This window comes from Zalophus californianus, chromosome 12, assembly GCF_009762305.2.
Source record: "Zalophus californianus isolate mZalCal1 chromosome 12, mZalCal1.pri.v2, whole genome shotgun sequence".
Classification (NCBI taxonomy): domain Eukaryota; kingdom Metazoa; phylum Chordata; class Mammalia; order Carnivora; family Otariidae; genus Zalophus; species Zalophus californianus.
The window spans coordinates 84,194,539-84,771,254 of NC_045606.1; the positions used below are offsets into that span (position 1 = coordinate 84,194,539).

General features: G+C 43.0%; 12 protein-coding genes and 2 non-coding genes across 28 annotated transcripts; 8 read left to right on the forward strand and 6 right to left on the reverse strand.

The window, feature by feature from the left end:
* Window positions 1–4,482: 4,482 nt before the first annotated feature.
* On the reverse strand, window positions 4,483–34,784 carry TMEM209 (transmembrane protein 209). 4 transcript variants are annotated; one of them, XM_027574620.2, is made up of 16 exons: window positions 34,651–34,784; window positions 33,550–33,686; window positions 33,345–33,403; window positions 32,245–32,376; window positions 31,496–31,737; window positions 26,181–26,382; window positions 20,746–20,921; window positions 19,620–19,691; window positions 18,853–18,909; window positions 16,856–16,952; window positions 14,252–14,377; window positions 11,421–11,518; window positions 10,293–10,407; window positions 10,102–10,199; window positions 8,578–8,651; window positions 4,483–4,832 (listed from the first exon to the last, which is right to left on the reverse strand). In XM_027574620.2, exons 1-16 carry the CDS (start codon window positions 34,651–34,653, stop codon window positions 4,778–4,780), a joined length of 1,743 nt encoding a protein of 580 aa, XP_027430421.1. In that variant the 5' UTR covers window positions 34,654–34,784; the 3' UTR covers window positions 4,483–4,777. The 4 variants fall into 4 exon arrangements, with proteins under 4 accessions (XP_027430421.1, XP_027430424.1, XP_027430423.1 ...); XM_027574623.2 differs by lacking the exon at window positions 31,496–31,737 and having other exon boundaries at window positions 26,181–26,327; XM_027574622.2 differs by lacking the exon at window positions 31,496–31,737 and having other exon boundaries at window positions 26,181–26,336.
* Window positions 34,785–36,808: 2,024 nt separating this feature from the next.
* SSMEM1 (serine rich single-pass membrane protein 1) lies at window positions 36,809–43,828 on the forward strand. The gene is made up of 3 exons (XM_027574624.2): window positions 36,809–37,034; window positions 40,960–41,014; window positions 42,791–43,828. The coding sequence occupies exons 1-3, from the start codon at window positions 36,852–36,854 to the stop codon at window positions 43,282–43,284; spliced, it is 732 nt and encodes a 243-aa protein (XP_027430425.1). The 5' UTR covers window positions 36,809–36,851; the 3' UTR covers window positions 43,285–43,828.
* A 539-nt stretch (window positions 43,829–44,367) lies between these two features.
* Window positions 44,368–44,469, forward strand: LOC113912083. Its single transcript, XR_003516704.1, has one exon. It is a non-coding gene; the product is annotated as a U6 spliceosomal RNA (small nuclear RNA).
* Window positions 44,470–63,715: 19,246 nt separating this feature from the next.
* On the forward strand, window positions 63,716–84,757 carry CPA2 (carboxypeptidase A2). Its single transcript, XM_027573207.2, has 11 exons — window positions 63,716–63,857; window positions 65,740–65,821; window positions 66,698–66,832; window positions 67,420–67,515; window positions 69,868–69,969; window positions 72,088–72,186; window positions 73,503–73,613; window positions 74,740–74,830; window positions 76,392–76,591; window positions 78,647–78,731; window positions 84,369–84,757. Exons 1-11 carry the CDS (start codon window positions 63,793–63,795, stop codon window positions 84,554–84,556), a joined length of 1,254 nt encoding a protein of 417 aa, XP_027429008.1. The 5' UTR covers window positions 63,716–63,792; the 3' UTR covers window positions 84,557–84,757.
* A 2,358-nt stretch (window positions 84,758–87,115) lies between these two features.
* Window positions 87,116–108,583, forward strand: CPA4 (carboxypeptidase A4). The gene is made up of 11 exons (XM_027573971.2): window positions 87,116–87,228; window positions 91,893–91,974; window positions 92,419–92,553; window positions 93,658–93,756; window positions 96,592–96,693; window positions 98,021–98,128; window positions 98,883–98,993; window positions 100,145–100,235; window positions 101,802–102,001; window positions 102,955–103,039; window positions 107,245–108,583. The coding sequence occupies exons 1-11, from the start codon at window positions 87,161–87,163 to the stop codon at window positions 107,430–107,432; spliced, it is 1,269 nt and encodes a 422-aa protein (XP_027429772.1). The 5' UTR covers window positions 87,116–87,160; the 3' UTR covers window positions 107,433–108,583.
* A 14,379-nt stretch (window positions 108,584–122,962) lies between these two features.
* CPA5 (carboxypeptidase A5) lies at window positions 122,963–145,757 on the forward strand. Of its 7 annotated transcripts, none has more exons than XM_027573940.1 (12): window positions 122,963–123,777; window positions 124,505–124,716; window positions 125,871–125,952; window positions 127,043–127,177; window positions 137,385–137,483; window positions 138,669–138,770; window positions 139,961–140,062; window positions 140,420–140,530; window positions 140,928–141,018; window positions 144,374–144,573; window positions 144,852–144,936; window positions 145,438–145,757. In XM_027573940.1, exons 2-12 carry the CDS (start codon window positions 124,601–124,603, stop codon window positions 145,623–145,625), a joined length of 1,311 nt encoding a protein of 436 aa, XP_027429741.1. In that variant the 5' UTR covers window positions 122,963–123,777; window positions 124,505–124,600; the 3' UTR covers window positions 145,626–145,757. The 7 variants fall into 7 exon arrangements, with proteins under 7 accessions (XP_027429741.1, XP_027429746.1, XP_027429745.1 ...); XM_027573945.1 differs by having other exon boundaries at window positions 145,385–145,558; XM_027573941.1 differs by lacking the exon at window positions 122,963–123,777 and adding an exon at window positions 123,794–124,003.
* Window positions 145,758–148,795: 3,038 nt separating this feature from the next.
* On the forward strand, window positions 148,796–162,442 carry CPA1 (carboxypeptidase A1). The gene is made up of 12 exons (XM_027574738.1): window positions 148,796–148,843; window positions 150,917–151,198; window positions 155,031–155,176; window positions 156,024–156,105; window positions 156,572–156,805; window positions 157,041–157,142; window positions 157,910–158,011; window positions 158,195–158,305; window positions 158,979–159,069; window positions 159,802–160,001; window positions 160,404–160,488; window positions 162,170–162,442. Exons 1-12 carry the CDS (start codon window positions 148,796–148,798, stop codon window positions 162,355–162,357), a joined length of 1,671 nt encoding a protein of 556 aa, XP_027430539.1. The 3' UTR covers window positions 162,358–162,442.
* A 7,274-nt stretch (window positions 162,443–169,716) lies between these two features.
* Window positions 169,717–260,367, reverse strand: CEP41 (centrosomal protein 41). Of its 2 annotated transcripts, none has more exons than XM_027573202.2 (11): window positions 260,312–260,367; window positions 201,280–201,343; window positions 188,014–188,061; window positions 183,742–183,803; window positions 182,765–182,834; window positions 177,230–177,377; window positions 175,207–175,358; window positions 174,732–174,799; window positions 173,641–173,755; window positions 172,955–173,170; window positions 169,717–172,277 (listed from the first exon to the last, which is right to left on the reverse strand). In XM_027573202.2, the coding sequence occupies exons 3-11, from the start codon at window positions 188,051–188,053 to the stop codon at window positions 172,129–172,131; spliced, it is 1,020 nt and encodes a 339-aa protein (XP_027429003.1). In that variant the 5' UTR covers window positions 188,054–188,061; window positions 201,280–201,343; window positions 260,312–260,367; the 3' UTR covers window positions 169,717–172,128. The 2 variants fall into 2 exon arrangements, with proteins under 2 accessions (XP_027429003.1, XP_027429002.1); XM_027573201.2 differs by lacking the exon at window positions 260,312–260,367 and adding an exon at window positions 215,095–215,206.
* On the forward strand, window positions 253,779–254,956 carry LOC113911035 (glyceraldehyde-3-phosphate dehydrogenase-like). Its single transcript, XM_035723184.1, has one exon. It carries the CDS (start codon window positions 253,849–253,851, stop codon window positions 254,848–254,850), a length of 1,002 nt encoding a protein of 333 aa, XP_035579077.1. The 5' UTR covers window positions 253,779–253,848; the 3' UTR covers window positions 254,851–254,956.
* Window positions 260,368–264,607: 4,240 nt separating the features above from the next.
* On the forward strand, window positions 264,608–283,966 carry MEST. Of its 4 annotated transcripts, XM_027573198.1 has the most exons (13): window positions 270,297–270,535; window positions 271,413–271,578; window positions 273,957–274,111; window positions 276,009–276,088; window positions 276,475–276,552; window positions 276,679–276,815; window positions 276,992–277,050; window positions 278,160–278,200; window positions 278,738–278,808; window positions 279,060–279,161; window positions 279,708–279,784; window positions 281,711–281,774; window positions 282,673–283,966. In XM_027573198.1, exons 3-13 carry the CDS (start codon window positions 273,958–273,960, stop codon window positions 282,788–282,790), a joined length of 981 nt encoding a protein of 326 aa, XP_027428999.1. In that variant the 5' UTR covers window positions 270,297–270,535; window positions 271,413–271,578; window position 273,957; the 3' UTR covers window positions 282,791–283,966. The 4 variants fall into 4 exon arrangements, with proteins under 4 accessions (XP_027429000.1, XP_027428999.1, XP_027428998.1 ...); XM_027573199.1 differs by lacking the exons at window positions 270,297–270,535; window positions 271,413–271,578 and adding an exon at window positions 264,608–264,735; XM_027573197.1 differs by lacking the exon at window positions 271,413–271,578.
* COPG2 (COPI coat complex subunit gamma 2) lies at window positions 282,878–399,762 on the reverse strand. 2 transcript variants are annotated; one of them, XM_027573194.1, is made up of 24 exons: window positions 399,641–399,762; window positions 398,423–398,475; window positions 397,771–397,851; window positions 395,180–395,251; window positions 374,412–374,491; window positions 366,532–366,607; window positions 364,961–365,053; window positions 363,340–363,426; window positions 362,139–362,296; window positions 339,955–340,088; window positions 339,342–339,409; window positions 336,824–337,012; window positions 332,156–332,251; window positions 331,594–331,837; window positions 329,565–329,640; window positions 328,422–328,525; window positions 327,797–327,922; window positions 326,636–326,698; window positions 326,040–326,179; window positions 325,299–325,470; window positions 286,177–286,274; window positions 285,288–285,426; window positions 284,939–285,037; window positions 282,878–284,489 (listed from the first exon to the last, which is right to left on the reverse strand). In XM_027573194.1, the coding sequence occupies exons 1-24, from the start codon at window positions 399,675–399,677 to the stop codon at window positions 284,359–284,361; spliced, it is 2,616 nt and encodes an 871-aa protein (XP_027428995.1). In that variant the 5' UTR covers window positions 399,678–399,762; the 3' UTR covers window positions 282,878–284,358. The 2 variants fall into 2 exon arrangements, with proteins under 2 accessions (XP_027428995.1, XP_027428996.1); XM_027573195.2 differs by lacking the exons at window positions 282,878–284,489; window positions 284,939–285,037; window positions 285,288–285,426; window positions 286,177–286,274 and adding an exon at window positions 286,302–291,778.
* Window positions 399,763–400,027: 265 nt separating this feature from the next.
* Window positions 400,028–414,373, reverse strand: TSGA13 (testis specific 13). Its single transcript, XM_027574856.1, has 8 exons — window positions 414,272–414,373; window positions 412,974–413,144; window positions 411,165–411,243; window positions 409,081–409,152; window positions 407,813–408,019; window positions 403,190–403,329; window positions 402,232–402,359; window positions 400,028–400,277 (listed from the first exon to the last, which is right to left on the reverse strand). The coding sequence occupies exons 2-8, from the start codon at window positions 412,994–412,996 to the stop codon at window positions 400,111–400,113; spliced, it is 816 nt and encodes a 271-aa protein (XP_027430657.1). The 5' UTR covers window positions 412,997–413,144; window positions 414,272–414,373; the 3' UTR covers window positions 400,028–400,110.
* Window positions 411,698–411,800, reverse strand: LOC113912067. The gene has a single exon (XR_003516693.1). It is a non-coding gene; the product is annotated as a U6 spliceosomal RNA (small nuclear RNA).
* Window positions 414,374–449,450: 35,077 nt separating the features above from the next.
* KLF14 (Kruppel like factor 14) lies at window positions 449,451–452,777 on the reverse strand. The gene has a single exon (XM_027574412.1). The coding sequence runs from the start codon at window positions 452,775–452,777 to the stop codon at window positions 451,794–451,796; it is 984 nt and encodes a 327-aa protein (XP_027430213.1). The 3' UTR covers window positions 449,451–451,793.
* Between the last annotated feature and the right edge of the window lie 123,939 nt (window positions 452,778–576,716).

Genomic DNA, 576,716 nt, shown 5'->3' on the forward strand with positions numbered 1-576,716 from the left:
AAAGGGGCCATTTCCTACTTTTACACCAGTGTGCTATTTTGAAAACTTTTTTAAAGATTTATTTATTTTAAAGAGAGAGAAAGAGCACGCATGCGTGCGAGTGAACACAAGCAGGAGGGGCAGAGGGAGAGGGAGAGAATCTCAAGTGGACTCCACATTGAGCGTGGGGCTCAATCTGACCACCCAGAGATCACGACCTGAGCTGAAACCAGGAGTGCGACACCCAACAGACCGTACCACCCAGGTGCCTACTTTGAGACTTTTTAAAGCCATTTTTTTTTTTTTAACCTTACCCCAACCACTGTCATCCATTATTCTCAATTTAGCTTCTCCATGATCTCTGAATCAGAATCCATGGAAAAGGAATTGCCCTGTCCCAGTCAGGGACAGAGCTGTCCTCCCAAGCCTCAGCCCATTCAGGTTAGTGGCTCCTCCCGCCAGACTGATTTTTGGAATATTCATTTTGCTTTGGGGGCATGAAAGGATTTAACTATAGCTTTCAATGGAAATGCTAGCAGCCACAGCAGCGCCTGGGACTGTCTGCACGTGGCTCTGCTGTGAACTATCCCGCGGTGGACAGGTTCCCAGGTGCACACCAGCCTGCTCTCCATACCAGGCCTGCTGTACTGGATTCTTCTTCCCGACCCTGACTGAGAACCCACAACCTGTTCCCCAGGTCAGGACAGCTGGGTCAGTGTGGAAGTGGAATGCCCGATGATCTTCCAGGGATCAAATTAGAGAGGTGGCTCCGAACTAATGCCTAACAATCCTCTCGACTCAGCAGAAAACCACTGGCGTACCCAGGGACATGTGGCAATGTCACCAGGGCCCCGGAAGCACAGGGGCTGGTTATGCAAACCCCTCTCATTGTAAGGGGGCAGACAAGGCCTCCACAGGCCCTTGTCGAAAGCTTTCTGGCCAGAGAGCCCAGCCCTCTGCCGCTGATCCTGACGCACCTCTGCCGCTGCCCACAGTCCGGGGCAGCTGACGTGGAAGCCGCCCCAGCCCGAGGCATGGTGGACCCTGTGGCGTTTGGAACAATGTGCTGCCCAATGAAGCAGCCTCAGCCCAGCTCAGAAGGAAGACACTCCCAGGGTACAGGGAATCGGCCACGTCATTTCCCTCACACCCTCCTCAGGCCGTCCCCCTGCTGCGGTCCAGTCCCGGGGCTGCTTCCTCCTCCTCAGGTCTCAGCACAGGATGAAAGCCAGTGCGCTTAGCTGCTCGAAAGGTGGCCTTCGAAGAGGAGAATGCAAGCCTTTCCCAGAAGGTAGCCGTAGCCATTGTCAAGTCCTCCCGAACGGCAGGACAGTTTGGACTGGTAAAAAACCCCATTTTTTAGGAGGATGAGAGAAGATACGAGGACGCACTGTTAAGACTAAGTCACTTCTGAATCTATTCACATGGCTGCTGAGTGCCAGCGAAGGGGCACAGATCCAATCACCCAGGGGGAGAAATGACTGCCAGCTGGAGTGGCCAGGACCAGCTCCAAAAAACAGCAGGTTTAATCAGAGTGTAGTCTCCAGGCAGGGGCAGGCTGTGGAGGGGAGGAGAGCCCGGCAGGAGCAGTCGCTCCAGCTGGTGCCAACGGTCTGCGTGGGTAAGGCCAGCCTGGGGCCAGACTGTGGAGGGCTTTACATGTCAGGCGAAGGAATTGATCAGGGGACTGAAATGATCAAACAGGTGTTTTAGGAAGATGAATTTGAAGAGAATGTGCGGGATGAACTGGAAAGTCTGGAAGCACAGCAACAATTAGGAAGCTGTGAGATTAATTAGGCTGTTGTAGTAGTCCTGTGTGAGTTGATAAGGGTGTAAATGAGCACAGTGGCAGCAGACACGGAAGGGGGACAGCTGCAAGAGACATTGTTAAGAAAGAATGGATGAGGTGTGCTGCCTGATTGGATTGGGGACCCGGGGAGCTCCAGGAATCAAAGATGACACCAGAGGTTTGAGCGTGGGCAACCGGTAGTACAATGAACAGAAAAAGGCAGGTTACAAGAGCGAGCTGGATGCAGCAGATGTGAATTCAGTTCCAGCCACAGAGAGTCTGCAGGACATCCAAGTGGAAATGTCTGAGAGGTCAAAGGAGACACACCACCGGAGCTCAGGAGAGACGTTACGGCTGCTGCTGAATTTGGGAATCAAATGGAATGAATGAGATCTCTGAGGAAAAGCAGAGATGGTGAAACAGAGGACCAAGACTGACCTTTGAGGAATGTCCACATTTAAAGGATTTCTATTCCAAAGCTGAGTTTAGAAGTGCCCCCCATATGCCACTTGTCTTCACCCTTGAAATATCAGTGTAAAGTGTTCCATATATCAGCCGAGCAACCCAGCATTGTTGTCTCAGTGGGAACTAAATTATAAACACCTAGGTATGCTCCTACAACAGATTTGGCTGAAGAAAAGGCCGATATTCATAGGGGAAAAAAAAAAAGGATAAATGATACAGTGAACATAATCTAAAAGACTGGCGGATTTGATCCCACAAGGATGAGTCAAGCGATGAAAAAAAAACCTTGTGAAAAATATCCTATAAACATTTAATTAGAGAAAAGTAGATATTTATTCATTTTAACAGAGACCAAAATAAAATTTACCATATTTGCAGTGCACTGTCTTCCTGAAGTGTGAATTCCAACTAATCATCAAGTATTTTTAAGAAAGGCTACATTAAAATATAAGCTTGCTCAAACACATGTGAACACTGGTCAATATAGGAAAGCCACCTAGACTATAATAACCCACACTAGACTCACAGTAGGCAAACAAAACAGCTTTTCTTTTTTAGTGTGGATCTCTAGTCTTTTCACATGTATATTTCCCATATATGGTATTTTCTTGACAGTCCCTTATAAAATAAAATATTACAGCTTTGAATTTTTGGACTAAAAGCTGTCTTAAGTCCTATAAAGAAAAAAATTTTGTCTTATGTGTTATTAAAATTTTTCTCATTTCCTTTAATAAAGAATACGCAACTGAACAGTTTAACAGCATAACAAGTGTTCTTCCATGACACCTTCAATAACTTTTGAAATAGTACTTAGATTTTGAAATGTTCTTACATTTAATATGTTTAATTGATATTTTCTTCTAAAATATAGCAAACATATTTAACATACATCAAAAACAGTTAAAAGAAACTTCCTTTCCTTTGGATATAAGACCTTTATAAAAAAGGAACAACTTTTTGAAAAACAGAGTTTACAAATTATTAAAAATGGGCTGCATATACAGGTCCTACAGGCAGTTACTTAGAAGATACTGGTTTTCGTTGTTTTTGGATTTACATAATGTGACAGAACAGTCTCTAATAATATGTCAAACCAGAAAACAAATGCAACTGCTAGCTAGCTTTAGAGATACTATAGACAGATATATAAGAAAATAGAGTCCAACAAAACTTACAAACTTAGTCACTTCTTACTCCCCAGATATTCGGAACATATCTAAAAATTTTCAACAGATATTGTACGATCTTAGAGAACTCTTAAGATCGTACAATATTATGGAATAGTCAAACTGAGTTATTAAAACCAAAGCAGCTGTTTCTTGATGGCTTCAGCCTTTTAACCTAAGACCCAAATAGTTTAACTCTATCAGTTAACATTTGATCCAAGAGCTGACTTTTTAAAATGCCAATACTCTTAAACCTCTTTCAATAATACTTAAAAATACACGTAGACTAATATATTACTGAGAAGTTTATCTCATTTCTTTAAATATGGGCGATGGGCTGACTTGTAGAACAGTGGGTAAGCATAGAGATGAATTAGCAATTTCCTTGTTTCTTTTCAAGTATTTACACCAAATAATGCAACTGAAAAAACAATTTTTGCAGGGAAAAACTGGGTGGATGATTCTCATTTGTAGGTTACAATGAAAAAGGACTCAAATTTCTTAATGAAGGGGAAACTGCACTGTTTTGGGTCAACAAATATCTGCAGGGTTGCAGTTTTATAGGCAACTGAAAAATCTGAAAGGTAATAAAAAAGTAAAAGTAATGTCTCTTGGTGTAGAAGATTTAGGACATACTTTTTTTTTTCTCATTATTTTGTTTTAATGGGTCTCAAAATTCTGTGACAGATTTTTGGTCAAGTTGTTTCCATTAAAAAGTACTGATGTTAAAAACTAATTAACTTAAAACTGCCACACACACACACACAAAAACATGGTCCACAAAACATTCTCCTTTCCTTCTGAAGGTTTTATGATGCATTGTTATCATTAACCAGTCTTTTACTATTAACCTTAAATGGCCAATTGACACAAACAGTTCTGAGACCGTTCTTCCACCACTGATTAAGACTGGGGTGGCAGGTATTGGGGATAATACTCATTTAGCCTTCTGAGCTTTCTGGGCAGACTTGGTGACCTTGCCAGCTCCAGCTGCCTTCTTGTTAGGACATACTTTTTTTTTTTTTAAAGATTTTATTTATTTATTTGAGAGAGAGAGAATGAGAGAGAGCACGAGAGGGAAGAGGGTCAGAGGGAGAAGCAGACTCCCTGCCGAGCAGGGAGCCCGACGCAGGACTTGATCCCGGGACTCCAGGATCATGACCTGAGCCAAAGGCAGTCGCTTAACCAACTGAGCCACTCAGGCGCCCAGGATATACTTTTACAAGTAAGTTTCATAATAGCTAATTTTTCATTAAATCTAAAGAGTCTGTAACACACATATGTATCTTATTTCAAAAGAGGCAGTGACTCAGAGATGCTTAGATTCAACTTCCGGTTCAATCAAAGAAAGTCCAAATGTTTGGAATTAAATGACCCACTACTCGCCAAAAATCCACAAAATATTCACACCGGACAGACCAAGATTAACTCTCCTATAAAAAGAAAAAAAAAAGGTTTTAGTGGAATTGACTGCCAAGCACTTAAGGTCTTTTTTCAAATAATGAAAACAAGAGTCTTGACAAGGAATACATTATTTCATCAATGACATTTAATGCTATTCTGTAATGAGTTATGTTACATATGATTTATCAGGTGAACCCTAGTAATAGTAACTGCTTTCTTAACTGTGCTTAAAACCCAAATTTAGAAAATGGATTTATGGGGTGTGGAAAATTAATTTTTCGGTAGATCTCAATAACTATTACACCAGATAGAGTTAACCAAATAATTTTAGCAAGTAAAAGTATCAATTAAAATTTTAAAATAGAGGATATAGGGATGCCAGGCCTCTTAGAGAATGTTACCTATTTACCTATTCAACTTGAATTAAGGATTTACCAATTATTACTGATGCTTTAGTGAATTTGTATATGGGGATTATTGATATAGCCTAAACTAAACGCTACTGTATATATAACAAAAAGAAAAATCTACTTCTACACCACAGAGTACTACACCATATTCAAAGTACAAAGGGAAGAGAGGGCTATAAATAAGCTAAATCACTCATCTAACAAAGTAAGAAATCAACCTCCAATGTCTCAAACTGAAGAATCAAGAGAGATCTAAATGCCTCTATTATGTGGAACCATGAGAGTAGTATTAGAAGAAAAGACTAAATCAGTTTCAAGTGGTTGCCTTTAGCAAGCCTGGGAACACAGGGAACTGCTCATTTCTGTCATGAACTTACAGCACTACAGAACTTTTAAAATTATGAGTAGTTGTTAATTTTGGTAAAAAAATTAAAAAAATATATATATTACAAAAATGCCCTTCAAAAAAGGTAATTTCTATATTAACTGGTTTTTCCCATTTCTTCAAGGAACTTCTTCACCAAAACTACAAATGATAGGGGCACCTGGCTGGCTCAGCTGGTGGAGCGTGTGACTCTTGGACCTTGGGGTTTTGAGTTTGAGCCCCATGTTGGGTGCAGAGATTGCTTAAAAAGATAAAATCTTAAAAAAAAAACCCTATAAATGATAAATCTCAATTTGACAAATGTTTTAATTTTGGCTTGTTCGTATATAAGGCTAAGCATCTTTTCATGTTTATTAGCCATTTACACAACATTTTTCTGTGTAAGTCTTTCAGTCTAATGACCATTTTGTTTTTCTTGTCTAATGAATTTATTTTTTAATTTATTATTTTAAAAAATATTTTATGTATTCATTTGAGACAGAGAGATAGGGAGAGAGAGCACAAGCAGGGGGAGCAGCAGAGGGATGGGGGAAGCAGGCTCCCCATTGAGCAGGGAGCCTGATGTGGGGCTCAATCCCAGGACCCAGAGATCACGACCTGAGCTGAAGGCAGACACTCAACCATCTGAGCCACCCAGGCACCCCTCTAATGAATTTATATATGCTCTTTATATATGATGGATATTAGCTTGGATTTGCTATATGTGTTCCAACCATAATATTTTGTCTCAGTTTGTCATTTAGCTTTAAGCTTTATTTATGGTTTATTTGCTGAACAGAACCCTTAAATTACTGTGCAGTCAATTCTGTCTAGTTTTTTTTCCCTTTTGGAAGTAAAACATTCATCTCATTCCAGTAACTACACAAATATCTGGCATCGAATTGGTAATGTATTTGGATCAATCTGCTGCTTTATGGGTGTGATTCCAAATGGACTATACTTGAGCTACTTGCTTATTTCCTTTAAGTTAGAGGATAGTTTTTAACCATTTGATTGTTTTAGAATGTATTAAAAAGATTAATCAATCATCTTTAAAAAGTTAATTTCAAAGCTTCTTTTCCCTTGGTTAAGGAAAAAATCTCAAATAAATAAAACATGTATTAGTTTTAGTCTAAAATGTTTCTTTCCCACATGTAAGTTGCTTATTAAGAGAAGATAAGCACTTCAAAAATTTTATCAGTTTTTGGCTTCTGAGTAAGTTATTAATCCCACTTAGTACTTTTTTTTTTTAAGATTTATTGATTTATTTGAGAGAGGGAGAAAGAGAGCGAGCAGGGGGAGGGGCAGAGGGAATCTTCAAGCAGACTCCCTGCGGAGCATGGAGCCTGATGCAACATGGGGCTTGATACCACATCCATGAGATCATGAACTGAGCAGAAATCAAGAGTCCGATGCTTAACCGACTGAGCCACCCAGGCGCCCTCCCTAATAAGTACTTTTATTTTACGTTAAGTAAGCTCTACGCCCAACGTGGGGCGTGAACTAACGACCCTGAGATCAAGAGTCAGATACTTGGGATGCCTGGGTGGCTCAGTTGGTTAAGTGCCTGCCTTCGGCTCAGGTCATGATCCCAGGGTCCTGGGACTGAGTCCTGAATCGGGCTCCCTGCTCAGCGGGGAGCCTGCTTCTCCCTCTGCCTGCCGCTTCCCCCTGCTTGTGCTCTCTGACAAGTAAATAAATGAAATCTATAAAAAAAAGAGAGAGAGAGTCGCATGCTAATGACTGAGCCAGCCTGGCGCCCCCATAATTTTAAATTTTCTAACAGACACCTTAAAAATTTTATAAAAAGTAAAAAGAAGCAGGTGAAATTAATTTTAGTAATATATTTCATTTAACCCAATATATCCAATGTATTAATTCAACATGTAGTCAATGTACAAAGTTATTAAAGAGATCTTTTACTTTTTTCTTGGTCTTCAAATTCTAGTCTATATATTTTACGCTTACAACACATCTCAATTCAGATGTCATGTTTCAAATGCTCAATGCCACATGTGGCTGGTGGCTGCTCTATTAGACAATGCAGTTCTAGAACATGTATAAAACAGGACGCCTAAACAAAAGTGAAAAGAGGCATGCATATCAAAACTGGAGTGGACCCTAGATGTTTTCCACTCCACGTCTTTCCCTTCACATTTTCTTTCTTTCTTTCTTTTTTTTTTTAAAGATTTTATTTATTTATTTGACAGAGAGAGATACAACGAGAGAGGGAACACAAGCAGGGGGAGTGGGAGAGGGAGAAGCAGGCTTCCTGCCAAGCAGGGGGCCCAATGCAGGGCTCAATCCCAGGACACTGGGATCATGACCGGAGCCGAAGGCAGACGCTTAACGACTGAGCCACCCAGGCGCCCCTCCCTTCACATTTTCTTAACCTCAGGTTTTTACGACTCTCAGACCTTGTATTATCAGATTTCCCCAGCTTTACCTGCAGTCCCGTTCCTTCAAAACATTATTTGATAACACTAAAATTTTGAATCACCAAAAGGACCATACAATTCTGAATTTATTGTTAATAGCATGTGAGCGTCATTACTACATATTTAGAATAACAAAGTAAACAATTTCAACTGACCATTTTCCCATCCCAGTTAACAATAATATGGAATGGGTGCTGACTCAGTCTTTCTGGAAATATAAAACATTTTGCAGAAGGCTTTGTGTCTGATACGGGATGGCTTTTGTTTTGTTTTTAAATTTTAAAGTGGCAAGAGCCTGATAATAGATCTCAGAGTTGCTCCTCTGAGGGACACGACTGTAAAGCCAATGATGTGGTCCAATGAAATGGAGGTTGGTGAGGAATGAAGGGACTTGCCCAAAGGAGCAGAACTGGTTAGTGACAGGGCTGGGCTTACACCAGAAGCCCAATCTCTTGTTCAGTCCACAATCCTTTCAGTATATGATGCTGTCTTCTGCAGAATCTTAACAAAGGAAGAGAAACAGTAAATAAAGTACTTGTGTTTTTAAAGCATCAATACTTACCCAAGCATTCCTGACTCTTTAGTCTTTATGATGTAGAGGAACATTAACAATGTATGAAACATATTATTTCGGCCCTGGAACAAAAAGACAGCAAGATTTAAACCAAGCCAAACAAAAAATTATGTGAACCAAACAAAAAGATAAACGCAGATCCTACCAGTTTACATTCTACTAACTCAGAATTCCGTGTAATTCAGACTTTCATTTGCATGGATTTGGACAGAAACTTCAATGGTCCAAAATATTAACACTTACAAAGTTGAAATGTTAAACTTGAAAAAAGGAAATTAATATTAATTAGTAATAGGAATAATAGGAATTTGATGGAGAACACAATTTATGATTATAGTCAATGTAAAATTTCTTAGTAAAGAAGCTGGTAACAATAGCAAGTGTAAAGATCATCAGCAGAAGTGATGTTTGCAGTCAAGAGTAAAATACCTGAATAGAAATGTAAACTGGTACAATAATCTTTTGTAGAAAGTAGTTTTATAATGTATTTTAAAAGCCTTGAAAATATTCTGTAACCTAGAATTCCACTTTTGGACTTTAAGCTAACAAAATTATCCAAAATGCAGATAGCTATATCCATAAAGATGAATACTTAGCAGTGTTTACGATAATGAATTAGAACATCCAAAGTGTCCAACGATAGGGGAATGATTGAATAAACTATGTTATAATCTTATGATAAACTTTTTTACAGCCATTAAAAAGTGTTTCTATGGGGCGCCTGGGTGGCTCAGTCGTTAAGCGTCTGCCTTCGCCTCAGGGATCGAGTCCCACATCGGGCTCCCTGCTCCGCGGGAAGCCTGCTTCTCCCTCTCCCACTCCCCCTGCTTGCGTTCCGTCTCTCGCTATCTCTCTCTCTGTGTCAAATAAATAAAATCTTAAAAAAAAAAAAAAAGTGTTTCTATGAAAGCTTCTTAAAAAATTTTTTTTTTTTTTTTAGATTTTATTTATTTGAGAGAGAGACAGAGACAGTGAGACAGAGCACAAGTGGGGAGGAGAGGGAGAAGCAGGCTCCCCGCAGAGCAAGGAACCCAATGTGGGACTCAATCCCAGGACCCCGGGACCTGAGCCAAAGGCAGATGCCTAATGGACTGAGCCACCCAGGCACCCTCTATGGAAGCTTCTTAACGGATGGAAAATTATGGTTTTTTAAGGTAATTAAATTAAGAAGTTAATTTTTTAAAAGGAAATAATATTACATAAATATGATTTCAACCCATAAAATAGCACAGAGAAAGACCAAAACGAAATTTACCAAAGGCAATACACCAAAAATGTTAACAATAGCTGCCTTTAAGTAATGGAATAATGAATGATCTTTCTTCTTTTTCTTTATACTTTCCCTAATTAAGCATATATTACTTTTATAGTTAAAAAAAGGGGATATTCAAGAAATGTATTTTCCCTAATTTAAAAAGTTTACCTATTCCCTAAACAAGAGACTCTAAAAAATATTATCAAAGCAAGTCATCCGTGACACTCTGTAATAGCAATTTCTACATTTAGAAGTACCTTTGGAAGATTGTAGACATGACGCTGGTAGATTAGCTCATAATGGGGAGGGTTGATAGCACTCTGATAAATGCAAAAAACATTCTCATTTGTCACATCTGTAAAGAAAATATGCTACATTAACAAAACAAGCCAACCTCTCTATGTGTCTCATGTGAAAATCTCAACGCATTCTTTTAGGAAGTTTATACCTGGTTTATTTGGTGTCTGAACAAAGTGCTGAGAAGTAAATGTTTTTCCGTCAGGGTACTTAGGATGTGGAGGTAATCTGGAATCGAGGTAGGTGCAAAATACATGCATGATGATCTGAAGATGAGGAAACAATTTTTCAAAATCAGCATGAAAATCCATCATGGCTTTAAGCCTTTGTTTATAATGACTCCAATTTTTAAATCCTTCCCTAAAGAGAGAACTAGCAAAAAAGCTTTCAAGTGGTTATATTTATAAGATGAAATCTATAAAACGAAAAGAGAAAAGCAAGACATTCCCAGTTTTCTGTTAAGTGGATCATTCATACCCATATAGTTAACAACAAAAAAACAAGATAAAAATACACATACATTCTCAATTTGAGTATCAGCATTTGAAACTTCATTTTTACATATAACGGTCATTATTAAAATAAAGAACATGATCTTGAAAAACTCTTAAATGCTCAAAAACATTATACTCTTCGCTTTCATCAATCTTAATTCTAGGAATTTTTTTTTTTAAGAGAGCATTAGTGTGTGTGGGTGGGGAACAGAGGGAAAGGGAGAGAGAATTTTAAGCAGGCCCCACTCCCAGAATCTTACGGCTGATCTCACAACCCTGAGGAGATCACACCTGAGCCAAAATCAGGAGTCAGAGACTTAACCAACTGAGCCACCGAGGCTCCTCTAGGAATCATTCTTAAAGCCATAATCCCAAATAAGAAAAAAATATGGATCACGATATTACTTGCAATCTTATTTAAAACAGAAACTAAATAATTCTCAAACTTTTAGCTCCAATATAAGAAAACAGTTGAGTATGTAGTAATGAAAAAATACTTAAACACGGCAAAAGTGAAAAAAGAATACAAAATTTTACACGTGGGATGATTACAACTATGATAAAAACATTAAAAAATAGTGCAATCTAAGTAAAGGGAAAAAAAGAAAATACACCAAAATATTAACAGTGGTTAAGATAGATGCTGGTAAAATTTTAAATTTTTATTTCTACCTTAGCTTCTAAATTCTTTTTAATACTTATTTTTATAATGGAAAAATAAAAGTACATAAATATAATAACATGGAAAAATGTTAAACCAAAAAAAAAAAAAAGTAGGCACTTACAGCAGAATCAGTGGGCAGGTCTGTATCCCACTTGCGTCCTTTGAAGTCTCCACCTCTATTCCATCGAAATGAACTCATACAGCCTCCCTGAGAAAGTTCTGGGGAAACACAGATGAAATTTAAAAAGCCAAAAAAAAAAAGAAAAAGAAAAAAAGCCAAAGGGCTACAATAAGGGAAGCATATCATCTTAAAAACCTGATGAAAACACCCAAACATAAAGAAATACAAGATATAAAAGATTAATTTACATATTACCATTGGGGATTCTTAAAAAAGTCAGTGTCATGTGGGGAAAAAAGGTAGAGCAGAACTGTTCCAGAGAAAGTGACCAAAGAAAGAGCAAACAACATACGGTAATGTGTGAACCTACACTCTATTCTGGTTAGAAAAAAAGGGTATGTAACATTCTTTGGACAATTGGAAAATTTGAATATGAACTGTGTATTAGATGATATTATAGAAATATCGCTAATTTTAAAGGTCTGTTAAGTTGTACTGGGGTTATATAGGAGAATGTTATTTTTAGGAAATCACATGCTGAAAAGTAATGATGTCCGTAATGAATTTCAAATGGTAGAGCAAAAAAATAAAAGTGCATGTGCATATATGTAGAGAGAATCAATGACAGCGAAATGTTGGGTTTCCATTAATCTAGAAGGCCTATATAGTGTTCGCTGTACTTTTTAAGCTTTTTTGTATATTTGATATAATAATACTTTATATGTATTTTGCATACACGTGTACACATATTTTTTGGATACAGAAATATCCTGCTATCAGGCAATCGTGCCAAAAATTGCAACCTGAATTTACAGGAAATACGGAGGACAGAGAATCATGTAAAATTACACCCCATGGGGATGTATTCAGTAAAATCCATACCATGGGCAACTCTATAGGACAAACAATCATTTTGTTTCAACAATGTTGAAATTTTTTTCAACAAATAAGTTGCAGAAGAAAAAAAAAGGATGGACAGGAAACCTATAGCTTAAAAGGAACTTATAAGATTTTATTTATGGGCGCCTGGGTGGCTCAGTTGGTTGGACGACTGCCTTCGGCTCAGGTCATGATCCTGGAGTCCTGGGATCGAGTCCCGCATCGGGCTCCCTGCTCAGCAGGGAGTCTGCTTCTCCCTCTGACCCTCCCCCATCTCATGTGCTCTCTCTCTCTCTCAAATAAATGAATAAAATCTTTATTTTTCTTTATTTATTTGAGAGAGAGAGAGAGAGTACAAGCAGGGGGAGTGGCAGGCAGAGGGAGAGGGACAAGCAGGCTCCCCGCTGAGCAGGGAGCCCGATGTGGGACTTGATCCCAGGACTGTGGGAATCATGACCTGAGCAGAAGGCAGACGCTTAACCAATTGAGCCACCCAGGTGCCCAGGAACTTAAAAGCTTTATCAACCAGTCATACCATGTGATTATAGTTGAATCCCAATTCAAATAATACCAAAGGGGTAATTACACATTTTATGAGGTGGTTGGAAATTCATACATAAGGTATGTATCTCATGATATAAAGAAACTGTTAAAAAATATTAGGTGTGATAATTGTACTGAAGTTATGGTTTTAAAAGGCCTTATCTTTGAGACACATACAGAGCTATCTATAACACAGAAAGGGAGGAGATAGATGGGGATATGGATAGGGTTTGGGATGCCCAGGGACTGAAGGCTGCAGGGACCAGGGGCTATGTACAAGAGGCTTCAGCATTCTGTTGTGTCTAGTTTTATGAATATATAAATTCTCCTTATAATAAAAAGTTTCTTAAAAGTCACAATAAATGATTATTCCTGAACCCCAATCCAAACCTAGGGGAGAGAGGGGGCACCATAACGCTTTCAAATTAAAATTTATGAGAAATCTGAAGAGTGAAATACTATTTCTAAAACTTGTTTTAGTGATGAGAACATTTTACAGTTTATCCAAATAAAAGCAGGGAAGCATAAAGAGAGAGTGTGGAATATCAGGGAGGTTAAATCTCCTGATTCTCATGCCAGTCTCCTCAGAAGATCACATTTCCCTCCAATAATCTGGACATAACAGAAATACAAAGAAGCAACATATTAAATATGAATTACAAGAATTGAGAGAAAGAAGGATCAGCATGTTGAAACTATGAAGAATGTCACAGTGGTATCCATTCTTCGTAGTTATGAAGAGTAGAAAATGAGTGAAATATTTACTTGAGCCCATGCAGCTCATATTTAAGTTTCCCTATACAGAATAAAATTAATATTTTCAAGGCTAACTACATCATTTTGACAATTCCTTTATTTATTTGAGAGAGAGAGACAGCACAAACACGGAAGGCAGGGGCAGAGGGAGAAGCAGCCTCCCCACAGAGCAGGGAGCCTCACATTGGGACTCGATCCCAGCATACTGAGGATTATGACCTGAGCCAAAGGCAGATGCTTAACCAACTGAGCCACCCAGGTGTCCATCTTGACAATTCTTAAGCATATGAAATATAAAAACCAAAAGTTGTTCAAAACTTAACTAAGCCATAATTAAATATATATTTATAAAATATAAGATAGTAATACTTAAATTTTTTTCCCTTGTTACTTTTTTTTTGAGAGAGAGAGAGAGAGAGAGAGTGTGTGTGTGAGTTGGAGGGAAGGGGCAATGGAAGAGGGAGAGAGAGAATCTAAGCAGGCTCCAAACTCAGTGCAGAGCCCAATGAGGAACTTGATCTCATTGACCACGAGATCTTGACCTGAACCGAAACCAAGCGTCACCACTGAGCCACCCAGGCACCCCTCCTTGTTACTTTTATTTATAAAATCTCAAGGTAGTGAAATTTTTTCCTCTTCAAATGACTAGTTACCTTTGATCCTTTCAAACAAGTATTCCTGATTTGGTGTAAGGTCTAGATACTGCACAATTGTATTCAGAGTTGGAATGAGAGGAGCTTTGACCAGAGCAGCTTGTTTCAAGCTAGTAATACTAGCCTCTGTTAAAAATAAAACACACAGGACAGATTATTCTTCGTGTGGGTTCTAAAAGAACTTAAAATGCTCTTTCCTCAACAGATGTTGAAGGAATAAATGAAAGCAATAATAGTTTAACAATTTGCATTATCTACTTTACTTATAATTTCTTTTTATCATTTCTGGCACAGTGGCCAGATTTATAAACACAGATACCACATGAACACACACTCCAAAAGCAGCAGCCAAATCCAGGCTGACAAATCTATAAACAGCTAATACACAAAATACTTTTGTGGGGTATGCATAAAAAGATACATGAGACCTTTCAAAATCAGGTTGAGAAAAAGTTGCCTGTTATGCTACTGATAAGCAGAAACTTTTTATGACAGTAATTTCTCTTATCATGAAAGACAACTGTACAAAGAAATTAATAAACCAACAGAAATTTTCAGAATGTCTAACCTTACCAGTAATACTCAATGTTGGGAAAAAGGCATTCTTCTATGTGACATGGTTGCTAGAGGATAAACTGGTATAAGCTTTTCAAAGGGTTATGTACGTCAAAAGTCTTAATGTATTTATTTCTACTGAACTAACTCCACTTCTAAGAAATTATCCCTAAGAAATAATTACAAATGTACACAAAGATTTAGATAAAAGGATATTTACTCACAGCATTACTAATAACAGTAAAGGGCAAAACCCCTACATTTTAGATAATAAGGATCAGTTAAATACAATGTATTACACATACAAAAAAGAAACACAATCTAGCCACAAAAACAGTACTGGAGAATATTTAACAAAAGAGAAAAACTGGGGGGTATAAGTAGGCAACAAAACAGTATGACCCCAATTTAATTAGATGTACACATATGTACCATATTTCCTCAACTCCTAAATACATACTTTTAAATTTTAATGTTCTTAAATTATGGTATAACATACAATTGAGAGAGAGAGATATATATACTAACATATATATTATGTACGTATTAAAATATATACTGTATATACCAATATTATATATAGGTATATAACTATATATATATTAGTATATACACTATATATATACACACACACACACATATACACACATATTTACATATACATAGTTAGTATCATAACCAAAAATAATAACTGGTTGTGACTTAAAATTGATAGTGATTTATCTCTGGAAGCAGAATTTTGGGTAATATTTTCCTTTGTGTACTTCTGTCTCTACTTTCCAGCCTCTCTACAATGAACACAGTATATACTGCATTTGTAGTCACAAAGCAATGTCATTCTTTTTAAAAAAGCACATCACACTGATATTCCTTACTTATTTTGGAAATCTAATTACTTAACACTAAATAAGTTATGGTATTTTAAGCAAATTGTATGGAACCTTAACAGTTTTATTTTTTTGCAGGTAAGAGAGTTGAAAATAGGTGATTTTAAATTAGCATTATTACACATTCTTTATGCTTTGTACAACTTGGAATTAATATTTGATAAGGAACTTGTATCTAGAATATATAAAGAACACCTCAATGATAAAAAAGACAAATGATCCAATTTAAAAATGGTAAAGGATCTGAAAAGATATTTCTCCTAAGAAGATATATGAACGGCCAATAAGCACATGAAAAGATGCTCAACATCAGTAGCCATCAGGAAAATGCAAATCAAAACCACAAAGAGAAACTATTTCACACCCATTAGGACAACTATAATAAAAAGGACAGATAAGTTTTGGTGAAGATGTGAGAAACTGAAACCCTCATACATTGTTTGTGGGAATGTAAAATGGTACAGCTGCTTTAGAAGAGTCTGCTGTTCCTCAAAGAGTTAAACATGGAGTTACCATATGGCTCAGCCACTGTACTCCTAGAGAAAATTAAAACATATGTCCACACAAACACTTGTGTACAACTGTTCATAGCAGCATTATTCATAATAGCCAAAAAGTGAAAACAACCCAAATGTCAATCAACTGATAAATGGGTAAACAAAATGCAATAGATCAATATAATAGGATATTATCTGGCAATAAAAAGAAACCAAGTACTGATAAATGTTGTAACACAGATGAACCTTGAAAACATGTGAAGTGAAAGAAATCAGTCACAAATGACAACAGATTGTATGATTCCATTTATGTGAAATATCCAGAATGGGTCTGTCTAAATTGGTAGTTGCCTTGGGCTGGGGAATGGGTGATGGGGGAAACGGGGTATGTGGGGTTTCTTTTCTGGGCGATGAGATACTCTAAAATTGACTGTGGTTGCACAACCCAAACCTCTGAACTGTAAACTTTAAATGGGTGAACTGTACGGTAAGTAAATTCTATTTCAATAAAACTTGTATTAGAAAATATATATATTAGAGACATTTAGTTTTGTCTTCACCTCAAGGTAACAAAGTTGTTGTTAAATAGCCCAGTACAAAAAGAAAATTTCTGCTTGGAAGGTTCACTGATGGTAAATCAAATGTTGGGCTCTATTTTCACATACCTCCTATCTGGAGCTCAGGACAGCCCATTCGTCTCATCTGTGTGCTGACAGACTCGATCTCTTGTACCAATGGCACTAATATTGTCTCATTGATCCACTAGGAAGAAACAAGGCAAAGATTTTACATACATAATTCTAAAGCATTTCTCAAATGATTCTTTTTTTCTTTTTTAAAGATTTTATTTATTTGACAAAGAGAGACACAGCGAGAGAGGGAACACAAGCAGGGGGGAGTGGGAGAGGGAGAAGCAGGCTCCCCGCTGAGCAGGGAGCCCAATGCGGGACTCGATGCCAGGATGCTGGGATCATGACCTGAGCTGAAGGCAGACACTTAATGACTGAGCCACCCAGGTGCCCCTCAAATAATTATTTTCATGAAATGCTAAGAATATTTACTGTCTTCTACTTGTATAGTGTGGATATATACAGTATAGTGAAAGAGAATGAAGTAGCAGCTGCTGAAGTCCAGAGAGTTAAGTAATAAGCAAGCTAGTAGAGTGTAAGTCAACTAAGTCATAGTCTTAAAGCACGTATGCCTGCTTATTGCTGAAGAAAATATAAAAATTTCAGTTATATGTTGTTTATCTTTTTCTTTCTTTCTAAGATTTATTTATTCATTTGACAGAGAGACAGCACAAGCGGAGGGGCAGTAGGAGAGAGGAGAGAGAGAATCCCAAGCAGACTCTGTGCTGAGCATGGAGTCCCATGGGGGGCTTGATCTCATGACCCTGAGATCACGACCTGAGCTGAAACCAAGAGTCGGATGCTCAACAGACTACACCACCAGGTGCCCCATGCTAAGTTTTTCTCAAATTTTTATGATTATTATACTTAACTAAAAGGATAATTTACGATTTACATTTCTACAGTAATTATCACACATTTTTTGTCATATTTATATTTTGTAATTAATAAGAAGTTTTTCAAACTAACATAATTGATTAACTCAGAAGGCTTACCCAATTCCCGAGCTACGTGGAAACAGATCTATTATACATACTAGATCTACTGGCTTATGAATATTACATATTACTTTAGGACTAGAAACCTCAAATGCCACTTTGGATGGCTAATATCAAACTAATTCTGAGATGTGAAAAGATTGTCCAAGGAAATACCCCATTTGAATTGTCTGTGTGTTGTGTGTTTTGTGTTTTGTGTATGTGTTCATGGCAACTTCAACCACTACTTGTTTAACCATAACATGGAACGATGAAAAAGTTTCAGATGAAATACAAGTCAACAATTCCTTATACAAATTCGTGAATTAAGAAACCTTTTATAAAAACACAAAGTTTTTTGGTAATCCATTTAGCAAGCAAACCGAATACACTGGCAAGATGTGAACTGAATTCCCATGAGGCTACAGCGTGACTATTCATATGCTTTGTTGCAAATATTAATGTGGTTGATTATTGAGTGCTAACGAGACTCTGCTAGTAGTATTACAAAATATATGGTATATGCATACTGCTTTTTAAAAAAAAAAATCCAAAAAACTTGAAATTTCAAGCCCTTATGTAAGCAGAAATAAGAGTATAGTACTAGGACATCATTTCACTTATTCATTCTTCCAACATGTATTCAATGCATTCCATTTGCCAGCCACTCTTGGGCTGCAACAAAATTGCCTAAGGGGTTCAGGACTATATTCCCTATGCTGTACCTTTTATCCCCATGAGGGAATTTTTATGTTTAAAGAGCCATCCAGGCTTCTGGTTCAAGAAAATAGGCTGCTATTTTCATCACTCCCTCTCAATACCCTATTAAAATTATAGTAAAAAAATAAAAAGAGGAGCACAAGTGACTTCAACAGATTTCTAGAAGATGTAGAGTGGATGCATGGGTGCTGAAGGATGGGAGTGGAAGCAGTGGCAGACTCCAAAGAATCTACACGGAGCCCTGAGTGGAGGAAGGCCCGTGTGCCCCTCAGAACTTGGGACCTTCGAGTACTTCCCAGAGCGGGAAAGAGGCAGGGTTGAAACAAGGGAACTCACTCGCTCTGGATGAGTCGGTCTTCCCAACCTCCAGGTCAAAGATGAGAGGGTTCTTCTCTAAAACAATCGAAGAAACTGATATTCTGAAATAGCTTCTAGTATATATTATCTTCTCTAACTTAAAAGTTCTCTGAGGGTGAGGACCTCATTCATTTCCCTCGAATTTCTGGACATATAATAGGTTCTGATAGAAAAGCTCTTTGGGGGGGAAAAATGAAAAAAAAAAAAAAACCTGAAATAAAATAAAATAAAATAAAATAGGGGTGCCTGAATGGCTCAGCTGGTTAAGCGTCTGCCTTTGGCTCAGGTCATGATCCCAGGGTCCTGGGATGGAGCCCCGCATTGGCCTCCCTGCTCAGCGGGGGGGCTGCTTCTCCCTCTCCCACTCCCCCTGCTCGTGGCTCTCTCTCAAATAAATAAATAAATAAATAAATAAATAAATAAATAAATAAATAAAATCTTAAATAAATAAATAAAATAAAATTGAGCTGCTGGGAAAGGAAAGAATATCTTAATAACTAAATATACTATCCCTTAATCCACTCAAAATAAACTGATTTACTAAATACGGAGAGAAAAAAATCTGATGAAAACAGACATCATAAGGTAAGTGTATTTATCCTTACATATGTGCCATCCATATTGTACTTTTAAATATTAATTCTGGTATTCTGATGAGTAATTAATACCTCTAAATTATATTCTAAAAACATATTTTGCATATTAAGAGGCACTAGTATTGTCCAAAGAGTAATGTCAGAACTTACATTTCTGAACTTAGCTGTCCATGAATCCATATGATCAAGAAGTTGTCTATTCATAGTCACTCTTGCCCAAACCTATTAAAAAATGTTTCAAATGAACAATCAGTGAGGAAAAATCCTGCCAGAAATTAGTCATTTTCCTCCACTCTCAAAAATATGTGGAAAAAGATATCTGAAAAACATCACAAACACTGACATTGATCTAATTAATATACGATGATTTTCTTACTTCCCACTTGGTTGCTATTCATGCACAGATACGTCTTTAAAATTCCTTACGTTGGTATGTTTAAAGAACATTCTTGCTTTTACGAACAAAATAAAAATCTTTTTTTTTTTGAACAAAATAAAAATCTTGTATTTGGTATTAAACTGATGAAGTTACAGTTGAATGTTCTAATCCAAGTGTATTTTACATTTTTTTAAAGATTTCTTTATTTGAGAGAGAGAGACAGACAGCAGGGGGAGGGGCATAGAGAGAGGGGACAGAGAGAGAGAAGCAGACTCCCCACTGAGTGCGGAGCCTGATGCGGGGCTCGATCACAGGACCCTGAGATCATGACCTGAGCCAAAATCATGCGTTGGAGACTTAACTGAGGCACCCAGGCACCCCAAATCCAAGTGTATTTTAAAAGCAAGAGTCTTATATATCAAGTACAAATAGATACTTGAGATACCGTTTTATAAATGAGAAAAACGTTTTAGGCAGGATGGTAATGTCAACTATTTGTTATAAAGAATAAAACATACAATATAATTCAGCTTTAGGTACACTAAGTTAGATAGCTTCTCCACTATTTAATGTGTGCCAGATTTATGTTTCTAGCCAGTAAAAGTGAAGATTACAGGGGCGCCTGGGTGGCTCAGTGGGTTAAGCATCTGCCTTTGGCTCAGGTCATGATTCCAGGGTCCTGCGATTGAGCCCCACGTTGGGCTCCCTGCTCAGTGGGGAGTCTGCCTCTCTCCTGCTGCCCTTCCCCCCTGCTTGTGCTTTCTCTCTTTCTCAAATAAATAAAATCTTAAAAAAAAAAAAGTGAAGATTACAGAAAAAAAAAAAGTTCCAGAAGTATTAGAGACTTCCTAACAATCTGCAATCAAAAATATTAAGTCATTTTTATTTTCCACTTACCTCCTCTGCAGCTTGTTTAGAACTGAGATCAGCTTCATCTTTGTTAGCACAGGGGGCCTGAGACCTACAGGCGAGTTGATACTGAAACTTCTTTAAAGTTTGTGCATAATCTCCCATAGAACGATTGTAGTTCCAGAAAGTAGGACTGGTGGAAGGCGAGGTCGAGTCTGGACTCCCTACAATGATGAATTTAGAGAGCATCAGTGTGCGCGGTAAGAATTCTGACATACAGATTTAGCTGATGAATGCTGCGTACCGAGGCACCTGGGTAAGGGCAATCAAGGACGACAAAGCCCCAAGGGACTCTTCTCTCTCCTCCCTGACATGGTCTTTTCTTTAGAGAATATATTTTAAAAAATTAAAAAGAACATTTTCTGAGCAGTATCATGTTAAGAATTCTAAATGGCTGAGAGTGTTTATTTTTGTTGTAAAATTAAGCTTGTTTCGTTCTCTAAGATTTTCGAATGATTCAGCAAGAAACAAAGAAAAGACACATTTCTTCAGGAAAGAAATAGCCTAAGGAAGTTCCCTGCTTGAATTTTTAGTAGCGCTTTCTGAATGGGACAACTACAGTCTCCTATTAATAAACTACTCTTTGGGTCAGCAGCTACGCTCGCTTTTCCCAGTACTACGCTGCGTTCTCTTTATAGCCTGTAATAACTCCTGTGTTGTATTAAAAGAGACTGCCGATTACACTTCTAAATTTATACATTTACTCCCAGGAAATGTTAATAATTACATATGGGGACTTAATCCTCCAGAGGCTTCTACCAGAGTACTTACCACACTCTAAGGTTATAGTTTGTCTTTTTACCCAAACAGAATTTGAGCTCCTTGAGGGCAGGAAGTATTATTTTTCCCTAGCATCCCTGTGAAGGGCTGCTGTGGCTGCTCTGGAGAATTCTGTAGGCTTTGGGAAACCTATCATCTTGGACTTCACTGCCCGAGTGGGAACTGGTAATGACGATATAGGCCCAGGAGAGGTAGAGCTGGATTGAGACCCTTCTCCTACCTCCATCTCCTGTACCCAGCAGAAGGCCAGGAACCGCAAGGGCCACATTTTTGGTAGGTAAGAAAAAAATCTGTCCACTGGCACCAGGATATAACAAGGAAATCTGTCTTAGGTGGTACAGGGATTTAAAAATTATCCATTTTTGTATGGGTTTAGAATACCCATTTATACTATCTGTGAAGTCCAGGAACCTCCTAGCTCAGAAATTACCTTAGTTAAGGTCAGTGATACTCCTCAGGCACTTGGCAGAGGCAAATATAAAACTGCTAGGAGGAGACAAGGCTTCTGTCCAGCTTGCCCAGGATAGAAAAGCACAGATAAATAAAACCCTACTGCAGATGAGCTTACCAAAAACAAACAAAAAAACATAAATCACAAGAGGAAACAGGGTTCCAGGCAAAGGAATCAACAAGACGAAAATGTTAGTATTTAATCTACAAGAACTTTAGATAACTGAACTACTGGACAGAAGCTTTTAAAAAGTTATATTTAAAGTGATTGAGAGGGGCGCCTGGGTGGCTCAGTCATTAAGCGTCTGCCTTCGGCTCAGGTCATGATCCTGGGATCGGAGCCCCGCATCGGGCTTCCTGCATCGGGCTCCCTGCTCGGCGGGAAGCCTGCTTCTCCCTTTCCCACTCCCCCTACTTGTGTCCCCTCTCTTGCTGTGTCTCTGTCAAATAAATAAATAAAATCTTTAAAAAGAAGTGATTGAGACAGGAAAAAGAACCGAAAACATAAGAACAAAACAAGATACTCCAAAACAAATCATGCATATTTGAAAGAGAACCAAGTAAAACCTTAAAAATTGGAAGAAAAAAAAAATCGCCCACAACAAATTAAAAAACTCAATGAGTTAAACAGCAAGTTAGACAGTGCTTACGGAAGGAAGAACCAACCATCAGTGCAAACTGCTAAAACAAACAAACTGTGGGGTGAGGGGTAAAACAGAAGAATGCCAAACTACTAAATGTGGAAGAAATGAAAGTATTAGAAAGTTCTCCACTTTGTTGGGGTGCCTGCTTTCGGCTCAGGTCGTGGCTCAGTCATTAAGCATCTGCCTTCGGCTCAGGTCATGATCCCAGGGTCCTGGGATGGAGCCCCGCATCGGGCTCCCTGCTCAGTTGGAAGCCTGCTTCTCCCTCTCCCACTCCCCCTGCTTGTGTTCCGTCTCTTGCTCTTGCTTTCAAATTAAAAAAAAAAAAAAAAAGAAAGAAAGTCTCCACTTTGCAACAACCACTGCCTTAACTCATTTGGGAGAGGACCATCAATGGATGCTAAAACCACTCACTGAAAGGAGCCTGGGGAAACAGGATTCACAGGTTGCAAAGTATCACACTACAGATTATTTATTAATTACAAAAGGGAAAGCCAAGGTTGCCATCATTTTGGCCAAGTGATCCAATTTAATGTTACCAATAAAGGGACAAACTGGTACAGGGATGTGTTTCCTGATATATGTTGAAAGGAACACACCACCACCAAAGTTGTATTCTTGCCAAAAATTGTATTTAAACTAATTCTAATCTAATAATGAAAAATGATCACACAAATCCAAATTTGCAAAACAACGAGGCTGACCTCTTCAAATATAAATGTCACGATCCTGCATCAGTAAAAAAAAAAAAAAAAAAAAAGGCTACAAAGGCCATTATTGGGTCAACAGGAAGAAATGTGAATATGAATAATATTAGTACCTTAAATATGATAATTATGTTGTAGTTAGAAAGGAAAATGTTCATATTCTTAGGAGATGTGTGCAAACTAATGAAGGATGAAGTGGCCAGTCAGCAAAAAAATGTGTGAGAAAAAGTAAATGTGAGTGCCTGGTTTCTTACTGGAGAAAGAAGTTACAAATATGAAAAGGGAGGAGGCTGGAATAAACACTGTATAGTTGGATTGGAATTGGAGGTATTAGTATGAACTCATGGTTTTTAATATATATAGATGGACAGATACAGAAATATATATAGGTGTGTGTGTGTGTGTGCGCGCATATATTCCTAGCTGTCCTTTTGGAGGACCTAGGGTAATGATGTCCCATCATCACTGACATAACCAGTGCCCAGACATTAATTTCTAAATATCATTCTCCACTAAGAGCAATCATGGCCGCTTGGAGAAACAGACTGACTCCAGAGTTAGTTAACCAGGGAAAGTACAAGAGGAGCCTGAAATATCTTTTGGTGCTAGAAAGTAAAAAACAACAACAAACAAACAAAACAGAAGCCAGAGGATCCCACTAGCCAAATCTGAGACCATCTAACCAACAAAATAAATGACATTACCGGGGAGAAGAAAAAGTTCTATCTCACGAAAGAATGCCAACAAATAAATGTAAAAGGTGGTTGCACGACAATGTGAATGTACTTAATACCACTGAATTATATACACCTAAGAATGGTTAAAAGGGTAAATATTATGCATATTTTATCACAAAAGATGTTTGAAAAATATTAAAGGGAATAATCAAGAAGGAATGCTGGAATTAGAAAGCCACTATGAGAACCAACATAGTGACAATCAATTTTGAAAAGAAACTTAAAAGGATGTTAAAGCTACTAAGTCAAATATGATGAGGAAGAGGACATTTATACAGCCTCAAAGTAGCTCCTTACAAAAATATTTATTATTTACAGATTAATTTATACAAAATACTAAATTACCTAAAACCTATGGGTAATGAGTTAGAAGTATAGGGATGGACATAAATATACCAGGCAAACACTAACCAAAGAAAATTAGTTCAGCTGTGTTAATATCAGAGAAAATAGACTTGAAGGCAAAAAGCCTAAGAGATAAAGATAAAACAATGATATTAACAATCCTGAATTTATACGCACTTAGCATAATTTCCTATATATTTAGCAAATTTGACAGAATTACAAGAAGACATCTAATGGAAGACAATCAGTGGGAGCTTTTAATGGACTTTCTTACTAACCATTAGATCAAGTGGATGAAGATTAGTAAGATAAAGTCTTTAAGAACACCTTCCAGAAGTTTGGTTCAATGAACAAACATGGAGCCCAGTATTTAGAGACTATGCATTATTTTCAACATACCAAGACCCATTTATAAAAAGTGATCACACAGCAGGCCTAAATTCAAGTATTAAGAAATACCAAAGAATTGACAGGGTACAGTTCACAATCTCTAGCTGTAGCACAATTCACTCAGGGGAAAAATAAAAGATAACCAAGCCTTCATTTCATATGTTGGCAATGAAAAGCAACACCAATCACTAATACTTCTAAGCAATAAAAACAACACTTCTAAATAACTCCAAAGGATCAAAGAAGAAAAAAAATGGAACCCAGAAAATATCTCAATAAGACGAAGATTTGTAGAGGGAACAACCTAAAGTTGTTTTTTGCATTATACTCTATAATTTTCAGTAAACTTGAAATACTTCAAAATTTAACAGGAAGAAAAAGCATGCATCAACAAATAACAAGATAATACTGATTTGTTTCTTTGACGTTTCTGGCACTTTCAGGCAAAATTAAATTAAAAATCAATGGAGAGCTTTCAAGTGACACAAAGAGGCATAGTCCAATAACGGACTTCCTCACTGTGGCCATGCTTTAGCACCTAATGTGCTTTCTGTGAAAGTTCCCGAGGGGAAAAAAATCATTACTTGGCTCAATAACCTAATTTGGTTTCAAATAATTGACTTTGTTATAATCAGATCCACCCCAAATAGATTAAGATTTGCTAACACTGTTTCCCAAAGTAAACCAAAGACCAGTTCAAAAATGTTCTGAAAAACAGCAGCACTTCTAGAGCAAATCCGTTCTCTCTCCGCCACACCAATCTTCCCAAGGACCAAAAGGAGACAACTATCACTTCAATAAGCTTTGCTATGCACTGCTTTAAAAACATTTGGATAGCCTCAAGTTTTAAACAGAAAGTATAACTTACATTATATGAAAAAGCTTTCAATCTTAACGTGGATGAGAAGTTCAAGATTTCTCGGTTCAGCTATTTTTTTTTTAAATGTTCTTCTTTTTTTTTTTAAGATTTTATTTATTTATTTGACAGAGAGAGAGGCACAGTGAGAGAGGGAACACAAGCAGGGGGAGTGGGAGAGGGAGAAGCAGGCTTCCTGCTGAGCAGGGAGCCTGATGCGGGGCTCGATTCCAGGACCCTGGGACCATGACCTGAGCCGAAGGCAGACGCCCAACGACTGAGCCACCCAGGCGCCCCAGCTATATTTTACTTCTTAAATTTGGTGAGCTTAATTCTAACTATACAAAATATAAAAACAAAATGTATTTCTTTCCTAGGCTATACAAGGTATATTAGTAAAAAAGAAACATTTATGGACAGGTATCAAAATACTGAACATAGTTGAGTTAAGGATAATGTAAAGTTAACACCAAAAATATGTACATTAGATCTAACTAAAAATATATATACGTACCCAGCTTAACTCTGTGCTGTTTCTCTTCTTCACTTCTAAGAAAAGTATCCAAAGTTCGTAGGTCTGTCATATAGTCTTCTTTGTCAGTAGGGGAATTATAGACGGTGGGTGAAGACCGGTAGCGAGATCTCAATCCACTGCTCTCCACTGGTCCAACAGTAGTAGGGTATGGAGAAGAAGGAGAGGGACTATAGCTTGCCAACTATACAAAATAAAAGAACTTCTTCTTTATTGAAATTTATTTCTGTTTTGGTTTTTGACTTTCAAAAAGTAACACACCAATGAGAACGGCCAAAATCCAGAACCATGACAATCCCGAATGTTGGTGAGGATGTGGACCAACAGGAACCCTCATTCACTGCTGGCGGGAATGCAAAATGTATACATAGCCACTTTGGAAGACAGTTGGCAGTTTCTTACAAGACTAAACTACACTTAGCATATGATCTAGCAATTGTGCTCCTTGGTATTTACCCAAAGGAGTTGAAAACTTATGTCTACACAAAAACCCGCATACAGATGTTTACAGCAGCTTTATTTATAACTGCGAAAACCTGGAACCAATGAAGACATCCTTCAGTAGGTGAATGGGTAAACTGTGGTACAGCTGGACAACGGAGTATTATTCAGCATAAAACGAAATGAAATATGGGGCACGTTGGTGGTTCAGTTGGTTAAGCATCCAACTCTTTTTTTTTTTAAGATTTTACTTATTTATTTATTTGAGAGAGAGAATGAGAGAGAGAGAGCATGAGAGGGGGGAGGGTCAGAGGGAGAAGCAGACTCCCTGCTCAGCAGGGAGCCCGATGCGGGACTCGATCCCGGGACTCCAGGATCATGACCTGAGCCGAAGGCAGTCGCTTAGCCAACTGAGCCACCCAGGCGCCCCAGCATCCAACTCTTGATTTCGGCTCAGATCATGATCTCCGGGTCGTGAGATCAAGTCCCACAGAGCCAAGTCAGCTCCAGGCTGGGCATGGAGTCGGCTTAAGAGTCTCTCTGTCCCTTACCCTCCTCCCTTCACTGCCCACTCCACCTCCCCACTTGCGCACAAGCATTCTCTTTCAAAAAAGAAAAAAAAAAAGAAGTGACCTATCAAAGCCATGAAAAGACATGGAGGAAACTTAAATGCACATGACTAACTGAAAGAAGCCAATCTGAAAATGCTACACACTGTACGATTCCAATTATATGATATTCTGGAAAAGGCAAAACTATGGAGAAAGTAAAAAGATCAGTAGTTGCCAGAGACTTGGGGAGGATGAATAGGTAGGGCACAAAAGATTTTTAGGGCAATGAAATTACCCTGTTATGATACCATACAATAATGGTGGATACGTGTTACTATATATTTGTCCAAACCCACAGAATGCACACCACTGAGAGTGAGCCCTAAAGTAAACTACGGCCTCTGGGTGATAATGATGTTCCAATGTAGGTTCATCAATTGTAACAAATGTACCACTCTGGTGGGGGATTTTGATTAGCTGGGGGGAAGCTATGCCTGTGTGGGGGCAAAAGGTATACAACATGTCTCTGTACCTTCCTCTCAGTTTTGCTACAAACCTAAAACTATTCTAAAAAAAAAAAGGTCTGTTTTTTAAAAAAGCAATATATGCATGTTTTAAAAAATGAAGAGTTTGAAGAAAGTAAGTCATACTCTTAACTCCACAACCTAGAGATAATATAATCCTTTCATATTTTATGTTCAAATCTTTAAGTGTACACAGCTATATCAGTATATTTTTCCTTCTACATAATTGAGATAATACTATTTAGCTTTATAACCTCATTTTAAAAAAATTTTTAAAGATTTATTTATTTTAGAGATGGAGACAGAGAGAGTGTGTGAGCATGTGCATGCGGGAGCAGGGGTGGGTGGCGCAGGGCAGAGGAAGAGGGACAGGGAGAGAATCTCAAGCAGACTCCCAAGCAGAAACCAACTGAGCCCCCCAAGTGTCCCCTCATTGTTTTTTTTAAAAACTAAGGATTTTCCTATAAAAATCCTTTATAAATATTCTTAGTGGCTGTGTAATATTTCATTGTACAAATATACCATAATTTATTTTTATATTCTCTTATTCTAGACATTTGAACTGTCCACATAATTTTTGGCCACTGTAAATAATATTGATTAACATCTTTGTACATAAATCTTAATTTCTGAGGATGCCCTTCAGGAGATTCCTAGAACAGAAAGATTGGGCCAAAGCATATAAACATTTAAATACATATTCCCATTCTATTAAATGAAAATGTTATACTAAGTACAATTCAGAAGAAAGTTGATAGGAGGACCTATTCTGGTATACATCCATCAGCATTACTACTTTAAAATGTTTATTTGATATAGAAGAATTTTTAAAAATTTACATTTAGCTTGTGTTTCCTTATACTTACGAAGTTAAACACTTTAAAAATACAATTACCGGTCACTGTATTACCTATTTTATTAAATACCTACCCCAGTACATCGATAATTATTTTTACTGGGGTTTCATTATCAATTTATATTAGCTTGCCTTAAATCAAGGATTAAAAAATCTTTTAGTTTAATGTTGATTTAAAATAAAAATGTTAATCTTCTTCGACATTGATTTCTCTTATGGGGTGGAGCCTATTTAAAAAAAAAATCCTTACATATGCTATGATATTTGGGCTAAATAAACCATACTGGGCTAATAAACCATTGACTGGTTTATTTTTACTCAAGGGGCACATTTTGTGCACAATATATATTACCTTATTTTATCCTCTCAATAATAGATAAATATTACTACTGTACTAATTGTGGACACGAGAGGTTAGGTTAACTCACTCAAGATCCTACCAGGATTTCAGTCCAGTTTTTCTGACTATAGAATTTAGGCTTTTAATATATTTTATTGGATCAGAATTAGCTGTCCATACACTAGAAGAATGTGGGTAAATACTGAAGATGGGTAACAGGTATGTTTGAAAACTTCAATAATCAAAAGTTTAAAAGTAACTGGTTTCTTGAAAATTTAAAAGAACTCAATAGCAAAATTCCAGGGCTCTAATATATTCTGCAGATACATTTGATTAAAATTTTTCTTCCGTATTTATTTAGGTTTTCTACTTCGTCAATCTTGGCATTTTTCTCCCTAGAAAAAGAATTATTCTATTTCATTAACTTTTCCGAAGTAGTAATTTGGTTCAACAAATACTTATATAGCATCTATATTCCATACACTGGGCTAAGAAAACAAAGATGAATAAAAAACACAATCCTGGGGGCGCCTGGGTGGCTCAGTCGGTTAAGCGACTGCCTTCGGCTCGGGTCATGATCCTGGAGTCCCGGGATCGAGTCCCGCATCGGGCTCCCTGCTCGGCGGGGAGTCTGCTTCTCCCTCTGACCCTCTTCCCTCTCGTGCTATCTCTCATTCTCTCTCTCTCAAGTAAATAAATAAAATCTTTAAAAAAAAAACAAAACACAATCCTGTACTTGAGGTTACAATCTAGTAGAAAAAGATAATTAAAACAATGTTACCAACTTTATGTAAAGAGTTATTTAGTACAGATTAGTAACAGTTTCTAAGAAATAAAAAAACCTTACTTATTCAAGAGTAAACTATGGTATTTCCACTAGACGAGTATTAAGGAGCCATTAAACAAATTATGTTTGGGTGGTAAGACTATGAGTGATTTTTCTTTTCTCATGAAAATAAAAGCTATTTTTACAAGTCATATTTACCTATGGGTTATGAATTATCACTATATACACATTTCCTCATAATATTTAACTTGTACAAAATGTTCTAAATTCTATTACTTGCCAAAATTATTATCAGGTAACCAGTAATATGGAATTTCATTACAAAGAAATATTATATAAAGAGTAAGGGGCAGTGTGTTGATTTCATTTGCAGACATCCCTCGTTTAACTAGCAGCTATAGAGATGTTAGTCTAACTAGAGAGAGCATCTGAAAAAGTTACCATCGCCCCCTACCTTTTAAATGATTTTTTAAAAAGATTTTATTTATTTGACAGAGAGAGAGAGAGAACACAAGCAGGCGGAGCGGCAGGCAGAGGGAGAGGGAGAAGCAGACTCCCCGCTGAAGAGGGAGCCCAATGTGGGGCTTGATCGCAGGACCCCGGGATCATGACCTGAGCCAAAGGCAGACACTTAACCGACTGAGCCACTCAGGCACCCTTGATTTTTTTTTAAGTAATCTCTACACACAACATGGGGCTTGCGCACACAACTGCGAGGTTAAGAGGGGCATGTTCTACTGACTGAGTCATCCAGGCACCCCTGACCATCTCTTTAATGCTCCTTTTATGTTCTTATGCTTCAGGCAGAAGTCCTAATTTCAAATTTGTCAATGTTGCTTCTATCAAGTCCAAAAATGAGAACTATATCCCACTTTACTGTGGGAGTTGGAATGAAGGTTTCTAATCATCCCTTTTGAAAGGGGTGTCCATCCTCAAGAGTCCAACTACACAACTCTTTCTAGCTTAGGAGGTAATCCAACATGATGAAAGCATTAAAATTTTATTTATTTAGGGTGCCTGGGTGGCTCAGTCGTTAAGCATCTGCCTTCGGCTCAGGTCATGATCCCAGGGTCCTGGGATCGAGCCCCGCATCGGGCTCCCTGCTCAGCAGGAAGCCTGCTTCTCCCTCTCCCACTCCTCCTGCTTGTGTTCCTGTTCTCGCTCTCTCTCTGTCAAATAAATAAATAAAGATTTTATTTACTTTTTTTTTTTTTTAAGATTTTATTTATTTGTGAGAGTGAGCAAGCACACGCACAAGCAGGGGGACTGGCAGGCAGAGGGAGAAGCAGGATCCCCACCAAGCAAGGGGCCCGATGCTGGACTTGATCCCAGAACCCTGAGATCATGACCTGAATGAAGGCAGACACTTAACCGATTGAGCCACCCAGGTGTCCCAGAAAGCATTAAAATTGTATAAGGTTATACAAAAGTTTCACATAAACAAGCAAAGAAAGAGGGCAAACATGAATTTAAAAACTAAAAGAAAAAATTATCATAGTCTCAGCTGGTTTGAAAAACCCTGCAGAAAGATCCTAGATGGTGACCCTCAGAGTCCATTATCTTTGCGAAAGCTAATTTTTTTCCTTTCACTTTAGGATGTAGTATAAAGAACTTCTGACTAGTTATAAGGATCTGGGTTCTGTTCTTGGCTCTTAAATGGGCAATTTGGGCAAGTCAATTATCCACTGTTCCTCAGTTCCCTCAGTGAGAAAATGAGGAGTTTCGACTCATTTGCTGATTTTCAAGGTAGCTCTCCATACTAAAATAATGTGACTGGCCAAGAGAAAGGATTCATTACCTTATTATAACCACTGATGGGAGAGTAAGTCACTCCAGGGCTATAGGAACCGCTGCCCCCTGATGACAGACCTTGCAGCTGAGGGCTATATCCAGTTATACAGCTGGTGGTGAACTTGGGGCTGGTACTGGGTGAACGAGATGGGCTATAACTCAACACACTCTGACCCTGAATTGAAGGAGAAGGTGGAGAGGGAGGGATCTGGGTTGCTGCCAGATCATGTGGAGGAGTAGTCTGTACAACTAGAAGGAAGGAAGGAAAGAATAAATAAATAAATAAATGAGTGAGTGAATAAAAGATGTGTGTGCATGTATAAATAAAATTTCTACAAAAACAGACTTAATGAACTGAACCTTTTTCAAGAAAAGAGAAAGTAATAGGGTGACTTGGTTGTTAAATTACATAACGTATTATAACCTAAGGACACAAAGTAGTTGTTTACCATTTCCACAGATTTTAAAGTAAGAGATTAGCTTCAATGCCGTAAGAGTTAGTCATTTAATTTTAATTGTAATTAAACAAAGGAATAAACTTTCATGAGGCTGTTGAATATTATTTCCATTCAGTTTATACAAATAGGAATGATAATCATTGGTCTTAAGACAATTTATTATAGACTTGCTTAATATAGTTGAACCAGATGGCCTTAGAAGTCCCTTCCAGCTCAGTCTATAAAAAGGGCAAATTAAATTGAGAAAGATTTATTGCCAACCTTTCCCCCACCTTTGCAAAAGATATAAAACACTTACCAGCTGTTTTCAACCCTAAAAGTGTTTGCTGTCCAGGGCTAACAACCAGACTTGTTGGTGCCACAGTGTATTTGAAATATCTCCAAAAATCAAATAAGGCATTTAGGCTGAAGAGGGATGCAAGGGCAAGCTCTGGAAGAGAACAATATTTTTATTTTTTTTAAAGGGGGGTAGACCATCTAAAGGGGGGAACAAAAACTCTTCATATTTTAGCAAGTTAACAACAAAATTGAAAACTATCTTCTTATTCCTCATAACAGTTACCATTTAATGAATGTCAACTGTATACAATGTTTATTACATAAATGTTTATTATAGGGCATTTACCAGTGAATTTCAAAGTATTATCGGGGCACCTGCTGGCCCAGTTGGTAGGTAGAGAATGTGACTCAATCTCAGGGTTGTGAGTTTGAGTCCCACATTGGGTATAGAGATTACTTAAAAACAAAAAAATCTTAAAAAAAAAATATCATCACTAATCCTTACAACCTTGTACAATAAACATTTTCACCTTCACTTGACTAGAGAAGTCAAGTGACTTTTGCAAGAACACACAGCTTGATATTGAACCCATGATTACACCTCAGGTATGCAGATTCCAAAACTCCTTGCCACACCACCTCCCTATCACAGACTCCAGGTTAATGTGTGTATTAGACTATGGAATTCACTCCAATGGCCATAAAGACTCTTCATACCCCAGGACTACTGAAGAGCAGAGTGAAGCAGAGGAAGTAACAAGGAAACTGAGGAAGGCATCAATGGAATACAAATCTGGTTGTTCTTGAAAGGAACAATGGTAGGGAAGTAGGGAAGGCATTTCAGAGAGAATAACAAATACAAATCACCACCACCAAACACTGTTTTTCATCACAGAACTCCAATGATTACCTGGAATTGTACTGTTTGTTTCCTCTACTAGAAAGTTCCTTCCATGAGGGCAGGGACTTTGTTCCCTTCCTGTTGTATTCCCAGTTTTTGGAACATAGTACACACTCGAATATTTATGGAATGCAGGAATGAATACTAAATTGAATTAAATATGAATGCAGTTTTTCATTGGTAGTAAATCTTAATCAGAGTAAAAATTAATTACTTACCAATATACCAGAGGGGCCAGTATGTCACATTATAATATGAACTAATCAATTTTCCAGTCCTGAAAAAATCAGACAGGCTTTTCAAAATCTTAAAAAAACACGAAAAACAAACAACAACGACAACAAACACCCCAAATCCAAACACCAAAACCTGTGGAACTGACCATTGGCTTAAGTTTCACTTTTTTCTGGCTAATTAACTTACATTTCAGTATATATCATTCCAGCCATAGATACATTTAGGAGTCCCCAGGCTAAAACCACTTTCTTAGCTTCTGTTTCTTTTCTCATCTTGATGGTTGTGTCAATGAGGGAAGCACTAGGATTTGTCTCCCCTTGCATCTATTCAAAAAATTCAAAAATTCCCGTTAATGAATTAATGAAAAAAACAAAACAAAACAAAAACACTTCTCCATTTAAGAAACTTGTGTCCTTTATAACAGTAACTAGAAACTGCACATTTCCCCTTAACTTTAAAATGTCCTTCCAAAACTTTTGACATTTTACTATTATTATATGAAAAGGGAACGCTAAATTATAAGTTTATTGGCACCATACTGTAATCAACAGAGAACTGGCTCAGCACTTCAGAGAACAATACTTCCAACGAATAAAAATGTCTTATTTTGTATTTAAAGGATGGTGATTATATCTACAATTATTCTGTATTGTGCTTTTGGAATATGTCACAAGGATTAGCCCAAGGGCTAATTTAAGAAACTCAAAATACCAAGCTTTGGGAGAAAATATTCTAAATTAGTTATGCCATTAAAGGCTCTCCTCTTACATCTTCACGCAGAAGCCATTAACTGCCTACCATCGTAAACAACTCTGCACTCGGGATTGTCGCACGCCAGAGACCCCTGTTTTGTGTTGCTGATAAAGTGTAAGATTTTATGTTTTATAAGGGTGAACACTCATGGTGTGAAGGGGACGAGACCGACTGGGGAGTGTGCAATTTGGGTCCACATAGGATTTATATTTCCTTTGTTTCGCTAGGCCTCATCTCAGACAAACGTAAGACTCTCTCGTATCTAGAGTCTTATCCAGACAGTACAGAGCAGCACCCTTCGCGCCTCCCAGTCCGCGAGTCCAAACTTCCCAGTCCCCAGAGCTTCCCTCCCTGGGTCTCCCAGCACAAACTTTGGCGACCCCTATTGCTTCTTTCGTCCTTCCACTAAAGGTGTTGGGACGCCTGGCCACACCCCCCTTTGGCTGAACCCTCGGCAGATCCACAGTCACGGAAATCCCACGGCCCGCGTGGACTCCACGTCCTGGAAGCACAAAGATGACCCCCAAAACGCACCATGTTCTTCGGCCGGAAGCCGCGGGCTCGCGCCACTCTCTACTGCACATGCGCGAAGCCAAGAGCGAAGGAGAAGGCAACCGGCTTGCGGGACTACAGTTACCGGAAGAACGGACCTTCTCGCGAGAAGAGGAGGGTGGGGGAGGGACGAGAGCTCGGAGCGTTACCCGGGAAACAGCTTTAATGTTTGTCGCTCCCACTCTTCTGCGGGGAGAAAGCCGAGCAGCAAAAATTAAGACCAAGTTCTGAACCCGCAGTAAAAAGTAATAATTGTAACAAGCTGAATTTCTATATATTAATATAATTTTAGCTTCCTTAGGGTATTTATGGGTTCACATTTTTAAGCACATTTTATTAAGCAGGGTAGCTAATTGTAGGGTAGAGTATGGGGTAACGTGTCCACACACCCATCAGCGACGACAAAGCATTTCTCACAAAAACAAGTGTTCTGACCCGATGTAAAGTCTTAAATGTCCTTGGAATAAGGGTGCAGCAGTAGGAAGAAAGCCCCAGATGTGTTAAAGTTGCTAGTGGTTTTGAGGTTTAAAAAAATCCAGTCGTTACTTTTCTTGCATATTCTTCGGAAGAACTTCTAACCTTGAGGAAAAGGCTTATCAGGGAGTTCAGTTTGGTTTTATTTAACAAATACAAACGCCTACACTGTGCCACTGGGCCATGCGCGGGGATGTGAAAGTGGAGTTCCCTGGTTAGCGTGTGGAGGAGTTCAGCCGGCCTGTGCTCTAGAGGGACAGGAGAGGTGGCGCACGGTGAGCCTGGAGGGGGTGCGACTGGCAGGCTCCTGGAGAGCTTCCTGGAGGACACGATGCAGGCCTAAGGCACAGGGCCAACAGCCACGAGGAGCAGGGCGTGGGGACTCGCCATTGGGGATGTGGAGAAACGGTACCCTAATGAAAACATCACGCCTTTTCACAATAAGCTAGTGGATTGTTGCATCATGTACGTGTCAGTGACCAAAATTTTTCCTAAGGTCAAACAGAAGAAAATGAAGTTTCCTTGTGGTATTGCATATTAATGGAATCGGCGGGTATGCTATGCTTTTAAAGATCTAACAGGTTTTTTAAAACTGTGATTTTAATAATTTTAGAATGCCTTAGCAGCAATGGTGTTTTGCTCTAGTTTTAGATTCAGAGATGAACTAACTCGAAAATTGTTCAAAGTGAAGGGCTTCAGTGTACAGTCAAAATTAGAATACCAGGTTCCTCCCCACCTCATAGCTCTTTTCCTAAGAAATTGACACATCTTTTTTTTTTCTTCTTCATTTTAAGTAGCATGGAGCCCAAGCTGGGCCTGAACTCACAACCCTGAGATCAAGACCTGAGCTGGGATAAAGAATCAGAGGCTTAACAGACTGGACCACCTAGGCACCCCTACAACAGACACATCTTTATTTCCTCTCTTAATGTCCTTAAGTTACTGTGCACTTATTGAAGGCTTAAGAAGGAACACTATTATATATAGTGTTTTGCTAACTGGCATTATGTATTAGTTTGCAAGGGTTACCATAAAAAATACCATGGACTGGGTGGCTTAAACAACAAAAATTTATTTTTTCACAGTTTTGCAGGTTAAAAGTCCAAGACCAAGGCAAAGTCGTATCCAGGCAAATTGGTTTCTCCTGAGGCCTCTTCCTTGGCTTGAAGATGGCGGCCTTCTGTGTCCTCACATGGCCTTTTTTTCTGTGTCCACACACCCCTGGGGTGTCTCTTTCTCTTATTATAAGGACATCAATCATATTGGATTAGGGCCCTATCTTTATGACCTCTTTAACCCTAATTGTCTCTTTAAAGGCCTTATCTCCGGTTATCGTCAAATTGGGGGTTATTCATTCAACATATGAATTTGGGGGAACGCAGTTCAGATTACCTCAGAGTCTTAGATTTTACAGACATTAAAATTTAAAGAAAATACAGTATGTACAAGTTTCAGGAAAATAAAAAAAGATTAAGGTAGAGTGCACCCTTTTGAGGTATGGGGGAAATACCATAAACTTTCATAGAAATAATTTAGATAATCTTCCAAAAACTTAGAAATCCAAGAAGTGTTTGTCAGTTCCTGTCACAGTTACTGAAGCGTATGTCACAATAGGTTGCCAAGGAAATTGTCATATATATGGAGTGAAGTACTTTCTCAGTCATCTTCATTCTTTTGAGCATGCTTTATTTTCAAAGCAAGAAGCCATCATGGGAGACCTTTTTTCCTTATTTTGGGAGGTGGATCCTCCCCCCATACCTTTAAGTTTTACCATTCCAAGTCAGGAATATGAATGCCGGAAGGATGACTCTTGCGGGGCAATAGGGAGCTTCCTGCTTTGGTATTTTGTCATTATATTGGTCCTGATGTTCTTCTCTCGGGCTTCTGTCTGGGTAGGATATCCTATTTCATTTAAAATAATATGTTTACTCTATCATAGGGGATTTTCCATAAAATAAATTCACTCTACTTCGGTCAAACTACTTTTTAAAAGTTTGTTTTCTAGTTTTAAAAATAATGCAATCTCGTTCTAGAGCATCCAAGAATACAGAAAAGGATGAAGAAGAAAATTTAAACTACTGTAATCCTATTTCCTAGAGATAGCGGTTGTTAATATTTTGGAGTAATATTCTAGTCTTTTTGTCTTTTTCTCTATCTCAGTATATTTCTCTCAATCTCTCTTTGATCTTACATGGTTGGTATTGCATTGTATATATTTTCATACCCTGCCTTTTAGAAACTTAATATTATATTGTAACACTTCCTCAAGTCATATTCACACAGCAGCACTCTTAATGACTGCATAATTTTGTCTTATGGTTGCACCATAACAAATCTGCAATTCTGAGACATTTAGGTTGTTTGCAGTTTGTCCATCGCCTGTGTAACGCTGGGATAAACTTCCCTACTGGTAACTGACCTCCAAATTCCTTTTGTAGCCATGTAATTCTAATCAAAGATACAAAAGTTGTCATATTTATAGAATACATGTTGTAGGATTTGGGAGCTTTTAGAATGAGGCAATGTACTCTCCTGAAAGATAAGGTGCAGAACTAAACTAAAGTTAAACAGAACAAAAGTCATCACTTTAGACCACCTACTAGCAGAAGAAAATGCCATCCTCTTAGGAATGAGATAGCCCAGTTTTTTCAGTACTGTGAATCTCCAACATATTATGAGTACCCGAGCTCTTATAAATTGCTGACATGGAGTCCTTGCTGGCCATTAATACCAGGCTGATGATTAATCAAACCACCATCATTTGGCATTACAGCCAGAGTGCTGGCCTGGCAACGGTCAGCTAGACTTGAGGGCTGCATCAACTCTAGATGGAGAGGAGGAGTTTTGTTATGTCTGTGCCAGCTGGGTTCCATTATAATAATCAAAGACTCTTCCCCTCACCACCTCTTCCCCCTAAGAAGAAGTTTCATCTAAAGTCTAAATGCTTCTTAAAGTAGATACTTATATACGCTAAGTATATTGAATTTGTCTGGATTGGCCAGCAAAGCTACTTTAGAAAATTAACAAAAAAATTGAAATTGATTCCTGGCAGTTTCATCATGAAGACCACTTAAGAGGTCTAAGTTATTCTTCTGCTCCTTTGCTTGCATCAGCTCTTTGGAATCATAGAGCCTGAGCTTCAAGGACCTAAGAGAGCATGCAGTCCAGCCTCCTTTTTGTAGGCAAGTAAGATACCAGTATCCCTCCTCTTTTTTTTTTTTTAATAACGCCCAAAGAAATTAAGTGACTTGTCCAATGTCACACAAGTGGTTAGTGATGGAGGAGAAATAGACCCAGGTTTCCTGCCATGTAATTCATTTGCTTCAAAGCATAGCTGAAATGTTGAATTAAATCTATTCAGTGCTGATTAAAACCTTAATTATCTTAGAGGTTTCGTCTTTCACTTTGTACCCCTATGGCAGTTACAATCGGCTGAACTGCTTCTTGTGAAGGGTCCCAGATTTGAAATCTGAGAACCATATGAGAGCTAGTCAAGGAGGATGGAATTTTTCCTTCACTTTGAACTTCATTTTCTCTGCTAAACTATGAGCCTTTATTTACAAACCTTGAAGTAATGGTAAAAGCGTGATGGAAATGTGGTGGTAATTATCCTCAAACGTGAAGCACACTGATTTCCTCTGGATTTGCCACTCTTTAAGATGCATTTACCCTTTTGCTTTCAGACACTATAAATACTATATTTAGCTTATATATTTGTTTAGTGTTTATTCAGACTGCTAGTGCTGGTATTTTTCCAAACAATACTGGTCCAAGCTTCTCATTTTGCATATGTGGAAACTGAGCTTTAGGAGGTGTTAAGTAAATTGTTAAAATTGCAGACCTGTGCCATGGCTGAAAGGCAGAGCCATACCTAGATCTCTCCACTGTTCTCGCCTACTCCTCAGGACAGGCCCTGCTGATGTTTTCACTCACTGAGTCACACACAGATAGTTAATAAAATGCTTTTGGTAACCACAGTTCATGCGATTCCACTTAGCTTGATGCAAAATCTTTTGATTTGGGGATTATATTTTGATTTGACATCAAGTCAAATATGGAAGATTTCTATAAAAATGATGTAAACCTAATAAATGTTTTTAAACATTTCTCCCTGTCAATTACAAAAGTATGCATTATAGAAAACGTGGAAATTATAGGAAAGTACAAAAAATGAGAAAGAAACGTTCCAGATTACATGGAAATAGCCAACTACTATGAACTTTTAGGTGGATAAACTTCTAATCATTTAAAAATTATCTCTGTATGTATGAAATTTAAAATAAGCCTACCCCCCAATCATTGTTAAAAGAGAGATATCTCAAAAGAGGATTCTACTCTTAAGGTTTTCAGAGAACGTTTGCAGAAACCCAAAAAGCAGAGAGGTACCTCATTAAAGATACTTACCTGCTGTTGTAGAGATCAGATATTAAGAAAAGAATGGGCCAAGGATCCTCGATTGTAGTTATGAATACCCACGTGTGGCATTTTCAACCCAAAGGGAGTTTGACTTTCTATAAAAATTCATTTTTCCCCAATTGTAGACAACCTGAAAAGTTAGAAGGAAAAATATCACCGTTTCACTCACAGTCAACCATTGCTAACACTTGTCTACATTGTTTAAAGTCTTTTCATATTTTTAGCTAGCTAGTGATTATACTGCATATACAAATTTCCATCTTGATTTTTAACTTAATAGTATAACGTGTATTTCCTCATGTTGAGACATGCTTTTCTTATAATAATTTTTACAACTATATATTATGATTGTAACATAATTTATTTAGGGGCGCCTGGGTGGCTTAGTTGGTTAAGCGACTGCCTTCGGCTCAGGTCATGATCCTGGAGTCCCGGGATCGAGTCCCACATCGGGCTCCCTGCTCAGCAGGGAGTCTGCTTCTCCCTCTGACCCTATCCCCTCTTGGGCTCTCTCTCTCACTCTCTCTCTCAAATAAGTAAATAAAATCTAAAAAAAAACATAATTTATTTAACCATTGCCTACTTTTGATTTTTGAATTTTATATTATCCTAATTACACTGTGATTATTTTTGTGCACAAAGTTTTCTCTCTTTGAGGGGTTATTTCCTGGTGATAGATTCCTAGTAAGAATTATTATGTGTCAAAAGTGTTATAAGTATTTCTAAAGTTTTGATGTATTTTGAAAGAGTTGCTTTATATTTATATTTTAGCAAAATCATGTTCAGCATCAAAAAATGGGACACTGATCTGAACAATGGGACAAATTTATTTATGGAGTATTGGGCTAGGATATTTGAAATTGGAACTGTTCAAAGAAATCCATTTCTTTTTTGTTGCCAAACTCACAGATAATATGTTATGGTTGCATTTTGGAGGAAAGTTTCTGAAAGACTTAGGAGATATTAAGTTTATGAACTCTGGTAAAGATTTCAAGGGTTACAAAAAAGGTGACCTGATAAAATGTCCTTTACGAAGTAATTAAAAATGAATCCCAGTACTATAAAATCTGTTTTTAAATGATAGTTAAATGATATTTCTTTACAATGTGAGTACAGGAAGACTTTATAACCCGTAGATCCTCATCAATATTTTTTTCTCTCAAGTCTTTGTTCCATTTGGTTTGGTTCAAAACGTTTTGGCAGACTCTGCTATCAAAGCCTCGTCTTCCAGTGGGCAACAGGTGAAAGGATCACTATAACAGGAACTCAATAAGAATTTATTGAATTGTACTGAATGTTTAATATTAGACATTGTCCAAGAATCTAGGGCAACAGTGTTTTATGTAAGTGAAAAACAACCAACCGAGATTGCTATTACTGATCTGTGTATTTCTGAAACAGATGTTGGAGAGGAAAAAGGATGAAGACAGTGGGACCAGCACCTCAATCAGTAAAGGTGAGAGCTGGTGCATATTTGGTATTGGAGTATGATGAGCGAAATATGTGCTGAATGTGGAAATCAAACAACCGAGTGTGGTTAAAGGGCCTCCCCAGAGCTGCGGCGGCCCCTTGGATGGGCTCCTTGCTTTAGCGCAAGACAGCTTAGCTGCCTTTAGTAGAGCTCAAGCTCTCTTTTCATTCCTCAAGTATTCTCCCTTCATACAGCTTGTCTTTCATATAACTTTATTGTTAGTGTTGCTACAGGACTGTGAGCTTTATATGACACTTTTTTTTTAAAGATTTTTTTTTTTTTAATTTATTTGACAGAGAGACACAGTGAGAGAGGGAACACAAGCAGGGGGAGTGGGAGAGGGAGAAGCAGGCTTCCCGCCGAGCAAGGAGCCCGATGTGGGGCTCGATCCCAGGACCCTGGGATCATGACCTGAGCCGAAGGCAGACGCTTAATGACTGAGCCACTCAGGCACCCCTATATGACACTTTTTAATAACCTATAAGCAGTGGTGTGCTGGTAAATGTTTAACAACTGGCTCTCCAAAAATGGGTATGTGTATATACATGTTTTTTTTTTTTTTAAATGTTGCTGATATGAAGGATGTATATCACACAATTTACAAGTACCAAAATGTATAATACACTTTATGGTAAATTCCATCTTGACCGCCAATTTTGGCAAAACACTTTTCCATGACTTCTGCCAGACCCTTGCAATGGTTGCAATGGATGAACAAGTGTAGTCTGATATGAATGTTATTTTCCTGTAAGTTAAGGAGTAAGATGAAGGAAGCAGGAAGATGTATGTTACAACTTACCTTGGTTGTCAACGATATGACTTCTCTGCTGAATTGGATAATTGTTTGAGAATACCCTGGAAGGATATTTCCTTGTTTTTGGGTGTGATTCATAATGTAGTGGCTACAGGATGACACTTTTAAGTGTAATCTATGTTAGTAACATGTTTTTTTTATCACATTAAGCCTAGATGATCAACAAAACCACGAACAAGACCTGATTTAAAAAAAAAAAAGACCAGATTTTTAGTGCTCATTGATTTTTATCCCGCCCACATTGATTTCAAATTACCAACATGACGTTGTTACCAGAGTGGAGTTGGGAATAGACGCACAGTAACACGCCATTACATAGTATTTCCAATATCCAGATACAACAGAAATAGATAGCTTCGAGAGCTATTTCTTAATAAAATGTCATAAATTAATTAGGACGTGATTAGTTTCAAATATTTATTACATTTATGTGTAATAAGTGGATTTAATGGTAAGTTTGTATAATTTAATTTTGACTTATGGGCTGTGTTTTAACAACCATGTCAGAATTCCTTAAAGTGTAACCCTCTGTTCTTGTGAGCTAGCTGGTAGAAGACAAGTACAGCACATCACTGTATAAAGAATCTGCTACCCAAATCATATTCACATACATACTTGAATCTTTAAGACTTCAAGGCAAGGGAAAAGAGGGTCCTTCTCTGGAAAATCTTGGCAACCTTTCCCCCTGATCTTATATCAGGGGTCCACAAAGCTTCAAAAGCAATGTGTCAAGTATCCATTTTGACCCCTCTGGTCTTTAGGAGACTTGGTATCGTACTGGAAAATGCAGGCAGCTGCCAACACTTGCAAATGAGTGAAGACAAGTGGTGGCTTGCCAAATGGCAACCGAGAGTGAGTCCACACATGCCATAGGCTTCCTTAGGTAATATGAAGTTACAGTAACCAATTGTATGCCTGACATCTTGATTTGTTTCGTTGGTTGTTAGCAAGCAAAGACACTTCCTATAAGCGGCAAAGCAAAGATGGTGACTGGGACTCTTTACAAATGATGAAAAAACCAAAGCAGAGCCAACTTACCCCTGTAACTGACTCAGAAGTGGCTTTGGTCAATGCCTATCTTGAACAAAGACGAGCCAGGCGCCATTCTCAGTTCAGCCAGGTGAATCAGATCCAACATGATAGTGATACTACTGAGTGTGACAGTGAAGAATCTAACTCGGGAGCCTCTTCGTGGAAGGAGAGTGAAAGTGAACACCATCCGTCGCCAGCTAGTATTAAGAAGAGAAAACTAGCTGAGAGGCAAAGGAATGTGGGAAGTTACCAAATCAGGGAAAGGCCCTGCCTCCACTGCAAAGCCATGAGAACAAATGAATGGTTGACCCGCCATTTCCTTCGGAATACTTCAGTAACCCACATGAAGGCAGATATTCAAGAGGAAAATTGTGTACCTGACATTAATACAAAATTCAGTAAATTTTGAATTTTATCAAGTCCTTACCTTACTTGCAGCCAGATGAAAGAGATGAATAAAACACAAAAAATCACCAGAACTCTAGGTGCAGAGGCTTTTACAATAAAGTCTCTCTACTAACAACAAAAACATACTTGAAACCCAAGAGGTAAAATTTCAGATAATCCTTTGTCCAAAAACAGGCCAGTGAATTTGTTTATGGCACCATTGGAACATCAAAGATCTGCTTCTACTATGATTTTTTAATTCAAAAGAGCACAAGACATATTTTATTCCTTGAGTGTATGTATTTTGTTTACGTCTGTAATACAAATAAGGAAGCTCTTTGAAAATATATTTATGTTCAGAAACCATTTAAATTTATTTGTATGTTTTGATTGACTGAATTAGGTGACATTGGTTGGCATGGAATGGACCATATTCTCCAGGTCCGTATTTTCCGGTGACTCTATCTGAGCTGTATTGCTGCATGTGTGTCAGCTACAGTTGGTGAGGAGGAAGAACTCAAGAGCCTGGAAGAATACCTGATTCCCAGAGTAGAGCAAGGAGGGAAGGCAGCGTGGCCCAGAGGGTGGCTGGGCTGTGGGCTGTCCACCTGGTTATTCTCCAAAGATAATGGCAAATGTTAAAGAAAAAATTATTCTGACACCTGTTTTTTGTTTTTGTTTTGTTTTTTGTTTTTTTTTTAAGATTTTATTTATTTATTTGACAGAGAACACAAGCAGGGGGAGCAGGAGAGGAAGAAGCAGGCTCCCTGCCGAGCAGGGAGCCCAATGTGGGGCTTGATCCCAGGACCTTGGGATCATGACCTGAGCCTAAGGCAGACACCCAACCGACTGAGCCACCCAGGTGCCCCTTTGTTTTTTGTTTTTAGATTTTATTTATTTGAGAGAGAGAGAGAAAGGGAGAGAGCACCAGAAGGGAGAGGGAGAAGCAGACTCCCCCCTGAGGAGGGAGCCCAGCACGGGGCTCGATCCCAGGACCCTGAGATCATGACTTGAGCTGAAGGCAGGTGCTTAACCGACTGAGCCACCCAGGCACTTCTGACACTTGTTAAATATGGTAGGGAAGACTTTATTCAAGACAACTATAGTCCCCCCTTGGCAGCATGTATACTAAAATTGGAACAAGGGAAGATTAGTGTTGTTCCTGTGCAAGGCTGACATACAAATTGGTAGAGCGTTCCGTATTTTTAAATAAGTCAGATAAAGACAAATACTGTATCATCTCACTTATATGTGTAATCTAAACGAACCAAACTCACATAAACAGAGAATACAATGGTGGTTGCCAGGGGCTGGGGCTGGGGAAAATGAGGAAATGTTGGTCAAAGTGTCCAAACTCTCAGCTTGTCAGATGAGTAAGTTTTGGGTAATCTAATGTACAGCATGGTGACTCTAGCTAACAATGCTATTACAATTAGTTAGTTGAAAATTGCTAAGAGTAAACCTAAAATGTTCTCACCACACACAACAAAACGGTAGTCATGTGAGATGGTGCATGTGGTAACTAATCTTATTGTGGTAATCTTTCACAATATATATGTGTATCAAATCATCATGCTGTACACCTTAAACTTATACAATAAAGTTGGGATTATAACTCAATGAAGTTAAGATTGAAGAGTTAAAAAAATAACGATGCCACAAAGTGCTATAAAAGAAAATAAATCTATCAACCATACCTTAAAAATAAAAGACTATTGTAATAGGGGTCATGATTGATAGCCAAGGAGCAGGGTAAGGGGGGTCTGTGAATGGAAAATTACTAGCAGAGACATCAAGGGAAGGGGGATTCCTGTTAAACTGACCTAACAGGATTCTTGCTAAAGGCAGCCAAGGACTCAGACATCAAAGACAGAGGATGAAAAACTTGATCAGATATCAAGGGTGGGGGGGGCTCCCAATAAACTCACTTAGCAGGATTCTGGCTAAAACTGGGCCAGACACCAAAGTTGAGATCTGGTCTTAAAGGGGGCTCAGAGGAGCCTGACTAAAGTTGGGTCAAAGAGAGTCTTTATCAAAAGTTAGCCTCAATCTAGACATACATGGGGTTGGGCTTTTCAGGTAAGTGGGAAGCCCAGCAATGGGGTATTCGGGCAGGATTTACTAGATGGGTGGCCATTCTGGAGACCCTTCTCCAGATGGATAGCAGAACCCCAGCTGGGATGCAAAAGAAGGCCCCCAATTCCAGAGAAGAGGGCTGGCTGGCAAGGAGAGGGGACTGTAGTCACAGGGCTAGAGTTCAAAGAAGGGCTTACATCTTGGGGAAGGACTTAGGTATTACAAATATGATAAAGACTGCAGCCTGATGATAAGGACTAAGACTTTCGTGACTCACTGGCAGAGAGACCACAAGCTATGACTTTGGTTACTCCTGCTAATAGTAGCTTTCTTAACTGATTGCAACACAGGGAACTGGGTGGGGTGGGGGGGGCAATGTGGGAGCCCTGACCACTGGAACTAGGCCACTAGAATCCAGGACATGGGGTGACATTTTTGAGCTTATTTGTGGAGCCTCTCTGACTGTTCAGATTACCTGAGTATCGGAACAGGTCTGAGGCCATGAGCAAAAAGCAGGACTTCAAGAGATACCTCAAGCATCAACATTTTCCGTGAAAAGTTCCCTTACTCCTTGACACCCTCCTTGACTTTAGTCTCTCAGGCAGAAGCCCCCCCCCCCAAAAAAAACAACCCAAGCTCAAGCTATAATAGCAAGTTGCAGGGACAGGATTTAGACCCACGATGTCTGGCTTCAGAGTTTGGGCTCTTAATTACAATGATCTTAGTCATTATTCTCTGAAGATGAAAGATCCTGATTTCAAGTCACTCACCACCTCTCACACAGCCATAAGTGATGTCCAAGCAGTTATAATCTTACCAGAAAAAGGAGGATGAGGACTATTTTCCAGATAACAGAGCAAGGACCCATGCCCCAAATGTTTCGCTTGTGGATCTAGAATATGAACCAATGGCATTATTATCTGAAGAGTCATATCACAGACTGCTACTTTTCTTGTCCATAGGTCTAGAACAGATTGAGGGGGTAGGAGATTGCTGGGGGGTAGAAGAAGGAATCAGGATTGAGTTAAACCAGGGGCTATCGATGTGAGGACATTTAGGGTAATCTGTGAGTACATTAAAGCAAAACAGAGGCCAAACACAGGTGGGAGGACATCCAAAGCCAAAGAGAGAAATCATGGAATCAATGGAATAAGGCAAGGACATCATAGGGGAGGAGCAAAAGTATAGCCAGGCACGCTGGAGCTGGATTACTGAGCGAGAAACAATACCCGTGAAGGGGCCGATGGTTCATGAAACCAGGGCTGCAAACACTAGTCGTGGCTGGGTGTTGCTTGTACGCAGAGCCTGGGGTGAGCTGTCAGGATGGGGTCCCTGGGCTATACAATCCCTTTGTCAGTCCCCCCTTGCTGCATGGGATAAAGTAGGCTGCCTCTGGTTTTCAGGGTAGAAGGTTGTAACCTGTTGGGGTAGCTTGCTTGAGGGGAGGCATGGAATTCTTGGGCTCGCCTCCTCTCTGTGGTCCCTTCACGCAGCTAAGTGATAAGAACTGACCTCTGTCCACTTACATCAAGCATCACAATTCTTGTCAAGAACTGCGATGCAGAGAACTATGGGATGGAAGCAAGGGTCTAACTGAGATGGATATGGGGAAGAATAAGAGTATCACACAGAAGGTATTTGGAGACGGGGTGGGGAATGCGGAACAGGGACTGTGCCTACAGGGTGCGCAGTCTCAAACTCAGAACCAGTATCTGCCCTCCAGGAGTGGTGCGGTTTTGGTGGGAGAAGCCAATAATAACAGCAACAATAATACTGGTAATAGGCAACATTTAGAGAATGTTTGTTATGTGCCAGGCACCAAAGTAAGCATTTTATAAGGATTATTATCCTTCACAAGCCTGCAAAATAGATATCTTCCCAATTTTATAGATGGTTAAACTGAGGTTCAGGGAATTTAAATGACCCACCCAAGGTCACACAGCTGGTGAGCGTGGAGGAGCTGGGTCTTGGGTTTTGTCTGGCCACAAAGATGTCGTTTTCACCGTGATGATAATAAGTTATCCATGTTCTTAATGGAGAGCAATTAGATAAGAACTTGGGAGATACAAATACCAAACTGAGTCCAGAGACCAGAGAAGGACTGTTAGTGGAAAATGGGGCCAAGAATCAGAGATGGGAGCAGTTAAGCTGGGGAGGGTGCCCACTGTTGAGTGGGGAGGCCTTACAGCATCCGCTCACCTCGTCTGCCATTGTAAGCTTGGCCAGCTTATCCACAGATCGGGGGAAACTCAGGGTGGGTGGTCTTTTGAAAAAAAAGGGGGTGGGGTGGGAACTGGGGGGACTGGAAACTTGGCTGGAAGCTGGTGAGGGTAGAAATGAGCTCTGCAGCGTCCAGGAACAAGAGGCAGTGGTGACTCGAGCAGTGAGGTTGGTGGCCAAGGATGTGAGTGGAGAGCTAGAGAGGACACTGCCAAGGAAACCAGGAGCAACCACAGCTCTTCCCCAGCCCCACCCCTTTCTCTCAGGATGGAGAACTATCTCCCCGCAGATCCCAGTGTTTCTGAAACAGCGATCCATTCATGGATTGTGGAATCAATTTAGACGGTTGCGACTAACATTTATTAAAAAATAAATAGAAAATAACAGTGCATTGTACATAATAAAGGTAAGTATTGTTTCGATTTTAGGGTGTGCGGACTGAGTTGCAATGCAAAATGTGTTTCTTACTAAGATACAAAATAAAAGCCACCGCCCTGAGGTTGCTTTCTTTGGAGATTTTTCTGTATCAGCCAACTCTTCCACTAAGTTAGTGAAGGCACTTGTCACTCCGTGCATTCCCGACTGTCGTATGTGAGGACTTGGTAAATCTTCACCCACACTATAGGATGGGCCACCTGTCTGGATTAGTGAGAAGCTTGAATTAAACTATACTACTTTAAAAGAACTTTAGGTTTATTATTTTCAAATAGAGTAAGTGGAAGCCAGCTAACCAACTGTTGCCTGGTACACAGGGCTAGGTTTTGCCTTGATGAATAAACAAGTGTAATTTGTAATTGACATTTCAAAGAAGGCTTAGAAACAGGCCAGCCTTTGTTTAAATCATAATTACCCTGTTTGTATGTAAAAGGATACTTCTAAAGCTTTTCAAAACAACTGGCTCTTTTAAGTAGATAATTATGCCCTTTCCAATCTTGTTTACACTATTCAGAACTTCAGTGAACTTTTTTTTTTCCCATAGATAGTACAAAGGTTAACTTCAGCCAGCCCTTCCTCAAATTATCACAAATTCCCAATTAGTAAAGTCTAAACAGCGTTTCCCTGTAACAATATACCAAAGACTTGTATGATGTGTTCTTTATTGCTTTGAATAACATCTGACAAGTTTCCAAGGACCAGGCCACCTGGATATTCTCTATCTGTCAGGAACATGTGGTCACAGAGGTGCAGGGGAGGGTAAGAGGAAACACAAATTATGCACAAACATGCAGGGATGGCGAAGGAGACAAAGGGAGAAAATGCCTTTTATTTATTTATTTTTTTAGTCTCTATTACATATCAACTGAACTGCACATTTATAGGCACTTTTTAGTGTAAAGAAGAGCCACACTCTATATCTAAATTTCACAAAGCTACAGATAAAAACAGAAGACTGAGTTTTTTTTTTTTTTTGGATGCAGACTGGAAGTTATTAGAGAGAGCTCGAGGGGTTGGCAGAGGATAGATGTATTGTAAAAAAAATTATACTTGTCCTGTTTTGAATAACTTATTTCTCATTGCAGATTTCAACTCAGTGCACAAAAGGACATGCATGAAATGCTTTAAAAAAAAAAAAAAAAAACTGTTATAATCCCAGGCTATGCTCCTTTCTAGTTCTTACCTTTTATCTTGGGAGTTTGGCTTCTTTTGTAGATGGTTCCTCAGGCTACCTTATTACTGGGGCCTGTTGTCTATTATTGTCTTCGTTTATTAGGGCTTTCTGTCACCATGAAGTTTAGTGTGTTCAAAATCTTGATTTAGCAGTGAGAATATCAGGCGGGGAGCCAACTCTGCTACTAATTAGTATAAATCAAGAGAGGGAAGCAGGGAGATAAAAACCAGGTCCCAGAGGAAGGGTCTGCAGCCAGAGTTAGGAAGACTGACTAACAGGTCAGAGAGTTGAGTGCGGGACAGAGGGACTTGAAGAAATGCCACCTTGGGCCAGGGGCTTCTTGTCTCTTCTCCAATTGCACCTCTTCAGGGGCATTCTTTCCCTCACTCCCTTGTCCATGGGTGGTTCATGAAGGGGCATGGGAGCTAATTCTGGAAAGGGAAGTTTGCTGGTTGGGGGCATTCTGGGAAAAGCTGCTTCAGTCTTATAAAGACCTGCACAGGAAAGAAATGGTCCCTTTTCGTTTGGTTATTGATGTCTAGTCTGTACATGATGGCTGCAACGGTGACCGCCTCCTGTGTCCCTAAATGTATGGGTCTAAACACATCCCAGCGAGAATACGGAAGAGATGGAAGAGAATAGGCCCTGAGCTGCTGAATTAACAAATTCTGGAAACATCCTTCTTTTGGACTTCTTTTTGGGCAAGAAAATTACCCCATTGACCATTTGAAATTGGTTTTTCTGTGACTTGCTGCTGATACAGGGTCTTAGCCACCTTCTTTTCTTTTATGATTCTTACAACAGCTCCCCCTTTTTTTGTGTGTGTGAGAGTGAGAGAGTGCATGTGGGAGGGAGGGACAGAGGGAGAGGGAGAGAGAGAATCTCAAGCAGGCTCCATGCCCCAGTGTGGAGCCTGACGCGGGACTCGATCTCACAACCCTGAGAGAATGATCTGAGCCAAAATCAGGAGTCAGACACTTAACCGAGTGAGCCACCCAGGTGCCCCTTACAGCAGTTCCTGGGAGAGAAATAACTTCAAATAGAGTGCATGCGCTCCTTTGATGGGACCTGGGCTTGGCATGTAGATGATGGTGAGAGCTATTAATCACTGAGAAATTCCAGTTTCTTTTCCCCATGATTCTCATGTGTGTGGTATGGTGTGATCCTGCCTGTTCCCATTCCACTTTCACGCCATCCAGGCATGGATTCAGTAGGATTTCCTTCCTATCAGAGTCCCTTCCTGAGAATTTGGAATTGCGACCAGGAAAAAGATCAGTCTCTGGTGACTGGACTTACAGCAGATATTCAGGGTTGACATTTCCCATCATGTAGTTTAGGAACCAGAGAAAGCAGGTTGTCACCAAAGGATAAGAGTCAAACCAACAGAGAAGGGTGGAGAGATGTGGTGGAAAATTCTGATGGTTTTCAAGTCCCTGGTTCCAGTTAATTCCTAAGGCCCATTTGTTTACACACTCAGGCATCATCCACTTCACTAGCAGATTCTTATAATAATTTCCCCTTTTTGCTTAGTCTAGCTCAAGTGGGTTTCTATTACTGGAAACCAAAAGAATCATTAAAACAGTGGTGTGCTGGTAAATGTTTAACAATCGGCTCTGATTGTTAAAAGCCCTGATTTTGTAGCACTTGCTGATTTGCATGATATAAATACTCCCACTATTGCTTATTTCAGCTACCAAAGTGGCATGAGTGAACGTGGAGTTGGGAAGTGATGAGCACGTTGGCTCTGGTGAACCGGTCTGAGACGGCTCCAGCACATCACTGCCTAAAGAATAACACACATAACACACTTTGCAGAAAATCCGTGTCATATAGAAGGTTCAGGAGTATATGCTGATGATTGCTAAGTTGGGAATACTGGAATTAGAAGCTTTTAATTAATTTCCAATGTGCAGAGTCTTGGGGCTCAGGGAGTAGAGCAAGTAGGATTAAGTTTTTAAATAACATTGAAAAAAATACTTTTTTCAGTATAATCATGATTTGGGTGTATTGGGACTCAGTGGGAGGTAGGGGGCTTGGACCAAGGAAGGGAAAAAGGCTGGGAGTTCAAGGGGAAGGATGTGGAAGAAGATGACCTGTGTGAGGGCAGGATCCAGGCCTTGACAAAAAGGAGAATGTCACCTTCTGCAGGTGAGGAGTGGCATTCTGGGGGAGAGAAGCCAAAGCCATCTGGTATCCCAGGTCCCCACACCAACAAAAGACTCAGTTAGGTCGTTTGGCTATCTCCTGTAAAATCTCCCGATCTGCTTTGTTTCTGACTGAAAGCCTTTTATTACACAATTAAAGATAAGAAGGTATAAAATGCATATGCTGGGGTGGAGCAGTACTTTTATTATGAGTGAGGTCAAAAATCAGTAAGAATAAGTATGACATTAGATCCTTCCCTCCTTTGGTGAGGGGAGGTTGTGGGGCATGGGGAAAGATGGCCTCAGGACTTGAAGAAGCCCCTTCCAGCCTATATTTCCACACTTGCCTCCTCTACCTGAAACCCCAGTCATCAAATCTTCAAATGTTGGACTCTTCAAATGTTGAACTTTTTCCTCGGTGTTGAGACTGGTCTCAAAAATCCCCGCTCCAGTAACATTTTCTGTGGCTCTTCCAGGAAGGTTGAGTTCCCACAGTTGAGACCCCTGTCATAGCCCCGATCCTATCTGACTATAATGAACCCCCAACCTTCCTCTTATGTTTCATGGTCAAATAACTGGATTTTTTGGACATTATGCATTGATATGCCTAAACTCCCAGAACTTGGATTTTTGTACTTGAGGTCATGAATGAACATTTCAAACAACTGCATTTGTTTACTTTCAAGGGCATCGATATCTTTGTGCATCAATGTTTATACATCTATTCAAATATTTAGTCCTTGACATTTATACATGGTAAAGTGAATGTGTTGATGTTAGTGATAAGAAGTGTAGATTTTATAAGGTTAATTCAGTGGAGACAAAGCTGGAAATCATTAGACATCCTGGAAGTGGTGGATTTTAGTATCAATTACATATTTGGACGTAAGCCTGTTGACTCTGTTCATTTGTGGGAAAAGAGAGATAAAAATTAAAGAACACGTATAAAATGCTGAAAAACATATTCCTGAAGAATATATCTGAAAGGTGATGTGAACTAATTCCTTACATAAAAATTAATTCCAGATGGAACAAAACTAAAAGATAAAACAAGGAAACCACAAAAGTACTAGAAAAAAACACTGTAAAGAATTTCCTAATCTCAAAGTTGGGAAGACTTTTCCAAGCATAATATAAATAAAATCCAGAAGCCTTAAAAGAAAAGACTTTACTTGGACTGCATACAAATATTTAAACTTCTGGAGAGAGAGCGAGGGGGAGAAAGAGAGAGAGAGAGAAAATGTCAGTAAATAAAGTGAAAAGGCAAAGGCAAACTGGGAAAATTTTTGGAACACAAAATTAGGGCAAGCCCTAATATCCCCAGTATATAAAGAGTTTTTAAAATAAGATAAAGCCAAATAAGTTAGTACCAAAATGGTCAGCAGAATATATGAATAGAAAGTTCACAGAAGGGGAACTCTAAATGATTCTAAATGATACACAAAAGGATGATCAACTTCACAAATAATTAAATACAAAAGAAAACAAGTATTTTTCTTATTTTAGACTGGCACAGGTCCAGTGTTTGATGATATCAGTATTGGGACGAAGGCCCTTTCAAAACACTGTTGGTGGGAAAGAAAATTGGTATAATTTCTTTAGAGGACAACCTGGGAATATAAAAAATGCTCATGCTCTGTGACGTAGCAATCTACTGTTAAGACTGGTCCAACAGAAATATCCTTTCAGATGTACACACACACAAAATAGGTACATACTTATGGATATTCATTGAAATATTGTATCTGCTTAGATTTCCAGGTTCCCAGAATCTGCTTTTTATTTATTTATTTTAATTTTTTTAAGTAGGCTCCCTGCCCAGTATAGGACTTGAACTCATGACCCTGAGATCAAGAGTTGCATGCCCTACCAACTGAGGCAGCCAGGCGCCTCTTGGAAACTTCTTTTTAAAAATGACATTTTTATTGTGTTGTTTTCTGATTAGAAGTACTTGGGTACATTGTAAGAAACTCACAGAACACAGTTATGTTAAAATAGAAAGAAAATTCCACCCCAAAGATGATTACTGCTAACAGTTCAGTGCATATTATTTCCAGACCATATTTGTGCATAAACATATGTAATAAGCTTGACTCTTGCTTTCCAAACCTAACAACTGAATAGATTCAGATAATATTCAGATAAATATTTTGAGATCTATTTCTCCTCGTCCCAATTCTTACTATTTGCTCTCTGAAACTCAGGAGCTGAATACATTCAGAAAACTTAGTATCCTTCACTATCTGAATTCACTACCCATAGTTTAACTCTTGCTCTCTGAATTTAGAAATAAATAAGTTTGGATAGCCAGGGATAATTGTACAAATATTTTTTCTCTTAAAAAAGTTGAATTGTAATATACACTATTCAACAACTTGCCTTTTCTGCTTATACATATATTTTTTACACCATTCCATGTTAGTTCATAAAGATCGATTTTTTTTAATATGCCTAGCTACTAAGATCTTTTTTCTTTTTTAGATTTTTTTTTAAATTTATCTTTTGACAGAGAGAGAGACAGGGAGAGAGGGAACACAAGCAGGGGGAGTGGGAGGGAGAGAAGCAGGCTTCCCCTGGAGCAGGGAGCCCGATGCAGGGCTCTCTCCCAGGACCCTGGGATTGTGACCAGAGCCGAAGGCAGACGCTTAATGACTGAGCCACTCAGGCGCCCCTCGATCTTATTTTTTTAATGTCCACATAGTATTCCACTGTATAGTTATGTCATAATTTATTGAGTTTCTTATTGATGAGTATTTACTAAGTATATACCTAAGTATATGCACTAACATGGAAAGGCATCCCGATAATACATATATTTTTTTCTCTGCCCTTCCCACTCTAAGAGTGTCTGACTGTGGATCCACTTTTAATTTAGAACTACATGGTTTGGCTCTTAATTATAAGCTAGATTATAATTATACTTTTAATGATGCATGTTTATCTCATCTCCCCATATATTGTAAACTGTGAGCTCTTTGGAACGAGGAATTATCTTCACTTCTGTGTCTTCCAAAATGCCTATAAAAATGTTGGGCACACACTTTGGTAGATCCTCAAAAAAGTTACACATAGTGTTACCCTCTGACCCAGCAATCCACTCTTTTTTAAAACCATTTTTGAATATGATTTAAAATTTCTGTTTTATATCAACTGCATTTTTTTTTTACCTTTTGACCTCCTTCACCCAAACAATATTTTTATGTTAAAAAGTAAGTTGGACAGTATGTATGGTCTGTCTAAAATTCTGTAAAAGAAAAAAATAAGCTGGTTAATATAGATACAGAAAAAAATTTTGGTGGAATATACACCACCTGGTAACAGTCTAAAGATTGGGACAAGGGAGGGTGGGCAACATGAGAGGTAGTTACTTTTTTGTTATAGTTTTTAATAATGTTTGAATGTTTTTACTATGCAAGTATCATTTTAGAAGCAGAAAAAGTAAATATAAAAAGTATACAAAAGTACTACAAGAATGTTCCTTGTAATATGCTTTGAAATAGTGAAAAATTGGCTGCTGTAAATAAGAATTGGTTGAATAAGTTATAGTACATCCTTATAGTGGAATACAATTCAGTTCTCCCCAGAATACAGTTACCAAGTCACAATCACAAAAATAAGGGACATCTGGGTGGTTCAGTGGGTTAAGCGTCTACCTTTGGCTCAGGTCATGATCCCAGGGTCCTGCGATGGAGCCCCATGTTGGGATCATTGCTCAGTGGGGAGCCTCTTTCTCCCTCTGCCCCCCCAACTTGTGCATCTGTGTGCTCTCTCTCAAATAAATAAATAATTTAAGGGCGCCTGGGTGGCTCAGTTGGTTAAGTGACTGCCTTCGGCTCAGGTCATGATCCCGGAGTCCCGGGATCGAGTCCCGCACCGGGCTCCCTGCTCAGCAGGGAGTCTGCTTCTCCCTCTGACCCTCTTCCCTCTTGTGCTCTCTATCTCTCATTCTCTCTCTCTCAAATAAATAAATAAAATCTTTAAAAAAATAAATAATTTAAATCTTTAAAAAATAACCAATAATAATATGTTTTTATGTAGCTAAAACTTAATTATTTCTAGGAATAATTTAGCTTTCAGGGTTATTTCTATAATGTTTCAATTTTTAATAAGAAGCATAAATTACTTTTTCAATTAGGATAAAAGGCCATTACTTAATACATGTTGAAATTAAGGATTTTATGATTTTTTTAACCTCTTTAACTATTCTATTCTATCAGGTAAGTCTAATGTTTAACTTTTATGCATTAGACTTTTATGTAAGTTTCAGGAGACTATAGCTTTAGTAGGAGACCGTTTAGGTGTCACTTTTTTTTTGGTCTAAACAGTGCTATCCAGTAGAAATTTAAAAGAAGCCACATACTTAAAATTTTCTAGTAACTGGGGGTGTCTGGCTGGCTCAGTTGGTGGAGCATGCAACTCCTGATCTTGGGGTCGTGAGTTTGAGCCCCAAGTTGGAGGTAGAGATTACTTAAATAAACAAAACTTAAAAAAACGGTAAAAGGAAACAGGTGTAATTAATTTTAATATAAATGTTCTATTAACCTAATATAGGTGTAGTATCAAATCTATACTATTGTACTATCCAATAAATACTATCATCTGACATGTAATGAATATAAAATTATTAATGAGATATTTTATATTCTAATTTTCATACTAAGTCTTTGAAATCACATGTGTATTTTATACTTACATCATATCTCAGTTTGGTTGCTGAATTTTCAATAGTTAAAATGTCCTACCAAAACATTAAAGTGTGTTTAAAGGAAAAATATTTTATAGTGCTTTAGTTCTTAAATTTAAGTTAAAATTAATTAAAATGCAAACATTCAGTTCCCCAATCATACTAGTCACATTTCAAGTGGTCATTAGCCACATGTAGCTGGTGGCTGCATTATTGGACAGTGCAGATAAAGAACATTTCCATCATTACAGAAGTTCTACTGGACAGTGCTGGTCTAGACATTGAACTCTTGGCTGATAAAATCTTATTCATCTTTGGAACCCTATTACTTAACAGTGCTGGTCATTCAGGATATAGTCCATAAATGAGGGATTCATTCATGGATCCTGAACTGGGGTGACCATAAATGGGAACCTAATGCAGAAAGAGAAGGATGAGAAGACAAATCTTCACAGTTTGGCCTTGGGTGGCTCTGAGGAAGGACAAATAGTTATTGTACCAGAGGTCTTTTGAGCTTGGTGTTGCAAACAGTTAATGATCTATGGAGTCTGTTTCTTCTCCCCAACTGACTTAATATAAAAAAGAACTTGTGTAATGGACTTTTAGACCTAAGCAAGTGCAAAGACTGTCTTTGGAAGAAGGTGGGGGGGCCCAGTGTAAACTGGATCCCACTGGATCCACACAATGGTTGTCTGCTGGTGGCAGGAGGGGGCAGCAGAGAGCTGCTAGGGTGGTGCGCTCTGGGGATCCCCAAAGTACCCATAGGTGGGAAAATGGAGTATTAGGGTGAACTCAAATCAGAATCTCAAGACCAGAAGGAAAGCTAGCCTAGTAAGCACAGTATCAAGAGGGATGCCAAACCAAGTTGAGACCAAGGTATAAGAAAATATGCTGGGGTCTGTAGTTGCCCATCCCACCTCAGAGGGAGATTTGGTCTTTTCTTTCTTTTATTTAAATTTTAAGCAAAATGAAGAAAATTAAAATTACTGTTAACTACACAGAACTTTTGGCAATTTCTGTAGCCAAATCACTAGGTTAAATTTGGGGGTATTTCCTTCCTATATCTTTTTCCCCTATATAATTTGAATGTGCGTTTTGTTTTGTAAGTGGTATGTATGTATTTATTTGTAAGTGGTTTTTATTTTTTTATTTTTTAAAAATTTTAAAAAGATTTTACTTATTAATTTTTGTGAGACAGAGTGAGATCATGAGCACAAGAGGTGGGGAGGGGCAGAGGGAGAAGCAGACTCCCGGCTGAGTGGGGAGCCTGATGCGGGACTTGATCCCAGGACCCTGGGATCATGACCTGAGCCAAAGGCAGACACTTAACTGACTGAGCCACCCAGGTGCCCTGTAAGTGGTTTTTTAAAAAAACTGAATATTCTGTGAATATCTTTCCATAATTTTACATATTCTTAGTATTCTTGTACATCATTTTAAAAATTAATTTAAATTAAAATTTATTTTTAAATTTTTATTATTCAAATATAGTTGATGTACAATGTTATATTAGTTTCAAGTGTACAACATAGTGCTTTGACAATTCTATACATTACTCTATGTTCACCATGATAAGTATAGTCACCATCTATCACCATACAATGTTATTACAATATTATTATTATTATTATTTTTAAAGATTTTATCTATTTGACAGAGAAATAGAAAGCACAAGTAGGCAGAGCGGCAGGCAGAGGGAGAGGGAGAAGCAGGCTCCCCACTGAGCAGGGTGCCCGATGCGGTGCTCTATCCCAGGACCCCAGGATCACGACCTGAGCCGAAGGCAGACGCCCAACCGACTGAGCCACCCAGGCGCCCCTGTTATTACAATATTATTGATCATATTCTCAGGGGGTCTGGCTGGCTCAGTCAGAAGAGCATGTGACTCTTGATCTCAAGGTCATAAGTTTGAGCCCCATGTTGGGTGTAGAGATTACTTAAATCAATAAAATTGAAAGAATACAGTGTTATTGACTATATTCTTTATGCTACACTTTTCATCTCAGTGACTTATTTATTTTATAATTGGAAGTTTGTAACTCTTAATCTCCTTCACCTACATCATTTTTTTTAAGATTTTATTTATTTGAGAGATAGAATGAGATAGAGAGAGAGCATGAGAGGGGGGAGGGTCAGAGGGAGAAGCAGACTCCCTGCTGAGCAGGGAGCCCGATGTGGGACTCGATCCCGGGACTCCAGGATCATGACCTGAGCCGAAGTCAGTCGCCTAACCAACTGAGCCACCCAGGCGCCCACCTACAACATCATTTTTTTTTTTTTTTTTTTTTAATAAGCCAAAGATCTTTTTTTTTTAAGATTTTATTTATTTATTTGAGAGAGAGAGAATGAGAGACAGAGAGCATGAGAGGGAAGAGGGTCAGAGGGAGAAGCAGACTCCCCGCTGAGCAGGGAGCCCAATGTGGGACTCGATCCCGGGACTCCAGGATCATGACCTGAGCCGAAGGCAGTCGCTTAACCAACTGAGCCACCCAGGCGCCCTACAACATCATTTTTAATGGTCCCCTCATCTTTGGTTGGTGTGGATTTGCTCTGCCTGATTTAACCAATTGCCAATTAGAAGACTAGGATTTTTCTAGTTTTTCAGCATTTGAAATAATATCAATACTAGGTAAATCTTTGTGCCTATCCATAATGATCTTCTTAGAATAAATGTCGAAAAGTAAAATTGTTAAGAGTTAGTTGGACAGTTAGGTAGTCAGGGCCGGGGTCCCCAACAAGAAAATATGGAGTCAGGATAGCTAAAATAAAACAGCGCAGACATCCTGTTTTGCAGCTTAGACAGGACTGCACTAACATTCTGCTCTGCAGCCTTTGCAGAAATGACTTCTGCAAAACGTTCTAAAATAAGACAATGAACCACAAAGCATTTGTCAATATCACGGGCAAGGGGCAGTTAAGACATAAGCCCCCGGATGTCAGCAAAAAAAGACCAGCGGCACGTGGACATTAACCTAAGAGGTAGACAGATATGTGACCAAAGTCCTGATTGGCACTACTCAGCACACCCTGATTACTTAAGATAATTCTGCAAAAGAGCTCATAAAAACCCCTAAACTTCGAAACTCGGGGGCAACCGTCTCGGGCCCCCCTCCCTCTCGGGGAGCTTTATAGTTTTGCTCAATAAACTTTGCTTTGCTGCCCACCCCTCTTCATCTGATCTACCTCTTCGTTCTTCTTTGAAGCAGTGTGACCAAGAACCGTGGGCACTAAAGGCAGGGAAATCCTGCGATAGAATGCTAGGTGCGGAGGTACATATCTGTATGTTTTTGGATTTCAATTGCCAAATCCTTCTCTTGGAAGGCTGTAACAGTGTACACTCTTCCACCAGTACCCATTTTCCCAAACCCTCACCAATTCTGGGTGGTATTAAAGATAAGCAAGCAAACAAACATCTACCACACCAAACAACCCAACAACTTTGCCAACTTGATAGGTGAAAAAAAAACAACAAAAAAAATGGCATGTCATAGCATTTCTTTGGTTACTAGAGATATTGAACATTTAAAAAAAATTTTGTCATATATTTGTGTCTGTGTGCCTATTTTTGTTATTGTCCGTTTTCTTTTCTTTTTTTTTTTTTTTTAAGATTTTAGTTTTAAGTAATCTCCACATCCAGTATGGGGCTCAAACTCACATCCCCGAGATCAAGAGTCGCACCCTTGCCTGAGTGAGCCAGCCAGATGCCCGGTGTTACGGTCAATTTTCTAAAAGATACTTTCCTGTAGAATTTTCTAAGTGCTGTCTACACAGTGAGGATATTAATCCTTTAAAATATATGCTGCAACAAACAAAGAAATAGTTGCAAATATTTCCTACTGTACATTGCCTCTTCATTATTTTTGCATGTGGCTTCCCAGAGGGTTTTTTTTTTTATAAACTTGTTATTTTGGAGTAATTTTTGGAACAATTTTATGTTTATGGAAAAGTGGCTGCAATAGTATGGAGAGTTCCTACCTACCTTTCATCCAGTCTGCCCTAGTGTTCCCTTCTACATAACCGTGGTGTATTTGTCCAAACAAAGCAATACCATAAGGGTTTAAAGTTGTCTGTTCATGGGTGCCAGAGAACCAAGCAACTCATATCATCTTCATCTTTCTCTGATGGAAAATCTAGTTGAAAGTTTGGTTGATGGACATTTTGAACACATTTTTTTCAGACAGTATGATTTTGTGTATTTTCTGGTCAGAGCACAGAAATCTATGTAATTTCAGAATGTTCTGAAATTCATCATTAATAGTTTACTAACAGAGCTGTGGGACTCTTTTTACTATGAATAATAATGTTTCTATATGCCAACGCATTCAGAGTTTTGATTTTGAAGGGCTCTGGAGCCTGGAAATTCTGCTGGAGGATTTAATCTACCGTGGTTCCGTTTAATCCCTCACCCTCCCCACTATCAGGCTGCTCACTTCCTGGGGTTAGAGGGCAAAAGTGGGAAGTATGCCTAACATCATCCTTAATAGGAAGTAACATGCCATTAGAGCCTTTTCTAAAGAGAGCTATCATCTTTCTCTTTCTAAATTACAGCTTCCCCACTGATAGATTGATAAAGAAGCATTTGGTCTAAAACGGTCTTTTCCTAGAGCAGAGTGGAATTACCTGGGATGACGAGACAGGACAGTGTCAGAGCAGTGACCCGTGGTCTGAGCATGGAGCTCTTCGTGCCTGCTCCACGTCTGATCAGCCCTGATCAGGGGCTTTAAGTCCAGTCACCTCCCGTCTGGCGCCTCGTTTCCTCATCTGCAAAGCAAGGGGGCTTCAATGATCTCTTTCCGGTTGGAGATTTTCTCAGTGATTTTCAAAAACAGATTTTATAGGGGTTGATGGATATGTTTATGATGTGGATTGCAGTCATGGTTTCTTGGGTGTACACATATGTCAAAACTTATCAAAGGGCATATTTCAAATATAGGCAGTTTATTGTTTGTCATGTGTATCTCAATATGGCTATCCAGAAGGAGATTTTATCCAGCTTCTAGAATGATGAGGCAGTAGAAAGGACAGTGCTCTGTTCTGATAAAAATCTGTTTCCATCATCAGTAATAGAAACAAACAGTGCTTTCTGGAGTTTTCCCCACAGCCTCCTACTAAGGTTTGTACTTTCTCCTCCGATTTCTATTTGTTTTTTAAAATGACTATTGGCATCCATTCCAGGGAATGTTCATTCTGCTCATCCCAGGCATCATCCTCGATGCAGACTGCCCAAGACTCAGGAGTGTGGGGTCCAAGCTTCTCTTGGATGCCCACTGTGGCTCTAGGTTCATTTCCAATATCCCTTTCAGGAAGAGAACTATCGTGTCTCTAACACTTACAGTGAATGTGATTCATTGGGTAGTACTCCTTAGAGAAAATTCCGCTTCGTTTGAAAGCGTGCTGTAAGGGCGATAAAACAAAGTTCACAGTGGAACTTCACAGCGTGACGTGTGGGTGAGGAGCTGCGGGAGGCTGTGTGAAGGTGGTGATCTGCCCCCTTCCTTCAACACACCCTGGGAAGCACCCTTTCCCCAACTTCTTCCATTCCCAGCCAGGCATCAGTCACTCAGCACAGACTTGAGATTCTCCCAAGGAAGTATTTTTGAGCCCCTTTCACACATTCCCTCTGCTACCACCTAGTCTAGATGCACCACTTTATTTATTTATTTTTTATTTATTTTTTAAAAGATTTTATTTATTTGACAGAGAGAGAGCACAAGCAGGGGGAGTGGCGGAGGGAGAGGGAGAAGCAGGCTCCCCTGCAGAGCAGGGAGCCCGATGTGGGTCTGGATCCCAGGCCCCTGGGATCATGACTTGAGCCGAAGGCAGTTGCTTAACCAGCTGAGCCACCCAGGCGCCCCTAGATGCTCCACTTTAAATCCAGATTTCTTCAGGAAGCTCCTCACCTGGCTCTCTGCTTCCAGTGTCCCTGCCCTGCAGCCCACCCTGCCAGATTCATCATTCTCAATACTGCCTTCCTCAATCACTTGCCAGCTCAGCAACCTCCTGAGGCTCTCCATTTCCCCCTTTCATCAGGGGTAAACTCTGCTTGGACTGTGAGGCCTTCACTATCAGCCCTTCTCATATCTTCTCCTATTTCCCCTTTCTCACCATGCCCAGGGGCATGTCTGCCCAAGTGGGGCAAGTTTCCTCCTGGACCCAATCCCATGCCATGTGTCTCTTCTGGACCTTTCTCACCTTTCCCTACCACCAGGTTGTCCTCAGCAAATCCTACCTGCCTTAAGACTCACTCGGCTCAGACCCCATCTTTTCCCAGAAGCATTTACTGATTCTCCAAGTACATTCATCCCAAGTCCTATGACTACTGTTTACTTGCTAGGAGCTGGGCATATGAGGATGAATTACAGCCTCTGTCTTTTGGTTTCTGTCTTCTCCCTGACACCCAAGAGAATGAAAAACCAAGTTAATCCAGGAGTTTCTTAAACCAGAAACCCCATACATGTATACCTTTCCCCTTCAAGTACGTACTTGAGAATTCTAACCCCTGGATTTAAAGTGTGTGCAGAGGAATAATTTGACACACAGAGGACAGAAGAAAATTTCCTTTTGTCTGTTTGTGGTTGATTCTTGCTGGGCTGAACACAATGTGTGTGAATGATTAAGTGCAATAAAGTATGATTCCTAAAAATAGGTAGTTTGATCTTTCTCTTTCGCAATGAAGAACAAAGTCAGATTAATGTAGATTTATGTTTATAGACAAGGAAAGATCGCCTTTTTTTTTTTTAAGATTTTTAAAAATTTATTTGACAGAAAGAGACACAGCAGGAGAGGGAACACAAGCAGGGGGAGTGGGAGAGGGAGAAGCAGGCTTCCCGCGGAGCAGGGAGCCCGATGCAGGGCTTGATCCCAAGACCCTGGGATCATGATCTGAGCAGAAGGCAGACGCTTAACAACTGACCACCCAGGCACCCCAAGATCACCTTTGTTTAAAAAACCCTTTGCTTAAAAATCAGAATACATGGTATCATCTAATCTTTAAGAAAAAGATCTAAAACATAGAAATTTGGAAAGATATGCACCAAATGATTTTCTTCAGGTGGAGGAACTATTGGTGGTGAAATAAAATACTTCCTTTTTATCCAAACTTTCTATAACAAGCAATTTCATTGTCATAATCAGAAAGACATTTTCATTTTGTGAAAAAAGCGCAGAAACAAGGACAACAATTTGGTACAAATGCAGATGGATCACTTTAGAAACAGTCCAAAATTGAATATTAAAAGGCCTTCTGTTTTGTTTTAATATAGAGTGAGGACAGGAATGGGCCACCTCTACAGGGAGATTCAGTAGATGTGGACTGAGTGATTGTAGTGTTTCAGGGTAAACGTTATAAAAATAAACAAATGAGCAAACTAATGGAATGTGATAGGATGCTCGCATAATTACTATAAATGCTGTACCCTTTTTGTTTTTTTGTTTTTGTTTGGTCAGAGACCCAGAAAGGACTTTAACCTCAGGTCTATTAATTTGGCTTCTATCACTGGTCAGAGTGACACTTTATGTTCTAAATCATAAATACATGATTTGCCCTTGGTATGCTCTAGCAATTCTGTTTTCTTGCCATCAAAGTTTATCTCATTGCAGGAATGGAAAATGTACAGATTGGTGATATCACACAGGTGAGTGTTTACAGCCTTGAGAATCTGACATGCAGGTGGGAATTTTACCATGTGGGCATTCACTTGAGTTCTTACACCGCCTCCAGATCAGCCTCAGCCGTGGGCCCTATAAATAAAGTTCAGGAGTGACCCTGAATTCTGGACTCTGGGAACACCCTTGACCATGAAGTTGATCCTGGTTTTTGGTGCCCTTCTGGGGCATATCTACTGTCGAGAAACATTTGTGGGGTAAGTTATGCTTTCTGGTGTCTGTTTGAACTTTTTTTTTTACCTGATTCACAGGGTCTCACTGGATTGTCACAGAATAATGGGTGCAAGTGTTCAGCATTTTCAGAGAGGTTCTCTTAGATTTAGAGAGGGAATAGTGGGAATGACAGAAATGAGTGACCCAAGAAAGAGATGAATGACATCTAAAGGAAAAAACAAAGTGAAGTCTGAACACATATACCTTATATCTCTCTCCCCTGATGATCTGAATGTAGGGATGGTGGGCATCAGTGAAAATAAAGCAGCTTGGCCGATTGTCTCAGTGCATCTCAGTAAGTGATGGGTTACTCTCCCACCACCTCCTCCTGGCCATTCTGGGCTTTGCCCTCCACGTCAGCCCTTGTCCTCCCCATCTCCAGATCTAGTGCCCGGGCCACGGAACTTCACGAGGTGGGAGGACCAGGGCTGTAGATTTCAGCCCAAATCCAACTCTCGTGGCATCATAGGATTCACCTTTGCTCTAAAGTACTTTGTTTTCAAGATTCTATGAAAGGCTTCAGGCAGCATTTTTTGAAGAATGTTCCAGGGAATTAAGGAAGTGGTCAAATAAGTTTGGCCCTAAGTAGTGGGTGGTCAAATAAACTTGGAAATCAGCGGTTTAACAAACTATAGGATTTCCAGTGACTTTTACTAAATTCTTGTGCATTGTAAATCTATAAGAAGGGATCTAGGTTGCTGCATTTACCCGTTTTTTGGATCATCAAACTCCTCCCCGCTTTTTTTTTTAAAATGTCCTGAGCAACTCAAAGGGCAACTATTCCTTAGAACACACACCAGGAAATATTAGCCCAAAGCAGTACTTTTCTCAATGCCTTCCCATTACAAAGGAGGGCTCCTGGGCTGTCTGTACTAACCAAAAGGAATGTGACTCAAGTGGAAGAATTTTCAGATCATGGGGCAAGTGGATACTTGTAGGCAGAAGAGCCTTGAAGATCTCACGCTATTACTTACGTATTTTACTAATGTTCATTGGAAGTTGCATGGCACTTGGTTTCAGAAGGTCTGGTTTCTGGTCCTTGTATATGGCTCTTTGTACCAATCCTTTCTCCACTGCACAAATGCTCAGGGCAGTGACTCAGGAAGTCAGCCTACTTGGAGAAAGGACAGAGGAGAAGGAATCTCTATTGCCAAGGAAGGGCTATACAAATCCAGATCTACTCCCCAACTTTTTTCTAAGGATATATGTTTGCTTGTTTTGCAACTTCTCTTTCCTGCCAAGGTGTCCCTGATATCTTTTATTCCTCATTATGCGTGTGTATGGTTTTGTGTGTGGAGAGCACACCATGATTTTTCAGGGTCCTAGTTGTCTTTGGCATACCCCAAGCTTGGGCCACATGAATGGGGTTTGGAGATGGAACTCTAATACATTTCAGTGAACAACAACAACAAAACATCCTAGGTCTACCCAGATGTGAATTCGATTTCCTCTTACAAGCACCAACCTAATTATTCCACTTAAAAAAAAAAAAAACCCCACCTCATTTCTGAAAAGCAGGAACAGACAAGTTTTAAAAGCTATTGCTTTATGACCAGCAGGTGTTATTTTATAAATAATCATTAGCTAAAGGAAAGGTAACTTTAATGGCAAGCTTCCTGCTAGGCGTAGGTACACCTCTTAATTATTATCTAGATACCATTTCCTTGGGGGGAAGTAAAGCCATTCTACCAAGTCCTCATTCTGGCGATGTGGGTCAGTATACAATTTATTAGTTTCTCAATTGTCAAAGAGATTATTAACTGCTCCATTAAGCTCCTACATGCAGAGAGTAACAGGAGCAGAAAGCAACAGGAAAGAGTGTCCAGGCTTTGCTTTTAAGATCATGTCTGTGGTTAATATTCTTAGGGACCAGGTTCTTGAGATCTCACCAAGGAATGAAGAACAAGTAAATCATCTGGTGGAATTGGAAGCTGAAGAACATCTTCAGGTATCCATCCTAGAGGGAGCTTCTGTTTCCCAAAATGACTACTCCACAGTTAGACACGATGATTGGGATCTCTTTAGATTGGATCTCATCTTCTCTGACATAGCGTGGAACGCAAACTCAAGGAGCTGGGATATGGAAAGCTTGGGCTCTAGTTTCGACTCTGTGACACTGGGGAAGTCACCTACCTTCCCTGTGTCTCATTATCTCATTCAGTATAATGAGGATAAATATACCATTCTTCTATCTCACAGGTTTATCATAAGAGTGAAAAGAGAGATCAGTTGTGAAAGTTACTTTGAAAAATTGCTGAACAGGGGCACCTGGGTGGCCTAGTCGGTTAAGTGTCTGCCTTCGGCTTGGGTTGTGATCCCAGGGTCCTGGCTTTGAGCTCCACGTCGGGCTCCCTGCCCAGCGGGGAGCCTGCTTCTCCCTCTCCTTCTGCCTGCCGCTCACCCTGCTTGTGCTCTCTCGCTATCTCTGTCACTGTCTCTATCAGATAAATAAATAAAATCTTGAAAAAAAAAGAAAAATTGCTGAACAGCTTTAATGCATTATTTCCATCCTAAAATAATTTACAGTATTAATGTTCTGTTATGAAATGAATTGGATTGGAATGTCAACTGTTAAAAAAAAACTGCCATAGTTTTAAAATAATCTTTGCCTTCTGCCAGTTTTAATATCTAACCGTAGGGGGGTACAAACAATATGACACATAGGCCCCTGCTTGGATATTTAAAAACCCTCTTGCAATATCAGAGTGATTCTACAGTGATTCTAGTCTTGCGGGCTGGTAAAATGGATACAAATTGATTTCTGGAAATCTGTCCATTTCCCTGGAATGACCCACTTATTGCCTCAGCCTTTTACCCCTTCCAGCTTGATTTTTGGAAATCACCCACGATCCCAGGAGAGACAGCCCATGTCCGAGTTCCTTTTGTGAACGTCCAGGCAGTCAAAGTTTTCTTGGAGTCCCAGGGAATTGCTTATTCCACCATGATTGAAGATGTTCAGGTAATTATCCCATCGACCATCCTTCCAGAGTCTTGCTGGTCTACATGAACTGACAATCCATCCTTTTTTCTCCTTGGATACCCTCTGCCAGGGAAAGGGACCTGTGGGTGCCACTGGGGCCTTCCTGCAGTCTGGGCTACCCCTGACACTGACCCTCTCCCTTTTGCATTTGGCATAAGTGGAATATGGTAATAAAAATCTTAAGGGAAAGGGCAAAACAATCTCTGGCAGAAATATAAAGTACAAACTGAAGGGTGTTCATTTAAGTAAAAGTAAAACCTTATTCATTTAGTTTTTAATTGGGGGTTAGCTCGGGCCCTGCGTTCCCAGAAAGGTAGGAGAGCTATAACACAACCACGGGACTAACTGTCATCCCATATTTGCCGCGTCTGGCTGGCCAGAGGTCCTGTTAGCACCTCATCCCCTTTCAGGATGCTGCCAGAATAAGGGAAAGGCATGACCCTAAAGCCTGTATGACAGGAAGAGGATGCTTGGGACTGGGGACCTGAGTGTTGGCATTTCCCTCACAACTGTAGATGCAAATGGATTGCCATGAACTGATCATAGGTGTGACTGGTTTATCTTAGGTTCTGTTGGACAAAGAGAATGAAGAAATGTTACTTAATCAGAGAAGACAACGGGATGGTAACTTCAACTTTGAGGCTTATCATACTTTGCAAGAGGTAGGTGTTTCAAAATGAACATCAGAGGAATGGGCCGTTTTCTCCTCTGATGACAAGGCTTTTACTTCTACCTTGTGATTTAATGGGGAGTATTCTCATATGATCTCCTCACTTCTCCAATTTTCTCTAGGATCTCACAGCCAGTATCAGTGTCACTGCTTTAAGGCAGGACCCTGAAGCCACTTGCCCATCCCAGGGGCCATTCCATTATTTGGAATTGTCTAGGAGTGTCTTTTTTTTTTTTTTTTTTAAGATTTTATGTATTTATTGGACAGAGAGAGACACAGCGAGAGAGGGAACACAAGCAGGGGGAGTGGGAGAGGGAGAAGCAAGCTTCCTGTGGAGCAGGGAGCCCGATGCGGGGCTCGATCCCAGGACCCCGGGATCACCACCCGAGCTGAAGGCAGATGCCCAACGACTGAGCCACCCAGGAGCCCCTGTCTAGGAGTGTCTTAAGTGAGCACACAAACAGCCTCTTCTGCTCATGAGCCTCTCCCCTCAAGGCCCTTCTGCCCATTTCTGACCTGTGATGCCCCCAAAGCCACTTGAGAACTGTGCTTCCTGGCTGCCATTGATAATGGAATCGGGGGAGACCCTGACACCTCTGACTTTCTGCTGAGGGTTGGGTCTCCCAACATGACCAACACTCCCAGACCTAGTAGTAGCAAAGTCTTGTGAGGTCTCTGCTGTCTCGCTGGAGTTTTGTTGGTGTGAAGACTGCCCCCCTTCCTCCAGCTGGGTCACACACTGCCACCCGCACATCTGGGCAGGGCTGTACTTGCCTCTTTGTGACACAGAACTTTTCTCGGGGTTCACAGGGGTCCATGTGCCTAAATGATTTGGAGTGGGCGAATGGAAGGGAGAGGATGAAGAGATGGGGGCTGGAGGGTAACAGGGAGAGGTGGGGGAGTAGGGCAGAGCCAGAGAGGAGGAATCCGGTGGGTACTCATCCCCTAAACCAGCAATTCTAAATGCAAAGAAGTCTGAAACTCATTTTTTCCCCGATTTATTTGGTGGCAAAAGCTGACCTGACCTAAACTCATCTGGGGGCAAACTCTGACCTTAACTGACTTGCTACTCATTTGTCTCACTGCCAGAAATATCTTTTTTTAAAAAGATTTTTTAATTTATTTGACAGAGAGAGACACAGCGAAAGAGGGAACACAAGCAGGGGGAGCGGGAGAGGGAGAAGCAGGCTCCCCGCGGAGCAGGGAGCCCGATGCGGGGCTCCCTGGGATCATGACCCGAGCTGAAGGCAGACGCTTAACGACTGAGCCACCCAGGCGCCCCTCACTGCCAGAAATATTAATGTCTCCGAATATGGAGTAATGCCACATGTACAATATACAATATAGGCTTCCTCCAACCTTTTTTTTCTAAGATTTTTATTTATTTACCTGACAGAGAGAGAGAGAGAGAGAGAGAAAGACAGCGCACAAGCAGGGGGGGTAGCTGAGGGAGAGGCAGAAGGGGGCTCCCCACTTGAGCAGGGAGCCCAAGGCGAGGCTCCATCCCAGGGACCCCGGGATCATAACCTGAGCCCCCCCAGGCGCCCCCTTCCTCCGACCTTTCTTAAAAATTTTTTTTCTTAATTTGAACTATGTATGGCCCCTATGGGTTTCAGCTAAGGGATTGTGAACCAGTACAAAGAATGAGGGGTAAAGGGCGTGAAGAAAGTGAGAGGCTCGCTGGCTCGCTCTCTCCTTTGCCTGGCCTCACAAAGTGGTGTCCGTGTCGTCGGGGCGCAAGCGCCGGCAGCGGCCGGAGGGGCCGTTTTCACGCGGGTCCCTCGCCCAGGCACGTCTCAGTCCCAGCCACGGACCCAGCTCGGGTGGCCCGGCTGCACAGCGTTTCAGTCAGCCTCCAAGTAGGGGCCCAGGGGGCTGGTGACGGAAGTGCCTCAGAGGCCAGCCCCGTCGCCCCCGGCCTGAACCAGCCCCGCTGCCTTTTGTAGCGCCGGCCTCCAAGTCCACCTTTTTTTGGGGGGGTGCCCCTGCCATGCGTGTCCCTCTGCTAGTAAGGGCGAGCAGGTGTGTGGCCAGGAAAGCTATCCCTCCGAGCGGGGCTGAGGAAAGCCACAGGCAAGCCAGGGGAGTGCCATTTTGTCGGAAGCGCAAAGCCGGAACGAGCCGGCTCCGCTGCCACAAAATGGCTTCCCCTTTTCCCACCCCGGCGGACGCCCGGTGACTCATCGTGTCTTCGCTTTGTGTCCAACGTCCTCAGTCCCGCAGCATCTGCCGCGCTGCCCTCTCCGCTTCCCGGAAGGAATGGAAATGGAGGCGGGAGAAAAGTCATTAATGGTTGCATCACATCATTCATTTGCAAATGTCTACTTATTCTTACACATTTCAGATTTCCCAAGAAATGGATAACATCGTTGCTCAGCACCCGGGTCTAGTGAGCAAAGTGAATATTGGCCATTCTTTTGAAAAGCGGCCCATGAACGTGCTCAAGGTACACAAGTGCAGCTGTGGGTTTTCCTCCCGAGGTTTCTAGAATCTCGCCGCTCCCAGGCGGGCCGTCAGTCCCGGCTCTGCCTGCAGAGCAGTTCCTCTCCCTCCCCCCCCACCCCCTTCCCTTTTCTCCTCCTAACCGGTCCTTGCTGGTTTTGAGTATCCACCTCCCCACTACCCCCAACCCCCCCCTTTCCTTTTCTTTTTCTCTTTCTTGCGCAAGCTGACGCAGGTCTGCAGGAGTGAATTAATGCTCTCATTTTGATAGATTCGCTCGCAGGGAACCAGAGGCGAACGCGCCAATAGGAACAGAGGAAGGGGGAGGCGGTGCGGGCCCCAGGGCGAGGGGGGCGGATGGAGGAGGTGACGGGGGTCCCAGGGCGAAGGCCGGGGATGGAGGAAATGACGAGGGCCCCAGGGTGAGGGAGGTATGGGGGTGGTCGTCCGCCGTGAGGTGGGGGCTTTGGGGGAGGTGGTGTGGGCCCCGGGGGTGAAAGGGGAGAGGGACGGGGTGCGGCCCTCAGGGTGAGCAGGGGGGATGGAGGAGGTATTCTGTAATTAATCAAGGTAGGAGTTCTATACCTTGTTTCCCTTTTCTTTTCCTTTTCTTTTTTCTCTTTCTTTTTTAAACCAAGAAATTAAAAAAAAAAAAAAAAAAAAGGCGCCAAGTACTTGCCTGAGCTGCATTTGAAAACAGAAGCGTCCCTGCAGTGTGCGGGAGGATGACAGGGCAGCTGAACTGCACAGGCAAATGCCCAGAAAACCAAGGCATTTGTTTGCTAGTTTGAAAAAGATTAGGGTTTTACTCCAACCTGTAACCTCTTACCGTCTTAGTGCTGATAGTTTCAAGCTTTTTTACTTTGCCCCGAAAAAGTGAAACTTATTTACCAGGTTTCCTAGAAAGAGTTTGTGAAAGAGGGGGGAAAAAAAAAGAGATAATGTCACAACTCCCTACTAAATTTGGAAATGTTATGGCTGAGAACCAACGGACTCATTGGGACAGATGGATTTCTCCAGAGTGTTTCTCCCGAAGCAGGCTTGAGAGAAGTGGTTTGCCTACTTTATGACACCGTGGTACATTTGCTAATATTTACTACCTTCTTTAAAAAAATTTTTTTTTTCCTCTTCCCTGTTTCTCCTACCACTGGGCCAGGAAATCCCAGATTCTCCTCCCCCTCGGATTGTCCTGGCCTTCTCTTCTCTAGGGTAGTTCGTGGGTGAGAATGTTACGTGTTTTTGAAAGTTCCCCACTTTCTACAATTGAGCTCTTTGGAGGAAAAGACATGAAACACTTATAACTAAAACTCTCGAAGCCCATGAAATGTAATTTTTAGCAAGGATTTGCATTTCTCATTTACCTTATCTGCTATGTTTAGAATGCAGCGCAGAGATAGAAGTTGATGGTGCAAAAATAATCTTTTCCTCCCCATTTACTGATCCAATTGGCAAAGCCACTCTTCCAAATAAAACTGAGACACTTAGATCATAAAATTTAAACTCTGGAAAACACCTCCAGAACCTACCATCCTGTTTTTATGAAGGACTCAAAAGGTTATCACAAGCATTTTTATTACAAAAATAACACAATCATTGTAAAAATTGGAAAATAGAGAAGCAAAAAAGGAAAAACATCCCGAGTTCCACGGCTATGGGGTGATAGCCGTTAATATTTTGTTGTAATACATCTTGCTATTTCTCCCTTCCTCCCCTCTTCCTTTGTCTCATATGTTTGTGTGTGTATATATATAAACATACATACATGAATTAGCCTTTTAAGAGAATTGAAAATGCATCATACTATTCTGTAACCTGTTTTGTAAAATTTACAACAAATGATTTCCCGTCCTTACATTATCTGCAACGAGTTTTTACAGATATCAGAGGAGGAAAAGTCTATGCCCTCTTGTTAGCCTGCATTTAAACTTCTATTAAAAGCAGGGGATCAGAAAAATCACGTGAAATAAGAGTTAATCGACAGCATCTCTGTCTACACCTCCTCCTTCTCTCTCAGTCACATCAAGTACAGAAAGAGGGACGGACAGACAAGGCCTCAGGGGAAAAGATTGGGGACAGGAGCCTGCAGCGGTGGAGTTGTTCACATTTCCACACTGTTTTACAGTTCAGCACCGGAGGAGACAAGCCAGCCATCTGGCTAGATGCCGGGATCCATGCTCGTGAGTGGGTTACACAAGCTACTGCACTGTGGACAGCAAATAAGGTCATTTTTCCTATAATTCCTCGATTATTTTGACTTTCTGGGGTTAGGCCCCACCTAATCACGCAACGGTCTTTGTGGTCCTAACGGTTGATGCTCTCCGCGAGCTTTTCTTTGCACCGGCAGGAAATAGGCCCGTTCAACCTTTTTGGGGATTGTGGTATTGCAACAACTAGCACATTGGCACTGTCCCCAGGCCTGCCGGCCACTGTGTTCTCTGTTAATAGGCACAGCCAGAAGAGATTGAGAGGGTGCTAAGTAAGGACCCCAGGAGTCAGATTTCAGCATAAGAACAGACTAGAGAAAAATTGCTTTGCTGCCTTGGGCCCTGAGGGCTGAGGGACGATGTGCTAGAAATCTATAAAATCACCAGAGGGGCTCAGATGGAAAATATAAACAGGTGCTAGAAGAGTTTACTTTGCCCTATAGATCCAAAGTGAAATTAGTTAACGGTTTTTGGGTTTTTCTGAAAATGTTCCAAATCTGATTTTGAAGTCAGAGTGTCGCAATACCTTTCCTCCACATGTTCATTGGAATTAAGAGGACAGTGGGCTGGGTGTGACCTAGTCTGGTATTGCTTAAGTAATTCAAAAATGACATGCTATAAATCCGAATGTTAATTCATGAGCAAAGGAAATCAATCCACATCAGATCATTCAAGCATGTGCAACCACGTGCATACTGACTGATACATTTTTCCTTTCAATTAAAATGCAGTTACCTTTAGGGTATTATGAAATGGATATTTAACAGTTGAATAATAATGCCTTAGGATGGCTGAGCACAGGAAATGAATAAATTTTAATCCAGCAGAAACTTCAACTCCACTGCAATTGATCGCAAGTGGAAATTTAATTCCCCAAATGGAATTTAACCGGTCCTCTGTATCTTCAGAAAAGTCTCTACACATTTAAGTAATCTGTTGTTTGTCATGAGTACTTTTGGAAAGCTAGTCTCTGTGATGATGAAGGAAAACTGAAAAAATGTCTTCGGTGCACAGATCCCTATAAGCCACATATACCATTGCAAAATGCTTCCTTGGAATGAATAGAAAGAATTCCACTTTTGAGAGAGAATGGATAAGTGATATCTGAGTTTTACTTAAGTAAGTTATTCTGACTGGAAATAAAAGTATGGATGCTGGCATATTAAACACATGAGCATCACAGGAGACTGGGCTGTAGTCCTGGCAGGCTCTCATTGACCAGCAGTGGTATCTAGTTCATGTTCGAAAAAAAAACACATTGCCTTAATACTCCATCCCGTGTTCCCCCGTGAGAGGGGAGTGTGAAATTGATGTCTACATTGTCTCTGCTCAGATTGCCTCTGATTATGGAAATGATCCATCCATCACCTCCATTCTGGACACGATGGATATCTTCCTGCTGCCGGTCACAAATCCCGATGGATATGTGTTCTCTCAAACCAAAGTAAGCCTGGACCTTTTTCTTCAACAAGAATTTACGGAGATGTGTAGGAACTTAAACAAAAGTAACCTTTCTGTTCTTGGTTTACCAGAAGCGGAATGCGTAATTTCTCAGTAGTGGCCCTGAATTGAGGCATATAGTGGAGTTTATAATCACCTCTCATTCTGACACACGATGTCTTTACACATCGCCTCGGTCAGAGCCCATTTCAGCTGTTAGGCTGGACTATTAGAGCTCAGTGTTCACTGTGAGTCACCTAGGAGCTTTGTTCCAATTCTCTCTGCGTTTTTTGTGGTGGGGTTGATGGAAAAGAGGAGGCGGATGTTACCTGCTGATAATTAGATTGCAGTAGGATTTAGGTAGGCAGTATAATGCAGTTAGCATTTTACTTACAATCTGTAGAAGAAATCCTCTGTAATATCACTAAAAGGAGTTACGTAGATTTTTCCCCCTTTAAAATCTTATTACAGAACCCCACTGTGGCAACTGTGACCCCACATATATTCAAAGTGAATCAGAGCTTCAAGTTTATTTTTGGAGAGAGCTGACTACGCTAGTGTTTTTCAACGGGTGTTCAAAAAGAACTCATACAAATACTAGTACTCACCTCATGAGATATCCTATGAATAGAGGGCTGCACAGTCAAGTTTGGGAAGTACCGCCTACCATATCCCTCTCCTGGAGCCGCAGAAAAAAACAGGAAAGCATTAAGAAACTCTTAGAAGTGCTGAAGTACATTCGCGAATTTAGCTCTATAGTTTCCTGAAATATTCTATCACAGAACTCTTGCTCTCTCCCCACTTTTTGTTGTTGTTGTTGTTGTTATTTTTTGTTATTGTTAACACTGAATAGAACTGGTGTCCTATGGAAAATGGTTTGCCAGGTATTGATTTGAGGAGATGGGGGATTATTTACTTCTCATTTTGGTGAGATGACCAAGAAGCTCCTTGAAGAACCCCGTAGGAGGACTGTTTGACTACTTTGTGGGCAAGGGAAATTAGTGTAATTCCAAAGGGGCCTTCCCAGGAGGGAGCAAGGGAAATGAACAGGATTCTAAAGGGACCTTCTCATCAGGCCAAGTGACAGTCATTCTTTTTTTCCTGTCTTCTCTTTCGGTTGGATTTTAAAGAATCGTATGTGGCGGAAGACCCGGTCCAAGGTATCAGGAAGCTCCTGTGTTGGTGTTGATCCTAACCGGAATTGGGATGCAGGTTTTGGAGGTGAGCGCAGGGACTTGCCCCCAGGGATGGCCCGAAGTTGTCTGGCCAACTAGCTATTTTTGCAGGGCTCTGCAGTGCTGTCAGCCTGCTAAACCCATTCAGGATTGAAGCCATTTAAAAACCTATTTGAAAAACACTTAAGTAAATTCCCTTCACAGGCGCGTAGCGCTGTCACAGATCTCTGAGCAGCATTTAATATATTTTGTCTCACATCTTAGTTTTCCCTCAAGCTCTAGCCCAGCTCGGCTTCGCTTCTGAGTTTTCAGAGCAAGACTTGGCGCAATGGCGGGAGGCCTCACTCAGGAAGCCCTGAACCAACCACTAGAGGGGGTTAGGATCTATTCAGAGGAGAAGCATTACATCATCTCTGGATGTTTCGAGAAAGAAAACTAGAAAGAAGTACAAACAGGATTAAGAAATTGATTTTCAAAACAGATTCAAAGAGAAAATATTGGCTTGCTGCTCGGATTTTGTTGACTTGTGGCTCTAACTTTTTGGGGTTCAGTGGCAGCCTGGTTGGGGGGCTCCTTTATGGTTTTTAGGGACCAGTTAAAACTCCTATGTTTCTCTAATCACAGAACTGAAATTTGTTTGTTTTTTCCTCACTAGTTCTGGTCACAGTGAGGTTAGAAACTGTCTTTCATTGCACCTAGTACAGTGTCTGGAACATAGAAGGCCATCACTAAGTATTTGTAAGACAAATGAATTAATGAGAGTTATTGAACCAAGAAAAGACCCACTCAGGAATTATGACAGGATATGGATGAATGGCAAGTTCATTCATCGCTTTTATAATGTTTTTTTTTAGCATAGGAAAAAAAAAATCAAAGCATCAGATCCAAAATACCGAACAATGCCCAGGGATTCAATGTCAGGTATTTTCTTCCTGAAATATTATGGTTCTTATTAAATAATCTTGAAATAAAGTGACAGGTTGTATTTATACTTTGTCTATATCATTTAGAGACCCTGGGGAGTCCCAGCCTCTCCCTCGAAGTTTCTCTAGCATTCAGAGCCCTGGCCAGGCCACAGTGGACCACTTTGGTGGTCACGAGTAACTCCAGTTGCTGAGAAAATCAAGGCCGAAGGTGGCCTTGTTGTCAAGTGCAGTTGTGATTTCCTCACTGCAGAAAGGGTGTCAGAGGTTCCTTGCATTTGTGGCTTTGTGATTTAGAAGTACAGATGCATAGAATCTTCTACTCTTGGACGCTAAGAATTGGAAGAAATCCCAGAAAAAGAGCTTGCTCAACTCCCACCCAATGCAGGAATTCCATCCATAATGTTAAATCTAGCTTTCCTTCCAACAACTCCCACAGAGAGGAGATGATCTAATTTGATAGCTCTTTCTGCCATATAGAGGAACCATCTTTCTAAAGAAGAGAGGATGCATCCAGAATCACTTCACTTTGGCCTCCTGTGCCCTTAGATAGCACCTCCACCTAATGCAGGGACAGTCTTGCTGACTTCCTGAGGAGGAACTTAGTGATGCACGGTAAATGTATCCATACAGCATCTCCTTGAAGCTTACTGTTCCTACTGGGCTTCTTCTGCATCCCATCAGGACCTGGAGCCAGCAGCAACCCTTGCTCTGATTCCTACCGTGGACCCCATGCCAACTCTGAAGTTGAAGTGAAATCCATAGTGGACTTCATCAAGAGTCACGGGAAGATCAAGGCCTTCATTACCCTCCACAGCTATTCCCAGCTGCTGATGTTCCCCTATGGGTATACATGTACCCAGTCAGATAACTTTGATGAACTGGTAAGTTTCCAAAATGTATTTCAGCTCAGCCACAAAGGTCCATTGTGTGGACAAGTAAGTTTCAGTCATAAAGTTGGGTACTGAGATGGGGGTGTACTAGTGACAGGTTACAAAGATGAATGGGTCCTACCACTGAGAAGATTGTGATACAGGCAGAGGTTTGAAAGACTGGTTGTGGACTTTCCCAAATTAAGTTTCCTTGGGAAATAGAATTCATGAAATTACTGTTGCCTTAATCTAGATGAGCAGGAGCCTCAATTTGACCATGAATTCCCAGGATGCGCTTTCTGTTGCTTAGGACATAACCACTTGTTTTTGGACGTGAGGCTCTTACATCTGTAGTCAGATGCTGTCAGATGCTGGATGCTAAACAGTACTGTCTCCCAGCTCTTTGCCTTATAGCTTCCTGGTGCTTTCCACTCTGTGACCTGCCATCATGCTGCACAGGTGTGTGATGTTGGGCATCAGACACTCCCTTCCCTAACTTGCTACCTTCCATCATCTTTCCTGTTTCAGGAATGAGCAAACTGGTGGCAGCCTTAAGTCAGATGGTGACATCTCAGGGGGCTACTTTACAGTTGAGCAAGAGCTTTCCCCAGCTGAAGAGAACATGCAGATACTCCCAATTTGGCTTTTAGGCTTGGTTTTTGAGACCCATATGTTAGAGATAAACCCTGAGATGGGACCTTTTGGTCAAATTACTTTCAAATACGTTATTGTCAGCAGCCTGGCAGAAATGCAATAAATTATTCCCATTTGGGTGTATCTTTCATCTCATCCGTTGGATTTTAGCCCTGTAGGGCAGTTTTCAGGGTTTTGTTGGTGAGTATTACCACTCAAGGCCAAATCAAGGGAAAAAGAACCTTAGGATTGAAAAGAACCTAAAAGGTACTTGTAGTAGACCTAGATGACCTTAAATCATCCAAACTGGGTGCTCATATCTCTGCCACATAGTCATCCATCCTGTGTTTGGACAGGGATTCTGTTCCATGTTGGAGCAGATTTGATTGTTTGAGTTCTTCCTCATAGAGAGTCCAAACCTTCTCCTTATGGTTTTTACCTGCCAGCCCTGGTTTATCATCTTGCTGTCTTTGAAAAGAAGCAAATCCATTAATCACTTGAAGACCAGTAACCTGGTTCTGCTAGGTTTTTCCATATCCCTACTCCATACCCACAGCTCCTTCAAGCACTCATAATATGGCCCCAAGTTCCCTCACCATTCTGGTTTGCTATTTTCCGAACATGCTTTGGATCGTCTCTGTTCTTCAAGAGTAGCTCCCAGGAGTGAACATAAAACTTGTGGGTTAACCAGCACAGAGCAGAGCGTGACCATAGCTGCCCTCCTCCAGACCGTGCACTTCTGCTTAAACAGTTGAGGGTCACATTAGTTTTTTGGCAGTAGCACTGTGCTGTTGACTCATGTTGGGCTCATTGACAACTGAAACCCCCAGGCTCTCTGAGGATTCTGCCGAGCCAGGTTCCCCCATCTGGTAATTGTACAGTTGTTTTCCTGGACCCAAGTTCAAGACCTTACATTTATCCCTAGCAAGGACAGTAAAGCCCCAATCAGTCAAAATTGGAACCCTCAAATAATGGAAAATATTTTGCTGAGCTCTAGTTCTTGGAAAAAGAGACAATCATAAGGAGGTAAGCCAATGTTAGGGATCTAGCAAAAAAAAAAAAAATCAACTTCCCGGGTACATCCTGGGGTCAGTACGTATTCTCTTTAGCCCCTTACTCCCACCCTATTTCCACCTACACCCCTGAACAAGGAGGGATGGTGGCAAAATAATGACCCTAGTGTATTTATTGCAAACACCTGGATGATCAAATAAACAATGAAGGTGTCTGTGTTGTATTTTCGAAGCCAACAGAAGTGAACTAATGTTTGCTTCTCAGTGAAAATGACTGAAACGAAAGGGCGTTGTGTTTAAGCCTGAGTTAACCAGAGAGTCCAGTTAATCAGACAGCCCCATTCTACTTTCTGCCCTTGGGCATTTGATTTTCAAGAAGCAAGTGTTATCCATCTACCTTTCCTTGGTTCTCTCACTCTAGAATGAAGTGGCCAAAAAGGCTGCCCAGGCTCTGGCCAGCCTGCACGGCACCAAGTACAAAGTGGGACCTATCTGCTCAGTCATCTGTAAGTATCTAATGTCTTTTTACAAATGACCCACTAAGCGGGCGCCATGTGATTTTGGGCCAGAGCCTTTCAGTGCCCTGATGTGAAATGGTTGGGTCTTCGTGTGTGGTGCCCAGCCCTGCCCGGTTTCCCCCCACAAGGTACTATGTGATATCTGGAACAAAGAGCTTCCTAAATATTTGAGCTATGTGCGTTGCTCTCTGCTTGTCCCGATCCTTCCAGCTCACTCTCGTTATGTGGAATCTCTTTGCCTAAAAATAAGCTTTTGTCAAGACTTGGCCCTAAGTCATCACTTTTATTAATTATTCCTTTCTTGGCTCAGAGGGGTTTATACCCTGAGTAGTGCTGTGGACTGGGTTGTGGGGGCAGAATGGGGGCGACTCTTTAAAAGGACCCAGATATTTCAGTGGATAGACTCTGTTGCAGCCATTTGTGCATGTAGAATTTGGGGAGACAAAGGGGAGGTAAATCCAGGAATACTGCTAATGGCAAGAATAAAGCTGGGGAGCCTGCTGTCAGACTTTCTGAGACTCCCCTCTCCCACGGTGGATTGGGATAGAAACAAGAAACAGCTGCAGTGCTGTGGGAAATCCTAATGCACCGTGCAGAGTCTTGAGTCCCCCAGAGGAATCTCCCCACTTGCTTATGGGCAAACCCAGAAACTCAAGAGCCCACAGTTGAATGCTCAGGAGTCTCCCTGTACTCCCACACCCATGGACCCTTTGGAAACAAATACTTCTTACAGGCACACACTCTGTTCAGCATACTTTTATTAAGCCTCTACTATGTGCTAATCGTTATGCCAAGTACTACGGACATAGAGAACCCGCAGGAAACTCACTGTTTAATGTGGGAGACAAACAGGAAGACAAGTGAACCTCAGTATGCTGTGTGCAGTAGTAGTCTAGATGTGATACAAAAGTGTTAGAAAGTTGGGAGGATTAAACAGTGGCAGAATCAGGAAAAGCTACGTATGGAAGAGGGCAGGATTTTGATGGCTGCTCACCAAATAGCTAGAGGAGGGGAAAAGAATGGGCCATTCTGGCTCTTTAACAGCACGGGCAAAGGCACAGAAGTAAGAAACTGCCTGATGGACTCTGCGAACCACAAGGAGGTTTGGAACTGCTGGAAGAAGGTGGGAACGAGGGGAGCGAGGGTTCAGGTTTTTGGGTGCCAAGTGAAGGAGTTTAAGTCTTAACCCATAACCCAAAGGATTCTAGAAGCCATTGGAGAGTTTTCAGCAGGGAGTGAGTGTGTTGAGGCACCGTGTTTTAAATAAAACACAGTAGCTACTAGCATTGGGAGGATGGAGTGTGATGGGCTGGAAGTAGGAAATTCCCACAGGAAGAGTAGGACTTGTTCAGGGGGAGGTGGTGGTCCTCGCTAGAGCAGTGCCGTGGAGGATCTGGGGAGACATGAAGCGGGGAAAACCAAAAGGCTTTGGTCAGTCATTAGATGTTGAGAGTTTCTCACCAAAGGTCATTGAACAGGGCCATTAATAGAGGGAGACCTCCGGGAAAGTGAAAGACGGCGTGGGGTTGGAGAGGGAATGAGTTCAGCTCCGGGCAAGTTGAGGCTGAGATAACTGTAGTGTTTTCTAGTGGGGATGCCCCGTAGGCTTTGGGCCACACGGCTCTGGGCTTCTCTGGAGAGAGAGACTTAAGAGTAGTTGACATAGAGAGGATGGTTGGAACAGGAGAGCAAGGACATCACCTGGAGCGGGAGGAGCCCTGGATGGAGGAGGGAAGCAAGCTGTCAGACAGCAGAGGGGGTTCGTGAGGGAGGGCCACACAGCAGGGCTGGGCAGAGGGGCCAAGAAGCTTGTGTTTCAGAAGCTGGTGGGGGGGGAGCAGTCGTCGGAAAGGAGGCAGGGGTTAACAATGATGAAAGGCTATGAGAAGGTCAACTATGCTGAGGACAGAATATTTACCACTGGATTTTTACGATGAGCTTCTTGGTGACCGTACCCAGACCGTTTCAGGAGCATGGTGAGGGTCACTGGAGGAGCACGGGATGGGGGAGCGCAGAGGTCTGGTGCGTGGACTGCTCTTTGGAGGAGCCCAGATGAGAAGGGAAGGAGAAAGAAATGGAGGGTGTCTTTTCTGAGATGAGAGCCTTATTTATTGACTGTGGGAAAAGGACCAATAGAGAGGGAGAGGTGGAAGCTCCAGGAGAGAGAAGAAACGAGCAAGGCAGTGACACTTCAGAGTAGGGGAGAAGAGGGACGAGAAGGAGTCAAGCAGAGGTGGGTAGAGCAGGCTCGACTCAGAGGAGCGAGCCTGCACACAGGCTGGAGGTGCCAGCCCAGCTACGTGTACGACGTTGTGCTGGGAATCTAAGGGAAGGCACGCTTGTTAGTCAAGCTTTTCTTTTCTTTCCTTTTCTTAGATTTTATTTATTTGACAGAGACACAGCGAGAGAGGGAACACAAGCAGGGGGAAGCGTTGAGGGAGAAGCAGGCTTCCCGCCGAGCAGGGAGCCCAACGTGGGGCTCGATCCCAGGACCCTGGGATCATGACCTGAGCCAAAGGCAGACGCTTAACCGACTGAGCCACCCAGGCGCCCCTAGTCACACTTTTCTTGACGGTAGTCTTGGAGAGCGGAGGAACAAGAGTTCACTTAGCATATCTAGGACAATTGATGGAAATCCAAAAACTGATCGTGAACGTTTCCCCACCCCCCGATTATGGTTTTTCTTTTCTTTCATTTTTTTTCTATTTTTTTTTTTTTTGCTATTATGAGGCATTTAAAAGACTTTATTAAAAAAAGAGATCCAATAATCATCACATTTTATGTTTCAATTTCATTCATAATTTTGTCAATGAACACAAATATAATTCTCTAGTTGTAATCAGTGTCTGTGTTCCATTTTGGGTCCAGCCTTTCTCAGTTAATGTTATTTTGTTATTTCCTGCAGGGTTCTGTGCATTTCTACTCCAGGTGTTTGTTATTCCAGTTATTCCAGATTGCTATACCCTGGTTATTGGGCCTTTGTATTGTTTGCTAAGTGGTGCGACTACATGTTGGTACAAACATGTTGGTACAGACGTCTTTTTCTTTTTTCTTTCTTTTTTTAAAAAATATTTATTTATTTGACAGAGAGAGACACAGCGAGAGAGGGAACACAGCAGGGGGAGTGGGAGAGGGAGAAGCAGGCTTCCCGCTGAGCAGGGAGCCCGACGTGGGGCTGGATCCCAGGACCCTGGGATCGTGACCTGAGCCGAAGGCAGACGCTTAACGACTGAGCCACCCAGGCGCCCCCAGACTTCTTTTTCTTTTAGATGATCCTTTTGGTGTATATTCCCAATGCAAGATTACCAAGTCAAACAGAACGAACAGATTTGGAGCTCTTGTTACATATTTTTTGGGCTCTTCTCTGGGAAGACTGATCTGCTTACAGTTGCCCCGACCTTTTTAAACCACGTTCCATGGGGGATTGTTCTCCCCTTTGGCAGAGGAACCCCCAGGAAGGAGGGCCCTGTGATTGCTGGCGCTGGGGAGGAAGGCCAGGATGGCCACTTAAGGCTGAGGGTTGCATGCTTTCTGTGTTGGGCAGCCTCTGAGTGGAGGCTGGAGTTGAGAATGTCAGCAGAATGGCATCCTGTGCTCTCCACGTGGGGTCTCAACCATCGTATTCTCGGAAGGCTCAGGTATAGTGTGTTTCTCTTGGTAAGGTTACAGATATTTCTAATAAGCAAGTATCAGACATGTGTAGGGTTTGCTGTGTGATCTTTTGGAACCTGACCATTAATGGTCAAGTAAGTTTGGGCTGCATTTTGCCCAGAGCTGACTCTGTTATCCTTGATTCTGGCCTCATGCCAGCGTGGACAAGCACTGCCTCTAAGAACAGGTCCCAATTAAGTACTTTTTGCCTCCTGCCCTAGATTGGTATGTAGCTCTGGGCTGAACACCTGCTTCACTCCACCCAAGAGGTGGCTGGACTCCTGTGGTGGGCGAGACATTTCCTGGGTAATTTCTCACCTGGAAAGGGCTCTGAGGAGCTGCACTACAATAGGCGAAGTTGTCACTTGAATTCTTTCTCAGAGAGGTGGAGGGTGAAAAAATCCAGACCTTGGGGATAGAGGCCTGGGTTTGAGTTATAGTTCTGCCACTTTGGAACCGAGTAATCTCAGGTGGGTCACTCATCCTCCTTTGTTTTTTTTTAATCTGTGAAATGGGTTGTTGAGAGGCTCAAAAGACAGGATGTAGAATAAAAGTGTTTGCAAACTGTAAGGCACTATATAAATGTTGCTTGTTAGTTTCCTGGTGGATTACTCCCCTCCAGGTACCTCTTACCTTTCACGTGGTCTGGCTTTTTTTTGATAGGATCCTAGTCGTTTATTGATAATGGTGGTTATAATCACAACTGAACTTTATTGAATGCTTATCCTACATACTTTATCCCAGCTCCTTCCCTTAATTTCTTGGAACCTCAGTTTCCTTATCTGTAAAATGGGAATAATACTAGTATCTGTCTTGGGACCCATGTGAGGATTAAATCAACCGATTTAGCATAGTACCTAACATATTTAGTAAGTGCTCAACAAGTGTTGGAACCATACACATAATGTTCTCCCATTTAATTCTCCCTGTGAAATAAGTACTATAGTATTATGGCTATGAACAGATGAAACCTTTGGGATTCAGAGAGGTAAGTGCCTTAGGTGACCCAGCTAATGATTTGCAGAATCAGGATTCAATCTGAAGCCAGTGTTCTGTCCACCATGGACCTCTTAGTGGGATAGGCTGTAGTCAGGTAGCGTAAGTTAGTAATTTTGGTACCCAGGAAGATTCAGTTCAAGTCAGCAACCATTTGGGTGAAGGCAAAGACACAAATCACAGGCATTTATAGTGTTAATTTATAATGTTAACCACTAATCCTACTTCTTCCTGGTACAACACCCTGGTCTTCCCCTCCATCCAGCCCCATTCTTAGGGGCTAGGTAATTTCCTCCATCTCTGCCCCCAACTTTTCCATTTGACCTCTACCCAACTTCCCTGGGAGGGGCCTCAGAGCCTGTCCATTGCTCAGCTCTCCTGAGTCATGATTGTCATAAGTCTTTGTAGGTTAATGCCACCTTCCTTCATCATCTGTCATGTCAACGGCCAAAATTTACACAGGTGCACATTACTTTATTGGTATAACCCATCGTGTATAAGTCCTGGGCCTATTATTTGATATCAGAATAAAACGTACTCCACCCTTATGCTGAAAGTTCCCAGAGGGCAGAGCCCAAATCTCTTACTCTATTTGTAATCCTTCTTCTCCCACAAGAGAAAATAAGGTCTACATCTAGCACTCCTCTAAAGAAGGAAGTGGTGTGGCCTCCTTAAGGTGTAGAAGGTGCCGATTGGGAGAGCAGGCAGGATTCCAAATGGGTGGGTGAAGCCAGAGGCTCCTAAAAACGCCAAAGGAAGGCTAAGTATAGCGTCCATTTGAATAACACCTTTTGCTTTTCAAATTAATCTTATATTTTTTCATAAGCATGACTCCCTATGAAGCTATCCCTGCTCTCAAGGACCATGCAGAGGGGCCTGACTTATCTTTGGTATTGGTGAAACCTAACATAGAGGTTATATATCTGGAGAGGCCAGAGGGAATAGCATAACCAGACTTTTTTCTCATTTGCCCTTCAGACCAAGCCAGTGGAGGAAGCATTGACTGGTCATATGACCATGGCATCAAATACTCATTTGCCTTTGAACTGAGGGACACCGGTCGATATGGTTTCCTCCTGCCGGCCAGGCAGATCTTGCCCACAGCTGAAGAGACCTGGCTTGGCTTGAAGACAATCATGGAGCATGTGCGAGACCATCCCTATTAGGGCTTTGGGGAATAGACACCATTAAAAGTTCTTTGATTTGAAGCAAAGTTGGGTTGTGATTATTCCTTTTTCTAATCCTGATCTTGGAGCACTATTTCTTTGATTTATGTTGCCCTAAAACATAACAAGCTACTGAGCTGTACCCCTTCATCTTTAAAAACAAACAAAACCCACCCTGAGCGAAAAGGCTCCCAACATCGTTTAAGAATTTTTTAAAAATTGTGGTAAAATATACATATCATAAGATTGACCATTTTCACCATTTTTAAGTGTGCAGTTCAGTGGCATTAAGTACATTCACAAGGTTGTGCAATCATTACCATCATTCATCTCTGGAAATTTTTCGTTATCCCAGACTGAAACTCTGTACCCATTCAGCATTAACTCCCCATTCTCTCTCCCGCCCGCCCTGCCCCCGGAAACCTCTATTCTACTTTCAGTGTATATGAATTTGCCTATTCCAGGTACCTCATATAAATGGAATCATACAGTATTTGTCCTTTCGTGACTGACTTGTTTTACTTAGCCTAATGTCCTCAAGGTTCATCCATGTTGTGGCATGTGTCAGCCCCTTCACCTTAATAGAGTAGCATTTTGGAGCTAGCAAGGGACTTTCGAGTTTCTTTATTCAATAAATACTAATTAAACAACTACATTGTGTCACACATTGTCCTAGATACTTACATATCTTCTGGTCCCATTGTTGCTTTTGGCTTTTTCCCATTTCTAGTATGTTGCATTATAAAAACAAGTGGGAACCCAAACCAATGATACCAATCAAACCTGGGTCTCAGATTCTTCTTTTTTTTTTTTTAAGATTTTATTTATTTGAGAGAGAGAGAATGAGAGACCGAGAGCGCGAGAGGGAAGAGGGTCAGAGGGAGAAGCAGACTCCCCACTGAGCAGGGAGCCCGATGTGGGACTCGATCCCGGGACTCCAGGATCATGACCTGAGCCGAAGGCAATCGCTTAACCAACTGAGCCACCCAGGCGCCCCCCTGGGTCTCAGATTCTATTTAATTTTTTTTAGACATTCACTTCCATTAGGGATTGAGATTTTCTTCCTTTTGATGGTTTTCTCTGGGAGAAGAAGGTGGGAAGTGAATGTCAGCTTGCCTAGAATTCTGGGTCCTTGATTCTTTAGTTCACATTTCTTGTAGATTCAGCTCCCAGCTTCTCTTGTTACTAATTTCAAAGCTGAAATCCATCTCGGAGCCCAGCCATTGTTATGGACCAGGGTGTGTGTAGGAGTTCCGTTTCAGTGCTCAAAGGACGAAAGAGTCCTGATAAAGCCCCCAGTTCCATAATTCCTGACAAAGACTCTCCTTGACCCAAACTTACTTCGGCTTCTCTGGGCCCTCTTTTTGACCAGGCCTTGTCCTTGGCCCCTGTCTAAGTCAGTCTTAGCAAAGAATCCTGCTAAATCATCCCCTAGTCCTTGATATCTGATTGAATTCCTCGTCCTCCAACTTTGATGACTAAGTCCTTGATCTGCCTTTGGCAAGAACCTGTGAGTCCAGTTAAACAAGAAGACCCCTACCCTTGATGTTTCCTCTTAGCAGTATTCCATCCACTGACTCCCTTCACTCTGCTCTCTTTACTGTACTTGGAGTTGAACACAATTACTCCCTTCTGTTGTGTGAGCCCTATTGTAATAATCTTGAATAAAGTCTTCCTTATAGTTTTAACAAGTCTCAGAATAATTTTTCTTTAACACCCCCGACAATGACCATCGATTGTATCCACCCTCCTTGAGCAAGAGCAGAAAGAATGATGTAGACCATGGGGACAGTGGGATGGGGGAGGCTTTGGGTTTGGGGCTCTGAATGTGAGGATTTGGAGCTCCCAGGACAGACTTGAAGGCCTCAGAGTCCCTAAGGAGTCATGCAGATCATGAGTGCCTTTCATTTATTCTGATGTGATTTGGTGGAAAGGACACCAGACTCGGAATCTAGCAAACGTAAAAAAGTCTCATTATTAATAATACCATTAAGCCTTACCTTTACTCAGACCCCAAGGAAAACTGATATTTTATCCAGACTAACACTTCTTCCTTCCCATTGACCTCATATATTTCTACTTTTTTAGTGGAGTCATAAGAGTTAGGTGTCAGATTCATAACAAAGGTCACAAACTCTCATCATCATGACCTGCTCTGGTGAAATTCTCTGACAGGGCTTATCAAGTGTGTGGTCTTGGAGTTGGCTTGGGGTTTCTTTGATAGTCTTCACTTTTTTTTTTTTTTTAACTCTAGAGGTAACTCCATTTCAGGTTTACAATTTGGCCTCTTCAGTATAAATTCTTTCCAGCACTGTGGGACTTGCCTATTTACTGAAAAAACACTATTTAAATACCAAGCGATGAGCAATATGGCACCTTTGGCACAGACTTCCAGTCTGAGGAGCAAGTTCCTGATCTTGTAAATCAAGAGGCCTTTATCACCCAAAAGGAATGGAAGAGGCATTGGTAGGAGCCCGCTGACGTACCGTCACAGTTGCAAGGGTGCTTGGGAATCACAGTAGCATTTTTGAGGACATGAGTCTGCCTCACACTTCTTATAAATACAGCTTGACTCAGCCACTCCATGACTGACACCCTTGGGACATGAAGTGGATACTGTTCTTTGGGGCCCTGATCGGGCTCAGCATCTGTGGCCGAAAAAGGTTTTTTGGGTAAGTTCCTTTTGGACTTATTATTATTACTTGGTTGGTTCAGTGATATGGGAACCAAATGGATTTGAAAATGAGTGGCTGATTATATCTCAAGTGGAGTTGACATTGGGAAAGAAGACACGAGCTCATGTCCCAATTCTGCCCTGTGTCATCCTGGGCAAGCTCCTTCTCTCTTAGGCTCAATCCTATCTGTGAAATCAGACAAGGTGGCCTCTATAGTCCCTCCCTGGCTCCCTAATCTCCTGCCAGTTCTTTTCCTTCCCAGTTCTTATTTCTAAAGTCAGGTTCAGGCCTCTTCTGCTTTCTTACTTCTATATTATGAAGTACCAAGAACTCCCAGAAATTGTTTCTAATTTCTGCCATGCTTAGGGGAAAACCTGGGTCTTAGGCTCTTTGGTTTCACCTCTCTGTTAGCGGGGAAGGCTTTGTAGAGCTGGGGCTCTCTCATCAGCGCCTGGGACACGGAGATTCACTAGTTCTTGCCTAGCCACAGTGGTGAGACTTGACATGTAAGGGCACACCTGTACACCGTGTGTGCGTAGGTGTGTGCGTGCACACGTGTACATGTACGCACATGCTCAACACACTCCATGTAGAATGCTTTGCAGTTTGTGGAGGAGAGGACATTTGGGAGGTAGGAGAGATGAAAGGATGCCATGGTCCCCTGCTAGAAGATGGAATTCTAATAACTCGTTACTGCCTAATGCTTTGCCATTTGCAAAGAGCTTTCATGTGCATTATCTTTTGGATCACGCAACAACTCTGCTGGGCAGGGGTGTTATTTTCCTCAATTTGAACATGAAAAAACTCAGCCTTAGAAAGGTTAAGGAACCTGCCCAATGCCACTTAGCTGGTAAGCAGGGGAGCTGGAACTCCGAAGGCAAAACCCATACCCTTTTGCTATAACACAAGTTAATCTCCAGATAGAATCCTCTATCTCACAGATATATCTGTATCTGTTAGTTTACTCTCTAATATGCTAGCTGGCTAAAGGGACTTGGGGGTTGTTTATTGAGGTAATTACTTATATGAGATTGAGTAATTTTTATGGTGATGACTTCTTTTCACACCTGGTGTCTACTGTCAAATAGCTCAGAGGGGTTAGGCATAGCAGGTGGCCAGAGAAGGAGATTTTTCCACAGGCAGCTCAGCAGTAGGTGTGTAATAACTATGCTTGCTGCCGTGTGGCTGATGCACGGAGCTGTCAGGCTCTCACTGCAGCTATTCACATGGCTGGAAAAATCTTTATTTCTCAGGATGCAGACTTCGCTTACAACGTAGCGGACACCTGAGTTGAGACAGCTGGGCCTGGCGCTGGAGTGCCCACCATGGGAGCTTACACAGAAAGGGCTGCGTGTCTGAGCTAATTGCAGATGGTTTTAACTGATGGTGTCATCCTCACCCCAAAATCTGTTCTCCCCCTATAGTAGGGAACCCAGCAAAGGTGGTGGGATCCTTCCAGGGGCTCATAGACATGTCCCACACACCCAGCTCAGTGAACATTTCTAGCAAGGGGAAGCTGGGCTGTCTGAGCTTTCAAGTGGTGGGAAGCCAGAGCACAGGTTGGCTGGGAGGGGGGACAGTACCAATGGAGATGGAGGTGATGGGTTTTCTCCCCCACTCTCACCCCCCAGCTTTTGTTCCTTCCACCTAATGCCCTACTGCCCCCCCCCCCCCCAGTGTCTCGCTCTGCTGGTGTCTTCTGTCCTGCCCTTTGGTCATCTTAAGGATGGGCTGGTGGCCAGAATGCCTAGAGGTACAGGTCAGGCAGAGAATAGGAACGTAGTTGCAGAACCGGTTGGAGCATCAGCAGTAGTTGGCAGGCATTTAAGAGTTCCGTGAAACCAACTCTTGTGGTGGCTCCTAAGCCTGGTCGGGGATATGGGCGAGAGATGCACAAAGAACAGGCCCCTTGGCTTGCCTGCATGGAAACGAGGGAGGGATAGAAGCTCAGCACCAGGGGGGCTGTTAACTATCAGAACGTGGGATGAGGGGCACCTGGGTGGCTCAGTCGTTAAGCGTCTGCCTTCGGCTCAGGTCATGATCCTGGGATCCTGGGATTGAGCCCCGCATCGGGCTCCCTGCTCCGTGGGAAGCCTGGGATGAGTGTGAGGGTGAATGAGAGGGCGCCAGGAGCACCAAGAATACCTGGGTGGAGTAGCAGGGGCAACTTGCAAATCCCAATATGTGCCCTCTCCCAGACCAGCCTTCCATTTGCAGGGAGTTTGAGATCTTTGCATGGATTTCCAGACGTCAGAGATAGGTTGTGTTCAGCTATCTGCACTTTCAGGACTGGGAAAGAGCATTTTTCAAATAGAGACAAGGATGATTAGGGCAAGAAAATGGCTGCCCTTCACCGGCACCTACTTAACGTTCTCTCTGCTTCTAGGTTTTGATGGACTTAGGCTCATGAGAATGGTGTTAGATCTGCCAAACCACCCCCCCCCCTTTTTAGTGCCCTCTGAAGACTGTCCCTAATGTTGCCTCCAGGTTAGGGGGAACCTCATGGGTGATGACAGTTGGTTCTAAAGCCTGGGTGTGAGTTTGCTAGGCAGATAAGGAAAGAGGCTGGGCATCCGGGCAGAGGGAACAGCATGTGCACAGGCATGGAAGGGCAAAGGACATGGTGAATTTGGGATTTCAGTAAGGCTGGAGCTGAGAGGGTGGAGGAGGGAGAGGTGGAGGAGAAACAGATGGGGAAGGGCTCCACTCTGCACCAGCCCTTCCACTCTGTCTCTGTACTCCAGTTGTGTCTTTGTCCTCTGTAGCTTGGTTCATAGGGCATGATGAAATGTGCTGTGGATTTACTCATGCTCAGGGCCAGTTAGATCCACTGACATGGGTTGTGCCCAGGAGTATGGAAGTTCTGCTGTGAAGTCACCACTCCGGGAAAAATAAACTGCATGCTCTGGGTGCCTGTGTAACATGATCTTCATACTCTTGAGAGCCCCTTATTCTTAGGTTCCTCTTTTCTTCCTGTTCCTTCCCTCCCCTCCTTCCTTGTCATTGTTCTAGTCAGTGCTGTATTTTACAGATGCCTCATTTTGCGGATAGAGATGTCAGTGCACAGGTGCTTTCTAGAACACTCATTTTAAAGACTCCTCTTTTTCTGGGGTGTTGGGGGTGGGTTGTGACAGAGTGTAAGTTCGGCAGATGGGCCCTGGTACTTAGCCAGGAGTAAGGATTTCCCTTCTGTTTTAAACCTGTTCCTTTTTTGGGAGGCTGCTTGCCTGTGTCGGGGAAATGGTGGTTTGACTCCCCATCTTCACAGGGCTGTGGTTCAACTCCTAGCAAGCCGGTTGGGTTCAGACTGAGACCTGCCAGGCCACTGGCTTCTCCACTGTGGCCTCAGCAGCTCCCAGGGCTTGTGCTTGGCGGCCCATCTCCAAGGACCCCGTGGAGACTGGTTGAGCCGGGAGAAAGTGAGCCCTTTGGCGTTGGCATTTCCTCCAGACCTGCCACCCGCAGTGGCAGCAACTCTGCGGTGGACCTTGCCTCTTTGGGGCTGGACTAGACCCCCTGGAGATTCTCCAGAACCTCCCGGAACAAAGTGAAACCCTGAGAGTCCCATCTGGATTGAGCCGGTTTTCTGATGAGAAGATGCGGATCTGCCACGTGAGGCTGCACATTTAGCTCCCTGTGACAGAACCATTTTCCCTGTCAACAGGTCCTTCAGCCCACAGCCCTCTCCAGCAGTTCTTCCCGCATTCATTCGTGTAAAGGGATGACGCATGTGACAGCGTCGAGTGCGGATTCATTCGGGCCGTCACCTAGCAACGGCCTAATGGCTCCCCTGGCTCCCTGAGCCGGCTGAGAGCACAAAGGCAGCTTTTCAGTCTTGGCCTTCTCCCACCCACACACAGGACTTCAGGGGCCTCGGCCCCTGCCGCTGCTGCGGAAGCTAAATGGTGTAGATGAAGCAAGTTCAGGACAAACAACAAAGGGGGGCTCGGGACTGGCCGGCTCCCTTCTGGGCCCTTCTCAGGGCCCCCTTGGGGGGACTGAATCCCAAGTCAGCCCCAGCACCCTAGCCCGTATTGTACGCATTTGTATTGAGTTCTGGAGCTGGACAGGATTGAGAGACCACCCAGCAAATAGCTAACCCTCTGAGGATGGAAGGTCTTTTCTCTTTTCCAGCTCTTTCCAGCGTGGACCTTCAGCCAGAGTTTCAGTCCTCGCCCCTGACAGTGAAGAAGTGCTTCGTTATGTCTTGAGTTAGCTTTGCGTGTAACTCAGGAACATTCCTTTCTGCAAAATATATATGTTTTTCATTATAAAGTAATACGACCACATTACAGAAAACAGATACAAGGGTAAAAAAAGTCAGTCATCCATAATCCCACGACCCGGACATAAGCACTGTCAGCATTTGCTATATTTCCGTTGTCTGTTTTTCTTCCAATGCATCTGCTTTTTCCATACTTGTAATCATGGCATACATACAATTTTGTGTCCTGCTCTTTCACTTAATATTTCCCTTCAAGTTATACTATAAGCACTTTTTCATATTTGCCACGTAGTCTTATTTTTAATGGCTATACATTATAACCAAAGACTAGACCATTTCCTCTCATTCGGCCCAGTTATGTCTGGGACATAGGCTTGGGGTTTATTTGCCAGCTGAAAGCTCACCATTATCTTTTGCTTTTTTTTTTTCCCTCCAGGGACCAAGTTTTTAGGATTAACGTCAGAAATGGAGACGAGATCAGCAAACTAGGTCAGCTAGTGAATTCAGACAACCTTAAGGTACCAGTTCTTTGTCCTCTTGGGTATCTCTGACTTTGGTGAGAGGAGACTCTTGCACCACTGGCATTGTTACTCCTGGAGAGTTTTTGTTAGTATAGTCCTGTATTAGTCAACAGGCCCTCACACGATTGTGGGGGTTGATGGGGAGAAGTGCTGTAGATCACAACACTGCTGTCCTGGGAGCTGGGCAGCCTCAACGGTGGGCTCTATCTTTCTATCTGCCTTCTTACTACTTACTACTTACTACCTCTTAGATTTTGCCAGGTAGTGCCTTCTGGGTAGGCCTGACCAGACACAGCTGTGAAATGGGCAAAGTTTGCCCTTGGGCAGAACCCAGCTCCTCAGGGATCACCCTTGCTTTTGGCAGTTGTTCTAGAAGAATGAGCTCATTGTGCCTTTTACCTGAACTGTCCTTTAATCTGGTTTTATTTCCATTCTCTTCAGCTCAACGTCTGGAAATCTCCCTCCACCTTTAGTCGTCCCATGGACGTCCTGGTCCCATCTGTCAGTCTGCAGCCAGTGAAATCCTTCCTGAAGTCCCAGGGCTTAGAGTACTCCGTGACAATTGAAGACCTGCAGGTGGGTAGGCCGAGGTCCCTAACTGGTCTTGCATAGGACAAAGCACCCAGAGTGGACCCGAGACATGTGCAAGTCATGGTCTTATCCTTCTCCATTTTATAGATGAACTCACTGAGGTCCATGGAAGTAAAATGCAGTGACTTGTTAGTGGGAACATGTTGTAGTAGAAAGGGCATACATAGGTTAGGGAACTGGACAGATCTATATCCAAATCCTGATTTTGCTAACTATCAGCTGTGTGACTTTGGACAAGCTATTAACGTCTTGAGCCTCTGGTTCTTCATCAGTAAAATGGGAACAGTGATGCCCACTTCATACAATTTATCGAGAAGATTAAATGTATTAAGTGTATGTGAAATGCCCAATGGTACTTGCCCTGTCATAGATGCCCCACAAGTATGAAGCTTCTCTCCCTTGTTGTATTTGAAGTCAGAGGCAAGAAAAGTGTGTTTGTGTGTGTGTGGGGGGGGTTGCTGGGGGTGTTGGAGACCAGTCATAAAAAGCATCTTTTGAGAAAGAGGGAATGTCACCAATAGTTCTCAGCAGAGGGAACATCACCACCCAAGCCAGACACAAGCCTCAGGACCTGTATCTGAACAGCAGGACAGTGTCTGGCTCATGTTCTCTCCCTCACCGAGGTGGGTTATGGACTAATTGGTGATTTGGCCCGGGAGTTTCCTGATGGCGTGAGCAGCTGTGAGCTTATTAATCATCCTCACATGTCACGGACATCTGCCAGGAGCCTTCAAAGTATGAGCGGTTATAAGAATTTCTTTGTTTCTGAATGGTTTCCCAAGCTGTGTATTTCAGAGACACTGGATACCAGATGCGGGCTGATGTCTAGAGAATTCATAGTATAGAATAACCAAATAGCACATATGTTGCTTTTGGGGAGTAAGTGGGTTTTGAATGGGGTGATGTACGTTGGGTGCCAAGAAATAAGCTTTTATAGATATGTGGAAGAAATCTGACCGCCTTTCACACCTTGACGTTTGTGTGCCAAGGGTGCCGCCATCTTGGCCAGCTTGTGCCAAAATATGGCAGAAACAACATGAACCTCCATCTCCAGTGGGTCACATCACAGCGTTGCCGTGTCTGTTTTAGGCCCTTTTAGATAATGAAGATGAAGAAATGCAACGCAATGAAGGACAAGAGCGGAGCAGTAATAACTTCAACTATGGGGCCTACCATTCCCTGGAAGCTGTAAGTGTCTCAGAGCAGGTTAAGATCAAGGTCATTAGCATCCTGGGTTTTGTAACCCCTTTCCTAACTTCTAGGAGGCATTAGTCCTTAGCACAGTACCCCTTCACTAAGGGGCTAAAATGTGAACACTTCAATTTGTTTTGTAATTCTTGGGTTGTTTATCTCCCACCAGCACCTAAGAGCATAGTGAAACACAACTGAACATTTTCTCCCACATGCATCCTTCTTTTCTAAGGCAACCCCTGAAAGAAAACCATGAAATAATTACAATCATTTCCATCCTTGTAATTCAACCTTCTTATACCCCACCATAATCCCTGTATTTTACTCACCCAGATTAAAATGTTACTTATTCCAGGCAAGTAGACAAGTGGTTATTTCCAAGGTTAACCAAATATTTCCACGCATTTATCATGATTACTTATAATGCATATTCTATAATGTGTTTTGGTGCTGTGTTTAGTTAAAAACCACTTTATATAGATGACTGACTTTCAAGGTAAGCCAACACTTCCAATAAAAAACTTGGAGCAGAACCACTTAATATGATACTAGAACTTGAGGAATCAAGAGGGGCTATAGAATGGGACTGCATCACGTATCCTACAGTTTCCTTATGACCCCTAATGTCTTCTACATTAGTCTGGACACTCTCTACTAGCTCAGAACAACACCTCAAAATGAAATTGTTTTTCTCCTTCCCATACCTGCATACACGCTGTTCTTTATATCCAAAGATGGGGTTCCTGGCATGCTTTTTGTGAGGCATATACTTTGAGTTGTTTTTCTTCTAGATGAGGGATTATTTCCAAGGTTGACCAACTGTTTTCACTTCTTTCCCATGATTGTCAGTAGCTTTGTTTATTGTGTACACTTCCAACTGCACTGCCCCTTGATCCCTTTTGTGACCAATGACATACATCTGCAAAACAGCTGGATAAAGTTAGGAGTTCAGTCCAGGGCCATGGACAAAAGCAGAGCTCAGGGCTCACACAGGGCTCAGACCCATGACATGAGCCTCGTTAACATGGCACACTCCCTAGCTGAGCTAAGTGGTTGCAAATGTCACCCGAGACCCCAGGAACTCCATCCCCTCACCTGCCTGCTATGGGAGCCGCACTTTCTCATGCACTTGCTTTTGCTCTCTGGCTTTAGGGGCCACTGCCTTCTGATTGCAGCTTCCCCCACGCCCCCCTACCCCCCATGAGGCCTTCTGCTGTGCCTCAGTGTACTGTCTCCCTCTTGGCTTGATCACATGCAGTTCTTTCTAAAAACAGCTTTGAAGAGCCCTCATCCTGTAACCGCTTAGGCCTGGTTGGGTCTCTGGTGGGAGTCTTATGTCTGTCTCAGCCAGAGTTTCCAATTTCAGATTTTCTGTGTGTTGTTGTGGTTGCCATTGTTTCTGTTAGTTTCTCGGCTGAATGTCCCCCTCATGTTGGCAGTGTGAATTTGGACCTCTCCCTCCCTATATAGCTTGGTATTTTAACTTCTCATGGGGGGACTCTCTTGCCTCTCATGGCTCAGGGTGGGCATCCGGCTTTTGCTTCACTTTCTAGGGTCAGTAGGTAGAGTTTCCAGGCCCTTTTCATGGCTGGAATGGATGGTTCTCAGCTCTCAAGTTCCAGCTCCTTGGCCCACCCCGGTCCTGTGCCCTCAATCACTATTCCTGACTTGCTGTAAACCCTCAGTGCCTAAGGCAGATATCTGGTCCTGAGGCTCCATTTTCTGCCCTCTACTCAGCTGGTTAGGTCCCTTCTCACTTCTGGCCCCTACAATGTCTCCTTTCTTGATTTTTAAGCTTGGCTGTGAATTATTTTCATTGTAGTTTATCTGGCTTGAGTATATATTTGGGGGGTGGTTTCTCGCTTCTGCTCAGTTTGCCATATTGACTGCCACTCTGATAAACCACTGAAGCTGGAGTTTTATTCAATATTGATTGTGTATTTTTCTCCTCTGTAAAGCTCCCTCTTCCACTTTTAAGATCTAAATATGAATTTCTTTATTTCCTTCTTTTGCCCTCAGAAGTTTTGAGCAACTAAGATGGATGAACTCTATATATCAAGTTTTTTTAGAAATTGAAACCAAATGGAAGCATTTGTAGCCGTGATTTACAGCTCTTCACTCGTTCTCTTAAGGCCGTTAGAGGAATCTCCAAAGTGGTGTGCTTGCACTACAGGGTGTAAGCAAGACGCTTCACCGGGATGGAGGAAGAAACTATTACAACTTCTGTTTACGTCCCACATACGTTTATATTTATTATTCATGCCACCATTTTGCTTCTTTTTTCTTGTTTTATAATGTACATAATATATTTGGTACATTATTCCAGTGGTATACATAATGTATTGTGTATATGTAATATACATAGTATATGTATATTATAAAACATATATATATATATACATATATATATATGGTGTATTCTAATTAAAAAAAACTGGTGGAGGAAGTGATCAAAAGGTTTGGAGAGGACCGTTTTCAAGAACCTTGGCTAAATGGGGCAATTGCTGATCATCCAGTCTGGTGTGGTATGAAGGACTGCACTGCTAGAGCAGTATGTGCACAAGTCTCTCTCATTTAGTGGCCTATAATTTTATGGACAGATAAAATGTGTTATTCTCTAGAATGTTGTAGAGAAGGACTCTTTAGGCAGTTCTTCAAGAATAAGTATTCCATGGTGATAATACTGTCAACCCTGAGATCACAGAGCTGGATCTAATCATTGATCAAATCAATGAAGAAGTCATTGGGATCCGTAAGATGAAGTTCACAGATACCTACCCAGAGCTGAACAAAATTTTCAAATGCCCCTGAGTTCACCTTTTCATGCTTCAGATTTACCGTGAGATGGACAGCATTGCCAGAGATTTTCCTGAGTTGGCGAGCAGGGTGAAGATTGGGCATTCGTTTGAAAACCGGCCCATGTATGTACTAAAGGTGAGGCCCCAGGCTCTTCAAGAGGCCTGACTGGATTCAGGCTCCTGGTCCCTTGTGTCCAGGACCCAGCCCTCAGACCTCTGAAGAAGGCAGGTTTTTAGGCTCTCCTTGACTTCGGGGACGTGGGGAGACATCTACTGAGGTTCAAATTTGGTGTGACCGAGAGTCCCCTGTTTTTGCCTAACATGGAAGGAGTTAGAACTTAGAAGGAGTCCATCCCATTGCAAGTTTTGAATGAAAGGCAGGATCAACTGGGGTAGGGTGGTGGTGGTGGAGTAGGTGAGGGGTAGTGGGGATGGGGGTGGGGTGGGTCGGTTAGCCTTCCAGAAAGCGCTCAGATGGGCCACAATCTTTTGCCTTCATTCTTACCTCTAAAAAGCAAGTCAAATTGGGATAGTTCTACAAATTCTATTCTGCTTTTAGGGGTACTTATTGGAAAAGCAATCTAGGAAGCTAATTTTAGGGTTGATGTAATTTTAAGCCCAGCCTATGATCCTTGGCTGCACAAAGCCTAATTTCTAGATATTTCTAACAGATTCAGGTCTATATTGGCAAAAGAGGTAGAGAATTTATGGCAGGGACATAAATTACATAAATAATCCAGCCAAATGAATAAAAAGGAATTTGGAGATATGAACCATGGAACAACTGAAGGTGCTAAGAATTTGTCAGATCCTTAGCTTCATATCAGCCCTGAAGAACCCAGGCTCATGGCTTGAATTACCAGCCAGAGGAGATTTGCCACCAAGCCGGTCGCTCTAAAATAATCCACATAAATTGAGATTATTTGCCAACCTGATGGAGACTCTGGCTTCATTCGCACCACGTTTTGACCCAACGCGGCCTGGCCCCACCCTTAAATAAGGCAGGAGCCAGAATTCATTTAATGCCATTTCCAAAGAGGTATAGTGAACCTCTCTCTTCCTCCTTTTAAAATCAAATTCATTTATTGCATCAACTAGAACAGGCTGGTTCCTGCACTCTTGTGTCTCTCTCTGTTGGGGTGCCCTTCGAGGTCTTTCAAGAGACATAATATTATCTCTGATCACACTGGTATTCTCATTCACAATAGCAATAGTTTCCCCTTCCCATTTGCTTCCAACCCCAGAGTGGCTCGAGCAGCCCAGGGCTTCGGCTGGGCCTCACCAGCCACCCAATTAAGCTCCCTGGTCACGGATAAGCCTGATAAATAGATTGTGCCCTCAGGAACATTTGGTCTCTGAATTATCTTAAATGGATTAAATGAATAGGGGTGAGCTGGGGAGAGGAGAGGTGAGTGGAGACATGGGCAGGAGGGTCATTTTCTGGCCTCTTTGTCCTTCCACAGTTCAGCACCGCAGAAGGCAGGCGGCGGCGGCCGGCCATTTGGCTGAACGCAGGCATCCACTCCCGGGAGTGGATCTCACAGGCCACGGCGATCTGGACCGCGAGGAAGGTCATGTCGCCCGGTATTAGCTGAGAATTCTGGTGGGCCCAGGGTGCCTCCGCAGGGTCCCAGGGGGCTGGGCCTCGGGGGACGAGGTGGGAAGTCACTCTGCACAGACACAGTAGGCTGGGGGGCCTTTCCCAATTGGAGAAGCAAAAGGTCAGAGCCCTTTGGTCAAGCCACTGTGGCTAAATGACAAAGTCCCTTCATGGCAGCGAGCAAGCTAATGAGCTGCAGAGGTGGCCCCGAAACATTGACCCATAGTCAGCCCCGCAGAAAGGGAGCCGAGTCTTCTCAGCAGCAAAACTCAGATGAACTTTGCCCTCGGACCCACCCTAGCCCTCCAGACCCTCAGGGACCTCATGCTGCCTCCATGTCACCCCCGCCCCCACCCGCTCCGAGAGTCTGCTTTAAGGCAGCACTAGGGAGAGGAGGGGTACTGTGTGTGCAGGATTTATTTTCCGCGTCTGTTAGCATGGGGGCCCAGATTTCCCAAAACTATGATGATGTGTGGCTCTTCCCTCCCTGGTTCCCACCCCCTGGAAGGAGTGAATCAACCAGGCAGGCCCAGCCTCGTTGCGGTTGATGGCATCATGACGCCATGTTCCCCCAGGTTTTGAAGCGCTCCCAGAGCTTTGCAGAGAGCTGTGTTTATGAGGGTGGCAGGGGGGCTGCAGAGGGGCATCTGGGGGAGTTACACAGGCTTAGACCGGGCACCCCAGCCGGCCATGGCATAGCTGACAAGCTTCTTGTTTCTGTTTAGATTGTATCTGATTACAGGAAGGATCCAGCCATCACCTCCATTTTGGAGAAAATGGATATTTTCTTGTTGCCTGTGGCCAATCCTGACGGATATGTGTACACACAAACTCAAGTGAGTAATACCGAATGGGCCGGGCTTGAAGTTAAGAAGAGTCTGTTGAATTCCTTGCTGTAGCACCTGAACAGTTTTAGGAACACGTGTGCATGTTACAGGCTTCCCTGGGCTCCCATTTTTCACTCGTTCCCTGAGCCGGGAGTCACCAGAGAATATTTTTTCTTAGAATAGTCTAATGAACTCCCTATCATGGATCTTGAACAATTACCAACACTTTACCAATCTTCTTTTCATTTCTTCCCCTCCCACACATTTTTTTCCCTTTTGTTTAAAAGCACATCTCTGACATCAGGTTATTTTATGCCAAATTTCTTTAGTATGCATCTCTGGTTGATGATAATTAAAACAAAACAACAACAAAAAAACCCCAAACAATACACGGCTGTCACTTTAAAAAAAATTAATGGAATTTATTTAATATCATCTAATTCCCCCAATTATCTTTTAAATGTCTTTTGAGTCAGTTTGTTGAAATCAGTACCCAAATAAGGTTTGCACCTGTATTTGGTTGTTGTGCCTCTGCAGGCTTTTCAAATCTATGGCAGTTACCCGCCCCCACCCCTGCCACACACATCTCTTTTAAAATGTCATTCATGTGCTGGAGAAACCAAGTAAATTGTCCTGTAGAATGTCTCACATTCTCAATTTGGCTGATGGCTTCTTTGTTGTGTGTCATTTGTTCCTCTACCCCCCCCCCCCCCCCCCCGTTCCCTTCCTATTCACTAATAGTCAGAGCTTGAAGTTTGATTGGATTCAGGTGAGTTTTTTAGGCAAGAATAAAACAGTTGCTGTGCACTTCCTGTCCCACCAGCGATTGTCTGGGCATACGATGTCTGTCTGTCCTCCTTCTGCCAAAGCCAAAAATTATTCGGTGGGTTCAGGTGGCATCAGGCTGGTTCTTGCGTTACGAAGTTCTCATCAGGGCATTTTGGAGGAGTCCTTCTCTCCGAGCCCAAAGGGCTGAGCCTCCTATCTCCGGGAGACGAGAGGAGACTGCTCATCAGTCCGTGAGGACCGGAACCCCAATGATCCTCCAGGCAGAGCTGCAGGCAGCTTGCTCCATCATAGACCCCCCCAGAGAACACCTTCACTTCTCCTGTGCCCTGACCACCTCTGAATGCTTGTTCCTTCCTTGGTGGACTTTTCAGAACCGACTATGGAGGAAGACACGGTCCCACAATCCTGGAAGCCCTTGTGTTGGTGCTGATCCAAATAGAAATTGGAATGCTAGTTTTGCAGGTAGGCTGGGGAGGTGGCTTTCCCTCCCTGCTGCCCCTGGGGAGCCTGGTCCATGGGGCTCTGGCTGGCTCCATTCCTGCTTCACTGAGAGACTTGGGCCGATCCCTTACACTCTGTCTCGGGTTGTTTTTTTTTTTTAAACATTTTTTGGGGTAGGTAATTTTGAAAGGAAATGACTCAGCAATTCTTGTTCTCCTGAAAGAACACTTTTTAATTTTTGAAGATTTTATTTATTTATTTGACAGAGAGACAGAGAGAGAGAGCACAAGTAGGCAGAGCAGCAGGCAAAGGGAGAAGCAGACTCCCCGCTGAGCAAGGAGCCCAACGCAGGACCCTGGCAGACGCTTAATCGACTGAGCCACTCAGACGTCCCAGAACACTATTTTAAAAACGGCTCTAGTCTTAGATGTACAGATCCACCCCCTGTGCCCTGGTCATCCCTGTTTCTCCCAAGCGAGTGACTGGGTGGGTGGAAGGGCTCCTGGTGGTAACTGGGAAGAGAGCAGTTAGCACCATTGTCCTAACAGACCAGATTGTGGGACGTCGTGAGGCTTCAACTCTAGCAGTTGACCCTTAGATGTGTCCGTGTGACGTGCAGCCCTTTGGTGTCATGGAAAGGGCACGAGGCTTAGGAGACCCGGATTCTGAGTTCCAGCTATTGAAAAATCATCCCTACAGTCTTGCCCACTGGCTGCCGGGTATTTTCCTGTGTGTTAACTTATTTTTTTCGCCTGACCCGGTGAGTGAGTTTTGTTATCTGAAAGGAGACAGTCGAAGCTCAGAGACAGTCTCAGGAGCATGCAGTCAAGAGTTAGAGTCGAGCCTCACCTTGCATCTCCAGAACCCGGTAGTGCTCTCTCTCGCTCTTCCACAGCTGGGCTGATGTCCTGTCCTCAACGTACTTCTTGCACTTGCCACACTCGTCTGCCACACACACCGTGGCAGGGAGAATCATGGGCCTGTGGGAAAGGAGCTGATAGAAATGTGGGAACTGAGGGCATCAAAGTTAAGTCAGATCTTCCCACAAGTGGGGTGGTTTTACACACATGCCAAGTACCTCGGGGAGCTATGTCATGAAGTAGTACAGAAGGCAATATTTCTAAATACCTGTCAAATGCGAGGCTTTAGCCACAACAATAGATTATTTTTGGCAGCACTTGGCCATTAAGATCTGAACCAAGAGAATGAGTTGACACCAGAATAAATGGAGTCATTTTCATTATTAATTGGTATTCATATTAATTATCTAGAATACTTATTAATTACAACTCACTGTCAAGTATGATATGAATTATTTATGACAACTGTTAGTGATGCAATACAAGGTCAACTCTGTCCATTTAAAGGAGTCCTTCCAGTTTTTCTTCCTCAGCTGTGGCAGGTCCAGTACCCTCCCACATCTGCACCCCCCGCCTGGCAACACATACTGCAGACTAGGCTCCTGGGGGGCTCCTCACATTGACCTGTTCACGGCCAGCCCCTTCTGCCCTTCCTCCGGGTTGAGTGTCCTGCATTTCTGTGTTCTTGCATATGGGTTCATGTTTCTGCTTGGGCCACTCCCCATAGGAGAGGGAGCCAGTGACAACCCTTGCTCTGAAGTATACCACGGACCCCACGCCAACTCGGAAGTGGAGGTGAAGTCGGTGGTAGATTTCATCCAAGAACACGGGAATTTCAAATGCTTCATCGACTTGCACAGCTACTCACAGCTGCTGATGTATCCGTATGGGTACACGGTCAAGAAGGCCGCGGATGCTGATGAACTGGTGAGTGACGGGACGCCTTCCACCTAGACCTGGGCCTGCTCGGCCCCGGGGTGCTGCCACAGTAGTCCTTCTACAGCTTACAGGGAAAGTCCGGGGGCCTGGACTTACTTCATTAAGGGCCTGGTCTCTCTCCCTGCCCTTTGGAATGTGCCATCGGACCTACTGGGGACAGGAAGAAGGCCGTTCTCCTTGTTTCTGTGTTTGCTGTGAGTTTCAAGAACCACACCTGACCCCTGCCTTTCCTTCTCAATTGTTCTGACCAAAATATATGACGGACCCACTGCTTGCCAAGAACTGTGGGTGGCACTGTGGTGGGTAAGGGGGAGATGCTCCTCATTCCAGTCAAGGTAGAGTTTAAGTAGGGTGCAGGCTACAGCCTAGGGGTGCTCTGCGTTGCATATAATGACTCGCCCTAGGATGTGAACAGGCACTTAGGGTAGACTGACGAGCAGGGCTGGCATCTGTAGGGTGACTGCAGGCTGCTCCCTCTGTGCTTGTCAGCTCGAGAGTGCCCCCCTGCCCAGGGGCACAGCTAGCCTCTAAACCTCCCAGCAGATGCAGGGTTCATGCTAGGTGTGGGCTAGATTCTGATCTCAAATAGGCATAGGCACATCCATATACGGTGGCCCTGTCTCTACCTCCACTCTGGGAATACCCAACTCTTGGAAGGTTTTCTTTGGAACATCCTTGGCCTTCCCACATGTTCATGAACATGACATTCCCGTCCCTCAGCATAGGTGAAGATGGTGGTGTATTTACTAGATTGGGTTGGTGAGCAGCCCTCCACATCTCATGTATCAGGCTTCGGCTCTGGTTGGATGGAAAAGAAGGAGACTGGAAGGGAAACTTGAGGGAGGGGCCGAGAATCTTCCACACCATCATAGTGCAGAACAGCTGAGGGATGTCAGGCTGTGGAATCCATTCTTTCTCACTCCGCTGGTTCCCCCTCCTAGGACAAGGTGGCGAGGTGTGCGGCCAAAGCTCTGGCTTCCCTGTCGGGCACTACATACCAAGTGGGTCCTACCTGCACCACTGTCTGTAAGTACTCACTGTCTTGGTTATTCAGAAAATGCTTGGAGAGGAAACTTGCAATGAATTGGGAGAAGAGCTGCAAGTTAGGCTTACTATGTTGTAGCCTGATTATTTTTGTTGGTGGTGATAGACTGAATTTGCGTCAAGCTTATGGAATGATGGCTGCTGTAGGGGGTCATCTTCATCAGTACCACCACCATGGTCATGCTATCTGTCCTGTGCCCGTGGTGAGCTTAGTCCTGCTAGTGTGCTAGAGTGTCCCTTCTAGTCCATGAAAGATCCTGTCATAGTTTATAAAAAATTCCTCAAGCCCATCATTCCATTTTCAAAGGAAACCCACTTTTGGAGAGGCAGACCGAGGTGGCGGGAGTAAGGCTGGAAGCGATTCCCTCACCTTCCCATCAGAAATGACCACGTGGTGGAGCACAGCATGCCAGGAGCTGGGGTCCTCTTTGCAATGATTAGCATCAAGCGAAAAACAAACAAACAAACAAACGAACAAACAAACTCTACCGAGACTCCAAACCTGAGATGGTCTTCAGGCTCGTTACCTACAGCTTCAGCCTCATTTTGAGGAGAAATACCTTTGTTTTGGTTTCTCACTGAAGTGTTTCATCTGAGCATTTCCCTCTGTTCCTACTGAGATCCTTCCAGTTCCCTCATTCCGTGAGCCCGAGCTTTAAACTTAAAGATCAAATTGAAGAATATTATCATTCTCTGAGAGTCTAGCTATCAATGGGAAATAAAAATATGGACATGAGGAGAAAGGTTCTGACACCTTTAAAGCTAGTGCCCTTCTTTTCCCATCTAGTGTCTCTAACAGTTGGTCCACCCTCAGACCCCCTGCAAACATGCTGACATTTCTGTCTTCTTCCATACTGTAACTCTCCCATCCAATTGCTCCACCCTTAGCTAGCTGTTCCCTTCAGTCTTCCTCTTCTGGGAAGTTTCTCCATCCCCCCTCCTGGGTTCCTGTACTCTGACCTCAGCGCTCTTGTCTGTGTTTCATATGCCACCTTGCTGCATAAAGCAGTTAGCCTGATGTTGGTGTTTGTGTGGCTAATTGCAGCGACCATCCGTTAATTATTCATGGTTGATTATTATTAGTGTTATTAAATGGGAACTCCTCAGAGAAGAAACACATCAGGAGAGTTTCTCCATCCTCTGCTTAATTAGTGAGAACTGAGTTTAGGACTGCAGAGAGGTGAAGAGACTTGGTAGGAGTCCTTTGACGAGGTCCCCTCAAAAGAGCTTTGTGGGTCACCACAGTCCTGGCTTTTGGGTCAAACACCAGTTTAAAGGATGGCCTTGTAATCCCACATCAAACACATTCTTCCCAGCGTATGCTATGCCAAAATCAAGAGATACTCATCGGATTCCTCCAGAACAAGAGGAGGAAGGCTCTCCTGAGTGCTATCCAAAAGACATAATTATTTCCTAAGTCTTTCAAGAGCACATCTTCTGTATTGTTTAAAGGCTTTGTTTACCCTCCTTGCTTTCCAAAAATGTAGTCAATTTTTGTATAACACTCCGATCCCATGGGTTATTGCATATGCTACATGAATAGTCGACGTTTGTCCCTTCAAGTGCCAGATCTTTTCTTAGATCAACCATTTTAGCTGAAAATAATTCTCAAATAAATTTCACACTTTCTTGCCTTTTTAAACAGAGCAAGTACAAGGGATTGAAGCTCCTTTCTTCATGACGGAGTGGCCTTCTGAACATCAGTTGTAATGTCCTGAAGGCCTTCTGTGCCATATTGTATTTTCAATCCCTGTGCTGGACAGCCCCAAGCCCATTTTGCTTCTTGAATTCTTGTGTCTGCTTTTTTAGAGTTTTCGTGTTTCCTTCCCCTGGTCAGACTGTACTGCTTTCAGGCCACCTGCCTCTAGCAACCTTCTCCCCTTCTCTTCACTCCTAAAGGCTGGGACACAAGTTCTTTGGGCTTATTTGACTTGTGGATAGATTGTGAGTAAGAAGGATGTTCATGACAGCATTGTTTATAGTCATAGAAGCCTGGTGAGCACCTAAATGTCCGTCAGTACAGTACTGAATAAAAACACATTTGGTGCAGGCACACAATGAAACAGTGTGCCCCCCTTAAATGAATGAGGTGTGTCTGTATGTGCTAATAGGGAATAATCTTTAAATGTTAGTTGAAAAATATAGTGTGGTTTTTATTTTATTTATTTAAATTTTTAAATTTTTAATTTATCTTATTATTTTTTAAAGGATTTTATTTATTTATTTGAGAGAGAGAGCGCATGAGAGAGAGTGAGCACTGGGGGGGGGAGGGGCAGAGGCAGAGGGAGAAGCATACTCTCTGCTGAGCGAGGAGCCTGAAATACAGTGTGTTTTTAATATTATGTTCCCATTAATGTTAAAAGAGTAGACAGACTGGGGCACCTGGGTGGCTCAGTTGGTTAAGTGTCTGCCTTTGGCTCAGGTCATGATCTAGCCTTGCATCTCGGGGTCCTGGGATCTAGCCCCACATCGGGCTCCGTGCTCAGCGGGGAGTCTGCTTCTCCCTCTCCCTCTGCCCCTCACTTCCACTTGTGATCTCTTTCTCTCAAATAAATAAATAAAATCTTAAAAGAAAAGAGTAGATAGACTTTGAGCAGGGACCCAAGTAAAGTGAAGTGCATGCACTTGATCACTTTGCTCGGCAGAGGACTTTTTGCCTCCTTCCTGAATTTAATATGTGTTCTGAAATAGTTGAGCTTACCATATAAACAACCTCTAGAAACTTCTGGTGCCATCATCTGTTTTTTATTCAGCATTTTCTCATGGTAGAGGAGGAAGGATTTCAGAGACTATAGGAGAGCCTGTTTCATAACCTCAGGGGGTGTGTCATCACAGTAGAAGCAGCATCTCTAGAAAAATCACAAGTGGTATCATGAGAAACAACCCTCGAAAATGATGGAAAAACAAGAGGACCCGTGTTTTCATTTAACAGACATGTACTATGCTAAATGGACTGGAAGGAGGTTGAGGAAAGCATGGGCTTTTTTTCAGCAGATGGCCTTGGGTTTCAGTTTCAGTCCTGCCATTTTCTGTCAATATTTCCTTAGATAAATTCCTCATTCTGAGCCTGGATTTCCTCCTCTGAAAAACAAGGACAGTGATACCCACCTCACTGAGTTTTTAAAGATTAATGAGGTCATAAATGTAAACTTTCCAAAATAGATGACCAGCTCATGGGAGATGTTCAATAAATGATAGCTGCTATTGACATCACTATTTTATTATTCAGTGTCATTCACACTTTGCACTTTTAGCCAGTTTCTGCTCTAGTAGAGTTTGGCTGGAAGAAGCAGGAAAACGGGCCTCTTTCCTTTCTCCAGCCTTTTGGCAAAGGGAAGTCCCAAGGGCTATGCTTCGTTCTCTCTGTGTATCAGTTATCTCTTGCTATGTAAAAATTTATCCTAAAACTTAGCAGCTTAAAATATAAACATTTATTTTCTTCCACTGTTTCCCTGGGGTAGGAATTCAAAAATGGCTTAGCTGGGTGGCTCTGGCTCAGGGCCTCTCCCAAGATTGCAGTCAAGGTGTCTTCCACGGCTAGAGTCCTTTAAAGGCTTGACTGGGCTGGAGGGGTCTGCTTCTCCGGTGGCTCACTCAGGTGCTGAGTACCGGCAGGAGGCCTCCAGTCTTCACCACCAAGACCTGTCTATAGGACACTCTCTCACCGTCCACACACTCTAACATGTGGCTTTTCCCAGATCAAATGATCCAAGAGAGAGCAAGGAGGAAGCCATAGTATTTATAGTCTAGCCTTGAAGGTCACACACCATCATTTCTGCAATCTCCTGTTAGTTACCCAGGTCAGGGCAGCCCCACTCAGTGTCGGAGGGGACTACCCAAGGATATGAAGACCAGGAGACAAGGATCATTGGGGCTGTCTTGGAGGCTACCTATCACACTCTGTGAAGATTGGTTTTGAGTGACCAGAAGGAGTCTACACAGTGAGTTAGTGACAAGGTGGGCACGAAGATTTAAAATCTCTTGGTTTGAGATGAATGAAGACATTCGTCATATAGGACAGCCTGAGACATATGGATCAGGCCAGTGTTTGTGTGTTGGTGGCCTGATGACCTTCAGAAAGAATTCTACATCCCTCAGGAACCACAGGCAGGCAGAACTCCTGAGGCCTACTCATCTAACCCTGAAAGGAACTGGGGTTCCAAGGTGCTTTCTTTTCTGACTTACAGATCCAGCTAGCGGGAGCAGCATTGACTGGGCGTATGATAATGGCATCAAGTATGCATTCACGTTTGAGTTGAGAGACACTGGGCACTATGGCTTCCTCCTGCCAGCCAACCAGATCATCCCCACTGCAGAGGAGACCTGGTTGGGCCTGAAGACCATCATGGAGCATGTGCAGGACAACCTCTACTAGATGAGGAGCCCCACTCAGTCTCCAGTTATTTCTCCCCGTGTATGCGTGCTCGCTAAAGCCACAATTAAAGGGAGCTTGTTCTTCCATGTGTGACTCAGAACCCTCTGGTTTTGTGGGGGGCACATGTCAGCCCCTCCCCAGCCCTCATCCTTGAAGTTCATGCATGCTGGTGGTGCACCTCAGAGAGGCGCTCTTGCCACCCTGCTGTGCTTTGGTCCTGCTGTTTCCCGAGCCCTTTGTGTGCCCTTCCTTTCACATAATTGGTTGGGCAGGCCACACTTAGCATCATTCTGTACTGGGTGGCATGGCTCTACCTCATTTTTAGAACAAAAAAGACATCTAAGATGGTTCCCTGGCCTTGTCCAATCTAGCCAGGCTGGTGACCTTGCTCTGCTGGGGCCCCAAAGGAGACACTGTGGGCGACAATGTCTGTCTTTGAGATCAGTCTCAGAGGTGACATAGAAATTTAATTTATCGCACTCCTTGAACATATTTGTCTTTGAAAAATAAATCTTGTAGGGTTATCAGTAGAGGCCATCTTCCTTTTTTTTTTCTGGTTTTTGTTTGGGGTCTGAATATTAAATAGTGGATCCCTTCTCATCACTGGGCCCCAAATTTCCAGATATAACAGTTCTGATCACGTTCTTCCCTTTGTTACACATTGTAACTAGTCCCAGAAAGGGATCTGTGTCACTATAGGTACTGCTCACCCAGGAACCCTTAATGAAGTGGTGATCTAATAGTAGGATTGCTAAATTATCTCCATCTGTCCTAATGGGCTCACCTCTATTTTGCCTTTTGAACTCACTTCAAAGATCTTGCCCTCACCCTACGGGTCCTAAATCACTCCTCTGGCCTGGATAATCTCACTGCCCTGGCACATTCCTGTTTGCAGTCTGGTGTACCGTGTGTTTCCTTCTCCTGGCTTTTCTTTTGGTCTTTAAAGACAACTTCCATTTTGCATCCTGGACCATGAGCGTCAAGGTGGAGCAAGGATTCATCAGTCAGGCTTCTCTTGTTCCATTCCTCTTCAGCACATACCATCTGCCCTTTTTTTTTTTCCCTTTTTTCAAACATGTCTGTAAATCTTATCCTCCTGCCTAGGATTTGTGCGGCATCTGGTGTGTGCTCATAAGCCAATAAATATTCAATATGAGTCTCATGATCATCTCCTATTCTTCGCCTTCACCTGAATGGAACCAAGCCATGGTTTTGAATATGCAGCTCTTTCTAATGTCAAAAGTCAATTTTAATCCCTGTCTGTATCACATGACATGTAGGAGGACCTTCTCCCCGTCAGGCCCAGGAGCCTCCAGGGCACAGTGTTACCTTGGTGATTGCACTCTGGTCCTGGGTCTAGTTCTTAGTTTTTCAGCTCAGGAGCTTGATAGTCTCAGTGTCCATGTTGATTAGACTCGGGGATGCTGACTCACGCCCACAGAGCTCAGATGAGGCAGATGATAAAATCAGAATACGGATTTATTAATTTACATCATCGCATGTAACTGTTTAGTGGATTGGATCCTCACGTCGGTCTGCACAGTACATTCTCTCCCTGTAGGCAAGATACATGGGAAGCCAAATTATAATCAGAAGGTTGTTTAGTGAGCAGGGCGTCAGAGCAAGGAAAGTTAATTACAGTCTGTGATTAGAATTTTTAATGGTATCCAGCTCTAATAGTATGATATATCCAATTCTATAACCAGAACACACCTGCCAGCCAGCCAGCTGGTCACTGGTGCTGGCTAGTCAGGGTTGCCTCGGACCAGGCAATGCCCCAGGAGGCCTGGTCTGTAACCTGGCTCTATGTGTAGACTCCTCACCCCCAAGACTGAGAGTGTCCTTTAGATCCCTTGAGGGAAAGAGTTCTTCAGCAATACATAAAAAGCCATAAAGAGAATACCTGTGACTATAATCAAATTAAGAGCTTCTGTTAGGTAAAAGACATGTAAAGAAAGTGAGGAGTAAAGTTATAAACTAGAAGATGTTCACTATATTCATATACACACAACAAAGGGCATATGAAGAACTCCTACAGATCAATAAGAAAAGCACAAAGAACCAAGAGAAAATGGACAAAAGCTGCGAGCCAGCATTTCACAGAAGAGGAAACAGGTGTATTTGATCGAGGACCTTTGAGTGAAGACTGCAATGAGATGCCCATTTTATACTCTTTCAATTTACAAAAATCAAAATGTTGGAGAGGAGGTGGATGATAGGATCTCTATTATCGGTGGGCATATGAATGTGTAAAACCACTTTGGAAAATAGTTTGGCATTACCTTCTAAAGTTCATACATTATGGTCCAGCTATTCTACCCCAGGCATAGACCCAAGAAATTCTTGGACATATACAACAGGAGACATAATGAGAATGTTCATAGCAACACTGTTCATAATAGCAAAAACCTAAAAACAACTAGCAAGTGCACCAGTGGGAGAATGGGTGAATAATGTATGGTATTTTCACATACTGAAATATACAACAGAAGAAAATTTAGTATGATTTTTTTTCTAGAAAGTTCCAAATAACTGAACAAAATGCAAGTAATAATTCATTTTCAGGAAGACATACAAAATTTGATAAAATTGTAGAGAAAGGGAAGAAAGATAGGATCTATGCTCAGACCCCTTATCCTTTTCAAGTGTACTGATTCCCAGCTGCTATGAGTGTTGGCTGCCAACAGCTCAAGGCTCCCTCCCTCTCTGGAGAATTGCTGTTAGCCGAATAGGGGCTGACTCACACAGGAAGTAATGCACTTGTTTTCCCTATATCACCTCCCCAAATGTCAGCCAATGACTGACTAACTTGGGGGCACAAACAGCTAATCTTTTGCCTCAACGTAGGGTCACACTGTGGTGCAATGTGGGCTCCAGAACTCTGAATACGTTTTCCAGCTGATTCCACATCCTTCCTTAGCTTCGCCCCCCCCATTCTGTCCTGCTTCCCAAACTCTCCTTCTCCTGAGAACTCCCTCAAAAAAAATCACCTAAACAAGAATCTCATCTCAAGCTCTGCTTCTAGGGAAATGGACTTAAGACAACAGGAAGTGAAGAGCCTGGCATTCTGAGTGATGATTACCTTGGATGGGGAGAGGCGGGGGATGAGATAGGGGCCAGGGACCTACGGTTAGATTCAGGTTCTGTTTTTTTTCAGGTATTTTTACCTAATTTAGAAAAAAACAAACCCTAATTCAATAGCTAAATAAATCATAAAAGAGGGCCATGCATGGATCAATGATGAGCATGCCATTAGCCAAGGATTATGATTAATCTATTTCTATGGACCTGAAATCCAGTTTTAAAAATGTTTATAAAGGTGCAGATTTTAACACAAAAATGTTTTCCTATTCAATATGCATTTACTGAGCGTCTAGTGTGCCAGTGACAGTTTTAGATGCTGGCAAGGCACTAGCAAACAAGAAGACAAAATTCCTTCTTGCATGGAATTTCATTGTTGTTGGAGAGACAGAAAGTACTCAAGAAAACAAATTAAAAATTTTAATTTGGTTAATGAGAGCTGCCATAAATAACAGAAAACTGGCTGCTGGAAGGAGAGAGATGTATGGTGGTGGGGCCTCTTGACTGGGAAAGTTAGAGAAGACGGTGTTTGGGCTTGTGGTATAAAATTTTTCTGAACTCTCTTCTTTGTATTCTTTTTGTACTCCCCAAACCACATGAAAAATGTAGGCTAGATGTTATTATCCACATTTTTCAGGTGAAAAATCTCAAGAGCAGTGTGTCTCTTGCCTGAGACAAGTAATTAATATTTTCTGTTCTCTAAGTGAAGACCCCACCAAAAAAGAGAAAACTTGAGCCATAAACATTTGTGGACACAACTTAAATTTCTGAAACACACTTAAGTTTGGAAGGCTTCCGTACCTCATCAAATGAGTCTCTATGGAATTTTCCACTATTAAGGATCGAAAAGGGACAGTCCATTGATAATGGAACAAAGTATTTTGAGTTCTTTTTTTGCAGTACTGGGGGTGGAGTGGGGTTTGTTGAGCCATCCCCAAGTCTTACACCCAGTCTTGTGGGGGGTCCAAAAGAAGACCTCGGTGACGTGGCTGAGGATGAGGGATATAGTCCATGGCTGTTGATGGGACTAGCAGTCACCTCTGTGCTACCCACTTGAAACCAGAGCCACCCATGGAACTGCAGCCACCTGGGGACTGACACAGACCACATCCACTTCTGTCTTCTGGGTTACAGATGGTGAGGAGCGGTAGGATAGCCCAGCTCCTTCGCTTGGCCATGTGTCCTCGGGCCTTGATGGACTCTCTGGGAGCTCCAGTTTCCTCATATTTAAAATGAGAATAATGGTAGTATTTAGAATAGTGTCTCAAGAGTATTCAGGAAGCTGACGTATTAAAGTATGAAGCACCTTTATCCCGCAGCAGCAGTTCTCAGTGTGTGTTAGCTTGAATCATTATTCTCACCAAGAGGTGGACATTCATTTATGAATCAGATGATTGGCATTTCCCCTAAATTCCTTTAGATTTTTCATGAGGCTTAATGACAAAGATCTCAACAGTTCACAGAAAAGCGCTCGTTGGATGCTAGGTCATTTTTAGTATTATTTGGGTTTTGAAATATTGGGGTTCTTTCTGTGGGAGCGTTCCCATGTTAAATAGTTATTGATGCCCCTTTACTGGGTTAATACAAAGGATTATTGCCCGAAGCCTTCACAGGTCCAGCTTTCACGAACAACCATGTCAAGTCTATGGGTTCACCTTTGATTTTCACAGGTGCTGGGAAGACCCCACTGTAAATTTCTTGCGAGTGAAGTTGAGGGTATGTTCCAGCCCTGGAATGTCCTATGGAGTTTGCCCTTCTTTTATGTCACTACTAGGACTACCTATATATAATATATATATTCTTCATATATATATAATATATATATGAAGACTCATTTATATTGTCATCATCATCATCCTTATCTTTTTGTTTGACGAATTCTGGACTTCTGCCAAACCAGACAGCTTGTAAAATAAATCCACTGTACTCTTTGTATTGAGCCTTAAATCATGAGCACCAGCTGTTTCTTGTATTTGAAGTAAAGCTCCAGGTGTACTGGGGGCATCCAGAGAGCACAGTTTTTTCCTCCTCTAGGATGCATAGGTACTGTGGTGTGGCTGGGTCACTTGCTCCTTTAATGCAAAAGGTGAATCTCATGGTTTTGTGTGATTGATTGATTAATTAATTATTTTTTTTGTATCTCCTACAAGATCGAGCTCAGCAGCTAGTAAATATTTGTTGATTTGATTTGCTGCAGGGACAGCGAGTTAACAATTGCATAAGCCATACTCTCAACAAGTCAGGGCAGCAGGAAAAGGGTACTTTTCCCAACCAATTGGTGGCATTCTGGAAAACAGCTTGGAATGCATGTGCCTGATTTCTAAGAGACAGCATAAATTAAACCTTCAGAGATAAGAAAGACTTGATACTGGTCACATTGCTTGCATTTTTGTCATGATTTATAGTTTTAAAATGCTTTTATAGATATTGGATAATTAAATTATGACAACCACCCGGTGATATATGCAGGATGGCTATTACCTACTATCCCTGCTTGGCTGATGAGGAATCTGAGTTTTAAAGAGGTGAAGTAGCACGCCCAAACATACACCGATGGAAATGATGAAGCAGATTTTCACGACCAGTCTCATACGTTGTTGCTCGGGAAGCAACTTGAATACCTTTAAAATGCACAGAGTTCCTCCAGCCCCTCCGGTCTCAGAGCCCTATGTCATCTGCCTGGCTCCTGGAGCCTTTGTTTCCAGTTTTGCAGTGACGAGAGGGGATGTAGGGAGGAAACAGGAGCCCAGGTCCCCCTCTCTGCCTGCCACTGCTGGCCGATGATGACCACAGTTGAGGGGTGCTTTGTGTGCTTCCTGTGGGTCTGCCCTTCCTGTGCCCGAGCCCAAGATTGCCATCCAGGGAGAACTTGGAATTAATGAATTCATGTTTTACTTATTATGAAACATCTGGAACGGACCCCAAACACTATTTCCATCCTTTAGGCCTTTACGCCCTTTCATAGGGATTAGACAACCCAGAGAACCACCAAACCCCATCTTTAACTGTTAGCTTCTCAAAATTTGGATGACAAAATGTCCCCTTCTCTCAACAAGCAGATAGATATATTTATTCTTCTTGAGTATTTAAACAACTTGGACTAACCTTCAGAAACCATTCACCTGGATTTGGGGCTTATAATTTTCTCAAGGGCAGAGCCAAGGTTTTATTTATTTCGGACCCCCAGCACCTAAGCATACACTGGTGCACCGTAAAGATACATTGACTGAATACCTGCAGTGGTGTCAGTTTCACGTCTGATCTAGAAGCAGCCCGGTGTCTTCTTTCCACTTCGTTAACTGTCTGAGGCCGTCTGCCTTCCTCAGCTCTTGAGTACATTGCCATGGCATTGTTCTTTTCTGATGGATGTGGGAAACACAGAGGTCAGAGAAAGCAAAGCCCTTCTGCTCCAATTTCAGCACATCTCTGTTAGAAAACTCAGAGACGCCAGGCCCAGTGGAAAAGGAAGGATGATGACCTATCTCACATTGTGAAGTGGTATTTCTAAAGCTCTTTCAGAGGCAGCTGTTGGTGGACAGGTATTAACTTGTTAAGGAGGCATGTCAAAGAAGAATGCACCAGATCTTCCCTCCCTCCCTCTAGCCCCAGGGCCATCGGTAGGATCAATATTTAAGCGGCATGTTTCTCTGTGTCCTCAGGTTCCCTGGTGCCTGGCAGGTCTAGGGACCTTCCATTTGCTCTGGAAAATAAGTGAAGGACTTGTGGAGCCTGAAAGATATTTGATCAAGTTGGATAGTGGACACGTTGCTAGGTTGGGGAAGGCCTGGTAAAGAATAGCACTGGCCCTGGGAGAGGGTGTTTCCCCTCCTTGGCAGGACTACAGGATGGCGGAAGGGTATAGGTGCCCGCTCCGAGGTCTCAGAGGCCAATGGCATCATGACCTTCAGAAATGAAACCAGGAGGGGCGCCTGGGTAGTACAGTCGGTCAAATGTCTGACTCTTGGTTTCTGCTTGGGTCATTATCTTGGGGTTTTGAGATCAAGCCCCGTGTGGGGTTCCATGCTCAGCATGGAGTCTGCTTGAGACTCTCCCTACCTCTCTTTGCACCTCCCCCCATGCTCTCTCTCTCTTCAATAAATAATCTTTAAAAAAAAAAAAAAAAGACGGAATGAAACCAGGAGATTAGGAAAAGGCAGTCCAGAGATATTTCCCTTACTCCCAGTAGGAAGAGAAATCATAACAAGTTGATCAATGTTTTCCTGAGTTGCTCAAACATGATGGGGCTTTTGCTCCAGCAATATCAGGTTTTTACTTTTTATTTCTCTGACACTTGGATCCAAATTTGTGACCCTTCCCTAACTGTTACCTTCATCAATATATGAGCAACAGAAGGTTCACAGTGAAGTTGTTGCTTAGGATTTAATGGCCTGCCCTGTGTTCTTTTTTTAAAGATTTTATTTATTTATTTGTCAGAGAGAGAGAGAGCACAAGCTGGGGAAGTGGCAGGCAGAGGGAGAAGCAGGCTTCCCGCTGAGCAGGGAGCCCGATGTGGGGCTAGATCCCAGGACCCCAGTTTCTCATGATCTCAATACCCAGAATATTTCTGTGGTCCCAAGGAAGGATTTAGGCTTTATTCTTTAGGCTTTATTCTTATTGCAAGACCCACTTCTAGAGGCAGGCTGCCTTCTCCTTTCATATGTGATAAATTCCTGAACACGTATGGACATAAAGCCTAAAGTGTGAAAGTCTAGCAGTAGACAGATTGTGATGAGAAGTATATTCCCAGGGAGCCAGAACCTTTCTACTCAGTTGAATGCCAACATCACGCTATACCGGGGAGCTTGTCAGCATCTCTGGCCTTGCTCTGACCTACTGAATCAGAATCAGCATTGCACATGATTCCCAGGTCATTCATATACCCAGCAAAGTTTGGGAAGTGCTGAGCTAAACATAAATACGACTAATTACTCCTCACCTCATAATCTTTTGGACAGGTGGACTCCACCCTGCCCATATAGGAGAATCACCTGGGGGCTTTTGTGAACTCAGATCAGGTAAAACAATCTCTGGACCTTGGTTCTGTAAAAATCTGCCCCGGTGCTGCTAATGGACAGCCGAGGCTGAGGACTACTGTTTTAAACCCAATTTCCAGTGCCGTCTCCCCAGAGTTTTATACATCAGTAGGGAGATGATTCTCCATGGATCTCTTACGTTTCTGCATGTCCAGATCATACCAGATTAGAAGAACAGAAATCATAAGAGGTTTCAGGTTCCCTTCACTCACGGTTCCTCTTCTGTAATTCTGCCTATTGCCCATACAGGTGTCATCTGACCCCCTTTGTGGAAAATGGCGCCCAAGGTACTGGCACAAATACGGATTTTGCCATGAATAACAAAATCCTTTGTCTCTGGCCTGGGATTTTTGTTTCTTCCACCAGCATCCACGAAATAGTGGCAAGCTAACATAGTAACTTGAAGGGACGGCAGAATGTTCGAGCGTTCACAGTTCTTGACAACATCTTTTATAGTTTTGTTCTTCTCCTGCCCTCATCAATACCTCGCTATGTGGGTTGATCCAACGAATGTCCGAGTGAGGCTATTTCCTTCCAGAATGTCTACCTCCATCTTTAGCTCAGCTGCATCAAGTTTATCTCAGTTGTTTAATCACGGGCACTAATAATTTTAGATTACATTTTCCACTAATTTTTACAAAATATGGGCAAAATGCAAAAAACACTGCTGTTTAGATGAAACCAAATGAGGTGAGAAGCTACATTGGCAAGCAGTCCTCCCACCCCTCACCTGCAGTCCTATTGTTGTGCAAAAGTCTGTTATGGTAGAAGAGACTATATGCAGTATGCACGGGGCATGTCCCTGTATAATTGATGGCAGTCAAAGAGAGCCCGAAGTTCACATGGACCCAAGCATTCATTGTAAAATTCTTGATCCCAACGGCCTGTCAGAGGAAGAAGATTTTGACTCTTTGTGATAAAAAGGAACAGCAAAGATTAAAATCCCCACCAGACATCAGATTCCCAAAAGAGAACCTTGATCATAGCAGTGCTCAAAAAAATAGCTTTTCCTCCCCCATAATACATTGATTTCAAAGATAGTGAAATTCTTCAATATCTGTCAACATTGATTTAAATAAATTTCAATTAAAAACTCAGATTTTGCCATCTGACACAATGTGAGAGGAGAAGCACTTTTCGCAACAAAAGCATGAGAGTTTTAGGCTTTTTTCAAAATAAATCAGTCCCTGAGCATTAGGCCAGCATTCTTCAGATGGTTTTTCATCCTGCACTCCTATAATGAAAAACCTGTTAACATGTCACACCCAACATATATCATTACCTATTTATAAATTCTTTGCAAATACCATTGTACTCATTATGTAATTTTAAAACACAAACAAAAATTGAAATAAAAAAAGGATAAGATAAAAGTACACAGACATCCTAATAATTTCTTCCTTCACCCCCAATAGGTGTGAATGTCTCACTTTGGAGATCATTGGATTGATTGGAATGCTTCTAACACCTGTCTCGATTTGCTTGAGCTATATTTTTATTTTTTAAAAGTTTTATTTATTTATTTTAGAGAGAGAGAGAGTGAGAGCGTGGGGAGGGGCAGAGGGAGAGAGAGAATCCTCAAGCAGATTCCCTGCTGATCACAGAGCCCTACATGGGGCTTGATGCTATGACCCCAAGATCACCACCTGAGCGGAAATCGAGTTGGACACACAACTGACTGAGCCACCCAGGTGCCCCAATGAGCTATATTTTTAAATGTAAAAAAGACAATTCAGTGAGAACTCTTGCTTTATCATACCTTGTGGTCCCCCAAACCTATTATTATTTATTATTGGCCCTTTCCAGAAAGAATTTGCTGTCCCTTGACAGGGAAAGTGTCTGGGTCACATTTCCTTTCTTCCATGTGGTCAGGACTTCATAAGCTCCATATATAGGTGTATATATGTATAGGTGGCTCTTCAGTCCCAGGGGCTGGTCCTGGTTATAGCTGCACCCGTTGGCCTGCAGACACCCTTCCTCCAAAGAGTAAGAAGTGGCTTCTTGGGTGGTGGCGGCCAACCCTCCGTGTTGCTGGGGACAGGCTCTTGGGCTATGGTCTTGGGCACCACAGTGGTCATTAGCTGGGTACTGGCGGCCAGGCCCTCAGCCACAGGGTGGTGAGAACTATGGGCTGGGAGCCAGAGCATGTCACCGTGCCAACCCTTGGCCCTGTAGAGACTAGGTGGAAGCAGGCAGGAGCTCGGAGTCCCCGTGGTGGGTGGTTGGACCAGTGGGGAAGAGAGTGGGTATAGTGCAGTTGGGAGGAGGCCAGCTGGGTGCCCAGCTGAAGGCAGCCATGTAGCAGAGGGAGGCTGAAGAAGCTGTCACTAATGGCTTGGCCTAGGTTTGGGGATGGACACCAGTCCAGGGGGCGGGTAGGGAAGGCAAGACCCTGGTATTGGAAAGCTGCCCTTAAGGATGACACCAAGTGAGGTCTTTGGCTGTGGGTGGTAGGAATGGAGTCCAGTAACTAAAAATGGGGAGCAGAACAGAGCAAAGATTTGGGAGCTCTGAGCGGATGGATACAGAGCTGGTGGTATAGGCAGGGGTGAAGGCCTAGGAGGCAGGCACCCCAAGCTCCCCAATCTCCCCAAACTTTGGGCAGTCATTGGAATGAGGAAATCAGCAAATCGATCTATGGGTAGGTAGGTCATGGGCAGTGATCTGGGCTGTATGCGGGGATCCTGGGTCACATGGGTGAAGATGACACAGCCCCAGCCCACAGGGGGATTGTTTGATGGTTAGACTGATGCTTGCGGACAAGCAGAATCTACAGTGTGTGATGCTGGAGGGAGGCACAAGACATGATCAGCTAAACTGAAGATATGGTCGTTTGCTATGGCTTCCCCTGGGGGGTGGCCCCAGTGTGGGATTTTGAACGATGAAGTGGATTTGGAAACTCCAGAGCAGCATTAACCACCTTTTGGTGGGTTATTGTTTTCTTGGATTTTCATTACTTGGTTTCCTCGGAAAGCCCCTGTCTGGCATATTTCTGGAAGGTGGGATAAGTCTGTTTTTTTGTTAATTAAATCACATTTTGAGTGTAGTGGGGGAAGCTGGCTATGTTAAGAAACTGTGGTAAATCCTCTTGTTAATCAAAGAATCCTTTTGTAATGTGAATGATGACACTCTTGTTTCTCTGTGTTTTAAAATTACATTTGATATATTTATTTCCATTAAACACCCAAAGGGGACTTTTGGAAATCAAACATAATTTCGTTTGGGGGTTTTATTTGTAAACATTGGAGCACCTCATGCCATCTCTGGAGACCCTCAGGGAGGTCCCCAACCAAAGTGGGAATTAATACCTTTAATGAAGAGGGATTCAGGGCAAGAATCAGATTTCCTGCAACCTCCGCGCCCTGCCTTGGCTAGTTAACTCCTTCCTATCTTTACCTAACTCAGCTCAAATCGCACCTCTTTTTGAGCCTCAGTATTTTTGTGTGGTAACATAGGCATCACGTTAAATTGACCACTTTGTCATTTTTAAGCGTACAGTTTAGCAGCATCAAGTACATTCACATTGTTGTGCGACCCTCAGTTCCGTCCACCTCCAGAATTTCTTCATCTTCCTCAACAAAACTATCCCAGTAAAACATTAATTCCTTGGTTGCCCCACCAGCCCCTGGAAACCACCCTTCTGTTTTCTGTCTCTGTGCGTTTGACTGCTCTAGGTGTCAAATGCTGCCATTTATCTATCTATCTATCTATCTATCTATCTATCTATCTATCTATCTATCTATCTATCTGTCTGTCTATCTATTTATTCATTCATTCATTCATTCATTTAGAAAGGATGATGGGGGAGGGGCCAAGGGAAAGGGAGAGAGAGAATCTCAAGCAGGCTCCCCTCCTAGCGCGGGACTTGATTTCATGACCCTGAGATCAGGACTTGAGCCGAAATCAAAAGTAGGACGCTTAACTGACTGAGCCACCCAGGATCTCTCAACTTCACTTTTATTTTAATCGGTTATACAGTACAGTGTTTAAAGAGTCAAATAGTTTTATAAGACTTGTTATAAAAAGCAGCCAAGTCTTCGTTCCTCCCTCCCACGTCTTGCTCTCCAGCGACAACCATATTGAATTCTTTTAGTCTTGACGTTCACATCCATAAACCTAGGGAAGGTGCTTATATTGCTCCTTTTTGATTTTTCTGTTTTAGGCATTGTCTATTGATTTCTCACTATGAAAAATAAGAATTTAGCTTTCCCATAACTCCTTTGAAATGTGTTTTATTGTGAAGTATATCACACATATGAGAGTCTTCCATAGCCTGCTAAAAATAAAATACTATTACTTGTTCAGCTGAAGGACACTGTTAGAAGCCTGCATGTGCCCCTCATTGTGCTCCCTTCTCTTTTCCAGATGAAAGCACTAATCTGTGCTAATAATTTCCTTCCTTTTCCTTATAATTATCCTGTGTGTGCATATTTCTAAACAATCTATTGTTGAGTGTTACCTGTTTGTGAATATAATATAAATGGAAACATATGGTATGTTCTGATTTTGCTCCTTTCACTCAGCTTTATGATTCTGAGGTTTGTCCACTGAATGTATGCAGCTACAGCTGGTTCATTTTTCTCTACTCTGTTGTGTTCGGTATGAATACAACTACACCTCCATTTGTTTGGTCTTGTCCATATAGCTGGTGCCCATGAGCAAGAGTTTCTCCAGGCTGCATAGGCGGGAGTGGAATTGTCAGGGCATAGGGTATGCGGTACCTTTTCAAGTTCACTAGGTAACAACTGTTGGTGGTAATCTCACCAATTTAAACTTCCACCAGGAGTGGTTGAGAGAGATCACTTGTGAGTGCTCTTCTATGAAATGGCCTTGCATATGTTTTACTCGTTAAAAAAATTAATGCACAGATGTTCTTTATATATCACGGTTATCAATAGTTTAGTGGTTTTATGTATTGTAAATATGTCTTCCCAGTTTGAAGTCAGCTTTCTTTTTTTTTTTTTTAAGATTTTCTTTATTTATTTGACAGAAAGAGAGAGAGAACACAAGCAGGGGGAGCGGCAGTGGCAGAGGGAGAAGCAGGCTCCCCGCCGAGCAGGGAGCCCGATGCGGGGCTCAATCCCAGGACCCTGGGATCATGACCTGAGCTGAAGGCAGACGCTTAACCTACTGAGCCACCCAGGCGTCCCTGAAGTCGGCTTTCTATTCTCTGTCAAGGATCTTAAGAACAGAAGTTCTTAAAATTTAATTTAATTTTGTTGATTTTATCCATCTTGCCCTTTATGGGAAACTTTATGTTCTTTTTTTCCTTATGTCTTATTTACCAAAATTATTCCCCATCCCAACTTCAGAAAATATTCTCTATATTGTCTTCCAAATGTGTTACAGTTTTGCCTTATACATGTGAGCATTTTAATCTACCTGGAATTGATTTTTATGTGTGGTGCAATAGGGATTTAATTCCATTTTTTCCATCTACATCTACAATCATCCCAGAAACATATATTGAATAGTCTGTCTATTTCACAGTGATCTGCTATGCCAAGTCTGCAAAAAAGGAAGTTTCCAAATATGCTTGGGTTTGTTTCTGCACTCTATTTATCTGTGCCAATACTATAGTGTCTTAATTACTATAGCTTTATAATATGTTTTAATGTGTCATGTAGAAAGTCCTCCCACTTTGTTTTCAGAATTGTCTTGACTCTTAGGATGTGTGTTTGTGTTTTTTCGTGTATATTTTTATCAGCTTGTGAAGTTTTGTGGAACTGTTGGGCTTTTGACTGCAATTACTTTGCATCTCTAGATCTATTTGGGATAGCTGAAGAATAAGTACACGAAAATAAACTGCAGAACATCCGAGACAAAGAAGATCTTCAAAGCAACCAGGGATCAGAAAAGATCACCTGCTAAAGAACAGTGACTAGACTAATCAATTATATTTTAACAGTAAACATGGAAGCCAGGAGACTGTGGGAGATGTTTCCAATGTGCTGAGAGTAAAACAATAATCAACCTGGAATGGATACCCAGGTAAACTATTTTAAGAATGAAAGCAAAATAGAGGTGCCTGGGTGGTGGGGTCGGTTCACTGTCCCGCTCTTGGTTTTGGCTCAGGTCATGATCTCAGAGTCATGAGATCGAGTGAGCCCCACTTCGGGCTCTGCACTCGGCACGGAGTCTGCTTGAGATTCTCTCTCCCTCTCCCTATCCCTCCCACTTGTGCTCTCTCCCTGCCTCCCACCAAATAAATAAATAAATCCTAAGGGGGGGAAAAAAAAAGAATGAGGGGCACCTGGGTGGCTCAGTCGGTTAAGCATCTCTCTTTGGCTTAGGTCATGATCCCAGGGTCCTGGGATTGAGCCCCACATCAGGCTCCTTGTTCATCGGGGAGTCTGCTTCTCCCCATGTCTGCCACTCCCCCTGCTTGTGCTCTCTCTGACAAATAAAATAAATAAATAAATAAATAAAATGAAAGCAAAACAAAAACTTTCAAACAAATAAAAACAGAGAACATCACTAAAGGAAAATTTCAAAAGATCTACTTTGAGCAGAAGGAAAATGACCCTAGATCCTAGGTATATTCTCCTAGGAGGAAGATCAGGAACTGGGCTTGAGAGAACTCTTCCAGGGGAAAATCTGTTTACCATTCAGGTGTCTGGCTTTTATTCCTTTTTGAGATCTGTAGATTCTTACTCTCATGCCAACTCAGTGATGCCTTTTAAGTGTTACTAAAAATATGTTATCCAGCATTTTAGTTGTTTCACGTGGGCAGGATTGTTGGGGCCTCTAAACCCCCCACCTGCAGGAGATAAAAGTCCTCCAACAGAACTTCTTTCAGAAAACTCCGTGTCCTCAGTCTGTATGGAGTCCATGGTACCTCTCCTCATGGCATACTGTAGCACACACACCAGCTATATTTTTACAGTTATTGCATGCTCTTTAAATTAATTGTCTACTTACCCCATTAGAAATCTAAGGGCCAGGTCTGTTATTGCTCTCTGTTTTATTCCCACACCTTGGCAAGTGCCTGGCACATAGCAAATATTCAGTAGACATTTATTGAGTAAATGATTAGATGAATAATGAATTTTGAGTGAGAAGCCAATATTAGGTATTAAGTCAAGCAGAGCTGTGTGTCTCTGCTCCTAGTCCAGCCATTGGAGGTACTGCTGTAGGGCTGGTGAATTCCCACAGAACTCTGCTCTGTAATGTGATAGCCATTAGCTGCATGTGGCTATGTAAATTACTGCAATTAATTAAAATTAAATAAAGTAAGGAATTCAATTCCTTAGCACACTGGCCACATTTCAAGTGGCTAGTGGCTATCCCATTGGACAGTGCAGACATAGAACATTTCCATTATCACAGAAAGTTCTATCGGAAGGGCTGCCATAGAGTTCTCAAGAATTCTGAAGTGCCCTTCTCTCTTTCTCTCTCTTTCTTTTTTGCTCTTGCTCTCGATCTTTCTCTCTCTCTCCCTCTCTCCCCACCCCTAAACCAAAAAGGCAGGGATAGTTGTCTTATTATTAGTGACTTAAATGATGCTTTTGAACAAGAAGATGCTGGGTACTTTTGGTGACTAGCACCATCCCACTTTTTTTTCTTTTAAATCCCTGAGCTATTGTTTACTAGTACACTCTTTTATTCCTATGTCTACTAAAGCTGAATGTTACTTGGGTGGAAAGCCTAATTGCTTTCTTTTCTAGGTCCTTAAACCCTTTGCTAATGTTTCTGTCTGAGAGTTCCCAAAGCCAGGGTTCTAGGAGAGTTTGGCATGTCTGAACAGCTGAACCACAAAATAATGGAGTAGGTCCGGCGGGGTGTGGGAGCAGGGCATTCTGTCAATAAAAGAGCTCCCCTCTCTGCACACATGGCCAGTTAATTGGCCATTCTGGGAAAGGATGGATGGGGAGGGGGGCTTCTGAGAATCGCCGGTGACAGTTAAGTGGCCTTTTGTTGACGTCCTCTGCTGAACAACTTTGTTGGATTTAGTCTCTGCTTTTCCTCGGCCTCCTGTGGATTTTCTGTTAGATTCATTTACCATTCAGGCATCATCTTTCACTCTCTCCTTCCAATATGACTGCTTTGTGTGCTGGCCTCGGCTTTATTCCCGCTCTTCCCAGATCATAAAGGGGGCTGTGTGGGGCTTCGGCAGGACCGAGAAATTGACTCTGCTGTCTGTCGAGAACCATAATGATTGCACGGAGCTTGGTGTCTAGCAGAAAATGCACTACCTGCACCAGCCTACTGGCGACCGGCTGAAGATCGAGGAAAGGGAGTCTTCCCCGAATTCCTTCCCATGCTATGTATCTCTTTCCTTGGTTCCCCCTCTCCATTCCCTTCTGTCCGCCTTCTCCCTGCTGCAACTCAAGTCGACCTAAGATGCAGCCGTGACTAAGCGTTAATGCTCTTGAAATAATACATTCTATTTTGCAGGCTTGGCCAAGCCAGTTCACCCAAGTTGTCTCATCTAATACCCCCCCAAACCCCTGTGAGGTAGGGAGGGGAGGTATTATTAACCCTGTTTTCCTGATGAGTAAACTGAGATTTAGAGAGATTAGGGCAGTTGCCCACAGTCTTTTAGACAGGAAGTGAGCACGAGGCCTCTGTGTCTAAACCCAGCATTCTTTCCGTGGCGTCCACACCCTTATGTGTGAGGAGGACGTGGCCCAGGGGAAGTGTGAGTGGATGGGGAGGGAGAAGGAGAGCAAAAGAGAAACGTTCCATGAAGAGGGAGGAAAGGAGTGATTTCCTTGGGCCTCTAGCTCTTCTCAACTTTCTACGAAGATGGAGGATTTGATGTCCACCAGAGGCTGGCCCAGCAAACCTCCAGGGAGGAAAGAAAGCCAAGAGCCTCGTCTTCCTTTTTCCCTCTTTCCTCTTCCCAGGAGGGCATTGGCCTGGCAGTGGGGAGGGGTGGCCCTAGCTCTCCCCAGGCCCTGCGTGTGGGAGTCACACGCTGGGTCTCCCCCGAGGGAACCTAACGCCCATTCTCAGGCCGGGCCTGCCGGCCTTTAGGTGCCACGTTGTCTTGAGGCCTCGGCCATGCCTGCCCACGAGGAAGGCCCCTGAAGCTCGCCTGAAGGAAGAAGCATGCCGGGCGCCCCTGGAGGAGGCGTGGGCCCTGGCCCGTCCCCTGTGGACAGGTGGATGCTCCTGGTCTTCAGCTTTATTCTGGCGGCAGCTTTGGGCCAAATGAATTTCACAGGGTGAGTGGCTGTTCTTTAGTGCGGGGGGTAGTGGCTGTGGAGAGCTTGGGGACCAGGTGTGTGTGGGGGGGGGCAGGGGGAGGTGGCTGTCCTACTGGGACCTGGCCAAAGTGGAGGGAGTCGGTCCCTTAGTTCCCATTCAGGTCCATAATCTCCCATGCCCATGCTCAAGGGCAGGACAAGCAGCTGTGTTATTGTCCCTCCCCACGTGAGTTCTTAATCGGCAGCCCATGGGGAAGCTTTCAGGGCTCCATGAATCCCCTGATTCTTGATTATATGTAAAATTATTGGCCTATCTACTTTTTTTCCTGGGGGGAAGGTTTATAACTTTCCTCTGATTCTTAAAGAAGTTAGTAACCGCCAGAAGACTATGTCTCCCTGCCCTAGGGATGCAGTATTGTCCCCCCGTGAATAACAAGAAGCCCTAGTGTCTCACACCAGGCCCTCTAGGGACCTGTTTCTCAGCCTCCCAAAGATCATGCAAGGTGACTACTCCATGGTATGTCCACAGTGGTGATCAGAGAGGGGGTTAGTGAGGGGCTTCATCCTCCCTGATGTCTGAGCCAGCCAGGGAGGGAGCCTGCGCCATCCCAGGCAGCAGACCCTGGAGGTCACCGCTCCTCCAACAGGATGGGAAGGGGCTCAGCTTCTTCCCAAAAGGTAGCGTGAGGCTGATCTCCTCTTCCGTGTCCTCAACCTCTTGAGAGAAGACCGGAGAGGGCCCAGGGTTTGGACAGATCACGGCCCCGGGCCCTTGTATGAAGAGCACTTGGGGCCACAGTTGGTCTCCCCTGTCCCCTGGATCTATGCCTTTCTCCCCTTCATTCCTTTTGTTCTCCAGCCCTCCTCCATTCCCCGCAGTTCCTTTCCCGTACTTCCTCCCCCGTCTTGGCTCTGGGTTCATCAGGAGCTCTGCCAGGCTTTCTTTAGTCCTTTAGGTGGTCTGTCCTCAGGCTGGAGCGGCCCCTATCCCAGGCTGAAGGACTTGTGTGCTTCCCAGAGCTACGCATCCTTCTGCTCAGGGTCCTCTGGCCTCCCAGCCTTCCCGCCAGGTGCCCTCGGCCTGGTGTCTTCTCACTCCACCTCCTCCAAGCAGCCCAGCCTTCCAGGAAGCCCTCTCCGCAGCTCCCTCTGCCCTCCCTGTGTCTTTCCAGAGACCAGGTTCTTCGAGTCCTGGCTAAAAATGAGAAGCAGCTTTCAGTTCTCAGGGACCTGGAGGGCCTGAAGCCCCAGAAGGTGAGGACTCCTCAGGACTGAGGAGCACGTTGTGAACTCTCTTATAGTGGCTTGCACTATGTGTAAAATTATTGGCATATCTACTTTTTTTCCTGGGGGGGAAGGTTTATAACTTCAGCCCCTCGCCTGCTCCCCCCACCCCAAGCCTGCCCGCCAGACAGCTCTGCCAAAAAGCACAACACTGTGGAAAATCACATGTGGCTCCTCTTCAGGAAAGGTTGGGAACACTCGCCCAGAAGGTTGGGTGACCCTTCTTGGCTTTCTCCTCTGTCCTAGATGGGGGCCTGTTGAGCAGACCCCGTCAGGGGCCACTTCGCAAGTGACTGGAATGTCCCAAAGCCACACGGGAAGCACATAGGTCTCTGGGTGGGACGCCATGCTGAGTGCAGCCTGGACACATCTGTTTCCCAACTGAAATGGCTTAGCTTGGCAAACCTGTGTTTTATTTGGGTTCGTCCCTGTCAGGCTGAGCATTTGTTTCCAAGAACATTGTCCTCTGCAAGTATTCCATGATGGAAAACATTCTCTTCAACTGTTAGAATAGAAGAGTTTTGTTGGAGGGCTGTTGAAACAACCAGATATTTCTGGAGGTGGCCCGCAGCCCTTGTCCCTGTTTGTTTGAGTACCCCTCTCTCCCAGGATGCATAACACTTTATAACAGTTCTCTCCGTTTTACAAACTGGGAAATTTGGATGGCATGGGAATCCAGATTGGGTGCCTCCCACCTCTCCGGGGCTTGGGGACAGTGATGCCTCCCTCTTCTGACCAGAGTTCTTGTCCATGTTCATGCCCCATATGATGAGCTGTCTCACTTTTAGCAACTGTGTAGGGCTCTTGGGGTCCAGGTGAGGTTGCAGTGTGTCGGGGAGACTGAGAGATGAAGGTGCTTGGAATTACGGAGGGGAGCTCAGTTCGGGGATTTGGTTTGTTTGCCCCTGTCTTTCTGCTTGGCTTTAGGGTTCTCGTTTTGGAACTGGGGCCCTTTTAACCATGTAAGAGAAGACGATCACCTGGCTCCCTGAGGTGCCTAGAGGATGGTGAGTAAGGACGCATGATAAATGTGTCTATTTTCCTTTCCTTTGTGACCAAGGTGGACTTCTGGCGTAACCCAGCCAGGCCCAGCCTCCCTGTGGATATGAGAGTTCCTTTCTCGGAACTGAAAGACATCAAAGCTTACCTGGAGTCTCACGGCCTTGCTTACAGCATCATGATAAAGGACATCCAGGTGAGGTCCTGCCCCAGGGCTGCGGCTAGGGGCCCCCGTTCCACATGCCTTTCTGGTTTGGGCCCGACACAGAGGAAAACAAGCCAGGGCTAACAGTGGACATCTTGTTTCTAGAGTTCCATCTGCATTCTTGTGAACCGGCTATGGAAGGAATGAAAGCTCACACTTATCAGAGAATATTTAAATCTAGGACAGAGTCCACAGGGGGAGGGTCTCCTAGTGTGATAATGGCGGCCACTTGTGGGCGAGTCCTCTTGGGGAGGGATTCGCAGCTCACGGCCATGGAGGGAAGCCGGGAGGAGGGGGGCAGGAGGAGGTAGCTCAGGTCTTCCTAGGCACGAGGAAAAAGCAGCTCTGGATGCCTCCCTTGGCTTTTCTGACTGTCCCTCCTGTCCTTGCGGTGTCTCAGCCATCCAGTATCAGAGAGTTCCTTCACTCCAGAGAAGTGGGAAGAGGTGAAAGAAACTTAACTGTGGACCCGCTGTAGTTTCCCTCCCAACACCGGTACCGCAATGCTCTCAGTCCTGGGCACCTCTCCCCGGCAGGACACTCCCAGGGCAATGGCTTTGGGAAGAGGTGGCTGCAGACCCGCCCTCGGGTAGGGCAGAGGGAGCCTCCCTCCTGGCCATGCCAAGCTCCCCACCCCCGCTGGTCAGCACACCTTACAGAGTCTTTTCTGAACGTCATGGCATTTTATTTCCACTGTTCTGTCTTCACAAATATCCCAGGGAGCCTCCTTCCTACAGCTGTTCTTGGGGGCACCACGTGCCGGTTAGGCCTCTCTGGCCGCACCCCTCTGCAGATGCTTTTGGGGGCCTGTAGAGTCGTAGCCACCTAGATTCCCCCCCAGCCACACTGTGACACAGCTCATCTCTGAGGGCTGGGAGTGTGGGAACCCAGTCTCCCGGCCGCACAGACTTGACACCACATGCCAGGGGATAAACGCATTAGGAACATTCCTTTCCCAGGCAACCACAGGGCTGGGCCACTTAGGTCCATTCAGAGACCTTTATCCCTCATCAGGCACATGTGTTTGCTGCTCAACGTGGAGGGGTGGGCTCTTTCTCTAATTAATCCCCCACAAACCAAAATGGGGAAACTCCCGCAGACGAGACAGGATGCCGCATCAAAAGAAATAGCACTCACTTCTCATCTTTAGCCCAGGCCTGAATTTTGAAGTTTGCGTTTCCCTGCTTGCCCTGGAAACCCCGCAGGATTTGGCAAACAGATATGAAGAGGTCTCTCAAAATTTTCTGTTGATTTCTGCACATCAGGACTGGCCCCAGAGGCACCTCTGAGCCTGCCCACCAGTTCCTTTGGAGCTGTCATCCCCATTCTCCTCAGCCTGTCCCCTCCTGTCATCCTGGGCCTGGAATCCTTGGGGGAGGGGGGGGGATAATGCTTTTTACTCCCTCTTAGTAAGATGCCCTGGACTCTCAGCCCTCACCCAGCCAGGCAGGATTTTCACCAACAACTCCCTCTGTCTGCACTGCATCAAGCTCTGATGGTCATACTTAAGATCCCATTTTGGATTAGAGGAGCTGGGGGCCCCTGGGGGAGGCTGCTGTGTTGAATTGATTTGTGGTGATGAGGGGGAGGGTGTCCAGGAGGAGAAAAGCTCAGAGGTGCTAACAGGAGGGGAAGGCTTTGCACCACTCAGGTTGTTGGCCTCCAGCCTTATGTTTCAGTTATTGATGCACAGGCCAAATTTCTTCCGATTCTTCCGAACCTTCTCAGCTGCGGTGTTTGGCATAGTTTCTCTTGCACGGTGGGCCCTCAACTGTCGCAGAAATTACTCTATTGGCAGGTTCAGAAAGAGCATGCCCAGACAGAGACCTTGCTATTATGTTGGTCTTTGTCTCCAGAGCCCCCTCTCCTGAGCCTCTCAAGGTCCAGGATCAGGCCCGTTGTCTTTCTTTATACCCTAGCACCTCTGAGAGCACCTGCCACTCGGTTGGGGCTTAATAAATTTTAGCTGAATTAATGGATGCGGGGGAAGGAAAGAAGTGGAGGTGTGTTTGCTGGACAGTACCAGGCTGAGAGGGAGAGGGGAAAACCTTGGTGCGGGCTTTTGCTTTGGCCAGAGGCGGAGATTTTTGAGGAAGGGAGGTGCCCCCACCCCCCACCCGCCAGCTGTGATCATGGGGCTGCGTGAGGTAGAAGAGGTGGGTGCATTCATTCCACCCACTGGTGCAGAGATACCTACTGTGTGCAAGGTGCAGGAAATACAAAGATAAGAACTCTGGTCCTGTATCCAGGGGCACCGGTGTCATGGGGGTGGGGAGCGGAGGGGAGTAAATCAGTGATTACAATGGAGTGGATGAGTGTGCTGATGGAGTGCAGCAGGTTGCTATGGGAGCGAGGACACGCGGCTCTCAGAAGGCAGTAATTACGGTGCGGCTGAAGAGCAGGCGAGGGCGGGGGGGGGGGGGGGGGGGGGTTACCGGCAGGGGAAGGGGGCCCCCCCGATTGGCGATGAGACCCGACCAGATCACAAAGGGCATCCTCTGCTGGGTGATGAGGTCGAGATTTTATCCCGAAAATCGTGGGGGAGCCATTGGAGGGCTCTGACAAGATCAGATTTGCATTTAAGAAAAATCCCTCTGACAGTGACAATGTTGAGTTGGGGACAGGAGCAGGGAGAGACTGACAGGAAGGAGGGTGCTGAGAAAATTGCAGTGGGCCAGGCAAGAAATTATCTGATTCTGAGTGAGCTCGATTTGCATTTAATTTTTCTTCACCTCCCCGTTTTTTTCAGCCTTTTGGTTTTGGTGTAGTTTTTTTTTTTTTTTTTTTTCTCTAGGATGAGTCACCATGGAAAAGCTTCACTTGAGCAATCAGCTCTGTGGATTTTAATGGCTTTTTTCTGATTACAAAATTAATAAATATTCATGTTAGATAATTTGGAAAATAGGGGAAAGCACAAAGGAGAAAACAAAAACCACCCGTGCTCTGAGCATCTAGAGCAAAACACAATTTAGCGTAAATATTGCTTTGCCAATCCACCCCCCCCAAACAGCGGATCATTCTCATTAGCATACAAATATAGAGGTATTTCTTTTGCCCTAAAAAAAATCTGCTCTTGATCCCTTCCCTCCACCTCCAGCTATCTATCACCCCATTTCTCTGCTTCCGCACACAGCAAAACTCCTGGAAATATGGGCTGTACTTGCCATCTCCATCCCTCTCTTGGGGCAAACCATCCACCCCTCATGTCACCCAAACTGTGTCATGACCCACAGCTCCTAAGTCCAACTCAGCGGTCAGCTGTGAGTGCCCGTTGTTCTTTCACCTTTCAGCACAACTGGTCACTCTCTCCTCTTTTGAAACATGTCCTGTCTTGGCTTCTGCCCTCTCTTGTCTTATCCCACCTTACTGGCTGCTCCTTTTCATGTTGTTTTCCTGTTTCCCAGCTCTGTCCTTTGACCTCTCCTCTACCCCTTCATCCGGGATCCCGGTGTTGACTACCTTCAGCCCCCTGAAGGTCCCCATACTTAGAGCTCCAGCCTGACTCCTACATTCAACCTGAACTCTAGACTCCTATGTCCCACCACCTCCGCCCCGTTACCCCCTGCCTGCTTAGCTAGTGGGCGTCTCAGACTTCACTGTTCCAACCTGAGTACCACCCCCTGCCCGACCGGCTCCTGCACAGCCTTCTCCGTCTCAGGAAACGGCAACGCCAATCCTTCCGGTCACTCAGACAAGGAGCCTGGAGTCATCCGCGACTCCTTTCTCACATCCCACATTCAGTTTGTCAGCAAATCCCATCAGTTCTCCCTTTAAAATGTGTCTGACCGTTCCATGCTGCCACCTCGGGCCAGGGCGCCGTCAGCCCCGCCCCTGGATTATTCCAGGAGTCTTCTACTGCTCTTCCCAACTCCACCCTAGCCTCCTTGTTGCCCAGTCTCAGACCAGCATTCAGAGGGGTCCCTTAAAATTATTAGTATTACGTATTGTATTCAATGATGTCACTTCTCTGCCTAAAACCCTTAATGACTTCCCAACTCAGAGTAAAAGCCAAAGTCCTTAAAATGGCTACAAGGCGCCACATGATCTATGCCCCACTCCCACATCACCAACTGCTCTCCCCTTGCTCACTCTGCTCCAGGCACCTGGACCTCCTTAAGGTTCCTTGAACTTGTCTGACCCATTCCTGCCTCAGAGCCCTTGACTAGATTCATACCTCAGGGCCCTTTGCCCTTCCTGGTCCTTAGGCCTGGAATGCTGTTTCTGCAGATATCTGCATGACCTCTTCCCTCACTGCTTTCAAAACCTTATTCACAGGTCACCTTTTCACCTTGTTTTAAGTTGTCCCCTTCTCCTACATTCCCCCATTCCCTCCCACCTTCCACTGCCTCACTTTTCTCCTTGGCGCTTACCACCTTCTAATATCCTATCTAATTTATGTAATTATGCTGTTTATTGTCTGTCTCCCCTGACAGACTGTAAGCTCCAGGAAGGCAGGCAGTTTTCTTTCCTTGGCTGCCATATCTTTAGTACCCAGTGTGTGCTCAACAAACACCTGTTCACTGAAATAAGAGATTAAAAAAAGTGGCCATGACGGTGGCTGGGGTGGGGTTGGGCAGCAGCTCTTAAAAGGGGAGGAGGCCAGGCAGGGATGAGCAGGAGAAGGCAAGGGAGGACAGCAGCAGTCATGGGCAAGGGCCTGAGGGAGAGGCAGAGTCTGGCTGCTCCAAGGGTGCAGGGAGAGAAGGCCTGGCCCTTCTCTTGGTCCTGGGAGGGGGGCCTTTGCTGACTGACCGTTAATGGGGGCCGTCTGCCATCCAAGTCCTCCAGATACCACTTCTCTCTGGAGGACTCCAGATTTCCCGGTCACGCCTGGTAATGACTGTTCCACCACAGAGTCCGGGAGTTGCCCCCAGGATGACTATTGCCCTGCCTTCTTCCTCCGGCTCCTCATAGCTGAATGTTAGGCAACGGTTCAAGCACTTACCGATTAACCCTTCTAATCCTCACGAGAACACTTTAAAGAATGTGCTCAAGTGTGTGATAACATGACCCCCGCTTTATGAAGGCACACAGAGATTAATACTTTGGTAAACTGAGGCACGGAGAGATGAGTGACTTGCCCGTCCATGATGGTGTCAGGATTCAACCTGAGACAACCTGGCTTCAGGCCCTGTACCCTCTCTGCTCTTGTGCCATCTGCGGCCTCAGCAGTTGCCGTTGTTTGTGGTGTGGGTGGATTTAACTTTGCCTTTTGGGCAGTGGGGCCACCACTCAGCCTTGACCTCTGAGGGGGTCCATTTGGAGAACCCCAGATCTGTAGCCACCGCCATGTAGGTGCGGACTGCGGTTGCGGCCCACCTGGAAGAGAAGGCCGGGGGCATATAAGGAGAGGTGCCTGCTACTGTCACAGAGCGGGAGTGGCTGGGGGGTGGGGGTGGGGGGTGAGACGCTCCCCATCCGCTGTTACCTGGAGCCGTGTCCATTTTGGGTCTATGGTTGGAGTTCAGCTGCCGAGTGCCGGTTCCCTTCAGGCGTCAACTTCACCTTTCCGGGGCCTCCCTCAGCCTCCTGCCCTCCTCCATCCTGGAGGTGCTGTTCTCTGCTCAGTGTTCCCATCCTTCCTTACCCCTGTCATAAATTAATTCACACCAAGGTATTACTTTCCTTGTCAGGTTATGGCTTCCAGGGAGGCAAATGGCTTACTTCTGAGCTGTTTCTTTTTCTCTCTGAGAAGCCTGACAGGGCTGTAATTAGGCTTCCCTGAGCCTGTGGCAAGACTGCATTCTTAGTTCTCTCATCTCCTTCCCTCGGCCCTGTGAAGGGAGCAAACATCTGTGTAGTTTTCAGGCCAGGGTAGATTAGTGTTCTTGGAACTGGGGCCCAGCTGTGAGGGCTGAGCATTCCCAATCTGTAAGCGGGTCTTGTCTCCATTCACAAGCCTGTGAGGGTGTTTGGAAAGTTATTTGCAGTTCGGTGCTGATTTCCCATTTGCCCCCAAGCTGTTCTGTGGAACAAAGAACAGCCTCGTGGGAGCTGTGTTCCTGTGGGCATCCCTGGGGGTCTGTGGGAAGAGCTGGGTCCTCTGGTCCTGTCTTCCCAATTTCTCCTCCCTGTCCTCCACCCTCACCCACCGCCTCAGGCCCTCCACCAATTCCCTAGGCATTCGGATGTACGGACCCTTCACTCCTGTGGGGCCAGAGGGGGACTTCCGGGTGCACCAACCCAGGCTGCTTGCTCCCCTGCAGCTGCTCTCCACAGCTGCTCATGCCCGGCCCAGAGTGACGTTAGGGCACGCATTGGTCATGGTGGGCTGCTGAGATTTCCGTTGGGTTCCTGGGAGAAGACAAGTCCCTTTTGTTAGAGCTTCCCAGGGTGGTGCCTGTGCCAGCGAGGATCAAGGCTCGTCCAGCCTTCCCTCACCCCACCAGCAATCCCAGCTTTGCCCAAGTGGGAATGTGCCCAGCCCAGCCAGTTCGGCCAGAAAACATTGCAGTCACCATTGCCTAACATGCAGTCGGTGCTCAAAAAGAAAAGAAAATGAGGTCCAGGCATTGCTCTCCAGTCCTACTTTTAAATCTGCGAACTTGAGGGTTGTGAGCAAGCTGACTGGGGCAGCGGGGGAGCGGGTGGTCACTGGGCGGCGGCCTTATCTGCAGCAGGGATGGTGGAGGCCAGAGTCTATGGCTGCTCCTTTATTGTAGCCACTAGGGGTTTTTATTTTTGTTTTAGTATTATTTATTCATTTAGAAGATCATATGTATTTTAGTATAAGCATGTTGCCAGAATGTAAAAATAGAGAAAATTTTAAAATGGCTTAAAATCATAATCTTTCTATTCTAACAGGCATTGTTTACATTTTGGTATTTTTTGACATTTTAGTGTCATGTTTTCCTGTGCTCGGGGTATTGCTTTTTTCATTATTTTAAAACACTTTTTTTTATTTTTTTAATAATTTTTTATTGTTATGTTAATCACCATACATTACATCATTAGTTTTTGATGTAGTGTTCCATGATTCATTGTTTGTGCATAACACCCAGTGCTCTACGCAGAATGTGCCCTCTTTAATACCCATCACCAGGCTAACCCACCCCCCCACCCCACTCCCCTCTAGAACCCTCAGTTTGTTTTTCAGAGTCCATCGTCTCTAATGGTTCGTCTCCCCCTCCGACTTACTCCCCTTCATTCTTCCCCTCCTGCTATCTTCTTTTTTTTTTCTTAACGTACATTGCATTATTTGTTTCAGAAGTACAGATCTGTGACTCATCAGTCTTGTACAATTCACAGCGCTCACCATAGCACATACCCTCCCCAATGTCTATCACCCAGCCACCCCATCCCTCCCACCCCCCACCACTCCAGCAACCCTCAGTTTGTTTCCTGAGATTAAGAATTCCTCATATCAGTGAGGTCATATGATACATGTCTTTCTCTGATTGACTTATTTCACTCAGCATAACACCCTCCAGTTCCATCCACGTCGTTGCAAATGGCAAGATCTCATTCCTTTTGATGGCTGCATAATATTCCATTGTGTATCTATACCACATCTTCTTTATCCATTCATCTGTCGATGGACATCTTGGCTCTTTCCACAGTTTGGCTATTGTGGACATTGCTGCTATAAACATTGGGGTGCACATACCCCTTCGGGTCCCTACATTTGTATCTTTGGGGTAAATACCCAGTAGTGCAATTGCTGGATCGTAGGGTAGCTCTATTTTCAACTGTTTGAGGAAACTCCATATTGTTTTCCAGAGTGGTTGCACCAGCTTGCATTCCCACCAACAGTGTAGGAGGGTTCCCCTTTCTCCGCATTTTAAAACACGTTCTAACTGCAAGAGTAGTATGATGGACTTTTATCTGTTGTTAACATTTTACACATTTGCTTTTGCTTGGTCTCTCTGTATACACACACACACACACACACACGCACACGCACACACACGGATAAGCATACCGTTGACCCTTGAACAACATGGGTTTAAACTGTGTGGGTATACATGGATTTTTTTTTTTAATATAAATATAGCACAATACTGTAAATGTATTTTCTCTTCCTTATGATTTCTATTTTTAAAAAGGTTTTATTTATTTTGAGAGAGAGAGGGCACAAGTGGAGGCAGAGGGGGAGGGAGAGAGAGAATCTCAAGCAGACTCCGCACTGAATGTGGAGCCCAACGCGGGGCTTGGTCTCATGACCCTGAGGTCATGACCTGAGCCAAAATCAAGAGTCGGACGCTTTTTTTTTTTTAACTTATTTATTTGATAGAGAGAGACACAGCGAGAGAGGGAACACAGCAGGGGTAGTGGGAGAAGGAAAAGCAGGCTTCCCACCGAGCAGGGAGCCCGATGCGGGGCTCGATCCCAGGACCCTGGGATCATGACCTGAGCCGAAGGCAGATGCTTAACAGATGAGCCACCCAGGCGCCCCCCAAGAGTCGGACGCTTAATGGACTTGGCTACCCAGGAACCCCTCCTTATGATTTTCTTTTCTTTCTTTCTTTCTTTTTTTTTTTTTTAAGATTTTATTTATTTATTTGACACAGAGAGAGAGGGAGAAAGCAAGCACAAGCAGGGGGAGAGGCAGAGGGAGGGGAGAAGCAGGCTCCCCGCAGAGCAAGAAGCCTGATGTGGGACTTGATACCAGGATGCTGGGATCATGACCTGAGCCGAAGGCAGGGGCTAAACTGAGCCACCCGGGCACCCTCCTTATGATTTTCTTAATAACATTTTCTTTTCTCTAGCTTGTTTTATTGTAAGAATACAGTGTATAATACATATAACAGACAAAATAATGTGTTAATCATCTGTTTATGTAAGGTTTCTGGTTAACAGTAGGCTATTAGTAGTTACGTTTTTGGGGAGTCAAAAGTTATGTGTGGATTTTCAACTGTGTGGGGGTCAGTGCCCCTAATCCTCTCATTGCTCAAGGATCAACTGTATATTCCTGTAGATATGTATATCTATGTGTGTGCATATATATATATGTCTATCATGCATATTATAAATAATATATGTGTTTATTATTCTTATTAGCCTTAGGGTTTTGATAGCTAGCCAGCCTTAAGGAACCCAAGGCTAGGAATAGGGTATCTGGGTTCTTACCTCACCTCTGCCCCTTATTGACTTTGCCACTGAGTCCCTTCACCTCTCCAATCTGCTTTATCTCTAAAACATGAATAGTTAATTCCTACCCTGTCATTTGGTCATCTGACTGGATCAACTGAGATAATGAGTATAGGGATGCCTCGTAAACTAAAAGGATGCTCTGGCCTGAAGCAAGGCATCACTAAGACTGACTGGGTTGCAGAGCTCAAACCGGGGTGACTTTGGGGGGAGGTCTTCAGCCTTCACAGCTCAGTGGCCCAGGCACTTCCCATGCTGCAAGTCAGCACAGAATCCTGGGGTGTCTCTGTCCAGTGTAAGGGTATGAGCTTGGGGTGAAGGGCACCTGCCCACCTCACTGAGTCCCAAGCTGGGAAAAGCGTCCCAGAACGATGCAGGAGGGCAATCCAATCCAACTACATGCCCTCCCTGTGGTCAGTGGGAAGGAGCACGTAGGGACTGAGTACCAACTCCAAATGACACCCGCGGACATTGCTTTTGGCTCACCTATACTTGTGTTTCAGAGGCAGTTAAGAAGGTGAGTAAAAGACCATTGGCACATTAATCCCATAATTATTTGGCCCTGCTTAGTCCACAGCTGGTTTTCCAGATGGCCTGGACGTCACTTGTTAGGCTATTTCCTGTGGGTAGAGTGGCTGTTGTGGGTCGGGGGAGCCCTCTGCTCCTCCAGGAGTACATGGTTCAGCTTGGGCCTTGACTCAGCAGTGTCCCTAGAGGACCAGTAGATCATGAGCACTTTTCTAAAACACTTTCATATCCATGATTACATTTATCCTATGATATGGGCAAGGCAGGTTCTCACTGTCCCAGTGTTCATGCTGATGAAACTGAGGCCAAGGCCTCACAGCAAGTTGGCGGCAGACTTGGAACACAGCTCTCCGGACTCCTCGCCCTGTGCTCGCTTGGGAAATGGCGGCACGAATGCTGGCTTGCCAAGCAGAGTCACCTAGCAACCGGCGTCTCCTCCCGTTGTGCAGCTCACACTCATGGTGGCTTGTTTTCCTGTGTCAGTGCTGTCTTTGTGCCTAGCCAGCGGAGGCAGGGCTCAGGGGAGGCGGGCCTGGCCCAGTCCTCCCCTTCCCTTCCAGTGTGTGCTCTTGTCTCCTAGGTGCTGCTGGATGAGGAGAGAGAAGCCATGGCAAAGTCCCGCCGGCTGGAGCGCAGCACCAGTAGCTTCAGCTACTCCTCTTACCACACCCTGGAGGAGGTAGGTCTGTCTGCCCAGTCAAGCTCTGGGCTCTGTTGTCCCTTTGGGCTCCCGGGGTCTCCAGACTCGGGCAGAAACTGATGAAAGACTGAGGTCTGAGAGAGAGTGTGAGCCGACACTGGGGAATGCAGAGCAGACACTGGGAGAAAGACTCTCAGCTTCCAAGAAGTCCAGAAGCAAGGATTCAGAGAGAACTGTGGCTCAACAGTGCCGCCCGGGGTAGGTATGGGACAGAGTAATGGGCCTGCTAGGCAGGATGCTGAGGTAGGGACGCGTCACTTGCAGGGGGTGTCGTCTCCATAGCCAACACTGGGGCTGGGGATTCAGGGGTCTCGACCTCTTCACAAGCATTTCTGGTGTCAAGGGGCCCCAGCTGTGGGTGCTAGGGTGTAGCAGGGGCAGGAAGCCAGGCACCTTGGAGAGCCACTTGGTAGAGTAGAACAGAGTTGCCTCGGTTGGAGAAAATGCTTGATCACAGTGACAGCCAGCTAGGGCAGGTGTGACCAACTGTGACCGGTTTATAAAGGAGAACATAGAGACGCCCAGTCCAGAAAGAAACTCAAGGCTCAGGTCCCATTTTCATGTAAAGGACATAGTGATACTGGTATTGCCCACTCTCTGACCATCACCGTTACTCCCTGTTTCACATGGCCTGTAATAGAAAAAATACATTTTTTCCCATGTATTTGGTAATTCAGTTATATACATTGATAGAGGAAAGGAAGGGGTTAATATGGCCTGTCAATGTGTATTAGTATCAGACATAAATAATCCTGCCTTCAGAGGGCTTAGAATCTAAAAGGGCCAAGAAGACCCTAACAGCACTGCAGGGTCTGTGGGGTCTGTCAGATAGACTCAGTGGGCCCAGCAAATGGAAGCAAGAGAAACTTCCACCCTGAGAGAGCCTTGCAGGCTGACCCTGGGGACTGAGTGACTGATCACGCGCGAAGGCTTAGCTCTGGGTGTGGTGAGTGGCCTTCGAATCCAGGCCGACTGCAGCTTATTGCCTTAGGCCTGGTGGGTGTCTTTGATTTGGGCAGTTCTCCATCTGGGTTCTTTTAGATCCTCAAGGGAGGTGGGAAAGCATTCAGGAGGGTGGGATGAGGGAGGGAGAATATCCGGGGAGACCCTCGGGTTTGCCCCTCCCTGCCTAAGTGCCTGTCTGATATACATCATTTCTTGCAGATATATAGCTGGATTGACAACTTTGTAACTGAGTATTCAGATATTGTCTCAAAAATTCGGATTGGCCACAGCTTTGAAAATCGGTCCATTCTTGTCCTGAAGGTAAGAGCTGGTGGTGTTGACCACTAGACTCTACAGTGAGAGCCTCCGGCATAAGGTTGAACTCACGTGGGGTCATGGCTGGGTGGGAGTTGTAGGGACAGAGAAGATGTGTATCCTCCTGCCCCGAGGTGACCCACAGCTCTGGGGTTGTGGTGTTCAGGGCCCCACCCTTGTAGGTATGGGCGGGCGACAGTGCCATGACCCGGCATACCCTCCTCGGTCAGGAAGTAGGTGGGAGGGTTGCGAAGGAGATGGAACTGCAGGGTGGCGGTTGTGTCACCCTGGTCTTGGGATGTGAATGTGGGGGAGCCGGCTTTCTCCCTATTCCCTTGGTTGCGTCATCTGTTAAATGGGAAGAGAGGTAAATAGAGACCTCGTTTCCAAATGACTGAGGTCGTCTGGCTCAGGCAGCCCCTCAGATAGGCCTGAGTCTGTGGGGACCTCCCAGCCCTTCCCAGGGGCCACTGGAAACAGAGTTTGAGCAAAGTTGGCAGCCACAATGCCCTTGGTCATGAGTGGAGGCAGGATAGGTAGGAGTGTGAAGCACCCCCCCACCCCGAAAACAATTCCTAGCATGTGCCCTAAAGGGCGCTTGGGAGTTTGGACCCCACAGGGCCCCTGACACCCAGCTCTCAGAGCAGACAGGCACTGTTGCCCTCAACCCTGCCCCGGGAGACTCTTCCAAAGGGCCAAGTGTCCTCCTCTCCCTTGGGATGTGACCTCCTCTATCTCTGCCTTGATTTCCCCTGGTGGCTGGGCGTGTTCTCCCTTTAATGTTGTCTAAGACCTTGCTACACAAAGTGTGGTCCTGGCACCTGCAGCAGCATCCCCAGGAGCTTGTCAGAAATGCCCAACCCCAGACCCCTCCCCACACCTACTGAGAGTCTGCATGGTAGTGAGATCCTGGGGGATTCATGTGCCCTTTAAAGTTTGAGAAGCACTAGTTGAAGGAAGCTCTGTGCTTCTGGCTGGATCACTCCACTCCCCACGTGCACAAGCCCCACTGCACCCCAGGGCCCCCACACTTCGTGGACTCAGGCACAAGTACCTGCACATTCAGTCCCCCGCCTGGGCCCAGAGCGCCACCCCAGGTGGTGCGCAGACCTCTGGGGCCTGCTCCTGGGAAGCCTAGGGACAGCCCTGCAGCTGTCTCAGTTCAAACTTGTTTGGGACCTTGTGCTTTTACCCAGTTCAGCACTGGAGGTTCTCAGCGCCGGGCCATCTGGATCGACACTGGAATCCACTCCCGGGAGTGGATCACCCACGCCACTGGCATCTGGACTGCCAAGAAGGTCAGCGCAGACGTTGGGGGTGGGGCAGGGGTGGGGACTGTTTGACTATTTCGGGGTGTCTCCAGTTGAAAATTTATACTGGGTTTGTTTAAACGCAGAGGCTCTCTCCCCTCCTGTCCTTTGGAACGGTTGCCGTGTGCTCTGCCCTTAGCACAGTGCCCACACCCAGCCTCTGCCTCCTGGTTGTTTAAAATCCAAGCCTTTCATTCTGCACAAAGAATGTATCTGATGGCTTGATGCCACCCCTGCCTGCAGCCACTGGCTGTGCAAATGCCCTGACCCACCTTAGAGCAGAGCCTGGCAGCGCCTCCCATCCCTTCCAACCCTCCCCCATCCCCACTCTGCCCTCGCTTGCAGATTGTCAGTGAATATGGCAAAGACAGCACCCTGACAAACATACTGAATGCCATGGACATCTTCATGGAGATTGTCACCAACCCTGATGGGTTTGCATTTACCCACAGCATGGTGAGGGCATTTGGGAGGGAGGGAGAGGGGCAAGGGTCAGGGTCAGCTCTGGGGGGGGGGATGCAGAAAAGGGTGCCATGGCTTTGGGAAGCTGAGCTGAGGTTCCCTGGGGGCTGGCTGGTGACTCGGGTCAGCTATGGCTCTTGCCCTTCCACCCCTGTCCTGCTGCCCGGGAAGGCCACTGCTGGCAGCCTGCACCTGTCCTCGGGCCTCTCCCCACATCCTGGCTTTAGTCTGATCTGCTGTCCTGGCCCATCCTCATGCCAGCCGCAGCCTGCCCTAGAGATTCCTTCCTTTTGCCGCTCTCTGTCCTGCCAGACCCGCCTTCTTAGGTCAGGATGTCAGAGGCTCCCACCCCTGGGGAAGGGGTGAATGTCACCTGCATGGGCTTTTTCAGAACCGCCTGTGGAGGAAGAACAAGTCCACCAGACCTGGAGTCTTCTGCATTGGTGTGGATCTTAACAGGAACTGGAAGTCAGGCTTTGGAGGTATGGCAGTCTGCTGGACCTGGGGGCAGGGCTGGAGGAGGACTTGGTCCTTGGCACGTCTCCCACACGGTCAGGTTATGTGGACGCATACCTTGGGAGACGGGGTAGTTAGCTAATGCAAGTGAGTCATGGACGGGGACAGACAAACACATGCCTAGGATTGGCCGTGCGATATGGGGAGAGGTTGCACATGCGTGGTCAACATATGCATATGTGCAGGCTCCATGGGAAACACGGGAAACAGCTCCTGGCATGGGGAACCAACTGCAAGGGTCAAATCCTAAATATGGTAGGGGAAGGTACAAGATAGTCTTCAGGTTGTACCTTTAAGAGATACAAGATGGTCTTGCTGGTTGCTCAAAACTCAGTTTTTATGCCCTCCCCTGCAAATCCCTCTAGCCCCTCCTTGTAGGGAGCCCACCAAAAGAAAATGCCTCCAAACTCATTTCCTGAGAGCCAGGACCTGAAATTTGCCCTTTCAGGAGGCCAGAACAATAGTTTTAATATAGAATAAGCCAATTTCTTATCAACTCTGACTTGAGCCTGGTTTTTATTTTTTGACAACTAAGCTTTGTAATCCTGGGCTGATGGCCTGGTGCATGTCTGCAGGGTCATATTGTTCTAGGCAGAGGTGGGCAGCTTCCTCCCAAGTTCCTTGGTGTTATTCCTGATTATCTCCCTTACCATACCAGGAGAATAGGGACTAGATGGGGAAACTGAGGCCTCCAGAAAACCTAGAGACCATTATGTGGATCCTGGGAATGCAGCAATTGGATGGGTGGCATGCTAGGTCTAGCCAGGACAGGTTGCATGGGCCCAGCCTTCAGGCTCCAGATGTGGCACCCACTACACTGGGGTGGGGTGGGGGGTCGGAGTTTGGCTCCAAGGAGACAGTGCCATTGCTGTTGAAAAGCAGATCCACAGATGGGAGGCCAAACCAATGAGATAGAACATTCTAGATCTTCCCATCACTTTGAAAATCTGGCTTCTTTCAGTTGGTTCTCATTGAAAAATCAGCATCTGAAGCATCCAGACCAGTCTCAGGCAGCTATGGGGCTCTATTCTCTCTTTTCCTGGCCTCTCAGCCCGTGGTGTTGTGGGTGGGGGTTGTCTGAGAATCCGGTGCTGTGTGTAGCTGCTTGTGTAAGGGAACACAACCGTGTAAAAATGGGTGTTTTCACCTCCAAATGACCAGACACTTGCCCCGAGTGGGCATCCATGTGGGCCCCTCGGAACTGGCTGAAGCGGTGCCCACGGACCCCAAGATAAACTGGCTAGCAGAAAGACAAATCATCTCTTAAGGAAAATAACTTTTTTGTGTGTTTCTCCACAGGGGGCAGGAGAGGGGGGGAAAATCAGTAATATACACAATATAAAAAAAATATATGGGAAAAAAAAAGCCCAGGGGGGACAAAAAACTCCCATAATCCCACTACCCAAAGATTACTGCTTTTAATAATTTACCATGTCCTTCCAGAGATTTCCCCTTGCTACAAATTACATTTTCAGAGAAGGAAAAATAAATAGCTAATGAATCCATTAGCAGGTACTTGTGACACAGGCAGGCTCAGAGGACTTGGACTGTGAACGTCAGAGAGAGGCAGGCAGCTAATTCCCATTTGGTCCGGGGAAGATTAGTTTATGCTGCTTAGCTCAAACCAGAACTAATGGCCTGAAGTGTTTCTCCATATTTGGGCAAAGCCACCTGGTCGTTGGCAGGGGAACCGCTTTCCCCGCGTGGGCTGCAAACGCAGACAAAGCTCTCAGCCTCCCCCGCTCTGCTCATCTGTTGCTGTTTGTCATTCATCAAGTGGAGCAGGTGCAGAAGCTCCCGGCAGACACAACAAACAGGGCCGCTGTCCAGCCTGTGGGGCTGCTCCTCACCCTCGCTTCCTGCAGACACATCCCCTTCTAGCCTGGGTCCCCACCCCAGGTGGGACCCCGCAGACCAAGGGGGGACGCACTCCCCGGTGACAGAACCGCCTCTGGGCCTGCCTGCGGACAGAAATAGTGTGTGCCTGGGTTGGTGACTCAGGCGGGAAGATTTTGTTTATGGTTTTATCATTGCCTTAATTTGATTGCTGCATAATGAGTCATCTGTAGACCATCCCTCCCACTCATGCCGCCCTCACCTGCACTCCCCGGGGAGCAGTGGTTTGCTCCAAGCCTAGCGCAGCATCTCAGCTGGTCCCTGGGCCAGCCCCCCAGCCCTCCAGCCAGCGTACTGCCCTGAGGGTCTAGGGGAGCACTCTGGCATCCTCAGGAGGCTTCAGAAGTTGGGGTGACCCCTGACCATGGCCTCAGGCTTGTGTGCAGGCATTTCAGGGAGGAATGAGAGGAGGAACTGGGATGGCTCTTTCCAGATGTGCTCCTAACCCGCAAATCTTGACCAGCCCACAGCCCAGCCCTCCATGACAGGGCCCTTGGGGAAGGGAAGAAGACCCAAGAAGAGGCTAAGAGGAAGGAAAGAGATGGAGAGCAAAGAATCTAGGAGATGGGAACCAATTAAATTTGTGAACAAAACAGAAGTTCAGCTCCTCTCCCCTAACTGAGGTCCCCAAGAAGAATTGCCAAAGGCTCTTTACATCTGTGGCTCCCAGACCAGTCTCAGGCAGCTATGGGGCTCTATTCTCTCTTTTCCTGGCCCCAAGTCCATGTTGCTCCTGGGGCCACGGTTGTGGCAAAGCTTGAGCAGATACTCAGTCTGAGCGCTCAACCGACCCAAGCCTTCGGCCTGGCAGTGGACAGTCGGCAGAGAAGGGTCAGCTCGAAGGGGTCGCCGCTCGTCGGGGAAGCCAGGGTTGGAGACCTAGAGTTTCCTCTGAAGGCAGTCCCGCTTTTCTAAGTCCTTGGTCAGGACTTAAGCAAAGGGCAAGCCAAAGGAGCTCTCTAGAAGGCCCACAGAGTTGCTGAGTCATGGTGTGAATGCACTCCTCTGATGTATTAGACTAGGGTGTGCAGCAGTGATAAATGCCATCCAAATCTCAGTGGCTGAACACGGTAAAAGTTTATTTTTCAGGCACACGAAGTCCAACGTGGGTAGGTGACTCTCCTTGGCAGCTTTCTTCCGACCGTGACAGAGGGATCCAGGATGCTTCCTCCATCTAGAGTTTTTTGCTCCCAACCACATAGACAGAGGAGACTGTGGAGAAGTCATGCCTGCTCTTAACAGCCTCAAACTAGAAGTGACCCATCATGACTGCTCATATTCTCATTGGTCAGAAGTAGTCACATGACCTCAAACAAACTGCAGAGGAGGCTGGGAGATGTAGAGGAATACCTGGATGTTTTGTGAACATTGTCTTTCCCAAACCTGGGAATTCGAACCCTCTGGATGGTTTTATTTTTCTTCCAGGAAATGGTTCTAATGACAACCCCTGCTCAGAGACTTATCGTGGGCCCTCCCCTCAGTCGGAGCCTGAGGTGGCGGCCATTGTGGACTTCATCACTGCCCATGGGAACATCAAGGCTCTGATCTCCATTCACAGCTACTCTCAGATGATCATGTACCCTTATGGCCACTCACTGGAGCCGGTTCCAAACCAGAAGGAGTTGGTGAGATTGGCTGCCTGGGGCTTGGGGGAGGCATCAGGCAGACCGCCAGAGGTTCAGGCCCTCACTCTGAAACAAGGGTCTGGACCAGTTGACCCCATGTTAGGGAGGAGGGGGAGAGCTTGTTGTTCTCACATGTGGTCAAGTTCAAAGCCAGAGGGGCTGTGCTCCCTTCTCATGAGAGCCATCTGCACATTCAACTTCCGGGTTTCTCAGCGGCTGGTGAGGGTGTGGGAGCGTGGGGAGCCCCAGCCTCTCACCCTCTGGATGCAATCTCGCAGTACAATCTTGCGAAGGACGCAGTGCAGGCCCTGTATGAGGTCCACGGGATCGAGTACATTTATGGCAGCATCAGCACCACCCTCTGTGAGTGAGCCTTCCCCTGGGTGCTGCTCTAGGCCCCACATCCACCTGGGGTTGGGCAGGTGCAGGCTGTTTGCTGACTGGCAGGGCTGGTTGGCCACAGGGCAGTGCCGTAGATCTAACTGAGCGGGGTCAGAGCTGCTGTCCACATCTGAATAGAGGGGTGAGTGGTGGTCCCCAGAAACAGGCAACTCCTTCTTTGCAGCATTAATTAATGCCTGGTTCCCAATGTCTGGCTTACTGTGATGTTCCTTGAAGGAGAAGATCCTTCTTGAAGGAAAGCTCCTTGGTGGCCTCAGGGAGCTTTCTTTTTGCTGGGGCAGAGAATGGGGAGGGGGGACAGAGTGTGGCCCAGGTTGACGCTGGGGTCAGAAGGTGTGGTGTTGTCTGGGGTGAGTTGGGGTTTGGCCCCCAGGGCCCACTTTCCACTCAGGATACTTCTGCACCTTAGGACCACACCCTGTTCTTTCTTCTGGGGGCATTTCTTTGCCCTTTTATACCCAGATGTGGCCAGCGGGATCACTGTCGACTGGGCCTATGACAGTGGCATCAAGTACTCCTTCACCTTCGAGCTCCGGGACACGGGGAGCTATGGCTTCCTGCTGCCGGCCTCCCAGATCGTCCCCACGGCCCAGGAGACATGGCTGGCGCTTCGCGCCATCATGGAGCACACCCTGAATCACCCCTACTAGCAACACCACTCAGGGCAGAGCAGGAGCATTCATTCCCTTCCCCAAGGCCTGGGGCTCCTCCTGAAACCCAAGTGATACATGGTCCTCCCCACACACTTACCCTGACCCCTTAGGAAATAAATAACAAGTTTGAACAGGCTTGGTGGCCTCTGGTGCTTTGGGCTCAGCACTGAGGGGACAGGGGCGGCTTGAAATGCCTCTTCACTCCTCAGGAATTCAGGAGGATCAGGGGGCTAGCAGCCCTTAGATTTAGTCCTCTTGCAGCGTTCTCCAGGCCCAGAGCCGATAACTCACTCTCTGGGAGCTACGGGATACACACTATCCCCTTGGTGTTTACATTCTGAGATGATCCAGAAGGCCCAATGTTTGATCAAAGGGAGTGGGGCTCCAGTGGTGGCATCTCCGGCAGCCCGAGGGAGAGGTGGGTACGGACAGGCACATTCCTTCTCTGCCTGCTTCATTTCCATGCTGTGTAGCAGGGGAGGGCCACATCTCGGAGGCCCCGGCTTGGAGGACCCCGTTCGCCCCCTAAAGGAAGGTGAACACCCTCACAGTCTCCCCTGGTCCGGGGAGCAGGGTCGCAAGCCAGTCAGAGCCAGCACAGCAAAGCACCACCCACCCAGGGAGAGGGAATCCTCTTTCCCCCTTCTCTTCACCCATGGTCACCACGCTGGTCGGGCACTGAGCAGTGAGTCGAGGCCAGGCATTTGCTAAGCAAGCACTTTCTTTAAGGGAGAGAAAGGGACGATATTTTGAGATACAAATGAGGTGCCCCCACCCCATCCCGAGGCTTCCTTACAGCTTTTGCCTTCCTCCACCGCTGGGGAGCAGGGGGAGTGGGTCTCTCTGTCCTGCCCCCAGGGGAAGGCAGGTCCTCTGAAGAAGCAAGCGGGCCACTGAAGAGCTGAAAGGGTCTGTGTAATTCTGAGGCAGAAAATAAGACTTTCATTGGCAAGGGCCAGACTTTTGTTGTTTTGGTCACAAAAGAAAAGGATTGTGGGACCCGTGATTTGGCCCCTGCAGGACACAGAGCACAGGGTTTTACTCTAAATCACAGAGATGGAAGAAAGCAGGGGGAAAGGAGAACAAGTCCCCCTTTCTACGTGCCCTGTAAAAGAAGACAGGGGTTGAATCAGTGGGAGGCGGGGATCAGCGGGGATCAAGTCTCTAGGTAAGGCCCATGTCCAACATGGCAACTGAGCAGCAGATGAACAAGGGCTGAGCAAGGGGTCTAGAAAGGTCATTAAAATGTATCCATGGGTATACCCGTATGGCTGGGTACACCTGACGAGTGCAGCTACTGGGAGCTCTGAAAAAAGAAATGGTGAGGAGGCTTGGGGTAGAGGCAAGAAGGCTAAGCCCAGGGGCCACGGAGGCACGGGGGCCAGGGGATGCCTGTGCCCAGGAGCAGCTGTGCCAGGAGGAGGCCTGAGGAAGTCAGGGTAAAGAACACCTGAAGAACCCAGCTCATCTCCAGGGGAAGAGCCAACAACGGGGGAGGAGAGCATCCCGATTCGGGCCGCAGTTCCTCAAGAGAGGCGGAATTTTTTTTTTTTTTTTTACGCTGGAAGCGATTTGAGCGAGCTAGAATTTCCAAGCTAACGTCTTCTGCTATTAGTGGAAATATGAGACCATGGGCTGAATTAGTATAAGCTATAGACAAATAAAGCAAGTTATACCTTTGCACACTGGAGTCTGTGATTATAACTTTTGTACCCTCTGCGCAAATATTTTCATTTCATCCTCTTGGGGCGGATACTACCATTATTAATAAGCTTGTATTTCAGATGAGGAAAGCACGATCATGATTCGGAGAGGTTTTAAAGGCCACATGAGGCCACAGGGATGGGAAGTGGTTGAGGGAGATTTGGACTTGGGTGTGTCTAACTCCCAAAACCACTATGTCGCCATTTGTCCAAGCGTGATGTGTGACCACACCTGTAGCGGAGTCCACGGGGAGTCGTTTAATGTGAAGGTAGTTCCATTCCCAGACTGAAACAGAATCTCTGGGGTGTACCCCCCGAATCTGTATTTTTACCCTCTGCCCCAGGAGTTGTGAGGTCCCTTAAAGGCTGAGAACCACCTGCTCTCCTGCCTCCCAGAAGAACACACTTGAGTCTTCCTGGGGAAGTTGGGGCTCAGCATCTCCACCCTCTGCCATTATCCATTAGGGCTGAAGGTGGTTACAACAGCGGGAGGCTGGTCATCCTTCTCCAAGATGTTCCTAAGGGGCTGCCTTGGCCCTCACCTAAAGCAGTGTGGTCTGGAGACCACCGGCATCAATACAAAGTCTGGAAATACAAATTCCCAGGCCACCCCAGACCTACTGAACCCAAATTTCTGGGGATGGGACCCAGGTGATGCTAATGCCACGCTGGAGAGGCGTTGCCCTAGAAGCAGGAGTATCTGGACCCTGATGGGTTTCTCAGTAACAACAGTGAAAATAATAAGCTTTTCTAGCACCTAGCCAGGCATGGTTCCAGGTGCATTACAGGATTCAACACATTGCCTCCTCACAGGTCTAAGAAGTAGGACTCTTACTGTCTTGATTTTCAGATGAAGAAGCTCAGACTCAGCGTAGTAGCTAAGGGGCATCCAGCTAACTGAGTGGCAGTCATGCCCTGAGTCGTGCCCAGAGCCCCTTAGGACCAAGGGCCAGGAACTTGTTCTCATAGTCATGTTGGTAAGACCTGTGTACAGCCAATAGACTCATGAAAGTTGGAGCTGAAACTGCTTTACAGAAGGGGGTCTTCTTGAAAGGCAACTTTCTCTTTAAAATCCTTCAATGAATTAACCGCCCCCTGCCCCACCCAAGATGCTACATGGCTGGCCCTGGGGACCTCTCCCACTTTGCCTGAACACCTTGCTCATTGGCCGCAACCTCACCAGCCTCCTCTCAGTTCCTTCCCAACTGGAAGCATTTGCACATGATGCTCCTTCTTTCTGGAACGTTCTCTCCTCTCACTCTTCCTCCAAATGGCCCACTCCTTAAATTTTTCCCTTCAATATAAATTCCTCACCCCAGTCCTTCTAGAACAACCCATTAGAAGTGGATCTATTATCCTCTTTTCCAAGGCCTTATGTATTTCCGTGATTACAATGATAATTGATTGACTTCTTTGTTGATTTGTTTCTGCCACTAGTTTGGCTGCTCTGTGAGGGTAGGGACCATGTTTGGGCTCTTCAGCCTCACTCAGCTCCTGTCAGGTGCACAGCAGGTACTCAGTATTTGTGGAAAGAGTGTTTCTCCTCCTGGGCCTCATACAGATTAGTACTTAGGTTTAGTATCAGGTGACAGAAACCCACCTTACTGTGGCTTAATCAGATCGGGGTTTTATTTTTTTCATGTACTAAGTTGCCTGAGGTGGGCAGAGCAGCCCACCTGACTGAACGTGACTCCTTGAGGCACTGGGGGCCCAGGCCCCTCTGGCCTGGCCTGTTTTGCTACACCCCGTCATGTGACTGAATTCCAGGCAGGAAGGGCAGGGGTGAGCCCGCAGCTGGCTGGCCCATCCAGGGACTTCAGCTTACACTCTGTCGGCTGAGGTTGTGTCAGGTAGTCAAGCTCAGCTGCAAGGGAAGCTGGAAAATCACCTTATAGTTGAGCACGTTGCTGCCCCAAATAAAATCAGAGTTTGGTCGGTAAGGAGAACGGGGAGAATGGGTATTGGAAAGACAGCCGGCTGTCTCCAGAAGCTTCTCTGAAGGGAGAGAAGATCTGAAGGGGTCTCTGAATCCGTTTCTTTGCTCTAGTTAAATTGGCTGACTTAACCATCAAGCCAGAGAACTTTCCAGGGTCCTTTAAAAGCTTCTAGTCCAACCCCCCTCCTCTTAAAGTTATAAAGACTGGGGGTCTCTGGATCATTGAACTTCTGTGTGGCCCCACATGAACCTAACGGCTGAGAGAAGACTAAAGCCAGGGGTCTTCCTCCTCTGACTGAAGGGTCTCCTCAGCAAGCCCAGGAAGGTGCTGGCTGGAGGGGTTTAAGTGTATCAAGTAAAAGCTCAAGACTTAAACATGCAAGTTTTAGAGATACTACAGAAAACCTCTTTTTTGTAAAATCTGAACTTTTTTTTTTGTTTTTCATTTCTTAGGTATATAATGCTAAATAGGAGTTCAGTTTTTCTACATTCTGCTTGGGTTTTTTTTTTTTTTTTCCTTTCCCCTTCCAACAAACTGCTCTTTTTAGGTATGTTTTTTCATCCTTTCACCAGTAAAATTTATGAGCATTTATTTAAAAGAAAAAAACATTGGAAAAACTGAAGAGAGAAAGAGTGATTATACATATGGAAAGCTATAAAGAGCCACAGTGAATGTGTTGCGGTTATTGCTTTCTTAAAAAAACAAACCAGGCCGGCAGTTTGGAACCTGAAAGAGTCCTGTGTGAGGGCAGGCGGGCGGCAGAGGCTGCGAGTGACGGGCGAGTGGCCGGGGGCCAGGGAGTCCAGTGAGTCCAGTGAGGAGACGTTAGCTGCCTGCATCCCCACTCCCCGCCCTCCTCCATCTCCCCTCTGACTGCCCCAGACAGGCCCAGAGACAAAATGACTTTACCGAAAACACAAAATTAAATTTAAAAAAGCTTCTTCAGAAAAACAAGATGGCCCAGACAGCCCGTTACTACAGGCTGAGGGAATCCAGGGATCGCCGGCCTGCCAGGGCCTCCCACCCTGGTGAGGTCACACCACATCTCGAGTCTTGGGGGGCAGGGGGGCCAAGCCATGTTCTTCTGGGGACGGGAGTGTCCTGAAGGACACCTTTAACCTGTTCGGCCTTCCAGGGTTCTCCTTCCCCAAGTATTTGGGACCATCCTCGGGAATGATAGCAAATCCGTTCTTTGGGCTTGCCCCTCGTTCGCCTCTGGCCCCGGGGTCTGCAGTTGGCCTCCTGCCATCTCCTCACCGGCTTCGCCAAGCTCCGTGGCTCCCCACCCACGCTCCTGCCCCTCCATCCACCTCCCTCAATTTCCCCAAAGCCTAGCTAAGACCGCACGGGAACATTTCACAAAATTGTCCTTGGGGATACAGGAGGGAAATACAATGTAGAAAGTAAAACACTTGGACCGGACGCGGGCTTTGGAGTCGGTTCGTGGCCCTTTGTGAGGCAACCCCTCCCTACAGCCTTCACTCTCCTTGGCCCTCTGCCCGTTCCCACGTTGCTTCTCCCCTCCCCCATTTCCTCTTTTACATTAGGGGACATTCCTGCTCGGATCTTCTCTCTTCCGTCTCTGTTCTGGGATTTGGGCTCTGACTTGACATTTCCTAAAGACCCACTGCAGTGTTTCTCTCTTCAGGTTACAAATTCTGCCTCCTTTCCGGACACAAGCACCACCAGCCACTTTAAAGTGATAATCCTGCAGCTTCCAAGCAAACAAACACATAGCTTCTACTGGGCCCTCAGTTACGAAAGCGAAGCTCAAGGAGGCTGCTGTCAGAGCCTCCTCTCCCAGCCCTTACACGAGGCCCCCACGGCCCGCAGCCTCCCCCCACAGCCTCAGCAGGCGCGGCCCCTCTCGACCCACACCGTCCTGGGAACCCTCGCCCATCGCAAGTCCCAGGGCCCCTGTGGCTCTACTGTGATCTGCCCCCAAACCTGGGAAGGCCCTCTGTACTCTGCCCAGACCTGTCACCAGGCTGTGATTTGTTTGGGGGTGAAAAATACAAATGTCTTAGAATCATAAAGTGTCGCAGCTGGAAGGGACCTCCAAAATCCTTCTGTCCTACTCTCTCATGTCATAGATAAGGAAACTGAGGCTCAGGGATGTGCGGTGACCTCCCCGAGTCATATAACGGGTTTGTGGCAATCTACTTTCGGACGGTGTTCCCTCTCCCGTTTTGCCGTCTTCTGAAGTTAGAGAATGCCTTTGTGTTAGCTGTGCACTTCCTTCAGGCGCGTGTGACAGAGAGCCAGCTTGCTAAAGCTGGAGGGGGAGAAAATGGAATTAGTTGGCTCATCTCTAGAGCTGCGGTGGGGGTGGGGTGGCTAGACCCACCTGAATCACCCGGCCTCAGAGTTGGGAAGGGCGGTCCCTAGGGGAAGACAGAGGTGCTTTTACCAGAAGGAGGATGCTGGGCAGGGAAAAGGAGAGATGTCCATTACAGGCCACCACTTAGCTGCCTCAGATTCTCACAGCCTTCTCTTCCCATACACACAACCGTATCCCATACAGCCTTGAACACACTTGCCAAAGCGAGACAGCTGAAATCTCCTCCAGCTACCGCATTCGGCCATTTTCACTGTGCCTGTTTGTGCTATTTGCAAGGATATCCCTTGTCCACAGTCTTCCTTTGATCCCCGACATGGACCCGGACTGATTCTCCTGCCTTTTTAACAAACCATTTTCTATGTTTTAGTTTGGGGATCTTTAAGCATTGTCTTAGAGCTTCCGTTTACCACGCTTGGGCACTCTCTGGCAACAGTGTTGCCATGAATAGTTGTCCAGTGTGTGCACTGCACAAAAGCATTCTGCTGAGAGGATGAGGGACTGTGTCTGCCCAGAGGGGGAAGGATGCACTTTTCCATTTCACATAAGGTCTCTCCTAGGCTAAAATTGTATTGTCCTCTGACAAAACGACCACTTTAAAAGCTCAGTAAAGGGGCGCCTGGATGGCTCAGTCGGTTGGGAGTCTGACTCTTGATTTCGGCTCAGATCATGATCTCGGGGTTGTGGGATGGAGCCTCAAATCGGGCTCTATGCCCGGTGCGGAGTCTGCTTGTCCCTCTCCCTTTGCTCTTCCCCTGCCACTTGTGCAAGCTTTCTCTCTCTCTCTCTCAAATAAATAAATAAAATCTTTAAAAACATAATAAAATCTTAGTAGGTGCATCACTTAGAATGCTTTTTACAGCCTCAGTGCTTTGTATAGTTAATAAAAAGGAAATGTATATTCCTTGATACTGTATAGTCCAAAGGTGGAGCGACAGACTTGACAATATCCAGGGAAGTGTGTCTCCTCAAGAGTGGGAAAACATTTTCTAGAAGCTTCCTTGCTGGCTTCCCTTCACTTCTTATTGGTCAAACTGGGTCAAATGCCTACCCCTAAATCAATCACCTGTAAAAGACAGTGGGATTCCTCAATTGTCTTAAGCCAATCTTGGAATTTATCCCTGAGCTGGGGATGGGGTGACTTTCCTGAGGGGTGATACCTGCATCGAATCTTGGTTTGTTCAGCGAGGGAGAAGGGAGGGACACTGGACTCTCTACTCCATGTGGCTACAGCAGGCCTTCCTCGGTTTACGGTTTAGGTTCAGGCCTCTGGCCTGTGACCTTTCCTTGAATCTGGATGCCAGGCTGGTAGCTTCTTTCTCATGCTAATAGGGGTCTTGATGCTCTGCATACACTCCCAGTTTTCTGCTTAAAGGCCTTCATCTTTGCCCTTGCTTTGGACCAATGTGAAAGAAGCCCCTGTGGGAAGGCAACGCTGTGGCCTTCTGCTCCAGGTTCCATTCTAGCAAACTGGTCTTTACCAAGAGGCAATTTTCAGCTTCCTGAGGTGCTTTGGAGGGACCCAGGGAATTAGGCCTAGCCTCCGCCTGAGACCCGAAGTCCTCTCCCATTGTGTTTTCAGCTTCCTGACATTGCTGGCCCTAATTTTAGCTTGCAGCATTAAATTAATCTTTCCCAACCTTGCAAGAAAATAGATTACATGACTCTTGATCACCTTAGGTTGCTGGCTGGAGGCTTCAGGAGGCCCGCTTGGCGGGGCTGTCCCTCCCCCCAATCCCCCTTCCTCCAGTGGGCTTGTCTTTTCTAGAAGGAATTCACAGAAGGCCCAAGAATTAGCCAACACCCCCAACATGTGTAGTGTGTGTGAAACAGAGTCAAACCTATAGGACAGCTTTGGATTTAAGAAATACAAAAAGAAATATTGTTTTCATAATGCAAACTGAAGAAAGGCTCTACAAAACCTTTTTTCTTGCTGGGGGACAGATTTGAGAGCTCGAGAACACTGCAGGGCCCTGAGAGTTGAGGGAGACTATGAGGGATGGCTAAGAAACAGTTCCTGGTCTGAGGAAACTTATAGTCTCACAGGGGAGACACACATTAAGGAGGAGTAAATGTGAGTTTGTGTTCAAGCACTGCCTAGTGTAATGAACACCCATTCCTTTCTGTGCCTAGTAAAATCCTGTCATTAAGACTCAGGTCAAATGTCGCCTTCTTGGTAAAGTCTTCCCTGGAATCCACTTCTCATGCACGGCAGAGAAAACGCCCCACTCAGGTCTCCCGCAGCGAGGAATGCATCCCCAGTAAGTCTTTTGCTCATGTCATCCTGTCTTGGTAACGGCTTCTTGTAAGACCTGTTGGAGAACCGGAACGTTGGTTGGTTACTTCCATCTTCTGCATGAGACCGTGGGCTCTCTGAGATCAGGGACAAGTCAGTGGGGAGCTGAATTGTTGTGGTGAAGCCACACTTCCCACAGGCTGCCCCCAGCCAATGACTGGTGTTTCTGGGGGATGCAGGACTCCCCTGGCTTGCAGCACTGGCTCCAAGATTTTGTGTCAGCCTGGCCAAAATATTCTCAGAATGGCTCCTGTCTGCGCTTCTCCTGCCCAAACTCCTCTCCTCCCTGCTCTCCTCCTTTGAGGAGAGACCGGGCAGATACTTGAGAAAGAGGCCAGAGGAAGCTGCAGGTAGGAAGTGGGTCTTATCTGGGGCCTGGAGATCAGGCAAGGCTGCTGGAGAGGAAAGAAACAGTCTTCATGGAGACCCCGCATCTGTTGAGGATGGTTTCAGTGTTCTATCATCTTCTCAGAGCTAAGCTTAGAGGAAAGAGTGGGGGGTCAATAGAATGGAGTCTCTCTGTCCTGGCATAGGAGGGTCGGCCAGGTAGAGGGTGGGTTAGGGAGGCAGAGGGAACAGTTGGAAACCAGAAAGGGCCACTTTGGCTGTTGTCAGTGTCCAAGCCCGAGGCCCTGACACAGAGCAGGGCCCCCAGATGGTGCTGGGTAGCCCCTGGGGGCCCCTGTGGATTAGAGCGGATTTGTGTGAGATGTTTCTGCAGTGAGATCAGCATCCAGAGCCAGAGTGAATTCCCCCTTGCGAGTTCCACTTTCTCCTGGACACTGTGCAGTCCCAACAGGGGTCTGGCCCTGGTTCCCAGCACCAGGCTTTCTACTCTGATGACATCTGGTTATAGTTCCCATCAAGGGCAGCCCTGATCCTGAGCCCCATAGCGGCGGGGGTGGGGGGAAACACTGGTGGGAGTCGGGCTCCCGCCCCAGCTGCTGCTGCTGTGGTCTGACTCCCACGAGGCCACTGAGGCCGGGAGGACTGGGGCTGTCCCCCGGAGGGGGACGTGCCTGGCACCGGGGAGGGGCAGCCCTGGACCCAGCCAGCAGGTGCAGGAGCGGGACGGGGGCGGAGAGTCCCAGCTGGCTCTGCCGTAGTAACAGAAGCGCTGGCACTTAGGAACGTGGGGGAAGGGGAAGCCCTCACCTGAGGCTCCAGCTGGCGTGGCCGCTCTGGAGTCCACTGCCCGGTCAGCAAACGGGACTGAAGCCCAGGCTCCGGAGTCCACTGCCCAGTCAGCAAACGGGACTGAAGTACCAGGCCAGGTACCCGGGGCTGTGGGCGAGCCGGGGCCCAGCTGGAAGGCCTCAGGCCCCAGCCGACCCTCAGGCTCAGGTGGGCACTTCACGGCCAAGGGCTTGAGGCCTGGCTTATCTCCCCAGCTGCCCTGTTCCCTGCCACTTTATCAGGGAGGGTGAGAAGGTGTCAGAGCTCAGGACTCCGTCCTCCCTCCCCGTGGGACAGGGCCCAGGTGCAAGGGGGAGGACAACCCTTGGCCATGGCCAGAAGACCTCTGACCTGGGGGAGTTTAAAAGGCCCCAGGACCTTCTCTCAGCCTCAGCTGATGTTCCCAATTAGCCGCGGGATGAGGCGGGTGCTGATTTTCAGTGTGTTGCTGGGGGCTGTGCTTGGCAAAGAGGACTTTACAGGGTACGAGGATGACGGGAAGGGGGTGCTCACGCAGCAGAGGGGAGGACCCGGCCCCTGGCCAGCTTCTGGAGGCGACAGACAGGCTGACTTGTGGGAAGACTCCAGAGAGGCGCAGACTAGTACACCCTGGGAGGCAGGCTGACCAGGGGCCATTCCAAGCCCCGGAGAAATCCAAGCTCGAAGGAATTTTTAGGAGAGGAGGTGGGAGGAAGCCTGGCTGGCTTTGGAGAGAGAAATAGAGTCTAAACTGGGATGGGGATCTCAGTTGTGTCCAGAAGGTTCCAAGGAGCGTAGACCTCCCCTTGCTAAGGCCTCTCATGATTCCTCCCGCTCAGCCAGAGAGGATAGAGGCCCAGCCTTTGGATTCCAGGCTTCTCTATGCCACTCTCCTCCCACCGGGGGAGCGTGAGAGGCCAATCCAGAGCTGCTCGGGCCCTTCATCTCCCCTCCCTCTCTGCCCAGGCATCAGGTGCTCCGAATCTCTGCTACCGATGAAGCCCAGGTACAGAAGGTGAAGGAGCTGGAGGACCTGGAGCACCTGAAGGTCCGAAGAAGTGGGGAGCCTTCCCCGAGGCCCCAGGGTTCCTCTCAGGCTAGCCGGACCCACCCCAGGATGCCACCCTCCCCCGGGGCCACCTGGGGCCTGGGCCCTCTCTCCTCAGCCACCCAGAAAGGACCCAGGGGACTGATCCCTGTTAAGAAATGATTTAACTCCCACCGCCCCCCCCCCAAGTCCCAGAATCTTGCTGCCTTCGAGCTTCTGAGCAAAGGGGGGGGGGGGCCTCCTTTCCGGCACTGCTCTCTCTCCCCTGTGCTTTCTTGAGCTCCTCCATACTGCCATTTCCCCGACCACAGTGAACTCTGTCCAATGGCCATGGTTTCCCCTTCGTCCCTGGCCCCTAACAGCCATGCTGCGGCCGCAGTTGTAGGGGACACTCTGGCCTAACACCCCCTCCCGGGCTGGCCCCTTCCCAGCTCACGGGGACAGTGCCTGCTCTCGTCCTCCCCAGCTGGACTTCTGGAGGGGCCCTGCCCAGCCTGGTTCCCCCATCGACGTCCGAGTGCCCTTCCCCAGCACCCAGGCTGTCAAAATCTTCCTGGAGGCCCATGGCATCGGGTACACGACCATGATTGAGGATGTGCAGGCCCTGCTGGACGAGGAGCAGGAGCAGATGTTCGCCTTCCGGACCGGGGCCCTTTCCACGGACACCTTTAACTATGCCACCTACCACACCCTGGAGGAGGTGAGGGACCCCTGGGGTCACTCCGCGCAAGCACTAAGCTCCGCCTCAGGCTGGCAGAATGTGGCCGACCTGGGTGTGCGGGGCGCCTGCTCTGTCCCCTAGTGGCCTGGGGGGCCGGGGTCGCGGCTCCCCTGAATCTCAGTGCTTGCAGCCAGCGGGCGAATGGAGCTGCTCCAGAGGCATCCGGGTGCCTGGCAGCCACTCCAGCCGGCCTCGCCTTCTCTCCCTTCCTCAGATCTATGGCTTCATGGATATCCTTGTGGCTGAGTACCCGCAGCTTGTCAGCAAGCTCCAGATTGGCAGCAGCTACGAAGGGCGTCCCATCTACGTGCTGAAGGTAACAGGCACCTGCGTGAGAACATACCTGGCGCATATGGGAGAACGGGCAGCCCCCTGTGTGTGTTGGGCCTCGGGGGCAAGCCCACGGTCGCAGAGAACACACCGTGACGTGAACGCCCCATGCTGACATTGGGGAAGGACAGAATCTCTATGCTGGTCCAGCTGTATGCATACCTGTACACACACAATTCTTAAATTTTTAAGTGACCCGGGTATTTTTTTAAAAGATTTTTTACTTATTTATTTGAGAGAGGGAGAGAGAGCGCGCATGAGAAGGGGGAGGGTCAGAGGGAGAAGCAGACTCCCTGCTGAGCAGGGAGCCCGATGCGGGACTCGATCCCGGGACTCCAGGGTCATGACCTGAGCCGAGGGCAGTCGCTTAACCAACTGAGCCACCCAGGTGCCCGACCCGGGTATTTTCAATCAAGTGTCACATTGTGGGAAGTATCCCAGAGTCGGTGGAGTCCAGAGAAAATGTTTTATTTGTGATGCCCCACAGAGAACTGTGTATGGGCAGCAGAAGAGGGCAGGGCCCAGAGTTCTGGCTGAGGCCCATTTGCCCCAAGGCCGTATGAAGGCCGGAGGCCACGTTCTGCTGGATTCCTGTCCGGACACCCCACTCCCCACCTCACCTGAGTGATGGCCCCACAAACGGAGCCTCAACCTGACATACCCGGGGAGCAGAAGGCCTCTGGGCCGGGGTAGGCTCCCCTTCAAGGAGCCAAGACAGGATGCTAGCTGGATCTCCCTGTTCTTCTTGTCCAGTTCAGCACTGGGGGAAACAGCCGTCCTGCCATCTGGATCGACACCGGCATCCATTCCCGGGAGTGGGTCACCCAGGCCAGCGGGGTCTGGTTTGCAAAGAAGGTAAGCCTGGGGCGGTGAGCAGGGCTCTTGCCTGGTGGGGCTGGCGGTCAAGGCCCACGGGAGCCCTGGCCTCCTCTGTCCACCCAGAAGCAGTGATGCAGAGGGAGCAGGTGCTCACTGCCTCAGTGTGGCGGACGGCTGGCCTGACCCCCTCTGCCTGTCCGTCCCCTAATTCCGCACCAGATCACACAGGACTATGGCCAGGAGCCCACACTCACCGCCATTCTTGACTCCATGGACATCTTCCTGGAGATTGTCACTAACCCTGACGGCTTTGCCTTCACCCACAACAAGGTATAGGCCTTCTCCCATTCTTTGGAGGTTTAAACAGGGTGGGTCTCTGAGCCCCACAAGCTAACTCACCCCTAATCTCAACCCCCAGAAGTTGAGGGAGGGGCAAATAGACCTGTCTTCCTAGACCAGGGTTCTCATCCTCGACATTCTTGACATTTGGGGCAGAGAATTCTTTTTCTGGGGGGGGGGGGCTGTCCTGTGCCTGCAGAGTGTTTAGCATCATCCTGACCTAATACTCAGGAAATGCCAGGAGCAACCCTCTCCCTTGAGAGAGCCAAAAATGTCTTCAGACTTTGCCAAATGTCCAGGTATCGTCCCCAGGGGAGACCCACTGCCCTGGACCTTATTTCCTAGCTTTATGTTACTTTTATGGCAGGTACAGCATGCTACCAAGCTAGTGTGTGTCGTGGGGGGGGGGGGCGGGGCACGTTGTGGAGGCACCTGGTGAAATGCCATCTACTGTTGCCTCTGTTCTCCTTCAACCAAGAGCCTCCTTTGCAGACCTTCCTGACAACCAGTTGAAAGTGGTTTCTGACCCTTGCTATGTCCAGCCCAGTGTTACAGATTGGGTGCTTCGTGTTGTTTATGGCCGCTCACAGCCCACCCTGCTGTCTGCAGGCTCTGGACGCCAGCCCGGCATGGTGACAGACAAGTGTCTTGATTCCTTCCCCAGAATCGCATGTGGCGCAAGACTCGGTCCCTCACGGAGGGCTCCTCCTGTGTTGGAGCGGACCCCAACCGGAACTGGGATGCTGGCTTTGGGAGTAAGGCCCAGTGTGATATGGAAGCAGGGATGGGAAACCCAGCATGGCTTCTTCCCTTCCTGGGTCCTGTTGCCCCCTCCCCTTTCCTGCCCCAGCGGTGAGGGCGGAGTGGGGGGGTGGGTGTCAGTGTCTCCTCTGGGGCTCTTAGTGAGGTTTTCTTGCGCCGTGTCTGTAGAACAAATCTCCCCACAGTGGAATTAAGGTCTGAAATCTATGTAGGGGTTTTCGAGGGTAGCTTCAGCTCCTTCCCTCTGTGGTCCCTTCACTACAAGAATGGGTCTTGGGGACGCCTGGGTGGCTCAAAAGCATCTGCCTTTGGCTCGGCTCATGATCCCGGGGTCCTGGGAGCGAGCCCCATGTAGGTCGTGTCGGGCTCCCTGTTCAACAGGGAGCCTGCTTCTCGCTCTCCCCCTGCTGCTCCCCCTGTTTGTGCTTGTGCATGCTCTCGCTCTCTCTCTCTGTCAAATAAATAAGATCTTAAAAAAAAAAAAAAGAATGGGTCTTTCTTGAGACCCTCCTGGGGCATGTCCATCCATGTTGCCTACGCCTGGCTGGGGAGGGAGGCAGGACCCCCAGGTTATAAAAGGCCTTTGGCCTTTCCTTAATCCCAGGGTAGGGGTGAGCCCTCCTGCATTCCACCTCACCCCTGCTTCCATGCGAAGAACTTGAGGCTGTAGAAGCCACGCTGCTTGGGTGTAAGGAATGCCAACGATCCTTCTTCCTCTCCCACAGGGCCTGGAGCCAGCAGCAACCCATGCACAGAGACTTACCATGGCAAGTTTGCCAATTCTGAAGTGGAGGTCAAGTCCATTGTGGACTTTGTGAAGAACCACGGGAACATCAAGGCCTTCATCTCTATCCACAGCTACTCCCAGCTCCTCCTGTATCCCTATGGCTACAAAGCAGAGGTGGCCCCTGACCAGGCTGAGCTGGTATGTGCCCATCCCCCACTTGCCCTGTGGTGCCTAGCACCCCTTTCTCCCATGGAGCCCCGATGGCTTAGGAAGACCTGCAAGGCAGACTAGCCTCGATTTCTGCCTGGAAAACTGAGGCCCAGTTGGGTTGAGTCACTCCTGTCACATGACAGAGCAAGGGGCAGGGCTAGACTTGGAGCTGGTACCACAAGCTCAGTTTGGAACTGCAGTGTGACCAAAGGGCAGTGACCGAAGTGCCAGCCAGACATCCCATGGGGTTAGAGGACCACAGGGTCACTGAACTCCTGCTCTTTGCTGGGCTACTTCCCAGCTGGAAGTTGGGCTACCCTGGCCCTCCTGTTCTGGGGGGGTCTGCTGTTGCTGCCCATAACAGGTGGTACCGCTCGGCATTTTCTCCAGGACCAGGTGGCCAAGTCTGCTGTGACAGCCCTCTCCTCTCTGTATGGCACCAAGTTCAAGTATGGCAGCATCATCAAAGCAATTTGTAAGTGGGTGCATGGTCTCTGCAGGGGCACCGGGAGTAAGCTTAGCTGGCGTTTCCTGCCTGGGGTAGTGTCCCTCCTTGGGGCAAGTGCCCAGCGGTGCTTAGATCGGGGAACACAGGCGAGGAGAACAGTTCTCGGCCGTGCCTCGGTGGGCAGCGGGGCCCTTTTCTGACCTGAACTCTGCCTTCTTTGATACCTTCCGATAAAATGTATCAGCTCCTCTGAGAACTTTGGTCCCCTTGTCTTAGGTTAAGTCCAGCTTTATGGAGGGGCTGGAGGGTTCTGCTGGCATTTCTGTATCACCAAGAAATTCAACTTAAAAAAACACTCCTCCTCTGATGTCTTTCAGTTAGAGACTAGATCCTATCTATCATCCCCAGCTTAGTTGTCCCTGCCATGCCGCTGGGAGGAGCACTGCTACATCAAAACGGAATTCAGTCAGCAAATGTTTACTGAGCACCTACTATGCATCAGGCCTTGTTTTCCGTGCTTGGGAAACAGCTGGGAATAAGCAAAGATCAGGAACCATACATTCTAGTCGGGGAGAGTGACGATAACCATGAATTAGTAAATGATACCGTATGTTAGGTGATGAAAATTCGGGAGAAAAAGAAAAGCTAGAACAGAGTAAATGGAATCAAGGGTACTGGGCATGGAAGCTGGGGAGGTGGGTGGAAGGGTAGGCCTCAGTGAGTTGGTACTATCTGGGCAAGTGTTGAAGGAAAATGAGGAAGGGAGCCAAGAGGCTATCTGTCTGGGGAAGAGCCTTCTGGGCAGAGGAACCTTCTAGAACAAAGGCCCTACCATGTGATCTGGACTGGCGTGTTGGGGGAATGGCAAAACAGCGTGGAGCCCCACGTGACGGCAGCCGGCGGGTGGGGGGGGAGAGTGCACAGGGTCATAGGGAACTAGTGGGGTGGGGGCAGATGCCATAGGGCCCTGAGGAATGCAACAGGTTTGCCGGCTGACAAGAGGCAGGGGACAGGGACAGAGGTGGGGGGGTCTGCACATACCCCTCACGTACCTCGTGCCCAGAGTGCCAGGTGTTAGTAGGCGAGTGGGCCACAGTCTTAGCTACAGCTGGCCTTGCTTTTGGATTCCAGGCCTGGTTTGGAAGTGGTTTCAAACTGCATCAAAGTTTTCTACTTCATTCAATGTTGTCAAATTACATTCTGATATGCAGCCGCCTCCCGCACCCCGGCCCGATTCAAAAGCAACTTCGTTACCCACTGTTAACTGCAAATCTGGGCCAAGTTTCCTCCAAAAAGACAGCCAAGGGGCTTTTACTTTGCCTCTGGCTCTTTGCACTTTCTCCTGCAGACCAGAGCCCCAGGGGACAAATCCTGGTTACTCAAGTGGGTAACTCTGGTATATTTGGACCAAAGCAGCTGTTGGAGGGAGGCGGTTTTCAGTGGGGCTTTCGCAATTGCGAGAATGTTCTTGCATCCCCCTGTGATAGGAGAACCACAGCTGGTCCCTCTCTCTGGGCCTCTTGAGCTGAGACCTTTTGGGGGAGCTTCCTGGGAGGAAGCCAGGCTGCTTGGTCAACAGCGGGCCCTTAGCAGACGCGGCCTCCCGTGAACCCTGCACGAGGCTCCGGGCTTCGGACCATTGGCCCAGCCCACATTAATGTGTCAAGAGTGATTGACCTTTGCTCTCTGGCATCTGCTCCCGCCCCAGACCAAGCCAGTGGAAACACCATTGACTGGAGCTACAGCCAAGGCATCAAGTACTCCTTCACCTTCGAGCTCCGGGACACGGGGCGCTATGGCTTCCTGCTGCCGGCCTCCCAGATCATCCCCACGGCCCAGGAGACGTGGCTGGCGCTTTGCACCATCATGGAACACACCCTGAATCACCCCTACTGAACTGGCCCTTCGGGACCCTCCTCTTCCCCCGCCCCCTCTGGCCCCAGCCAGGCAACCAAATAAAGTCTGAGTGTCCATGGAACAGAATCTGGGGGCTGGCATGGAGGAGTGCGTCTGCCTTTGCAAGCCGGGGCAGAAGTGGTTTAGTTCCTGCAGGCCTCCCTGGGAATGTGTGGGTGGCTGGACTAGATGACCCCTAAATTCCCCTGCATTCCAAGGTCCTCTGAAGTTGGATCCAAGTGGCGTCGGTTTTAATTAGAGCACCCCGCGCTCAGCTCATCAGTGCGGTGGTTCGTTCATACCTGAGTAGCCAGCGGCCGCCCGCTGCAGCTGCTAACCAAATGCCAGGCACCCTGCAGGGGTGAGGAATTCAGCCTGCACAATAGTAGAGCTAGTTGGGTCCGTTTATCTACAGGAGCAATCACTGAGTATGGACTAGAATAATCTTGGTGGCCGCTGCTGTCCCAAATAGACATTGCAGCCAGGCAGAGCAAATTTAATTAAGTCGGAAGAAAACAACTGGGTTCAATGAAAAATTTACTGGAGATAAAGAACAAACACCAATCCCAGGACATTTTATTAACTGTAGTACACCACGAAGACTTTGCTTTTAGGGACAGAAGTAGCCTTATTTTCATGTGCCACATCCTTTCTAGCATCCTTTGACACATGGTCTCCACTTCCTCTCCTGTTTTACCCACCACCACTCCCTTACCATTTGCAAAATTTCTCAAATATAAGGCCCTCCCTCTGATACTGTCCAGAGCTCCTAAAACTCACTGGCTTTCCTCCTTTGGCTCGGTGGTTCTGATGGCTGTGACATCCAACGGAGCTCTAGCACCACAATACATTGGGCATCTCAGCTTTTTTCAAAGCAAGAATCTACCCGGTGTTTCTTCCAAATCTCTTCAGATGCAAATGTGGAGCAGGGGGTTATTCTCACAGCAGTCACTGGGAAGGGAGTGAGGGTGGATTGGTAGCTCCCCAAAGAGGGAAGCTGCGGGGTAAAGATGGCAGCTTTCCCCGTGTGAGCCAGGCGAGGTGTTACAGCACCTCCAGCTCCAAGGATGTAAAAGTCTTATCTTTTCCACGGGTCAAATGCTCTATTTTTGTTGTTTGTTTTGCTACCAAACATTCCAGAAAACAAAAAGTATGAGGCAGACTATACATACAGTATATATAAACTTACATATATGTAGGTTTATGAGGCCAGGTAAAATGGCATTTCAGTCTTTTTTTAAGATTTCATTTATTTGAGACAGAGAGCGAGAGCGTGTGCACACACACGTGCGTGACTGGAGGAGGAGGGAGAAGCAGACTGAGCGCAGAGCCTGATGCGGGGCTCGATCCCAGGACTCAGAGATCATGACCTGAGCCGGAGGCAGCCGTTTAACTGACTGAGCCACCCAGGCACCCCAATATTTCAGTCTTTCCAGAAAAATGACCTAAAGATTTTATAACACTTCCTTCAAGTTATCTTTTGGGAAACACTTCCATTCAATCTGTGTAGATAAGCTGAAACCCATTTTGATGGCTCAGTTTGGACAAGTGAAAAGCTGATCTTATTTTTTTGCTTAAGATGGATAAGCAAAAAAATATTAAGTTTGCAAGGACACTATATCTTACAAAATCGGATTACTTAGACTTCAAGGATAGAATTGCTTAATTTAAAATAATCGTGCTTCTGGATAGCAGGCACCGCTTTGTTTGGCATTCAGTCTCCAAAACCACAAATAGTAGTTGACGTATAGATGCCCAACAAATATTTGTTGAGCGAATGTTCTCTAGGTTTGCTAATGAATGAACTCATGAATTTTGTAATCTGTACAGTGTAGGCTTGTGAGTTATTTTGAGTTCCCTGAGTTGTAGTTTAGAAAGTGAGGCTCTGAGCAAGTAAGAGTCTTAAGACACCTGACAAGATAAGGAACGAACCCCAGAATGAAAATTCCATGAGGGCAGAGTTTGCATTGTTTTTTCAACACGTAATCCCTACTGGTTGGCCAAATACATGGCACATAGTAGGCACTTAATAAATACTTGTTAAATGGAGACATGGAACTTGTTAATACTATTTTTTTTTTTTTTTTGTATTTCCAAGTGTAGGAAGGGGTTTCCATCTTATTGGCAGATACATATTTTTACAAATCTGTATAAATTTTACTTTATAAATAAAAATATAAAGCAAAAAGGGAAATGATAATTTTAGAAAATAGTGCAGCATATATGAGAAAGTATTAAAAACCTTGAGGGGAAAAGAGTTCTTAGAAGTAAAAGGGGTTAAATAAAAAGGACTACCATTTCCAAAGAAAGATAAGCAATTCCCAAAAGAAGAAACAGAAAAAGCCAATAAATGTATGAGAGATACTGATCCTCTGAGTGATTTTTTTGTACATTAAAGAAAAGCAAAGGAATCATTTTTCTCCCATCAGATTGACAAAGAAAAAAAAAAAGACTGACAACTCAGTGTTATCAAGGGTATGAAGAAATAAGACCTGTCATATACTACTGGTGTGAAGATAGATTTATGCCACCTTCCTGGGGGTGGCAGCGGGGAGGGGGGGTGCAATATAAATCAAAATTTCAAATGTATTGTTGCTTTAACCCAGAAAGTGCACTTGGAGAAATTTATTTTATAAAAATATTCAGACAAGTTCAAAGATATGTATGTACAAGGCTGTAATAATACAAAATTAAATAAAAAGCTAAAGAACTACCTAGGTACCAGTATTGATACCCATATGACATGTTTAAACAATGGAGTATCGCGAGGCCAGTGCAGACCGTGTTGACATGGGGAAATGGGTCACAAAATACTAAGTGAAAGAAGCCAGCCACATAATGAAAATGTTCTAAAACAGGATTGTGGTAATGGTTGCACAACTCTGTAAATTTGCTGAACATCACTGAATTGTACACTTAAAAATGCGGATTTTAGAGGATGGAATTTATACTTCCATACAGCTGTTTAAAAGTATAAGAAGTTGGTTACAAATTAGTATGTCGAGTATGAATCTCAGTTTTGTTTGAAACACACATACACATACTATGCCAGGAAGGGTATATTCCCCAGTAATAATGGAGGTCACCCTGGGTAGTGGTGGTGGTGGTTTTCCCTCTTTTCTGAATTTCTTGCAATAAGCTTGTAGAATCAGGAAAAAACACAACTATTTCAAACACACCAAATAACCTGTGGGTAAAGTATAATCTGGAATCAACTTAATATCAACATCAAACATTTCATGGCCATCTTAATTTGTGCCAGATTCTTTTTTATAATTTGCCTCAAATCTCTTCTGCTCTGGCATCCTATTTCACCATCTTGCCCAGAACAACGTATCTTATCTTTGGAAAAATTTATACTCCAGATAGAGCTGGAAGCAGTAGTGTTTCTACCCAGGGAAGGGGTTTCTCCCGCTCCCAGTTGGGAGCTTTTCCCTACGCAGTCTGCCATAGCTCACATGAAAATCCCCAAGAGCCCTTTCTGCTCACATTCGGTTTCTGTAGCAATCTGGGGAATTGATTATGCTCATGCCTATTCTCCAGGGCTTTTTAAAAATCTTTATTTTTAAATGAACTCATTTGGCTTTTTTCTTACACCATTATATATGGTTCTCAATGTGGCCTGTGGGTCATTGGTGGTCCGTGAGAATCCTTAGGGTGGCCTCTTGAATTAACACTCAGATATGCACGTGTAGCTTTTCTGGTTTTGGCTTGAAGTTAAATTTGAAATGTCACTGAATACAATCCAGATATGACCTCACTGGTCCCTCATCCAGTACAGTGGTATTCATCATCTCAGTGAGTGTTTTGCAAGGGCAAGTGGGGCCAGGTGGGTTTGAGGCTGCAGAAGGACTCTTGCTGTAAGGACTTTAAGGACAGAAACATCATTCTGCGAACATACTCAGACCCACGTGCCACTTACAGGAAACCGGTATGACCAGCCATCACATTCAAAGTGGCCACATGAAGGAAGAACTCTGAGAAAGAGGCACAGAGGACCCGTCAAATCTGAAAAACTGTCACAGGGTAATGAATTTTCCCCAAAGCTTTCAGGATCTGCACTAATGTGGCAACTCACATCGCGAGCATCACCTAACAACCGCAGAGACAGAGACTGCCGAATGTTTATGGCCAGACGCAAAGAAGAAAATGCAAAGTGTCCTGCTCCACCGCAGGAGTGGCGTTCTGCTACATCTTGGGGAGACTGCAGGGGAGCAAATACTCCATGGACACGGATGGAGGCAGAGGTTTGCCCCTGCTTCCTCCCATGAGACCCAGGTCTGTGGCCAGGAGCCGATTCACGCAATTTATGTCTCAGCCTAAATCAAAGACATCACCCCAAAGGAAAGGAGAGACCGGACACAAATCCTATCAATATGGTTTATTAAATGAACAGTTCAATGTACGAAGACAGCTTACTTCTTTTCCAACAGTCAGGTTAGAAGTTGGTAACTCCTGTTCCTTCAGGGAGACCTCATTCGTGTTCTTTCGGACACAAAACAAATCTTAGAAAGCCTGGCGCACCTGCCCTCAGGACAGGTCGAGAGACCCAGACAGTGGATCTGTGGAAATATATGCTTCCGGGAGCAGATGTGCAGTCTCTGAATTCCTGTCGCCTTTCGTGCAGGCTGAGGAGGAGGGAAGGGAGGCCAGCACCCGAGGGAAAGTTACATTCAAGTTGGTAAATCGGGGGCGTCACCAAGGGAGAGCGTGGCTGCGCCCAGCCGGCGTGGGAAGCACAGAGCAGAGTGGAGGATGAACTTGATGGGAAGCCACGGTTCTCAGGCTGCCTCCCGGCTTCTCAACCTTTAGCTCAGTGGCTCAGGGGCTCCAGGCGAGTTGCTTGCTTAATTTCCACCTGCTCCTCCGTCTCCTCACCTGAGAATGGGGCACCCATCCCATGGGACCGTTGTGAGAACTGATGGGAGTCAAAACACATCTGGAAGAGTCTAGAACACTGTCGAACACAGAGTAAGCTCTTCACACATTTGCTAGGATCGCTATCTGGAGAGCTTCAAGATTTGGAACAAAAGAGAAAAAGAACCCACTTTCAGCTGGGGATGGTGTGCAACCTGTGTTTGATGAATTCTGAAGGCTACTTTGAGCCTGAGGGGGCCATGAAAACAGGCGTGGCAGACTGCAGACAGCCGGGGTAATAATGCCCCTAACAGCTCCCAGGGTGCCCCCTGCAGCGGGTAATCTAAAAATCGCAGGCTTGTGAATGCCACTCCTACAAAAGCAGGATGTACACAGTGACAAAAGATTAATGAGCTTGCCGGGGTCTCCAGGACGGCAGGCCAGCATTGAGCGGCGAGCGTCACGGGCACTGCATCTCAGATTGCAGTCATGACAGCTTCAATTCACTTACTCACGCATGCTTACTAAAGGTCACTGTCCTATCGCTGGTGATTTTCACCCTCTGGGAGCTTATAGTCAAAATAATGTCGAATAGAAGACGTATTTGCATCCTTTAAAAAAGGTAGTCCATCAGTCAGGAGCATTTAATATGTGGCCTCTGTTTGCCACGGGTTTTACCAGATGCCTCAAAATGTTACACAGGCGGAGAGAATTTGCTTCTACGTTCGGAACAAAGGAGGATCAGCATCAGAGAGTGAGACCGTCAGGGGATCGTGGCGTGACAAATACAGTTTTGTAAACACACATAAAATCATGCACTGAATCCTGTTTTGTCAGAATTCAATTCTGACAAATTTCCATCTTTACATTTTCCGTGCTATCACTGACCTATGTATGAATTTAAGGACACCACAATAACAACGTCAATAGTTACCATAATTTCAGGAAGGTATTACTACCCAAATGTATTCTGAGCACTCTGGAAGCACAGGGTGTCTTATTTCCTGTTTTTTTTTTTATAGGAAAAAATACATTTGTTAATAAAATTAGTTGACCTGCATATAAGCATATCATCATGCACACATTATTAAAAGGATGAATTATTACCTATGTTTCTGATGCTTCTTGTAAAAAAAAGGAAAAGTATTATGGGAATTGTGTCTTTGAAAGAATTGTGATGAATCTAAACTCACATGAAAGACACTGACAACGTTCTGTGACCGGGGAAAGGAAGGTTCTCAGTGATAATCATCGGGGTATGGCAAGAAAAGAGTCGTGGATGTAAATCCAGGGGAACAGAAATTAATTATACCCCCCCACCAAAATGTCGGATAACATAAAGACAGAATCTATAACCAATATGTAACATGACAGAAACCAAAAGCACACAAGAAAAATTACCTACATCTTTCTTCCTAGCCGAGCACTCTGATTTCACTGATATTCCACCAGGGAATTAGGGAAAAGAAGGTTTTTGTTTTGTTCGGTTTTCTTGGTGAGTGGCCTAGAGTCTTAAGAATTTTTGTATAATCTCGATAGCTCCACAGGAAAAAAAAAATCCCTCAGCAACTAATGAACACTGCTATTCTCGTATAATTCAGATTTACACCAAGTCCAATATGACTGTGCTGATTCTGGTGTTCCACTAAAGGTAAAAAATAAAATTACTTTTAGACCATTTGCATCATTCTATACTTTTCAATAGATTAAACCTGGCATTATTACAGCCCAAGATGTGCTTTTCATTTTCGAGTGAGTAATGTAGCTCCCCTCCCTCCCCACTGCCCCTCACTTCTTTTCTTCCTTCTTTGCTTTTCTCCTTTCTTCCTTAAAGAAGACACACCTCTTTAAAGCACGAAACATATTATTGAGACTTTGGCCATCACCGCTCTCAGGTGGGGCTGCAATTGTACATCATTAAAGCACCTGCCATTGCGGGGGGCGGGGGGGGGGTCACATGTTCCCAGACAAGGGCAGCCATCAACCCCCCCCCCAACACTGACAAGGAAGTCCTGCTGTGAGGTGCTTCAGGAACAATCAGTCCCTGCCTGAGCATGAGGAGAAACCCAGGCCTTCTGTCTAGAGAGCTAAGGTCCCTTATCCTGGTTGGAATGATGTCCTGATTTTCTTTACACAAAGAATATGTGCCAGGGCGCCTGGGTGGCTCAGTCGTTGGGCGTCTGCTTTCGGCTTGGGTCATGGTCCCAGGGTCCTGGGATCAGGCCCTGCATCGGGCTCCCTGCTCCGCGGGAAGCCTGCTTCTCCCTCTCCCACTCCCCCTGCTTGTGTTCCCTCTTTCACTGTGTCTCTCCCTGTCAAATAAATAAATAACATCTTTAAAAAAAAAACAAAAAACAAACAAAGAATATGTGCCTTCTTGGGAGATGCCACGAAAAGAGGTATGCTTTCAAATCACCTCAGTCTTGTGGTTCCCCCAGATCATCTCAACAGAGAGGAAGAGAGAAGTTGGCAGATCTCAGCATATGAATAGCAAACAACAAATTAATAACCATGTACTTTAATCTTCAGCATTCATAATTGCACAAAGTACCACTGATCACTTAAATAATACATGTCAGTTAATCCAATGAAGAAACTAGCAAAGTAGAATGTTTGAAGCAATAACTTGAGCATGTTAAAACCTGTCTGCGAGTGGACATTTAACACATAAAGAGCAGAATCAGAACAGGTCTTTGAGGAGCAGTGATTTAAAATCCTTACCAACAGGCAAAGCACTATGGAGAAACACACATAAATATATTCAACCTGCCAGATGTCTCAGCTAAATGCACAGCGATTCCAAGAGGTTTGGCTACAGTGACTTTCCATATATATATATATATATATATATATATATACACAGTAGGTTCTAACACTCTAGGGGTGTTTGGTGATCGGAATGCAGAGTAGGAACAAAGGGGGACTACGATTACTTTCAAAGTAGAATCGAGTGGGGAAATCGAAACTCCTGACTAGTCAACTTTAAAATGGCATAAACAGAACTTTGTTACAGAGAGAGATTTTTTTTTCCCTTGAAAATGTATATGTGTCATAAATGGCTGAAAATCTTGTCCATGCTAGGGGAAAGTTGAGTGTGGAAAAATTTGCATTTTTTAAAATCTACACTGTAAAGAAAATAAAAAGCCAGAGCATTCTGGCATTAGCAAAAGGCTGAACTAAGTTCTCAGGCAATAAATTTATGGGGAAACATGACAGGCTCCTCATTAAAGCTATGTGTACATTGGCTGCATTTTATACAAGATTCTTGAATCTTGTGGAAAATTGGGCACGGCTTGACATCTGAACAATGTCCCTGGTTTGTTTGATTTCTAAAGCATCGGAATATGTTGCACTTTGGAAATCAAGTAGAGAAGAATAAACACACTAAAACAGAACTGGGCTGAATCTGAAAGTTATTTTTCCATATGTCTCTATGAGATATTTATTACCTTTCTCTTACAAACACAGCCGCCCCCTCCCCCCCCCCACTAGAAATACTGCGGTACTTTTTCTTTTCTCTTTTTTTTTTTGGTGGCGAGAAAATAGTCCCGGTAAGGCAAATCTTACCCGGCAGCAGGAACCACCTAAGGATAGGCAATTTTCAGTTGGCTTTTCAGAAGCTGGTTGCCATGACAAAGAGCACAATTTATTCCTTGGTCCCTTATCACAGCTACAGATCACAGACCATAAAAATTAACAAGGCTCTCTCCCTTTGCCTGATGATTTCGGAGTCCCTCATCCTTACCTGAGGTCTTTTGTTCCCCCAATTAAATGGAATGAATGTCAGTCACCTAGCAATTCAGTTAATGCTGATTCAAAATTCTGGCCCAAACCAGAATCTATAATCACAACCTCCTAATCACAGCTCAGTCATGAGAATGAAAAGTAAGCAGGAAATTGCACTAATTACTCAATTAGACTAATACTGTATTTTTAAGCTAGGGCTTAAAGGGGCTGTCAGCCCTGACAAAGGACAGCGGAGCTGTCCTCACCTTGTGTGCCTGAGGTTGCCCAATTGAAGCTGCTTTTTCAAGTGGCCATAATTTCTATCCATCTAAGATGGACTGGCCCGAGCTGGGGAGTGGAAACTTATGAAGGAGAAACCGACCACCAATGGGGAGGCCGGTCGGGGTGGGCAGCGGGGGTGCGTCAGTGGCCCTTAACACAGGCCCCTACGGTGGCCAGGGCTTCTCTGCGAGGAGCCCTCAGGCCCCGGGGTGAAGGCAGCTGAGCGCACATCGTCACGGGGCTGGTTCCAGGAAAACATCCGGTGAGGAGGAACACTCAGGGAGCGCGAGGGTGGCTCTACCAAACCTTAAAACTGAGCACAGCTTCAGGTGCCAGCCTCCCAACTCCTGACGGAGCCTGCGGCGGGCGCTGGGCAGACAGCTCCTCGGCCAGTGGGCCCACGCCTGGGGGTGGCTGAGGGGTAAGAAGCATCCACCCCCCACTCCCGAGACGGCTGCTGCAGAGCCCACCTGGAGAACCTTAATGAAATCAAGACCAGTGAGTGAAAAGGAAGTGGCTGGGAAGAACATACCAGATGGGGCTGAAGAATTTACAAAACGATGCAGGATATGACCCAATACAAGCTGGACCTTATTTGAAAGAAAAAGGGGCCTCAAAAATTAGACTCTTTTTTCCTACTCAGTTTCAGAAACTGAAATATTCTGTAAACAATAGGGAGGACACTAGAGCCTGTCACGCCTCTGGTTTTTGTAACCCCCCCCCCCCACCCGCCTGCCCCGCCAGCTGGATGCAGGCGAGGAGCGGACCCCAGGCGGAGGGAAGAGGGCCTGTCACACATGGCAGGGTCTTTCCTCTGCAGCAGTTTCTGAAAATGACCAACTTGGGAACTGCTCAGGGGTTCCGAAAGGAGAAAAAGTATTTATTCGACTAAGACGGACAAAGTTTTTACTTCCAGGGTTTGCCTTGCAGGTGGCTGCTGCTGAGTGAGCGGGGGTTTGGGGGGCCAGCAGGGCCCCCGGCGGGCAGGTTCTGACTGCCGCGGGCGCCTGGAACCTTGGAGTCTCTTCCAGCGGCGTTCGCTTGGCTCAGCCGGCCTGAAGGGAGCGAGAAAGCAGGGAGCAGAGCTGTAAGAATAACTCCGGGCGCCATCTGCCAAGTATACTTTTAAGTTAATGAAGTCTTAGGGTACAACCACTTTTAAGCTAATGAAGTCCTATTCATTGTCTACTTTAGGCTAAAACCTACTCTTCATCCTTGAGATCAACTTGAAGATGGGGAAGGGGCAGGGACGAAAGGAAGCCCAGTGACCTTTTGTTTTCTTCCTTTCCGTTATCCCCAACCAACCTAGCCTGGCCTTCAGTCCTTCTTGGGAGAAATGGGTACAGGAGGGATTAGGGGAAAGAGAAGAGAAAGTAGTGTGCTCAAGGGAAGGTTGAGCAAGGTTTCAAGGTGCCCAGAAGCCACAGAGGGAAACAAAACACATCGGAGAGGGAATCCTAGCGCCTCAGCTGAGCCCCTCCACTCCGCCTGAAATACACGTTATCTGACTGATAAATCCTTTCTCCTTCTCTGTCTATATGCAATGTCTAATTCTTCCCACAACCTGGGATCAGCACCCCTTGCCCCCCGCTTCCCCACACAGCACCCTTACACTCCCCATCCCCTACAGATATTTTAAGACTCTGAATATAAGAGATCACACTTTTCACACAATGAGGTCATTTTCAAAGCTCTACAGAAAACATGATCTCTAAAGGTCAAAGTAGCTTACTGGGATTGTCCGCAGGACCCTGATCCTCTTCCAGGTAATATTCTATCTTTTTTAAGTCTTCTGGGGTAAACCTCCATTTATTCTCAGCTGGTGGGGGCGGCACTTTGGGGCTGGATCGCTTCCGGGCAGAGCCAGGAGGAAGGGCCTGCTGGCAAGATGCTGGCAGGGAACCCGTAATCAGTCCTTCTGGGAATTTCTGAGCTAAGACTTTTAGACCTAGGTGTGGAAGAGCATCAGAAAAAGCAGCGTTAACATGGTGAGGCGACGGCAAGACCTGGAAAGGTGGCTGCATGTCTCCTAATCTGGCCTTCCAGTCTGAGCCAACACAAGGACATGACATCTTAATTGCTTCACCATGAAGCAAATTATACCAGAAAATGTCGGTGGTTAGGCGGGGGATTCTGAGAATTCCACCAGAAATCCTTTTGCTCCAGTCTTCAGCAGTAAGGCTTTCTCACAGAGCCTGAAAGCAACAGCGTTATTTCAGGAATTAAAAACAAGTGCTGACGGAGCTAACGGAAGTTTCACAGAACTCCTGACCCCTTGCAGCCAGCATGGTTCTCTCTCCTTCTTCCAGGATTCTAAATTCTGAACGTGGACAGGAAAAGGGTGATAGGGGAGGGGCTGAAGGGTTGTGAGTCCCAGAGAGCTGTGTTTTCAGTCCCAAGCAGAGGCAGCCCACTCACCTCCGGAAAGCATGAAGAGGTTCTCAAAGCCCCGCTCGCACATGGTGGTGGCCGCCTGGCTGGCCAGCCTCTCGTCATCGTCGTACAGAATGATGACCTTGCCGTGGGCATTTTTCTAAGAGTCACAGGAGTTAAGGTTCGCCCGCACTGGAACTACTGAGAAACTCCCAGGGAACAAGGAACGGTCTAGGTTCACCTTCCTGAGCTGGTATTCTTTTTTTTTTTTAATAAATGAATATCACTGTGGTCCAAGACAGCACTAGCTCCACACCTTATACCCTTTAGCTCTTTTATCCTCATGGCCCTGAAAGGTCTGACAATCTCCATTTCACAGGTGAGGACATAGGAAACCTCTCTGTCCCATGTGTCCACTGCAGTCTTATTTATGATAGTAAAAAAATGGAGACCCACCTAAAGGCCCATTAGAGAGGAAGAGTTTTTAGTAAATCACAGTATAGTATATAGTAAGATGAGATAATGCACTGCATCAAAAATGGAATTTACAAAGAGCTTGTGTTAGCATGGAGAAATACACTGTACTATGAACTGAGGGCAAGTTAAAATACTAAATTATATCTACAGTATGATTTCTACTTTGTTAAAAAAGAATACAGAGAAGACAATTGGAAATAAAATATGCAAAAAACATAATCAGAGTCATTCAATTGTATGATTATCAATCTTTTTTACATTTTTCAGTGCTTAAATTATTTCCTATTTGTGTAATTTTTATGAGCCAAAAAAGAAAGATTTTAAGATGGAAAAAATTTAAAACAGAAAGAAAAAATTTACTCTTAGATTTCACTTGGGCAAGCTTTCTGGCGGGGAGAAAGGTCTTAGGACTAACTCTCAACAGATCACAGCCTTTAACCTAATGTTTTTTGGCCCACTGCAGGATGGCTTGGAAGCATCTGCCAAGATGGTCAGGATACTCAGCAACAGCGAAGAATCCAAATTCTAAAATATGCTAAGTAAGCTAATTAATATCAAAGGTCCTTACAGAGGTTTTTTCCCTAGGAGCATGATTCATGATAAGTTTGACTCTTACAGTCCTCAAACCACCCAACTCCTTAAAATGCAACAAAGGATACATATTCAAGAATGTCATTTGAATAAGGGTTCATCGTTCTAGACAGAGTTGCAATTGGGTAACTATAAGCTGCAAAGAGAAGAAAAAGCTTAAGAAGTTTGTGGCTCTCAGTACAACTTGGCCCCAAATTCCCGGCTGGCTTAAAGTCTAAAAGCTCAAAGAACCATATTTGCAAAATCAACGAGCCATAAACCTAAATACTTTTTTGAGAGAAGAGAAACAGGTCACTATGAACACAACAGGAAGTTTCATGTCACCATTTCGGACATTTAGCCCCGGGTCCCAGAGCCATCCGAGATTGTCACCAGCCTCTCTCAGAGCATTATGGCAGAGCCAACTTCCAGATTCCCATGATGGATCCAGTTAACAAAAAATTTCCTTAACTGCTGACCCTCGGGTGCGGCTCAAGCCTGCCTAGACTCCGGAACGGGCTCTGTTCTTGGGAGTGAGACACGAAAACGCCTTCACTCTCTTACCTCCAATAATGTGGCACTGCTGGTAAGAATCTCTGTCTCGCACATCTAGTAGCAGGAAGGGGCAGTCGGGATAAGGTTTGTCTTTGGTGTTGGACTCTGCTTTCTTCACTAGCCCTTTGTCTAGATCCAGTTCCCCAACACCACTGATGACGCTGCAAGTGAAAAGTAGGTCGGCAGAAACTAGTCAGGGGTGAATGGCTTCAAGGTCAAATGCGTTTCTTCAGAATAGCCAGAGAGGGCTCAGTGTCTTTTCAAAGGGCACTTCAAAGAAAAAGGAAAATGGACATGATGTCTCAGTTCTGCCTCTGAATGCACGACCGTATGGATTCCCATTCTATCACACTGGACCCTGAGGAAGGGACCCAACGTGTCCACCCATACTCAGCTTCAGAGAATGCATGTTAGGTCATTAGCATGGCTGAGGGGGCAGAAATCGTAGGGCACGTTGCTGCCTCCAGCAACAAGGGCAGCGTTCAGAGAAAGAAAGGGGCCAACAGTTAATCTAAGGGAACTGTAAGAAGCGTAAGAAAGCAGACCAAAATGGGAAAGAATACGGTTGGTAGGACAGGAAAAATGAAGGCTTTCTATGTACATTAGATGTAACATAAACCAACATCGATTGAATGTATCTCATCTCCTTACACAGCGACCTATCCAATAGGTATTTTGAATCTTAATGTTTTCAAGAGCTATCTGTGCTTACTCCCAGTTTATAGGTGACAGTGTTGAGGTTGAAGAGGCTTTTAGATTTGGTGGCATTCAAATAATGAGACAGAGGAAACACTAGGATTAAATGAATGAGCTTGCTATTGACAGTTCTGTTTCTAAGGTCATAAAACTGGTCTCCATATTAAGATTACAGACAAAATGTGGTAAAAAATATGAATCAAAGTCTTAAGAGGAATGGCTGTTAGGAACAAAATGGCGAGGGGTGAAATATCTGTAGTGGAATGTAAGAGGACACCTTTCGCAGGCGACTATGAAGACGTGTGTGCCGGACCACACACTAGTATGGCCTAATGGCTCCTCTCCCAGCGTGGCAAATCAAATCCTGCACTTAGACCCGATAAATGCTGTAACTAGATGCCACAGAGGGCATAGGAGAAGAAGAAAATCTATTTCCTATGAAACTGCATCCTCAATGGAAGTCTTATTGGTCTGTGTCGCTAATTCCAATTTTAGAGCTCTTGCTGAAAGTAGTTATAAAAAAAACAAGAGTAGTACTGGGGGCGCCTGGGTGGCTCAGTCGGTTAAGCGTCTGCCTTCCGCTCAGGTCATGGTCTCAGGGTCCTGGGATCCAGCCCCGGAGCCTGCTTCTCCCTCTGCCCCGCCCCTCCCCCCACTCGTGTGCGGGCGCGCGCGTTCTCCCTCCCTGGTAAATAAATAAAATCTTAAAAAAAGTAACAGTGGTACTGCTGATAGCAATTCTTTTTCTAGCAGACCTAGTTTCTCTGGAACAACTGTTTTGCTAGTCGTGCGCCAAAAATCAGCACCATCTTATAATCAACACCTAATATCTGCGAGAAAGTGTTGCATCATAGTCTTCGCAGAAAGAAGGACCAGTCCCGTGCAGTTTGAGAACTGACTCCAAAGGCTGCTTTCATGCTCCTTTGCACCTGTGTTAATATCAGAGCACCGCGAGTGGCACTCTATTTTTCTTCTGATTGCAGACAGGGTAATTATAAGCTGCAGCAGACAGAAAAGGGGGCAGGAGTGGGAATCAAAAGATAGTAGTTGTAAAGCTAAGTCCTAATAGCAAACCTGCATCCAGGAAGGCTGAGAGAAGGATGGAATTCAGGAGTGAAAATTAATGCTCTCCTATCAATATACTCTTACCTTCACTAAGATGCTGTGAAAAGAGTCAGGCGGTGGCATTCATATCAAGAGAAAATTAGAAGAGCTGGGGTGAAAATGTGGGACTTGACTACTGCCAGTGTGTTTCTCCAGTGATTAAATCACCGAAACTGGTATCCAAAGGAGTATGAAGTAAAATTCAGGGAAAACATGGATCCGACGAGCGTACCTCTGCAGAGTGGAGCGATTGGAGTCCCCGGGTCCCGCGCTCGTTATGAACTGCATGGGGCTTGGCGACTGTTCCCCCGGGCTCCCCTTTCCGTTGGTCCTGGCACCGATCTCCCCATCGGGCTCTGAAGTCGTCGAAGAGCCACTGTCTAAGATTTGCAGAGGGATAAATAAGTAAAGTTGACCTCCGAGTTTATTCTCGGCAGTCCCATTGAAATTAGGTCAAGACGAGGAAATCCTATCACAATTATTAAACTGTCCTGGAAGTTCTACCACGTAGGACCCCAGGAGTCCCCGAGACCCTGTCAGGGGGACCCGCAAGGTCTCTTCTACTGTGTTGATATTTGCACGAATGGTGCCAAAGCAATGGGGGCTAAAACTGTGAGCGCCTGAGCAACAATTGGGGCAGAGGCCCCGAGTTTTATTAGTGAGCGTCGTATTTTTCACCAACATGAACGTGCTCGGTTAATAAATACGGCAGTCACGTTTTAAAAAGTCCCCAGTGGAGCCATAATCATAATTCTATTAAATCTCATCTTTAAGTACACATCTTTGGAATATTCTGTGTGATGATATAGGGAGTCCGCATATAGCAAGTCGGCTCCACACCAACATACCATGGTTGTCTCAAGGGAAAGTATTAGTGTGATTAGGGCTGCTTTTGCCCTGAACACCATTTTTACTTGGAAGGAAAACTGACAGAGAAATTATAGTTACTTAGACTTGTGAATGTGGCAGACATTTTCTCAAAAATGATCTAAGCGAACTGTCATTTCAAGGAAAACAACTGATGGTATCTGTTGTAAAGATTCAATTTTGACCAAAAATCAGAATTTTAGAAACCGTGTTCTCCATCAGGAGCCTGACTGCCTCCTTGTACTTAATGACTTTTCCGATAAGATAGATGGTGAGATTAATAACTATGATTTTTTTTTGATATTGTGTAATGAATGAAATTTGTCAATGTTTGGAAGATCTTCATAACTCTGTGAATCGATCTTTTCCAAATGACCGATGAATGATGTTATAAAATCATGCATGGGTAAGAAGATTAATTCAAAGTGCAAGACAGACCAGTGGGTTTAATGGAACAGAGTACTAAACATGCATTGATATGGTTTCAGATTCCACATTACAACTAACCTTTAACTAACCTTTAAGAAGCTACCAGTCGTCAAGTTTTGGTATGGTGTCAAAGATATGTATCCGCAATTATCTGAAGGGGTTATTAAAAGAGTCTCCCTTTTTCAACTACAGGTCCGTGTGAGGCTAGATTTCCTTCATGTACTTCAACCCAAAGAGCATATTGCAACAGATTGAATGCAGAAGCCATGACAATCAGCTGTCTACTATTGAATCAGACACCAAGACTTAAAAAAAAAAAAAAAAAAGTAAAACAATGCCATGCTCAGTAAACTTTTTGTTTTGGAAATACAGCTATTTTGCATAAAAATGTTATTTATGTTTGCAATGGGTTCAGTATCACTGTTTGTAAAATGAAATGCTAAATAAATATTTTTAAGTTCTCAGTTAAAATTTTTAATATCCTAAATATTAATAGGTATAATGCACATAAACCAAAATTCTTTGAGGTCCTCAGTTTTAAGAGTGCGGAGGAGGACTGTACCAAAAAGTCTGGGAATTTGCTATTCTGACTAGTACAATGAGAGAAGAAATAGAAATAAGAAGCCTAGTTATTAAAGAGGACACTAATATTTATTTTGCATATGACATATATATACCTAGAAACTTCAGAAGAATCCTATGAGAATAAGGGAAATAAGTATGTGGTTAGCTTAAAAAAAGAAATACTAACAAACTACTTTTCTTATATGCCAATTAGAAAGGAATATGACGGGCATCTCATTTACAGTAACAACTGCAAATGTAAGATACGCTCTCCTCGAAAATAAGCCTATTAAGACATGTAAAGGGCCCACAAAAACTTACATCCTTTCTAGGTCTCCTAAAAATTTTACTTAAGAGACATTAAAAACAACCCGAATGAAGACAGTGATGTACTTTCACATTCCTGACTGGGTGACTAAAAGTGAAATGATGTTAATCCTTTCCAAACTTGATTTTTAGCCCTAAACCAATCCCAATGGGATTTTTGGAAAGCTTAAAAGGATTTTAAAGATGAGAATGAAAAAAATTTATATATATATAATATTGTATATGTATATAAATATTGTATATTTATATACACACACACAGACACACATACATACATATGGGTAATTTAGAGAATATGCCTTAGCGAATAGTAACATATATTGCAAAGATAAATGATCAAAACAGTGCTGAACCACAAACCAGAACAATGGAATATAAGAACACAGAAACAAATCCCAGAATATATATAAAAAGCTAATATAAATGTTAAAGGTAACCTCACAAACCAGTGGGTAAAGGGAAAACGAGTGAATAAATGGTGGTGGGATATTGTGCCAACTATCTAGAAAAATCGAATTTAGAAAACCCCCTCACATCATATACCAAAATATTAACAAATAGATTGATGTAGGAAAACAAACAAACAAAAAACAAAACCACCAAGCAAGCTAATAGAAGAAAATATAGGTGAATAGTTTATCTTATTTTGGATTTTATGAGCCTAAGGCAATAAAAGAAAATACAACATGAAAGGCTAATAGATAAAATCTCGTAAAAATGCAAACCTTGTGTATGTCAAAAACCAACATGAAGAAAATTAAAAGGTGAGTAACAAATTAGGAAAAATATCTATGACCTAGATGCATGAGGAAAGGTTAATACACTTAATTCACAAAGCATTTTTTAATTAACTAGTGCTTTAATTGAAAAAAGATCCTGTGCACAAGGTAAAAATGCAAACAAGATAAAACTGTTAATACAGAAAGGAAGTCCCTTCCCACTGCAGACCCGTAGGCCCTCAGGCCACCTCTCCCAAGGGAACTACCTTCACAGATTTATATCTTCTTCCAGAAATAAAGCAACTACAGACTTTCGCATCTATTTTATTTCTTCCCCTTTTTACATATCAGGAGAATGCCATTCATACTGCTCTGCACTTTGGTTTTTTGTTTTGTTGTTTTATTTTTACTTAATGATACAGCTTGAAAACTGTTCCAAATCATTAAGTAAAGCTTTTTCTCATTCATTTTCAAGGCTGTACTGGTTTCCAATGTTTAAAGATATCCTAATACACAGAGCTTTTACAAATCAGTAAAAGATGAACATTCCATGAGGGAAAAAAAATGGGGAAGGACATGTAATGTTCTCAGAAGAAATAGGTATGACCAATAAACAGACACATACACAAAGCTCAATTTCATGATCAGAGAGATTCAAAGGAAAATTATTAGATACTACTTTTCATCTATCAAACTGGCAAATGTTTGCAAAAATGATAATTATTCAGCATTGCCTAGGATGAAGAGAAACAGGTCTTCTCATTTATTTGTTGGGAATGCAAACAGGAAGAACCATTCTGGAGATAATGTGGAATCAGCATCGAGCATCTTAAAATGGTTCCACCCTTCAACCATCTGCAGCAATTTATCTCCAGGGAATAATCAGACGCACACAAACGTTTATGTATTTACATTACAGCATTGTTTTATAAAAGTGAAAAATTAGAAAAACCGTAATGTCCAATAGGAGAATAATTAAGTAAATTATGGTAGAGCCACAGGACAGGCATTATATGACAAAACAACCTTCACAATTCAGCTTTTGAAGTCCATTTAATGACTTACGATAGTATGCATGATAAAATGTTAATTTGAAACAGCACAATTCAAAAGTATACACAAAGAGTACGGATTTGGGTGGGCAGTTAGGTAGGGGGAAGATAGAGCAAAATGTTAGCAGGGATTATTATTTTAATTTTCTTTATATTTTTTTTTGCAGTTTTCTAATTTTCTAGAAATACACTTTTAAGTCAGGAAAAAACAGTAAACGTTACAAAAGGAGATTTTTTATTCCTTCAAAAATAGCCAATATGCATACAATCTGTTCTACAGGCATTCCTGAGTGAGTTATTATTCTGTGTAGAGCACTAGAAAAACACTAATATTACTCACACATTATGGTGTCCTACTTTATAAGAGCCTATTTTGCTGTGCAAATTCATCGCAGAAGAGAAAATTGCATGTGCCCATATGTTCCGGTGCTGCAATTGCAATGAATTAAAGGACCAAATCCAGGTACTTATATAACCCGGTTAAAACTGGGAGTACTTCTATGAGGAGACTCAATTATCTCTGTTACAAAGAGCCCTTATTTCTCTGCCGTGAGAGGCATCTGTCAAAGATAAATTCCTGTCTTTGTCAGATGCTCTTTATCCTCCCTAACAAAAACAAGTCCGGGGAGATGACAGTTAAGTTGCACAAAACCAGGGCTTGGACTTCCTGAGAAACTTGTCTTGAAATCAGAAGTCAAAGTCCTGGCCTACATCAACCTTCACAGAACACATTTCCCTTCAGTAAACAGCCACACATTGATGGTTGAGTACCTCGGGATAAAATAAAGACTGTAACTCTGTGTATTCTTTTCATGACAGTACAACTAAGAGGTTTTATTTTCGACTCGGCATTTCAGAAAGGAAACCTGGAGCTAGAAGCCTATCTTCCTAGCCCTATCTCCAACCCAGCACCCATGCCTCCCCCAGACGGCTTGCCAGGCGGGATGACACATTCCTCAAACTCGCTCGGAGCTTCTCATTCTCCGCATGCCTTTGCTCAGGTTGCAAGAACCTCATCCTTAACTTGCACCTGTGAGATTCTACCCTCCTTTATGGCCCAGTTCAAAAGCTTTCAGAAAGCCTACCTCAGTTTTCTAACTGCAAAGTACGTTTCCTTCTTCAGAACTCCCACAGCAAAGACACTGGTTGTTACCAGACACTCGTAGATCGGTAACCCGCGCCCATTCCCTACTGGCTGTCTCACCTTAAGCAAGTAATTTAACCTCTGAGGCTTGGGCTTCTCATCTCTAAAGTGTACCCACCCCCTAGAGTTTTTGATAAGATTAAATAAGAAAACTTAAGTGAAGTACTTAGCAATATATATTCAACAAATGATGGCTTCTCCCCAGTCCTCCATCATGAATTTCTGCCACGTTTGTGATTTTGTGCTTCTGTTATCACTCTCCTCATCCAACACGCATACGAGTGTGCGCGTGCGCACATGTGGCTACCAACTCTTCGCAAGCAGAGCTGGGCGTTACCCATCTTTGTAGTCTCCTAGCACCTAATACTGAGACCTGTGCATATACAGACGGCACTAAAAATACTTGTGGGAAAAAAAGTAATTAGTATATTAAACACATCAAAAACTACAAATGTTAGAGCCAGAAAACCAGATGGCTTTTCAAAAGAAATAAGAATTAATAATTAAAGCACCAGGTACCATTTCTCAGAGAGTAACAGTCTGATTGCAAATAGATCTATCAAAGTCCCAGTTCCCTGTGAACACAACAGCAAAGGCAGACAGGGTGAGTACCTTAAGTCAAATGGTCAATCGTTTATTTGCCCCACATCCTCAATTCTCATTACCTTCTAGCCTTTGAATCTCTTCAGCTGTCACTTCCAGTGTTTGATCAGATAGGGAAGCAACTTGGATGACCTGAGAGAAGAAAGAATGAAATGTATAGATGCCTGTATGTTTGTCTTTAAACAGAGGCAATTCTGTCTTTTATAAAAGATGAGGAAACATCAAACATCAAAGATCTCTTGGTTTAAGGAACTGTCAAGTGTCCTCCACTGGAAACTAAATCTCAGGCCTCCTCATTTTGGGAATGGTAATCATACCGCAGATGAGAGTTCCAGAAAAAAAAAAAAGATTCATTTAAAACATCACATAATAAACTTAAAAGACCAAAAGGACAATTTAGAACACGAAACGTGAATAAATAATCATATATATTTCAGTCTCAACACGCAGTACTTACAGTGACAGAATTGAATCAACAATTCTACATGCAACCAAGAAATAAATGTAACTATGAATATATGTATTACAACGCTGTATACCTACACACAGTTTTTAAAGCGCTTTTCACAGCTCAGCTCCTAAGACCCAAGATCCACCTTGAGGTACATCAATGAAACTCATGTTTGGGGGCCAGAGAGACACTTTGCCCCTAATTTTCAAATGAAAGAAGAAAGTGACTTTCCCAAAGTAACAAAATAGCCCATGGCAATCACCTGGTGTCAGGGAGAAAAATGTCCAAACAATCCAGAGACCAGAATTCTAGATTCTAAATATTAAGTTAAAGCGTGCAAGGAAAAAAATAAAACCTAAACCATAAGTGTGATGATTTAAAGGTGGAATGTACACTTTCCTTTATAAAATCCTTATCAAAGAAGACTTGAATGAACAAACACACCACGCATCAATCCTCCCATAGGTGAAATGTAAAGAATCAGAAGAAACCCTTCTGCAAACATTACTTAGCCGTGGAATTTAGAAATACTCACATAAACCAGCACAAATTAGAGTCTTGGCTCCAATGGAGGATCGTTCAACTTACCAGCTGGGCAAAAGTTGTAACTTTTAGTCTCTTGAAAAGCTCATCCTTTTTGTATCTATAATCTGAAAAGCAGGAGAGGACAAATAATTTTCTAGGTATGTTTTTCTTTCTTAGAGGTACTCATTCTTTCTATTCATCAAGTTATGTGGTATGATTTTCAAGTGATTTATATGCTTTTCCATATATTATCTCATATACGATCCTCATGGTATGGTCAAAATTGAGTGTGCCACACATTCTTATCACTCCTTTATTCCCCTTCCCCCCCACCCCGTGCTTTGGCTGGTAGGCAGCCTACAGTTGAATTTACAAGCCATCCTTTTGTGTCTTGTGACTTTACCCCTTGCATTTATTCTATCCACTTACCCTTTTTCCCTTTTACTCTGCTTTCTTTTGACCACCATTTTTGTAAGCCACTTTAAATCCTTTTCAGAACAAAGCAGGGAATAAACGTCTGCATTTTGCAAATGAGGACAGAGACCCAGAGAAGCTCAGTTGCCCCAGGTCAAACAGCTGGTAGGGCATTCACACACTCTGCCCTGAAGGGAGACCGGTTCTGTTCCTGAGGTTACAAATTATGCTGGAGACATAGGACACTCCCCCCCCCCCCCCCCCGGGGTACCATGCTGGGCATAAAGTTAGGCCTGGTCCTGATAATCTATTCTATCAGTTTCTCCGCAACTTCACTTCAGTAAAAATCCACCTACTCAGTGTTCCAAGATGAAAAAGTTCCCGAGATCTGTTGTGCAGCAGTGTCACATTTAAAAATGGTGAAGATGGTAAATTTGATGTTACGGTTTTTTTTTTTTTACCACAATTAAAAAAATCATTCTGAAACATCAATATTTATTCAGCACTATCTTGACAGTCCTGAGACATGACTCAAATGGGGGCACTTCTACGCCTGTTTGTTATTAACAGTTCTTGATATCACATTGACCAGTCTTTTAAAATTTAGCCAATCTCACATGACCCAGTACCTGTCCCCCAGAGGCATGCTAAAAGTCAGCTTCCTTAAAATTTCCTGAAGATGACTGCCAATTCTGAGTTTTCAGCATCCAACCCCCACCCACCCTTAGCGCTTCCCTTCACTTCTACATTTTTATATTGGCGCCCATGATTCCTTAAGTACTTCCTCATTATTTCCGAATTACTAAAGGTTAGGTGGATAATTACTACGGCCTTCACAGCATAGAAGTCGCATAAACCGAGAATCCTAGCAACAAAGGAAAGGATTAAAGGTATTTAAAAGTATTTACCTGGTGTTCCTAATCACTTCCATGAATTTTCCAAAAACCAACACAGAACGAATCCTTTGGAGGATAACGTTAGCTTGGTTGACCAAACACCTTACGACTCAGAGTCAGGAAATAATAGTACTTTAAAAACTAGACTTGTCACTATATCGAGACTCCCGTTAACAATGAATTCAAGCTTCTCTGTTCTCCATGTCTCAAAGAGAGCCATCTGGCTAATAACTAACCATTACTTCTAGAAAATTCTCAGAATAGCTTCTTCTGGATACAACAAGGTAACAAACCTAAATGCAAAGGAGCTTCTAAGACCTGCCAGGATGCAGACCCAAGAGGCTGGGCAGAAGCTTTCAAAAGTACAGCTCAGCTGAATAACCACAGTCTCCTCTCAATTGCCACCAATCTGCCCACCAAAAGTCATTTATATAAATCACAATGGCAATAAATCAGCCAACAAAAAGAGTCAACAGCTTTCAAGTAGCTTGCACTGTGACATTTCTCCATTGATATTCTTTTGGTATAGTTACACAGTTTGAAATACTTCTCCACTTCTTCACATTCCCAGTACAAAATGTACACATTCAAATCCCCTTTGACTAAGTAGAAATGATCTCAAACGAAAAACAGGCTCTACTATATTCTACGGATTGGCATTTCTAGTATCCTCATAGGTGCTCGGCATCCCACTGCACATTGGAGCCTGAACTCTACATACCTGGTTCTTGTTTAGAAGGACAGCCATCCGTAGGACTTTCTGACATGATTACTCAGAGATAAAAGATCAAACTAGATGTTTTACTAGTAAGTTTTAAAGTTTATAAAAAAGGCTGACTTGGAAAGCTCTGTCGTTCTGTCCTTGCAAGGGCGAACAGAACTTTAAGGATGGAGCTTCTGCTACGGTTGCTTCTCCCAAACTCCGGGATGGAGACAAAAAAATCCTAGTTTCAGATACGTTATCAAGTGCTGCTTCTCCGGTAAGTCTGGAGTCTCAGAATGCCTCTCTCGAGTTACTGGAAGGACAGAGACCTGACTATCTAGGATGCTTCACACTGGGTCCAGCTAGTGTCATCTAACCACCAGAAGCCAAGAATAGGCTTTGTGAGCAGTCAATAGACACAGAGTGTCTATTTTCCCGAGACAGAGTAGAAAGAATATTCAGATTACAAAGGAATTCTGCGTTTTCAGGGTTCTGTTAAAACGCGTTACTAGCAAAGGGAAGTTGGGCTCACAGTGGAAGACAAATCAAAGGAAGTGACAGAACAAGGTTTGTGATTTCACAGAAAGACATGGCATCTAAGGTAATCCACGAAAAGTGATGGGTCTAGGGTGTCACGAAACAAGGCAATATTCTCCTCCCTTTTGACCCAAAAGAACATCTACAACAGAAAATAGGAAAAGAGAAGGAAATAGCTTCCAAAATGTAGATCTCAAATCAGAATCTGAAGTAATTCTAGTCAGGGAATCAGGACAAAGTGTGTGAAACAAGGTGAGAGGAGCCTCCTGTCTTACTAAAAGGAAGTCCAAAACTTCTAAAGAGGGAAGCAAACATTTTCAAGGACTCTATTCTAGAGGTATTGGGGGGGGGGGCAGTGGAGGAGGGGAGACCAGTTCCATCTAGAATTCAGATATTAGAGAAATCACATTGTGCTTTTAAGAAATGTTTTAAAAGGGTTCAGCAATCTGGGTGGAACGGGACATTTTCAGGGGACAAATCTTGGTGTGGACATGTGAGCTTACACTAAGCTACGAATGGATAGGAGGCAAAAGGAGATTGCAAGCCCAACCAGAAGCAAGCCAGCTGAATTTTACCTGCTGTGGATGAACTAAGGATGACACAGTGAAGCACAGGTGAGTAAACGAGATTTTTTTCCAACAGTTTAAAATGGTAATATATACTTAAAGAATATATACTTAGGTAATGTAAAATATAATAAAGGCACAAAATCTGATATAAAGGATCGAAGAAGAAAAGGATGGTGTGACATTACCCATGAAAAAAACAAACGTCTGTAACATTAGCCCTTATAGCTGAACACGGTTAACTATCAAGAGTCAGCATAAAGCTATTCCTGAGTCCACACTATTGGCTGGGGTTTCTTAATACCGTGGCAATTCAAAAGAAGCAGAAACATTATCATTTAAATTAAAAGGCCTGTGTTATAAAAACAGAAGTTCTGGCGAATTCTGGGTTTGTAATATTCTCTTCCCGAAGGATGTGTATTACCAGAGTGAAGTTCTGAACTATGAACCATCAGAGTGCCTCTTTACTACCATTAGCTAACTACTCCCCTGGCACTGGGTTCCTCTACTGAGGAGATGAACAAATCCATCTTAGGAAACAGATGTTCCCACTTCTTTAATTGTGGCCTTGGTGTGTACTCTTTCCATCCATTTTGGACACAGGTTGAGAAATTATGATTTTGTGCAAGGGCGACGCACTCGGTGACTAGTAGCTTATCTTTGAAGCAGATTAGTTTGTAAAAAGGACGTGCATGAAATATGATTTTTAATTAAAGGAAAGCAGACTGCAATGAATTCATAAGGCATAGCACCACTTTAAGCTTGTTCTCTCTTACGTCTTGATGTCTTTCATGAATAACTGACTAATTTATACGCAAAAGGAGGTTATGAAAGAAGAGATATTATTCCTATCTCGGGCATAGAGAAAACGAAGAAGGTAGGAAAGATCATGACCTTGAAAAAGGTTGTGGAGACTACAGTACAATGAAACCAGAAGCTCGGACTCTCGCTGCCTAACTAGAGAGCTCATTCTGCATTTTCAACACTGACATCTCTGGTGGGATGTCAGTTGGGCAGAACTCGGCCCTCAGGCGACAACCTCAGCAGCTGGCTGGGATGGTACACGGTGTTTCCCACATCCTCCTTGGCACCTGCCAGGCTCGCCCGCCTCCCATAGATCTCTGAGCCTGTCAGCTGTAGGATGGGGCTAAGGTTGTTAATAACCAACTTCTAGAACTTCAGGGCTCTATTTTCCCAAACCGTCAATAGCGTTACTCACTTTTTTTGATCTCTTCTAGCTTCTCAATGTATTTAGTCATACTGTTACCTAAAAAGAGAATACGATAGGCTTTTAATGGAAGAAAATGAGTTAACACTGTAAAAACAGAATGGAGTACAAGTACTCCCCAAGCCTTCCTATCTAGTTCTTATGGAATCATAGTAGGTAAATGGGCCTCATTAACACTCTTTTGGATTATACAGCCTCAATAAACGATGAGGAATCAAGGGGAAAGTATTGGCCAAATGTATTGAACGTGTACATACCCAATAAACACTAGGAAGCCCCAGGCCATACAGATGATCACTTTATATAATCTTTTTTTTTTTCCTTTTTGAGTCAAGGCTTTTCTCCTCCTTTTATTTCCCTATAATCTTTCTGTGGGGAAGATGTGCCAAGGAGAAAGAAAGAAGCAATGATCTCTGAATGTCTAAAATGTGCCGCTGTGGCTACCCAAGCAAGCCCTTGCTCTCTGCTTAGTCTTTGCGGTTTCCCTCACTTTCCTGAACATGGTCTTCAACTATTCGTGCTGATGCTGCAGCCCAAACTAGACCACACAGTCTGTGCGCTAGTATTCACCATGGATTCCCACCAGTGTGGAGAGCACCAAGCCCTCGTGTTCTGCAGCCTGGTTCTACAATACCAGGGGCTAGCCAAGGTGGTTTGGAGGGTTTCCATACACTAAAACGGGGCCAGGATCCTTTGGTTTCTGAACGAACTAAGGTCTAGTTCCCAAGCCACAGGCTATTATTTTTTACTGGGCATGCTTCAATTTGATTCAACACGGCAAGCTCTGCCTGGCATTCAAAAGATACAGCAAAAAAGGGGAAAACTGTTTCAAAGTTTCTCATTTCTAAAATTGTGCTCCTAACCTTTAAGCCTTGGGAGGAGCTAGTCAGATTCAGTCCCAACTTCAGATAAAAGAAATGCTTCCAATTAATGGCATGAACTGATGTTTTTTTAGGACTAGCCTGAGCTTTTCTTCATGTTTTAGGTCAGAAGTAGAGAGAGAAAATTCTTGCTCTGAAACCCAAAATACATTTTCCAAAACACAACTTACATCATGTTATTATTAAATCTTTACTTACGAATTCATCAGGGAATAAAATTCCACTGAGTCAAAAACATTTATTTTCTTCCACCTGAAGACACACACTCTCCGGATCAGGATGAGACAGTGGGACACAGTATAGGCCTAGAGCCAGACTGTGGCCTTCCAAAAGCTCAGAGAGACATGACAGCAGTCAGGGAGGCTGAAAGGCCTGAGCCTTCTCAGGAGAGACACTGAAAATGGCTAAGAGGTCCAAATAGCACCACAGACCAAGAGTAGAATCAAATATGATCTTTTCTAGGTTCTTCAGGCTGGAAGTCACCTGAGCTTCCTGACCTGACCTCCGATCTCCGGAGTGGGAACCACGAATTCTTCCTCAGGGCACACCTTTCTCCCCTGCAACTCTGACCTCAGGCGGGAACCCACTGGCCAGTACAACGGGGGAAGAAGACAGGGCAAACACTGGGCTTGCTCTTCAGGGTCCTGCTGTCTTATTCTGAAGCTATTTTATATAATAGCTTTTGGTTACAAGTGTTCCTGAGTCCCCTATATTTGCATGTTGCTGACCCGGCAGTTTGCTTCTTTTGGCGGGGCAGCTTCGGGCAGTCTCGTCAGAAAGCTGAGGTACAAAAAGGATCACCGATTTGTTCACTGACACGGCAAATTAGTAACTAAGCCGGGCTGAATGTTCCCAACCTCCTGGTTTGTAACATGGCTCACAAAAACATACTTGTGCTGTTTTAAAAAACACAATTTCACTGTGAGGTAAATACGTAGGAAGTGTGACTTCCCTAATAGTAGCAGGTGGAACCCAGTTTACGCTTCAAATTCCCCGAGGCACACCACACATGGAAGACAATAGCCAGCCTTATTATATGGTCTTTATTATTAAAAACATTGCATTTCCATTCTACAGCGGTTTCCACTAGCAAAGTGTCTGAAGCCCATTTCTTAATCAATCTTAATCAGCATTTTCCGAGTATTTACACAGCACTTCATCTTTGTACCAGCAGGGCCTCACACCAACCCTGTGAGGTAGGCCGGCGCTCCTACTGTCTGTTCCTCCCACTAAAGGAGAAAGGCAGGCAAGCGCAGTCTTTTGCAGAGGTATGCAAATACTTGGCAAAATTAAGCACAAATCTGAGAGGGCGACCGATAAGAAGGTCTTTTCATTATAGACATTCATTCTATCCAAGCAGGGGGGGAAAAGAGAAAATGGAGGATTTCTGCATTGTTTCAGCTGGAGAAAGACACTAGGAATAGCTGACACAAAAGATCCTTAAAAATGATTTTAGAAAGTATGAAATGTAGTATTGTACCCCACTTCATAGAACGCTTATATCTTAACTATGCAGCTTATCTTACTGGATCTAATTGCATCTGAAAATAGGCTTTTGACTACCTTTTTTAAAAAGACTAGAAATGAATCAATTCTATAATTGGCTTATTTATAAATGCAGCTTTGTTTCATACAAAAGGAGCTTAAAAGATTACCAGCAAACCAGTTTTTTTTTTTAACTGAAATTACACATTACTGCTAGATAAATTTTCAGAGACTAGACTTTGATTAAAAAAAAAATGTCAGTGGCTCCCCATTGCTTCCTGACTAAAGTTTAAACTCCTTGTTCTAGAGCTGAAAGCGCCCAACGTCTTACCTGCCTCTTCAATCTTGCCTTAATTACTAAACTTGACAAACTCTCCGTTGGTCTTCTGTTCTCTAACATGTCATCTTGTCCATGTAATCATAATAGCTCACCCAGCTGGAAGTGACCTTTCCCTCCTCTGAACTTCGACAGCACTCAGCTCACCACTCACAAGGCATTTATCATTATACCGCCTTATTTGTGTGCCGGTCTTACCTACCTTCTGATACTGAAAGCCAAAGACTATTTACACACACACACACACACACACACACACACACACACACACACAGAATCTTTATCTCTTCCATTGTCTAGCATAAAAGGTACTTGGAATTATTTGCTAAGTGAAATATACTCTGAAGATCTACTATCTGAAGAATCCTTATAACAAATTATTTTATAACACAAATTATCATGCCCCAATTTGGCTTGAGTTTTTGGACACCTGATTTTCTTTAAACTATGCACGACTTGATTATTATTTCAGTATATGTCATATACTACCTATGTAACACCCATATTATTTCAAGACTCGGGTAACCTCGAAATGTATAAGGTGGTATTTAGCTTCTACTTAGTTTATAATTTAAATTGCAAAAAAGATATATCTGTATATTTATTTATATATATACTTATATATATATATATATAAAAGTTTTGCAATTAGAATCAAGAGAAAGAGACAACCCAACTCTATCAATAGTGCTATGCAAGAGAGAGCACAATCGATAAACGGAGTGACTCGTTCGTTAGATTTTTTTCCCTTTGTTTTCCTATAATTTAATAACATTATTTGCACTGAGCCAGTAAGGAAAGCAAGTGATTTTGAGCAGCAGTAATCTAAAGTGGGCAAGATTTATAAGGCACGAACAGAGTTGCTAAGAGACAACTCCATTGCTTTATTTTTGTTCAATATTTCCCTCCTCTACGGAGAAGTTCTTTTGGCTCAGAAGGAGCAGAAAGCGTGAAAAGAGGCACAGTGGTCCTTTGTTAATCTCAATAAGTTATATGAGTGTATAGTGCTTTCTGGTTTATAAAAGGCTTTCACATACATTTCTTCCTCTGACATAAAAAACAGAATTAAATATCAAATAAAAGTGAAGAGTACCTAGTCTGTAATGAGTTTGAGTGCTTAAGATCAAGGCTATTAGCAAATATTCAGACACAGTAGAGACTAAAGAAGAAAAAAGGACATGACTAGTTTGTGTGGCAATAACAAGAGTAATCTGAGTTTTTTAAAAATTAAAAGTAAGGCTAGAAGAGACGCAGTGGAGAAAAATCTACAGAATTTTAGAAAACTGGACATTTGAAATTAGATTGGATAGAGATTGAAATGAGAGGCTAATGCAGGCGATGAAAGAGTGCAGGACACTGACAAAGGGAGAGCCCTGTGGTTTGGAAAGTGTCCCTTCATCAGCCTGTGGTGCTACGGAGCGGAAACCCAGAGAGGGTGCTTGAGAATACGTAAGAACCCTGCGGTGGAGACCCAACAAAACGCCGTCAGGGATTTCGTCAGAAGCATAATCCATTCATGGCACAGTCTGGCAAGGCTGGGGAGCTGGTAAGGGACACCCAGGCACCTATGGAACAAAAGAAATATTTGAAGTTCAAATTGATTCTGGTATTTCTAGCTGTGGCTATACAGCAGTGTGTGAGTTTATGGGAGAAGTAGAGTCAGAAGCATAGAAATCAAAAATAATCTTTACCCAGGAAGAAGACAGCAGTCTTTGAAGAACTCAGGAGGTGATGTGGGTGAAGACTGGAGATACCACGCAATTCTTGATTTCTTGTGATTAACTCTGAATTGCTCACTGTTTGGTAAGAAAAGATTAAAGACCCATCTATTTAGCCTAGAAATGAGGAATGCTCACTCATACCTGTGCTTATTTTCACTGCTCTGACTGCAGAGCTTAAAAACAGACCATAGACAAGGGCTCCTTACTCTCACGGGGCTATAAGGTTACTCTTGTGCTCTCTTAACCAGGACTCCTCACCCTTTGCACCTGTTGGCACACATATAAATGATAATATTTGAACAAAATGCTGGTGTAAATGCTGGCTGCCCCAGGCCCCAATGGCTACCCAGAGACATAACGGGACATGTATCCTGGCACATAACCAACAGGCCACAGCACACCAAGTGGAAACGTTCTCTGAATACACAGGGAGAGAAGTCACAAAAATGCATAGAAAAAAAAACATTAACATCCTCCCCCGAAATTGGGGCTCCTGGGTGGCTCAGTCGTTAGGCGTCTGCCTTTGGCTCAGGTCATGATCCCAGGGTCCTGGGATCGAGCCCCGCATCGGGCTCCCTGCTCAGCGGGAAGCCTGCTCCTCCCTCTCCCACTCCCCCTGCTTGTGTTCCCTCTCTCGCTGTGTCTCTCTCTCTCTGTCAAATAAATAAATAAATCTTTAAAAAAAAAAAAATCCTCCCCTGAAATTGACTTTAAAATAATTTCTAAGTTTGAAACAACAAAAAAAATCAAACACTAGGATAGCCCCACACTGACTTTAAAATAGTTTTAAGCAATGAAGTACACTTTGGCCCTTCCAAAAGCTATTATAAAACTAGTTTGGGAGACTTCTTACTCCAGGAAGATGAGGTAGATGTATTTTACTCCTCCAGCTAAGTACAACAAAAACACTGGACAACGCACAAAATGGGAGAAAGTATTTGCAAATCATATTTCTGATAAGGGTCTAGTATCCAGTATATGTAAAAGAACTCTTATAACACAGCAATAGAAAAAAAAACAACAACAAGTACAAACTAGGCCAATGATTTGAATAGGTATTTCTCTATAGGAGATACACAAATGCCAATAAGCACATAAAAAGGTGCTCAACATCATTAGTCATTAGGAAAATGCAAATCAAAACCACAATGCGATACCACTTCATATCCGCAAAGATGACTATAATCAAAATGATGGACAGTAACAAGCATCATCAAGGATGTGGAGAAAAAGAGCCCTCCTACATTACTGGTGAGAATGCAAAGTAGTGCAGCTGCTTTGGAAAACAGTTTGGCAATTCCTCAAAAAATTAAACACAGAGTTACCACATACGGTCCTATATGACTCTTATGTATATAACCAAGAGAATTAAAAGCATATATTCACACAAAAATTTGTACATTAACGTTTATAGCAGCATTATGACCAAAAAGTATAAACAACCCAAATGTCCATTAATTGATGAGTGGATAAACAAAATGTAGAATATATTTATACAATAGAATATTATTTGGCAGTAAAAAATAATGAAGTATTGATACATGTTGCAACATAGACAGACCTGGGACCCATTATGGGAAGTGAAAGAAGCCAGACACAAAAGGCCACATATTACATGATTCCATTTATGTGAAATGTTCAGAATAGGCAAACTCACAGAGACAGAAAGTAGGTTAGTGGTTATCAGGGGCTGAAAAAAGTAAGGGATGGGAAGTGATCACTCTTGGATACTGGCTTTCTTTTTGGGATGACAAAAATGCTCTGCAATTAGAATGATGATGGTGTCACAAGTTTGTGAATGTACTAAAAACTTCTCAACTGCTTAAAAGGTTAACAGTGTGAATTTTATGGTATGTAAATTATATTTCAATTTAAGAAAATAACATATCAATTATAAAAAAAGATTGATTAAAAAGAAAAACCCTGGACATTATGTATAAAATAGAAAAGAAGACTTGATAGGTTGGAGAGAGGAAGGCAGACTGGGTAGGGACCTCAGGGCCCAAGAAATGGCATGATAGTTGGGTTACTTGGCTTTTTGTGTTATCTGTCTGTCTGTTTGCCTCATGTATCTTAGAGTTGGAGCTAAAGAAGCCAGGATCCAGAAACACCAATGCAGAGAGAGGGAAAAAAATTCCCTAACAAAAGCCTGCTCTCCCCACCCAAAGGCCTAGGGAAGGGGCAGCCTAGCAAGTCAGAAAACTGTCAGACAATAACTGCTTTACTCCAACCAAACACCACCCTCACCTGTCAGCAAAGGTTAGGGCGGGGGAGGGGGGTGCGGGCTTGATTTCTCTCCTTGCTGGGCTTTGATGAGGTGACATCAAAGCACCAGAAAGAGGATCAAGGAGGTGGGGATGGGAAAGTACTCAAAGATATAATGGCTGAAGACTTCCCACATTTGACAAGAAACATAAATCTATAGATGTACGTAGAAGCCCAGTGAATGCCAAACAGGATAAACCCAAAGAAACCCACATCAAGATACATCATAATCAAACTTCTGAAAACTAAAGAAAAAAAGAACCTTGAAAGCAGCAAGAGGAAAAAACGACACCTTACCTCTATGGGAAAAACAGTTCAACTGATAGTGGATTCTTCATGAGAAATCATGGCAGCCAGAAGAAAGTGGAACAATATTGCTCAAGTGCTTAAAGAAAGTAATTGTCAACCTAGGCTCCCACACTCAGAGAAAATACCCTTCAGGAATGAAAGGAAATCAATACATTTTGCAGATGAAGGGAAACTCAGAGGTTTTACCTTTAGGGTAGGGTTCTTTAGGGTAGGTCTTACCAGCAGACCTACCCTAAAAGAATGGCTAAAGAAAGTTCTCTAATCAAAAAGGAAAAGTAGGGGTACTGGGCTGGTTCAGTCAGTGGAGTGTGTGACTCTTGATTTTGGGGTTGTGAGTTTGAGCCCCACACTGGGTGTAGAGATTATATAAAATAAAATCTTAAAAAAAAAAGTATTAAAAAAAAAGAAAGGAAAAGGAAAAGAAGGAACCTTGAAACCTCAGGAAAGAAGAATACAGAAAGCAAAAATACACATATGTACATTTTTTCAAGTGCCTATGGAATATATGCCAAGATAGACCATATCCTGAGCAATAAAATGAACATCAATGCATTTTTAAAGGTATTTTTAAAAGATTTTATTTATTTAATTGAGAGAGAGAGAGCACGAGCAGGGGGAGGGGCAGACTCCCCGCTGAGCAGAGAGCCTGACATGGGGCTCAATCCCAGGACCCGGGATCATGACCTGAGCCGAAGGCAGACGCTTAACTGACTGAGCCATCAGGCGCCCCTAAAAGTCACCATTTTAAAGTGTATAATTCATAATACACAATCTCTTCCCGAAAACAGAACAAGAGGAAATACTTTCCAGCCCATTTTATGATGCTGCTGTTACCCTGCTACTAAAACTAGACAAAGACAGTCCCCCCGCCACAAAAAAAATTACAAACCAATGTACCTCATTAATATAGACACAAAAATCTTTAGCCAAATAATAAATAGAATTGAGCAATATATAACAAGAGTTACACACCATGACTAATTGAGGTTTAGTCCATAGATGCAGCAATAGTACAATATTTGCAAATCAAGGTAATCCACCATATAAACCAGCTAAAGACAAAATCATATAATTATATCAATCGATGCAGTAAAACCATTTGTTAAAATTCAACAGTCATTCATGATGGAAAATTCTCAGAAAAACAGGAATAGGAGGAAACTTCCTCAATCAGGTACAGCTAACATTGTACTTGATCATGAAAGACTGAATGTGTGTTCCCCCTAAGATCAGGAAAAAGGCAAGGATATTCACTCTTATCTCTCTTATTTGACATAGTTCTGGAAGTCCTAGCCAGTGCAATATAAGGCAATAAAAGGAAATAAAAGACATACACGGACTGGAAAGGAATAAATAAAACTTCTTTTCTGTAAATGACATTGCTGTCTACAGAGAAAAGCCAAAGGAATCTATGAGAAAAACCCAAGGAATCTACAAAAAACAAAAAACAAAAAACAACCCAAAACCCCAACAAACAAACAAACTCCTCTTGTACCTAATAAGTGAATCTAGCAAAGTCCCAGGATTCAGGGGAAACATACAAAAATCAGCTGTATTTCTATACATTAGCAATGAACACAATGACACCAAAATTAAAAAGACAATACCATTTACCATTGCTAAACAAAAAATGAAATACTTAGGTGTAAATCTAACAAAACATGTACAGGATACTTATGCTGCAAACTATACAGTGTTAATGAAAGAAACCAAAGAAGATCTAAACACATGGAGAGACATACAACAGTCCCCCCCTTTATCCTCAAGGGATATATATTCCAAGATCCCCCCCATGGACACCTGCAACCACAGATAGTACCAAACCCTGTATGTACCGTGTTTTTCCTAAACATACATACCTATGATAAAGTTTAATTTATAAATTAGGCACAGTAAGAGATTAACAACAATAACTAATAATAAAAAAGAACAATTATAATATATACTACAACAAAAGTTATGTGAAAGCGGTCTCTCTGTTTCCCAAAACATCTTCTACCCTTCTTCTTGTGATGGTGTGAGATAATAAAATGCCTGCGTGATGAGAAGTGAGGTGAATGACACAGGCATTGTGATGTAGCGTGAAACGACTTTTGACCTTCTGAGATACATCAGGAGGAGGAGTGTCTGTTTCTGGACTGTGGATGACCGTGGGTAATTGAAACTGGAAAGTGAAATCCCAGATGCGGGGTAGAGGTGACTACTGTACTATAGTAATGGGTTGGAAAACTCGACGTAGTAAAGATGTCAATTTTTCCTAAATTGATATATGGGTTCAGTGCAACGCCTATCAAAATCAGAGCAATGCTTTTTCATAAATGTAAATGAGATTATTCTAAAACTTACATGGATTCCAAAGGAATTGGAATAGCTAAAATAATTTGTAAAGAAAAATAAAGTGGGAGTAATCAGTCTAACCAATTTTAATCAAGCCTGTGAGATGTTGGCAGAGGGATAGACACATGGATCAATGGAACAGAAGAGAGAACCCAGAAATGGATCCACATAAATACGCCAATCTGTTTTTTGACAAAGGTGAATGTGCAAAATTCAGTGGAGGAAAGGCAGGCTTTTAACAAATGGTGCTAGAGCAACTGGACATCCATAAGCAAAAAGTTAACTCTGATCTAAGTTGCATAAGCAAAAAGTTAACTCTGATCTAAGCCACATATCTTGTACAGAAATTACCTCAAAATGTATTGTTTTCTCTCTTTTTTAAAAATATTTTTATTATTTATTTATTTGAGAGAGAGAGAAAGCAGGAGCAGAGGGGAGGAGCAGAGGGAGAGGGAGAAGCAGACTCCCCGCTGAGCAGGGAGCCCGACATGGGGCTTGATCCCGGGACTCTGGGATCATGACCTGAGCCAAAGGCAGATGCTTAACTGACTGAGCCACCCAGGTGCCCCCCAGCCTTTTTTCCCCTTAATTTTTAAATTTATTTATCGAAGTGTATTGTTGACTTAAATGTAAAACCTAAAACTATGAAACTTTTAGGAAAAAACCTTGATAGAAAATTTCTGGGTCTAGTCTCGGCAAAGAGTTCTTAGACTTAACAGCAAAAGCATGATCCAGAAAAGGAAACACGGATACACTGGACTTCACCACAGTTAAAAACTTAGGCTCTTCAAAAGACCCTGTCAGGAGAATGAAAAGATAAGCTACAGACTGGAGAAAATATTAGCAAACCATGCATCCAACAAAGGACTGGTAGCTAGAATATATAAGGAACACCACACTCAAGTTAAAAAGCAAACAATCCAATTAGAACACAGGCAAAAGACATGAAGGGATACTTCACTGAGTCAGATATACAGATGGCAAATAAGCACACAAAGACCTGTTCAACATCATTAGCCATCAGGGAAACACACATCAAAACTGCAATGAGATGCCACTACTCATCTATCCGAATGGCTAAAATTAAAAATGGCAACACCGCCAAATGCCTGTGAGGATGTGGGGAAACTGGAGCATTCATTCATTTCTGGTAGGAATGTAAAATGGTCTAGCTACTCTGGAAAACAGTTTGGCAGTTCTCAAAAAACTGCAAATGCAACTATCATATGACCCAGTAATTGCACTTCTGGGCATTTATCTGGGAGAAATGAAGGCTTCAATTCAAACAAAAATCAAAACATGAATGTTTATAGCACCTATATTTGTAATAGTTAACAAGTGGAAACAATCCAGATGTCCTTCAACAGATAAATGGTTAAACTGTAGCACTTCCATGCCATGGAATACTACTCGGTAAATAAAAAAGTATCAACTAACAAATGTAACAACCTGAATGAATCTCCAGAGAATTATGCTGAGTGCAAGGCCAATTCAAAAAAAGTTGCATATTGTATGATTCCACTGATACAGCATCAGTGAAATGACAAAATTATAGAATTGAAGAACAGATCAGTGGTTGTCAGGGGTTAAGGAGAGGGTAAGGGTAGAAAGTGGATGTGCCTTTAAAAGGACAACATGAGGGATCCTTGCAAGCTGGAAATGTTCTCTATCTAGACTTGTATGTATCAATGTCAGTACCATGGTTATGATACTGTATAGTTTCCATAATATGTTACTGTGGGAAACTGGGTAACAGGGTACATGGACTCTCTCTGTATGATTTCTTAAAATTGTGACTCTACAATTACTTCAAAATAAAAAGTTTAATTAGGAAAACACTAGTTTAAAAATCTGAGGATATAAAAGGCTATAGGCAATTACTATGAATTATAAAAAGCAGACTTAAGTATCTCAATATAAAAAAAGTTGAAATTAATTTCAGGTACTATTTATTATTAAGGCAAATTTTGGTCATGAATTGAGGAATGGAAGGGAAAGAAATGGGTTTTTGTTCACAAATCCCAATTCAATTTCCAGGAGAAAAATCTATGAAGATACAGACAAAACTATGTATCCGAAATAAACCTCAGCTCTTTTATTTATTTATTTATTTTAAGATTTTATTTATTTGACAGAAAGAGCACAAGCAGAAGGAGAGAGAGGGAGAAGCAGGCTCCCTGCTGAGCAAGGAGCCCGATGTGGGACTCGATCCCAGGTCCCTGGGATCATGACCTGAGCCAAAGGCAGATGCTTAACCGACTGAGCCACCCAAGCGTCCCATAAACCTCAGCTCTTAAAAATTTTCATTTTAAGAAGGTTCTAAGAGAAATGCATTCCTTTATAGTTGTCTTTTAAATGTTATCTGGACCCCTCAGAAAAAATATATGGTATTTTAATCAAAGTGCTTCCTTCACAGAATAGCTTATTCCAGAAGAGTGGGTCACAGGTGCAGTTAGGGGGGGGGGGGCGCATTTGTGGTAGAAGGAATGAGGCTGGCAGAAAAGCTGGGACAGGTGGCCAAAGAGACAGTGGCCAGGCTTCACACCAGGTCTCTTGGTGCATCATCGACTTCTTCACCCTGCGTTCAAATCTCGTTCTGTCTCCTTCTATTGAACTTCAGGTAAATCACCACAATCTCTGTGCCACAATTTCCTCCTCCTCAAAAACGGAGATAAAATTTTCTACCTCCTGTCAAACAGGATATTTGCAAGGATAAATATCTGTACAGCTTGGAAATGTTTGAAAGAAAGGTCCCAAGAAATTATATCTGCAAAGGTGGTTCATTTAAAACATTCAATTGAAGTTCATTTTATATGAGCAAACTTGCATAATGGAACACAGTAATTTCAAAGGAGACTGGAGGAAAGAAAGACAAAATGAATGAGATTTAATCCAAGTCAGTATCTCGTCTGTATCTTCTCAGTTGTCCTCAGGTTACTGGTGGCAAATTCAGCATTGCCAAAGGCATGTGGTGACCCAATCCACTAGCAAAACCATCTCAGTAGAATAGATTCGCCACAGCAGACTTTAAATGGTTGAAAAACGAAACGAATAAGAAATCAAAATCTCATAAGCCTGGAAATCCATAGGGACCTGGGGAGTGGTCTGCATCATGACAGTGAAGAATGTTAAGCGCTTGGAAATAAGCAATGCGACTCTTAAATTTCATTTTACCTCAACTGAAGCACGGATTGAGTTTTCTCTGATATTTTAGTTACTCATTCAGGTCTGTCTGCCTGCACTTGAATCTAAGCTCTTTGACTGCAAAAGTCACAATTCACACTCATCTTTCTATGTCCCCTAGTCCATAACTTTGCATGTAGTTGGCACTCTGCAAATATTGAACTGAACAAATGTGTACAAATATTATCTATTACTCAGAGTTTAAAGGAATATATTTAAGGTGCTCCAAAAGAGAGGTCCACTCCCCCACCCCCGGATATTTATTTAGCCTCAGCCTTGTAACCTATTGAACAAGGCTTTCATCAGTTTCTCAATTTATAAGAAGCTAAGTTATGTAAATGGAAACTTTTCTGATAATCTGAAAAGAAAAAGCTTTCAAAGATAAAGCCTGAGGGGCGCCTGGGTGGCTCAGTCGTTAAGCGCCTTCGGCTCAGGTTACGATCCCAGGGTCCTGGGATCGAGCCCCACAACAGGCTCCCTGCTCCGCGGGAAGCCTGCTTCTCCCTCTCCCGCTTCCCCTGCTTGTGTTCCCTCTCTCGCTGTCTCTCTTTCTGTCAAATACATAAATAAATAAAAATCTTTAAAAAAAAAAAAGATAAATCCTGAGCCTGGAAGGCAAGGGGGCTAGAACGTGAGAAACTTTGAGCTTTGATTGACAGCAGGCTTAACAGGCTGCTTCTTGCCAGTAATTCGTTATTGGATTTTTTTTTTAAGTTTTAATTTTCTAATATTTACTCACCAGTATCCAGTCTTGACTTGATATGCTGATACCTTGGGTTTTGTGGTATTCTTTTGGTCAGATACTAAAAAATAAGAAAATTCACAATTAATTGAGTTAATGTAAAAATAAGGGTGACAAAGGTGGGAAAGAATCAGATATTTAAAAAATAGAACAGATGCTAAAATTTCATCCAATTTAAAGAAGGAAGGCGCTCTAGAGGCCCAACTGTCCCTTCAAGTGAAGACTCTTCAGCATTTCCACAGGTGAAGATGGTTATCTTGTTTCTGTCAAAATATTTTCATTTTTTGTCAAAATAATCTCATAGCTCTATGTAATTCGGGGGAAAAAAACTCTTAAAAAAATTATTTCTGACATTGAGCCAAATTAGTCTCCCTCTAAGTTCCATCCAATCCACTGTGACAACCCAGAATAAGCCCCCCCCCACACACACACCCCTGCCTCAAGAAATCTGTGAAAATACCTAAAGACAGCTCTCTCACCCTTCTTTTTAGTTTTACTCTTTGTACAACGATTTCTAGGCCATCTCCTCTGGACACGCTCTAGATTTTATCCACATCTGCCCTGAAAAGTAGCACTTGGACCCAGACCTGAGCACCGTGCCCAGATGCCGCCGGGCCAGGACCTGGTTTGGCAGTCCTCCCCTGCTGCTTGCCTGGAATCTGAGGCTCCACAGATGTCACTATGATGGCATCTGCTCTTGGGGCAGCCGAGGCTCATCACAGGCCCAGGGTGAGTTTGTGGTCATCAAAAGATGGCTACGTCAGGTCTTCCTTGTCCTGTACTCGGGGAGTGAACTCTTAAGTCCAAGCACAAGACATTTATGCATGTTAAGTTTCAGGGGCATTGGCGAAAGCCATTCAAGTGAGGGAAGGCTGGTGAATTGACATTTCAAGATACAGCTTTCTTGCTCAGGCCTTTTCTGGCCTACAAGTATCAACATCATACGCTCAGTCACAGGCAGCTGCAGAATATGAAATTAAACCTGGCCAATACATTTCTGGCTTCATCTTCCGCCCCTCACACACATGTTCCCATGTTGACGTTGCCCGCGTGCTTCCCTAACTTGCTGCGCTCGCTCAAGTCTCCAAGGCTTAGCAAATGTCTGCCTAGAATGCCTTTCCTTGACTTGTCCTTGGGCAGAACCTTACTTTCTCTGTAAGCTGTCCAAGGTGGAATCAGGCATTTCTTCTCCCTGGCTCCCAGAGTACCCCGTACCATTGTTTCCACCCCGAGCTTCTTCTCTGTATTTCCTCGAAGGCAGGGACAATGACTTATGCAAATCTGTATTCACCCAGGACCTAGTACGTGGTAGGCACATTTACTGATATGGAGTCAACAAATGAGTATCTAGAATGCAGAGTATAGGGGTACCTGGGTGGTTTCAGTCGGTTAAAGGGTCTGCCTTCAGCTCAGGTCATGATCCCAGAGTCCTGGGATCAAGCCCCGAATTAGGCTCCCTGCTCAGCAGGGAACCTGCTTCTCCCTCTGCCTGCTGAGCTCTCTCTCTGACAAATAAATAAATAAAATCTTTAAAAAAAAAATAGAGTGCAGAGTATCTTATAGTAATTACCTGGTTCCTTGGAAGAGAACACCAAACTTTATTATTATTTTTAAAAATTATTTTTATTTATTTATTAACTAATCTCTATACCCAATGTGGGGCTTGAACTCAGAGATTAAGAGTAGTTTGCTCTACCGGCTGAAAGAAAGAAGAAAAAAAAATCAGGTGGAGAACACCAAACTTCTAAAACCCGTGTCATTTGCCCTTGAAAACACAGTTAACTACAGCATGTCCTGCTGGCCAGAGTTTTAGATTTCAGAGACCAGGAGGAATTTTTTAAAACTGGGGGCACCTATAGAGAAAAACCAACTTTTAATTTTGCCAAGAAAGGACATTAAAAAAAAAAAAAGCACAAAACCTCATAACTACCACCTGCCATTTTAATACCTAAAAAGTAAGGAAGAAAAAAAAAATCCCAGAATAAAAAGATTGGTCCTTTAGTGTTATTAAAAAACTCACGACATTGTCTGTGTTTTCCATTTCACTCCAGGCAAGTGAACACTTAGCATTGGGCCGCAGATGTGTGTGTGTATGTGTGTGGAAACCCTGAGCTATTTTATTCCTAGAGAAAGACTGGAAAACTCCAGTCTCCATCTGATCAGTAACCGGCTGTCTTTAAGAGAAATCGACTCTAACATCAATTCCAACTCCTTCCTAGATGGAGACAGAAGATTCTTAAGTGAGAGAGGGAAATATTTAAAGACTGAAAAGGGGAACTTTAGAATAAGATCCCACAGAGGAAGACAGTATCATAGCAAAACAAATCTAAAAAACCCAAAAATGCAAACAAAAAAAACAGGGAAAACATGCATCTGGTAAACTGAGTCAAGAAAAGCTAATAGTAGAATTCTGTTATCTTAGGCTAAGGGATTTAAAATTTTTTTTGTACTCTGTATTTTCATAATTTCTATATGCTACTTCCTGTTTTTACTTTTGTTTTGTTTTGTTTTCCACTAGTTTCCTAGCAAAGTGTCTTTTGAAAAACTCCAGGCTAGTCTCTGCTGAACCAAGGGGATTTGTCCATACCTAAGCCAACATAGCTAAGAAGTGAGGATGTCTCTGGGGACCAGGTGTGGTGGCAGCAGAATGATGGGGGGAGAGTGTGTGGACAGCTGCAGTCGCTGGGCCCTTCCTGCCCCCGGTTTTCCCTTACAGAGACTAATGAGAAATCCATATGCTGCAAGTAGAAAAATGCAGTGTCTCTTTTCCATTTTTCCCATTTTGGACCCATTTCTTGTTCCTGACTTTCTAGTGCCAACCACAACGTAAAACTTGGTGCTTCACTCTAAGCAGACTACCACAGATTTTATGGAACTGCCATACATTTTTCCTTAAAATTCTTGCTTTGGGGGTGACTGTTTCTTGACCTACTGACAACTGGCTTTTTTCAATTACATAAACAGGATGGAATGGTGGAAAGTGAAAGAGCTGAGAAAAGAAGCTGTTTCAAGGACTATTCATTCATTCAACAAAGCCTTATTGAGCACTAACCATTCAGGCAACATTTACTGGAGGAGTGAGCCACTGTGCTGAGGACACACAGCCATCCAGCTCTCGGTGGTGCTGGGAAGGAAGACAAGCCAACAAAGAGATACCTCACTGCATGATGAAAAGGAGAGGGAAGCAGGGAGTGCAACAGGAGCTTGTGGGATCGGCACCTGATCCTGAGTAAAAGAGTCAAGAACTATGTCCTGAGCACTGACTTCTGGGCCGAAGCCTGATGGCCAAGAGAATTAGTCAGGCTAAAGGAGTAATGGGTAGAAGCGGCAGGGTTTTCTGGGTAGACCTGGAGCATAGGGGGCATCATGGGGTCAGATGAGGCTGAAGAGGCAGGGAGGGCAGTTCCTAAGGGGCCTTGTATCCACACTAAGAAACCAGGATTTTTTTCCCTGTAGATGGTAATTTTGCTTCCCCTGCTCCCAGAGATAACTGTCAATGTCTGCAGACATTCTAGGTTGTCAGAACTGGGTGGTGGTAGTGGGGATGCTACTGGTATCCAGTGAGTAGAGGCCAGGGATTCTGTGAAACATCCTACAATGACAGGGAAGTCCCCCACAGCAAAGAATGAGCTGGCCCCAAATGTCAATAGTGCCGAAGTTGAGAAACCCTAGTGCAGATGATTGGGAGTCACTGAAGAAAGTTTAAGGAGAAGTGATGGGATTATCTTCCATTTTAGAGAGCTCACTCTGGCAGCATTCTGGAGAACTAATACGATCATCGTCAAGGATGGAGGCACGAAGATCAGTTAAGAGGTAGTTGTGCTAAGAAACATCTGTGGTGCTAAGGAAGTGACAGTAGACATGAGGAAGAAGAGACAGTCTCAAGAAATCTTTAAAGATGTAAAATCAATATGATTGAAAACTGACTGATAGAACAGGGGGAGGACAGTGATATCATTCCCCAAAAAAGGGACTTAAGGAGGAAGCATCAGTTGAAAAACATTATGTTTTTCATGTTGAGGCATGTTGAGTATGCGCTATCTGCGGGTTGTCCAAAATGGAAGTGGTGAGCTGGCTGTATGGGTCTGAGATCAGGAGAGAAATCTGGGGTTGCAGAAATAAGATTTGGGGGTTGTTGGACAAAATCACCATCAGAGATTGTGTAAGACAGAGAAGAAAAAACCCCAGCACTTAAGGTCAGGTAGAGAAAAGCACTGTGCATGAGACTCACGAGAGGCCAAAAGAAAGTGGGTTATGAAAATTAAAGAAGAGTTTCAGGAAGAAGGGAGTGGTCAACAGTGATCAATGCTGTCAAGTCTGAGAACAAGAGGTCAAACATGAACAAGCGAGCAAGAATGCAGGTCAACTAAGAGCATAACAAAGTAAGTTTGGATTGAACAAAGCAGGACATTGTTGACGACCCTGGTGGATGAGGTTACAGCAAATTGACAGAAGCAGAAGCAAAAACAGCAGGTTGTATGAGATGGAGAGGGAGGAAAGAAGATAGTAGCCAGATGGCCTTTTTTTTCCTTGAGAGTTGCTAAGGAATTAGTTTTTGTTGTTGCTTTGTTTTGTTTTGGAAGAAAGGAGAGATTTGAGGATGTTTAGAGGCTCGATAGGAGGGGTCGGAGATGAAGCAGGAAGGTACGGAAAGGAGGGGGTGGGAGAGGATGCGGCCCAGAGCCCAGGTGGAAGGTTCAGCTTTGGATATGTATTTAAGGTGAAGATTTCAGATAGGTGGTCAAGATGAAGTTTATCAGGAGGAGGGAGGAGGCTGAGAAGGTTCATGTCTGCGGTATTATCAGTGAGCGATGAAAAATGTCAAAGACCCTTTGAGGGTTTACATCCCTAGAAAGGGTCCAAAGATAATCTCTTCCCTGTCTACCCATGACATCCCAGCAACTTCACTTCTACTCGGCTTTCAAGACCCAGCACAGACACACCTTCCGAGAAGACTCCTGTGAAGGCCCCAGGCAGATGGAAATCTCTTTCCTGCCCGGACTATCACAGCACTCTGTACAAATCACACTCTTCACTTCCTGCGCTTGGGACATGGCTCGACCTCCTGGATCGCTCTACCTGCTGCAGGGCCTCCCACCAGCGTGAGCAGTAAGGACAGCCTAAAGGGTGAAGATGGCTCTGAGTCCTGAGCAGCACACATTGTGCACGCCGGCACCATGGGATGCTCTAGGAATCTGAAGCATAGGGAGCATTCATACACCGGGGGTGATATGGGAGACTTTATGGATGAAATGGCATTGGAGTTGGGTTTTAAGGGTTGAGCTTCTATGGATAAAGATAGGGGAAAAGGATGGAAAAAGTATTTCAAGTGGAGAAAATTATAATGGTGAAGCCACTTTAAAAGCATGTTGAAAGAACCCCACGTTTTTCGATTGGCTAGAGAAGGTACAACAACAATAATGAAGATAATCCCTGCTAATATTTACTGAGCACTTAACCATGTTGTCAGGCACTCAACTAAGCATTTTACCTACATTATCTCATTTAACCCTCACAACCACCCCTGATGCAGATATTAGTAATATCTTCATTCAGCATATTAGGAAACAGGGGCACAGAGATGGGGTGACTTCCCGATGCTAGTCAGCTGGTGAGAAGGGTAGAACCTGGAATGAAACTGGGTAGTCTGCCTCTAGAGCTTGCCCCCTTCCACACATCTGAATACCAGATCCACCAATGGGTTTTAGATGGCCCATGAGTCCTGTGAAACTATGAAAAATTTTTGTGTATGTGCATTTTTCTGAGGAAAGGGGTCTGTGATTTTCACCAATTTTCAAAGGGGTTTATAACCCAAAAAAGGTTAAGAACCATGGGTATATGAAATCCTGTACTGCATGGTAGGACATGGACACGTAGGCTCCAAGTAGAGAAGTCTGAATGTACACTGAGGGTCTGGAGGAGGCCATGAGGACAACAGAAGGTAACAAAAAACACTGAGCTGTGGGCCATATCATTGCAAGAGTATTTTGGCAGATTACTAACATACGCAAAGTAAGACTGGGCTTTATTGAATACATGCATGTCGGAGAGGGGAGAAGAAGGAGAAGTCAACAATGGATTTTTCTGAAAGCAAATCACTAAAAAATGAATGAGATAGTCTGAATCTCAAATTGTTCAAATATGAATGTGCTTTTCTGACTTCCCACCTCTCTCAAAATGAAACTCCCAAGGTTGGTTGTATTTCAACTGCAACATCTATGATAAGATTTACATTTAAAGGATTTTTAAAAATACCATTATACATTTTGTTCAGAATTTCCCTACTTATCTCCTTTGTATAGACAGGAGGTCCATAAAATGAAGGAAATGAATTCAATCTTGAAAAGAGTCTCATTTAAGGCAATCTTACATTTAACATAGGTCTTTGAAAGGAGAACATTTTTTTTTAAATGGCAGTTTTAATCTGGTCCAATTCTACTGATCTCAAACACCAACCTTGACCCTGTATGCACATGTAGCAGCCCCTACTTCGCTAGCAGCTACTACCTATGGCTGACTGTATTTTTCAAGATGTTTGCAAGAGAATTTCCCATCTCACTTATGCTGTGATGTTGAAACTCCTCCCACAGGGGCCAATGCCCCCCCCCAACACACACACCCCTTGCTTGAATCTGGATGAAAGTGCTGCCTTATGACTTCTGAGGCTAGATCATAAAGGGCAATACAGCTTCCACCTGGTTCTCCTGGGACACTGTTCTTGGAACTCAGCTACCATGTTGTGAGGAAGGCCAAGCCACATGGAAAAGGCCATTTGTAGGTGGTATGGCTGACAGCCCCAGCTGAGGTCCTTGCCAACAGGATGTATCAATGGCCTTGAAGACGTGTTCAAGATAACTCTAGCCCCAGCTTCTGTCTGCCTGCAAAACCACATGAGATCCCAAATAAGCAGCACCTAACTGAGCCTGGTCAACCTTCAGAACCATAGAGATCATAATAAAATGACTATTATTTTAAGTCACTAAACATGAGGTGATTCGTGATGAATCAATATATAACTGGAATATATTTTCTAATATATAATTGGAATGCCTTCCGGGTATCTGCACTTTACTCCTCAATCCACTGCAACATGGCTACTGTCCCCACCATTCTACTATGGTTCCTGTGGCAGCTCGCCAACATCAGAGATCCCCTAATTGCTGAATATAATGGTGACGTTCCATTCTTTAACTCACTTCACCCTTTCTGTACCTTTTGACACTGTTATACAGTCCCCCCTTCTTCAGTTTCCACTCCCTTGGCTTTAGTGATATCTCTCTCCCCTGATTCTCCAATGACACATGGATCATTTCTGTCAGCTGCTTAAACACTGCGTTCCCAGGATTCCATCTTCTCAGTCTCTAGGTTCTCTGAGAGCCACACACTTAGGTTTAATTCCATTTATATGCTTGATATCCAAGTAAGGAACTATGGCCTGACTCCCAGCTCAGGCATATATTCATTTACTCATTCAACAGATGTTTACTGCATGCCAGGCCAGTGGGACAATACATACAAGGACCCTAGTTTATGTTCTTGTAAGTATGCCAGAATAAACAAATAATTATAGATTACAAATAAAATAATTACAGATCATGATCTACTGGGTGAAGACAGCATATTGAACACATGCATTTAATTTCACTTCCTTCCCAAACCTCAGTTTTGTCTTCTATTTTAAGGACATAGAGTTCAAAAAACCAGAGAGAGCGGGAGAAGTGACAGCAATAGATTTTTTAATTCTAGAAAGCAGATCAACAGTGAAAATGACTTGACTGACTCAAGAAAGTCAAAGGGAAAGCCAAGAACAATTCTTAAAAGGCTTAGGAATCGACAGCCTCCAGCACCTCCAGGAGCAGGGAGCAAAAGGAGTGGCTGAAATAAGGAAGATTGTTTGAAGGCGATGAGAAGCAACTCGATCTCCACATCCCTGTCCCGTGGGCTACTGGGTGACTGCCCCTCCCCCACCACGGTAGCTCTCTACAGATTTATTCCCTGAGAAGAATTTCTGGACTGGGAGGTCTCTAGACAGAGAAAGGTAGAGATATCATTACTGAAAACAGGGGCATTAAGTGAATGATGCAAACTAATGTTGAGATTTAGCTCCTAGCCCTAATTCCTCCAGGAATTCAGCTAGGCTTTTACTCTCAGGAGAATGAGGGAATTCTCTGAGGAAAATCACCAGCCTAAGAGAAAAGAGCTGAAGGTATAGATTTGGGAGGATAGCCGCCCAAATCGTGGCCCAGTGAGATCTTCCTGTAATTAGGCTCAGCATCAGCAAGCCCCTCTCAGATATACAGATCCCAATCACCTGTTTAAGTTTCTAACTCAAAAACATAAATTAATAATTTAGGATTAAATGAAGCCTCAGAACACTGCTGTGAATTTTGGGGGCACACAAAGCCCTAATCTCCAGTGTAACTGTATTTGGAGACAGGGCCTTTAGGAGGTAATTAAGGTTAAAGAAGATCATAAGGGTGGGGCACAAGTGTAATAGGATTAGTGTCCTTACAAAAAGAGACACCAAAGAGCTTCCGCCTCTTTACAAGTACACACAGAAAGAAATCTAGGAATACACAATGAGAAGGCAGCCATCTGCAAGGCAAGAGAGACCTCTCACCGGAAACTAAACTGGCCAGCACCTTGATCTTGAACTTTCCAGTACTCCAAAACTGCAGAAATAAATTTGTTGTTTAAAGCAACCCAGTCTGTGACATTTTGTTATGGCAGCCTGAGTTAACTAATACTAATCTCCAACAAAACAAAAGAAAAAATAGCAATAGGAAAGAAACAGACTATGCAGGAGAAAAAAATATTTCAAAAAACTATCGTTAGAGAAACGAAAATACACATACACAAAAAACTTGTCCATGAATATTCATAGTAGCATCATTCATTACAGCTCCAAAGTAGAAACAATGCAAATGTCCATCAGAAAGAACAAATAAAATATGTATGTCTATGTCAAGGAATATCATTCAGTAGTAGAAAGGAATGAAGTACGAATACATGATATAACATGGATGAACCTTTAAAACATTATTCTAAGTTAATTAAAGAAGCCAGTCACAAAAGACCACATTTTGCATGACTCCATTTATATGAAATGTAGACAACAAGCAAATATAGAGACAAAGTAGATTAGTGATTGTCAAGACTGGATGGGGGAGACAATGGGAAAATTGGGGGAATGATAGCTAAGGTTACAGAATTTCTTTTGGTGTAATGAAAATTAGTGATGATTGCACAACTCTGTGATATATTAAAACCATTGAACTGTATACTTTAGATGGGTGAATTATATCTCATAATGCTGTTAGTAAAAACATTAAAATTTAACAAGTAACAAAAATAAAAAAAAAAAAACTTTTGCTCTACAACCAGACCAAGTACTTATGTAAGAGTTAAAAGAATTAAGTTGACCTATATTTGTCTGACATGGAAAGATCTCCAAGACTTATTGTTAAGTACAAAGAGCAAGCCAAAAAGTCATATATATAATGTTATAACATTTGGGTAAAAGAAAACCGCAAGATAAAACTCTCTCTACACACACAAGTGCGCACATACACACACACAAGTACACAGAGAACATTTTTGGAAAAGCTAACTGGAAACAAATGATAAATAGTGATGTAGGAAAATTTTCCTACATTGTTTATAAAAATTTAGAAATAGTATAGAATAAAAATAAAGGTAGATAGGAATTCCAGGAAAAACAAAAAGTAATAAGAAAGAAAATGTAACTGTAATGATCACTGCTTTGGCAATAATCAATATTTACACAGTCACAAACACACAAAAACAACAGTAAAAAAATCCAGTTAGAAATTAGGCAAAAGATACAAAGAGATATTTTTTTTTGAAGAGGATATATGAATGGCAAATAAGCACATGAAAAAATTTAAGATGTTCAACCTCGGTATCCATTGGGGAAATACAAGTTCAGACCATATGAGACATCACAGTGTACCTATTTAAACAACTAAAATCGGGGCGTCTGGGTGGCTCAGTCAGTTAAGCGTCCAACTCTTGATTCTGGCTCGGGTCATGATCTCAGGGTCATCAGATCAAGCCCCACACCACACTGGGCTCTGTGCTGGGCGTGGAGCCTGCTTGACATTCTCTCTTCCTCTACCTCTGCCCCTCCCTCCCTCCTCCTCGCTCCCTCTCTAAAAACAAACACACACACACACAAAAAAACCCCACAAAAAACAAAAAAACTCAACTAAAATAAAAATACTGACAATACCAGATGTTGCCAAGAATGTGCAAAAACTCATCTCTCATTCACTGGTGAGGAGAATGTAAAATGGTACAGTCACTCTGGAAAATAGTTTGGCAGTTTCTAAAAAACTAAATGTAAGCTCACATACAACCCAGCAACTACACTCCCAGGCATCTATCCCAGAGAAATGAAAATTGACATCCATAAAAACAGCTGTACCCAAAAGTTCATATCTTTATTCATAATAGCCCCAAACTGAAAACAACCAAAATATCCTATAATAGTTCAATGGTTAAACAAACTGTTATATATATATACTGCAGAATACTAATCAGCAATAAAAGGGAATGAACTATTGCTATAGGCAACAACTTGAATGTGTCTCAAGGACATTATTCTGAGTGAAAAAAGCCAGTCTCAAAAGGTCACATATCATGTGATTCCATTTATGTAACATTTCCAAATGACAAAATTACAGAAATGGAGAACACATTAGTGGTTGCCAGGGGTTAGGATGGTGAGGCAGAGGAAAGTGGAAATGACTAGGAAGGGGTAGTATGAGGGAGATATTTGTGGTGATGGAATAGTTCTGTATTTTGATTATAAATCTAAACACATGCAATCTTGATTATATTAAATCTACACATGTGAAAAAATGGCCTAGAATTATACACACATTTTACAAATGTCAATTTGTACAAATTTATGGCTTTGATATTATATTATACTTACATAAAATATAATCAATGGGGGAAACTGGGTGAAGGTACATGGGCCTGTACTATTTTTGCAACTTCTTGTGAATCTATAGTTATTTCAAAATAAAATGTTTTTTCTTTTTTTTTAAAAAGATTTTATTTATTTATTTGACAAAGAAAGACACAACGAAAGAGGGAACACAAGCAGGGGGAGTGGGAGAGGGAGAAGCAGGCTTTCCGCAGAGCAGGGAGCCTAATTCGCGGCTCAATTCCAGGACCCTGGGATCATGACCTGAACCGAAGGTAGACGCTTAACGACTGAGCCACCCAGGTGCCCCATCAAAATAAAATGTTTTTTTAAAAGGACATCAGAGTCCAAAACAGAGGTCTTTCTTTTTTTTTTAAAGGTTTTATTTATTTATTTGAGAGAGAGAGAATGAGAGATAGAGAGCACGAGAGGGAAGAGGGTCAGAGGGAGAAGCAGACTCCCCGCTGAGCAGGGAGCCTGATGTGGGACTCGATTCCAGGACTCCAGGATCATGACCTGAGCCGAAGGCAGTCGCCCAACCAACTGAGCCACCCAGGCGCCCCCCCAAAACAGAGGTCTTAAGAATTAAAAACACAGGGGCACCTGGCTGGCTCAGTTGGTTAAGCGACTGCCTTCGGCTCAGGTCAGATCCTGGAGTCCCGGGATGAAGTCCCGGGATGGAGTCCCGGATCAGGCTCCCTGCTCAGTGGGGAGCCTGCTTCTCCCTCTGACCCTACCCCCTCTCGTGCACTCTCTCTCTCTCAGTCTCTCTCTCTCGCAAATAAATAAAATCTTAAAAAAAAAAGAATTAAAAACACAACAGCAGAAATTAAATAGGATTAGAAGATAAAGTTAAATAAACCTCCGAAAGAGAGCAAAAAGACAAAGGTGTGGAAAACAGGAAATAAAGTTTAAGAAAATTAGAGAACCAGTCTTATAGAAGCAACATGAAAATGAATTCAAGAAAAAGAGGACGGAGAAGAATAGGAAGGAGAAGTCAACAACAAAATAATTCAACAAAATTTCACAGAATAGAAAGACATGAATTTCTGGTGCCCACCAAAATGAGTGAAAAGAGATCCATAGCAAGGAATATCTTCGTGAAACACAACACTAGTAACATAGAGAAGATTTTACAAGCTGGCTTTGGACTTCACAGCAACACTGGATGCTAGAAAACTTTAATGCAATGTTTTCAAAATGCTGATGGTTTCCAACCAAGAATTCTATACTCCACCAAACTTGCAGGCAAATAAATGTGAAGGCAGAATAACAGCATTTTCAGACATGCCTAACATTTTAGATATAAATAAAAAAGTTATTTCTCATGCACTCTTTTTCAAGAAATTACTGGAAAATGTGCTCCACTAAAGCAAGAAAGTTGGACATCTTCCTCTAGGACACAAATGTATGACCACACAGAGCATCCCAGCTCCTATTGCCCTATACTCCTCTTTCTCCCACATTCCCGATCTCATTAATGACATGGGCACCGATGAGTAGCCCAAGCTGGGAAACTAAGTCATCCATTCCAATCTCATTTCTCAAAGCTAATCATGAAGTCTTAATGATTTAAATACCTAAATATTTCTCTTTTCTGTCCCATGTTCCATGACCTTCCTTTAGGTCTATATCGTAAATACCACCTACCCAATCTGCCTACCTCCAGTCCTGGCCTCCTTCTTTCTCCACAACGTGGCTACAGCCCTCTGCCTAAAATGCAAATCTGACCACATCACTCAGTTACTTAAAACTCCTCAAAAGCTTCTTAAATTCAGATCAGCAGGCAAGATAAATACGTGGCAAACTGCCACTCTCCACACCTACCTCCCCCACCTTCATGGTAGAGATTATATTTGATCATGGTACTCTCCTGCAGAGCCTCACAATTTTCCTCAACATAGCACATAGACATCCACCATGAAATGAAATAATTTGCAACTCCTGTTCGATATAAAGGCCAAGTACTTTGGCAAGGCGCAGAAGGCCCTTCCAGGCTTTACTCCAGCTTCTCTAGGGGGAACTGTCCACTCCGACGTTTCACACCTCCTCATCTTTGCTCATGCTGTTCTCTACTTGAGACGCTTCCTCACCTGGCTAGTCACCTTGCCATTTCAGGCCATCTCCAGGACCCTTCCCTCGCTTCCTTGAGTCCAATCTTTCCTCTGTGCTCTCTCAACTTGTCCCCCAACCACACTGCATTCAAATTCTGTTCCCAAGTCTCCCTCACTAGACTGAACTTATTAAAGGACAAATGCCTTGTCTTACTCTGTGTTTCTAGCACCTACCGCAGTGTAAGAGGCCAATAAACATTTGTTGAAATTAAATGGCCACAAATGCAGCCGGGCCCTAGGGGTGAAACGGACAAGGAAATGGTCCTATCGGGAAGAGGGTAAACTAAGGTCATATTTTGCGTCCTTTCCCAATGGCTTGATCTGCTTATTCCTACTCTTGCCGTATCCCCATAATCAGAAATGATGGCTCCTTTTGATTTTGCTCCTTTAGTGTTCGGGGCGTTCATGCATATGTTCGTTATGTTGTGTAACTGCCACGCCCAGACTGTAAGCCCTTTGAGGGAAGGGACTGTGTCTTCGTGCACTTGGCTCCTCTGGGCGACAAATGCCAGGCCACAGCGAGCATGTGCGTGAGAGTGGCCGGCCTCTCACCACTGGATAACGGCCTCGACTCCGAGTCCCCCAGGCCCGCCCCGCCTCCCTCCGCTCTCCAGACCCCTCCTCACGCCGGCCGCTTCCCGCCTTCCGGCCGGCGGAAGTCACTAGCTGCTCTTCCCTGCCTACGTGGAGCCTTTTCCGGTGCGCCCGCCCCCTCCGGCTCCCGGATCCGGACCTGGCCCTCACCTCAGGATTCCCAATGTGCCTCCGGACAGACATATTTGCTCCAACCGGCCACGCGGGGTTTCTAGCCTCACCGGTAGCCTCTAACCCTAGCTTCCTACCCCCACAACCTCTCTCGGCCGCCTCCTTACAACCTCTACTCTGATTGGCCTCCCTTCTCCGGCTAGCCAATGGAGGCCCTTTTTACTCTCTCATTGTAGGGTCAAGGGAGAGCGAGACGCCGCTCAATGGTTGCCACAGGCAACGGGGGGACGCCAGCTTCCGAGGCCTTTTGTGCTCCCGGCAGGGCCCCGCCGGCTGCTGCCCGAGCGCGGGAAGAGGGGCGCGGGGGAGGGGCAGGCTAGCGCCTGCGCGTGAGCCGATGCGCAGAGCCCAGGGAGGGGGAAGGGCCGGAGAGCCGACGGCGGTGGAGGGGGACTTCAAGGGGGAAACAGGTCTTTCTAGCTAATGTGCAGGCACGTATATGACACAGGGGGCACCCTCCCCTCCTAAGGCCATCTTAAGCAAACATCTGGGCTACTTCTACAATAGGGTAAAGATGCGAGACAGGGTGGTTCAGCAAGAATGGGAATCTGTAGTTTATTATTTTCGGGTTAAGTTAATATGCAAATTATGCAAAATATCATGGGTAAGTACAGTAATTATTGTAGCTTTAAAAGCTTTTTAGCTAGCTAGAGAACGGCCGCCTTAATTGCAAAGCGCACACACTATTCTGTGATTCATCATTCATTTAACAAATATTTAATAAGCACCTTATGAGAAAAGCTGCAGTAGGTTTTGTGGAGGATGGGAGGATGACTAAGATCCAGTCCCGTTGTCATGGAAACCATTGTGACTCCTGCCATCAGCTGCCACCTGTTCTTATTCCAGATCTGAAAATTAAGTCCTAGCACCTTTACAAGACAATCACACACACAGTTTGACTTTGGCTCCAAAATGTCCCACCAAATTCATCAAAATTATTTACTCTTACATGGGAGAACAACACAATAACCCTTTGTCCTTTGGTCTAAGTTGTTTTTCCAGGAATGGAGAAAGGTTGCTCTGAACTGATCATGTTCACTGGCTCTCTACTTGTGAATAATACCATGCAGCTGAGCTACTTCAGGGTCTGTGCGGATGACCCATTCAACAACATGGCCTCACATGCCCTTGTCCTCTCAGACACTTCAGCATCCCACCAGAGGGCCACACCTTAAATGTGGTCTCTTAAGTAGTGTTGCTTGACCTCCAGGAGCTGAAACTGACCACAGCTGTCTCTTGCACATTCATGCCCACTGAGTTTGTCTGAATTTCTCTAGTGTTCTCCAGTCCTTTAATCCTTCTCAAATTCCCAGCTTTCACCCCTCCACTAGAATGAGGAGGAGTTTCGGGGCAGCAAAAAATGGGAAGGGGGCTGGTGGGGAGGATATCTTACTATGCAGAGGCTTGTGGACACATTGCTACTTAGAACGAATGCTTACGTTGTGGTGGTGGAGGTTGGGTGGTGATGGAGATTATGGGTAGAATAAATAGAAGAAAGAGGAGAGAGTGAGAATAAGAGACTAAACCAAAAGGTGATAAAAAGAGAAAGAGTCTTCAAGACATTTGTAGGTTAAAGGAACAGTTATGTACATGCAAAGAAGTAAGGAGTGCAAGGAATTGGAAGGCATCACGGATGGCTATAATTTTTCCAACTTGGGCGATCAGTAGATGAGTGATAATGCATGAATCAAGTTAAAGAACAATGGAGGTCAATAAATCAAAAGAACAGAAAGTACAAGACCCAAAAGCCTATTGGAGTAGGAAGCTCAGCTTCTGTTCTTCAATGTTTGGGCTCACTTCTCTGTATGGTCATCTCCCTTTTCTCCCCAGAGAGTATGGGAATATCAGGTTTTATTTGTCTCAGTACTCATTTTGATTATCAAATTTGGGCTGCATGTAAAGCATGCAGAGATTATAGAAATGTGGCTTCTTGGGTCCAGTCATCAGAGATGCTGATTATGTGTCTAGGGTGAGGGTTTAGGATTTTAAATACATGTTCTCCCACTCCTACTCCTTGATTCTGATGCACGGAGTCCAAGGGCCACACCTTGAGAGGCTCTGCAGTAGAAGAACCTCTCATTTGGCCTCAATGGAATCCTTAGAAAGCTTAAAGCTATAAATCAAAAGGCTTTTAACATGATGAATTTCCCTTAAAGATTCCTTTTGGATATATAGCAAAACTGCATCATAATCAAAGCAAGGTGCTTACTGCTTATATGAAAAATAGATAAGTGTCATAAAAAAGATAATTCATAGAAGAAAAGCATTTAATAAACATGAAGAAACGTCCAATTAATAATGAGAGAAATATAAATGACATGGGCACCGATGAGTAGCCCAAGCTGGGTGCAGCTAGATCTCATTTTTCAACTAACAAATGGACAAAAATTTTTGTTTTTCTCTTTTTTAAATGACAGTGCTCAGTATTGGCTAATGCATGAAACAAGCATGCTTATACATTGTTAGTGTGACTATAAAGAAGTGTAACCATTTTGAAAAGTAATTTGAGAGTGGGTATCGAGAAGCTCTCAAATCTTAATATTCTAAAAATTTCTTCTAAGGAAATAATCAGAGAGATACACAAAGATTATACCCACAAATATTTACTAGAATCTTTTTAAAATGATGAAAAGTTGAAACAACTTAATTGATCATCAGTTAAAAAATGATTAAAATAAGTGAGGGCATATCCATAAAAAAGTAATATTATGGAACCATTAAAAAGTAAGTTTCAAGAAATAATTAAGGCAATGGAGAACTGTTCCTGATACAGTAAAAGAGAAGAGCTGGAAACACATTTTTACTTAATATAATCCTGATTTGTGTGGAGAAACATACAGGTATCCACAGAAGAAAACTGAAAAAAAAATTTTAAATGTAAGCCATCTCTGGATGATGGAATGTGGATTTTTAAAAATTCTTTATACTTTTGTGTATTTTGCAGATTTCCTTCAGTGACTATGAATTAATTTTATACTTTAATAAAAACCTTCTTCTAAGACACACAAAAAAGCCTGATTCTGATTTCAGCTTGAAAATGGTCTGTGGCCTTTGTCTGGGCCATTTTAGACCTGAGCTGAATTCTGTGTAATTCTGCCCTGTAAAGTGCTCTAGCTCTCCCGTTCTTGGCAGTAAAAGACCCTCCAAGCACTTGAGTGAGATCCTTGCAATCAGAGTCGTGATTGCTAAGAGGTTCAAGCTTTGTTTGTAAGAGAAGAAGTTCTGATTCTTTTCTTTAAAAGTTCCTACTTCCACTGATTAATCTTATTTTTCATGAAGTTAGAAGTGCTCTTGTGAACTTCCATTTGTTTGATGTCTTCTTTTTTAACCCTGTAGGTGTTCCAAAAAGTTTTTAGTCTTGGCAGAGTTGGTGGGAGCTCCAGATAGGCCAAGTGTGGCTGGCTTACTGAGGAGTTCATGTTTTAGGTGCTGCTGTGCTTGGTCCGTCCCTCCCCCCTGGGCTCCCTTCCTGGGAAATGATGTGGGCATGTAGGTGTTGCAGTCTGATTTTCTCCTGGGCCTAAAACCCTCTGGACCCATCTTCAGCCTGAATCTGGCCTCATGCCATCCAACTGCCTCTCCCTTCCCCTCCCCTCAGCTCTCAGCCTTCTTTGCTGATAGAGCCCAACACCTTCCCCTCAGATCTGTCTCATGACATTGCTTCTCAGATAAAGGCCTTAGCTCCCTTCCTTGGCTTCATTTACTTTTGTTCCCTAAATAAAGGACTTCTAGGAGCTTAAGGAAACAATTCTGCCCAATCCAGTCCAGTCCTGGGGTTCTTTCCCTTTCCCAAGAAATGGAACTGCACTTGCTGCAGCGAACCCACAGATCCACAGGCCCCACCCTGTGAGAAAGTCCCTGAAGTCCTGGTAACGGTTTAGTGTTGCTCTGCCTGGTGGTAGAATGTGCCCAACGGAGTAGCACACCAGCCTCTGAGTGGAGGGCTGACCCTTGCCTGTGTCTAGCTTCGGCGAGAGTTGAAGTGCTTGGCCTGGGCCCAGAGGTGTCAGCCATCCCTATGGCCCCTCCCAGGAAAGTAATACCCACCTCCCAGGATTTCTTTGGGATCCCCACTGGTGACAGTGCTTTCTGGTGAAACAAAAAATTGGCATCCTGGTTTTGCTTACATGATGGGGTTGGCATTCCCACATGTGGAGTTCTGCAGTCACTTCCAAGAGCCACCTAGGATGCCAAGCTGTTGTAGGAAGGATGTATAATGTCCCCTCCCAGGCAGATCTAAGATTCCCTTTACCCACTGTGATCCTATCCCAGGGCATTCAGTTGTCACATGCCATGTTCTGCTTCTGTCTTAGGATTTATATGGAACAATACTCTGCCACAGCTCTAGTTCCAAGAGGACTCTGAGGAGCCAACCTGGATCTCAGAATGGTCTGCGCCAGGATGGAGGAGTCAGTGGTGAAGTACTTGTGTTACTCTGGGCACAGCGGAAAGCTAGAGACCTCATGCCCCATGAAAAGGTCAGTAAATGTGGATCAAGTGTGTCAGATATTCACATTTTTCAGAATAATATAGAAACCTAGGTTTTCATGTGAAATCCATAGGCCACCAATGTACAACCCTGTGCAAGACTCTACAAATATAATTCCTACCCTTCATGGTTTTTAAATAATCAAGATCATACCCATGGTAAAAGACAAACAAACAGTGGGAGTTCTGCTTTTATTTAGGATGTAGAAACCTGCAAGAGACATCATTCCCTTCCTATCCATAAGAATGAATAATCTAGGGCGCCTGGGTGGCTCAGATGGTTAAGCGGCTGCCTTCGGCTCAGGTCATGATCCCAGGGTCCTGGGATCGAGCTCCGCATCGGGCTTCTTGCTCAGCGGGGAGACTTCTTCTCCTTCTCCCTCGGCCTCTCCCCCTGCTTGTTCTCTGTCTGTCTCTCTCGCAAATGAATGAATAAAATCTTAAAAAAAAAAAAGAATGAATAATCTAGGGGCGCCTGGGTGGCTCAGTCATTAAGCATCTGCCTTCGGCTCAGGTCAAGATCCCGGGGTCCTGGGATCGAGCTCCGCATTGGGCTCCCTGCTCAGTGGGAAGCCTGCTTCTCCCTCTCCCCCCCCCCCCCGCTTGTGTTCCCTCTCACACTGTGTCTGTCAAATAAATAAATAAAATCTTAAAAAAAAAAAGAGTGAATAATCTACAAAATCCGTACATTTTCTTGAATATATGAGCTGAGATCACAAGGCAGCCACATAACCAAATGCCAAAAAGTGGCAAACCCTACTGAGGAGAAAAGGGACACACAAACCGCTTCTCATTTGGCAGAGCACCGGAAAAAAGGTGAGTGCCATAGATGTGATATGAAGATATCAAGCTAAAATTTTCACTAATTCCTAAAGGCTGAATTTGGGCTAGTCGATCAGTTTAGAACAACTGGGAGCCTGTGATGGTTAATTTTATGTGTCAACTTGGCTAGGCACAGTACCCAGATATTTGGTCAAGCACTCTTCTAGATGTTTCTGTGCGTACTTTTTAGATGAGATTCGCATTTTAAAAACAATTATTTATTTATTTATTTATTTATTTATAGTACGTGTGTGCTCATGAGCTGGAGGGAGGGGGCAGAAGGGGAGGGAGAGAGAGAATCTCAAGCAGACTCTGCACTGAGCACAGAGCTCAACATGGGGCTTGATCCCACAACCCTGAGATCAAGACCTGAGCCAAGATCAAGAGTCAGCTGCTTAACCAACTGAGCCAACCCAGGAGCCCAAGAGATGAGATTAACATTTAAATCAGTAGACTGTGAATAAAGCAGATTACCCTTTATCATATGGTGGGCCTTATCAATTAGTTGAAGACTTTAAGAGAAAAAGACTGAAATTCTCTGAGGAAGAGGGAATTCTGCCAGCAGATTTGCCTTTAGACTTGCAGCTGCAATCTTCCCTGGGTCTCCAGCCTGCTGACCTGCGCTGCAGATTTTGGACTTTCCAGTTTCCATTATTGCATGAACCAATTCCTTAAAATAAACTTCTCTTTTCCTCTCTCTCAGATAGATAGATACATTTATATCTGTAGCTCTCTATATATTTATGTTGGTTCAGAGTGACAGACACAAGGGAAGTTTATGTTCACTTGCAAGGTCTTCTCCATGAGTGTCCCTGGGTGCTCAAAAGAAAGAAGTGAGAGGAAGACAGGAGACCAGAGAGAGCCCCCTCCTTGGTGGTGTAGGTTTATAGGAGGTGACTGCCTGCTCCATGAGACAAGCACAAATCACCCATATCTTGTGACCTTTCTCTTACTAAAGCCAAAAAGTCTTAAGCCACTAGGGGAGGGAAAACAGACCCTCTTGTCCCCGGGGTCACCAGGGGAGGGGTAGGAGCAAACCTGTCTGCATCTGGGGGAGGGCAGGAAACCATCCTTCTCCCTCTCAGGAACCTGGAAGGTATCTGTTACTTCAGGGGGAAGGATAGAAACAAAAGCTGTTTGCTCTGGTTTGGGTGGGCAGAGTGGGGAGGGAGAGGGTGATCATGAGAACCTCTTGGATCCAAGAACCTGCACCAATACGAAGCAGAGGTAGACTACCGCTGGGAGAGAAACAGGTACCTCTCTCCTGCTCAAGGCCCACCAAAGACACAAGACAGAGTTTGGTTACCATGGAGGAGGTCAAGGGAGGAGGGGAGTAACATTGAAAAGGTCCTACTCCCCAGGCCCAGAGGCACAGGACTCTCCTGAGACTGAGGCTGGACCAGGAGAATCAAGGACCACGACCTGCCTTCCAACACAGCCTAGCAACAAGCAGCAAGCAGTCTGTTGCTGAGGAGGCAAGACTGTGGAGAGAAGCCCCACTGAGTGGTTCAAATATGCAGGTACTGCTGAAAGCCAGTGGTAAAGCAGAGTATTGAGAAAAACCCTCCAGCAACCCATTCCCCACAATAAGCACAAGGTGCACCAAGGGTAAGGATAGCAACAACTAAACTCAAACCATATCAACTACTGACTAGATTAACTCACCCCCTTATCCCCCACCCCCACCCCATAATAGCCTAACGGAAGAGGCAAGCCCACTTTCAGGCATAAACACCATTTACTTCGGTCTCTACTGGCTTCACATATAATGTTCCACATTCAATAACAAATTATGACAATATAAAAAGAAAAGAAAAATAGGGGGGTGGAGAACTTATCACTGAGAGAAAACAGTCAACAGAACCAGATCTCAACAACAAGGATCTATCAGACAGGAACTTCTAAATAACTATGACTAATATATGAAAGGACTAGTAGAAAGAGTGGCAAACATGTATCAACATATGGGGAATTGGGGCAGAAAAATGGAAACTATAAAAAGGAAATGTGAGAGATAAAAAAATATATTAAAGATGAAGAATTCTTGTAGTGTGTTCACCAGCAGAGTAGGTACTGCTGACAAAAGTATGAACTTAAAGATAGTACATTAGAAATCATCCAAAATAAAACACAGAGAGAAAGGTGGGGAAGAAGGGTACAGAAGATAGAATTTTAAAACTGTGGGACAATATCAAGATGATAGACAATAGGGCAAAATAAATATTTTAAAATAAGATGGCCAATAATTTTTTTAAATTAATGAAGGACAACACTACAACTCGAAGAAGCTCAGAGAATCTCAAGCAACATAAATACACCAAACCAAATCAAAATCAATATAAAATCCACTTATGGACACATCATAGTCAATCTGGTGAAAATCAAAGATTTTTCTTCTTTCAAGAGAAAATCTCAAAGACAGCCAGAGAAAAACATTACATACAGAAGAAGAAAGGTAAGTTTACACCAAACTTCTTGTCTTGTAACTATACAAAGTAGAAGACAATAGAGAGACATCAGGTGCAGAAAGGGAGAAAGAAATCTTTTTCTGGAATTCTATACTCAGTGTAAATATCTTTTAAAATGAAGATAATATAGACTTTTTTGCACAAACAAAAATTGAAGGAATTCATTGCCAATAAACTTGTATTACACAAAATGTTAAAGGAAGTTCTCTGGCAGAAAGAGTACAGTATTAGTGAAGATTTGGACATACACAAATGAACAGCAATGGAAATGATAAAATGAGGATAAATATAAAAGATATTTTCCTTTTTGGGGCGCCTGGGTGGCTCAGTCATTAAGCATTTGCCTTCGGCTCAGGTCATGATCCCAGGATCCTGGGATCAAGCCCCGCATCGGGCTCCCTGCTCACCGGGAAGCCTGCTTCTCCCTCTCCCACTCCCCTGCTTATGTTCCTTCTCTCGCTGTGTCTCTCTCTGTCAAATAAAAAAATAAAAAAATCTTTAAAGAAGATATTTTCCTTTTTGTTTTCTTTGAAAGAAAGTTTATTAGGTACACATAGTAACGATGTATTATGAGATTTGTAACATGTAGAATTAAAATGTATGACAATAATAGTACAAAGGTTGGGAAAGGAAATTGAGGTGTACTGTTGTAAGTTTCTTAAACTATTCATGAAATTGTTCATTCTTTCAAGGTACACTGTATGAAGTTTAAGGTATATATCTTAAACTCTAGAGCAACCACTTAAGAAAAAAGAATCATCGTTAAACAATAGTGGAGATAAAATAGATAATAAAAGTACTCAGTTATTTCAAAGAAGGCAGAAAAAAAAAAGAATAAAGACGAAATGGGACAAATAGGAAATGCATAGCAAGATGTTAGGTTTAAATCCAACCATACCAATAGTTAAATATAAATAGAAATGGTCTAAACCAAGGGGGGGGGGTCAATAAACTATGACCCTCAGCTCAAATCTAGCCTGCTGCCTGTTTTTGTAAAATAAGTTTTATGGAATCACAGTCTCGTTCGCTAATTTAGGTATTGTTCTGACTTCTTTCTTACTACAATGGCAAAGTCAAGCAGCTGCAACAGAGACTGGATGACTTACAAAGCCTAAAATCTTTACTAAGTGGCCCTTCACAGAAAATGTTTGCCAACCCCTAGTATGAACACCCCGGTTAAGAGGCAGAGATTATCAGATTAGATAAAGAAAACCAACTATTTGTTATCTACAAGAAAAATACTTTAAATATAAAAGTAACCATTGGTTAAAAGTAAATGGATAGAAAAAAACTATACCATGCAAACACTAATCAAAACAAAGCTGGACTAGGGAAAGGAAAGTTTGTTCAACAAATGGTGCTGTGAAAACTCGATATCTGTATAAGAAAGAGTGAAGTTGAACCTTACACCATATACAAAAATGAACGCAAAATGAATCAAAGACCTAAATGGAAGAGCCAAAACTATAAAACTCTTAGAAGAAAACATGGGGGGATATCTTCATGACATTGGAGTTGGCAGTGATTTCTTAAATATGCCACCAGAAGTTCAGGCAACAAAATAAAAAATAGTAAGTTGGACTTCAAAATTTAAAATGTGCTTTGAAGATCATTGTCAAGAGAGTGAAAAGATAACCTACAGAATGGGAGGAAATATTTGCAAATCATGTATCTGATAAGGAAGCAATATCCAGAATATATAAAGAACTCCTACAACTCAACAACAAAACAAACAATTAAAAAGGGGGCAAAGACTTGAATAGACATTTCTCCAAAGAAGATCTACAAGTGGCCAATAAACATCTGAAAAGATGCTCAACGTCATTAGTCATTAGAGAAATGCAAATCAAAACTACAATGAGTTACCACTTCATACCCTAGAATGGCTATTAATTAAAAAAATAATAATAGGAAAGAAAGAAAGGAAAGAAAACATCTTGGTGAGGACATGGAGAAATTGGAAGTCTTGTGCTGGTGGGAGTGTAAACTGGTGCAGTTGCTGTGGGAAAACAAGTGTGGTGGTTCCTCAAAAATGTAAACGTGGAGTTACGTATGACTCATCAATTCCATTCCTAGATATATATCCAAAGGATTGGAAACAGGGACTCAGAGATATTTGTGTACCCAGTGTTCATTCCAGCATTATTCACACTAGCCAAAAGGTGGAAACAACCCAAGTGTCCGTCAGCTTAATGAATAGATAAACAAAAGATGGTATATACATCCTTAACAATATTTAAAATGGTATGCTTCCTGCTATGTATATTTTATCACAGTAAACACAAAACAAAGCAAAAGCTGGACTGGCTACATTGATTTTAGACGAAGTAGACTTTAAAGCCCTTCAGTGAGTCTCCATAGTTTTATGGTCAAAGTCCATTTTCTTTAGATGACATGCAAGACCTTTGAAATTCTGTCCTCTGCCTACCATTTCATCCCAATCTCTTACCATAGTAAGTGCTTTAGCCATTCTGAAGTACAGAATAGTTTCAAATATGCCATGTTGTCTCTTGCCTCTGAGTCTTTGTGCCTGCTCTTCTTTCTGTTTGGAAAGTCCTTTTGTCACTCTTCACTCTTCCTTTGGGATAAAGATGGAAACCATCCCTTTCTGAGAGCCTTCTCTTAACCCCCCTACCCCCATCCCAGGCTTTGGGAGGCGCTCTTTCAAAATGCCTCCACGGCACCCCGTATCTATCACATTGTGCCATGATGGGTGATTTCCTTGCCTGCTTCCTTTACTACCTTGTCAGCTCCTTGAAGGCAGGGATACTATATCCTATTTTTTTAAATTCTTAGCGCCTACTATGGTGCCTTGCATATGGTAGACACACAGTAAGTATTTGTCAAATGAATCAAATACTCTGACGGTGCTCGTGGAGATACCTGGGAGACCAAAACATGGGAAGTCTCCTCCTTTATCACACTAGTCATTTTTACCTTTTTTTCTGCTGTCTAGTGTATCAACATATAGGGAATAATTGTGAAGTATCCCCAAAACTGATAATAAATATTATTCTGTGATTGTTAAACGAGTGAAATCCACACACAATGGATGTGAATAAATGTCTGCAAATGTCATCCTAAGAAACAGGATGTAGCAGCGCCTGGAAATTTAATCAAGGCATGACGGAATGTGGAGGAAAGCTGTAACATAATCAATGGCCTTAACAGCTGAAGAAAGAATATGTGAGCAGAAGGGGGGTGGTCTGTAGGGAGTGCTGAAAAGCAGAGCCAAGGAACAAACATTTGTCATTATGTCTCCAGCCCTGTCAAGAGAAAGAGTTGTTTTTTGACTGTTAGACACAAATATGCAATCCACCCTCTATCCCTATGGATGCCACAGAGCTCATCCAATTCCCCCTGCTTTGTTCTGATTTCATGCTCACAAACAACCTCTGGATTATAATTTGGCTTTCCATGTAGAGTTTCCAATAGGAGAGAATGCGCTGACCAGTCAACATGAACATCTGGTCCATTTGGCAAGGACTGTCCTCTTTGTATATGAACGCACTGGTGTTCTGGTTTATACATCAGTCAGCTCATATACCCCAGGGGCTACAGAGGTGCTCGTTCTCCCAGCTCTCGCCGAGGCTGCCAGTGAGGTCCTGTTCCCCTTCGTTTGCACCTTCGCTCAGCACAGGCTGAGGACAAAGTATCTCAAATCAGCCGCAGCTCCTCCAGATTTGAGCCCGTCTTGCTTCAGACTTAATGTCTTCCTCATAGGAAAAAAAGGGCTTTGGACCCACAATCTATGCTGATGTGCAGGATCTTTCCTCGGGATTATCTCTCTTCTTCAGAAATCTGGCCTCTGCTGATGATACAGTTCTTATCTCCCCATACCACAATCCTAGCCCGTGTGTTTGTTTACCTTAGTAATCATTTCCAAAGGCCGAGGATTAGGAGGAATACTTTCAGAGAATATGGTTAGAGTTGAGCTGAGTCTGGCAAAGGCTTGCCCTGTGAAGGGCTCAGGTACAGTGAGAATGGAAGAAGAAAAAGGAGACCAGCCTCTACCTGGTTTAGTTAGTCTTGTTAAAATGCATGCCTGGACAATTTCTGGAAACCCTAAGGCCTCAAGTAATGATTTTGGTAGTCCTGTGGGTGTTCTGTGAGGTGCTTTGTCTCAATGGGCTGGTTTGAGTTTTAGGAAGAGTAAGGGTCTAAGTGAATGGAATTGCTGTAGGAAGTGCCATGAGGATCAATGCTGGCCTGGAGAGAGGCCTTGAATACATTTGCAGGCTGAACGGAAGATCCACAGAAAGTAGAAGGAAGGAAGATGGGATTGGTGAACCCTACTTTAAGAAAAAAAGAAACCCTGAAAACTTATAATTAGATGGAAGGAATTAAGCATTTATCCTTCCTTTCTAGTAGGAACTGTATTTCAGGGTACCAGTTAACCCTAGCCGATGAGGAAAAGCCCCACCAGAAGGATGCCAGCAGAGAAAGGAATTATAGGTAGAAGGAATTATACAATAAAGAAAGCAATAATGTGGAAACTGTAATGAAAATACGAATTCAGGCAAGGAGCTTCAATTGGTGTTAAAAAAAAGTCTTTGGTGAATGGTATTTGGGGAGCTGAGATGTGTAGTGCAGAAGCAGTCTATCACGGAAAGCTTTCCAAGTGGCAAGGTGAAAAAAAACACGTGCAATGAAGGAGTCAGGCTGTCATCACTCTCATATCCTGGGCTCAATCTTAGTGTTACTAATAGACACTCAACTAGATATTATGTGTCCTCTGATGTGACTCAATATGGAGCATACATTGTAACCTATGATCTGTTCTAGACAAATATAATTAACTTGAATATATAGTTTAGATATAACTTTTATTTTATATGAAAAATAGGAGATGGAAGAACAAGCTGAACGATATTACAAGGAAGCAGTCAGACAAGTCCAGAGGGTAGGATATTCTGCAGGACAACTGATGTGGCCTCTTCAACAACCAGTGTCATGGAAAAGGGACTGTGCCACATTCAAAGAGACTTAAGGGACATCACAACAAGATGTGATGTATGGTCTTGGGCTTGATACTGATTTGGGCGAACTGGCTATAAAGAAGATTTTTTAAACAAATGGGGACATTTTAATATGGATTGAGTATTAGATGAAATGAAACTTTCAGAAATGGCAAGGTGACTGAAAAGAAGGTTTCAAAGAGTATAGTTAGTGATCTGTCCTTTTGGCTAAAATATTACATACTACATATAAGCATAGAGAAAGATCCACAAAGATGTTAATGTGGGTATTGAGATAAACTTTTTCTGAGATATTTTTTAATGAGGTATAATTCACATACCATAAAATTCATCCTTTTAGAGTATACAATTCAGAGGATTTTGCTATATTTACAGGGTTGTGCCACTATCATCACTGTATAATTCCACAACAGCTTTATCACCCCCAAAAGAAGCCCCATACTTATTAGTAATCAGCTCCTTAGCCCCCTTTCCCCACCTCTGGCAAGCAACAATCTACTTTCTGTCTCTATGGATTTGCCTGTTATGAATAGTGCATATACATGGAATCATACAGTATGTGGGCTTTTTGTGTCTGGCTTCATTCACTTATCATAATGTTTTCAAAGTTCATTCACATGTTAGCATGTATTAGTACTTCATTCCTTTTTATGGCTGAATAATATTATATTATATGGATATACCCCATTTTATTTATCTGTTCATCAGTGGATAGACATTTGGGTTGTGTTAACATTTGACTATTATGAATAATGCTGCTATGAATATTTGTATACAAGTTTTTGTGTAAACATATGTTTTCAATTCTTTTGAATATATACCTAGGAGTAGAATTGTTGGCTCACATTTGGAGGAAATGCCAAACTTTCTCAAAGTGCTGCACCATTTTACATTCCCACTAACACTGTATGAGAGTTCCAATTTCTCCACATCCTGACCAACACGAGTTATTGTCCATCTTTTCTATTTGAGCCACCATACTGTGTGTGAAGCAGTATCTCATTGTGGTTTTGCTGTTCATTTCCCTGATAGCTAATGATGTTGAGCATCTTTTCATGTGCTTATTTGCAATTTGTATATCTTTGTAGAAGTGTCTATTTAAGTTTGTTGCCAATTAAAAATTAGGTTGTCTCTTTATTGTTGAGCTGATTCTGGATACTAGGCTCATCATAAGTGTGATTTGCAAGTATTTTCTCACATTCTGCGGGTTGTTTTTTCACTTTCTTAAGGGGTGTGCTTTGAAGCACAGAAGTTTGATAAAGTCCAACTTACCTATTTTTTTTCTTTTGTTGCTTATGCCTTTGGTGTCATCTCTTAAAAACCATGTCTAATATAAATTCATGAAGATTTACCCCTATGTTTTCTCCTAAGAGTCTTCTAGTATTAGCTGTTACACTTAGGTCTTTGATTCATGTTGATAATTTTTGTATACAGTATGAGGTAGGTGTCCAACTTCACTCTTACACATGGGTATCCAGTTTCCCCAGAAACATTTGTTGAAAGGACGATTTTTCCGCAGTGAATCATCTTGGCACCCTTGTCAAAAATCAATTGACCATAAATAAGTGAGTTTTTTTCTGAACTCTCAATTCCATTTTATTCATCTGTCTGTCTATCTTTATGGCAGAACCACACAGAGTCTTGAATATTGTAGCTTTTGGGGTAAGTTTTGAAATTGAGAAGTGTGAGTCTTCCAATTTCGTTCTTCTTTTTCAAGATTGTTTGGATCTTCTGGGCCCCTTGCATTTCCATTTGAATTTTAGGATCACCTTGGCAATTTGTGCAAAAAAGGCATTTGGGATTTTGATAGGGATTGCACTGAATCTGCAGATCAATTTGGGAAGTATTGCCTTCTTAACCCTAATAAATCTTCTAACCCATGAACACAGGATGTCTTTTCTTTTATTTGGGTCTTTAATTTGTTTCAACAATATTTTTGTGGTTTTCACTGTACAAGTCTTTCACTATTTTGTTAGATTCCTTCCTGAATATTTTTTGATACTATTAAAAATGGAATTGTTTCCTTAGTTTTATTTTTTGCTAGTGTATAAAAATACACTTGATTTTTAAATCTTGTATCCTGTAATCTTTTTTTTTAAAGATTTTATTTATTTATTTATTTTTATTTATTTGGCAGAGAGAGAGCAAGAGAGTGGCAGAGGGAGAGGGAGAAACAGGCCCCCTGTCGAGCAGAGAGCCCGATGCAGGGCTTGATCCCAGGACCCTGGGATCATGACCTGAGCTGAAGGCAGTCGCTTAACGAACTGAGCCACCCAGGCACCCCAAATCTTGCTGAAGTCATTTATTAGTGCTAATTTTGTATATGCGCGCGCGCGTGTGTGTGTGTGTGTATTCTTTAAGATTTGCTATTATGAGATCATGTCATCCACAAATAGAGATAGTTTAAATTAGAGATGTCTTTTCTTTTTCCTGCTTAATTGCCCTGGCTAGAACGTTCAGTACAATGTTGAATAGAAGCGTCAAGAGCAGACACCTTTGTCTTGTTCCTGATGTTAGGGAGAAATGCTTTCAGTCTTTCACTGTTAAGTATGATGTCACTTGTGGGTTTCTTCTAGATGGCCTTTATCAGGTTGAGGAAGTTCCCTTCTATTTTATAATTTGTTGAGTGTTTTTTTAAAAGATTTTATTTATTTATTTGATAGAGAGAAATAGCATAAGCAGAGGGAGCTGCAGGCAGAGGGAGAAGCAGGCTCCCTGCTGAGCAGGGAGCCCCATGTGGGGCTCCATCCCAGGACCTTGGGATCATGACCTGAGCCGAAGGCAGATGCTTAACTGACTAAGCCACCCTGGCACCCCTCGTTGGGTGTTTTTTATCATGAAATGTCAAATATTTGTTCTGTGTCTATTGAGATGATCATGTGGTATTGTGCTTTATTCTATTAATATGGTGTGTTACATTGATTTTCATACATTGAACCAACCTTACATTCTGTCGTAGGGTATATTCCTTCTTATATGTTGCTAGATTCAGTTGTCTGGTATTTTATTGAAGATTTTTGCATATAAATTCATAAGGGATATTGGTTTTTAATTTTTTCTTGTAATATCTTTATCTTGTTTTGATATCAGAGTAGCGATGGCTTCCTAGAATGAATTGGGAAATGGGCCTTCCTCTTCTATGTTTTGCAACAGTTTATGAAAGATTAGTGTTAATTTTTCTTTAAACATTTATAGAATTCACTGGTGAACGCCATCTGGTTCTGGGCTTTTCTTTGTGGGATGTTTTTGGCTACTATTTTCAGTTTCTTTACTTGTTACAGGTCTTCAAAATTTCTGATTCTTCTTGAGTCAGTATTGAGAGTTTGTGTCTTCCTAGAAATTTGTGTGTATCATCTAGGTTATCTAATTTATTCGCATATAATTGTTCATAGAATTTCCTTGTAATCATTTTTATTTCAGCAAGGTCACTAGTATTGTCCCCTTTTTCATTTTTGATTTTAGTAATTTGAATCTTCTATCTCTATTTTCTTGGTCAGTCTAGTCAACATTTTATCATTGTTGTTGATTTTTTTTAAAAGAACCAACTTTTTGGTTTCATTAATTTTCTCTGTTGTTTTCTATTCTCTATTTCATTTATTTCAGCTGTAATCTTTATTATTTCTGTCTTTCTGTTTGCTTTATGTTTAGATTGCTCTTCTTTGCTACTTTCTTTACATGGGAGGTTAGGTCATTGACATGAAAACTTCTTTTCAAATGTAGCTATTTACAGCTATATATTTCCATATGTACACTGCTTTCGCTGCATCCCATAAAGTTTGGTATGTTGTGTTTTATTTCCATTCATTTCAAAGTATTTTCTAGTTTCCCTTGTGACATTTTCTTTTACCTTTTATGAGGTGTTGTTTAATTTCCAAGTATTTGTTACTTCCTCAGATTTCCTTCTGTTAGTGATTTCTAATTTCAGTCCATTTTGGTCAGAGAATATTCTTGGTATTGTTTCAGTCCTTTTAAATTTATTAGGACTTGTTTTATGATCTAACATATGGTCTGTCCTGGAGGATGTTCCAGGTGCATTTGAGAAAGCTGTGTATTCTCATGTTGTTGGGTAGAGTGTTGTGTAGATGTCTGTTAGATCTAGTTGGTTCGTAGTGTTTCTGTCTTCTATTTCCTTGCTAATCTGTCTAGTTGTTTTACCTATTATCAAAAGTGGGTTTTTGAAGTTGCCAACTTTTGTTGAATTGCTGATGGTATCCCACAGGTCTCCGAGATTCTTTTTATTTTTCCTTGTTCTTTTTTTCTTTCTGTTCTTCAGACTGGATAAGCTAATTGAACTATTTCCAAGTTTGCAAATTCTTTGTTCTGCCTGCTCAACTCTGTTTTAGAGCCCCTTGAGTGTTTTCGTTTCCATTATAGTATTTTTCAACTACAGAACTTTTATTTGATTCCTTTTTTAAAAATATAATGTCTACCTCTTTATCGATATTTTCTATTTGATGAGACATTGTTCTCAAACTTTCCTTTAGTTTTTTAGACATGGCTTCTTCTCATTCTTCAAAAATATTTATTAAAGCTGGTTTAAATCTTTGTCCTTTCAGCCCAGTATCTGGGCTTCCTCAGGGAGTTTCTACTGATTGCTTTTCCTCCCTGTGTATTCATCTGTATTCTTATTTATTTTCATGTCTCGTAAGTTTTTACTAAAAACTGGACATTTTAGTTTTTATCTTTTTTTTTAAAAAACTGGGCATTTAAAATAATATCATTTTATCTGGTAGTCTGGAATGCAGTTTGGCAATCTGGAATATAATCTGTAGATCTCCCCTACCCAGAGTTTCTTATTGCTATTTGTTATTGTTTGTTTGTTTAGTGACTTTTCTGAACAAGTTCTGTAGTCTGTATTCTTTGTTCTATATGACCATTGAAGTCTCTGACCTATTAGCTTAGTGGTCAGCTAATAATAAAACAGAGATTTCCTTGGAGCTAATAAGTCTCCCAGTCTTTACAGAGCAGCTCAGTGTGTATGTTGGGGCATGCCTTCAACATTCAGCCAGGCAGTTGAAAATTCTTCCTTTGCCTTCAGTTCCTGCTTGCACAGAGCTTCAGATCAGTAAAAGTGAGCTCCTAAGGTCATTGCTGATCATGTGCACAGCCCTGGCCATGAGCACAAGCTCACATAAGTATGTGGCCTTCTAGATTCCCAGGAATATACAGATCTTTTTATAGCCCCTATGGACATTTTGTTCCCATCGTTTCCTTTTTAAGCTTTTTACTTTTTAAAGATTTTCTTATTTATTTTAGAGAGAGAGCATGGGGGTAGGGTGGAGGGAGAGAGAGAATCTCGAGCAGACTCCCTGCTGAGTATAGAGTCCAATGTGGGGCTCCATCTCACTACTCTGAGATCATGACCTGAGCCCAAATCAAGAGTTGGATGCCCAACCAAGTGAGTCACCCAGGTGCCCCTGTTTTTGGCTTTTTAGTTAGTCTATTATTTGCCCCAACCATTATCCTATAATTCAGACAGCTGTCAAGTCAAACAATTACTTCTTATTGTTTTAAACAAATGTCCTGGGGAGAAGGGTTTCTGTACTGGATGAACCCTGAGTTAGTTAAATAAAGCCAGCTTGTAAGTGGGGTCTCCCAGGGAGCCACCAAGATAGGTCAAATAATGGCAATTCTTTATAAATGAGGCTTTAAAGAAGCTCCAACTTCATTCCGCCTCTCTGGTGGCTGCCAGACTGCTGGTTTTCACTGTAATTGTGGACTATTGGTTTTCAAGGCTATTATGAAGCTGGAGAGGTGCATGGGACTAGAACAAGTTAAATGATCACAAACTCATGGTTCTGAGTTTCAGCTGTTTTTCTTGAATAAATGCTCTTTGGATTGCTGTAAGCCTTTGTTTAATTTCCAGAGTTCTGAGAAATTGATTCTAGTGATTTTTGCTACTTTTTTCATTGCTTTTGTGAAGGAGAGCATTTTGAGGTTCTTAGTCCACCATTTTTGCTAACATCATTCGGCAGCAGTAATCTCTTGATGATGGGCATGTAATGTTTTGTTTTGTAGTTTTGGTTTGTCTACATTTTCTATTTTTCCACAATACACATGTGATATGTTTGTAATAATAAGTGGTCATTTATGTAAAGAAAAAAATAAAATCTAAAACTAAAGTCCATGAAATTTTACTTGCCATTTCAGTAAACTTGGCTATTCAGACCAGGGAGCATAAGTTAAAACCTTTATATTCTTTTAATTTTCCCATTAGTTTTTTTCAGTTACCATTGTCAATTCACCTCTAGTGACTAGAGATAAAGCCTTTAAAATTAAAAGTGTGTCTGCTTTTTTTGTGGGGGCAGCAAAGAAAATGATGTGGTTGGTGACTGTAACTTTCCTGGTTAGTTTTGAGAGCGAGAACTCCTTGGGGTGGGGGGATCATTGTTAGAGTGACCATATGTCCTGTTGTTACAGTATAATTATTAATAGCACCCACTTTACATTCTCTTTTTTTAAGATTTTATTTATTTATTTGAGAGAGAGAGAATGAGAGAGAGAGAGCACGAGAGGGAAGAGGGTCAGAGGGAGAAGCAGACTCCCTGCTGAGCAGGGAGCCCGATGCGGGACTCGATCCCTGGAATCCAGGATCATGACCTGAGCGGAAGGCAGTCGCTTAACCAACTGAGCCACCCAGGCGCCCCCACTTTCCATTCTTAAAAGTGTCCTAGCTTAGATCATAAATTTTATGGCCAGCACAGGTTGTGACAGCAACAGGAGGTGAGGAAGCCAGCAGATGACTCAGGGACTGTTGCAAGAGCAGAAAACATGGGGAGCCAGGCTGGACCAAGAATGGATCTGGAGATAAACAGTTGAAAGGCTTGAGCATGGCTCCCCAACAAAGGCATGGAGGTTACCACTTCAGCTTCTTAAGTATCTCTTGAACTTCCATCTTGGGTGAGTTTGTGGTTCAAGCTGATTCCTCCTAAATTACTACAAAACAATCACTAGATCCTTCTCCCACCTGCTTTGGCTCACGGGAGAGTTCAGGCCCACCTCCAGGCTCTTGCAGACATTTCCCATTTATTGCTGGTAAGAGCAGCTATGTGGTAGTCCCTCTCTGAGCTCCCTGAGCAAGAGTATGGCTTGAGATTTATGGTGGTGAGTTACCTGGTGGAGGAAATCCTGCTATAATGGTCTTTGTGCTGTCAGTGGCTTGGTCGAAGCTTCTTTGGAAGTGCAGGGAAAGAGGCTCACAGTGGCTGCAAGGACCAAGGTAAATGATCAGGTTTGGAAGCACAGAAGCTGAGTCCTGTCACAGATTAGTGAGACCAGGTTCCCAGGATTCAGGGTGGCTATTAAATGCAAAATCTTGCTGCAGTGGTTTCCTTTGGATGCCTCCAGTTTGTGGCCAGGCTGTGTCGTTTACTAGCTTTTTAAGGTTTTGGAGGAGAGGAGCACCAGACAGAATTCTCCTAGTCTGGGTATCTGCATGGTGCTCACTGGCAAAATGAAATACAACAAATCCCAGAATCCCTATATAGCAATATAAACCCTTTCTACAAAAGAAATGTTTCAATAAAGTTGTAGGAAGAAGGGGGGATGTCATCTTCTGAATGCCTGTTCTGACCGTCTCCTGCAGTCAATACAGGCATGGGCCTAGGACATTGATAATGCAAAGCTTGTTCAAGAAAGAATTGGTGATTAGGTGTGAGGCAAATTGTCAGGTGGGGTCAAACCACTCACATAGTATTAACTCATGTTGGACAAGAATCAGCTGGAGAGAGGTTTGAAAGGTATTCTTAGAGTACCTACAACATTGTCTGCCTCATTTATGGTTTTTTCCTCTTTTATTCAGTTAATATATTGAATTACGTTGATTGATTTTCAAGTGTTAAGCCAATCTTTCATTCTTGGGATAAACTCCCCTTGGTTATGATATATTATCATTTTTATGTACTGCTACATTCAATTTATTAATATTTTGTCTGTTTATGTATCTATGCTCATGAGGGATATTGGCCTGGAGTTTTATTTTCTTGTACCTTCTTTGGTTTCAGTATTGGGGTATTGCTGGTCTCATAAAAATGAGTTGAAAGGTGTTCCCTCATTTTCTTAAAGCATTTGTGTAAAATTGGTAGGATTTCTTCCTTAAATATTTAATGAAAACCAGTGAATTCATCTGGGCCTGGAGTTTTCCTTGTGGGAAGACTTTTTACACTCAAATTATTGAGTTATAATTTACATGCAATAAAATGCACTAACTTTAAGTATAAAGCAGGTGAATTTTGACAAATGTATATATCCATGTAACCACAGATGCAGTCAATTCTGTCATCATTAAAAGTTCCTCTGTGCCCAGGTCCAGGCAATATACCTTCCCTTCATCCTAGGCTACCACTGACCTGCTCTATAGATTAGATTTGCATTTTCTAGAATTTCATTTAAATGGAATCATATGGCATGGTTGTTCTAATTGTTCATCTTTTTTTTTTTTTTTTGAGATTTATCCATGTTGCTGCAGGTATTGGTAGTTTTTTTTTATTGCTGACTATGGTTATACCACAATTTGCGTATCCATTTACCTGTTAATTGACATTGGGTTGTTATTAGGTTTTGGAGGAGAGCTATTATGAATGAAGCTGCTATGAATATTTATGTACAAGCTTTTGTGTGAACATATGTTTTAATTACTCTTTGGCAATTTGGGGTAGTATTGTTGAATTGTATGGTTAGCGTATGTTTAAAAGGAATTGCCAAGGTGTTTATTAAAGTATTTGTACCATTTTATATTCCTACCAATAATACGAGTTTTAATTTCTCCACATCTTTTCCAACACTTAGAATTGCCACTTTTTAAAATTGTAATCATTCTAGTGCATATTAGTGGTAAATTATTATAGTTTTAATTTGCATCTCCCTGGTGACTAATCATATTGTGGATCTTTTCATATGCAGATTGACTATAGATCTTATTTTGTGAAGATCTCTTCAAATGCTTTGCCCATTTTTAAATTAGATTGTTTTCTTATTTAATGAGTTGTAAGATATACATATTTTTATATTATGTATTATTATTTATTACTTTATTATTATACTATAATTATATTACTGTTATATATCATATATATATTCTGGATACAAGTCCTTTGTCTGAAAAATGTGTTGTGAGTACTTGCTTTTTTAAAGTGTCAATTATTATTACAAATTGTGTTTTTCAAGGATTTTTTTCCATCCAGCTTGTTAAATTTATTAGCCTAAAATTATTTAAAACATTTATTTTATTGTCCCTCTGACTCTCTGATGTCTATAGGATCTGTGGTGATAACACTTTCATTCTTGATATTGATGATTTATGTTCTTTTTTTTTTTTTTTTTTTTTTTTTAAAATAAAGCTATTCTTTGGCAAGTTCTATTTTAAAGATTTTATTTATTTATTTGAGAGAGAGAGAATGAGAGATAGAGAGCATGAGAGGGAAGAGGGTCAGAGGGAGAAGCAGACTCTCTGCTGAGCAGGGAGCCCGATGTGGGACTCGATCCCGGGACTCCAGGATCATGACCTGAGCCGAAGGCAGTTGCTTAACCAACTGAGCCACCCAGGCGCCCATGATGATTTATGTTCTTTATCCTGGACCAGTCTAGCTGAAGATTTGTCCTTTCTGCCGGTCCTTTCAGAGAAGCATTTTTTTTTGCTTTGTTGATTTTTCCATTACCTCTTTTCTCTATTGTAAATTTCTGCTCTTTGTTATTTCTTTCCTTTTATGGATTATGGGCTTACTTTGCTTTTCTTGTTCCAGTTTTTTAAGGTAGAAGTTTAGGTCATTGAGTCTAATTTTCCTCTTTTCAATAAGATTTAAGTTTCCCATAAGCACTGAATTAGCTGCATCCCAGAAATTTTAATATACCCTATTTTCATTGTCCTTCAGTTAAAAATATTTACTCATATCCCTTATAATTTCATCTTTAATCCACAGATTATTTATTTTTGTTAATTTTCTCCTATTTGGGGTTCTGAAGAAGATATGAAAGAAAGAAACTCCCCTGTTGACATCTGATTTGGTGCTAGACACCTGTAAGCCTAATTGCCTGCCTGTGTTTGTTGCCTTCTGCAGCATCCCAATACAGCCAGCTCACCCCCAGGCCCCACAAGCACATGTGCCCTTTTGTTGCCTCTCTGAAATTTCATGCTGGGTGGAACCTCTTTCAAATCTTACACTGGTAGAACTTTCCCTTTATAAAATGTTGCACATGCACTATTCACTCTCTCTATTCTGGACTTTCTCCCAGAGAAAGCAATCCTCCCCACCAGTTACCTTGAGACTTCCATTCTCTGTGATTAAATAATATTTCTTTGATCATACCAATGGATTACTGTCATGTTGACATCTAAACATAAAGTTGGAGTCATGATGGAGTTGCTATGGGGATTTTATGAGTTCTAATTGAATGGCTTTGTGGTTAGAGAATACACTCTATATGATTTCTGTCCTTTTACATTTGTTGAAACTTGTTCTATACTAGTTTATATATGTTTGTTTGTTTTTGTTTTATAGTAGTGACTATACCACATGAACTTGAAAAGAGTGGCCATTCTAAAATCACTGGGAATAGAGCTCTACCAATGTCAATTAGGTCAATTTGGTTAATAGTGTTGTTCAAGTCTTCTAAATCTTAGCTAATTTTCTAATTTGTCCTGTCAGTTACTAAGAAAGGAAAACTGAAATCTCCAACTACCATGGTGAATTTGTATAATTTTTCCTTTACTTCCCTTAGTTTTTACCTTCTATAATTTGGAACTCTGTTATTGGACACAAAAGCATTTAGTTTTCCTATGTCTAGATGAACTGATTATTTTACCATTAGGAAATGACCTTGTGGCAGGAAGAATTTTAAGATGACCCACAATATTTCCTTTGTCTCTGAACAATCTCCAAGATTGTTAATGTGATGAATTTTAGTCCTAGCATTAGTTTATGTTCTATTGTCCTATTGACCTTTAAAATGGGGAGATTATCTGCATAGGCTTGACCTAATCACATGAAAGCAGAATTTTCTCCAGTTAGTCCTAGAAGAGGAGTCAGGAATTTGAAACATGAGGGATATTCAATCCCCTCTTTGCTGGCTTTAAGATGGAGAGTACCACATGTCAAGGAATGAGGTAACTTCTAGGAACCAAGAGTGACCCCTGGCTCATCGCCAGCAAACAAATGGGGAGCTCACTTATACAACCATAAGGAATTGAATTCTTCTACCAAAAGTCATCTTGAAAGCAGATTTTTTTCCCAGATCTTCCAGATGAAAACTTAACCTGGCTGATATCTAATTTCAGCCTTGTGATACCCTGACCTGAGAACCCAGTCATGCTGTACCAGACTTCTAATATACGGAATGTGAACAAATACATGGGTGTTATTTTAAGCTCCCGGGCTTGTGGTGATTAGTCATGCAGCAATAGAAAACTGATACAGACCTGTATCTCTGGTCATATTGCTTATTCCAAAGTCTCCTTTTGGGGCACCTGGGTTGCTCAGTTGGTTAAGCATCTGACTCTTGATTTCAGCTCAGGTCATGATCTCAGGGTCGTGGGATCAAGCCCCATGTTAAGCTCTGTGCTCAGCACAGACTCTGCTCCCTCTTCCTCTGCCCCTCCCCCTGCTCGTGCTCGCTTGAGTGTGCTCTCTCTCTCAAATAGTCTGCTTTCTCTGATATTTATATAGTTGCTCCAGATTTTGTAGGATTATATTTGCGTGTTGTATCTCTTTCCATCTTTTTATTTTAGTCGGTATCAAGTGTGTTTCTTGTAGTCCTCATACTGTTGGGTTTTGTCTTATTATTCACTCTGACAATCTCTGCCTTATAATTGAGTATTTTCATTCATTTACATTTAATTTAATTACATACATGGTCTGGCTTATGTCTACCATCTTGCTATTACGTTTCTATTGGTTTCATCTGAGTTTTCTCTTTTTCTCCTTTTCTACCTTCTTTTGCTTTAATTTTTCCTGTTCTTTTTTTTTTAATGTTTCATTTTGTTTCTTCTATTGCATTACTAGTTATGGCTCTTTGTTTTGTCTATGGTTCTATGTCTTATAATATCCATCTTTAACTTATGACATTATACCTCTAATGAATATTATATTTAATATTGCAACTATAAACTTCTATATACCCCTCCTGTCATTTGTGCTTTTGTCATACATTTTACTCCTACAAATATAAATCCTACAATACATTGTTAATATTTTAAATAGTCAAGTATACTTTTTAAAAGAAATTACAAAAAATGAGAATTTATTTATTTTAACTCATATACTTGCCATTTCTGATGCCTCTCTGTGTACAAAGATAATACAGAGAATTCTCATAAGCCCCAACCATTTCCTCAATTATTAGCATCTTACTCTACCATGGTACATTTGTCAAAATTAGGAAACCAACATTGGTACATTTCTATTAACTAAACTCCAGAACTTTTCCATTAATATCCTCTTTCCTTACAGCAATGTACCACAGTGCACTTAGTAAACATGTATCCTTAGTCTCCTCTGGTCTGTGATAGGTTTCTCAGTCTTTCCTTGTTTTTAATGACCTTGGCAGTTTTGAAGAGTATTGGTCAGGTATTTTATACAGTGTTCTTCAATTTGGGTTTTTCTCTCTCTCTTTTTTTAAAGTTTATTTAAGCAATCTCTACATCTAACATGGGGCTCAAACTCAACCCCAAGATCAAGAGCCACATGTTCTACTGAGCCAGACAGGCACCCCAAATTTGTTTATTTTTATTTTTTTTTTTTTAAAAAGATTTTATTTATTTATTTGACAGAGAGAGACACAGTGAGAGAGGGAACACAAGCAGGGGGAGTGGGAGAGGGAGAAGCAGGCTTCCTGCTGAGCAGGGAGCCAATGCGGGGCTCCATCCCAGGACCCTGGGATCATGAGCTGAGCCGAAGGCAGACGCTTAACGACTGAGCCACCCAGGTGCCCTCCAAATTTGTTTTTTTCTGAGGTTTTTCTCATAGTTAGATTGGAGTTATGGGTTTTTTTAGAAGGAAGATACAAAGATGAGGTGCCCTTCTCATCACATCCTATCAGGAGGTACATTGATACCCTGGTGGTATTAGCCTTGATCACTTGGTTAGGGTGATATTTGCTAGGTTTCTTCATGGTATAGTTAATATTTCTCCTTTTCCACAGTTTATTCTTTTTTTTTTTTTTTTTTTTGAGAGAGAGAGAATGAGAGATAGAAAGCACGAGAGGGAAGAAGGTCAGAGGGAGAAGCAGACTCCCCGCTGAGCAGGAAGCCCAATGCGGGACTCGATCCCTGGACCCCAGGATCATGACCTGAGCCGAAGGCGGTCGCTTCACCAACTGAGCCACCCAGGCGCACTCCACAGTTTATTCTTTAGAAATGATTCACTAAGTCAAGAGAGGCAGAAATTAAATGCCACCTGTTGGAATGAGGGAAAAAAAATACATGTATGTGTGTGTGTATATGTATTGTTACGTAGAGATTTGTCTCTTCCCATTTACTGATTTATGTATTTTTCGATCATTGATATCAGTATGGACTCTGTATATATTTTTGTTTTTTTGGTTATAATCCAATTACTTTGTATTTTTGGTTATAATCCAATACTGTTTTTGTATTTTTATATTTTTTTTACTTTGTATTTTTTTGGTTATATATATTTACTTTGTATTTTTGGTTATAATCCAATACTGTTATTTATTTTGTTGCTCAAATTGTTCGAGATTGTGGCAGTTGGGAACTTTCAAGTTGGTTCCTGTGTCCCTTTGATATGTTCCTATCCTTTTGCTTTTTGAGCATTTCCTTTCTGGTATTTCAAGATGCTCCTTTCTTGCATTTTTTCCACCTCAGTCTAGTATCAGTCATTTCTCCAAGATGCCTGTTTTGATTTATTTCAATTTGAAAATGGCATATGAAACCAAAGCCTGGCCACTGGGTTTGTTCATTACTCCTGGGATGTCATTGGTTTTAGGCCTTCTCAGCAGACAGAACTAGGTAATTTATGTATAAATGCTAGCTCATAAATACAAGGATATCTATGCCTGCTTCTGAATCTATGTATGCATATGTGTATCTGCAGCACAGCCATGAATTAATACTGATGCCTCTGACTCCAAACCAGTACTACAGTTTTCATTCTAGCCTTCTTTGTTTTCTGTCACTTCCCTCTCCAACACTGAGAAACCTGGTTCCCACCTCCATTTACTTAATTGTTCACCTCCCATATACTTATAAGACAATTTCAGAATTATGAAGCTGTACTCCAATAAGGAACAAACTTACCAACTAGAATACAGTTTAAACGTATAGTTTCTTTTGTCCTTAGACTTAAAACTTCCAGTCAAAATGCAGTTTCCAAAGTTACTTAGGTCAGCTCCTTTTCTACCCACACCCTCAAGTGTAGTTATAGCAACATTTGTAATGCAGTTGGATTTCTTTGTCACACTCTACATTCCATCCTGAGATTCCCCCAACATTCTAGTTAATCTACATCTATAATAACTGTCATGATTACTGTAGTGTTACGGTAATAGTAAGTCTTGAAATCAGGTAACTTTTTTCCCCCCAATATTGTTTGGCTATTCTAATTCCTTAGTCTTTTCACTTGGAAATTCACTCAGTGAATTTTAGAATAAGCTTATAAAAATCTACAAAAATTAGGCCAGGATTTTGACTGGGACTGCATTGAATCTATAGACCATGTTTAGTAGAATTAACATCTTAACAATATTGAGTCTTCCAATCTATGAGCATCTAATATCTCTCTATTTATATCTTCTTTTATTTCTTTTATCAATATTTTTTAGTTTTCCACTTACAGATCTTGCACATATTTTGCTAGATTTATACCTCAGTCCATTTTGGGGGTATTGCAAATGGTAGTCACATGCATTGTGAATGGTATAATGGTATGGTTTTATTTTAATTTCAGGTTCCAATTGTTTATTGCCTGTATATAGGAATACAATTGACTTCTGTATGTTAACCTTTTGCCTTGTAAGGTTGCTAAACTCATTTTTTGGTTCTAGGAGTGTTTTTGTAGATTCTATGGAATTTTCTACAGACACAACCATGTTGCCTGTGACTAAATAATCTGTATTCCTTTTACGAAATTTTTTTGGTCTTATTGCACTAGCTAAGAATTCAAGTACAATGTTGAATAGCAGTGATAAAAAGGACTTCCTTGCCTTGTCCCAGATCTCAGAAGGAAAGCATTCAATCTCTTGTCATTAAGTATGATGTTAGATGTAGGGTTTTTTGTAGATATCATTTATTAGGTTAAAGAAGTTTCCTTCTATTTCTAATTTTCCTGAGAATTTTATCATGAATCAGTTCTGAATTTCGTCAAAAGATTTTTCTGCATCTACAATCATTTGTCATATGATTTTTCTCAGTCTATTAATATCGTGAACTATATTGATTTTTGAATATTGATGCAGTCTTGCAATCCTAATGTGAACCCTACCTAGCCATTATGTAATATATATTGATTATATATTTGTATATTGATGAATTCAAATTTGCTAATTTTTTGTTAAGGATTCATGTCTGATTCATGAGAGGTATGAGTCTATAGTTTTTGGGTTTTTTTCTTGTAATGTCTTTATCTGATTTTTGTATTGAGGGTAAGGCAGGTCTTATAAAATAAGTTGGGAAGTTCCTTTTGTATTTTGAAGAGAATGTAAAGAGTTAATAGTATTTCTTCCTTAACTACTTAGTAGAATTCACAGTAAAATCATCTTCTCATGGAATTTTTTTTGGGGGGGGCGTTTAACTACAAATTTATTTTCTTTAATAGGGTTATCAGACCTATTCTTATATATTCCTTCTGTAGTGAGTTTTGGTAATTTGTGTCTTTCAAGTAAATGGTCCATTGTATAAAACTTTTGGGGGTGCCCGCATGACTCAGTCCGTTAAGCATCCGACTCCTGATTTTTGGCTCAGGTCATGATCTCAGGGTCGTGGAGCATGGAGCCTGCTTAAGATCTTCTCTCCCCCTTTCCCTCTGTTCCTTATTCCTCTCTAAAAAAATAATAATAAATAAATAAAAGCTTTTGAATTTGGGGGCATGGAATTGTTTGTAACATCGCCTTATTATCCTTTCAATATCAATAGTGTCTCTCTTCTTTTATTCTTAATATTGGTCATTTTAATCTTCTCTCTTTTTCTTGGTTAGCCATACTAATATTTGGCTCTTAATAGAGAGGAGGGCATCTAGGGATCACCAATATGCCTAGAAAATCATGGTATGCAGTGAACTGAAGCACTAACCTAAAAATACCTGTAGGTTTTTGACTCCCAATGAAAAATTGGATTTCTTGGTATCACGAAGTCTAGCCCTTTTAATCCTGCTGGTAACCCCTCTCTCCAGATGGATGGTGAATTAATGTTCAAGCATAATTTCTTGAAGCCTGTGTTTACTATAGTTCATCTATGGGTGGGTCCCCTTAGACATGGATCTGGAATGCTCTTGTGATAAGGGATTAATTAATAGTTCAAAGTCCTAGAAACTTGCTTAAGAGCTCATTCTTTGAGATAGTTAAAAGCTGTTTTTGGGGAACATCAGTGGAGTAAATAAATCTGTAGCCAACTGATCAGGAAGAAAAAGAAGAAGACACAAATTAACAATATCAGGAATGAAGGAGGGGATATCACTATAGCTCCTATAGACATTAAAAGGATAATGACGTTTATGAAAAAAGGTATGCCAATAAATTTGTTGATGATACAAACTAACAAAGCCTGCTCAAGAAGAAATAGGTAACCTGAATGGTCCTATATCTATTAAAGAAATTGAATTTGGGGTGTCTGGGTGGCCCATTTGGTTGGGCCTCTAACTCTTGGTTTTGGCTCTGGTCATGATCTCAGGGTCATGAGAGCGAGCTCCAGGTGGGACTCTGCACTCAGTATGGAGCCTGCTTAAAAAAAGACTCTCTCTCCCTCTCCCCCTGCCCCTCCTGCTTGTGCGCGCTCTCTCTCGCTCTCTCTCGCTCTCTCTCTCTCAAATAAATAAATCAATCTAAAAAAAAAAAAGACAAATTGAATTTGTAGGGGCGCCTGGCTGGCTCAGTTGGAGGAGTAACAACTCTTGATCTGGGGGTTGTGAGTACGAGTACACATTGGGTGTAGAGATCATTTAAAAAAAATAAACTTAAAAAAATTGAACTATAGATTAAAAATCTACCTTTCCTACAAATAAACTAACCAATTAACTCTCCAGGCCAAGATAACTTTACTGATGAATTCTACCAAAAATTTAAGAAAAATACTAATTCTATGTAATTTTTTTCCAGAAAACAGAAGAGGAAGAAACATTTCCCAGCTCATCTTGTTAGGTCCGCATTACCTTGATACCAGAACTGGATAAAGACATTATAAGAAAAGAAAACTAGATGCCAATATCTTTCATGAACGTAGTCACAAACATTTTTTTTTTCTTTTAGGGTTTTAATGATCAGTCACAAACATTCTTAACGTAAGTTTAGCAAATCAAACCCAAATCAAATAATACATCATCAGCATTTACTTAAGAAAAATATATCCACACAAAGCCTTGCATATGAATCTTCATAATAGCTTTATTTAGAATACCCCACGATGGAAACAACCTGAATGTCCATCTACAGATAAGTAGATAAATTCTAGTCACCTACAGATGACTAGAATTGATACTTGTTGGCTATATAGTTGATTCCACATAATGGAATACTATTCAGCAATAAAAGGAATAAATTATTGATACACACACCAACATGGATGGATCTCAGAATCATTACGTTGAATGAAAAAAGTCTTCCAAAACAGTACATATTGCACAATTCCATTTATATAAAATTCTAGACAAGTTTATATAAAAATTGTAGGATATTTCTAGAAAATTTCTGTCAATCTCGTGTCAGAAATTGGGTCAGTGATTGCCTGGATGGGGGTTGGTAGGTAGGAGGTGGTAGAAGGGAAAGAAATGTATTATAAAGGGGCAGGAGGAAATTTTCTGGATAATGGTGATGATTTTGGGGGTATATATGTATGTTAAAATTCATGAAATTATATGCTTTAAATACTTGTGGTTTGTTGACATCAGTTGCATTTCAATAAAACTTAAAAACTCACCACCACCACCATCGCCCCCCCCCCCAAATAAAAAAGGAAATAGGAGGGAGGGCTGAGGCAAGCTTTGAAAGAGGGACGCAGTCTCTGGCAGCCCTCCGTCCCTGGCCCACCACTTGCCTAGTTCTCGTTCTTAGATTTCCTAGTGCCCTGATCTGCCCTCATTTACCTTAACTTTTATTTCCTATTGCTGTATCAGCAGTTTATGGGGTTGGAACGTGGAGAGGGTATTTCTTTTCTTTAAGCCCCTGTTATGTGCCTTGTTTGCCTTCTGTCATTTCTAAAGCTAAGACCATTTCCAGAGCAAGTTTTTGTTTTCTCTCCACATCATGCATATAGTCACTAACGCCATAGGCTGAGGCCTTTCCACGGCCTCTCTACTAAACCAAAAGTTTAGTGGTAGCAAGAATTGGCAGCCTGTTTGCTTTTTTAGTGTCCTTGAGTTTTCAGCCTTGAAATTCCATACTTGAATTTCAGAAGCATGAAGACAGTCTCACCTCTGAAGATGGCCCAGGCCCCTATATCCAGGGCTTTGGGCCCCATCTCTTGGGGGGGGGGGGTGGCAGAAGACCTCTTATGGTACATATTCAATTTTCTTTTATTTTTCCAGGCATCACTTTAACCAATTCCACAGCCTCCAGCTGCTTCATCTTGAGAGCAGAGAGTGCTACACTAATAGCAGGCAGCCCTCCCAGTGCAATTTATGGCTTCACAGCTCTGAAAATTACAGTCATTTACAGTCTTCTCCATTAGTGCCCTGACCCCATCCAGTTATGTCTGCATGTTTTTGGTTCCTGATGCCTAAAGCTTCTTGTTGCTTTACTACCTGATCTCTCCAAGCTGAAAAATTTCCTTTTCCATTTCCAGGGGACCTTCTGATCTATAGACCTGCTCAACATGAAGACCACGGGTCACCTTTGTTTGTTTTCTGTTATTGGGTTCACTAATTCTTCTGTTACAAACCTGTAGTTTTCTAGAGTTAGTTCTCTGATAGAGATTATCAGTGAATTTGGATTCTTCCCAAAGTTCTATTACTTAAACTAATTCTGTCTACCTCTCTTCTACAAGTTGGGTCATTTTGCTTCAGATCTCTCCCACCATCAGTCTAACACTAATGTCAGACCCCGATATGGCTTTGTGTGGTTCCCCTTCAGTGAGTCTTAACTATTTATCCTCCTGCTGAGGCTGGCCCTGAGGTTTAAAGGAGCCCTGCCTCCTAGCAAGCTGATCTCAGCAGCCATTAAAAGGCGAGTCAGGGATGCTTTAGTAGGGATGTTCTGAAACTTCAGTGTGCATTGCTATCACTTTGAGGGTCTGTTGAAACACAGATTGCTGGGCCCCATCCCCAGAGTTGCTGATTTAGAGATACCAAGCATTTGCATTTTACCAAATCCCAACTGATGCTGATACTGCTGGTCAGGGGACTACACTCTGAAAACTACTGCTTTAGTCCCTTCTTGCAATTGCCCAGAATCCTCCTTTTTATCTATCTATCTATCTATCTATCTATCTATCATCTATTTAAATTTTCTTAGTTAACATACAGTGCAGTATTGGTTTCTGGAGTAGAATTCAGTGATTCATCACTTACATACAGCACCCAGTGCTCATCACAACAAGTGCCCTCTTTAATGCCATCACCCATCTAGCCCATCCCCCATCCCTCTCTTCCATCAACCCTCAGTTTGTTCTCTGTTAAGAGTCTCTCCTTTTTTTATTTTCCCCCTTCCCAAATGTCCTTCTGCTTTCTGTCTTAAATTCCACATGAGTGAGAGCATGTGGTATTTGTCTTTCTCTGACTTATTTTACTTAGCACAATACATTCTGAATCCATCCATGTAGTTGCAATTGGCAAGATTTCATTTTTTTGATGGCTAAGTAATATTCCTGTGTGTGTATGTATGTGTGTATCACATCTTCTTTATCCATTCATCAGTTGATGGACACTTGGAGACCTACTTGATATGATATCCACCTGTCCCTGTTCATCTTTCCTTTGTTATTGGCTACTGTTTTTAGCTCCACACCTGTCCTTTGTGCTCATCCCCGGACTTGGTTCTCCCAGTTGTCTTACTCCAAGTCCTTTGACCTGTCTTGGTGGCTCTTCCTGCTCCAGGTCATCCAGATAGGATCCCTTCTCTAGTCTAGCCTCTCAGGGTTCCAAATTCAATACCAAAACCCTTAGCCACCTTGCAGGCAGTGTCTAGACCAACTTTTAGCAAGTCCTAACCCCAATACCTCATGGCTATATTTGCCCAAACTACTTCCCCTCAATCATTGCCTTGCCTTAAAACTAGTCAATTTCATGCTAATAACTGGACTTCCCTGTCTTAAATCTCCCATTTCAAGTCAATATCATGGGCAACAATAAGGAGGCTCCCTGAATTTATTTTTACTATTATTTTTCTATTAATGGCTCTCCAAGTGCACATTTTGATAGTACCCTCTGGGACAAAGACTAGGAGACAGGCAAGTGTATCCCAGTTTCTGTTTCTAACAAATTTCTCTCATCCCCTCTATTAAATCTCTTGTGTGTCTGATCACCTATCCTAACCTAGAAACAACTAAAATACCTTCCTTCTTCCTATTTTCCTGTATTAAAGCAGTTAAATCTATATTTGTCCTTTTAAGTACATTTCTTTCATGTAGTCTAGTCTGGTTTCTAAGATTTCAACCATCCTAAGTAGTGTCTTTTTTTTTTTTTTTCCTTTCTTCCTTAAGCCCCTGTTATTTTTCTACTTGCCATTTCTAAGCTAAGACTGTCTCCAGGGCAACGGTCCTCTGCTCACTAGCAGGTCCTCAGCTCCTGCCCCCCTTTGTGAAGGCCCCTTCACTGTTTATGTGCAAATTGGATTTCCAGAACCTAATGCTCCAGGTGCAGGCTGATTGTGTTTCTTTTTCTTTTTCTTTTCTTTTTTTCTTTTGCCTTTGGATTTGTAATTACTTAATTTCTTCATTCACCTCAGACCAAGAATCTATATTTCCAATTTAATTCTTCCATTTGACTCCACCCCTTCTTGTTTCCTGTCCTTTAAAATCCACCATGCTAGTCAAGACTAATTGATTAAATTTCCAAAGGGCCCCCACCCAGGAGAAAGCGGAACAGTGGTGTCCTTGGTTAAGTTGTAGATGTCCAGCTGATTGCCATGAGTTGGTCTTTCCCTGTCTTTTTTTTTTAATTGAGATATAATTGACATATAAGATTGTATAAGTTTAAGGTGTACAACATGTAAGTCTGATATATATTGCAATATGATTACTGCAGTAGTGTTAACTAATCCCTCTGTCTTTTAATAAAGTCCTCCTGGGGGTAATTTTCATTTCATCCCAGAATGCATGAAAGGAAGGACCCATCTTGTTGCTTCACTGGTTCCCAGTTTCTCAGAATGATGTGATCTGTGATAAAGTTTTTGTCTGCCTTGTGATGATGGGGAAGGGGGGAAAAAAAAAGACCAGGTGCCAGCTAAGGGTCCTTTTCTAGGGAAGGAATGTCATTTCTATTTTGTTGTTTCTTACTTTTCTGGTGTAAAAATGTCTTTATTTTTATGACCCTCTGTTGCTCTCCCATATTTCATTAAACCTGTGAATTCAAAACCTCTGGGCTCCATCTCTCTCCTCCACCAATTCTGAAGCTGAAAGCTGGCTCACTAGAGCTCACTGTTTGGAGATGAACTTCCCCTGACCCCAGAAATGAATCTGCTTCTCCAAGAACACTAGATTCCTACTCCTACCAAGAGACACTAATCCAGACCCTGAGCCAGGGCAGGATCCCATACTTTCCACATGAGATGTTACCCAAGAATGCAGCTGCTCTTGGGGCTTGCATGAACAGTCCCGACCCTCAGTCCCTAATGCTATACTCCCATCAGTTCCGCCAACCCCTCCAGATGCTAGCCTCAAAATCCCAAATTTTTGAATTCTGAATCCTTGCCTGGTTTCTTCTTCTGGAAAGTGGACACTGTAAAAAACCCCCCAAGAACATCCCTTACCCAGCCCTTATTCCTTAAAGAAGTACTTCAAATGTTCCACTGAAGCATTCCTAACAGCAGAAATGATTGAATTCACGTGATGGGGAGAATGGGAGGCAGCCCGAAGGGGTTATTAGAAGCAAAAAATTTTTATTTTAAGAATTCGTGCAACTTTTTTGCATTCTACTTCATAATGCATTTGAATTTGTATTAATATGAAAGTGTTTAAAATTATTTACCATCAAGCAAATGTGGCCTGACACTTCAGAAGTGCAGTTTCTTTATCCTGGGGCTTGAATCCTGGTGGTGCATAGAAGCCAACCCACAAGGGTTTCAGCCATCCCCGTGCCCCAGCCATCCCCATGCCCCACCCTCAGGTTGACTCAGAAATCCTTTGCTCATTCCTAGTCAACTTCCTATGTCATTTGCTTCAAGTACCCCTTTCTACAAATGACTCTCTGTTTTGGGGAAAAAAAGTATTCCCCTTGGATGGCATCTTCCTTAGTTTCTCTCCGGTCCATCTCCGAGAATGCTGCTATGTCGGTATCTTAGCTTAGGCTCCTGTAACAAATACCAGAGGCTTAAACAGCAGACACTTACTTCTCCTGGTTCTGGAGGCTGGGAAGTCCAAGATCAAGGTGGGGAGACTCAGTGTCTGGTGAGGACCCACTTCTTGGCTTATAGATGGTCGCTTCTCACTGTACCTTACATGGTAGAGAGCTCCAGTCTCTTCCTCTTCTTCTTCTTCTTTTTTTTTTTTTAAAGATTTTATTTATTTATTTGAGAGAATGAAAGAGAGAGAGCACATGAGAGGGGGAGGGTCAGAGGGAGAAGCAGACTCCCTGCTGAGCAGGGAGCCCGATGCGGGACTCGATCCTGGAACTCCAGGATCATGACCTGAGCCGAAGGCAGTCGCTTAACCAACTGTGCCACCCAGGCGCCCCTTCTTTTTTTAAAGATTTATTTCTTAGAGAGAGCATGAGTGGGAGGGGCAGAGGCAGAGAGAGAGAGAATCTCAAGCAGACTCTGCACTGAGCCTGGAGCATGACGTGGGGTTCCATTTCACCACTCTGAGATCACCACCTGAGCAGAAACCAAGAGTCAGATGCTTAACTGCGCCACCCAGGCACCTCAAATCTCTTCCTCTTATGAGGAAACAAATCCCATCATGGTGGATGGCTCCACTTCATGACATCATCTAAACCTAATTACCTCCCAAAGGCCCCACCTTCTAATATCATCACATTGGGGGTTAAGGTTTCAACATACGAATTTTAGGTAGGCTCATTCAGTTCATACCAGCGGGCCAAGGAATGCCTTCTCCTCCTGTACACTGTGCTGTGTTAGGAGAGCACCGAAGAATATTGCCTTGGGCTCAGTTACTCTAAAGATTAAAAAAAAAAACAAAAACAAAATACCCCCCCAATTCTAAAAGCAGTACATTGTAGTAGTGATCCTCTGCTTTTGCCTGTGAAGCTGACTTTATTCAGATATCAGATCCTCTTTTTTTTTTTTCTTTCTTCTTTTTTCTCCTTTTGAGAACTAATCTTCAGTGTGGGGCTGAGCTGAGACCACCCTACCCTTGTTCAACTCCATGCGTGGTCCCGTGACCCAGGCTTGGCTGTCATAGTCCCAGTTCTCAGGCAAGGACGTGTGTCCCATGCTGGGTCATTAAGAGTTGGCCCAGGACTTTTCCTGGTGTGTCTTTTCCTCTGGATTTGCTAAGCTAGTAGTCTACTTTGTCCTCATCACTGGGGGAGAGGCAGTCTGAAAATGAAGCCAACACAGAGGAAAAAAGGGCCAATAGTTGGGGAAAGCCTCATTCTCAATAAATTGATTGGAGTACCTGGATTCAGCTCTGTCTGAATCTACCCCAGACTATACAGGCACATAAACCGATAAATTCCTTCTTTTCTTAAATTAGATTGAGTTGGGTTTCTATTACTGGCAATCACAAAAATCCTGACTAATATAGAAGTCTCTTCATTACAAAATAAAACATTATAGAAATATGTAACTAAGTGAAATAGAAAGTGAAAGTCTTTTGTGGTCTCATCTATTCTTAAGAATTTATTCTTAAGAATTTAATGTACATTTTTCCAGACATTTTCTAAACTTAAATATAATTTTTATATCACTTTAAAAGTCAACTTTATTGAAGTATACTTTACATACAATAATATTCAGTAAGTTTAAGTGTATATTGTATCCAGCCATTTCATCACCATCACAACAAAGACAGAACATTTCCAACATCCCAAAAAGTTTTCTGGGCCACCTCTGCAATTAATTCCCTCCCCTGACCCCCTGGTATCTGGCCACCGCTGATTTGCTTTCTATCTGTAGATGCTATTGTTTCACCGTTTTTGGAATTTTATATAAATGGAATCATATGGGTTGTAGTCTTTTGTATTTGGCTTCTTTCACTTAGCATAATTGTTTTAAGAAACATCTACACTGTTGCATATATAATATTTCATTCCTTTTTATTGCTGAGTATTATTCTGTTGAATGGGTATTCCATAATTTATCTCTTTACAAGTTGAAGGGCATTTCTGGATTTGACTGTTACAAATAAAACTGCTCTGAACATTCAACAAGACTGTGTGTGAACATTTCCATTTCTCTTGGGTAGGTACCCAGTAGCTGAGTAATTGAATCATGTATTAAGTATATGCTTAACATTACACGAAACAGCCTGTTTTCCAAAGGGGTTGCATAATTTTGCATTCTCACCAGCAATGTATGAGAGTTTCAGTAGTTCCATATCCTTGTCAATACTTGGTATTTTCAGTCTTTTAAATTTTAGTCACTTTGCTGGGCCTGACGTAGTATTTCATTGTGATTTCAGTTTGCATTTCCCTGGTGATGAATGATGTTAGGCATCATTGTGCTTATTTGCTATTCATATACCTTCTTTGGTGAAGTGTCTGTTGAAATATTTTGCTTTTTTTTAAACTGGGTTGTTTTCTTATCGAATTGTGGGAATCTTTAGGTATGTTGGATACAAATCCTTTCTAAGTTATAGGTATTGTAAATACTTTGTGGCTTTTTGTTTTCATCATAGTGTCTTTTGAGAAGTTTTAATTTTTTAAGACGATTTATTTATTTGGGGGGGGAGAGAAAGAGCATGAGTGGGAGGGGGAGAGGGGGAGGGAGAGGGAGAGAGAATCTCAAGCAGACTCACCACTGAGTGGGGTACCTGACACAGGGCTCCATCTCACAACCCTGAGATCATGACCTGAGCTGAAACCAGGAGTCAGATGCTTAACCAACTGCACCACCCAGGTACCCCAAGAAGTTTACAATTTTGGTAAAGTCTAATTTATCATTTTTTGTCATATTTTATATTTTTATGTCATATTTTATGTCCATTTTTATATTAGTTAAGAATATTTTGCTTGACCAAAGCCCACTAAGAGTTTTTTCTTATGTTTTCTTCTAGGATTATCATAGTTCTTATAATATTTAGATCTGTGGTCCATTTTGAATATGTTTTTGTTATGGTCTGTGATTCATTTTGCATTAAATTTATGATGTGAAGACCCAGATTTTTTTTCTCATGTGTGTGTGTGTGTTTGTGTTTTGCATGTGGATATTCAATAGACCTCTGTTTTATTCCAGTACTATTTTCTGAAAAGATTATCCTTTCATTACTGAATTGCCTGGGAACTTTGTTGCAAATCAAATGATCATATATATGTGGGTCTATTTCTAAACTCTGTATTCTGTTACATTACTGTACATGTCTATTTTTACACCTGTATCACCTTGTCTTGATGAATATAGCTTTAGAGTAAGTCTTGAAATAAGATAGTGTAAGTGCTCTAACTTTGTACTTTTTTAAAAATTGTTTCGGGGCTCTCTGCTCCTCCCCGTTCGACAGACAGCCGCGAATTCTGGTGCAGTGCCAGCCGCGTCCCTGAGACACGATGGTGAAGGTCGGAGTGAACGGATTTGGCCGTATTGGGCGCCTGGTCACCAGGGCTGCTTTTAACTCTGGCAAAGTGGATATTGTCGCCATCAATGATCACTTCATTGACCTCAACTACATGGTCTACATGTTCCAGTATGATTCCACCCATGGCAAATTCCACGGTACAGTCAAGGCTGAGAACGGGAAGCTTGTCATCAATGGAAAGTCCATCTCCATCTTCCAGGAGCGAGATCCCGCCAACATCAAGTGGGGTGATGCTGGTGCTGAGTATGTTGTGGAGTCCACTGGGGTCTTCACCACCATGGAGAAGGCTGGGGCCCACTTGAAGGGCGGGGCCAAGAGGGTCATCATCTCTGCTCCCTCTGCCGACGCCCCCATGTTCGTGATGGGTGTGAACCACGAGAAGTATGACAACTCCCTCAAGATTGTCAGCAATGCCTCCTGCACCACCAACTGCTTGGCTCCTCTGGCCAAGGTCATCCATGACAACTTCGGCATCGTGGAGGGACTCATGACCACCGTCCATGCCATCACTGCCACCCAGAAGACCGTGGACGGTCCCTCTGGGAAGCTGTGGTGCGACGGCCGAGGGGCTGCCCAGAACATCATCCCTGCTTCCACTGGTGCTGCCAAGGCTGTGGGCAAGGTCATCCCTGAGCTGAACGGGAAGTTCACTGGCATGGCCTTCCGTGTCCCCACCCCCAATGTGTCTGTGGTGGATCTGACCTGCCGCCTGGAGAAAGCTGCCAAATATGACGACATCAAGAAGGTGGTGAAGCAGGCGTCAGAGGGCCCCCTCAAGGGCATCCTGGGGTACACTGAGGACCAGGTCGTCTCCTGCGACTTCAACAGTGACACCCACTCCTCCACCTTCGATGCCGGGGCTGGCATTGCTCTCAACGACCACTTTGTCAAGCTCATTTCCTGGTATGACAATGAGTTCGGCTACAGCAACCGGGTGGTGGACCTTATGGTCCACATGGCCTCCAAGGAGTAAGAGCCCCCTGGACTACCAGCCCCAGCGAGAGCAAGAGGAAGAGAGAGGCCCTCAGCTGCTGGGGAGTCCCTGCCCCAACTTATCCGCAAAACACTGAGAATCTCCCGACCTCCACTGTTTCCATCCCAGACCCCCTGAAGAAGGGGAGGGGCTTGGGGAGCCCTACCTTGTCATGTACCATCAATAAAGTATACTGTACCCCCCAAAAAAAAAGAAAAGAAAAAAATTGTTTCGGGGCGCCTGGGTGGCTCAGCCATTAAGCGTCTGCCTTCAGCTCAGGTCATGATCCCAGGTCCTGGGATGGAGCTTCCCTGCTCAGCGGGAAGCCTGTTTCTCCCTCTCCCACTCCCCTGCTTGTGTTCCCTCTCTCGCTGTCTCTCTCTCTGTCAAATAAATAAATAAAAGCTTTAAAAAAATACAAAATCAAAATTGTTTCAGCTATCCTAGGTTGTTTGCATTGCCACATAAACTTTAGTATGTGTGTTGCCAAAGTGAGTGCTCCACATAAGTGTTAGAATCAGCTTATTTTTTATAAAAAAAATCTGATTAGATCTGATTAGATTTTTATTGTGATTGCGTCTGATCTATAGATCAATTGAGGGACAATTGATACTTTAACAATATTGAGTCTTCTAATCCATGAACATCATATAACTCTTTACTTATTTAGATCTTCCTTAATTTTTCTCAGTAAGGATTTCAGTATATAGATCTCATAATATTTTAGTTAATTTCTCCCCAAGTACTTCATGATTTTAGGATGTTACTGTAAATGGTATTGTTTAAAAATTCTGTTTCTGATTGTTCATTGCTAGGAAATATACTTACAACCTTGTATTCTACACTCTTAATAAACTCACTTTTTGGTTCTGGTAGCTTTTTAATAGTTTCTTTAGTATTCTCAATATATACAATCATGTTGTATATAAATCGAGGCAGTTTTACTTACTCCTTTTCAATATGTGTGATTTTATTTCCTTTTTCTTGCATTATTTCACTGGCTAGGGCCTCCAGTACAATGCTAAACAGAAATGTGAAGAGTAGACATCCTTGTTCCCTATATTAGTAGGAAAGGCATTAAAAATTATGTTAAAGATAGGTCTTTCTCTTTGGGGGTTGAGGAAGTTCCCTTCCATTCCTAGTTTGCTAAGAATTTTTATCAAGAATGGGGTTTGAGTTTTGTCAAATGCTTTCTGCATCTATTGAGATGGTTTTTCTTTTTTAGTCTGTTATGGTGAATTCTGCTGATTGTTTTTTGAATATTAAAACAAGTTTACATTCTTGGGATAAACCCCAGTTAGTCATGATGTGTTATTCATTTTATATACTGTTAGATTCAATTTGCCAAAGATTTGTTAGGGATTTCTGCATCTATGTTCGTAAGGATATTGGTATTTAGTTTTCTTGTAATGCCTTCATCTGGTTTTGGCAACAGAATAATGCTGGCCTCATAAAATGAATTGGGAATGTCCCTGGCTCTTTTATTTCTAGAATACTTCGTGTAAAATTGGGATTATTCTTCCTCAAATATTTGGTAGCATTCACCAGTGAAGTCACCTAGGCTTGGAGTTTTCTTTGTGGGAAGGTTTTTAACCGTGAGTCCAATTTATTTGGTAGATATAAGGATATTCAGTTGATCTCTTTCTCCCAGAATGATCTCTGGTAGTTTATATTTTTCATGGAATTTGTCTGTTTCATTGAAGTTGTTGGATTTATCAGCATGAAGTTGTTGGACTTATCAGCATAAAGTTGTCTATAATGTTTCCTTTTCATCCTTCTAATGTCTGAGGATCTGTATTCGGTCCTCTTATTCCTGATATTGGTAAGTTTTGTCTTCTTTTTCTTTTCCTTGATTAGTCTGGCTAGAGTTTTATTTTGTTGATCTTTTCAAAGAGTCAGCTTTTATTTTCATTGATTTTCTCTATTATTTTTCTGTTTTCTATGTCATTGTTTGCTTTTTATTATTTCCTTTTTTCTATTTACTTTGGTTTACTTTGCTCTTCTTTTTATAATTTTTTAAGACAGAAGATGAGATTTTTGATTTGAGACATTTCTCCTTGTTGAATATAATCATTCATTGCTATAAATTTCCTTCTTAGCACAGCTTTAGCTGTATCCCACACATTTTGATATGTTGTGTTTTTATTTCCATTCAGTCCAAATATTTAAAAATTTCTCTTGTGATTTATTGTTTGACCCATGGATTATTTAGAAGTCTAGGGTTTAATTTCCAAATATCTAAGGATTTCCATATATTTTTCTGTTACTGATTTATAATTTATTTCCATTGTGGTTAGAGAACTATATGTCATATGAATTCAATCCTTTTAAATTTATTGAGACCTGTTTTATGATCTAGAATATGATCTATCTTGGTGACTATTTCATGTTCAGTTGAAAAAACTATGTGTTCTACTTTGGTTGGATGGAGTTTTCTTTAAATGGCACTTAGTTCAAATTGATTGATAGTGTTGTTCAAGTGTTCTATAGTCTCATTTTCTGTCTGTTTCCTCTATAAATTAATGAGAGAGGAAAATGAAAATTCCAAGTTATAATTGTGGATTTATCTATTTCTCTAAGTTCCACTAGTTTTTGCTTCAGTTATTTTGAAGCTCTATTACCATATATACACACACACACTTAGATTTTTTTTCATGAATTGATCCCTTTTTCATTATTGTAAAATTCTTCTTAATCTATGGTAATATTCCTTATTCCAAAGTATTTTATATCTATCTATCAATCAAATTAGCTACTTCACATTTTTAAATGAATATTTTCTTGGTATACATCTTTTCTTTTTCTTTTTTAAAAACAACTCATTTGCCTATTTAAAATATACAATTCAGTGGTTTTTTGCTTATTCGCAGAATTGTGTAATTGTCACCACTATCAATTTTAGAATATATTCACCACCTCCCAAAAAGACTCTATACCTGTTGGCTATCATTCCTACTTCCCCTCTTCTGCCTAGCCATAGGCAATCATTAATCTAACTTTCTGTCTCTATAGATTTGCCTATTTTGGACGTTATGTGGAAGTGGAATCATACAACATGTGGTCTTTTGTGTTTGGCATTGTTCACTTAACACAATATTTCCAAGCTTCATCCATGTTGTATCAAGTATCTGTACTTCAATCCGTTTTATTGCCACATAATATTCCATTGTATCATATACCACATTTTATTTATCCATCAATCAGTCAATGGACATTTGAGTTACTTGTATGAACTCAGTGGATTTGCATTGAAGGCATAATGTTTTAGGACAGACATGGTGGGAATGGGGATAGAGTAGGTTACCAATGGGCAGTAACCCTTTCTACAATTATAAAACTTCTGTGTTCCATCCCTCTCCCCATCCCCCTTTCTCTCCCTCTCTCTGTTTTTGAGAAAGGATCCAGCCAAAGGGATGAGTAAGTCATGGATCTGAATTTTTTCATGCCCCAATCTCTCCAACTTAGTACCATGCTGCATTCCCCTCTGTGGAGACAACAGAAGAGAAGGTCTCTGAAATACCGGCCTAAATTCAACGAAACATTTTCAAATAAATAATTTCATTCAACTGAAGAATTTCCCGTAGATGAAAGAGCATGGTATGGCATCCAGGACTCTCACACCAGGCTGTCTTTTAGCTACTGCCAAAAACAAGGGAATGTTTCATTTGGAAGTTTTCCTTGTTCTTATTTTAAGGTAAAGCTTTACTCTGACTTTCAGGCTGTGGGGTTTCTAATATTATCTCAAAGTGAAATGTGGAAACCGTTGATCCTACAAGGTAGTCAACAAGGGCCAGCACAGTACTATCTGGTCGACTCTGTCCAGGGACATCAGAGTTTGATTTCTGCTCTACCTTTAGTGGTGAAGCCTCCTGCTTTCTATACAGCTAGTATCAACACAGTGAAGAGAAAGAAATTAACTTGCAGGCATGGAAAAATGAGACTCTCCAGGCGTGCTCTGAGTGGAGCTAGATTCCCACAGAGCACAACAGAGCCCTGCCCAGTGGCCCATGTGATAAGCCATAGGCTGCAATTTTTCATGATGGGGAAGGAAGGAGGAAGAAAGAAAAGCTTGTGCATTCTTTTAACTGCAGTGGCTGATAAGGGATTTAAAAAAGATTTTTCAGATCTGGGTTTCACAATTCATCCTTGCATTTACTGGCTTGTTCAGATGCTCCTGGCTCCTTATCAGGACTATAGCAATAGCTTGCAAATCAGTGCCTCTTCTTTCAGGATCGCGTTTTCCTCCAGTTCTTCTCTTGAGAATGAAAGACGTCAGTCCCTACCCCACCCTCCCTTAAGTCCTGTCTGCTGATTAGATGGAAGTGGAAAGTAAGAACTCAAAGTACCCTTCCAGCTACCCCACACATGCCCACTTGTCTCCTCACTTGCATTTAGGGGCCAGGCAAGGAACAACTCAGGGAATTGAAGGGGTAGAGGGCTGTATGGAGCCCTTCCTAAAGGCATTCCAGATTTAAATTTACAACAAAGAAAGCAATAAACAAATCTCCCTGTGGACCAAATTTGTCCCTGAGCTGCCAATTTGTCACGTCTGTATCTTTCCAGGCATTTCTAATACATACATAAATATATCAATATTGTAAATATATAGATATTTAGATATACGATACACAGATGTTTTTATATAAGTAGGATTGTGATAGACATATTGTTTTGAACCTTGCTTTTTCATGTTTACCAGAAGCTTTAGGTGTTAGACAGACTTACAGGTAGCATCTTATAGATGCACATTTAGCTTAATTCCAGTTAAAAATATTTTTTTCCAAATAATGCGTCATTGTTCATCCTTGAACACATGTCAAGGAGTATACACATAGGATAAATCTGGCAAAGTGGAATTGCTGGGTCAGTTTTGATAGCTGTTGCCAAAATGCCCTCCAAAAAAAGTTGCATCTATTTAATTCCACCACAGTGTTCCCCTGTTTAATGTTTAACTTTTTCTTCTGTATGTGTCTCATTAGTTATTCCCATCAGAATAGCTGCCCTCATTTCACTAGTCCAGAGTGAACTACCCACAGAAAGTTTCTTTACTCTGTTTATTGAAGAACGGGAGGAACATAAATATGTTTTGCCTACGTATAAAGTTAATGGCCTGTGGTAAAGAATGTAGACTTTTAAGCAGCCTTCCATGTCGTTTGGCTTAGGAAAACACTGGGTTAGTGTGCTAGACACCTGGCATGGGTTTGGAGGAAAGAGGTGGGCCTTACTGGGCAGTGCCTGCCAAGCTGGACGACGGCCGCTGCTGCCTAGCCCTTCCTTCTTGCTCAGGGCACACATCACCAAGTCTGTGCCCAGCTGTCTCTCCTCTGCTAAGGAGGGACTGGAGCCTGGGGGATGGGAATGTGCTTTTCCCTCATGGAGTTGCCATTATCCTAGTTGGATGTCCAGGTGGGGTTGGAACCTCCTTTGAGTACAGGGCCACACCGTCATAAGCTTCACTCACCTTTCTCCCTCCTGCATACTCTCATGTCAACTTGGTGAGAGTCTCGTGTTGTCCAGTGGTTAAGGCCCCATGCCTGTACCCATGGCAACAGAATGCTTGGAAGAGCGAGGAAACTTCCAAGTATTAGAGATTTGGAGAAACAGAACCTTCAGTAGTAAAAGATTTGCTGACAAATGTTTCTGTAGAAGTTAGGTGGTGTTGCTCCAGTTCTAGTGACCTTCCTCAGTCATGTGATCTCTGGGTCCCTATTCCCTGGCAGATACTTTCCCCTTCCACCTCGGGAACGCCCTTGGACTTTTGTTCACAGCTGTATTATTCATTCATCACTTGGCTTGTGATCAGCTTATGTGCTTATCTGTACCACTGGATTGGGAGCTATTGAAGATCCTAACAGTGACAACAACAGTAATAGCAGTAGCAATAATATAGTACTTCCTATGTACCAGGCACTCCTCGAAGTGCTTTACAAATATTAACTCATTTAGACCTCAGGCATCCCACACAATATTTTGGTATCCTCATCTCCAGCAACTTTTTTTTTTTGAGAGGGGTGGATGTGGAGAGGAGAGGGAGAGATCATTTTTTTTAAAATAATTTTATTTATTTATTTATTTTTTTTTAAAGCATGCAACTCTTTTTTTAAAAGATTATTTATTTATTTATTTGACACACACACACACACACACACACACACAGAGCACAAGCTGGGGGAGCAGCAGGCAGGCAGAGGGAGAGGGAGAAGCAGGCTCCCGCTGAGCAAGGAGCCCGATGCGGGGCTCGATCCCAAGACGCTGGATCATGACCTGAGCCGAAGGCAGCAGCCGCTTAACTGACTGAGCCACCCAGGTGCCCCTTATTTATTTATTTTTGAGAGAGAGAGAGAGAGAATTTTAAGCAGGCTTCACGCCCAGCGTGGAGCCTGATGAGGGGCTTGATCTCACAACCCTGAGATCATGACCTGAGCAGAAATCAAGATGCTTAACCGACTGAGCCATCCAGGCACCCCTCCAGCAACTTCTTGAGCATTCTGATGGTGACTCTTTTGATTTAGATCTCTCCTCCCCACTTATCCAGAAGGGGTTTTGAAAAATGTACTTATTATTGGTTTACAATACAAAAATATTCATAAATACATATAATAACAGATTATGCAGAATTGCAGCAGGATTTTTTTTTTTTATTTCACCTGACATCAAGGGTATTTATTTGGCCTTCTATACCATTAGTTTAGATTAGAACAGTCTGTTTCCATCCAGGAGTGTAGAATAGTTGTGTGTTTTCCCTTTTAAAAATAAACTCTGTAAGGATTAATACTTTTTAAAAAGTAGGAGCTTGAAATCATGACCCTGAGCTCAAGACCTGAGCTGAGATCACGAGTCAGATGCTTAACTGAATGAGCCACCCAGGCGCCCCAGTTCCACAAACTTTTGGATGAGTAAACACAAGTAGACATATCTGGGTTCAAATCCTGGCTCCACAACTTACCAGCTCAGCAACCTTGGGTAAGCTCCTTCATCTTTCAAAGCCTCAGTTTTCTCATTGGTAAAATGAGGAGGGATAATAGTTCTTTTTATATGTTAGAATTAAATAACATGACATATATAAGGAGTTTAGCACAGCCTGGTACATAGTGATCAGCAAATGTGTGCTTTATTCATTCTTATTATAAAATGCTGGGCTGGCACAAGGGAGTCAGAAATGAACAAGATGCTGTCCCTGTCCTCAAGGAGCTCAGTGATGTGGTGGCAGAAACAAGACAGATATGCTAGTGTCATCACAATACAGTGTGATACCAGTCAGAATGGCTAAATTAACAAGTCAGGAAATGACAGATGTTGGTGAGGATGCGGAGAAAGGGGAACCCTCCTACACTGTTGGTGGGAGTGCAAGCTGGTGCAGCCACTCTGGAAAACAGTACAGAGGTTCCTCAAAAAGTTGAAAATAGAGCTACCCAATGACCCAGCAATTGCACTACTGGGTATTTACCCCAAAGATACAAATGTAGTGATCTGAAGGGGCACATGCACCCCAATGTTTATAGCAGCAATGTCCACAATAGGCAAACCATGGAAAGAGCCTAGATGTCCATCAACAGATGATGAATGGATAAAGAAGATGTGTGTCAATCAGAGAAAGACATGTATCATATGACCTCACTGATATGAGGAATTCTTAATCTCAGGAAACAAACAGTGTTGCTGGAGTGGTGGGGGGTGGGAGGGATTGGGTGGCTGGGGTGATAGACATTGGGGAGGGTATGTGCTATGGTGAGCGCTGTGAATTGTGCAAGACTGATGAATCACGGATCTGGACTTCTGAAACAAATAATGCAATACATGTTAAGAAAAAAAAAAGAAGATAGCAGGAGGGGAAGAATGAAGGGGAGTAAGTCGGAGGGGGAGAGGAACCATTAGAGAGGATGGACTCTGAAAAACAAACTGAGGGTTCTAGAGGGGAGGGGGTGGGGGGATGGGTTAGCCTGGTGATGGGTATTAAAGAGGGCACATTCTGCGTGGAGCACTGGGTGTTATGCACAAACAATGAATCATGGAACACTACATCAAGAACTAATGATGTAATGTATGGTGGTTAACATAACAATAAAAAATTATTAAAAAATGCGTGTGTGTGTATACACACACACACATATACATACAATGGAATATTATGCAGCCATCAAAAAATATCTTGCCATTTGCAACAACGTGAATGGACCTAGAGGGTATTATGCTAAGCGAAATAAGTCAATCAGAAAGACAATTATCACATGATCTCACTGATATGTGGAACTTGAGAAACAAGGCAGAGGATCATAGGGGAAGAAAGGAAAAAAATGAAACAAGATGAAACCAGAGAGGGAGACAAACCATAAGAGACTCTTAATCTCAGGAAACAAACTGAGGGTTGCTGGAGCGGAGGAAGGTAGGAGGGATGGGGTGGCTGGGTGATGGGCATTGGGGAGGGTATGCGCTATGGTGAGCGCTGTGCACTGTGTAAGACTGATGAATCACAGGCCTGTACCCCTGAAACAATTCGTTATATGTTAATATAAATAAACTAAAAAAATACAGTGTGATAAGTGCAACTGTTGAAGTGTGTGCAAGGGACACAGATATCACAAAGAGAAAGTGATTGGTCTGTGGGAAGATTTCAGGAAAGGCTTGCAAGAGGATGTGACAACTAAGTTGAGTATTGAGGAATGAATTTTTTAGGTAGCAAAGTGGGGAAAATATATTTGATAGGGGGCAAGAATATATGCGTGGAAAACATGGAGAAAGGAAACCCATGGTGTTTGGGAGGAAGTACAATTAGTATTGTTTGGTTAGATTGTGACGTTTTGGGGCGTGGGACAGGTGGAAATGGTAAAAGAGAAGATTCTAGAGGAAGGACCAGTGTTTTGCATGCCAAGCTAGAGTTTGAATTTAGCATTGGCAATAGGGAGGCAGGAAAGAGTTTTAAGAAAAATCACTGGCAGGTGTGTGAATGATGGATTAGAAAGATGTGATGGTGGAGACCTGGAAACCAATTAGAAGGCAGTAGTCCAGGTGAGTGATAATGAGACCTGAATAAGGACAAATGGTAGTGGGAACAGAGGGGAGCCAGATGAATTCAAGAGACATTTGGGGGGTAAGATGAAAAGGAGGGGGAAAGAAGGAACTTGCTGGCATCTATACCCAAAGCTGCCAGTCTCTTTAGCCTCATTCCATTATGTTACAGGTATTGATGATTGTATGTGGGAGACTGGGGTAAATGGTAATATCATTAACCAAGATAGAGACTATAGAAGGAAGCACAGGTTCTCGGGAGTCCGTTTGTAGTGTGGGAAGGAGGACATGGAGAAAGGGTAGTGAATTTAACTTAGTCCTTGTTGAGTATTAGATGTGTGTGCACCATTCATGTGAAGATGAACACAAGGCAGGTAAATATATGCATCTAGAGTTTGGGGTAGAGATCAGGGCTGGAGATGTAGACTGGGGAGTCTTTAGGGTACTCTGAGTCGTTCGGTACTATGAATGAATGAGATATAGAAGACTCACCAAAGATCTCTACATAGTTAATAACTACCCAAATATCTGTTCTTTGGCCTTCAGTTTATCACATGAGAGATAAGGCCGTATAAAATTTTATTCTCATTTATCCAATCCATCAGATTCTTCTCAAAGGCACAGCCTGCCATTTCATACCCTTTGCAATAGGTGGCGCTGACGCCCGGCAGGGAGAAGGCGGCTGCACAGGTTGGGTTGGGGGCGAGGGGCCGGTGCACGGAGGTGGCGACGCTCTAGCCCAGAGCCGGGTATTCGGTGGCTTGGCCGGGTCGTCCCTGGGGACTGGGGTAAGTCCCAGAACCTCTGGCCGCAGGAAGCGCATGCGCAACCGTTTCCCCCAAACATGGAGTCTTGTAGCCCAGGTCTTACCTGAATCAGGTAAGAAACGGGCGGGGCGGAAGTGACCCTCCACCCTCACCCTCCCAGGCCACCCGAAGAGTGGGTATGGCCACACTTGGGGTATGTGGATAGTGTGCGTGGAGCACACACCCATCCTGGGGACCAGGCTTTGACTGATAATGGCCCAGGAGGGCGTGAGGATATGCTGGGCGTGCAGGACCACGCTGGGGTTCGTGGGTGGCTGCGGCGAGGTGTGCGCGTCACACGAGGGCCACGTGGGCGAGGTCCTCGGTCGTCATCTCCCAGAACTTTGGGGTCGGACGAGGACACAAACCCTCGCCCTCGGCGTGACTGCCCTTACAACGTTAGTCGGCTTGACCGCCCCTCCAGGGAACCGGGACTCGAGTTCCTGGGAGGCTGGGCCTTCCCACTCCGGGGCAGCCGTAGTGGTCGTGGTCAGGAACGTGGCAGCCACAGGGGCCCGGGCGAGTGTGGGGTGCGGGGACGCGGCCACACGGCGCAGGAGGGGTAGTTTAGCCCTGGGAGTTGGAGCCACTCGTGGGGCGGTGCCAGGCAAGAGTGGTAGTAACGGGAGTCGGAGGGCAGCGCTGCAGGAGTAGCGTGGGTGGGGGCACTGGAGGGCACGGTGGGGGAGGACAGCTGAAGAAGGTGTGAGGTGATGATAGCGATCGAGGAAAAGCGAAACACCTGCTTCTGGGTTGACTCATCCAGGCTGGGGGAATAATCTAATGTGGAAAGGAGTTTAAAAAAAAAAAGTGAGTTGTGCGTAGTCCTCTTCCCCAGGCAGCTAGGAAATTGCTCGTCTGTCTGAAAGAAGGTAGCTGTTTTCCTTAGAGGACTGTGGTGAGCATCAGATGAGATAATACATGTGAAAGGCAAAGAGCTGTAAAAATGCAAGAGACAATTTCGAATCCTTCAACCTGTTTATCTCTGTGCGTGTGTAAGATGTACCGTCAGGTATGGACCAGCGGGATGGGACCAGGTGTGGGATTATGGGATGTGCCCAGTAACGCAGAGGGTGTGTAAAGATACTTTAGGGGGGCCCGGTGACACTGTAATCTATAGTAACAGCTCTGTGTCACTTAGGTTCATTTTGTCTGGTTAATGGATTACTCCCCTTTTGCTTCTCTACCACGTATCTTTTGACCTTTTTGCAACCAAAGACTTTTAACCAGAAATGAGCCTGAAGAGGAAAACACCAGTCACCTTGGGGGCATATTGATTACATTTGGCTGAGAGGGAGGTTTATGTGATTGTATTGATGATTTCAATTTGTCTTGCCCTCGGCACGAAAAGTCATGTTGTACAAAGAGTTGTGGGCTGAGGAACACCCAGGGAAGACCTAGCTCTGGATTTGACTCTTCAGTAGAGGGGTCACCCTGGCCAAGTTCCAGTACCTCTCTGATCCTTAGTTTCTGTCAGATGGGAAAAGACCTTTAAGGTCATTGATGCATTCTTCCAGAGCTTGCATACCTGCCACAGGGTTACCCAGCCCCTAGTGACGGGGATCTTGCCACGTCCCAAAATGGCTGAGCCACTCAGTCTCTCCAGACAGACCTGACTGTTGGAAAATTCTTTATGTTGAATCGACATCTGTTTCTCTACAATTTGCACTCATTGGAGCCATACAGAATAAAATGTCTAATGCTGCTTCCACAAATATTTGAGGACTGCTAACACATTTCCTTCTTCCACTTACTCCACAAGGCTTCTTTTCTTCCAACTAAACATGCCCAGTTATTTTAAACAGGGAGGCAGTGTGGGGTATTGGAAAGAACGCCAGCTTCGGAGCCAGACACATCTGTGTTCAGTTCCCAGTCCTTTACATACTAACACTCGATGCTCTGAGCTGCTGTATCTTTCTCTGCAAAATGTGGATGAAAATAGTCCTCTCGCTGAGTTATTGTAAGGATTAGGGATAAATTGGTGAAGATCCTTGCTTAAAATATGAGAGCGGTTATACCTTCAGTGACATAATTTGCAATGCATTTTAGGTGAGCTCTGAACAAATTCCTGTTTAGGTGTCTCCTAAATTGCGTTGTAAAACAGAATAAAATACTTTCTCTGAAGTCTGGCTAGCAAAATAGAGTAGGATTAATTTATTCCCGGTGCTTCTCTGATGACATTCTGCAATCTACAATGGCATTTTTGGAGCCATATCACATTGACTCACTGTCACCTAAAGCCCTAAGTCTCTAACACGTGCTGCTGTTCAACCAAATTTCTCCCATGTTGAACTTCTTGCATTTATTTGAGTCGATAATTATAGATGGCTCTTCAAAGTGGCAGTCCCAGTTCTGTCTCATTGTCTTCAGAAATATCCTTGTGCTTGTCATAGTGTGGGTCTCAGACCGGGGTTGGAAAAATACGATTATCGAACGTAGGGTACGAGCCCCGCTGATCTCATACCTCTGTTGTACAATGAATGCTGAGCTTTCGACACTAATTTTTGCAAAATCCGAGGTCTTATTATGTGGGACCATCTTAGAATTGGAATGTGACCGGAGTGTCTGCTAAGCTGCTGGTTGAGGGAATGCGCTGCCTGGGTTGTCAGTGGAGTGTGGCGTCTGTATTCAAGAACTGAAAGAGTGTACTGAGAGCAAACCAGAGGCAGACTTTGGATTTATGTATGGTTACATGTTTTCTCAGGCGCTTGGACTGTTTTATACGTTGGGCTAGATTCTCCCTGGTGGAGGAAGCTTCTTTCTGGAAGTAAGGCAGGCACATTTAGGAAATTCATTAACCCCTTGGCTCCTGGGGCCTTGTTGCTAGCATTTTCTCCCTCGACTTTGGAAAGCAAATTCCCGGCTTTAGCGAAGCCGACCTCTCCTAGTATCCTCTGCATTGTTCAGACTCCTTTGCCTCTGCACTGGAGGGTCTTCTGCATCCTCTGCACTGGAGGGTCTTCCGAACAGGAATGTTTTCTTCACCTGAGCAAGTTCCGGGTTTGAAGTCCTCAACCCTAGATTCCTCCTTCTCCAAGGAAGTTTTTCCTAGCCACTCTGTTTCTCTTGAGCACCCGACTCAGAATTCCTGTTGTCTTCAAGAGCTTCCTTGGGCCCCTCTCTATCCCTCCCCCCAGCAGTTTCTTGTATCTGCCCACTTGTTCTGTGGCTTTCAGAATAAGATCCTTTGTAAGCGCTCAGTCCATTAAATACAAAACTGCCTTCATCTTGGGTGCTGGTGCTCCTGGTGCGGTGAGAATGAAAGTGTGGAATCCGTAGGACTCATCGGTTCCATTGACAACAAATACGAAAAAAAAAATAATGCAAAGATTGTTATTGTTGTCTTAATTAAAATGGGAAAACCTGTACTCCGTTGAGCGGACTGATTTAAATTTTACTAAGTAATTAATTCAGTCTTTAAAAGGTGGTAGTTAGGGGCGCCCGGGTGGCTCAGTCGTTAAGCGTCTGCCTTCGGCTCAGGTCATGATCCCAGGGTCCTGGGATCGAGCCCCGCATCAGGCTCCCTGCTCCACAGGAAGCCTGCTTCTCCCTCTCCCACTCCCCCTGCTTGTGCTCTCTTTCTCGCCGTGTCTCTCTCTCAAATAAATAAATAAAATCTTAAAAAAAATTAAAAGGTGGTAGTTAAAACAGGTAATCTTCTGTTAAAGGGAGTAATTTATATTTTGGTAAGTAACCAATTAAGTCCATAAAGGGTCTACATCCATCTGTGGCTTCTCACTTTCTTTAGGACAAATTCCAAACTCCTTAGGATGAAATACGCATTGTAGCCTAATTTTTTGCCCGTCCTCGTGGACCCAAAGGACTTGCAGTTTTCCCCAGAGGTTGTGCAGTCCTGCGCCTCCGTGCTTTGCAAATGCCGTCCCCTCTGGTTGGAATGTTCTTTGTCTTTCCGGTAAATGTCTATTCATCATTCAAGACAACCCTCCCCCCTCCCCTTAATTACTTCCTCCCCTGTGCGCCCTCAGATTCTTGTACTTATTCATGCAGTATTTATTAGGGGCCTGCTTTGTGGCTGGCACTGTGGCGGGCTCTGGAGATACAAAAGGTGAATAATACTTGGGCTCGGCCTTTGAGGGCCTTATGTGTTAGGGGGAGGGGGCCAACCTGTCACAGAATGTTGCCAGGAAATAAAAGGGAAAATATAAGCAGCTTCAGTTCTTGTCTGTCTTCCCCACCGGATGGTCAACATCTTGTTCTGGGGCAGGGGCCATTTCTCATTCATCTTCGTATCCCCTGCTTTTAGCTCATTGTAGATGCTAAAAAAAAAAAGCGTTCGTTCATCGGACACCAGAAGTGTACCCTGGATTGTGCCACACGTTTTGATGATAGCTCATAAGTGGTGGTTTCTCCTGTGCCTGGTTGGTGGCCCTTGCCTCCCAGTGCACTGTTAGGTGCTGGGTGGCCTTGGGTCTGCTCGGATGGTCTGGCCTTTTGCGATTCGTGCTTGCCTGCGCTCTGGGCTGCGGCGGAATGGCCCCGGGCTGGCGGGCGTGAGTGGAAGGAGAGGCTTGCAGCGCCCCCGCTGGAGGGAGCCGGCACTGCTTGGGCTGCCTGGCTCGCTCACATCGCTCGCATCCCGCGCGCGCCTTCGTCAGAGTTTTAAGTTTATAGTCAGAATATGAACATAGGCACTGTGATTCTCTACACTTTTCTTTTCAGAGGCATAATATATGCCTTTCAAAGGATTATAGGTGAAGAAGAAAATTCCTTCCCTCTTTCCTGTACCGCTGCGGCCTTGCATTGTGATTCCATCGTACATCTAAAAAAGGGGGAGTTTTAGTCTCATAATTGTGAAGATCATTATTTCTGGCGCAGTACGGGCCCTCTGCTGGGAGCGGGTGCTGCGAGAGGGCTGCGGCGGGGCTCTGGCATGCGGGCCACGTAGTGCTGCTGCAAAGGAAACGTGCCTGGCGCCGTGGCCATGGCAGTGGTTGAGAGAGAGAACCCAGACTTTTCCCCAAGTTTTGCCCTTCTTGCTTCCTAACCACTGTCCCCCGAATCAGCCGATGAGATTGGTAGTAGGCCCAGCAGAGCTTATCGTTCCCTAGCCGTTTGGTTGTGTCCTTTCTGCTTACCCATAGTTAGGGACCTAGGAGGGGTTGGGCACTTGAGGACCGCTGCTTTGGTCTGGGTACTCGCGTAGTTCAGAACCTATGCCTCGGGCGTGGTGCAGACTGAGAGCAGGTACCACAGTTGGCCGCCCCGAGCCCCACTGCACCTGAGGTCGAGTGGCCACCTCGGGGTTGGGGGGACTGTGGGTGGTGGTCTGTGGTTGGGGGTGTGTGTTGGGATTTCAGGATCTGTGGTCGTCTTTTCCAGCGGCGTAAACTCAGCAGAGGAGGATTTCTGCTGCGGAACCTGGAGCTCAGGGTTGGGGGGCCTGTGAGAGAGCAGCGGGGTGCTGGCGGGGGTCGACAACCCTAAAGGTGCCCCCTAGAGGAGCTGCTGTGAGAGGATGCTCCATCCCTGCTGCGGCGGCAGGGCTGCGGGGAGGGGCCGTGGGGAGGGGCGGTGGCCGTGGCGGGAGGGGCACTGCGGCGCGGTGGGCGGGCCAGGGGCGGGGCGCGGGTGGGCTCTAAAAGTCGGTGCCCACTCGCTCGGCACTGTCGCGGCAACCAGCAGATCTCGGTGCTTCCTCTGCGGCAGCCGCACCTCGCGCAGTGCCGCAGCGCACGCCCGGGTGGCTGCTCGCTGCTTGCCGCGGCCGGCGCCGCCCTCGCAGGCTGTAGGCTGTGCCCGGCTGCCGGCCGGCCTGCCCTGCTGCGGGCGCTGCGGCGCGCGGTGCTCCAAACCCGTGTGCCGGGCGGCATGGGATAAGACGCGGCCATGGTACGCCGAGATCGCCTCCGCAGGTGGGTGCACGCGGCAGGCGCGAGGGGGTGTGGCTGGCTCCAAGCCGGCGTCCCGGAGAGGGTGCAGCCTAGCTGGTGGGGACTCTGCGTGTCCGTGCCATAGGTGTGACTAGAACTGCCAGACTGTGACTCCCGCAGTGGAGGGAAAACCCCCACCCGGGGTTTGGGGGCGGGGGGACGCACCTGCCTGTCCTCTGATTCCTGTCTGCCTACTTGGGAGGGGATGTCACTCCTGGCACGCAGTAGGATATTGAGCTGGAGATCTCCCAGATTTGGTATTTCTGTACCCTGGTATCGCTCTGATGCGATTTAGGATTTTTAGACCCCAGCGTCGCCGTGGCGCAATTTAGGATTTTTAGACCCTGGCGTCACCCTGGCGCGACTTAGGATTTCTAGACCCTGGCGTCACCCTAGTGCGATTTAAGATTTCTAGATCTCAGCTTCGCCCTAGTGAGACTTAGGATTTCTAGACCGCGGCTTCGCCCTGGCGCGATTTAGGATTTCTAGACTGTGGCTTCGCCCTGGTGCGATTTAGGATTTCTAGCCCGCGGCTTCGCCCTGGCGCGATTTAGGATTTCTAGACTGCGGCGTTGCCCTGGTAGAATTTAGGATATTTAGACTCCGTCTTCGCCCTGGCACAATTTGGAATTTTTAGACCCCCGGCATCGCCCTGGCGCGATTTGGGATTTTTAGACCCCGGCATCGCCCTGGCGCGATTTAGGATATCTAGACCTTGATATCGCTCAGATGCGATTTAGGATTTTTAGACCCGGCATTGCTCAGGCACGATTTAGAATTTCTAGACCCCAGTGACGCCTTGGTGTGATTTAGGGTTTTTAGACCCTGGCATTGTCCTGGCGTGATTTTGAATTTCTAGACCCCTGCATCATCTTGGCATGATTTAGAATTTCGAGGCCCTGGTATTGCTGTGGCACGATTTAGGATTTCTAGACTCCGGTATCACTGTGGCGCGATTTAGGATTTGAAGACCCTGGTATTGCTGTGGCGTGAGTTAACTGCATAGGTGTGACTAGAACCGAGGTGTAAGTATTTTCCAGATTTCTGTAATGAGAAGCTAAGTGAGAATGATGATGTGATCAAACTGTCATAATGTTACACATGAATTGTTTGCATTGGTTTACAAAGTAGTTCACAGCTTCACCGCGATGCTGGAAGGTGGCAGGTTTGGTGGTATTAAATGTATTTTTTTCCTCTTTACAAGACGAAGAATTCAAGGCTCGGAAGGGTTGATTAATTTCCAGAAGGTTTGTTACCTGGGTTTGCTGAATTTATACTCTTGACTTGTGGCTCATCAAGTAATGGAAATTTTGGTCAAAAAATGATTAATCCCATTTGGCTCCTGACTGCCAGATTGCTTCCCTACTAAAAATCCTAAAATGTCGTTAAGGGCATTTTTACCGAGTAATTAAACCAGAAAAAGGCTTCCTGAAAGGTTGCCTCTTTTCTTTCTTGGAGTGAAAAAGAAGGAAGGTATAGAGGGTGGGGGTGTCCATGAGTGGAAAATGCACAGTCGTTGCCCCCCGAGGCTCCCCCCCTCCTCCCTCCACCCCCTCCACCTCAGCCTACCCCACCCCCCCTCCACCGCCACCCCCCCTTTTACCGCACCCCCACCCCCCCCTTTACCCCACCCCCCTGCACCCGAGCCCCCTTGCAGGGAGCCTCCTTCTGCTTGTTCCTCTAGTAAGCCCCTCCCTGGCTCTCTGCTGAGTCATTGCAGATATTCGTCCGCTGGAACCCCTGAATGAATGAGATGAGGAGCGGGGCGGGGGTTCGGGGGGTGGGGTGGGTGGGAAGGAGTGATGAAATGTGTACGTGCAAACGTAGGAGCTGAAGTACGGGACAGATGATAACTAATGATACACAAACATACTTTTTGTCATCTCATTTTTCAAGTAGATACTGGGATGTAGCCTGCTGCTATTGTGGGGTAAAAATGGTGATATGATGATTGGGGGCATTTTTGGGGAATCATTTATAATGTTGAAAGATACAACCTAATCATTGGGTCTGTTTTCTGGACAGCTACTAAGGAGGAAGAAAAAAAAATGCCCTAGTGATGCCAAGAAAAAAAAAAGAGAGGCGCTGCTCAGTCTTTAAGGCACGTGGTGATTTGGCCCCTGTGGGACCACAGCCTTATTTGTTTTAGAGTTAAAAAAAAAAAAAAGGGATTTTGTGAGTTGGATTAGTTTGTGATGGATAGGGATTGTGGCCAGATTACAGGCAAGATGGTGGAAGGGTGTGTGTACACACAGAGCCTTTTCTGCCAGGGCTTTAACAGTTCATTTCCCTAATTTATAGCTCTATTTTCTTGACAACTCTTATTTTCGTTTTAGAAGGTATTTCCATTCTGGTTATTTTAGAGAACTTGCATTCTACTGATAATTCTTTTCCTGGTGACTATTAGCAGTCATAAACTAGAAACAGAAGGAACTGTGTCTAATTTCTATTTAGCACTCCTCATTGTGAGTAGACTGACTTGGACCTTTGAAGGTTGGGTGTGCAAACCAGTGCTTTCCTTCCAAAGACAAAAGCGATTTTCAGATGTTGACTATGAGCTCTGCCTCATTTTTTTGAGGGGTGTGCAGGGTGGGTAGCAATCCTAAGAAATTAAATAAATGGGAGCTACCTCAAGAGTCTAAGAAAAGCAGAAATATAATCTGCTGCCCTGACCTCTCAAGAGATTAGATCTTGTGGGTCCTGACAAAGCTGCTTATGGTGGAAAACACAGTGTACCTAGCTTCTTACTTCCGCGGACTGTTTACCTGGAGCAGTTTCTCAGCACAGATCCGGGGAGTAGTACCAAGTGGGGCTTCACTGGGGTCAGAGAGTTGAGAAGTATTAAAAAATCAAAAACAGCTCTCTGCTTAAGGATATGTGATGCTTTTCTAAACATTAGTAAAAAAAAAAAACTACATATATGTATCTTTCTCTATATTTAACATTTTACTGGTGAGGGCTGGTGGGTGGGTGGTAGAGCTTTTAGAATAAATATGAAGGAAATCATTTTTTTCTGGGGAAGCTTTGATAAAAGCCAATGAAAAGGTGCACAATACTTAACTTCCTTTTACTTTACATAAAAACCTCTTCAGGTTTTAGGAAAACCACAGTGGCGGGGGGCGGGGTGCCGAGGGATTAAAGTGGGAAGGAGAGAGGGAAGATTACATATTAAAATAATATATTTTTTCCTTAAAATTAGAATGGTGCACAGATATGGTGATTGGAAAGCAGGGAGAGGTGTGCTTACGTTCTTCTTGGTAAACTTTCTGCCATGGTTCACATGGAGGGCAAGGTAGTCCCCGCATGGCACAGAAATTTCCCGCCCCATCTGACCGATTTGGGGCTTGTAAAAGCGTGCAGCGTCATCCGACTGCTTACCCCAGGTCTCTGATTTTCTTTACAGGATGAGGGAGTGGTGGGTTCAGGTGGGGCTGTTGGCTGTGCCCCTGCTGGCGGCCTATCTGCATATCCCCCCTCCCCAGCTTTCTCCTGCTCTTCACTCATGGAAATCGTCAGGCAAATTTTTCACCTACAAGGGCCTGCGCATCTTCTACCAAGGTAAGAACAGGATTGCCGGAGCGCCCTGCACGTATAATAGGCTCCGGGGGTCCCACCAAGCTACTCATTTTGGGTCTGTTACTGGTTTCTGTTGCCCCTCAGTGAGGGAGGGGGGAAAAACCCCTTTTTCTGTGTAGTGTGCTTGAAGGTATGGGTTAATTCCCCTCAATAACTCCATAGCAGGGAAACTCAAAGAAAACTGTTGGGGGTGGGGGGCGATGGAATTGAGATTCCGATTTCTGTAGAACTGACTTTTCCGTGTAATTTTTCCTCATAGCCTCATTTGTATTGATAGATACCAGTTTTCTCTTTTGGGCGCCCCTAGTGTTCAGTAGATAGCCCTACCACGGGTTCTATTTCCCTCCATCCCTGATTTCATTTTATTTTCTGGAAAGATGATTTGTTATATGCATAACTAAATGTGATTTAAGCCTTATACCTTTGTATAGATTAATTTGCTAATGATTATTATGACTGCTACTTATCAAGTAATTACCATATGCTAGTCATTGAATTATGTTCTCAACCTTTATTATTATCTTTAAGATTAACTATCTTTACAACAGTACTTGGAGATGGATGCCATTAACCCCATTTTATAGGTAAAGAAACTGAAACGAGATTGGAAAAGCTATCTTTTGGGCGGGGGTCAAGAGCAATAACGAAAAATGTTTGTCATAAACCGTTTTTCATTATTGCTCCTGACCTCCTCTCATTTGCGATATTCAAACTAAGTAAGTATATACTTTTCTTTATATTGGTCATTTGGTTGTTTCTAGTTTTTCAATGTTTTAAATAGTTAATGTTGAAGGGAAATCTTCATGTGTATGTTTATTTTTTCCATATATTTTCAAACTATACTACTTGTAAGTAGAATGATTTTATTTGCATGGGTTCTCAAGAATAAGTATATTTTTAAATTGCTTCTAATTAAATTATTTTTGTAAACCTTATCAAATCTCATGCCACTGGCAGGATGTATGAATGTGTCACTTTTAATCTAATACTTTAAAAGCAAGGCATTTTACTGTTTATTTTTTTTAAAGATTTTATTTATTTATTTGACACAGAGATAGTGAGAGAGAGAGAGAGAGAGAGAGAGAGCACATGCAGGGGGAACGGCAGGCAGAGGGGAGAAGCAGGCTTCCTGCATGAGCAGGGAGCCCGATGTGGGGCTCGATCCCAGGACTCTGGAATCATGACCTGAGCTGAAGGCAGCGGTTTAACCAACTGAGCCACCCAGGCACCCCGGCATTTTACTGTTTAAATGTTTGGCTAATTTAAAAGATGTTTCTGCATTAAAAAATGTGCATGTCAGTATTGCTTAATCCTTTTTTATACTTGATAGAATTGTTAATAGTTTGAGCATTATGCTTTTGATACTGGATTGGCTCTTCCCTAGGAGAAATAAAAGTGCTGGACAGACAAGACAAACTAAGGTTTCCATCAGGTTGAGGAAGAGTTGCTATCTTTTAGAATATTTAAGAATACCTTAATGATAAGGTAGAGGATCTGCAGTGTTGATGTTGTGATTGTGTACTTTTAACTGCGCAAGTTTACTTTTACTGTGGAAAAACAGTTTACATATTGATAATACAGAATAAAGGAAGAAATGGAGAAGTACTTTAAAAAAATATAGGTGAAATGAAGCAGACGGCCTTCCACTATTTTCATATAAAGTGTGCTGTTTACAAGTCTTTAATATATAAAAGAAAATAATCAAATGCCTGTTTTTACCTAAAGCAGTAAGCTTCCATTTTAAAAAGGAATTTGTTATTTTTATTTCATTAATTTAGGCAGGGTTTCTTGTTCTTTATACCAGGTTACTTCGATTTTAATATTTCCAAGGTTATTGTTATAAGCAGTCAGCCTAACTGATTTCTTTCCTTCTTCCCAGACTCTGTGGGTGTGGTTGGAAGTCCTGAGATCGTTGTGCTGTTACATGGCTTTCCAACATCCAGCTATGATTGGTACAAGGTAATGAAATCAAATTTCTAGATCCTACTGTGTCTTTAAAAATCCAAAATCAAGGATTTTGTTGTCAGCACTGGAAGGTTCTTATGTATTTGAATTGCCTAATAAAATAGGATTAAGTGTAGAACTGTCTCATTTACTGTAAGGGAGTAAAAACTCTGGTGATCTGGGAAGGATCATTGCCAAGTTAAAAGTGCTGGAGTTTTCCCCTCATGGAGATTAGGAGTAAACCAAGAGGATCATCTGTGGGCCTGTGGTAGTTGCATGAGATTTTCCCTTTATCGAAGTCTGTTTGTTAAGCCAAGATGGGAATGAAATTCCTGTGCTGTAGGTCGGAGGAGAGGAGGTGCAGGATCACAAAAGCCAGATCATCTCTTTCTTTCTTGTAGATTTGGGAAGGTCTGACCCTGAGGTTTCATCGAGTGATCGCCCTTGATTTTTTGGGCTTTGGCTTCAGTGACAAACCAGTAAGCGGCATCTAGATGGGACCAGTGTTGGGTGGGGGAGGGGGCAGACCAGGGCCAGAGGGTCAGGCTGCAGACAGATCTGCACTCATGACTTCCTCCTGTATATCTGGGCTTTCTTCTCCCTAGAGACCGCATCACTACTCCATATTTGAGCAGGCCAGCATCGTGGAGGCACTTTTGCGGCACCTGGGGCTCCAGAACCGCAGGATCAACCTTTTGTCTCATGATTACGGAGATATTGTTGCTCAGGAGCTGCTCTATAGGTCAGTGAGGTCATAGACTCTTCTGTACTATTCACAGGTCTTACTGGTTTAAGATGCTGGAAAAGTAAATTGTTCCTGGGTTCCTTCTAGCCCTTTTCCCTCTTGGGAGTTTGTCTTCAGCTGCTGAATTGGTGTATGTCCACTCAGTTAGATGTGTTTCCCTCACCTGTTTCTAGGTTCAAGCAGAATCGATCCGGTCGGCTTACTATAAAGAGTCTCTGTCTGTCAAATGGAGGTAATTGCCGTGGTGGTGGGTGGAAAGTGAAGTGTAGCTTCGAAGGGCCACAGGTAGATATCACCTCGACATCTAAATGGTAATCTGATGAGACTACAGGCAGACACATTTAAACCAGAGGGCCTTGACCTTTTTGTGCCATGAACTACTTTGGTGGTCTAATGAGATTTATTGACCCTTTTTCAGAATAATGTTTTTAAATACGGAAAATAAAATGAATAGGATTATAAAAGAAATGGGTTATATTAACATACAGTTCATAAAAAGCTGTGTTGTGGTAATAAGTGCTTCTTCGTAAAAGCATTGCATAGCGAGGTCTATGGGTAGGTCTAGCGAGCACCGTGCTCGGGGTGAGGAGCACAAGTGACAGTTTGCACTGTCTGCAGCATCTGCACTGGGTTATGCATATAGTTGTGATGAAGCCACGGGTGCTTCTGATACTCCTCTGGTTTGTTGCAGAAACTTAACTGGTAGCAGTGCCAAGTTTCAGGTAGAAATTAGTGAACCTCTGATTAGACCTTTTGGAGGAGTTTCTTTTTTGTGTGTGTGCCATGGAGCACAGCTTGTAAATCCGTGAATAATCCACACGTCCCCTGAATACCATAAGGGCAGGTTGGGACAGGAGTCTATCCCTTTATCAGCAATGCTCAGGGCTTTCTTCCATTGACCCTTAGAAAAATGGAAAAGGAAGAACTCTCGTTCCCCACCCCCCCAACACACTCCGCCCAGGGACCTACCGTCCCTGAAAAAAATCTGGTGGTTTCTTTTGCAGCCCAAACCATGAACAATACTAGGTGCTCTGAGGAATGGTTAGAAAGGCCAAGGGGAGTCAGGGCTTAGTCATCAGCATTATGGATGATCACGTACATTATCTTCCCCCGTTTCTCTACTCTTCCAATGGGGAGAGTAATCCCAGTGGGAGAGAATTTGACCTGTTAAACACAGAATTCCTTGGAGAGGTAATTAGATGACAGAACTAAGTTTTATTTGTAATCCTGTTCCTGGCAGTGATGGCCCCCAAAGGTGACAGTAAATAGGGACAATAGTCTCCGATAATGGGCCTAAAGTTGTTGGTAAACGACTAACATAAGTCTCTTTTTCTCCTATAGGTATATTTCCTGAGACTCACCGTCCTCTCCTTCTCCAAAAGGTTGGCTACTCCAGTCACAAAATCTTTAGTTTTTAAGATTTATACCAACATAAATAATGCTAGGACCTATATAAGGGCCATACCTGCTGTAATGGGCCATAGTGAAAATCCTCTCCTCGGGAATTTACATGAATAAAGTTAGTTTTTTCCTTCTTATGCTGATAAAGCAATGGCAGCGGCCTCTAGGTAGAGCCTCATTTCTGAGAGTAAGAGATCAGCAAATATTTGGAGAAACAGAGCTATCTAGAGATTTGTATCATTAGCATGATGGCTGAATAGATCAGATCCTAAAGTTGAATGCATCAGTTAGAAGCCTTAGGGATTTAGTGAAGTGTAGAAATGTAATCTTAAAGGGAATTACAAAGAGGTTTTGTCTTCTGTGAGAGAATAGGTAGGCAAAACAAAAAACGAAAAGCCAATAAACAAACATTTCGGTAGAAGGACATTTGACTAAAGTCCTTTTTTAGTTCCTAATAGAAAACTTTTGTCCTGGTTAGTGGTTTTCTTTCTCTCAAATCTTTACTTCTTTACCTACAGCTTCTCAAAGATGGAGGCATGTTGTCACCCATCCTCACTCGATTGATGAACTTCTTTGTATTCTCCCGAGGGTAAGTCATTGTCAAAGATTGATTTACTATAGCCTGGGAAACAGTGTAGTGAAAAGTTGCCATTAAAATTCTGGGCCAAATCCTAGGGTTTGATACTTTAAAACGAAGATGTTGGCCACCTGCCAGGGAAGTAGTAGAAGGAATTCATAAATCAGTTAAGGGTCAGACTGCGTGACCTGTGAGGTTCCAGTCATATTTGACATTCTGGATTCTTCTCACATGTGTCTTCCTGCTCTCTCGGGCTCTTTCAGTCTCACCCCAGTCTTTGGGCCGTACACCCGCCCCTCTGAGAGTGAGCTGTGGGACATGTGGGCAGGGATTCGCAACAATGACGGGAACTTAGTTATCGACAGGTAAGACATAACACTTTGCTTTGGTTTCCAGAGAAGCTCTTTTTTGTTGGGGGGGTGGTGTGGAATGGGGAAAGGTAGAAGATTGCTTGTTTTGTTCCTTGCTGGCTTGTTCCCTCTCTCTCTGACCTGTGAGGCAAACCAAGAAGTCATGCACTGGTCTTTCTAAGAAGAAAGAAATTGAGAATAGTGAGCCATCAGCGTAAGGCACGTGGCACACAGTTTAGATAAACAGCTGCAGATTCTGATGCTAATTCTGTTTCTACCTGGCCAGTGACTTTGGCAAATCCTACTTTGGGCTTTTTGTGAATATTAAATGCCTCAAAATGTCTAATCATGGTTGTGAAAGGAGCCTAGTACATGTCTCTTTCTTTTTCATGTCTTTTCTGTAGCAACAGTGACTGAGAAGGAGAGCTTTCCGTCTTATACAAAGAATGCTCACGACTTGATCCAAATGAGAATGCAGCAGCTTTCGTTTTAGGATGCCTTTGCATTCCTATAACAATAAAGATTTCTCGTTCTACTCTGGCTGACTTCTCTGTCCTATAGTCTCTTACAGTACATCAACCAGAGGAAGAAGTTTAGAAGACGCTGGGTGGGAGCTCTTGCTTCTGTAACTATTCCCAGTGAGTAGTTCTACTTTATATCTTGATAGGACTGAGGGACTATGGGTCTCAAGTAATTGCCAGATTTAGCAAATAAAAATGCGAGACATCCAGCTAAATTTGAATTTCAGATATATAACAAATACTTTTTTAGAATAAGTATGTGCTTTGCAATATTTTGACATATTTATGCTTAAAAAAATCATTACTTATATGAAATTCAAATTTAACTGGGCATCTTTTAATCCGGAAGAGCGGTGACACGCGTTGTAGAGTGCCGCATCTGAAACAGCGGGATGCTGCTGCAGGGGTAGCTGGTTCCACTGTCAGGACTGGGGGCGGGACTGGCTTTTGCGCTGTGTGGCGTGCGTGGCTGCCACGTTACATGCTGAATTGCTGGGACAGAAGGTGGTCTAGATGACTAATCGAGAGGCTGTAGGTGGTTTCTGCTCATTTGTCTCTTCAATCTTATAGATTTAAAAAGAAAAAAAATCAGTGCAGTGTTTCATACATAGTAGTGCTCCAGCAATTAGTGGTTGATTTAAAATGTCAGTGGTCAGTTGTAACTGGAGGGAGACCTAAATAATGACGGTATTCTGGATGTATAGGAAGAGAACATGGAGCGCGAGACTTAGGCCTTTTGGTTCAGGCACAGAGGAGCTAGAGGAGGGACTGAGTGTCTCTATACAGGAGAACTGTCCCAAATGAACTGTTGGCTTATTCCCAGAAGTTCCTTATAACCTACTTATTGAAAGAAGCTAGGTTTTCTAGCATAAATCAGTGGGACTACATCAAACTAAAAAAGCTCTGTACAGGAAAAGAAACCATCAACAAATGGGAAAGATATTTGCAAACCATATATCTGATAAGGAGTGAATATCCAAAATATATAAAGAAATCGTACACTCAGTAGCAAAAAAACCCAAGCCAACTAAAAACTGGGCAAAGGACATGAATAGATATTTCTGCAAAGAAGATACAGGAAAGGCCTACTAGGTACATGAAAAGAGTTCAACATCACTGGTCCTTAAGGAAATGCAAATTAAAACGACAATGAGGTATTACCTTACACATGTTAGAATGGCCATCATCAAAAAGACAAGACATAAGTGTTGGTGTGGATGTGGAGGAAAGGGAAACCTTGTGCACTGGGGGTGAGAATTTAAATGGGTACGGCCACAGTGGAAAATAGTCTGGAGGAGTCTCAAAAAATTAAAAATACAACAGCCATATGACCCAGCGACTCCACCTCTGGGAATATATCCAAAGGAAATGAAAACACTAATTTGAAAATGTGTCTGCACCCCCTTGTTCGTAGCAGCATTGTTTACGACAGCCAAGACATGGAAACAGCCATCAATCAATGAATGGATAAAGAAGCTGTGAGATACACACACACACACACACACACACACTGCAGTGGAATATTATTCAGCCATAAAATGGCAGTCTTACCATTTGTGACAATAGGGATGGACCCACAAGGCATTATGCTAAGTGAGATAAGTCAGAGAGAAAGAAAATACTGAATGATCTCACTTCTGTGTGGGCTCTGAAAAACCCCACCAAACTCAGAGGAAAAGAGATTAGATTTGTGGTTACCAGAGGTGGGGGGAGGGGAAACTGGAGGAAGGTAGTCAAAATATACAAACCTGCACTTACAGGTCCTAGGGATGTGATGTACAGCATGAGCACTACAGCTCACAAAGTTGTTGGGAGAGTAGACCCTAAGAGCTGTCATCACGAGGAGAATTTTTTTTCTTTTTATTGTGTGGTAATCATTTCAAATATACATAAGCCAAACTGTCATACTGTATGTTTTAAACTTACATATAGTGATATATGGCAATTATTTCTCAATAAGACTGGGAAAAAAACCATTTTTTTTTTTGAGGGAGGAGAATAGATGTGAGAGCTTTAGTAATTCATTCCTCTTCTCTTTCCTAGTTCATTTTATCTATGGGCCATTGGATCCCGTAAATCCCTATCCAGAGTTTTTGGACCTGTACAGGTGAGTCTCCCTCAGGGGTCTTTGTTTTGTTCCTCATGGTGACAGTGGTGAACAGGTTAGCCACTGTCTCTGCCCTCGCTGGCTGTTCATCCAGGAAACATATTAGAAAAGGATGAATTGGGGAATCTTCTTTTCAGAAATGTAAAGATGAAAAAACTCAGTTATACGTTGTCTTGATTTATTAGGCCTGTTTTCACTGTCATGGTTACTACATATTCCTAGGTGTACAGGTAAGAAAAAGCTATCATGTGAACCACGGAGTGAAATACATTTATTTTAAGAAATGTTTGCTTTAGTTTGATCATAAAGCCAACTCCTCCACCTCAGCTGAGCAGACGAGTGCACTATGGAAAAGTGCCTTCTCATCGGTTATTTTCTCTAGGTACTTACTCAGAAGGTGTTGGAATATGAAATCTTGACTATGTCACATAAGACTGTCCCATACCTTCACTTGGCCTAGCAGAAACAACCCAGTAGTAAATAGTGTGCATTTAACTAAACAAAATGCCCTCCCCTCATCCACTCCCAGGGTTAAGGACGGTCTGTTGTTATGTTTACTTGGACAGCGAGTTGCTGAGTGGCCCACTTGTTTGATGCCTCATGCTTCTCTAAGGAGCTGGAAGTCATCCTGCTTGGGCAGGTGCTGTAAAGTGTTATATGCTCAGGTTGTTGTCTGTTGGATTATGAACATTTAAGAACTAGTCTGTTTATGTCGTAAATGGAACTGGCTAGTTTATCTGCCTAAGATACAATTCCAAAGTAGAAGGTGAATAAGCTCTTTGTTGGTTCCTTCCAGTGTGGTATGTCCACAAGAGCCTTAACCGGGGCTGCCCACTGGCTTGCATCCGTCCTCTCCCTCCAGCCTTAAGTTCACCTACATGCTGTTCTCTTCCACTAGGAAAACGCTGCCGCGGTCCACAGTGTCGATTCTGGATGACCACATTAGCCACTATCCACAGCTAGAGGATCCCATGGGCTTCTTGAATGCATATATGGGCTTCATCAACTCCTTCTGAGCTGGAAAGAGTAGCTCCCCTGTATTACCTCCCCTACTCCCGTATTTGTTGTGTATTCCACTTAGGAAGAAATGCCCAAAAGAGGTCCTGGCCACCAAACACTATTCTCTCACAAAAGTCCACCTGATGCACATCGGTGATCAGCATATAGTAAAAAGCCCGCAGAAGCTCCCGTTAAGGATGGCCCTAACAGTCCACCTCCCATTCTTCTCACATCTGAGCAAGTGTATGGACTTGCCTTTGCGCTATTAGGAATTTCTTAAAAGTCTTAACACTTCTATGGACTTTTCTGAAATACCTAGAAATGCTCATTTCTGGCCTATCCTTGACCGGAGTCCTAAAGTAAAGCATGAGGAGAGGGTGTCTCCTGACCTGTCCTTGAATGGCTTTAAGGGCACATGCGTTTTTAAGTTCTCTAAGCAACACAGCTTCAAGTGAGAGTGAGTCTCCCTTGTCATAACTTGGGATTTCATTTCATCAGCTGCTTTTAATTATAAACATTTTGTTAAAATAGGTTTTGGTTTGAATAATGCAGTATTCTAAGTATACTTTAAGACTATGATTTACCTACATGTATTATATGTATTTTCTAAGGATACTAAACCAGCAGATACTCTGGCAGAGTAGTGAACCTTATTAAACAGGTTTAATTTCTGAATACACACTGAATTAAATTCAGACTATTTACAGAAGTTCCTAAAATCATAGGATACTAAAGACCAGTAGCATCCGTGCCAGAGATTTACTGTTATTAGCTAACTCTGACAGCGAGTAACAGTCTGACTCTTCATACCTCAGTGCTTCGAGGCATGTCCCTCCCGAGCTGGAGGGGAGGGGATCGTTGTATAGTCCAGGTCACCGTACCGAATGTACAGAGATTCCTTTTCTGACGACTGATTAACTTAACTTCTCATTGGTTGTCTCAGAGAGACATCCTCTTGTAGCTCATAATTCCTGTACTTTACAGACAGGAAAGTTCCAGAAACTTTATGAACAAATTCTGAAAGACCTATGAGCAAATGGTGCTGAATTTTTTTTTAAGCCACAGCTTCACTGTCTTAGTCGAAACAGGAGGATTAAGTGATTATTTTAAATTTTTTTTTTTATTAGCAACTTCAAGTATAACAACTGAAACTGGAATAAGTGTTTATTTTCTATTAATAAAAATGAATTTTGACAAAAGTGGACTCTGGCTTCCCCTCCCCCACCACCCCTCTGGGATAAAAGCTTTCCAACATTGTCAGGAGCTTTCAGACACACATTAAATTAAAGACTATAATGAGGTTAAGCAGCTGGGGTAGAGGATAGTATTTGATTTGCAAGATCACCCAAAGCTGTACTATCATACCAAGGTTGGCTGAGTGTAATAAAAAAAAAAAGGAAAAAGAAATTTACATGCACAAGGACAGATAGATACTTGCTTGATCTGCTGGCTCAGGGCCAAATATTTAATTTGCTTCTCCAAAGACATTAATCTTTAAAAGTAGGATTCTGGGAAATTCATGCCACCAGCCTAAAAGCCCACTGACAGTGAAGTGTGCATCGACTTCATCTTGCCCAGTAAAAATTTATCCAACAGAAGCTAAGATAACATCTACAGGTGTTCCCTCTTTGCTTCTGACAGTCACCTGCATGGTCACTCCATCTGCTAAGGCCAGCCTGGACCTCACCAATAAGTCATAGCCACCTCTGTATACACCTGAGAGAAAAAAAGCAAGGAAAACTAGATTAAGAACTCAAAACAAGCTCTGAATAATGAAATATGTCATGCTCTGCCTGCATTTCCTTTCTATTATTTTAGCTTTTCTAGAGATCTGTGTTTATGGTGAGAATTGAATCCTGTGTACAAACTTAAGTAATCTTTTGTATACCCATGATACCAGGCACATAGAAGGTATTCAGTAGTACTGATCTGGAGTACTCAGAGGCAGGTGGCATTGGTATCTGCAGGAGAGATTTAAGGGTTTTAAAAACAAAAACAGCCTAAGGATAGCCTGCAAATAATTAAACAGCTAAAACAAATTATTCACATTGACAGGGCTGCAAATTGTGACTCCTATGACGGGATAACGGACAGTAGCAGGGCCTGTGCACACCCCTTCCTATCTTGCGACCAAACAAAGGGGGAATCTGATGGTGGTTTCTTACCTGCCAGATAGAGGGAATGGGAATTCTTGTTCTCCGGTACTTTGTCCGACCTCTCACATGGCTGCATGCCCAGAAAGGTGGTGATGTTGTTGACAGCTTCTGTGTTGAGAAGACAGATGCAACTGTATCAGGAAAGCTCAGCCTAGGGGTCTGCCTCCGTCCCAGCAGGTGCTGAGGAGGGAAGCCACCAGACTAGAACCTGGTTGACTCAATTAGATGATGAAGACAGGATCCTGGCCTTTTCAGCAAAATAGTTTATGAAATATTTAAAGAAAAGAGATACTCTGGAATAATAAATATGCCCATTAGGTTTTATCCTGCAATACACCGATAGCAAAATTGTTCTCACCTTCGAGAGTTTTGGTAGAACTGAGGGCAAAGGTCTCCTCTTTTTCAAAGGTGTCTCCCACCTCTTCCCAGGCAGCAGCAAAATTAGGCTTCAGTACTTTCTGAATGTGGTCAGACACAGTCACTTCAAGATCTTCCAGCTAGTAGGTAACAAGCAGGGGTCAGTAAAGTCCTTCAGTACACCACAAGGACAGAAGGGACTGATTAGAATGGTTTTATCATTTGGTGTTCTGTCCTTTGCAGGAGCATAGGAAAAAGTTTACCACCAAAGTAGTTTAAGTTCTGTGGTCTAGATAAAGCTAACGATGTAGGCCTTAGCAAAGGAAAGCAAGAAAACAGGACATCTGGCAAGGGCTATATTCAGATCACCACCTATAACCCTGGGGTATAAAGTAGTCATGCTGCCATACCTAACCTTCGTGTTCGGGCCAGACAGGGCCTCTGAACGTCACATTCACTCACAGCCTGATACTGGTTCAACTTTTCCCTGCATTTTGTGAAGGCTTTTTCAGTCCATCATGGGACTACATTAGAAGCAAACTAAACGCGGCTAAATAAAAACAGAAAAAAACCCAATACTTCAAATAAAACTCATTGATCTCCATGAAAATCATGTAATTGTTTCATCTCTTAATCATCCCTATTATAAAGACATCAAAAAGTGAGTTTTGTTTTAATCGGTCATTAAGTGGTAAATCCCAATGCTCTTGGGCATGACACACTCCTCTCACAGAGGAGGATCCGTCCAGGTCCTCCTCAGTTGTGATCTGTTTGGGAAGAATAAGCCCCTAAGTTCATGTCCGATGTCGCTAGCAGCGTGGTCTCTGCAGGCAGAAGTCACTCGATGGTGCAAGGGCGTCAGAGTGCATGTCCGTGCGGGGGAGACTCACCACGTACTCATCATCATACCCCTCCTCAGCTGGAACCCCAGTGTCAGGGTCGCAGTCCCGGACCGTAAACTTCATGGTGCAGCTGAAGGTGCCTGCAACTGGGGCAGAAAGGGCAGGCGAGCCTGGGTCAGGGCCGGGGCAGGCACGGAGCCCCCGCCCGAGGCGCAGAGAGCCCCGTCTGCACACGGCACTGCGTTCTGTACCGTCAAGCAGAACACGCGCAGCCTCTGCTTCCTAGGGTGGTAGCTCCAGAGCCTGGGGCTGGCCGACAAGGCAGTCTCACAAAATCACTTTAAAAACCATCCCCCACCGTGGGTTAGAATAGCACAGAAAAGACGACATGGGCAACACCGTTTTCGTATTTGTATGAAGCAAGCAGCAGGGGAGAGAACTTTGGGGGCTTTTTGCCATGCCTGTCAAGAGTCTACATGTTGAAAAATGTAAGAACCATTACTTTTAGGAGCTGACAGAGCAGAGCAAAAAAAAAACAAAAACAAAAACCCAAAAAGCACACAGGTCATTAAATTAACGCTAAGTACATCAAGAGTCTCAATATCAATATTTTATCTTTAGACTGGACTGACAGTGGGTCCACAGGCCACCAGAATGAATGTGCTTTATGTCAACTTTCAACCTACAGTGAGGAGGTCAGTAGTGAGGTTCTGGCATTGGTAGAGTCACTGTCTTAAAATGGAAAAGCAAGTGAGCCTCATTGTTTGGGGATGACCGGTAGAATAAGGAAGAAATGGAGATCGGGGATAAATTTTTGGAAAGGGAAGTCTTCATGAAGAAGATGAGATTTTCTGAACTGTTGGAAGGAGGGGATTTATTAAGTCTGGGTGAAGAAAAGGCATTTAGGATCAGGTACAAAACATACTAGAAGTTGGGGAGTAAGAGTCATCTGGGCGATAGGAAGGACAGGGAAGAACAGACTCCGACGTAAAGACCGTATATGACAAGCTGGGTAATGGGACTTTCATCGGCTCAGTCTCAACTTTAAGCTCCCTCCCTCCCTCCTTCTGGCCAAGTATGTGGTCAGTGGCAGTACGTGTTGACAGTAGACATGCAGACATTAAATCTAATGTGTCAGATCCTTAGGTAAAAAGATGACTGGGACATGACTGCTGTCTCCAAGAGCGGATTGTCTAGGAGTTAAATAGGAGTGTGTGTGTGTGTGTGTGTGTGTGTGTGAGAGAGAGAGAGAGAGAGAGAGAGAGAGAGAGAGAGAGGGAGAGAGAGGGAGAGAGAGGGAGAGAGGGAGAGAGATCTGCCTGCATACCTGTGACACTACAACTCCATACCATAGGTTCTTTAAGTTTTAACAGAGGGCCGTGGGGGAGTGCAGGATTAACAGCTTGGGGAAATCAAAAAATTTGAAAGAATACAACAGTTTAACAGGATCTCAAAGGATGCAAAAAAGATTTGGCAAGCAGAGGAAGGTACACAAAAGGAAAGTGGCCAGAAGGGCCATGGGGTAAGTGGAAATGATGAGAGAGACCCTAGTGTACAGGTGCTGAGGAGAACTTGTTTAGGAACAAATTTGAAATACCTTGCATTTCAAATGAAGGAGACCAGATATTTTCCAACAGGCCCTGGGTGGCTGAGGCAGTCAAGAGATTGGAATATTAGAAGTAACTAAAGCCACCGGTGGGAAGCCTATGAAGAACAGGTCTGAGTTCAGAGAGCAAATGAATTGAATAGAATACCTTGAAAACGGATGATGGTAGCGGTTTGTCCCATATAGGAAAGAGTATACCTGTTAAGACTACAGAATCTATTTCAATGCAATAGGGGCTTGGTCAAAGAATGACATGGTTAATTAGGGTAGGGTTTTCTGCAGGAGAGAAAGGGAAGAAGGAAGAAAGAAGTGGAAGTTAGCACAGACCTAGAGTGGGTCAGTTGAAGTATTCAGAGAAAGGAGAGATACGGGATTATGGAGGGACAAAGGTCATGATCAAGTAAGAACGAGAGGCAGGATAGACATTGAGTAATGCAAGATTATATGAATCCCAGTTTGGTTCTGATTAAGCAGGGAGGCTACAGGCAAACGAGCAAGAGGAATAGGAGATCACTGGGAACAACGGTAGATCACAGCCTGCGGCAAACTGGTTGAATTTTATGTATAAGTGAGGACATAAGACACTTAATATATAAGTAAGTGACACAGAAACAGATTAAGGAAGCAAAGAGGAACAGTATCAGAATGTTTCTGAAAGTTCTGTGACAAAGTTTTAATTAAATGGTTTGGTTGATAGAAGGAGAGGTTACAGGGCATCTACGGTGAACTCCAGTAAAACCACTGGTAGCAATCTATTGATGTTGCTAGAAAGGATGGCTAACACTGGGTGATGAGGAGAGGGAGTGAGGGGGGCCTTTCATGGCGAGAGAATAATATTGAATCCATTGCCATAACAAAGTTGAGGACTTCATGAATGAAGCCAGGCAAATAACCAAAGGGAATAAAGGCAGAATGCCCTGGAGATCTACATTAAAATTCTTCTCAGAAATGAGGCTTGTCTTAAGAGGACTGACTGAAATGAGAGACAGCTACTGAGGAGACTTGTGTGAAAGAACACAAAATTAGAGAAAAGAGATGCTGGAAATGAAGTCAGGAGAGAGACGTGGGAGTTAGGCTGGGGTGCAGGACATGCAGTGTAGCAAATGGCAGAGTGGAAGATTCGGTGGGGAGTTGCCCGGTCTCAACCACTGGAGGGGAGACTGATTAAATAAGACATGGGGGCTTTGAGGACACTCCAGAAAGCTTTGTTGAAATAATTTAAAGGCTGTAGCCAATGGAGCTGAAATTAGGAAGGGGTAGAAGGGCTAGATGCAAAACAGACTGACTATAGCAGTCCACGCAGGTCTGGACTGAACTGAGAAGGAATGGATGCCGTACACAGCGTGTAGGAAATCCAGGCAGATGGACGCAACTTGAGGAGTGAGTGCTAAAAATGAAGAGCAAATACCCACCAGGAAAGAGTGCTGAGTCCCTGGGAATGCTCTACACATGGCTGGAGGGATGTTGAAAGCGAAGGTTTTTCTCTAGGACAAACGTAGGGGAAAAGGAGGAAAGGTACAGAAAAAGCAGCATTTAAGTTGCCCTCAGACGGAAAGGAGTCACTAAGGAATGACATAACGGCTGGAAGGACGGGACATCATTCCTGCGCCACTAGTCATGACACAATATGAAGGAAAGGAGAGGCTAGAAGCAGAGAAAAGGAAGCACAGTAGTGGAAGGCCCACAAGGCAGAGCAGGTGAGGGATGAAGGAGGTCTGGAATGGGGCATCTTGTCAGAGCTGGAAACAGGTCACTGGTTACATTTTGGGTGTTGTGAGTAGGAGAAGTATAAAGTGTGAGGAGCAAGGACTTGAGGAGGAGGCAAGAGCGGACCAGCTCCCGGAGCACCCATTTGGAGGGAAATTGGGAGTTGAAGGACTTGGGTGATAGGGAAGTTGATGAAAAGCTACTGCTGGTGACTTTAGAGATCCCGGGCTTGACTTAGTAGAGTGCGTGGACGTGGTCTGTCCGGAGAAGAGCTGACTGTGCCATGGGGAACGGCTGAAGAGGATGAGGGAGCACATCTGAAGAGAAGGGTCTGGCACCCACTCCTCCCGTCAAGAGGGGGCAAGTAAAGGAGGGCTGGGTGAGGTGTCACAGTTCACTTCATGAAGTGCCATTAAAATTGGTTGCTCTTGGAAGCTACCTGCTGTGTGAGAACTAAAAGTGACACTTCCTGGGCATGGAGGAGAAGAGAGAAGCTGGAGGCTAGAAGCCAAGAAGGGAGGGCACTTAAGGTGTGGAGCAGAGCAGAAGGTGTGAGGAGGAAAGGGCACAAAGGGCCAGGCAGGGGTGGGGGGAGGTGGGGGGGAGATGGCAGAGCCGCACAGTAAGCAGGGAGCTGCGGGCTAGGCTAGATTACAGCCGAAGGAGGGAGGCTGTGGAGACGAAGTGGCGAAATAAGAAGTGGTGTCAGGGAGTGCCACAGTGTGACCAACAGTGAGAGGTTAAGGAGTCGAAGCGGGATGGATGTCAGCCATGGCGGGTGGCAGGAGTCCCGTGAAGGTCGGGGTTGAACTGAGGGGGGCAAGTGCATGTGGAAGAGCATGGACGGAACAAGGAAGAGGAACGAGACAACAGCAGAATCCATGAGAAACGATACCAAGAGGGGAGCTGACAAAACAAGCGGCTCTGTAGGTAATGGAGGTCAAGCGGGGGCCAAGCCCGGGAAGGAGCGGGAGAGCCTGCAGAGGAGGCGGGGCATCTGCAGATCAGCAGGTTTGGGCGGGAGGGGTATGGTGCCACGCTTGCAGCGCAGCTGATGGTCATATCGGAAAGGAGAGACGGAGATTACGTCAAGGGAGTGCTGTGGAAAGGGCAGTGGGGAGCAGGGGGAGTGGCAGGGGCAGAGAGGGTGAGGAATAGACTTCCCCAGAATGGGAAATCCCGTAAGATCTCAGCATTGGTCGGTTTGGTCATATGCTGGGTCTGAAAGCCCGACTGAAAGCCGTATGGAGGACGACAGAACAGCAGGGCCTGAAGGGCAGTGGGAAGTCCCGGTGAGGAGGACCGGAAGGACAAAGGTAAAGATGCCCCTGGTACAAAGCATCTGGTACAAAGCACGTGGACACGGGGTCGCTGTGTGAGTGGTGTGTCTGCAGCGGGGAGGCCGAGTATCGGGAGACGAGCAGCTCGAGACGGGGTGGGAACCCAGCTTGAGTGACTTCTCTGTACAGGTGGTAGATGAAATTACACTGCGGGGAATAAAAATGTGGCAGGGCAAACAACCAAAGGGAGATACAAATAATTGTCATGTGAGCGCCACATTAAAGTTACTCTGGAATTTACTGTCAGGTGGAGATGTTTTGCTAGTGGGGCGAGAACCTGGTGGAGAGCGGTTGAGGAGGAGACCACGTCCCCTGAATGAAGTGGAGATGGTGGCTAAAGGGGCGGGTGGTGGTGCTCCAGAGAAGGTGGCATGTTTCTTTAGGGCAGGGTGGATAGTAAGGAGACTGGAACGGGAGAGCAACGTTGTAGTTGTCCCCCGATTAAAAGGTCACCTGAAGAATGGCAGGTATTGACTGGACGGCGAAGGCCCCACACTTGGGCCAGAGCTGCAGGGGCGGGGAAGGGGCGGTTATTAAGGTCAGGAGGAGCATTGTACAGAGAACAACTCTCAGCAGCTGCCATGGTAATGGGAACAACCAGACGCATCACGAAGGCCCCCAGAATGGGGGATCCTGTCAGCTACAAAGACGGGCCTCACTGGCCTCATATGCTGGGCATAAGGCCACACTGCAGGGACTCGTGTGCATACGGGGAGAGGAAGGCAGGCCTGCAAAATAATGAAAGTCAGAAGTAGACTCGATCTCGATGCTTTGGTGGGAAATTTTTAATGAAAGGACTTGGCTGAGGGGACTGTTTAGAGCAGTGCTTCTGAACACGTGTTCTTCAGCCCCACCTGAGCTGCTGAGTCTGTGTCTTAACAAGCTGCAGTTTGAGAATCCCTGCTTTAGATGAAGGCAGATGAAGAGCCATTCTGACGAGTCTTTGCTAGCAGCCTGTCATGTGAGCACCAGCTGACAGAGAAGCAACTGGGGCGACCTGTAAGAAAGGACAGGAGATACGGAGGGAATGGAGGCTAGAATAAGGCAAGGGGCCACGTGACTCACGCTAGGGCAGGGAGCTTGCAGGAGAGTAACCTGGCCAGGGGGAAGGTCACTTTAGAGGGCTGGAGTGAGGGACACTGGGATGTGCAGAGTAGGGACTTTGTAGAGTGGTTTTATGTTAATCCAGACCATGACGACTGAAAAAAGGAAGGAGGGGGTGTGTGGCTACAAACAGGTGAGGAAGGGGAGCTGTTCAGGAGGCCATGTGGAAGAGGAGGGTAGAGAGAGGCCACAGGGGATGGACCTGTAATCCAGTCCACAGTCTGAACAGTGAGGGCTGAATATGAGGTGTTTGTTTATCCCGAAGTGAGTCTGAATCTATGGGAATGATACGTGCATACGTAGTCTCTGAGTGGAAGAAGGATGCTGAACATAAGATTGTTTTTATGAGGCAAAAATCAAGAAAAAGGAGAAAAACAGCACAGTTAAAGCTACCATCAGATGAGAAAATATCGCTGAATGTTGACATGGAAATAGTCACTGACACTAACCAGAAGTATATGGCACCACACTCGGGCCAAAGATCATGATGGAAAAGGAGGGAGACTGGTTAGTTGCTCTCCAAGGGAAGGGCTTGTCTAAAAAGTAGTCACTTGGTTTTGAGTGAGGGAGTGGGGGCCAGAGGGGAGGGAAGCTCAAAAGGTCATCACGCATCACTCTGAAAGGTTAAGATACACAGGGGAAACTGGGAAGAATGTGCTGTAACAGGATGTTAAAGACACACTCAGGAATTAAGGAAACATATTAGGATTTGCAGAAAGTGAGAGAAGCAACTGAGGAGATTGGTATGATCCAAGAGCAAAGGAGAGAGCAAAAGATGGAGGCTGGGAATAAGGAGAGGGGATGTGTGTGTTAGGCAAGGGTGCAGAACATGCAGGTAGCAAAATAAATATGGAAGGGCATTAAAGAGGGCCAAATGGGAGCTGGACATTTGTCAGATTTGTGTGTGAACAAGGAGAGAGGTAAGAAGGTGGCCGAGTTGGACCCGTAGTTCGAGACGTTGCTGTCCAGGATGCTTTGCCGGAAAGATCGTGGAAGTAAGGTGTCCGGTCAGTAGAGCGCAAGGCCAGATAGGCTGAGAGGCATGGACATAAAGGCAAACCAGCAGCAGGAATCCTGTGGGAGTTTATGCTGAACTGAGAGGAAGCGAGGACGCAGTAAAGACTGTAGGACGCTGGGGGAGATGGCAGCGGGTTGAACGGTGAGCACCCAATGTCTGTCTGTCCTGAAGAGACAGCTGGAATCTGTAAGGAGGAGATGGAAGTAAGCAGTAGCTGGAAGGAGGGACACAGAAGCTCGGGCAGCATGTTGCTCTGGGGTAAAATACGGGACGAGGAAAGGGATGGAAGAGCCAAGTGAAGATGACTGCGGTGTGAAGGGAGGGTCTGAAGAGAGGCAGATTCTTGAAGGATGGTGGGCTGGGCACACACCGAGACCAAGGTTATGACTGAATAAGGAGGAGGAGAGGGTTGGTGAGCGGAGAAAAGGACCACTCTGTGAATTAGAGAAGACTTAGTGAATGGAGTGGCAAAAATGCAGACCAGGTTTCAGGGAGTTTTATGAAGATGAATTCTAAAAAGATGTTGCTAGCGACCTTAGAGTACATCAGAACTGACCAGTCAGGGAGTGTGGGTGAGTGGTTTGTCTGTAGATCAGATGATGTGTATTTCCTGCGTGGTTAGAAACCACGAGGGAAGGAAAGCTCAGGTACATACCCACTGTTAGGATACACGGCAGGGTGCTGATATATGTGACGTGGGGCGCTGTGGGATGCTGCAGCGTCGGTGATGTGGTAGCTCGAGTGGGTAGTTAAGGTATGGTAAAGCATAACAAAATACAAAAGAAGAAAGGAGTTTTAATTAATGGGAGCAGGCATGAATTCGAGCAGTTTCTCAGTAGTCAGAGTGACAAAACGGCAAATAAGATGTGGATTATTAAGTCAATCAGAGAAAGACATGTGTCATATGACCTCACTGATATGAGGAATTCCTAATCTCAGGAAACAAACTGAGGGTTGCTGGAGTGGTGGGGGGTGGGAGGGACGGGGCGGCTGGGTGACAGACACTGGGGAGGGTATGTGCTATGGTGAGCGCTGTGAATTGTGCAAGACTGTTGAATCACAGATCTGTACCTCTGAAACAAATAATACGTTATATGTTAAAAAAAAAAAGATAGCAGGAAGGGAAAAATGAAGGTAGGGAAATCAGAGGGGTAGACAAACCATGAGAGACTATGGACTCTGAGAAACAAACTGAGGGTTCTAGAGGGGAGGGGGGTGGGGGGGGTTAGCCCGGTGATGGGTATTAAAGAGGGCACGTTCTGCGTGGAGCACTGGGTGTTATACGCAAACAATGAATCATGAAACACTACATCAAAAACTAATGATGTAATGTGTGGTGATTAACATAAAAAAAAAAAAAAAAAAGAAACCCAGAATGGAGAAATCTGTCAGGTCTTGGAAGAGGTCTAATTGGTTAAAATGTCTAGTGTTAAAGGTTGCAGTGAATGGTGTTATAATAAGAAGTAAACGCCTGGATATGGATAGAAGTCAGAAAGCAGACTAGCTCTTGAAGTCTTGACGGAAAAAAATTTTTAAAGAATTTATTTATATACACATACATATACATATGTGTATATATGTATGTGCATACATACATATATGTATTTAAAACCCTCAAGGATAGCATTACATGTTATTTAAGGAGACATAAATATTTATTAAAATTATAAATACAGAAGTATCAAATTACGTAGTGAAGGAGAGGTAAATGATTCTGAAGGTGGTACAGAGGAAATCTCAATTATATGCAATATTTTATTTCTTTAAAAAAAATCCCAAATACAGCATAAAGTTAGGATATAAAGAAGTAGAGTAGTGGGTGTATGAATTTGGGAGGGATGGAATAATGTTCATTAAAAGACTTGACTGATACAAATAGGGGGCAAGATGAGGATGAATCTTGATGCAAAGCCATGGTGGCAACCTGTCTGACCAACAGGAGAGCAGAGCGGGAGGGTGTCTGGTGAGGGGACGATCTGTATTTGGTAAGAAGTGGGTGAGGATCTTTAAGGGAGTATATACCTCAAGAGAAAAATAACGTATCCCTCACTATGATTAGAGATGGAAGCTGAAAATGTGAGAGATGTTAATAATCTATGACAGAGCAAATAATCAAAGGAAATCAGGATGAAGTTGTTGAAGTATGATGTTAAAGTTCGCTCAGAAATTAAGGTATCATGTTAGAACTGGCTGGAAGAGAGAGAAACTATTGAGGCATGTATTTAAAAAGAGAAGAAAAACGTAGAGAAGAACTGAGGCTGAAATCTAAGTAAGAAGAGGCTTGGTGTAGAGCATGCAGTCTTGCAAAATGGCGAACAAGGAAGGGCATTAAAAGGGCATTAAAGGGCATTTAAAGGCCAGGATGGGGAACACTGAGAGAGAATCGGAATTGGAAGTTCAGCGAAAAGTTGTATGTTAAGCCAGGTATCAGTCAACCAGCTGAGGAAAGAGGTCAGGATGTGGCTTAAATAAGAATTGGAATATGATGTGTTGCTGCCCAGAAAGCTTTGTTGGAAAAGAATTGAAAGCAATTGGTATAGTCAAGAGAATGAGAAGCTAGAGAGAAATTAGACGGGATGGACTTAAAATGGTCCAGAGAGGGGATCTTCGAAAAGTCCAGATTGATGGAAGGTGGAAACAGACTCAGTATAGAATGTAGGAAAGAAGGAAGATCTGAGAGGGTTGAATCATCAGTGCTGGCTATTAAAACTGTATGCATCCAGAGGAGTGGATTAGGTTCACTGGAATGATCCAGCTGAAAAGAAGGAATGACGGAGGAAATATAGGGCGTTTGCAGCAGCAGGAGAAAGGGAACATGGAGAAAAGGAACAGAAGAGCAATGTTCAAGTTGCCTGCATGGAACACTGTTCTTTGAAAAGTCCTGCTGATGGGAGGAACGGCTGTTACTCCACGCTTGGGTCAAAGGTCATGGTAGAACACAAAGGAAAGGAGGACGGCAAGTGACTACAGAGGCACTGCAGGAATTGAGAGAGCAGCTGAGTAAAGGGCATGGCAACAAGACACCACAGGTATGAACAAAAAAAACAGAGCAGCTCTCATATCTCAGAACTGGGTCTGGAATGGGAGAGGCTCCAGGGCCTGAAGCAGAGTAGGAGCTGGGAAGGCTGGCTCTTGAAGTCTTAGCTTATTTATGACTGACTGATTGCTTCCTAGGAAAGGTTAGAAGGAGATGGACTAAGATACAAAGCCATTGGTGGAAACCTTAAACACATCACCACTGACTTTAGCAGGTGTGGACTGAATGAAGACTTTTTCGGTAGAACAAACGAATGCTTATGGGGTGAGGAGTGGTTGGGGTTCATGATGAATGCTTAAGATCTGGCGGGGCAGATCCTCAAAAGAAATAAGTGATGCCTGTAAGTGATGTTAAATTTGCCTAGAAGTTAAGGAATCGCGTGAGGACTGGCTGAAAGTGAGAGAAGCAACTGGGAAGAGTAGCATAAAAGAAGAGGAAAGAGGGAGGGAGAGAAGATACCGGTTGCAGGGGGAGGCATGAATTAGGCTGGGTTTGGGACAGGCGGGGTTCAAACTAGCAACTACTCCGGAGACCAGAGTGAGGGACACAGGTCTCACCCACCAGCTATCTACACACATTATCAAAGTACTTGTTACCCTGGAAAGTTTTTACCTCTATAGCCCCATGTGCTTGGGAAACTGCAGTGAGTCAGCACTCTTGTTTGCACACAAGGCTGTTCAGGATAGTGTATGTTTCCTGTGGCTGAAGCTCTTCGGCCAAGAGGCTTGCTTCCTATGCTCAAGGTTTTTCAATGTCTTGTGCGTTGCTGCCATCACTTTCCCTACGATGTACATTGAACGGCTCAAGCAATTCGCCAGTCGGTAAGTAAATGTTTCCGAAAAGTTTCTTATTTATATATTTCACTTAAAAAATGTACATGACTTTGTTATTTATCTTGAAAGCCTTTCATTATTCCTTGCAGCGTAAAAGGCAAATGCGTTTACGGACGGGCTTATATCTTAGCATGGGATCACTGTGTACTACACACGAACATGTACACGAATGAATGAATTATATGTTAAATAATTATGTTGCTGTCCTTTAAAATGGCTTACATTATAAGAAATACTTGAACATTCTTGTAATTTTTGTGATGGTTCAGAAAATATGTTGGATTTTTTTAAAGGGAGATATAAAGGGCTTTTTCAAATTTAAGATATAACTGCATAAGCATCTACTAACAAAAATTGCTAGTCAGCATACTTGAAAGCAAGGGTAATGAAAATTGCTTACACTTAAAAGCAGTTGAGTCAAGAAGAGAACTGTGTGGTGAGGCAGTTCTCAGAAGGAGAGAGAGGGGTGAAATGAGACATAAGAGGGACAGTATCCAGGAAAGTATGTTTGCATAAAAAAGGGTGGCTGATAAAGAGAAAGGTTAGAGATGGGTCCCGTGAAGGGGGCCTAAAAGGAGGAAAGTTGCAGGGATCCTACCAAGGAGTAAATAGAAGTGAAAGCAATTCCGTAAAATCTGTAGGAAAGAAGAAATACAGAAACAGATTGAGCAATGGATGTAGAATAAGAAGAGGAATCAAACAAGGAGTTATTAGTGAATGTAGGAGAATGATACATACTCAGTATATGGATGGTTAATAAAAGATAAAATGGGGGCGGGAGAACACCAAGAAAATGGGTGGAAAAGCAAAACGTACCTTCAGATGGGGGAGGTCATGTGCAGAAGGACATCCTGAGGCAAGGTTTGGCACTGTAACGATAACTAATAGAACGAGGAAGAATACAGATGATGGAAACTAAGTAAAAAGAGCACTGTATGGATTAGCCCACATTTCAGAGTAACTAGAGCAAATATAAGGGAAAACAGCTTCCAGTAAGGAGCCCCAGAAACATGAGGGCAGTAGAAGTAGTGCATCCATCAAGGGATGGATATAGGATTAAAGAATGGTGGAAGGTACCGCAGAGCGTGAAGGCAGGATGGAAAGAAGTCAGAAGGTAACTAAAGGCATTAGAGTGGAGTGTGTGCAAAAGGCAAAGGGAAAAGAAAGATCGAGTTGCACATTTAAACCGGTTCCAAACAAAGGAGGGGAAAGAGGTTAAGAAATGGGTCAAGAGGGACTCAGTAGACATAGGGGAAAGAGTGTCATGGAAGGGCACTGAAAAGTGCACCTCCATACCTAGAAAGGGCATGCGACTTCATGAGAACGATGCTACTGGGCAGATCATGGGCCAGGGGTGGGAGGGCGGGAAGAGGCAGGGGGCTGAAGCCTGGCAGGGAAGGGGGAGGCAGGCACGCGGGGCTATGCAGAAATAGGCTGACAGGACTAGAAGTCTCATATTCTCTTTTTCCCAGGGGTAAAGTGTCCTTAATAATAATGGAAATAAAAGAGGAACAAAACAGGAAATTGCATGACTTACTACTATATCCAGAAACTGTGAAAAAATAAGAGTACAGTAAAACCAGTGTATGATAGAGAAAACAGTAAAGAGTGACTAAATTAAGGTGGCTGGACAGAGAATCTTGCAAAACTCATCACAGTACGTAAATTAAGGAACTCTGAAGGCTAACTGAAAGAAGAGAAAATGTTGAATGGGAACGAGAGGGAAATCTGGCTAAGGAGGTTAGAGTGTATTTACCTTTTTGGAGCTGAGTTCAAGGGGGGCTACAGTTTTCAACAAGATTTAGAGGAGGAAAGAAACACAGTCTGGCAAAGAGAGTGGAGTAGAGGGAAAAGGGATGAGAGGAAAAGATTAGAGAACCTCCTGCAAAATATTAACCATGGAAAAGAATGAGGGCTGCAGTGAGTAGATTTCCAAAGGTCTATCAGAGAAAGGAAACAGTAAGCACTTTGAAAACAAATAAAATTAAACACTGGAATAAATGAGGCATGGAAGGGGATATTAAGTAAAAAGAAATAAAAGTCACACTCAAGAATGGTTCTTGATTACAAGGGAGAACAGAGCCAAGAAATAAAAAGTATAACTATAAAGTAGCCTGGGGTATGGGGCACGTCAGTGTCAAAGAGTAAACACAGAAGGCATGCGGTGGTGCCAAGAGGACAGAGCCGGGTCAATGTCCGAGTGTGGGGAAATGCTGGGATTTGAGGAACAGTGTCAGTGACGACTGGTGGAGGCCAGAGGTGCGCGAGGGCAGAGAGTGCAGCCCAGGGAGTCGGGGTGGGCTTCCACTGCAGTGACTCTTCCCGAGGATGGGGGGGTGGCTTTCACCCGAGGGGGGCTGTGGGCATGGCCCCCAAGGCAGGCCTATCAGAACATCTGAGGGGGAGCAGTGCTCTGCTCAGTGCAAAAACACACCCAAAAAAACTCACAAAAGCAAACCCAAAAACACGCCCAGACGATGATGCTGATAGGCGGTCTCGGGGGTCATGGGTCCTCGGGTGAGAGTCACTGGGTGGAAGGGGCCGAGTGGAAGGCGGGCAGAGACGTGACGCTTGAGCAGGTGAGCCCCTGAGCCGGGGTAGGTGACGGGGTCGGCCTCAGAGTCAGGGCTGTCAGACGTGGGGGAGAAGGACCCCGGCCCAGGCAGACAGCGAGCAAATGGATGTAGCCAAGAAGGCCTCTGGTACGAGGGGGGGGTGGCGGGGGGGTTGGAGGCTGGGATTTCCTGTCAGTGGAAAGGGGGGTCGGGAGGCGGTTGGGAGGGCAGACTAGCTGCGGACACCTGAAGAGGAAGGCGGAGGGACATGGGAGTGGCCGCAGCGTGCGGATTCAGTACCGTGCGTCTGAGGCAAAGACCACTGAACTGGGCTGAGCAGCAGGTGAGGGATGGAGCAGGGAGCGCTCGGCACAGAAGCCCGCGGAGTCCAGCTGGACGGCTCCCAGAGGGTGGCTGCAGGAATGTCAGGTGGCTCAGGTCACGGGACAGTCCCTTTGCCAAGTATGCAGTCGAGTCGCCAAGCAGGGGGGCGCCGAGCCAGGGCCCTGGGGGTGGGGCAGGCGGGCCGTCTGCAGCGGGTGGGAGAGTGTGGGAGAGGCCAGCTGGTCCATAGGGCGAGAAGAGTGACGAAGGACAGGTGATGGTGCCTGGCAGGGAGGGCGGGAGAGGCCTGTCAGAGGGTCGGGGGGTGCAGTGTGCCGAGAGGGTGGCAGAGGGTCCAGAGGAGTGGAGAGACCAGGAGCCGTGTGCCCCGAGCGGGGACCAGGGCGTGAGGAAGCCGGTGCAGGAGGGGGAGCACAGCCAGTGAGGACCATGGGAGAGCGGGGAGGAGGCCAGTGGAGGAGGAGATGGTCGAGGTGGTGGCCCATTTAAAATGCTGGAGACAACCCTATCAGTGCTGGGGATGGTGAGAGGACGAAAGGTCAGAGAACAGCCCAGAGCAGGAGCTCCTCCAGAATGGCAGACCTGAAAAGGTAGAGGGTTTAGCGGTGCTTTCAGCAGCAGATGGAGTCAGTACAGCACCTGGGGGATGAAGCAGCTGGTCACCCAGGGTGCAGGACGGCAGCTCAAGGGGGGGCAGATGTCAAGGTAAAGAGCTGTGCCTCCCTCACATGACAGGTGGTAGGGAGTTGGTCAGGGGAGTGGAAGCGAATCGATATGGACAGGCAGCAGGGGAGAAAGGAGAGGGCCTCAGACATGGCCCGGGCTCCCGATGGGTAGAGCGAGCACCACTGAAAAGAGCGAGCACCACTGAAAAGGGGAAGGTGTCATGAAAAGCTCCCTATCTGGGAACATTGACAGATTTCAGGGGGCAAGGAGGCAAGAAGGGTGGCATATGGGGTGCTGAGATGGGACGGCAGGAGCAGAGCAGAGTGAAGACCTCATACCCTGGGCACTGGAAGACTCAGGACCCTCAGGAACAAATGGGGTAAGGGGCACAATGAGGTGGAAGAAGGGCGACAGCATCCTGCCCCGTCAGACAGAGCCCGCCCGGGAACCTGTGGCAGGTGAGCGCAGGGAGACAGGAGGGACGCCTGTGCGTGCGGCCCGGTGTGGGCGCGGCAGGTATCCTTAGGGATGGTGGGGGAACATGCAGGAGCCAAGGCTGGTAACCTTTCCCAGGGATCACCGAGGCCATGCCTCAGCCATGCCAACGGGGCAGAAAGGATGGACATCTAGCATGTAGCAGCGAGACTCCACTGGAGGAGGAGGGAGGACTGTCGAGACCAGTGGGGTGTCAAAGGTCTGGTCTGAGACGATAATGTGGACAGCAGAGGGCACAGAGGGAGAGAACAGTGGCGGAGCAGCGGGGGCTTGGGCCTCTCGGGGGAGAGGCTTCATCAGGTGGACAACAGGAATGCCAGGGAGGATGGGAAGGAGAGGGACAGGAGGGTCCTAGGACCTGCAGTGTGCTGTCGTGAAGGGAGCAGGACCAAGAGGGGAGGAGGGAGCGGGACAGTGTCCCTGGGGAGTGGCAGGCAGGGCAGTGGTGACAGGCAGGCGTGCATCAGATGAGCCCCGGTGCAGACAGAAGGAAAGCAGGTGAGGGAAGGAGGACGAGCTGAGGGTGCAGGTCTGGGGTGAGGTCCCGTGGGCAAGGGCTTGACTGAAAGGGAGGAGGGAGGAGGAAGGTGAGGTGGGGTGAGGCTAGGGAGAAGGGAGCCTCACGCAGGGGGGCAGCTCAGAGCCAGCGGAAGGACCAAGACGAGCGACAGCAGATGGTTTCAGAGAGACCGTGGCCTGTTGAGGGGATGGAAAGGGGGTGGGCTGAGAGCAGGTCCCGGGAAGGGAGCGCATCCCGATGGTGAAGGGATGACCCAGTGGGACTACAGGACAGGCTTTGGGGAGCCCTGACATACACGGGCAATGGGGAAACGGCTGGTGCTTACCTGGGCTAAGGAGGGGAAGGGGAGACCTGGGTTGTGTGAGGAAAGCTCCTGGGAAGGAATGTCAAAATGGGGCCTTGTGGCTGCTGAACAGGTCACCACCCAGAGACAGACTGGGAGACAGTGATGGGAGGCAGCAGGGAGGACGGAGGGTGGAATGTGATGGAAGGGAGACAGATGGACACCAACAGGAGTAGCGAGAAGAAGGAGGTGGCAAGTAGGTATCCTGGCACATATCAGAGGTGCCTACCAGAAGGACTTCCAGAGCATGGGGCTAGACAACTCCAGCAGAGGCATGGGAAGGAGGAGCAGAAAAGGGTGGTAGCAGTGCGTGCGGAGTAGTGGCTGTTCCTGTGGCTTGAATGTGGTGGCGAGAATAGAACTTTTTGGCCAGGCTCTTTAATACGGATCCGGCGGAGGGAGGGGGTGGGAGGAGGGGATGGGGTGGGGAATGGGGTTTGGGTCAGGGTGGGGGTGGCTTTGACTGGGCTGGACAGGAGAGCAGGCTTGGGACTGATGGGGACAGGATGGGGGTGGGGGGATGGGGACATGAGCCATGTTCCAGGCACTGAGAAAACCATCTTCTTAAATGAGCTTGTGGACTGAGATATCAAGTCAAGTCTGGGGGTTGATGATCAGAGGCTGAGGAGAGGGCAGTGAAGACCAGTGAATCCATCCGCAGAGGACAAGGGAGAGTAGCTACAGGAAAGGCAGAAGGGAAGGTCAGCTTGGCAGGAGTCAGAGGGACGTGAGGACCACAGGGCACGGCTCTCTGCAGGGACACAGTATCATGGGTCTGAAATCAGGAGGGGTAATGTAGGGAAGGAGATAGTAGCAAGAACTAAGACGTGTATTGGACCAAAGATCCTGTCACAGTGCTGGTAAATCATAAAGGGTGGGGGGTGGGAGGGGTGTGAGGGTGGGGTGTGAAGAGAGCAATGCTCTAGTGCACACTGGGGTTTGGGGCACGTCAGTGTCAAAGAGTAAACACAGAAGGCATGCGGTGGTGCCAAGAGGACAGAGCCGGGTCAATGTCCGAGTGTGGGGAAATGCTGGGATTTGAGGAACAGTGTCAGTGACGACTGGTGGAGGCCAGAGGTGCGCGAGGGCAGAGTGCAGCCCAGGGAGTCGGGGTGGGCTTCCACTGCAGTGACTCTTCCCGAGAATGGGGGGGTGGCTTTCACCCGAGGGGGGCTGTGGGCATGGCCCCCAAGGCAGGCCTATCAGAACATCTGAGGGGGAGCAGTGCTCTGCTCAGTGCAAAAACACACCCAAAAAAACTCACAAAAGCAAACCCAAAAACACGCCCAGACGATGATGCTGATAGGCGGTCTCGGGGGTCATGGGTCCTCGGGTGAGAGTCACTGGGTGGAAGGGGCCAAGTGGAAGGCGGGCAGAGACGTGACGCTTGAGCAGGTGAGCCCCTGAGCCGGGGTAGGTGACGGGGTTGGCCCCAGAGTCAGGGCTGTCAGACGTGGGGGAGAAGGACCCCGGCCCAGGCAGACAGCGAGCAAATGGATGTAGCCAAGAAGGCCTCTGGTACGATGGGGCGGGGGGTGGGGGCTGGAGGCTGGGATTTCCTGTCAGTGGAAAGGGGGGTCGGGAGGCGGTCGGGAGGGCAGACTAGCTGCGGACACCTGAAGAGGAAGGCAGAGGGACATGGGAGTGGCCACAGCGTGCGGATTCAGTACCGTGCGTCTGAGGCAAAGACCACTGAACTGGGCTGAGCAGCAGGTGAGGGATGGAGCAGGGAGCGCTCAGCACAGAAGCCCGCGGAGTCCAGTTGGACGGCTCCCAGAGGGTGGCTGCAGGAATGTCAGGTGTCTCAGGTCACGGGACAGTCCCTTTGCCAAGTATGCAGTCGAGTTGCCAAGCAGGGGGGCGCCGAGCCAGGGCCCTGGAGGTGGGGCAGGCGGGCCGTCTGCAGCGGGTGGGAGAGTGTGGGAGAGGCCAGCTGGTCCATAGGGCGAGAAGAGTGACGAAGGACAGGTGATGGTGCCTGGCAGGGAGGGCGGGAGAGGCCTGTTAGAGGGTCGGGGGGGTGCAGTGTGCCGAGAGGGTGGCAGAGGGTCCAGAGGAGTGGAGAGACCAGGAGCTGTGTGCCCCGAGCGGGGACCAGGGCGTGAGGAAGCCGGTGCAGGAGGGAGAGCATAGCATAGGTAAGTCCAGAAATCACAGTCCAGAATGTGGCAGAGGTGGAAGAAGGCCAGAGCTTGAGGAGGAAGAGGTGGTTGCCTGTGTAATTTTTAGAGACAATCCTGTCAGTGTGGGGGCATGTGTAGTTCATAGAGAAGCCTAGAACAGTACCAACTTTCTCAGAAATGGCAGACCTGAAAAGGTAGGGTGCCTGGCGGTGAATCTGGACAGTATATGGATTCTGTATAGCACCCTGATGTTGAAGAAGGTGGCAAGAGGGCCACAGGCTGTCCTGAAGGGAGCAGTGAAGAGACAACCGAATGTGTCACAGGACTAGCACGTGATAGGGAAAGAAGGACGCAATGTTGATTGAGAACCAGAGGGTCTCTCAGAGACAGGAGTGGGAGAATAGGCAGAGGAAGGGCCCAGAAGGTTCAGTCTACACCTAGCACAGGAAGAGGGAGACAGTAAATACTGAGGCAGCCATGAGTAGTGGGTCTGTGGGATGTGAGTCACGTTAAGGAAATTGGTGGGGAAACCAAGGGAAAGGCAGTAGGGAAGAGGGGATGGAATCTCTTGAACACACCAGGGGCTCAGGGACAGCAAGGGGGCACCATGGAAAAGGGGAAGGTGGTATGAAGAACTCCCAATCTGGGGACATCAACAGATCTCAGGGGACAAGAAGACTGTTGTGTGTGGTACTATGGCCAGACAGTAGCAAGTAGAGCAGAGGGAAGATGCTACAGCCTGGGCATATGGATCCAGGGCTCCCAGGAGCAAGTGGAAACAGGGGACACAATGACAGAGATGACCAAGGAGTGGGGGGGGCAGCACTGTGCATCAGAACAGACACTGAACAGAGACCGCTGACGGGAGACCTCAGGGAGTTCACGGGGGACACACGTAAAGGGAGTCCAGTGTGTAGGTTGCACATATGCTTCGAAATGGGCGAGGAGCTCACAAGAACCAATGAGAAGTGACACTTCTCAACAGTCACCAAATCCCTGCTTCCACTACTCCAGGGGGTGGGTAAAGGGTGGCTGGGGACTCTGACAGGGACCTTCAACTGGGCAGGGGGACACCTTCAAAACCTGAAAGTGCCACGGGGTTAGTCCAGGAAGATGGTGTCGGCAGCAGAGGGGCCCCGGGGGAGAGCAAGGGGCGGGATGGTCAGGTCTGGGGACACTTGCTTCACTTGATCTTAGCCAAAAGGCCGAGAAGCGACTGGGGACACTTGCTTCGGAGGCTTCATCGGGTGGACAACAGACGTGGCAAGGTTCCCTGGGATGGAGAGCAACAGGATGGGCTCCAAATCACGTGGCCAAGCGGGATGGAGGGCAAAGGGGGAGCTGGGCAGCGTCAGTGGGTGTGCAGGGCAAGGGTGGTGGGCAGGGGTGCATCAGGGGACGGAACGGAAGCAGGGCAGGTGAGGGAAGGAGGACGAGCTGAGGGTGCAGGTCTGGGGTGAGGTCCCGTGGGCAAGGGCTTGACTGAAAGGGAGGAGGGAGGAGGAAGGTGAGGTGGGGTGAGGCTAGGGAGAAGGGAGCCTCACGCAGGGGGGCAGGTCAGAGCCAGCGGAAGGACCAAGACGAGCGACAGCAGATGGTTTCAGAGAGAACGTGGCCTGTTGAGGGGATGGAAAGAGGGTGGGCTGAGAGCAGGTCCCGGGAAGGGAGCGCATCCCGATGGTGAAGGGATGACCCAGTGGGACTACAGGACAGGCTTTGGGGAGCGTGGAGACGCATGGGTCCTCGAGGAGAGGCAGGTGCTTTCCCTGGGCTGAGGAGGGAAGGGAAGAGACGCAGCCCACGAGGAAAGGCTGCAGGAAGCAATATCCAAATGGGGCCGTGATGCAGTGGGACGGGAGGGTCACGTCTCAGAGACAGGCAGGGTGAAGGGAGGCACCCAGGGGACGGAGGAGAGGGGGAACAGGCTGGACACCAACAGGGTGAGCAGAGAAGAGGGAGGTGGCAGAGAATGCATCCTGGCCCATCTCCGGGGTGCCTCCCAGAGGGAAGCTGCGAGAGCTGGGCCAGCCCACGGCAGCCTGAGCGGTGGCCTGGGGAAGGAGGGAAGGAGGGGACGTGGTACAGCGGCTGCCCGCACAGCCTTGAGTGTGGTGGCGAGGGTAGAACTTTTCGGCCAGGCTCTTTACTACGGATCCGGAGGGGACGGGGTGGGAGGTGGGGCTGGGGTCAGGGACGGGGTCGGGGCTGGGGTCGGGGACAGGGCTGGGGTCAGGGTCGGGGCTGGGGTCGGGGCTGGGGTCGGGGACGGGGCTGGGGTCGGGGTCGGGGCTGGGTTTGGGGTCGGGGCTGGGGGACGGGGTCAAGGCTGGGGTTGGGGACGGGGTCGGGGCTGGGTTTGGGGTCGGGGCTGGGGGACGGGGTCGAGGCTGGGGTTGGGGACGGGGTCGGGGCTGGGGTTGGGGATGGGGGACGGGGTTGGGGATGGGGTTGGGGAGAGGGTCGGGCTGGGGTGTGGGACAGGCTGGGGGACGGGGCTGGGGTCGGGGCTGGGGTTGGGGTCGGGGTCGGGGCTGGGTTTCGGGTCGGGGCTGGGGGACGGGGTCGGGGACAGGGTTGGGGTCAGGGCTGGGGTCGCGGATGGGGTCGGGGACGGGGTCGGGGTTGGGGTTGGGGATGGGGGCCGGGGGTGGGGAGAGGGTCGGGCTGGGGTGTGGGACAGGGCTGGGGGACGGGGTCAGGGTCGGGGCTGGGGTTGGGGATGGGGTTGGGGAGAGGGTCGGGCTGGGGTGTGGGTCGGGCTGGGGTGTGGGTCATGTTTTACTGGGTTGGGTGGGAGGGCAGGGTTGGGATCAGTGGGCATAGGGATGGGGGGTAGGGGGATAGGAGTTGTGCTCCAGGCACGGAGAAAAACATTCTTTCACCGAGCTTGTGGACGGACACACGTACAATGTCGGGGATGACGACCGCAGGCTGGGCAGCAGGTGGGGAAGACCAGTGAATCCACCCAGAGAGGACACAGGCGAGTAGCTGCAGGAAAGGCGGAATGGAAGTGGGCTTGGCAGGAGTCACACAGGTCCATTAGGACCACAGGGGCAAGGCTCTGCAGGGGGATGAAGTCACGGGTCTGCAACGAGGGGGGTAACATAGGGAAAGGAATAATGGCAATTGCTGAAAAGGAGCAGGTTTGCACTGATATTGTCACAATGCCCGAGAGTCAAATGCTGGAGGCAGAGGAGGAGTGGGGGAAGGTATGTGAAGAGAACAATGCTCTGATGCACACTGGGGTATGGGGCAAGTCAGTGTCAAAGAGTAAACACAGAAGGCATGCGGTGGTGCCAAGAGGACAGAGCTGGGTCAATGTCCGAGTGTGGGGAAATGCTGGGATTTGAGGAACAGTGTCAGTGACGACTGGTGGAGGCCAGAGGTGCGCGAGGGCAGAGAGTGCAGCCCAGGGAGTCGGGGTGGGCTTCCACTGCAGTGACTCTTCCCGGGAATGGGGGGTGGCTTTCACCCGAGGGGGGCTGTGGGCATGGCCCCCAAGGCAGGCCTATCAGAACATCTGAGGGGGAGCAGTGCTCTGCTCAGTGCAAAAACACACCCAAAAACCCACAAAAGCAAACCCAAAAACACACCCAGACGATGATGCTGGTAGGCGGTCTCGGGGGTCATGGGTCCTCGGGTGAGAGTCACTGGGTGGAAGGGGCCGAGTGGAAGGCGGGCAGAGACGTGACACTTGAGCAGGTGAGCCCCTGAGCCGGGGTAGGTGACGGGGTCGGCCTCAGAGTCAGGGCTGTCAGACGTGGGAGAGAAGGACCCCGGCCCAGGCAGACAGCGAGCAAATGGATGTAGCCAAGAAGGCCTCTGGTACGCTGGCGGGGGGGAGGGGGGGGGAGGCTGGGATTTCCTGTCAGTGGAAAGGGGGGTCGGGAGGGGGTCAGGAGGGCAGACTAGCTGCGGACACCTGAAGAGGAAGGCGGAGGGACATGGGAGTGGCCGCAGTGTGCGGATTCAGTACCGTGCGTCTGAGGCAAAGACCACTGAACTGGGCTGAGCAGCAGGTGAGGGATGGAGAAGGGAGCGCTCGGCATAGAAGCCCGCGGAGTCCAGCTGGACGGCTCCCAGAGGGTGGCTGAATGTCTCATGACTTAAATTAGACATTTTCTTTCCTCTGTATGCAGCAGAGGCACAAAGCAGGTATGATATTCAGTCTGGGCCCAGGAGATTGAGTCAGGTGTGAGGTCTTCAGGAGGTGGTCTACCTGGCAAGATGAGTGAGAAAGGGCAGGTATGGGGCCTGTTAATTAGGGTAGGAGAGGCCTGTGGAGAGCATGAGGGACCACACTGCACCAAGAGAGGGTTGGGAGCCCAAAGGAGGCACTGGAAATACTTGTCCCCCTAGTGGGACTGGTGTGTGTAGAAGCTCGTGCAGGTGAAAGAGCATAATATGCCTCAGGAAAGCCAGGAACTTGGGCCAGGTGGGAGGAGGACAGGGGAAGATGAGGGGCCTCCTGAGAACGTTGGAGAGAGCACTGTCACTGCAGGACATGGGGAGATGTGACGTATCAGCGCACAGCCCAGAGAAACAAGGACCTTTTCCCAGTGACAGATCTGAAAAGGCAGCATGCTTAGGGATGAATTGGGAGAGCAGATGGATTCAGTACAGCGAGTTGGGGGTGAAGAAGTTGGGCATGGGGCAAATATTAGAGCAGGCTGGAAGGGAGCAGAAAGGTCAAGGAGTAGACCACAGAATCCATCCCAGGCTGGCAGGCAGGAGCAGAAGTAGGACGGGAAGTTAGAGATGTGGCAGAGGATGTCTCGAAGACGAGAGTGAGAGAACAGCAGAGGATGGGTGGAGGAAGGTTCATTCCACAGCCCACGTGGAGAGAAGACGGTGGCATCTCGAGCAGCTCTGGGAAGGCAGTCTGCGAGAGTGCTGGGTCCGGTGAGTAGATAGGAGAAGGAAGATACAGGCAGCACAGAAAGAGAACTTCAGATATGCAAGGGACTCAGGGTGGGTAAAGGGGGCACACCTTGCAAAAGGGGAAGGCATCCTGAAAAGCTCAAAGGGCAGGTGGAATGGCGTGTGCGGTATGGAAAGCCGATGGCAGGAGCATAGCAGAGCCACCGTAACCAGAGGGTCCGCAAGCTGGGGGCGTCGGGGGCAAGCAGGGAAAGGAGCCCGTGAGTGGAGCAGGGCAGAGGAAACGAGGGAGACTCTGCACAGAAACCACTAGCTGGTAACCTCAGGGACCCGGGATGAACTGTGGATGGCGGCCAGTTTGTGGGTAGCAGATAGGTAGTAGAAATGGTGAAGGAGTGAAGAGGGATCAAAGCAAAGGCGACATTTTACAACAGTGACCAGCAAGGGTGGAGGTCTGGCCTGCACAGAGCCTCCACACAGAGAGGGAGCGTAGAAGACATTCAAAATTAGGGAGAGTCATAGGTCTAGTCTAAGAAAACAAGGTGTGCAGCAACAGGCCACAGAAGGAGAGAGAGAGGGGTGGGGTGCCAGGAGCTTGGGGGGTGGTGGACTCTTGTTCACAGTGTTTGATCAAATACCTGTTGAGGGTCAGGCAGAATGGAATGCAGAGTAAGAGGTGGGTCTTAAACGCTGCACTTGGGTGCCCTGAGAAGAATGTGATCAAGAGGTAAAGAAGGCAGAGCAGGGATATGGAACTTGAGAACGGGGAGTGGGAGAGCATGGGTGATAGGAAGGGGTGGAAGGTGTGAAGGCCGGTGGGCAAGGGCTTGATTGGAAGGGAAGAGAGAGAAGGAAAGTGAGATGGGGTGAGGCTAGGGAAAAGGGAGCTTCATGGGAGGGCGGTGGTCAGAGCCAGTGGAAGGACCAGACGAGTGACAGCAGATGGTTTTGGAGAGAACACGGCCTGTTGAGGGGATGGAAAGAGTGTGAGCTGTGAGAGGGTCACAGAAGGAAGACATTCCTTATGATGAAGGGATGGCTTAGTGCAATTAAATGACAAGAATGAGAGAGCTGTGAGGTGACATGCATGGGCTCTAACGGAGAGGCAGGGTGCTTTCTGTGGGTCAAGGAGGGAAAGGGAAGCAATGTAGCCCATGAGGAAAGGTTGCAGGAAGGAATGTCCAAATGGGGTCCTGATACAGTGTGACAGGTGGGCCACCTCCTAGAGACAGACAAGGTGAAGGGACGCACCCAAGGGATGAAGGAGAGGGGAACTCGGTGGAAGGGAGACAAGGTGGATGCCAACACGGGGAGCAAGGAGAAGGGGGAGGTGACAGAGCGTGTATCCTGGCAGATCTCACAGATGCTTACCAGAGGAAGTGCAGATCTTGGTGCCACCCAGTGCGATCAGAGGCATTGGGAAAGAAGAGGGAAAAGCGGTGGCTAGCAGCAGCTGCTCCCACAGCCTTGAGTGTGGTGGCAAGGGTAGAACTTTTCGGCCAGGCTCTTTACTACGGATCCGGTGGGGATGGGGATAGGGTGGGCGGTGGGGATGGGGATAGGGTGGGCGGTGGGGATGGGGATAGGGTGGGCGGTGGGGATGAGGTAGGAATCGGGGAAGGGGATGGCATGGGAAGCAGGGAAGGGGATGGGAGGTTGGGGGGAAGGGGTTGGGTTGGGTGTGGGTCAGATTTTATTGGGTGGGTTGGATTTTACTGGGTTGGTCTGGAGGGCAGGATTGGGATTAATGGGCTAGGGGTGTGGGGGGGTTGGGGTGTGTGTGTCGGGGGGGACATGAGCCAAGTTCTAGGCACTGATAAATCCATCTTTAACTGAGCCTGTGGACTGTTGAGGGTGATGACCACAGGCTGACAAGGTGAGAAAGACCACTGACTTCCCCTAGAGAAGACAGAGGAGAGCAGCACAGTAAAGGTAGAAGGGAAAGGTCTGGTTAGCAGGCAAATCAGTAGGCCATGAGGACCCCAGGGCAAGGCTTTACAGGGCAAGAGTGTCGCAGGTCTAAAATGAGCAGGAGTAATAATATAGGTAAAGGGACAATGGCAAATGCTAAGAAAGACCAGACTGGACCAAAGATACTTTCAGAATGCTTGAGAGTCATAAATGATGAAAGAATAAGAGTATGGCAGGGGTTTGAAAAGAACAATGCTTGTGATGCACACTGGGATTTGGGGCACATCACAGGTCAACAAGTAAACTCGGAAGGGAATATAATATGGTGCTTCCAAGAGGAGAGTGCTGGACCAATGACAGAGTCGGGGCAGTGCTGGAATTGGAGGAAGAAGATTCCATGGCAGACAGTGGATGCCTATAGGTGCATAAGAAGAGGCTGCAGCTCAGGAGGTCAGGGTTTCCATAATAGTGATTCTTCCCTAAGTTGCAGGGTGGGGCAGTGGTTTTCACCTAAGGGGGGCTGCGGGCATGGCCCCTAAGGCAGGGGGACCAAAACAACTGAGGAGGAGCAGTGTTCTGTTCAAAGCAAAAACAAAAACACGCCCAGATGATGATGATGCTGATAGGTGGTGTCGGGGGTCATGGGTCCTTGGGTGAGAGTCACTGGGTGGAAGGGGCCGAGTGAAAGGTGGGCAGAGAGGTGATGCTTGAGCAGGTGAGCTCCTGAGCCGGGGTAGGTGACGGGGTCGGCCCCAGAGTCAGGGCTGTCAGACGTGGGGGAGAAGGACCCCGGCCCAGGCAGACAGCGAGCAAATGGATGTAGCCAAGAAGGCCTCTGGAATGCTGAAGGGAGTGTTGGGATTTGATCTCAGTGCGGAAGGAGTGGAGTGTCAATGAGTGGCCCTGGAGCTGAGGGAGAAGGGAATGGTGACCGAAAAGGAGTTGGGTTGAACAGTGTGAGCAGAGAGCAGCACACGGATGTGCACAGCTCTAGGAAGGGGCAGAGAGAACAGGAGACCACACTGAAGGAGAGCATCTGGGAGAGAGATGCCTTTGAGGGAGGGAGGAGGACTGAAGGAGGGCTGGGCGGCAGGACCCAGGGCTCTCTGCAGCTGGACACTGAGTGCAGGGGTGTCAGGTTTGGGGTTGGCGGGGGCCAGGGCGGGAGGGAGGGCAGAGGGCAAAATGCTGCCCTGAAAGGAAAAAGGAAGGAGAATCAGGGGAACAGGCTCCCTGAGAGCACTGTCAGAAGAGTATAAGGGGGTCTGAATGGAAACATGAAAGGTTCCCGGGAGGGACATCTATGGGGCCCAGGAGGACAGCGCGGTGTGGGTGCACAGGGGCGGGAGCACGGGCCGCAGTGTGCGGATTCAGTACCGTGCTTCTGAGGCAAAGACCACTGAACTGGGCTGAGCTGCGGGTGAGGGATGGAGCAGGGAGCGCTCGGCACAGAAGCCCGCGGAGTCCAGTTGGACGGCTCCCAGAGGGTGGCTGCAGGAATGTCAGGTGGCTCAGGTCACGGGACAGTCCCTTTGCCAAGTATGCAGTCAAGTCGCCAAGCAGGGGGGCGCCGAGCCGGGGCCCTGGGGGTGGGGCAGGCGGGCCGTCTGCAGCGGGTGGGAGAGTGTGGGAGAGGCCAGCTGGTCCATAGGGCGAGAAGAGTGACGAAGGACAGGTGATGGTGCCTGGCAGGGAGGGCGGGAGAGGCCTGTCAGAGGGTCGGAGGGTGCAGTGTGCCCAGAGGGTGGCAGAGGGTCCAGAGGAGTGGAGAGACCAGGAGCCGTGTGCCCCGAGCGGGGACCAGGGCGTGAGGAAGCCGGTGCAGGAGGGGGAGCACAGCACAGGTAAGCCGAGCCTGGGCCTGGGGGACCCGGGAGGCCAGGAGGATGGGGCGGCCCGCAGAGAACGCTGGGACACAGCCGTATCAGCAAGTGCACGGTAAGATGATGAAAGTTCAGAGAGGAGGTTAAGGAAGCGACACCCTCCAAAATGGCGGACCTGAAAAGGCTTTGGGCAAATTGGGACAAGAGATGGATTTAGTACAGCATGTTGGGGACGAAGGTGACAGCAAGGAGGAGCAAGAGGGCTCGTCAAAACAGAGGAGATGTCAAGGAAAGCCTAGGAAATCTGCCGCATGAGGGGCGTACAGTGGGGGAAACGGGATGCGTTGCTGAAGAGGAAGAGGTCTCTAGAAGACAAGAGCAGGAGCAAATGCGTGAGATGGGCCAAGCCAGGTCAGTCTGCATCCGGCATGGAAAAAGAAAGACTGTGGAGTTTCAGGCAGCCATGGAAGGTGGTCCTTTAGATGAGAGTCAGGTCAGGGAACTTAATGGGAAAACAAAGCAACAAACAGCATGGAAAAGGGGAGAAAATCATGACTGCAGGAGGGACTCTGGGTCTGTAAAGGGGGCACCTCGAAATAGGGGAAGGCTGAGGAGCTCCCAATCTGGGGACGTCAGCAGGTCTCTGAAGGCGAGAGAGGTGGTGGGCGGGGTAAGGGATCAGGGCAGGAACAGAGCTGAGCTCAACAGAGCTGTCACACCATAGTTCAGACATTTGACTCCCTGGGGTCCTCAGGAGCAGGTGGGGAAAGGAGTCCTGATAACCAACGTGAAACAGCGATGGGGCGACACTGCACATTAAGACAGGCCCTGTACAGAAACCATGACAGGTCACCTCAGGGTCACTGAGGTGGGCTCAGATGGATGGAGTCCAGTGTATGGGTAGCAAATCTGCTTAGAAATGGTGGGGGAGTGGGTGGGAACCAAGGTGGAAGGGACATTTTGCTTTAATAGCCAAATATCTGCTTCCTCTGTAACCCAGGGCTGAAGAATGGAGGTTTAACATGGAGCAGAGATACTGCACAGGGAACCAGAGAAGGACTAAGACCTTCCAAACCAGTGGCATGTCACAGGTTTAGACTAAGATGATTAGGATTGTGGAGGCGCACAGAAGGAGAGAGCAGGGGGGCGGACGGCGGGGACTGGGGCTTTGGGAACTCCTTTCCTCTGGCGGACAGTAGATGAGGTGAGGCACAGTGGGATAGAGAGTGACAGGAGGGCCTTCAGTCTGCAGGTGGGCGTCGTGAGGGGAACATGGCCAAGAGGGAAAGAGGGCAAAGGAGGTCTGCACCATGTCAACGAGGAGTGGGAGATCAAGCACAATGGACAGGGTGAGTCCTCAAACCTGGTGGAGAGAAGGAAGCACCGGAGTCAAGGGAAGAAAGAAGAGGAGGAATGGAAGAACTGGGGTAAAGTCTCGTGGGCAAAGGACTGACTGAAAGGGAAAAGAGAGGGAGGAGGAAGGTGAGGTGGGGTGAGGCTAGGGAGAAGGGTGCCTCACGCAGGGGGGCAGGTCAGAGCCAGCGGAAGGACCAAGACGAGCGACAGCAGATGGTTTGAGAGAGAACATGGCCTTTTGAGGGGATGGAAAGGGGGTGGGCTGAGAGCAGGTCCCGGGAAGGGAGCGCATCCCGATGGTGAAGGGATGACCCAGTGGGACTACAGGACAGGCTTTGGGGAGCTGGAGAGGCAGGTGCTTTCCCTGGGCTGAGGAGGGAAGGGAAGAGACGCAGCCCACGAGGAAAGGCTGCAGGAAGCAATGTCCAAATGGGGCCGTGATGCAGTGGGACGGGAGGGTCATGTCTCAGAGACAGGCAGGGTGAAGGGAGGCACCCAGGGGAGGAGGGAGAATGAAGTGTGGGGAGGAAAGGAGACAGGAGACTGACATCCAACAGGGGGAGCAAGGAGAAGAGGGAGGTAACAGGCAGGAATCCAGGCAGGTCCCAGTGGTGCCAATCAGAAGGAAGTTCCCAGTGTTGGGCCCTCCAGTGGCAGTAGAGGAATGGGAAAGGAGGGGAGAAAAGGGTGGCTAGCAGCGGCTGCTCCTATAGTCTTGAATGTTGTGGCAAGGGGATAATTTTTGGCCAGGCTCTACTATGGATCCGGCGGGGTTGGGGTGGGAGGTGGGGTCAGGGGCGGGAGGTGGGGTCAGGGGCGGGAGGGGGGTCTGGTGGGAGGGGGGGTGGGGGGATGGGGTGGGGGATGGTATTTGGGTTGGGGTGTGGCTTGGGTTTGCGGGAGGGTAGGGTTGGGCATGGGGGGGTTGGGGGTTGGGACACATGAGCCATGCTCTAGGTACTGAGAAAACCATCTTTTTTAACTGAGCTTGTGGGCTGATTACATGTCCAGGGTTGAGAATGACGACTATAGGCTGAGGAGAGGGCAGTGAAGACCAGTGAATCCATCCGCAGAGGACAAGGGAAAGTAGCTACAGAAAAGCAGAAGGGAAGGTCAGCTTGGCAGGAGTCAGAGGGACGTGAGGACCACAGGGCAAGGCTCTGCAGAGACACGGTGTCACGGGTCTGAAATCTGGAGGGGTAACCTAGTGAAAGGGACGATGGCAAACACCCAAAGGACAAGATTAGGGCCAAAGATACTGTCATAAAGGGTGGGGGGTGGGAGGGGTGTGAGGGTGGGGTGTGAAGAGAGCAATGCTCTAGTGCACATTGGGGTTTGGGGCACGTCAGTGTCAAAGAGTAAACACAGAAGGCATGCGGTGGTGCCAAGAGGACAGAGCCGGGTCAATGTCCGAGTGTGGGGAAATGCTGGGATTTGAGGAACAGTGTCAGTGACGACTGGTGGAGGCCAGAGGTGCGCGAGGGCAGAGTGCAGCCCAGGGAGTCGGGGTGGGCTTCCACTGCAGTGACTCTTCCCGAGGATGGGGGGGTGGCTTTCACCCGAGGGGGGCTGTGGGCATGACCCCCAAGGCAGGCCTATCAGAACATCTGAGGGGGAGCAGTGCTCTGCTCAGTGCAAAAACACACCCAAAAAAACCCACAAAAGCAAACCCAAAAACACGCCCAGACGATGATGCTGATAGGCGGTCTCGGGGGTCATGGGTCCTCGGGTGAGAGTCACTGGGTGGAAGGGGCCGAGTGGAAGGCGGGCAGAGACGTGACGCTTGAGCAGGTGAGCCCCTGAGCCGGGGTAGGTGACGGGGTCGGCCCCAGAGTCAGGGCTGTCAGACGTGGGGGAGAAGGACCCCGGCCCAGGCAGACAGCGAGCAAATGGATGTAGCCAAGAAGGCCTCTGGTACGATGGGGCGGGGGGTGGGGGCTGGAGGCTGGGATTTCCTGTCAGTGGAAAGGGGGGTCGGGAGGCGGTCGGGAGGGCAGACTAGCTGCGGACACCTGAAGAGGAAGGCGGAGGGACATGGGAGTGGCTGCAGTGTGCGGATTCAGTACCGTGCGTCTGAGGCAAAGACCACTGAACTGGGCTGAGCAGCAGGTGAGGGATGGAGCAGGGAGCGCTCGGCACAGAAGCCCGCGGAGTCCAGCTGGACGGCTCCCAGAGGGTGGCTGCAGGAATGTCAGGTGGCTCAGGTCACGGGACAGTCCCTTTGCCAAGTATGCAGTCGAGTCGCCAAGCAGGGGGGCGCCGAGCCAGGGCCCTGGGGGTGGGGCAGGCGGGCCGTCTGCAGCGGGTGGGAGAGTGTGGGAGAGGCCAGCTGGTCCATAGGGCGAGAAGAGTGACGAAGGACAGGTGATGGTGCCTGGCAGGGAGGGCGGGAGAGGCCTGTCAGAGGGTCGGGGGGTGCAGTGTGCCGAGAGGGTGGCAGAGGGTCCAGAGGAGTGGAGACATCAGGAGCCGTGTGCCCCGAGCGGGGACCAGGGCGTGAGGAAGCCATGGAAGAGGTGGGAGGATGACGTGGGCAAGGTGGAGCTCATTTAAAGGGCAGGAGTCAACCGTGTCAGTGACGGGCAGAGGGAGACAATGAAGGTGAGAGAGAAGTCCAGAGAAGCAGCCACTGTGTCCAGGATGGTCCACACAAAAGGATAGAGTATTTAGGGTGAACTGGGGAGAAGATGGGTTCAGTAGAGCAGGTTGGGGACCAAGAGCCTGGCGGCAGAAGAGCCTGAGGGCAGGTCAGAGGAGAGCAGATGTGCAGAAGAGAGCACTGAACCCACGGCAGGACTGGAAGGGGGTGGGGGAGTGGGACGGGGTGCCGATGAGGCAGAGTGTTTCTGGAAGACGAGTGGGAGAGGAAGCAGAGGATGGACTGTGCGAAGTGCTTCTGCATCCAGGAGGGAGAGAGCGGCCACGAATGACGTAGGAGGGGTGCAGGCGGGTCAGGGGAGTCCATGGGCAGAGGAAGGGCACACAGCATGAGGGAGGACAGAGAACCTCATGAACGTGCAGGGTGCTCAGGGACGGTAAGGGGGGCAGTATTGAAAAGAGGGAGGTGGCCTGAAGAGCCCCCGTCGGGGATGTCAGCATGGCATAGGCAGGGAGGAGTGGCGTGTGTGGTAGTCAGGCCCGATGACAGGAGCAGAGCTGAGATGCCAAGGGCCAGACATTTGAAGACTAGGGCCCTCAGGGCAGGAGGGGAAGGAGACCACAACACCGGGTAAACAGAGGAGGAGCGGCAGCACGGCACAGAAAGACAAATCCGGCACAGAGACCTCTGGCAGGTCCCTTCAGGGACTCGGGATGGACTCATGTGGTTGGAGTCCATTGTGTGGGTAGAAAAGATGCACAGAGTGGAGGAGTGTGTGGAAACCAAGGCAGAAGGGGAAGTTCGCAGCAACCACGGAATGTGCGTGTGCTGCCTCAGGGGGCTGGAGGGCTGCAGGGCTGGTCTGGGGCAGGGACTGTACGGGGCTGTACATACGAACCAGTGCGGTGCCACGGGGTTAGTCCAGGAAGATGGTGTCGGCAGCAGAGGGGCCCCGGGGGAGAGCAAGGGGCGGGATGGTCAGGTCTGGGGACACTTGCTTCACTTGATCTTAGCCAAAAGGCCGAGAAGCGACTGGGGACACTTGCTTCGGAGGCTTCATCGGGTGGACAACAGACGTGGCAAGGTTCCCTGGGATGGAGAGCAACAGGATGGGCTCCAAATCACGTGGCCAAGCGGGATGGAGGGCAAAGGGGGAGCTGGGCAGCGTCAGTGGGTGTGCAGGGCAAGGGTGGTGGGCAGGGGTCCATCAGGGGACGGAACGGAAGCAGGGCAGGTGAGGGAAGGAGGACGAGCTGAGGGTGCAGGTCTGGGGTGAGGTCCCGTGGGCAAGGGCTTGACTGAAAGGGAGGAGGGAGGAGGAAGGTGAGGTGGGGTGAGGCTAGGGAGAAGGGAGCCTCACGCAGGGGGGCAGGTCAGAGCCAGCAGAAGGACCAAGACGAGCGACAGCAGATGGTTTCAGAGAGAACGTGGCCTGTTGAGGGGATGGAAAGAGGGTGGGCTGAGAGCAGGTCCCGGGAAGGGAGCGCATCCCGATGGTGAAGGGATGACCCAGTGGGACTACAGGACAGGCTTTGGGGAGCGTGGAGACGCATGGGTCCTCGAGGAGAGGCAGGTGCTTTCCCTGGGCTGAGGAGGGAAGGGAAGAGACGCAGCCCACGAGGAAAGGCTGCAGGAAGCAATGTCCAAATGGGGCCGTGATGCAGTGGGACGGGAGGGTCACGTCTCAGAGACAGGCAGGGTGAAGGGAGGCACCCAGGGGACGGAGGAGAGGGGGAACAGGCTGGACACCAACAGGGTGAGCAGAGAAGAGGGAGGTGGCAGAGAATGCATCCTGGCCCATCTCCGGGGTGCCTCCCAGAGGGAAGCTGCGAGAGCTGGGCCAGCCCATGGCAGCCTGAGTGGTGGCCTGGGGAAGGAGGGAAGGAGGGGACGTGGTACAGCGGCTGCCCCCACAGCCTTGAGTGTGGTGGCGAGGGTAGAACTTTTCGGCCAGGCTCTTTACTACGGATCCGGAGGGGACGGGGTGGGAGGTGGGGCTGGGGTCGGGGACGGGGTCGGGGCTGGGGTCGGGGACGGGGCTGGGGTCGGGGACGGGGCTGGGGTCGGGGCTGGGGTCGGGGTCGGGGCTGGGGGACAGGGTCGAGGCTGGGGTTGGGGACGGGGTCGGGGCTGGGGTTGGGGATGGGGGACGGGGTTGGGGATGGGGTTGGGGAGAGGGTCGGGCTGGGGTGTGGGACAGGCTGGGGGACGGGGCTGGGGTCGGGGCTGGGGTTGGGGTCGGGGTCGGGGCTGGGTTTCGGGTCGGGGCTAGGGGACGGGGTCGGGGCTGGGGTCGGGGACAGGGTTGGGGTCAGGGCTGGGGTCGCGGATGGGGTCGGGGTTGGGGTTGGGGATGGGGGACGGGGTTGGGGAGAGGGTCGGGCTGGGGTGTGGGACAGGGCTGGGGGACGGGGTCAGGGTCGGGGCTGGGGTTGGGGATGGGGTTGGGGAGAGGGTCGGGCTGGGGTGTGGGTCGGGCTGGGGTGTGGGTCACGTTTTACTGGGTTGGGTGGAAGGGCAGGGTTGGGATCAGTGGGCATAGGGATGGGGGGTAGGGGGATAGGAGTTGTGCTCCAGGCACGGAGAAAAACATTCTTTCACCGAGCTTGTGGACGGACACACGTACAATGTCGGGGATGACGACCGCAGGCTGGGCAGCAGGTGGGGAAGACCAGTGAATCCACCCAGAGAGGACACAGGCGAGTAGCTGCAGGAAAGGCGGAATGGAAGTGGGCTTGGCAGGAGTCACACAGGTCCATTAGGACCACAGGGGCAAGGCTCTGCAGGGGGATGAAGTCACGGGTCTGCAACGAGGGGGGTAACATAGGGAAAGGAATAATGGCAATTGCTGAAAAGGAGCAGGTTTGCACTGATATTGTCACAATGCCCGAGAGTCAAATGCTGGAGGCAGAGGAGGAGTGGGGGAAGGTATGTGAAGAGAACAATGCTCTGATGCACACTGGGGTTTGCGGCAAGTCAGTGTCAAAGAGTAAACACAGAAGGCATGCGGTGGTGCCAAGAGGACAGAGCCGGGTCAATGTCCGAGTGTGGGGAAATGCTGGGATTTGAGGAACAGTGTCAGTGACGACTGGTGGAAGCCAGAGGTGCGCGAGGGCAGAGAGTGCAGCCCAGGGAGTCGGGGTGGGCTTCCACTGCAGTGACTCCTCCCGAGGATGGGGGGGGTGGCTTTCACCCGAGGGGGGCTGTGGGCATGGCCCCCAAGGCAGGCCTATCAGAACATCTGAGGGGGAGCAGTGCTCTGCTCAGTGCAAAAACACACCCAAAAAAACCCACAAAAGCAAACCCAAAAACACGCCCAGACGATGATGCTGATAGGCGGTCTCGGGGGTCATGGGTCCTCGGGTGAGAGTCACTGGGTGGAAAGGGCCGAGTGGAAGGCGGGCAGAGACGTGACGCTTGAGCAGGTGAGCCCCTGAGCCGGGGTAGGTGACGGGGTCGGCCCCAGAGTCAGGGCTGTCAGACGTGGGGGAGAAGGACCCCGGCCCAGGCAGACAGCGAGCAAATGGATGTAGCCAAGAAGGCCTCCGGTATGCTGGCGGGGGTGGGGGGGGGGCGGAGGCTGGCAGCCTCAGATGGGAGTCAGTACAGCACCCGGAGGATGAAGAAGCTGGTCACCCAGGGTGCAGGTCAGGTAGGGAGAAGATGTGCCGGACCAGCGCGGGGACTCCCGCACGTGCCCGGCAGGCGGTGGTAAAGTCGGACAGGATGCTGAGGGTAGAGCCAAGGGTCTGTCTCTGCGCACAGTGATCCTGCACACAGTATGTAAACGAGAGACAGTGGAGTCTGGGGCCGCCATGGGAGGGTAGTCGAGGGTGTGTCACAGGAGATGGGACAACAAAGGGATAGGCCAGTGGAGGAGTAGAGAACCTGTGGCGGCTTGAGGGGCTTGGGTTTGGTAAAAGGGCATCGCGGAGAATGGAAGAGTGCCCTGAAGAACTCCCATCCGGGGATATCGGCAGCTCTGGGGGCAAGAGGAAAGGTGTGTGTGGTAATGAGGCCAGAGGGCAGCAGCATGCTAATATGAGAACAAGTGGGTGCTGTTGTATCTGCGGGCAAGCGCTCTCTGATGGGACGATAGACAATGTAGAATATTCCCAGAGGGAGAGGCTATGGGACAGCCAAGCATAAAGCACGGGTGGTCCAGGGCAGCTCACTGGACTTTGAAAGCACCACACCGAGCACTGGTAAATATGTATGCTGTTGACGTTGACACCCTACTTATATGTTTACTGTTTTTCCAATGGAAATGAGCAGAGGAAAAATGGAAAGAGAAGTGGTTAAAATGAAATTGGAATTAAGCTGACAGTGTACTTACTAAATAATTCTCAGAATTATTGAGCAACGTTCTATTGGTTATGACGCACAGCACTGCCTATTAACTTGATCACCGTTAATGGGATAAAGGAAAATACGAGGAATATATAAAAATTAACTGTTGTAGGAAAAGAGGTGTCTGCCTGCAAACTCTCTCAGATAATCACAGGGAAGTGGGTAGATCCAGGAGAGTAACGTCATATCATCTGGAGATAAATTTAGGAAGTGAAGCCTGAAGGTGCTTCAGGTGTCCAAAGATGAAGGTGCGTGTAAGTCATCAGAGGAATTCTGAGTGATGAGAGTAGGTTAAGGAGGAAGTTCCCATGTAGAAGCAAGCCTGAGTGCTACAAACAAGCAGAGGTTTTTCCCTAAGGCCAAAAGAAGGGACAAGAGGAAATGAATGGATATGCCACGTTTACGTTGCCTCCTGGAGAGATGTTATCATGTAAGAAAGGCAGCAATAAAGATTTGTACCTTGATGATGGGGTGACAAGGGAACATGTAAATAGGATGGGAAGACAGGCTGAAAATAAGCAGAGAAGGGAATGTTAAAAATTTCAGTGTATTTGAGGAGAGCCAGATCGGTGACAAGATGAATGAGCAGGTGAATAAGGAGATTGGAAACTGGTAGTCTTGGCCAATCTCATAATGGGTCAGACTGGAGGAATACTGAATCTAAGGCTAGACTGATACCCATTCTGGTGACTGAGGCAGAGGAAGTGGTGGTTGAATAATAATGTTCTACCTATCCTACTTTTTTAGTATTTGATTAAAAATGCGGAATATGTGCTTAGCTTGGAAGAATGCAAAGTTTCATGAAGGGTCATGAATAAGGATCCCAGTGAGTGGTTGGTAAAAGTGGTAAAAGTGAAAAAAATCTGAGATAGATTTCAGTTAATTGAAGCTGTTCATGTAGAGTGTCAGTAGTTACTATGATTAATATCAAACACCAAATAATGGAATGGAGACTACAGATTGGCCGGGGGGCGGGGAAGGGGGGTTTGGAGCCCATCGGAATCCTGCAGTAGCTCAAGTGCTGGCAGAGAGTCGAGCCCAGCAGTAGACATGAGCTATGAATTGTCATCAGCATCCCTCATGACAGAAGGAGAAAGAGGCTCCTACGTATATACTGTGCAGCTGGATCTTAGGATGGATATTTCCATTGGAGACTTTTTGAGTGAGTTATTTAAATGGGCTGAAGTGGTCTGAGATGAGAAGTGTGAGGCACCAAGGCCTGATGGTCCCATAATACAAGCTATAGAGGGGTCACAGTGATTCTGAATAGGGAGTGGGACAAAAAGTTCAACAGGCAGGGGCCAACCTCGAGGTCCAGTGAGGGGAAAGATTTGTAGAATGTTGCACATGTCATCTGTGAGTGCAGTAAAGCCTCAGGGGAAAGAAAGTTGCTGAATGGGAAAGGACCTAAGAAAAGAATGCTGCCTTGAAGGCTTTTCTGAACATTTTTGCATAAAGGAGGAACAGCTGGAGGACAGAAGAGGACCAGTAGGACTCACTAAATTGAGATCTGTGATACGGATAACTCCTTCCACACACTGCCCATGATTTGCAGGAAGGACTTACGGGAGCCTCTTGATGTTGGGTTCAGGTAAATTCTGTCAGATGGGGTTTAGATTTTTTGTACACATATAAAGTAAGGGGGAGAGAGAAAGTTTAAAGATGAAGCAAAGATCAGAATAATTGCTAGAACAACTCTGGAGGTTGGAGTGTGTGTGTCCTGTGAACTGTGGAAGACTTGATTTTAAAGACGATAAAGGGAGAAAGTGGGTAGTTCCAGAATTGAAGCAATAACAACTTCTATTTATTGAGTATTTACTATGTGTCTGGTACCATGCTAATCATCTTATTTAATTTCATTTCATCCTTATAACAGTCCTAAAAGGTTTACAGAGAATTAATAATCTGTCTAAGTTACCCAGTCCATATGTAGCAGTCAAAATCCAGATCCCAATCTATCTCCCAAAAATCTATCTATCTCTGTCTTTCTATTATGCTATACAGTTTTCAAGTTGATAGAAATCGCAATCTATGTAATTTCTTTTCTCTTCTGTGGTTGTATGAAGAATATACTTTTTGCAATTAGTAGAAGTGATGTATAGATCTTCAGGTGATTGGAAAAATTCATAGTATTTGCAGTGGGGAAAATGCAAAAAGGGGGGGTGTGGGGGGGTAGAAGACTCTTATTACCATCTATGCCCTGGTATTTCACTTCTGTTCTTTGCACAGCAAAGACTCTGAATTGGCCGTAGATTAAAAATGTGAGAATTTCTGACCAAGACTAAAGAATAGAAAGGAGTTTGGTTTTAAGCAGGTATATGATGGGTCAAATATAAATTGACTACTAACAATTAAGTGTTAAAGGTCCAAGTGTTGAGACAAAATTCCATTTCTTTTCTCCAAGATGCAAAGACAAGAGTTTATAACTCTAAACAAGAGTTTAACACCAATCAGCAAACCCTTTGAAACATTTAAAAGGAAACAAAGTTCTCCAAGTGCCAAATTTTTATAAACAAAATACTAACAAACCACCAAGCAAAAGAGTCCATAGCCAGCAGACCAAAGGTTGAAACCTCTGGGCTAATTTGTAAGATCTACGTTTTAAAAATAAATTAACTCCTTAGAAAGGAGGGGTGAGAAAACCTTCCCTATGCTTCTTCTCTTGGTAGAAATGTTTTCTCTTATTGTTGTGGTTGTTTTCTCCTGTACAATGTAATTTCTGTAATTTTGATATTGTTGTTTTCTGTATTTTGATATTGTAAACTTGTATTTCTTGTATTCTGTTAAGACCACTCCCTGGGGTGTGAGGCACCTGAGTTATCAATTATTCAAGTGAACCTGGGGAAATGGGAGGAGCTAGTATTCCCAGTTGGGAAGAGTTGGGATTCTTCAGTGAGTTCAGCATTTCACTTCCCTTTAAAATTAAGTTGCAAAATAATGGCATCCCTTAAAAAAACAGAAACCTTCGAAGTACAATATGGGGGGGAATTTTGAAAAAAGGAGAGGTGGCTATTGGGGGAAAAAAAATGATAAAATGCAGTTTCCCAGGATGATGGCTAAAGCCACAGGGCGATGTTAAGACTGGGCCCCAATACTGGTTTGGAACAAGGGTAAATAAAATAGCTTGACCTAAGAGTACAGCCAGCTTCATTAGTGGACATCCTTTAGACAGAGGGAAACAGATCAGGAGAGAAAGTGAAGCCAAAAGGGGATGGAGCTAGAGAAACTTCATAAAGGGATAAAGGAGGTGATTAAAAGTCAAAGTCAGATGGCCAAATGCTTGAAAGAGAAATATTGGAGGCCAGATAGGAAAGTGCCTTCCTACCCAGGGGGTTATGGATCCAGAGTGGCTGCAGAAGAGAAGTGCAGGTCCGCCGAGGGCCAGAGGGAACCACCTGGGATTCAGACCCAGCAATGGTGCCAACTTGAATCTACCTCGTGCTAGAGTGAGTAGCCTGGTCTATCGTCCAACACAGAGGAGATTGGGCAGGGGCTCCCAGAACCAACATCTAAAAGGGGAGTTGGGAGAGGGGCTAAGAGAAGGCAGGTTAAGCCCCAGACAGAACTGAATGATGACCAGGGATAACTATTTACTAGTACTTTTACGATTTCTTGTAACTCTGTAACTTCTTTCCCCAGTATTTGTGAATTTTGTTAACTTCTGTTTTTTTCCTGTACCAGTAGTAAAAATTGTTTCTTCGTGTATTAGTAGTAAAAATTGTTTTTTTTGTGTACTAGTAGTAAAAATTGTTTTTTCCTGTACTAGTAATAAAAATTGTTCAAAACATAAATGTGATACGGGTGCTTATTTCTGTAAAAACTGGGTAACAATGTCGAGATGTGGAGTGAATGTGGGAAGAGAAGAATTCAGGTGGGAAAATGGGAAAAGAAATCAAGTACAATAAATATTTGACATTCACGAAAGGTCAGTCATAAGACCTCAAACCCCAAATATGTGGACCCTACTGGCCCTAGCAGTTGGCCCTCCTTCATAGGCCACCCCGCCCCTCTCTCAAATCTGCATATGGGGTCAAGGAGAGACTCACAACGCCCTTCTCAAATGTGGCTACACAGAAGTTGGCTAAACCAATCATCAGGATGAGACATACTCTCAGACACCAGCCTTGTGCGATAGGACCCCAGAAACAATTATTTTAAAATGCCATGGACCTACTAAATACAAAGTCCTTAGGATGGCCCAGAAACAAACATTAGGGAGAAGGAGGCTATGACCCTTCACAGGAGACATCAGGTCCCTGAACCCTCATTAGTGGTTACACCGTTCCACCAGGAAGCCTGAGTTCCTTTTTGAGCTACCACCATATACATTCAGTTTTTAACATTAAACGCCCAGCAAATATTACTCAGAGACTTAGTTATAAAGTTAATATTTCTGCAGCAGTAATTAATTTTATAAATATAAACATACCGTCATTATCCTTACATTTCGTTCTGGAAAAGAACCATATTCCCGAACCCCATACATTTGCCCAGATATTTAAGAGCTCAAGTTGTAATGCCTTCTTACTCCTCTCTCTTCCCTCCTGTGGGTTAGTACCTGCTGTCGAGTCATCATCAGGCAGGCGAACCAGAGTGTAACATATTCCCGGCTGATTGTAAGCGAGGCTGGGGGCTGGGATGCAACACAGCACTTCATGGGAATCCGACGGGTCCACCTGCACTGTCACCTTCTCCAGCAGCTGGTCGTTAAGAGTATTGGTACAGTCAAACTGAAAAGTCAGCAGACAGAAGAGTTACGAGGGCTAACAACTGTTTTCAAGCAAGCTGTTCCTTCCCACCTGTGACCCACGACTCCGTTCTGGAACCCTCTAGCCTTTCCCTCTCTGAACTGTCCTGCAGGTCTCCTCATAAGACTTCTTGAGGCAACAGGGGTTGCCTTGAGTTACTTTTGTTTCTCTTATTTGTCAGTTTCTTCTCTCTCCTGAGATTGAGTTCTACCAAACAAGATGGTAGAAGTCTGACAGCTAAGAATCATACTGAAATCCAAGTTCGTGGACCGACCCACTTAATTTACCCTGATGTTAAGTGAGGACTGTTTCTGAAGAGGTCCTATGTGATGTTGTCTGACTCCTTCAGACATTTCGGGTTTATGTCCTTATAAATTTTAGCCCTCATATGGAGGCGTTTCTGTAGCTATGGAGTTAGGAAAACCCCCAGAAATGAGGCCAAGTCCCTTCTCAGTAGAAAGCAGCTTGAATCATGAGCCAGAGGGGGGAAGCAATACCCGTCTCTGAACACAGGGAGCCGCTATGGGAGCTGGTGAGGGCACGTCCCTCACCTGGAACACGATGTGATTGGTGAACACGTGCTTGATACAACGAACGAAATATTCCGTCTCTGCTTCTGTAAGTTGAACAGGCTCGGAAGACTTGAACAAGGGTCCCAGATCCATAAACTCGGGAATGGCAGCCAATTGTTCTTTTGAGAAAAAAAGAAGAGAAGGAAGAAAGTAACATGAGAGAGGAACAGACATCATTACTCTAGGTGCCTAAAATGTTTTCAGTTTCCACTGCCTTAGTCACAGTTGAAGGCTCAACTAATATATCCCCAAGCTTTAGTGAAATAATCTCTTAGGGTTTTTATATACTGAATTACTGAAAAAAAAAGAAACTAAATTCCTCATTTTAGAGAATTTGAGTTCCCTGTTAACCAAGATACAGAGTAAAGACAATATTCCCAGCTAGTAAGTTAGCAGTTGGAAATTGAAAAGTCCCATGGACTCCAGGTAGCCCCCAGCAACTGTCACCTGTAACAATAGATATTCAAGATTTCTTGTACTAAGAATTAGTCACTTTGAATAAAAGTAGTGGACTTCATTATATTTACAATGCCTGGGATGCAAGACTATTATTTCTACACATCAAATCATCATACCTTGGAAAATGTCTTGCCTGGAAGGAGCCAACTTCTCTGGCTTCGTGGCCACAAGTGTGATTTCTACAAAGACAGATATGAGCAATCAAGTGAGTTTCTGTCCCACTATCAAGCTAAAAATGCAGACAAAAAAAAATGACAGAAACTTCTAGCAGATATATAAGGAGCTATTCCTCAATCATACCAGTAGGTTCTTTGTCACCTTTTGTGGAGAGATGCTTAAATTAAAAAGTGTATTTAGTGAACGTATTTTGTGAAATAATAAAGTGGCCCTAAAGATACAGAATTTGCTTTAAATGGACCAGGAGGTACAAAAAAAAAAAATTACTCTTAAAAGGAGGAGCAATTTATAAAACAAATCTCATGATTCAAACAGGAAAAATTACTGGTATAGTATCAACAGAAAAACTGAAAAATTTGAAGGTTAGCCTAATATCTTTCATCCTTAGTTTGAGCCACTAAACACTTTTTTTCTTTTCCTTTTTTTTTTTTTTTTTTTTGTTGTTCGAGTTTTAAAGTTTGACATTCTTTGGGAATATTTTTTATGATCTTGTCCCATATATTCTTTCACAACAAACCTCCAATAGCAAAATTAACTGAAACTACCAATTTCAGAAAATAAAAACAGGAGGTAACAGCACAATCACTGTTCTGAGACACATGGTGACCACGAACTTTAAATGCTGTTAACACTTAGCATTCAAAGAAGAAAACACTCAATCTAGGTAATGTTTCATACTGTATGTGAAAACCAGGGGATAACTTTTAATTTTTTTTTAAAGATTTATTTATCTGAGAGAGTGAGCGCACACGGACGTGCAAGAGTGGGGAGGGGCAGAGGGAATCTTTCAAGTAGACTACCCCCACTGAGCGCGGAGCCAATGTGGGGCTTGATCTCGATCTTGTGATCCTGAGACCATGACCTGAGCCAAAACCAAGAGTTGGATGCTCAACCAACTGAGCCACCCAGGCGCCCCAGGAAAAAACCACTTTTTTAAAAGCCTAATTAAAAAAAATACATCCATCTTAGTGCCACAAGATTTAGGAGTGACAATTAAACAAAGAAAAGAAGTATTTGAGCAAATACACTAACAGCATATTTGACAGATGTAAAACATAAAAAACCACATAGAAAAACTAACAGTTAAGCGTTCCCATTACCTGCTTTCTGCTCAAAGACGGGAGCCATAGCAAGAGGAATAGACTTCATGTCAAAGGGCTTCTCTGAAGGCTCCAGTGTGTACTGGTGGAGGGCTTTCTCCATCCCTGGCACTGAGACGGTGAGGCCTATCAAATAGAAATCTCAGCATTATAACAATCCTAGGATCCAGGCAGGCCCAGATTTGTAATATTTACCTAAGTTTTCTGACAAAAGAGAAGAGTAAAACCATAGACTTCATAGCCAAAATCATTAAAAATGAAGCTATTTTATAAAACTGCCTTATCATTTTGCCCAAGGAAGCATGAGAACAGAGCACAAAAATTTCCAACAAATTATAAGTACCTTTCGGAAAAGAAAGCAACTTAGCCATGTGGGAACAATCATAACATAAGAAACAAAGGTAAACCCAACCAAGAGGGAGCTTGAGGAGAACAAGGAACAAGCCATGTTCCTTAGGCCTTTACCTACTTTAGGTTCCCCTAGAAATGGAAGTGCAGTCAAAGACAAAAAAAACAAGCATTTTGCCTAATGAAGTCGGCTCGTATGCAGATCATGAGATAATGCTTCCAAGACACCATTTGGGGAACAAAAGTGTATTTGTCTCCATTCTTGGCTCTCACTGACCATTGAAGATATATGTAGCATTCAGTGCCATCTGCCTCTGCTGCAGCACATTCAGATAGAAAGTAGCTCTGTCCCGAACCTCATCATCGGTATCCATCATACACCTGTCCAGGGGGACACAGAAGAGGCAGGTCACGGTACCCTAAAAACTGCCAAGAGCCTTCTTTATCACACCTAAAGGGCACAGTTCAGATCATCTGATACTACTTTTATAAAAGACCTCCATAACAGCCCGCGGTGGATCCTACAGTCTCCATAAGTTTGGGAGACTGTTCTAAATTGGTAAAGAAATAGGGTCATTCCAAACCAGAAGCACAACATGAGTAGGCATTAGAATAATTAGGAAGGACACAACACAAGATAGCAGCTGGGAGTCTATTCTTGAATATGCAACCACATGACCCTGGTAGATTTAGACTTCTTTATAATTACGAGATAGGAATATTCTGCTTTCCAAGGATACTAACAAGGATTCAGAATCCAGGCATTGTTACCACTCAAATGGCAATTTGTTTTATTTAAACTGGCCAGCCTTTGGCTTGTGATTTTTCTGCTTCAATTACAAGATGTAATCACAGAGTATTTGCGAGAGCAGGTCTTTTCCTCATCAAATGGGGAGTCAGAGAAACCATGAAAAGCTGATTTTTCAACTCTCCATGGTGAATCACTTTGAAGTTGGCCCCTATTATGCAAATTGAGGCATGGGCATTTAAGTTACTTCCTCAAACTCACACAACAGAAATTCAAAGTCAAGGGGCGCCTGGGTGGCTCAGTTGGTTAAGCGACTGCCTTCGGCTCAGGTCATGATCCTGGAGTCCCGGGATCGAGTCCCACATCGGGCTCCCTGCTGAGCAGGGAGTCTGCTTCTCCCTCTGACCCTCCCCCCTCTCATGCTCTCTCTCTCTCTCATTCTGTCTCTCAAATAAATAAATAAATAAAATCTTTAAAAAAAAAAAAAGAAATTCAAAGTCAAATTTACATGTACACAGCACACATACGAGATTATTAGAAAGGTAACAAATGCCATTTGCCCCTGACTTACTCCGTCTGTTCTACTCTCAGGCCCCACAAAGCATTTGATACGAGGAATTCTCTATTCAGCCATACGATGTTCTTTTTTTTTAAAGACATTGTTTTACTTACCTTTGTAAGAGTACAAGGATGCTTGGGAGAAGATTCTCATTTTGAGCCCCAAATTTAGCCAAAGCACTCACAGCAGCTAGAATGAAGCATAAAATAAAACAACATAAATACTATTTCTCAGAGTTAAGCAATCATCATTAAAAAAATTAAAAAAGAGCGTTTCTTGACTTTATTTCTTTGATCCATGTACGCATAACTAGAAATCTGCAGGCCCAAGAGAGCTATGGATAGGAAAATCCTCCAAGAATCATATGTATTTCTTACATGAGCTCTCCTCCACTCTGACCACAACCCCTTGTATATCACAGTGATGTAATTCAGCTCTAACTCAAACAACCAGCCCCACGCATAATAAGAAACTCTGTTGTTAAATTCACTTCATTCAGTAAAAGAATTATCGCCCACCTAACCGTTGTCAGGAATTGTGCCAGGTGCTGGGGGCGGAAAGAGGAAAGACACAGTTCCTGACCTCCAGGACTTGTACTCTAGTGGGGAAGACAGGCGAGGAAAGAGATAACGAGGAAGTCCTGGGAGAACTCCATCCAGGATGCAACTTAGAACTGCTGGAGAAGTAAGCCGAGGAGCTGACACTTGCTAGCTGTGCGAACACCTGATGGCCAAGCAGCGTTCGCCAGAAGGAGAAGGGGGGGGAGCATTACGGGCATAGAGTGCATGTACGATACTGGAACGGACACAGCCAAGCGAAGCTAAGGCGGACGCTCTGCACTGGAGAGCAGGGGGAGAACAAAGTAGGGACAGGTGCGCCTCAGAATTCTTAGGAGTGGACGTTAAATACAGGATAAATTTGGGTATTTGTGGCAGACTGCACTACAGCCAGTTTGTAAGCACATCCTGTATGCGGAGTGTGGAGAACAGACCGGATGCCCGTGGGACTCACGCCGTTGGACCAGTCGGGCATCTGAGGGGGAGGAGAGCCTAAAGCAGTCTTGTGAAAACAGAGACAAAAGAGGACAGAGAAATCGTCAGGAGGTGGGATGGACAGAATTTTGTCAGAGGGCAGACGGGAGTTCTAAAACAGCAGAAGTAGTTTCCGTCTTCACAACGGAGTGGATGGTAAAGGTGAGGATTTGCGTTTGGGTTGAACTTGAAGTGCCTGAGACGGTGGACACACAGGTTCAGGAAAGAGACACAGGACTGTGATGTCACCGCACGCCAGCGGAGCACCGAGACGACCCCCGGGGAAGAGAGTGTGTGTTGTAAGACAGACTCCCAAGAAAAACTAGTATTTTAAGGAATGAAAGAGAGGCCCGAGAAATCAGACCGGGGAGAGATGGAAGATGCGGGCTACTGTGGACACCACAGGGAGAAAGAGTTTCGAGATGTGTTTAGTCACAAGTCCATCAGGCTGAGTGAGAGGTGAACAAAGGTAAGAATGGCAGTGACTGACTTGATTTTCCAGCTAGCTTCTAAGTAATTTTTAAAAATAGAAGCTCCAGAGGGCTTTTAAGGGAGGGAGCGAGATTAAAGTGAGTTGAAGAAAAAAATGGAGAAAAAATTCATGGAGGCAGCTAGTAACAGCTGCTTCAAGTTTACCTGACAGGGGAGGTCTAGTCAGTAGCTAGTAAGAAACAACGCATCAGAGGAGGGCTTATCATTTTTAATAGGAGAGATTTTCACCTGTTTGTATGCTAAGGGGAAGGAATGATTAGAGAGGAAGGAGGAAGTAAAAAAATTTCTAAGACCTGTGTAAAAGTCACTTAAGTGAAATACACGCACACAGTTCATAGATATTCAGACTGATGGCTGACTCTGAAAAAATGCATGATGCCATCACCGTATTCCTATCGTACTGAAAGTCAAGGGTCATTTGTCTCTAACATAAGGCAGAAATGAGGATGGAAATTGGAGTACAGACCAAGAGCAGTGTGTCTGGCCTAAGTATGCTCCAAGACCCTACTGTCAAATAGACCTTGTAACTTCATTTTCCAATTTCATCACCACCCCCTTGAGTTAACAAACATTTCAAAAGATTAGCAGATACATCAGTATCAGTGTTCCAAGGACTCACCAGCTCTGACAGCCTCATTCTCCAGTACGACCCTATTAAAAATAAAGCGGATATACTTGGAGGGGACAGGCGTTCTGGGGCCCTCTTTGCCCAACAAGTGTAGAATCTTAGTAGCCAGAACAGTGTGTTCACAGTCCTCAATGAATTCACAAAGGTGGGCTAGACCTGCTTCTTTACCCTCAGGGTTCTCTTCCACAATGCTGATTATGCAGTCCACAATGGCCCGCTTATATTCAAAGCCTCCCTGGCAAAAGAGAAAACTGCCATTCATTCTGAGGACGCTTTTTGGAGAAATGCTTCTACTCCCAGGCTCAAGCTTCTAATATTCAAATTTCATTTCCTTTCCCTTCTGAAAGAAACAAAAGTGTTTTTTTTTTTCTCCAAGGGGGAAAACTAAAACAATAGCATGTTTAGTAACAATAAAACAGCAACCAGAATTAAGCATACCATTTTGGAGGCATGCTGAGATGATAGAGCTGTTACAAATACTATGTAGGATATTTCATGGGAATCATAAAAATTTAGGAGAGCAACTTCCTATGATGAAAACATGTCTACCTACATCATCTCGGAGCATGTTGGAGAGGAAAGTCATCATGACGCTGTGCTTTCGAGGGTATTTCTGACAGAGAGCACTAATTGCCTGTACAACCACCACCTGTGGAAAAACAAACACAGAAAGGACGTTCATCTTTACACCTTTAGCTACAAGGCCTACTTTCCCTCTTATTTACTGCAAGCTAGGGCGGCACGCTAGTTATCTAGAAGGGCAATAACGGTTCTTCATGAAAGATAGGCAAGGAGACTTCACAGGAAAATAAAAAACAATGTACAAATGAAGTTCATTCAAGAGACCCCATCCCTTTGCTCCAAGCCAATAAGCACAAAAAAGTTTTAAAGTGAAGAGTAAAAATAAAAAGCAAACAGAGGGGCGCCTGGGTGGCTCAGTTGGTTAAGCATCGGACTCTTGATCTGGGCTCAGGGCATGATCTCACGATCATGAGATCAAGCCCCACACCAGGCTCTATGCTCAGCTCGGAGTCTACTTGAGATTCTCTCTCTCCTCTCCCTCTGTCCCTTCCCCCTGCTCGCTCGTGCTCATGCTCTCTCTAAAATAAATAAATTTTTTTTAAAAAGCATAAACAGACCGATTTCCATAGAAGAAATAGAAAATGACGAAGGAACCACTTCACAAAGTGGTTTCTAGGAAAATTTTACAACTTTGAAGACCACTGTCAAGAAGTGAGCAGGGTATGAGATTTTCCCCTACTTGCAAGCTAACAAGTTAGTCTGCCACAGGTTCATGGGTTGTGGTAGAGAAAACACAAGACTCCTGGATCAGAGATGAAGGACAATTAAATACAGCAAAAGCAGTAGCTAGAGCATCAGCATTTGGGGGCCAGTTTCCTCAGAGGGCAATGTGAAAACGGCCACAGTAGCTCTCATTAAGAACCCTGAGGTGTGGAACTCGAATATTCTAAAGAGGGTAGTAAGCAGCTGGACCTTTGTGCTGAGGGGAAACTTCTTTATTATCCTGGACAGTGAGCAGGCTCTAGGGAAAGCACTAGCTGTATCTTCTAGGACTGTGTGGAAACCTGCCCTTTACTTTTAGAGGCAGACGCTCTATCTTCTATGGCTGGAAGAGATCTTGCAGTATACAAAGGGAACATATACATGCATAACTAGTTAGAAGATACACTGGATACAATCATTTATAACAGCAACAACAAACAAAATAAGAAAAGCATTTTAAAAGCATTCAAAACTAACAAAAATACATAAAATATTCTTGAAAGGGACAACAGTAGACTTGAACAAGTTAAAAGATATCCCTCGTTCTTGGATAGGATGTCTCAATATCATCAAGATATCTTGATGTGATCCCACAAGAATGCCAATGAGATTTTTTCATGAAGCTAGACAAGTTAATACTAAAATTCATAAGGAAAAATAAACATGTAAGAATAGCTAGGGAAAGAATGAAAACAAAGAGCCATGCAAGAGGACTGAGAGCTATTAATACATCCTACAAAGTGTGTATATTTAAAATAGTGTGTGGTATTGATATATGAATAAATGAACAACAGAATAGAATAGGAAGCCCAAAAACAGACCCACATACATATGGAACTTTAGCAGATGATAAAGGTGGTATCTCAAATTACTGGGGCAAAGACAGTCTTTTAAATAAAATGGGGGGGACAACTGGATAATCACTGAAAAAGGATAAGATTAGATCTATTTCTCATACCATATATAATAATAAAGAAAGAAGATAGTAGGAAGGGAGCAATGAAGGGGGGGAATTCAGTGGGGGAGACGAACCATGAGAGACTATGGACTCTGAGAAACTGAGGATTCTAGAGGGGAGAGGGGTGGGGGGATGGGTTAGCCTGGTGATGGGTATTAAAGAGGACACATACTGAATGGAGCACTGGGTGTTATACAGAAACAATGGATCATGGAACACTACATCAAAAACTAATGATGTAATGTATACTGATTAACATAAAATAAAAAAAATCCAATGTATCAGAGATCTAAATGAAAACATGGAACTATGCATGCACTGGAAGAAATCATAGGTGAATCCTTATTCACCCAATCAGATTCTATAATCTGAAGGAAAAGCTTCCTAGATTCCTCCCTCCTTCCCTCCTTCCTTCCTTCCTTCATTCCTTCCCTCCTTCCTTCCCTCCTTCCTTCCTTCCTTCCTTCCTTCCAGAGTGGGGGAAGTGGCTGAAGGAGAGGGGGAGAGAAAACCCTAAGCAGGGTCCACGCCCAGCATGAAGCTCAGCATGGGGCTTGATCTCAGAACCCTAAGATCATGACCTGAGCCCAAATCAAGAGTCGGACAGTTAACCAACTGAGCCACCCAGGCGCCCCTGAAGGGAAAGTTTTCTACTACCCAAAAGTCAAATGCAACAAGATTGACAAATCTTACTACATAAAAATAACAAAAGACACCATAAGAAAAGTCAAAAGACAAATGACAAACTGGGAGAATATATCATAACATATTTCATGGATAAAGAACTAATATCCCTAATATATTAAAAAAACTTGAGGGGCACGTGGGTGGCTCAGTCGTTAAGCGTCTGCCTTTGGCTCAGGTCATGATCCCGGGATCCTGGGATCGAGCCCCGCATCGGGCTCCCTGCTCAGCGGGGAGCCTGCTTCTCCCTCTCCCACTCCCCGTTTGTGTTCCCTCTCTCGCTGTGTCTCTCTCTGTCAAATAAATAAATAAATAAAATCTTAAAAAAAAAAACAAAACTTGAAATAATTGAGGAAACAAAAGACCAAAATTCCTATAGAAAAATGGAAAAGAGAGATGAACAAACGATATTCAAAAAGAAGTATTACATGATCTTTAAAAATGTAAAAAGATGTTTAACTTCCCTCATTAAGAAGAGAAATTCATTAAAACTATACTGAGATCACTTTCTCATCCACCAAGCTGACAAAACTTCAAAACACAATACACTCTACTGGTGAGGCTATGGGGAAACTGGCACTCTTATACGTGCTAGTGGAATTTAGCATTCTCTACAAATAGACTACATATTGATTTACCCTTCAACCTAGCATATGAACTTCTATGAACTGACCCTGAGATGAATCTCCAACATTTTAAGAAAACATATGCACCAGGTTATCCACTGCAGCATTATTTGTAATTGCAAAATACTGAAATCTATCTATATACCTAAGCACAGGAGACTCATTCAGTAAGCTATACTACACAGTGACCTTCATAACCTCCTAAGGTTCCCCAAGATTCAAAATGTCTACTTGAATATATAGGCTAAGTTTGTTTTTTAAAAGTCTAGATATAGGGGGTGCCTGGGTGACTCAGTTAAGCATCCGACCCTTGATTTTGGCTCAGGTCATGATCTCAGGGTCCCGAGATCGAGCCCTGTGTCAGGCTCCACACTGAGCGTGTAGCCTGATTAAGATTCTCTCTATACCTCTCCCAGTGCTCCTGTGTACTCTCTCTAAAAAAAATAAATAAAGATAAAAAGTCTAGATATATAGAAGAGAGTAAACAGAGCAAGTTATACTTGTTTGAGAAATAAGAATGAAATAATAAAATCTTTCTACTTTAATTCTTTTAACTGAAATTTATTTTATTGTTCTTTTGATCATCTCTGACACATTCTCACCAGTTCTATTCAACATTATAGTGGAAATCCTAGTCATTTTAATAAGGCAAGAAAAAGAAAGGGAAGGCATTTAGATTGGAAATGAAGAAGCAAAACTGTCTCTATTCACAGATAACATTATTTATACAGACAATCTTAAGAAATGCATAACAACTACTGGAACCAATAAGGGTACTCAGCAAGGATACCAAGTTATGAGAAAGCAAAAAATATATATATCTATTTTTATATACTAGCAAACAATAAAATAGAAATTTCAATAGGATATAAAAGTATAAAATATTTTGATATAAATTTAATAAAAGATGTGTACAAGATCGATAGAGTAAATGCTATAAAACACTGCTCAGAGAAATTAAAGAAGACCAAATAAAGGGAGAGGTATACCATATTCATGAACTGGAAGAATACCATAATGATGTCAGTTCCCCCCAGATTTATAGATTCAACATAACTCCAATCCTAATTCTAGCAGACTTTATAGAAATTATAAGCTGATCCTAAATTTTATATGGAAATGTAAGGGACCTAGAATATTTTAAAAAAGGACAAAGTTGGAAGACCACCTGCTTTACATTTAAGAAGCACCATAAAGCTACATTAATCAATACAGTATGGTACTAGCATAGGATTGACAAATAGGTCAACGGAATGTGATAAGGAACCTAGATATATACCTACAATTATATAGTTATCTGCTTTTCAAAGATGCTAAAGCACTCTGATGGGGAAAAAGAAGACTTTTTCAACAAATTATGCTGGAATGACTAGATATTAGTATGGGAAAGAAAAAAACAAAACCCTGAACTTATCACACACAATATATATATATTTAATTCAAATTGGATAATAGACCAAAATGTAAAAGCTGAACCCATAAAACGTTTAGAAAACATAAGAAAATATCTTTAAGGCCTGGAAGTAGACAAAGGCAATAGAACAGTGAAAGAAATTAACAAATTGGACTTCATAAAAATTTAACACTTTTACTCATCAAAAGATACTGTTAAGAAAAGAAATAGGCAAGCCAGAGACTGGGAGAAACATGACCATATTTAAACTTTTACCTTGAACTCATCTGAGATTTCAGACACAAAAGAAGATATCTGCTTCATGAGCCTGTCCACACTGCTCTCACTCCCTGTTTTGAGGAGTGTAGTAATGGCCAGGGTTGCAATGCTTCTGTTTGAGTCTGTGATCAAGTTTTCTAAGTCCAGATTGCAGGCAGTAACAGCAGAGGGGTGCTTCATTGCCACCTTGTGGAAGGGCAAGACAAATAATAAGCAAACTGCTACTAATGAAGACCAGAACTTTAAAAAACAAAGAAAGAGGTAAATAGAAATTTTAATTAAGGTAAGCGGCTTTTAAAAATCTAAAATGGGGCAATATAGGTCAAAAGTAATTGTTTTAAGAAGAATATTTCCAATTAATAAGGTATGATATATCATTTGATACACGATTAACTGCCAGAGTCATAGTAAAACAAAGCACTTTCTCTTCCTAGGTTTCTATAATCTTTGTAACAATATCACAGTCTGTGTTTTTTTTTTAAATTTTTTATTTATTTCAGAGAGAGAGCACACAAGTGGGGGGAGACAGGCAGAGGGAAAGGGAGAAGCAGACATCCTGCTGAGCAGGGAGCCCAACTCGGGGCTTGATCCCAGGACCCTGAGATCATGACCTGAGCCAAAGGCAGACGCTTAACTGACTGAAACACCCAGGCGCCCTCACAGTCTGTTTTATTACAGTTGGCCTATTTCCCTTTATAGTACATGTGTACATGGATATCTATTCTACTAGATGTAAGGATCTCAGAGAATAGTACCTACTGTGGTAAACACTGCTCAAAGACTGTTAATATCTTATCACTTAGAAAACATTTCTGTATTTCAGCAAACTCCAGCCACTAAAACATGTCTGTCCTTCTCCTGCTTCTTTGCTTTTGTCAAAATTGTTCACTTCTCCATCTCAATATTGGTACAGAATCCTTTACCCACAATTTAAAAAATTAAAAAAAAATTTGTAAAACAAGTTAAATATTAATTTATTCCACTTAGTGAGGAGAGTCCTATGTATAGCACAGAAATATTAATATGGCTTTAAAAAAAGAAATATTAATGTGTTTAATGGTAGGGTACTGCTCTAGGCTCAGTGGGGTTAGTATATAAGATAGCACGATATTGCCTTCCTAAAATTCATAAAATACTGAATTCTGAGGCACATCTGGCCCCAAAATTACAGATAAAGGAATGTGGACCTATATCACTTCTTAAAAAAACAATTCAAACTGTTATTTGTAAAGGGTTCTTCTGTGGCTGTCCCTATAAAGGTTTTTCCATGGCTTCTCTGCGTCCAATTGTTCATACAATTAATTTATAATAGATCACATACTGCCTTATTTTTTTTAAAGATTTTATTTATTTGAGAGAGAGAGCAGGGGGGGAGGGTCAGAGGGAGAAGCAGACTCCTTGCTGAGCAGGGAGCCTGATGCGGGACTCGATCCCGGGACTCCAGGATCATGACCTGAGCCGAAGGCAGTCGCTTAACCAACTGAGCCACCCAGGCGCCCTCACATACTGCCTTATGACAAGTCTTCTACTACATTAAACTTTCATTTCAAGGGTGCCTGGGTGGCTGAGTTGGTTAAGTGTCTGCCTTCAGCTCAGGGCAGGATCCCGGGCTCCTGGGATCGAGTCCCTTGTCAGGCTCCCTGTTCAGCAGGGAGTCTGCTTCTCCCTCTACCCCTCCCCCCTGCTCATGATTTCTCATGCTCGCTCTCTCTAATAAAATCTTAAAAAAAAAAAAACAACTTTCATTTCAAATGTTTATGGTTATTTAATTTATTCTATGTTTCTGAACTGTATCGTTTAAACCTATGGTGTCCAAAAGGGTAGCCAATAACCAAATGTGACTACTAAGCACTTGAAATGTGGCTATTCCAAATTAAGATATGCTCTAAACATAAAAATAAGCACTGGATGTCAGAGACTTAGTGTGAAAAAATATAAGGCAAAATAGATCTTTAATAATTTTATACCAATTCCATGTTGATATGATTTTACATATATTAGGGTAAATAAATTATTAAAATTATTTTCATCTTAAAAAATGTTTAATGTGGTTACTATAAAATTTAAAATTATACATGTGACTCACATTGTGTTGCACCAGCACTGTCCAAGAAAACTTTCTACAGTGATAGAAATGTTCAAGACGTAAAGCACTGTCCAATATGAGAGTCACTAACCCCATGATTACTGAGCACATGAAGTGTGACTAGAGTGACTGAGGAGCTGAATTTTTTATTTAATTTTACTTAATTTAAATGGAAATAGCCACTCATGGCTAATGGGCATCATATTGGACAATGTGGTTCTCAGCTGTAAAGTGCTCAGAAGTCGAATTATAATCTTTAGCTGAATAATAAAAATGGCCACACCTAAGGCCACAAATATAAGGAAGGTGCTATAGAAGTGAAGCCCATAAATCCTATTTACTAACTTGGGGAGAAAGCCAAATGCTTCACATGTAATGATTCTCAATCAAACATTGATATAAGTCAATAGTTGGCAAAGGGACACCTACCTTGTTCAAAGTCCTCACAGCTGCATATCTCAAAGCTGGCTTAGGAGAGCTACAGAAAAGTTGAAGAACTAGAAAGGAAAAAAGATCACTGTGAATATAGCTCATTTCATCATATTGCATATATCTGAAAATATAGTACATATTCAAAATATGCATAAGGAGATTAGATCACAACATCAAAACTTCACATCAGAAATGTATCATCAAAAATAGTAAAAACACTTTTTGTTAAACTATAAAAAGTGTAAATATAGGAAACAAAGTTTAGTTTTCTATAAGAATTAATATACCCACTAATATCTGAATTTGTGGTAGCAATACTTATAAGAGCAAATGGACTTTTTAAACATGAAAGAGAACTGAAGGCATGAAAGTTACTTGATTCTAAGCAAAAAATTTTTAATGTTTTATATAGGGAAATGGTAACTTCACAAAAAGAGGTAATTAAGTAAAGAACAACAAAAATAAATCATCTACATATCACAACACAAAGGTAAATATAATACAGCTAAGGTTCAAAAATCATTCTTACTACCTATCCTGCAGAACTATGGAACTTAAAACAAAAACATACAAATATAAACAAAATCCAGCTATCAAACACACAACTAACCTGAAACGGCAGGTGCCAACTCCCTGGCAGTACAGTTAGGAAGATGGATGATAGCTGATGCAGCTTCATAAATAACCATTTCATGTTTATTTCGCAAGCAGCTCTCAATGAAATCAAAGAGTGGACTTTCATGGCTGACAATAAATAAATACACGTAGGGCATCATTAGATATCAAAAAGAACAGGTGTAATATGCACAGCACTTAAAAACACAGGCAGACTGAGAAGCACTTTTGGAATTATGGATGAAGGACCTCTGAAAATCCATTCCTCCATAAAGGCAATGAGAACACTGGCATAAATTTTCAAAATTAACTTTTTCAGCACTCTAGAAATTAGCCAAAGGCTTACAACAATCCCAAAAACATTTATTCAAGGAAAACAGCTGAATCTTCCTAACAACAGCAAACAAGCTTTCTAGTGTTTTCACTTGCTCTATTTCTAGTCCCTCTTCCCAGTTTCATGGTGGCCTTGGAAATCAGCAGCCTCAGAATCTCAGTAGCTATGACAGCCAGCAGCCTAGCAGCCACTGGAGAAGGCCGATGGGTTTGGAGCTCCCTCAGAAGCCCTGTCCCCAGGGAACTGTACACTATTCGGCCTGACTGGTGCTCCTTAGAAAAGCCCCGTTCATGGAGCTAATCTTTGTTTCATCTGACTCAGAGCCCAATCAGTGAGGAAAGCTCTATCCTCAAGCAAGTTCATCCCAAAATATCAGTGGCAACTGTTTAACACTGCAGTTGCCGGGGCAGTGACTCCACCTGGGGCAAACAAGAGGCTGGCCAAAAAACTCAAAAGGAAAATCTGAGAAACAAGAGCTCCATGGGAGGCTTTTCCAATTTCTGACGCATTCCTGGGGATCCAGAAGGCCATGCACATGTAGAAGGCCATGCAAATAACCAGGAAAGACAAGATAAGGCCTAACCTTTTACCCGTGCTTGCCTTTGAGGTTCTGTGCATGTAGGAAGTGAAGGCTAAGGCAGAGTTGTAAACTGCCAGAGCATGGAAACCAATTTGTCCCAACACACAAAGTGCCCATTAGAAAAAGAGTGGGAGACCTACTGGCTTAAGTCATTTAAGAAACTCTGTCAAATCATCGGCTGATGACTTAGCTAATTAAGCAGAGACTTCAGTGACTGCATGTGACAAAGAGTAAGACTGCAGAATTTGTCCAGGAAAGACATTAAATAAATGACAACAACCAGCAACAATAACAACCTCTGAGGATGGGGAAGAGGGAAATATGATTACTAGAGTTACCACAATACTTAAAATATCCAGTTTTTGACAAAAAGTTATGACACATGTAAAGAAATAGTAAAGTACGCAGTCCATAGCCAATTATTCTTGGGGAAGCCCAGGTATTAGATATGGCATTGGATGTACCAGACAAAGACTCTGTCAATGAATATACACCTGTTCAAAGAAATAAAGGAAACCATGTGTAAAGAATTAAAGAGAATTAAAGACATGGCAATCATACCTCACCAAAGAGATAATATCAATAAAGAGAAATGAGTTTGGTTTATTTATTGTGTTGTTGTTTTTAAAGAAACCAAATAGAAATTCTGGATTTGGAAAGTGCAATAATCAATGAAAAATTCAAATCTGCAATTCAGCAGCTGATTTGCACTGGCAGTAGAAAGAAATGAGTAAACCTGAAGGTAGGTAAACTAAGATAATCCAGCTGAGAAAAAGAAAAAAGAATGAAAAAAAAAAAAAAAAGAACAGAGCCTTGGAGATCTACGGAATATGACCAAGGGTATGAACAATTGCATAATAGGAGTCCCAGAAGGAAAAGAGAGACACAAAGGGGCAAAAGGAATGTATGAAGAAATAATGAAAAAAAAGTGCCCAAATTTGATGAAAGCACTAATCCATGCACTTGAGTCGCTCAAAAAATCCCATGGAGGATAAACAGAAAAAGATCCACACAGAGACACACCATAAGCCAAAGAGAAGATTTTTGACAGCAGCAAGGTAAAAACTACTCATTGTGTAATGAGTAAATGAATAGTTTTTACAGGGGAACATCAATATGATCAATGGCTAGCTTTCCACCTGAACAATGGAAGAGATAGGGCAGTAGAATGCCATAGTCAAAGTGCTGAAATATAAAGACAAGAATTCTATATCCAGCAAACTGTCCTCCAAAAACGAAGGCTAAAAAAGACACTACCAGAGAAGCAATGACTGAGAGAATGCACTGCTGACAGATTTACAAAAAATACTAAAGGAAGTCTTTAGACTTAAAGATTTACACTAAACAGTGATGTGAATAATCAAGGAGAAAGAAAGAGCACTAGAAATGATAAATATGTGAGCTGATATAAACGAGTCCATAAATTTTTTTCATTCTCTCAACTACTTTAAAGGACATAAAATATTACAAAGCAATAATTATAACATTATAGTTGACCCTTGAACAACAGGTTTGAACCACATGGGTTAATTTGTATGCAGACTTTATAATAGAGTACTGCAAAGGTATTTTCTCTTCCTTATAATTTTCTTAGTAACAGTTTCTTATCTCTAGCCTACTTTATTGTAAGAATACAGCATATACTACATAAAACACAACATACGTGTTGCTTATGATATCACTAAGACTTCTGGTCAACAGTAGGCTATTAGCAGTTACGTTTTGGAGAAGTCAAAAATTATATGCAGATTTTAGACTACCTGGGAAGTTGGCTCCCTTAGCCCCCACATTCTTCAAGGATCAACTGTATATTGTTGGACTTATAACACATACACATCATATACATGACAATTATAGCAAATAGGAGTCCAGAGAGAATGAAACTATACTGGAGAAAAGATTCTATTTTTTACTAAAATTAAATTAGTATTAATCTGAGGTAGACTGTGGTAAAGTAAAATGCACATGCTAATCCCTAGAGTAACAACTAAGAAAAAACTGAAAAAAAGTGAAAATATTGACAGAAAAATTAAAATGATACACTGAAAATATTCATTTAAGACAAAACAAAGCAGTCAAAGAGGACAAGAGAAACAAACAAAAAAAAAGGCAGGAGACATATAGAACAAATAGCAAAATGGCAGAAGTAAATCCAACTATATCAATAATTATGTTAAATGTAAATAGTCTAACTGCCCCAACCAAAAAACATAGAGATTGCCAGACAGAATAAAAAAGCAAGATCCAATTATATGCTGTCTACAAGAGACACACATTAGATTCAAAGATACAAACAGGGTGAAAGTAAAAAGATGGGAAAAGATAGGCCATGCAAACAGTAACCATTAGAGATTAGGATTGACTATATTAATACCAGACAAGTAGAATTTAAGACAAAAATCTATAAGAGAAAAAAAGATATTTCATAATGAGAAAGAAGTTAATATATCAGGATGATATAACAATGATAAACACATATACACTTAACAAAAAAGCCTCAAAATATATGAAGCAAAACCTGAAAAAATGAAAGGAGAAATAGATCATGTAACCATAATAATTGGAAATGTCCATACTGACCCAATAGTCAATAGAACTAGACAGAAAATCATCGAGGATGTAGAAGACTTGAACAACGTAATCACCCAACTTAACCTAGAACATTCAACCCAAAGACTGTAAAATACATTCTTTTCAAGTACATATGGACAGTTCTTAAGGATGTAATAAGTGCCGGTCATGAAATAAATGTCAATACATTTAAAAGGACAGAAATCAAAGCATGTTTCCCAACCACAACTGAATTAAATTATAAAACAAAATAAATTTAAAAAATCCCCAAATATTTGGAAATTAAACATTTTCTAAGTAACCCATGTATCAAGAATAAATCAAATGGAAAATATTTTTAAACCAAATGAAAACAAAGACACATCAAAATTTGAGATGTATCTAAAGCAATGTAGGAAGGAAATGCATAGCTCTAAACACTGATACCAGGGAAGAAAAGTCCCAAATCAATAACCTAGGCTTCCACAATTAAGAAATTAGAAAGAGAAGAGTAAATCAAGCCTACAGCAAGCAAAAGAAAGAAAATAAGATCAGAGATCAATAGACTAGAATGCAGAAAAGTAATAAAAAAGAAAATCAGTGAAACCCAAAGTTAGTTCTTTGAAAGATCAACAAAATTGACAAATCTTCAGCTAAACTAATTTAAAAAAAGGAGGGGGGGACAGAAATTATCAAAATCAGGAATGAAGAAAGGAACAACATTACTGACCCTAAAGAAATTTAAATGATTATAAGGGAATATTATGAACATCTGTATGTCATTTCTGGGGATTTGTCCCTAGAAATACCAAATTACCAAAACTGACTAATGAAGAAATACATAATGTAAATAGGCTTATGAGTTATTTAAAATCTTCCCTCAGGGGCGCCTGGGTGGCTCAGTCGTTAAGCGTCAGCCTTCGGCTCCAGTCATGATCCCAGGGTCCTGGGATCGAGCCCCGCATCGGGTTCCCTGCTCCGCAGGAAGCCTGCTTCTCCCTCTCCCACTCCCCCTGCTTGTGTTCCCTCTCTCATTGTGTCTCTGTCAAATAAATAAATAAAATTTTAAAAAATTCATAATAAAATCTTCCCTCAAAGAAAAGCACAGGTCCCAATGGCTTCATTGGTTAATTCTATCAAATATTTAAAGAAATAATACCAATCCTTCAGAAACTCTTCCAGGAAATAAATGAGGGGAGTACACTACTTCCCAACACTGTGATGTCAGTATTACGCGTAACAAAGCCTGACAATTTTTTGCAAGAAAACTATAGCCCAATATCCCTGAAATAGACACAAAATTCCTTAACAAAATTAGCAAACTGCATCCAGCAATATATAAAAGAATAATCAATATTCACAACAATTCACAATAACCAAGTAGCATTTATCCCAGGAATGTAAAATTGGTTTAACATCAGAAAAATCGATGCATGTTACATACCAAATTAATAATATAAAGGACAGAAGCCAGTTATCTTAAAAGATGCAGAAAGCAATTGACAAAATCTAACACCCATTCATGATAAATATTCTCAAAAAACTAGAGACTAAATGAAATGTCCTCAACCTAATAAAAGGCACTTTCAAAAAATGCACATCATGCTTAATGCTTTCCCCTTATGATCAGGGACAAGCCAGGGATGTCTACTTTCACCACTTGTACTCAACATTTTAGTTGTACTCAACATTTTAGTGATAGTTCAAGACAGTAAAATTAGGCAAAAAAAGAAATTAAAGACATCGGTTTGGGAAAGGAATAAGTAAAACTGTCTTTGTCCACAGATAATATGATCCTGAACATAGAAAATCCCAGGGAATCACACACACACACACACACACTGAATTAATAAATGACCACAGCAAGGTTACAGGATACAAGGTCAACCTGCAGAAATCAACTGTATTTCTATATATTGGCAACAATAATCCAAAGTGAAATTAAGAATAAACATAAGAATAAAATACTTAGAAATACATTTAATAAGAGAATGCAAGACTTTTACCCTGAAAACTATAAAACACTGCTGAGAAATCTAAATACAGAAACAGTCTGTGTTCATGGACTGGAAGACTCAGTAGCAAGATGGCAATTCTCCCAAATTGATTTATTCAAAGTAGATCTATTATTCTATTCAGTGTAATCCCAATCGAAATGCTGGCAGGCTTTTGTTGTAGAAATTCAAAGCTGATCCTAAAATTTATATAGAAATGCAAAGGACCTAGAATATTCAAAACAATTTTCAAAAACCTAAATATATAAAGCAAACACTGACAAATCTGAAGGAAAAACAGACAGCAACACGATAATAGTAAAACACTTCAAGACCCTAGAAAATCAGTGGACTGGAATAACATAGACCAAATGGACTTAACAGACATATACAGAACATTCCAACCAACAGTAGCAGGATACACATTCTTCCCAAGTACACACAGAATATTCTCCAGGAGAGATTACATGTTAGGTCACAAAACAAGTCTTAACAAATTTAAGAAGATTAAAATCATACCAAGTATCTCTTGTAACCACAATGGAATGAAACTAGAAATCAATAACAAAAGGAAAACTGGAACATTAACAAATATGTAGAAAGTAAACAACACACTCTTGAACAACCAATGGGTCAAAGAAGTACTTAAAGCAGTTTAAAAAGGAAAATTAGAAAATATCATGAGACAAACAAAAACATGCAATAAAAGCAGTACTAAAAGGGAAGTTTATAGTGAAAAATTAAGTTTTTAAAATGCCATCTATGTAAATATACATACAAAATAAAAAAGAATTGCCAGAGAAATCCTGAGAATTAACAAGTGAGGGGTAAGGGTCATTTCGTCCAAAACTGATCTGCTGACCACCCAAAAAAGAAGCTGAGCTCCTATGAACCTCCATGACAACTGGACTCAGCCCAATGTGTATGGCAATCAATTCCAGTCAACCCAAAACTTGGGCTGGAGTTCCTTCCCATCATGCCAAGGGAAGGGCTGGCACTTCCCCAACCATGAAAGAGGAAGATTCCTGCTACCAACATGCCACATCATACAGCTGCGAGATTTGGATCCCAGACCCTGATTATGCCAGGGAAGGGCTGCTTCCCCTAAAAAACTATGTTGTCAAAATAGGTTCTATCTGGTGGCATATAATTGTTCAGGGTTGTCTCTTCTAATTTTTTCCCCTGTGGCATCAGATAATGTCTATCATATTATGTTACTTCTGCATCCCACCCCTGATCACAACAGTGAGTGGTTGTTGCTTCTGTACTTAAAGTGGTTTAAAAGCCACAAAGCCCAAGGGTCATAATCCCTCTCTTGGGATGTGAAACCTGCCCTGACAGACCTCTGTGCACTGAACTGAAATGAATGAGCACTGGGGCAGCCAGCGCATCTGATCCGGTTTCTGTCTCTATGGGTTGCTCCCACTGAATGTGACTCCAGTAGGCTGTGTGTGAGTTTTCCTTGGACATCTGTGCTTATTTGTGTAAGAACTGTTACAGTGAAGTGGGCATCAAGTCAGGTTTCTACTGTGGCTTTCTGGAAGTAAATCGAAGGGAAGGAGGTCAAAGACACATTTTGTCATTATGACCAGTCACTGGGATGGCTGGTCTCACTAACTACCTGTGAGAAATAGCCCTAAAATCCCAATGAATGAAAAACCTGGGGATTATCACTGCCCAGGTTAGAACTCCTTGGTTGTTATTAATGGTCTTGATGGGAGTATCCCAGGAAGAGGCAAATTTGACTGAGGGCAAGGCTGAATAATCCCTAATAAAATTACATACATATGCACAGAAAAATAAGGATATAAAACAAGAGCTGGCAAACACTCCAGCAGAATAAGGGAGGATTTGTTCCAGCATATATCTACACTATTATGAAGCTGTGATAATAAAGAATGTGTTGTTGGTGCAGAAAAAGAGAGCTCCTAGAGCCGAGGAGCCCAGAAAAAGAGCAGTGAGTACAAGGATACCTGATTTATGACACAGCTGACGTTTCAGAGCAGTGGGTATGAACACATATTTCAACAAATGGTAGCAGGACTACTTGGTATCCATAGGGAGGAAAAAAAGAAATTAAATTGTTACCTCATACCATATCCAAAAAACAATTCCAAGTAGATTACAGACCTAGAACACAAAAGTTAAAACTATAATGTTGATTAAAAAATAGCACAGGATATATTTGAGAACTTGAATTAGAAGATGTCTTGAGCAAGACACCAAAAGTATTGTTCCAAAAGTCAAAGACTGATAAATTTGACTACATTAAAGAAGTTCTGTTCTGTCATCAAGACACCAAGAGAATAGACTAACTTGAGTGGCAAAAGCTATCTGCAACATATACAACCAAAAAACAACTCCTAGAAATCAATAAAAATAAGGCAGATAACCCAATTAAAAACTGGGTATTTCAATAGAAAAGATATTCAAATGGTTGATAAACATAGAAAAAGGTTCCCAAACTCATTAGTAATTAGGGAATTACAAACTAAAACCACAATGACTTGACAAGGATGCCAAGGCAATATAAAGGAAAAATAATCTTTCACCAAATAGTGCTGAGACAACTGCAAACTCCTATTTCAACCAGACCTCCACAGGCAGAAGAATGAAACTGGACCCCCTACACCTCACACTATACACAAAATGTATCAAAGACCTAAATGTAAAAGATAAAATTATAAAACTCTTAGGAGAAAGCATAGGTGTAAATCTTCATGACCTTGGATTAGACCATGGTTTCCTTAGTATACTACCAAATGCACAAACCAAAAACAAGCAAAAACAAAAAAAGCCCAAAACAAAACCTACATAACCTGGACTTCATCAAAATTTAAAACTCTGTACTTCAAAGGACACAACCAGGAAACTAAAAATACAATCTGTAAAACGGGAGGAAACATTTGCAAATTATGTATCTAATAAAGGTCTAGTATCCAAACTATATTTAACAATGATTACAACTCAATAAAAGACAAATAACCCAGTTTTTTAAATGAGCAATGGATCTGAAAAGACCTTTCTCCAAAGAAGATCTACAAATGGGGGCGCCTGGATGTTTCAGTTGGTTAAGCATCTGCCTTCAGCTCAGGTCATGATTCCAGGGTCCTGGGATGGAGCCCCATGTCAGGCTCCCTGCTCAGTGGAGAGCCTGCTTCTCCCTCTCCCTGTCCCACTGCCCCTCCCCCTCTCTCGAGCTCTCTCTCTCTCAAATAAATAAAATCTTAAAAAAAAAAAAGATCTACAAATGCCCAATAAGCACATGAAAAGATACTCAACATTATTAGTCATTAGGGAAATACAGCCTTTGTTGTTCAAACCAAGAGCTTATTTGTACAATTTTTGTCCAATAAAAATTTTTTCAATGGGGGGGTGCCTGGGTGGCTCAGTCAGTTAAGCATCTGCCTCGGTTTAGGTCATGATCCCAGGGTCCTGGGATCAAGCCCCAGGACAGGCTCTCTGCTCAGCAGGGAGTCTGCTTCTCCCTCTCCCTCTGCCTGCCGCTCCCCCTGCTTGTGCTCTCTGTCAAATAAATAAATTAAATATTAAAAAAAATTTTTTTTCAATGGAAAAAACACACAATGAGATACCTCATCACACTGACTACTTGTATATAATAAAAAAGACGGATGCCTCGGTGGCGCAGTTGCCAACTCTTGGTTTTGGCTCAGGTTGTAATCTCAGGGTTGTGGGACTGGGCCCCGAGTTGGGTTCCATGCAGAGTCTGCTTGAGACTCTCCCTCTCCCTCTGCCCCTCCCCACCCCTGCAGGCTTTCTTTCTCTCTCTCTCTAAAAAATAAATAAGTAAATCTTTAAAAGAAAATAAAAAGACAATAATGAGTGTTGGTGAAGATGCAGAGAAATTGGAACCTTCATGCACTGCGGGCAAGAATGTAAAATGATGCACCCATTTTGGAAAACGGTTTGGCAGTTTCTCAAAAAGTTAAACACAGAGTTACATTATGACCCAGCAAGTCTACTCCTAGGTCTATACCCAAGAGAATGGAAAACATACTCATAAAAAATTATGCATGACTGTTCATAGTGGCATTATTCATAACAGCTAAAAAGTAGAAACACCCAAATGTCCATCAACAGAAAAATGAATATATGATAGCTACCCAATGGAATATTATTTGGCCATAAAAAGAATAAAGTACTGATACTTCTATAATATAGATGAACCCTAAAAACATTACTATAAGGGAAAGAAACCAGAAACAAAAGACCACATACTGTATGATCCCATTTATATGAAATGTCTAGAACAGGCAAATCCAGAGAAACAGGAAGCAGATTAATGTTTTCCAGGGGCTGAGAGGAGGGGGAGGAATAGGGAGTGACTGTTAATGGGTTGGGGGGGGTTCTTTTTGGAATGATAAAAATATTCTGGGATTAGTGGTGGTAGTTACACAACTTTGTGAATATACTAAAGACCACTGAATATACACTCTAAAAAGGTGAATTTCATCGTATGGGAATTATATCTCAATAAAGAAAATCTAATACACCCCCTCTGATTAGTAAAAATTTTAAAATTTGACATCAAGTCTTGGCCTCAGGGGATTGCAGCCTACTGGCTGGATATAATCACTTTGAGAAATAGTCTAACAATGATCTACCAATTCCATTCCTGGAGACCTATCTATAGAAATAAATGCTTACATATAAAGAGAGAAAGCTATGGTAATAAGGTAGTGTGGTATAAGCACAGGAATGCTGTTTGTAGCTGTTTCATTAGTAAGTGCTCAGAACAGAAAACAACCCAAATGCCCACTAATAGAAGAATGAATATAAAAGAACCTGGAAGGATTCAATCAAGGAAATATACAATTAAAATTAACTACAGCTTCAGCAAAAAAAAAAAGGGTGGATCTTACACTGAAATAGTGAAAAACAAACAAACAAGATACAAAACATAGCATGATTCTATTGACATAATATTCAAAACAAGACAAAACTAAACCTTACAGTTTATGGATGCATACACAGGGGGTAAAAATCGGAAGAAAAGCAAAGAAATTACTACCATAAAAATCAGAATAGTGGCTGCTCCTGGGGGTAGGTATGACCAAGAGGATACAGAAAGCATTTCCAGGACACCAGGAACGTACGACTACCTAGCATATGGGCATTGTATGGGTATTCCACAGCAATCAGATATAATGTACATACAACTTTAAGTCTTATGCATTTCCCTAGATGTATACTATGTTTTTTAACTTAAAAATTTTAAAGAATATTGCATATTCTCTCTTGGATCTAAGGTTCTAAATGAGGTCAATTTTGTTTTCAGTGATAAACAGACTGACTACAGTCTTCTACTTTTATAAGTGATTTGTCAGTTTCTGCGACATGAGGGGTTATAGTCTTCCAAACCCTTTATTTTCTTATATTTAAGATTTTACTGTACATATTTTGAAGCAATGTTATTAAGTACAGTTAATACTTAACCGTCCTTGAGCAGTGCAGGGATGAGGGGCACCAAACCACTAAGCAGTCAAAAATTCATGTATTTGACTCAAACTTAACTGCAGATAACCTACTATTAACTGGAAGCCTTACCCACATCATAAATAGTTGATTCACACATACTTTGTATGTCATACGCATTGTATATTGTATTCTTACAATAAAGCAAGCCAGAGAAAAGAAAATGTTAAGAAAATCAGAAGGAAAATACACTTATGATACTGTACTATATTTAACCATGTGTAAGTGGACTGCACAGTTCAAATCTGTGTTGTTCAAGGGTCAACTGCTTATACAAGTTCATTCCCATGATATCATTTAGACTATTACTTTTGTCAAAATACAAAATCCCACTTTGTCATTTTTAATGCTCTAAATCCTGATTCCTTGTGTTCTGACTTGCATTACTATTACTAAGCAGCAATTATTATATATAGTGTTAGTGTCTATCGAACATGTATTTTTGATATATTTAAGGTTTTTATTTATTTATTTGACAGAGAGAGACAGAGCAAGAGAGGGAACACAAGCAGGGGGAGTGGGAGAGGGAGAAGCAGGCCTCCCGCCGAGCAGGGAGCCCGACGTGGGGCTCGATCCCAGGACCCTGAGATCATGACCTGAGCCGAAGGCAGACATTTAACGACTGACCCACCCAGGCACCCCTACTTTTGATACATTTTAAACTTTTCCTTGTCACTTTGTTTAGAAGTGTCTTTTATAAAAGGCTATATAATAAATCTTACTTTGTTTACCTGACCTGAAACTTTTAAAGATTTGAGAGAGCACATGGGGTGGGGGAGGAGATTCCCTGCGGAGCAGGGAGCCCAACATGGGGCTCAATCCCAGGGCTGAGATCATGACCTGAGCTGAAGTCAGACACTTAACCGACTGAGCCACCCAGGTGCCCCCTGACCTGACACTTTTAATAAGTAATCCTTTAATAATGTAAGTAAATCCACTTACATTTACTATAATAGAAATATTTTTGCTTGCCACCTCTATGATAGTCCCCCAAATCTGTACTTTTGAAAATCCACATCGCCGTGTAGTCCCCTCCCACATCCTAGGCTTGGTCTCTGTAACCAAGAGAATCCATCAGCGGTGATGGCAGGTCTCTTGTCGAGATTAGTTAGGTTATAAAGCATTGCAGCTTTCCATGTGAGCCTCTCGCCTTCAGCTCGCTTACTTTGGAAAAAGCCACTGCCATGCTGTGAGGATATTCAAGCAGCCTACAGAGAGGCTGCCAAAGAAAGAAACTGAAGCACCTGGCCAACAGCCAGGGAGAAACTGAGGCTTGTCAACAGCTTCACGAGGGAAACTGGAAGTGGATCCTCCAGATCTAGATGAGTGCAGCTCTGGCTGATAGCTTGATTGCAACTTCATGAAGGACCCTGGACCAAAACCAAAAGCTAAGCCACTTCCTGATTCCTGACCACAGAAACTATGAGATGATGTTGGTGAGAAGCTGCTAAGTTTGGTGCTAATTTGTCACATGGCAAGAGATAACTAATACATTTACACTGAATTCCACCCAATTTATTTTGTTTTCTATTTATATATTCCAGTAAATGTTGATCAAGTTTTTTTTCTTTCATTTTTATTTCAACATTTTTAAAGCTTTATATTCCACTTATATTCTTAGTTACTAACCCATATGTTTTTCTGACAAAGTTTAACATTAATAATTAACATCTTGGGGCGCCTGCTCAGTCAGGAGAGCATGTGACTCTCGATCTCAGGATCATGCGTTCAAGCCCAAAGTTGGGGGTAGAGACTACTTAAATAAATATAAAAAGATAATAATTAACAACATCTTCTCCCCCCTCAAAAAAACAGACAAAAGAAAACAAAACCAAAAAACAAGACCAAAATCTTAGCATGCTTTTACTTCCATCTAATACCACCTTCTACACCATTATTTATCATGTTGCTGTCTTCTGGAATCTTTGAACTTTTTATTAAATTTTAAAAAGTTAAAATATCTGTATTACTAATGCTAACACTAACCCATTGTTGACTCTTATTTCCTAAAACCCACTGCTGCCTTCTGAGCATGTATTTGTTCATGCTGGAGTAAATCTATGAATAATTCCTACAAAGTGATGATAAACTAGTTATGGTAAACCCTTACGTTTAAAAATATCTTTCACCCTCAGTGTTGAATGACAGTTTGGGAGAGTAGAGCATTCTAGGCTGACCATTATTTTCCCACAGCACTATGAAGACACTGCTCAATTGCTGCTTTGCATACAATGCCACAGAGAAACCTAAAGTAAAACTACAGGTTAAGTATCTTTGTTTTCATATAATCTTTAGAATTTTCTCTTTATCCTTGTTAAAAAAAAGTCAGTGTTAAGAGCGTGCTTGCTTATCTTCGCACCACATTCTACTTAGCGTTTGGTTCTGCATGTGCGTGCTTGTGTTTACTCTAAGGATCCTATCTTTCTATAGGTCTGAGAACTGATCGGCCCCTTCCAAGAGTTGACTTTGTATTAAATTGTATAAAAATGCAGAAAGTACATGAAATGTCTGTGTCCCCCTCACTCCCCCGAATTCATAGTCAAGCCCAACCCACAGTGTGACTCTATTTAGAGATGGGGCCTCTAAGGAAGTAATTTAAGGTTAAATGAAGTTATACGGATAGAGTCCTGATCTGATAGAGCACTCGCTCTTGCCCCCCTACATGTGTGTGTGCATGTGCATGTACACGCACACAGATGCACCAAAGGAGGATGTGAGGGCATGGGGCTAAGATGGCACTCTGCAACCCAAAGGAAAGTTCTCACCAGACACCACTCTGATCTTGGATTTCCTGGCTCCAGAACTGTGAGCAAATACCTTTCTGTTGTTTAAGGTGCCAAGTCTGTCGTATTTTGTCATGGTGGCCGTAGCATACTAATACAGTAGCCGAACTTAGAGATGCCCCCAGTGATTCTTGGTTTCTGATATTCATTCCCTTTTCTAGTCCCCAGCCACACTGAATAGAGTTGATCCTTTTATCCAACAGAATATTGGCAGAAATGCTGAAATGTGGTTTCAAAGACTAGGTCATAAAAATGATTGTGACTTCCACAATGTTATGAGGACACTGAACAGCCCTATGGAGAGGTCGACATGGCAAGGAACTCAGGTGTCCTGCCAACAGCTTGCACCAAGGTCACACACACACCAGTGAATGACCTGGAAGCAGATTCTCCAGCCTCCCTCAAGCCTTCCAATGATTGCAACCCCGCCCAACATCTTGATTACAACCTCATGAAAGATCTCAAGCAGGAACCAGCTAAGAACACTCCCAACCCCTGACCTACAGAAACCATGTGGGGGAAAATAAGTAGTTGTCCTTTTAATCTGGTTAAGTTCTTCAGTAATTTATTATACAACAGGAGATAACTAAGTCCTAAGTGCATGATTACAAAGCTACAATGATAAGATGAATATTTCAAGCACTACAGGAGCCCCTACATGCCGCCTCCCAGGCACAACTGTGCTTCTGCCCTAAAGATAAATATGAACTTTTAATGCTATACATCAGTTGTGCCTATTAAGTCTCAAATTAACTCAAACAGAACCAGATAGCATGGATCTGTGTGCCTTAGGGAGATTTACCCATGTGATTGTATTTAACAGTACTTTGTTCATGTCTATTGTTTTGTACACTATTGAATGTATTACCACAATGTATTTTTTGATTCTAACATGTCAGACATGTGGACTCCCTCCATTTGGACTGAATAGCAGTCCTAGATGTATCCTTGGTTCGTCTTTTGACACACAAATGTATGTATTTCTGTTTGGTATTTAAAAGAAGTCAACTGAGATTCTGCTTGGGGGTGCGCTGAATCCACAGATCAAAATAAGATGTGACATCTCTATAGTACTGAATATTCCAATCTAAGAACAGGATATATCCCTGCATTTATTCAGGTTATACTTCAGTAACATTTTATAATTTTTGTAGAGAAGTACACAGTTTTAGGGAGATTTATTCCTAAGGATTTGATTTCAATACAAATGGTGCCATCTTTTCACAATTTTACTTTACTTTTTTTTTTTATGGTGAACTCTTTTTTTTTTTTAAGATTTTCTTTATTTATTTGACAGAGAAAGAGAGAGAGAGAGAGAGAGAGAGAGAAGCAGGCTCCCCACTGAGCAGAGAGCTGGATCCCAGGACCCTGGGATCATGACCTGAGCCGAAGGCAGATGCTCAACCGACTGAGCCACCCAGGTACCCCTCAAAATTTTATTTTCCTGATTGGTTGCTGGAATATAGAAATAAAATCAACTTTGGATACCGAACTATCCAGTAACCTTGATAAATTCATGTATCAATTCTGATAGATAATGCATATTTTACATCAATCATGTTGTCAGCAAAGACTGTTTTATGTCCTCTTTCCAATCCTTAGATATTTTTTTTAACTTATTGCATCAAGTATGACTTCCAGTAAAATGTTGCTTAAATGGGTGCCAGGGTGGCTCAGTCGCTGAGCATCTGCCTTCGGCTCAGGTCATGATCCCAGGATCCTGGGATCAAGCCCCGCATCGGGCTCCCTGCTTCGCGGGAAGCCTGCTTCTCCCTCTCCCACTCTCCCTGCTTGTGTTCCTTCTTTTGCTGTGTCTCTCTTTGTCAAATAAATAAAATGTTTAAAAAAAAAAAAAAACTGTTGCTTAAAATATATATATATAGTTAGCAGGCATCACTGTTTCATTTATAATCTCCAGGGGAAATCCTTAATAGTCCACCAATAAGTATAAAGTCTACTGGAGATTTTTTTGGTACTCTTATCAGAATAATGATGTTCCCTTCTATTCTTTGCTTTGAAAAGAGATTTCTAATCACAAATTGTCACTGAATTTTATCAAGTGCTTTTTATGCATCCATTACAATATTGAGATTATTCTCCTTTATTCTTTAAATGAGGAATGTTATGTTGGTTTTTGACTGTTAAATGAATCTTGCACTGCTAGAATAAATGTATATTGGGAAATCTGTTCATTATTTCTTCGTATAGCTTTTTTGCTCCAGTCTCTCACATCTCCCTCAGGAATTCCAATTACATATCAAGTGGTACACCAGTTGATATTATCCTCACAGTTCTCTGAAGCTGTTTGTTCTTCTTTAATCTGTTTTCTGTGTTCTTCAAATTATTTACTTTCTATTGCTCTGTCTTAAAATTCACTAACTCCTTTACTCTTTTGTTAGCCATCTCTAGTCTGGTGCTAAGTCTATCCAGTAAATTATCCATTTCAGTTACCATCTGTGTGGCAGGCAGAATGGCCCCCCAGATATCCAGGCTTCTTCCATGGAACCTGTCAATATGTTACCTTACATGACACAGACCAACCCCTGGCAGACAGCCATCAAGGAAATAGAGACCTACCAAGCTTTAGCCACAAAGAAATGAATTTGGCCAACAATCTAAATAAGATTAAAAGTGAATTCTTCCCCCAAAGTCTCCAGTAAGCATCAGCATCCTGCTAACATTCTGACTTTGGCCCATAAGATATGTCCAACCTACAAAACCACGAGATCATAAACAAATGTTGTAATAGCCATTACATATGTGATCATTTGTTACGGTAACAGTAAAAAACCAATACAGATTTTGCTACCTGACAGTAAGGTGCTACTGTAACAAAAACCTGAAACTGTGGAATTATCTTTGGAAGCAAGAAATGGGTAGAAGCTGGTAGAATTTGGGGGAGCATGACAAAAAACGCCTGAATTGCCTTAAACGGAGTGCTATGAGAAATCTGGTCTTTAAGAACACTGCCTGTGAGGGTTCACAGACCACTTGTAGAAATCTGGTCTTGGACTCCATCCTAAAACAGCAGAATGCACATTCTTTTCAAGTGTACATGGAACATTCTCCAGAATACATAACATATTGGGCCACAAAACAAGTCTCAACAAATTCAGAAAGATCGAAGTCATTCCATGCATCTTTTCTGACCACAACGCTATGTAACTAGAAATCAACCACAAGAAAATATCTGGAATAAGCATAAATACATGGGAGTTAAATAACATGCTACTAAACAATGAATGGGTCAATCAAAAAAAAAAAATCAAAGAGGAAATAAAATACATGGAGACAAATGAAAATGAAAACGTAACAGTCCAAAATCTCTGGAATGCAGCAAAAGAAGTTCTAAGAGGGACGTTTACAGCAATACAGGCCTACCTCAAGAAGAAAAATCTCAAATAAACAACCTAACCTTACATCTAAAGGAGGCAGAAACAGAAAAAAATCTAAAACCAGTAGAAGGAAGGAAATAAAGTTTAGAGCAGAAATAAATGATATAGAAACTAAAATATAGAACAGATCAATGAAACCAGAGCTGGTTCTTTGAAAAGATCAACAAAATTGGTAAACCCTTAGCCAGACTCATCAAAAGAGAGGACTCAAAAAAAAAAAAAAATCAGAAATGAAAGAGGAAAAATAATAACCGACATCTCAGAAATACAAAGGATTGCAAGAGAGTATTATGAAAAACTATATGCCAACAAATTGGACAACCTAGAAGAAATGGATGAATTTCTAGAAACATAACCTTCCAAAACTCAATTAAGAAGAAATAGAAAACTTAAACAGACTACCAGTAATGAAATTGAATCCATAATAAAAAAAACTCCCAACAAACAAAAGTCCAGGACCAGATGGCTTCATATCTACCAAACGTTTAAAGAATGTTTAAAACTATTAAAATATTCCAAAACTATTTCCAAAAATAGAGGAAGGAAAACTGAGGCCTATATTGCCCCCATACCAAAAACCAGATAAAGGCACTACAAAAAATGTACTACTATCTGTGATTAACACAGACACAAAAATCCTCACCAAAATATTAGCAGATCAGGGCACCTAGTGACTGCATGCACTCTCTCTCTAAAATAAATGAATAAATCTTTAAAAAAATATATTGGCAAATTGAATCCAACAATCCAAAATGGTTAAAAAAAAAAATCATTTGCCACAATCAAGTGGGATTTATTCCCAGGATATAAGGGTGGTTACATATTTGCAAATCAATCAAGGTGATAGATCTCATCAATAATAAAAAGGATAAAAACCATATGATCACTTCATAGATGCAGAAAAAACATCCAACGAAGTGCAACATTCATTCATGAAAAAAACCCTCAACAAAGTAGGCTTAGAGGGAATATACATCAACATAATGAAGGCCATATATGAAAAACCCACAGCTAACATACTCAATGGTAAAAAACTGAAAGCTTTTCCCCTAAGATCAGGAACAAGACAGGATGTCCCTCTCACCACTTTTATTCAACATACTACTGGTGAAGTCCTAGCCACAGCAATCAGATGAGAAAAAGGAATAAAAGGAATCCAAGTTAGTAAGGAAGAAGTAAAACTTTCACTATTTGCATATATATAGAAAACCCTAAAGACTCCACCAAAAATCTACTAGAACTGATAAATTCAGTAAGGTCGCAATGTGAAAAAATTCAATGTACAGAAATCCACTGCATTTCTATACACTAATAATAAACAGAAAGGAATTAAAGCAATCCCTTTAAAACTGCACCAAAAAATAATAAAATATCTAGGAATAAACTTAACCAAAGAGGTGAAAAACCTGTACTCTGAAAATTATAAAACACTGATGAAAGAAATTGAAGACAACACAAATGGAAAGATATCCCATGCTCATGGATTGGAAGAACAAATATTGTTAGAATGTCCGTACTACTCAAAGCAATCTACAGATTTAATGCAATCCCTATCAAAATACCAACAGCATTTTTTACACAACTAGAACAAACAATCCTAAAATATGTATGGAACCATAAAAGACTCCGAAACAAAACAATGCTGGAGGTATCCCAATTCCAGATTTTAAGTTATACTACAAAGCTGTAGCAATCTAAGCAGTATGGTAGTGACACAAAAACAGATACACAGATTCATGGAACAGGATAGAAAGCCCAAAAATAAACCCCCAAATATAAGGTCAACTAAACTTCAACAAAAAAGGCAAGAATATGCAATGGGAAAAAGACAGTCTCTTCAACAAATGGTGTTGGGAAAACTGGACAGCTACATGCAGAAGAATGAAACTGGACCAGTTTCTTTCACTATCCACAAAAATAAGCTCAAAATGGATTAAGGACCTAAATGAGAGACCTGAAAGCATAAAAAAACCTAGAAGAGAGCACAAACAGTAATTTCTCTGACACTGGCTATAACAACATCTTTCTAGATATGTCTCCTGAAGCAAGGGAAACAAAAGCAAAAAATAAACTATAGGGATTATCATCAGAATGAAAGTCTTCTGCACAACAAAGAAAACAATCAACAAAACTAAAAGACAACCTACTAAATGGGAGCGGTTATTTGCAAATGACATATCTGATTTTAAGGGTTAGTATCCAAAATATATAAAGAACTTCTAAAACTCAACACTCAGAAAACAAATAATCCAATTAAAAATGGGCATAAGACATGAAAAGACATTTCTCCAAAGACATACTGTTGGTCAATAGACACATGAAAAGATACTCAACATCACTCATCACCAAGGAAATGCAACCTAAAACCACAAAGAGATACCACCTCACACCTGTCAGAATGGCTAAAATCAGAAACATGAGAAACAACAAGTGTTGGTGAGGATGTGGAAAAAAAGGTACACTCACGCACTGTTGGTGGGAATGCAAACTGGTGCAGCCACTACGGAAGACAATATGGAGTTTATGGTTTCTCAGAAAGTTAAAAATAGAAATACCCCATGATCCATTAATCACACTACTGGGTATTTACCCAAAGAATACAAAAACACTAATTCAAAAGGATACAGGCACCCCTATGTTTATTGCAGCATTATTTACAATAACCAGATTATGGAAGCAGCCCAAGTGTTTATCGACAGATCAATGGATAAAGAAGACAGGGTGTGAATACACACACACACACACACACACACACACACACACACACACACACACACACACAATGGAATATTATTCAGCCATAAGGAAGAATGCAATCTTTCTATTTGCAACAACATGGATGGAGCTCAAGAGTATAATGCTAAGTGAAATAAGTCACAGAAAAATATATGATTTCACTTATATGTGGAATTTAAGAAATAAAACAAATGATCAAAAGAAAGAGGAAAGGAAACAGACTCAACTATAGAGAACAAACCGATGGTTACCAGAGGGGAGTGGGTGGGGGATGGGGTAACAGGTGATGGGGACTAAGGAGTGCACTTGTTCTGATAAGGACTGGGTGATGTATGGAATTCTTGAATCACTATATTGTACACCCGACACTAATAGAACACTGTATGTTAATTATGCTGGAATTAAAAAGGAAGGAAGGAAGGGAAGGAGGGAGGTGAGGGGAGGGGAGAAATCCAGTCTTGGAGGATCCTGTAAGAGCACAAAAGGAAGAAGTTATTGTAAACTGGAGTAAAGTGGATATTTGTTATAGGTTAGTGGACAGATTAGCGAAATTGTGTCCCGCAGTTTTGTGGAAACCATAACTTGTAGATGATGAACCTGACTCGAGGGAATTTCCAAGGAAAGTGTTGAAGGTGTGACCTAGTTTCATCTTGCTGCTTATAGTAAAATGTGAGATGACAAATTCCACCAGTGGGCAGCAGCTTCAGCCTGTGCCCATGAGTTCCCACCTGCCTGTGATACCCTCCCTTCCCGACAGCCTGCCCTAAGGATCTTGGACTTGCTGAGCAAGCTCCCAAATTGCAAATGCCAGTTCCTTGTAATAAATCTCTTTATATATTTATCTGCTATGGGTTCTGCTTTTCTGGTTGAATTCTGACTAACAAGGAATTTAAAGCTCTGGAATTTCTTTTTAGTTCCTTCTTATAGTTTTCATTTTCCCTGCTCATTCGTTATAACTATTTCCCATTTAAACTCTTGAAAGCATCTTTTATAAACCTGTTAGAGGTCTTGTCTGCTAATTCCAATGTCCAGGACATATCAGAGTCAGTGTCTGTTGACTGCTTTTTCTCTTAACTACTGGTCACATTTTCCGAACTCTTTGCACTTCTATCAGTTTTTTACTGTATATAAACATCGTGAATGACAGGATGCAAAGACTCTAGAAATTTGATGTTTCTCTAGCAGGCAGTTGGCTGGCTCAAACTCCAAACTTCATCTCTTTGGCTGTGAGTGAGGCACAGCTGAATCTCCACTCAGTGCTTTTGGTTCACAGCTACTGTTTTTCAGGTTTCCTAGAGTTTTCCCCTCTCCACGTATAAACCATGGTCAACCATGGAATTTTGCAGAGTTTGAAATTGATTTGGGCGCTTATCCCAATTGTGGTTCCCTCCTTTCCAGGACTTCCACCATAGGTTTTCATCACTCTTTCCATCTCAAACTATATTCTGACCCCTCTGTCCAGTAAATACTATGGCTTTCTGTGATCCCACATCTAGGAACTGTGGGATCTCTGGAGACTATCCAGAAATACACAAATCTCACCTAGTATAGCCTCTGCTTCTCAGACATCAACTTCCTTCCAGTTTTTGCCTACTTTTTACCACTCACCAGTACTTTCAAATAGTGGTGGGTTTTCCTACTTTTGGGGGGAGGCAAAGTTTTGTACCAATGACATAAGTATTTGCAGTGGGCTAATGTGACCAAGCTACTCCACCATTATCAGAAGCAGGAAGCTCAACCAAATATTTTTTTAATATTCCACTTTATCTTCTCTGTTGACATTTATGCTACAACTCCTATGTTTTTCTTTAGTGGTTACTTAAGAGATTACAATATTCATCCTTATATTATCACAGTCTACCATCAAATAACATAACACTACTTCATGAACAATATAAGAGCCTTACAAATGTGGAATTCTCTTTTCCTCCTTCACGCCCTTTAAATAAATAAATCATTAAATGCAGCACTTCAATATTCTTTAAAAAAAAACCAAAAGGAACAAGCAAGATTCTTCATGTCACTTCCAGCTTTCACATTACTGCACATCTTATGATCTCTAAGTATTTTTTGTTCAGTATCAGTTTCTTATTGTTGGCAATCGTAATCTATTAAATACATATACCAGAGCATACATTAAGGTAAAAAAAAAAAAGTTGCATTACTTAGAACCCCATGAATTTTCTTAATTTGGAAAACACCAAATCTGTAAAATCGGCGCTACCCAAAAAAACATTCATAAAGGAAATAAACTTGGAAGTAGGTCAACCAGCAAACAGAAAATTACTTAGGTTTAGGTGAAGACACTTACCCCTCTTCATTTTCTTTTAGTAAGCGACTGGCAATTCGGATCAGCATGCAGTAAGCAAACTGTGATTTGAGACCGGATTTAGTAAATTTATTCAACATCTTAGAAACAGCAAGGCGATCATTCTTCTTAAGGTGATACAGGACTCCCAATGCGTGGTACTAAAGGACGAGAAAAAGGATGTAACACACAGAAAGCTGAGGAGGAAGAGGACAAACTCCCAGGAAAATAAAATCATATGGCACTTTAGTAAAAAGATACCCATGTCAAATGTATACAAATAGAATACCTTTTTCGTACTGAACCGAACACAGGCAAGGCTGAGAAACTCTTATGAGTTTCACCCCCAGAAATCAAAGATTCAGACTGCACAAGTAGTATCAAAGAGGCGACATACAATCCGAAGATGGCTCTAGCAGGTTCAGCATGGCCCCACACATCCTGAGTACAAAGGCTCTCGGGTCCCAGGCTTTACCAGTGTCACAGGTCTCTGTTAGTGGCTTTAAGTCATCTGTGGCCATGTTAGTAGTTAAAGGAGTAATCTCCTAAAGCAGGCTTAAGGAGTGTAATTATCGTGGCACTTTGTGTAAAAACACAATGATCAGAGTTAAGAGAGCTAGAATGTTTCTTGAGGGAAAAATTACTACTCAATTTCCGCATAACTAAATATGCTAACATGAGAAGTTATAAACACTGAAAGGGGATGAGTAAGTATCCTCTCAAGTACACAAAATTGCCAATTAAGATTTTAATCTTGTTCCTTTTAATTAGGAATTAATAAATATCAAAAGATCTTTCCAACAAGATGGTTTTTAAGTTTCACAAAATAAAAATTACTCTTCACTGTTTGTGTAATGTCTACCATAACCAAGTTCCGAAAAGCTTAGAACTGGGACATCCTTCATCACAAACTGTTTTTCAAATAAAGGACAGAAATGCAGCATGAAGGACCTTTGGAATGAGCATCTCCAACTACCGCTGAATGTAAGAATCCTTCCTGAACATTCCTACAGCTTTTACAAAACACTCGCAGGGTCTCAGACAGTAATTCTAATCAGTGCGATATCTACTTGAGAATATGTACTAATAGGCTGCTCAATATTAGCCTTTAGCTAGTACACATCTGGGAAGTCAATACATTGCCCCTAAGATGGACGGTTAAAGAAAGCTGGTCTCAAGACCCAATATGATTCAATGGCAGTACCTGGACCATAATGTTGTCACTGGAAGCCGCTTCTTGGGCTTCGTTGACCCAGCGCTTAACCACGTCATGGCTTATCTTCATCATGTGCTAGACACAGAGCAAAATAAGAGTAGATCATGCATGGTCATTAGAGGTTTGCAAGCATAAACTGGTTTTCTTAGAAAATCACTAACAGGGGTTCCTGGGTGGCTTAGTCGGTGGGCGTCTGCCTTCGGCTCAGGTCATGATCCCAGGGTCCTGGGATCGAGGCCCGCATCGGGCTCCCTGCCCAGCGGGAAGCCTGCTTCTCCCTCTCCCACTCCCCCTGCTTGTGTTCCCTCTCCCGCTGTCTCTCTCTCTGTCAAATACATAAATAAAATCTTAAATAATAATAATAATAATAATAAAAGAAAGAAAATCACTAACAGACGTTTCCAAATGAAAGAGACAACTCTGTAGCTTTTAGGAATCTATTTTAAGTCTCTACTCCCAAGGCAAGTAATAAACCAGAAACTTTCTCCAGGACATGTGTGTGGGGGTGGGGGGCCCTGAGAGACGTGGGTGAAAGGATGCAATGAGAGGGGAGGGACAGCAAAGGAAGAACTAATGAATAGAATGGTGCTTAAATAATGTTCATATTCCTGGTTTTACTTCCAGGAAACTCAACTGGAAGAAAAAAAAGAAACAGTACTGATATACTGAGCTGTAAAACTTGGCCAATTATATTCCAGACCCAGAACCTCTTGTGATTCAGATGACCTAATCCATTCACACAGGAACAACCAATTTTCATCAAACACAATGTGATAAAGCTGTAATGAATGCATTTTGTTTTGATAAAAAGGGGAAAGAAAAGGTATTGCTGAAACAAAGACCACTCTCCGGTAAGAAATTTAGAAGTGGGACAGGAGGCTTTGGATTGAAGGCCACCACACATGCTAATGAAAACTGAGGTAAAAAGGCAAGAGGCCGAAGTACATCTCAGAAAGATTTAAAAAATAAAAATTTTTAAAAATTGGCCAGTGTCTTCTCTGTCCACCATCTCATCCTTACCCCCATTTTCATTATGTATACAACAGAACTCTGATTACCAAAACCTTTCAACATGGAAGTGTTATGGTTTTTTTTTAACCAAGATTTAATATACATTTATTCTTAACACGTGGGACATAAAGATTTCATACTGAATAAATAATATTCATTAAGCCAAAAAAGGAAAAAAGGAGGAATTTACATCAAGTTTTAGCTACACTGTTTGAAATACAAATATGCAGATTTTATCACTGAAAAAATCTCAATTGTGTTTCTTCACCAGGAACTTCAATTGAACCTAGAACTTTTTCACACCTCGATTAGAAAGAAAACAAAACAAAAACCCAGAAAAAAATAAACCGTAAGTTGACTGACTGCTGAGACAGCAAGGACTTTTTACAGAGACCTGTACAGCATCACACCAAGAGGGAAAATTTATGTTTTTAACTGCCCATTTTTATGCTCCTCTGATAAAACACTCCAGGATAAAGTAATAGAGATGTATCTATATTTTGTGAATGTTGCGTTTGTGAGAAATCGCAGTGATATTTTGTTTTTCCCACAGACACTGTAGCGCCTGTAAGACCCAGGCAGCTACTTGCTCACTTACTAAGGAAGACACCAGTGCAGAGCTGGATACGCTGGAGACTTTGTCCACGATGGCCTGCTTCATGTATCTCTCAATGGCCTGCAACATTGTTCCCTGATAACATGCATAAAGAAAACACTGTTGAAGCAAAACAGTTTCACCCAAAATTACTGCTTCAAAATAATTTACAAAAACCAGTCATCTATTTGTTTCTGTGCCAATATTTAGAATGCATTATAAGGATTATCATGTAACAGATAATCCTATTCCAGAGGGCAGGACCCAGACAACTGAGTGGAATCTTCAAAGAGGACTTTTTAAGAGTATATGGAAGGAAAAAAATGAACTGTTCAACAACGAAATCAACGGTCTCAAAGTGGAGAATCCCAGTCTGAGCAAAGGCATAAGTACAGGCTCAACTTACTCAGGGCTGTTATAAAAGAAATTCCTAGATGGGGATGGAGCTGTTTTGAAATTCTGAAGATGCCTCTGTATGAAGGGGATGAATTTTATATGGATCCCATAGAGTCCTATAAATCAAATGTAATCCCTGATTTTAGATAACTGAGAATTAAATGTTTAATACACTACTACCGTGAGCTCTCAATATGAACTCCTCTGAAAATAAAATTCTTTTTAAATTTAACTGGAGGAAAGCTGAGCACTGGGAAGGTGGTAGCAGATGAAGGTGTGTAAACAGACCTAAGATCAATATTCAAGTAGACAGGCTTACTGCTATAGCACTGCCATTGTCACGTCTTACACGGCCAATTTAATATGAAAAACAAAAACAACCACAGCCAAACAGCTGAGCGGCTGTTTGTACCATTGTACCATTTCTATTACTCCTCTTAGGATCCGGACTTACCATTTACTCTTACTCAACCTTTAAAACCTGAGAAGATTGTAACCATCCACACAAAATATACCCAGGCGTGAACGTAGCTGAAATATTATTCAAGATGCTTGGCAATGCCCAGCCTGCCTTTCATTTTAACCTTTCCTACTCAGAGTTCCTAGAAAGGGACAGCCTAACATACTCTATAACCTCATCCCTCCAGATGTGAGGGATCAGATCTGACTCAGATCTACATGGTTACAAGCCACTGGCTGGCTGATGGCTAACCAGGGTCTCTCAAATATTTCAATGAGGAGGCCTGAGCCTGCTAAGTGATGGATCATAACTGTAAATATCCGAGAAATCTTGCTGCTGAGTTCCTTAGAGCTGCCCTATTTCTTGTTCTGGCATCCGTTGTAAGCTTTACCTCAAATTCTGAGAGATCTATTTCCTATAATAAAGTTTAAAAAAAATAAATTCAAATGGGTTTTGGTTTCCCACAAGCAACGTTCCCTGACTACAACAAAATTCCGTGAGGGCAAATACAGAGAAAATAGACTAATCTAAATAAACAAAAGGAAAAGACGACCTGAAAGAAAAAAAAGCCTGGAGGCACAAAAGCCTTTCTGGTGGTCATGTTTCTATAATACTGAAGATTCACAGAGTCAGACTAGGGAATCCTATTAAATTTACATGGCCACCTGTAGATAAACACAGTGTCCCTTTTATGCCTCAGGAAACAAAGAGAACTTACATCAGTGATTCTGCAGAGAGCCCTGATGGCTGGGCCTCGGTACACATCTTCCTTTCCAGTCATGTCCTTAGTCAGACTAAGAAAAAAAAAAAAAAAATCAAATGAGTTACCATGAATCAATTAACATCTCTCCTGTGGAGTCCACCCCTAGCTAATTCCAATTGTCCCCATAATTATCTTAATGCAGTGATTAATTCGGCAGATATTCACTGTCTTCTGCAGATAAATATTAAAACTATCGGGTAGAAGGCTGTTCTAAATCCCAATAGAGCAGGGAGCAAAACAAAGTCTTTGCCTTCATGGAGCTAACATACTAATGAGAGGAGAGATAATATACTCTATCACATAAACAAAATATATAATTTTAGATACTGATAACTGGCATAAAAAGTAAAGACAATGGTCTAGAGAACCACAGGCCAAAATCCCCCCAAATCCTAAAAACCCATCAGACTAGACAACTCCTCAAAAGACACGAACTACAATGATTAACTCACAAGGTCGTGCTCTCTCTCAGGAAGGGCTTTCTAAACAACGGTCAATGCCTTCAGACCTTTCTACTGCATCTCAAAGAATAAGCAGAGGAGTTGGACGGAGCTACTGACTTCCGTGCCCATACTTTAAAGAGGTTTTTAGCCTCTATACTCTGTTACTCACCCTTTTATCTTCCTGTCCCCCAAACGGACTATTCATCCCCCTCCCCCTTTTGCCTCCCCTTCACAGGGTCCAAAACAGCCTACAACTCCACCTCGCTCCATCAGGATGCCAAGAGGAGAAAATTGTGAAGAACTGATAGTCCTTCAGTTTCTTTATTTTTTTAGTTAAAAAAATATTTTCATATGAGTATGCTTTGAAAACATTCAGAAGGGTATAAAATACAAAGTCCAAGTCTTGCCTCACCCACCCTCGCCTCTAGTGCCGCTCAGCTAAAGACAGTCATTGTGAACCGTTGCTTATGTTTTCTTAAGGAACTTTTTAAAAATCTATAAGACCATAGAGACATAAAAACACATGCAGGTGAACTCCACTCTTCTGGCACCTCCCTTTTTCACTTAATATAGCTTAAGAATCTTTCCTTATTGGTAGATTTATTTTTTCAATTTTAGGTATCTATATATTTTTAAATATCCAAATATATATCTAAAATATCATTTTAATAGTGACACAGATTTCCACTGTTGAGATATAAATAATTTATCAACCAGTTTTTTTCATAAATATTTGCATTTTTCCAATTAGATAAAAACTGAAGCTTGGCAGGTTCAGTTTCTTCTAAGGTCTCTCTCTCCTTGGCTTCTGCACTGCATGAAAGCAGCCATGCACAATACATAAAAAATAGGCATGGCTGTGTTCCAATAAAACTTTATTTACAAAATGAGGCGGCAGTTTTAGCCATGGGCCATAGTTTGCCAACCACTGCTCCATGCTTCTCTCTTAGTTTGGGCTGCCCTGACAAAGGCTTACAGACAGGTAGTTTATTTGGGAATATGTTCTGAGGGAAGGGAAGGGAAGACAGGGAGGGAAGGAGGGAAATTAATACAAAGAAATTTTCTCTAGTGGGTCACTGCTGCAGGCAACTAGTTACTTAATGAGCGATCTTCTGAGGACCCTTATGAGATCCATGTCAGAACCACATTTCCAAGGGATGAAAAGGAAAGAATTTACCCACTAGGTCTTAGCCACCCACTGGCAGAGGGTTAACCCCAAAGTGTTAACTTCCCATTCGGTTAAATTCACATGTTAACTCCCACAGGTGAGTTCCAGGTGAGTGCCCAAACTGGAGTGCCAGAGAAAGTGCAGGGCAAGAAGCCAAACACACGGCGTATGCTTGGAGTGAGGCACTATGGACACAAGGGAGCTGGACCCTGCCCGGAGCAGCTGACTGCAAGCAGAACTGGGATCACAGAGAAGGCCTGAGAAAATGTGAGGTGGCTCAAAAGCAACACCCAGAACAGTCCATCCTTTGCACCCCTCAAACTTGAACGTGTCCTCCATTAAATCTAACCTATCACCGAGTCTTCAAGATGGTAACCATCCACTATTTCTACAAGACACAGGAAAAGGAGTGGAATATGGTACAATCCTTGCTGCTACAACACATTCCAAAGCCGTAACTGAGATTCACCATCTCCTTCCCATAATCACCCCTTCTATATTTCCCTCACTCTTAGCCAGCACTTTAGCTTATCTTGGTCAGGTGTCTGGTAAGTGGCTCAAACCTTTATCCCAAAGAATCTGAGCTCTTTGTTGGAGATTTACCAGGGCTGGACCACTGGCTGTTCCCTATTCTCTATTCACCATTGTCTCAGGCATGAACACATCAAAATATACTCAATACCTTGAATTCCAGATACAGTCCTCTCTTCCACGTTTGTATAGCGACAAGCCTAGCTCCTGACAGTGATCAAGGTCAATTACCTCTATGAGGGCAGCAGCTCCTTTCTTTACCTGCTGGTCCCCCACATAAATAATCCAAAGCAGCCTAACAGTAGTCATCATTTCGAATGTGCCAACTGGCTCCCTGTCTGCCCCAGGACTCCTCTGACACTGGAGTATGGGGTACCTGTGGTTGCCAACTTGTCACTCAGACACATAGATCCAGAAGCGTGGGTTATTTCTGTGCTGAAGGCAATCCTCAAACAGTGGGAGCTAGAAGTCAATGGGTTAAATGCTTCCCCCTGTTCATCCCTGAAAACACTGTCCCTTGGGAAACAGGGCCTTTAACCCACATTCTGGGTGGGGATGGGAAGCATAAGTTCTACAAGTGGGTGACTGGGAGCAAAGGTGAGAAAAGCATGTGCTACTTCTACCTCTTAATTCCTGGACCCACATATTGTATTTATTGGTACCATACACTACACTGACCATCAATGTAATGCATAGACTGCATCCCACAGGAGAATTTTCTAACTGAACGGGGTCCCATCTCTAACCTACTACCTCATCTGAGCATTCAGTAGGTCATCCCATCATCCCACTAGGCTGTCAGCTCCTAGGTGAAACAGAATATGGTAAAACTACTGGATCTCTTAAGTCATGAGCCTACTGTCACACCATTTTTGCCATAAAATGAGTGGCAATGCCGTGTAGGATACCATGAACATAAGAAACTATACAACTCAGACCTACTGAAAACCCCTGGATCATCTTCTATGTGGTGTTTTTGCCATTAATTAAGAGAAACTTAGGTAGTCAAATTTAATCAATCTTTTCTTTCATTGCCTCTGGAACTGTAGTCCTAACAAAAGCTTTTCCCTACAACAAAAATAAAGAGGAATATACTCATCTTTTCTTTTAGTACTTGCATGCTTTCATTTTTAAAATTTATATTCCTTATCCATTTAGAGTTTATTTGTATATAGGATGTGAAATATAGATCTAATTTTATTTTTCCAAGTGACTACTCAGTTGTCCCAGCATCATATATTAAGAAGTACCTGTTTACCCCAGTGATTAGAGATGCCACTTTGGCAAATACTAAATTTCCACATGTATTTGGGTCTAATTCTATGCTTTCCATTTGGACCAGAAAATTCTGAAAATGTAGATCAGCATGGCCAAGGTGACTCATTACAGAGTCATCACACAATTTTATTCCAGGGTCTATTCATGTGTCAGTACCACACTGTTTTAAGTGTTCAGGCCTCAATACTGCACTGGTTGGTAGAGCTCACAGTTTTTCTTTTACAGTTACTTCCTGGTTATTCTTAAATGTTTGTTTTTCCATGTAAACTTTAGCATCAACTTTTCTAACTCCAAAATAGATAGCCCGTTGATTTTTTTCATTGAGACTGAACCGATTTTACAAATTAGAGAGCACTGAACTTTATGATGTTTAATTGATCTACTCAAAAACATGTACATTCGTTCAAATATACTTTGAGTCTTTCAGGGCTTTAAATTATTTTTTCCTCTTATAAGTTTTCTGCATAAGTTCTTCTAAGGCGATCATATCATTCTACATTCCCACCTACAGTATACTTGGTGTTGAAGCAGGCTTGTTGATTGGTGTTGTCAGGTTTTGTTATTTTAACGAAGATTCTAGTGGGTATGGAAGGATATCTCACTGAGGTTTTAATCTGCATTTCCCTAATGACTAATAATATTGAGAACATTTCCATGTATTTCTTGGCCATTTGTATATCCTTTTATGAAGTGTCTGGTTTTCTTCAGAATTTTTAATCTCCATGGTTTCTCAGCAAGGTCACACAACTGTCTACATATGCAGAGGGGTCATCTACTCTATTAGTTTTCTATTCCTGCTGTAACAGATGACCACAATTAGTGCCTTCAAAGAAAAGATTCTTACAGTTCCGCGGATTAGCAGTCCAACACAGGGCTCACTGGGCTAAGATCACTGTGTCAGCAAGGCTGCATCCATCTCAGAAGCAAAATACATTCACCCCATCCCAAGATCCCCCGAGATCTCAACGCATTACAGCACCAACTCAAAGTCCAAAAGCTCATCGAAATCCCACTGATTCAAAAATCCTGACCTTAGCATCAAAATCAGTTAGGTACGGGTGAGACTGGGTATACTCTCTCCCGAGGCAAAATTCCTCTCCACCTGTGGGCCTGTGAAACTAGGAAACAAGTTGTGTGACCCCAAATACAAGGGTGGGGCTACCACAGGATAGCACTTGCAGACTTTGCTGTTCACAAGGAGAAAATGGGATGAAAAAAAAAGAAGAAAAAAAAGTCACTGGTCCTAAGCAATTCTGAAATCCAGCCAAGCAAACTGGAGAAGGTTTCAGGTGCTGGGGAGAATTCTCCATCGTTCTCAGCTCCACACTATGGGCCTGCAACCCTGCCCTCAGAGCCATCCTTCCTTTTTGTGAGGGCGGCGCATGTTTAAAGCTGAGCAGTCTTCTCGGCCGGTTTCCTATCGGAGAATTTGGGACTCTGACAACCTTCTTTCACTTTGTCCTCTCTCTGTCCCTTTCATTCCAGACTAGCAGTGGTGCTGCTGCTGTAAGAGTCTCAGACATATAACGTCTCAGTTTCAGGTGCACAACATAATGATTTTTGTAAAGAACTCCTGGCTCTTAAACAGGTGTCTCCTCAATTTATTTCTCTAGTCTCAAAATTCTACTGTAAGTGGTAAAAAGAAACCAGGCCACACCTTGACACTCTGGAAATCTCAGTTAAACATCCAAGCTCACAAGTCCTGATTTCTATATAACTGCAGGCACAATCCTACTAAGCTCTCTGCCACTACAGGACCAGGGTCCCCTTCCCTCCAGTTGCTAACACCTTCCTCATTTCCTTCTGAGCCTCCCAGCAGTACCTTTAGTGTCCATATTTCTACCAACAGTATGTTCACAAGGATCTGAGCATTCTCTACAGTGGTGTTTTCTCTACCCTGCTCCTCACTTCTTTCTGAGTCTACCAAGGTCATTAACATCCAGCTTTCCACTAACACTCTGTTCAAGGCAATGTAGGCCTTATCTGTCATGTTCCCCCAAATTCTTCCAGCATCTACTTGTTGCCCAATTCCCAAAGCCACTTCCACATTTTCAGGTATTTGTTACAGCAGTACCCTACTTCCAGATACCAAAATCTCTAGTAGTTTTTCCCACAGCTTTGAGATATAATTGGCATATAATATTGTATAATTTTAAAGTACACAATGTGTTGATTTGATGCTTATACAAGATCTACTCGTTTTCTATGGCTACTGTAACAAATCACCTCAAACTTAAAGACGAAAGACCACGTTCACTTCTTTATCTTACAGTTCTGTAAGTTAGAAATGCAACACAGGTCTCACCAGGATAACATCAAGGTATTGGCAGGCCTCCTTTTGGGAGGCTGTAGGGGTGAATCCATTTCCTTGCCTTTTCTAACTGCTGGGGCCACCCACATTCCCTGGCTCACGGCCCCCTTCCTCCAGCAACATCGCACCTGTGACCTGCTTTCATCATCACATCTCTTTACTGACCTTTCCACTTTCTTCTTCCACTTTTAAGGACCCTTATCGGGCCCACCTGCATCATCCACCCTATTCTCCCTACCTGCTGATTAGCAACTTTACTTCCCCTTTGCGGTATAATGAAACATATTGTAGGTCCTGGGACTTAGGCCAGGGATATCTTTGGACGGCCATTATTCTGCCTACTACATCTACTAATCTCTTAAAATGAGCTAGAAGCAAACCATAATTCATGGCAGCCTAACAGGATTCAGAAGGAAGTACTAACAGCTAAACAAACAAAAAACCCTAATCTATTTTTAATTTTTCCAACATTTAGTGAGTACAGCAATCCAAGTGAAGATTTTCTGTTTGTTACTTGTGGCAAATATTGTTAGCTAACTAATCCAATACCCATTTCCAACCCCTTCTCCCTTGCCTGCCCCCAATACTTGGCCTTTAAAAGCGAAATCGTCACTTTCCTGGTCCTAACAAGAGTCGAGAGTTGTATAACACAGCTGTGTCAAATGAAATCTACAAATTGCCTTGGGAAAAGCTATTGCATACCTGATAAAAGAGGCAGATGGTGCTGGCCCTCCCTGGCCCCCTTCCCGGTACCCCTCCCACCTTGAATGGTGCACTGCCAGTAATTCAGGCATCTATTCTGCAATCATGTGAGATTCAAGAGACACCAGCCCTCACACTGTTGCACTACTGAACCAACGCTAGCTACTCTATGCCTAGTGACTACATCTGCCTTTTGGTTATTTTCAGCTGAAAGCTTCACTAATTGAAACTTATTCAATACAACTGCTGGTTAAAAACAAGCACCCTCCTCCAAAATTTATGTTGTTGTACAAAGACCAAATTCACTTAAATGAATTATAATTAATAATTAGATTATCCATCCTGACTCCAGGACACTGGGAAATTTTCAAAATTTTAAAGAAAATAAATAGCCATAATCCCAAACACCCAGAGATAATCTACTGGTAATATATCAGCATATTTCCATCCATATATTTTTATATATGTACATAAAATATGTTTTAAAGGGAGACTATATAAAGTACATGGACTTGAATTCAACTCTCATTCAGCACTTTATGAGGACTTTTCCATATCATTAAAGATGTCTCAAAAAATTAAAATAATCCCATAATCTGATTATGACATGGTTAATTTATATATAATTAAATTCAACAATAGCAGACATTTAAATTGTTTCACCCTTTCTGCTAGTGTAAACAGTGTTGCAATGAACATTATTACATATAAGTCTTCCTGTGCTATCTCTGATTATTTTCTGAGCATAGTTCCATCGACATGGGATTACTGTGTCAAAGGGATAAAACTTTTCAAACGTTCAACATCTGAATGCTGTCAAACTGCTTTCTAGAAAACCTGAATCAATTTATTATTCTGCCTCCTGTATATACAAGAATATCAGTCTCCCTTACAAGCACCTACTGCCTTTTTTCTTTTTTGCCAATTTGATGGGTAGAAATCTTATAACTCATTTGAGTTTTTAATTTACATTTTTTGGTTATGAGAGAATGACTAAAAACAACCAGATCCTTTATATTGGTATTGTAAGAACTATCACTTGGAATTTTTTTGAAGTAGAAGAGTTCTTTACATATTATATATACTAGCCTTTTGATATACTTATTGTAAATATTTTATGTCAATGTATCATTTACATTTTGGTTCTGTTTACATATTATTATGAACATTTAAAATGTATTAGCAAATCCGTTAGCATTACCCTTTGTGACTTCTTTGCTTTATCAGATAGACATGGTTTTCACATGATGACAACCACATTTTAGGAAAGAATGCTTTAAGATTTTTTTTTAATTCCTATTTGCTTTCTTACAGTCAAAAAAGTAAAACTAATAGAAAAAGAACAACAAATATTCCACTAAATATATAAGTACTCCAGGTTAGGTTCTGACCATTCACATACCTGCTCGTGACAATTATCACATCCTCAGATATTGTAGCCATTTCTTTGATGGTAAGGTAGCACATTCTTCTCAGTGTTTGCTGAAAAATTATTTATATAAGGCAACAGGTTATTCATAAGGAAATGGTCCTTGAAACTGTTGAAGTGAGGGCCCCAAGTAGATATACTTAGAAGATTATTCTTAATAAGATTCTCATCTATCCAAAAAATCCTTCTGAAAATATCTGGATGAGAAAACGTTCAGAACACTACTGTTTCCGAAACAAGTAAATGATGCACTGACATAGTGAAAAAACATCTAGGTGAAAATTTTAAAATTTAAATTAAAAATTAAAATGATATTTACACATAGATCCAAACTTTGACAGTGTAAATCCAAAAACATAGATTTCTCCAAGTGTTAAAGGATTATCCTGGAAAATGTATTTTTAAAATTCTTTAAATATATGGATGGAGAGACATGCAGGCTCCTTATCTTCCTCAGTCCAACATACACAGATGTTTTTCCTTGAAGTATTTGTGCTTGTATAACCAACTTCCATTTTCAATTATCAAGATTTCAGTTTTCAAGATATCTGTGTCCAAAGTAACAGTTCATGTAACAATAGTAAAGTTTCACCTATGCTCCTCCTCACCTGGTCTCTGGTTTATTCATACACTGTGGGCACTGGTTCCTCTAGCCTATCTAGCCACATTCTCTACCAACAACTTCATATTTCTTATAAGTAGTGAAACTCAAATACACCAGACCCAGCTCCAGACTCCAAGCTGTAGAAAGAACCTGGTGGAAACTACTGAGCCCATTAAGGAAAGAGAAGAAGGAAGTGAGGATTCTCATGGTGATAAAACACAGAAAAAATCACCCCAAGAAAAAGAAAGCCAGTCGGGGTCAGATGAATGGGGCAGATGATAACCATACGAAGCTACCATTAGAAGAAAACAAAAAATAAAAACCACAACTTCAGAGTTGAAGAAAAGTTGTCCTCTCCCCCAAAATAAAAATCTACCATGAAGCAGAATAAAACTGGAGACACCAAAAATTGAGCTAAAGCACAAAAAATAGGGGGTGGGGCCCTCAACATCAGTCATCAGGGAAATACAAAAAACCGTATTTCAGATACCACCTCACACTCACCAAAATGGCTAAAAATCAAGAGTGACAATACAAAGTGTTGACAAAGAGGTGCCAGGAACCACTAAAATATACTGCCTAAACAAACACACTGAAATGTTGGATAAAATAGGAACAAAAAATTTAACTACATAGCCAAGGGTAAAACGAAGTGAAATTCATAGATGCCAAAGTGGAAAAGCAAACACCTCCCAGCCAGAGAAGTACAGACCCGGGACCTTCCAGGCAAAGGATAAAGTATCCAAAGTCTAGGAAGGACAAGGTTCTAAAAGGTATATTCTCCAGGCTCAGGGAAAATTATTCTAGATAATAACTCAGAAATATAGCAAGAAATGGAGAGTGAAGGAAAAGTGGTAAACAGTAACAAGGCAGTATGGTATTAGCTACAGAATAGACAAATAAATGAATGGGACAGAATAGACACTGAGAAATACACCCATATAAATACAGTCAATTGATCTTTGACAAAGGAACAAAGGCAGTACAATGGAGCAAAGATAGTCTGTTCACCAAATGGTACTAGAAGAACTGGACATCCACATGCAAAAAAAAAAAAGAATCTAGACACAGACCTTACAGTCTTAACAAGAATTAACCCAAGGGGCGCCTGGGTGGCTCAGTCATTAAGCATCTGCCTTCGACTCGGGTCATGATCTCGGGGTCCTGGAATCGAGCCCCGCATCGGGCTCCCTCCTCAGTGGGAAGCCTGCTTCTCCCTCTCCCACTCCCCCTGCTTGTGTTCCCTCTCTTGCTGTGTCTCTCTCTGTCAAATAAATAAATAAAATCTTTAAAAAAAAATAATTAACCCAAAATGGATCACAGACCTAAATATAAAATGCAAAACTGTAAAACTTCTAGGAGAAAACCTAGATGACCTTGGATATGATGATAACATTTTAGATACAACTCCAAAGGTATGATCATAAAAGAAATAATGAATAAACCAGCCTTTTCTTGGGGGGTGGGCAGGGAGAAGAGCAGAGAGAGAGAGAGAGAGAATCTTAAGCAGACTCCACATGCAGCATGGAGCCTGATGCAGGGCTCAATCTCACAACCCTGAGATCATAACCTGAGACAAAATTAAGAGTTGGATGCCCAACCGACTGAGCCACCCAGGCACCCCCCCCCCTTTCTTTAGAGGAGAGAGAGAGAAGCCAGCCTTTATTAAAAGTAAAAACTTCAGGGGCTCCTGGGTGGCTCAGTCGTTAAGTGTCTGCCTTCTGCTCAGGTCTTTGGGATAGAGCCCTGCATCAGGCTCCCTGCTCCGCGGGAAGCCTGCTTTTCCCTCTCCCACTCCCCCTGCTGTGTTCCCTCTCTGGCTGTGTCTCTCCCTGTCAAATAAATAAATAAAATCTTAAAAAAAAAAAAAAAAGTAAAAACTTCAGCTCTGCAAAAGACAATGTCAAGAAGATGATAAGACAAGCCACAGACTGGGAGAAAATATTTGTAGAACACATCTGATACAGGATTATCACCCAAAATATACAAAGACCTCTTAAAAGTAAAAAATAAGAAAAACTTGATTAAAAATGAGCCAAATACCTTAAGACACTTCACTTAAACAGATAAATGACAAATAAGTATATGAAAGTATAAGTATTCAAATGTAAGAATTCTTTTTATATTATAGATGCTCCACATCATGTCATTTGGGAAAGGCAAATTTAAACAATGAGATACCACTATATTCCTATTAGAATGGCCAAAATCCAGAACACTGACAACACCAAATGCTAATAAGGATGTGGAGCATCAGGAACTCTCATTCATTGTTGGTGGGAATAAAAGTGGTATAGCCAATTTGAAAGGTTTGGGATTTCTTACAAAACTAAACATACTCTTACCGTACAATCCAGCAATCATGTTCCTTGGTTTTACCAAAAGAAGTTGAAAACTTACGTCCATCTAAAAACCTGCATACAGATGTTTATAGCATTTTTAAAAATTTTTATTTCATTTTTAATTCTTTAATCTCTACACCCAACATAAGGCTTGAACTTACAACCCCAAGATCAAGAGTCACACACTCTACTGACCGAGCCAGCCCAGCACTCTATAGCAGCTTTATTCATAATTGCCAAAACTTGGAAGCAACCAAGATGTCCTTTAGTAGGTGAATGGATAAACTGTGGCACATCCAGACTACAGAATATTACTCAGCACTAAAAAGAAAATGAGCTATCAAGCTGTGAAAAGACATGGAGGAAATTAAATGTATATTACTAAGTGAAAGAAACCCATCTGTAAAAGATACATGCTATATAATTCCAGCTACATGACATTCTAGAAAGGGCAAAGCTATGGAGACAGTAAAAGCATCTGTGGTTGCCAGGTTTTGGGGGTTAGGACGGGGAATGAATAGCTGGAGCACAGATTTTTTAGGTCAGTGAAAATACTCTGTATAATATTTAAGGACAGATGCATGTCATTATACATTTGTCCAAATCCACGTAATGTCTAACACCAAGAGTGAGTATTAACATAAACTATGGACTCTGTGTGATTATGACGTGTCAATGTAGGTTTATGTATTGTAACCAATTTACGACTCTGGTGAGAGATGTTGATAAGTTGTGGCATCAGGGAGTATCCAGAAAATCTATGTATCTTCCTTTTAATTTGCTGTGAACGTAAAACTTTTCTAAAAATATAAAGACTTTCTTTAAAAAGTGGTGAGGACGTGGATAAATCACAATGAACAACCAAAAAACACACAAGAAATGATGTTATGACATACATGAGTAAATATGTGTGTGTGTATATATACATATATATATGTTTATATATTCATATACATAATAAGAGTGTCCTAAGGTTCTCAAATCTTCCATGAACAGGTACAAGATAAAGATGAATACTAAATTCTGAAAGTCAAATAATCATGTTGTAATTTCTAGGGTAACCACTAGAACTTCCAAACTATTATCCCATTAATGCTCTGTTCGTTTTTATTCAGTCCTTTTTCTCTCTTGGCTTCATTTTGGATAATTTCTATCTGTCCTCAAGGTTACTGATTTTTTTCCCCTACAGTCTCTACTCTATTAACCCCATGAGATATATTTTTCATTTAATATATGCTAGCTCATATAAATATTTTTCCTTAACTTCTAGAGGCATATTTGGGTCTCTCTGGATGCCTTCTATTTTGCTCCTCATTCCTATTATGTCTTTCTATATATTCTTAGGCATAAAGGTTCTATATATAATAGCTGTTTTATCATTATCTGCTCCTTCCATCATCTTATCATTTCTGGTTTGGGTCTATTGATCCATTTTTCTCCTGGTTATGGATAATATTTTCCTGCTTCTTTGCTTACCTCATAATTTTTTAATGGATGCTGTATATTGTGAAGTTTATACTGTTTGGTGCTAGATTTTGTTGTATTCTTTTACATGGTATTGTACTTTACTCTTCATGAGATTAAATTACCTGGAATCAAATTTTTACTTTTGAGGTTTGCTTTTGAGCCTTTTCAAGCTTTAGTACACATCTAATATATTCCCATTACTAAGGTGATGATGCCTGAGAACTATGCCAGATGACAAGGTTTTTCTGCTCTCACTGGATGGAAATAGGAACGATTTTCAGTCCTGTGTTCTGGTGATTCTTTCTTTAGCCTTGAGTAGTTTCCTTTTATATATGCACAGATCAATTCTTACCCAAAGATTCAAGGGGAGCCCCACAGCAAATTGCTGGAAGTACTTCCTTCCTTTCTTGCTTCTCTCCCTCTCCCCTGACTTCTGTCCTCTCTAGTACTCTGCCCTACAAATTTGAGCTTTCTTGTTTGGCTTCCTCGTACTCCATCTGTTTTCTCAACTCAGAGAGGTAACTAGGCTCCTTTTCAGTGTGCCCTCCTTGACCTGATACCTGTAATCTGCCTCTGGGCAATGAGCTAATGCAATCCTAGGGCTCACTTTGTTCTTCTTTTTCTTCGGATCATAATCCTGGGATGGTTGTTAATCTAATGTCTGAAAACTACTTAATATATTTTATTTGATTTTCTAGGTATTTGCAGTAGCAGGATAAACCTAACCCCTTAACTGCATCATGGCTAGAAACAAACAGAAATATGTTTTTAATATCAAAACATTTTGTGAATTACCTAGGGACTCTTTTATTATTCAATTCCAACACCAGTCCATTTTAATTAGAGAACACAATCTGTACAATTTCATTCCTTTAAAAATTTGTTGCATCTTGAATTATGGCTCTGTATATAGTTGATTTTTATAAATGTTTTTTGTGTTCTTCATTTACATTTAATGTAGATAGTAATATATTTGGGTCTATATTTACCATCTTATTGTATGATTTATGTTTGTCCTTCTTGATTGATCTTTCTTTTTCTCCCCCTTCTTATGGCATGACTTTTCAGCATTCTATTTTTTTGCACAATTAGTTTGAAAGAAAAAAACAATTAATAGAGAAAAGTCAATGAAACAAAAAGCTGGTTGTGTGAAGAGATCAATAAAGTTTATAAAGGTCTAGATAAACTTCCCAGGAATAGAAAAAAGCAATTTACCACTATCAGAATGAAAGAAAAGACATTACTACAGATCCTACAAACACTAAAAAAAATAAGAGAATATCATGAACAGTTTTAAGGAAACAAAGTTCAACGAATTCCATGAAATGGATAAACGCCTTGAAAGACACGAACTACCAGACCTCACTGAAGAAGATAAATAATCTGAATAGTACCATATCTATTTCTTTTTAATGGAGTTAATTTTCAAAAATCTTCCCTTAAATAAGACAGTTTTGGGGCACGTGAGTGGCTCAGGAGATTAAGAGTCTGACTCTGGATTTTGGCTCAGGTCATGATCTCAGGGTTGTGACATCGAGCCCCTAGTTGGCTCCGCAGGTACTGGGCATGGAGCCTGCTTAAGATTCTCTTTCTTGGGGTGCCTGGGTGGCTCAGTCGTTAAGCGTCTGCCTTTGGCTCAGGTCATGAACCCAGGGTCCTGGGATTGAGCCCCGCATTGGGCTCCCTGCTCAGCGGAAAGCCTGCTTCTCCCTCTCCCACTCCCCCTGCTTGTGTTCCCTCTCTTGCTCACTCTCTCTCTGTCAAATAAATAAATAAAATATTAAAAAAAAAAAAGATTCTCTTTCTCCCTCTCCCTTCACCCCTCTCCTCCCTCTAAAAGAAAAAAAAAGATGGCTTTAATATTGAACTCCATCGAACACTTCAGGAAAAATTAATGATGATTCTACAAAAACACTTCCAGAAATCAGAAGAGGAAGAAAGGAAGAAAGACTTCCCAATTCATCTTACAAGGCCAGCATTATCCAAATACAAAATCCAGACAAAAATATTATAAGAAAAAAGTACAGATTTCATGACCACACTCAAAAATCCTTAACAAACTTTAACAAACAAAAATGAAAGACTTTCTATTTTCCAGAATAATGAATAAATGCATCTCATCATATTAACATACTGAAAAAGAAAAGCCATGATAATCCAATGGATGTAAAAAAATCATTTGACAAAATTCAATACTTATACACACACACACACACACACACACACACACACACACACACACACACACAATCTCTCAGCAAACTAGGAATAGAATGGAACTTCCTCAAGCTGATAAAGGCCATTTATGAAAAACTTAAGTGCTAGCACCTTACTTACTGGTGAAAGATTAAATACCTTCACCCTAAGATCAAGAACAAAACAAGGATGATCCCTATCATCACTTCTATTTATATTGTACAATAGTGCAAGAAGACAGTAAGGTAAGATAAATAAATCAAAGGCATACAGATTGAAAAGGAAAAAGTAAATTCTAAGGAATCTTCCAAAATACTCCTAGAATAAATGAATTTAACAAAATCACAGGAATATGCAAGAACCAATTTAATTTCTAAAACTACTTACAAACAAAACAAATACAATAGTATTTTTAAAATCTTAACTACTTTAGGGATAAATTCACAAAATATGTATAAGACTTGTATGCTGAAAGCTATAATACTGCTGACAGAAATTAAAGAGACCTGAATAAGAGGAGATAAATACCATGTTTGTGGAACAAAAAACACAATGTTTAAATGTCAATTCTCCTCAAATTATCTTCAGATTCAATGTAATCCCCATCAAAGTTCCAGCAGACTTCAAAAAATAGAAACGGAAGCTGATTCTAAAAATTCATACAGAAAGGCAAAGAACCTAGAAGACCCAAACCTTTTGAAAAAGGAAAAAAAAGGAACACACGCACTACCTGATTTAAAACTTACTATAAATGTATAGTCATCGAGACGGTGTGGTACTGGAATAAGAATAAAGATACAGATCAATGAAACAAAACAGAATATTCTAATGTGTTTCAATGTAACTCAATCATCACCTCTTCCTCCTCCTTCCATATTAATATGCAACTATTCCAGTACCATTTGTCGAGAAAATAAAGTAGGAGGAAAAGGAAGAGGTGGTGAAAGGAGGAAAAGGAATACAACCCTTACCTAACACCAAATACAAAAATTAATTCAAAATGGATCAAAATGCCTAGAAAAAAAGCATAGGAGAAAATCTTTGTGATGCTGGGTTAGGCAAAGATTTCTAATACAGATCAGAGGCATAATCCACAAGAGAAAAAAAATTGATAAACCGGGCTTCATCAAAATTTAAAACTTCTGTTTCTTTAAAGACTAAAAAATGAAAAAAACAAGCTACAGACTGGAATAAAATATTTAAGAAACATATCTGATAAAGGACTTGTACCAGAATACACAGACTTCTCAAAAATAAAATATAAGAAAATATCCAACCAAATTATTAAAAAGGGGCAAAAGATATGAATAGATCCTTCAGCATGGATATATATATAAAGCAAAAAAACCACACTAAAAGATGTTTGAGATTATTAGTCATTAGGGAAATGCAAATTGAAACTACAAAGAGAGGAGTGAGAAAGATGGCGGAGGAGTAGGAGACCTAAATTTCGTCTGGTCCCAGGAATTCAGCCAGATAGTTATCAAGCCATTCTGAACACCTACAAACTCAACAGATCGAAAAAAGAATAGCAGCAATTCCAGGAACAGAAAAGCGACCACTTTCTGGAAGGTAGGACGTGGGAAGAAGTGAGTCCCAGGCGATATTCCGGAGAGAGCCTCCGGCAGCCAATACTGGCAAGTGATAGAGCATCGGAGCACAAAATCGGAACTTTTAGAAGTCGGCTCCGCTGAGGGACGTCGCTCCAGGGACTAAGCGGTGGGTGGAACCGTTGCTGGGACAGTGTGGTCTCAGGACCCTTGGGGTCACAGGAAGACCAGGGGTGCCTGAGTGCAGCAGAGCTCCAAGGTATCGGAGCGGGGAAGCGAGCTGCAGAGACGGAGCCGAGGCGCGGGCTCTCAGCTCGGGGTTGCCATGAACTGTGATCGGTGACAGTCGGGCCACTGCTCCTCCAGCAGGGACGCAACAAGCGGCAGATCCGGGGAGACTCCCCTTCCTCCCCTGGGAGGAGCGGCATAGGAGCGCACCGCAGGGATCTGCTGGGTTTGGAGACTCCACACGGTGTCGTGTGCCAGAGACAGAAACGCTCGGCCACAGGCCGGGTGAGCATGGAGTGCGGCGGGATACCGGGGAGACCGGAGAGATTGACTGCTTTTCTCTGGGGGCACACTGAGGAGTGGAGCCCCAAGTTCTCGGCTTCTCCAGGCGAGATTGGGAGGCCGTCGTTTTCACTCTCATCCTCCAAAGCTGTAGGGAAAGCTTGCAGGGAACAAAAGCTCCCGAGAGCAAACCCGAGCTGCTGACTTAGCCCGGCGCCCCGGCAACGGCGGGGCAATTCCGCCTCGGGCAAAGACATCTGAGAACCACTGCGACAGGCCCCTCCCCCAGAAGATCAGCAAGAACAGCCAGCCAAGACCAAGTTTACCCATCAATGAGAATGACAGAACTCCAGCGCTAGGAGAATACAGTACATAGAATTCATGGCTTTTTTCCCATGATTCTTTAGTCTTTCAAAGTTAATTTTTTAAATTTTCCTTATTTTTTTTTCTATTTCTTTTTTTTTAATTTTTCTTCTTTCCTTTTCAACCAATATCTTATCAATTTCTTTTTTTAAAATCTTTTTTAATTTTCATTTTTATAGTCATATTCTATCCCTTCATTGTATTTAACCTTATTTTTTGTATATGTATAAGCCTTTCTTTCTTTAAAATTTTGGGATACAGTTTCTTCTAACAGACCAAAATACACCCAAAATCTAGTGTGTGGCTTTGTTCTATTCACCAACCTGATCATATTCTTTTTTTTTTTTTCCCTTTTTCTTTTCCCCCGGTTTTGGGTCTCTTCTGATTTGTTTAGTGTATATTTTTCTAGGGTTGTTGTTACTCTTTTAGCATTTTGTTCTCTCATTCACCTATTCTTCTCTGGACAAAATGACAAAATGCAGAAATTCACCTCAAAAAAAAGAACAAGAGGCAGTACTGACTGCCAGGGACCCTAATCAACAGGGACATTAGTAAGATGTCAGAACTAGAGTTCAGAATGATGATTATAAAGATACTAGCTGGGCGTGAAAAAAGCATAGACAATACTAGAGGATCCCTTTCTGGAGAAATAAAATCTAACCAAGTCCAAATCAAAAAGGCTATTAATCAGGTGCAATCAAAAATGGAGGCTCTAACTGCTAGCATAAATGAGGCAGACGAGAGAATAAGTGATATAGAAGACCAAATGATGAAGAATAAAGAAGTGGGAAAAAAAGATAAACAACTACTGGATCACGAGGGGAGAATTCAAGAGATAAGTGATACCATAAGGCAAAACAATATTAGAATAACTGGGATCCCAGAAGAAGAAGAAAGAGAGAGGGGCAGAAGGTATACTGGAGCAAATTTTAGCGGAGAACTTCCCTAATCTGGGGAAGTAAAGAGGCATCAAAATCCAGGAGGCACAGAGAACCCCCCTCAAAATCAATAAAAATAAGTCAACACCCTGACATCTAATAGTAAAACTTAAAAATCTCAGAGACAAAGAGAAAATCCTGAAAACAGCTCAGGTCACGAGGTCTGTAACCTACAATGGTAGAAACATTAGATTAGCAGCAGACCTAGCCACAGAGACCTGGCAGACTGGCATGATATATTCAGGGCACTAAACAAGAAAAATATGCAGGCAAAAATACTATATCCAGACAGGCTGTCATTGAAAATAGAAGGAGAGATAAAAAGCCTCCAGGACAAACAAAAACTAAAAGAATTTGTGATCACCAAACAAGTCCTATAAGAAATATTGAAAGGGGTCCTCTAAGCAAAGAAAGAGCCTAAAAGTAACATAGACCAGAAAGGAACAGAGACAATTTATAGTAACAATCACCTTACAGGCAATACCATGGCACTAAATTCATATCTTTCAATAGTTACCCTGAATGTAAATGGGCTAAATGCCCTAATCAAAACATACAGGGTATCAGATTGGACAAAAAAAAACAAGAGCCATCTATATGCTGTCTGCAAGAGACTCCTCCAAAGAAACCTACGGATTTAAAGTGAGAGGGTGGAGAACGATTTACCATGCTAATGGACATCAAAAGAAAGCTGGGGTGGCAATCCTTATATCAGACAAATTAGATTTTAAACCAAAGACTATAAGAGATGAGGAAGGGCACTATATCGTACATAAAGAGTCTATCCAACAAGAAGATCCAACAATTGTAAATATTTATGCCCCTAACATGGGAGCAGCCAATTATATAAGCCAATTAATAACAAAATCAAAGAAACACATCAACAATAATACAGTAGTAGTAGGGGACTTTAACACCCCCCTCACTGAAATGGACAGATCATCTAAGCAAAAGATCAATAAGGAAATAAGGGATTTAAATAACACACTGGACCAGACGGACTTCACAGATACATTCAGAACATTCCATCCCAAAGCAACACAATACACATTCTTCTCTAGGGCACATGGAACAGTCTCCAGAATAGATCACATCCTGGGTTACAAATCAGGTCTCAACTGGTACCAAAAGATTTGGATCATTCCCTGCATATTTTCAGACCACAGTGCTTTGAAACTCAAACTCAATCACAAGAGCAAAGTTGGAAAGAACTCAAATACATGGAGGCTAAAGAGCATCCTACTAAAGAATGAATGGGTCAACCAGGAAATTAAAGAAGAATTTTAAAAATTCATGGAAACAAATGAAAATGAAAACACAACTGTTCAAAATCTTTGGGATGCAGCAAAGGCAGTCCGGAGAGGAAAGTATATAGCAATACAAGCCTTTCTCAAGAAACAAGAAAGGTCTCAAATACACAACCTAACTCTACACCTAAAGGAGCTGGAGAAAGAAAAGCCTAAGCCCAGCAGAAGAGAAATTATTAATAAAGATCAGAGCAGAAATCAATGAAATAGAAACCAAAAGAACAGAACAGATCAACGAAACTAGGAGCTGGTTCTTTGAAAGAATTAGTAAGACTGATAAACCCCTGGCCAGACTTATGAAAAAGAGAAGAGAAAGGACCCAAATAAATAAAATCATGAATGGAAGAGGAGAGATCACAACCAACACCAAAGAAATACAATCATAAGAACATATTATGAGCAACTATATGCCAACAAATTAGGCAATCTTGAAGAAATGGATGCATTCCTAGAGACATGTAAACTACCAAAATTGAAATGGAGAAATTGAAAACCTGAACAGACCTATAACCAGTAAGGAAATTGAAGCAGTCATCAAAAATCTCCCAACAAACAAGAGCCCAGGGCCAGATGGCTTCCCAGGGGAATTCTTCCAACTATTTAAAGAATTAATACCTATTCTTCTGAAACTGTTCCAAAAAATAGAACTGGAAGGAAAACATCCAAACTCATTTTATGAGGCCAGTATTGCCTTGATCCCAAAACCAAAGACCTCATCAAAAAGGAGAATTACAGACCAATATCCCTGATGAACATGGATGCAAAAATTCTCACCAAAATACTAGCCAACGGGATCCAACAGTACATTGAAAGGATTATTCACCACGACCAAGTGGGATTTATTCCTGGGCTGCAAGGTTGGTTTCAACATCCACAAATCAATCAACGTGATACAATACATTAATAAAAGAAAGAACAAGAACCATATGATCCTCTCAATAGATGCAGAAAAAGCATTTGACAAAGTACAGCATCCTTTCTTGATGAAAACTCTTCACAGTGTAGGGACAGAGGGTACATACCTCAATATCGTAAAAGCCATCTATAAAAAACACTGTGGGGTTTTTTTTTTTTCCCATTCTCAATGGGAAAAACTATCCCCTAAGGTCAGGAACATGGCAGGGATGTCCACTATCACCACTCCTATTCAACACAGTACTAGAAGTCCTAGCCTTAACAATCAGACAACAAAAATAAATGAAAAGCATCCAAATCAGCAAAGAAGAAGTCAAACTCTCGCTCTTTGCAGATGATACGATACTTTATGTGGAAAACCCAAAAGACTCCACCCCAAAACTGCTAGAACTCATACAGGAATTCAGTAAAGTGGCAGGATATAAAATCAATGCACAGAAATCAGTTCCATTTCTATACACCACCAAGACAGAAGAAAGAGAAATTAAGGAGTTGATCCCATTTAGAACTGCACCCAAAACCTAGGAATAAATCTAACCAAAGAGGCAAAGAATCGGTACTCAGAAAACTATAGAATACTCATGAAAGAAACTGAGGAAGACACAAAGAAATGGAAAAATGTTTCATGCTCATGGATTGGAAGAATAAATATTGTGAAAATGTCTATGCTATCTAGAGCAATCTATACATTTAATGCAATCCCTATCAAAATACCATCAACTTTTTTCACAGAAATGGAACAAATAGTCCTAAAATTTGTATGGAACCAGAAAAGACCCTGAATAGCCAGAGGAGGGTTGAAAAAGAAAAGCAAAGCTGGTGGCATCACAATTCTGGACTTCAAGCTCTATTACAAAGCTGTCATCATCAAGACAGTATGGTACTGACATAAAAACAGACACAAAGATCAATGGAACAGAACAGAGAGCCCAGAAATGGACCCTCAACTCTATAGATGACAAAGCAGGAAAGAATGTCCAACTGAAAAAAGACAGTCTCTTCAACAAATGTTGTTGGGAAAATTGGACAACCACGTGCAGAAGAATGAAACAGGACCATTTCCTTATACCACACTCAAAAATAGACTCAAAATGGATGAAAGACCTAAATGTGAGACAGGAATCCATCAAAATCCTTGAGAACACAAGCAGCAACCTCTTCGACCTCAGTCACAGCAACTTCTTCCTAGACACATCGCCAAAGTCAAGGGAAGCAAGGGCAAAAATTAACTACTGGGACGTCATCAAGATAAAAAGCTTTTTTTTTTTAAAGATTTTATTTATTTGACAGAGAGAGAAACAGCAAGAGAGGGAACACAAGCAGGGGGAGTGGGAGAGAGAAAAGCAGGCTTCCCGCTGAGCAGGGAGCCAGATGCGGGGCTCGACTGAGCCAAAGGCAGATGCTTAATGACTGAGCCACCTAGGCACCCGAAGATAAAAAGCTTTTGCACAGCAAAGGAAACAGTCAACAAAACCAAAAGACAACCCACAGAATGGGAGAAGATATTTGCAAATGACATATCAGATAAAGGGCTCGTATCCAAAATCTATAAAGAACTTATCAAACTCAACACCCAAAGAACAAATAATCCAATCAAGAAATGGGCAGAAGACGTGAACAGACATTTCTGCAAAGACATCCAAATGGCCAAAAGACACATGAAAAAGTGCTCTACATCACTCGGCATCAGGGAAATACAAATCAAAACCTCAATGAGATACCACCTCACACCAGTCAGAATGGCTAAAAGTAACAAGTCAGGAAATGACAGATGTTGGCGAGGATGTAGAGAAAGGGGAACCTTCCTACACTATTGGTGGGAAGCAAGCTGGTGCAGCCACTCTGGAAAACAGTATGGAGGTTCCTCAAAAAGTTGAAAATAGAGCTACCCTACGACCCAGCAATTGCACTACTGAGTACTTACCCCAAAGATACAAATGTAGTGATCCGAAGGGGCACGTGCACCCCAATGTTTATAGCAGCAATGTCCACAATAGGCAAACTATGGAAAGAGCCTAGATGTCCATCAAGAGATGATGAATGGATAAAGAAGATGTGGTATACACATACACACACACGCACTCACACACAATGAAATATTATGCAGCCATCAAAAAGAATGAAATCTTGCCATTTGCAACAATGTGAATGGAACTGGAGGGTAATTAGGCTAAGAGAAATAAGTCAATCAGAGAAAGACAATTATCATATGATCTCACTGATATGTGGAATTTGAGAAACAAGGCAGAGGATCATAGGGGAAAAGAGGAAAAAATCAAACAAGACGAAACCAGAGAGGGAGACAAACCATAAGAGACTCTTAATCTCAGGAAACAAACTGAGGGTTGCTGGAGTGGAGGGGGGTGGGAGGGATGGGGTAGCTGGGTGATGGACACTGGGGAGGGTATGTGCTATGGTGAGCACTGTGAATTGTGCAAGACTGTTGAATCACAGATCTGTACTTCTGAAACAAATAATGCAATATATGTTAAGAAAAAAGAAAAAGAAGAAGATAGCAGGAGGGGAAGAATGAAGGGGAGTAAGTCGGAGGGGGAGACAAACCATGAGAGACGATGGACTCTGAAAAACAAACTGAGGGTTCTAGAGGGGAGGGGGGTGGGGGGATGGGTTAGCCTGGTGATGGGTATTAAGGAGGGCACGTTCTGCATGGAGCACTGGGTGTTATGCACAAACAATGAATCATGGAACACTACATCAAGAACTAATGATGTAATGTATGGTGATTAACATAACAATAAAAAATTTAAAAAAATAAAATAAAATAAAATATAGCACACATCTGGAACAGTCAAAAAAAAAAAAAAACAAATTTAAAAATGCAAAAAAAAGACAATACCAAGTCCTAGCCAGAATGTAGTCACTAGAACTTTCAAACAGTGATGGTGGAAATGGAAGAGAGGTTGGCAGCTTCTTACAAAGTTAAACATATGATCCAGCAATCCCACTCCTAGGAACTGACCCAAGAGAAATAAAAACTTATGTTTAAAAATTTGTACATGAATATTTATAGCAACTTTATTCGTAACCACCAAAACCTAGTAACAAACTAAATATCCTTCAAAGGGCAAACAGATAAACTGAGTTACATCCATATAATAGAATACTACAATGAAATAAAAAGAACCAAACTCCTGATGCAAACAATAACATGGAGAAACATCAAATGCATTATGCTAAGTGACTCAGAAGGCTTCATGTGGTCTGATACCATTTTTATGACCTCCCAGACAGGCAAAACTATGCAGAAAGAAGAGACCAGTGGTGGCCTGGGGCTGAGGATGGTTAGAATAGATCATATGTAGAGGCAGGAGGGAACTTTTTGGAGTGATGGAAACATTCTAAATCTTGATTGCAATGGTGATAATAACTACTGTATGTATTTGTCAAAAGTCACAAAACTATACCCTAAAAAGGTGGATTTTACTCTATGAAAATTATATATATATATATATATATTTTTTTTTTTTTGGTAAATGGAGAAGACAACAATATAAGTGAATGAAAATGCAAGCAACACACTGGGAGGAAATATGTACAAAACACCTATCTGATAAAGGTCTTGTATCCAGAAAATATAAAGACAACTTACAACTCAATAAGAGGACAAATGACATGATTTTTTTAAACAAAGTAAAAGATCTGAACTGACACTTCACCAAGGAAGATATACAGATGGCAGATAAGCATATATTTGCTTAATACATTCATCATGAAGGAAATGCAAATCCAACAATGATACTTCTAGATATTAAGCAAAGGAAATGAAAGTAAGTCCACACAAAGGCTTCTATTGAATATAGTTAGCAGCTTTGTTCATAATATCCATAAGCTGGAAATAACTCAAATAACCATTAACTTGTGAATGGATAAGTAAACTAGACCACCTCCATACAATGGAATACTACTCAGCAATAAAAGTGAAAAACTGCTGTTACACACAAAGACTTGGATCAGTGTCAAAAGCCGTAAGCTCAGAGAAAGAAATAAGACATAAAAGTCATAAAAGGATACATACTATATGATTAAATATTAAGTGAAATTCTAGAAAATGCAAAACTGTGTTGTCAGAAAGTAGATCACTGACTTCTAGGTGCTAGAGGCTGAGCGAGGAGTCAGACAACTAAGGGATACAGGGGCACATTCTGAGGTCATGAGAAGTTTCTGGATCATGACTGTGGAGATGGTTCCATGACTCCATACACTCGTCAAAACTCACTGAACTGCACACTTAAAATTGGTGAATTTTATTAATATGTAAGTTATACTCAATAAAGCTGTTTTTTTAAATACTAAAATAAAAAAATTTTCCTATAAGTCAATAAGAGGAATATAAGTAAAGAATATGAACAGACAATTCACAGAGGAGGAAAGTAAAATGGCCACTAAACATGGGAAGAGTTTCAATTTCAGCAATGATCATGAAAATGCAAATTAAAACCACAAAGAAATGCCATTTCACATTCTTCTGAATGGCAAACATAATTTCTTATTATCAGAACAAGGATTTAAAGCAATGTCTGTGTAAATTAGGGCAAGATTAATTCAAAGATCAATTTGATAAGATCAAATATTATCTAGAAATTCCAGCTGTAGGTATCTGTCCCAGAAAAATTCTTACTATGTGCACAAGACATGTACATAAACATTACGTATAATATCACTTGTAATAGCAAAGAAGTGGAAGCCACACATATCTACCAATGGGAGAATGGATAAATGAGTAGAAATACTGTATATTAACACACTGGGATCACATGCAGCAGTGAAACTGAATAAAGTGGAAGTATGTGCAGCAAGAGGGTTGATCTTGAAAACATGAATTTTGAAAACTGCAAAAATAGGGGCACGTGGTTGATTCAGTCATTAAGCGTCTGCCTTCAGCTCGGGTCATGATCTCAGGGTCCTGGGATCGAGCCCCGCATCGGGCTCCTTGCTCGGCAGGGAGCCTGCTTCTCCCTCTCCCACTCCCCCTGCTTGTGTTCCCTCTCTTGCTGCTTCTCTGTCAAATAAATAAATTAAAAATCTCAAAAAAAAACCCTGCAATAATATAATATGATCACTTATATATTTTCCTAAGATTTATTCATTTATCTGAGAGAGAGAGAGAGAGAGGGAGAGACAGTGGCGGGGGTAGCAGGGGGACAGGGAGAGAAAATCCTCAAGCTGACTCTGCATTCAGCATGGAGCCTGACGCAGGGCTCGATCCCAGGACCCTGAAACGATGACCTGAGTCGAAATCAAGAGTTGGCTGTTTAACTGATTGAGCCACCCAGCCACCTCTGATCACTTATATATTTTTTAAAGATTTTATTTATTTATTTGAAAGAGGGAGAAAGAGAGCACAAGTGCGGTGTGGGGGCAGAGGGAGAGGGAGAAGCAGACTCCCCGCTAAGCTGGAAGCCTAATGCAGGCTCAATCCCAGGACCCTGGGATCACAACCCAAGCCAAAGGCAGATGCTTAACTGACAACCACCCAAGCATCCCTACTTATGTTTTTAAACACACAAAAACACTAAGTATAGATTATGGATACAAACATATGCAATACATATAAACACTGATAGGAGGTTATCAATCTCAAGATAGTGATTACCCTCTGGTAAAGGATGGCTGGAAAAAGGAAGAAGCCCCCCAATGCTGCAGCAAAATCCCTACCTCCCTCTCCTCCCCCCAAAAATCACACCCTCATCTCCATATTCTGCCTAAGGGACTATGACAATGAATCACAGCATATGCTGTACAACCTGGCTCCTTACCTCAGTCACTACAAAAACCTAAAATATCCTGGTCATTATTCATCACCTGGACACTTATTGCCATGCAGCTGAGAAAAGCACCTAATCTGACTCTGTCCTCCATCCTTCTCGAATCCCAAAACCTCTACCACCTTGTCTCTAACCTGGCTCCTCCCTGAGAATTCCCCCCCCCCGCAGCCCTCCCCAAAGGTGGCTGTTTTCTCTCCTTTAAACCCTCATCCACCAAAACTACAGGTGGGGAAGCTCACTGCCTGTTCAAAATCTCTACACTTCCTTCTTTCACTTCACTTGTTCTCCCCTAAAAATCTCTGGCTTTAAATTATGCCTTCAGACTGCATCACCTGCCACCACTCCTGTCTGCATATATAGCTTTCCAGTTACTTCCCTTATTTAAAAAAAATATATATTAGTACCTTGTTCACCATTACTATCTCCAATATTAACCCAGTAATAATTATGGTGACTTTAATATCCATACAGACAGTATTTCTGAAACTCTAACCATTTGGTAGAATTGACTTTTCTACCAGGATCCTGTCCTCCTTCCTTTTGCAATCACCCACTTCCACTGCCACCCCCATCAATAACAGTATCCCTTTCATAATTTCATTTCCAAGCATTTCACTCTCCAGGCACCACTCCTGACTCCAACAGCCCTTTCACTCTATCAATCCATTGATCCGATCAAGTTTTTACTGTCCCAATCAGCTCCTGTTCTTACTTGCCTCCTAACCAGATTCCATAGTTAATATTTCAATCACTCAACTTCCTTGCTCTTCCCTCTGTTTACTAACCTGGCAAAACCCTAACTCTGACTAAATCCATTCTCTAACCGTTCCATGCTGCAATCGGAAGCCTATAGCTGGAGAAAAATGTTCACTGAGCCACCAGGTAATACTTTCAATTCATGACCACTAATTCCAAGGGGCCATTCGTACTGCCCAACAACCTACATTTCCCCAATCCATTTCCCAGAAAACTATTTCATGCCTTCTTTCCTTAATACAACCTCTGTGCTAGAGGCTTCGAGTTTGTCCTCACTCTGTCTCTTCCCTGCTCCATGGCCCGCTCTTCTTTCCAACTGCCATCCCGCTGAGCAACAGCAACCTGGGGCTGCAAATTCACAGAGCCACAAAGAGGCAACAGCCTTCCATAACTTTTGTAATAGTCCCTCTCTGTGACCTTACTCCAGCTGCCTGAAATGCCTGGCTTTCTAAGTCTAACTCCTCTAATATATAAATCTATAATAATCACAGTGGTTCTGCTTCCCTGATTGAACCCTGAATTTCTGGTACAGGAAGTGATTAAAGGGAAACAGGACCTTAACAACAGAAATCTAAAATTGCTTCTCTGATTCGATAAAAGGCATTAATGACCCTGTTTCCAGTGGTAAAGGGGAGACTAGTCGTCCATGGCATGCAGAGGCAAAATACTTAAATCAACACCTGCAGAGAAGCATCATTAAGGACCTATAGAAGACAAGGTTTGGGTAACCCAGCAGTTGCTGCCATAGAATATTTTGTAAAAATGTGTTATATAATGGGTTAGTTGTTTCTAGGTACACTGGAGAACTTGGTAAAAGAAATGAGTCCAGAGTTTGAAATTCACCGCTCAAGGTCTGGGTAAGGGACTAGAGTCTTCTGTAACACCTTTAATAGAAAGCCTGTGTCATGTGGACACAACGCTGAGAATTCTGAAAAGCAAACCCTCCATGTGGCTGAAAGACAATGAAAATTCAATACACACCTTGTGGGGCATCTTAAAGGGAAGACTTTGGATTGGGAAGGAGTGGGACCCTGAAAACTGGGATGGGGACATACGGGCAGATTCTGATGAAGCTGAGTACCTTGAACCCCTAAATTCCCCAAGCCTTCTCTGCAAGTACAAGCAGCTCTTCATTCTCTGAGGAAATGAGTCTCCCTTTGCCTGAAGAATGTGTAATGGCCTCACCTGAGACAGTTGCCCTACAAGAGACTGCTGAGTTCCTGAGGACCTACTCCCAAATCTTATCATTATCCAGACATATAACCTATGTTCACCTCACTCAAATCCTAGAAGTTCCTGGAGGTTGTGCACCAAATGTGGCTGGTGAAGATATGCAGTACATACCAAAAATACTGCAAGATTTGGACAATTTACATCAACAGAAAGCTGGGAAGTCTATCTATCTCCCAGAACTCCCTCCCGTGTAGGTTCTGAGCTAGTGCTGGGCAAAAGAGAAATATGCACCACATTTAGAAAACAGAAGTAAAGCCGCAGAGACACTATGCTCTGAAAGTCAGAGTGGCTTAAGGCAGTGAGACACAAACAATGAGGGGCTGGCAGCTTTGGTTTGTCCTTACACTTCTTCTTCCCTACCCCATGTCCGCTTCCCCATGCTGCTCTGGCACTTCTTACCAGCCAGCCCTGCTGCTGATCAACAGCAACCGCAGGCCCACCAGAAACGTGACTGGGAACTTAGAGATGTGGCAGCTATGTCCACTGACTTCCACACCGGCCGACTTTCACAGTGGCATGCCACACGCTGGATATGAACGGCTTTTATGACTGCGTGAGAGATCTGTGGGGGGAGAGCTTTACGCTGTATACTGTCAATCTTTCACATTCATGTGGCCTTTAATGAACATTTGAAAATGTTATGAAGATAAATAATGTTTAAGTAATTTGAAATATTTCAGGCGACCTTTTCTAATTTGGAACACTCCAAGCTCCCCAGGGAAAAAGAATAAAAGAAGCTCTTCCAGCCTAAAAGAATAAAATAAAAAGACTTACATCATTAGATTGAAACAATCGAGTCATTGCAAAGAAGGCTTCTGTGGCTTCTGTAGTTCCAAAGTGTTCGCCCTAAGGAAAATTGAAAACAATTTCTTAAACTTAAAAAAAGGTGTATTAAGGATTTTCTCTTTATTTTTGCAAAAATCTTTTAAAATTCAGGGAAAAAATTTCTTTGTAAACATTCTGCCTCTGTGCTATTTTTCTGGCTTTCAATTTATAAATCTATATGGCCATTTTGTCCACTCCTTATTTAAAATAATTCAATATCACACACCATGCTATAAAAGTTCTGGAATAGTAGTCTCTAACCTTTTAGCAGGAACTATTTTAATTTCCCTAGAGAACCACAATTTACAATGAAGTAGAAAGTAGTAGCAAATTGAGTTCCTAATCAGAATGGCATGTTAGTACTACATTGCCTACAAGCAGAGCTCACACCTTTTATATTTCTACAATCCAATGCCCAGCACAAAGCCTGACATATTATAGGAGCACAATAAATATTAAATTATAAAGAACTATATATTAGGAATCCCAGAAAATGCGGTAAAAAGTGGTCAACCAAAAGGCAGGAACCAGATTAGTTATGTAACTCAGGCTTTGGATGATGCTTTGGATCAGAACTTTAATATGCTTAATAAATCATCCGAGGATCTTGCTAAAATGCAGAATCTTCTTCAGTAGCTCTGGGTGAAGGCTGAAATTCTGCATTTCTAACTAGCTCCCGGTTATGCAAATGCTGCTAGTCTGAGAATGACATTTTTTTTTTAAGTAGCAAGATGTTAGATAACCTATTTCACTCACAGTCAAAAAATTCCAGATTACAGACCACCTGAGACATTAACATGTCAATATTCAATTTCATTAAAAGCAGTCCTCATAACGTGTTAGGCTCAATCACTTCTCAGGGCTTAACATCTCACATGGAATATAACTAGTTTTCAATCTATTTGTCATGGGTAGAAGAATAAACAAATTTTGATGAAAAACTTTAAAAAGTTGAGGATGAAAGACAAAGTATAAGAATTCACAATTACTTATATCAGAGTACCCAATGTGCTCATCAGCAAGAGATTCCCCTCTCTTTCATAAATACTTAGTGAACATACAGAGTCCGGGCACTTTTCTGTCATATCAGTAAACCCTGAGTCCCTACTTTTGGACTTGAAATTCAGAATATATGAGTAGGTCAGCTGCAGTAGAAATTTAAAAGTATTTTTCCATAAAGCAATACCAAGAACTAGGCCAAAGATAAAACTAAGGTTCCCAAACCTGTTTATGTAGTTGACTGTGTTTATTTATCAGATTATACAGGTAATTTCCTTATCAAGATAATGAAGTGTTTCAACATGAGTTGCCCATCAAAGAGGTACTGGTCAATATAAAAGTATATGCTACTTTGCACCACCTTCAACTACTCGAAACTCTGCTTATATAATGGATTTAGCCAACCTGGATGCAATGTGTGCTATGAAAAATTAAATCAAACTGACTTTGCCTTAAATGTTTCTAATATGCCACCACAGAAGGATATAATGTTGGTACAAGAATATATTTTATGTACAAGCATGCACTTGTTGCTCAGTCTACATTTGCAAACAACAAATCTTCATCATGTCTTCAGTCAAGAAATACAGTAAAAATAAGATATTCTCTTGGAATTCAAATTGGAAACCATGGTCTTCATAACACCATATGTAAACCACCTGAAGTATATATACATGTGTATTTGGGTGTGCGTGTGTGTGTGAATCTAAGAAACAAAATCACATTTTCTAAGGTCCTAGACATTTCATGAGACTTTTTTTCAGTCTGACGCAAAACAAACAAACAAAAACACAAGAAAAAATAAAATTAGTAACAATAACAGCAAACAGAATCTATGTTCTATCAGAGCAAATACTTTTGTTTTGTCTGCTATATCCCCAGTGCCTAAAACAGTGCATAGGAATCAGCAGGTATATTATAAATATTTGCTGAATGACTGAATTAAAACTATTCCTGAATGTGCATGTCCAGGATTATTCTCAGTGCTTTACGTTATCTCACTGAATGATTACAACTTTAGAAAACAGACATTATCATAATCCCCATTTATAGAAAAGGACATTAGGGCACAAAATGGTTAAGCTCAGAATCATGGTACAGTAGGGATAATATATATGTAATCTAAATATTAAAATCAAAGCTTGAAAAACATCACTATTATACTCCTCCCCTTCCAAAAAAAAGTAAAATATCTATCTGGAATTTGTATAAGATTTTGTACTATATGTTTGGAGGGACATAAAGACCTCTAAACAAATCTAAACAACATGTTTTGACATTAACTAATAATTGTTAAATTTGAATCAATGTTGAGACCTACTATGTGCTTAGCTGGTCTAGTACCTCATGAATAAAATAGAAGTATATGTCATAATCCTTGTCCTCAAGAAGTTTTATGTATCTTTACCTTAATCAAACACTGTATATTTTTAAATTAAGTGAATTTTTTAAAAATAACTATACTTTCCAGAAAGTATTTCACTGCATGTTATGTATTTCTATTCCAGGAAACAAATCTGAGGAAAATCAAAATACTTTACCTGGTTCAGTAAGTAAAGAATCTTTGTAAGAATATGCAAACATCTTCTTGGATTGATGGGTGTTTCATTGAATATACGAGCCTATGGGACAAAAAATTGTTATACATAGTATATTTTCTATCATTTGTATCACAAATTACAAAAAAATCAACTTTAATCAAATAGACTATTACATATTTTGATCACAATAGCCAAATAATGTTAATTGTTTACAGTTTTCAATTTATCACAGTATATGATACGTTATTAAATATGGTCTTGATTTTCCATTCCACACTAACTCCTTCCCTTAGATCTAGTACTTCAACTTTATGGGTTTTACGCGTTAAGTAAGAATCACAACACTTATCTACAGCATTTGAATACAATTAGTTTAATGTCTACAACTTCCTTCAGTAACCTTGTACTAAACACCTCTTTGGAATTTTAAAATTATCAATTTTTTGATGGGAGAGTCTACATGTTTTTGCATTTTATAAGCTCTAGATCCTCCTAGGATAAATAATCCGTCTTCCTTTTGCCTCAAGTCTGTATTCTCCGAACACAATATTACATTTCTCAATTCTTATTTTGGGTCATCATATTCCAGGGGCTCTCTGCCCACCATTCTAAAATGGAATAGAAAAGAACACAGCATACTTCCAAGTCATACCTCCTGTAAGACAGCACTCTTCTCCAGATGCCGGAAAGGATTGGAGCCACTACCTATATTATAAACAAAAAATGTCTTTAAGAGGTGTCCTAGACAAACTTATTGTCTACAGAAGGGTATTGAATGCTTGGGATAGCTCATCTAAGTGACCACTGGGATGTCATTGTGACAATCATTACTAATACACATATAAACTGAATAAAATCATTTTGATTTTGGAACTAGCTGTCATTGCTAGTCATTGAAGATCTTGTACTCTTTTGCAGGATCCCTGCCCAAATGAGTGTCTTCTTCCCCTCTCTGCTTTTCACACGAATGTGACAAGTATATGTCATGTGCACACAGCTAAGATTAATGAGATTGTGGCTGGGCCCTTTGGATTTCCCCAAAGGCAAGCACTATCTTACATGTTTCCAACAATTACTGCGAAGCAGAAAAGAGTTAGCAAAGAATCCTATCAAGCTGGAAGGGCCATGGAGATTTACTACCCCAAACCTCGACCACACCATGGGAGCGCAGTACCAAACACTGAGGGGTTTTGGTTTGGGAGTTTGGGGGATTTTGTTGTTTTTAGGTGGCTTGGCATCTTCCCCATTTGCTCTGGACGCAACTCACTTTTGGATGCCTGAGCACTGAATGGCCGATGTACCATGGGACAGTCTTAACCTCCTGGGAAGCGGACAGAGTTAAGGTCCCCGGGAAGACTGGAAGGTACAAGGCACTTCCAAGTTCATACACACACACACGCACACACGCACATACTGTCCCGTCGAGCCCAGACCCACTCTGGGCCTACCACTACCAGCATCCCCCGTTCTCACACGCGCGAACCCACTCCCTCAGCCACGCGCCGTGGACCCGCCTCCTCTGCGGTCAGCCCACCCCCGGCGAGCGCGGCGGAGGCGGCTCCGAGGGGCTGCGCCCGGGGGAGGGGGGCGGGAGCGGGGGGCGGGGCCGCCGAGCTGCCCGACGCGGCGCGCGGGCGCGGGGCCCGAGCGCGCGACCCGAGGGGAGGCTCCGGCGCCCGGGGGAGGGGCTAGGGGCAGGCCCCAGGCTGCGGCAAAGCGGAGCCGGGCGGAGGGAGGGGCGGGCTCCAACTCCGGCCCCCTGGCACACCGGCGCCCACGCCTTCAGGTCCGCGGCCCCCGAGAGCAGGTGGCGGCGGGCGGGGAAGGGGCCCCCGCGGCTGAGGGTGGGCGTCAGAAGCCCAGCGCGTACCAGACTCCTCGTCCTTCTTGTCGAATTTTTTAATCATCTTGGACGACTTCCCAGCGCCCAGACCCACCGCAACCGTCCCAGGCGCCGCAGCCGGCGAGCGGAAGAGGCTGCAGGAAGGCCGGCCCCGTGCTCAGGCGCCGGTTGGGTCGCCGTCCCGTCACTCGGGGAGAAGGCCCGCCCTCCCCCGGCTGTCGCGGCCGCTCTGGTCCCCTAGGGACGCGGCCACGCCCTCTCCTCCTCCCCCAGCCGGGCGGAGGCGGGGCCAGGCGCTGAGGCCCCAGGGCTGCGTCCCGGCCACAGCGACAGGTCGGAGACTGGGGCTGGCCCTGGCCAATCCTGCCAGCGACCGGGCAGTTCAAGCCCGGAGCGGGCAGAATGCGATTTTATTTGGTTGGCACGCCCTGGATGGTGACTTCTGCAGGCCCCTTAGTCTCTGGAGACCGAGGCGGGGAAGCCTGGAGGGTTTGTTTTCACTTGAGGACAGTGGCGTTTTTAATAACCCACTGCTGGGCCCTTCCATTGCGGAAGGTGCTCTCCCCTGGCAGAGTTCTAGTGAGTTTCTCTTCCAGGAGCGACGAAAGTGTTAGTGGTTCCCAAATCAGCTTGGAAGTCGGCAGGTCACTCCCTGACTTGGCGACTGCAACAAAGCACAGGGCACCTTGGTAAATGTGGATTTCCAGAGGATCTAAAAGGACACTCAGTGTGAGGCAGGAAAGCGAACCACTTGGAGGGACCAGGAAGCTGGTCTTTACTCTTAGCAAGAGGGTAAATTTTGGACCACGGACTACCATGCCCAACCTTCTTTATAGTTCTGGATCCGTTCCCTTCATCAAAACCCAGTTTAAGACACTGCCAGTTTGGAGTCTTCCCTGTTTCATCCCACCCGTTTCAAATGATTCCACCTGCAACCATATTGACACTTAGATAACTCTTAATAAGATGCATTCGCTTGTACATTCATATTCCTCTGAGCCTTTTCCTAAAGTTGCATGTGGTTTTCCGTTCTCCTGTCTGAGAGTGTACCTAAGAAACTGTTTCTACCTTTGGCTTCAGTGTCCTCACTTTATCCAGATTCTCTTTCGACCTCTGTCTGTCCTTGGAAGCTTCCATCCCGGGCTCTTTTTGCTTCCATCCCTCGCACTTTTTTGATGCAGTATGTCTTGTAAATATCCCTTGGATCTGTTTCTTCCTACTACTATCACCTTCATTCTGGCCCTATCATCCATCTCTTGGACGGCCTCCTAAGCAGCCCCCATCCAATTATGGCCCCCATCCAAACCATTTTCTACGTAATCTTTCTTTATTTGGATGCCTGGCAAACATGGAACATGACTGGCTATTGGCAGAAGGAGGGTTTGTTAGCAGTCTCTTTTACTTGAAGCGGAGACATTGTTTCAACTTCACAGCCACCCCCCCCACCACTGTCTTTGTTTAGGGAAAGCATCACAAGGGGCCCTGTAGATGCATAAGTAAGTAGGTACTCACTTTTCTTGGGAGAAACTGTAAAGTCACCAAAAATCTACTAATTGCTATAGACTGAGATATTAAGTGTTCTGTTTAGAAATGTAAATTGGGTTCATGCCCTTGAAAAATTAGAGAAATTCTAATCTAGATTAGATTCTAGATTGTAGAGAAATTCTTTCCCCAATATTGACTTAAACCAAACTGCTGATATCCTACATATAGTCATTTTAAGATTTAACTCCAGCTTTACTAAATGTGCTATTAACTTATGTTCACCTTATCTTGCTTATAAAGCTCAAAACTTGCCTTGGTGGAGGGGTGGAATTTCCCTTGAAGGAAATAAATATCCCTACTTATTATTCCAGGGCTGGGGGGAAAAAAACAGTCTTGGTGCTTGATAAGTGCTCAACACTTATACGTGCCCCATAAATGTTAAGTGAATGATAATGTGTGGGGAGCATTGTCACTGCATTCTCTTCCATAAACCTTATCCCAAACCCCTTCCACACCATGTCCTGCCTCGACCCCAAAGAAACTCATGAACTTCTGAAACCCACAGACTTATCCTTTGGTCCTTCTAGAACAGTTTTCCACAAAAGTGTGATATGCATTATACAAGGCAGATTTGGGTGATACATAGATAAATATTTTAAATTTTAATTATTATAAATTTGACTAAATTTTTGTCAGGAAAAAACATGTACCTAGTATATCATATGATGTAGTATTAAGAAAGGAACAACAACAACAAAAAACTTTTAAAGAAAAACGTTATATAAATAACAGGGCAAATAATACATCAATATGGCCAAAACTATTAAAGCGGTAGGTGGGTAGTTTGGGAAACACTATCCTAGAGCTTTCTTGAAATTTGAGGGTTAAAAAGAAAAGAAATGAAATTTGAGGGTGTAACAGGGTCCAAAGCCTAGCATCACTCAGGCCTTTTAACAGTTCTTAACTTCCAGGCTACAAGGAAAAACAGTCTCCAGAACCTCCGTAAGAGATGTTGATTTGTCCTTATCTCTTGCCCCCAAAAGGTTGTCCCTCTTGCCCACATCTCAGATCTGTAAGCCTTTGCTTTAAAATCTCAGATCTGTAAGCCTTTGCTTTAAAAGAAAGAAACTTACCATCTTTCCTCATATCTCTTTTACAGACTGAAGCAAAGTTGAGCTGGGGGTACATTTTTTTCTGTTTCCTCAAAGCATAGACCTTTAAATACTTCCCTTCACTCTTGAAATCATTGTTGGTGGAAAACCTTAAGAAAGAAAGCTCATTTAGTAGATCCTAGGCCAGGGGGTTAATGGAATCACTACACTCTAATTCTGGGGGAGAAGAAAGGACAGTCACTAGAGAGTGCTCATTGGTATGGAGTGGGAGTATTGCTTAGTGGAAAGGATGCTTCTAGAACCTAGCATTGTAAATCTGTGAAGGAACTCTAAAATCTCTTCTCAGGCACATAGGTGGCTCAGTCAGTTAAGCATCTGCCTTCGACTCAGGTCATGATCCCAGGGTCCTGAGATCCAGCCCCATGTTGGGCTGTCTGTTCAGCCAGGAGCCTGCTTCTCCCCCTCCCTCTGCCATTCCCCCCCCCAACCCCAATTGTGCTCTCTGGCTCTCTCTCCTCAAAAAACTCCCTCAAATAAATAAATAAAATCTTTAAAAAATAAAAATTTTAAAAATTTTAAAAATAAAAACAAAATAAAATCTCTTCTCTCCTCCCCACATTAGATGGGGGCTGCTCCTATTACTAGTTTCAAATGAAATCTCCTAGCACATTGTTCTTAAGCTACAGCCCTTCACATGCACTGAGAGAAAATGTTGTTCTATTTCCTCTCATAGATCTTTGAGTACTTCTTTTCACTCTTGAACATCATTCTCAGTGGAAAAACCTTAGTTTTGCATTATCGTTTCTTTTCATTGGGGTATAAATGAGGTTGGGGGTCATGTACAAAAGCTGTCTTATTATTATGCAGTTGTATATATTTCCTACAATCAAAAAGCTTTTGTTAAATTGTGATGAAAAGAGATAGTGACATGAATAAGGAAATGATAGGAAGAAAATGAGTACAAGAGCTGGGACTTCACCTAAACCACTGTTCTCGCTTGGATGTAGGATCCTCCAACAGGGTCATAGGAAAGGTTGGTTTCAGCCCAGACCTTAACTTTTTTTTCTGAGACATCAGGGGTAGGCAGAAGTTCTCAGGAGGTTGGTGTCGATAACTTTCCTGCAGGAGAGGAAAGAAGAGTAAGTGAGGGAGTAAGATGAGCCCTTGCAACTGAACTAATTTCCTGGACTAAACTTCAATTCCTTTAAAATGATGCAACAAAACCTGTCAGAGAGGGAAGAAGGGACTGAAATCAAAAGAAAAGGAAGCAGTTCCCTGAGTGGGCTACTAGAGCAGACCCCTCTTATCCATGGAAGATACATTCTAACACCCCCAGTGGATGCCTGAAATCATGAATAGTACCGAGCCCTAGATACACGCTATATTTTTTCCTATACATACATACCTATGATAAAGTTTAATTTATAAATTAGGCACAGTAAGAGATTAATAACAACCAATAAAATAGAATAATGACATTGTAATAAAAGTTATGTGAATGTGGTCTCTTTCTTTCTCCCTTGAAATAATGTACTGCCCTGACCCTTTTTCTTCTTGTGCTGATGTGAGGTGATAAAATGCCCACGTGATGAGATGCAGGGAGGTGAGTGACCTAGGCATCGTGACTTAGCGTTAGGCTACTCCTGAAGGAGGATCATCTGCTTCTGGCCCCCAGGTTGACTGTGGGTAACTGAAACCACAGAACGCTAAACTGCAGATGAGAGGTAGGGGGTGGGAACTCTGTACCCATTTGTTTTGTTGCCAGATGACATGTCCAAAGCTTGGTCAGTGCCTTAAGCCATTGACTGGACTTGCCCAGTGGCCCTTTGAAGTGAATGGTAGAAGACTTTACCCAGTTTTGAGAAGGATTCAGTTAGTGAATCACTTAGGAAACCGAGCACTTGGTAATAAATTGGGAAGGAAATCCATGGGACTCTACCTTCTTTTCTCAAAGATGACTGCCTCATTCACATTCCATTCTCTGTCTGCAGTGGAAAGGTCATGAAATGGGATGTTTTGTGAGATTATCATTTCACCATTACTAAAGGTCATAGAATCAAAGACTTTAAGGAAAGATCTTAAAGGTCACCCAGTCTAACCATTCATCTGACTCTCTTATCCCCTCCACAATATTACTATCAAGTGGCCAATCTTCCTGTACCTAAAAACTCAACCTATTTCCTCTTTGCTCAGCTGTTGGCTGTCCCCCCACCCCCCGCCAACTTCTACCCTGTAGCCCAAAGAGAACAAATCTTGTGTCTCTTCCGCAGAGTCCTTAAAGAATTTGAAGAGATCCATCATGTTCCTCCTAAGCTCTTTCTCCCCTCTTAGGCTCAACATAGCCCCTATTTTGAACTTCTTGTGATCTGGCTTTGGGCTCTCTATTCTCCTGATTTTTCCTGTAACTCATTTGAGAAAGCTACTGTTTGTATTCTTCCTAATGTGTGGCAATCTGAAATGAAAACAATATGCTAGCAACAGCAGGACACATCCCATCACCCTGTTAAAGTCTATTCAAATGTCATCACCTCTTCTGAGAGTCTCGTCTAACTACACTATCTAAAATTGCCCCTCACACCCATCGTGCTCCATTCCCTTATCTTGCTTTGTCATGGCTTTATCACATTCTACAGTATCTGTGTGATTGTTTGCTTACTTAAAGTCTGTCTGCCTCACTAGAATTAAACTTCATTTGGGCAGATTTTGGTGTAGTCACTGTGATATATCCCTACCACCCATAACAGTGCCTGGCACAAAATTAGGTGCTCAATAAATACTTGTTGAATCAATGAAAGAATAAATGAATGACCAGACAGATTAAATGACACATACTGAGCTGCTTCTCACAGAATTTTAAAGCCTCTTGAAAAAAAAAAATACTTCCTGTTGAACCATGTCTTTTAAATTCTGTACTCGTTCTCTTTAAGCTCTTCCAGTTTTGAGCAACTTCTGTTCAAGTTATCTCAACAAACAGGTTTTACTCTAAGAGCACATGTGCCTAGGAACTGAGAGTCTAGCCCCAAAAAGAGCAGAAACATTACCAGAGCTAGACCTCATGGCAGAAAAACAGGAGTGGAAAAGTATTTGGAATTCAGGACAGCACTCGCTAAGGACTACCACAGCATGAGTTGGTGTATCCCATCTCTGGCACCCTATCATTAGCTTGTCTCCTACTTTCTCCCTGTCAGCTTCCTTCTCTCTACCGTGTTTACTCCCTACCTGTATTCTGTATGTTTCTTCTACCTGTAGCTTCCGCTAATTCATTTCTACTTCTCTAGAACTTTATATCTGTTTTCATGGTCCCTATACTCCCCTCTTCCATCTGGTTTAATTTTTTTTTTTTAATGGCTTCTCTCTACCTGTCCTTTCAGCTTTCATTCCCACTGCCTTCATCTTCCCCTTTCCCAACTCAGGTGCCTGGAAGCAGGAATCTGATCCGTCTGGGGATTTTTGGTTGTTGATATGTTGGTTGACTTTGGTGAGGGTTTGGTTTTGGCTTTTGGGGGGTTTTTTGTTTGTTTTCATTTCGGGATACCAATCTGTACCACGGGTCACTGATCAGCCTATGAATTTTGCTTCACTGGGTCTGGTGTCCCCCTTAGGTCCCAGTTAGTTGTACAAGGGCATCCTTTTCTTCATGGATGGTGGTAGGGCCATTTCACTTAGAAGAGGCTGTGAGGTTAGCCATCCCTGTAACAGACATGCTTGCTCCGATCTTCAATTTGCCTGCTGGAACCCACCCTTTTCTTATACATGTGCCTGCGCATAGCAAAAGAATGCTCTTTTTGTATACAGTCTTAGGCTCACTAAATACTATCATATTTGTCTAACAAGGGAAAGGGGGGTTGTAGCGTAAATATGAAAGAAGCATTCTAGATTTTGGGCACTTGTTCCAGAGAGCCTGTAGAATTACCATGGTGTCAGTCTTTGACAATCAGTGCCTTAACTCTGTCTATTACTACAATTTGGCTGGTAGCACAATTTGCTCATGAATGTGATCAGGTCCTGCATATGATTTGGAAGGCTCATATAGTACCAGCTGTTGGAAGAAAGTTCTTCTTACGTCAAGCTACACGATAGTCTTGTATTTCCTTCTCTACCTTGAGTAGGACAATCCTAGCCCAGCATTCATTCCTCTCTCAGTGTACATTACCCAGAACCATTGAGAACTGACCACTGAGTTTATGCTCAAAGGGCACAAATTCTGAGATCCAAGAGACCATAGGCAATGAATTTGTTAACGAACTCATGTTCAGCATCTATCACCGCATATCAGCATTTTACCCTCTATTTGGAGAGGAGGTTTTACTGCCATTCATCTAGGACCTAAGGAAACACGAACCTCAAATTCACCACATTGTATCACAAGGGTCTGTCTTGGGTAATTTCTGTGATATTTAGATTCTTCTGTTTGCACTTTCACTTCATTCAATTTCTTCTTGTCGTAGTAGGCCTGCTCGCAAGGCTGTCAAGATCTTTTTTAGATCCTGATTCCTAAATATCTTTTAAATTTATTTTCTTCACTTCCTCTGCTATTTAGTCTAATTCTTCAGCATCTCTCACCTTGACTGTTGTAGTAACATCAAAACTAATCTTTCTGATTTGTATCTCTTCCACAGTAAACACATCTTTCTCCCAACCTCCAAAAACATTCTTTCTAAAATACCAATTTGATTATACCTTTTATGTCCCCCCCATTTACTCTTTCACATCTCTGTAAATGCACCTCACTTTTGCAGGTCTTCATGCCTCTGCCTTTTCCTCTGATGGGGATATTCTCCCATTCTTTTGTCAGGGGATTCCTCCTCTGTAAAACCTCTCTGATGACTCCCTTTCCACCAAAAAAGATACAGAGCTCTACTCTACTTCAGTTCTGTATCTCACATATTCTATTATTATCCATAAATCCTGGTATATTATAAGAACTTGTATATTTCTCATGTATTGAGCAGTGTCTCCTACTAGACTCCAAGTTCCTTCCAGATAGAAACTATTCTGAAAGCATCTTTATATTTTAGTTCTTTGTTTAGTGTATGTTCAGCAATTGTTTATTGGATTGAACATGAACTTCTATAGTGTAGAACCAAGTCCCAAATGTCTGTCTGCCATGATAGTAAATTCTCTGCTCTGTTCCTCTCCACTTCTCCTGACTCCCAAAAACAGTGGGTGTAAAGCATTAATAACCCTTTACTCATTTCCCATTTAGTTATTTCTGTTCCTCATTCTTCATTTCTCGATTTATCCTTTACTGCTTTATACTCAACTAGAAAGCCAGTGGCTATTTTACTTTTGGCTAATTACAAACTAAATGTCTTTGGCCAAGGAGGAACAATTTCTAATTAGGACCATGCAATGAAGTTTCATGACACAAGCTTGTGCTATTCTGAGTCTTTCTTAGGCTCTCCAGATTGTGTGTGTGTGTGTGTGTGTGTGTGTGTGTGTGTGTGTGTGTGTGTGTGAAGTACATAGCAAGGAGTAAGAAGGAAGAAGCTGGCTCCTGAATACCATCTCCCCTGTTAATTTAACTCCCTTCTTCAAGCTAGCTCCCAATCCCTGGGGATCCTTCCTCAGGATGCCAGGATGCTTCCCCATGTGTCATTACCTTGAGCAGCAACTCCTTGGTTAAGTATTTTGGGGCCATGTCCTTTCCTTGCTGGTCAGTTGGGCAGGGAAGTGGGTTGTTGGTCATAATCAGTAAGGTCTTATCCTGATCATACTCTGCTACTTTTAACATGAAGCTTCTGATTTTCCTGTTTCGAGCCAGGAATTTCTGCAGGGCTGTGGGCTTCAAAGGCTCATAGTACTGGGCCTGAGCAACACAGAGGTTTCCAGAGAGACAAAGGGATTAGATCAAGACAAGATTAACAAATCAATTGGCTAGGGGAGGGACAGAGGCTGTACATAGGCTGGACAAATCTGCTCTGAAATTTGTTTTACAGAAGATATCTGAACCTCCCCATCCCTTTCTGCCCTCAGAGCAGTCCCCACAAATAGTCTAAGGGGTGAGGAAATGAGTTGGAAAAGTTTCCACATAAAAGGAGCAAGATGACTTAGTTCTTCTGAAAAAGCGTCACATCTTGCCCAACACAATGGGGCAAACAGAAGTTTCCATGTTAAACCTAAATGGCCTTCTCTACAACTCTCTCTGAGACAAAGGGAGAAATTGCCAGAGACCAAAGTTCCTTCCTTGTTCTGGGAGCCCAACACAGTGCCTGTCTACATCTTCCCACCCACCAACATTTCTCCACAGGCACAACCACATTAACATGTCTAATAAGCACAACCTTATAAAGGAAAAGAAGTCACAAAAGATAACATGTCATTTAAGATGTGGTGGGAGAAGGGGCCATCCCACTAAATTTGCTTTTCTTTCTGTAGGCAGAAGGCAGAGGATTAGAGAGGGGGAGAATAGAATACCTCCTGATTAGAAATAGGTTTTCTCAACTTAAAAATAAATCAGCTGTGGGGCACCTGGGTGGCTCAGTCGGTTGGGTGTCCAACTCTTGATTTTGGCTCAGGTCATGATCTCAGGGTCATGAGATTGAGCCCTGCAGCGGGCTCCATGCTAGGTGTGGAGCCTGCTTGGGATTCTCTCTCTCCCTCTCCCTCTGCCCCTCCACTCCCACGCCACCTCTGCGCGTGCATGCTTGCGCACTCTCTCTTAAAAAAAAAAAAAAATCAGCTGCAGGGACCACCTTCTTCCCAGTTCCTCCCTTGTCCCTCACCGTCACCATACTCAGCACTGCCCCTGGCGTAAGTGTCCCAGGACAGCTCTGCTTCCCTGTGCTATGAGCCTGTGCAGTCACAGAAGCTGGTGGCACTGCTGCTGGACCTTACTCTTAGGGACCGTGGGGGGAAGAATCCACCTACCAAATTTGGATGGACGGTATAATGCTGAAGGTTCTTCAGAACAAATTTTGATTGCCCGACTGTATCACAAATCTAGAGACAATAACTGAAATCAGTGGTTTCAAGTTGCACCAAGCCTAAACAATATTCGATTCCTCACCTCCCCTCCATCTGACTAAAAACTGGTCTCTTGTTTAAATTAAGTGAGGATAACACTGTGCTTCAAGGTTTGCACCCTGGGATTCTGGAATGTGGGCCACAGCAAAGAGAGCTAGGTTCTGAGGCATCCCAACAGGAAAACTTGTACATGGACATGTGGACCCACTTTATGGATGTCAGGTAAAGCTATGAGGGGGAAGTAGGTAATGGCAGCATCAAATTTCAGATGAGGACAAATCACTCCAAGGCATCAGAACTCTTCCCTCTGCCCTTTCCATTTCTATAGGAAATCAGGTGAAAATCAACATGGAGGACACCCTCTGAGGAGAAAAGCAAGTCGTGAAAGGGCAATCACCTAACGGTCCTAGTGGAAGGGAGCCCCAGGGACCATTGCCTGCCGAGATGGAAGCAGACATATGGAGGAAGGAAGAAACAATGGTGCATTTTGCTATATTTCTACAGTACATGATTCTTCCAGAAATGTTGCCCCAAAATAACTGAATGTCAGTAATACTCCTGTCCACCACTTTGCATTTTTCCGCTGGTGGATGTGCTGGTGATCGGCGGATGGATGGAGTGGCGTGTCTTGGTTGTACAGTTGTTGGTCCTCCTGCCTCTCCCTCCCTGACCCTGGTGTTGTTGCCTAGCCTCTAGCTCAGCTGTAGGTCACCCAGAGATGAGTCAAAGGGATGAGGACACAAGGAGGGAAAAGCTCTGAGTTACCGCCTTTGGGCTGGGCATAATCAGAAATCAGAAAAAGAGGAGCAGGCACAATCCTGTGTTTGGATCAGCATTTCCAAAGATTGCCATGCCCCTCAGGAGGTGATATGGTAAGATGGGGTGCAGAGGGACGGGAACATGCATTGAAAGGTGAGAAAATCATGAACGTGAATGGAAGAGGGAGGAAGTAAGGGTGGGACAGAACTGTGCCATGAGGGGAGGAAAATGCCAGGGGCTGGCAATGCCCAGGGGCTGGGGGGACAAGGGACAGACCGGGAGGACTATCAGAGCCATGCCATGCATTCCACGAGGAACAATGGGAAGAGATAAATCCAAAGATGCAATGATTTAATTTTATTATCCTTTTGGAAAACTGAAGTCCCTTTGTTCAAAACAAAGATATATTATGAACAATCTGCTTCACAGATAGGATGTATATATTCAGAATCATAGAAGTCTCAGAAAATTTTGAGAGAAAGATGTGAAAACTTTTCTTTTGTAGGCTTTTGTTTTTGTTTTGTTTTGTTTTTTTGAGAGGGGGCTGGTGGGGAGGAGCATAAAGTCTAGCTAAGTCAGGTTTCTAAGATAGGCTTATGGTCCCTGGCTTCTAGCCCTGATTTGTTGCTGATATGTCCCTGTCTCTTTTCTAAGTACTCTTTTCTAAGTCTCTGTTTCCCTTTCATAAAATTAGGATAAATTAACCTTGCTCTTTATATGAATCTTAACCCCTTTTTGCTTTTCAACAGGAAGTTTGTGAACCCAGCTTATAAAGTACTCTAACTTGGGGTTCCTGGGTGGCTCAGTCTTTAAGCTTCTACCTTTGGCTCAGGTCATGATCCCAGGGTCCTGGGATGGAGCCCCACACTGGGGGCTCCCTGCTGAGCAGGGAGCCTGCTTCTCCCTCTCCCACTCCCCCTGCTTGTGTTCCCTCTCTTGCTGTGTCTCTGTCAAATAGATAAAACCTTTAAAAAAAATAAAGTATTCTGGGGCACCTGGGTGGCTCAGTCATTAAAGCGTCTGCCTTCAGCTCAGGTCATGGTCCCGGGGTCCTGGGATCCAGTCCCACATCGGGCTCCCTGCTCTGCAGAGAGCCTGCTTCTCCCTCTCCCACTCCCCCTGCTTGTGTTCCCTCTCTCGCTGTGTCTCTCTCTGTCAAATAAATCAATAATTTAAAAAAATAAAAAAAATAAAGTATTCTAACTCTTTCTTCTAATGTTCTTTCTTACCTCATCATTGTCAATCACTATTCCTCTCTCAGGTTTAACTGAGCTTGTTCCTGGAATGTTTGATTTGCTTTGTTGAAACCTAAAAAAGAAGCAGAATATCCAATTGTATTTTCTTACTCTGAGGCCTGGTCTTTGGTGTGTTCTCAATCTCCCTCAACGAAGTTTGGGAGCCTGACTTAGAAGAGCCCAATTTGGGGGATCACTAATTGAATATATACGTAGAGTAAAGAATAGGATTCATTATCCAGCCTGCATGTTGGGGGAAAACAAAACTTCAGTTTGAAAAGTTAAGCAAGTGGGACCTCTTGGAGACATGATGACATCTGGTAAGTTGAATTCTTGGGGGTTTCAGACAACTTGAGAAAGTGCTCTAGTAGACTGCTTAAGGACATTCTCTTGGGCAACTGGACCTTCAATATCCTTAAAGACCACCTACTATTTTGAATGCCTACCTGCCTACTCTTCTCTGCAGGGAAATGACTCTACCTTTGCCAATAACTGATTCCATGAGACGGATATTATTAGTGGAAGTCCACAACGGAATACACTTCACAAATTTGCATGTCATCTTTATGCAGGTGCCATGCTAATCTTCTATCATTCTAATTTTAGTATATATGCTGATGACATGAGCACAAATTTCCAATTCTTAATGACCATGCTTGGACTACTGGCTCCCTCTTGTACCTAACCATATCTAGGTTTCTCTATCTAGAACTAAGATGATAAAATCATCAATGGCAAATATCCTCATACTCTGTTCTTTCTCTTACTTTGTGATCCCCTACCCAGATACCAGTTCCTTTTGGAGAAAAGAGGGAGACAGACATTACAATATTTAGTAAGAAAGTATTTTAGATTCCTTGACTAATTCTACTAAACCCATTTAGTGCCTAAACATAGTGAAAGATGCTCATCAGTAAGATTGGGTTAATGATTAAAATAAATGGCCTGCTTCCTCCTTGGAGATAGTTCCTATTTATGTATTAAACTAGCTTACATTAAAGTAGGAGCCTGGGACTACTTGAAGTAGACCTCTCTCCTCTGAAAAATGAGGGTGGCAGTGCAAGGACCAAACTAAGAAAAGTAGAAATAGCCAAGATATGTAGTTGGCAGGTCAACAGCTGTAGGGTGGTACAAATCATCCCGAATCCAGTATCAAGTCCCATCCAAGTCTGGCTCACTTCCATCTGTTGCTGCCTACCAACTTCATCATTAACTCAGGCCAGAGGTCTTAAAACATAGTCTCAAGGGGAGCAGGTGACACATTGTGGGTAGACCAAAATAAGTTCATCCCCAGTTAACATCTTAAAGTTGGTACCCTTTTGATGTGTCCTATTACCTTAAGTTATCTCATAGTAATATACTACAATCTTTATTATAGCACTTTTCAAAATGCTTCTTTATTATTTCAAAGGGAGCACAGGATCCCAGATACTCTTTTTTAAGGCCAACATAAGGCATAGAGCTGTGGGAAAAATGTTCCTTCAGTCCAGCAGTGTTGACAAGGACAGTCTGGACCTTTCCTTTTGATAATGCTACTCTAGTTGCTGCATGAAACACACACCAAGATCTGGGTTTTGACCTGAGGACAGTCAGTCAATTAGAACAATTTTAATGAGAGTCTACTCTGAGACTAGACCTGTTCAAAGTGATATGGGCTCCCATCCAAGTACTAACCAGGCCCGACCCCACTTAGCTTCCGAGATCAGATGAGATTGGGAGCTTTCAGGGTGGTATGGCCATACTACAACATACGCCTGTATAAAATGGTATTTATAACTTAGTGGGGCAAACAAAACTACACACTTGGTATGTCCCTTTTGGCCCATTGCTGTTCACTGCTAAGTGGGCCAATCCAAGGTAAGTATTCACCCAGAGGCCAAATTCAGTGCCTCCAAAGAGTCCACGTTCTGCAGGGGCTCAATTCAATCTATTCCTTCCTTAGTGCACACCATGTGCCCAGCCCCGTTCTTGATCCTGTGTGGGAAAAAGAGAAGACTGGTAGGTGTTGTGAATGCAGAAAATGCACTAGACATGATGACCTTTGTCCTCAGGAACTTAGGTGGTAAATGGTGGGGTGGAAGGGGTGGGGGGGAGAGGAAGTGACCATTAAATGTGAAACAAAAATGACAAATACATGCTAATGTATTAGGTAAATTATTTCATCTCTTGGGGCCTTGAAAAAACGAAGAGAGCTAACCAAATGATTTAAAGATAATATTCTAATTCCTTTAGACAGTGGTAAGATTTCCCTACATTAAGACCTGAAATAAAATTGACTCATGGGTCAGTCGTGGGAGAAAGTTGGAGAACAATGGTGCTTTCATTTATCTCCCCTTTCAATACAATCACGCTCCCATATGTTAGGCCTGTGAAGCTAGGGAAAGTGTGTGTATATGTGGATGTGCGGAGAGGGTGGCAAGGAATTGCTACATTTTTTTTTTTTATATAGACAATTTAAAATGGAGGCTAAAAGTTGATGATGTACAAGCCACCATTTAGAGGAGAGAGGTCAGTGAGGCTTGGAGGGACATTTCCTAAAAGATGTGGAGCTTGAGCCATGACCCTGTAAGATGGTGTGTGAAGTCACCTACCTAGAAGGTATTTGTTGTTGTTGTTCTAGGTAGTAAGACATAAAAGTGGATATAGGTAGGATGGGATTGAATTATGGGGGTCTTGGCAGTTAAGTAGAACTTTGATAGACCTATCAGCCCAAGCTGCTATAAAGCCTGCGGGTTTGGAGGAAAGATTGTGTTAGTGTTGACAGTGCCAATAAGTGATTGTTTAAGGTTTATATCTAGTTTGATTGTCTAGACATAAACCCTAAAGACAATTGTCTAGAGTTTATGACTAGACTGAGCTCAACTCTGAAAATTCCCTCAAGGGGAATAGACTAATGAGCTTTTCACCCTTTTCTCACCTTTAGTTTACTGGAATCGTGAGTCCAATTCATGTGTATATTGAAACTACAATAAATAGAAGCCATCAAACTGGGAGGTACAAATCTTGGGCTACCTGTTTGCTACCCAGGGTGGAAAAACCAAAATCACACAAACACAAAAACCACATCCGAAACAAAAAGGGAAAGATCTGGTGTACAATACCTTAAAGGACATCAGGAAACCCTATTTCATTGAGGAAAGGGAGATCCCTTGGGTACTGAAACTTTCCATTTTGAAAGTGTCTTATTATTTTCTTGATTCTGGAGGAGACACAGGAATTTGTGATGAACGGGCAATCTAGAATGCTGAGGTGTTCTATGCTGGAGTCAGCACAAAGATATACTTAAACAAGATCTGCTCCAATTTGTTTTTCTAACCTATGACTTCCCTATACACACCCTGACATTGTCACCATATTTTAATCAACCTCTACTTTAGCCAATGTTTTCACCCTATTCCTCAAATACAGTGCACTTTCTCTCTTATTCCCCATACTTAAAACCCTCTCCCCACCTCTTTAAACCATTTGAATCCTCTTTCTTTATGTTACTACTGAGGTCTGTCCTCTTCAGAGAAGACTTTCCAGATAATCCAATCCCAATTCTAGCCTGCAGGCATGTGTGTGTGTGTGTGTGTGTGTGTGTGTGCATACAATTCTATAGTATCTTGTACTTGTCTTCTGTGCTGATACTGTTTGCTTCCTAGGCAGTAAACATCTTGAAAGTGATATGTGGGGGCACCTGGGTGGCTCAGTCTGTTAAGCAGCTGCCTTTGGCTCAGGTCATGATCCCAGGGTCCTGGGATCGAGTCCCACATCGGGCTCCTTGCTCAGCGGGGAGCCTGCTTCTCCCTCTGCCTGCCGCTCCCCCTGCTTGTGCTCTCTCTCTCTGACAAATAAATAAAATCTTAAAAAAAAAAGTGATATGTGAATTTTATATACATTTGTTCCCCCCACAGTGCTTTGTATATAAGGGATTCAAAAATCAGCATTTGTTTATTTCATATGATATGTTAAGCACGGGCTTAGGCAATGGGAATCAAACATAGACCAGATAAAGACCTTGACTTCAAGGACCTCACGGGTTAGCCAGGAAGAGAGACCAAAAAAAGAGTTCAATGCAACAGATTGCAATGCCTATATCAGAGATCTGTTCAGATGCTGTTGGATCAAAGAGGAAGAGCACTAAACCCTGGGACATTTGGAACGAACATCTAAACTGAGCCTAGAAAGGTGAGTGTGAGTTAAACACATAAAGAGAAGAGAAAATGAGCATTTGAGAAACAGGCAGCAACACAAGCAAAACCATGAGAATAGAACAAAGCATGGCTTGAATAGGGGAACTGCAAATAGCTTATGCCTAGAACATAAGATTTAACAGAAAGGTAGCAGGAGATGAAACTGGGGAGGAAGCTAGGGTCCAAATCCTAGAGTGTAGTCCCTGATAGAAGCTTGTAGGTTATTCTATGAGTAATAAAGAGCTATTGAGGGATTTTAAATCAGGAGATATGTTAAACAACATATATTTTAGAAATATGAAAATGGTGGCAGTGTGAAGCATAGATTGGAAAGACGGAGAGGCCTTTGAGAAGGCTATGGTACTAAGGAAGGAGTGAAAAATTGTAAGAGTCACAAATTTGTGCTACTCCCCTCTGTCTCCTAGCCCTGGATGACCTATCCAAAGATGGCCAACCAGATTCTCTCTACTAGGAATCCGAGAGTTTGATAAAGACATAGAGAGAGCGGGGCACCTGGGTGGCTCAGTGGGCTAAGCAGCTGCCTTCAGCTCAGGTCATGATCCTGGGGTCCTGGGATCAAGTCCCGCATCGGACTCCCTGCTCAGCGGGGAGCCTGTTTCTCCCTCTGCCCCTCCCCTCCCCCCGCTCACGCTCCCTCTCCCTCTCTCTCTCAAATAATTTTTTTTAAAAGAAAAAGTAATAGCAGATAGGGCTGAGCAAGGGTGGCTTGTCCCATTCCTGTCTCTTCCTTTTATAAACAGCCTGCCAGCAACATGTAGTAAATAATCTGGGGAGGCTCTTCCTTTGTCAGGAGACACCCATTGTTTATCAGTGACCGGGTATGTCTTTCCAGTTCACGGGGATGTATTAGGAAGCCAGATTTATATTCAGACTTTAGCCATAGGTCTCCAAACTAGCCTCTAGCAAACCAACCAACCAACCAACCAACCAACAACAACAAAAAACCTCTGGTATTTTGAACTCATCTGATTCTTGCATGTTTTTATTAATTGCTTGTAGGAATTATTTATTAATTTAATAAACAATTTATTAATTGCCTGTAGGAATGTTTAGTAGCTCAAGTACTTCCACAGCCTGGCTGCAGTGAAGGCTGTGACTGCCGTGTTAGTGTTCTACATTGGTGCAGACACCAGGTGAGGGGGGGGGTCTGGGAGGGGGCTGGGGGGGCCCAGAAAGTTATCTCCTCAGAAAAGCAAAAAGGAAAGCCTGCTAGAAACTAGAGACTGGGCAGGGCGTTTCGCCTGGCAACCCGTCTTCCATCCGTGGGCAGAGGGGGACTGGGATTTATAAATTCATTCATCTCAGCTTTGACCAACACCAAATCTGAACAGAACTAGCATTATTCAGAGATGAATGAATGGAAAATGATTTTCAGAGCTAATGAATTTTATGAGGAGGAGAATGTAGCAGCAGTAATAGCCACTCTGGCTTAAATAGGGAACTATGAAAGACTGCCAGAAATGGAGATATATAAAGAAGAGCTGGGAATTGGGAATCTGGGCATTCAAGGCCATGAAATTTTGTAGATCTATTTGTAGATCGATCTATTGATCCATCTACCTATCTATCTATTTATTTATTTGACAGAGAGAGAGAGAGAGAGAGAGAGCACAAGTAGGCAGAGTGGCAGGCAGAGGGAGAGAGAGAAGCAGGCCTCCTGCTGAGCAGGGAGCCAGACACAGGGCTCCATCCCAGGACCCTGGGATCATGACTTGAGCCGAAGGCAGACGCTTAACCGACTGAGCCACCCAGGTGCCCCTGTGTGTAGATCTATTAAAAATATACTACCCAAAGCAATCTACAGATTTAATGCAATCCCTATCAAAATACCAATAGTATTTTTTACAGAACTAGAAAAAATAATCCTAAAATTTGTATGGAACTGCAAAAGGCCCCAAATGGCCAAAGCAATCATGAAAAAGAAAAACAGAGCTGGAGGTATCACAATTCCAGATTCCAAGTTATACTACAAAGCTGTAGTAATCTACACAGTGTGGTTCTGGCACAAAAATAGATCAGTGGAAAAGGATAGAAAGCCCAGAAACAAACCCACGATTATATGGTCAATTAATCTTAGACAAAAGAGGCAAGAATTGTCTCTTCAACCAATGGTGCTGGGAAAACCAGACAGTTACATGCAAGAGAATGAAATGGGACCACTTTCTTACACCATACCCAAAAATAAACTCAAAATGGATTAAAGACCTAAATGTGAGACCTGAAAGCATAAAAGTCCTAGAAGAAAGCGCAGGCAGTAACTTCTCTGACATCGGCCACAGTAACTTCTTTCTATATATGTCTCCTGAGGCAAGGGCAAGAGAAGCAAAAATAAACTATTGGGACTACATCAAAATATAAAGCCTCTGCCCAGCAAAGGAAACAATCAACAAAACTAAAAGACTATCTAATGGGAGAAGATATTTGCAAATGACATATGGGATAAAGGGTTAGTATCCAAAATATATAAAGAACAGATACAACTCAACACCCCAAAACCAAATAATCCAATTAAAAATGGGCAGAAGGCATTTCTCCAAAGAAGACATCCAGATGGCCAAAAGACCCATGAAAAGATGCTCAACATCACTCATCACCAGGAAAATGTAAATCAAAACTACAATGAGATATCACCTCACACCTGTTGGAATGGCTAATATCAAAAACACAAGAAACAATAAGCAGTGGTGAAGATGTGAAAAAAAGGAACCCTCATGCACTGTTGGTGGGAATACAAACTGGTACAGCTACTGTGGAAAACAATATGGTGGTTCCTCAAAAAATTAAAAATTAGAACTACCCTATGACTCAGTAATTGCCCTACTGGATATTTACCCAAAGAACACAAAAACACTAATTCAAAAGGATATATGCACTCCTATGTTTACTGCAGCATTATTTACAATAGCCAAATTATGGAAGCAGCCCAAATGTCCATCAACTGATGAATGTATAAAGAAGAGGTGGTATACATATACAGTGGAATATTATTCAGCCATTAAAAAAATGAAATCTCACCATTTGCAACAACATGGATGGAGCTAGAGAATGTAATGCCAAGCGAAATAAGTCAGTCAGAGAAAGACAAATACCATATGATTGCGCTTATATGTGGAATTTAAGGAACAAATGAACAAAGGGAAAAAAAGAGAAACAAACCAAGAAAGAGACTCATAATTATAGAGAACAAACTGAGAGTTACCAGAGGGGAGGTGGGGGGGGATGGGTAAAACAGGTGATGGGGATTAAAGTGTACACTTACCATGATGGGCACTGAGTAATGTACAGAATTGTTGAATCACTATATTGTATACCTGAAATTAATATAACATTGTATGTTAATAATACTGGAATTTAAAAGCTTTTTAAAAATATGGGGATATCTACTCACAAGAGAGAGCAGAAGCTATCTATTTTGAGTTGTTGTTGTTGTTTTTTAAGATTTACTCATTTATTTATTTGAGAGAGAAAGTGAGCAAGAGAGGAGCAGAGGGAGAGGGAGAAGCAGGCTCCCCACCAAGCAGGGAGCCCAACATGGTCTCCATCCCAGGACTCCAGGATCATGACCTGAGCCAAAGGCAGAGGAAGACACTTAATCTACTGAGCCACCCAGGCGCCCTCCATGCAGAACTTTCTTTTCTTTCTTTCTTTCTTTTTTTAAGATTTTATTTATTCATTTGACAGAGAGAGAGCACAAGCAGGGGGAGCAACAGGTAGAGGGAGAGGGAGAAGCAGGCTCCCCGCCAAGCAGGGAGCCCAACATGGGCTCCATCCCAGGACCCCAGGATCATGACCTGGGCTGAAGGCAGACTCTTCACTGACTGAGCCACCCAGGCATCCCAAACTTATGTGGAACTTTCATTCAATTTAGCACTAGAGTGTCAGGGATATGAGGAGCACAGAAAAAACAACAAGGGGGAAAAATTGAGAGCTTTAAATATACGAGATGGACAGTAAGAGATAGAAGGTGGTCTCAGGAAAAGTTCTGTGACTGGAGATGCATTTGAGTTCTGATAGAAGAAAGAGGTCCCTGGGACCCTGGTTTCTCTCAGTAATTTATCAATAAATGGTATCTGTTGGGGACGCCTGGGTGGCTCAGTCGGTTAAGCGGCTGCCTTCGGCCCGGGGAATGATCCCAGGGTCCTGGGATTGAGTCCCACATTGGGCTCCTTGCTCAGCAGGGAGCCTGCTTCTCCCTCTCTCTCCCTCTGCTTGTGCTCTCTCCATCAAATAAATAAAATCTTTTTAAAAAATGGTATCTGTTGCCTCAGACTTATATTTATTCATTTATTTGTCTGTTTATTGAGCAAATATTTACCGAACACCTGTTATGTGCCAGGGTCTATTCTAGTTTCTGAGGATATAGTAGTGAACAAAACAGACAAGAGTCCCTGTCCTCTTGGGGCTTACATTCTGGTTGGGAGCTATATGTAATTATGGTTTATACCTGCTCTTGGTTGTCTAACAGGCATCTTAGACTTGATAGGTTCAAAATGAGTCTTGATTCTCCCTCCCCTTCAAAAACCCATTTCTCCCTCAGTCTTTCCTATCTCAGTAAATGGCATTGCCATTCATTCTGTTGTTTAGGCAAAAAAACTTTTGAAGTTATCCTGATTTCCTCTCATTCCCTCAGTGACACACACAATCTACCCATCCTCAAATCCTATATGATTCCATCTTCCACATATATTCCAAATGCTTTTCAACCACCCTGATCCAAGCCCTGATCCCATTCACTTTGGGCTGCCTAAACATAACTGAAGCTTTCTTTGAGGTGAGTCTTCTTTGTGGAAGAGGGAATAAAAGGGAAGTAATGTTCGGGAGTGAACAACACATCAGGCAGAGATTAGACTGCACATCAGCAGCTCTGATCAGCTCCACTTCCCTTAGGAAATCCTAGGCATTTTATAAGAAAGACTTCAGAATGATCTTTCTCAGGCCCTTAGGAAGTATCCATGAGCTACTGCCTAAGTATTCCATTTCCCTGAGTTTGCAAGCTGGGCCTGCTTCACCTATGTCCTCGTGAACACTTAGTTAATCCCAGAGACAGTGAAAAAGACACACAGGAGAAGAGGAAAGAAAGAAGCAAATGTATTTCTGTTGATAGATTTTTTTTTTAAGATTTGATTTATTTATTTGAGAGAGAGAGCATGAGCAGGGGGAGGGGCAGAGGGAGAGGGACACGCAGACTCCCCACTGAGCAGGGAGCCTGATGTGATGGGCTCAATCCCAGGACCCCAAGATCATGACCCAAGCTGAGGGCAAATGCTTAACCAACTGAAGGGCCCAGGTGCCCCTATAGATAGATCTTTTAAATGTAAAAAAAGATCACAGAAATTTCCACTTAATAACTTCCTATTACACTTAAAATCCAAACTTCTTGCCATATTATCCAAGACTCTGTGATTCTCCCCATCCCTCCCAAACTTCATCTCCTGCTAGTCTCTTCATCATGTTGATGACTCTTGCCATCTTGGACTTATTGCTATTCTTTGAACATATTAAGTCATTCCCTTTCAGGGCTTCTGTTAATTCCATTCTCTGGAACGTTCTTCACCATGAATTTCCTATGACTTTCTTCCTCACTTCATTCATTTTTATAGGTTAGTGTTACCTTAGAGGAGAGACCTTGGTTAACCACACCAAATAGGTACTCACTCCCAGTCATAATCTATCTCTTCATTATTCTTCGAAACCCTTATATTTATCTGAATGTATATACTTGTTCATTTATTATCCATCTCCTTCATGAGAATGTATGCTCCAATGTGGCAAGAATTTTGCATGCTTGGTTCACTACTGTATCCCTAGTGCCTGGAAGAGCAGTACTTGGTACACAGTAGACACTCAGCAACTGTTTGTTGACTGAAAAAGTGACTGACTCAACTGAAAATTTCCACATAAACTATGTGAGATTTTGGGGTTTGATTTATAAACACTGTTTGTGGTACTCAACAGCCATCCCAAACTTTCTTCCTTCTAATCTTGTTTTAAAGAAGAAATACTAGGGACTCCTGGGTGACTCAGTCAGTTAAGCGTCTGCCTTTCGCTCGGGTTGTGATCCCGGGGTCCTGGGATCAAGTCCCATATCAGGCTCCCTGCTCAGGGGAGAGCCTGCTTCTCCCTCTCCTTCTGCCCTCCCCCCACGCCGCCCTGCTCATTCACACTCTTGCTCTCTCTCTCAAATAAATAAATAAAATCTTAAAAAAGTAAAGAAAGAAAGAAGAAATACTAGGTGCAAGGAAATATCAAGGTGGAACCTGAATCAAGAGATTTATAAGGCGTCTCCACAGCCTCTCTGGGGGATTTCCTTACCTACCCATGCTCCGCTCTGTGTGCTCAGTTTGGCCTTGATATATCCATTAGTTACGACCCAATTGCATTATGAAGACCATAGCAGTATTGAGATGACTAGATAAGAGGAAGAGGCTCCTGCTTACAAGAATAAAATAATACCATCTCAAAGGCTGAACATTCACTCCATTGAGCCTGCCTCTGCTATGTCTCCATTTAGGAGTCAAGCTGGACCAGAAACGATGGAAGGGTCCTGATCAGCAGGTAGGGCCAACCTACTGGGTGTTTCAGATGAAGAGAGAACTATGTCTTGAGAACGTTAGCTTTAGAAATGACAGAAGGCCACCCAGGGTCCTATCAGCAGGTGAATGAAGAAAGGAGGAGGAAGACAGATCTGAAATGTCCAAGCTGGTCTTCTATAAAAGAAAAGAAGAATGTTCCTTTGATTTTATAGCTGGACCTAACTGCTTTTACATTTAGGGACTAGGTTAGGGAAGGGCTGGAAGGTGTTTTTGATGATGGTAGGTCTGGGAAAATGACTAGGTCCCAGAGAGATTTAACGTGAGAGAAAAGGAATGATATTTGGGAACAATTTGGAATTACACCCCAAGAGGGAGCCTAGATACAGGAAATTATTGAAAGTCGCCCTCTGATGGTGACAGCTAGAAAGTCCTTAATCAGAAGAATGGGGGCGGGGGTGGGGTGGGGAGAAGGGTACTTCTCTTTGATGATTCCTGGAAATAAAAGCTTTGGGAAAGAATAGCTCAGGAATGATCAGCAGATACAGAGGAATTTTGAGTTTTTAGGACCAGTTTAAATATGAGCCAAGGTACTGACTTGGAGTTGAGGGAAACAATATAGCTAAATAGGTATTGGAAAGCTGATCAAATTAGTAGTTATTACATTATTACATGTAGTTCACATCCCAAATTCCTAATTTGGGATGTGAAAAAATAGCCTCTAAATCGTGACTAAAACAATGTCTGAGCTTTATATAATTGACTCTGCAAGGAGTCCAGTCTATTTGCCAGTGCCTGCCCTCCTTAGACTTTATATATGTCCACACATCTTTGAGTCGTTTCTAATATGCTGGAGATTGGGGTAAGGAGTAGTCCTCCCTTCTTCTCTCTTACTGCATAGGCTTAGGCAGCTACTCAACACATACAGACTTTAATGTTTGCCTGAGACTTCATCCTGGAGATGATACATTTGACGAGTTACTAGAGTTAGCCCAGAGATACCCTCAGGAAATCTAGATTCTGTGTTGGTCCATAAGCACTTTTGGAAATTCTCCTGAGAAGTTTCATAACGAGATTTATAAAAAGGAAAAAAAAAAACTATACACACGCATTATAGCAGATTAAAACCTTAACCCAATCAAAACCTCAATTAATATAGGGGGAAATATCTACACACAGAAGGGAAATACATTATCCTGTCAAAACTGTTTGGTCAGTGATACTTCAAGTCACACAATTAAAACATCTAGGGGTCCCTGACTGACTTAGTCTGTGGGGCATGAGACTCTTGATCTGAGGTTGTGAGCTCTAGCCCCACATTGGGTGTAGAGATTACTAATAAACTTAAAAAAAGAAAAACATCTAATGACACTACTTTTTTAATATTTGGAAAACCTCGTATACCTTTTTATGACCTAATTTAGTGAGTCTAACATGTACCATAGGAAAAAATACAGTATGTAATTTCCCAGAAGGGCTTAATAGATTAGATACTAACGAAGAAAATATTAGTAAATCTGATGACATAATAAAAGAAACTATCCAAACTGAAGCATATAAAAAAAAATGACTGAGAAAAATGAATAAAGCCTCAGTGACCTGTAGGACAATATCAAATAGTCTAACCATGTGTAATTGGAGGCCCTGGTAAAGAGAGGGAGGGTATCTGAAGAGATAATGGCCAGAAAGTTTCCAAATTTGGAGAAAAATAATAATCTGTGGATTCAAGAGACTACAAATGCAAAGCAGGATAAACAAAAACAAAATAAAACTGAGGCATATTATGCTCAAATTTCTGAAGACCAGGGATGCCTGGCTGGCTCAGTTTGTAGAGCAAGCAATTTTGATTTTGGGGTTATGAGTTTGAGCCCCACCATTGGGTGTAGAGATTACCTAAAATCTTAAAAAAAGGGATTCGCCACGGGCACCTAGGTGGCTCAGTTGGTTAAGTGTCTGCCTTTGGCTGAGGTCATGATATCAGGGTCCTGGGATCCAGCACCACATCAGGGGCTGGCTCTTCTTCCTCTCCCTCTGCCTGCCGCTCCCCCTGTTTGTACTCTCTCTCAAATAAAAAAAAAAAATCTTTAAAGAATAAAATTAAAAATAAAATTTGAAAAAGGGACATCTGGGTGGCTCAGTTGGTTAAGTGTCTGCCTTTAGCTCAGGTTATGCTCCCAGGGTCCTAGGATTGAGTCCCACATCGAGCTCCTTGCTCAGCGGGAGGCTGCTTCTCCCTCTGCCTGCCACTCCCCCTGCTTGTGCTCTCTCTCTCTGACAAATAAATAAATAAAATCTTTTTTAAAAAATCCTTAAAAAAGGTTAAAAATTATCTGAAAACCAGTGATAAAGGAAATAGGGCAAAATGTACACAATTGTTTAATCTAGGTTAAGGGCAGATACTATTCTTGCAAATTTTCTCTAAGTTTTAAATTCTATTAAATTGAATAGTTACCAAGAAAACAAGATGGAACCAAAATACTGGTCAATAGTAGGGAAAATAGTAGGGGAAGTTCAGATGTAAACAGTCTTCCAAATGCTGTTTGGGAGGATAACACATAGTTCTTCACTTTGTAAGAACTGCATGTTGAAATTTTAAGAATTACTAAAAGAATATACAGATATATCCCACAATATATCTTGCTTGTTAATATTGTAAATGCTTCCTTGCTTTTAAATGCCAATTTTATAAAAGTATATCTCTCAATACAAATGTCTTCCATTGTTTATCTACACATTTTTTTTTTAAGATTTTATTTACTTATTTGATAGAGAGAGACAGCGAGAGAGGGAACACAGCAGGGGGAGTGGGAGAGGGAGAAGCAGGCTCTCCGCGGAGCAGAAAGCCCAATGCGGGACTCGATTCCAGGACCCTGGGATCATGACCTGAGCCGAAGGCAGACACTTAACGACTGAGCCACCCAGGCGCCCTTCTGTTGTTTATCTAAGAAAAATTCATATTCATGTCCACAAAACTCAATATTACTTTGAAAATATGTATTTTTAAAAATATGCAAGTAATAATTTTATTTGCATTCCAAATACAGTTAGCAGAATGTTGAAATCATATGTAGTGATTTTATAAAGCACAAGTATTGACAAAGGAACATGCATTTCAGATGTCACTGGTGTTGAGAGACCAAATTATTGCATCAAATCAACTGTTTAGCAATTATCTCAGTTCTGATCAGAAAGCATTTGCAAAGCATTTTTCTTCCTAACACGATGATTTTTCTTCCTAAATGATAGGTAGGCATTTTAGTCATGTTTTAAGAACTTGATCAGGATATTTTTGTTGACATAAAACCCATTATAATATTTTCATTTAAAATTATAAAAAATACACTCCTGCTTAGCATTTTAAGGTAGAACATCTGGTGTGCAGGAAAGGATTATTGACTCAAGTAGAATGTACCAAAAAAGCTGAAAATTTTTAAGTAAATAGGAGGAAATAAAGAAAAATTGATGCAATATAAGTCAAGAAAGGGAAAAGAATAAAAACAGAGGCAAAAACATGGTAAACTGAAAACATGAAGTTAAATATTAGAAATAAGCCCAAATAAATTAATATTCAATAAGAAATATAAATGGATTAAGCTCACCTATGGGAGAGAGATTCTCAGGTTGGATTTTAAAAATCCAGCATGTACGCTATTTACTTAGACACTTCTGAAATATAAAAATACAGAATGGCTGAAAACAAAGGACTGTAGCGCATGGAGAGAGTGTCTTGCTCACACTCTTTTCCTATTTTTAAATCTCCTCTACCTCTACCTACTTCGCCTCCTGTACCATCATATCTCTATATTATAGGTAATGTCTAAGAGTTTCCCCTGCAAAATAGATCCACTAACAGAAGCTTAGTTATACCCAGGTGAAATTAGGTAGGTGTGGGTTATCTTGGCTAGGATTAAAAAAAAAAAATACTAGAAGGTTTCATCTGTCAGGCCAGCAAAATACCTTCACCATCTTGCTGCAAGTGTGTCATTTACCTATTTTGCTGGGAATGGATTCTACCAACTTCATTTTCCAGATCCCCTTGCTAGCTTGCTTCTGGTTAGGTTCTGCCAACTGGTGCCACGTTTAGGAATTGGAAAGTAGAGGAGGGAAGAAGTTTCCAGTTTCCAGTTTGAGCCTGCATACCCTTCAGCTCCAGCCTCCAGCTTTTTCAAGAATTCCCAGCAATAGCCTCACTATGCTCCATCAGGATATAAGTAACAGCCAAGCCCACCATACTCTTTTATCCATTTGGCCATATTCCCTTTAAGTGGGCCGGGCAGTCTATGCACTAGCAGTGAAGTATCATCTTCTCTAGGTTCTGGTAATATCACATCTTCCATTTTGTTCTTCTAGCTCTAGCAATGATAACTTCTTCCTAGAGATATTAATCTCTGAATTATCTCAACCTCTCTCTCTCTCTCTCTTTTTTTTTTTTTTGCTTGTTCCGTGTTCCAACAACTGTGTAACCAGTTACCTCTATTAAATACCCTTCATTTGAAATATCAAGCATGGTTTCCACTTTTCTGACTGGGCCCAGACTAATACAAGAATTTTGATCCTTTCACCATCCAAAACAATATTATGCTTGTCCAGGAAGTATCCTAAAAGCCTTGTTAAAATTCATGTATGCCAGGGGGTGCCTGGGTGGCTCAGTTGGTTAAGTGTCTGCCTTCGGCTCAGGTCATGATCCTGAGCCCCCCATCGGACTCCCTGCTCAGAGAGCCTGCTTCTCCCTCTGCCTCCCCTGCACTCTGCTCATGCTCTCTCTCACTATTGCTCTACCTCAAAACAAACAAACAAACAAACAAACCTTAAAATTCATGTATGCCAGGAAGTGGGAAATATGAAGACTTTTACATCAACGAATCTTGTAAGGGGTCCAGTTTTGGGGTATGTGAGGATGTCTCCTTCCAAGTAAAGGACCGATCTGCCTTAACTCTAAGAAAAAGGCACAGTACTTGGAGGCAACAAATGACACATTTGGATGTGTTGTGTCGACAAATTCAACAGGTGACTCTTGGGAAACTGTCAAATTTGAGTGGAGCCCAAAGCAAGAAGTTTCCTCAGCTGGTTCAGACTGCAAACAAGCAGTTCTGTCACTTGGCTTTTATGATTCAGTGATCCAATGATGCTAAAAGGTCAGGATGATGAAAGGAGCCTGTGTGGAGCCTTGGTAATAGGATCACATTAGTGACTACCAGGGAAAAAAGCCATGTATGTCCTTGTGGACATGTCCAAGTCACTATTCTTCTTATGAACCCATGTTATAATTTCTTTGGGATATATATCCAAAAATAAAAATGCTGGATCATATGATATGCATATGTTTGTCTAATGTAATTTGTCAAAGAAATACTAGAATTGCTCTCCCCAATTGCTTATTCAGTCTGTTTTCCCACCAGTAGTCCTGGAGGTTTCTGCAGTCTCGTATCTTGTTGCAGACACTATTCTTGCTATGCCCAGAAATTTATGGATCCCTTTTTCTGCCTCTGTGGGCTCATCTCCCAGTTTCTGTGTGATTTGCTTCTAGCCAGTCCTAAAACCTCCTTTAGAGGATTGCCCCTGGGCTGGAACCACTTAGACCAGAGAACAGAAGTGCCTAGGGGTTTAGGTCACCCCCGGGCATCCTGTAGGCAATGGGTGGCTGCAGTAGTAAGTATTAAAGCCCAGGGGTGCCTGGGTGGCTGAGTCAGTTAAGCACCTGCCATCGGTTCAGGTCACCATTCCAGGGTCCAGGGATTGAGTCCCGTGCCAGGCTTCCTGCTCAACAGTGAGTCTGCTTCTCCCTCCCCCTCTGCCTCTCCGCATGACTCATGCTCTCCCTCTCTCTCTTTTTCATATAAATAAATTCTTTAAAAAAATAAAGTAGGCTAGTCTAGGCTATGATGTTTGGTAGGTTATGTGTATTAAGTGCATTCTTGACTTATCAATATTTTCAACTTACAATGGGTTTAACTCCATCATAAGTCGAGGAAGATCTGTCCCTCCCTGTTTGGTTTCTTCCATTTTTCTGTCCTCTGTTCCCCTTTACCAGTTTATCCTGGGATGACTTCCTTAATAAGTCACTTGCAAATGAATCCACATCTCAAGATCTACTTCTGCAGAACATGATCTAAGACACATCCTCCCATGCACACTTAGTATCATTCAACTTTCTAATTTTTTTCTAATAGATATAAATTAATATCTTACTGTTGTTTTAATTTGCGTTTTCCTGATTATTAACGAGTGTGAGCATTTCTTCAACTTTATCAACTTTTGGTTTCTTCTGCCATGCTGATTTATATCTTTGCCCATTGTTTTATTGGGGTTGCTACCTATTTCTTGTAAATTTGCAAGGTTTTTTTTGTATATTCTAGATAGCAGTCAATTTTGAAGAGTACAAGTAATCTTTAATTCTATTATCTATTAATTTTTTCCCCTGGATGGAAGGTGATTTTTTTTTAGTACCTTTTTAAATTAACCATTTTAAAGTGAACAATTCAGTGACATGTAGATCATTCACAATGCTGTGCAAGCACCATTTCTATCTAGTTCCAAAACATTTCCATCACCCCACAGTAAAACCCCTTATACGTTAAGCAGTTTCTCTCTGTCCTTCCAACCCTCAAGCCCCTGGCAATCTCCAATCTGTTCTATCTATGGATTTTTCTATCCTGGATATTTCATATAAATGGAATGATACACTATGTAACTTTTTGTGTCTGGCTTCTTTCACTTAGCAGAATGGAGTTAGTTTAAACGTGAAGTTCATTCGTGTTATAGCATATATTGCTACTTCATTCTTTTTATGGCTCAGTAATATTCCATTTTATGGATATACCACAATTTGTTTACCCATTCTTCCACTAATGGACATTTGTGCTGTTTCCACCTTTTGGCTATTATGAAGAAAGCTGCTATGAACATGCATATACATGCACTTTTTTGAGCACTTGTTTTTACTTCTTTAGGGTATATACCTCAGAGGGGAATTGCAGGGTCTTATGGTAATACTATGCTTAACTTTTTGAAGAACCATCAAACCATTTTCCACAGTGGTTGAACCATTTTACATTCCCACCAGCAATGTATGAGCATTTCAATTTCTCCACATCCTTGCCAATATTTATTATTTTTTCATTTTTAAAAATTGTAGCTATTCTAGTGGGTATGAAGTGTTACCTCATTGTGGTTTTGGGAAGCTTTAAATTTGATGTAATCAAATTCATCAGTGTTTTGTCTTATGGTTTGTGTTTTCTAAGTTTTGTTTAAAAATATGCCCTTGTTCCTAGGATATAAAGATATTCTCTGAATTTTTTTTCTATGACTTTTCTCCCCACATTTCAGTCTTTAACCCATCTAGAATCCTCTTTTGTATTTGATGTTAGGTAACGATCCAGTTTGTATTTCTCAATATAGTGATGAAGTTAGGTGATAATTTGGTTTATATTGCTCCACAGAGTGAGCCACTTTGCTCAACATCATCTACAAATACATATATCAATACAAAGAAACATGCATACATACATACAAATACACATACATCTTCATCTCTCCGTGGATTTTTGGTGCCTTGCTTAGTATATGTTAAATTCTTATGCATAAACGGTTGTCTCTAAATTCTCCGTTCTACATGAGAGACGATGGACTCTGAAAAACAAACTGAGGGTTCTAGAGGGGAGGAGGGTGGGGGGATGGGTTAGCCTGGTGATGGGCATTAGAGAGGGCACGTTCTGCGTGGAGCACTGGGTGTTATGCACAAACAATGAATCATGGAACACTACCTCAAGAACTAATGATGTAATGTATGGTGATTAACATAACAATAAAAAAATTTTTTTTAATAAAATAAATTCTCTGTTCTATTCTAGTGGTCTATTTGTTTGTTCTTGAGCCAAAACTAGTTCATATCAGGTATTAAGAGCCAATATTTTGTTAATATCGGGTAGGGCAAAATCCACCCCCACACTCATTTTTTTTAAAGATTTAATGTTTTTAAAATTGACTTTTATTCGTATTTAAGAATCAGGTTATTATCTTCCTCAGAATATCCAACTGGAATTTTGGGTTGGATTGGTTAAAATTATAGATTAATTTAGGGAAACATTATTATAACATAAAGTTGTGCCATACCAAAGTATGAAATTTTATCTATAGATCCTCTTTAGATCCTTTATTAGTTTTTTCAAAAATAAGTTATTATACTACCAAGTTGTACCATTTGAGAAGATCAAATTCTGTTTATTTAGATTTTCTTTATACCCTTTTATTTAAAAGTTTTCTTCATAAAAGTCTTCTGTACATTGGATTAAATATAGTCCTAGTTACTTCATAGTTTTGTTGCTACTGTGAATAGTATTTTATTTTTGTTACATTTTCTAGTTGGCTCTTATTGGTTTAGAGAAATTGGTTCTAATGGTTGTTGATTCTGCTGTTTTTTTCTAGGTCAATGATCATATCACCTGCAGATAGTGGCAGTTTTATCTCTTTCCTTTTAGCCACTTGTATCTTTTCATTTCCTTATAAAGTTGGCCAGGACCTTGAGTAAACAATAGTAGAGATGGGGCATCTTAATCTCACTCCTGATCTAAAGTTTCTCCATTAATTATGTTTGCTATTGATTTTTGACATATAAACTTTATCAAGGTGAAGAATTTCCTTCTATTCCTAGTTTTCTGAAAGTTTTATTTCCATCATAAATATATGTTTATCAAAAATCAAATGTTTTTGTTGTCTATTAGTGTAAGATATTTTCCTCCATTTTTTTCCTTTAGTATATTGATGTGAATTTTATTGATAGATTTTCTTATTCAGACTCATACCTCAGTTTCTAAGGCAAATTTGAATTGATCAAGATTGGAGGATTGGTGACAATGAGATTTAGGAAAAAAGTCCATCTTTCTTCTTCTTCCCTTTATAGCAAGATTCCTCGAAAGTTTTGTATATACTTACTATCTCCAATATTTCTCCTCCCATTTTTCTTGATCCCACTTCAAACTGCTATACATCCCAACCCTTTACCAAAACTGCTCTTACAAATGTCACCTCCACTGCTTCTTCCAACAGTAATTTTAGGTCAAATCTTTAAACTCTCAGCAGCATTTGTCATAGCTGATCAAACCCTCCTTGGTTTCCAGGCACAACGCTGTCAAAAGCATATTAAAATCCAGACTCATATATCTACCTATCACCTCCACATTTCCAGTAACCCAAAACCTTTGGCATCAACCTCCTCCCTTTCTCTACCATCTACATCCAATCCTTCAGCGAATCCTCTCACCTTTACCATTTACTAACCCTGCTACCATCATGGTCTAAGCCGCCATTGTCTCTTGAAAGGATTATCGCAATATCCTCCTAGTTGGTGTCCTTCTCTTAATCTCAATCCTCCTTTCCACGTCTATCTCAACAGAGCCGCCAGGATGATGACGTAAGCACATGTCAGATCATGCCGCCTCTCGGTTCCAAACCCTCCAGTGGTTTCCTGTCTCCTTTGGAGTAAAAGCCAAATTTTTGTCAATGTCCTACGAAGCTTTACATGGAGTAGCCTCCACCTTGTCTCTTTCACTCCTTTACTTCTCTGATATTATCTCTTAATAGTGTTCTTCCTGCTCAGTCCACCTCACCCACCAGCCTTCTCTCTGTTCCTCAAATACTCCAGGTATACTCACATCACAGAGCCTTTCCATGTGCTATTCCCTGTGGATGGTTTGCTTTTCCCAGTTATCTACAGGCCCCCTTCCTGACCTCCTTCAGGTTTTCCCCGAAGTCCTCTCTGTCATCTTATTTAAGATGGTGATAATATTCCTCAGCCAATATTTTCTACATCCCTTCCCTGCTTTATTTTTTTTATTGTAACTCGTGAATACATAATATACTGTATATTTTATGTATGTACTTTATTTTATGAGCTGCATGAGGTTAAAAGATTTTGCCTCTTTTTTTTGACTGCTCGGTCCCCAACATCTAGAAAAGTTTCTGGCACATAGTAGGTGCACGTGATAAATAAGTTTTAAAGAAATGTGTGCTGGATATCTCCTGTGTGCCCCTTTAGACTTAACACTTCGCTTGTTTCCACCTCCCTGCCCATTTCCTGCTCTCTGTCCCGGGAGGCTGACCTGTTTATTGTGCACCCTTTGTCCTCTGGCTTCTGGTTGGGTTTGGTCAATAGGAACTCCAGCAGGAAATGAGAGGGTCAGTTTGAAGTCAGGTGATATACTCCCTTGGCTCTATCCCTATTGGGTTATCTCAAATGAATGTCACAGCTTTCCTCTAGGTGGCCCTCTCTACATGATGTTATCCTTCTGGATCTTTTTCTCCCCCTCTTCTTTTTGAGTCCAGGTGTTGTAACAGCACTAGGGTACTATGCTCTCCTCTGTGCTACATGCTGCCTGTATCTTTGTAAATAACTCTCTTTACCTCCTTGAAACATCTTAATTTTCATGTGCCATTTGTTTCTGCTGGGAGCCTGAATGTTAGAGAATGAATGAATGAACTGCTCAGAATGAACCCAGAGTGTAAGAATATCTGTGTTCCCTGTAGCTGCTCACTGAAAGGCTCCTACTGCAGAAAAGACTGAATTGTCAGGAAATAGAATGACCTGTCCTATAAATGTCAATCGGACTCCCCCAACACTGAGAGTTTGTTTCATGGGCTCATGAACGAGGTGAAATAGTGGCAGATTTGGAGTTTATACATAGGCTCAATAACATAGATTTTTTTTTTTTCTGTCTCAAGTCATTATTAACCTGTGAGTAGCAACAATCCCTGAGCCCTCACAGTCAGGTGAATGGTAGCAGATGAGTTACACTGAATCCCTTCAATCATGAATGGAACTGCTTTTTCCCCACCCTGGGAATAAACAGTTACTCTGGATATGAATTGGTTTTCCTTGCCCTTTCTCTCCCATGAGCATCATTTTTGGACTCAGTGTTCATTCACTAACCCAATATTTCATATAACTTTGTTTAGGACCAAAAAAAAATCACTCTTTCATAAAAGAAGTAGAGCAAAAGTTTGATTATGCCCATGAGATCCACTGGTTTTGCCATGTGGTACATCATCTAGAAGTTGCTGGGTAGAAAGGCTTTTGAAGACTCAGTTTTGGTGTCAGCTGGGAGACAACACTTGCAAGATCAGATTGCTTGATGGGGCATGTGTTTTGAACCAGGACTCTATATGGGGCTGATTCTTCCAATGTCAGAATACACAGGTCAAGGTAAGTGCTGGAGTGGGATTCTTATATCATTTGCAAAGGTTTTTTTTCCCCCTTCTTCAGGCTTTGGGCTTTGCTTGTTTAAAGCTCCTAATACCAAAGGAAGAGATGTTTCTATCAGGAAATCCACAATGGCCCCACTGAATTAGAAGCTGAGACTACCTCCTGACCATTTGGGGCTCCTCATGCCACTTGAAAATTAGATTAAAAAGGAGTTTATGATGTTGGTTGGTATGCGTTTGATCCTTGGTAAAACTGCTGCTGTACTAAGGAGGCAAAAAATGGAAAGAGGAGTATGGATAGAATCTAAGGGTCTTAGGAGGGGGAGGACATAAGTGTCTGTATGTCTAATGTAACTGTCTTAGAGAAAAATCTCAACTCTTGGGTATAAGATGGAAAATTTTCCCTAGTGATTGCTAGTAATTGTTCTTTTGAAACTTCTTTTCCTGTCAATTCCTAGCAATTCATCTATCAGAACAGTCATTTTCAGTTTTTTTTAAAGATTTTATTTATTTAAGAGAGAGAGACAGAGATAGCGAGAGAGAGCACAGGCAGGGAGACGAGGGAGAAGCAGGCTCCCCGCTGAGCAGGGAGCCCAATGTGGGGCTTAGATCCCGGGACCCCGGGATCATGATCTGAGCCAAAGGCAGATGCTTAACCAACTGAGCCACCCAGGTGCCCCTCATTTGCAGTTCTTATGACTCCTTGCTGTTCATCCCACAACTTAAATCTTAATGTGATTTTAAAGTCTTCCCTAAACCCCTTATTCGCCCTAGTTTCCAGTGGCTTAGAGCGGAGGGAAGCAGTCTACCTCTCACCCCCCTCTGTCTGGCACATGGCCCCCTGATGACAGGAAGAGCAGAGGTAGAAACCTTACTTTGGGTTGCTCAGGAAGAGATGGTCTTTGGTTCTCTTTGGCTATTGCCTATGGACACAGTGTCGACAAGGTGGTAGCTTCCACAGGCTCCATTGAGAGCAGACTCACTCTCAAGCTCTCCCCCTGGCTACCTACCAACTGGGGTCCTCGCATCACATTCTTTTTATGTGGTGCGTCTTTGCCTTGCTGTGGCAGCCCAGCAAGACTGCCCCCAGTCTCATTTACCCTCTGCAGCTAACTTTCAGGCTCACAGGCATTTGGAGGATACATGCACAGTTCCTTCCTGGAACTGAGAACTTGGTGAGGGAGCAGTCCTGGCTTCCTCTCTTCCTTGTTAGCCCTCCCATACCATCTCCCCTCCATTTTTTTCCTTCTGATCTCAGAGCACAGGGCAGGTCCCTTGGCATTCCTTGGCTGAGAGGACATTCACCTACAGACCCAACTGCCAGCTCCCTTACAGGACATGGTTGGGTGCCCCCAAGAAAATCACTCTGTGAGGAATTACTATGTTCAAATGGGTCTTTCTCTTTTTGGCCAAGAGACAGTCTCCTAAATTAATTGAAACCTGTGTCAGTTTATAAGGAAAATAATGCAATTTCTCCTTTACAACAGGGCCAAGTATGGGATCAGATAGACATATGCTGCTCCTTGGTAAGCCCCAGTTGGACCCTCTAGGCTCCTATTCCACTGACATCCAGTTCAATGCCAATCTGCAGGGCTTTGACCCTGTTGCTAAGCCTCTTGCCGTTTGGCTTTTAGAATCACAGACAATCTGATATCCTCAACTGTACACCTCAGGGGAATAGGCTCAACCCTGAAAAACAATTTAGGAAGGCATTTTAGCATCTGGCTCTCTTTTATGCCAATTCTCAAGGTGATGTGCTCTGCTGGAAGAAAAAAAAGATTTAACCCAGTCCCAATACATTATTCTACTTAAACCAGCACCTGACAGGTAACAGAAGGCCTTAATTTCTCTTCTTTCCCTAGTGATTCCACTGTGAGGGAGGTTGTTTATGTCCTAGCAGGGATGACTAATTTCTCTAACTCCTATACCAAGCATTTACAGTTGGACACCTGGAATTGACTTCCCCACAATGATGTACTATGCTCTAAATAAGATGGGATGCCAAGCAACAATATCTTTGGAATGGAACATCACTTGCCTGGCTGCCCATGATCTGGCTCAATGCCTCCAGACATCCCCTCACAGGTGACTTTCTGAGGTCTGTCTTTGAGCCCTCTAATGGCCACCTGATACCATTCAGGCTAGCCCACTCTAAAGGGTCTCCTCCCCATAAATAGGAGCATGGCCGGGCTTCTGTCACCCAGGACCCTTCACAGCCTGTCTCAGAACTGCAAAGAGAACATAGGGTATTTACAAATGTCTGAGGGTGTTTAATTTCTAGATAAGTCTGTTCTGATCTGATGAAAATTCTTTGAGAAGGGTTCTGTTATCATTATAATTCTCTTATTCTTAATTTTGAGGATTCCCCATTACACTAGTTTTTGATATTGATGGTTTCAAGGTTATTGGCATAACTTGCCTCTGCTAAAATTTTAAAACTGATTATCATCAGATGATTCAAGGAAAAAAGATATGCATATGTGTGTATAAATTATAATTGTGTATGTATGTGTGTGTATGTATATACAGAGAGAGAGTTGAAAAAGAGAAAGAGATGAATAAAGCAAATGTGGTAATGGTAAAAGGTTAACATTTGGATGATCATTGTGAAAACTAGATGGCAATTTTGTGAAGTATTATTGCCACTTGTCTGTGGCTCAGTTGGTTAAGCGACTACCTTCGGCTCAGGCCATGATCCTGGAGTTCCGGGATTGAGTCCCGCGCTGGGCTCCCTGCTCAGCAGGGAGTCTGCTTCTCCCTCTGACCTTCCTCTCTCTCATGCTCTCTACCATTCTCTCTCTCTCTCTCAATAAATAAATAAAAATGTTTAAAATATATATATATATATATACAAATACCTATGTAAGCTATGATCAAGAAACTTACAATATATATTCCATTATATTAGCAGTGATTGTCACAAGAATGTGGGATTATAAGACAGTTTTACTTTCTTTTTTCAGTCTGTCTATGTTTCTAAATGGTCTACAGTGGAAATGTATTGCTCTTGCTCTGCAATAAGGATAAAAGGGCACTAAAATTATAAATTGGTAAAAGGTAATGTTTTTCAAAGTTGATCTTATTGGCCATGCTAACCACATGATAGTACTGCTCTTCTTGGGGTATGTCAGTGAGACGTAGTGTTCCATAATGTGTTGTCAGGATCTCCTGTTTTCAGTGAATAGATATTTTGTTCTGTCACCGAAAGAAAAAAAAAACAAAACACATCACTGGTATTCCTCTGGCCCTCCAAAGTTACTGACATTTTCTGAGATAGCTTTCGATATCCCTCCATATCTACACTCTACCTTTCTCCGCTTTTCATCCTCAGAAGTCTGACCCAGTCAAAATACTCTCTTGTCCTCTGGCTTCTAGTTGGGTTTGACCAATAGGGAGCAAGTAAGAAAAGATCTGTGGGAGGGAGGAAAGTGAGATCTGGGTAATTTTTTCTTGATTCCCAGCCAGCAGCTTTTTACAAGCTGGCTTCATCCCTTAACTGAAGAACATTACACCTGTCTGGTGACCTCTCCACAGAGCTCTCTCTCTTTTCAGGTTCTGGTAAGCCCCTCTCCTTGTTCCTTTAGTCTAGAAATGGTAATGGCACCCCAAGTGACTAGCCTCGGAATACTGAACTATCCCTTACTTAACCTCTGTGCACACCTTTGAAGATAGTACCTTTATTAAACTCTCGTCTATTGACCCAATTTGAGTGTGCCATGTTTCTTGCTGGGACCTTAAATGACCTGGCAATGTCTGGTGCCTTGTGGCTTTAAAGGAAAATACATCAACTATGCCTGAGAGCCTTCAGTAGAGGTCATTTTCCTACCTGTTATCTCCTAGTTCTCCCATATGGCCTCTTAAAAAGATTGGCCACAGGTGACTCATAGAGATTGTTGTGTGCAATTATTTGGTGCCATTAATATGGTCAATGTTTTCCTTTAGATCTCTGTGTACTCCAACCAGCAGTATCCGCCTTACTTGTGATGCTCAGCAGCATACCCTCAGCATACTTAACATAGTCTCTTGACTTCTACTGACTTCTACCACTTTGTGGAATGGCAAGACCTTTCTCCTGGTGTTCCCTTCTCCCTCAGAACTTTCTTGCAGGATTGTATCAAGGATGCCCTTATCTAGAGCCCATTCAGGGGTATCTGTGGATATCCAAGCTCCAAAATCCCAGTGCCTTTCCTCACTTCTGAGCATGAAATGCCTGCTGTCACATGGATTTTCCCCTGAATGTGGCTTTTTCAAAGAAGACTCAGTGCCTTGTAAACTTGTCGAGTTACCAGTATCTTAGTATAGCTTATCTACTTAGTGACCCATCAATCTTCTATCTCGGGGCTCCTTGACTGGCCTCTGTGCCTTGAGGCCTCCCTGTTAGGTGTTGTGCCTCTTATAGCTCTGGCAGAACATGGAGTCTTAAAAAATAAAAAAGTGGTTTCTGAACCTCTGGATGTGCATGTTGCCACCGAGAGCATCTAACTACCACCCTGGAGAAAAGCTTTCAGCTTTTGTTGAACTAAAGTTGGTATTCTGGGCAATCACAGAATGGTTGACCTACCACTCCCTAGTCAATAAAGTGCCTTATGTCTCCACCAAAGGATAAAGAATGAATGCTGAGACCTTTTAATGCTAGACCTAAAACACACACAGTGAGTTTGGCATTAGCTATACATTAGCCTGAAAAGAGTGTTTGGCATTAGCTATACAAATACTCGGGAAGATGGGAAGGTAGGTCTATTTTCTAGGACTCCAAAACAAAAACTACCTCAACACAATCACAATGGTCCTCTAACTAGGATTGAATATATATTCAGGACCTCCTGGGCAACAAGGCAAGATTGCCTGTTATAAGGACATTACTGTAGCTAATGGCCAACATGTCACCAAAAAGGACTAGAAGACTCTGTCTGTCTCAGTCACTCCAGTTATAAGGAAGATCAAAATGCCTCACTCATCCTTAAAAATGGCACTGGGAAGAGGAATTATGAAATACTAACAATCTAAGGACAAAAGTATATAGGATTTGAAACTCAGAATTAATACCTCAAAGCTCTTGATGGACCTTTTCCTTTTACTGTCCAACCTGGAAATTCATCAGGGAGGCAAATGCCCCACTGTAGACTTTGTAGTAGTAATTGAGTAACTAAGGGGCCATTATAATGTCAAACAGGACTTAATGGGGAAGAGATCTGAATCTCCAACTGCTTCAAAGATGAAATATCTATGCTCCTAGCTAAAATTAATCCCTCCACCTGTGCACGAGATCCCAATGCCCTTGCCTTCTCAAGAATATCACTCCTTCAGGGCGCCTGGGTGGCTCAGTCATTTAAGCATCTGCCTTCAGCTCAGGTCATGATCCCAGGGTCCTGGGATGGAGCTCCGCATCGGGCTCCCTGCTCAGTGTGAGTCTGCTTCTCCCTCTGCCTCTGCCTCTTCCCCAGCTTGTGTGTGCTTGCTCTCTCTCTCAAGTAAAGTCTTAAAAAAAAAAAAAAAAGAATATCACTCCTTCAATGGTCCCCATCTCTGTCTTGCATTAGCAACTTTTAACTCCCTCTTGGATATCTTCATTAGCATATAAACAGGCTATTTTTCCTCATTTTAAAAAAAGATTTTATTCATTTATTTGAGAGAGAGAGAGCACAAGTTGGCAGGGGTTGGGGGGAAGAGCAGAGGGAGAGAGAGAAGCAGACTCCCTGCCAGAACCCTGGGATCCTGACCTGAGCCAAAGGCAGACCCTCAACTGACTGAGTCACCCAGCAGCCCCTTTCCTCATTTTTTTTTAAAAAAGCAATCACTTTCCTTGACCCCATTTTTTCCTAATAATTTCCATTCCATTTCTCTGCTCCCATTTGTAGAAAAATGTCTCAAAATAGTGCCCTATAATCATGGTCCTCAGGTTCTTTCCTCAGGCTTTTCCTAAATCATTGTGATCTGGCATTTACTCCTACCATTCCATCATCAGAGTGCTCTTATCAAGGTCACTAATGACCATCCAGTGGCTAAAGTGAACGGCCAGCTCCTCACGTCTCATCCTACTTGAAAATAACATGAGCACCTGACCGAGTGGACCACTCCCTTTTTGGATACTTTCTTTACTAGGCTTCTGGGACATCATGCTCTTGGCTTTCTCCTACTTCTCTGGTCACACCTCAGTCTCCTCTGTTGCTTCCTCTTCAGCTCTCTCCATTGTTCATGGTGGAGGGCCCCAGGGATCAGTCTTAGCCCTTTTCTTCTCCCGCTACACACACTCTCTTGAGGAGCTGACGTGGACTTAGAGTTTTAAATATGCTGTCAATTCCCAAATGTTTATCTCTAGCCTAGACCTTTCTCTCCAACTCCAGACTGACTTCATTGTCTATTCAAATTTTCCACTGGGACATTTAACATGCTCAAGCTCAACACGTCCAAAAGTGAACACCTGTTCTTCTCCTATGAACCTGCCTGCACTTCTCGCCTTCCTCATCTCAGGTGATGGCAACTCCATCCTCCCAGCACTCAGGTCAAAGGACTTTGAGTCACTCTGATTCTTCTCCTTCTCTCACTCCCCATAGCAAATCCTTTATAAAGTCTATTGGCTTTTCCTTTTAAAAATGTCAGAATCTGACCGCTTCTCACTGCCTTCTCTAAGCCACCATCATCTCTTACCTAGATTAATTACATTGTCTCCCAACATATCTCCTGGTTTAAATCCTTCAAACAGCAGTCAGAACGATCCCTTTAAACCCAAAGTAGATCATGTCATGCTTTGCTCAAAATCTTCAGTGACTCTCTGTTTCACCCAGAGAAAAATCCTTCATCATAGGTGGCCTAGAAGGTCCATATGATCTGGCATCCCCTCTTCCTTCTAATCATAACCTGCTCCTACAATGTTGCTCTCCTTTCTGGTTTTGGGTTTTTTGTTTCGTTTTTTAAATTATCTCATTCCCTATGGTGGTTTCTTTCACTGTTCCCTCTGCCTGGACATCTTCCCCCCTGGCTAACTTTCTCACCTTCTTCAAGTCCCTGTTCCTGTCTTATCTGCACAATGAAGCTTATCCAGATCACCCTATTTATTACCTCAAACTAATCCCTACTCCACCCAGCACTCCTGATCCCACTTAGCCTGCTCTATTTTTTATTAATTCCATATCCTTATGGAATTTTTACCTAACATACTATATAATTCACTTGTTCTTTATTTTCTATATCCCTTCTGCTAGAATATAAAATCATATGGGCAGGGATCTTTTTTTTTTCCTCGTATATATCCTAAGTGCCTATAACAGTGCCTGACACATTGTAAATGCTCAATAAATATTTGTTGAAATGTAGTCCTGGCCCATGAAAGCCTGATTCTTTTAGGTAAAATCCATGAGTACACATAGCCCCAGAAGGAAAGCTTCTAGCACCGCCTTTGGGGCTGCTAGATGCACTCCAGTCCAATCCATTGCTGACCCCTGCTGGAACCCACTGACCAAAATGCCTTCCCTCTCTTGACTGGATGAGTGGACCTAGAATTCCTTGGGGACCAGCAGGGTGACAGGATCCTGCTGATAACCTCTCTGCCATTTACTTGTGCCATACATACTCTGCTCAGTACGGTTAATAATTGTAATCCTTCCTTTCCCTTGAGCTTTTCCTGATTCTAGGGGTCTGCAGAAGACTGACTACACTTCATTTTGTTTTATTTCTAGTTCGTAAGTACATTCTCTTGTTAGGACCCAATTAGTTAGAGGTAGGGAAAACCCTGTTCTTAGCTCCACCTTCAGAACTAATAACTTAATCTTTAACAAGACTAAAGATTGGTGTGAGGGAGGTGTTTTGAAAAATATTAATGTGATTTTTTTCCCCTTATTTTCTCCCATGTGACCATTCCCTTTTTACCCAGAGGCATCCATTTGCCTAGAGAACATCATGATTGTTAGAGCAGGAATGCAAAGGTAAATAACGATTTTAGTTCAGCTTTTGAAGCCTATAGCTAAATAATAGTCTTAAAAGCTTTGTTGGGAAAGTAAAGGAAATTCTGAATTTTAAACACTCTTAAATATCAAGAGGAGAGCCTGTAGCCTGGACAAAAAGTTTTACTATAATCAATAGGCAGAGTGAAGTTGGAGTATGATGGTGGGAAGTTGCCACCTACCGAAGGAGGAAGTGAAGTGTTCTTCCAGTTGGAAGAGCCAAGGATAGGGGGAAGGTTAGAGAAGTTGACATTTGGCTTAACTTGGTGCTTAGATGCCTTAGAAGGACTCTATGAACCCCTTCTTGGGCTTTGGCCCAGAATAGGGAAGATCTACACAACATCAGGAACCCCAGATAAGTTGAGGTAAAATCTGGAATGTCTAGGCTGGTCCTTCACTTCTACTCCACGTTCAAGAGTGGTGCTAGGGCACCATGGTACCATTCCAGAAGTAATTCTGAAATGGCTGTGAGGTGTCTAGGCAGATGGACTTGTGTCTGCACTCCAGTTCCCTGTGTCCTTGGTGTGTATGGAGAGGAACCAGAATGTTTTTCATACCTTGGTAAGAGGGTCCAGAAATGCTGGGAGAACCCAAAGTCCAGACAAGGTCTGATTTGGGATGAGACGACCTCACAATGAGAGGCTCCAGCAGGAACATAGGCTCCAGCAGTATGAGACAAGCAGCCAAAAGAACCAGATAGGACCTGTTGCAACTCATTGGGCACAAGCACTATATGCCCAGGGATCCCCAGAAGAGCCACACAGCGTGGAAAATGAGTGAGGACCATAGGACAGCCACAGAATACAGTCCTGAGACTACTTCCCTTTCTGTCCTCAAAGGAGTACATAAGCTCCCAGCATTCAGAAACCAGGGTAGGAAGGAGGAAGGAAGCCCTTGGAAGGAGGCAGCCCTGAGAGAGAGTCTGACCAGAAATGGGAGCATGTTAATAAGGCGCACTTGCTATAGATGCAGTTGGCTACCATCCTGTAAATGTTTGTATATTTTTAAATTGGTTTATTTTCTTCCCCTTTACTAAACTAGAATATTTTGAAAGGGGAACTAGCATTCTAGGTCAAGCTCTGGATCATCAAGAGCTATTGTGGAAAAATGAGAGAGACAAAGAGTATTCTGAAGGAGAAGAAAGGAAAGAAATGTCTCAGGGTTGGAGGGAGATTTTCCTGAGGGAATTTAGATCGGGCTTGGTTCCTCTGTGATTTAACTTTTGTTGGCATTCTCTCCCTCTCCCTGCAATGAGCTCAGACAATGGGAATGGGTCTCTGAATTCCTAGTGAGGGATGGGGGAAGAAACCCCTGTCCAAGTCCTAGGATAGGCACTAGAGTTCCTGAGCTGACACCCATAATATATGGGCAAAAAGGCTCTTGATTGCTTTAGATTCTTAGTGTACTATACTTTCTCTCCATAGAAAATAATCTATCTTTGCCTCACCAATGTTTTGTACTTTGAATTTTGTTTTGACTGATATTTTGTCACACCTCCTTACTTTTATTAACATTTGCCCCATATATCATTTCCTACTTTACCATCTGCTTTTCTTTTTTAACCAATAGTATTTTCCCCTCTTAGAAAATATTACTAAAATTTTTAACTTTTGTAAGCGATTCATGAAGATATTCCCCTTTTAAAAGAGCAAAAGCATTATATACATAAGGCTAAAGATCCACTGACTGTCTCTCAATCCTGGTTCTTTCTTTAAATTGCTTGTTGCTATCCTTTGACCACTTTTTTTGGGTCCTTATCTCTTGCATCTTTGGTACTTTATATACTCTGGATATTAATCCAGTGCCTGTTAAAAATTTTTTTTTCAGAGTATAGCTTGATCTTTAATTTTGTGTGGGTTTTCAGATATAAAACGTCTTAGAATTTTTTTGCAGTTATATCTGTCTTTTCCCTCTTTGAATTTTTATTTAAAAAATTTTTGTGTCCTGAGACACCTGTGTGGCTCAGTCAGTTAAGCATCTGCCTTTGGCTCAGGTCATGATCCCGGGGTCCTGGGATAGAGCCTGCATGGGGCTCCCTGCTCAGCGGGAGAGTCTGCTTCTCCTTCTTCCTCTCCCCCTGCTCATGTGGTCTCTCTCTCTTGCTCTCACTCTCTCTCAAATAAATAAAATCTTTAAAAAATTTTTTTTGTGTCCTTAGTAAGAAAGTCTTCCTTATCCAATATGATAGTTCCTAGGTTTTTTTTCTTACTAATACTTTTTATGGCTTAAAAATGTTTAGATATTTACCATCTGAAATTTATTTTTCTGAAAGATTTGAGATAGAAAGTAATTTTGTGTTTTGTTATTTTGTTTTGTCATGAAAAGCCAGTTATCTCGATAGCATTAACAAATTAATCTGTCTTTTCTCCACTGATGTGAAGTGCCATCTCTCTCATATGCCAAACTCTTCTATATTCACAGATCTATTTCTGATAGATCTGTGGAATGCAATTCCACTTACCCATTTGTCTGTTCCCGCACTACATCACAGTTTTAATGTCCACAGCTTTGTAATATTTTGATATCTGTAAAGCAATTCTTCCTACCTTTCCCCCCACCCCCCACAATCTACTGTAATATTTCCTTGAAAAAGTTTCATGAAAAATCTTTTTGGGGTTTTGATTGGAATTAAGTATATAAATTTGAGAAAAAGACTGACATCTTTATAGTACTGAGTTTTACCATCCACAGATACAGTATTTACCTCCACTTTGTCATATTTTCTTTTACATCATTCAGTAAAAGTTTATAATCTTACCTATAAAGGTTCTTTATGTTATTAATTGCTACCATATACAATATCACTTAGTCTATTACATTTTCTGATTGATGACTTGGCATATAAGAAAGGCATTGATTTTCTCCTTTCTTCAATTAATGAAGTGTATTATATTGATAGATCTCTATTATTGAATTAATATTGCATTTTAGATAAATTTCATATGATCATAATGCATTATTTTTTCATTCATGGGTGAATTAAAATTTCTAATATTTTACTCAGGATTTTTGCACCCATCTTTATAGATAAAAGTGGTTAGGGTTTTTTTTTTCTGTTTTTTTGCAGGGTTTTTTTGGTCTTTTACTTGTCTTGTTTCGCTATTACAGTTAGCTTAACTATATCTTATAAAGTAAATTAGATAACTTTTTATCTTTTTTCTATGATTTGGAACAATTTATTAAAGATGGAGATTATCTGTTTCTTGAAAATTTAGAGAATTTGCCTATACAACCACCTAGACCTAATGCCATTTTGGAGAATACATCTTTGACTGCCGTTTCAATTTCCAATTTTTCTACTTTTTCTTAGACTATCTTAAAATTTTCTATTTTCCTATAAAATTATCCATATTTTTAACTCTATTGATATAAAGTTGTTTGTGTTATCCTGTTTTGATTTTTAAAACCTGTTCATGTGTTACCATGATTTTACATTTTTATTCCAGATAACTTTTTTGTGGCTTCTTTTTTCTTAATCATACTTGCCAAAGAAATCTATTTTTATTAGGCTTTTAAAAGTTTTGCTCAGGGCGCCTGGATGGCTCAGTTGGTTAAGCAACTGCCTTCGGCTCAGGTCATGATCCTGGAGTCTCAGGATCGAGTCCCGCATCGGGCTCCCTGCTCAGCAGGGAGTCTGCTTCTCCCTCTGACCCTCCCCCTTCTCATGTACTCTGTCTCTCTCATTCTCATTCTCTCAAAATAAATAATAAATAAATCTTTAAAAAAAGTTTTGCTCAACTGCATCCATTTTTTTTCTTCTGTTTCACTAAGTTTTGCTTTTATCTATGGCAGTGTCTTTCAATCTTTTTTCATTACCCTCTAGGAGACTTTCAAGACATTTTTTTCCTAATGATCACCTCCTCTCCAAATCCTAAACCACCTATATAGTGTATTTCTGTTTATGTTGTATGGCCTTTTGAAGGACCACAATCATTGTAATATCCAACATGTTTTGACCCCTCCAGAATCAATTTTTCCTACCTTGGGGGCAGTATCTTCCATATTGAGAATGCATGGTCCATGGTAATGTCTTTTTCTACTTTCTTTGGGTTTGTTTTTCTTTTTTTTTTGGAGATGAAAGCTTAGTTCATTCACTTTCAATATTTCTCTCTCTCTCTCTCTCTCTCTCTTTTTTTTTTGGTAAACAATTTAAGGCTATAAAGAACATTTCTTCCCCCAGCTGTTTTCTTGCATCACAGAAGTTTTGCTATGCAGTGCTTTTGGCTTTCATTCAGGTCTAAATTTTGTAATTGTCCCTGTTGTCTGAGTCATGTAGAGGTTTGCTTTTACATTTTCCAATGCATGAGTTTGGGTTATATTTTTGTTGTATTTTTATGTGATTACCTGCCTGGAGTTAAGACTATTGATCTTACTATATGGTCAGTAGAAGTGTCTGTAATCTTTCAAACTTAAGTTTGATGTTTCCTGTAGGCTTTTGATGGATACTCTTTATTAATTTAATTTTTTTAAGATTTTATTTATTTGAGAGATAGAATGAGATAGAGAGAGAGCATGAGAGGGGGGAAGGTCAGAGGGAGAAGCAGACTCCCTGCTGAGCAGGGAGCCCGATGTGGGACTCGATCCTGGAACTCCAGGATCATGACCTAAGCCGAAGGCAGTCACCTAATCAACTGAGCCACCCAGGCACCCAATACTCTTTATTAATTTAAGAAATTATCTTTTTTGTTACTAGTTTGCCAAGGTGTTTTCAAATTAAATCACAAATTGGTGTTGAGTTTTCACAAATATTTTGGAATCAAATGAGATGATCATGCTTATTTCTTCCTGATTTCTATTAAGAACTTTGATATAGTACATGTGTTTCTTCCACCCTATGCTTTCCCTTAGAGACTTAACTCTTTATGTTCTCTGAGCCATATTTATATTCCTATTCCATTTTTTAAATTTTATTTCAGAGAGAGAGAAAGGAGCAGAGGAATAGGGACAAGCAGACTCCATGCTGAGCACAGAGCCTGACTCAGGGGTAGATTCCAGGACACTGACATCACAAGTTGAGTTGAAATCAAGAGTTCTATGCTCAACCAACTGAGCCACTCAGGCACCCCAAGTATTCCTATTCCATTTCAATGGTAATATCCCTGAGATTAACCAAAAAAGTTGAAAGTATTGTCTACATATTCTGTATCCAACCTATCTCAGTGTTAAAAGGATGATTTTTCTAATGGTTTATCTACAGATTTAGGTAGGTACCTCTCAATATTCTCTTGGATCTGAGATCCCTGGCAGAAGTAGGCATTCTTGTTTTCTCTCTGAGAGTTCATCTTCTTCTATTATATCTCACTGGATTTCAGTCATGTCCTCTAACCTAGTAATGACTAAACTACCACCCTCTTTTACAGGCTTATCTTTAATATTGATTGGCTTCTGACCTTTTTTTATTTTCCATTTGTACTGTCAATTCTATCCTCTAAGAACATAACCTTTCTTTTTTTTAATTTTATTTATTTATTTGAGAGAGAGAGAGAAAGAGAGAACGTGCATGAGCAGGGGGGAGGGGCAGAGGGAGAGGGAGAAGCAGACTTCCTGTGAGCAGGGAGCCCGACATGGGGCTTGATCCCAGGACCCTGGGATCATGACCTGAGCCAAAGGCAGATGTTTAACGACTGAGCCACCCAGGCGCCCCTCCTCTTTTTTATATTTATGATTAAAATCCACCATCCCTCTGTGATAAAACAAAGATTGAGTCCCTGAAATTTCACTCTCAGGGCTTATATAGTCAGCATACCTGGCGCTAACTTGGGACAAAAATAGAAGGTGACTCTGGATACCACCTCTGAAATAAAGAACTTGGCCCCTCCCATAGGTCTCTTCTCCCCGGTCCTACAAAGGATGCAATTTAAATCAAGATAAAAGGGAACAGGGAGCCTGTTCCTGGGATGGAGTTCCGTGTGGGGCTCACTGCTCAGCAGGGAGTCTGCTTCTCCCTCCCCTCTCTGCCCTTCTCCAGGGAGTCTGCTTCTCTCTCCCCACTCTGCCCCTCTCCAGCTCATGCTCCCTCTCTCTCAAATAAATAAATAAAAACCTTTAAAAAAAGGATAAAAGGGAACCAAATTGGGTGAAACTGATCTCATGTCACCTGCTAATCCCCAGCACAGTTTTAGGGATAGAATCTGCTAAACTTGTGTTTTGAAGTTCAAACAGAACTTGTGCCATTGCACCTTAAAGTCTTCATCTACAATTCTGGCTGACAATAAAGGCAGCACAAATTGTTCCAGTCAATAGTGCTTCTCTGGGGTGCCTGGGTGGCTCAGTCGGTTAAGTGTCTGACTTGATTTTGGCTCAGGTCATGAACTCAAGGTCCTGGGATGAAGCCCCTCAGGCTCCATGCTCAGTGCAGAGTCGGCTTCAGGATTCTCCTTCTCCCTCTGCCCCACCCTGTGCTCTCTCTCAAATAAATAAATCTTTAAAAAAAAAATAGCGTTTCTCCCTTCTGCAAGCAAGCCTATCTCAACTATATCTATATGAATCAAGATCAGCCACAGTGGCCTGTGCAGCCTACTTTTGCAGAGTCAACATACCCGTCCAGTTACCTCTAAAAAAGTAGCTTGGGTACGGAAGCTAGTTACTATAAGCTGCTAAGACTTGAAAAGGCCAAAGAAGTGAATAGTCCAAGATCACTAATGTGCCAAAGACCTGTGCCCTGGCACACCAGACATCCCATCTCCACACATCTTATTTTGGTTCCCTAATTCCTATCAGAGTGCCTATTTCTCAAGATATACAGCCAAAGCATATTTGCATGTGTTGGGGCTTAAGGGAGAAAATTAATCTTATCCTTTCCCTTCTAAGTTCTCAACCACCTGGGTAATAGATTAGGAATCAGACTAGTGAGGATCAAAATATCAGCATTTTTTTGATGAAGCTGTACCTATGGCCAGAATTGGGCTTTCTAATACCATTTACCTCTCTCAACACTCCCAATTCCTGATATTGGGATTACCCACCCAAAGGAGAATATACAAAGGCAAGACTTACCTGGAGAGCTGCAAGGGGGCATGGCTGCTCTGAAAGTGGAAACAGAGAGGTGCTCTTCAGACCTGCCTCTGGAAGGCAGGTCTGAGCCTCAGCAGGTGTGCTTATTAGGTGAAAGCTAGATCTGAATGGACTGCACACACATTGCAGACAAAAAGTTACAACAGAAAGAAGAGAGCTTAGAACATGCATGTGTACACGCATTTCTGTGTCTGTGCATGCGCACGTGTGCGTGTGCGTGTGTGTGTACAATGACCCTCTTCCCTGTGTCTCCATCAGAGAACGCAAACTTCCTTTGGGGAAAAGTGAATAAGAGGTAGAGATAGGCCAAGAGCAGTATCCCAGTATGGTTCCCTACTTGGAGAACGGGGAAATAGGGACAAATGACAGATTCTTGTCCCTGTGGACAGGGCAAGTCCTGTACTCTTTACACCCTCCCAGCAGGGACTGGGGATCTAATTCCTTCGCATCCAAGATCTAACCTGGAATTCATTCCCAGCTTCCAACCCAGAATTCAGGAAGAGTTCTAGCAGTAGATTCTGTTAATAGATTGGGTTATTCCTACATCAGAACTCAGGATGGCCTGGGTGGGGAAGAACCCAGAGGTTCAGGCTGACCCCAACTAATCCCCAGACTCATTCACTAATTGAGCTCCATCTGTTTAACAAAAAGAAGCAAAAGAAACATCAATAAAACTAGGAAGCCCCTTCCAAGACATTTCACTCATAATCGTTTTTCAAGAGCTGTCTGGCTGCTGGAGTGAAAGGGTAACAACAATACCCAAGACTAAGAAAGACTAGCCTATGGGACGCCTGGTGGCTCAGTCTGTTAAGTGTCTGCCTTCAGCTCAGGTCATGATCCGCCCCCCCCCCCCCCCCCCCCCCGCTTGTGCTCTCCCCCCTTCCTTGCTCAGTGGGGAGCCTGCTTCTCTCTCTGCCCTCTCCCTGCTTGTGCTCTCCCCCCTTTCCTTGCTCAGTGGGGAGCCTGCTTCTCCCTCTGCCCCTTCCCCTGCTTGTGCTCTACCCCCTTCCTTGTTCAGTGGGGAGCCTGCTTCTCTCTCTCTGCCCTCCCCCTGCTTGTGCTCTCCCCGCCTTCCCTGCTCAGTGGAAAGCCTGCTTCTCCCTCTGCCCCTCCCTCTGCTTGTGCTTCCCTCCCTCCCCCCCATTCCCAATAAACAAATAAAATCTTAAAAAAAAAAAAAAAAGACTAGCCTCTAAATCTTGCCTCCATTATCTGGCTACTTTAAGTGTTTTGAGTGTCCCCCTCCCCACCATCCCAAGTCCTAGGAGTTGTCATTGGAAGACATGCCACACTTAGACTGTCAGAGACCATCCCCAGACAAAAGTCCCCCAGGTCGAAGAACCCAAATAAGGACACTGCTTAGAAGCTTGAGAATCAAAAGTTATTTATCAAAGGGTGGTTGGAAAAGCCAAGCATTCTTGAGCCCAATTCCAGAATAGTCAGTGGGAGTCTCTCTCCTGTTAGCTTCGTTGTTCATCTACTCAATGGCAGATCTTCTATTGAAGGAGACAAAGGGGAAATAACAATCCTCAAGAAGGCCCAGAGTGCCCTTCCCATCCAGTCCCAGCTGAGGAGACAAACAGAGCAAAGGGAGAACCCTTCTCACCATCAAAGCCACCTCCACAATTGGGGACCTCCTCTTCCCATATGTAACTCAAAAAGAGCCCCACCCAGTCTGCTCAGTCTGCATCAGGAAACACTGACCTCTTCAAAGTCATAGGGCATACCCTTTGGGTCCTTCTTAAGGATCTTTCCCTCACTTAGTGCAGGAGCACCTAGTAGAGTCCCAATGTCAAGTTGTATCACTCACTCTCTCAAGGAAAACAGAACGCCCAGGACCAGACAAGAATAGAATTGGCACTGAAAATTAATCTACCAGGTCAAAAGATAAAGTCTCTCCCCAAATGCCAAACAGTCATTCCTATTGTAAGTCCACATGGTGTGGAAGGGCGGAATGGACTCAACCTGCTAGGAAAAGGGTTTTGGGGTTAAACACAACAGGCCAAGTGTTCAGCAGGAACTGGACATTCGAAGGAACTTAGAAGTGATAGGGATTAGGGAGGGAGGGGATACTGGTGGCAGGAAGGGAGAGTAGTGTCCTTTGACTAAGGGCCCAGAGAGAGAGAGGAGGTGAGGTAACTAAGACTGAGGGAGTCACTTAGAAAGCCAGATACCTAAGTTCTAGTCCTGGCTTTTGCCAGCAACTCAGCATGAGACTTTAAACTTATCTAGGCTTCGGTGTCTTCATCTGCAAAACAGGGGGAAGCAGTTTGTTTACCGAGATGCCTGTTGCAGTCCTTTGAGATTATGGCACCCTCCACAAATGGGATTGATGGACTATTACAAGACATTCAGGAGGGGGCCACAGGGACCTTACCAGGAGCAGGAAATTCCTTTCAGCCCCGCCTCTTGTAAAAGGGTCACATGTATACACATTCGCACATACATGAGCAGAGTGGCCGACGACTTCATTCATAGCAGCAGAGATACACATAGAAAAATAAATACTGCTGATGCTTGATTCCTGCTTTACGGGCAGAGGGGTCCTGAGGGTGTAACTTGGAGGGACTTCAAGGTAAAGGGAGAAGGGTCCTCTTATTTGATAACAATTTTCACCTTGCTATTCCTTCCCCAAATCCAGGGCAACCAGATCTTTGGAGAAATCCACTCTCATCCTCCCCTCCCCAAGCAATCAACTCATTTGCTGCAAAAACAAAAATGCACAGTTCCCAAGGGAAATAAGCCCCTCATTGGCCACTAAGAAATGAACGGACTCTACCACACCTGAGATTACTTGGACTGTGCAGCTGGAACCACATGCCCCTATTTCCCTGAATGTTAACAATGATCCTGAAAGGTCTTGTTTTGGACCTATCTCACCCAAAGTCACCAGAGGGTGAAAGGAGAACCGGCCTGGACCACTCTTCTATTTCTGGTGCTTTTATGGTTGTTTCCAAATTTTTAAAAACCAATCTCACTGTGAGAGTGAGCCAAAAAGTTCCCCTCCCCAAGTAGGAATCCAAATGGGAAGAAAGGCTACGACGACGACGCAAGGGCAGAGTTCCAAACCATGCAACAGGACCTGCAAACAGACTCACACCGTTCCCCAGACACCAAAAAGCATCTCCCAGCCATACATTCACATGGACTCTTACATGGCCTCTCCTAGCAGAGGTAGCTGGGGCAATTGGGGAGTGGAGGACATCAACCTCCCATCAACCTGGGATCCCTGTTTAAAAGATACTAAAAATAAATTAGTAAACATTGCTATTTACAGAAATAGAAATCATTTCTGTTTCCAAAGGCCTCTCACCATCCCAGTCCTGACATTTCCAAGACTGCCACCCCTAACACCCTCTCCAAGGTCCGCCCTGGTGGGTGGGTAAGACACAGAGTTCTTTGAGACTGGAAACTCCTCAGGCACCTGAGAATTCCAGTTTCACATCTCTGGTTCCAGGGAAGGGAGAATCTTCAGGACTCTGGGAGAGTACCGGGGTTCATCCCTTCTCATCAGTTCCAGGGGGCTGTCTTGAGGCAACCCTCCTTTTTAGGTTGATATACCTGTTGTAAGAATTCCTGCTATTTTCGGGCCCCCAGTCCCTCCCCAGGGTCCAACGTGCCTGCCTGAACCGACCCTCGAAGCGGAGGAACCAGTCTTGTGCCTTGGTCTAATGACTCTGGGGAAAGAGGGATAGGCAAAGAAAAGGCAGGGACAACGGCCTGGGGGAACCGTCCTTGCTGGGACGATTAACAGCAATGACTGTCAGACAGGCAGGTGGTGAGGCTGGGCGCCTGGCCGGGGACGGAGCCGGAGCTGTCCACCACACCGGTGGGTTGCGAGTCGACGCGGGGAGTACGACGGCGCCCGCGGTACTCGATCATGTCGGGATGATAGGCTGGGTGGCGGCGAGCGTGCTTGGTCAGATGGTCGCTCCGGGAGAACTGCTTGGGGCAGAGGGGGCAGGAGAAGCGCTTCTCGCCCGTGTGCGTCCTGTAGTGGCGGGCCAGCTCGTCGGAGCGCGTGAACTTCTTGTCGCAGTCGAGCCAGTCGCAGGAGAAAGGGCGCTCACCCGTGTGGGTGCGCTGGTGGGACTTCAGATGCGACGACTTGTAATAGGCTTTGTTGCAGCCCGGAAAGGGGCAGCGATGGCGCTTGGCAGCAGGTGTCACCGGCCTCCGACGGGGCACTGGACCTGTGGCGGGGGCGGGGCAGGCCCCAGGGGCCTCGCCCGGGACCGCCCCGGGGACGGCAGGCGCTCCGGGGACGGCAGGCGCTCCGGGGACCGCGAGCGCGCCGGAGGAGTGCGCGGGTCCGGAGATCTCCGCCGCGCTGGAGGCCGGAGCCGGCTCTGAGCCCAGGGTCGGGCCGGAGCACCGGGTCGGTCCGGAGGAGCCGGACGAGGCGCGCAGAGCTTCCTCCGAGTTCTCCCCGAAGCCCTCCCCAGAGCCGCCGCGCAAGTCAGCCAAGACGCTTGCAGCCAGCAGGTGGGGCGCGGCGCCGCCCGCGCCGGGGCTGGGGGCGGGGACCTGGGGGAGCGGGGGGACCGACGCGGGTCCCGGTGGCCCCGGACCCGGCAGAGCGGACTCCGGCGGCGCCGCACCCACCTCCGAGCCGGCGGCTCCGCCCGCACCCTCGGGGTCCGGCGGGCGGCGGTGAACCACGGCGCCCGCGGACATGGACACCAAGCACTCAGCGGCGAAGTAGTCCAGGCACGCCACGGCGGCGGACATGCTGGCACCGCCGGGCCGCCGGCGAGCGCCGTCCGAGCGCGGCCGGCCGCGGGCGAGAGAGTTCTCGGGAGCGTCCGTCCCGCAGCCTCGGAGCGAGAAGCAGGAGGCCCGGTGCGCGCCGCCCGCCGCCCGGCGCCGCCGCCGCCGCCCGCGCGGAGCCCGCCCCGCCTGACGCGCCCCTGACGCACCGGAGCCCGCGGGGGCGGCGGGACCCGCCCCGGCCCGCAGGACACCCCCTCGGAACGCGGGGCCCACCGGGCTAAGTCATTTTTAACAGCCTAAGAAATTATCTTGTCTTCGCTTTCTTGCCTCTGCTGGTGAGCCAGGTAATTTTAATAAAGAGAAAACTCCCCGATCGTAACTTCTGGGCAGCCTGCCGGCTTCGCGCGCGCCCCCCCCCCCCCCCCCCCGCCGCGCCCGCTGGTCGTCCGCCAGCTGGGTGTCCGGCGGAGTCCGAGAAACTTTTTTTTTTAAGGGGAAAAAAAATGCTAATACCTGATATGTCTTTCGATTCATAATTACGATTGTTAGTTAAGCGGGCTGGAATTACATTTCATTTCTGTCCACCGCTGTCAGACCAAATTTAAAACATCCCCGAGTCTGCATCAAAAAGTTTTCTCATTTAGCAGTTCCACTGTTAATCCGGAGTCGGTACCAATTCCCTAAATAGATCCACTACGTAGCCATTAATTAATAGCATTTTGAACCAGAAACATTTCTAACCTTGAAAAAGCAAAGAATCCTCTCATGGTTGAAATTGAAACTTAAAATCCTTTGAGTAACGATTTAACTATTCAGCCAACGAAAGAAAAATGCATGTTTAAACTGCATTAACCTGTCACAGGCATACAAACAAATTTCCACGCTGAAATATAAATTATAGACTAGCAGCGAGATAAACACATTAAAATGGACTCCCACAATTTTAATAATAGAAAGTCACGTTTCCAATTAGGCAACATCTTTTATTTTTTTTGACAAAAATTAAAAATAAAATGCAGCAAATGATATAGAATTGCTCATTGTGATTTTTGCAGGGTTTTCTTTTTATGTGATTAGGTATTGGTTTGATTTTATTTTTTTGCATTTCTTCATTGCTTTTTTTCCTCCTTGGATTTTTGAAAAATTAAAAACACATAGAAAAGCAAACAGGATAATTTCTAAAAATAGTCATAGCACAGTTTTTGATGTACACAAGCTTTATATAGTGTTGAATTATGTGCATTTTCTTTGTAATTCTTCAGTACTTTTTCTTTTGGAAATTAAAAATACATATACATCAAGAATAACATACATTCGTGTGTTTACTTCCTAGAATAATCAAATGTAAAATATTTGTCATGTTTGCTTCAGGTTTTTTTTTTAATTATATTAAAAGATTGCAGATAGAGCTAAATGTCACTTTACTTCCCTCCCTAATTCAACTTTCTACTTCCTTAGTTCCCTAGGTAATCAGTATTATAGTGTATTCTTCCAGCATTTATTATTATACCTTTATTACCTAACTGCTTAATACTTACATGTAAATATGTATACCCATGCTTGTGTATTTTAAATTTTCTTTATAAATGGTACACTAGTGTACATGTCATTTTGCAACTTACTTTTTCTCAATATGATTTTGACAACTATCCATGTTGATACCTATAGAATCTGCTTTATTCCTTTCAGTAGTTTTATTAATATTACCAGCTATATTATTTTTATGGAGATTCCATTCTAAGACAGATAATTATAAAGTTCCTTGCCTCAGAATTTTAAACAATTGATTCAATTTATCTACACAGGTGAAATTTCTATCAGAGAATTCTTTACTAGCTGCTTTTCTTTTAATTTTATTATTTGGAAAAAAAGGTAAAGATATTTAAAAATGCAGAGACAATATCACAAGCATCCATGTACCTATCATATAATTGGTGAATGTTAACATTTTGCCAGATCTGCTGGTTTTTTTTTAATTGAACTATTCAAGATTTCTGATAAAATTGAAGTCCCTTTGTACTCCTCCCCAAATCCATTCTTCATCTTTTTCTCCAAAGGCAAACACTATCATGAATTTAGTATGTAACTTTCCCATCTAGGTTTTAAGCTTTTACTATACATGAACCCATAAAAATACAGAATATTGTTTCGATTTTTAAAATATATATGTGTGGTGTTAGACTATACATATTCTGACTTTTTCCCCTTCTTGGTATGTTTTTATTCTTTCTCTCCATGTTGATAAATATAGATCAGTTCATTCATTTTAATTGCTATATTGTAGATCCATGCATATAAATGTGCCTTGTTTATTCATTGCCCTATTGATGAATATTTAAGCTGCTGCCAATATTTGGGGCAATGCTAATAGGAACATGCGTGTACATGTGTCCCTTGCACATATGTGAGAATTTCTCTCTGAATCTACCTAGATGGGGAATTGCTAGGCTACACGCACATGTTCAGTTTTATTAGAGAGTGCCAAATGGTTCTTCAATTTACACGTCCACCACTAGTGGATGAGAGTTCTTGTCTCCCTCACATGAACTTCACCACTTTCTAGATTCAAAATTTTCTCATTTCTGACAATTTGACTTTTTCAAACCCCAGTATCTTCCTGTTTTATTTGAATTTCCATCACTACTAGTGAGAATGAGCACTTCTTCATATATTGATTGGCTATTAAGATTTCAAGTCTGTGATTTTTTTACAGACCTCATCCATTTTTCCAATGGGCTGGGTATGTTTTCATTTTTTTTTTCCTCTTGTTTTATAGGAGTGCATACATATACGCATCATATTGTCTCAGTCTGTGGCTTCTCTTCTGACTGCTTTTGATGTCTTTTATACTATAGAAAATGTAAAATGTGGTCATGTTCCTTGATCTCTTTATAGTTTGTGTCATTCGTGTGTTATAGAAGAACTCTCTCCATTCCTGATACCATGAAGATAGCCTCTTTTTTTCTTTCTTAACGTTTTGAAGTTTTGCTCTTGATACTTATAAAATCAATTCCCTAGGACTTATTTTTTGAATAGTATCAATTAGAAATTTTACTCTCCCCCTTCCCCAATATGGAAAACCTGTTGTCTTGACCTACTTTACTGGGCAGTCTTTAATTCCCCCATTAATGTGTAATGCCGCCATGATGAAAATTAAATTTCATGTATTCATGGATATGATCCTACTTTGTCCTTTTCCACTGATCAAACCCATTCTGAGCCAATACCACACTGTTTTAATTATTATGGCTTTATAGTAAGTCTTCGTGTCCAGGAGGGCTCCCCCCCCCTTTTGTTCATTTTTTAAACTGTACTGGCTATTTTGGGATTTCTATTCTTCCATACTAACTTTAGCATCAGTTTGTCAACTTCCATTGAAAAACCTTTTTGGGGGGCGCCTGGGTGGCTCAGTTGTTAAGCGTCTGCCTTTGGCTCAGGTCATGATCCCGGGGTCCTGGGATCGAGCCCCACATCAGGCTCCCTGCTCAGCAGGAAGCCTGCTTCTCCCTCTCCCACTCCCGCTGCCTGTGTTCCTTGTCTCGCTTTGTCTCTGTCAAAAGAATAAATCTTTAAAAAAAATAAAAAAAGAAAAACCTTTTTTGGTATTTTGCTAAGTTAAATTTATACATGCACAATTTAAATTTTGGGAGATACGATAATGTCTTTATAAAATTGAGTCATCTAATACATTAATATCACTCTGATTTCTTCATATCCTTCCATAACATTAGTTTATTTATAAAAATCCTTGCACCTCTTTGTTAGATTTATTCCTAGGTATCTTACAGCTTTTGTTGCTATTATAAGTGGGATCCTTTTTAAATTTTTTAGTTGGTTATTGATGCTGTTTGAAAATATTGATTTTGGAATAATCTTGTTTAGCTGAACTTCCTTATCCTTATTAGTTAAATGGTTTATTTGCATATTCTCTTGTATTTTTATATAGCTAATCATATTATCTGTAAATCACACTCTTGATACTGGTCCCCTTATCTCATTGGATGGGTGGGAACCTCCAATATAACATCAGATAGTAAGGGTGAGAGCAAGGTTGTTTTCCTGTTTCTATGTCATCGAGAATATTTCTTCTTTTTTTTAAAAGATTTTATTTATTTGTCAGAGCGAGAGAGCACAAGCAGGGGGAGTGGCAGGCAGAGGGAGAAGCAGGCTCCCCACTGAGCAAGGAGCCTGATGTGGGACTTGATCGCAGAACCCTGGGATCATGACCTGAGCCGAAGGCAAGACGCTTAACCGACTGAGCCACCCAGGCTTCCGTCATTGAGAATATTTCTAATGTGCCGTTATTATTCATGATATTTGTTATAAGTTTTTAACAGAAACTCTTTATCTGGTGAAGGAGTTCCCTTCTATCCCAGCTGAGTTTAAAGTAGGAATATTTTAAAACCATGCAATGAATACTAAATTTTATTAAATGCTTTTTCTAAAACTACTGAGATGATTATAGGTTTTGTCTTTGTTGTTAATGTAATGGGTCACCGATAGCTTTTTCAAGTATGGACCTATCCTTGCATTCTCTGAGATATACCTGGTTTTGCCAAATGTACTATTATTTCTTTAATACACTGCTTCACGCAGTTTATGAGTGCTTTTTTTATTTTAGCATCCATGCTTGTGATTTGGGCTTATAATTTCCTTTTCTTGCACTGCCTTTGTCCACATTTGGTATCAGGGTTGCAACTACCCTCATAAAATGCATTTGGAAATAACCCTTTTTTCTATTTTCTATAACAGTTTAAATGAGGTAGGTATTATTTGTTCCTTGATTATCTGGTAAAGCTCATGTGTGAAACCATCATATTTTAAAAATTCAGTTCAGTTTGCCTAATAGTTGTTAATTTACTTGAGTTAGCAATTTCTTGAGTCAATTTTGATAATTCACACATTTCTTTAAAAATTAGATACTACGGGGATGCCTGGGTGGCTCAGTCGGTTGAGTGTCTGACTCTTGATTTTGGCTCAAGTCATGACCTCAGGGCTGTGAGATCCAGCCTGGTGTCCGGGCTCCATGCTCAGCAGGGAGTCTGCGTCTCTCCCTCTGCCCCTCCACCCCATGCACACTCTCTTTCTCTCTCTAAAATAAATCTTTTAAAAAAAGAAATAAAAATTAGATACTATATATTTAAGTCTTCAAAATGTTGAAATATGGTTCATAGCCTTCTCTTATTATTTAAAAATTCTCAGGACACCTGGCTGGCTCAGTCACTTAAGTGCCTGCCTTTGGCTCAGGTCGTTATCCCAAGGTCCTGGGATCGAGTCCCGAATTGGGCTCCTTGCTCAGCGGGGAGCCTGCTTCTCCCTCTGTCTGCCTCTCCCCCTGCTTGTGCTCTGACAAATAAAATCTTAAATAAATAAATTCTCTACAGTCTCTGTAGTTATATCATACTTTTCATTCCTGATATATTTGGGAATTTTGTATTTTTTCCTTTGTCTGAACAGAGATTTGTCTATATTAGATAAACCTGTAGAGGTTTATCTATAGTCTCTTCAAATAGCTCAGCTTTTGTTGATCATATCTGTTTCTTTTTAAATATATATATAATTTCTATATTTATTTTTATTAACGTCTCATGTTTGTTGAGTTTGTTACTCCTCTTTTATTTTTTTAATTTTTTTTAAAGATTTTATTTATTTATTCATGAGAGACAGAGAGAGAGAGAGAGAGAGAGAGAGAGAGAGAGAGAGAGAGGCAGAGGGAGAAGAAGGCTCCCAAGGAGCAGGGAGCGCGATATGTTACTCCTTTTTTAAAAAAAGTTTTTAATTTAAATGCTTACTATTTAATACTAACTTAAGTTACTATTTAACTTAAATACCATGTTTAATTGAAATACTTACTATTTAATACTACCTTAAGTTACTATTTAACTTAAACACTATGTTAATTTCCGATCTTTCTTATTTTCTAAAATATAATTTGGGGTTATAAGACCCCTTGAAGAGAATTTCCCTTGCTTTATCTGTATCCCACAAGTTTGCAAAATAGTGGTTTCATTGTCATTCAGTTCTAAATACTTTCTAATTCCACTGTGACTTCTTAAACACTAAATTTTCAGAAGGGTGCTTTTCCTAGATGACAGGATGCTTCCTACCAACAGTGTAGAGAAGGTAATATTTACTTCTGTGTAGGTAATCACCTAAGGAAAGCTTTTTCTGGAAAAGAAAAAAAAAAAAAGGGAGGAGTGCCTCTGTGTTCAAGATAAGTAGTGCCAGAAAAACAAGTGATTTTTAATGAATGTTGTTAGGATCTAGAAATATTATTTTGCTGGGGAGGGTTCCACTGTAGTGTTGGTGTATGTTTTAGATATTTCATTCATTCAGCCAGTTCACATTGATGGCCTTCTATATACCAAGCATTCTTCCAGAAACTGGGAGTTACATTAGTGAACAAAAAAAATCAAAACATCTCACCCTCGTGGAACTTATATTGTAGTGAAGGTATTTGCTTATATTTTCCTTAATTTGTGGATGTGGTGCTGATGTTATGAATTGTCTAGATGATCCTCTTGAATTTTGGAAAAAGCAGTGCAAATGAGGGGCTTGGGTTGGAAACATAAATACTGGTTTGGAGGTTGCTGAGGAAGCACATCCAGTCCCAGGGCAAGACATCCAGCCTCTCACTGCTGAGGACCTCCTGGGGGATTTCTCCAGCTGCAAAGAGGCGGAATTGGAGGAAATTGCAGAGAGGAGATGCCCTGCACATAGGTAGTTGCTCTGTAAAGGGAAGGGACTTTTCTTGTTGTCGATTGTTGTTTCTTGGGATCAAGGGATTCACTGGATAATGAACAGGACGTTGGTTGTTCAAGTTGATGAGAGACTTTGGGGTCTCTCTACAGATGGTATTCTATCCTGCGAGCTCTTCTGTAACCAGTGCACACTGGTAACCTCTCTGGAATTGGCCCTGGAAGTATAATAGGGGATTCTTTGAAATGGAGAGTAGAAAAAGGATAATTTCTCAACATAGTGTATACTGTGGTCTTGAAATAAGTGTTGCAGAAATACGACCTTCCCAGGCCCATTCAGAAGCTTTCAGGAGCAACATCCAAGAGATTTTCCTGAAGGCCTTGAGAGGCTGCCCTGCCCCTCCCTTTGGTCACAAGTGGTTCCCGGGAGGCACATAGTAGGCATTCTATAACGCCTTTATAGGCAGTAAATGAATTTATAGGAAATAAATGAATAGGAATACATAAACCGACAGGTTAGTAGCAATATTCATTCATGATTGCCAATCTCAAGTAGATATTCAACATTCCCAGAAATGTTGCCAACCTGTTTGCATCTGTGCAGTTTCCATCCCACCTTTTGGCAAAGCCCAGTCCATCCTCATTAGTTCTAGCCCCATTACTTCTTGCTGTCTCAGGATCCACAATCCATAACGTATGCCCTCTGTCTCTAGCATTTTCTACCTCTCCTTCTCTGCAGAATAATTGGAATTAACATTCAGTAGTGGGGCGCCTGGGTGGCTCAGATGGTTCAGTGTCTGCCTTCGGCTCGGGTCATGATCCCAGGGTCCTGGGATCGAGTCCCGCATCGGGCTCCCTGCTCCTTGGGAGCCTGCTTCTCCCTCTGCTTCTCTCTCTCTCTCTCTCTCTCTCTGTCTGTCATGAATAAATAAATAAAATCTTAAAAAAAAAAAAAAAACAGGGCGCCTGGGTGGCTCAGTTGGTTAAGCGACTGCCTTCGGCTCAGTTCATGATCCCAGAGTCCTGGGATCGAGTCCCACGTTGGGCTCCCGGCTCAGCGGGGAGCCTGCTTCTCCCTCTGACCTTCTCCCCTCTCATGCTGTTTCTCCCTCTCTCTCTCTCAAATAAATAAATAAAATCTTAAAAAAAAAAAACATTCAGTAGTGGTCTAATATCTCCGATAAAAAAAAAAAAAGTGTGTCTCTCAGCTCTCCATTCTCCTCTAGCTATTACCTCATAGCCACATTCCCTTTCAAAGCCAGGTATCTCAAGAGCCAAATATATTCTGTATTTTCACCAGTTCCTTACCCCCTGTATTATTAAATTCACTCCAATATTTAGCCCTCACTTTGCTACAGAAATTCCTGCTAAGAGCAACATCGGCGCACAACCATGTGAATGTACTTTAATGCCCACTGAACTGTATACCTAAAATGTTTAAAATGGTACATTTTGTGTATATTTTACCACTATTTTAAAAACCCCTCTTTTCTCAAAAAGAAAAAAAAACATTGATCCATGTTGCTGAGTCCAATCCTCAAATTACTAGAAGTCTCAAGAGCAGTTGAGTAATCCTTGAAACATTCTCTTTTGGCTTCTGTGAAACTGCATTCTTTTGGGCTCATTTCCATCTTTCTAACTGTTCCTTCTCAGTCTTAATTGCTCATTTCTCCTCCTTTACCTAATGTTTAAAATGTAAAGTTTGGCAGAATTCTATACAATGCCCTCTTCTCTCAATTCTACCCACTCTCTCTAGGTAATTTTTTTTTTTTAAGATTTTATTTATTTGACAGAGACACAGCGAGAGAGGGAACATAAGCAGGGGGAGTGGGAGAGGGAGAAGCAGGCTTCCCGCGGAGCAGGGAGCCCGATGCGGGGCTTGATCCCAGGACCCTGGGATCATGACCTGAGCCGAAGGCAGACACTTAACGACTGAGCCACCCAGGCGCCCCTCTCTAGGTAATTTTTAACATTTCCCATGACTTAGGTACACCCATATACCAACCATTTATGAAATTATAATCTTTACACCAGGTCTGTTTTCCAGAGATGTCAGGTAGTCCTAAGTCCCTCTGACTTCTTGATAACTCACCATCCTTCCTGTGATGGCTTATAGTTATCACAAACTGAATATATTCAAAAGCTGAGTTCTTGGTTGGTACCCCAAATCTACTCCTCCTGCAGTCTTTCCTGTCTCAGGAAATAGCACTCATTCAGCCTGTCCCTCAAGCCAGGAAACTGGGGGGTCATCCTTGACACCTCCCTCTCAGCCCCTGCATTTAATTCATCTAATTCATCTTTATGTTTGGTTAATTCTACCTTCAAAATGTACCTTGACCGTTCACTTTTCTCATTTTCCCTGCCAATACTCTAATCCAAACCACCATCATATTTGGTCAAACTACTATAATAATGTATCATATTTGTGGGTTCTGGGTGTTAGGATGTGGACATCTTTGGAGAGTCATTATTTTTGCCAATGCAAGGCTGAAACAGAGTAAGTGAAGGAAAAGAGATGGTAAGAGCAGGGTAAGAGATGAATGAGTTCAGGGATCTGGGTGGTTGGGAGGCAGGTCATATAGGACCTTATCAACCCATGTAAAGAGAGATGGCAAGTCTAGGGAGAATTTTGAGCAGTGACACAATCTGAATTACTTTTTTAGAGGTTCACCCTGGTGGCTGTGTAGCAAATAGCCTAGAGGGCGGGCAAGAGTGGAAGCAGGAGAGTGGTTAACTGCTGCAGAAGGCCAAGCAAAAGATGATGATGCTTTAGACCAGAGTGGTAGCGGGGAAGGTGGGGAGATGTGGTCAGAGTCTGGATGTCTTTTGCTGTGAGCACACAAGATACCTGCTTGCCCGTGTGTTAGATGCAGGGTAGAAGAGAAGGTAAGGACTAGTGAAGGACTCCCCAAGAATTTCAGTCCAGCAACCGGAAAAATGTATTTTTTTTTTTTTTAATTTTGAGATGAAGAAGACTTTCGAAGAAGCAGGATATAGGAGGTGGAAAGCGGGAGTTTGACTTTGGAGACTTGGAGGTGCTGTGTGGACATCTAAGTGGAGACGTCAGATCTATGAATCTGAAGCTTTTGCTGTTGGAAGCTGCATCCTGGCTGAGGAACGGAATAAAAGCAGTTTTTAAAAAGCTACATATTTGGGTGCCTGGGTGGCTCAGTCGTTAAGCGTCTGCCTTCAGCTCAGGTCATGATCCCAGGGTCCTGGGATCGAGTCCCACATCGGGCTCCCTGCTCGTCAGGAAGCCTGCTTCTCCCTCTCCCACACCCCCTGCTTGTGTTCCTGCTCTCGCTATCTCTCTCTCTGTCAAATAAATAAAATCTTAAAAATAAAATAAAATAAAATAAAAAGCTACATATTTGGGGGGCACCTGGGTGGCTCAGTTGGCTAAGCTTCTGACTCTTGATCTTAGCTCAGGCCTTGATCTCAGGGTGGTGAGTTCAAGCCCCACGTTAAAAAAAGAAAAAAGCTACTTACTTTTATATGTAATTTCTGGAGGACAGGAATTCTAACTCTTGGTAGAGTTTCTCAAAATGCCACATAATCTGTATAATATTTTTTAGAATGATAAGACATTAAGTATTCCTAAAATTCAGTAAACTATAAAAATCTAGTATTTTCTATTTTACATAATCTAATAATTTAAATCTATTGTTTTAGATTCTATTTCAACTCTTGGTAAAAACACCTGTGTTCTTAGCTGTCAGGTTTCTTTTAGACACAGCTGGACTTCTTGCATGTTACATTCAGGCTGGTGTTAACTTACAAGTCTAAGTGAAGTACACACGACCTTATGAAAAACAGGTGAGCCTTTAGTGGACTAATTTCAAACGCTTTTCAGTGCCTGCAGTGTTTTGGGCTTTAAAAAATAACCATCAACAGGAAGAATTAGCACACAGTAAATAGTTGGTAAATATTTTTACATAATGAGACTGAGAGCAAAAGCCCAACTGAGGTGTCTGTATTAAAACAGAAAAAAAAAAAAGTGGGTGGTTGAAGGTCCTACAGTATAATAGCCCAGTAGTTCAGCAATATGTGTGGAGCCTAACAAGCCAGATTCAAATCCTGTCACAAGACATAGGACCCTCTCCTTCGACACAGAGAAATAGAAGTTGGTGCAGCAATTTGACAACTTGTTAGGATGACAGTGAACCTACCCTATGACTTAGAAATTGCATGCCTCGATATATGCCTTAGAGAAATTCTTGTCCTTGGCCCTAGGAAACAGCTGCAAATATGTTTGGTGTAACATTTGCCACGGATTTTTGAAGCAATCTACAGATTCATAAAAATGCAAGGTAGTAAAACTATGGTAGTAAAAATAAATGATGAACCCAAACGAGCTAGATCATGGAGAATGTTTTCTGCTCAGTAAATAGGGCAGGGGAAAAAACCTAAGATTTTAGAAGAATATGTCTAATATGATTAGCATTTACACAAAGATTAAGTACATGGGAATTATTACCAAATTAGCATGTTATAGTTGTTAATAGCGCAAACCCTACAGCCAGGCTGCCAGGTTCTGGGGCAGTCACTTAGCTGGTCAGCTATTGTGTGACCTTGATTAAGTAACTTCTCCTCATTTATAAAGGGAGGTAGTAATAGCACCTACTTCACTGAGTTGTAGTGAGAACTTCACTAGTTAATATGTGTAACGTAATTAGACTACCTGTAGGCATGTAGTAAGCACTGTGTTAGTTATTCTGTATTGTTTAGCCATGTATATCCATAGTATATCCATATATTAAAAGTATAATCCACTAATGGATATAATAAACACCATATCTCAGGCAGTTATCTCTGGTGAGGAAGGAAAAGGAATGGGATTTCAATGAATTCTTTAGTGCTTTATTTATTTTTTAAAACCCAAGTGAAGAAGGCAAAATGATAAGATTCGTCAATAAGGATGGCGGCTCCACTCCTGTTTGCTATATTACTCTCTGCACTTTTCCGTGTGCATGAAATTTTAAAAACAAATCCCAGGACAGAGCCTGGGATATTACATGCACAAAAATATTTGCTAAATGAATTAGTGATTAAGCAGTGGCATGGACTGGGGACACAGCCCTAGGGGCATCCAGTTGGAAGTCCCTTTTATTCTGCTTTCTAGCCCCTGAGGAGGAGGGCAGTGACATCCGTGGCCATTAGGAGGGAAAACTTCTCTTCAGCAACAGTGGATTCAGGGAGACAACGGAGCAAAGCTTTCAAGGTTCTGAAGGAAAATTATTTTGAACTTAGAATTCTATACCCAGGTGAACTCATCATTCAAGTGTGAGAGCAAAATAAAAACACTTTCAGAAATGTAAGGGTTCAGAAAATATACCACTCAAGCACCCTCTCTGGAAGAATAACTAAGCAGTGTATTTCAGGAAAATGAAAAAGGAATCAAAGAGGAAGCGTGGGGGACACAAAACACAGCAAAACTTGTGGTGAAATTTAAAATCATTGTTGACTGGGGGCGGGGAGGGGAGACAATCTGGAATTAAAAACTCTGTGATCTTTACTGGGGAGGTAGCAGAGGCAAAGGAGAAAAGGAAAAGCATGAAAAGGTTCTCGCCTTATTCAGAGAGAAGGTTAGTTGTATTCATTAATTGAAGATACTGATTTTATAAAACAAGTTTAAGGATGTGCTTAAAAATTAGAGTAACCACTAGAAACACTGAAATAGGATATATAACTTCCTAGCCATAAAAGAAAAAACAATAGGAAAATGTCATCAATTCAGCAAAAGGGGAAAGGAAAAAAAGGGGAAATAAAACAAAGCAGGCTAAACAGAATATGAAGATGCAAGAATTAGCTCAAAGTGTCAGTCATCACAATGTGAGTGGATTTACTAAGCCTGTGAGAACAGAGAGCCCCTCAGATTGGAAAGGAGAGAGAAGCCCTAAACCCTAAAGAGCTATATGCAGTCTACCTAAAACTCCTAAAACAAAATGACCCAGGAATTAAAGATTAATAGAAACAGATGTAACAAAGAAAACCAAATTAATATTTTAAGTAGAAATAAAAAAAGGCTATGGAAGATCTGGTTAATATTGTTAAGAAACTTTATACTCAAGAAATAATGGAGATACATACATATATACACATATACACATAAATATATATACTCACATGAAGGATATTTACAAAGAAAATTTCAATATACTCTATAAAGTAGAAATGATACAACTTAGGTTCACTGACCACATGCATAAAATTATTTAACAAAAAAAAATAGTAAATGACAGACCAAAAAAACCCCTCTCTCCTCTTGAAAATGAGAACGCACACTTCTAATTAACTTGGATTAAAGAGGAATTAAAATTGAAATTACAAACTACTTAGGAATGAACAAACGAGCACACTACATTTCAAGATCTGTGAGTGCTGCCAAAGTGGTGCAAATGGAAAGATTTACAGCTTTAAGTGCTTGTAGAAAACAGAAATTGTGAAAATAAACAAACTAAGCATTTGACTTGAGCCAGAAAAATAGGAAAAATAAACCCAAAGAAATGAAAGAGAATAAGAATAAAAGTAGAAATTAATGAAATTTTTAAAAATGGGGCTTCATCACTAAAACCAATTACTATTTCTTTGTCAAAACCAATAAAATAGATGAATTCTTGGTGAATAGGATTAAGGAAAAAGAAGATATAAATAATGGAAGGAACAAGAAACGTGGGGGAAAGCTGAATGATTGCTATGTATAATTTTAAATAAAAACAATTTAAAATTAAGATGAAATGTTTGATCCATAAAAGTACAAATCACCAAAGTTGGCTCAATAAGCAGGAGAAAACCTACAGACCATCTACCTAAAAATAAATGGAAAAATTATTTAAAAACTACTAAAAAAAAATGCAACAGACCCAAGTAGTTTGCAATCTAGAGCTACCAAAACAAAGAAACAGATATTTTCCAAATTATATAAATAGTTCTAGCCCATAAGACAGATTGAAAGCTTTCCAATTCATCTAAGAGGTAGATATTACCCTAGTTCTAAAATCAGATGAATACAGGATAAAAAAAAAAAAAGTTAATTTCACTGATGAACATAAATACAAAATTTCTAAATAAATTATTAGCATATCAAATCTAGCAGATATTAAAAGAATACTGCATCATGCCCAAATTGAGCTCATCCCAGGAAATAAAGAGTTGTCTGAAAATAGAAAATACATTAATAGAATTAATTGTGTCTCTGAAGAGAAAAAGATGATTATCTCAATAGGTGCCCCCCAAAAAACAGAGTTAATAAAATACAGTACACATTCCTAGTTTCAAAAGGATGTCTTAGTAAATAGGCCATAGAATAAAGCATCCTACATTTGAAAAGATGTCTCTACCAAAAATCTACAAACAATGCTTAATCATAAAATACTTGAAGCATTCCCATTAAAATGGAGAACAATAGCTCCTAACACTCCCATTTAGCATTGAACTAGATGTCCATTAAATGCAACAATGGGGGGGGGGAAGGCAAAAAGATAAGATATAAATATTGGAAGAAAGATACAAAATTGTCACTTTGGGCAAGTGATATTTCCATTTACCCAGAAAAATCCAAGAAAAGTGAGAAACTTTTGAACTAGTAAGATATTGGTAAGATGACTAAAGGTCTTCATGAAGGAAAGCATACAATTGAATTGAAGTGCATACAAAGTGACCTGAATAAATGGAGAAATACTTACTGTTTCTTAACAGAAAAGCTCAGTGCCATAAAATAATTTCCCCAAATTTTTAATTTTAATGCTGTCCTGGACAATATATCAACAGGTTTCATATGGAATTTGGCAAGCAGATTCAAATTCATCTGGAAGAGCAAAATGGCAGGAATGACATTTTCCAGCAGATATTAAAACATATCATCAAGCTTTGGTAATTGACTCAGTGTAGACTGGCAGAGGAGTAGACCAATAAATTGATGGAACAAAAGAGATGGTCCAGAAATATGTATTTATGAGAGATCAATGTATGATAAAATGAAATTTCAATTGAGTGAAGTGATAGACAATGTATTTAACAGTTTCAACAATTAATCGTTTGGGTGAAAATAAAGTTCAATCACTTCCACATACAATGTAAAAATACATTCTGGGTGGAATAGGGATCTAAGCATAAAAACTTAAAGTACTGGGGTAATTAATAATTTCCATAGATGTAGAATAAGTATTTGGCAAGATTCAAAATCCCTTCGTGATTAAAAACTTAGAGGGCACATATTGAATGGCGCACTGGGTGTTATATGCAAACAATGAATCATGGAACACTACATCAAAAACTAATGATGTAATGTATGGTGATTAACATAACATAATAAAATTTAAAAAAAACTTAGAAAACTCATGTCAACTATATTTCGATTAAAAAAAAATTTTAACTTAGGAAACTGGCATTAGAAAAGAGTTTGTCTAATTGGATAAAAGGCATCTATCGAAAAAACTACATTGAACTTGATGAAAGACCAAATGATTTTCCTGAGATTGGTAACAAGCCAAGGATGTTCCCTCTCAACTCCGCTTTACACTGGCTGTTTTAGTGAGGGCAATGAGGCAAGGAAAGGTGTACAGCTTGGAAAGGAAGAAATAAAACTGTCTATTTTCAGACATGATTATCTACTTAGAAAATCCCAAAGAATCTACCAAAAAGTTACTAGAACTAATGAGTAATTTTTGTAAGATTGCAGGACACAAGGTTGATAGACAAAAATCAATAGTACTTCTGTATACTCACAGGGAACAAAAATCAAAATTAAACAGTATTATTTATCACCCAAAAATTTCATCATTTTAGTACCACCTCAAAATGAAATATTTAGTACACGTTTAACAAAATCTGCATTTTCTGTGTAATTAAGACTATAAAACACTGACGAAAGGAAGCATATGCCTAAATAAATACTGTCTTGATGGATTGGAGGACTCAATATTGTGAAGATGCCAATTTTCCCAAAACTAATGTGTGGATTCAATGCAAGACTAATCAAAATCCCAGTAGGATTATTATTTTTTTTTAGATACCATATCTAAAGTTAACATGGGGAGATGAAGAAACTAAAATAACCAAACAGTTTTGGAAAAGAAGAGCAAGGTTGGGGCACCTGGGTGGCTCAGTCAATTAAGCGGCTGCCTTTGGCCCGGTCATGATCCCAGGGTCCTAGGGTTGAGTCCCACATCGGGCTCCTTGCTCAGCGGGGAGCCTGCTTCTCCCTCTCTCTCCTTCTGCTTGTGCTCTGTCAAATAAATAAAATCTTTTTTTTTTTTTTTAAAAAAAGAGCAAGGTTGTAGGACTCATACTATCTGATTTCAGGAGCTATTGTAAAACTACAGAGATCAGGACAGGGTAGGTCTGTGATGTGGTAAGAAGATAGACACAGGATTCATGGAACAGAAGAGACAGTCCAGAAATAGATCGAATTGGCCAGCTGCTTTTTGACGAAGGTGCAAACACAATTCAGTGGAGAAAGGAGAGTATTTTCAACTGTTGGTGCTCAAATAATTGGACGTCCATATGCAAAAACTGAACCTCAGTTCAGACCTTTCCCCTTATACCAAGATAATTAAAAATGGATCACAGATCTAAATGTAAAATCCAAAACTATAAAACTTCTAGAAAAAAAAATCTTTTGAACTTGGGTTATGCAGAGATTTCTTAGACACAATGCAAAAAGCACAATCCGTAACAACAAAAATTGTAAATTGGACTTCATCAAAATTAAAAATTTCTCTGCAAATGAATTTGTTAAGAGAATGCAAAAACAAGCCACAGACTGGGAGCAATATTTGCATATTATATATCTGACCAAGGACTTGTATTGAAAAAAATATAAAGCGGGTGCCTGGGTGGCTCAGTTCGTTAAGCGACTGCCTTCGGCTCAGGTCATGATCCTGGAGTCCTGGGACGGAGTCCCACATTGGGCTCCTGGCTCAACGGGAGCCTGCTTCTCCCTCTGACCCTCTCCCCTCTCATGCTGTTTCTCCCTCTCTCTCTCTCAAATAAATAAAATCTTTAAAAAAAAATATGAAGGACTTTTAAAATTCAATACTAAACCCACTTTTAAAAACAGACAAAAGATTTGAACAGACATTTCAGCAAATAACTCATATCGATGGCAAATAAATACAACAGAAGATGCTCACCATCATTAGTTGAGGGAAATGCAAATTAAAACCACAATGTGTTGCCACTATACACTTACTAGAATTTTTTTTAAAAAAACTGACAATACTAACTGCAGAGCATCTAGAACTCCTGCGCTCTGCAGGTGGGAATGCAAAATAGTACAGTGACTTTGGAAGACAATTTGGTGGCTCATTATGTTAAGTGCACACTTACAACATGATCCAGTAATCCCTCTCTGAGGTATTCAGCCAAGGGAGATGAAGACTTATATTTGCCCAAAACCTTTATGTGATGTCCTGTGATGTCTTTATTCGTAATAGCCCCAAATGAGAAACAACCCAAATGCCCTTTGCCTGGTGAATAGATCAACAAACTTTGGTACCTCCATACAATGGAATACCATACAGCAATAAAAACTGCTAATGCATGCAAAAACATGTATGAATCCCATATGCATTAGGCTAAGTGAGAGAAGTCAGATAAAAGGCTGCATACTTTATGATTCTGTTTACATGAGAAATCCCTGAAAACAGATCAGTGGTCGCCATTGGTTGGGAGTGGGAAGAAAAGCATGGTTGAATTTGGGGATCCATAGAACTGTTCCATGTCTTGTTTGTAGTAATGGTTACCTGGCTGTATGAATTTTTAACTCATAGACTAGTATACTACAAAGAGAGAATATTACTATATGTAAATTTTAAAATGCGAATTAAAAAGTAGCTGTGAAAAAATGTAGACTATCTCTCTCATTGAGCAGCAGGAAAGGCAGACAGAAACCTAGAGGCTTTGAAAGAAAAGATGCACAGATACATAAGTACCACAACATATTAAACTTTTGTAGGACAAACATCACTATAAACAAATAAAAATCAGGCCATGGACTCAGTGACCATATGATGTCAGCATATATAACAGCCCAAGAATTAAGACCCATAATACAAGGAGTGCCTACAAATTAACTTGCAAAAAGATGAATAAGATCCAAAAAGATGAATGAAACTGTGAGATAATAAATCTATATTGTTTTAAGCTGCTTAAAAAAAGATAAAAGAACAGACAAATGGGCAAAGTACATGCAGCACAGGGTAAAAATTAAAAGCACACAAATTTCACGGAAAGAACCAAATGATCAATAAACGTGAAAAGATTCACTGTCATACAGTGTGCTATGAATTAAAGCAATACTATAATATCATTTTCAGCCTTCACATAGCAAAACATTTAGATTGTTAAAAACCAGCTAGCAAGGATGTGAGGCTACAGATACTCCCATTTTTTAAGTGTATAATGGTACAACATTTTGAAGGATAATTCAGTAGTAGCTATCAGAAACTTCAGTGTACATATTTTTTGACTCAGTAATTTCACTTCTAGGTATTAACTATAGCAATCTTTGCAGGGGTGCACATAGATATAAAAATATTTTTTATTAAAGCATTGTAGAAGTTAAAAATCAGAATCTACTTAAACATCTATGAGCAGAAGAATGGTTAAGTAAATTAGGTAAATCTATTTCATGGACAGCTGTGACAGATATGCTAGGACTGATCCAGTACTGTATCCATTTATTTACAAAAAACACATTGTTAAATGAAAAGGCAAGTAGTCATCAATGTATATTGATCCTATTTGTGTTTTTCAAGAATCTACAAGTCTGTACATACACAGAGAGAGAGAGAGGGAGAAAGGTCTGGATAAATACTAATCAGAGTTAGGGCAGTGGTTCTCTGTGGGGAAGGCAATGAGATTGGGGAAACTTACTTTTCACTTTACATACTTTGGTCTTACTTAAACTGTAAAAATGCAAATGTACTTATGTTTTACTTGTATAGTTTTAATTAATGAAGAAATAGTATTCAAATATATCTTTACATTCTAAATTAAGTAAACCCAAGTAAAAAACACAAAGGTATATAATTTCCAAATCATAAATGGGGCTGGGGTGCCTGGGTGGCCCAGCCAGTTAAGCATCTGCCTTTGGCTCAGGTCATGATCCCAGGGTCCTGGGATTGAGTCCCACATCAGGCTCCTTGCTCCGTGGGGAGTCTGCTTCTCCCTCTGCCTCTGCCTGCAGCTCCCCCTGCTTGTGCTCTGTCAAATAAATAAATAAAATCTTTAAAAAAAAAAACAAATCATAAATGGGGGGGAAGTAAACTTGATTACTATAGTAAGAAAAACAAAAAAGAGAGAAATAACCAGGAAGCAGTGAAAATAGGAACCGTAAGATAAATCGACAGAACAAACACCAGGTATAACTTATGTCATGATCAATGTTAATGGGTTTAAAATCTCTATCAAAAAACTTTCAGATTAAGTGAAAAAAAAGAAATTTAGTCATGAGCTGTTTACAAAATGAATCTCTCTCTCTATATATATCTCAATAACGAATACACACACATACACACACACCCAAAGTGTAAGGGATGGTGCAAGTTAATGCAACCAAAGGGAAGCCATCCATATGTGCTAATATTAAAATCATATAAAATAGGATTTGGGCCCAGAACATTCAATGGAACAAATTAATTATTTTTATATTGGTAAATGATAGCATGCACTACAAAGACAATACAGCCAAGAACATAAATGCCTCCAAAGAGAGAACTGATTGGCTACATTATGTTACCTATTTATTTACAATGTAACTCAACATGGACACTAACCGGCTAATGTATAACAATAAACAATGGCAGGAAAATATAAACTATGAAGAATACACACGTACTGTCAATACCGTGTGATCTCAATTTTGTTTTAAATTTTTTCAAAAAGAGAAAGAGGACTGGAAGGACCACTGTGTCAGGGTTGTCCCTTGAGGGTGTGGGGTGCAGGAAGGACAAACGTGCTGAAGCAGCCCTAAAACAGGGCACTCACCCGCACACGAGGGCGTGCAGGCTGGGATCGGGCAGCTCTACCTTTAACCCGACCCAGCCGTGGCTGGTAGTTCTCTTCCTTTTGTGTCTCAGACTTCCAGCAGCCTAGACTTCGTGATTCCCTTAACAGGGCAGCCTGGTGACAGCCTGTAATCCCTTTTCCTGAGACCAGTACCTACCCTAGTGAGCCATCACTCTTTCCCTATGATTTATGTGGTTTGGGGATTTGGCTCCATTATTGATGTTCCAGGACATCCCATGAGGGGTGCCAAATTTGTAGAAGGGCCCAGATTGACCTGGAAGCATGTAGGTGATCATAGGAAAGTGCTCTATGGCACCAGGCGCCCAGACTCCATGAGAAAAACAAGATGGCCATGGATTCCTTTGAGGACATATATCCACATTGGTCTTGGAGGTCCTACTGGAAGTCTTATTCTTTTTGTCTCTCCTCTAACAACTCCATAGCTTCTTCTGGGGATTGACCTGTTACAGTGCTGGGAAGGGACTAAGGAGGAGAAAATTGAGAAAACATTACATGGAAGTAGTGACTCAATTTATATAACCTGACCTCAACATGGGCTCCTTCGGATGAAGCTTGAGGCAGTATCCTGCCTCTCCTGGGATGCCAGGCAGCATCACAAGGGGAAAAAGTGTCCCTAGGTCCCTCTCTGAGCGATCTTGAAGCACTGGAGTTTAAGAGGCATCCTAGAACTGGTACCAGTAGGGACAGAGGAATTGAAGTTACTGGCAAGAGAGTGGATGAGGAAGAAATGGGCCTCTGACAGCCTGATTCCTTCCTTTAGGTCTTCAGAGGAAATAATTAGAAGACGACGAGCACCAAAATGACAGTCAGGGTTGACTTTGTGGGAACAAGGGAAAACAAATCTTTGTAGCAGTGACATAATTCCAGGGGCAGGGTGTAAGAATCTACCATTCTGGGGCACAGATGCAGAGTTAATTGGAGTGAAACATTACTACTTAGTGCGTGAGGGACAGAAAGGACCAAATTTCAGGAGAGAGGTTTGAAAGAGACATCAAAGACACATGGACTGGAAATCTTCTCCCTTTTTCATTAACTATCTGTGACTGTGGGCAAATCCCATAGAAGGGTTGCTCTTAAAGTTGAGCCTGCACCAGAAGCCCTCAGAGGAGGGCTTGTTAAAATGCAGATTCCCCCACCCCTAAATTTCTGATGTGGTAGGAGGGGCAGTGGGGCCTTAGAATTAGCATTTTTAACAAGTTCCCAGGTTGATGTTGCTGTGGTCTGGAGACCACACTCAGAGTACTTCTGGTTTGGCATCCCAGTGGGCAGGTAAATAAAGTGAGTGAATGAGGATCTCAGAAAGCCCTTTCTTAGGGCGCCTGGGTGGCTCAGTTGGTTAAGCATCTGCCTTGAGCTCAGTTCATGATCCCAGGGTCCTGGATCAAGCCCCACATCGGGTTCCTTGCTCAGTGGGAGCCTGCTTCTCCCTCTCCCTGCCGCTCCCCCTTCTCGGGCTCTCTGTCAAATAAATAAATAAAATGGTTTTCTTTTAAAGCCCTTTATTAATTCCCAAGTCCTAGATCCAGGTCCTAAAGGGTCTAATACGGGGTTGTTAGAGAATGACCCCTTTTATATTTAAATGGGAGGCACTGGCTGGCTGTTTAGGCAGTGACCTCAGAGGTGCTGTCCCTGTCCCATATATCAGGTCTGATCTTTTTTTTTTTTTTAAGATTTATTGGGGCGCCTGGGTGGCTCAGTCATTAAGCGTCTGCCTTCGGCTCAGGTCATGATCCCAGGGTCCTGGGATCGAGCCCCACGTCAGGCTCCCTGCTCCGCGGGAAGCCCGCTTCTCCCTCCCCCACTCCCCCCGCTTGTGTTCCCTCTCTCTGTCTCTCTCTGTCAAATAAATAAATAAAATCTTAAAAAAAAAGATTTTATTTATTTATTTGACACAGGGAAAGAGAGAGAACCCCAGCAGGGGGAGTGGCAGGCAGAGGGAGAGAGAGCAGAATCCCCACTGAGCAGGGAGCCCGATGTGGGGCTCCATATGGGGCTCGATCCCAGGACCCTGGGATCATGACCAGAGCCGAAGGCAGACACTTAACCAGCTGAGCCACCCAGGCGTCCTCACATCTGACCATTAATCTCATAGGCTTAATAGAGCCACAGATTAAGGGATAAGGGATGATAATCTAGATTTTTCATAAAAATTGATGCAAGACCCTTCCAACATGCTGGGAAGCTCCAGTGGCCTCCCTAGGCTTCAAGTGCCTTTTTTTTTTTAATATTTTTTTAAGATTTTATTTATTTATTCATGAGAGACAGAGAGAGAGAGAGAGAGAGGGAGAGAGGCAGAGGGAGAAGCAGGCCCCCAAGGAGCAGGGAGCCCGATGCGGGACTCGATCCCAGGACCCTGGTATCATGACCTGAGCCGAAGGCAGACGCTTAACCATCTGAGCCACGCAGGCGCCCTTCAAGTGCGTTTCTAGGGACTCATTTCTCAGAGTCGCTTTTGGTTCTGAGCTCCTGGTGTCCCCAGAGCTCTCACGGTCTGTTGCTGTTCCCTTCTTTCTACTGCTCACAACCAGAGTGTGGGTCTCTGTCCCCATTCCTCCTTCCCCACGTGCCACTCACAGAAGATGCTGGAGGCGGATGGAGCAGACATCTCTGGTTTTGTCGATCAGCCCCCTTTTGAAATGTTTGGGTGTCCTCCCCCACTGGCCAAGCAGAAACCGGCTTCCCAGGTTTCAGGCACGGGGAGCAGCGGGCCAGCTGGGTCCCCAGGGCAGCCTTGGGCTTCAGCCATTCCTTGAACTCTTTGATCTGTTTCATAGCTTACAAAACAATGTGCTGTTTTAAAGTTAGCCATGTTCTTGCTTGTGAAGAAAAAAAGAAAAAGCCACAAACTGGAGGTTTGGGATCTGCAAGAGGTTTATATTGGAGCAATACAAATAACTTAAAGTGGAATATTAGACAGCCTTGTGGATTGAAAAACAAACAAAAAAGTCTTTTGGCCACTCTGCCACAGGACTGTCTCTGTCCACATTTCCTTATGGGCTTTCGTGGCCTCCCATGTGGTCCAACCTCACTTCCCCTCCACTCCTCTCATCCACTCTTTCCCGAAAGTTCACCTGCTCATTTATGTCTCCTGCAGAGCAGTATGGCTGTCCCTCTGCATCCCCACCTCCCTCACAGCCATGCCCGTGGAGTGTCACCTCCACATCCAAGGTGATCGATCTCTCAAGGTCTTCTCAAAGAAGATAATTCCCTCCTAAAGAGGAACTTTGGTGCCTGCTGTTCAAATAACATATATATTTTTTTCACCCTGCAACAAAATGAATGCCTCTTATGTATCAGATCTTAAAATGATACATAATCTGATACAGCAGATAATTGTGTCCTATCAATGCTAAATGAGCCAACAAAAATATGTCAACAAGATTGATTTATAAACCATGAGGACAATTTTATTAATTTTAATATAGGTAACCCCCAAGTGGATTGGAATGGGGGTTGCCAAACTATGACCTGTGGCTTCTTGTTGTACAGCCCACGAGCAAGGAACTTTTAAACTTTAAAAAAGATTTTTAGTGGGTTGTAAAACAAAAAGAATATACAACAGAAACAGGAGCTCACAAACCTAGAATATTTTCTACCTGACTCTTTACAGAAAAAGTTGCCTGACCCCTGGGTCAGAATCCTCTTGTAGGAAGGTTCCTGTGGCTGAGATGGAATACCCCAGGCCTTGGGAATTAGATCTACATTGGATGATTGTATTTGGGGATTGTCTGTTTGGGCCAGGACGACCTTTCTGCCTGTCATGTTAGAAGGTGGCTAATTCTGTGTTACAAACAAGAGAGGGAGGGATGGTCTGTGATCATTGGGCCCAACTCAAAAGTATGGGGGGGTGGGGCAGGGAAGTGTGAGGGGGAGAGGAGCTGGTCCCACAGGGCCTCCATTGTCTTCATCAGAGGTACTAGTAGCAGGGGATGTGGGGCTCGGGACCTCCAGGACCTCCATGCCATCTGCACATGGGAGGGGGCTCAGGGGTGGGCTACCCATGGTGGCTGTGAGTGCCGGCAGGAGAGATGGCCTGGGGTGAGCAGCTGTGGCCTGGGGAACATTTGAATCCCTACTTACCTAAAAGTCACAGTGGATGAGTCACAAAGCAATAGTTGCTCTTATACCCATGGATGCCACCTTCGTCTCCTTCCTCCTGGTCCTGACGTCCCTGGCTTCTCTATCTAGTTACACCATCCCCACCCCCACCTCCCCATAGATCCCTCTTACTTGCTTTCTTTTTCTTAGTACTTATCACACTATTCAGCTGTGATGTTGGTTAACTCACTCCTTAATTATCATCTGTCTCTTCCACTAGAATGAAAGTCCTATGAAAGCGGGGTTTCGGGGGGGCTGTTTTGTTCACTGCTTTAACTGCAACATTTTCAATAGTGCCTGGCACATAGCAGGTGCTTCATAAATTTTTGTTGATCGAATTGAATGAACCCTGTTTCCTTAAGAATATTGACGGGGAGAAAGTCTTAATTCCTGTTAATTCGGTGAGGAAGAGGTTGGATGTCCCTCCACATTGCCCATTAACAAAAACGTGGCCTTGGGGCGCCTGGGTGGCTCAGTCGGTTTAGTGTCTGCCTTCAGCTCAGGTCATGATCCCAGGGTCCTGGGATCGAGCCCCGCATCGGGCTCCTTGCTCGGCAGAGAGCCTGCTTCTCCCTCTGCCTGCTGCTCCCCCTGCTTGTGTGTTTTCTCTCTCTCTCAATCTGACAAATAAATAAAATCTTAAAAAAAAAGAAAAGAAAACGTGGCCTTATTTTGTATTCTAAATTAATAACGTGGGACATAGGAGTCATAGGACAGCCAGCTTGCCAGTACGTTTTCTCCATAGCAAAATGTTTACACAGAATGCTAGCTTACTATCAGAAAGTTACTTAGTGAAATGAACCCGAAGAGAGGAACCAGCATTATCAGAGCTGGCCTTATCAAGCTATAGGGTAGTCTCATGACTGCACACATGTGCTGGGAACACATCCTCCACGGGGATCAAAAAATGTACAGACTGTCGGGGGCCCTTCTCTCATATAATAACAGCCCCTGCTTCTACAGTGCTTACTCTGTGCCAGGCACAATTTGTTGAAAATTTTCTGTGTAATTTGTTGAATGGGCTTCAATAAATAGTAATAGTGAATGAGTAACAGTCCCGAGCATGAGTAATGGTGAATGAGTAATAGTGAATATATTGCACATCGACTGCATACCAGGTCTGGCGTCTGCCTCTCGTGGACACAGCTGGAGACTTGAGAAGCTCCCACCTTTCCTCCTGCTCTGCAGCATCACAGCCCTTATAATATAGCAGCTCCGAGATTAGGTTAGTCCCCCTTCTTTTTTTTTTTTTTTTTTTTAACATCAAATGCATTCCAGTCACGCCTTCCTGGGGAGGCACCTCTGCCCACCTTGAATGGACTTGTCTGTCCTTCAGGTCTCATCAGCAACAGCCTGTCACGATTTAAATCATAATTGTCCCTTGTAAAAGTGGCTGTCACTTTAATTCTGAAAACAAGATCATATTTTAAGTGTATCAGGAGAGGCTTTCTATTGTAACTTTGTGTTGAAACCTGTGAATCTGAGGATGTTCTTATAATCATCACATAATTTTTGTGTTTTGTACATTGGGAATTTTGCATATTAGATTTTCTTACAGTGGCACAAGGGAGAATGTTAACCTTTTAATTCGATTAAATACTTTTGCACACTTTTCCTGATTAGAACTGGGTTGGCTAATGAGAGAGAAGGGAGCTTACACATGAGTTTACCCTCCTGTTGTGGAGGCAAGACAGACACAGCATAAAATTTGGTAACCAATAAAATAGCTTTTGATCAGTGCCAGACTAAATGGGACAGATATTAAGTACTGTGAGTTTGGACAAGGTAGGAGATCTTGGGACTATCTAATCACTGAATAGACATCTCACTGTTAAGAAAGGTTTAAATTCGGTCCCCTCAGGTGGGTTCGATAATGCCTTCTGGAAGGTTTCTCAAATTTGAACAGCCTCATTAACAACAACAACAACAACAACAACAAAAATCATGTGCGCCAAGAACTATCTTGGTGGGGATGTGGTTCCCTCTAGTGGTGGTATAAGGAGTTGTACATTAAGGAGTTGTACATTTTCTTATTTGTATACATATTTTTTCTTATTCATTCAACAAAGTATTGAGGAACTACTATAAATTAGGCTCTGTATTAGAGAGGCAGAGATAAAACACACAGTTTAATTTATAGGAAGGTCATAAACCTAGAAGAGAGAAAGCCAAAGACTTGTGATACATTGTATCTGCAATAATAGAAATAACAAAGTGTAGCCACACAGCCCAGATCAGAAAGGTTGAGGTTAAGTAAGGGAAGACTTTCTGAAGAAGTAGAGATGTGATCTGAGTTCTTATAAGGTAAACATTAGTTTTGCCCTTTACAATATCAATATATGTTTATTGTAGAAAATTTAGGAAATGCAGATGAAAAGAAATTACCCATTATACCATCACCCAGAGACCACTTAGAATACTTTGCTAATATTTACCTCAAACCCCTTTTTATGTTTTTTTTAAATCTTTTTTTTAATCTTTTTTAAAAGATTTATTTTGAGGGGGGAGCACAGGAAAGGAAGTAGGGAAGCAGACTGCCTGCTGAATGCTGAGCAGGTGGAGGGGGGAGGGAGTCATTCTCACAATCCTGAGATCATGACCTGAACCAAAATCAAGAGTCTGTCACTTAACCGACTGAACCACCCAGTAGCCCCCATAATTTACTTTTTAACAGAGATTTTTAACAGAAATTGCATTTGTAACATTTTGTAATCTTCCACATTGCAAATGTAATTACTATTTCCAACCTGCCATTAAACAAGATAATATATTTTGTAATTTTTCTTACTAAACATAGTAATGCAACATTATTACTCTTTTCCAAAATACCATTGGCTATTTCCCCACTTTAATTTTTTTCAGATGAACTTTAGAGTAATTTTGTTCAGGTTTTAAAAATCCCATTGGTACTTAGATTGTGGGAAATAGATTTATGTGGGGAGAGTTTATATCTTCATAATATGAAATTAAGTCTTTCCATCTAGAAATATTGTAGGTCTCTCCACTGTTTGGATCTCCTTTTATAGTCCCTCAACCAAATGTTATAATGTTCACTAGGGTCCAAGACTTCAATTTAAAGGTTTATTTCTAGGTATTTTACATTTTTATCGCACTGGCAAGTGGAGCTTTCTCAACTTATTATTTTTTGAACTAATTATTTGGGTGTAGGCATAGGAATGTAACTGATTTTTAAATATTTCACAACCTTGCTGATGTCTGAATTTTCATCTTTTTAAGTTTTATTTAAGTAATCTCTACACCCCACGTGGGGCTCAAACTCACAACCCCGAGATCAAGAATCGCATGGTCTTCCGACTGAGCCAGCCAGGTGCCCCTAATCTTTTTTTTTTTTTTAATTGACTTCTTTGGGTTTCCATATGGACAATCACAACATCTGAAATCATGACCATTTACCACCACCTTTCCAATAACTAATCCTCTTATTCTTCTTATTGCATTGGGAGGAAGTTTATAAATTTATTCAATAATACAGGGACCCTTGTCTTGCTTTTTATTCTTGTTTCATCCTTAAGTGTAGCATTGTCTTTGTTTTTTTCAAAGCATCTGATGGTGTACTTTATTCTTGGAACCACGTCAGTTAGACCTCTCTAACATGTGGGACTTTTGCTAATTGAATGATTTGGTTTTCTGGTTTTGGTTTTCAGTTCTTTTAGTGTGGTAAAATGCACACAACATAAATTAACCATCTTAATACTTTTTAAGGGCATTCTTTAGTAGTATTAAATACATTCATAGTGTGCAACCACCATGACCATCCATCTCCAAAACTCTGTTCATCTTGTAAAACTGAAACTCTATACCCATTAAACAGTAACTCCCCATTCCCCCCACCTCCTTCCAGCTCCTGGAAATCACCCTCCTCCTCCATTCTGTCTTTATGATTTTGACTAATCTAAGTCAGAAAGTATAAATACCTCCTATAAGTGGAATCATGCTTGTGATTACCTTATTTCACCTGGCATAATGTCCTCAAGGTTCATCCATGAGTTAGCATACTGTAGAATTTCCTTCCTTGTTAAGGCTAAATAATATTCTATTGTATGTGGATACCACATTCTGTTTATCTATCCATCCATCAACGGACACTTGGATTGTTTCTACATTTCAGCTATTGTGAATCATTCTGCTATGAACATGGGTGTACAAATATCTCTTTGAGAGGTTGCTTCAATTATTTCGGGTATTCACCCACAGGTGGAATTGCTGTACTATATGGTAATTCTAATTTTAGTTTGTTGAGGAACCACCGTACTGTTTTCCATGGGGCTGTGCCATTTTCCATTCCCACCAACAGTGCACCAGGGTTCCAATTTCTCCACATGCTCACCAGCACTTGTTGTCTTCTGGGTTTTTGATAGCAGCCATCCTAACGGGCAGGAGAAGACATTTCATTGTAGTTTTGATTTGCCTTTCCCTGGTGATCAGTGATGTTCAGCATCTTTTCTTGTGATTATTGGCCACTTGTATGTCTCCTCTGGAGAAATGTCTGTTCAAGTCTTTTGCCCATTTTTTAACTGGGCTGTTTTGTGTTGTTTAGTTTTAGAAGTTCTCTATATATTCTGGATATTACTCCCTTATCAGATATATGATTTGCAAATATTTTCTCCCATCCTGTGGGTTGCATTTTTACTCTGTTGATAGTGTCTATTGATGCACAAATTTTAAACGTTTCCATAGAGTCCATTTTGTCTATTTTTTTCTTTTGTTATTTCCCATGGTTTTTTTTTCCTAAGCTTTACATTTTATAGTGAAATCTGTGATCCATTTTGAGTTCATTTTTTTTTTATAAGCTGTGAGATGCAGGTTGAGGTTTGTTGTTGGGTTTTGAGGTTTATTTGTTTACCTTGGAATGTCCGATTCCTCTTACATTTCGCCTGGGTGGCTCAGACGGTTAGGCGTCTGCCTTCGGCTTGGGTCATGATCCCGGAGTCCTGGGATCGAGTCCCGCATCGGGCTCCCTGCTCCTTCGGAACCTGCTTCTCCCTCTGCCTCTCTCTTTCTGTCTCTCATGAATAAATAAATAAAAATCTTTAAAAAAAAAAAGAACATTTCCATTATTTATTGAAAGACTATCCTCCTTCTACTGAATTGCTTTTGCACCTTTGTCAAAAATCTGTCTGTACAGGGGCGCCTGGGTGGCTCAGTGGTTAAGTGTCTGCCTTTAGCTTGGGGCCGTGATCTCAGGGTCCTGGGATCAAGCCCTGCATCTGTCTCCCTGCTCAGTGGGGAGCCTGCTTCTCCCTCTCCCTCTGCAACTGCCCTGCTTGTGCTCTCTCTCTCTCACAGTCTCTCTCAAATAAATAAAATCTTCAAAAAAAATCTGCACATCTATAGTTCTCTATTCTGTTCCCTTCATCTATCCCTGTCTCTCGGTCAGTACCACACAGTCTGGAATACTGTACCCATACAACAGGTGGCAAGCAGATTACCATTCACCAGTTACCAATCCCAGAGAAGGACTCCAAGTACATGGAGGCTACAGAGATCATCACGATGCCAGCCACCAGAGATAAAAGTCCAAACACCTGTGCCCACTGCATCTCGGTATCAGAGTCACCAATAAGAACACAATGCTGCCGAGCACTGGGTGAAATAATGCTTCACTTACATAGAGAAGAGACCAAACAAGATTTGCTTCAGTAGTGGGCATTGGTCCCCTGTGGCCAGCAGGTCTCTCCTGGTGACTGGCACAGAGCAATTTGCCTTTCTTGTGCCACAGTGGAAGGACTCTGTCTCGTCCCCATGGAGGACAGATATACAGTGGAGTTGGCCAAGGTACCATGTGATGCACAAGCTTCAGGTAAAGACAGAAGAGCATTCATTGAGCTTGAAATAGGGAAATATATTCCCTTACGAGGTGATAAGCCCAGCACAGACTGTGTGGGCTCTTCACCTCTGGGTAAGGGAGTGTTCCAAGCCCATGGCCCATTCTTATGTGGCTAAGTGGGGACCACAAGTCTGCAAGTACAAGACTGCCTGTCCCAGCAGTAAATCTTAGAAAGGAACTAATTTCTCTCACTTCATTCTTCTTTTGCAAAATTGTTTTAGCTATTCTAGTCTCTTTGATTTCCCATATAAATTTTTGAATAATTTTGCCTATCTTACAAAAAATATTCCTGGGGTATTAATAGGAATTGCATGAAACCTGTATATTAACTTGAGGAATATTGAAATCTTCACTATGTTCAGATTTTCACTCCATAAATGTGGTGTTTCTCCCTTTAGTTAGATATACTTTGATTTCTTTCATTAGTCTTTGGTAACTTTCAGCATGCAAGTTAATGTTGGGTTATATACAAATGTTATATTTTGTTGGGTTTATGTGTATTTTTTTTTGAGAGGTTGTAAATGGTATTATATCTTAAATTTTGGTTCTTTGTGGTCATTGCTAGAATTTAGAAATGCAGTTGATTTTTATATGTTGATTTTATATCCTGCAACCCCATTGAACTCACTTATTAGTTGTAAGAGGGTTTTGGTTTTTGGGTTTTTTTGTAGATTCCTTGGCATTTTCTGTGTGGATCATTATGTCATCTGCAAGTAGTAACGTCTTTCTTTCTTTCCAATCCATGTCCCTTTTATTTTCTTGTTTGGCTTCACCTCACGGGCTAGGACTAGCAGTACTATGTTGAGTGTCGGTGGTAAGAGTGGGCTTCCTTGCTTTGTTCCTATCCTTAATGAGAAAGCATTCAGTCTTTCACCGTTAGGTATGATGTTCTCTGTAGGTTTTTTGCATATGACTTTTATCAAATCAAGGAAGTTTCTATTTCCAGCTTTCTGAGTTTTTACCATGGGTGGGTGTTGAATTTTGTCAAATATTTTTCTGTATCTGCAGGACTATGTAATTTTCTTTAGTCTGTTAATATGGTTGATGTAATGAGCAGTGAGTATAAGACTGATGAATCACTGACCTCTACCTCTGAAACTAATAATACATTATATGTTAATTAATTGAATTTAAATTTAAAAAGGTTTTAAATTTTTTTTAAATATGGTGGATTACATTGGTAGATTTTCTTTTTTTTTAATATCTTATTTATTAGCAAGAAAGAGCACAAGCAGGGGGAGGGAGAGAGGGAGAGAGAGAAACAGGCTCCCCACTGAGCAAGGAGCCCTATGCAGGGCTCGATCCCAGGACCCCGGGATCATGACCTGAGCCAAGGCAGACACTTAATGAACTGAGCCACCCCAGCACCCATACATTGGTTGATTTTCAATTACTGAACCAGCCTTGCATCCTTGGAATAAGCCCCACCGGGTCATGATGTAGAATTCTTTTTATATATTACTGAATTCTCCTTGCTAATATTTTGTTTAAAATGTGCATCTAGGGACACCTGGGTGGCTCAGTCATTAAGCGTCTGCCTTCGGCTCAGGTCATGATCCCAGGGTCCTGGGATCGAGCCCCGCATCGGGCTCCCTGCTTGGCGGGAAGCCTGCTTCTCCCTCTCCCTCTCCCCCTGCTTGTGTTCCTGCTCTCTCTCTGTCAAATAAATAAAATCTTTAAAAATAAATAAATAAATAAATAAATAAATAAATAAATAAATAAATAAATAAAATGAGCATCTATATTCAAGAGTTATATTTATAGTTTTCTTTGTGTTTGTGTATCTTTGTCAGGTTTTGGTATCAGAGTAATACTGGCCTCCTCATCTGAGTTAAAAAGTATTTCCTCCTCTTCTACTTTCTGGAAGAGATTGTGTAGAATTTGTATTAATTCTTTAAACATTTGGTAGAATTCTGTTTCAAGTTCACTGATTCTTCCCTCTGTCCTCTGCATTCTCCTATTACGTCCATCCACTGAGTTTTAAAATTTAGGTTATTATGGTTCCATCATAAAGTTGTCATTTAAATCTTCTGTATATATGTCTTTCCAGAATCTGTTTTTTCATTTAAGTGTGTTCATAATTGCTCATTGAAGCAGTTTTATGATGCCTCAGTTGATTTTTGTGTTATGCGTGAGATAGGGATCTAAATTTTTTATATACAAATACCCAGACTTTCCAATACCTTTTATTGAAAAGTCCATTCTTCCCCTTTATTTTACAGTGCCCGCTGAGTCATGAATCAAGTGTTTTTACATTCATGGTTCCTCACCCCCACTCCCACATGCTCTATTCTACTGACAATAGAGGAGTCAGTGGTTCATTCTTGTGCCAATACCACACCTGCTTCTCCCTCTGCCTGCCCCTCCCCTGCTTGTGCGCTCTCTCTGACAAATAAATAAATAAAGTCTTAAAAAAAAAAAAAAAAGATGCCCAGAATGCAATCTTAAAGGGGATTGTCAGGATGGATCTTACCGAGAAGATGGAATGTGAGCATCGACCTATGGAGAAGAGGGTGGATGTAGCTGTCTGGGAGAAAGTATTCCAGGCAGAAGGAACCACCAGTGCAAAGCCCTGAGGTGGCCGTGTGAGCATGCCAGCTTGTTTGGGGAACACCGAGGAGACCACAGCAGAGGGAGTGGAGTCAGTGGTGAGGACTGTGGGAGATAAGATGGCCGGCTACAGGGAAGGTGCAGACCGGGAAGGGTCCGGGGGCTTTTACCCTGGAGTGACAAGGAGATTGTGATACGTTTTGAGCAGAGGACTGGTGTGATTTGACTTCCTTTATATTTTTTTAAAATAAAATCAACTTTATTCAGACAGAATTTACATACAATAGAAGGCACCCATTGTAACTGTAGTTGTAGTTGTAGTCTGTAGTCTGATGAGTTTTGACCAAGATCTGTCATTAAGTGATTTGCCCAAAGTCAAACCCTAAGGACGGACGTGTCAGCACTAGCCTTTGAGCCTTGGCCCACCTACACCAAAGCCGGTGCGTGTTCTTCTGTGCCTTCAGAGGCTATAGCGCTCGGGCCCCAGAATGCGGTTTCCTGTCCTAAAGTAGCAGGAGGAAGTGGGGACAGGGCAACAGGAGGCCCACTGAGGGGACAGCATGGAGAGGCAGGGAGGGTACAGGGCGGCCAAACCCCTTGCCCTCCGCATGTATGCCAGCACCCATGGGCAAGGCCACCTGCACGGCCAATCATTCGAGACACCCGTTTGGCTTGTCTCTTACTCCTCAGGGCGATTCTAGGACAAAAAAAAAAAAGAAAAATCTTCTACTTCTACTTTAATCCTCTTTTTTTGACCCCTTTCTTTTTTCTGATTATAAAAGAAATGCCTTTCTGTTATACAAAATTCAGATACCGTCACAACTAGAGTATTATAGTAATAAACATCCCTGCTAATTCCACCCCAAAGATAGCCATCACTACGTTTATGCATAGACCTCTTTCTTTCCCTTATATATTCATGTGCTAACATGGCTTAGAATTATTCATTTATTTTTGCAAAAATCAGGTCATACATAGCATTGCAATCTTCCCTGCACTTGTAATATCCTTTGGAGCCTTTCCTGTGTCAGTAAATGTGCACCTGACTTTGTTCTTGTAAATGGACACGTATTATAACATTGGATGTTCCACAGATGATTTATCTGGTAGGAATCCTTATTCCTCTCCCACATGTTTCCTAGGGAATTTCCACCCCCAGGGTTTAACAGTATGACTGATTCTATCCCCTCAATAGGAGTGATTTATCTGACGGATTAAGCCAGGAGGAGAAACCGGGCCCAAGGGCCCAAGTGGCCCGTCCTTTCTGGGCTTTGGTCAGAGTGGCGGCCCTGGGGCATGCTCCAGCAGTAAGCCTACCCATGGCCTCACATTTTAGTCCCATTCTCCAGTGAAGCTCTATGTGGACTTTGAATTAGGACCTTTCCTTAGAAAGGTGGGGGGAGGGAGAGAGATAGAGGGGGATAAGGGGAGGAGAAGGGGGAGGGAGACGGGAAGAGGGAGAGGCAGCTGGGTGGTTCTGTGGGTTTAAGTGTCTGACTCTTGACGTTGGCTCAGGTGGAGGGATCAAGCCCCGCATCAGGATCCTCACTCAGCACTGAATCTGAATCTGCTTCAGATTCTCTCCCTCTGCCCCTCCCACCTGCCCCCCACCCCGCCCCGCTCTCGCTCTCGCTCATGCTCTCAAATAAATAAATCTTCCAAAAAAAGAGGGGGAGGAGAGGGAGGGAGGGAGGGAAGAAAGGAAGACAAATTCCCTCTCAAGAGAGAAAGAGAGCAGTAGCATTTTTTGCCCCCTTTTGCCCCCTCAAATCCCAACATTTCCCCCATTCTCCACTGATGGATATTTATGTTTTGTCAAAGCAAATACTGCCTTTGCCCACATTAACTTTTTACACTTATGTTCACAGGGCTGACAACAGGGATGGGAAAGAAGCTCTCTTTAGAAGTCCTTGAATCTGAGCCCAGGATCGCATCAGGGAGAAGCTTGACTGTCAACACCAACCACCACAGTTTGGACTGGGGAGTCTCCCGAGGCACAAAGAAAACTGCACAGCAGGAAGTTCTGTTTGTTGGTTGGTTGGTTCATTCATTCGTTCGTTCGTTCGTTCATTCATTCATTCAACAGTAACAGCATACCTACAATGTGCCAGGCACAGTCTTAGACAATGGGTAGAGAAATGGACAAGACACACAACATCCCAGCTTGTGTGGAACCTACCCCCCCCCCCCCCGCCAAGCAAGCAATAAACACAGGTCAGAGTAATAACAGCTGTACAGTCTTAAACGAGAGCGATCGGTTTCGCTTCAGGCAACTTCTGAGAACATCTTAGAGCAGTTATAAAAGTATGCTATCTTGGGGCGCCTGGCTGGCTCATTTGGAAGAGCACGAGACTCTTGATCTCAGGGTTGTGAATTCAAGCCCCACGTAAGATGTAGAAATTACTTAAAATCTTAAAAATAAATAAAAGTATGCTTTCTGGGATAAGCGTTTGAAAGTAGCCATAGGTTTTATTTCAGAAATTTCTAGTTCGTGGGTTTCTGTTCCAGGATTTGGTATATTGACAAGTGAATGGTTTTCCATGGCGCTCTTCATTTCATGTCTAATTCAGGAAAGATGTGTCTGAATTTCAGCCACACACACCCTCAACTTCTCTTTGCACTGTCCTCCTCAAGCACATCTTCTCGAGGCATTTTGATAGATTGGAGATATAGAGCTATTTCTTTTCATTATGAATTTGCTTAAAGTGCTGCTTTCCAAAAGAAACTGAAATAGTCTGTGTCTCAGGGGCATCCTGTGATTGGGCAGCACTAGAGTTCTGGTATAGTTTTAAAATATTTTGTTATTGCTAGATTTTCTGTGTGTGGTGGGCTGCTCTTTTGTAAACCCAGGGAGGCCATGGAGTCTGGGGAGGGGGGACACAGTCGGAGATGCCAAACTGGATTAATGACCTGAGACCGGCAGGGACTGGGGGAGACCAATTCTCAGCCTGGCTCCTTTTTGTTTAGGCAAATGGCACATGGTGAGCCCTTCCAATATGAAGCCCTAAAGCCTTCTGTTCAGGGAAATTGTTTCCTGTTTTGTCCATTCGATGGCTTTTAAGGATTTCCTTCCTTCTGTCTTCTCTGCTTTCGCTCTTTAGAATATTGTTCGTCAAATTTGGACCTCCCTAACTGACTTCAGTGCTTTTTATTGGTTTTTCTCTCACATGTTCCAACTCTTTGCCTTTTTTAACTTTCATTTAGAATTCCTTGCCTGCGTTTTTCAGGTTTTATACTGATTTTTCCCCCTTTTTAACCATCACATTTTTATTTACCCAATGCTCTTTGTTGTTCTGCGATGTCCCTTTTTTATGGGACTGTGTTTTAGTTTTACAGATTAAATATCCCTGAAATCTTCCTGAAGATGCTAACTGGTCTTTTCCAGTTCTAGAGGACTGACTCTGTTATTTCTTTCCTCTGGGGACTATTTTCCCCGTTAATTCTGGTCTTTCTCTTCCATAGTACATATTTTCCTCAAAGTTGGTGATCCTTGCCTGGCTTTCCCTTTTGTCTTGAAAATTTCCATGCCAGTAGTCTCTTTTTTATCTAAAAGTAAAAGGCTTACCATCTGTACTGATCTCCAGAAACATTTGTGTGAGGTTTTCACCCTTCAAGTTCACTGTTTTGTTACTGAAGGTGATGGACCAGATAACTCTTTGAAGTCCTCTTGCCCAAGGAAAGCGTTCTTTAGCTCTTGTAAATAGCCCCACTTGACATGTCTGTGTGTCCCAGTGCAGTCTGGATTCAGGGATAGCTGGCGGTGTGGCTTAGAAAGGGTTCTTCACACACTCTTAATCAGCAGCCAACAGCTCTGCTCACCTGCAGGCAGACAGGGGTTGCCCCTCGCCAGCATCCATCCAAACTCTGTGACCCCCATCATTTTTACTTTTTGGTTGTTCTGGTGGTTCTTGAAAAGCACACCTGGTTCATTTCCCTATTGGACGATAATAGTTCCCTCCACTTCAAATGGGCCAATTCATTAGGAGTCCGGACTGAAGATAGGGAGTGTAAGTCCAGAGCTGCAAAGAGGGACAGTCCTTCCCAGGAACAGCAGCTGTGACATGGGGAAGCTGCAGTCCTGTCTCCATGGTGATGTTGTTAGCGAGCCCTCTTGCTCAACTATAGACCCCAGCAGTTAATGGCAGAAATAGACAAGCCTGCTTAACGAGTGCTCTAACTGAAACCCACAGTGCTTCTTTCTTATCACACTTTCTTGAGGCATCCATGAAAGTGTTTTGCAATGACCAGAACATCCCAACCACCAGGGCAGGAAAACCCTGATAGCAGCGGAATGCCTAGAAGACCACACCCCACAGTCGTCCCCTTCCCTGCCCATGATCCTGAGCTGAACACATACTGCCCCCTCACCCGTGCTCCCTGCTTGCTCTCTTGCACACCCCACGCCCACCGCTCCTGAACCTCTCTCTCTCTCTCTCTAAAACTCTGAGTGTCCAACTTGGGGGCAGAGAGGTCGGTTATTAAGGCTTTGAGCCTGTCACCCGCCCAGGCTGCTGGCACCCAAAATAAATTTCTCCCTTTCTCTTTTCCAAACCCTCCTCTCTTGAATTACTGGCTTCTCAGGCAATGAGTTCATCTGAGTTTTCTCGGCAACAGTGCTGGCAAAGCCAGCCAGGAGGTATGCTTTCGATCTGTCCAGGGCCCTCGGGATTGCCAGCGATGGAGCAGGGGGCAGCAGCGTGCCAGGACGCTCTGAATCCTTTCCTGAGTGAGCGGCTGGGATAGATGCTCTAGGAACTAAGGAGGTAGTTTTTCCAGAGCACATCCCATCCCTTTATATTCCAATCTCACTCGAGGTGAAGGATCACATTCTTAGTAGAGCCTGATTGGGGGCGGGAGGGGGGAAAGACTAAGGAAAAAAAAAAGGGTGTGAATAAGAGCTGTATGAGACACCAGCACAATTTACACATGGCTAATTGGTATTTCTTCATCCAGGATAATTCTAAATTATAATTCCCCTTACCTAGATTATTATTAGATTCAGGCAAATCTGTTTATATCTGAAAGGCTTAAGAAGCACAAACCTTCGATTACTCTGTAACTGAATTACAATAGAAATATGGATGAACTAGTAATCCTCATTTCAGTTTTAAAATAGAAAAAGGTCCCAAATGATTATGCATCCTAATCTGGCAAGTGAAATTGGATGAATGCCAAAGCTTTAGATCAGAGGAGATGAGCAGTTAGGTGAGAAACACTCTAGGCTTTTATGAGAGGAATCTCACTGTTGGGGTAAAAAAAGATAAAGAAAATTCTAAATTGTGGTATTAACCCTTTTATAACCAGTGATAGCCTACATGTATGCATCTGTTCTGCAATTATTGTGTTGTTCTATATCTATTCTTAAAAGGCTTTAAAGCATTTGCAAGAATCTGATATATTAGGCATGAAAAATTTGAGTTACAATCAGCATTTAAATGTCTAGGGAACTCTTATTTTTTTATATTCATTTGTTTTTTAATTTATTAAGTGAATGAGTACTTAGAGGAATTTTTTTTAAGATTTACTTGAGAGAGAGAGAGAGAGAGAGAGTGCACACACATGTGTGTGAGTGGGGGGGTGTGCAAAGGGAGAGAGAGGGAGAGAAATAGACTCCCTGCTGAGCATGGAGCCCCATGCAGGGTTCGATCCCATGACCCTGAGATCATAACCCAAGCCAAAATCAAGAGTCAGATGCTCAACCCACTGAGCCACCCAGGTGCCTCTGGAATTTTTTTTTTTAAGTAGGCTCCACACCCAACATGAGGCTTGAACTCATGAACCTGAGATCAAGAGTTGCCTACTCTACTGACTAAGCCAGCCAGGGGCCCCCATACTTAGAGGAATTTTAAATGTTTACAACATAATACACCAGATTTTGCAGGATAATATGGATATTAGACAAATCACTACTAATAAATGTAATGTAATAAATGTAATAAAGTACATTCCTCAGTTAAAGAAACATCCCCCCACCCGGCCCCAGTCTCTGCATATTCTGCTGTTAAAGCACTTCTGATCACACCAAGCCGTTTACATTATTTTGCTGTAAGGAGAGAAGGCCACACGTGGAGGGCAAGACCAGAGTCAGAGTGATAAATTCTGTCTCATTACAAAACCCTTTATGTAGCTCTGTTGCTCTCCATCCCATCTTAAACTCTTCTTAGATAGCAATTTCTTCAGCATTTTGGAATTCTTTCTAGAAACACAAAATGGACAGTGTCCAAAAACTTTTAATACCCGCTTTTAATATCCACCCTTCACCAAACAGTAATAAGAAAATTACTTTTAAAATAAATTGTATTATCTCTTTATGTTAGCTCTCTTCACAGAAGTAAAACAAGCAACAACAAAAACCCCAAACAATTCTAAGGTAGAAAATTTTTAAACCTGATTAATAGTTGAGGTTAGTTTGGACTCAGAAAGATCGTATGTACTCCAAGTAAGTTTAGAGGAAGGGGAACATATGGGCTTCCACACTAACAATAATAATGAAAATGATGATTAATATGTTTGGATGCTTGCTCTGTGCAAGCTTTATTTGGCATCTTGTCTGAGCCTAGTCACGCGGGTACCACTGTGGTTCCCATTTTGCAGATGGGGAAACTCATCCGCAGAGAAGGTGGTGTTTGCTTATACTTACACAGACTTAGACCTTCTATTGGTCAAGGGTCAAGTAATTTATTCTTTAAACTTCTATTTGCCTATTAATCTGAGTCTGGTGAAACAGTATAATACTTCAGGTTAAATGTGAGTAAGAAGGTGATGAATAGGAAGTTCATCATCATCAGGGTGCTCTGTAGCTCCCAAGGATAGTAAATTATAATGGCATGAAGCAAATGTCACTAACGAATTAAAGAGCTGAGTTTTCTATTTCAGGAACAATTTCATTTAGGTAATGATGGCCTTCATAGCCTAGGATAGAAAGCATCTGGCATTATGCCCAGAACTTGCCAAGGTTTCAAGTATTAGAAGAAAAATTATGGTTTAGGTTAATTTGGGATCTTGGCTGGTTGCCTTGGCTTATGTAGCTTCTGAACTAAAAAAGCGGGGGAGGAGTGAGCTGGGTTCTGCTCCACCTCCTTCCTTTAGTAAAAGGAATGTGTAAGGAGAAGGTAAAGGGATGATAGTAGTCCAAAAAAAAAAAAAAAAAAAAGTACATGTTGTCAAAATCAGGACCTCGGGCAGCTGGACCCTGGAGGGGCCTAGGCAAGCTGCCAGAGCCCCTGGAAGAGGAAGCGGGGAGGCTGGTGGAGCAGAAGCCAGTGGGGTGGGAGGTACAGTAGTAGCTGGGAGCTGGCTCAGCTCGCTCCTGGGCACAAAGGTGAGGCAGAGTGTCCTCAAAGAGGACTCCCCTCCCTGAGATTGACAGTTGAAAGGCCCAGAGAAGAGCACCCTGATGCCCGCCCGGGGGTGTGATCTCTCTTCACCCAATGCAGGTACCAACGGGATTGACAAGATGAAACCTTGAAGTAAGTATTATCAGCCCCAAACACAGAGTTAATTTGAAATAGTTAAACCCTGGGAATCATATGGGCAGGAACCATCCCCAGCAAATCCTAGGCAGTCAAAAATAAATCATAGGTACAACCAGGGCCAAGTGAAAAGCTGAATACCTGGTGGGCCTCTGTGTTTTCTCAAATAAATAGAGAAAAATGAATGAATGAATAGGAGAAAAGAAAGAAAAAGAAAGCCCTTATTTGTACCTTTTGCCCATTTCTTTTTTTTTTTCCAGATTTATTTATTTATTTATTTATTTATTTTTAGAGAGCACACAAGCAGGGGGAGGGGCAAAGGGAGAGGGAGAGAGAATCCTCAAGCCGACTCCCCCTGTGGGGCTTGATCCCACAACCCTGAGATCATGACCTGAGCCGAAATCAAGAGTCGGATGCTCAACTGCCAGAGCCACCCAGGGGCCCCACCTTTTGTCCATTTCTATGTGTAAACAAACTTCTCCTGGCAGATTTCAAACTATCAATGTGAAGTCACTGCATGCGGAGTTGAGAAGGAATGCCCAGAATTGGCTCGTGGAGGCCAGTAGGAGCCGCGTGCAGCACGACCCTGGGTCTGCCCTACACATAAGGAATCTGATTGGTCCTTATCCGTAAGACAGGGACAACTATAATAAGGTGACTTTGTGTCCCTCCTCCACTGATTATGGATTCATCACAGAATCCAAAACAGGAGCTTGTTGTGTTTTAGAAATGTGGATGTTTACACAAAACTTTCTGTATAAATGTTGCTAAATTATTTGGTTGTTTTATATCAAATAAAACCCTCTGGGCAGAGTTTCAAATGTGTCTGAAAATTACTTGTAAAGCTATTAGGAGGATAACAAAATGTAATTTAAATATAATTTTGCTACTAAAATGTGTTAATTAAAATATACTAATGTCTTTTAAGTTGTTTTTGTGGAATATAAACAATGTTTTAAAGCTATTTACCTACATAAATTGTTCCAAATGACATTTCTGGATCAAAAGTTTTAAAAATCTCTGATAATTCTGGCTATTAACTCAGTCATAGCTGCTGATATCTTTAGAGTTAATACAACCTTGAGACAATAAATATTTATGTGAAGACCCTATAAAAGTTAAAGTTCAGCATTACAGCCACCTATCGGAAAAGAGAAATAACGGACCAAGTCCCATAAAAATAGTTAAAGGAGAGTGAAAGCCTCCAAGTAGCAATTTCTGTTTTTCTCACTATCTCTGTTCCCTCCCTCCACCCATTTATCCTCACCCTTCTCTGCTCTGCCCCGGGACCTCAGAGTTAGACCCCGGTGGAGTTTATCACTGAGCTCCTTGCCATTGGATTCTGGTTGAGGTTGGCAAATGGGAGGCTAGAAATTAGAGCGTGGGAGAGATAACTCAGGATATTCTTCCCCCTTCCTTCCTTGCTTTGAAGTCCCATCTTGGGCAATAACTGGATCCTTCCAGGAAAACAGTTCCCAGGGAGCCTGGCTGGCTCAGTCACAAGAGCATGCTGCGCTTGATCTCGGGATTGTGAGTTCAAGCCCCAGGTTTGGTGTAGAGATTACTTCAATAAATAAAAACTTTAAAAAAACAAACAATTCCCACTGGGAAGAACTTGTTTCCCAGTGACACGATTTTCTCTGTCTCTTCCATTCAAGGGATTTTAGTATCTCCTCACTGCTGCTAGTCTCGGGGTCCCTAGCCCTTGCTTCTTTGGTTCCCTAAACTCTGCCCATACCTCTAAAACCTTGCCCTAAGGAAGGTCTCTTCATCTAAACCATCTGGAGTGAATTCTTTCTGCTGGGATCCTGCCCTGGTACATTCATGCTGTAGTTTTCATTTGTATTTTCTACTAAGTGTGAGTAAAATTCCAAGAGCAGTTAGTCCGTGAGCTTGCATTCTCCACCCTGCCCCTTTGGGGAGATTTATTTAGAGCCTTGTACAGCAGGGACACCCACCAGTCAAACCAGATGCTGGCTTGTGTGTTGTTTTTGTGCATTCTGGGTGAATATTAGCTCTTTTTGGTACAATAAACCCTCATTCCAATTTATTGGAATTGAAAGGAAAGAAAGAAAACATAGCTGATGAGATCTAAAATTAAGATGCATTAGCCGACTCTACAGCCCAGGTGATGGCCTTCAATTCTTCACTCTGTTATTTCTTCTGTTTGATATGGTTTTCTTACTGAAATTGACTTTCGTCCTGCTCTCTTTCTGGGATGTGGCAAATGTATGAGACCGGGCCCCTGAAGTGGGAGAAAAGATATCCTAGAGCAGTGGGACCCAAACTTTAGTGTGCATCTGTGTCATCTAGAGAACTTGTTAGGGACCGGGACTGCTCTGCCCATCCCCAGCGTTTCAGAGTCAGTAGGTGCTAAAATAAGACATGTATTTGGTCTTTGTCTCTGGTTCCTGGCACAAAGCTCCTAAAACTCTCAGAATTGCCTGAGTAGTAGGAGTATCTTTTGTTATTTATAAGGAGACCCTCCAGAACACACCAGAGATTATGCTAATGATGACAGGGTGGGGCCCCTCCATGGCCTCAGGATAGGGCTGGTCACCAGGATGACCTGGCTTTAGGAGGTTGGAACTTTCATCCCCACCCACCAACCTCTGAGAAGTGGGGAGAGCTGGAGATTATTCTTTATAAAGACCCTAGAACAAGATTTGATGAGCTTCCGAATTGGTGACCTCCCCAAGCAAGGAGGCCGGCACACCCCAGCTCCGTGGGGACCTCACCCTGGATACCTCTTCGTCTGGCTTGTCGTCACCTTGTGTCCTTTATAACATCCTATGTCATAAACTGGTAAGTATGTAAATGTTTCCCTGACCTCTGTGAACCATTCTAGCAAATTAACAAACTCAAGGAGGGGCTTGTGGGAACCCTGATTTTAGAGCTCATCGGTCAGAAGCACAGGAGATATCCTGGACTGGTGATTGGTGTCCAAAGTGGGGGCAGTCCTGTGGGATGGAGCCCTTACCCTGTGGAATCTGATGCTCTCTCTAGGTAGATGTGGTGTGGGGAAACTTTGCAAAAGAAATATAGGAAAAAAAAATTAAACTTTCTTACAACTTACAAGTACGTGAGATAGGCAGAGTGACCTTCCTGCAGGAAGGAACTCAACTGCCTCAATGTTAATAACTTCTCTAGAGGCAAAACTAGCTTGACATTAGCCCGACATCCAGGATCCTGTGAGTCTTCTTTAACATACAAAAATCCCTTTGGAAAGGTCCTTTATCTCCATCCCCCCAGGATATACGTTAGCAATCATCCTCCAAACATATGGCCCACTGATACACATCTAAAGGGTCTCATGACTAAGGGTTTACTAGACAGCAGTAAATGACCTTACCCTAACAGCAGCCCCTCAAGGTCCTGGAAACCTTGCTTCCAAATTCCTCAGAGACTTAGGCTACCCTGAACCCCTCCCAACCTGAGAGTATATAATCAGCCACTCCTCAGAACCCTGGTGCAGCTCTTTCTGCCCACGGGCCCTGTCCCTGTGCTTTAATAAAGCCACCTGTTTGCACCGAAGACGTCTCTCAAGAATTCTTTCTTGACGGTTCACTCCCAGACCCCAGCATTTCACATCAGATGGTGTCAGAACTGAGTTAAGCTTCTAGGACATACAGCCTGTGACTGCCAGGAACTGAATTGTTTGGCAGTGATAGAAAACACACCAGAGTGGTCTGGGGTGGGGCCTGAGAATTTGCCTTTTTTAAGTAATCTTCATATGCAATGTGGGGCTTGAGCTCGTAACCCCAAGATTAAGAGCCACGTGCTCTACTGACTGAGCCAGCAAGGCGTGCCCCTGCCCCCTGAGAATTTGCATTTCTAATATTCCCAAGCATTGCTGCTGCTGGTGGTCCAGACACACACTAGGAGAACCACTGCAGTAAATAATCTGGATTGTGTAACACACGGTTGTCTGGTGGCCCTTCAGATTATTCTTCTCCATTGACCAGTTTACACTGGTGCTATTTGCTGCTTATAAGAAAAGGAGAGATTACAAATCAACTAAATAACATTGGTTTGCCCTAAATATTACATGACTTTCTCAATACTTTTAACTCTCATGCCTTCTCTTGTGCTCAGGTTGTAAGGAATCCTGGGAAGACATTTGTGGGAAGGGTCCTGGGTCCTTTTCTAAACTTTCTAAAGCACTTGAATCCTTTCACAAAGCAGTGACTGTATATATTTTCTGGACATATAGATGCAAATTCTTAGAAAAAGAGCTAATTCATTTGCAGTTACAAAGACATATTGGAATGATTTCCTTCCTAATTGGAGACGGTCTTGTTTCCATGGTGTGTCAGAACGGGTCAGGCAATACACCAAATAAATCAATTTTTGTGTTTAACAACTCTTGTACTTCCTGCTCAGCCTCAAAGTGCAGGAGGAAGTTAGAAAAGATACCGTAAAAGTGTCTGTGCTATTATAACACCAGATGGACCTATGTCAAAGCCAGATACCCAAAAATCCAGAGGCTTCTTTTTATTGGGAAAAGAACCTACCATTCTAATATAACTGGGCTTAACCCCACGTGATAGTTAAGGATGAATATACTAGGAAACTTAAGAAAGAAAACTGAAGCAAAGAAAAAACTCATACATTTTCACTAAATCATAAACGCTTCAGGAATTTTCCCAGAGTCAATTCCCAGCTGGAGGAAACTAAGAAGGTAGCGAGTTCTCCACCTGACCCAGATCCCTACCATCTTGGAAAATGCATTTTGTTGCTACATCTGGTCCCGGACACGACCTAGCCTACAGGGATTAGGACATGCTCTTAGTGGTATTCCAGTCGGATTGCCTGTTACTTTAAAAACATTACTTTAAATTGTCATCCCCTCCTAAACAACCCGTGTGATCACTGGCAGGTGGAAAGGAGGTCCTGAAGTTGAAGTACAATAGTGGCCCACAGGGGAGCCAGGTACAGGAGCGACCTTGGCACCAATGCACCTTCAATGACTACAGGGCAGGTAACTAAGGCATTTTTGTACTGGGAGCAATATTTTTCCAAAGTCCTGCCCCCACTGCTTGGGATGATGAGATTTTTCCCCTTTTCTAGTAAGAGCTTTCAGTGCAGCCACTATGCTCCCTTCAGTCTGGACATCTCTACCCAAATTCCCCTCCTTGATGTGATTATTAGCTAGTTCCCTTTATACACATACAAAAGCATCTGCTTGCATGCTTGAAATTAACTCACTCTGATAGTGTGAGCTTCCCCTGCTGAACAGAAACTTATAAACATGTGCCTGCAGAAAAAAAAATTCTCACTGTAAATGGAACAAAAAGAGGGAAAATGATGTGGAAATTTTACTGCTGCTGCCTGCTATTCTATTTATATCCAGGCAAGGCAAGTTTATGAAATACACACAGCCAAGTTCAAGGTTGGGTTTGAATTGGCATGATCTGAATGGAGGCACTTTGCTGGTGTCTAAAAGTCAAATCTCTATCAACTAGCTCTGATATCTAGAAATATTTACATGAAGATTTTTCCCCTTAAAGTACACTAGTATTGCATTGCTGATATCACTATTCAGAAAAAAACAGGATTATGGATGAAACAAGTTTTTGGAATCTTTTCACTAAAGGAAGGCATTCTGTACCTCTTCTAAGTAAATTCTAAGTAATACATCTGTAAATCTGAAGACAGTGTGGTTTCCATTAAAATCTGTACTAGGCCAACTCTTCTAAAATCCTTCAGTTTTGTGGTCAAGAAGTTCTGTCCACGATACATTTCAGCTGGCAATATCAAGACAAAGAGATACTTTTTGGAAAGGTTCTAAACGGGTCTGTCTGATTGAATAACTTAACTGCCATGATATCCATTCAAACTCTAAGATTTTTTTTTTTAGTCATGTACTCATTTTAATTTCAAGTAGTGTTGGTAGATTCCAGTGAACATGACTGTATCATTTCAGTACTTAAAAAAAAAAAAAGAGTAGGGGTGCCTGGGTGGCTCTGCTGGTTAAGCATCTGCCCTTGGCTCAGGTCATGATCTCGGGGTCCTGAGATCAGGCCCCACATTGGACTCCCTGCTCAGAGAGAGCCAACTTCTCCCTCCCCCTGCTACTCATGCTCTGTCTCAAATAAATAAATAAAATCTTAAAAAAAAAGAATATATAGATGTAATAGCACACTTATATGCTATATCTATATGTGCTATAAACGATATAAATACACAAAATATAAGTATATAAAATATAAGCATTATAAATAGCATCAAAACAAGCACAAATGTAATGAGGGAGGAGGAAATAGTGAAATAAAGTTCCTGTGTTTTATCAGAATTACATGAGTATTAATCTGAACTAGAGTGTTATCAATTAAGATGCATATGTAATCCCTACAGAAACCATGAAGAAGACAATTCAAAATGTACAATTAAATCAACAGAGAAATTTAAAAGGTGCACTAAAATTTTTGCTTAACATGAAAGAAGGCAATAAGGAGAAATGGTAACAAAAAAGTTGTTGTTGTTTTAAGATTTTATTTTAAAGTAATTTCTACACATGGGGCTTGAACTCACAACCCCAAGATCAAGAGTCATAAGCTCCACAAACTTAGCTAGCCGGGCACCCCCCAAAAAGTTATAGACATTCAGAAAACAAATAGAAAAATACCAGGTGTCAATCTAACCATGTCAATAATTACATTAAATGTGAATGAACCAAACACTCCAATCAAAAGGCAGATATTTTCAGAATTAAAAAGTAAACTCCAACTACAATCTGACTACACATTTTGTAGTCTATATTAGCAAGAATATAGAAGACTTGAACAACATTATTAACCATCTCAACCTACCTAATATTTTGTAGATCATTCCACCCCACAGTAGCAGGAAGCACATTATTTCAAGGACACATGGAATATTCTCCAGCACAGATCACATGCTAGTCTTAAAACAAGTCTCAATAAATTAAAAAAAAAAATCTAAATCATTCAAGGTATACCTGACTACCATGGAACAAATTAGAAATCAACAGGAAGAAATTTGGAAAACCTCCAAATCTTTGGAAATTAAGCAACACACTTCTAGATAACCCATGTGTCAAAAGAACTCATAATGGGAATTTAAAAATATTTTGAACCTAATGAAAATAAAAACATATCAGAATTTATGGGATGTATGTAAAGTGGCACTTAGAGGAAGTTTATAGCTTTAAATGCCTATATTAAAAAGGAAGATCTCAGGCATGCTTGGGTGGCTCAGCCAGTTAAGCGTCCAACTCTTGATTTAGGCTCAGGTCACGATCTCAGGGTTGTGAGATCCGGTCTGGAGTCAGGCTCTGCACTCAGTGCGGACACTGCCTGAGATTGTCTCTCTCCCTTTGTACCTCCCCTCACATGTGTGTTTTCTCTCTCTCTCTCAAGTAAATAAAATCTTAAAAAAATAAAAAATAGGGGCACCTGGGTGGCTCAGATGGTTAAAGTGTCTACTTTTGGCTCAGGTCGTGATCCCAGGGTCCTGGGATCGAGCCCTGCATTGGGCTCCAGAGAGCCCACTTCTCCCTGCCCTTCCCCAAGCCCCTGTTCAACTTCTGTTTATATAATAAATAAAATCTTGTAAAAAATAATAAAAAGGAAGATCTCAAATCAATAATCTAAGCTTCCATTTTATACCCTAAAAAAGAGTAAAGTAAACCTAAAGCATAAGGAAGCTTAAGGAAGATAATAAATATCTGAATGGAAATCAGTGAAATAGAAAACAGAACAATAGATTTAAAAAATCAATAAAAGTTGGTTCTTTGAAAAGTTCAACAAAATTGATAAATTTCAGTTAGACTGATCAAGAAAAATGAAAAGACAAAAATTACCACAATCAGACCAAAAAAAAAAAAAAAGGATCATCAATGTCAACCCTACAAAACTAATAAGGATTATAAGGACAATTTTGTGCCAACATGAAATGAATAAATTCCTAGTAAGACACAAATTACCAAAATTGACTAAAAAATAAATAGAAAAGTTAAATAGACCTATAACAAAGATATTACATTTTTAATTAAAAATCTTCCTACAAAGAAAAGCTCAAGCCCAGATGGCTTTGAATTCTATCAAGTATCTGAAGAAAAAATAATATCAATCCCACATAAAGTCTTTCAGCAAATAGAGGAGGGAACATTTTCCCACTCATTTGGAGTCTAGTATAACCCTAATAACAAAGCCAGACAAAGACATGATAGGAAAAGAAACTACAGATCAAATTCCTAATTAACACATACACAGAAATCCTTAACAAAATATTAGCAAACCAAATCCAACAATGGGCAAAAAAAGATTATATACCACAACCAGGTGTGATTTATGCCAGGAATGCAAGACTGATTTAACATTCAAAAATCAATTTATATAATACATCATGCTAATAGAATAAAGGACAAAATCCACACAACCATCTTAATAGAAACAAAAAAAGCTTTGACAACAGTCAAAAAACATTCATGATAAAAACTCTCAACAAGGGGCACCTGGGTGGCTCAGTCGTTAAGCGTCTGCCTTCGGCTCAGGTCATGATCCCAGGTCCTGGGATCGAGCCCCGCATCAGGCTCCCTGCTTGGTAGGAAGCCTGCTTCTCCCTCTCCCACTCCCCCTGCTTGTGTTCCCTCTCTCGCTGTTGCTCTCTCTGTCAAATAAATAAAATCTTAAAAAAAATAAAATAAAAAAGCTCCCAACAAAATAGGAGTATAAAGAAATTTCCTCAACCTTGCAAAACAGGCATCACAAAAAAGCTGCAACTCTACAACATTTTTTTTTTAAGATTTTATTTATTTGACAGAGAGAGCACAAGCAGAGGGAGAGAGAGGGAGAAGCATCTCCCTGCTCAGCAAGGAGCCTGATGTGGGACTCGATCCCAGGACCCTGGGATCATGACCCAGGCTAAAGGCAGACGCTTAACGACCGAGCCACCCAGGCGTCCCATCTACAACTAACATTATTCTTAATAATGAAAGACTGAATGTCTTCTCTCTAACATCAAGAATAAGGCAAGAATGTCTGCTTTCATCACGCTTATTCAACACTGTAGTAAAGAAATGCAATAATGCCAGAAAAATAAATTAAAGGCATACAGGTTGAAAGGAAGAAGTTAGTTTTTATTTCCAGATATAATCCTGTATGGAGAAAATCCTAAAGAATCAACAAAAATTTACTAGAATAAATGAGTTTAGCATGTTTGCAGGATATAAGATAAAGTAAAAAATCAGTTGTATTTCTATATGCCAGCAACAAACAATCTAAAAATGAAATCAAGAAAATAATTCTTTTTTCTTTAATTCCAGTATAGTTACAGTGTTATGTTATATTCAGGTATAAATACAGTGATTCAGCAGTTCTATACATTACTCAGTGTCCATCATAAATTTACTCTTCACCCGCATCACCTATTTCACCCATCTCCCCATTCACCTCCTCTCTGGTAACCATTTGTTTGTTCTCTATAGAGAAGAGTCTGTTTTTCAGGTTGTCTCTTTTTTTCTTTGTCCGTTTGTTTCTTAAATTCCACATATGAGTGAAATCATATAGTATTTGTCTTTCTCCAACTTATTTCAGTTAGCATTATACCCTCTAGCTTCGTCCATATTGTTGCAAATAGCAAGATTTCATTCTTTTTTATGGCTGAGTAATATTCCATTGTGCATATATACCACATCGTCTTTATCCACTCATCTACCTATGGACATTTGGGTTGCTTCCATAATTTGACTACTGTCAGTAATGCTGCAATAAACAAGAGGTGTATATTTCTTTTTGAATTAGTGTTTTTGTATTCTTTGGGCAAATACCCAGTAGTGAAATTACTGGATCGTATAGTAATTCTATTTTTAATTTTTTGAGGAACCTCCATACTGTTAAGAAAATAATTCTTTTCACAATAGTATCAAAAGGAATAAAATGCTTAGGAATAAATTTAATAAAAGACAAGTACACTAAAAATTAGAAAACACTGGGCGCCTGGGTGGCTCAGTTGGTTAAGCGACTGCCTTCGGCTCAGGTCATGATCCTGGAGTCCCGGGATCGAGTTCCACATCGGGCTTCCTGCTCAGCAGGGAGTCTGCTTCTCCCTCTGACCCTCTTCCCTCTCGTGCTTTCTATCTCTCATTCTCTTGCTCTCTCAAATAAATAAATAAAATCTTTTAAAAAAATTAGAAAACACTGCTGAGATAAAAGAAAGCTAAATAGGTGGGAAACATTCCATTTTCGCGGATTGGAAGACTCAATATTAACAAGTGGCAGTTATTCCCTGAATGATCTAAGTTTCAGTGCAATCCCTATCTAAGTCCCAGCAAGCATTCTAATAGAAATTGAGAAGCTGTTTCCAAAATGTTCATAGAATGCAAAGAACCTAAAGTAGCCAAAAACAATTTTGAAAAGTAAGAATAGTGTAGAATTTCATATACCTCTTTTTAAAACGTACTATAAAGGTATACCCTGGGTGGTTTTAGTGTAAGGATACATATAGATATCAATGAAGCAGAACTGAGAGTCAGAATTAAGAAATAAATCTTTATCCTTATGGCCAATTCATTTTCAACAAAAGTACCAAGGCAGTTCAGTAGGGGAAAGAATATTCTTTTCAACAACAAATGGTCCTGAGGCAAAAGAAAAAAATACCCTTAACCCACAGGACACAAAAATCAACTTCAAATAGATCACAGACCTAAATATAATAGCTAAAATACATTGAAGAAAAATCTTTGTGATCTTGGATTAAGCAAGCATTTCTTAGATATGATACTCAAACCATTATCCATAACAGAACAAACTGATCAAATAGACTTCATCAAAACTTAAACTCTTCTTCTTTTTTGTTTTTGCTAAAGTAGGCTTCAGGTTGGGCGTGGAGCCCAACATGCAGCTTAAACTCACAACCCTGAGATCAAGACCTGAGCTGAGATTAAGAGTCAGACACTTAACCAATGAGCCACCCAGGAGCCCCAAAACTTAAAACTCTTCAAAAGATAGCATTAAAAAATTAAAAGTCACACCACAAACTGAGAAAAATATTTGCAAATCACTTGTCTGATAAAGTACTTGATCCAGAATATATAAAGAACTCTTATAACTCAATAATAAATAATTAAATAATAGACAATAGATTTGAATACCCATTTCACCAAAGAAGATATAGGAATGGCTAACAAGCACAAGAAGAGATGCCCAACACCATAGGGAAATGCAAATTAAAACTGCAAGGAGACACTACTACACACCTATTAGAATGGTTTAATTAAAAAGAAAACAACATACCAAGTGTTGGTGAGGATGTAGATAAGTTGTAGCCTCACATATCACTAATGGGAATGTAAATGGTATAGTCACTATGGAAAACATTTTGGCTTTTTTTTTTTTTTTTTTAGTATTTATTTATTTGTCAGAGAGAGAGAGTGCACAAGCAGGGGTAATGGCAGGCTCCCCACTGAGAAAGGAGCCCGATGCGGGACTTGATCCCAGGGTCCTGGGATCATGACCTGAGCTGAAGGCAGGCACTTAACCAACTGAGCCACCCACGTGTCCTCATTTTGGCCTTTTCTTTCTTTCTTTCTTTTTTTAAGATTTTATTTATTTATTTGACAGAGAGAGACACAGTGAGAGAGGAACAGAAGCAGGGGGAGTGGGAGAGGGAGAAGCAGGCTTCCTGCGGAGCAGGGAGCCTGATGCGGCACTCGATCCCAGGACCCTGGGATCATGACCTGAGCCGAAGGCAGATGCTTAATGACTGAGCCACCCAGGCGCCCCCCATTTTGGCATTTTCTTAAAAAGCTAGGTATAAACATATCATGCAATGGAGCAATTTTACTCCTAGATATCCATTCATGATAAATGGAAACATATGTCCACACAAAAATTTTTAAGTAAATCTTCATAGCTGCATAATTCACAATAGACAAAAACTGGAAATAATCCAAATGTCAATCAACTGGTGGATGGATAAACAAAATGTAGTATATTCATATATTCCTCATCAATAAAGGGAAATGAGCTACTGATAAATGCTACAACATGCATAATGGAAAGTTAATAGACACTGTTCAAAGTTAATGTGAGAAATATTTGCATATTATTTAAAGGTGTAACAATAACATTTGGGTAGCCAAACTTGGGTGTGAAGGGGAAAATGTGCAGAGAGACACAGAATAGGATTATGCTTATTTCCTTATTTTTCAAAGTAGGAATCCAAAATCTAATTGTAAAGTAAAAGAAGATTTCGTGTATTGAATCAATACCCAAAACCTGTGGGATTAATTTTGCTGTTATAAGAAAACAATACTCACATTGGATCAGAAAGCCAAACTGTTTATAAAGGACACAGCCCAAAGTAAGTGCCTCAGGAAGTTCAAAAACAAAAGGAGAGGAAGAGTGATCTGAGGCAAATTAAAGAGAAAGCAGAGATTTTAATATCAGACAATGGCAAATTAAAGGGCATTAAATGAGATAATCATGCCATTCCACATTCATGACTTAACAGTCATGCATATTTCACACCAAATAGAACATAAAAACAAAGAAAATCTGGAGGAACCAACCACAAAGACAAATAGTACTAGAAGATGTTAATTCACCTTTTTGCTACTCATGAGAGATAAAGAGATTTTCAAGGTAATTGTAGTGGGTACTGTGGATATTTCCCCAGTGGTTCTTCCACCCCTTCTACCTCAATTCTCACTGAGAAGAAACAATTGGAGAAAGGGTAGGAGTCCTGTCTGGAATTCAGGAGTAGGCCCTTATTGTTCTAACCTAATCAGAACCATCTTGTCAGGCCTACCAGTGACTGTTTCAGCAAACCAGACCCCCACAATCATTGCATGCCATGTCCCTTACCGGTGATTACTTAGGATCGGATGGGGGCAAATCATCCGATTTGGGCCAAAAAGTTAGAAAATTTGTTAGGACCTCTGGGCAAAGTTCCCTCATTCCAAAAAAAGAGAGAGAGAGAGACTTGGTCATCTATCTTTAGAATGTTGTTATGTGGGAATGTGAGTTCTGGAACTATCTAGCCATCTTGCAAAGCAGCTGGCCTCATGCTGACAAGCAAGAGTTTAGCCCAAGAGAATCACAGGAAAATTATCTGGTGCTGTGGCCTCTGGTAGGTAAATTTGAGGCTCACCCCTACCTCTGCACCTATGGTCACGTGAGCCAATGAATCTCATTATTGCTCAAATCACTCTGAGGTGGGTTTTCTGTTACTTGAAGTCACATATGGCTAAGATAATTATTAATATAAATAAAATGGTTAATAAGGGATAGCTAGTTAAGATATAAAATCCCACACCTGAAAGTCAAGCATACATCTTGTTTTCAAGTGCCTGTGAAATTTTTCCAAAACTGAGCACACACTAGGGCACAAAGAAGACATCAATCCAAAGTAAAAAGAGCAATATCCCAGCCTCCAATCATAGCACAAGAAAGTTGGAAATGAATATCAGCTCTAGAAAATCCAGTCCTGAATGCTAACATAGATGAATGACGAAGAATAAAAATAGAGTTCACAGTGGTACTATTCACAAGACCGAAAAGGCAGAAATAACCCAAATGTCTATTAACCGATGAGTGGATAAACAAAGTCACACAACAGATAAAAAGTAGATTAGTAGTACCAGTGACTGGGGGAGGAGACTGGCAAATAGGAAGACACTGCTAATGGGTATGAGGCTTTTTTTTGAGAATGTTCTAGAATTAGTGGTGATTGTTGCACAGCTTTGTGAATACACTAAAAATCACCAAATCACACGCTTCAAAAGATTGACTTTTATGCATGTGAATTATATTTCAACATAAAAGGTGACCCACTTTTGCCATATTCTGTTGGTCACAGAGACCAACCATGATACAGTGTGGGAAGGGACACAGGGCACGAATACCAGGAGGCAGGGAACACCTGGGGACTGTCTCGGTGGCTAGTCACTACATATATCTCCAGAAAGTGTCTCCTGTCACACGCGATATCCTCTTCCAGGTCAATCTGAGGCACTGCTAATTCACCACCACGAACATCTGTGAGCTCATTCCCTTTGAGTGGCCGGTCCCGGCTGCATATCTCACGGCTCCTTTTCTACCCTAAACAATGCTCACTTTGAACAAGGGTGATGTGATTCAGAAATCATTTTCTAACACCCCATTATATCTTACCGAGCTGTCTGCTTTCACATATAAGAGTTTCCACTTTTAAGAATCTCAATTGTACTAAACATAGATTCATTATCTCCAATCCTCATAGAAATCCTGCAGGGTGGCCTATTACTGACAAAGAAACTGAGGCTCGAAAAGGTGACATAATTTGCCCAGGGATGGCAGAGCATGGACTCTAAACCATATAATGACACCACTACCACAGTTAACATATATTGAATATTTACTGTGGGAGGCATTATTCCACATGCTTTTTGTGAATTATCCCAGTTGATCATCACGAGAAGCTGATAAGGTAGGTATTATTATCAATATTTTACAAACGAGAAACTGAGGCATAGAAAGGTTAACTTACGCATAGTGACAAAGGTAATGAGTGACGGAGCAGAGACTAAAACCTGGGTTCATTGGATTCTGGGTGCGCTCTTCTTTATACCACACTGCCTCTCAGACTAGAGCTGAGTAGAACAAGGTGGGGGGGTAGATTTTTATGTTTTATTTATTAATTTATGGACATGTCCACTATACCTTTGCCCCAGAAATGATTTGAGGTGGCCAGAGAGTCTAAGTTCCCTCCCCACAAGGATATAACTAGCTCATTTTTCTCCTGGGGAAATAAAGGACTCTAGTTTTTCATGCATGTCTTTCACAGAAAGTCTGAGTGAATTTTTCTAGATTCTGTCCCTACATCCTTCTCTATATACCTTTTGAAATTTCCAATTATTTCGCCTTTTAAATTCTGACCATCACAGGAGATCGTGAACAGCTTGTTTTAGACCCAACTCAGCCAAAATGGTTTCTCCTCACAAACCACCTTGTCTCAAAAAAGAGTTCCAGTTCCCAAAGGGGGCGCTGTGGTTCAAGTGAGTGCACTGGGGCAAAGTTCCCACTTGAGCTTTCAACCTTTTGCATCCTGGGAATGATGAACTGCAGTATACATTTAGGATCATCTTTTTGAGGAACTCAACACCTCCATCAACAAACACAACTCAAACACAAGAGTCTGATTTTCTTGGAGGAAAAGGAAACAGCTGAGGTTTCTGCAGTTAGGATGGGAGTGTCCCTCAAGAAGTGTCCCACTAGCTAAGAACTAGACTAAGACAGACTTACATGAACAAGGTCAGTGATAACTATGCTTCAGGATCACCCACTCGCACAGCCCTTTCCAAGATCCCAGGAAGAGGACCAGCACCCAGTGTTCAATGGTCATGTTTCTATAAAATTGGCAAAGTGCGAGATTTATTTCAACCAGAGTCTTGTTATTCCTTCTACAAATTTCCCTTGGTCACATGCCTCCTCAACATCACTCCTAGTGGGTTGCCTCAGCACGACTTGGATCTGGCTAAGGCAGACTGGAGCTGGAGATGCATTCAGTTTGGGGGTTAATAGAATATCTTCGTGGGATTTGCAGTCAATTTCTGGAGAATTAAGTTATTGCTAGGCGTTCTGGTGCTGGAATGACTTCCAAGAACAGTGCTAATCACATAGAGCCCGGTCTCCCAACATCATGATGTAAAGGTGTGGGCCAGTGGTCCTGTTGCAATAGAACTGTATGCCTGGGGGCGCCCTGGGGTGGGGGGTCAATGGGTTAATCGTCTGACTCTTGATTTTGGCTCAGGTTGTGATCTCAGGATTGTGAGATGGAGCCTCATGTCCAGCTCTGCACTGGGCGTGGAACCTGCTTAAGATTCTCTCTCTCCCTCTGCACCCCATCTCTTCCTCTCTCTAAAAAAAAAAAACAAACACAAAACACAAAAAACACAAAACACAAAAAACAAAACCACACACAAAAAAACTGTATGCCTGGCACCAAAATGGTGTCAGTTGTAGAATTAGGCTTGGAAAGCACACACACAGAAGCCAGTCCACAGAGCATTCTCGCAGTTGTTAGACATGTGCAATTGCAAGTACAGGATTTAGTTTTCATAGATGCCTACTCAAAACTAATGCAGCATATCTAATTATAAATACCATACATTTTTATGGGAATATTTTCAGGGCATGAACTTCCAACCACAAGCAATAACTTCTGTGGATGAAGTTGAACCTTTGATGTATCTTGATAAGCAATCAAAATACACAGAGGCTTATGATAAATAAATAGAATATATGTAATTTTAAAATGTATGTAATGCCATACCAGAAGAGTGAAATATTTTTCTCTTCTCTCTATAGGAAAGGATATTACAAAATCACTGCCATATAAACTGGTGAGCGAAGAGCATGCAGCCAAAATGTGTGTGGAAAAAAACAGGTTTGTCAGACAATGAATTAACAAAAAATATATATTAGATTCAATGTGTGATGTTTGTGGTATTTGTCAGTTTTACAATTTGTTAATTTGTTCTATTTTATAAATTTTAAATGAATGTTCTCATTCCTAACTATGATTTTGTATTCTCCCACTCACAATAAATCTCCAAAATTACATACACTTTAGGCCCCACAGGACCTGGAAAGGTCCCTGACTGGGGGGTGCTATCTCCAACAACTAGAGCAGAAGAATGGCAGAAATAAAGTGTATTTCAAACTTTGGCTTATTTAATAATTAGAGATATTTCTGAATTTGAGTTTTAGTTCTATGAATTTCCTTTGTTTTAAACAGATTTTGTGTATTCATTTATTTATTCAGAGAGTGTTTGTGTGAGTGGGGGGAGGGGCAGAGGGGAAGAGAGAGAGAATCCCAAGCAGACTCCCCGCTGAGCATGGAGCCCCACACAGGTCTTGATCTACGACTCTGAGACCATGACCTGAGCTAAAATCAAGAGTCAGCCGCCCAACCGATCAAGCCGCCCAGGCACCCTGCTATGAGTTTCCTTTTTGACTCTTTTGTTGAGGTATAGTTTGCATCCAGTCATATGCAGAGATCTTAATCACATGTTTCAATAATTTTTGACAAATATCTGTATGAGACAATAGAAAATACATATATTGGTCCCTGCCCCCAGTTCCTGGCACAGAGATCCTAAAATACTTGTAAATTCCCAAGTGATAGTAGCACCAGGAGCATCTTTTGTTCTAATGAGATGATTCTGGTGGGCGCCTGGATGGGGGCCAGTCACCGAAAAGACCACAAGCCAGGATTAGAAGCTCGGAATTTCATCCCTACCCTTCATCCTCCAGAGAGGGGAGAGGGCCTGGAAACGGAGTCAATAATTGATCAGGCTTGTGTTAGCAAGCCTCCATAAAATCCCAATAGCATAACACTCAGATGCTTCCAGGTTGGCACACACGTCCACACCAGGAGGGTGATGCACTTCAACTCCATGGAGACAGAAGCTCTTGTGCTTGGGACCCTCCCAACAGACCTTGTCCCATGTATCTTTTCAGCTGGCTGTTCATTTTTATCCTTTATCATATTTTTTAATAAACTGATAAATGTAAGTAAATGTTTCCCTGAATTCTGTGAGCCACTCTAACAGATTCATCAAACCTGAGGAGGTGTGGTGGGAACGTCTGATTTGTAGCCAAGTGGGACAGAAGTTGTGGATATACTTGTTGTGGCTGGCATGGCAGTGGGATGAGAGCAGGCTTGTGGGACTGAGCCCTTAACCTGTGGGATTGAGTTACACCGTAGGTTACCCACTTGGTGTTGCGGAGAATTGCTTGGTGTGGGAAAAATTCTGACACCTTTGGTGACCAGAAGGGTCAGAAGTGAAGTGTCCTATGGGAATGTCCTATAGGAGAGTAAAGCAGACCCTGGAGAAACTCAGGAGGGAAAGACTGGGTTTTAACCTACACAGGAGGAAAACCATAGATTTTTCCAACTCAGTACAAACCCGTGAAACTAACACCCAAACGAAGATATAAAACATTTTTTCACCCCCAAAATTCCTTTGTGTCACTTCCCAGTAAATCCTCTCATACCCGAGGAAACTGATACTCTGATTTTTATCTCGAGATCTGTTTGGTTTTTGAACTTCATATAAGTGGAATCATGATGTACGACTGAATGACTTCTTCACTCAGCATGTTTCTGAGATTCACCAGTGCTGTTGCCAACGTCAGTAATCTCTTCCCTTTTATTGCTGACCACTTTTCCACTGTGTCTATACCATAATTTATCCATTCTCCTGTCGTCTATTTGAGTTATTTTCAGGTTTCGGCATTATGAATAAAGGTGCTAGAAATATTTGTGTATAGTAGTTTTGTGAAGATAGATTTTCATTTCTCTTGGGAATGTACTCAGGCATGGGATCACTGGGTCCCTGATAGCTGTATATTTAACTATAAGGAACTGCCAAAATTTTTCCAAAGAGGTTGTACCATGTTATACACCCATCAGCTGTTCGGGAGAGCACCATCGTTTCATCTGCTCACCAATATTCTAATGGTGGTATCTTGTTGTGGTTTGGATTTACATTTCTTTTTTTTTTTTAAGATTTTATTTATTTATTTGAGAGAGAGAGAGAATGAGAGATAGAGAGCATGAGAGGGAAGAGGGTCAGAGGGAGAAGCAGACTCCCTGCTGAGCAGGGAGCCCGATGTGGGACTCGATCCCAGGACTCCAGGATCATGACCTGAGCCAAAGGCAGTCGCTTAACCAACTGAGCCACCCAGGTGCCCTGGATTTACATTTCTTGATTAATAACGATGTTGAATGCCTTTCCCTGTGCTCGGTAACCATTCCTGTATCTTCCGTTGCGAAGTGTCCCTCCAAATAATCCATTTTTAAAAATTTATCTATTTTTATTTGGATTATCTTTTGTTAATGAGTTGCAGGAGTTCTTTATAAACTCTGGATGTAAGTCCTTTGAGATTTTTTTTTTTTTTAAGATTTTATTTATTTATTTGACATAGAGAGAGAGAGAGAGACAGAGTGAGCACAAGCAGGGGGAGTGGCAGGCAGAGGCAGAGGGAGAAGCAGGCTCCCCACAGAGAAGGGGAAGCCCGATGTGGGACTCGATCCCAGAACGCCGGGATCATGACCTGAGCCGAAGGCAGTCGCTTAACCAACTGAGCCACCCAGGCGCCCAGTCCTTTGAGATATTTTTAAAAAAATAACATTTTCAGGGTGCCTGGGTGGCTCAGTCAGTTAGGTGTCTGACTTTTGGTTTTGGCTCAGGTCATGATCTGTGGGTTGTGAGATCCAGCCACGCATGGGGCTTCTCACTCAGCATGGAACCGGCTTGAGATTCTTTCCCTCTCCTTCTCCTCCCCCTCTGCTTCTCGTGCTCTCTAAAATAAGTAAATAAAATCTTAAAGACTAAACAAAACATTTTCTTCCAGTCTGTGGTCTTCATTGCCTTTTTTAAACTTTTTATTTTGGAATAATTGTAGAGTTACAAAAGAGTGGCAAACATGGTAGAGAGAGTTCCCATAAACCTTTCACTTGGCTTCCTCTAAAATTAATATCTTACATTTTCCACAAATTTTTCTCTTTATCTTTGGCTTTCAGCATCTGTGTTTATTTTACTGAGTTTGTTGAGCTTTTTGGATTTATAGATTGATGCTGTTCACCAAATTTGGGGAATATTCAGCCGTTATTTCTCCTTTCTCTCTCTACTCTCCTTCCCACTATGTGTATGTGGGTATGCTTAATGGTGTCCCACATAGCTCTGAGACTCTGTTCACTTTTTGTCATTTTTTTCTAATCTTCAGATTACATAATCTCTATAAATTTAGCTTCAAAACTGCTTTCTTTTGCCTGCTCTAATGTTAAACATCTCCAGTGAATGTTTTATTTTTTTGTGTGAATATTTTATTTCTGTAACACTTTTCAACTCCAGAATTTCCATTTGGTTTTTTATTATATTGATATATTTTTTTAAGATTTTATTTATTTGAGAGAAAGAGAGAGAGGGGTAGTGAGAGAGAGCATGAGCAGGGAGGAGAGGGAGCCTGTTCACAGGGAGCCTGATGCAGGGCTCAATCCCAGGACCTTGGGATCATGACCCGAGCTGAAGCCAGACGCTGAACCAACTGAACCACCCAGGCGCCCCTGTATTGATATTTTCTATAAGACATTGTCATCATTCCTTCCTTTACTTCTTTAAAAATGGTTTCCATTAGTTTTTTTTTTTTTTTAAGATTTTATTTACTTATTTGAGAGAGCGAGAGCATCAGTGGGGGATGGAGGGGCAGAAGGAAAAAGCAGGCTCCCCACTGGGCAGGGAGCCCGACACGGTACTCGATCCCAGGACCCTGAGGTCATGACCTGAGCTGAAGGCCGACGCTTAACCCACTGAGCCACCCAGGTGCCCCTCCATTAGCTCTTTACAGATTTTATAATGACTGTTTTATGGGTCTTCTCTTCTCTGCATGTTCCATAATTATTTGTTGAAAACTGTACATTTTAGATAACATATTGTAGCAACTCTGATCAGTTAGCAATACTGATTTCCTTCCACTCCAGGACATGTTGTTGTCTGCCCACTTGTTTGGTGACTGGCTGCAATATTTAATGATGTCTATGTCCCCCCCAGAGTGAAGCCTCTGATGTTGCTTCTCAGGAGGGTATACCCTTGGGCAGGTGCACAGTCATCCTGGTGGGACTGAGGAGTTTGCAGGACTCCCTTGGACTCTCTTTCTCTGCTGATGCCTGCTGTTGGACTAAGGGCCAGCTGACTGCTCTACTGTTTCCGCCCTGGGGTATACATTGCTCCATAGTCTGATCTGATTAAATTGGCCCCATTGCAGGGGTTGTTTTTGAGGCAGGTCTTTGAGGTTTGTTCTGACCTCAGGAGGGTTCTTTGTAGTTGTCTCTCCCTGGATTTTCTGGTTAGGTTAGCTGGCCTCTGGTTGACCTTGTTGCTCTCATGGAGCCACCAGCCTCCTCCTGGTGGCTTACCACCAAATATCCATTGTTTTTGAGAGCGTCCTCAGTATTGAATTTCCTCCTGCTGTTTCAAATACAGTCAGTTCTTTTCGGGGAGAGCCTGGATGCTCCCTAATGCTATGGACTGCCTCTTCCCCTGGGCAAAATCTCTGGAACTATCTTCTTTTGGAGCGACACTCTGCTTTAGGAGTAGGCTGCTGGGATGTGGCTTGCCTCTCTCAGTGTAAAACTTCTACCCTATAAGCAAGATGGAGCAAAGGCAATTAGGGCCCCCATATTCTTTACTGGTTGTGCTTGGGGTACAGCCCTCACACTATGAGTTTGGGCTGGGTGGAGGAAGGGTGCCCTGATCTCTCAGCTCACCAGGAATTTAGCCTTGGCAACTCAGAAATTCTCACTTTTACCCATCAGCTGCCATCCAGCATTGCTGATAGAAGGTGCCGGTGTATTAATACTACCCTGCATTCTCCCAGGCTAGCTCCTGTGCTAAGCAGGTGTATTCATCTGCTCGATAACAGAAAGATCACAGAATAGATGGCTTAGACAACAGAAATGTATGCCCTCAGGTTCGAGAGGCTGGAAGTCTGAGAACAGAGCGCCAGCACGATTGTGTTGGGGAGGACTTTCTCCCCGGCCTGTGAATGACCATCTTCTTGCTGTGTCCTCACAGGCTGAAGAGAGAGGGAGCAAGCTGCCTGGTTTCTCTTCTTATCAGGGCACTAATCCCATCAACAGGGCCCACCTTCATGATCTCATTTAAACCTAATTACCTCCAAAGACCTCACCTCTAAATACCATGACACCGTGGGGTAGGACTTCAACCTATCAATTTGGGGTGGGTTGTGCACAAATATTCAGTCCATACCAGCAGGGTTCAGGATTCTTTGAGAAGGCATGCCCTTGTGGTGAGATCCTATTAGTATGAATATATATATTCCAATGCATGGAAAACATGTATATATTCCATGTGTTGGAATACGCTGGTTAGATTTTCTATCATCTCATTTTTTTCCATTTGACTTGTGCCCTGTGTTGGACCAAAAGTGACATCTGCCAGTTTTAGCATGGTTTTATGGATTGCTCTTGTATATCCTTAAGTTTCTGATCTATAAAGATAGTTTCTATGTTATTTGGGTCATATACATTCATAACTGATGTATTATCGTTGTGAATTGTGGCTTCTGGCATTATCCTGTATCTGAGAGAGGACTTCAACTATTTCCATCCTGACCTCAAACTTTCTAATTGATTAAGTCCTTCTTTCCAGCTCATCTCCTAAGTCAGGCAAAGACCCTGCAAGCAGAGCATCCCTGGAGGGAAACAAAACTACCCCCTCACGCAACAAGGACTGCCCTGAGCCAGCGAGACCCTGCACGACTGACCCCCAAGACAGTGATCAACCTGATCTTTACTGCCCACCTGCAGGTACCCACCAACCTCTGTCCCACATTTTCCTTATATAAACCTGGAAGTATTGGGGGCACTTTGCCCATAGTGTTTGAGACACCAGTCTGCGGTCTTCCCAGCAGTGGCCTCCCTGAAATAAATCCCTTTCTCATTTCACCACCACTGTCTCTCTGCCTTTGGATTTTGTCAGCGGCAAGTGGCCCAGTCTGGTTTGTTTGGGCCCTGCCCCCATGCTCCCCCACCTCCCCCTCCCTGAGCCAGGTGCCCTTGCACCCCTGCACCCCAGCCACATATTCTGCTATCTCATTTAATCATTTTTGTCCAAAGGCAACATTTCCTGATATCATGATCATAACATCTGTTTTCTTATTGTCATATTTGTCTGCTGTAGCTCTGCAATTCTCTAGCACTAGCCGTTCTGAGTCACTTCGATTTAGGTGTATCTCTAAACACAGCACAGAGTGGGGTCATGTTTATGAATCTGAAAATCTTAATAGGTGAGTTTCCACTTACACATATTGAAACAGGGGACAAGTAGGGGTTTTTTTGGTTTTGTTTTTGTTTTTTTAAGATTTTATTTATTTATTTGTAATTGAGAGAGAGAGAGCGCGCGCACAAACGGAGAGCGGCAGGCAGAGGGAGAAGCAGTCTTCCTACTGAGCAAGGAGCCCGATGCGGACCCTGGGATCATGAGACATTGAGGGTTTTAAATCTATTTTAATGCTGTATTTATTGGGTGTTTTGCTTTATTTAATATGTTCCTTTCTCTGTGCAATATGTTCTCTTAGCTCTTTTAAAATTTTCTTTGATGTTCAGAAAATTTTGAAATTTTTTTCCTGCACTTATCTTCCCAAATCTCCATATGTCACTCTCCCTGGTGCATGGCTGTGGCCCCGTTCCCACTGGTAAAAGGACACCAGTTATACTGGATTGGGGCCCACCCTACTCTACCCTGACTTCATCTTAACTAAGTTATATCTGCAGTGACCCTATTTCCAAATAAGGTCACATTCTGAGATACTGGAGGTTAGGTCTTCAGCATATGCATTTTGAAGAGACACAACTCAACACATAATAACTCCCATCTGTTAGATCTACTGTGGTTGCCTCAGACTCTGCCCTTTGATTCTTGAAACCAGTAAGATTGTGGGTTTCCATCCCCGTTTTTGTCATCCCCTCGGGAGAAGGACTGTGGGCTGCCCGCAGGCTAAAAGTCATCAAAACAGGAAACTTACCCAGTACTGTGCTCTTCTTCCAAGTGTCCTCCAGTTTCTGCTTCTTTTTGGTTGTTCTCCAGTGCCTTCACGTGGTTGTTTTTGTATTTGCTGGGAATTTATGATCGTTATTGGCTGATCAGAGAATCTCTTCCACCATTACTGCGATACTCATTTTTATATTGTTCTGCGTTTGTTTGCTTGGTGGTGGTGGTGGTGGTGATGGTGGGGTCTATTCCTGTTCTGAGTTTTTGCATTTGTGACTCTAGGTGTTTTTTATAGCTTCAAATGTTTAAGAATGCTTAATTCAGATTGGTTATTGTGCATCCATTTCATCCTGCTTCATGTTGGGGAGGGAATTTTTATCAGCTGAAATGTTTTGATTTTTATTTATGTTCCTTTTATATATTGGCTTTGTTTAGATGTGATCTGCCATCCATTTTCCATTCATTGAAAATGTCCCTTTTTTTTCTTGGACCGGCAATAATAGGCAAAGATAAGGATTTTACGCATCGGATTGCATTTTGCAGTTCAAGCGCGCCCTCTTCTGTTGATTTACAGAATTGCAGTTTCTTTAGTAAGTACACTTTTGGGGGGTAGGTTGGATATCGTTTGCTTTTGTTCTACTAGTTATTACTTTTAATTAAAAAATATATGCCTAACTTCCTGGGGTGTTAGTAAGGTTTTATTTCTTGATGTGTGTGATGGCTGGCTGCACAGGTGTGTTCACTTACTGGAATTTAGGGAGCTGTACACTAATGAATAACGTCAAGAATAAAACGGTATTATGTTTGAGAAAATTATTTTCTACCTTCCACTTCCGTTATGACTGATCTACCATTTTTTCCATTCGTTACTCTAAAAATTATATTTTGTACATATGCCTAAAGATATTTTACAAATACACTTAATAGTATCTTATAGTAACTTGTTTTCAAATCATTTGATGCTTACTGCCAGTCTTTTCAAACTATGTCTCTATCATTCATGAATTCTTTATCTTGATTTATCCTGCAGGTGGCTGAAGTACAACATCAAGTAATTTTTAGTGGAAAATAGCCACAATCAAGGAGCATTCCTTCATACTGCCACTGTTAAAGCTGGTACAACATGGCGTATCTAAGAGTGTCTGTCACTCCAAAGAAGAAGAAAATTTGCCAGATCTCAAATATATCCCCTCAAAACTTGTTAGGCAATATTCCCTTATTTTCTGACATCACATTCTGTGGTGGAATATGAAGCCAGCCTGGTTTCCAAAAATTCCAGTGTCAAATTCTTTTGTTACTAGTATATAAAAACACAATTGACCTTTAAATATTGATCTTGTAGCCAACAACCTTGCTAATGCATTTATTAATTATAATAGTCTATCTGTTGTTTCTTTGGAATTTTCTACATACGTAACTGGGTTATCCCTGAATTATGGAAATTCTGTAAATTCTACTTGCTTCTATCTACAAGGACTCTCTTCCCCTGCTTGACTGTGAGGTCTACTTCCCTGTGGGTCCCTTTTCTCACATATCATGGCCCCTCAAACCCTGCCTGAATGACATGTTCTCCAAATATTTAAAACAGGTTTTTAGTTGTACCACTTTTACCCTTGTTTTTAGTAAGAGAATTCATCTGATATTAGCTTAGGGATGGATCCCAGCTAAACCCTTGTTTGTAAATTTTATTTTCCACTTACATGCTTATAGATTCATTCTTTGCCCTTAAATCTTTTTTTAAAAAAGATTTTATTTATTTATTTGAGAGAGAGGGCACGCGAGAGAGAGCGGGAGTGGATAGGAGCAGAGGAAGAGGGAGAAGCAGACTCTGCTGAACAGGGAGCCCAAAAAGGGGCTCGATCCCAGAGACTCCGGGATCATGACCTGAGCCGAGACAGATGCTTAACCGACTGAGCCACCCAGGCGCCCCTCGTCACCCTTAAATCTTAACTTTAACAAAGGAATATGTTGGGGTTTGATTGGTTTCCGTTTATTGATTGTTTCATGGGAACCTTTTTGCTATGCAGTTTGGGGTCTTTACTGGGTTCCATCCACCATTATTCCATTTCTTTTTTTCCTAAGTCAATGAAAATAGACAATCAAGGAGCATCTCCTCATAGCTGCATCATTAAAACCAACTCCTACCTTGCCTTTGCCATGGCCGGAGGATCTCCCTTCTAGTGAAAGAACCACCCTTCCCCTGTGCCCTGGATCAGACCCCCCCTCCCTCTGTGCGAGTTAACCTCTTCATCCTCTGCATCATTAGTTTCTTCCTCGGCTGCTCAGCATCAGCAAACAAACATGCTCTACTGATCTCCCATCCTACAAATAACAAGATCTGCCTTTACCCTGTCTCCTCCAAACTCCGGGCCATTTTTCCTTCCTCTTCAGAGTGAAACTTACCCTGAAAATTCCCTTTAATCTCTTCATTTTCTCCCATTCCTCCCTCACCCCCCAGAATGTGCCTTTTCTGTACCCTCTCCCCCCAGAACGCCACTGAAGCTTCCCTGGTCAGAGCACTTGTCAAATCCGATCATGGCTTCACATCTCTCTCAATCTCTTAACGGCATTCAAACACACTTTCTCCTTTGGCTTCTATGACCACATACTAGCCCAGTTTTTCTCCTACCTTCATATTTTTATTTTCTATCTATAGTCTCTCTAGATGATAGAGTCATGAATAAGTCCTTTGGCTTATTTATCATTTATGTTAGTGACTCTGAACGTGTATATATATACACGTCCAGCTCCGGATATTCCCCTGAGAGATGGGGCTGTCCATCCAGTGGTTTACTGAACATGTGCACAGCGATATCTAAATCTACTAAGGAAAGAAATTAGTTTCATTTCCTTCCTTCAAGCCTTTAATCCTCCGTTTGCCCCATGTCAGTTAAAGTGACTTCAACGTATATTCAGTTGTTCAGCCAAAAGCATAAGAATCATCTGCAATCCCTCTCCTTCCTTCAGCCCCCATTTTCCAGCCTTCTGCGCATCCTGTCAGATGCACCTGCAAAACACATTCCCCCAAATCCCACTCCTATTTGTTTTGCCTGCTCCTACTGACATTCAACTCACCACCATGTCTCACCATTACTAGCTCTCTAATTGGGCACTGTGGTTCCGTGCAGCAGGAGGAATTATCCCTTTAAAATGTGATCCATATCATCCCCCTAAACTCACCAGGGATTGCCTCAAAGTCAACTCCAAGTTCTGCACCAGTCTACAATTCGTACATGCTCTGGCCCCTGCGCAACCACAAAGACCCAGAAAGAATAATCCTCTTACGTCCCCACAAAGTGAGAAGCTCTAATAGCTATCACACTCCTTATCATATTATTTTCTTTACACGCTGTTTTTCTAGTTATGAAATAGATCATAAAGAATGAACATTACCGTGGGGAAGTGATGTCGGCACACGGTGGCATGTAACATATTCCTTTTCATCCCCCCCTTTTTAACACGAAAAGACATCCATTCATGAACAAAAGCACCTTTGTGGGAGTTGTTGGATCCTTTGCTATACAAACACCAAGGGACCCAGAAGAAGTCTCACCTACCTGTGCATCCCGTAAGAGGCAGACAGACCTCCGTATGGGCTGTGGAGCCAGGAAAGCCAGTTAACCTGCCCAGATTCCTCTGGCCATGGGGGGAAGGGGGCGGGGAAAGGGGGACTGGGGAGTGCTGACCAGGGCAGATACCCAAGCACAGGAGAGAATTTGCAAAAGTCCAGCCTTCCTGAGAGGAAATTCCAGCACGCCATTCTAGAAAAAAATTTTTTTGGTTGTAGCAAAGGGGGCAGTAAGAGGAACTTTCCCAGCACCCCTCCCCCTCCAGCCCCCAAGGAAGCACTGCCGGGCTAATCCATCCAGGGGTGGTGGTGACCTCTCTTATGGGGGAGAAGGATAGCAGTGAGTGAATGCCTGGCTACCCCAGTTGTGCAGGACGTGGCCGGAGAAACCCATTTATTTCCAACAGCACCCAGAGTACTGAAGCAGGACCCCATGACTGGCGGGGGAGGGAGGAGATGGGGAAAGAGGCAGACATGGGACATCTTTCCTGCTGACTGCACTGGGCAGGAAGTCTGCCCATGAGCCCCTGGGAGTACCAGCTCGTCAGACACCCTCAATGCCTCCAGTGCTAACCCCACATCTCCCCTCAATCTGCAACAATTCCCTGTGCATGCTTCCAAGTGTGGCTGCAAGAGCAAGCTCCTGGAAACAAAGAAAGGGCTCAGAAAATAGGCCGCAGTATGTGGGCAAGGGAGAAACCACAAACTTGAGCTATAGTGCCACCTTCTGGAAAAGAAAAGACAGGTTCCCATAGCCAGCCAGGTGACGTAAAAAACCAGAGAAGACAAAAGGTTAAGAATCCTGCCACTTGAGGGAAGAGGAGGAGTGGAGCAGGTAGATGAAATCCCAGATAACACCACCACCATCAAACAGAATGCCCCATCTGAAAGCAACTGGCAAAGATTTCAGGAAGTGCCTGCTACTTCAAATGAAAAAGCAGCAATGCAAAGCTACAAGGCACCTGAAAAATCAGAGAAACCTGTCGTCACAAAAAGAAAGCAATAATTCTCCAAAAACTGAGCTCAAATGTATGGAATTTTGTGATCTAGCTAATAGAGATTTCAAAGTAGCTATTTTGAAGAAATTTAGCAAGCTACAAGAAAACTCAGAAAGGTAATTCAAGGAAATCTTGAAAAAAAAAATACATGATTAAAATGAATTTTTTTTCAAAGAGGTAGACATTATAAAAAGAACCAGAGATTCCAGAGCTGAAGAACTCAATAAATGATGTAAAAAGAATGCAATAGAGAGAATCGGCAGGGAGTCAAATGAGTTAAAAAATAGGATAAATGAGTTAGAGGATACAAATTCTGAAATAACCCAGTTAGAGGCAAACAAAGGAAATAATGAAAAACAAAAAACAAAAAACAAAGATAGCCTATGTGATCTATGGGATTCCATCAAAAGGCAAAATATTAGAATAATTGGGATTCCAGGAAGAGAGGAAAGGGAGAAGGGAACAGAAAATTTACTTAAGGAAATAATAGCTTAGAACTTCCCAAACCTGGGAAGAGAACTGGACATCCAAATACATGAAGCTAATAGATCAGCCCATTTTTTTTTAAGTTTTTTAATTTATTTTTTTTAAGTAATCTCAACACCCAAGGTGAGGCTTGAACTCACGACCCCAAAATCCAGAGTTGCACATTCTTCTGACTGAGCCAGCCAGGCACTCCTAAATCAGCCTATTATCCCTATACAAAAAGACCTTCTCCAGGACAACAGTATAATGAAATTGTCAAAACTCAAGGATAAAGAACAAAATTTAAAAGCAGACAGGGGAGAAAAGATTATAACCTACAAAGGTAGTGTCATTAGGCTATCAGTGGATTTCTCAGCAGAAACCCTAGGTCAGGGGAGGGTAGACATATTCAAAGTCTTGAAAGGAAAAGTTGCCAGCCAAAAATAGTCTATCTGGCAAAGTTATCCTTCAGATATGAAGGAAAAACAAAGACTTTCAGAGAAGAACAAAAGCAGAGAGTTCATCACCACTAGACCTGCCTTGAAAGAAATGTTGAAAAGAATTCTTCAAGCTGAAATAAAAAGGAACTAATTAGTGACATGAAAACATAAAACAGCACACTGGTAAAGGTACATACACAGTCAGACCTAGAAAATTCTAAATCTGCAATAGGGTGCTGTAATCACTTAACTATAGTGTAAAGGTCAGAGGAAAAGAGTATTAAAAATAATTATAGTTATTATAATTTGTTAACAAATACACAATGTAAAAAGAGGTCAAAAATATAAAAAGCAGGGGGAGTAAAAGAGTGAAGATTTTGTAGATGATTGAAGTTAAGTTGCCATCAGCTTAAAATGGACTGTTTTATCTATGAGATGTCTTATGCAAGCCCCATGGTTACCACAAAATGAAAACCTAAAGCAGATGCATTAAAGATAAAGATAGGAGAAACAGAATGTACCACCATCGAAAAATGCCAATTTACAAAGGTAGGCAGAGATAGAGGGAAAAGAAACAATGGAAATACAAAACAGCCAGAAAACAAATACTTTAAGTCAAAAACAATAACAAGAGGGTGCCTGGGTGGTTTAGTTGGTTAAGTGGCTGCCTTCGGCTCAGGTCGTGGTCCCAGGGTCCTGGGATCGGGTCCCACGTCAGGCTCCCTGCTCAGCAGAGAGCCTGCTTCTCCCTCTCCCTCTGCCTCTGCCTGCCTGACTACTTGTGCCCTCTCTAGCTCTGTCAAATAAATAAAATCTTTAAAAAAAAAATAACAAGAGACAAAGAAGGTCATTATATAATGATAAAGTGGTCAATTCATCAAGAAGATATAACAGTGGTAAATATATATGCACCCAACATTGGAGCATCTAAATATATTAAGCAAGTACCAACAGATCTGAAGGGAGAATTAGACTACAATAATAATAGAGGACTTTGACACCCCATTTTTAGCAATGGAGAGATCATCCAGAGAATCAATAAGGAAACAATAGACCTGAATGATACAATTAGATCTAATGGACCTAACAGACATTTACCACCATTCCACTGATTAGATGCAAAATACACGTTCTTCTCAAGTGCACATGAAGCATTTTCCAGGATAGACCATATGTTAGAACAGAAAACAAGTCTTACCAAATTTAAGAATATTGAAGTCATGCCAAGTATTTTTTTTTTTTTAGAGATTTTATTTATTTGAGAGAGCAAGCAGGAGTAGGGAGAGAGGGAGAAAGAGAGAGAGGGAGAAGCAGACTCTCCACTGAGTGCAGAGCCTGACTTTGGGCTAGATCCCAGGATCTTGAGATCATGACCTGAGCCAAAGTCAGACACTTAACCGACTAAGACACCCAGGTGCCCTGCCAAGTATCTTTTTTTTTTTTTTAAGATTTTATTTATTTGAGAGAGAGAGAGCACAAGTGGGGGGGAGAGGGGGAAGCAGATTCCCTGCTGAGCGGGGAGCCCTACATGGGGCTCGATCCCAGGACGCTGGGATCATGACCTGAGCTGAAGGCAGATGCTTAACCAGCTGAGCCACCCAAGTGCCCCACCAAGTATCTTTTTTGACCATAATGGTATGAAACTAGAAATCACAAGAGGAAAGTGGGAATATCTACAAATAGGTAAAAATTAAACAACACACACCTGAACAACCGGTGAGTCAAAGAAGAAATCAAAAGCAAAATCAAAAGATATCTCAAAATAAATGAAAATGGAAACACAACATACCAAAACCTATGAACTGCTGCAAAAGAAGTTTTGAGAGGGAAGTTTATAGTAATAAATGCATATATTAAGAAAATAGAAAGATTTCAAACAAACAGAACCCTACCTTTGCACCTCAAGGAACTAGCAAAGGAAGAACAAACTAAGCCTAGAGTTAGCAGAAGAAAGGAAATGACAAAGATCAGAATGGAAATAAATGAAATAGAGACCAAAAGGCAACAGAAAAAATCAACAAGACTAAGAGCTGTTTTTTGGGAAAAGAACAAAATTGACAAACCTTTAGCAAGACTAAGGGAAAAAAAACAAGACTCAAATAAAATCGGAAATGAAAGAGGAGATATTATGAATGACACTACAGAAGTACATAGGATCATAAGAGACTACTATAAACAACTATATGCCAAAAATTGGGCAACTTATAAGAAATGGATAAATTCCTAGAAACATACAACCTACCAAGAATGAATCAGAAAGAAACAAAATTATAATATACCAGCAACAAGTGAGAGATTGAATCAGTGTTCAAAAACCTCCCAACACAGAAAAGCCCAGGAGAAGATGGCTTCACTAGTGAATTCTACCAAACATTCAAAGAATTAATATCAATCCTTCTCAAACTCTTCTGAAAAATCAAAGAGGAGGGAACACTTCAAACTCTTTTTATGAGGCCAGCATTACCCTGATACCAAAGCCAGAGAAGAACCCTACAGGAAAAGAAAGCTATAGGACAATATCCCTGAGGAATATAGATAGAAAAATTCTCAAAAAAAAATATTAGCAAACTGAATTCAACAACACATTAAACAGATTATACATCATGACCAAGAGGGATTTATCCCTGGGCTGCAAGGATGGGTCAACATACACAAATGTAATACACTGTATTAGTAGAATTAAAGATAAAAGTCATATAATCTCCGTAGGTGCAGAACAAGCATTTGACAAAATACAACATCCCTTCATGATTAAAATCCTCAACAAATTGAGGATAGAGGGAACATTCCTTAACATAATAAAGGTCATATATGACAAACCCATAGCTAACATTATACTCAACATGAAAAATGGAAAGTTTTCTAAGCTCAGGAACTAGACAGGGTGCCTACTGTCACCACTCTAGAAATCCTGGCTAGAGCATTTAGGCAAGGCAAAGAAATAAAAGGCACCCAAATCATAAATAAAGAAGTAAAATTGTCATTATTTGCAGATGATATGATCTTATATATAGAAAATCCTACAGACTCAGCAACAACAAAAATACTGTTGGAACTAATCAATGAGTTCAGTAAAGTTGCAGGATATAAAATCGACATACAGAAACCAGTTGTATTTCTATACACTAACAACAAAACATCTGAAAACAATAAAATACTCAGGAATAAATTTAACCAAGGATATGAAAGATCTGTGCAGTGAAAGATAACAAGACATTGATGAGAGAAATTGAAGAAGGTACAAAACAAATGGAAAGATACCTAATGTTTATGGTTTGGAAGAATATATTCAAGATGCCTATACTACCCAAAGCCATCTCTAGATTCATTACAATTCCTGTCAAAAGTCCAATGCCTTTTTTTTTTTTTTTACAGAAATAAAAACAAAATCCTAAAATTTGTCTGGAACACAAAAGACTCTGAATAGCCAATGCAATCAGGAGAAGGAGAACAAAGCCAGAGGCATCATACTTCCTGATTTCAAACTACTACAAAGCTACAGTAAGTAAAACGGTATGGTACTGGCATAAAAGTAGACATACAGACCAATGGAACAGAATAGAGAGCCCAGAAATAGACCTCCACACACTTGACAAGGGAGCCAAGAACACTCAGTGGAGAAAGATAGTCTCTTCAAATGACGTTGGGAAAACTGGATAACCACATGCAGAAAAAATGAAATTGGATCCCAATCTAATACCACTCACAAAAATAAACTGAAATGAACTGAAGAGTTAAACATAAGACCTGATACCATAAAACTCTTAGAAGAAAACATAGGGAAGAAACTCCTTGACATTGCACTGCGCAATGGTATTTTGGATAGGACACCAACACAACAAAAGCAAAAATCAACAAGTGGACTACACGAAACAAAAAAGCTTCTATACAGCAAAAGAAACCATCAATAAGAGGTACCTGGCTGGCTTAGTTGGAAGAATGTGTGACTCTTGATCTCGGGGTCATGAGTTCAAGCCCCATGTTGGGTACAGAGATTACTTAAATAAACTTAAAAAAAATAATAAAACAAGAAACAACACGATGAGAACGTAACCTACAAAATGGCATAAAATATTTGCAAACCATATATCATGTATAAGGGATTAATATCCAAAATATGGAAAGAACTCATATAACTCAACAACAATCTTATTTTTAAAAACAGGCAGAGGAACTAAAGAGACATTTCCCAAAGAAGACATTCACATAGCCAACAGGTACATGAAAAGATGCTCAACATCACTAATTATCAGGGAAATGTGGATCAAACCCACAATGAGATATCGATTCACATCTGCTAGAATGGCTGCCATCCAAAAGACTAGACACTGGGTGGCTTAGTTGGTTAAGTGTCGGCCTTTGGCTCAGGTCATGATCTCAGGGTCCTAGGATCGAGTCCCACATCAGGCTGCCTGCTCAGTGGGGAGCCTACTTCTCCCTCTCCCTCTACCCCTCCCCCCTGCTCATGCTCTCTATCTCTTGCTCTCTCAAGTAAATAAATAAAATCTTAAAAAAAAAGACAAGATATAACAAATGTTGGCAAGGATGTAGAGACAAGGGAAACTTATACCCTGTTGGTAGGAATGCAATTGGTTCAGCCACTGTGAAAAACAGTATGGAGTTTCCTTTAAAAATTAAAGGATCCAGCAATTCTACATCTGGGTATATATATCCAAGAGAAATGAAAACGGGAGTTTGAAGAGAAAAACGCACTCATTACAGCCATTATTCGCAAAAGCCAAAATATGGAAACAAGCTAAATGTTGATCAACAGATGAATGGATAAAAAAGTGATGGTATGTATGTATGTACACACGTATGTACACAGATATATGCATAGGTATATGTGACTATTATTTAACCATGAGAAAGAAGAAAATCCTGCCAGAACGCGACAACATGGATGGACCTTGAGGGCATTATGCTAAGTAAGTCAGACAGAGAAAGACAAATACTGTATGATATCAATTAAATGTGGAATCTGAAAAGCCAAACTCATGAAAAACAGAGAGTAGAATGGTGGCTACCAGAGGCTGGGGGGGGGGGGGGTGGAGAAATTGGGAAAATGTTGTTTAAAGGTACAAACTGGGAACCGGTAGATAAATAAGTCCCAGAGAGCTAATGCACAGCGTAGTGATTATAGTCAACAATTCTGTGTTATAGACTTTACAGAGTTCCTAAGAGACTAGATCTGAATCGTTCCCATCTCTCACACACACACTCACACACGTGTGCAATTATGAAACTTGATAAAGGTGTTAACTAACCCTACGTGGTAGCATGCAGCTATTATTTAAATGTGTTTTTAAATTTTAGGCCTATTTGTGTTGTCCCTAGTTTTAGGCCTTTATAAACAATATTTCTATGAATATTCTAGTACATGTCTTGTAGGAGTGGAATTGCTGAATTATAGGATACATGCATGGTCACCTTTACTCAGTAACATCAAACTCTTTTCACAAAAGTGGTTGTAAATTGTACTCCCAACAGTATGAGTTCCAGTCAACTTTTACCTTGGCTTTACCAGTGTTTGGTACTACACTTTTTTCTTTTGGCCAATCTGGCGGGTATATGATGGACTTTTATTTTTTTTTAAAAGATTTATTTAAGAGAGAGAGCACGAGCAGGGGGAGGAGCAGAGGGAGAGGGAGAAGCAGACTTCCCGCTGAGCAGGGAGCCTGATGTGGGACTCAATTCCAGGACTCCAGGATCACGACCTGAGCTCAAGGCAGACGCTTAACCGACTGAGCCACCCAGGTGACCCATTTTGTTTTGTTTTGATAACTAACCAGGTTGACCACCTTTACTGTTGATTTCCTTTATTAGGGAGATCAGGTTATACTTGTTTGCCCAACGTGGTTATTAAAAGGGATGGCTTTTATTCCCTAACATGTTACTTAGGACAATAAATCACATGGCACCCTATTCCTTGTATAGTTCCCCAACAAGAAAATGTCTTTCTTGCTCTTTAGGATTAAGGATAATACTCATGTGCTCAAGCAGCTCTAAGGGAAGAAGAAAAAAATGGGGTAGATGCAGAGGATGGAGTGAAAAATAAACGGAAAGGAAACCAAACTTATTAAAGATGATTACTCAGTCTGACTCAGGGGGACCATTTCCAAAACAATGCGAGATGGAGCCTTCTCGTGGGCACAGGCAGATGGACTTGATCTTAATCAAGCAGTCAGAGTGGAAGCATTGGCTCATTTATTTCTCAGAAATGACTGGAGCGCATTGTTTGAAAGCCGGTCACCAGTGTCTACTGCAACCGCTCATTTCCTTCTCAATCTGTAACAGCTCTCTTAAAAGCTGGCAGGTGAAGGCAAACAGTACTTTTCCGTTCTTGAGATCATGTTGTGAAGTCCCCTACTCTTCTATATTTTTAAAGATTTACTTATTTGAGAGAGAGAGAGAGAGTGGGGGGGCAGGGGCAGAGAGAGGAGAGAGAGTCTTAAGCAGACTCTGCCCTAAGTGCAGAGCCAGACATGGGGCTCAATACCATGACCCCAAGACCAAGACCTGAGCTGAAATCGAGAGTCAGACACTTAACTGACTGTGCCACCCACGTCCCCCTCCCCTTCTTTTAAAGACTCAGCTATAATAATGCTGTTGAACCACTTCCTGGTTATACTCATAATGCTTCATTCCCTTCCCACACCTAAAGGGGGAAATCCAGTAACATCTTCATTATAATTTATATTGGGGGATACTTTGCATTTGTTAAAATGGTTTATAATTCTTATAATGGTTCTAGTCTTTTCCCTCAAGGAAAAAAAAAGAACCCCCGAGGAAGCAGTTCCCCCGTACTCCCAGCTCTATAGAGAAAACCTAGGAGGCCCATTGAGGCTGAGTGCTTCCTAGTCATTAAGGAGAGAAAGCAGAGCTGTTGTCTCAGAACTTCTGAACCTATGGTTTAGCCCAGCACAGGTCCCAGTAAAGCACATTTTCTTCCTAAGATGATCTAATGGGGTTGTGGTACACACTTGTGCTGAACACCAAATGCTAAACTATTTTCTTGCTTGATATTCTTCCACCATTCTTTCAAATGAGATATTTCTATATTCCGTGTGTCCCCAGCTGTATGTTGAGACCCATCAATCAGTGTTATAGAAACCACGTGGCCATATCGTCCAATATGGTGGCCACTAGTCCCCTATAACTATTACATTTTAATTACACAAGATTTAAAATTCAGTTGCTCAGTCTCCCCAGCAACATTTCAAGTACGCAGTAGCCACGTGTGGCTGGAGGCCACCATATTGGATGGTACAGATGTAAAATATGTCTCCATCACCACAGAAAGACCTATTGCATAACACTGCCTCTCAGTGCTGTGGTGAGCAAGATTTCCTCAAAAAGTTCTGGTGTCCACCTTGTGAGCATTCTCATAACTTGTTTCAAAGACCAGTGCCTTGCTGGCTGTACCCCATGTATATCACTCATCAGGGACAGGGTGCCTGTGGGTTGTTTACACACTCCCTCACCTCCACAGGAAGCCTCAAGCATAGGAATTCACAGGTGTGTTAGGAAAAAAAGCTTTTGGACAGTGACTTTTAGAGCAAGGTGACAAGAAAGCCAATCTCATGAGTGCAATCTCTATAGTTGACTTTATTTAGCTCTCTGTCTGGCAGGTCCACCCAGCTATCAGCTGGTCCCACACAGACATGCTCCTGGCTACAGGTGAGCATGGGGCCATCCTCTCACCCTCTGCCCACCCCCTCTGACTTCCCAACACACCCTGCCCTCCAGGTGCTCCACACTCCTTACAGTCTCCAGACCTGCCTGCCTCTCACGTCTCACATCTTTGTTTCTCATCTTGGCTAAATCCTCTACATCTGTAGCTGACTTCTTTCTGGATTAGCAGCAGCTCAGTTTATGTACCCAACAGAAAGAAAACCTGCCATTTCTGAAGAAGTGAGGCAGTAAATGTACAGGGCAGGACAAGATTAGGCAGGATCAAAAGGCAAGAGCAGGATGCTCATAACAAAGCAGTTGTTAAATTGTAACCGTAATTGTTCATTCTGTTGGAATTTACTGGCTGTCAGCACATCGTGGGTGTAAATTGTAAGGCATCTGGATGAGTGATCTCTCTTCTCATTCCTCCTGGCTCTCTGATGCCATCCCCTACAAAGCTCATTGTCATCATTAAAACAGAAGAGCAAACAGCACACTAATGAATTAATTTGCTTGGATGCAGGTATCTGATGAGCTCTTCGATTCACAAATTTGGAAATAAGGAAATATATATTTTACATAAAACAAGTGTAATAAGAGTATGAAATTAATTAAGTACATGAAATATCAGTCTTTAGTTATTAGTTAATAGTCTACTTATTAGGGTTCTTCTGAGAATCAGAGCCAATAGTATGTGTGTGGTGGGGATGGGGGTGGGAAGAGAGAATTATTATCATGAATTGGTTGCAAGTCCATTATCTGTAGGGCGGGCAGGCTGGAAGTTCTGGCAAGAGTGGACGATGTAGTCTTGAGTCTGAAGGTAGTCCAGAGTCAGAATTCCTTTCTCTTCAGAGGACCTCTTTTTATTTAGGGCCTTCAACTGATAGGATGAAGCCCACCCACCTGGTGGAGGGTAATCTGCTTTACTCAAAGTCTACTGATTTAAATGTTAATTGTATCTGAAAATACCTTCACTGCAACATTGAGACTGGTGTTTGAACAAGCAAGCAGGCACCACAGCTTAGCCAAGTTGCTACCTAAAATTAACTGTCACAGCCACCAAACATCTAATTAACATGATGAGTGGGTATGTTTGCTACGGCAACAAAGTACTACAGACCGGTTGGCTTAAACAACTGAAATGTATTTTCTCACAGTTCTGGGAGCCAGCAGTCCAGGATCAAGGTGTTCACAGAGTTGGTTTCTTCTGAGGCCTTTCTCCTTGGCCTGTGGATGGCCATTTCCTCTCTGTGTCTTGCCATGGTCTTCTCTCTCAGCATGTCTGTGTCCTTATCTCTTCTTCTTATAGGGACACCAGTCGGATTGGATTAGGGCCACCCTAATTATCTCATTTTAAGTTAATTGGGATTTAGGACTTCAATATACGAATTTTTTTTTGGTGTTGGGGAACACAGTTTAGCTCACAATAGTGGGAAACTATGAAACAATTCGGGAATGGTGGAGGCTGTAAATTGTGCTGAGAAGTGCTAAGTTCATTTTAATCATTTGCAAGTGGTCCATTTGGGATGGGTCTGGAAGCAGATAATCACTCTAATAGATGGACAACTTTCCCTGTGGTAAGCTTTACAACTGTCCTCACCTTTAAAGAGTATTTACAGCTAACATGGTACTCAATGGTGAAAAACAGAAAGCTTTTCCCTTAAGGTCAGGAATAAGACAAGATACTCACCAATTTTATTCAACATAGTACTGGGAGTCCTAGCCACAGCAATCAGACAAGAGATTGCAAGGCATATTACAAAGCAATAGTAACCAAAACAGTATGGTATCAGGCAAAAAGAGACACATAGGTCAGTGGAACAGGATTGAAAGCCCAGAAACAAACCCACGATTTTATGGTCAATTAATCTTTGACAAAGCAAGAGAGAATATGAAATGGGAAAAATACAGTCTCTTCAATAGATGGTGTTGGGAAAACTGGACAGCTACATGCAAGAGAATGCAACTGGACCACTTTCTTACATCATACACAAAAATAAACTCAAAATGGAATAAGGACCTAAATCTGAGATCTGAAAGCATAAAAATCCTAGAAGAGAGCACAGGCAGTAATTTCTCTGACTTTGGCTGCAACATCTTTCTAGATATGTCTCGAGGCAAGTCAAACAAAAGCAAAAATAAACTATTGGGACTACATCAAAATAGTCAGCACAGCACACCACAGGAAAGGAAACAATCAACAAAACTAAAAGGCAACCTAAAGAATGAGAGAAGATATTTACAAATGACATACCTCACAAAGGATTAGTATCCAAAATATATAAAGAATAAAACTCGGGCGCCTGGGTGGCTCAGTCGTTAAGCGTCTGCCTTCGGCTCAGGTCATGATCCCAGGGTCCTGGGATCGAGGCCCACATCAGGCTTCCTGCTCAGAGGGAAGCCTGCTTCTCCCTCTCCCACTCCCCCTGCTTGTGTTCCTGCTCTTGCTGTGTCTCTCTCTGTCAAATAAATAAATAAAATCTTTAAAAAAAAAAAAAAAAAAGAATAAAACTCACCCCCAAAACAAATAATCCAACTAAAAATGGGCAGAAGACATGAACGGACATTTCTCTAAAGACATACAGATGACCAACAGACTCAGGAAAAGATGCTCAACATCACTCATTATCAGGGAAATGCAAATCAAAACCGTAATGAGATATCACCTCACACCTGTCAGAATGGCTAAAATCAAAACCTCAAGAAACAGCAAGTGTTGATGAGGACGTGGAGAAAAAGGAACCCTCTTACACTGTTGGTGGTAATGCAAACTGGTGCAGCCACTGTGGAAAACAGTAGGGAGGTTCCTCAAAAAATTAAAAATAGAACTACCCTATAATCCAGTAATCACGCTACTGGGTACTTACCCCCAAAATGCAAAAACATTAATTCAAAGGGATACATGCACCCCTATGTTTATTGCAGTATTATTTACAATAACCAAATTATAGAAGAGCCCAAGTGTCCATAGACTGATGAGTGGATAAAGAGGTAGTATATATATGCAATGGAATATTATTCAGCCATAAGGAAGAATGCAGTCTTTGTATTTGCAACAACATGGATGAGCTAGAGCATAATGCTAAGCAAAATAAGTCAGAGAAAGACAAATACCACATAATTTCAATCATATGTGGAATTTAAGAAACAAATGACCAAAGGGGGAAAAAAGACAAACCAAGAAACAGACTTTTTTCTTTTAAAGATTTTATTTGAGAGTGTGCATGTGTGCACGCCCACATGTGCGGGGGCTGGGGGGTTGGTGCAGAGGGAAAGGGAGAGAGAGAATCTCAAGCAGACTCCACACTGAGTGTGGAGCCTGATGTGGGGCTTGATCTCATGACCTGAGCCAAAATCAGGAGTCGGACACTTAACTGACTGAGCCACGCAGGTGCCCTCAGGCTCTAAACTACAGAGAACAGATGGCAACCAGAGGGGAACTGGGGTGGGGCAGGGGGTGGGGCAGGGGGTGGGGGGTGGGGATAGGGGAAACAAATGAAGGGCATGAATACCCTTATCTTGATGAGCACCGAGTAATGCACAGAACTGTTGAATCACTATATTGTACACCTGAAACTAATATAACTTTGTATGTTTAAAAAAATGAGTGTTTATATGCCCTCCTATTAGGTTAAAGAAACTGAAATATAGGATAGGGAATTAATTTGTTACCCCAAAATATAGGGATAGTCATGATTCCACATGGGTGTTATTTACAAATGTCAACATCCCCTTTCCCCCAAGTTGTAAAACAAACTGCTGGACAAGGGAAGCTCTAAAGGATTGTTGGGTTCTGCACAGCATATGTTGCTGTTGGTTACTCTCCTAGGTTAATAAGCTCATTATCTGGTTTTAATACTAAGACCGAAGTGGTCTTCTAGTTGATTTTTTAAACTTATTTTTTCTAATTAGAAAAATAATCTGGCTCATTGCAGAAATTTGGAAAGTATATAAAAGTATGAAGAAATACTTTAAAATCAGAGCAATTTCATTATATATTTAGAAAATCATTTAAGATTTTTTTCTAAGCATACATGTTTTCAAATAAATTGGAATTATACTAAACAGTTAATGTGCTTTCACACATTGTATCATAATGAACATTTCCTTATTTCTTATTTTTGAAAAAAAATATTTTTAAAGATTTTAAGTAATCTCTCCACCCAACATGGGACTCGAACTCAACGCTGAGATCAAGAGTTGCATGCTCTACTGAGCCAGCCAGACACCCTGAAAATATTTTTGAAGTGAACATAACCTCAAGATTTTATTGTCTTCAGGGTGCCTGGGTGGCTCAGGGTGGTTGAGCATCAGCCTCTTGGTTTCCACTCAGGTCATGATCTGGGGGTCATGAGATGGATCCCTGAGTCAGGCTCCAGGCTCAGCACAGAGTCTGCTTGTCCCTTTCCCTCTGCCCCTCCCCGCTCTCGTGTTCTCAAAATCTTAAAAAATGTTATTGTCTTCATAAAACAAAATATGAAGTCTTGACCTAGATCATTTGGCTCTTCATCTCTTCCCAATTCAAAATGCTTGCCTCTTAATGACTAGTGTTCTCTTAGATCTGCAGCTGGGCTCAGCACATTCAAGCCCCGGCCTTATTTTCTTTGTAGTTTTAACTCTTTCTGGAAAATCAGCTTAGGCTTCTCACCATAGCTGATCTGCTTTCTGTACTAATGCTGCTTTCCCTGGACAAAGACAGCATACTTGCCCTTTCTGTACCATGTCAACTTGTGGTGTTGGTGCTTGCCTCATTTCTTACAGTCTAATGGGTTTCAGGGACATTCAACATGTTTGCCATGGTGCTATTGGCCTGAAAATATTTAAATGGTTGTATGATGCATTTATCCATTTCCATGCATGTATTTATTCACTTCATACATTTTTTAGTGACTTCAATGTGCTGTGTCTTGTGAAAGGTCCTGGGAATGCATTGATAAACAAGACAGTGGTCTTGCCTCATGAGCTTTTCCCATTTTATGGATATCTGAGCATTTATTTTGCAATATCTTTATTCTACTCAAAGAAAGCTGATTTAGCTGGAAGGAAAATATTTTGTCCTTTCCCCTCTTTCTGCTGCACACCTGGGATGTGAAATGATAGCTGGCACTCCAGCAGCCATCTTTGACCATAAAGTAACTCTGAGGATGTAAGCCAGATACTGAACATAGGACATATAGAAATCTGTGTCCCTAAACAAACCAGAGAGATAGTTCATGGGTCCTGGCCTGTCCACATTAGGAATTCATCTGTGTGAAACAAAAATAAGCTTCTAACCTGTTTAAGATACTGTTATCATGGGTTTTTCTGTTAAATGCAGCAAACTCATTGCCTAATTGATACAACTGCTATTTGTATAGAAGCTTCACATTTTCATGTAATCCAATGCATCACATTTCATCAATTCTAAGACACATTTTTTTTCTACAATGCAGTCTCTGGAATCCATATCATAAAATTCACCATCTTAAATAGAACAATTTGGCGGCTTTTAGTACATGCACAATGCATTCATGCCACCAGCACCAATTTCAGAACAGGAAACCCTGTACCTCTTAAGAAGTCACTCAACATGCCCCCTCCTCCCAGTCCCTGGCAATCACTAATCTGCTTTCTGGCTCTGTAGATTTCCCTGTTCTGGACACTTCATATCAATGCAATCATACAACATGGGGCCTTTTGCGTCTGGCTTCTCTTGCTGAGCATCATGTTTTCCAGGTTCATCCGCATTGTAGAACGTATCAGTACTTCATTTCTTTTTATGGCCGAATAATATTCCATTGTATGGATATAACGCGTTATGTTCATTCATCAGTTGATACACGTTTGGGTTATTTCCACTTTTTGGCTATAAGAATAATGTTGCTACAAGTGCTCGGGTACAATTTTTTTTTGAGGATATGCGTTCTCATTTCTCTTGAGTAGATACTGGAGAGTGGAATTTCTGGGTCATATGGTCATTCTGTGGTTAGCTTTTTGAGGAACTGCCGAACCATTTTCCAACATGGCTACACCATTTCACATTCCCTCCAGCAATCTACCAGAGTTCCAATTTCTCCACATCCTCACCAACACTTATTTTTTTAAAAAATATTTTTATTTCTTTGAGCACATGCACACATGCACAGAGGGAGAGAGAGAGGGAGAAGCAGACTCTCTGCTGAGCAGGGAGCCTAACGCAGGGCTTGATCCCAGGACCCTGAGATCATGACCTGAGCCGAACGCAGATGCTTAACTGACTGAGCCACCCAGGCGCCCTATTGTCTTTTGATTCTAGCCATCCTACTGGGTATGAACCACATTTTATTTATCCATACCCCAGTTGATGGGCATTTGGGTTGTTTCCATCTTTTTACTATTATGAATAATGCTACTACAAACATTTGTGTACAAGTTTTTGAATGTATGTTCTCAGTTCCCCTGGGTATATACCTAGGCATGACATTGCCAGGTCATACGTAATTCTATGTGTAAATATTTTAAGAACTGTCAAGCTTTTTTTTTTTTTTTTTTTTTTTACAGTGGCCACACCATTTTACATTCTTGTCAGCAATGGATAATTCTGTACACTCTCATCAACATTTTTATTTTTTTGTCAACATAATTTAAATGACAAATTTTAATTCTTTCTTAGTGGTATATGAAATAGTACACCTTAAGTCAATGATGTCTTGGAGCCAATGAAATACCATATGCAAATTTTCTTTCGACTCCCATTTCATTTTTCTTTCATTTTGAAATTTAAATAGAGATAGGCACAGAGAATAAACATTTTTATATTTATCACCCATTATTGAGAAATTAGCATTTTTTTCACTTCAGATATTTTAAAATAAAATACAACATAACAGACAAAAAGTTCAAGCCCCCCTTCCTCTTCACCACACCTGTTATATGTCCCCCTTCTCCAGAGATGATCGATATCACAAATTGGGCATCTATCCTTTTAGATTGTAGTTTACTACTATTGCTAAATATTACAAATATATAAAATTTCTTTACATTTTTTAAACTTTAAATATATGCTACCATACTGTTGTCATGCTGCAACTTACCTTTTAAATAAATACTGTTTTTTGAAATCTAGCCAGCGATGTGCTGGTAGATACTTAACTACCAGCTCTTGCAGGGGAAAGGAGGGTGATTTGTAGCTTTTGCTAACTTCTGTGTTGTAGCTACTCCTAACATGGCTGATTAGAAGCTACTGATGTAATATCAACCAGCTTGTAAGGTTTCTGAGATTTTAACAATCAGTTCTCATGAGCTGGCTGCAGCATACCAATAAATCTAACCATATTAAAGCATAGGGATGGGAGTTGCTTTTTTGGTTTTAATATCTTTTTAAAAAGTATTTTATTTATTTGAGAAAGAGAGCACGAGCAGGGGTAGTGGCAGAGGGAGAGGGAGAAGACTCTCCACTGAGCAGGGAGCCTGATGTGGGGCTCGATCCCAGGACCCTGGGATCATGACTGAGCCACCCAGGCATCCCTGTTGGTTTTAATATCTTAAGAATGTATCACAATGTTTTTATCCATTCACTTATTGACCGCCACTTCCAATATCTCTAGGGTTTCATTGCTATAAAAAAGTGCTACAGCAAACATTCTTCTACATATCTCTTGTGCACACATGCAAGACTTTCTGCGTCATTGGGTATGTTTATCACCAACATTACTAGATGTAGAAAACTGCTTTCAAAACTAGTCACACCAGTTCACCCTTCACCAACTATTTATGAGAGATCCCATTTCCCCACAACCTTGAAGACTGGTGCTCAAGGGTATACTCAAGGGTATAATTCCATTGACGATTTTATATGTAGTTGTCCTTCTTCCTGAAATCCAGTCTTTTTTTATAAGAAATTTCTTATATATTTATCATTTTCGGGTGTTTGGGTTTTTTTTTTTTGTTTTTTTACATTTTACTCTGGTATTTACCTACCTGGAATTGATTGTAATGATATAGCAGGTTATTATAGAACATCAAAGTCTAGACCCAAAATTAGATAACATGGCTACTTCTCTCTGAATTTGAGAGAAATGTAGAACTTTGAAATTTAGAAACAGAAACTAAGATGTGTGCAAGGTTGTATTGGTTACTACTGCATTTGGCTTCAAGCAACAAAGAACCACATTAACCGTGGCTTAACTAAGTGTGGTAGATATTTATTCCAAGCAATAAGAAGTCCAAGGCTGGTAAAGGAGGCAATGGTGCCATTCTGGACCTAGGTTCCCACGTTTCTCTGCCATTCTTTGCCTGTAGGCCAATTTTCTCATGCTTATCACTTCATGGTTATAAAATGGCTGCAGTAGTGACAGACTTCATATCAACACTCAAAGCAGGAAATAGGAGCAGTGCTCAGATCAGATGCTTGTCGCAAGGCCACCCTCTGTGCTGGGCAAGTAGTTTTAATGGGAAATATTCTCTCTCATCCTCTAAACAGAATTGGTATTCTGTTAGGCTTGGAAATGAGGAGGGAGATGCCTACCACAAGGGTTATTAGAAATGTGGATTTTATGTACATTGATTCATAGTAGCATCAGAGTGGGTGAATGCTGGGAACTTATTCAGAATTTCTTCTTAAAGATTTATTTGAGAGAGAGTGTGCACGAGTTGGGGAGGGGCAGAGCGAGAGGGAGAGAAAAATCTCAAGCAGACTCCACACTCAGCACAAGCCCAACATGGGGCTGGATTTCAGGATCCCGAAATCACAACCTGAGCTGAAACCAAGAGTCCACTGACTCTTGGCTCATTCGGACTGAGCCACCCAGGTGCCTCACATTTATTCAGAAATTTTGACTACCCAAAAGAACACAGAGTACACAGTGTCTACTTTTCAGTGCTTTGTTTGTCACTATTTTGTTCATCCTGCACTACCCATTAAGTATCTAGGTTTCACTTCTCATTGCCCCTTTTTACTAATTCGAAAAGAATGTAAAATGTTAGAACCGACAAATATTTAACTAGGCACATGCTATCTTATGATGAATTTTCCAGGCATGTCTCCTGCCATAAAAGTGCTGAAAACTTTATAGGCATAGTCTTTATAGTGGGGTGTGGGAGGCAAGCACGTGGGCTTAAGAAAATCTACCTTGTCATTTATTGTTTTGTGTTTGTAAGACAAGTCTCGCTTAGCGTCTCATATTATTAGCATAAATCATAAGTGCTTCTTTCCAAAGTTGAAAACACTTAGCAATACATGCGGCGGGACCAGAAAGGGTGTGGTGACTTTACAGACCATAACCAAGAGGTGAGTCATGGGGATGCTGCACATTAAACAGGAAGGAGGATATCTGGACACGAAAGGAGAACATACATTAGATTCCACAGCAATTAGTCTTTTCCATAAAAGCAGCATCTGGTTTTGGAACTTGCAAGAAGAATAAAAAGAATTTGAAGGAGCTCTGGAGGAAAGCACTGAGGTGCTTGCTAAGTCAGTAATTAATGAGCAAATCCTGTGAAGAAAGCCTGGGCTGTGCAGTGTCGTCACTGAGCGGCCGCCCAGAAACGCCCGGCAGTTGGGACTGCACCTGCGCTGTATCACCGTTAGCACAAAGCGTAGGTGTGCATGTGTGGCTTTGCGTCACTTTTAATAAATATTTATTTTAGTTTCAGTTTTACCCATTCCCCATTCCTCAATTTTATCTATTCTAGTATAGATCAGAGAAGAGTTTCATCATCTACGAGTGCCTCCTTTAATAGTTCTATGTTTGCTGGATTCTGGACTTTCTGAAATAAGAAAAACACTTTTGGATGGTGTGCTCTCTGATCTCAGACGACACGATGTGTGAATCTTAACTCATGTGCCTCTTTAGGACTGCACATGTTACGTAACGTGAGGCACACAGATTCCAAACAAGAATGGTTTCCTTCACCATGGCTGGGCATCACATCCCTGTTTGCGTGCATGTTCTTATGAAAGGGAGCCAGAGAGCGACAGCATCAGGCTGCTGTGAGGATGGCCTAAGGCAGTTTCCATTGCATACCTGCCACACAGGGCTCAGTAGATCCCAGCTCCTTTCCCCTCTGTCCTTCCAGTGTCATCTGCATGCCAAGTGTGTCTGTACTTGCATAGGTTTAGCCTTTGCCTTAGTGGGGCCATTAGAGGGAGCAAAGAGGGGATTCTGGAGCTCTTCCTCCAGAACCCTTGAGGTCAGCCTCCTACCTTGTCTTGGAGGAGCTCTCAGACATACGGACTAAAATAGCTAAGAGATAGAGGACTCTTCATTTCACAGATTAGCAGATGTCAAAACCCCACATGGGGAAAGAACTTACCACCGAAGTAAAAAATACCCTTATGTAAGCTTCTTGATGTCAGGGTCCACATGCCTAGAAGAGTGTAGGCATTCTGTGATGAATTGGCATGAAAAGTACTATTCCCACAAAACCTTTAGAAGGTTAACCTATGATAAAGCCTTAATGTAAACACAAATTTTCTGGATGTCAGTAGTGAAACAGACTGCACTGAAGTCAGGGCCTCCCACTCTGAGAAGCAGAATCCTCTTTGTGGTCATTGTTTTAGAAACTATGGCATAGCTGCTGCTATTCCCTAGAGATTTAAGGGGGGGGAATACTGTTCTTGACCTGAATTCAGTTTACTTTGGTGCCAGATGGTTTTCTGACTATTCAAAATTCTTCTACTCCTATTCAGATGTAGTTCAGGAACTAGGAGTGTCTGAATCTGTGAACTGTAGGCAAAAATTCTCCCCCAATCCTATACGTTCAGAGTGAGACCTATGGCTGTGGAGCTGGGTCCGGTTCAGGTAACACCTGGAGTTAGAGTGGTGCCTATTACAGCATGGAGCTGGGGTTCCTAGAGTCTTTTCTGTGGCTGACCTGAACATTGGCCAGAAGACTACTTAGTTGGAGAATAATTTTTTTTCAGATTTTTTAAAAGGAGTTTTAGGTCTGAAAATTGAGAGGGAAGTTCAGAGATCTCCCATAACCCCCCTGCCCTCCCACATGCATAGCCTCTCCGGTTATCAGTATCCCCCTCCAGAATGGTGTGTTTATTACAACTGATGAACCTACATTGACACATCATTATCACACACAGTTTATATTAGGGTTAACTCTTGGTGTTGTATATTCTATAATGACATGTACCCACCATTACAGTATCCCTGCCTTAAAAATCCTCTGTGCTCTGCCTATTCATCCTTCTCTCTCCCCTAGCCCCTGGAAACCACTGATCTTTTTACTGTCACCATATTTTTATCTTTTCCAGAATCTCATATAGTTGGAATCATATAGTATACAGCCTTTTCAGACTGGCTTCTTTCACTTACTAATATGCATTTAGATTTTCTCCATGTATTTTCATGGCTCCATAAGCTCATTTTCTAGTGAATAATATTCCACTGTCTGGATGTACCACAGTTTATTCATTCACCTGCTTAAGGACATCTTGGTTGCCTCCAAGTTTTGGCAATTATGAATAAAGCTGCTATAAACAGCCACGAGCAGGTTTTTGTGCAGACATAAGTTTTCAACTCCTTTGGGTAAATGCAAAGGAGAACAATTGCTAGATGTATGGCAGTAGTATGTTTAATTTTGCAAGGAACCACCAAACTGTCTTCCAAAGTGGTTGTATATACCATTTTGCATTCCCACCTGCAATGAAAGAAAATTCCTGTTTGCTCCATATCCTTGCTAGCATTTGGTGTTGTCAGTGCTCTGGACTTTGGCCATTCTAAAAGGTGTGTAGTCGTATCTCACTGTTATTTAAAAGGAGAATTCTTCAGGTGAAGATTCCATTTATTTTCCTCCTGCACAGAGGATTTACTGGAGGCCCAAATTTATTATCTCTCTGGCTCTGACCATGGTGCTGAATCCTCGGATCTTGAAAATTCAACTCCTACAATGGCAGTTGATTCAAAGTCTCTCAGTTGTGGGATGTGTTAAAGCGATGTAGGGTTAGGGTGTGTGCCCCTTCTTTCTTCTGTAATTCCACTAACCACAAATTTAAGTTATAGGGTTTATCTATTCTCTTGAACCCCTTTTGAGGAATAGGATAGGGGGAGAATTTTTGCCTACAGTTTACAGAATCAGACACTCTTAGTTCCTGAACTACATCTGAATAGAAGAATTTTGAATAGTCAGAAAAACCATCTGGCACCAAAGTAAACTGAATTCAGGTCAAGAACAGTATTCCCCCCCCTAAAATCTCTAGGGAATAGCAGCAGCTATGCCATAGTTTTTAAAACAATGACTACAAAGAGGCTTCTGCTTCTCAGAGTGGGAGGTCCTGACTTCAGTGCAGTCTGTTTCACTACTGACATCCAGAAAATTTGTGTTTACATTAAGGCTTTATCATAGGTTAACCTTCTAAAGGTTTTGTGGGAATAGTACTTTTCATGCCAATTCATCACAGAATGCCTACACTCTTCTAGGCATGTGGACCCTGACATCAAGAAGCTTACAGCTTATTAGGTAAGAAAAACATGAATAGGAGGGACTCTAATGCAAGGCAGAATATACTAGGTGCTTTAACAGAGATACCATGTATTAGAAAAATTGTGACACTAGAGTGATCCATTCTGATCCGGGATCTAACCAGAAAGAGTTCTCCAGAGTCCTGAGCTCTGGCCTTAACTTCCACTTACATTCCATTTCAGGGCAGACACACCTGAGCTAATGAAGTCTGGTCAGCCAGAAACCTCCTTTTAGAGAGAAATTCCACTTAGTGATGAGATGCTCCTCGAGACTCTCAGGCCTCCTGCTTGCTGGGAGCTGGGGTGGACTGCACTTTTTCCTCTGAGGGGACCACTGAGGGGACAGTCACAGGCAGGTTGGGAAGATAGTGTTAATCTGTCCCCAGACACAAATGCAGCTCCATCCCTACCAGCTCTCTGCCAACAAGCAAGGCAGAGAGATCGGTGTTGGGTGTGTGGGGGAGGTAAACAAAAGGACACACAGGTATTTGTTAGGAAGGACAAACCATATGATCAGCCTTTCCTCAGCTGACTTGGGGGAGGATACTGGTCAGCAACAAGATCAGAGTGTCCTTCATCTAATTAAAACATCGGGTTTTCCTCCTAGGATCTCTTCCTCAGAACTTAAAATACTTCAGAGAGAAAGCTGTGGCATGCTGAGATAGACACCAGCTTTAGGAGAACAGCACGGATTTTTAAATAATTTCATGAAAAGACAGCACTTGCGATCAGTTTACCAATATCTTGAGGTGGAAATAGCCTGAGGAGCACAGTTCCAGGTATGTTACAGGGGGACCTCCATAGGCAGTGCCTAGAACATTGTAGGAATTCAATAAATCTTTATTCAACTAAATTATTGCTGAGATACTAAGCAAATGGGGGACGGTTGCTTCTCAAGGCCAATGTTGTCTTCCAGAAGGCAAAGAGGAACTATTCACGTGTTTCGGTCCTTGGGGACATGCTCACAATTAGCAGATGGTAATTCTCATGTTCAGTAGCACCGCGGAACTCCTGCTGCTGGGATGAGAGGTGTGAGCTCAGGAGCAGCTCACCTAGGGACCCAGAGTCTAAGCCATCTCTGCCGGCCACATCATCTTCAGATGAAAAAGAGTATACATGTCTACAACTCATCTGTGTCTCTTTATGGACGTTGCCACTTTCACCTTCGAGACATGTCAATGGGGTACTGCTATTGGCCTTACCTTTTAGTAGGAAAAATGAGGGTACTGGCTCATTTCATGCACATCAGTATGGAAACAGGACCTTCTCAAGGTCATTTCAAAGTCATTCACAGGTGGGGTCCTCCCACGAATCTCCTGTTCACTGTTGAGTTGTTGAAGCCCTGTTCACTTACATGTGTCCCAGCCTTTTCCCCCACCCAACTCTCTAATTTTGTTTGTTTTGTTCTCCATGTGCAGGAAGTCAGTAAGCTAGGATTAGAACATGGCTCCATGTACAATCCACACCTCCTTCCTTTGTCCTTGTTCTACCGCCTGCCCTTGACCTTCCCCTCTGGGCTGTTCAGTCACAGGAAGGAAGCCTGAAGGGAGAGGCAGCTGTTTTCATAGACTAAAAATGCCTCCCACAAAAGTATACCCAAGAGCTGTGCTTATTTCCAAGACCAGTTCTGACAGCTAGGAAGGCTGGCGCCCAACTGGCACACTCCAATACCTTTGTCCTGTCACCTCCTGCCACATCAAGCCTTTGGCACAGTATTGGCTACGCAGCCTCTGCCAGGCCTGCACCAACTCTGCCCAACCCATCGCGGGAGGTGTCCAACATGTTTGGGGTTGATAGATTGGTATGGGGCCATAATATATCAGCCTTTTTTTTTTTTTTCCATGGAGGCAGGATTTGGAGAAGTACCTCCATCCTTCCTCTTGCCTCCTCTGACGTCTGATGAACAAGCTCTCTGTCCACCTGCAGACCCTCTCACTGCCCAGGAGGAAGCATTCTGTGCCCGCTCATCTCCTGCTTTTAGAAAGCGCTAATCTTGAGACAGCAAGTCTGTACAGTTTGGCCTGAAGCTCCCTGACCGCACCCACATACCAGGGCGGTGCCAGCTCAGGCACTTGCCTGTGGCTTCCACACAGTGGGCAGGGCTGGCCATTGGGCACTAAAGGCCACCTGGTGGAATAAGCCTTTTCAAAGCAGGGTGGCTCCAAACCCGTTGGCTAGAGTCTGTTCCCTGGCCCTTAGGAGAGAAAGAGTATAGCTGAGGGGTGTGGAGCCCAGAATTTCTCTATAAGCAGATCATGGGAATTAAAAAAAAAAAAAAGTCAATGCCAAAATGATTCTTCCGTCAACAGATTAACAAAACACAATTTCTATGAGGTTCTAAGCTCCAGGCTCAGAAAAAATCAAAACCCATGGCAATGGGTGGCCAGTATGCCTAGATGAGGCAGAACAGAGAAGATGCTAGAGCCTCTTCTCAACCCTCACTGATGCACTATGTCGACAACAGTTCTCCCTTCTAATACCTCTACTTAACCATCTGTAGAATGGGGTAAATACTATTTTGTTTTTTTAAAAGATTTTATTTATTTACTTGACAGAGACATGGAGAGAGAAGGAACGCAAGCAGGGGGAGTGGGAGAGGGAGAAGCAGGCTTCCCGCTGAGCAGGGAGCCCAACGCGGGGCTCGATCCCAGGACCCTGGGATCATGACCTGAGCTGAAGGCAGATGCTTAACAACTGAGCCACCCAGGCGCCCCTAGATACTATTTTTAAAAAAGATTTTGAAATAGGTTTTAAGGATTGCTTGGCTGGTGGAGCTGCTGCTTTTACTACAGGCTATAGGAAATAATCAATGTAAGTTTTACTCAGCAGACTCGACTCCCTAAAGAAAATTATAGCATGGAAAAGAAAAAAAAAACAACAAAATGACTAAGGCACAGGAAGATGGCACAAATGTCACAGGTGTGTAGCATCCATCCACCCAATAACAATCCCACTGGGGCGGTACACCTGGGCTTCCAAGGGGCCTCAACCACATGGCAAATGAAGGCAATGAGCAGCATAGGGCTGACCTAAGCTCGCTGCTGGTCCAGAGATAAAGAACTGTAACTGCAGTGTTGCTCCGATTTCTGGGAAGTCGGTTAGTAGAAACCCTTAACAATTCCTCCTGACCTACACTAAAAATTACATCGTCCTCCTTCCCCTCATCTTTCTCAGCAATACAGAAAACAGCTCCGTTTGTCAGCCACTGACCCTGCAGCCCAAAGCAAGCCCATCTTGCTCCTTAGCCAGTCATGGTAGGACACGCACAGAATCCCAGGAGCTGGGCTGCCCCTCAGGTCCCAAAGATCTGGAAATAAAGACCAAAAACAATGTCGGGTCGTCGGGTACATGGTGATGCTATTAGCTAGTCTGTAGTTCAGGTTAGCCTGTTTTCCTGACATTGTCATTCAAAATTGCATGCCACAAGAGAGCGCGGTCAGGGAGGCTGCTGCTAATGTTGCCTGTACTAGGTCAGATCCCTGCTGGCCAAGCCGCCGCCTCGATTTCTCACCATGATTCATTCCATGGCATTTGTCACGGTGAGCAAATGAGAGAGGGGGCCTTTCATCTCTGTTCAGTCCTCCACTGGCCGTGCCCATTAATCATCCACAGCCACTTAAATCTCAAAGCCCCTTGACTCTCTGAACTGAATTCAGACTAACTCTTGGACTCCGCCTTTTTTTTTTTTTTTTTTTGGTTTCCTAACAGTACACTGAAACTATTTTGTTAACTTTTAAAAAGGCCAGCTTCAAATGTCATCTTTGAAATCTATTATTTTTAAGCCAACAGCTTTGGTAATCGGAATGTCAGGTCTTAAAAGTGACCTCAGAGACGATCTAAGCCAGCAGTTCTGAACTTGGGGGTTAAAACCCTTGGAGGGTTTGTGGAAAGCCTTCGGGGACCCGTGGACCTCTAGAACACACTCAATTTTGTATGCATGTGCACTATTTTTCTTAAATGGGCGGGGACCACAGCTTTCATTAGCATCTTTAAAAAGGACCCCGATGGCGCCGACTTGCTTTAGAGATGAGAAAACCGGGCTCCTCAAAGTACAATGGTGAGACGGCTGGAATCAGACGTGGGTTGCCTGACTTTGAGGTCTTCGCACTATACAATATTGATCTTAAAAATCACACAGACTTTCACTTAAACCCAGTAACACATGGGCTTGTGGCGGTCCTTCTGAAATCCCACTAATTTGATGATCAAGAAACAAGTACGAACCAGCAAGGACTGAGGGAACAAGCGTCACGGCAGCAGGTGAGAGCTGCCAAGGGAATCTGAGGGTGACAGCCATGTGGTGAATGCAGAGCAGAGAAAGCTGAAACCCAAGCCCCCAGAGAAGCAAGCCGCGCCGAACGGCAAGGCTCGGGAGCCAGTGTGGGGCTGAAAGCAGGACTGTGGAAGGCTCCGTGAAATCCACCCTCCTCCCCTCTCCAACACCAGTTCTGCTCTGCAGAGCTTGAACCGGAGAAGCCCTGGACTTAGGAATATCAGGCAGGGCCAAGGAAAGAACAGGGGCATTGCTACAAAGAAGGGCTAAATTTGAGTCCATATCCTGAACAATGGGACTCCCAGACCCTTTCCTCACTCAGTTCAGCCTCCGGGATCCAACAGCCAGGCTTGTCCCTCTGTGTTGGACTATGGTTAGTCAACTCGCCACCACCACCAGCTCACGTAAGGCTGGGAAGCACGTTCCCCAGAACCCCTCTCCCTGCATGGTTCCAGGCTCCAGTGTGCAGTAAGAGGAAGGTGCATAAGATTTGGGAGGCAGAAGGGACAGGAACCATTATTCCAGTGTTGGATGGGGCAGGTTCATGGACGTCTCCCCACCAGCTCCCACTTTGCGGCCCCCTTTTGGTGGCTCCAGGTGGCAGCTTCTTGGACTTTTCCTGAGGCTGCCGGCCTTCCTCACCCCAGCACTGCAAGCTCAAGTCTTTGGTGACAATTTCACTGTCTAGCTGCAGCCTTCAAGACCCTCAGTCCCCCAGCACCCCCTCGCATTATGGAAGCCATCATAACCATATGAAACCATTTATTCTTGTAAACTTTGGAAAGACTCTGTTTGAGCCTGATACAACCTCCAGCAAGAGACTAAAGGATGATTCATCTCTGCAGAAACTAGACCAGACCAAGGGAGGAAAAAAACCCCAAAACTTATGATGATATTGGGAATCCTCAATGAAACAGCTCAATCTCCACTCCATCACCCTGTATTAGCTTTCTACTGCCGCCATGACAAATGACTACAAACCGAGTGGCTTAAAGCAACACAGTTTTACTGTCTTACCATTCTGAAGGCCAGAAGTCGGATACAGGTCTCCCTGGGGTAAAACCTGGGTCCGCAGGGCCGTGTTCCCTTCTGGAGGTTCTAGGGGAGACTGCTTCCTTACTTTTTGCAGCTTCTAGAGGCTGACTGCGTTCCTTCGCCAGCAACATTGCATATCTTTGACCTTTCTCCCATAGTCACGTCTCCCTCTGACCACAGCTGGGAAAGGTACACTGCTTTTATGAAGGACTCGTGTGACTAGATTGATACTACCTGGGTAAGGCACGCTTCTCTCCCAGTCTCAGGATCCTTAACCAGAAACACCTGTGCAAAACCCCTTTTGCCATCTAAAGCATGTTGCCACAGATTCTGGGGATTGAGACGAGGGCATCTCTGGGGGGTCCTTATTTTGCCTACCCCACATCCTAAAATGAGGTCCAGGAGTTGGTAAGTCCTGACAAGGTATACAGATTTTCCAACAGTTTTAAGGCCCAGTCCATAAGTATAAATGGACAGTCAAGAATCTATAGACGTTTGAGCAACCTTCTAACATGAAAGACAAAACTAAAACCGGGCACACAAAGAACCTAGAAGAAAGAGATAATATCATGACCCGAAACCTTCAAAAAGAAAAAAAAAAAAAAAAGGATTTAACATCCTTAGAAACATTTCTGAGTCCTCAAAACAAAACAAAATGCCAAGAAAAACCTTTCAGATGTTAAAAATGTATTAGCAGAAATCAGAATTCAGTGTTAGGTTTTGGAAATAGCGGGGGGGAATCTTCCCAAAAAGTAGGACAAGATCAAACAATGAAAAACTGGGAAGGAAACAAACGAGAAGACTCACAGCGTTATCCTGGGAGGGGCCGATGTGCGAGAAATCAGAGTTCTAGAAAGGGGGGAGAGTGAGAACGAGGGAGGAGGATTACCTAAGCCGTAACAGGGGGCTATTTTCTAGGATTAAAGACATAAGCCTCGGGCGCCTGGGTGGCTCAGTCGGTTAAGCGACTGCCTTCGGCTCAGGTCATGATCCTGGAGTCCCCGGATCAAGTCCCACATCGGGCTCCCTGCTCAGCAGGGAGTCTGCTTCTCCCTCTGACTCTCTTCCCTCTCGTGCTTTCTATCTCTCATTCTCTCTCTCTCAAATAAAATCTTTAAAAAAAAAAAATAAAGACATAAGCCTCCAGAATGAAAGGGACACTAAACCCTTGGCCACATAAACGAAGACACCCTCTATCCTGGCACGTGACTGTGACATTTAAACTCAAGGAGTAAGCGGACTGTTCTAAAACTTCTGGGGGAAAAAAGAGTCAGAAATCAGCACTGTCTCAGACTTCTCAACAGCACTGGGAGTCAGAAATGGACATTATAGTTCTGTAGTAAAGAACTGGCATTAAGTAAGTACATGGAAAATTAAGCAAATTTAAAAAAAGTAAATTATTAATTGTGTAATTTAAAAAGTTTTAAAAGGAAATGTCTAACTATCGCTACCCTGTCAACAGGATTGCTACAACCACCAACACTAATTCTTGACTTAACCAAAAGTCATGCTGTAGCTAAGTCCTGAAAGCGGACGGAGTAGGAGGCATAGGAGTGGTGGTGTTAAGAGCCAAATCCTCATTTCCATAGTAGAAAAGTAAAATAAGGTCAAAACCAAGAAATAGCAATACGAACATTTTGCATGGAGGAAACCAGAGAAACCGATAAATGGGCTGAGAGGCGCTGCTTTGAGGGCGGGCAGAGGGCAGCCCTTCATTGTCGTAGGACTTGGTGCTGCTGATTCGTTGGTCTATGCACAAAGGACAGTGACGGAAATAAAAACGTAAACGTAAAGAACCCAGATGCCCATCAAACAGGTGGGTGGATGAACAAACTGTGATCCACCCACATAACTGGATAGGATTCAGCCTTAAAAAGGAATTTAGTGCGGACGCATGCTACAACATGGATGAACCTTGACAACATTATGCCAAGTGAGACTCCAATCACGAAAATCCACCTATTGTGCGATTCCATTGTATGAATGTCTAGAATAGGCAAATGCACAGAAAGCAGATGAGTGGGTGTCAGGAGCGAGGAGGAGGGGTGAATGAGGAGGTGTTCACTTCATGGCTATGGGGCTTCTTTTGGGGGTGATGGAAATGTTCTGGAATTAGTTGTGACGGTGGCACAAGGTCATGAATGTCCTAAAAGCCACTGAATTGTATACTTTAAAATGGTTGAAATGGTGAATTTTGTTATGTGAATTTTACCTCAGTAATAAAAAAAATAAGGAACACAGTGTAATGGATTCTATCCTAGCATACAAATTCTATTTCATTTTTGCCTAAATGAGAATTGTTTACGAAGTCTCTACATGTTTATACATTCTTTGGTTTTAGTAAACACAGGACAATGAATCAAACTGAAGCCTTTGATGATTTATGGTTTCCACAGTACCTGCGGATCAGTCATCATTTTGATAAGCCAAGATTATATATTTCAGGCACAATAGGCAGAAATGAATTATGTACTAACCTCAAATGTAGTATTAGAAATATTTATGCGTGTTCTTCAGTAAACCTAACAGCTTGCTTTCTTGTAATCTGACACTTTCCTTTCAAAGTTGAGAAATGCCGAAAATTTAATGAATTCAGAGTTCTGGGAAGTAGTATGTTGTAATGAGGTTACATTGTTTTGTTTTTTCCCAATTATATTTCATTTCTCTCTCCTTTGGCACCCTCTTCTTCTGCAACCTTTTCTACTGTTTTTCTCAGTAGTCAATTATTGAAAATCAGTGAGTCTTTCTGGCAATGGAGAAGAGCTGGACCCAAGTCAAGCCTAGAAGCAAACTTTGGCTACTAAGATTTGGGGTCTCATGTGTGCATTAATTTCCAGAGTTCAGATCTATTTTTTTTATGACTTATTTGGGTTCTTTGGTGGGTCACCAAGGAGATTTTTAAAGTCCTGTCTTGCTTAATGGCTTTTTAGGATCTACACAAAGCTTAGCTAAAGTCACCTGATTTTCTCATTATACACCCTGTTAAAAAATTCAACCAGGAGATTATATGTAGAAGTAAGATGTCCTTTCTCTTTCAAACATCACTCATTTTTTCCTAAAAGCCTTACTTTTATATGATTTGTTAAGGATCACCTGGAAATGCTGCAAAATAATGCAGCTCAATGTTTAAGCAATTAGGGAATAGAAATTTTTATTACCCTTTTACAGTTTTATTTACAAAATATTTACAAAGATTAAGCATTTGTAGCACATGATTAATTCGTTGTAAAATTCTGGTAATACAAACTGATACTAAAGGAAAACCCAAGAAGACTAAGTGACTTGGCCAGGATCACACTGCATAGGAATCAAGAAAAAAGGAAATCATTTCTCTTAGATGGATAGTTTTCATTTACTTATAAGAAAATTAAGTAATTACATATTATATAAATAAAAATTAATTTGTACCAACATGATAATGCAAAATAACCGCTGGCAAATCTCATATATGATATTCTTATTAAATGAAAATCCAAGTTTTAGTTTATTAAAAGAGCATTGTTCCTTTTTAGTAAGGCAGACTTGACATTTAGAAGTATTTCTGACTTGTTAGGGTCTTACCATTTTTTATTTGCAGCCACTCCCACCTCCCCCTCAGTGATTTCACATAATAGATTTTTTAAAAAGATTTTATTTATTTATTTATTTAGAAAGTGTGCACATGTGAACAGGGGGAGAGGCAGAGGGAGATGGAGAGAGAGAATCTCAAGCACACTCCCCACTGAGCATGGAGCCTGACACAGTGCTCAATCTCACAACTCTGAGACCATGACCTGAGCAGAAACCAAGGGTCAGATGCTTAACCAACTGAGCCACCCAGCTGTTCCTAGACATTTTTTATTAAGTTAATATAATGGTTATTTTTCCTAATAATTATAAACAAGACTCCTAATTAAAGATCTTGCTAATGTTCCTTTATTATCTGTGAGTAGATCTCCCAGATTTTAGCAAATATATATGCATTTCTTCTCTCTACACACACGCACACACATGCAGAGTTATGAGGCATGGTATCTACTAGGCTATTAAAATATGATACCAATCCTGGAATAGAAAAAGGACATCAGTGGAAAAACTAGTCAGATGTGAATAAAGTCTGAAATTCAGTCACCAGTAAAGTGCTGATGTTGGTTTCTTAGTACTGACAAATGTACCATGGTTATGTAAGATATTAATAATAGAGGAAACTGGATGAGGGACAGAAGACAACTCTATTATCTGTGCAACCTTTCTGTAAATCTAAAGTGATTCTCCAACAAAATCTTTATCTAAAAACATATTAGGTACCATAAGCAGGAAGTCTGAGCCTAGATAAGAGTACTACCAGCTGTAAGAGTCAGCTATTGCTGCATAACAAGTAACCCCAGAATGTAGTGGTTTAAAATAATAAGCATGTATTATGTAACAATTCCTGTGGGTCCTCTAGTTCAGGGTCTTTCAGGGTTGCAGTCAAGGTGTTGGCTGGAGCTGCAGTCATCCCCACACTTGTCGAGAGAGGATTCATTTCCAAGCTCATGTGGCTCTAGGCAGGCCTCAGGTCATCATGAGCTGCTGCCTGAAGACATCTGTTCCTTTCTACCTGGGTCTCTCCACTGGGCAGCTCCTGACACGGGCAGGTGACTTTCCTTAGAGAAACAGAGCGAGCCAGCATGAGTGAACACAAAAGCACGACAGGATCAGCCCATTCATAACCTAATCTTGGAAGTGACGCCTCACCTTAGCCATATTCTAGCGAAGAGAAGTCAGTCACTTGGTCCAGCCCCTGCTCCACTGGAGGGCGTGAACACCAGCAGGTGGGGATCAGTGGGGGCCATCACCCAGATGAGCACGCCCATCATTACATCAACCACTATGAAGAGAACAGTACTCATTAAGGTCACAGGCACAGGAATCAGAGAGATCTGGGTTCATACACCTGCCTGAAAACTTGATAGTTACATGATCTGGGACAAGTTACTTTGTTCTTTGTGGTTTGTTTTCTCATCTGCAAAATGGGAATGATGATAATTATAACACCTACTTCCCATAAATAAATATACCTACCTTTACTCTATTTTGAAAGTTAAGAGTAAATTAGATAACTCATGTAAAATGCTCAGCAAGTGACTGGCACAAAATAAGAGCTCGGTGTCAGACACTATCATCATGATGATTGTTAATGATCCGATTTAGAATGCAAATAGCATGTAGACAAGCTGTGAAACCCTAGGCAAGTGACTAACTTTTCTGTGCTTCTACTTCCTCATCTATGACCTGGGGAAAAATACTACCCACCTGGCAGGACTGCTGGGCAGTTGGCACGTCGTAAGCTGTAAATTATTATTTTTAATGGATGCAGTCTGCTCAGCAAACATTCACTGCCTGTTAGAGTTAGGGCACATCTGTTTTCGTGGCTTTGCTGTTCTCTAAAACAGAGACAAACATCCTTCCATAATAACTATTCTCCCCAAGGCTAACTCATTAAATATATCAATTCCTAATACTTATGCACAGAAGAAGAAAAAAAACCACGTGGCTAATCCATAATGGAACATACATCAAAATCATATTTAAAAGTTTTAGAAAAGGATACATGCCCTTTGAAGCAGATTTATTGTCCTCCACTTAAATTTAGGTCATCCTGGAGAGTAATTTTCATTCCCCGTGCATTTGGCAAATGAAAATGGGAGAGAAACCCTGAATTGGCTGAACAGAGGAAACACAGCCCAGAAGGAACATTTGCTACCGAAGATCCTGCACGCATATGTGAGTGTGAACTGAATGTACAGAGTGTGAATTAGCTCCTGCCCCTCTCAAATGTGAGGATCTTACAGGCGGGCAGAGAAGATGGGGAAGTGAGTAAGTGATCACAGGACCACATGGAGTGCGCCATCAGGTTCTAAAGGACAGAGAAGAAAGCCTCTGCCAGTGTTCTAAGCCTCAAAGTGCAAGACCAACTGAAGGCCTCACAGACATGCACACATGAGCCACGGTTTAAAGAATTAGCTGGAGCGCCCAGGCCGGGGGGGGGGGGGGGGGGCGGTGGTGGAGGAGGAGGAGGAGGAGGGGAGGGCCAGGCAGACGAAACAGGGTACATACAAGCTTGGAAATGTGGAGGTACCTGGAGGGGCAGCAGCATCAAGGGGCTGGGTGAGCTCAGGAAACAGGCTGGGAGACGAGTGCGTATCATGAAGGATGGAGAAGGAACAAGGTCACACTCGTGCTTCAGAAAGATAATTGGTGTTAACACAAAAACAGGACTGAAGGTGGGAGGTGGGACAAGAAAGCCACCAAGGAGGCTCAAGGGTGGATTATAGAGCGGAGGAAGAACGGCCACAGGGCTTGGTGAGGTAGGTGTCCCGCGGCAGCAGGGGTAAGGGCGCGAGAACCGTCCTACAAGTCTGCGGTGTTCAACCTTAACCGTGGGATAGAGCAGGGGGAGCTGGCGTGGGGGGTGGGGGGGGGGAAGAGAATGGGCACGGCTTTGGCATATTAAATTGAGCCAGGTTTAGAATAGCTGGTAGAACTATCTAGGAGCCACTGACAATATGGCAATGAAGAGTTCTGGAAAACTATCTGTACCTAGAGCTCCAGTTCAGGGGGAATCAGTACCTTGCGGGTGTATCTGGAACCAGGGGAGTGAGCAAGACCAGTCAGGGACAACAGAGCCAGGGAGGAAAGCACCCGAGAGGGTTTGGGGGAAATAGTAACCACAGGACAGCAAAATCAGAAGTGACATGACCTCATTTGATGTGGGTGGTAGACAGAAAGTTTTGGCTGCCAATTCCAAGTGTTTTCCCAGACAAAGAAGAAGGAGGTCAACAGGAGGAAGGGGGTGTTAGAAGGGTAGGGAAGGTAGAGAGGCCTGAGCTTTGCTGAGCAGCGTAGAGATCACTTGTTAGGCCAGGTAGCTTCTCCAGGAAAGCGAGAGAATGGGGGTACAAGGCCTGGCATTGCACCAGGGGCCCCCACCTGGGTGTCTGGGATGCCGTGGGGAGACACAGGGTGGCAACAGCAGGCTGACCTTTGGGCTAGATCAGTACCTGTGGGAAGTGGCATGGATGACACCTGGGAGCTCATTCTGAAGCCTTTTCTCCCCGCCTTGTTTGGTTCTAGAAAACCAGTGCTATTTTTGACCTCACCACTTCCCTTCCACGGTAAGAAGGTATAATTTAGGAAAATAGTTCAAATATAACCTCTGGCTTTCTTTACCTTGTTCTCTGGTGGAACTGTGCCGTATCAACTTAGTTCTGTCCTAGACACAGAAACCTAGTTACCTGTACCATTTTTCTTCACGTGCCTTGTTAGACTGAACTTCTAGCCGGCTTGAGCCTGGCACTGCCTTTTACGAAAGTGACCTGGTTAACCATGGAATGAGCTCACCGCCAGACACGAGAGGGTTCGCAGATGAGGTCACGCACACACGTGTCCCACTAGGAACAGAATTTACTCCTTCGATGCTCCTTTCAAATGACCCGAGGCAGTCTTTGATTTTATCCATTTTTTTCTAGGTATCTAGCATCCAAACAAAAAATCCTCAGAAATTCTGTGGAGTCTTCTCTAAAATAAAACTACTGGCCACCTGCTAACAGTTAATCAGTTATCAGCGTTATAACACACACAATTCAGGACAGTGAGAGTCAAGTAAAAACTAAAGTGCTACTTTGGTATTTACTGCTCCGTATTTCCATTTTCTCGGTTCTTATTCGCGGCCCCAAAGGTCACCGACATATTTTCTCTCCTTTCGTCAGCTGCACGGTGCTCTTCCCCAATCATTATAACCGATTTCAGATGGTGCTAGAAAATTATATTGACTCTGAACACCAAAAGAAATCAGTCATCCTCTAAGGGGTCACAGGACGACGTGAGGGTCGGGAGGGACCCAGGAGTGATAAATCCACCGTACGTTTGGCCCTTTAACCCCCACACGATGGAGTCTGTCCTGCAGAAGGATTATCACACAAAACAAGTATGCAGTTCTAATAACAAAGACATCCCTATAACAAGCTTGTTAAATGTGACCACGGTTGGCAGGGTAAGGAGCACGTCAGCTGCGTCAGGCCGACTCTGGCCGTCTGCGCTTTGCTTTCAGATACTCTGGGGCTGTCCCATTCATTCCTTTCACCACTAGCAGTGCCGCTGGTCTCCCCCAAGAACACTGATTTCAAATGGTGCTAGACAATCACTATTTAAATCTAAACCACCATATGAAACCAGCTTCCTGGAGAAGCTTTATCATCTACTTTTCCTTCAGAATGCTCTAACAGGCTCAAGACAACCTAGAAAGGAAAAAGTTGAAATGTGGCTGTGGCCATTTCACTCTGTGGTCTGAAAAGAGCTTTCGTGAACCACGTACGCATACACTGTTACCACCAAATCTGTGGTTGGGGGTCGGGGGACACGCCTGTGACTCTTTATGCCTGGCCTGCCCAGATGCAGGCTCCGTTTTGTCACTCAGAGGCAGTGGCACACGTCAACCCCTTTACTCCTGATGGGAAGTCAAGGGTGAGCCTTTACTTGGGTGAAGAAGCAGAGCCCCTCCTGGCATCAAAGTATCCAGGGGCAGGATCTCAAGGACGTGGTGCTGATGATGAACCTGACCGTGTACATAGAAAGCGCACACAATAAACGGGTGCTCTGGGAGAAGCTGGAGAAAACACTTTCCTAAACCTTACTTTCTCTTTGGGATAGTTTTGATTCAAAAGCAGGACAACGGACTAGCTCAGAGGCAAAGTCACAGTCAATGGTCCTAAGGTTTTTTGCCAGAACGGAATTCCTTCAATCACACCTATGAGTTAAAGATTTCTGTTAGCTTTACTTAAGATTCTCCTCCCCTACAACCCAGAAGTCAGGCTTTGACCTCTCAATTTTCCTTGGCAGATTATTTTTTGCTGGTTTTCTCCTTCCCACTATGGTTCCTTGTATCCTTTTATTAGGAAGACTGTTGTCATCCCCTCAGTGTTCTAAGAACCCAAGAAGATACTTCATGCATCCAGGCCACGGGCCACCTAACAGGATAGGCATTCTTTTTTTTTTTTTAAACTGTTATGAAAAGTTTCAGACATACATTAAATTAGAATGACAATAAAATGACTTCCTGAATTCATCAACTGTTCATTTTTGCCATTTTTGCTTTAGCTATGCTACATGTATGTAAGAACTGTGCATATTTCTTTGCCGGATTGTTTGAAAGTAAGTTGACAACCATCCCAACACTCTGCTCCTAACTTGTTGAGCAGGTCTAAAAACACGAAGTCATTCTTCTACATAATTATAATACCTTTACCATACCTAAGAAAATGAACAATTTTTAGTATCCTTTAGTACCCAGGCCATATGCAACTTTTCCCATCAGCCCAGATCCCATCAGGGTTCACTCACTCAGACTCTTTTTAACCTAAAATGCTCCCCACACCTTTCTTTGGTTTTATCATGACAGCATCGCCTTGTGAAGATGGGTTCTAATCCTGGTGGCACCATTAGCTGAGTCTGTTTTCTTGGCTTAAATAAATTCACCAACCTTCAAGCTTCTCCTTTTGACTTTCCTCATGCATCATCCTCATTTGTCATCTGCGATGAGTATGGGAAAAGCAGCCAATTACAATGTGCCTATGGTTGATGGTTTCAAGTGGGTTCAGCAGGTGCCAAGTCAGGAGGGGCAGGGGGCTTGGCTTAGATCTGACCAACGTTCTTACCCCTTACAGGTAAGGCCGGTTATCTCTTCCTAAGGAGATCCCAACACAAACTCCTCCTTTAGGGAAAAGCATCCACTGAACAGGATGCTCAGGATGCTCCTGTTCCTGGGCTGGTTTTCTCATCCTCAGTAAGTAAGGGAATGACACCACGGGCTTACAAGGATGTGGAGCAATCACCGCAGCAAAGATGCAATAGCCCACTGACTGTGAAGGAATGCATCTACTCTGTGAAGTGACAGTCACCCGTTTCAACCTGTTTCAACCAGTCAATTCAAGCATTTAAACTTAAAAAAGTCCCAAGACAGAAGAATCCCTGCAACCCTTCAATAACTATTTCTTGAATTTTGTGACTCATTTAGGGATCCACCGCATCCCTCTGTGTGTGCTATTATAATTCATAAGATCAGTACCGAAGAGTGCAAGGTGCAGTCAGATTATTCTCATCAGTTTAAAAAATCCAAAATCCAAACAGAAAGGTCTGATTACTATTATTATTATTATTATTTTTTTTTTTACAAATGACTAGTCACAACTTTTGCCTACTACCAGTTAGAAGTGTTTTTCAAGTGACTGGCACTTCAGTTATGGGGACAATTTTTCCTAAAGCATGAATTTCTTCCTTTTACTTATGCCTGATAAGATCATACATATCTCTCACCTCAAATGCACGTCACACTCATACATACACATATGTACTCCACACACAACCATTGGGTTTGGCTCCCTTAGCGGAAACAGATACCGTACATTTTCTGCATTCTACCTTATGCCTGCTTTTCAAAACACTCAGCAGAAGAGCGAAGGTGGATATGCTCTCTTGCCTCCAGCTCTTTCTCTTCCTGTGAGCGGTCTGACAAGGTGTTTTCAGCAGACAGAACTTGAGCATACTTCTCTGCAGTTTTTAAGCCCTTGGGGAGAAACTGAGGTACCGAGCTGGTGACTCAAAAATGACTGAGAACACGCTGAAGTAGAGGTCTTGAGTTCAGGCCTCTGTTTTCACATCGTCTTCTAAAGCACGAGGCCAGTTTCTTGAAAATAAGTCTACGTGAGGAGACTGGTGACCCAAATAACTCGGGGGAAAAGTCACACTGTTCCCTCGTAGGAGATGAAAATGAGTAAGTTGATAAATCAATGGGCTCCTTCATTCTCCTTCCAGTACGTGCACAGTGAAAACAGGATGACAGCGACCGGCTCCTTAACTTGGGTGAAGAAGTATCTGCTTACTTTGTTGAGTCTTTCAGCGACATTCAACGACCAGGAAGGACAGCTGTCTATGAACAGGACAGGCTTCCATTCCTCCATGTCCTCCAATCTCCAACAATCAACCTGATTGCTCTGTATTTTTAGGCCAGGATGCAGGGAGGGCTGAATTTCTGTAACTCGGGGTGTTTCTATTTTAACTATCAACAATTTTAAGGTCCTGTACCTTTTGAAAGGAGTGTTATTTTTTGGCCAGTTCTTTCTCACACACAGAACACACCCCTAGAATTGTTCAACCCTCCATCTCTAGCATTAACATAATCACCTTTCAAGAACAAAAATCCTTCCTTGGCATCTCTTGGCCCACAGGCCCTGAGAATGGGTCTCCATTTCAAAATCCAGTCTGTACCAGCATACTTCATGCTGTTTTTGAGCAAGCTTGCCCCTTTGTATTTTTCCTTCCAAATCTGATAGGAAAGTTGGAGCCTGAAACATGAATCCGTAAACCGCACCGCGAGCTCCTGTGTGGCAAAAACGGAACCGAGCAAGCACATTGTTTTCACTCAAGTGGAATGCCAGTCCATTCTTGCATGAGCAAGCTGGATTAAGAGAACCTCCCCGGAGGCTCGAGGATTGCACAAGAAGACTGTATCTGCCTAGGACACTTCTTTAAGAATGCGGCTTCAAAATGTTGTGGACATCAGGACACGACAGTCCTAACTTGAGGACTTAGGCCAGACTGGAAAGGTGTATCTGGGTCATTCAGTTCTAAGTCATTCTCTTGTTGACTTGCGTGCCTTTAAAGAATGCTTTCTTGCAAGAAGCAGACAAGTGAGTGGTGCAGGCAGGATCTGGGGCTGTGGTTCTAGGCTGAAGTCCTGGCTGTGCTGTTTATGAACGATGGGGTCTTGGGCAATCCTTGAATTTTTCTGAGCCTCGGTATCCTGAGCTAGAGAATGGAGATATGCTTTCGTATGCTGGAGTGGTTATGAGGGTCATAGGGAATTCAGTACATGGAAACAGTCGATTTTTAAAGCACTACACACATATTTATCATTTTATAAGATGGGTGAGAACTCTGGAGTGCCTTTCCAGGGTAAAGGCCGAAATAACCTCAGAAGTAGATGGGAAGGCATTCTGAAAAATGATAGCTTCCCATTTTTGGAACACCTCCTCTGTGCCAAGCACCACACTTTGTGCTTTCTGTGCATTTTCTCAACATTCGCAACCACCGAACGAGGCTGATGGTATCTCCCTTTTCCAGGTGAGGGAACAGAGATTTAGAGAGGGCACGTGACTTGCTCTTGGTCACAAAGCTTATGAATGGCAAATCCAAACCCCAATTTGCCCGATTCCAAGCCCTGGCTTTTAGCCACGATTCTTTCCTGCTCAGTGCTTTACAGACGCTGCCCCGGCTCATCTTCCATGGCCGCCTGGACCTCTGAGCACACACTGGCTCCAAGTTTCAGGGTTTCATCAACGAGCACATGAGCAAATCAGTCAAACCAGCGCTGGTCCCGATTAGCAGAAGTAGCACCAAACAGCCCACCAACAGGCAGGAGAACACTTGGAAACGCAAAAGACCTGGCTAGCACTGCAGGGCCCGGGGGGTTGCGGGGGGCGCGGCGGGCCGGGACCTTAGGCCACATTTCTGACTTGCAGTGTGGCCTGGAGCAAGTCACACATTCTCGGAAGCTTTGTTTTCTCATTTATCTCAAGGAAGCTCAAGTTAGAAGAGCACGTTGGGCGAGTCCAACAGATCCTGCATGCGATTATGACAGGGCTAAAATACGGTCTCCAAAATACAGCCCAGCCGTTTCTCCTTCTGCGGTTCCCATTTCTGCCAGGCAGCGGGGTGGGAGGGGCCGTGTAGGCTTCTTGATCGGGTGTCAAGCTCTGCAACTAGCTAGCTCCCCGCACCGCCTTGGCCCTGGGCCTCCGTCCTCCTCACCTGTCGCATCTGGGTAACAACAGTACCTGCTGCACAAAGCTGTGCGAACTAAGATACGGAAGGAAAAGCAAATTGAGTTAGAAAAAGCACACGGTAAACATCCAGTAAATGATGCTATGAGGCCAGAAATAAGAAATCACTCTTCCTTTGGCACATAGTAAGCAAAGATGTGTCTAAGAGATCTGCTACAGTTTGTAATGACAGGGCTCACAGATCTGGCTTGCATCCGTTTTGCTGTACGTGGATGCATTCCAGAGTAGCTAGCTACAGAGGTGTTTGGAGAATACTCAAACCTGAAAAAAAGCCCTGGCATGTCCAGAATGGCATCTCCAGCTGAATTAACTGAAATGAGTATTTTTAATATTTTCTAACTTCTTTTCCTCTTCCCATTCTCAGACCCGAATATGGGATCAATACCCTTGCTTTTAAGCAGGAGTTCATATTATAGACTTTTTCCAACAGTAAATCGGGAGCTGAGTGCTTAAGAGAAAAAGGAATAGAGATCAAACGCTGATGACCATTTAAAACGATTTTACTGGGGAATCATCCAGGAACAAAATAAAACGGAACTCCCTTAAAGTTGATTTATGAGCACAAGCCTCTACTTACACAGGGACGTAAATGCAATCTGTTGACAGATATTTTCCAGACACAGAAATCCTCAGGAGGCATTTGTTCAGGAGATCGGCACCTGGAATTTAAATGACAGTGTGAACCCTTAGGAAATATCCCAGATTAACAGAGGAAGTAAAAGTCAGTTGTTTGGGGCGCCTGGGTGGCTCAGTTAGTTAAGGGACTGCCTTCGGCTCAGGTCATGATCCCAGGGTCCTGGGATCAAGCCCCGCATCGGGCTCCCTGCTTAGCAGAAAGCCTGCTTCTCCCTTTCCCTTGCCTGCCCCTCTGCCTACCTGTGCTCTCTGTCATCAAATAAATAAAAAATATCCTAAAAAAAAAAAAAAGTCAGTTGTTTTCTCTTATTGCTCCCACCAATATTTTTAAAGAGATGAACTTTAAAAACGAGAAGTAAACAGCACCTTCTCTTTCCTGCTTAAGACACAGAGGTTGGGGAAGTTCCTGTGCCGTGAGGGGCCTCAGGCTGGTGTTCTCTCTGTCCCGGGGTGGCCGCTGCTATGGAAACCGTCTGCCGGCACGAAGCCATGCATTTCGCAGACTGTCAGCGTTTGCTCAGCGAGACGTCATACAAAATAATATATGGTATAAGCCTCTAATTCCAATCACAGGAGAAGGCATAAAAGCACCCTGCCCAGCAGACTTTCTATTTTACAAGTGGACTCTGCAACCTCACGCAGCACAGCACAGTCTCCAGAAGGCCAGCAGAGGGCAGCACTAGCCTGGAAGTACCACCCCACGGCTTCAGAGGCCGCTGGAGGGCAATTTAGAACTGAAACCGCAAGACTTTCTCCCCTCCGTGGTCTGACTTTAAAGCTGGAATGCACCTCTCACCACATCACAGGAGAGGAAGCCCATCAGAGATCTTCGCTTCTGAAAGCCAGTCGTTCAAGGGCACTTTAGTCTTCTGACATGGGACCTGCCACAGCAAAGGGTGGGGGGTGGGGAGTGCCTTTGTAAGAGCTCCAAGGAGGGATCCTCACGAGGGGCTTATGTCCCACAAGCTCACACTGCACCCTGCGAGAGGCACGGTGACTCAGCAGTGTGAAGAAGAGAAGTCTCGTCAAGCTACCACCTATTGCAATGTCTAAGTTAATGATTACACCTCCACAGAGGAGCTTAAACATAGCTGGGGCCACAGAGCAGGCCGCGCTTATCTGCGGCCGGGGTGATACGGCCTGGGTCCAGGCATCAGAGCCAAAGGGGGGAAGGAAACCCACTGTGGTTTACAGGTGTGCTCTTTAAGCTGAGTGTTCCCGAACATGTTCTCTAAGTGACTGCCCGTGCACTTGAAGGTGCCACCCAAACAGGGACCTGTTACGTGGGAGCATTCTTGAGAGCTGGGACTGAAATTCAAGGAGGTCCTGACAAGAGGAATGGTCGAGAGAAACCGTAGTTATATTCAATACTGTCCTGCAACAGGAAAACGAATCTAAAAAAATTCAACTGGAGAAGTACAAACGAGAAGGAAGATCTGTCAGGGTAAACATAAAATTCAAACCATGTGGACTACTAGATCACACATGATTCTGAAGTATTTAAATACTGCTGTAAAATAACAGCGCGTTTCTACAATTGTCCGATGACAGAAATGAGGACAGGACCCCAAATCAGAGAGGGGCGCTTTCCCTTTTTCAACAGTAACAGAGATGCGGGCCAGACTGTGAGGAATGCCAGGCTGCTGGTTTTCTGGAACTTTTCACTATTTGGAAAAGCATTTGGAATAGTTCGTTCGAGCTTCTGAGAAGTCCTGCTTTAACTGACCTTGTCCTATAAATGCACATGATAAGGCCTGATTCTGAGCGCCCACCCCTGCCAGGCCTCCTCTGGGAGCACTGCACCTGCGGCCTCCTCAGGTTCAGATGTCTGTGCCTTATTTACAGATGGGGAGACCAGAGCACAGAAAGGTTTGGTTAAGAACACTGTAGAGGAGTTAGCGATAAGGCTTCTCAGCTACGAGGATAGGAGTTTGATAAATGCATTTTCAGCTTCCCTCTAGCACCTCTGCCTCCCCTCCCCTTATAAGCACTGGAAATCTGTGCCTTCCACAGTGGTTCTTGGTGGTTCTAATCTAAGTGCAGGGCTGAGGCCTGTACCAAACCCAGCCCCTTATCCCCACAGAGGAGAGCAGCAGCCAACGAGCACGCTTACCACTGGGATTCCTGCAGCTTTCTTGAAAGGGAGTCAAAGGTCAACCTGCCTCTTCAACAGGACAGCCTTGGTCCCAGAGGGCCCCCAAAAGAGTCATCCCCCTAAACCTGTAAGGTCTTAGAAGCAGACCTCTATCAATCCCTGCTTAGAATCAAACCTACCCCAGTAAACATCTTTCCCTTATCTTTGCCTTTCCTCACCAGCCCCTGCTTGTCTGAGTTAATGACGCTGAGTTAATACACGCTGCCTATTTATTATTTTTTAATTTTTAAAATTTAAATTCAATTAATTGACATATAATGTATTATTGATTTCAGAGGCAGAGGTCATTGATTCATCAGTCTTTATTTTTTTTTAAGAGTTTATTTATTTATTTGACAGAGAGAGACACAGTGAGAGAGGGAACACAAGCAGGGGGCATGGGAAAGGGAGAAGCAGGCCTCCCGCGGAGCAGGGAGCCTGGTATGGGGCTCCATCCCAGGACCCCGGGACCATGGCCTGAGCCGAAGGCAGACCCTTAATGACTGAGCCACCCAGGCGCCCCAATTCATCAATCTTATATAACACCCAGTGCTCGTTACAACACGTACCCAGTTACCCCATCCCCCCCACCCCCCTCCAGCTGCCTTTTTAATGTCAAATGCAATGAAGGTGACTGCCCATTTAATGGCACATTTAAACTGGAAATAGAGGCAAGCAGCATAAGGTTGGGGACCAGAAAGACCTGCATTCAAATTCTCCCTCAGTCACCTGTTACGTATCTTGGACAAGCAATTTACCCCTTTCTGAACTTTGGTTTCCTCATATTTGAAGTGCAAATCATAACGCTAATTCTCAGAGTTGTGAAAATATAACTAACTCAAATAAAACACAAGGTATGTAGGTCTTCAATAAATGTTAACCCTGCTCCCACATTCCCCTGGGAGGGGATAGCACATCTAACATTTTGGATACAACTTCCAAAGGTAGATACAATCAGTGTATTACCTGTGGTGTGGAAGACTAACCTAACGTTGGACATCAGTACACAGAGGCTGTGGGTCCAGGAACTTCTCTCAGGGGAAAGGATAACATAAGCCAAGGATGTCCCAACAGGCATTCCAGAGTCTAGTAAAAGACATTCAATCTGAAACTGGGATGAGGGTATTCCAAAATTTCCATCTGCCTATTCCTGCACCACCGATTCGTGGAGTTGACGATGTACCAGGAACTGGATGAGACTCAGAAGGTCTGAGTACAAACAAGGCAGATGAGTCTGGTGTAAGTAAACACAAAAATAGATGAGGATAGAGCGTAACAGGACTCCAAAGGAAAATGGCATGCGACAGGGCAAACACAGGAGGCTCCAGTATGGGAGTGGGGAGTCACACAGGGGCAAGCACATCCTTCACAGAGCCAACAGCAATGTGGCAGAGCTGCGAGTCCCTGCTCAACACTATTGATACAAACAGATCTGTTAAAAATCAATCGATTGGCATTCCCTGATGGCCTCCTAAGAGCCCAAGCGTTGTGCTAGATACTACTAGAAAAATACCTAGGCAAATGATGGGACTACAGCTGCCGTGGGACCTTTAGCTGTGGAATGAAGTCACGTTGACAGAGACAAAGGTCATTTAGGATTAGACGAGCTTGAGACAGGCTGACTAGTCCGGGGACTTCGCAGGGGAAAGGGGCTCCGCTGGGCTCTGCAGGGTGGTCTGAGCAGGTGGGAAAAAAAGCAGGGCTTCAAGGAGGGGACAGGAGATCGTGTTAAATGCAGCAAAGAGCTGAAGATCAATGAGACCGGGGAAGCCACTGGCATTTGGCAGGGGGAACCTGGGGGAGTGAGACTGCGGGCGCTTGAGAGAACACTGGATTGCAGAGGGGCAGAGAGAGAGGTGGGGCACTCACGGTGGGAGTCTGGGGATCAGGGATGGCACAAGATGGGAAAAAACATGAAATGTAGGATGAGCAGGAGACACAGATGTCTGTTAAGACCCAGCACGTGGGAAGCACTGGAGACACAGAGGGAGGACAAGGTAGCAGTCCTCCGGGTAGTTGGTGGGCTGGCAGGGGTATGGACAAGTCAACACGCAGCATCAAGACAACGGGATAGGTTGTAGGTACTAGGTAGTAGGGACTAGGAGACAAGAAACTCCGAGGGCTGTGGGGGCCGCAGGGGAGGCCCCCGACTCTGGGGTCAGGAGAAGCCTTCCCAAAGGCCTCCCACTCTCCGTCTCACAGAGGAATGAGCGAGAAGAGATGGAGGTGGTCATTTCCCGTGGGTTTCCTAGAGGGGCTGGGAGCCCCTTTCTCAGGATGCCTCGATGAAAGAAGTATCCAGGCACCCATCTGTCTGGAATGCAGTTTTGGCTGGGGACAGAACACAATGATACCCTGTAAAATGCCTTTCAGCGGGACAGGAGTCCCCCTCCCTGACCCCAAGCCTCTAGCAGGCCAGAGGGAGGGGACCATGTCCCAGGATGCTGACCGACACTCACACTGAGGTGAAGCACATGCAAGCTGGGCCATTTCCACACGCCTGCGAGTGCCGGGGACGTTCACTAGGACGGCCCCAGCACAACCGCAGGGGAGGGCGGCTCTCACACCCTCTCCCTGTCCCCACCGCCTCCCACAAGAGGGCCCTGAATCCAGTACCACCCCCAGCAAGAACCAGCAAGGGCGGGTGAGGGGCATGCTCGTCCAAAGCGCACACAAAAGTCTTAAGGAAACAGCACAAGCTGCTTTCTATTCCATTTTTTTCCAGCTTCCTGTGTAATTTTCTGCTAGGAACATTTTACCCATGGCTTAAATTTCAAACACTTGCTAGATGATCATTTTTTAAAGTACACACAAATATAACAAAGCCAGAAAAAAAAAATCCGAGGTGGATTTAAGCCAAAGCACAGCCTGCATGCCTGTCCAAGTCACTCGGGTGGTGCCGAGGTGCACTCACGCCTGCATGGGATCCAGCCCAGCTCCCGGCGCCAGTGGTCCCCGAGGAAGGCCACGTGGACAGAGGGCACCCCACAGCCAAACACATCTCAGGCCTAGCTCTGGGCAAAATGAACTGTCCACCTTAACAATGGAGACAATACAGGTGATGGGGGCCGGAGTGGGGGTGGAGGAGACACATTGTTACTGATATCCAGAATCATGCTAAGAAGCTAAACACGAATGGTTTTTTTCCTCCACCTTGTCTCCAAGGGCAGGAAGGAGGGAAAGAGTGGCCCTTGCTATTATCAGGATGAACAGTTCCCTCCTATGCAAAGATCTTGTTGGGAGATGCTTCACCTATGACATTACAGTTTACACTCTTAGGGCAAATGCGTTTTGTAATAATCATGCCATTAACGTAACAAAGCAATTAATGAAATTAATGACAGCTACTTGACCGCTTCCTGGAAGAAGGGGGGGAAGGGGGTGGTGCAGGATCTGCTCCCCACGAGGGCTCGAGGGCAGGAATCTGGTGCAAAGCCCAGCTCTCTGACTGGCTTTTCCCCCTTAAGAAAGATTCTTTCACCCCTCGGTTCAGGCTGTTGCCCTTCTACAAAGAGAGGCAGCACCCTCTTCCTTCGCACCTGGGGAAGCTGCTAGGAGGCAGCCGGTGCAGTGGGCGTGCTGACATGCCTGCCCTCTGCCTGGCCTGTGCTCTTCCGGCTCCTGTGGACAGTGCAGGTGGCACGGGGTCCGCGGGAGAGCTGGTCCTGACCCTGTCGGTGGGCCCGGCAGGGTCACTGGCTCACACCCTGGCTTCTGGGGAAACGAGTCTTTCCTGTGGGCTTCTGGACACCCCAGTCCTCCGCCCGGCAGGAGGAGGGGTGCACCAGCTGCCCTTCCAAAGCCCCCCTCCTCCAGTCTGTCGTCCTGCTTCTCTACCCCGTTCCTCCCACTGCACCCCCTCTACTCTACTACCAAGAGGCACTTTCAAGCTTCTGGAGCATCTTTTAAATATTACATTTACTCAGTGCCCCAAAGAGTACAACTTGTTCTTAGAACATTGCTCAATTCTTTCTCCTGTGGGAAGGACTTAAAGTTTGTTTTATTACGATCTAGTGTGGCATAAGTGAATTCCCATCCAAAAAAAGAAAAAGAGACAGAGAGGCGTATCAGGTCCTCTTACTCTGGCACGGAGATAGAAATGTTATTGTTATTTCCGCCCAGGAGCTAATAAATTCACAACTCTGACAGAGACATTTTGAAAAAACTGATGACAAATAAATAACTGATTTGTTTCGTTTTGTAAAAAAATGAAGTTCTCTGTTCCAACCTAAGTAGCTTTCTAAACATTCCTCAAAGGGCAAGTGGCCTCTCCTGGCTGGGAGGCCAAAGGCATACAGGAGCCTCCTCCCAAGGCTTGGACAAGGGACTGTGTGGCCCAAGGAAGGAGGCCGGGCACAGACTGGCCTCTCCTTCAGCTCTGTGGCCTCCAGCAGACCAAAGCCCCGGCTTCAGTCTCCTCTCTGAAACAAGAAAGCTGTATTTGATCGTCTGCCCTTTGCTCTAAAATAAGATGATTCTAAAATATGACAGGAAGCGTCAGGCTGGTTTCTCCTTTAAAGACCTCACCTAAAGGGGTTTCAGTCGTAAGTCCGTGTGTGGGGAGAGAGGAACATTCTGAATCATTCAAAACCATTAAGAATGTTGGCTCCGACTTCTGAAGGGCAGGATAAACAAACCCGTGCCCAGGCGGGAACTCACTTACTGGATGTCTCTGCCTTTTTAACTCATCAGCGCCCAAGTGCTTCCCAAGTACCTTCTAATGGCTTCGATGGTTCCTGCTGTCACACTGGTCTTATTAACACACCTTTCTGAAAGGCTGGGCATCTGTATCTATCTCAGTGCTGAATGCTCATTAACTTCTCTGTATGTTCACCTGATTGGCTTTTTTTTGCAACCTTTATCCAAGAGCAGGTTAGTTCTCCCACCTCACGTGGGTCAGAGGATCAATACAACTTCTTAAAAAATCTTCTTTCCCTAAACTGCACTCCAAACCCAGTGAGTCTAGACATTCTTTTGACTGAAATGGATTCTAGTACAATCAACGGACCTCTAACCTCTAAATGCACTTGGATGCAGCCTTTATCGATCTGAAATCACGAAGGTTGTAGGGATCAGCATATACTTGGTTTCTAGTAGAACCTGCCTCAATCCTTCTGCCTTACAAAAAACTAGGAAAGCTTTTAACGTGCCATATTTTTCTGTGGCTAATTTTTTAGATTAGATTTAGATTTTTTTTTTAATATTTAGATTTTTTTTCATGGCAAGTAAACAGAAGAATAAAGGAGGAACTTGAGTGATGTCTGGGCCCCAGGCAGGTCACAGAGCATGTGCATACTACCCAGAAACTCAAAGGACAATCGGCTCAAGAAAATGACCAGGTTAGGTTTTTGCCTTCAGAGACACTCAGCTGTGTAAGAATTAACTTGGCACATGACGGGTAAAGTTAAAAAAAAAAAAAAATCAACTTTGAAGTTAAAAAATTCCATACCCAAAAAGCGAAAAATGGGATGCTACTTTCTGTAAGTTTGAAAGCTCACAGTGATGACAGAGCTCTGTCAGGCATGCACGACATCTGCAATCAGGCAACTGGCTGATTAATTGTCACCAGACTTTTTTATGGCCTTATAGAACTGAGGAAGCTGGTAGTATTTCCTAAGAATTATTGTTCAGTTGTGAAAATGCAGAGAGAGTTTTGCTTTGTTTTTTGGAAAATCCCGATCAGCTGAAATGATGACTGGGTAGTCAGACTCACACTTCTTTTGCTACTCGATAAAGGCTTACTCTGCCAGGCAAGGAGAGATATTAGAGTTAACTTGTTTTTTGTTTTTTTGACTGAGGTCATCTCTATTCATTGGTGTCGTAAACAAGCCAGACTTTTTTTTTTTTTTTCTCAAAACCTCCTTTCAAAAGCAACAGTACATTTTTATCCTCTTTGGGAATGAAATAAAAGCATCATAATTTTAAAAAACAACATCCATCAGCGTACCTATGAATAATAAAGAATGTAAAAAAAAAAAGCAACCCTACACATCTCGTTTGATCATTTCCTAGAATATGGACAGCTTACGTGGCTCTCCGTTTTAGTCCTTAAGCTCTCTTAATTCACAAGCTCAAACAGAATTTTAAATCATTTTAAAATTATCTTCATTCCATTTTTAGAGACATCAGTAAATGGATAATTCTGATGTGTTTAAATAAAACCACCTTGGGCCGTAACTGTCATTGTGAGAAAAACTCTTCGTGCTTTGCCCAAGACACCAGCTAGGGACTCGCATTAGGATCACTTCCTTTTTGGTTCTTCAATGGGCTTTATTTCACTTTCTTATCAGCTCAGTGACACTCTAGATGCATCAAGGAATCCATTTTTCCTTTGCTCCTGCTGCCACTCTAAGAGCCCTCACAGAGCCCAAAGAGGTGGAGAGTTCCCAGTTTGCCCAAGCTGGCCTCTCTAGGGCACCGTTCCCAGGGTGGTGACTCAGCTCTGGAGGCCACCTGCTGCGTGGGTGCTGCCACCTTCCGGGTCATTACCAGTCACGAGGGGAGAGGAACGGGGCAGAGCTGAATGGACCCAAAGGATCAACAGCTCAGAGCCAGGTCAAGGACAGAACCAGAAGGAAAACCTTTGTTTTATGAAAGATCCGCCCCCTCACAGGTGAGGCGTTACATCACAGAGGGGCTTCACACCTGGATCCTCCAGTTCTCCGTCTCCCCAAGAGCTTCAAAGCCGTGATATAAAGTGAAGGCGAGGCCACAGGGCAGCTCCCACTTTCAACACCACTTTAAGTCACCACTGGATTTCAAAAGCAATAAATGGTGCCCACTGCCTGCCAGATACCTGAGTGCCTGTGTTTGAGGCCTTCCTTTCCACCAGCCGAGCACAAACCGCCTTCAGGGCATTCTCTCTACTTCCCTGAGATAAACCCTCTGCTCCGCTCCCCTGCCTTGCAGGGCTCCCTTGCTATGGTGTTTTAAGAAAACAGATGAATTGTTAGCAGTCACAGACACTGAACTACCCCACCTGGGATTCCTGGATTCCTTGCCCATTGTCATGGTCGGTTTGGTACTTCCCACTTGCCCCGAGGAGCCTCCCTGGACCACCCTGGCACTCACAACACTCCTGTCTTAACCATGTAAAGTCAACTGAGGTTTACAGAGTCCAGAACTGTGTTAAGCCCTTTCAATCAACCACAAACGTATGCCGGGTCGGATGCTCTATCAGGTGCCGGGAGCAGGAAGGAAAAAGACACAGTCCCTTAGACGGATGAGAGAAGCGGGCAGCGCTGCCCTTCGGCACATGTGGGGAGCCCTGGGGACAAGGGAGTGGGGAGGGGCGCAAGGGGAGTGGCAGGTCTACTGAGGAACTCTAGGCTGAATCTTAAAGGGAGGGCAGAGTTTTCAAGGAAGAAGAGATTAGACAAGGAAGGGGGATGAGGAGAAGGAGGGAACTGTGCAAGGGCACCTTCTCCTCAGCTTTGCTGCAGCTTGGGGTTCAACGGTGGGGGGCCCATGGTCCGTGTGAGGGAGGGGCACGCCGCAGCACTGCCTGGAACTGGGAATTTTACAGCCAAAAGGCACTTCCACATTCACTACCTTGTTTCATCACCGCCACATTCTGGAGCCATTTATTTGGCAATTAATCACACACCGCCCTGTGGTATGTTTACTTCTGCTATCTCGTTCCTTAACGTCTCCTGCATTTTTTTGTCATCGCCCTTCTCCTGGACTATCTGCTCTCTGCAGGTACACAACAATACCTTCTTTTTGGATGATTCCAGGGGGACCGGCACAGCAGCTACACCCACAGACATTCAATAACATAGGTCTTAACTGAAATTTTAGGATGTGCTTTTGCCATCCTGCCTGTGAAGTAAGTCATTCAACCCATCAGCAAGTAATTCTCGAGTCCTCACATTCAGATGGTCCTTAGGGCAGGTATAAGAAGGGGCCTGAAATACAGGTGAGGTGGGGTCATGCCGGGAGCTCCTGGACTGCCAGACTAAGGAATCTGGAACTCTCGCATAGAAGAGTTTTGAGCGGAGAAGTGATCGTGACTGATGCATGCTCAGAAGAGATTACTCTGGGGGCGCCTGGGTGGCTCAGTCATTAGGTGTCTGCCTTCGGCCCAGGTCCTGATCCCAGGGTCCTGGGATCAAGCCCCGCGTCGGGCTCCCTACTTGGTGGGAAGTCTGCTTCTCCCTCTCCCACTCCCCCTGCTTGTGTTCTCTCACTCTCTGTCAAATAAATAAAATCTTTAAGAAAAAAAAGAGATTACTCTGGCGGTAGGATGGGCTAAAGCAGACAGGGAATAGCACAGGGAAGGTTAATAAGCGTTGCTTCCCAAGGTGAGAGTTTCTCTACCATCTGCCCAGACACAAGGGTTGTCTTTGCTCTGGGCCCCCCTGGGCTTCATTCTTTCCTGAGCTCCATCACACCTAAGAGGGACACTTGCTGATTCGGCTCTTTGTCTGCTTTTCTTCCCCTTCCCTTTACTCTTTTCTAATAATTAGTGAGCAACCATTATATGCCAGACATTGTGATAAAGATTAGAGCCTAATATCTAACATAGGGCAGAGGGTTTCCTGAAGGAGGTGAAACAGGAGATGAATCTTCAGAATGAGTAGGTGTTAGCAGTTAAACAGAAGAGGAAGAGAGAAGAGCACATGCAAAGATGCAGCCTGGGGCAAAGGAGCTGGGCTTGGGGACCTCCTGAGAGATGTGCTAGAACCTGGAAAAGGAGGAGCCATTAAAGAAAGACAATCAGATTTACATTTTAGCAAGATCGGTCTGGAGCCTGAAGGTAGTGTGACTCTGGAGTCAAAGACAGGACAACGTACAGATGTGACAGACGCAGAATGGATAAGCCCAGGAGATGGAATACAGGTAGGGAAAGGGTGACTGAGAAAAATCTTTGCAAAACACCTTTAATCACAGGGGGGTCCAGCAACAGGTAACACACGCACTGCCTGATTCTGGCCACAAGGTGGCAGCAACACACAGTCATTCTTGCAGCTGGCCCTCTCAGGTCTGTTTGCAAAAACACTGGGGACATTTGGTTTTGACCACCAGAAGTGGCTGGCTTTTTTTAGGCTTTCTGGACGAACAATTTTGAGTAATAAAGAATAGTTACCATTCTCATAGTTTAGCTCACTGTGAAGTCAGTTTAAGACATGAGGTATTCAGGGTGGCTTCTCCTTGCCCCCATGAGGTCTGCCAAAATTTCAGGTTTGTGACTTGCAATACCATCAGCACAACTTTGCTGCCCTCATCTTGTGCTTCTATCCCCAGGCTGCTCACCTGGTTAGCCCCCCTCAGATTTGTAATGCGCACCAGTCCCTGAGCCTCTGGAAGGGCAGCAGAGGGACCTCCTCTTGCCCATGAGGTGGGGTTGTGGGGGTGGGGGTGGGGGCCCTTTAACGATGTTGTTCTTAGTGGAAGATTGGATGGAGCCACCCAAACTGAAAACAACAGGGCTCTCCACCACGCAGGGCAGAACAGCGAACTACATTCTGGAAAGGAGCCACAGGCTTCGTAAGCTTGCCCCACAAACACATTTCTCCTCCCTCTGTAAACCTTTCACGGCAGAAGCCGTGAAGTATCAACCGATTTGGGGGGAAGCCGCATAAAAACTAGTGTTCTTCTTCCCTCTCAGTGGGGCTATTGTAAGGGTAGCCAGCTGAGCCCTCAGAGAAGCGTGCTGAGAGTCTAAACAGTGCAGGTTGAGAAGGAAGTCTCCGTGAAAGGGTTTTAATCCAGGAGAACCAGCTAGTAAAGAGCTTGGCCGCCACGACTAAGTCGGACACGGACCCTTGAAAGCGCAGGAAAACCGGTGAATGCCACCTGGGGGACCCTGGCAAGCGTGGGGGGCACCGTGTCCATATCCACGACCACGGCCTACCCGAGTCCCCTTGTCTCCACGGCATGGAGGGTATCTGAGGGCTGAGCTGGGGCGCTGGGTGGGACTGAGTGCGACCCCTGGATCTGCTGCGGTGGGGCTGAGGTCTAGGCCTCAGGGAGGGGGGCAGGGGGGAGGCAGGGCATACAAGGAGGTGCCAGCCTGAGTGCTGCTCCACAGCCCAGAGGGCCCTGGCACCCACCTGCTCCTCAGCTGCCCTGGTCCACCACTTGCTCTGATGGGCTCTCCTGTGAACACACTGGCCACTCACTGTCTGGGAGGAAGAGCAATAGCTTCGGTCACCCGGAGCACCACGTCACTTTGCCTTCCAGGCATTTCACTTACTGCCCATTCGAAGTCCGGCCAGCGGCCCTGTGAGGTGGGGACCATTCCCATTTCATGGATGAGGAAACTGAGACACGGAGACATTAAGTAACTTCATGTGCCCAAAGCCACATGGCTAATGAGTGGTGGAGCTGGGATTCAGACCAGTGGCCTGACTTCAAAGCCTGCGTGCTTTCTGCTGCCTCATCTCATCAACGGGGAGAGAGCGAGCCCAGGCACCCTGCAGAACCACCCCGGGCAGGATGGACATGGAGAGTTGGAGGGAAGAGGCCAGACTCTGGCCTCCTAATCCCACCCCAGTCAGCACTTCCTCCACATGTCCTCTCTTCGATGCTCGACGGCCGGGAGAGGCAGATGGGGCCTCAACTGGAACTCTGACCGGCCAGGCAGAGGCTCACTGAGAGAAGCTTTCCCTTGTACAGAAATCAGCTCACACTTTTCTTGTCACCCACAAAAGCGCTTCAGTTCTTCAAAGTGATTCTGGGGAGGGCCCCTCCACCCCAGACAGGATCCCATCCGTCAATTTCTCGCATGTTGGACGTGATTTCTCACCTCACTGAAGTTTTTAGTTGATTCAACATTGCCAGTGGTTTAAATCAGCGCATGGAAAGTTAGAAGAACCTCACTGCAGAGGTCACATTGTTCTCCACATCAGAACTGCAACGCCTGCTTGAATCACTTCACAGGAAAAAAATAGAGCAAACCATGTCCTCAGGCCCCAACTTCCAGGAAAAACCACACTTCTGAGGCAGAGAAGGGGTCCCCTGGACACAGTGGGACACGGGACCCCCCTCACCCCCCCCGGGGAAGCCCTCTGCAATAACATCACACGTTCGGGCTGCACCGAGGACCCTAAAAACCAAGCCCGTAACGTGGGTTTCAAAGCTACTCTTTGTCAAGTCAGCAACCCACCAGCCCTCATGAATATTCTGAAGTATAATATGGAAGCGAAATGCGTTACACACGAAATTAGAGCAGATGCACTTACCGCCGAACACCCTGCTGGAATGACTTGGAGGGGGGCTGGCGGGAACCAGGGTTTCCAAGCAGCCCTGACATGCTAAAAATATCTCTGACTTCTCCTTTCATCTGTCTGGTCACTGTCCCAGACGCAAGCTCAGCACCGCCTGGTCCACAGAACCTGCTAAACTGCCGTCTACCTCCACTTCTATGGACAGAGAGAGAATATTCTCAGACGGGAGCACGAGGTTACAGATTACGGTATGGCAACATCGCACTCAGAAACAGCTGTGGGAGAGAACTGCTTCAGACTGGCACCTCAAGAACACTTGGAAAGTAGAGTCCTTTTTTTAAGGAGGGGGGGAGGATTGATTACTTTCACTCCCAACTGGCGGTAACAGCTCACTCCAGAGATCCAACTACATGTTGGCACCACTGTTCCTAACGATACTCAAGCAAATTAGATCTTATAAAGGGAAACTTGTGCGTAATACGCCTGTGGACAAGCTGCTCTGACCTCCTCCTGCAGCTTCAAAGATACCCTGCTCTATTGCATAACCCACAGCCTTGAAAAAATCAGCTTCTCCTGCCAGCACCTTGGCGGCATCCACCTGTCCCTACAGGTAGTAAAAGATTAGAAAGATCAGAACCACAGTGTTTACACAACACTTTCCAGTGCTCTCCTCCTTCTAGCCCCCACCTCACCCCCAAGTTCAAAGTTCATTTCTTCTAAACTAGGGGCAGAGGTGGTTCACAGGGCACACAGGGAAAGAGTGAAGGAGACGCAGGCTTGCTCCCAGGCCTGTCCCCTGGTGTCACAGGTGTGTGTGGGGGGGAGGTCGCAGGTGGAACGGAGGCCCTGGGGATGGTGACAGCACTGCAGCAGGGGAGGGGGAGGGGTGGGGGGAGGGGAGAGGGGCTCGTGAGGCAGGCAGGCCCCAAGGCCGCCGGATGCTCACTTGGGATCCCCAAACTTGCGGAAGTTTAAAAATTAGAAAGGGGGCCCGATGACGGTCCCTGAGGAAGCAGGTTCACTGAATTCAGTGGATGACCTTCCCCAGAACGGCAGGGGCAGGGGGAAACTCTGCAGGTTTCACTTTTCAGAAGAACCAAGATTGTGTTTTTTACTCCTATTGCCTTGCTATGTTCACCACCCAGTTCTTCAGCTCACAAGACCTGTGTGTGGGAGCCATGGCGGAACTAATCCCATCCATTTAAAGTCATTTTATAGTACCTTGGGCCTATTTTTTCATGTTTTTTAGCACCTGAAATGACTCCTGGTTACAAGTTCACTAAAATCTGCTTTCACTATTATGTCCTTATTCCCCCTGAGAAGTGACATTAACAGGAGAGGAAAGCGTCAGGCAGTCTCTTGGGGATGAGGGCTTTCCTAAAAGAGCCTGGGGGATGCCCTGGGCTGGCGACACTTAGAGAGGTTATTAGAGTCTCCAGGACACTTCTGAGATGGATGCCTTCCAGAGCAGGGGCAGACCAAACGGAAGGCCTCTGAAGGGCTGTACCTGCTTGCCCCCCCAACCCTCATCCTGGGCCACACCCACCTTCTTCTTGATCCCCAGAGGCCAAACACGCCCCCCCCCGCTCCTACAGAGCCTTTAAATGTGCCGTTTTCTATGCTTGGAAACCTCACCCCCAAATCTCCCACCCACACAATCCTTTCTCAACCTTTGGCTCCCACCTTAGAAATTAGCTCCTCAGAGAACCACTCAAAAGGGAGCCCCCCTTTCATCTTAAAGCACCTTTTCCCTCACAGCACGTAGCCTGAGTTTTTTAATTTAATTTTTTTATTGGACTGCTCTTCTGTGCACTTACTTAGCTTCCATGATGGGACAGAGACCATGCTTGTTTTTTTAATCCCCACCACCATCATCATCATCCTGGTGCCAACCAGAGCCTGGCCCACAGCGGATGCTCATGAAAGCTTGATCAGTGAATGAACAATGACCCGAACCTCCTGTGACCTCCCTGAGTTGCTCTGATCTCTGAATGACCTAGAGGAAGTCCCTCTAACCACATTTCCATCTGTTCCTGACCTGCCCCCCCTTCACCCAATAAAACCGGAATAAATGCTGGTATATCTTCTGACTGCAAATAACCAGGTATAAAAGGAGAAGTTCATAACTGACACTCCCAAACAATCACTGAAAGGATTTATGAACTTGGCCTAATGTTCTACGGTGGTGGCAAAATTAACTTCTCTACGAAATTTAAAAATTCCTCCCTTGGCCACAGTGCTGGGATGACCTAGACCAGAGTACGGCTGAAGATGAAATCCTGAATTTTGCAGCTTAGGAAATGCTGCCCCTGATCTCTCTTTCTTCCTCCTCTGACTGTGCCCTATTCCTTGGGCTACCTGCTTGTGGGAATGACGCAGGCCTGCATCCCAGGTAAGTCATTCCCATCTAGCTCTGTGTGTCTAGAGATGCTGCCAACTCACTCGCTTCCACTCTGCTCCCCTGCAGGCCTGTGGAGAACACCCCAGTCTGTTATTAAGATCTGTTCAATTGTTCAATTACACGGCCCCTTTCTACAGAGGGGGGCAATCTACAGCCAGCAACCTCTCTACAGCCTCTTCCTTGCCAACCCAATCAGCCCCCAACTCACATCCTCTTGCTCACTTTCTCGCTGTGTGGGCACACACCCCTCCCCTCCCACCCAACTCACTTCTCACTCCCCAGCACACCATGAGCTTACGCAGTCAACATGCTCAGGGACTTCACCTGAACTCCTTTAGCTCTCCACTTTTCCAAAAAGCCCAAGCCCCAAGGAGAGAAGGGCCGCAGCCAGCCTGGGCCGAATCCAAACAAGAGATTCACTGTCAGCACCTTGAAACTTGGAAAGAATCCATCACGTGTTAGTGTAAGGGGCTCACTGGGAACTCGTGGGAGGTAGGAAGATGCCAAGGGGGGAAAGGGAGAGAAATTAAAGTTTGTCGATTCTCCCTCTGGATCTTGTTGGTCAGGACAAGAATGACACAGCTTTTTTTTAAGATTTTTATTTATGAGAGAGAGAGAGAAAGTGCGAGCGAGAGCAGGAGGAGGTGCAGAA

Coding starts and splice junctions, on each gene's coding strand:
- CPA1 (XM_027574738.1), top strand. CDS start 148,796: ATGTTTGGGCTCTTCAGCCTCACTCAGCTCCTGTCAGGTGCACAGCAG. Junction 158,306..158,978: donor TTGCCTTCACCCACAACAAG/GTATAGGCCTTC, acceptor TTCCTTCCCCAG/AATCGCATGTGGCGCAAGAC. Junction 160,489..162,169: donor CAGCATCATCAAAGCAATTT/GTAAGTGGGTGC, acceptor CTCCCGCCCCAG/ACCAAGCCAGTGGAAACACC.
- CEP41 (XM_027573201.2), bottom strand. CDS start 215,127: ATGTCTGTCCGGAGGCACATTGGGAATCCTGAG. Junction 182,835..183,741: donor TTACAACTTTTGCCCAGCTG/GTAAGTTGAACG, acceptor TTCTTCTCTCAG/GTCATCCAAGTTGCTTCCCT. Junction 173,756..174,731: donor CAAATGACATTCTTGAATAT/GTATCCTTTGTT, acceptor TGTGACTCTTAG/AAAAATGCCCACGGCAAGGT.
- TSGA13 (XM_027574856.1), bottom strand. CDS start 412,996: ATGGGCCAAAAGGGACATACCAA. Junction 411,244..412,973: donor GGCCAAAAGGGACATACCAA/GTGTGTAGTTTT, acceptor CTTCTTTTTTAG/GTTTCAACAAAGCAAATCAA. Junction 408,020..409,080: donor ATACCGTCCATCCAAATTTG/GTAGGTGGATTC, acceptor TGTGTTGCTCAG/GCCCAGTACTATGAGCCTTT.
- MEST (XM_027573197.1), top strand. CDS start 270,510: ATGGTACGCCGAGATCGCCTCCGCAG. Junction 276,553..276,678: donor TTGGCTTCAGTGACAAACCA/GTAAGCGGCATC, acceptor TCTTCTCCCTAG/AGACCGCATCACTACTCCAT. Junction 279,162..279,707: donor GGGAACTTAGTTATCGACAG/GTAAGACATAAC, acceptor TCTGTCCTATAG/TCTCTTACAGTACATCAACC.
- SSMEM1 (XM_027574624.2), top strand. CDS start 36,852: ATGGGAGACCTTTTTTCCTTATTTTGGGAGGTGGATCCTCCCCCCATA. Junction 37,035..40,959: donor TCTCTCGGGCTTCTGTCTGG/GTAGGATATCCT, acceptor TTTCTGAAACAG/ATGTTGGAGAGGAAAAAGGA. Junction 41,015..42,790: donor CAGCACCTCAATCAGTAAAG/GTGAGAGCTGGT, acceptor GTTGGTTGTTAG/CAAGCAAAGACACTTCCTAT.
- KLF14 (XM_027574412.1), bottom strand. CDS start 452,777: ATGTCCGCCGCCGTGGCGTGCCTGGACTACTTCGCCGCTGAGTGCTTG.
- LOC113911035 (XM_035723184.1), top strand. CDS start 253,849: ATGGTGAAGGTCGGAGTGAACGGATTTGGCCGTATTGGGCGCCTGGTC.
- COPG2 (XM_027573194.1), bottom strand. CDS start 399,677: ATGATTAAAAAATTCGACAAGAAGGACGAGGAGTCTG. Junction 397,852..398,422: donor AGAGTGCTGTCTTACAGGAG/GTATGACTTGGA, acceptor TTTGTCCCATAG/GCTCGTATATTCAATGAAAC. Junction 325,471..326,039: donor CCAATCACATCGTGTTCCAG/GTGAGGGACGTG, acceptor CTGACTTTTCAG/TTTGACTGTACCAATACTCT.
- CPA5 (XM_027573940.1), top strand. CDS start 124,601: ATGCCGGGCGCCCCTGGAGGAGGCGTGGGCCCTGGCCCGTCCCCTGTG. Junction 137,484..138,668: donor CTTACCACACCCTGGAGGAG/GTAGGTCTGTCT, acceptor CATTTCTTGCAG/ATATATAGCTGGATTGACAA. Junction 144,574..144,851: donor TTCCAAACCAGAAGGAGTTG/GTGAGATTGGCT, acceptor GCAATCTCGCAG/TACAATCTTGCGAAGGACGC.
- CPA4 (XM_027573971.2), top strand. CDS start 87,161: ATGAAGTGGATACTGTTCTTTGGGGCCCTGATCGGGCTCAGCATCTGT. Junction 87,229..91,892: donor GGCCGAAAAAGGTTTTTTGG/GTAAGTTCCTTT, acceptor TTTTCCCTCCAG/GGACCAAGTTTTTAGGATTA. Junction 98,994..100,144: donor ATGTGTACACACAAACTCAA/GTGAGTAATACC, acceptor TGGACTTTTCAG/AACCGACTATGGAGGAAGAC.
- CPA2 (XM_027573207.2), top strand. CDS start 63,793: ATGAAGTTGATCCTGGTTTTTGGTGCCCTTCTGGGGCATATCTACTGT. Junction 67,516..69,867: donor CTTATCATACTTTGCAAGAG/GTAGGTGTTTCA, acceptor TACACATTTCAG/ATTTCCCAAGAAATGGATAA. Junction 72,187..73,502: donor CACTGTGGACAGCAAATAAG/GTCATTTTTCCT, acceptor GTCTCTGCTCAG/ATTGCCTCTGATTATGGAAA.
- TMEM209 (XM_027574620.2), bottom strand. Junction 32,377..33,344: donor CTGGCCCCTCTGGTATATTG/GTAAGTAATTAA, acceptor GTTCTCTTCCAG/AGCTTGCCCTTGCATCCCTC. Junction 31,738..32,244: donor TTTAGGGTTGAAAACAGCTG/GTAAGTGTTTTA, acceptor CCTTCCTTCTAG/TTGTACAGACTACTCCTCCA.